Here is a 553943-nt window from a genome sequence, read left to right as displayed (position 1 = left end):
TCGTCGCTTTATACGCCACAGCTATGACCATGAACCACGCCACAGTTTACCGTGCGCTGGAATCTCGGCACACGCGCGATATACCGCGAAATTTATGGCGTGCTCTATATCTGTATGCATATGTTCACTTTGGATGACTAAATGCTTTCTGTTCGCTTCGGTTTTAAAATTGACACTCGGACAGCCCTATATACTGAACACAGAAAATTCAAAATTATCGCCTTCCGAACATTCCCCTCTGATATGCCTTCACCGAGCCGTCGCGAGGCGAGCTTGCGCCCGGAGCAGGGTAAACGTGAATCGCCCCCCCCCCCTCTCTCTGTCTCTCTCACTGCTGTCAGAAGCTCTGTAAACAAAGGAAAAAAAAAACGGTCATTCGCACTGGCGAGATCGTAAATTCAAATTCTCTTCATTCCCGCTTTTATACTGTACAAACAACCTGCCAGGGCCTGCCGTTCGGCGGGACTGGAAAAAGCGGGAACTGTCCTGAATGCGAAATTTGTTTAGAAATGTGTTCTAGTGCAGTGGTTCTCAACCTTTTTTGTTCCATGCACCCATCTGGCAGTTCATCAAACCGTTGTCCCCCCTCCTCCTCGTCCTATATTAACTCCAAAGCAATGCACTCATTAAAAAAAATGGGTATTTGATTGCATCTTTCGAGTTTCTTGAAAGTATTGTTTGTGGCACGACCCTACTGCTAGATATCCATTCCAGTACCATGCACACCCAGGTGCAGGAATTTCCCAAGCGCCCTTCAACATCCCCACCCCCACCAAAATACCGGTCAGAAATGCCAAAAATGCCACAGAAGCAGCAGATATGGGTGTCACCCCCCTTCTGGACACAAACACTCCCTTCCCATAACGTAATTTTTCTTCCGTCTCTGTTCGTTCTCAGAATCAGTGATTTTTCCGGCACCCCCTAAGACACCCCCAAAATCTTGCACCCCCCCAAAAAATTGCCTGCAAGAAAGGCCAAAAAAGCCAGAAAAGCTGCAAATATGGGTGCCACCCCCTCCCCCTACGGGACACCCCCGTGACGTAAATATTAGGAATATCTCTGCTCAGAATCATGTTCTATCTTGACTTTGCTTCTGGAACCAATACCGGAACAGCTTACAAATGAGGCACACTTGCGAGCCACTCGCCCACGTGACAAAAGGTCTACCTCTCCGCGCTAAGCTTATTTATACATTAAAGAGGGTTGAAGATTGGGCAGTTTGCTGCTTCATACTTACAAACGATAAAACCTTAACCGCTGTCTGCGGAACACAGCGAATGTTCTGTGACGCGCTTCTGCTTTGTCAGCAACATTGGCCGATTTAGGTTACATTTACACATGCAACTAGTACATGCACGAGTGAATGAAGGGCAATAAAATCAGTGCTCTGATTAGCGTGCATGTGGATCGATGGAACTATTAGCGATAATGAGATGCAACAATATAGAGGAAACAAAACGCAAATGTCAGAGGGAGCATTGAAATATGTAAACGCAAAACTTTGCTTCGGGGCGGACGAGGCATATCGTTTAACAGACCAGCACTACGCTGTTTATAGCAGACGGCACTATATCACAACCTAATGCTCTTGTATTCTTTGTTTTTGATTTAGTAACACTTTTTTTTTTAAATCAGCGACGGTTGCATATGGTCACTTAGCGGATACATTGTCTGTTCCACGACTGCGCTTAGGATTATAAGCTGTTTCCACTGTATTCCACACTCTAAAAACAGAGCTTCACCGCATAGCACGCTCCTAGTCAACCATCATCCTGTGTGAAACCGTTCTTTTCCCCTGAATTGATGAAAACGGGGGCGTACGCCATTTCTGTGGCAATTATGAACCGCATAATGCCACAAAAAGGGGCGTACACCCCCCGTTTTTAGCAAATCACTCGAAAGAACGATGTCGCTCGGTATGATGATTGGCTAGGAGCGTGCTATATGGTGAAGTTCATTTTCACACTCTGTTTTCATAACCTTTCTCAGCCTCCGAGGGTAAATGTTTGATCGTGCCTAATAACCAGCTCGCCGTGACCTTCTCCCATTGAGGGCATATAGAGTTTGAGTACACTCTATTTCTGGATTTTGCAGCAGCAGCGCGTGAAGTTTAACATACGTACTTATCAAACAAACATTCCCTTAACATATTCACAATTAATGCAGTTTCCACCCGTAATCACAATCATCATCTTTACTGAAACCGGTATCACTGGTGTAGAAATGGTCTCATTGTACAATGACAAACTTATTCACCTTTAACCTATATCAATTAATTAATTCACGGCTGTGTACGTCGCGAGAAGTCTGAACTTTTTACTGGGTCCAATTTTTGTGGCCAGCATAGTGGACGGTAGAGGATAGCTGAAGGTTCACTTGCTTGAAAGCTCACGTGTATATCTGTGTGCTTCCAGCAACTCAGCACACGTTAGGCAGCATGGCAACGAAACTGTAATGACAATACTGAGTCGATCCAAAATTGGTAGGGCCGCACGTTCAGCGGCCTGCATTCCCTTACTCTGGTCGAGTACATGTAGAGCTTCGTGTTGCTGGGTTAAATCCGGTAACACCCATTTTTACCTCCAGATTTGCATTATCGTCACCGACTTTGCACCGTACCCCAGAATTTGGCAAAACATGTCGGGTTGAACACGAAATATTTGGCACTTGACTCTACTTGCCACCTCGTGTGTTTTTTTTTCTCTCTCCCTCTCTTTTATTTGTTGTTTTCTTTTTTCATCCTGCGAAAGTCTACTACACGGTGTCATCTGATTTTGCCCTCTTTGACAGCTGCATACATACATACACAAGCATACACTTGCGTAAAATATAAAACCCGAAAAATACGAGGGTATAATTTTGTACCGTTGTTGTCAGATCGTACTTAAATTGCCGTGCAGCTACTGGTTACTTGATCGTCCTCTTTAGGACAAACTTGATCTACTGGCTTTAAAAAAATCATGTGGTTTCCCGCCCAGTATGTTGAAAGCAATGGTAGAAGAGCAAGGGTGCAGGCGAGCTTCCGTGTCTCTGGTTTTATCGTCGTTTTACAATGTTGAAAGCATTTTCAAAACTCTGAGGGGACGAACGATTCAAAAATGACGTAGACAAAGAGGCGCACAGTTATGTGTGTTTCGTTTCATTTTTGTATATGTGCTTTATTTCTGACGTTGTATACCATTACCTTGTGCCAACTCGGTAATCGCATCTGAGTAAATTGTTCATTCTGTGCATGCGCAACATTAATTGGCTGTACAATTCATATGATGGACTCTTCCATCTGTACCATGCATGATACCAAATACACCCTTGACCTTGAAGAACGTGTGTCATTCACGATTCAGTTGTCTGTTCCACTGAACCAATTCAGTTCTACTTAGCTTTGAACACTGACAGGCAGACATCGCTAAGTGAACGTGCTCTCTACTGAAGAACTCCGTTTCATCTGTAAGTTAGCACGCCGGCATACATGCCGGCATAGCAACCTGACGGTGATGGTGCTGCCAATGCTGCATCCTGTGTATAGTTCGGTCACTTACAGACATTTCAATGGCATCATTGCTCTTCTGGGCTTCACCAGTCATGTGTTTAAAGCGAACAGCAGCGAGAGTTTACGATTTCTTAGTGTGTGTGTCGAGAAGTATAGAAAGGATGGGTGTGTACCCAGAAAACGAGATTTAAAGTACCGTAAAGGCAGGAGACGGGCAATCTATTCTTATTTTTTTGTCAAAATTTTCTTCCCAATTGCACTCATATAGTGTTTAATTGAAAGCTATACCTGTAACACTGTGTTGAAGTGCCCACTAACCGCATATTGCTCGTCAAGTACGCTGCAGGCGCAAAACACTGGGTCCAAGACGAAAAAATGTCGGCTCAGGAGCAGGAAATCACTGTTGCTTGATGAATTGGGGATTAGGGTAAGGTGGGGCAAGATGAGACATAAATTTGCAATAGACTTCTCCCTGTTTGTAAACAAATGACGTCATAGTGTTCGACAGCGCCACCAATTTGGTAGAGCTGAACTACGCTCGAAGCTAGGGGCGAACAAGGTCGGCAGAAGGCCACGGTCTTGAAGGGATTACGGGATTACGGAATAGGAGGCACCGAACAAGCCAATGGAACCCAGCCCTCAACTTCTGGTTTGTTTCGGTTTCAGTCCGTCTAGCAACGTCATGATGACGTTTCTCGAGTAGAGGTCTATCGAATATGAAATTTTTATTTTCCTGTCCCCCCCCCCCACACACACACAAAAAGAGAAACTAGTTATATAGGCGCGTTCAAGGGGTCTAAACCTTCTGACCTGTAAATGCAGAACGGACATGGCCGGTGTATGGAAAACACAGAACAAGGAGTTCAAAAATGCAGATTGTCTCATCTTGCCGCAACACTCGGGGCAAGATGAGACACGCTGTGGTAATGGACTACACAAATCAGTTTTTGCAGTCTAAGCTGACAAAGTAAAGCCCATGGGCCCCTACACAATCCCCGTTAGCCCACCGTCCACATGTTGTGCAATGAAACCACGGCTGTTTTGTGGGTGCTGTTTTGCTGCACCCTCCTTTGCAAACAAGGCACCGCCAGTCTGATGTGTTGCTAGTCGCTCGCTTTTGCGTGCGCTTCTGCTTTGCTGGAAATATCCTAGGAAACAGGAAAATTTGCTGGAAAATCCTAGGCAATGTGTAAAAAAAAATATCTGAGGAACAAACATAAAGCCACCTACGACTTATCCGCGTTTCTTAGTTTAAATAGCATTAATTTTAATTTCCATTAATTTTAAATTGTGTTAATTTTAAATTACACTAAATTGTCGCATCCTGCCCCCTGCATATCATCGGATGAACTAATTTTTCTGTTCAACACCGGAAAACCAAGAGTGCTTATATTTTGCATGTATCTAGATGAATGAATAAAGAAATAGAATGTGGACTTACATTGACACAATAAGCCCGCGAAACGCTTCTGCACAGATGACAAGAAAACGGACTACAGAAATAGCGTCTTTTCAGTGGTGTTTACACTTCGGGCAGAAGTAAGCGATTTTTTTCCTCTTCAACGCATACACCAATCCGGACAATTCTCACGTGCAAAAATTCAGTGTCAATTTAGCGGTAAACGCGAGAGAAATGCGCTAGAAATATGAACCACTTTTCCGGTATATACTTGACTTCCGAATATCCACTTCCGGTCTAAACCCGGCTTTCGGTTGTCAACTTCCGGTCTAAACTTAATTTCCGGTTGTCCACTTCCGGTCTAACCTTACTTCCGGTTGTCCACCTCCGGTCTATACTTGACTTCCGGTTAGACACTTTCAATTACTATATGTAAGTCCATTTAATTGACCTTTAATTAGCCTCAATTACTTTCAGTTACCCTTGATTACCTTGATTAGTTGAGGTAATCTTGAAGTTCATTTAATTCCGTTTAATTACGTTTACTTGCTTTAATTACTCTCAATTCTCCTGTAATTGACGTTAATTACATTTAGTTACCTCCGGTAACTTGGGTAAGCTTTAATTTCATTTAATGCTTCTGTTAATTACATATGTATCTAACATTAATTACCTTTAAACTAAACTTTTTTGCTTTAATTACCTTTAATTACCTCTAATTACCTTTAAGTACTCTTATGTCTTACTCTTAATTACCTTAAACTACTTCAATTTCATATCATTCACCTTCATTTACATTTACCTTCTTATCCCCCCTTTACATCTCCACTTATACCTCTGCCTCGGTGAGGCTTCACCATCTTTAACACACACAGACACGCAACGTTTTCCACTTTGACACTCCTAATACTAACGCATTAATAAAGCTGACACGCGCAGCCGCCTATGAGTAAACTTTCAAGCGCATGGAGCAACACGTCTCTGAGACAGGCGGCATCTAGCAAAAAATGTCTTGCCGCGTCTTGCCCCGTATCTCATCTTGCCCCACCTTACCCTGTGAGTGATCTGTCACGTTTGTTGCTTGTTGTGCTGTACCTACAAGATACAAACTGTTAAATTATATACGCTGCCAACGTGAGCTGCCTGTCTGCTGCCTTTACAGTATATCATGAAAACCACTCCCCCATTTACTGTTTCTGAACTGCTTTTCTGTGTCATCATGTGACTTTACTCTCTGGGTCTTGAGTCAACTATTCCCCCTTGTCTAATGGCAGCTCCACGCCTCGACAGGATTACTGTGGTTTTACACGAGTCAGCAAAATGTAAAAGGAGCCCAGCACAACTACAGCGTGTTCTTCATTATATGACTAGAAATTACATGAATTGTTGCGTGGGATTATGATCGTTGTCGATGGTTGACGCGTGTGACAGGGTAACGTTCCTGTCCACTAAATGACTGAGAAACGAGGTTTACCATATGTCTCTTCTGCATGCTTGCTTTTGTGGCTGGGTCTGACTGTTTCAGTACCACATATCAGACATAGAAATACGTCTTGAGATCCAGATCCTGTTTAAGTGAACGCAGTGACCGTGAGGCCCCTGGGGGCAGAGAATTACAACAAAAGTGTGTATTGAAGTATTGTTTCTGCGACACCGGAGTGACTTGGATGTCTCTTGGCACGTCATTTTCCCTGCTTGTCATACATGTTTTCTTACGCATCTGTTCATTAATCGATGTCTCCGCGTGTTATTTTAGTGCTGGCCACAAACTGCCCAATGCAAAACATTCTTGCCCAATTTCTCCGTGTCTGTAGCACTTGGAATACGTGTTCGAAGAATGAAACTTTTCACATCACTTGTTCTCCAAAACAGTGGAACCGGGACATGCAATCACGAGATTCTACACGGTGTCCGCGCTAACTGTAGTCATTTTTTTTAAAAATAAGGAAATGCTTTCTTTTTTTTTTCAATTGCAGTAATTGGCTATTGTAAATGCTTGATTATGTGGATCACCTTATGGTCGCTTAGCGACCTCTTGGTGCGATGCCCTATCTGATTTTCAGTAACGCACTTTTTAAATACTTTCTAAGTTCGGCCTAATGACAACATCTCTTTCCTTTGCTGTGCTGATGCAGCTGCCGTTTTCAGATAAGAAATTGAGCCAACATAGCGGCAGGAAATGGCTCTGGAAAAACGGTAGATTTGGAGGCCATATTTTGTTGCTCCCCAGAAACTAAGCTTATCCCGTGCCCATAAGTGCGAGGGAGATCAGGAGTTGCTGCCGAATATATAGCCAATTATTGCAATCGAAAGGGCTTCTTCCTATTTTGAACACAATCTGGCCACAGTTAGCGTAGACACTGTTTATTAGAACCTCGGGAAGTGTGCCATTTTAACCTATCCCTCAGTGTCTGTGAAGTGTGACCTTAGACTATTTCTGCATTTCAACGAGAGATGAGATTGGTGGCTACTTTCCCATCACGACTAGCCTTTACATGCAACGCCACCTAGAGTGAAGAACGCCTGATCGCTTAAACGACGTGACGTAGTAATTAAGAGTTCGTCAATCACGACGTGCTTCCGGTACTGTAGCTATGGAGACGAGTCGACGTCAGCCGCATGGGCAGCCACTGGTGAAAAAGCAGAGAGCATCTGTTTGAAGTCGTCTGTGGCGATTGGCTAAAACAAACGACGGAGCAGCGGCCCATCGACATCGCCACGGAATGTTCTGGTGGATAATAACGAAAAAAAAAAAAAGAACTGCTGACCGGCCACAGGTGTCGCGGCGTGTTATGTTGAGCATTCGCACGGCGCCGGATATCAATAATGGCGTACTGCGCACTTGGCAGACGACACCATCTGCGTTTTCTCCTGTCGTCTGCTACGGAATATGTTGTTCCGACGGTGAGCAGTGCACGAAAAGACATGACGTTTAGCGCTCACGCCGGCAGAATTCTATGACGTTTTTCGCATGTCGCGCGTGTGAGTACACGGTAAATATCCACGCGGCAAAGGAGTGAGAGAAGGCATTAAGCAGGCTTTCTTCATCTAGGTGGCGTTGGCTGAAGCCGTCTGCCGTCTGGAGGGCCGGTCAGGGAAAGGCTGTTCAGTGATGGACGTCACTTTGTTCTGTTGGTCTAAGGTGTAGTGGTTGCCTTTTGTTATTAGGCACCCGCTACTGTGGAGTCCTGGTGTGATGGAGTTTGTACAACGTGATCTCGAAGTGATCATCGTGTAAAGTTTGCACTAGCTCGTGGATTTGAGAACGTGCTCAAACTGGCGGGAAATTGACTTAATGTACAGCCTGCTAATTTCATTTCCCATAGGATGCCTTTGTAAAGTGTGCGCCTGCGAGTGTATGCTTTGAACCTTCATAGAGACTATATTAAAAGCGCATTGTTATTTCAAAGTTTCTGTTCTTGTCTGGTTTGGTATCGGGTCATGTTTGTCCCGGTGAACAGGAGACTGTTCATATGCAAGGCACCATGCCACTGAAAGCGTGGCTTCGGGTCCTGTTTGTAGTATTATTTTGTAGGAAAAGTATTCTGTAATTTAGATATATCGGAACGTTTGCCTTGGTGTTTGACCTGGCGACACCAATGCCACGTTTCTACTCAGATGGTACGCTGCCTGAGTTCTGTGCCGTGCACGACCTTCCGGCACCGCGGCAGTGCGAGCTCCCTGGGTGTTTTCCTTGGGTTTTCTTGACACGCTGAAAGGTAAATGCCAAATGTGTTTGAAAGTACGTTTGGGGCTGCATAGTAAATGAAAGACATGAGCTTTATACAGGGTATTCCACGAGAAGATATGTCACTAAATTGCTAAAAATAGATTTTACTTCAGAAAATTATGAAACTACTTGGAATACACTCATACAGACTTTTGTCACAGATTGAGGCCGTTTGAATTCGTGTCACGCACTAATTTTAGCTAATTTTCATAATTAAACTCGAAAAATTGCCAAGCAAAGACAGCATTTTTCTTCCTGAATTAGTAAGCCCATGACCGTAACACACTATTCCAATGAAAATCACGTGTATTTTCACAAGATTTCTACAAAAATTTGACAACCGAAAATGAGTCGCTGGGCGAAGCATGCCCGGTGAAATTTGCGTTTGCGGAACTGTTGGCTTCGTCTGTATCGAGCGGAAGTGGAAAGGAGTGAAGCAGTTTTATTCCGATAGAGAGCCTTGTCTCTGCTCATTATCAGTGGCTGGTTGCTGACAGACACGTTGATAAAGGCGAAAGTGATTGTGGCGTGGTTTCATTTGCAGGGGAGGGAGGGTATTTGGACGGAGCCAACAGTTCCGCAAATGCGAGCGCGCGCTTCGCCCGGCGACTGATTTTCGACTGTCACATTTTTGTCGAAATCTTGCGAAAACTCCTGTGATTTTGATTGGAATAGTGTTGTAGAGGAACACCATCTCCTCTACATGCAGTACTTCCATCTGGCATTAAACATCGTTCCATTGTAGAGTACGGTTGTCGTGGTCCACATTGCTCTACAGTGTGTTATGGCCACAGGCTTCCGAATTCAGGAAGAAAAATGCTGCCGTGGCTTGGCAATTTTTTGCAGTTTAATTATGCAAATTAGCTTAATTAATGCGTGAGACAAATTCAGACGGCCTCAACCTTTGGCAAAATTCTGCATTAGTGTATTCCAAGTAGTTTTATAATTTTTTGAAGTAAAACATATCTTTAGGAATTGAGTGACATCATCTCGTGGAACACCTTGCATAGGCAGTGATGAGAAGATACCTCTTGGGGCTAATATGGTAACCACAGACGAACATATACATATGTAAGATATTTTGTACGAGACATATGTAAGACTACTTTTATTTGGCTTCGTTCCTCGTTCTGCACATTCCAACCTCATCTTCTTTCCTCACCTTTCCAGGCCGGCCGGTGCGTACAACATATATAAATTTCTGTTCTGACGCAGTTTTGAGCCCCGTATTCGCCTCCTCCAGAGTCAGCATGTATATGTGACATAGTTACTTGACTGTGTAGTCGTCTAAAAAAGAAGAAGAAGAAGAGTGCGGGCTGAAGTTCAAGGAACCAGTGGCTTGTCTCACTCAGTTGCAGTCTATGCGGGGCCCTAACACGAGGCTATAAAAGAACCTACTGCTGCTCTAAGTGGACCACCATCAGAGGCAGATCCGGTCCAGGACAGCATACTTTATACACTGCCTAAGATCAATCGAAGCACTCGGGGACGACAGAAATATGAGGGGGAGGGGGTCAGGACATGCCGCCTCCACCTTGTAGATCCAGCCCTGCACACCACCATCGGAACTCTCCCTGTATTTTCGCAAGTAGACCACTTTAAAAGGACCGCACGGCTCATGGGCACATCTACAACCTCCCGTTAGAAACAAAAGCCAACCATCAATTTTGCCTTGACCGTTGCAGTGGAGCGACAAACATGACTGCCCCAACTGTTCCGTGAATGAGTTCTGGTATCGCACCGGTTTCTTTCTCTCTCTTTTGTTCGGCCTTCTCTTGGGCAACCGAAACGACGAAAGGCGTAAGGCGTGAATGTAAGCAATACAACATGCGATGTCCTATGCAATGGAGCGAGTCTCAGCGGAGCCGTGACATTCGTTATTTTTCATTGTCGCCCGCATAAGATGCCATCTGCAAATCGGGCATTCTTTAGCTCACGTTCCACGAAAGCCCGCTAAAAGGTAGGCGGAGTTGTGTCTGTAACGCAAATGGCGTCCCTCCATTTGTACGGGTGCGCAGAGACAAAGGACTTTTAAGGAAGTACGCAGCGCTTTCTGAAGCTCGATTGCGATGAAGATGGATGTGCGGACTTATTGATTAGGTGCCAGCGAATAAGACGAGTCATTGCATTACGAAAGGCTTTCGCACTTGACGGCTCAGCGACTGAGCAAGATGGAGTTCGTGGCTGTTGGGAGCGTGTTGCTGGCTCTTGTGGAACTGCATACCGGTATGTAGGATATTATATGCCGTGGGAGAATGGGGCACATGATCTTCACGTACGCGAAAGGAATTCTCATAGACCGTACCGGAAGACAAATCGTAAATTTATAGCACACTATATCCGGAACTGAAGGCTCTTCTTTTACAAGGATGCAAAGGGTCTTTGCTTGTTCCTGGGCGGATGTAAATTCTGAAATTTTGATAAAAAAGTTGCGCTCGTGTGAACCTTCATGTGCCCGGTGTCGGATCCAGGATTTTCCTGATTAGGGGGTTGGTGAGGGGTCCCGTATAGGACAGCATGCTACATACATTTCCTAAGATCAATTGAAACATCCGTATCCCACCACGTAGATCCGCCTCTGTGTGTGACTATAATGCCTAAAACAACGTCGCCATCACGAACTTGAAGGTCAAGTAGAAACCCTGCCGAATGGAGCATCCAATATTCCATTAGAAGGAGTGTCGCATCCGTCCAGGTCTAATGCTGTTTCACACCTGGTTCATCACCGACGATAATGCCGGAAAATCGGACGGGAAAATGTGGAATATAGTTTCTATGCAATTCGATGTAATGCGTGGCAAGAGCAGAAGACGGATGTTGAGACTATCCCGGAATTGCCTTTCCTGAAATCGTAGAAAACGTCACTCGGACAAGGCCAATCAGGGAGCGCCCTTCGGCGCGGAGAAGTTCAATAAGGGAGCGGCCGACATCTTTGTCCCCAACAAAAATTGTCCATAAAGTGAGTCGTCCATATTATAGGGTATTCGAGAGAGAGAGAAAAAAAGAAGAAATTTATTGATGAAGGAAAGTAGTTCACATGATAAACGATGTGCAACTCAAAGTAGACAAAATCTCGGCAACATGGAATACCTGGTGCAGGTCGCCATTGTCCTAAAGAATTGAGCCATGACAGTTGTGATTGCGATCTTCAGACGCACTCAATGTAATTTCATTGTCAATCCTTCAGACAAGCTAAACGGCCATCTCTGTGGCTGGAACATCTTCAGAACCCTATGTCCTGCCTGCCTTGTTCTGCGAAGAAGTTGTTCCTGTGTTATATGCAGCGAAATGTTTGCTCAATGATGGGCGATGTTCCGCCGATATTGATGCCGCCCATAATAATTTTTTTCCCGTGTTAGCGCCGCGAAGCAACTGTGGCTATGAGCGGCGTACAGACGTGGACAGATGGAGAGAGGACAGCAGGAAGGAGTGTGGGACAGAGGGGTTAGTATGCGTCCTGGGCCAACTTCAGGGGGAACTGTGCCGACATTCGTCCGTAAGGTCTTCGGGAAACCCAGGGAAAACCTCCGGTTTTAATAATAAGGATGTCCCGCTCCATATAGGTTCGGTACCATGTTGCACTGTCCACTGTACGAAAAGCGAGTTTCTACGACGGCAAAAGTGCTAGGGTGCAAACGAGCTGGCACATTGCAAACGGACAAATACCCGATGCAGGGAGCACAAGGACAGGCTACGACACGCTGAGAACAGGGGTTTTTCTCGGGTTTTCTCTGTTCCGCGGCTATCTCTGTCTCGGGTTTTTCTCCGTTTGAGTTTCTACAAGGCTGGGTCCCACAAAAATCATCTATATTTCGAGTCTTCCATATTAACGAGGCACGACTGTGTATCTTCTACATGTCCTGAGAGCATGCCCTCAGGCCATCATGCATGACCAGGGCAGGCATGGCCTGGGATGGGCAGGCAGACTGACTAGACACGCGACCCACGCCTGTCAAATCGTGGCAGCCCCTACCGGGAACTTTATCGGTAAGGTTTATGGCCTCACCTGCGTGTATATACATAGTGTAAATAATAGGAACCACGTCCATGTTATCACATTGCGACACATTGCGAGAATCATATGTCGACCTTGTTTGAGATGTGTGCATTCTAACGGTGGATTGCATTTACCGTTAGTAGCATGTACACGCAAAAATTTGCTGTCGGTTTGCCACTGCTGTGCCATCAGCAAGTGTAATCGGGTCTGTGGAGTACTCGTATCTGAAATCTCGAGTTTCGCTAATCTTGTCGAAATAATGTCAAATAAATAATCTGTGAAAGATTTCTGGAAATACATAAAGCGCTTGTGAATAAGAATTTATGAAAAAGTTTCCGGGATGCGGTTGTGCGTTGCTCCCAGTTTTCAATTAAAGTGTTTTTGTCATCTTATTTTCACAGGTCTTGTTTCTCTTTGTTGATTACATACAGTCAGTTTGTTTTATGAAGATACGTACACAGTCAATCCGTGGTGCTGTGATTTCTAGTTTGATGCCAATGCATGTTGCTGCACTGTTGCACCGATAAACAGTATATGTGCGGGCTCCTGCAACATATGTTCCTCCAGAACATCTCTTTATAGTGACATATCCTTGTATCCATTAGACCCCAAGTCGTTTATAAAACACCAGAGCTTGAGCATGAGGGAGACAGGTAAAAAACGACGAGGATGACCGAAGACCTCTTTCTACGATGCACCAGCTCGCTTGCTCGCTTCATTAACGGAAGTGTATTTGTGTTTTGTAGTAGTAGCTCTAGGGCAGGCATTGTCCTCCCTGTTTTTGTTACTCGAGATGTAGTCTAGTTATTGCCTACAATTTAAGTATTACAGCAACCGTTCATTGCCGTACGTGTACTGGTATATTTGAAGGGGTGGCAGAAGTCATATCACCCGTTGAACGCATGGCCTGCAGCCTAGCCCTCCAGGACGGCTGGAACGACGTTATTGTTGTCGGACAGCTTGGCAGCAGTTGTAAGTACACGGGTGCCATTTGCACAACTTTCTACAATCAATCTGCGTCCTCTCACTTCTCTCGCGTCGACTGTTACGTTCGTGACTTCGGCTCGCGGAGCCAATCGCGTAGAGCAATTTTACTCCGAGTAGTGCGTTTTGGCCAATAGAATGCGCCATGAAACTATTTGAAATTAGGGCCGCGTTCGAATTCTTATGCGCCACAGTTGCTGTCTTTCTATGCGCCATAGGTGTGCATCCACCGATGAGCATTCTAACGCGCACTCGTATGGCGAATTCGGGTGGTCAAAATGTAACAACGTGGCCTAGGCCCGAATTCTCGCTCCGCCCTGAGTGTTAAGTGCACGCGCAGGGACCCTTCCGTCCATTCACGAAGCATGGGCAGAAGGGCCCCTTCGCGTGCGCTTCACACTGAGGGCGAACCGGGAATCGGGGCCTAGCGCTCGGAAATTGCTATCCTGGAGCCCGCGTCAGGTCACGTGACAGTTGTCACCCGAACATGAGTGCCCAGAAGCTAGCGGTTTTAGCCGCTTGAATCATCGCGGTTGCTCGTCTTCCGTTTCCGTCGTCTGCTAACTCATGTTAACTTATATGTGTGGGCCACTGATCTGTATTGTAAAACATGGCGGCCCGCGTTACCGTACCTCTCCTCCGCGATCCCCTCTCCCATCCGCCATCCAGCCTTTATACATAGAGGTCAGCGGTGTGGACGCTCGCGATGTGGATGTGACGACACAGGATATAGTTGGCTGTATCGAGGACCAGTGAAAAAAGTGCTACAGCTGGCGAATTCCTGGCGCTAGGAAAGCGCCACGAGGGCACGCACGATCGCCACGTTTTGACCAAGAAAATGTAATTGCTCAGAATCTGGCAAGAAAGTTGTCAGGAAATGGGCGCGTTAAGTGACTGCATCGGAGCGCGAGTGTTTGGCACTCCTACCGTTAAGTGGTTACGCTCGTACTCCGAGTTTCGTACGCGAGCGCGCTCTTCACGCACCTGCTTTTGGAGGGTGCACGAAAAGGGGGTATCATGCTCCGACACGTGACCTCTTCCTTCCTCTCCACGAAAGCGAAGAAAGAGAGCGCAGGACATGGGCTGGCAGCAGAGCAGAGAGAGTAGAAAAAAGAGAAAGGGAGAAACGGCAGCACAGTGAGCGTGTTCAAGCGTCCAAGTGCCGTTGAATAGCTGCTCAAGGAGCACGAAACTCGGAGCGCCCGAGAAAGGGTAAGGGAGCAGCTATACGTTACGCGCCCAATGCGTCACTACGCGAAATCGCCATTAGAGCATTTAGGCTATCGCCAGCTACAGAACGCCAGCGTAAGCTCCGTGACGAGTGTACTTATGTGTGTGCGTTATTATATGAGCGTGTTATTATATAAAACTTACATTTGTAACAGCCTGACGTCGATTTTTTTGGCGCATATCCCATTTTCAGCTTGCAAAAGGTATACTTTTGTCGTTTCCTTCGAAATTTTCTGTTGATGGGCGCGACACCAAGCGCCCGTGAGAGAAAGCGCATATCGCGAGTTCTGCATCGCAACGATAGCAACAGACGACACTTATGTTGAATTCCAACGGCAAATTTGGAGCAGTCAGCTGACTCCACGGGAGAGCACACAGCTCCGGCCAAGAGCACGCGATCTGTCTATCCGATTGGGCTCTCGCATACGACCGGACTGACAGTCTAAAGTGCTTGCGGAACAAGTTTAGTTAAGATTCATACTTCCTCGACGTGCGTTGAAAGTTGTCGTGTACCTCTTCATCGCTGAACGGCTGAAATCGTAATTAGCGCGTCTGAACGAGACAGAGGAGAAGAGACAAAGACACCAAGCTCTCTCTTCTCCTCTGCCTCGTCCACACGCGCTAACTCAAACGTCATTTACACCAACTAGCCCAACAGTAGTAAACAACTACGAGTAAAAGCGATAGCATTTTACTCCTAGGCGAAATACCAGCAGGCGTGGGTGCAATACTTGCAGCGGAAGCTTCCGCAATGTTAGGGAAACCGAAGCGGCAGGAACCGGAAGCACAAACCACATGCCACGTGACGCGGGAGTTCCGGTGAAATCTGCCGATTTTGGCGGAGCAGTCGGCGTTGCTCCGTGAGCGACCATGGTCCCAATGCTGCGTCAAAACTGCCATTGGAAGACACAGACTCTGCTCCAAATCTGCCACTAGAACGGAACTGCTCCAGACAGAGCAGGCAGACTTGTTTCGGAAGTGCTCCCAATCGGCCATTGAAATTGAACATTCCTGTGGCGCACCTCATACTATTCGAACGTGCCCTAAGAAAAATACGAGGGGCGTTCATGTCAAACCGGTACTTTTCATTTTTCGGGAAAGTAAAATGAACTTACAGGCGAGAAATTAGTTTTATTTTTCAGCGTAATCTCTAGCTGCACTAATGCACTTGTCCCAGCATTTCACGAGGGCTTGGATGCCAGCAGCGTAGAAATCCTTACCGGCGCGTAGCAGCCATGATCGGACCGCATTCTTGACCTCGTTGTCGCAGCTGAAGTGGCGGCCCCCATGGAACACCTTCAGTGGCCCGAAGTGATGGAATTCGCTGGGGGCGAGGTTTGGACTGTAAGGGGGATGTGGCAGCAACTCCCAGCCAAGTTCCTGTAAGGTGCGTGTCGTGAGATGCGCGGTATGCGGGCGTGCATTGTCCTGTACGAGGACTCCTTTGGTGATGAGGCTTGGCCGCTTTTGCTTCAGCGCCTTATGCACATCCCTGAGAACCTGGCAGTAATATGCACTATTGATGGTGATACCACTGGGCAGAAAATCACCATGAACAACGCCAGCCTTGTCCCAGAAAACCGTGGCCATGACCTTACCCACAGACGGGGTGCTTCGTAACTTCTTGGGACGAGCTGGCGAGCCCGGATGCTTCCACTGTTTTGATGCGCGTTTAGACTCAGGAGTGAAATGGTGCACCCACGTATCATCGCACGTGATGATCCGATCAAGGAACGGCTGTCCTTCAGTGTCGAAACGGTACCTTAGCTCTTAGGAGATTTCCAGTCTTCTCTGCCGGTTAAACACGGAGAGCTGCCTCGGGACCCAACGGGCACTAACTTTCCGAAACTGGAGGTGTTCATGAATGATAGTGTTCAACGTTCCCACAGAAAGGTCCGTCTTTCGAGCCAGTTCGAGACATGCTATCCGTCGGTCCTTGAGGATCGGGCGCTCCACAAGCTGGATGTTCTCAGGAACTCTGACACTGGGCTCTGAGCCGCCCCGGCCGGCATCGTCCTGCGCGGATGCACGGCCGTCTCGGAACCGTTTGCACCACTCAAACGCTTTGCTACGGCTAAGTGTATCTGGCCATACTCAGCCTGAAGTCTTTCGTGAATTTCAGATGATTTTACGCCTTCATTCACGAGAAGCTTCATGACAATTCGCTGTTCGATGTGCGCGCTCACCTCATTGTCGGCCATCTTGTCCAGCACGTGTCTTCTGTTTTGCACAAACTTTGGACCACCACGTGGTGAACGCGGAGGCCTGAAAATGACGACAAAGAAGTAGCGCAAGCCATTTGTACACTCAGAAGACAGAAAGTCCGGGTTTGACTTGAACACCCCTCGTATATGGATCTAACCTTCAATCACGCGCACGCGTGATCGTTATAGCCTCTGACACCCTGACTGACATAAAAGAACAAACTTGAAATATCTCTCCATTTTTCAGTCGCTGACGCCATATTTGGGTTCCACCAGCATCCAATCAAAACAACAGTTTACAACGCGGCCAATCGCGTGCACTGGACGCCGTCTGAGAGTGTTGGTGGAGTTCTGATCAGTTCCACTCCCGCTAATGCTGCAGCAGCCATGGAAGACTTGCGGGTTGGTACGACATTAATTACAGCGGAAGTTATGTATAGCACTCTGCTAAGTTCTCTCTACACTTGTCACGTCACATTTGTACAGGAGCGAAACCTGACTGGCCAGAGACGTAAGTGGATTTTTGGAGTTCGCGACGACCCCGGCACGCGTCCCTTAATCTTCCGGGGAAAAGACGGGGAAAAGTTTGTTCTTCTTGTGCCCCGTTTGTCGGTGCTGGCGCACACTTGCCACAGGAAGGTAAGTCAAGTTAGGATTATATTAGATTAGATTAGAAATATAAAGAAAAAATGGAAACGCAGGTCGCACCGGTGCGATCAGTTGTTCCAGGATGCTTGGCGTGTGAAAGCACTGAATGATTTAAAAGATTATTTCAGCACGTATGTCCTTGAGGTAGGTCGTCTGTGCACACAGCGCAGGTTGCTGGTGCTGCCTTGGCCAGCTCCCCAGTATCTTCTCAACGCCAAAGGGTCGGCTGTCAAGTTTCGCGAGGGCGTTCTTCAGTGTTCGCCGACTAGAGTCGAAGCGTCGACAGGTGACCAGCACGTGCTCCGTGTTCTCAACAGTTCCGCAAGTTGAACAGTTCGGCGATCCAACGACACGTATCTTATGAAGGAATGCTGCTGCGAACGGGACGTTGAGTCGCAGGCGATGGATGACGGACTCTAACGGCCTTGGCATCTTTGATGGGAGGCAGTAGGTGCAGTTGGGGTCGATTCGCGCGAGGAACGAGTGATTCGTGACGTCGCCTGTCCACATGGTCAAGTTAGGGAAGTTTGTTGGCCGGTTGGTTGTTGCGTGTTCTTGCCTGCTGGCGTGGCGGCATGTTTCGAGCGGGGTCATGCGTACCGGGCCAACTTCACAGGAAACTTTGCCGACATTTATCTTAAAGTGTTGAGCAAAAGCCTTATGAAAACACTAGGACAGCACACGTGTGTCAGAACCTGTGTCACCTCCCAGTTTCAGCGTGGAAGGCGGTCATTCAGGAAAGTGTTGCATGTTCTAGCGACTTTGTCACCAGATTTAGCGACAATCGGGGGAATACTGCGCCAAAATACTCTGTCGACCTGGCGGCTAGTAACTGTAGCGGCCAACCCACTTGTAAGGGCTCAACTAACCAATGCGTTAAGAACTCCCCAGTACAAACAGTCGTTCCCCCCGCAGAGGGCATCGGCGTTTGCTGATGTTTGGTGAGTGGCGACACCACGGCCCCACGCCCCGTCCCAAGGTGTAATCCGTACCACGGTCCCTCCATAATCTTTCAGGTCAGGGAACTACGGTTGTGCCTCATATGCACCAAATGCTCATAACCTCCAAACGCTCAAAACCTCCAAACGCTCATATGCACCGAAAAAAAGTTGGTGGTTTTGAGCGTTTGGTGCAAATGAGCAGGAGGGGAGAACCTGCTCATAAGTACCAAACGTCCAGAACACCCGAATGCTCATATGCACCGAAAGGCGGGCGACCACAAAGGCTGATTCTTCCTCTCCCGCATTTGGAAGAAGGGCTTAGAGTGAGAGAGGTGGAATGAATGGCGGCTACCAAGGCCGCTTAATGTGTCAGTTTGAAGTTTACGTAACATTTGGGTTATCCTGAACCCCCCCCCCCCCCACACACACACACATCCACCATCCCTCTTCTCTTCTCATATGGTCATGCAACATTTTCCTATTTAGCGTGAAGTGGTGTGAAATCCTATGGAATGGGTTACGGGCTCCCGCTGGGGCATCACACACTAATGTCCCGCGTAGAGATTATAGACAGATGTCTATGCAGCATCCTAATAAATCAATTCTACATGGAAAAGTGCAGTTGAACCTGTTTACTAATCACAGCCAAGAAGATGCGATGCACGCTGCAAATACGAATTTATAATGTGCGCGAATTGGTCCATGATGGTCGTGAACGGCGCTTCTAGTGTCATCTCTCCCAATGTGTAGCGTCCGTAACTCCACGAAAACCAGTGACGAGCTTCCCGTATCGCAGCATTGTTCTGCGCGTAAATCCTGTGGCGCTGGTTTGGCTGCGCTCCGTTGAGCAACTGTCTAATACGAACCTGGAAATAGAGCGGTAAATTTCAGTTTAGAAATAGGTTCATTTCCTCCATTTCTGTCTTTTATCAACTCTTTTTTTGTGTGTGTGTGTGTAGTGATTGGGCTGTACACAGAGAAAAACGTACCTGATTCGTATTATGTATGTCGCATTGAAATTCCACCAGGAACTTCGACTGCGACATCCGTGGCTGACTATGGAATTTCACACGTAAAGAGTTGTGCCATCCCTCCGCGTGGTTGTTGGTACGGATATCGTCGTCGTCGTCAAAGAAATTCCAAAGAGGGACATTTGCTAACCACTGCCGCTGAAAGTATTCGGCGAAAAGGGCCATGGCTGCTTCCGTCCTGGGGTCCGGAAGGCGGGGTCTTGATGGGACCAACGATAACGCCCAGTGAGCCTGAACTAGCCTTGGAGGAAGGAGGCTCAGCGCTGCACAGCGTCGCAGCCAGGCCCTGGCGTCATCGTAGGGTTCTGCCGCGTACACTCCAGTTCCACAGTATAAAATCTGTATCGGGAAACGTACAATTCAAGTAGTTATGATATCTGACACACATGCTACAGTGGATGGACAATATATGGACAATTTCAACAATATAAATGGACAATTTCATGTAACTACCTTGAGCCCAAGCTCTCCCATTTTTCTTTGGAGGCACTGTCCAAAGTGGAACAGGCAGCCTTTTACTGTTGCGGACGGGAAAACCGAATGGAATGCTCCCATAGCGCCCTCCTCGAAGTCAAAATGTCCTCTTCCGCCAGAAATGGCTCCAACTGTACCATGCCTGTGAATAAATTAGTGACAACAGCCTGATGGGTTGAAGTATACGTATATGCTGCAAAACATCATGCTGTTATAAGTAAGGTATTATCTGGAAAAAGGGAAAGAAAAGATAGGTATATAGTTCATAGAGGTAAGCGAGCATAGTGGGCTTCTTCTGGGCCATTTTTTATGTGAACATTTGTTGTACTTGCGCACGTGCGTACCTCCTTTCGAGTGCGTCTCGCACGGCTTGGAAGAACACCCTATATGTTGCCGATGTCTTGTCCGGAAGTAGTCCCACTACTGGCGGGACAGCTTCGCCCCGTACGAAACCATGTATCGAATACAACTGACAAAACATTGCTGGTTTGTACGAGAACGTGCCGTCACAAACCCAGTGGTGGGAGCTGTGGAGCATGGCGAGGTCCAGCTGCGAAGAGAAGGCCAGCAAAGGGGGATTTCTGCTCTCAAGTATAAGGTAGGACCCTGGTGTTCCGCTCTGCAAGTCCTCCCAGGTCTTTGTCAGCCCTTCCCATGTTTCCCTGGGGTCGCCAATCCAACGAAGAACAGGATACCGTTCATTAATCTTCCTCTGGTACGTAGGTCGCAGTGAGCTGTGTAGAAAAGAAGCGCACGTTCATAAATCTTATATTAATTCCATGATGATATGAAACGTACACGAGCAGTTCACAAATTCCAATCTCGGGGACGTCGTTTCCGCCGTTTCTAGCAGCCCATCAAAGACCCGCGCCCTAAACGGCAGTAAAATAACTAGTGTATCGAACTACACGGCTATGATACTTCACTCTATACATGTTTTTCAACAGGCTCCCAGATACTTGATAACGCGAAAATCTGTAAGCGCCAGAATTTCAGTAAAAGCAGCTCCGCCTTATTCTAGTAAGTATAGGCCCATCGTCATTATTGCCCTTCGTATATGTGTAGAAGATGCTAGAAAATAGCATGATGACAGCACTGATGAACTAGAAAGATGCACTTTCTAATTCATCATGTGCGTTCATTATTCCCGAGCGCAACTCCTTGTTATCAGAATGTCACCTGAAATCACCACCATAGTAGATGTCGAATACAAGAACACTCTTACAATACGCAGTGAGATAGGCATACATTCGTTATGTTGAATCGTTACTGTATTGTTCCTCGTAATAATACGGGTATGTTATGCAACTCAACTCTAACTGATCGTGATACATTTCGGGGCAGAAGAGTGGTGGGCGTTCTTACGTACCGATACGTCAGCAGGTGACTTTCGATTTGGGCTCGCCTGTCATGCGGCACGGTTCCGTGCTCTTCTACAAATTTTCGCAAAAGAAAGCTGTATGCTTCCCGAGGCCTGTTGCAGGTTCCTCCGAAAATCTGCTCCCTGGCATTTCTTTCGAAATGTTTTGCAACTACCTGCAGAAACACAACAAATGAAAAATGACAAATAGTGAGGAAATTCACCGAATAAAGTGTGGCCCACAACCTAGCTGAACAGTAAGCGACAGACAATAAATAAATAAATAAAATAGGAAAACATCAGAAACTAGATATCGCAGAAAGGGGGAGTAGACACTGCACTGAGGTTAATGGGTGCAGCTTTTAACAAATTGATGAGTTCTTGCATGATAAAATTTGCGACTGGTATCCAGGTTTGCGTTGATTTCTAAATGGAAGTGCAATTTTGAATCCTAACCTTATCACTAAAATACGCAAACGTAATGTGCAGGCACAGCAAGCAGCAGCTCTCTCTTTCTTTTATCTAAAGCAATACATTTTTCTCAATTTCTTTACAATTTCACTCCTAATCCGAAGAAATACAGCTCTACGTACCTTTGCTTCGGCTTGAGAGTCAGGACTGCAAACGTGAGGAACATCCTCCGGACTTCCGTCGACCACCTCAGATATTACCTTGAGGCGCGGAATCGAGACACCCAAAATATTCTCGCGCACCTTTCGAGAGCGGCATCCTTCACAAACATAGTACATTGTGCGTTCGCCGTCTTTGGTTACGTAACTGGAGTGATACGTGTACTCGTAAATCACACTCGTATCAGCATTACTACGTACTAGTAGAAGCGGCTTTCCCTTGGAGCTTTTGGACCACTGATAATTGTTGGAGTTCGCCATTGCTTTGCCGACCTTGCCGCAAGTCGCAAGTGGACCTAAATGCTTAAATACTGATGTAGCAGACGGTATAGGCTGTTGACCACAAGTGGGAATTGCGCGTGTCCGGTGTTTGGAACACTGCAGTTTTCTGAACGGGAATATAATATGTTTTATCGTAAGATAGAATAGAATAGAAGTAGAAAGAAAAATAAGCGTAAGATAATCTGTCTGGAAAAACTTCTCTTTTGAGTTGTGATGAAACTCCCCATCTCAAAATAAAGACGTTGTTCTCCTTTTAGTTTTGGGTAGGGTTGCCACCAGGCCGGTATTATACCGGCACGGCCGGTTATTTGCTCGCTGTGCCGGTTGCCGGTAGGCGGGTGATACCGGCAGCCATTTGCCGGTATTTGCGGCTCAAAACCTTCATAGGCCGGGCTTTTCCCTTCAACATTCCACTACAGCTTGAATAAATCTGGACCACAGACCCAACTCCGCGCAGTCACCAGTTGTTTCCTTAGTTACTCATTATTATTATTATTATTACTGTTATTATTGTTGTTATTACACACAGGAACACGTTTCCTCCTATTGTCTTGAGCTCTCTCTCTCTCTCTGGTTTTCTGTGTGTGCTTTCCACCCCTCACCCACTTCCCTTTCCCGCGAGCATTTCCTCCTTTCCCTCTATTCCACCTCCTCTCCCTCAGCCGGTATTTTTCACTACGAAAGGTGGCAACCCTAGTTTTGGGGAACATTGGGGCCACAGCTCCTGTGGGTTTGGGGCGTTGCCCTTGAAGGTCCATGCTTCATAATGAACACGAGAAGAAAAGCTGGCGTAGGGGAGATCACTAATTTGGCGTTCGGAACTCTGGAAGAAGGTATAACCCCCTTTGAAAGGCTGAGCTTTGACCTCAAACAAAAATATCCTTCGGGCTTTCTAAACTGTGCGAGGAAGACAACTGAACCATTGGGGAAATGTCAGTGACCCAACGCAAACAACTGGGGCGCCATCAGATTGCGCTTTGTATCTCACTTTGCGACATCCACGCAGCCTGCAGACACATCCTAGTGAAAAGCGAAAAAAAACCAGTTCATCTGTTTGGCTACCGGTAACCGTAAATATTAAAACTACGAATCCCATAACTGAAACCACTTTCACAGTTCTGACGCTGAACCGTAACCAAACCGATATTCGCTTCGGTTTCAGTCCCTGGTTGAGAGACCTGTGTTCTGTGGGATCCGGACAAAATGTCCCTGGACAAAACGTCCCCGGACAAATGGTCCCCGGACGAAACGTTCCCGAAAATGTCCCCGGACAAAATGTCCCCAGATGCCGTCCGGTTGCACAGCCGTTGGTACCTCAAATGTGACAAATGTTTTTCATGCTATCATGTGCAGGGTTGATTGATTTAAATCAGCCAGATTTAAATCACCGATTTTAATCGCGATTTAAGTCATGAATATTAATCAAGATTTAAATCACCTCCCTTATGTTATGTTTTAATTCGAATAGTAAATTAAAACTGGAGATGCTGGGGAAGATGAGACTGAGCCGGGAAATGAACCACAGCCTGAAATATATTATACTTCAGTGGCCTTTAGGGCAAACAGCGTCACGTGACCCCTTGAGTGGCTCTCCGGCACACTGGCAAACAATTTGGTTAGACATGGCGGGTGGTCATTCCACGAGCGTAGAACTTTTCCAGTTATTTCTTTTTCCTATTACTATTCGGTGTAATTCATAATATATAGTTTTCAAATAGATCTCCATTTGCATTAGCTAGTAATTGTTATCCGCACTGTTAGAAGTCTAGACGCCCTTCTTTGTATGTGCTCAAAAAGTGATTTCGCTACTACGAGGTGGCACACGGAAGCCATGAGGTGAAGATCTGTCTTAGAAGACAAAAATCAACTCGATGATTTAATCAATATTCATCATATTTAAATGAAAAAATCTGAATAATTTGATTTTTTAATCCGCCGAACAAGAACGCAGTTGAGGACTGGCAGACGGCTGAGTGACAGCAGCTGGGGACATTTTGTCCGGTTATTTCATTGCCCTTACAACCCCGCTTCTGCTGAAGATACGGTTCATCAACATAGGAACCACGAGAGAACAACTGTAGAACCTGTCTGACCAACATTTGGAAATACTAGCACCCAGGTTGAGTTGGGAACTAAACCGGACTACATCCGACGACATCCACATACCTCTCAACACTTAAACCTAAAACTTAACACTTAAAAACAGCAACCTACATACAGCGAGCGTGAAGTCTGAGTCTCAGGATAGTGAGCCCAGTTTAAAGCGTTTATATCCTTCCTTCGTCGTTTATATTCTTTAATTTCATACAGGGCTCAGGAAGAAATGAGGAACACTCCTCTGAGGAACATTCACTTTTGGTTATAATGGTGCCGTGATGTTACACGTAAGGCTTGTCTGCGCAGTGTGTCGACATGTTGCACGTGCCGCAGGGTAAGACTGCGGCACGTGCCGCAGCGCGATAATTTGGACCACCTGGACTTCGGACGTTGACTTTTTACTAGGACGGTGTGAATATTTGGATTTTTGGAACACAGAAGCGAGTAATCGTATATCCTGTTCCATTTCCGAATCAAATATGGAATTCAATGTTCGAATTCCGAATCGAATTTATGTTCCTTCTAAATCGAATAGATTTGAATAGCCCCGAAACTGCACAGGTAAGGTCAGCACATGGAGGGCATCAAACAGAGTGAGCGCTATATATGCATTATACAACATATGCTGTATATGTATCCGATATGGTTATTCAACGAGTCGCTTAATTAATTCGTATTCAGTTCCGTTTTAAAATGACTATTCCCACATAGCATTTCTTTGCAAAAGGGGTTGCTGTGGGTGACCAGGGTCAGTTTTGGTGCATTTACTTCGTTGTTCTTGCAATAAAGCAGCCTGTACAGTCACGGGCTCCCGAGACGTAACGCGTGACACCGCTAGACATATTGAAATACATTTTTGCCTGTCAATTTTGTTACTTCCCCCCCCCCCCGCTCATTTTATTTGCCTTTTTATACATCACCCTGCACGTCGATACGCGCGCTTTTAGGAAATAACTTGACATGCTCCTTGCTGTTCGGAATGACTTCTTCTCTCCTGATTTGTTTAAACTGGACGGGTACGCCTTTCTGTGACACTTAACATCTGTGTTAATTAGCAGAGAAAATGTTTTTTCGTGTTAGCGCCGCGAAGCAACTGTTGCTGTACGCGGTGTACAGGCGTGGGCAGAGGACAGCAGGAAGGAGTGTGAAGGGGTTACTATGCGTCCAGGGCCGGCTTCAGGGCGAGGTGGGCCGACATTCGTCTGAAAAGTCTGCGGGAAAATCCAGTACAAACGTCAGACATTACAGCCTGTACGGGGATTCGCGCCACCTTCCAGTCTCGGCGTGAAAGCCGATCATCCCAACCGCTACTCCACGCGAGCTAGTACAGAAAAATGTACGCCCCGCTCTTAATTCCCTCAAACCTGAAATGATATAGCTACGTCATCAGGCCTAAAATCTACGGGGCGCGGACAATTGCTCACTGGACAATTGCTCACCGGACAGTTGCTCACCGGACAATTGCTCACCGGACAGTTGCTCACCAAAAAACTACTGAGGCTGGACAATTGCTCACCACAGAACCGTTGAAGCCGGACAATTACTCACCGCCTCTTTCACCACACTGTGATTTTATTTCGCGTTTATGGCGCTTGACTTTTTATGTTAGCTGAACTTCTTTTTTAGCTGTCTAAGTTGCTTCAAATAGATCTAGGAAATCCACCAGTGAAGAGGCTGAGGCGAGAGGTCGTCCACTTGCAGGCACGCCTGAAGCGTCTTTGTCAGGGACCTGTGTCCATGGGGCGTTCCTATAGGATTTTTTTCCAAGGGGTGGACAGCAAAGTGCTTCCAGGGGGCAAACCGTGCATCCACCTCACCTCCTTCCCTGGGGCGGACGCTGCGGACTGTGCGGGTGTTCACAGGTTCATATTATTAGAAAAAAAATCATGACCTATGAATAAAGGGTGCAAAAATTTCACAAGTGACCTTGCTCCCCTCTCGGTACGCCCATGCCTGCGTCACCAGGATCTTCCAAGACACAAGCCGGGGGAGATTCACGAATTTTCTATGTCTGTCCAAGTCGGTTTAGCGAACACAAGCCACATTTTAGCGCCCGATTTGCTTAGCAGGGCGGACACGACTGAACAGCACGTATTAGGTTAGTCCAAGTTCAGTGTTTGTATTGCTATGTCCAGGTTAGTCTAATGTTACAGGCCGGTTACTGGCGCCACTGGAGCGCGGCGGCGGTTGTAGAGCGCTGCGTAGGGTAACAGGAGAAGCAGAGGAGAAAGGAGACGGGTGTGGCAGCGGGCGGATGATATGCAGGACTTACTTGTACGTGCGCTATGATTAAATCCAGTTATACTTTCTAGGTTGTCTTGAATATACTGCAGAGCTCACGATCTAACAAATTCAGAAGTGGGATTACGAAGTCCACAGTGCAATTCTGACGGCCATAGCAGCGGATGTAACTGGATTTTTGTGACCATGCCGCGACGACGTCCTACCACGACCACCCGTGCGAACACGAACCCAAAACAGCATGATGAGGGTGTCTCGAGAGATGCAGTTGTTTCACAAGGGACTAACGTAGCCGACGACAACGAAGACGTCGATCGGGAGTCTCAGGAGGACCAACAGCACGTAGGAACGTAGGAGACCAACAGAACGTAGACCAACGTAGACCAACGTAGACGTAGACCAACAGAACGTAGGAGAGACGAATTTGCCGCATGCAAACGGCACACAGCGCACCATTCAAAACGAAGAGCACCGCACCGCACAACAAGTAAGCAGTAGCAACGGCGCCTATGATTTCCATGATGTAATGCAAGCGGCTATACGGGCTGCAGTCAGCGAGGCTATCACGGGTGCTGCTTCATTGTTTCGAACGACTGGGACAGGCGGACAACCCTCAGCGATGGGACGATTAGCGGATGGCGGGAATCTGGTCCCAGTATTCAACCCTGTCAGTGATACGAATGTCACAATCGAAACGTGGCTAAAGAGAGTGGACAGTATTGCAACAATGTACGGATGGACTGACGCACAAACAGTCTGTCACGCTGTGTCAAAGTTAGAGGGACCGGCCAAAACGTGGCATGAAGGACTTCAGGAAGTGCCGACGACATGGCAGGAATGGAAAACACACCTGCGGAGCGCATTCCCAGTCATAAGAAGTCTTCCGAAGCTGCACCACGAAATGGTTGAGAGAAGAAAGAAAAAGGATGAAACGGTTGACGAGTATTTTCACGATAAAGTGAGCCGAGCTAGGCGATGCGGATTGACTGACGAAAATATTATGGAGTACGTGATAACTGGACTAGACGATGAAGAGGCAGTTCGTTGTCTCAGTGTGACCTCCATTACATCGCTTCAAGACCTTCTCAAGTGTATCAAAAAACTAGACGACAGACTTGTTGCTGTTAGAAGTGCATCGAAGCGTGACGAACACAAATCAGCAGACGGCGTTCGTTCGAGGGCATCTGATAATCAAGCTTCAGCAAAGGTGAAGACGAAGCGCAAGCCGATATTTAATGAGAAGAAGGAACCTCTTTGCTTTAATTGCAACAGGTACGGTCATATCTCACTGGAATGCCCAGAGCCACAGAAGCGACAGCGTTGCGACAAATGCAAGAAGGTCGGGCACAAGATACAGGATTGTCCAGCAGAGAAGACGACATCTCATACTGTGAAAAGTCACCATGTTGAAAATCAAGCAGCATCGAGCAGAGACAATGAGAAATATTTCGTTGACGCGGTCATAAACGACGTGCCGGTAAAGGCGTACGTAGATCTAGGAAGCCAATGCGTGGCCTTGAGACGCTCTGACGCCGAGGAGTTAGGTGTCGTGTACTCGCCTCCTAAAGAAAAGATCAACATCGGCGGATACGGGTCAGGAAGTGTACCTGTATGTGGTATTGCGAACGCTAATATCAAGATCGACGAGGCGAAAGCACAGGTCCCAGTCTACATTGCTCCAGATCACTCTCAGTCCATACCGCTTTTGGTAGGACAGCCTTTCACTGAGCAACGTCACGTAACCGTCGTTCGTAGGCGGGATACGCTGCGCCTGTTTGAAGAATGTCAAGATATAGACGAAGATGATAATACGCTTAGTAGAATACAGATCCCAACATTACCACAGAGACGAGTTAGCCTATGGGCAAAGGACTCTACCGTCATACCACCGAACTACATCGGTTTCGTTGGATGTTTTACGCAGAGTACAGCGGAAAGGGACCTCTTTGTAGATACACAGTACAGACCAAAAGAGGGTAAAGAACACTGTATTCCAAGTTGCGTTGTGCGCGTTACGGATGACTCGCAGTGTGTTGTGCCCATCGCGAACGTGTCCGGCTCAGACTTGAGTATACGAAAGGGACAAGTAGTCGCTCGTGGAGATAAATGCAGCGAAGATACGTCCATTGATCTGCCTGCCGTACTGCACGTTCATCCTAACAAGTACGAGCCCATCGACGTGCATGAGCTCAATCTTGGAGAGATGGCATCGTCTGAGGAACGCCAGGAACTGCTTCGACTCATTGAGGAGTACCGTGATTGTTTCGCGAAATCACTGTCTGAAATCGGACTAACCACTGCGTCACAAATGAATATAGAACTGATAACAGACAAGCCAGTTACGTACCGACGTTACCGGCTTTCGTATAAGGAAAGGGAGAATGTCCGAAACATCGTCGATGAGCTAAGGAGTGCAGGGATTGTGACTGACTCAAGCTCTGAGTATGCCAGCCCAGTCCTATTAGTACGCAAAAAGACAGGTGAAGAAAGACTTTGTATTGACTACCGTGCCCTGAACCGTATCACAAAACCAGACAAGTACCCGCTTCCGTTGATTGACGATCAACTCGACAGGCTCCAAGGAAAGAAGTGTTTTACTAGCTTGCACTTAGCGTCAGGATACTACCAGGTACCCATGGCCCAAACGTCGCAGAAGAAAACTGCTTTCATCACTCCGGATGGTCATTTCGAGTTTACGAGGATGCCCTTTGGTTTGGTAAACGCGCCAGCCGTCTTCCAGCGAATGGTAAACACGGTGTTAGGGCCTCTCCGTCACACGATTGCCATGGCGTACATGGACGACATACTTCTACCTTCTGCGACCGTCGAGGAGGGACTACGAAATCTGAGAGAAGTACTAGAAGTTCTTAGAGAAGCTGGACTGACATTGCGGCTTACGAAGTGCTACTTCTTTCAAAATCATATCGACTATCTTGGATATCACATATCGGCCGATGGTATTTCACCTAGTCCTCGAAAACTTGCAAGCGTGTTGGAGTTTCCTACCCCCACTACCTTGCACGAACTAAGACAGTTCATCGGACTTGCAAGCTACTTTCGACGCTTTATCAAAGGCTTCTCATGTATCGCCAAGCCTCTCACGAAGCTTATGTCAAAGCAGCAACCATGGCGATGGGAAAAAGAAGAACAGCATAGCTTTGAGGAACTACGACGGAAATTGACTGAAAGTCCAACGCTAGCTTTATTCTCATACCAATCCCGCACAGAGGTGCACACTGATGCTTGTAAAGACGGCCTTGGCGGTGTTCTGCTTCAAGAGCAATCTGATACACACCTGCATCCGGTCATGTACGTCAGCCGCAAGACGACACCAGAAGAGCAACGTTATCACTCTTACGAACTGGAAGCGCTTGCTGTTGTTTGGACGATCGAGAAGTTGAGGCCGTACCTCTTGGGGATGAAATTTCTTCTTATTACGGATTGCAGTGCCCTGCGAACGGCATTGGCAAAGAGAGATTTGGTGCCACGTATTGGTAGAATGTACCTGAAGTTGCAGGAATTCCAGTTCGACATCGAACATAGACCTGGTACAAGCATACCACATGTTGATGCTTTGAGCCGAATGCCTCATGGAGAACCGGAGGAAACCGACTCTACTGATGGAGTACATGTGCTCGCTACTACGTTGACTACGGAAGACTGGCTCATAACGGCACAGAAGACGGATGCTGAGTTGCGGAGCATTATAGAAGGCCTCCAGGCCCATCCGAAAGACGGAAACAGTGAATGTTTGCACCGCGAATATAAAATAATCAACGGACGACTGTACCGGAGAGTTCACATCGACGATGGCGAACACCTGCGTTGGGTGGTGCCCAAGGCGGCGAGACATCAAATCGTCCGCAAGTGCCACGACGACGTTGGGCATTTTGCTGTTGAGAAGTCTCTTGAACTCTTGCGCCGTGATTACTGGTTCCCGCGAATGAAACGCTACGTGCGACGTTACATCGCTGGGTGCCTACAGTGTTTGTTTTACAAGAAACCTTCGGGGAAACAGCCAGGTTCATTGCACAGCATCGACAAAGTGGGTGAGCCGTTTCACACCCTTCATATGGACCATTTGGGCCCGTTCGTTAAGAGTAAAAGCTGCAACATGTACATCATCGTTGCAGTAGACGCCTTCACCAAGTTCGTGCTACTACGCGCTGTCCGGAATACCTGTGCAAACGGCGCTCGACGCTTTTTACTGGACATAGTCGCTATCTTCGGGGCACCGAAACGTTTGATCACTGATCAAGGCACGTCATATACCGGTTCAAGTTTTCAGCAGTGTTGTCGAGACCTCAACATTGTCCACATCAAGAATGCGACTGCGACTCCTCGTGCCAATGGCCAGGTGGAGCGATATAACAGAATGATCACCCCAGCAATTGCCAGCTTGTGTGACGACCCCAAGGGAAAAGACTGGGATGACAAGCTCCCTCAGATACAGTGGGGAATTAACAACACATATCACAAAGCGACACGCACCACACCGTTTGGTTTGCTTTTGAACAACAGACCGCGCTCTGCATCAGGGGATGATACGCTGGATGCTATGCACGAGATGTTCGATGCGGATCTGTTGAACAAACGCTTGAAAGCAATCGACTACATCAGAGAGGATCAGCGAAAACAAAGGGAACGCTACAACCGGAAGAGAGCTGAAGCCCCGCACTACGCTCCTGGTGATCTGGTTCTCTTACGACATAATCCAGAGTCGACGGGAGAATCTCGAAAGTTGAAGGAGTGTTACAAAGGCCCATATGTCATAACTGAGGCTTTGCCTAATGATTGCTACCGCATAGAGGACATCCCCGAGATACAGCGGACGACCCGCTTTTATACCAATGTGGCGCCCGTGGACAAACTCCGGCGTTATCAGGTCGCTCACGACAGTGACGACGAACTCGTTCCGTCCAAGGACTGTGAATCGGAAGATGACGACGTGGCTGTGCCTCGCCGTTCTTCGCGCGTCAAGGGAAAGCCAGAGCGGTATGGTTTGTCTCCCGGGACGGTCGACATTTAGGATGGCCGAGTGTTACAGGCCGGTTACTGGCGCCACTGGAGCGCGGCGGCGGTTGTAGAGCGCTGCGTAGGGTAACAGGAGAAGCAGAGGAGAAAGGAGACGGGTGTGGCAGCGGGCGGATGATATGCAGGACTTACTTGTACGTGCGCTATGATTAAATCCAGTTACACTTTCTAGGCTGTCTTGAATATACTGCAGAGCTCACGATCTAACACTAAGTTCGCTGTTGACAGTTTCCCGCGCGCGACTGTGCATTGTATAGTCAGGTAACATTTATTTACAGTAGTTTATTTTGCAATGGGAATTTCGATCACTTTATTTCGAGGTAACCCAAGTTCAGCTAACATAAAAGAGTCAAGTATAGGAGCGCCATAAACAAGAAATAAAATCACATCACATAAAAACGCGAAATAAAATTGCATATTTGTGCTGTGAAAGAGGCGGTGAGCAATTATTCGGCTTCAGCGGTTCTGTGGTGAGCAATTGTCCGGTGAGCAATTGTCTGGTGAGCAACTGTTCGGTGAGCAATTATCCGGTGAGCAATTGTCCTGGATCCAAAATCTACAGTCGCAAATACCCGGCGTCTTGGTTGCGCACCTGTCAGTGTGACGTCACGCAGGATGTACTTCTTAGTATAAGAAGAAAGAAACAAAATAAGAATATCCCAGCCATGTGTGCATGTTGTATCAACAAACGTGACAATTGATTTCAGTGTATTCTCTACGCGAAATTGTAAGTGAAAGTGGCCCAAGCGTTCCAAGCAAAAACACTTAGTAAGTGGTCAGGTATTTTGGTATTTATTTTGAGTCCGAGGACTTCAAGACCGGCAATATCGCAACCGGGGATTTCGCGACAATTCCACGCGTACCAAAAGTGAGTGTTTCTCAGGGTACATTTTTTCCGGTTCCATTTCCAACATATCTGCCAGAAATAGGCAGAAGGTAGTTGCACCTTGGAGAATCGAGTTCACCATAATTCATCCCCTCGTAATAACCGCTGTGAAGTGGGGTAGGGTCCCGGGGCTACCATGGGGAAACATCCCATATCGTCATCACTTCTCCATTTATTTATTATTGTTGTTTTTGTTGGAGAACCGCATCCAAATCTTGTCGCGTTGTCTGTACTCCGCAAAATAAAATAAATTAATAAGAAGAGAGAGGGAAAGGAACACAAAAAACAGACGCAATTCGCATAATAACTGCTTTTATGTTCCTCATTGAATGGCGTGCAGCTCTTATTGTTCATTAACATCAATGTTAATTAAAAAACATATCTCTCCCAATTTCAACAAGTGCGAAGGGCGAATGACACTTGGTCGGCTACGATCCGTTTCATCGTCTGTCCACAACGACTTTTTGGCGTATTTTGGCAACGTATTTTTGGGCGTCAGCACGCTGCGGGCCATTATTTCCGCCGACGCAACCAGCGACTATTTTTTCTGGGACCATTTTTTCTGGGACCACAGAAGATGCTTGCGCTTAGTATAACACAAGAACAGAACACAACAACAACAAGAACAAGAACAACAACGTCGTCTCGTCGTGAAAGTGCTGGGCGAATGGCCTACGATATCTTTATTTTATACCATGGCGAAATTTCCTTCTTAGCATTCCCAGACTTTGAGTGCCCTTTCGCGCACATATCACTGTCCCATTTCGGATCGTTCCCTTTAAATTTGTCGTCAGCAATGAAAAGAGTGCCCAGAAGAAGCACAGCCTATTGGCTCCTCCCAACTTGAGGCCATTTTCTTCAATATGTGTCCTACTGGTTCGCGGGGTACTTCCTCATTGTTCTATTCAATTCAATTTGATTCAATTCAATATTATTTTCCTTTCGGGTGGGAAAGAGTAAAAAGCCAGAAGGATGTGCTGTTCGTGGATGTCAAAGGTCTGCAAATAACCAGTGGTCTCCCCTCTTTAGCTGAAAAAAAAAGCAAGAAACAAACAAACAAACAAAAAGCAGAGGACACTGATTGCCTGCTCCGTATGCTCGAGTCACAAGTTACAGAAAAAGAGGTGCTAAGGACACGCTGCGAGCTTTGAACTCCCTTCGAACGAACGGCGTCGATCAACCGGCTTTCGACCAAATGGGTGGACACCAAATAATGAACGAAAGGTACAAGCACGCCGACACGAAAAGCAAATGCGGCCAGTCAGCATGAGCCTGATGGGTACTCTCGCACCTTTACCCCTAAAAAAAGTCTAATTTGGCGTCTGAATTTGTTAAAAAAGGCTGCAATTCAATAGAGTCGAGTTTATAAGTTTAAATATAAATAATACAATAAGTTTATCAGTATTAGGGTGAGACAGATACATGCTACAGTGATGATAATGCATTACATTTTGGGAGCATCACAGTTAATACATTACGTTTTTCGGCATTATTTATTACTTGGGTTGGATGTTCTGGCGCTGTCTACAGCCAACGGATAAAAATTGTGCCGTGCCGAGGCACAGAAAAACGTCAACCTTCATAGCTAACAATGATCAGCAGAAGGTCACAAAGAAGGACCAGGAGCAGTCCACACGTGTCAAGATGGTGTCATCACCCTTTTTCTCCTTCAGCAGATCTTGGTCAAGGTCAATAAACGAAGAGAAAAAGCCCTTGTTCTTGTAACAAGCGATTGGCTGTTTTTGTTGTTGTTGATGATGATGATGATGATGATGATGATAGGGGGAAAAAATGGAGATGTGAGCCCGCTCACTGCGGCACAAGCTACTCCAGGTCTAGTAAAGATAAACAAAAAGAAAAAAAAGGTCTAAAAAGCCGAGAGCTCTCCTCCTTTCCCCCTTCCTCCTCCTTCCTACACCCCCTATGCTCTTAACGAAGGTGATGAGTGAGCGCTGTGCACCCTGACGATGAATATTAAAAGCCATATAAAACCCTAGTTCAACCTTGTTTAGAGCATGCATCTGCAGCCCACGCCATCCACGCCACGAAAAAAAAAAAAAGAAAAAAGAGAAAGATCTGCTCCCCGGCTTATATTGTCTAGGTTTCGAAGGACTTCTTGGGTTACATGTATGTTGGAAGAGCCAAAGTTAGATTCACTTGCGCATAGGCGCAAAGCAAATAAACTAAACCACAACAAATAAATAATGGTGATGTAGTAAATAAACTAAAACTGTTCTTTCTCGAAACCAATGGTCAGTTAACCACAAACATTAATAATATATTTTTAAAATTTGTCCACGTTCGACGCGAATAAATCATTCAAAATATCATTTATTTATTTATTTGCCAAAATGTTGATTATTTGACAAGTGACATCAGTTATTATTTGACAAAGTGTTGGGGGACTAAGGGTGAAAGGCATGTATGCCATATTTAGTCACTATCTGTCAGAGAGCAAGAACCTATCTAGCTGTCGAACGGGACAGGGTGAACAACCCAGGCCATGGGATCGCCTTCTGGATGCGAAAAAGTGAATTAGGATGAGGAATGTGTTTATAAGCAAGCGGATTACACAGAGTGAAATGTTCCTTAGGATAACAGCATTTAGAACAGAAGCTTTCTTTTGCTGTTTTCTTTTTCTTTTTTGTTTCATCAACGCTCCAAGCGAACCAATAAAATAATCGATCAAACGACCGCTGCCGTTTCGATCAAATGGTGTTCGACCAAATGTCCCGCTTTCGAGCAAACGACGTTCGAAAAAAAAGGCAAGCATATGGGCGCCATAAAGGCAAAATAAAATCACATCACATAAAAATGCGAAATAAAATCGCGATATAGGTGGTAAGGTGGTGAACAATTGTCCGGCTTCAGCGGTTCCGTGGGGAGCAACAGTCCGCGCCCCAGTGATTGAGCCCATGCACCGACATTGCTTCTTTGACAATGTTGAGTGTATATTACATTGTGTATACAACATGAAGTCCCAATGAAATGAGTAATTCCTGATTTATCTGTATTTTCTGACCGTGGACTTTTGACTTTTTATTTTTCTTTATGTACAATATTGACCATATTGCAGGAGCCGAGGACCTTTCAAGCTAGAATCAAGCATTTTGTCCCAGGCTGCCTCAGCTTGTGGAAATGAATACATACCACATACAAGCAGGATCGAGTTACATAAACCTCAAACTGACACATTAAGCGGCCTTGGTAGCCGCCATTCATTCCACCTCTCTCACCCTAAGCCCTTCTTCCAAATGCGGGAGAGGAAGACCCGGCCTTTGTGGTCGCCCGCCTTTCGGTGCATATGAGCATTTGGATGTTCTGGACGTTTGGTGCTTATGAGCAGGTTCTCCCCTCCTGCTCATTTGCACCAAACGCTCAAAACCACCAACTTTTTTTCGGCGCATATGAGCGTTTGGAGGTTTTGAGCGTTTGGAGGTTATGAGCATTTGGTGCATATGAGCTACTACCGGGAACTACGCGCGAATACAATAGCTCAGTTGTCTCGCGACGTAGACTCCCAATTATTATTATTATTGAATACAATAGGCAAGGTCACTTAGGAGGGATCATAGCTTCCCCCGCGGGGGCGATCGCGTCGTTCGGGGGGGAGACACCCCCGTGGAGCAGACGACGTTTTCGAAGCACTGCGTGTTCCCAGCAAAGATTGGAGCCGTCATTTTTGAAGGTTCGTTTCTGATTGAGAGCCGAAACAATTAACACTCGAACCGGTTCATGATTTCGATCGGTACATTTCTGTTCGGTGAACCGATTTTGGCCCGCTGGCTATTGATTGAGCACAGGTTGCAACTCCTAGCGAATGTTCAGCCGGGATATCCGGCATCGCTTTTTCATGGAAGACCATAATTTATGTGCATCATAGCGTTGTATGCCGAGGTCTGTATCTTGAATGCTGAATCATCAGACGTTCAATCGTGACAGACGAACATTGGTTTTGCAGCATAGTGTCATCGATAGCAGCGAAGCGTACAAGGCGTATTCTCTGTACTCTACCGGAACGGGCAACACGTGTTGGGAGTTCTTGGAGAACGAGTCCCTGTTCCCTTCATACCCAAATGACTTCGGAGGAAGATCCCTCAGGATCACTTCGCTAGGGGTAAGCACATTCGGTAAGGCAATGAGGAGAGAAAAAAATTAGAACAAAGTTTCAGAAATGTCTGTCTGTCTCTCACGAACCGCAGCTGTATCCAGTGAGGCAGCCACCAAGAGACGCTAACAGCTGGAAGTGGTCGGGTTACACTTTCGATATCGTCAACTACTTTGCCGAGTTCCTTAACTTTACGTAAGTGCAGGCAACGTTGATTCTGTTAGCGTGTGAACGCCGAAAATTTTGAATACGGTTGGTTATCCATATGGATTTAATATTGTAACGCGCCGATATTATTAATTGGACGTTCGCATTCGGAAACTCGTCTATAAAAATGCTACCACTATGTTCGGCATTTGCCGACAATCTACTTGGCATTTTTTTTTCGTCCGACATGTGCTTCGATATTAAACAAACGAATTTTAGACATCAGAGCTGCTTCCACAGCTGCAGAGGCTCCAGCGGCAACGACATCGGCATGACGTCACTCCCTGACAGGAGGTGTAAGTGGGTGGCGCTAAGAGGGAGAAAGGCGACGCGTCCAGAACTCCAGATGCCAGCATCGCCGCGGCATCCTTTTCTCATGAGCGTGCTCTGATTTGTGCAGGAGCAGTGAATGACGTTTTCGCTTTTTATTTTTCTTTTTTTCAGAGAAGGAATTCCGGCATACTCTCAACATCCCATGTCTGCTCTTATCATGTATTCCATCGAGTAACAGTCAAACTACGCTACTCTTTCGCGTGAGAGTTTCGATACAGTGGTCAGTGGTCTATGAGGAATGAAATGACACCATAGTTTCAAAATGGACTGGAAAGGATGCGATCGCATTATAGGGCCCGCCAACGTCGCCAGCTGTGTAGGTCAGTCCGTAACAGTTGTGGAGAGTGAAGAAGGAAGAAGAAACAATGACGCCGAAACGCGCGCGGGCGCCAGAAGATAGCGAGAAGGTAACACAAAAAATCTACGGCATGTAAACTCGTTTGGCAGAATAGATCTCTACCCGAGAAACGTCATCATGACGTCGGTAGACAGACTGAAAACGAAACAAATCGGAAGGGGAGGGCTGGGTTCCACAGTGGGCACTTGTTCGCTCCGAAGGTCGCGTCCCATTCAGGGACCATCTTAATCCCCTCAAGACCGTGGCTTTCGGGCGCGACCTTGTTCGCCCCTAGCTTCGAGCGTAGTTCAACTCTACCAAGTTGGTGGCGCTGTCGAACACTATGACGTCATTTGTTTACAAACAGGGAGAGGTCTAATCCGAAAAGTATGCTGCCTTTCCTCCTCTTTCCTTTTTTGTGTGTGTGATTGTGGTGCACTGCATGGCCTGTGCTTTGGAGTGAAGGTCGAGGATCACAACAGGTACATGTTTCTCTGATAATCTAGTGAAAGATGGAGATAAGTCTAAAATACGGGCAGAGCTGCTGTTTGCAGTACAAAGAATCCTGCTCATATTCAACATTTTCAGTATTCACACAACACAGCAGCTTCTGTTCTCCTCTCCTAATTTGCAAGTGCTGATCCAGGTATACCACCGTACAGCCGAGCGCCCACTACTACTACGTGGTCCTCCACAACGGCACCGTCGTCGGCGTCATCGGAGACCTCGTATCTAGGGTACAATCTTTATACTATTTATTGTAATTGGAGTTACCCACCGCGAGAGGGCAGCCAGGTTTTGCACTTTCCCTTACTTTACTGTGTCGTCTGCTGCCCTAGCACTGCTATATGATTACAAAAGTGTGAACCACCGGATAAGTTGTGCTCCTCCGTCCTATAATGTAAAGTGTACATAACTTGCCAGGGCTTCCAGTACCTTATGCCAGTAGGTCAGCTGCCTGCGCAGCTCTCCAGTTTTTCTCTCCCCCTCTTGCCTGTGAAGCGATCTCATTGGTGCCTCTCCTAATTAAAGGGGTAACATTTCAAGGTGAGACGCATGTCGTCTCTTGTTTGAACCTGTGGCGGTCTACGAGTACCCTCTTATTGGTGCCTTGTGATTGGACACACACCCCGTCACGCGTTTTCTCCAAACTTTACCCTCTCTTCTATGCAACTGTCGTATAGCGTATTGCGAAAATGTGAGTCATTTTAGAATGCTCCTCATGTGGATGGACGTTTCGGAGACTTCGAGCAGACTGAAACTCACCGAGTGAATATGGGTTGGGCAACATGTGATGACGTTCTTGTAGTGGAAGGTTTCCTTTTACCCAGAGCCGTGCTTGGTGTCTGCGCTGACTATACCGACAGAATTCTATAAATTAGGCAAATACCGTTTTTTAATGACAATAAGAGGGCGATGTATTTCAGGTCAAGTGAGCCACTTTGTGACAGCATTAGCAACGTCCCGGGGCGTTGGCCTCTTTCATTTTCACTGGTGAAGTTTTTAATTATGAAAGACAGAAGTTCGGTGCAACACCCGTTCCTTTTGGTGTGCTGATGCATTTGCTGTTTTTAGAAGAAAAAAAAAAGATCGAGCCAATGTATCGAGAGGAAATGGCCCCCGAAAAACGGCAGATTTCGAGGTCATTTTCGTTGCTTCGCAAGAAACGCACTTTCATGCAGCAGCGCTTGTTCTGTCTCTCATTTCGAAACTACAGCATCCTTTCATTCCTCGTGTACCAGTGACCACGGTATCGAAAATCTCACGCGAAAGGGCGCCGTAGTCGGACTGTTATTCGATGGAACACATTACAAGAGCATACGGCGGACGTTGAGAGTATCCCGGAATTCCCTCTCTGGGAAAACGAGAAAAAATGTCACTCCCCTAGGAACCAATGAGTTCCTAGTGCGTGACGCGGAGAGAAGGAATGTCGTGACCGTTCGGGCGTCTCCTAGAGTTATACTGGACGTCTGGACGGCGCCTTTTGTCTTCTGAGCGCCACGCTCTCACTCCTCCGCTTAGAGAATGACGTCACGTCGCCGGAGGTTCTGCGGCCGCGGAAACAGCGCCGATCTTTAAAATTCGTTTATTTAATATCTAGGCACTTTTCAGACGAAAAAATTTGCCAGGTAGATTGTCCGCCGATGCCGAACATAGTGGTATCTGTTGGGTTTGCGGATGGGACCGTCCCTTTAAGGGCAAGGCAGAAAGCTCGTTTCTGGTGGACTAGCAAAAATAGCTGCCAAATATCTTATGTTTTTTGTTTAGGGACATTTCCCCGCGCTACATTTTGTCTCAATCTTTTTTTCTTCTGAAAACAGCAACAATATCAGCGCACCAACGCATCATAGACGTTGCTTGTGCGACCATGAGGTGACTCACTCGGCATAGAATATAACGCCACGTATTGTAACTATTTTTGTTATTTTATAAAATGCCGTCAACAGTAAGCATTGACACCTTGTATGTGTTACATTACTTGGCTCAGAATACTCCCGTGTAGTTGCCCCATATTTTATCCTGCCTGCTTTCCCGTTGCGCCATTTCAGAGCGCTGATATGGGAGCGGGCGACCTTTCCAGAACTCCAGACCGAGAACAGCACGTCGACTTCACCCAAGAGATATTGGACGACTTCGTCACCTTCGTCTACCGCAGAGGAATTGCGAGTCCTGGCCTGTGGACCGTTTTCGCTCCCTTTTCTGCTGCTGTACGTTGTTGTGCTTCAATTACTGTGTGTGTGTAAGGTGGCATGTCTTGCCAATCTTAAATTTTCTCGAATAAGGGGGGGGGGTACATGGCATAGCATATCGGTTTTGCCTTCTGTGTTTTCATTTGCATGCTCGTTTGCGAACGCTTCAGGGATCTATGCATGGTCCTTGACACTAATGCTTTGAAGGAACAACAGAGCTGGAGCAGGGGGACAGAAGAAAACAGGAAAAAATCTAGTTCCTGTCTTCTCCTGTGTCCGTGTTTGGTATTTGTTTGTTGCGCTATTTTATCGTACTGGTCGTTCACCAACTAGTTAAATTCTTCAGCTTGTTGCAAACACTTGCAGTACCCAGCCATAGACATCGAAAAACATATTTACCACGGCACACAGCGCGAAATATTTTTTTTCTGAAACGCGCAACGTCGGCGTGATATACGCTCATGAAACGCCGTCGGTAAAGCACCATTCTTACCCAGAACATTTGTTCTTCAGGAGCAGTACAACAGCATGAGCACTGTCCAACACAAGACGCAGCCATCCGAATTAAACTACGTAAACTAAGCGACTTAGTAACGTAAATTGCATAGAGACCAAATCAACGATTAGGCCACACACAATAGTTAAGCCCCAGCAATGCACAAATCGGATCGATTTTCAAGAATGGCAGCTGACGAAAATACCTGTACTGGCCTATATCGAATAGAAATTTCAATAGAAATCCCGTGTGTAGCATGCATAATGAAGTACACGTGAAGAATAAAGCAAAATTCAAATTTATAGCTTTCGGCAGACCATTCTCGTTTCCCTGAAACGTCCAGTCTACATAATTTTAAGTAACCCGCACAACAGGCCGTTTTATTGGTTTCTGAATTGCTTCCTTCAACTGGTTACCTGTTCCCTGCATGACGCTACCCACTTCGAGGGTGACCCGTTATAAATCTTAACGGAAACTTAATGTTGATGCATTGACGATCATCGCATGCTCTTCAACAAGTGGGCAGGACTTTAAAGGCATGAACGTTGTGCAGGTGTGGATGTGCACCATCGCTACACTGGTCTTTGTAACGCTCGTCTTGGGTTACATGCAAGTGCTCCGTGGATGGCTATTCAACCGCAAGCGAAAGTTTCAGTCGTGTCCCAAGGGGACGCTTTTCAAGTTTGGGTCCGTCACTTTTCAAGCCCTGCTCAGGCAAGGTAGACCAAATTCTATAGTTCTTTTGTCAAAATAGCATGTGCAGAGTATGTAGAAGTTTCATGACGCTGTCGGGAAATACTTTTCATTTGACTTGTGCTCGTGAATGATTGTCTCCACACAGACGACTCTAATATTACGCTGGGCTGCAATGTCCCGAACACCGGTTCTCGAAGACGGCTTGCTCAACGCCTGCGATGTTCACTGGCGTGATTGCAGTCGGACGAACGTGTCCATGAGGTTCATTCGTCACCATATCCCCTCCTACGCCAAACTGTCTGCACCATTCGTACACTCTTCCCCTTGACATCGTTTGTTAACCATAGCGCCCATAATCTTTGCAAAATATCAACGGGTGTTTGACGTTCTCCTTCACAAGGAACCTGATTATGCATCGCTGTTTCACGGCTACAGAGCCCAGCTGTTGCTGTTTCACAGCTACAGCGCCGCTGACCCGAGAAGGATTGCACTTCGTCCTCCGAAATTTTTATTCAATTCATTTACTGACTGATGTTTCTCGAGGAAGAGTCTCAGTCCACCTTGAACGACCCGTACATGACTCGTTACTCACATGCTTTTGTCGAGAGCTCTGGGGTGCGCGGCAATGATATCCGGTACCATGAGTGAAAGGTCGATGTTTGTGTGCAGCAGTGTCAACAGTGGCGACATACCGAAGGGTGCATAGCATCCCATATAATTATGCTGCTGTGGCTGATGTAGGGTGGCACAAACGATGACGGCGTGTTGTATAGCCCATTGAGTGGATGGAATGCGCAGGTTTACCAACTTGGGGTAGTCGACGCGTTTCTCTTTGGCTTCTGCGTAGCTTCTAGGGGTAACTTATCACCCCACGACACGTAGAGCATTGGTCTTCTTATAGGGCCCGATATTTCCGGCACACAGTCAGTTGTCTCTGTGTCCGTGGTGGAGAATGTGCTATGGATTGGGATTTCGCTTCCCATATCGCGCTATGACGCATATCCTACTATATTGTAATGTTTTATACATTTTGTTACGTTGCGTTGTGCAAACTTTTGCATCCTATTGATGTGGTTACAAGAATTCCAGGTATTAGTGCTCGCGGATTTTTATAACTATGTGGCTTAGTGTTATGTTGCACGCATTAAGTGCAGGTCTACGTGGCACCTACCCTGTCGTCAAATGCCCAGGTTCTGAATATAGAATAAACTGTTTCGTTTATCTAAAGTTATGCATATCGCTTTAGAGACGGCAGGTAAGAGTTACTTTCGGGAAGAGCAGCAGAACAACTCATGAGAGAGACAGGGAGCAGGTCTGCCACGTCTAGAAATATACTTGACGTAGGTTGGCCCCCCTGGAGGAGCTACAAATTTCAAGATTCTTGACGCAGTTGTAATATTGCAGACAACGCCACCCCAAAGCTTGACGCCGTCACGCGTATCGTCCTGGCGTTCTGGTACCTGGAGTGCTTGATTCTGTGCACGGTGTACAGTGGCCGACTAACGGCCTTCAGCGTGGTGACGTTGGAGCCTGCCTTGGATACATTGGATGCACTGGTCCGCCGTCATCCACATGTAAAGATCCTGGTCAAAGACGGAACTCTTCCCTTCGACGTCGTCGTAAGTTTTATGGTGTTCTAGTCAACAGATACGAAATGCCCTCCTTGTTACTTTCTACACCAGGGCCATTGCAGCCGAAACCAGCCAAAGGACCCCCTTAGATTTCGCTAAAGAAAAAAAAAAGTGTTCATTCCTTTTTGGGTGTGTATGTAAGATATAAATATTTTTCTCGATTGTTTCTTGAGTATTGGGCGCGCCTCGAACTTGGCCCAGGCATGAAAAAGTGTTGTCCGTTTCTCGCGTCCTTCTGACACATACAGAAGGCTTTTCTGCACTCTCTTTGCCCTGTGTTAGAGGGGAACGTTCCATCTAGCTTCCCGCAGAGCATATGGCACAAGAACAAATCCGGTGAGAAGAAATACTTGAGCTCGTAAGAGCTCAGGAACGGAGCGCGTTTTGGGCAACAACAACAATAGATATATTATGACGATGAAATGGAGTGGAACGTTTCCCCATAGCTACTGGGTCTGATATGAGTGGTGACAATGATGAGTGATGACGATGGTGATCGATGACGATGATGAGAGATGACGGGGACGATCGGAACGGCGATGGCGATCCTCATCGTGATCGTGATGGTGGGAATGTCAAGTTCGGGATGAATTTTGGCAAGTTAGCATTCTCGCAGTAGCCCGAGATTATTTATGCTCACGAGCTACTGTATGGAGATTAGGTTAACGTAAAAATTTCAAACTGACCTATGATCATTGCTTAACTAAGCGATCGAGAGTACCGTCCATCCGTAAAAAAAATGACACTTTTCAGATAGTATTTTCACATACCTGAGGTCTTCTAGGAAGTGAAGGCAGTCGTGCCATATTTAGGACAGATCCCCCCCTATAATATATGGAACATCTACAGGTGTGTTTCCCTTAAACGCGAGAAAAAAAATCGTCGCCATACTCTACTGCAGCTCATTCGTCAGAGTTTGAGGCCATCTAGGAAGACAGACTGAAACCAAAACAAATCGGGGGGGACTGGGTTCCACGAATGGGCACTTGTAGAACCGAAGGTCGCGTCTCATTCAGGGACCATCGTAATCCCCTCGAGACCGTGGCTTTCGGGCGCCACCTTGCTCGCCCCTATAGCTTCCAGCGTAGTTCAACTCTACCAAATTGGTGGCGCTGTCCAACACTATGACATCGTTTGTTTAGGAACAGGGAGAGGTTTATAACTCTCATGTACAGACACCTCCATTCAGCGAAAAAGAATCCTGGTCTCGTGGGTGTCCGTACCAGAGAGGTTTCACTGTATGCCCGAGTAAGACTCATTCGAACTGGAGGAGAGCGCTCTTGACGTCGGTGGCGCCACGGCCCTTCCATTAACATTCAGTTAACACATGTTGGCAACGCTGGCGGGCCTCTGTAAATGTATGTAATATATTATGCGCTTTGCCCGAGGATGTGTATACAGTGCCTTGTGCATTTTCTCAGCACGATAAGTAGTGTCCGCAATGAATGTAACTATGGTTGATAGACGTCTGACAAGCTTCTTCAGACAGTAAAATCTTTCAGACATCCACTGGTACCGCCGCTACCGCTCTGAAACATACTTAATCTGAGCATGGCTGTTCCATATATATAGAGAGAGACCAGCTATATCCCAATGAAATGGCCGCCGAAACTCTAAGCTTCGTAACATATTTGGGATAATGTTTCACTGCGTGCAGCTTATATTGTCCTCGTCGCCTCGTCTTCCACGGTTTCCTGATCACCAAGCTTGACCCCCTTCCCCCTCCTTTAGAGTGCACATTGTACGACAACAACTTCATTTAAATGATGATGAGTGGGAGTTTCGTCGCCAGGGGTGACATTCTACCCCATTGCTAGCGGTAATGCGGTGAAACATAATATTGAGTCACCTTACAGTCAGGACCGAAAAGTGATACAGTGTCCAAAAACTTTAGAAGTGCTTTTAGGACAGAGCGTTGGTGGGCTGGATTTGGACCAAGCAATTTTGGCATAGAAAGAGCGCGAGAATGTATGAAGCAATACAAATGGTCACATATAACGCTTTTCGAATGACCGCAGAGGAGTCTCATTGTCCACAGCAGTTCGTCTTTGTGTCGCCTGTCACATCTATGATGTATCTCGTCGAACTTGTTTGGTTTTTTGCAGAAGGAACCTGCCTACGAACACATTTGGCGCCAAGGCTACATTTCCGTGGTACCTTCCCGCACTGCGGTAGACGATATCCTCTCCTTAGTTCAAGGCGGCCAGAATGCTTGGGTTGGGGAAGCAGCCTTTGCCGATTTCAAAGTTCGCACCATCCTCAAGGACGGCAAGGACTCGGACCTCTATGTGGCACGCACGTCCTTGGCATCGTCTTATTGGTCTATCGCGTTGCAGAAAGGGAGTCCCTTCTTGGACGTCTTTAACGAAAAGTAGGTGACACTATTAAACCCATAATCTTTCTCTCTCTCTCTCACTATACAACCATGATTGGGGATGCCTGAGCTTGCGCTCATCAACGGACAACACGACACCAACAGCATGGTGTGGCTTGGTGTCGTGTCGTCATTTCATGTGCCCAAGCTCAGGCTTCCCCCACCATGAATATATGGTCCACCAGATTCCTGCATTTATGCCATTTTGTGTGCCACACTACACCTTTATATGTACTTCCGCAATGTCCATGCACCGCAATGTTCGAACCAAAATGTTTGGTTCCCTTGTACCATTTAAGGCGGGCTCATGGGATCTAGTTAACGTTCGCTTCCGGAGAGGGCTGGCTGCATCGTCGCAAAATTGTTTTCTTCGCTTTGCTTTCCTCCCGCGCTCTAAGGAAGAAATGTAATCGGCGCCAGCGTGCAGAACACACTCGCAGACGACAAATCCATTATTTTCATTCGCAGGGATCTGGAAAACTGCAATAAGCTTGTCAAATTTGTTGATTGCAATCAATTCCCAGACTGTTCCTGTAGAGAATGACATCATTTTGGCCCAAATATCGCGGGCGGGCGGCCGTGCCGAGGGAAGCGATCTTGTTGCATCTTCCATAGACTCCCATGTATTGAAAATTTGACAAACTTTCATTCGCCAAAAATCAGTGGATCGCGTCAGGCCTTCAAAAATGTGTCATTCCCTAGATAAACTCGAGGGGAACACGCCTGAACGTCTTTCGTGTAGAAATTTAGAGAGGTTTACGAGAACCCTGCGGACAAAAATTCTCCATAGACTTTCTTAAGAAGTGAGTCCGCCTTAAGAAAGAAAGCAACAGGAGGTGCCCTGTCCGGTATTCTAAAGGACAGAAAAGCGTGGGTCAAGTGGTGCATGAGTATAGGGGCCGCTGTTGAGCTTCCTGGAAGTCTCGCATGTGTCAGGCTGCCTGAGAAGGCCAAGGAAAGGGTCTGTTAGTAGCTGACGCAGTGGACATAGAAGGACAGATACAACAATTCACAACGTCTTCACTCGCGTGCGATGTCTGGGTTTGAATCCCACTCCTGGTGTATCAACTGCCGTGAGAGAGAGGGCGTTGCAGGGGGCCACTTTCCAGCCTCTTTGACACGTTAAGGGCACGTCTAACCAGGCACTCCTCGACTAAGCGTCAGAGTTCTGCAGACAGCTGTGTATCCAAACCGGATTGTAAGAAAGGATCAACCATTCGGGTTACGCGTTGTAAGTACAATTTGATCAGGACATCTTATATTTAGGGCCTGGCATTTTCGGTTTAAATGTATCTCCTGGGTTCGGGGGGGGGGGGGGGGGGGAGGGGGTAGAGATGAGGGTGAAAAGGGTTGCTATTGAGACATTCCGTGTCCTCGGGCTATTTTCGTTCTTCCTACCCAGCAGGCGGCCCAAAGCCAAAGGTTTGCATATTACTCAAACATGCATACCTCACGAATTATAATCACGAACACCACATCTCGTGACATTAACTGTGCTTCGCATAGTTCATTGTCACAGCCAAATGACATTTTCATCAGACGCGCGTTCAGATTGCTACTAAGCAGTGCACGTGACAGAACCTAATACGTCATTCGAACCCGGGGAGAAATCGGGCTTAATTCAGGAACGCTCACCGGAACTTACCAGCTCGCGTGGCTCAGTGGTTAGCGCACTGGCCATGTCACTTCGAGACTGGGCTGTCAGACATATGTCGGCACAGTACGTGCAGACTTTTCATAGAAGTCGGTCCAGGACGCACATTCCCCTCGGAGCGTTAGTCATGACGTTACCCGTATCTGTAAGGCCGACAATGGCAAGCCCTTTGATCACTACCGCCAGCATCACCACCACCTCACCGGAATTTTATTATTTCCCGATGTGCATCGAAAGCGTGAACGCTTTACTTACAATGTAAAAAACACATAGATCCACAACACATGACGTCGTCCCAGAGACGTGCGTTGCCCAGTGTTGCCGTTCTACCGCGAGAGCGTGAGTTACCGTGTTCCTACGCAGCACCAGAGCGTCAGAGCCCGCGCACTACGTTCTTCATTCTGCTAAACCTGACACTCTCCAGTTAATGAACTTGAAATCACACTCGTCACCCAGGCACCCAACAAAATGCACACGGGTTTGGAAGTTGCCATCTTCTGAAAAGGTAGAGAAGCGTTGGATCATTTTATATTAGGCATACATTAGGTTAGGATGGCGTACCTCACTGAGGATAGTTCAGGCCAGGTAAGCATACATTGGGGGTGAGCCCCGGCCACGTTCTACACTCTGGAAACAGTACTTCACCGCATGGCACGAATGGCACGAATGGCAACCAACATCCCGAATGACAGCGTTTTCTCCTTCGATTTGACCGATCAAATCGATTTTTGAAATTTGATTTGATTTCTCCTTGACCGATAAACGTTTCGGTTCGAGTCTCTGGGTAGGAGCATGCTATGTGGTGAATTTCATTTTTAAAAGTGTAGGCGGTATCGGACTCAGACTCTGCTGGTCTCCTGAGCAAACATATGGCGGATCATCTATAGGAAAAACTAGCGATAAAAAAATAAAATTTTCTACGTTTCACACGACATTCGGCGTTCGTTCTTCCCGTCTGCGGGCCTACATCAAAATTCACCAACACTTCACGACTGAGAAGCAAATGTTTCCACTGTATTTTGCCCTACAATACGCATGCGTTATGCCTTCCTGCGGGTGCGCAATCAGGCTACATGACGTCACGGCTACTGGCGCATGCGCTACTTGCATGGATCATCCTGCGAGTAACGTCTCGTCAACGTATCCGCCATCTTACTCCTCCTCATCCTCTTCTCACTTCTCTTTTCTTTTGATATGTAGCGGGACTACCAATTACTGCTAAAAGCCCTGAGTGCACCCCGGCCAGTAGCGTATCCGCGGGGGTGGGGTGGGGTGGGGGGTACGGTTGGACGATCGCCCATCCCCCCGAAAAAAAAAACGTAAATTTCTACATTGGATCTCTTCTCTCCCCTCCCCCAGAAAGCGCTTCCACAAAGGAACCCCCCCCCCCCCCAGGTATTACATTGGGTTCCCAATGCTCGTCTCTCCATCAGTGTGAGAAGCATAACACAAAGATATTTTCTTTCAGAATCCGCCGTCTGTGGTACTACGGTCTCATCAGCCGTTTGAAGGAAATCTACTTCAAGGAGACCAATCTTGCACCGCCCAATACCGCCATGCCAGTAACGTTGAAAGAAATGACGGCTACCTTCTGGATCTGGTTCTTGGGCTTGAACCTCGCTGCTGCTACGCTTGTATTCGAAATGTTTTCCACGAGAGTATGGAAAGCGAAGCGCTCAATAACCGAAAGGCGCAAGGCTAAATGCCATAGACATGGCAGCAAATTTAGCGACGTTAACGTTCGTGTCACGTGCGAAAAATAAGCAGAAAATCGCATAACAAGATATGGTACCTAGAGTAACTCAGCCTCTTCGGAATGACTTACCAACGCAGATCAAAGAAATATATCACTGCGAAAAGACAGGATGAAATACTAGACTAGTTTTAGCTCATGCGCTCTCGCGCACAATAGGGAGTTTTCACCTACGTCACATTGTGACGTGGCAGTGACGTGGCATACTCGTAAGCTCCTCCCACTGGTGGTCACTTTTCGTACTAGCGGCATTGAAAGAGACAAACTGCACTATTTTTTAATGTGACGCGGCGGCGTCACTAGGGGGTTGCGGTCCGCACCGGATGAAGCGACGGAAGGGGTGACCCGCCGCACCAATACTGCCGCTTCCTCCCGTTCTCTGTGGCACGATGACGCCAAAAACAACATGAGGAGCCTTCTGCGAGGCACGTTTTTTTTTTTTTTTTTTTCTGATCATGGTGTAATATGTCTATTTATCGTGAATCGCCTGGTATGGAAAGGTACCCGTTAATGGGGGCATGGTGTGGGCTGGGGGGTGACGCAAAGAGCTCCCGCACCGGGTGACGCGTACCCTAGCGATGCCACTGATGTGACGACCATAATTTTCATAAAAGAAAACGTGAGAACGGCAATGACGATGTGTCTTCGGGATAAAAGAAGCGTACGGACGCGACCGGATTTCAAAACATCATTGAAGGCTTTGTTTTCGAGCAAATGCTAGATAATCTCGGAAGCTGCGCCAAAAAAGTGACCACCGCCATGGCGACCAAGCGCGTTCGTTTGACGTCATGTGAAAACACCCTACACGGAATGGCTGCCGTTATGATCTCTGGAAAGGGTTAGTGCGTCGATCGGAAGGGAAAGTAGAAAGATGTGATAAGCTCGTCTTATTTTTACCCTAGCAGCAACGACAACTGCTTTATCTTGATGCATATGATGATGATGATTGCTCGCACTAATATGGCTGATGAGCCTTCGAGTAAGGACCACCTTGTTCAAAAAAGGTTAGTAGTGCTTTTGGGTCAGAACTTTGGTGGGCTGAATTTGACCATGGGCCAATCAATTTTGTCATAGGGGGAGGGCGAGAGTCTAGCTGATTTAAAGATACTGTGGTCCCCTAGGAATGTGTCCATGTCGTGATCGAAGAGAGTTACAATGTGCCTCTACAGCACATGGTTCATGCATTGAACACACGTGACCTGTCGTTATATTTCTTTACGAAACTTCGGCACTGAAACCAGCATTGTACGACTTTCAACTTGCTTCTGCTATAAACAAACTTGTATGCTCTGATTTCAGTGTGTTGAATCGAATATTTATTTCGCTTGTCTACGAAATGTTCACAATATTACAAAACCTGACGAAACACGGACCATATCCATGGGCCCATGACAGCCTCCGACACCGCTGAGAAATCTCGGACTTGTGTACGGCCGCCGTCCTTTAGAAATAAAACGATGTTATTTAACTTCCCCAGTCCAAGTATACAAGTATACAAGAAACACAAGGTGCGTATTATAAGTACATTATCTTGTAGCTACCAAACTAGGAGAATTAGACTATGCATAGACGAGACCCGTTAGCCGTACATGTGCGTTGTGAAGAGCAACATGGCGGCAGGACCACTGTCGCAAGAACTCCTGCTCACCTAACAAGAAAAGTACGTGTTTTAAGGTATCTGTTACCAGTTGAGTCACCATGGAGAGCCTAGGATGCATCAGCCGGTTCCTCCTATTCTGGGCTACGACTGTGCAGCGAAATTTCCAAAGCGTAAAAGCTGTCATTATCATAATTAGCTGTTCGAACCTTGTCCTCATCTGTTACATCGACCGATACTGAAAGGAAAAGCGGTGACACACGAGTGTCCACAGAGTCCTTGCTGTGGCACACTCTCGTAGCACATGGTCATTATTATCCTTGGCGCCGCAGTTGGAACATGAGGGGCTGCTGAGAAGACCCCATCTGGCAAGTGGCTTTCGTTGGCAATATCTGCCAGCTAGCTTTCCAGAAAAAATCGGTCACTTCACTGTTCAGACCAGTCGGCTGCCTTCCCTTCTTGAACCTGCCCAAGTGTGCGTCACGTCGTTCGATGCTCCTTTTGTGGAAGAGTTCTTCGCATATGTGAGAAACTGAGGCGAGTCGAGGGTCCTGATCAGGCACAGCTTCCTGTAAACGATTGAATTGTTGGAAAACATTTTTGGAAATCAATGGTGGTTCTTCAGCTGCCGGACATCTGTTTCCGAGTCCACGCGGCAGTACTCTCCTTGTTGGTCCTAGCCAGTCCAGTACCAGTGGCCTAGCAGAGGAGTCAACTCATTCCAGAATGTGCAGTGCTCCTTTCATGGCAAAGATAGAATAATACATCTCGATATACAGAAAGCACAAGCCACCTTCTGACTTAGGCCATCGCAAGATGTCCTGTTGCAACGAGTGTTTTCTTCCGTTGCAGAAATACAAGAGATTTGTTTTTAGCTGTGATTCTGGCTCGGGGATACATGATGCGGGCAGCGTACCACAACTTTCTATAGAACACCGATTTGATCAAGAACATCCGTTCCTGGAAAGAGAAGTTGAACTGCTGGGCCACTTCAATTTGTCCAGCAAGCTTCTCCAAGATCACGATCCAGTTTCGCTCATTGGCTGCGGCTTGTATGAAAAGCACAAGCAATCCGCCGTGACGTGATCCTTCTTGCATTTCCGGCAGCGACTCTCACACTCCGAGACTTCATGGCCAAAGTTGGAGCATCTCCCACAGAAAGGTTATTTGCAGTCTGACCGGAAATGTCCAGCTTTCTTGCTCCTGCTGCAGACTCGTTGGACACCATGGTAGTCACATGTCACACGATATCCCATAACTATAATAAACTTGGGAACAGGATTGTCGTGTCACATTTGTATTTGTACAACACGGTGTCCGTTTCTTACCGAAGGCCTGTCGACTGTGAACGACCTCTCCAATCTGACGATCTCCCCATGCGGGGTTAGTGCTCGTAACAAGTACTTATCAGGGACAAATCCAGGCAGGTGCATGCAGGTTACCCGGACAAGACGTGGACCAAGCGACTCTAGAGCTGACTCCTTGCCACAGATGCTTGCTTACACGGGAGCCCTAACGTTAAGCGCCAGAGGTTTTGTCGGACAGACGTTCGAGGATGCCATGCCGAGAACTCCACCTCCAGGGTCCCGACGGCGAGTCAGATCCCATGTTCAGAGCTCGCAGGGCACTTACGAACCCTTAAGAACGGGTGAGATAAACCTAAATCAGAGCATTGAGCAAAACACGTCTTCTCCACACGATGTGTAAGAGATGTACGTAGTCCGCAACTGCTTTGCAGTTTTTTAATTGGTGCGCGAATAAGCGACGATATCTTCAAGCCTGTTTGCTCCGCCGGCAACACTGGGAGGTCTTCAATGCTCGCACCGCATTCTCCGTTATTACTTTTCGCGTTCTTTCCGATCATTTCTTTTATTTATTATTATTACTATTTTTTATGTGGATCTTAATGTTGTGCAGGGAGAGTGCGTCGTTTGGTGGCGTTGTAGAGAAAGTCTGCTTGAAATGAAATATGTAGCAAACCACAGTAACTAGTATGTAGTAACTACTAAGGGCCGTATTCCCAAACCACCCGCAACTTTGCCCTCAGGGAGCCCGTAGCCCAGGGTCCCTTGAGGGCGAACATCCCCTCAGGGCAGCATGCGTTTCTCGAACGTAAACGTGCACGCCCTCAGCGAAGGGCTGGCCGTCGGGAGGCTCGAAGGGGATTCGGCCCGATTCCTCGTAGAACGAAGCAAAAACGCATGCGCAGGAGCGCGCTTCATTTCCGCTTCCGACGCTGTCGTCTGCTACTTTGGTACCTCTCCTGTTCTGTTCGCGGTTGACTTGCAAAGTTCATGTATGGTGGGCTACTTCATGTCAGTATTCAGATGTTGTACAATGTTGGATATTGCGGATATGATATGTACACATCTCACCATCGTCTCCTTATGTGTGTGTGTGTGTGTTGTACTAAACGGCCAGATTGTAACAATCACTGAATGGGCGGACAAGGGAAGCCAGGATTGTCCGTGCCCCTATTGATGTTCAGTATAGTCTGTAGTGTTCATGCACACGCCCAACTTATCTTTCTTTCAATTCATATTCGTCGTACCGCACAAGGTGGTTTTCCCAGTCACGAATTCGTCAAACCGTCACTACGGCAATACCACCATGAGTGTATAACGCTCGAATCGCACGGCGCGATCCACAAATGCACATGTCATCCATGTTTGTTTAGAGGCGAGCGTCCCTCAGGGAGCGTACAGTGAGCTCGCGAGCTCACTTGGCTGGCGCGTGCCCTTGGGGCGCCCCTTGCAGATACGGGCGCTTTGGGAAACAAAATTCTCCTCCCTCAGGGCTAGAGGTTACATAGGGAGCCCTCAGGGTTGGTTGGGAATACGGGGGTAAGTATATAGCAAGCCATGTAGCAAAACCACAGCAAAACTACAGTAGCAAACCATCACATCAGGTGGCGCCACCATTCTCCTTGTGACCACCAGTTCTGCACATCCTAGGTAGTCAGGTGTGACGCGACCAATGCAGGTCTGGGCAGGTTAGGACAGCTCTGGACAAGTAAGGAAGAAGACACTTATAATCGAGACAGAGGGATGCAAACTTTCGTGGAAGAAAGAACAAAATATGCTAACAAGGGACACCATCAATAGCTAACAACAGGGACTAGGTACACAACAAGTCAGCCCACTGTTCACCAGAGCAACGGCAACAAGGAGCGCAATACGGTATGTCCGTTCCATCAGAGAGCCAGGCAGAGAACTGAATCATTATGCTTTTTTCTCCGCTATAAAGTCAGGCATCTGCCCCGCTAGTGGTTACTTTCTGAACTAATTTAATTGTAAAATTATTAAGAATTATGCCAGCGCTACTCTCGTTCCCGAGGCCAAAGGCGTGGCAGCTTTCGTGGAAGAGAGCAAATGGCAGGCATGCATGCACAAGAATTGCGCGCAACAACGTCCGACATGCATAGGCACATCACTGCTAATTGCAAACAAAGCGGGCACAAAGATATGACGAGGAGCGCAGTGCGGTACGTCTGTTCCATTCGAGAGCTAGGCAGAGAACCGTGAAATGTGATGGTTTCTTCTCCTGTGAAAAGTCACGCATCCATAGAGCGCTCCACGGGCACGGCCCGGCCTTGTTATTGGATGTGTGTTCCGGGATGAGCTCGGGCCAGCAAAGTACGCCACCACCGCAGGTCGGGCCGGCAATTATTGTTCCAAAAGCCAGGCTGATCACGCAGCTAATTTTACACAATGGAGGACTATTAACGATGAAAGATGAAAGTCACTGAAAAGGTTAGCCAGCTGTAGGACTCGAACCCACATCCCGTGTGCGTTCTCAAATTAATTTGGTCTCGTGCTGTTGGAGTGTTAAACTGCCAGCACTTGTATGTTTTTGGCCTTGTCTTCTCTTCTTATAAATTCACTTATAAATTGCTTTGATAAGTGCTAGAAACGCATGCGTGACAGCTGGAAGTAATACGCCTGGATCTACTCAGTGGACCACCGGGTCGGGTCTCATAAAAAAAAAAAAAGAAAGAAAGAAGAAGGCCGTGCCCGATGCGCTCGGGCCGGGTTGGGCCCGGAAAAATCAGCTCGTGCAAGACACTTCGCATCTTCCCCCTAGAGGTTACTTTGTGAACTAATTTAATCATAAAATTATTAAGAACACTGTCGTCATGCTAGTGCTACCGCCGGTCAAGTCAAGGCTGTGGCAGCACTATGTCGCCATTGCGGTGGCAGGTCAAGACAAGATTGATACTGCTTCAACAATAATCTTTCTTGTCAAAAAAGAAAAAATACAGAGCGACCAGCTAGATGCGTCAACAAAGGAAAGCAAGCAAATTAAGACAGAATTAGGCACAAGGGAGTGGACAGGTCTGGGTACATCAGGACATTGTTCAACGAGTACTGTCACGCCAGGAAAAATACAGGCTCGCACGACCGCTAGACACGTTAACAAAGGAAAGCAAGCACACGCAAAGCACTGGTCAGGAAAGTAGGACTAAAGTAAATACACTTGAACAAAGTGGAAAGACACTAGTACCAAAGTATTTCCACATTGTAAATCCGCTCGACACAAAATCCACCAGAATCAGCGCGCACCATCTGCTAGTGAGGAGCAACACATTGCAACCTGCGAGAGACAAACAGGGAATTGAATCCTGGCGCCCTCTTGCTGGTCTCGCTTATTGGTCGTGACGTCATCCCACTGAGATTACACTTTTACTCCCGCTAATGGTCGACATTCCAAAGGTTATTCTTGCTGGTGCTCCAGAGAGAAAGCATCCACCCTGAACCACAGAGCAGTAAGCTGCCACTGTATGACGTCGTCACTTCCTATCTGAGGCTGTAATCGCATGGTTCAAGGTCGCGTTGGACTGCGCTTTAGATAGGGGGCGTTTCCAATCCACCTAATATTTATTGTATAACTATCACAAGATTATTTCCTTTATTCCACTATTAATGATATTCATGCTCGCATTAAATTCAGCAAAATTACAGAAAAGCACCTCCGCCACTTTTATTGAAGACCATATGACATGCGATGCGAGTATAATTTTAGTAGCTATAAATTATATCCGCTCATTATGGGAAACACCATGCGTGAAACGTAACAGGGGAGATGGGGTGGTCCACATTTAGGGAAAGAGAGGCCCGCTCAAAACTGATATACCTCGGCCGGTTATCCCACCTTCCAAGACAAAACTACGCTAGAAGGAACCATGAATTCATAAGATATCGTGGTATCCAGGCACAACGGGTCCAAAGAACAACCGCACTAGATAGAATATATAGCGCGTGAACAACGAGGCACAAGTCGAAAACTGGAAAAGAATGGGCTCGGACTGTGAAGAAAGAAGTCTCTAAACAGCAATTAACCCACTGTAGGGAAGGACTAAAGAAAAAGATGAGCCTTGCCACATATGCCCAATACAAAGAAGCCCCGACACTGGTTCCAACATACAAGGGTGACAGGGAGAGCGGGCTGCTGTTTCAAGCGAGGACGGATTCCCTCCTAACCCAAAAGAGAGCACATGAACTTTTTGGAGAAGCAAATCCAGAACGCCTTCTGTGCGTCAGGGAAGAGGACGACATAGATCACATTTTATTCAGATGCGAGAACCTGGAAGATCTCAGTACACGGAAGGAGCTCCAGAAATGCAACGGAAACAAGGCCATGGCACCGGGCCTCCTAAACCCGGAATGCCCGCAATCAGCAGATGGATCCCCAGACCAAAACGAAACCGAAACTACACGTCTGTTCCCACATACCACAAAGCGCCAACTACGAGAGTGGGAACGAAGAATGAGAGAGAACAAGAAGAGAGGACAATAGACCCACAAGTGTGTCTTCGAAGTACAGTTCCGTGCGAAATTTAGTCCTGAGGCGCTACCCAGGTGTCCGCCCTGTCTCAAAAGGGCCTAGGATATTGAACAAACTAATTACTAGGTATAGTCGCCTATCATCGATCTTTGCAACCATCATGGCCTGCGATGGCCAGTTGCAGCTGCAGACCGCTTTCTTCGAGATGGCGTTGTTGATTTTTAATTAAATTATCTCTCTCCACGCTCTTTCTCTTTGTTTTTATTTTTTGATGACCTCAAGTAGCCGGCAACATGCAGTGTGGACTGGACACATATTAGATGCTCCCCAATTAATATAATGACCGACTGGATTGTCTGAATTACTGTGAGGGGTCCTAATTAGCTCTGTCCAGACTACTTTGTGCGTTTCCGGATACTTGAGGTGATCGAATACTACTCTCCTCATCATTTCTTTATGTGTGTGTGTGTTGATGTATAAATTTATTGTATGTGTGTTGAAAGATGAAGGTGACTTAACAGATAAGTAAGATGAGCATATTTGGGCAATTCCCTTGTCATTTCAAAGGAGTACTGAACATCACAGTCAGAAGCTTTTCTTTCTTCATGTATGTTCAAAAAAGTGCTGATCAGAGTGCACCTTGTAATGCCCATTGGCTTTCAGGAGTAGGGTATTTTCAAAGTTATTGTCTGTAAGGGTGCCACGTAACCATGTCATAACAAGACCCCAAACGAAAACAGACGTTTTATCGGTGCCCTGCTGTGCAGCCGAACGTTGTACTTCATGGACACGAGTGCACGAGGAGGATCGCTGTGGAAATGACTGAAATCTTAAACATTGCCCTTCCCAGACAGGGTCCCAAGTAGTTCCGAAAGTAATTAAAAATGCGTTACGCATTGCTTGCAGGAGTAATTCAGTTACAGTTAAAATTATATCTAATAGAATGTATTTCTGGAAGTAATTAACTACTAAGAATGTAATTAATTACTTTACAGGTCTGGTGGTAGGCTCCTTGAAGTCGTGCTGGCACGATCGCTGGTTGCCAAGTTGAGAACCCCTGCTAGCATGTACCGCCCGTAGTACCCATAATGGCAACAATGGTAACGTGTACAGTAGAGTAGAGTGGTGACGTGGACTGCCGACTAGAACTATACGATTTCATGCAAGGCTTTACCGGTCGGGCATACGATTATGCAATTATTCATTCGACAGTATAGAGTCCTCGTTTCCTTTGCGGGCACTGTAAGCAGGTTCATACGGGGTTTTCAACCGGAATTTGTGCATCTCTGAGTGAGTCGGTGCATGCCGAACGTTGCAGGGTCGGCGCGCGCTCAGAGCACTACAGGAGCTTCTCGTTTAGTAATTACATCATGAATTCGGTAAATCGTTTTCGTCATTTCTCTTCATCACCGTGAACATCTCCAAGAGCTAAGGCCATGATGGTGAATAAACTCGTCGACAAGGCCATGTCGAAGGGTTCTGTGCAGAGCCGTTGCGAGGCGAGTTTGCGCCCGGGGCAGGGCAAATCTGAAGCACCTCCCCTCTCCCGTTGCCTCCAGAAGCTCTGTAAACAATGAAAAGAATACGCTGATTTGCACTGCCAAGATCGTTAATTCACATTCTCTCATTCCCGCATTATACTGTCCACCTAACCTGCCAGAGCTTGCCGTTCGGCGCCCTCCCTCCCGAGGGGCCTGCTCCTCTCGTACCCCCGTCGCTACGGCTCTGGCTCTGTGAAATCTACATCTGTCCATCTCCTGCTAAGCGTTGACCCTCAAGCCATAGCAATAGAAGGACTCGGCTGAGCTCCATTCCAACTTGGAATTTCCAGTTGAAAGTCCCATGTTTATTGACTCACTATATCCGAAGCATGACTTACTATACATGCAACAGGTTACGGAAGGACGTGTCCCAGGGCTCTGAAAATGCGTATACACAGAATGCTATTAGAATTACCTCCACTCGTCGTATTAGAAGAGTGGAGAAGATTGAGAATGGCTGCGGTGGAGCCTTTGGGTTGGCTTTGTCATTGAATAAGCCTTTAAGGGAGCAATGAGGTGACCTTGAACGTGCTCGAAATCCTGTGTCGTCTGTAAACTGTCCACCAGGAGTCACCGTGCAAAATATTTTCTCTCTACGGGGCGTTATAGCTGTGCAATCGAATGTAAAAAAAAAAAAAAGACATGATGACATAGGTTTGTTCATTGAATTTGCAGACATTTATCTGGGCTCCAGTTTTCATAAGGATTTCCACAACCTGCTGAGGAAACAACCGCTACACAACGCTTCACACGACCCTACACAATGCTAACGCAAGGTAGCATACTCAGGCAGACGAGCCTTTCGGGCTTGCTCCTATTCATCTTGGCGGCGCCGTCTCGCAGGCTTAGCCTTCTTTCGTTGCTGATCCTCCGCACAGCTTTCATAGTCCATGGCGCGTCCACGCAGACAAGTCGGCCACCACAGCTGCACCTGCACTGCGGGCACCGTGTTAAAATATGAAAACCCTTTTGGAACTCCCATTCACAACGCAACACAACCCTTCAACGACCCTTCACAAACGGTACACAACCTTCACACGACCCTATACACAACGCTAACGCAAGACAGCATCCGCAGGCAAACGAGCCTTTCGGCTACAGATGAAAGGCGATGAAAGAAAATGATGAAATATGAAGAAATAATGATGAAAGATGAAGCATGGTGAAAGAAATGAATGATCATCATTAATTTCTTAGGCACTGAGTATGTATTTGTCCCTTCCATGTGTTCCAGCCTAAGGACATCAGTTCCCATCATGTTCAGAGCCTTTCTGGCTTGCTCCTATTCATCTTAGCGGCGCCGTCTCGCAGGCTTAGCCTCCTTTCGTCGCTGGTCCTCCGCATAGTTTTCATAGTCCATGGCGAGCCCGCGCAGACACAGCTGCACCTGCCACTGCTGCCACACCGGCGCCACGTCGGGATATCCACATGCCCTCTCCCCTCGGAGCGGCTCCCCCCACTTCCGTGGCAACAGACACAACACGCCGCGATTCTTGCCTAGCAGGGTGGTGGTGGTGGTGGTGGTGTAACTGCTTGCCGTAGTCGGCCTCGCGAGGTGGGCAACGTCACGACTAACGCCTAGCCTAATTGCCTAGCAGGGACTCTAATGCTAACAGTCGGAGAAAGCAGCCACTGACGGCCAGCATGGTTCTCGCGTGACTGTATAACAATGCCCCGAGCCTTTCTTCCCTTTGCTTTTTCTTCTCAGCCCAGGCGCCGCTTATACATGCTTGAGCTGTGCCGCTGTGCGTCACTAGTCACGTGAGAGGAGTAGCATACGTAACGACGTCCTGTTCTTCTGCAACGATGAGAAGGTGTTTTCATATGTGTGCGGAACGTAGCCCTCGCGTTTGCTCTGTACGTCACCCGCGCTCATCGTTCTTTCGCGGGAACTCATTTAATTCGTTGGAGGACATTTTGCACCGAAAAGAAAAGGGGGGAAGTGGATTACTCAATAAATAATTGCCCGAAATTGTAATTAATCAGATTACTTGAAAAATCACTTGGTCACAAAACTAATCGACTCGCAAAAATACAAAAAAAAAAAGCAGACTATAGACCTCTCCCTGTTTGTAAACAAATGAGTCATAGTGTTCGACAGCGCCACCAACTTACGACGCTCAAAGCTATGGGCGAACAAGGTTGCGCAAGAAAGCCACGGTCTTGAGGGGATTACGATGGTCTCTGAAAGGGCCGCGACCTTCGGTCCTATATTTTTCATTCAATCGGAGGCAGCGAACAAGTGCCCATTCATGGAACCCAGCTACCGGCATGGATCCCCCTATCATTTTTTTCGTCAACGTCAACATCAACATGTATCTCGAGCGCATGAAGTACGCTAGGTCTCGTGGCCATTTCAGCAAGTGCAGGCTCGATTTGTTACGCGCTTTCATTCCGCTTCAGTCTCTGTCCCACGCTGTGCTTCACTGTCACCAGTTCCCTCTGAAACCGCTGCTCAGGAACTGGGCTTCCGGTGGACGTCGTCGCCAGCCAATGACGAGCATTTCCGACATATCGGGTGAAAGGTCGGGCGAGACGCCGGTCGAAGGTTGGGGTGAAAGGTCGCCTGAGGAAGGGAGCGAAAAGTCGCCTGAGGACAGGAGCGAAAAGTCGCCTGAGGATAGGAGCGAAAAGTCGCCTGAGGAAGGGAGCGAAAAGTCGAGTGAAGAGTCGCTTGGAGAGGCGTTTGCGCGAGGAACTTCTGTTTCGGAAATATCGGCTGACATTCATAGCGGGGAGCATGAGAGAACCACGCATACCGAAGTCTTCAGCGGTGAGCGGAGCGGTGTTACATCTGGATCCTCGGCTGCCACGTCCGGGACAACTACCGTGGGAGAGACCAGCACCAGCTCTGAGTAAGTTAATCTTTCACCCTATTTCTACGGCGCACTGGCCTTCTACACGCCGAGACTGGGAGGTGACACGGGTTCGAATCCTGTCACCGGCTGTACTGTCTGAGGTTTTCCCTGGGTTTTCCGAAGACTTTCCAGTCGAATGTCAGCACAGTTCCCCCTGAAGGCCCAGGGCGCATACTAACCCATACGTTCCCCACTCCTTCCTGCTGTCCTCTCTCCATCTGTCCACGTCTGTACGCCACTCATAGCCACAGTTGCTTCGCGGCGCTTACACGGAACTAAAAACTACGTCTACGTCGCACGTGTCGTATGCGTTTGATTTGCATAACCTAAATCACGAACACTATAGGGAACGTAACAATAAGGTGCCACAAGAGGACGCTACAAAATGTAACAGTCTCGGGCGAAACGTGCTTTACGATGGATGTTTTCATCGTTGCGATCGATAGTACGCCATTGTTCCAATTAATTGGTTGACATAGTATGCTGGTCTTCGCGGAGAGGACCAATTTCCGTATGTGTTACGCAACATTGCGTTTCACGTCCGATGCCAGTAGGTTCTGCGACGTGCATGCGTGATGTTTCCGTCATCATAAAAGAGCATTGAGGGCGGCTGATATGAATTTACTGCCTTTTCGAACTGCCACGCAAAATGTTTCCTTTGCGAAGCGCACATTTCCCGAGGAAATTAGTTTACAAGAAAGTGCGCGACGGCGGTGATCTCTCCAAGCTCCTCCTCGCGTGAGTGACGTCGCTTATCGGGGCATTTTTCATTGGCTGTCCAGAAGCGTCTGCTACAGCGCTGGATAAAGGCGACCTGTCAACTGCTCTGTGTTAGACGCAGCTGGTATACAGGGCTTGTGCAGATAAAGATAAACGAATGGGCTATACCAATGCAAACATGGCGGTCTCCGGAGAGCTGGGTGCATTTACCGCTAGGGGCGCTAACACTGCAGAAACCGCAACCGAAATAACAGGAATGGGTATCCAGGAGGGACTTCCATGCGGTTCCTTTGCCGGTGACACCCACAAGCGGTAGCTCGACGCGACTGTGCGAAGACCGCCATGCCCTATTCGAAATGCACGGAGAGCAAAGGTTGCGTGGGTGTACTTTTTATTACGCAGAGTTTGTTTACTATAACTTTTTTTGTTGGTTTTGGTCGCATCAGTGCGTCGGCGTGCGTCACCGGGAAGTTCGTGCGGTAATCATGCTTACCGCGCGAACTTCCCGGTGCTTGCAAGCAGCGTGTTACGTGCGTAAATGTGGGGCTACTTTATCTGCGCACACCCTTGGGTTTTCTCGCACGTTGTTTCGTTTACCGTTCACCACGCACGGCTCCAAATAAAACCAGAAAAAGAAGGCACGCGCATCACCACCTAGAAACAAGCCCTGATCGCTTGAGCAACGTGACGTAACAATTAGGAGTCCGCCAATCACGACGTTGCTTTCAGCGGCCGTAGCTATGGAAACTAGCCGCCATCAGCGGTATGGGGGGGGGGGGGGGATATGAAGATTTATTAAAGAAAAAAAAAAGCCGTATGGGCAACCAGTGGTAGACACAGAGAGCCTGTTTCAAAATAGTCTGCGGTGATTGGTGACATCTTGGCTCGCTGTTTGGATTGGCGGACTTTATATGTCTATACGTGCCAAAAAGTGAGCAGGCCTTCCGTATCTAGGTGGTGTTGGCACGCGCCTCACTATTGGCCGGATGGCATGACGTCGCAGACTCGAAGCCGAAAGAAGGTGCCCCTCACACTCGCTAGATTGGGAGCTCACTTGCGCATCAGGATTGCGTTCTGCATTAATGCTTTTTGCGCGATTATGTACCCTGTAGTGCTCTACCGGGCCCACGAGCCCCAAACAAGTCCACGCCCCCGTGTCCGATGCCCAAAAAATAAGCCACGTTTATTCTGCGCGAGCCATCCTTTCCTTTGCGAGTTTTGGTAGCAATCCTCTCAGGCATGCGCACGTTTCTAACGAGCCACATCGTTATCAGTATAAACGCTATTACAGCACATACCCCATGACTTGCAATCCCAATTTCTACTCCTCCTGATATACTTTTTTTAACCCTTCCATGCTCCTTTAACATCCCGTGAGTTCTGAAGGGTATACTGGTGCTGTTTACACATAACGAAGATATATATGGTTCATAGCAGACGTTGAGTTCTAGCTAATCCTTGTCTTCCCATTCCGTTTCAAACAGGGAATTCGGTTTCTTGTAAGTGCTACTTCAGCGACTTACATCCTGTCACACGTGTGGTCTCCAATTATCATTGAAACTAATGATCATTGAACGTGCGTCTAGCGTCCCCAAGTGTGTCAGGTGTGAACCTATCGGAGAGCATTGGATCCAATGCTCTCTGATAGGTTCACACGGTACACACGGGGTGGCGCTACGCGCATGTTCAATGCCCATTGATTTCAATGATTATTGAAGACTGCTCGTGTGACAGAGGTAATAATGGAACCCTTGTTGAACATGATGTTTCGTTTCAGTCCACCCGTCGGCAGCGAACGATTCGCGGCCATGATGGCTACTATCGTCCTCGCACTCGTCAGTGCTGCCCTGTTCGCGTATCTGTTCAAAATACTCTGTCATCGTACGTATTCCACCTCTTTGAAATCTACGATATATATCTAAGGGCCAGCTTGCACAAAGGAGGAGTGCCTGTGGTATTTCTTCAGTATCTTCGGTAGTGCTACTGCTGCGCGCTATTGCTCACCGTACCACTCGTGTATAAAGCATTGCCCAAGCTACTAAGAACAGCACTGAGGAATCTCCTGAGCGTTCGTGTGAGCGGGCTCAGCGCTACTCCTTTGGATGCCCCTGTGACGAAGAACCCTGGGGCATTCCAGCTCAAACGTCCCAATCGCGTGGCTCGACCATCGCCAATTTTCGTGAAACAAAAAGAAAAAAGAAAAAAAAGTCCTTCTCACTGACGTACATACGTTCTGTGTGAAATATTTCTTTAGGGATCAGCACGGAATTGCCGCTAGGGGGCTTCGAACTTCCGCTCCGAACCCAAAACCGTAACGCGTTTGAACAGGCACAGAGGGTGAACGGCTTTACATATCAGAAAAAATTCAACGCGTTTCCGAAAAGTTCAAACTAGGTATCATCAGATTTGCAGTCTCTGCGAGTGGAGAAATAGCGAGGTACGCTTCCGCGAAAGAGGCGTAAAATCGAACGAATTCAACATTTTTTTAAAAGAAAACACCATGAGCAGAAATTGCTAAGTTATATTTTTTATTTGTAGGGGTCTACCAGTGCATTCCACCGAAAAAGTTTGACGCCAGAAAATTAAGCTGTTAGGCTATAAAAAAAATGCGAAAGTTGGTACTTTTAGGAAAAATTGAAAACTTCGCCGAAGAAAGTGCAATTGGCGGACGCGCTAAAGGAACGAAATTTCCGCACAAATGTAGCATAGTTTCCCATTTATAAGTAAAAAAAAATTATCCAGGGTGTTTTTTGTTATACGACCGCGACGAATTTTTAAGTTCACCCTGGTGCGGCGCCCTCCTAATTCCACACAAAAGTCAGCGCAGAAACACCGGCCTTGACAAATTTCAAGCCATTTTATAGCACCCACCCTGTACTTCGAGGTGTCATGTAAGGACAGCAGACATGTACAAGATACTCAAACATGTATTTGAGATAAGATAATAAATACTAACGTTAGAATGTAATTAAGTATTTGAAATACAATTAAGATACTATTTATCCTTGAACGAAAAAAGTCACCGGTCACTGGTGAATGCTGCAAGTCGCGGCCATGTGACATACCGTGCATGCCTAACCGCATACCTAAACCCCGCATACTACGCTAGCCACCGCTGTGGGATAGTAGTCATCTAAACACAGGTCCCAAAAAGATGACAAAGAGATACCACATAACTCCACTAAGTATATGTGACCCAGAACAAAGCAAACTTCTAGCAGGTCTCTGCTCGGCGGAGGTCAGAATTCGGAGTCACTGCGTCAGGGCCCACATAATAGAACGTTCACTGGCCAAGGATTAGTACACACGGGGCAAGATCTCGAAATGGAGACTTCTAAGAAGAGCCAGTGTCCGGGTCAAGTCCGAGGGACTCAGGAAATTTCGACTGAAAACGCAAGATAATGGAAAGACGAGACAGAGTTTGAGAGGGAGATCCAAAATATTGAGTATTGAGTAGAAAATACCGTAAAATTTATTTTGAATAGAGTACAAATACACAAAACAAAAAGTATTGAGTAGAGTACCAAAATATCGCAAGTTGTATTTAAAATACAGTATTTTAAATTCAATACTCCAAATACGTACAAGTCTGAAGGACAGGGACCGAACGAATAGGACAGCACATGCTGAATACCAGCAAGGACCATTGGTTGTTGGTTTTGAGTCTACGCTGTCTACTTTCATGAGGGTGTTGCCCTAACAATAAATGTGTTTTATGACACCACGCTTTTTTCGTTTAATTCCAAAATTTGAAAATTTTCCAAATGCGCAGAAACATTCGTATTCGCAAGATATTCGCATTGCTAGGTTGAACAACTGTTGTCCTGCCAGCTTTCTTACTTGCATTTGCATTTGTTTCTTGCTTGTATTTGTTTCAGCCGATATTGACGATGATGACCTAGGAATCCCAGTAACAAGTAACGCATTTATAACACTCTCTCACTTTCTGATATACGTATATGCTTAGAATTGTCACGTTGTTCACGTTTGCCATGTAGTAGTCAAGTGAATGCTGGGTCGGTACTTATTTTACACCTCAAATGCAAATACCACGCATATTGTGAAACATGAAACACGGTACACATGAGTTAGGGGTAGAGACAATGAGGTTTCCCAACAAAAACGGACAACGGGTGTGGAGAAGACGTGAAAAGACGTAAGTATTTCTGTAAGGTTCCTCCGTTCATCCTTGCTTTCCTGCATTGTTTTGGGACATGCCATTCGTTAGGTGGACTTTTCCGAACGCGCTTTGTCTAGCACGATACAACGCGTAAGTATAACCACAATATTTCCAGTTCAGGGAAATAAGGTTGTCGTGCTTTATTCGTATTCCTCCATAACCAAGGTAAATATGTGTCAACATCGTTGGATATCTATGGGACTCACCAAAGGGTTCGAGCAAAGTTTGCAAAATGGCAAGTCATTCGGCTTTCTCTCAACCATTTTGTCCTAAACCAACATCATAATTAAATGCAATCGTTGTTCGTAGCTGCGCTGGTTGGGGTTTGTTGACGTATAGTTTGGTTCATGTCAAAGATTCCTCAGAAGGTCAACAACAACAACAACAACTTTATTTGATGAAGAATGGGGGGCGATGCTCTACCCCATTGCTTGTGGTGATGTGGGGAAGAAATGATTTAGTATAGCATATCCTCCAGTATACATCATTTCACGCGTGCTGTCTGACATTCATGATTGAAGCCACGGTATAAGGACGAGGCCTCATGGCATCGACAGAGCTTTCCATGCCGTGACCACGACGTGATCACGGGAGCGGGCTTATCCTCCTCTACGCCAACAGAAAACCATCGACTCATCATGCTCGCACCGGACTGCAACACGGATCTAGCACCTTGGAATTGCGCTGTCACGTATATTAATGGAAGTTTATTTCCAGCTTTATACGACTGACGCCTCCCAAAGGTTCCCGTGGCTCAGGGACCAAGATGACCGCCTTCCACACGGAGACTGCGAGGTGACATGGGTTCGAATTCATCCCCGCATCACCTGTGTTGTCTGCGCCGTTCCCCGAGGATTCTGCCCAGGAAGACTATCTCTCCCGAGCAACGTGCAGTCATATCGGCGGGCAGAGTGCTTGCTTTCATGTGCCAGACAATCCAGCCGGGGGCTATCACAAGAACCCTGTAGATCACAGTTGTCTCGCGACGTAAACCCCCAAGAACCCTGCTCCGCTGACCTTCACAATTTTGTTGGGTTGAATGGGTTGGGTTGGGTTGACGGGTCCTGTGTCAATAGCTCTCTAACAGGAATACAGTTGATGCCAATGGAAGCGTGCCAGTGCGTACGGAGCCGCATGCCACGAATTCAGGTGTAGACCGTCCACGTTCGTTGAGCACGCCAGTCTGCCTCGCTCAAGTTGGACTGGTTGTAGCAGGCCTCACAGCTGGAAGAAGCACCAAAGACTGTCATTGCGGACCGTCAATTGGGAAAGAGCATACAGATGCTCTTTTTTATTTATTGCAGTTGATAGAAATACGTGTATATGTGTGAATGAAATCTCCAACCGCACAGTAGCCACAAAGATCGTGAGCAAAAATAGTCTCGATATTTAGTAAAAAATAAAGGTTCTAAAGCGTTCGTGTGGTATAAAATGTTCTAAATGTACCAACGTACTTGCTTTAAGAACAGTGTTCAACATACACGCAGCAACACATACAGGAACGACAGCCTTGGAACAAACTTGCTAGCATCCTGTAATTTGCGAAGGGACATTGTGGCCTTGCAATTTTGACCTTAGGTAGCCCAGGCGCCGAGGATTTCGTCCGGGAAGAGGTGGTGTTCATCTTCAGTCTACTTCCGTATATTTTTTTCTTTTGATTTAGATATTTTGAACAATCTAGTATAGCGCCTTCCAGTACAGAGTAACTGATTGGATCTCATATGAACTTGGGGGTTTTACGCGCTGAAGGGATTCACCAAGTGGAGTTCGTTCAACGACGACTGCTTGCTTCCTTTTCATGAATTTATGCCCCTGTATACTCTGCCACCGTCCAGATCGTTGAATCCGTTGGTTTCTCCACTGTAGGTTCCGTAGCAGGAGCTGCTCCTGAACAGTCTGCAATATTTTTGGAAACTGCTTGACTACTGTCGGGTTCCCCCCCCCCCCCCCCCCCCACAAGGCCAGTCACATCGCCATACAAGCACGATATGGTTCCACTACAAAATGATAACGTGCGCTCCTGACCTACTAATGCTGCATCTATCGTGTGGCTGTTTTTTCCTGACACTCGAGGGGGACATATTCAGGAGACCTCTTCGGATGACAGGCTGTGCACATCTCACCAGCTCCCGTGGCACAGTGGTTAAGAAGATCGCTTTCCACGCCGAGACTGGGAGGTGACACGGGTTCGAATCCTGTCACCGGCTGTGCTGTCTGAGGTTTTCCCTGGGTTTTCCGAAGACTTTCCAGACGACTGTCGGCACAGTTCTTCCTGAAGTCGGCCCAGGACGCATTCAAACCCCCTTGTCCCGCACTCCTTCCTGCTGTCATCTCTCCATCTGTCCACGTCTGTACGCCGCTCATAGCTACAGTTGCTTCGCGGCGCTAACACGGAATTAAAAAAAAAACAAAAAAACTCTCGCTTCTTCCCTAGATATGGCTTCAGGGTCAGACCATTCACGAGGCAGTGAAGTTCTTACTCTGGTCGTGATCTGGTGTGTGGTCATGTCTCCTTTTCATCATCATCAAGAGCAAAAGATTTACAAATCTTAGCCGGGCGATTGAGGAGTGGGAGATCCCACTTCCCTTGGGAACGCTACCGCTGCTTGCGTAATTTCAGCTCGCAAGAACTGCTGGGGTTTGAATCACGTGAGACCCATGGGCAGCAACATTGCAGCGTTTAGGAAAGCGCTAGGGCTATACGGCGCCGTGTTGTATAGGAGGTCAATATGGTCACGTGTGCATTGTGCTTGAGCGGCTGAGAGTACACAAGGGATTTTCCCAGGAATCCCCAAACACACCACGAGGATCTTGCGCCAAACACCCTGTAGCAGCAGCGTCATCGTCATCACCAGCACCGCCATCGGTTGCGCGCACCACTGCGCGCGACCCGAGCTTTCGTTTTCGGTGGTGGTGGTGGTGGTGGTGGTGGTGGTGGGTCGTTTTCGGTTCATCGCCATTACCCGTCATTAAACCAATCAACCTCAGTAGAGCCTGGTCGCCTCTTTCCTCTCTCTACAACTGGTGACCCAAACATGATGGTGGAACGTTGGAACGCACAGTTTTTATAAAATAAAATAAAAACTGCCAAAAAACGCGAAAAAGCCGGAAAAGTCACCAGATACACGTGACACGCCTCAGAGAATTTATACACCCCCTTGGGCCTGGTCCGCAACTATTGCGTTTCGATACGTCTGTCCGTCAGGGTTTCTGTGTGACGGACGAATGGGTTTCCAATTCACATCCGCACTTTTGCGATGCTGCGCTACGAGAAACAGCTTACAGCCGACTACCTCACCATAGCCCAGACTTGTACGTATTTGTAGTATTGTATTTAAAATACTGTATTTTAAATACAATTTGCGGTATTTTGGTACTCTACTCAATACTTTTTGTTTTGTGTATTTGTACTCTATTTAAAATACATTTTATGGTATTTTCTACTCAATACTCTAATTGAACCTTTGTATGCAATAAAGGGATAAGTCGAAAAATCCCAAACCGAGAAAAGGGGCCTGATCTGATTGTGCGTCCCATTGACATACATGCATTTCCCATTTCTTACCTTCCTGTAGCGGGCCAATAACTTGCAATAGGGTCCTAAATTTTCTTTGGCAGGTACATACTGGTATGTAGATGTCATTGCAGCAAAAATAGCAAAAAGGGGATAAATTGACTTATCCCCTTAATTATTGCATACAGAGGTTCAATTACATATTTTGGATCTCCCTCTCAAACTTTCTGTGTCTCGTCTTTTCATTATCTTGCTTGTTCAGTGGAAATTTCCTGAGTCCCTTGGACGTGACCCGGATAGTGACTCTAGACCCGGACATTGGCCCTTCTTGGAAGTCTCCATTTAGAGATCTTGGCCCGTGTGTACTAGTCCTTTGCGAGTGAGGGTTCTATTATGTGTGCCCTGACGCGGTAACGCCGAATTCTGACCTCGCCGAGCAGGGACCTGCTAGAAGTTTGCTTTGTTCTGGGTCACATATACTTAGTGGAGTTATGTGGTGTCCCTTTGTCATCTTTTTGGGAGTTGGGACTTGTGTTTAGATTACTCCTATCACACAGGGACGGCTTGCGTAGTACGCGGGGATTAGGTGCTTCATGTCACATAGCGGCGACATGCCGCATTGACCAGTGACTGGTGACTTTTTGCGTTCAAGGATAAATAGTAGCTTAATTGTATTTCAAATACTTTTTGAAGTATTTCGTACTCTATCTTAATTACGTTAATTTTCATGTATTAATACTCTATCTTAATTACATTCTAACGTCAGTATTTATTATCTTATCTTAAATACATTTTTGAGTGCTTGTACATGTCTGCCATAGCCGATACATGTAGTGAAGTGAAGTGTAGTAAGAGCACGCGGCGGCACGGTTTCCGGGGCAACGACCGCCGTTTCTCGCGTCGCTCCGTCCGAAAAGTGAACTTTGCGAACGTATGCGTATGGTGAGTATGCGTCCGTCGCTTTCCAAGGGGCTTGTGTCGTTTCGTAGACGGACGCAACGTTGACGGACGCATTGAAACGCAATAGTACGGACCAGGCTCAAATCCCTGAGGGCAGCGTCGCTCGCTTCTTAGTCTCTTCTGTCTGTTTGGATGTTCATACGTGTAAGTAAATAGCCGAGAGATGTTAGGTTTCGGATTTTTTCACTGGAAGCTTAGATAAATATGTTTTTACATACAGAAGTGAGATGTATTCAAGGAAATGTCAAAATATGCAGTTACACGCATTATAAAACTGTCCAAACTTTTCCAAAACATAATCTGAAGAAGACGACGAAGCAGGCGGTCATTCTATTCTATGGTCATTCCAGAAGAAGAAGATATTCCACTTGCGCTGCCTTCGGCTTGGCGTATCGCCTTCTAGTGTGGTTCTCACCAGGACAGCGACAACCGCGAGACACCATGCTGGCTCCCGCATCGAATCAAAGAGGACTAGTATGGAGGGACCCTCCGATGAACAGCCCGCCGCACAGCCCCGCCAGGACCAGCCCCGAACCAGCTCAGATCGCGCCCGGAGTACCACCGGATGCTACTCAAGTCATAGCTCCACAAGGTCCTACGACTTCACAAGGACTTCCGGGCTACGTGTATAGCTACTACCCCAGTTCAGTCCAGCCCGCCGCCCGTGTCCAATTTCCCGCTCACTTGCTATCCCCTCTTTCACCCGCAACGACTGACCAAGTGCTGTCGCGCTCCACTATCCAATCCGCGCCTACAGACCAGCTTGCAACGACCGTACAAGGCACAGAACTCTCGGGTTCCAAACTTTCTCGGCAAAACATTACATTTTCTCCGGGAACCGAGTTCTCGCCTCCAACTCGAAGTTTAATGACAGGAACGTCAACTGCTGGTGCAAGCGCAGGGACAACGCTTGATTCTACTGCGTTTAGAACCACGGTAACATCTGGGGCCATAACATCGCCTACATCGGCGACAGACCCTCTGGTGTAAGATTTTAACCTTTTGTTTGAGAACGAACGGAGAGAGAAGGGTGTATACTCGCGTACCAAGAACTTACCGCACTAATGCTCATCTTGTGAGCGTCAGCATTTCCCCCTTTTGTATGTATACCCAAGCAGCACAACATCTTGGCGAAATATTGGACCGATATTGACAATACTGGCCCAATCATGGTTCAGTATTGGGCCTGCATTGCCAATATTGGTCCAATATATCCAATATTTGTCAGTGTTTGCCAAGATGTTGTGCTGCTTGGGTAGTTATTTAGAATACTGTAGCGTGAACATTTTAGTGCTGTTTTCGGTCCTAATCCTTTGTCATCATCTAGTTGACACTCATTGAGGTATATACAGGGTGTTTCATCCAACGTGAAAAAAAAAAAAAAAATCGTCTCAAAAATCGACTTGTCCAAAACATTATGTCAACGCTATTTGCCTCGGGACAGATTTCGCCATGACTTCTGGTCACTGTTATCGAATTTAACTCTCGAGAAATTGAATTTTCCGAATTGCACCCCGAAATCTGTCCAGCCAACCTCGCGTGTTTTTTTTTTTCTGTTTTGACAGAATTAGAAAGCGCTTGCAAGATTTCGTCCACACTATTGCAAGATATTCACCACTACAACGGTAATAGCCCCGCCCCCCCTCCAACAAAAAGAAATTGCGAAAACCATTGTTTCGAGCATAGGTGGAGAAGTTAACTAGACGGAGAGCTGAGCTCGGCCGACAATTTGCGCGCCTCGAAACCACCTTTCCTTTTTCACTCAAAATCGAAACCACTCGGAACCGAAACCGAAAGTAGACGGGAATGTATTTTGCAGCGGCTATGTGATAAACCCGACGTGAGCTTTCTGTTTCTGTCAGAAAAGTAAATAAAAATGTGTGGTTAATTTGGTAAATTTCGGAGAAAAATTCAATGTCTCGCGAAGTAAATTCGATAAAAGTGCTCTGAAGTCATGGCAAAACACCCCGCGATAAATAGCGCTGACCCCATAATGTTCAGGCAGGTGGATTTTTAATACGGTTTTTCGCTCTGTATAAGGATTTCGCAACGATGTTTGCACAGCGCCATTTCGGGCCCAAGCGGCCACGTATCCAACAGTAGGTTAGTTTCATCAGCAGGTTCTTCACGGTGTTTGAGGCGCTATGGCGCCAATGAAACTCATAGTAAAAGCGGTGCATCTTGCGAAGTGCGAACAACGCGAGACCACGTATTTAAAAGTGCCGCCGTCGTCTGGTAAACTACTTTGCGTTGCATATTTTGGGGCGCTGACGTTGTTGCTGGCTCACGCCACCTCGCCCGCAGAATCAGGTCTATATCGGACTATACTATATACAGACTATACTATACAGAATAGTGACTATACTATACAGACTATACTATACAGAATAGTGACTATACTATACAGAAGTGACTATACTATACAGAATAGTGAATTTTAGTGCACCGCACGCTTTGCGTACGTGGGATAGCCTGACGGTACTGCCGGTCTGGGCACTGCGCGAAGCTCTCTTTTGTGTTGCGTGTGCGCAGCACCACCGACGCTACCCTTTACGTACGCAAAGGCGATAGCCCACGATGCACTCGAACACACCAAAATGTTCTAGTATACGTACCAAGTTGTGGTAGCACTAGAAGTTCGAAGAGGTGCAAAGGAAGAACCTTGTATTCCCTCTCGTTTCATAAACAGTATATAACATGTAAAATGCGATGAAAATGATAGGAGAGGACACAGAGGAATGGAAGATTTTCCTTGGCGACATATAGTCACAGCTCTCACCGCTGTTCTATCCCTCACTCTCGTGGTGCGAACTGCATTGTCCACTGGCGGATACAAGCCTCTGACTGCAGCTATTACGTTGTGTGCTCTTTGCTGCTTCAATCGTACACCGTATACTCTAAATCTTTTCACACCTTTAAAGGTGTAATAACGTGCATGGCGCACGCCTTTTTCGGTGTAATTTTGGTAACATCATAATGGAGCACGGTTTCGCACAAATTTTCTTTACTCGAGTGTTGTCTGTCCTCCAAAAATGCAGTCTTGCAACATCTCAACATTGTTGAACAGTATTGTAGACACTTGCGCGTGCTCGATTATCGGTAGCGATGCATATATGCATTAGCACGTACTGACAATATCCAAGACATAATGAAAGCAAGATTTGCACTGTCATTTGATCTTTAGTAATGCTTTCCTAATTTTGTAAAATATCATCCTGGAGATGCAATGTTACGCAACCAGGTTCGGAACAACTCAGCGCTGTACATGTTGCGTTTGCCCAATCAAAGCATCAGTTTTTCCATGCAGGAGGGCTGGTCAACCGGAAGAGGATATAGTGTGAGCACACTTACCGTACACTTTAGATGTGCTTTCTGTTACTTGTTTTCGTTTTTTTTTTATCAGCTCTGATTCGTCTTTTGCTTCCTCTGCAACAGGCTTGTCCCAGAATCCCGTGAGAAGATGGTAGTCCTGCTGATGAGCTTGATTCTCGCGCTCATCAGTGCTACCCTTTTCACGATGCTCTTCAAGATCATCACTCAGAGTATGTCTATTCTTTCCTCGAACTGCTTCCAGGCGGTGCACAATGTGTCACGCTAGCAGCTGGTGTTATACCGCTAGAGCTGTGGTTCCCAAACTTCGCCGCCTCGCTACCGATAAAACTATGGACGACCTCTCCGCGACCTCCCCTTAGGTTTCCCTCGTCACGATGCCCGACGTCTTCCGATCTCAGCGCATGAACGTTTGCCAAAACGAAACATGGATATTTTATTGGAGCTGCTATGTAGTACCATATGCAACAGTATAATTCGGAATATTTCCGAACATGCCGAATAAAAAAAAATCGGCAGGCGTTTTTCGGCAAATTCTGAAAACGCCTAACCCTAGTCATAATATGACGTAGGAAGTGACCACACTAGAAGACGCGACGACACGTCCAAGGTCGCAGTAGTGAGAGCAAGGTGTCCTATTGCCCCAGGCTCTTCTCTGGTAGGAGCGCGTTTTTGCTAGACAGTGCTTTGTCCAGTCATGGGGAGTAATTCAGTTACAAGTATATCGCTACTTTTCATGAAAAGGTAACGGTTTTTAACTCGTCACCAATGTCCGGTAACTAGTTACTGTAACTCAGCGCTACGTATCTGCTACTTGAATAAGAAACAGGTGCTACTTGTGAAGCAGTACCTGTTTCTTACTCAAGTAGCAGAAAAGTACCACTTGCTTTTCTTTTATCGCTCGCTTTAAATATAATTTCTGGACACGTCAGAGCAAACACCCTGTATTTCAGTGTATAATATTAGTATACATATGTATATATATATTATTATTAGTGCACGTATTAGTATTACTTCGGCCTAAATACCGTGATAGTTACATGCTTCAGTAACGGTCTATTTTTTGTGCTGTTCTTTCAGGAGCGGAAGGAGGAGGCGTAGGTCTTACCGGTAAGGGCTAGAGGTCTGTATGTGTATTAGTGCGTTAGGAGCCTGGCGCAGTTTTGTCAGGAGAACGAAGCAGCATTTCTTTGACCAAGACAGTGAACAAGGTTACTCTAGACTCTAGAGTGTGATAGAGAGAGAGAGAGAGAGAATGTGTGTTGAAGTGTATACATCGCGCACACATTTCGGTTGTTTGGTGGTGGTAAGCGGAGGTGATTATTCGGTGCACGGTATTGGAAATACCATTAGCGACAACATGTGAGGGACATCATGCGCCCTGCTCACTGGGAAAGGTATCTGGGTGCACGTTACACTTTCTACGGGATTCTCATTGAGGCTGCTACCTATAGGGTAACGTGGTACTCTGGAGTACTTTGCAGCTTCGTCTTTGGACAGTGATTTCTGTAAGTAAAAGTGCGGAATAGCAGATATCTTCAGTGAATAAGCAAGGTGCGTGACACATTTGAGGACCTTTTTCCAGGCATAACCGGCATCTCGTCGGTCCGTCGCACGACTGCGGGAGGCGAGATAACCTTCGAAGAAGCAGTCCGGCCGTTACGGTCTGGTCGTCGTTCTTCGTGAACCTTGTAATAAATTGCCTGCATAGTTGTCGTCCATGTTCCGGGATCCATGAACGTGTATGATGGAGCGATAATAACGTTTTAAATATCAGATTTTTAAGCATTTTTCATATAGAGTAGTTTTGAGAGTCGGGATGTCGTCAATCTCGGGATCTCAACTATATTTTTCAAGTCCCGACAAATCCCAGAAGTTTTTCATGTAATTTCGGGACGTGAGGGAAACACTGCAGAACTACTGTTGGCGCGGTTGGTCGTTACAATTCTGTGTAGGGGGAGGATATTTTGCTACAGCGTTCGCCATCTTGAGCGGCAAGCGCAGCCCGCGCTGTATTGACAAAGCGATATACCTAGCATTTGACTAATAGAAGAGGACGTATAACGAAGTGGGTTGGGGTGTGCAATACTTTGGTGTATTTTCACGAACTTCCGCTAGAGGGCATAGAATTCGGTCGAGGCGCTGCTGGTACACTCACGCAGGCTTTCTGTTAGACCTCTGAATAATGAAAACTATTTTTACTTTCAATGGCCAATATAACAATAACCGAATACCACTAACACTTACGTGTCACGTGCGATGTATGTGTGAAAAGTGCCAGCTACAGTCGTTTCAGTCGGATATCGGCTTCCAGCTTCCTGTGTTTCCTGGTTTCCTTAGTAGCTTGTTGGCGTCTGCAGCCATCATCGGGACACAGGCATTGATAGGGTACAACACAAAGGTGTGGTAGACGTTGGTCCATGTCCTCGTACTGCTTTAAGGGAATCTGTCAACGAAGGTAGCCGGAAGCTGGAGCAGCACAGCCCTGTCAATTCCCAGATGTACTTTTATGTCACTGAGGTTCGCAGGAGACCGGAGTACGGACGGTTGATACTAAGTGGTACTACGGGGTTACTGTAACAACGGGGTTTAACTTCTGCTTTTGGATACCAATAACCTAGTGAGGCGCTCGTTCCTCTTTTAGGTAAATTCGTAATTAGGCAGAAGCTCCTTTTGTTCGTTTCTGTTCCACAAATAACGCTAGCATGCGTCCTCCCTTTCTGAGGCTGCAGTCATGTGCGCACCGACTGCACGTGCAAAGACCAAGAAGGAAATAGTACACGCGTAGCAAGTTAGATGCTAATTTTTCAAGGTAACTTGGGTATTTTAAATTAGTACTGAACTTTTAACCAGGGACTGAAACCGGAACGAAACCGAAAACCGCTTGGAACCCAAATTTTTTCAAGAACCGTAACCGGAACATAACCGAAATTCACCATCGGCAATTAACCGCGCGAAACCGTAACCTGAACCGAAAAATCTGATTTCGGTTACCGGTTCATATGAACCGGTTCAAGCGTTAACGCGAACAACTTTTTAATGCCATATTTGTATCGCTGTACAACTCCGATTAGTCATGTATAGTACGTGCTTCTGTTAAAGTAGATCTCTTAATCTGTTTTTCATTCAGAAGTTGTGCAGACAACTTATGCGTTTGGATCCATAATCGGATGAAATACGCATCCTATGACCTGTATTGCATACGTTCCTTATGAGTTATGAACTGCATTGTGATCATTTAAATGGTTTCCAAAGTATGAGCTTATCAAAATACTTGCAATCTGGTAACATGGCCTCATTGGTTATAACTAGGATTCCGGGTTTTCGGATTTATATGAAAAAATCCGAAAAACTCCGCTTGGCAGATGTTTTCCCTGATAACCGGGTCATTGTTCTTGGCCTCATTTTGTGTCCTGGGTTTCTTCTGACCTCGGATATCTGCCCTATACCGCAACATAATAATGGTATCCGTGACCTCGCATTTTTCTACGGCGATCGTCTCGATCACTTGAGGACTCACCAAGCCGGGTTTTTCTCCCAGTCTGCTTCCTGATCTCCTTGTTCTACACGAGACCTAATCGCTAAAATAAGCATCGAACCGAGGTCATACGGAGTGTGCTTTTTGAAAGGGAAGCTAGTTGCAGTGATGATGACAAGATGGGATGCGAGCGAAAGCTGCCCTGCGACTATACGTTAAGGAGTACCCCTATTTCTAGAAGTTCACATCGTCCCGCGATCGCGATGCAGAGGTTGTCGTATGTAAACTTGTACTGCCGCATAACAGTGAGCACTACACACCGAAAGGGTGCATTTGGAATTGCGGAACACATCAGAGTGTGTCGTACGAACTGTATTGTTAATTTTTAGTGTTGAAGCAATAAATGGGACTATTGCGTTTTTGCTGCACAACCGTGCGTGAGTCGTCAAGTTCTCTCCTAATTTCGGATATTAACTGAACTGTAAATCATACACTCCGAAAAACTCAGTTTTTTGAACAAACAATAAACTCCGAAAAACATCCTCTGGTAACGCCCAGAAATAAACTCCGAAAACCCGGAACCCTAGTATAACAGCATAGATGTAATCGGGGACGTTCGAATCAATAGACCTCGCCCTGTTTGTAAACATATGACGTCATAGTGTTCGAGAGCGCCACCAATTTGGTAGAGTTGAACCATATACGCTCGAAACTAGGGGCGAACAAGGTCGCGCCCGAAAGCCACTGTCTTGAGGGGATTACGATGGCGAAAGGGACGCGACCTTCGGTCCTACTTTTATTTCCTATAGGAGGCAGCGAACAAGTTCCCATTCGTGGAACCCAGCCCTACCCTTCCGGTTTGTTTCGGTTTCAGTCTGTCTACCAACGTCATGATGACGTTTCTCAGGTAGAGATCTATAAGTCTGGATTTGCATCTCTTATCTTGTCGTGTGCACAATAGCCAGCTGACAATAGAATGTGTGTATTGGCCTCCGTGGTGTTGGCGCACCCAGGAATAGCGGGGGGGGGGGGGGGTCGTATCGAGCGCCCCCTGCCTTGGAAATCTGTCTACGCCACTGCTTGTAGCATGCCCTGCAGCAGCCTTGCCTTACAGCACGAGTGAAATGAATGTGCACGAGATAATAGAGAAATCAGCAAATCATTTTACGGTGAAGGTCGCAAATGGCCAAAGTGCGTCAATATTTTCTTCGATTCGACCTGACAGATGGCACTGCACCACCCTTTCGGAGCACAACAGAAAAATATGTTCATGTCTACGCGTTTGCACTTTGTAGCTCATTTTGCGACATCCACGCAGCCTGCAGATAAATACTAGGGAAAAACGAAAAAAAAAAATATATATATACCGGTTCAACTGTTTGATTACCGGCAACCGCAAATATTAGCACATCGAATCCCGTAAGCGGAACTGGAACCGCTTTCAGAGCTCTGGCATTGAACCGTAACCGTAAACGAACCGATTATCGTTTCGGTTTCAGTCCCAGCTTGTAACGATTGCCTTTTGTCGGGTAACTTCCCCGGATCTGAGGTTGGTAGTGCAAATTTGGAGTGTGACCGGAAGAGCTTGCGTGCTGCGCGTATGGAGCCACGCCACTTTCATAACTGCCTTACAACTATTTACTTAACTCGTGACACCTTGTTCGACCTATTCCGCTTAGTACGTCGGCGTCGTGCTCTTGCTCATCATTATTTTTACGACACTGTAATGATGACCTTCGAGATTCAGTAAAAGATTTGTTGAAATGAGCCTGTCACGGGCTATAGGCGCCTCTCAAGTTTTTCCTGGAGCCTCTGCGGTAGCAAAACCCAGTTGGTAATACTTAGTAGTAGATTTTTTAGAGTAGAGTAGAGTATTTATGGAGAGAGCCAGCAGGAAGTGCTGCTTCCAGTGGGTTCGTCTAGAAGCTCTAAGAATGCAGCAGGTTGAAATCGCTGGTCTCTATGTGTAAAGGTCAATCCAACGCAATGCAATGCACAGTACAGTGCGGTGCGGTACAGTACAGTACAGTACAGTACAATACAATATAATATACAATACAATATACAATACAGAACAGTGGTTCAAGTGCTCATAATACGATGTTGCTCATGGACATTTGCGAGTCACTAGATTGCTGAACTGTTATTGATGTTTAAGAAGTTATAGCCTGCTTCATCAGCCAGGGTATCTATACTGGGTTGCTAGTTGGTGACAGCGTGAGCACCTTGTTCACTTTACATAAAAAAAGATCCCGCTTAGTGGCTCACGGCCATCTTTTGACAGGAAGAAGAAGAAAACATAAAGGTTCTTCGTTGCCTCGTGCCCGGTGCTGAGAATTCTGCCCGTGGCCCAGCTTTCATCCCACTTCCTTTGTGCTGCAACTGGAACGAACCATCGCTGTGAACTGAGCTTTGAACCTCCACTGTCTAATGTCCACCACAGGCTCCAGTCAGCCCTCTTCAGAGAGAGTGGGCCGCTCATCTGAACATCATGGGAGTAGCGTCCACAGCGGTCGGAGCGGCAGCGTTCTTGAGTCTGTCCCAAGCGATGTTCAACGAGCTGACAGCCAGCAGCCAAGCGGACAAGTTGGTGGTGATGTTACAGAAGGTCAATCGGTACTTCCCACTCCTGCAGCCATGTCTAGCACCACCCAAGCGATCAGCGCGTCAGGCTTTGGCACCACCATTGATCCCACAACAGCTACCTCGCATGCTACCGAAAGCGAGATTCAAGGGTAAGAGGCTCCTGGGTGTTTCTCTCGGAAATGAACTGATCTATAGGCTATCTCTGTGACCAGGTAAAGTACGACAGGCACATGGCGACATTGTACAAGAAATCCACAAAATCAGTGTGTATAGTTATCGGGACCACTGGCTTTTAAAATTTTGTCTGTACTATAGCAGTGGGACTGGTGACTTTTAAAAGTTGGTGAGTGTGTTTAAAAGTGAAATAATGCATGGAAGTGAGAGAGGGCCATATACCGAGTCTAAAAATATAGGAATTGGATGTAGTTCGTTACCGGGACCACTGCGTTTTTGTAAAGAAAGAAGATAACTAGGTAAATGATATGTTTTTACCTGAAGCAGGAGCAAATTAGGAACGAAATTAAACAGGAATGACCCTCGTATATTGCGTGAAACGTATAAAAATTAAATTTTATCGCCCGTTTTTTGATGGCGCTCCGCCATCTTGGGTGAGGACCTTCTGACCTAACCCGAGGCAGTCTCGACGCCCGCACCGCCTACTGCGTGCCCGGGGGGGGGGGGGGGGGGGGGGGGCGGCCCCCCCAGACCCCCCCAGACCCCCCCCCCCCCCCCAATCTGTAGAACCTAACTTAACCCAACCTCACTAAAGTGAGGCGATTTAGCCCAGTTCTCTTGCAAGTTTCGAATCCGTTAGGCTTAGCATTCCCGTGTTTCTCCTGTGCTAAAAGTGAATCAGATGGGGTTGTTGAAATGTCAATAAAAAAAACTTCTAGTCCACAGAATTTTATAATTCTTACCTTTTTCGATTCAGTATATGAACTTCTTTCACTTCTACGCAATATTTACCTTTCAAACGCTTTCACAAATTTTTAAAAACGAGTGGTCCCGGTAACGAACTACAGCCTAGGAATTATAAAATTATGTGGTCTAGAACCTTTTTTATATGCATTTGAACAACGTCAGCATCTGAAGCAGTTCTAGAGCGGAGAAACACTGCAATGCTAAGCCTAACGGATTCGGAGGTTGCCATCTTGCAAAAGGTAGGGTCGTTGGGTTGAGATGGGCCAGCGCACTTTAGTGAGGTCTGACAGGTTGGGCGGGTCTGAGGGACCCCCCAGGCACGCTCGAGACGGTGCGGCCATGAGACTCTGCCGCCAGTTGGCTCCTGAGTAAACATGGCAAATCATCTTGAAAAAAAAAAAAAAAACGGCGATAAAATTTAATTTTTATACGGTTCACACTATATAGGGTGTCCGGCGAAAATCCCGCGACTGAATAATTCGTCAACAGGTGGCGCTATCGAAGAAATTTCTTTTTGGTAAAGGTCCTTGGGACATCGTCCATGAACAGAGTAGTGAGCGGCTCATTTGCATACGCTCGCTAATTAGATAAGCATCTTAACAAGTTTTACTTCGGACGCTTATGGAACCTCTGTTTTACGCATCGGGACCTTCAGCGAAAAGTATTGCAGGAAAAAAAAAACGCATCGACACTTAGTGATTTTGTCGAGTAATTAGTCGGTTTCGGTTTACATATTTCTTGCGCGGAGCAGTGCACCAATGCGCTCTTTGGATCAGCTATCCGGCTGTCAATTTCATGTTCATACGCCTGGTTCACACACGGGGCTGACGGAAGATTAGGAACAGCCGCAAGAGACGCTTTGATATTCCTTCTCAGAGCGACCGGTAAACAGCAAAGCCGGTTCTTTCGTTCCGTTGGTGAGATAGCGTGCTGTTATGGGCGATGACGAATGCGCCGCGAGCGCTGTTGACTAGGGGAGCAACTCCGACTCACGATTTCCCGATTGTAGATGGCGCCACGCTCGCCGGCCTTATCACGCCGTTCGCCTCCGACTCCCGAAATAATCCCCATTGTGCATGGTTGGCCTCGCAAGTATAAGGCGGCCCGCGCCCTCTGCGTTGTTTGTTGAGTGGTAAAGTGTGGGACTTTGCCACGAAAGGTCCGCAGTTCGATTCGAGACATTCACGTCTTTTTGCTTGTCTCCTATTGCTACATGAGTACTTTTATTTTTATTTTTTAGCACGCTCCTAGCCAACCATCCCGAATGATAACGTTCTCGCCCGATTTCATGAAGACTGGAGGCGGGGCCTTTCTTTTTGTCCTTAGTACGAGATCATCCGTGCAAAAAAAAAAAAAAAAAGGGAGAGGCGTACGCCACCCGTACTTATCAAATCCAAGGAGAGAAACGTTGTCATCCGGGATGATGGCTGACTAGGATACCCCTATGTGGTGAATTTCATTTTACGAGTGTAGAGAAGGAGAGGGAACACCAAAGCGTCTCCTGCAGTCTTGCGGCTGTTCCTTATCTTCCGTCACCCCCATGTGTCAAGCAGGCGGATGAACACGAAATTGACAACTGGATAGCTGATCCAAAGAGCGCATTGATGCGTTGCTCCGCGCAAGAAATATGCAAACCGAAACCGATTAATTACTAAAAAAAAAAATCATGCGATGCGGTTTTTTTCCTGCAATAGTTTTCGCTGAAGGTCCCGATGCGTAAAACAGAGGTTCCATAAGCGTGCGAAGTAAAACTTAGAAGTCAAGATGCTTATGTAATTAGCGAGCTTATGCAAATGAGCCGCTCACCACTCAGTTCATGGACGATGTCCCAAGGATCTTTACCAAAAAGAATTTTTTTCAATAGCGCCACCTGTTGACGAATTATTCAGCCGCGGGATTTTCGCCGGACACCCTGTATACGCGGATCATTTCTGTGATGTGATGTGATGAAGAAAAATCCTGATCGTTCCTTTTTAATTTCGTTTCATAATTTGTTCCTCTTGCAGGTAAAACATATCATTTATCTCGTAATTTTCTTTGGTTAGAAAAACCCAGTGGTCCTGGTAATGAACAGCATTCTGATAGACATTTGTAATTTTGGGTGTGTGTTTTTTTTCTTTTTTGCAAACGTTATGGTTGTGTAGAAAACGAGCAAAATTTTACCCATGCATTTTTGATAACCTAGCTCTTGGAATTTCCAAGGGCTGAGACTTTTCTGCTGCAGTCAGATTTTTGATAGTTCTTATAGCTTGTATGCATAGATTGTAGCTTCCTACATTTTCCTTATGTAGTCGTGGTCTTGTACAGGTTTCACCACCAGCAATGGGGTAGGGTATCGCCCCTGGTGGTGAAACTCTCCATTCATCATCACAAAATAAAATTGTTGTTGCTGTACAGGTTTTAGCATTCATTCAAAACATGACATACCATACCGCACCCAAAACAACAACAACTTTATTTATTGATGATGATGGTGATTGGAGAGTTTCATCGCCATATACCAATCGCACCTGATCAATTATCATCCCTTCATAAATTCGCGTTATGGTGGTATGTATGCAGCACTTTAATTGCGTCTAGTGCCCTATATTGTGAGTAACTTAACGTCAAATATTAGATATAGATATATTATTTTTAATTATGTCGCGGAAGACTTTGCAATATTTATTTCACCACCTCAAACGGACGCCGTAAGATTTTGGTTTAATGTAACTTTTCCTGTACCTAAATTGCTGTCATGTAACTAACTTAGGGTGTGTTCGTTTATTAAACTCGCGCGACCCGCGAGTCGTAGTCGTGACGTATGAGAGCCATCGTACATCATCGGCTCTAGCGACCCACCTCGAAAGGAGAGTCGCTGCGAGTCGACTCTTGAGCACCTCTAGTGTTGAATCCTCGAATTTTAGAACGGGAGTTAGTGTTACGTGGGCGACGTCATGAGAGCCGCGCCGCGGCATTTTCGCCCACCAATAGTCTACTCTCTCGGCTCTCGAGTTGTTCGAGTCGAATAAACGAACGCAACCTTAATTACCTCTTCTGAGCAACTTGCACAGCTCTCCTTAACAGCAGAGCTCTCCAGAGCTCAGCTCTGGGTGCTAGGCTTTACTGTCGTGACTTTGCGGTAACGCTTTTCCTATATTTTTCATTTACAGGGACCATGAATGGGGGTCGGCCATGTTAGCGTGAGTCTTGGTTCACTTGCGCGCCCTCTCTGGGTTTAACATTGATCCTCTAGTGACGTACGCGATATACAATCTGATAACGTGTGCATTGTTAATGGAACTGTAAAGTGAATGGCAAAACTGTAGAAACTATGATAGCTCGTAACTTGGGCGCTTCAGATACGTAGTAGCTCTGCTGGACATTGAGCATTTTAGCATTTTCAGCAATCAAATTTCAAAGATTGCTGCGCAAAGCAAGCTGGCGGACTCCAGACGCGAACCAACCCTGAGGCGACTCGCCAGCCATCTATTGAAAATTCAAAATGGACGTTACATCAGGCGAAATCGTTCGTTTCTCGCGAGTGCGATATACATTCCGTTGTCGAAGGTGCACGGTTTGTGTATTCCGGAACACAAGAACGCAAAGCAGACATTGGTATAAATCACTTGGATGCGAGGTTTTGCAAACAGGAGCGGTACAGCGAGCAGACGACACAGACGCGGAGTGAGAGACAGGTCAATAGACGGCGCAGATTGCACAGGTATTTATCACAGGCACGGAACTCGCACGTTACAACCGTTAACAGTTTAAACGAAACTTCTCATGAGTTGCTGTTCTTAAAAAGTGTAATGGTAATTAGTAACCTGTCTCAAATGCGTTACGTTATACATCCATATCACTTGATGTCTGTCCGCTCATAGGCGCCGACTGCGGGGGGGCGCGGGGGCCCTTGCCCCCCCCCCCCCGGAACATGAACTAGGGGGGGGGGGGCGCCGCCTCCCCCAGGAAGTCCCGCTAAGAGACTGACACCAACCTTTGAGGCTCGGCGCGCCCGGGTCAAAAGAGCGAAGAGGCACCAACCCCAAAAATGCATCTTGCAATTTGTAAAATATGTATCCGCCCACCATACTCATTATCACAGTAGAAGGTGAGGCGAAGAAACATAGAGGATGACACATCGCATAGCCTGAATTTCGCCCAAAGCGATCAGATGAATTAAACGAAGCAGTCGAAAAGGCACCAGCAGCTGCCAGTCTTCGGAACGCACATCCGTTGGGAGCGGGATCAACTCCCGCTGCTCCATTTCATTGACCATATTCATTATATTGCGCGCATTTCGGGTCAAACACCGAGGATTCAATGCATTTTGTTCCTTTTGCAGTTTTCAAAGGCGTAATGCCTTCAGTTGTGCACATGTTCACTGTTTACGTTCTCTCTGTTCTTTCTTCTTTTTTTTTTCTGTTCTTCCTTCCTCTTATTTCTATACCAGTTCTGCATACATCATAGGATCCCGCCAGAGTGTGTGATTCTTCAGCTTTAGTTTTGTGTTCATTTTTCTTTTCTTTTTCTTTCCTTCTTTTTGTTTTCTTTTGCTTTTTTTTTTCTTTGCCTTTTTTGTCTTCCCCCTTTCACTTTTTTTTTCTTTGGAATAACAAGCCGACATCCGTCTGGCTTACCTTTCCTTTCTTTTTTTTTTCTTAATAAACATATCCCCCCCCCCCCCGCCAGAGTACTTACTTCGCGGTGCGTCCTTGCCCCCCCCCCCTCACCCCGGGAAAATGAAAACTCTCCGCCTCTGTGTCCGCTAATCCGGGACTCCGGGACTGACTCCAACTTTGTCCTTTGCGAACGTTGAGTATCGCCACCCTTCAGTTATCAAAAGCGGACAAAATTAATTTGTGCTAAAAACATGCGGAACTGAGAGATGATGACTTGTGTGTGTGATCACGGAACCGCGTTCTACATTATGGTGTATTAAAGCATTGTGGTTATATTATTTCACTTTACAGTTCCGTTAGCGCCCGACACTGAACATACTGTTTCTGTACCGATATTGATCCCGGACAACAACATTCGCATTGCTCTAGTACTTCCATAAACATCACTTGAATGCAGCATGCGCATCTATAGCCAGCAGCCTCGCCAGCTCCATAAAATTTCATGAAAGTGGAGTGCTCTATAGCTACGTTTCTACGTTTCTCGTATATTACTCGTGTTCATTCTGTCTTCCATTGTCTGCAGGGATCTGTGTCCTTATCTTCAAGATGTGGACTGGCGGACGTGGCTGTCCAGTCTTGGGGTCGCTGCTGTTGGCTTTGTCGTATGCTTGCTTGTGTTCATTATCCTCTGCTATGGTACGTCTCTCTGACTGTCTCATCATGGGTTATTGAAGAGTCGATTTCATCTACTTGATTGAAATCGTCTTTTTATTTATCATTCCTGTTCAATCTTTTATTTATTCGTCGCAAAGGATGGTCATCGCACGGAGGAAATGGAGCTCGCAATCTATTCTCGTTCTATCCGCAAATGTTCGACGAATGTGCGTTTAATAGACCTCTATACCCGAAAATCGTCATCATGACGTTGGTAGACAGACTGAAACAGAAACAAATCGGAGGGGGAGGGCTGGGTTCCACGAATGGGCATTTGTTCGCTGCCTGCTATTGAGAGAAAAGTAGGACCGAAGGTCGCGTCGTTTTTAGGGAACATCGGAATCCTCTCAAAACCGTGGCTTGTGGGCGCGACCTTCTTCGCCCTTGTCCGCCCTCATCATCTTTCCCATAATCATCTCCGACACACTCACCATAGTTTTGGCGCTCTATGGCCTTTGTTGCCTTTGTGCCATTAAACACATAATCAATCAATCAATCAATCAACATTCGCTCGTATCCTAGCGGCTCTCCAACGAACCATGCTCGCCGTCAAAACAAATCCACGTGGATAGCACAAAGGACCAACACCCGTCCGGAGTGGGGGCCGACAAGGTCGCGCCATTCGTGCGTCTTCCCACTGGTCTCCACTTCTGTCGTCCCCATAGTGCGCCATCTAGTGAAGACTGAGATAATCCTCTCCGGCGCCTCAAGGTCATACACATGCGCATGGGCCATTGTGAAAAAGGTCCATTGGTCGAACTCTGTTACACTAGGTCATTAGATTATACTTGTCTGGAGGACATGTCTTTGCGTTCCTCGTTCCTACTAAACATGTTATGCTGCGACATACCTTAACCAGTGTCTTGTCTCGCATTAGTACATTACAACGCGTCAGAATACGCATACCTCGATCACGTGATATCGTAGATTCATGCGCACGGGATATAGCGATGATGCTGTATTGGTGCTCCCCAAGGACGACACGTCACGTGGTCCGGTGTTGTACCTGTATGAGATCAAAGAAAACCGTAGATGCCAAACGTTATTCTTTGCACAGTTCAATATGAAGTAGACATCTTTTGTGCGGAACTATTTGTGTATACAAAATATGGCGCTCAGCGAAAACCGATGCAAGGGGCTGCACTGCAAACGTCCCTCGGGGATGCTCTTTGCATATTGCACTTGCCTGATTATATTTCTGCAAAAACAATAATTTCATTTCCGGTTGAAAAGTAATGACCCACTAATGTAACATATGCGTCTCCGTTCTTTGCAGCAAGTCGAAGTCGTAAGTAGCACTGAATATTTATAGCGATTATACGTTATCACACGTCGCTGTATAGGTTACTCCGTTGTCATTTCCAAACTGCTACGATCTAACACCGATTCGAAAAACTAGCTTCTGGTCACACGCTTGTGCCCAACTCAGTTACGGCAATAGTGTGGGCAAGTTGGTACATCACGATTGGGAAAAACAGTAAAAACACCCCGTGTGTACTTGTCTTCTCTGTCTGTCCAGTTTTCGTGCTGTTTTTCCCAATCTTGTGTCCAAGGCTGACGATAGTTGGTGGTGGCCCTACCAGCTTTCGTGGTTGACCTGTTGTGCGGACAGGGGTGGGAAACGCTACCTCAAAGAAACAAACTTTCTCCGTGCTCGCTGCGAAGTCACTCTTGAATGAATCGCTACGGTTCTGGCGATCGTAGCCATGGAAACAAGACGCCGTAGTTGCAGGTCGTATTGATAGTCTCAATCCATTTTGGGTTTGAAATTGCAAACTACACCGGGACATCGTGCCCAGTGATAACAGAGGGAGATAACGCATCGAGCAGGACGTGTCTTGGCGTTGGAACAGTTTTCGTAAGGGTCGTGATCAAAGGTCAGTGACTTGGCACCAGTCAGTTCTGCAAAAATTCCAGTCAATGCCTTCAGCAGGCGCGAGATTTTGTAATCACTATCCTAAAAGTATGGTCAGGAGTCAACAAGCAGGCATCATTTCTATGGTGTGGCATCAATGATAGAACGAGCTCGGGGAAAGTTCGTGCATGAGGAATCTGCAGTGAGACACATTAGCCCAGGGAGTACACGGCTACCAAATTCAGTACAATTTCCAGGGTTGCCCCAGGCGTCAGTTGGCGAGTGGATAGGTGCATTGGTTCATTCTTACGAGCACAGGATTGCATAAAACGTCACCATAGCGCATGTTTCTTACATAGTCTCTTCTGTCTTGCAGCCAGCGACGAGGCCGTCGAAACTGCTGGACGGAGAAGTAAGACAGGTATCACTGCTCGTGACTGTGGCGGTCTTTGAAGTGCCTAGAGGTTATTATAGTGTCGGAATTTGTGGTCTGGAATTTGTTGCTTGTTCGTGTGAGGGTCGCGTTTGGGAAATGGTTGGATGCACAATCTACGGTTCAATGCACACGTACACATTTGTTTTGTTGTCCGATGTTTGTCTTGCGAGGAATGAATGGCAGAATGTTTAGTAGTTTGCCTCGAGTGTATTTACAGGAGTGTTTCATGCTTTAACCGTAAGTATGTATCCGCATTGCGGTATTGCGTTCGCTCCGTACGTCACGTGGTGACATTGCGGAGCCCTTACTTTTTTCTCTGTTTTGATTTCTCACGTCTTACAGGACGTGCACTACTGTACAGTCATGGAGCGAGGTTCCCAGTTTTCCAGCTTGACGGCCTTCACCTACGGTCTTCACCGTCAGCGGATATTCACCTTAACAGATTTCAATACATTGAATGCAATAGATTTTCTTCTTCTTCTTCTTTCTGTGTAAGGTATCTCTACTACCAGCATACGAGTTTGCTCGGGTCATTATGTATGCACCGTCGTCGTCGTTTGCCAGGAGACAACGAGACAACGAAGAAAGAGCACGAGGGTGACGTGCCACGTGATATCGCCACTGAACTCGTTGCAGTTTATGCTCGTGTGCCAGTTGGCGCTTGGTCATTGGGTCCTGGAACACAGGCGCGTCACTACGCGAACTGCACTGAAGTAGAATTCGCACATAAATCGGCGATCAGTGGATGATTGATATGTCAGATTGATTGTTTATGGGGATTTTTGTTCTGTTCCCCTCACTTCGCTAAAAGCCGCTGGAGCCTAAAACTAGCCCCCACCCCTCCCTCTTTTCTTTTTTTACTCTGTGGCATGCCTGGCTAATCTTGTATGTGCCTTAGATCGCAGTCCGCCTGCAGTATCCATCTGCAATAAATGCAATAGGTCCCGTTACACGACATTTGGGGGCGCTCCGAACCGTATTCTGCTTCGTTTAGCCGGAGGGTTCTTCGTACACGGCCATGTATCGCCTACACTGCGGCTCTGAAAAATCGTGGCCCAATGATTTCCACACAAGAGGTGACGTTCCCGGCAGGGGACACGCCGGACACGACCGTCTAGTAAGTGGGCCCTGCACATGAGGGAGTTCGCATTGCGGTCGCGGGCGAGAAGAATGCCATGGATACCCAGCAGGTAGGAGTATGCCGTACGGTGCCCAGAATATCGGCGCGCCTCAATGTGGGGCTTGTGAGTCAGTGTGAGGATCGGTGAACTTTCCGCTTCCATGCCCAAGATTCGCGGACACGTCTCCCTAAAATGCGCTTAGCCTAATAGCACGTGTTGTGTAAGTGGGACAACTTTACGTTTGTACACTTGTATAGGTGAGAGGAGCCATGAAACCCGAAATGAAAGAGGAGGACAGGAGAGAGCGAACACTTATCACGGGTCACTCCCTTTTGATTGTTGATAACGGGCACCGTGTAACGAGCTTGATAAGTATTCTTCAAACTGCTTCGTCGCTTTGAAATGCCAGATTTCTTCCCCAGAATTGCATTCCCCATGCCATCGTGCCTCCGACACTTTGTTTTCACTATTATTGAAGGGCGTTTCATTTAAAATGAGTCAAACATTTTTATAAAAATGGTGCATTGCACTTGAACGAGACTTAGTGCGTAATGCTAAAAAGGGTGCAGAGATACTCAGTCTATTTTTTTTTTGTTTCCTCGTAAATTACATAATTCGTTAATTAAAATTATTTGGTGATCCTTTTAACTGCAGGGACTATAGCAAAACTGTCAATGGCGGAGTTGTAGAGGGGTAAAGGGGTCTTCGATTCTCTTACCCGTGATTATGTACCTCCTCTCAGTTCTGTTTCTTTTTTCTTTTCTTTTTTTACCCCAGATTCCAAAAAGTGCCCCTAAAGTTTCGAAATACCGATCGACAGCAGCAAAAACGCACACAAAAAGAAGTGATCTGTTCGTTCAAACAAGAGGCGCCATCAGCGCATGCGCGGAGTTGGTGTGGGAAAAACAAACACCTCATAGGTAGCATCAGGCCTGCTCCCACGTGATACGGCGTCACACAGGAAGGCCTGCTGTGGATGCTGCTATGATGTCGATGAAAGAGCGAACCAGCAGAAAACTTGCAGCAGGTCGCAAAGCCATGCAGGCCTCCGTGGGGTGACGTAAGCGGGCAGGCCTCATGCTATCTGGGAGGTGTTGGAAAAATAAAATGAACGCAGCCGTGCGAATGTTTTCCGCAGGTGGAACATCGGCTGTGTCGCACTGCTACACCGCTCTGGACTGTCTCCTTCCACAATACCAGTATAATTTAGAGCTATGAAGGAATCAGACAAGTGTCGCTACAAGACCAAGTTGTTTATGGACGGTATATACAACGTGACGATCTCTTTGCGCTACACATCGACAACTGGACAGCCCAGCCACAAAACATGCCGCCGATCACAATCACAATATTTTCGCCGAACCGGTTCATAGCTGTTGTGAAAGCGTACAAGTCATTGGAAGCACGCAATTACTTCACCTTAGGCGAGCTGTTTGATCGGTGCGTTTCTGGAAACAGCGCTGATTTGGTACGGCGCACCGGTTCATGTTAGCGTCGTTTTTTTGTACACAGGTATCGTGAGAGAATCTCACAAATGCGATGTAAGGGATCTTTCCGTTTTCCTGATCAAAACGACTCCAATCAAACGATTTCTTCGTTCTGCGATGCGCAGAAACTTATGAAAAGTTATTTCAATCTCTAATCATATGATAAAAAGTTAAAAGTTCTATATTTCCTGTCTCCCTCTGCGTTGCTTTCGACGTCTTGGCTAATGACTCTCTAAACCTGTCTCAGCGTCAGATTTTTACTCGATTAGTATTACTGGTACACTCCTACCAAACTTCTGAGCAAACCCTGCAAGGCCGATTTGTAATATTAGTGCCTTCAAAGCTACTATATAGACACGGACCGGTAGTCTTGGTGATTGATGGAGTGAATTCGATCATCTACAGGGCGCCCCAGAAAACGGCAGAATTCGTCACGCTCTCCATGTTGGTGGGGTAAAAAAGTGATCTTTACTTGGCAAATTTCCGAGTTCACTTAGCCAAAATTTACATAATTAAACTTAGGTTTCATGACCTTCACGTCACGAGGTGGCAAAAACTAAGTAAGAACAAATGCTGTTGACCGCATGATTCTAGGTGGCGTAGTTTTTTTTGTTAGAATTCAATGACACGTTTTATGGGACACCCTGTATACCAGAAGCAGGCAACACCAAAGCAGTCGTATGAGGCCCGCGTAGTTCCTCCAAGGTTCAATGCGGCCCGCAGACACGAATGAGTTCGGCACCCCTGGTGTACACTACAAAAAAAAAAAAAAAAGAAGAAAAAAGAACGTAACGTAAACGGGTAACGTTATCTTAGGCTATTGACAGTACTTTGTCGAAGGGGAAGTCACCTCGAGTGTTTGCAAGAATCGCCCCGGGTGCGATGCCCACGAGCAAGACATGCCGCTAAAATAAGCAGGCAACTGCACGGAATGATGCATGTCTGCGAGCAGTTGCTTAAGGAAGGATCAAAAAGCGCGTTTCTGGTAATGTGTTAAGTTTCTGCACAGGTACGCATTTTGTTCGTGAATGACGCTCCCGCACAGCGCAGGCGCAACGGCTCGGCCATGCACAGTTTAAGCATGCTGTCGCTGAGACAAGTGTATGCATGAAGAAAAGGAAAAGAAAAATTGCCTTGCCTTCCGAAATAGAGGAACGTAACGTCGTTAGACAAAATATACGATTTTACAGCCATTAAGGTACCCATCAAATTTCATACTGGTGGCAACCAAGCTTCCCCGTGGTGCTGCGAGGAAAAATTAAGAAAGAGTGTGAAACATAAAAGTAAGCATACATTGTATACATACAAAACACACATCAAAGCACACTGTATGCATACAGAAAACATGACAGTGACAGATGAGGTAAAGGTGAAAAGGAAATCATCGGCGGGCAGATCACAGTGCAATAACCGCACACTACAGCCATAAGAAGTTTTGTACATCTTTTTAACGCCATAAGTACAATGTCAGAAAAAGTTTAAGAAACTGATACCAAGAGGAAGAGAGCGTTCGATTTCCCAAAACGCGAACCTTAGGGGAGAGAGAGAGAAAGAGAGATACACGATGACGATGATTTGGGGAACGCAGTATCTGCGGCCTTGTCTTTTCTGTTGTTCAAGCAGAAGTCACCAGAAATGTTCTTTGGCCTGTTCGGCCGTGAAAGCACACCTTTATGTTGTAGATGTTTTATCAAACCCGTCTTGCGGTAGTAGATATCAGAGGAGAGTGCGTGCTGAACTCTGATAATTCCCCTCCCTTTCGAGTTTCATTCCTTCTCCTATTTACACGTGCTCAAATACACAGTCGGCTTTCCTATACATGCAGAAGTGTCGATAGGCTAAGCCCTCTTTAAGTGTGATGTCTCACATTTTAGTCGCACTTTGATGCCCTCAGGAACAAAATTGGCTCGCTACAAAACCAAGACATTCACTTTATGTTCCAAACATGGTCCCCTTAATTGTGAAACTGCAGTGGAAAATTACCTAAATCGGATATATTTTGATGTATAAGACTACTACTTCTTTCCCATTGAGTACAATGTGTAAGATTTCAGACGCCGGGGGAACAAAAGCCTCTATGGCTATACGGATAATTCCTTTTCGGCATAATTCCTTGTATACAGATCTCACAGGATCCTGTGGCGAACCAGTGAAAAGTGTCGGCGTTCTCCGTCAAAATAAAATTATACGTTTCTTATGCATTGCGTCTATGCGTGTAATGCAGGCGAAGCACGCTTTAAGTTTTTGTCCGCGAATCTTGGGCATGACGATGTGTTTGATGTAGGAGGGCCAAGAAGATAGTGCTGAGGCGTAGTGACCTCGGGGTAGCGCTCCCCTATGGCGGGCCATTGAACGATGGAGTCAAGAATACAGGTCCAGTTGCAGCCATAGTTAACCATTTAATCGTCCGAAGGCTCCCAGTCTCGAGTTCCTCGTTCGTTGGCGCCACGCACCAGACTGTCGTCGTTGCGGCTGGCGGGCCCTTTTCTTCCCTTGGTCACATGACCACCTCGTCGCTGGAGCCCTTCTTCGTCCTCACTCCTGACTGATGGAATTATATTTGGATATGTTGTTGACGTACGTCCGTTGACCCTAATATGTTGATGTATCTTGTTCACTTGGAATGAGCTGTTTCAAGTGTTCTGTTCCATGTGTAGCGCTTTTTTTCTTCTTCCTGTCTAGCCCAGACATTTTAGCCCTATCTGTGTTTTCTTCAATTGCCTTTTCTGCTATCCCGCAAACAGGCAACGAACACATGGATCATTCGGTCAGCTGGGACAAAAACTTTCAAGGAGCTGTGATTCGGCAGGTTGGGGAGAGATAGAGACTGAATGAAACGCTGGGGGATAGAGAAACGGCCACAAGGCAAGATAGTCGTAAGGGGGCGGTGTGCTTTTTCAATGCCCAAGATTGGAAGCCGATATGACGAGTACTGCTGCGACGCCATGTCTCCGCTACAACAACAGCGACAGTCGCGGTTTTGATGCTAGCACGAGCCGACCCGTGGTAGCTCCTTACGGAGTGCCTTTCTTGTGTGCCTCTATGATGTGTGTAGGTGTAGTGCCAAGTGCAATTATGTGTGGAGCCCGCTAATGTACCACGGCGGCTCTTCTCCTGAGCCACTTCCACGTGAGTGTTCTTCGTGGATGCTTTTCTCACCAGACCCCGCAATGCATACCGTAAATAAGACATGACATTATTGCTGGAAACTGTTTTCGTTTTATTGATAACCCCCGAGACAACACAACCACAAGAAAAGAAACAGACGTCCCTACACAATGCCCTCCACGTCGAGAATTTAAGAAATCAATAGAAAACCCAATAGAAACAAGATTTCACAGCAACAGTCGAACTCAGGCTTCTTGCTCTCCCTCGTGCGTTTTGCATGCCGACGACGGTTCGTTCGGGGACAGGACGAAAGAAAAAAACACGGTCGATGGGTTCGCTTCATTCGGCCAGGACCAGGGTCGGGACTGTCACTCGGGGTATGGCAGAATGTCGCCAACAAGGTATTCACAGTGGAGAAAAATGACGAGAGGGCATGTTCTGGTTGTACCTGGAGGCCGTCTGCAAGAGAAGAGGTTCACTGACGTTAATTGTGCGCCTGAATATCAATAATAAATGCTCTTCAGGGGAGCTGATAACAATTTTGAAGAAGCATTGTTTTCTATATTCGAGCTAAGTTTGTGCTAGCCACCGCTATAATGTTTGGTGAGCACATTTCCGAATTTATTGATTCATAACTCGATGTATATTTTGTTCCACGTATCAAATGGGTCGCAAGTGCTAGGGATTCCTTGTAATTTCGTTTCAAAATTGTTCGTTCAACAAGGTAAGTATTATGTTCCCTATGGGACATGACTCAAGCATGATGGTTGCCATTGCATACTAACAGGCTACAACAGACCGTCCCCTCAGCAAGTGCCACATGTTACTTGCTTCGCTACTTTCAGCTTTACGGCGACAGAAGCATCATTTAAATACCCTATTATATTCATCCAGCGAGTAGCAGCATTGTGGACATAGAACACAGGATAAAGAGCGTAGAGGAAAGAACCACCAGAAGCGAGATATGCTTAACAGAAAGGCAATGGGCGGGAAGGTACTCACAGAAGCGATCGATTTGGAAAGAGTCGTTTATTCTTCGTCGGTAACCTTCTTGGCGCGCAAGGGCTTGCCGAGAGGCTGCACAGGCAGAGAGGCGAAAGGACAGAAAGTGAGAAGATAGCAAGAAGGAAGAGGACACTGAAGGCGCAAGCGGGACACGACAGTATGACAAGTTTGCCATTTCAACTTACTCCTGGAGACATAGCCCGGCCGGCAGATACGGAGCTCCTGTTCTTCGCCCGGAGCTTGGCAAGGGTGTTCTCAGCAACGTCAGCGCGCTCCTCGGCGTCTTCCAGTTCTTGTTGAACCTTGCGGAACTTGGCCAGGTTGAGTGCGGCGATTTCTTCGGCTTCCTCAATCTGCCTCTTGTATGTCTTGATCTTCTGCTGCAGCTTGTCAACCAGGTCTTGCATGCGCTCGTGGTTCTTGCGGTCCTCCTCGCTCTGCAAAGGAGACGGGAGAAAATTTTGTCACCACCTGGACAGCATTTCCTTATGAGGGAATACTGGCGAAATGAACTGACCTGGAATTGCAGTTCCTTGATGCGTCGCTCGCCCTTGCGGAAGTTCTTGGCAGCATCGGCGTGGCGTCGCTGTTCGTTCTCCAGTTCGTTCTCGAGTTCCCGAACCTTCTGTTCCAGCTTCTGGATGATTTTCTTGCCACCCTTGAGAGCTGCAGCCTCGGCTTCGTCCAGGCGTACCTGGAGCTCCTTGGTTTGTTGCTCGAGTGTCTTGCGGAGCCTCTCCTGTTGCAGGGCGTGGTCCTGCTCGGCGCGCAGTTCGTCGGCCAGGCGGGCAGCATCCACCATTGCCTTCTTGGCCTTCTCTTCGGATTGCTTGGCCTCGTTCAGGACCTCGTCCAGATCGGCCTGTAATGGTATAAGGATCATCAACGGATATCGAGGAGGGGGCGTGTTCCGAAGGCAATGAGCTCATCAGGATGTGCAAGAATAGTTGCCTAAGCGGGGGTAAACACTCCTATAGGTTCCCAAGAAAGAATTGCCTGTGTGAACTGCCTGTCACCTCAAGTGCCCGTCAATAATTCCTCCAGAATTTGTGCCGCTCACTACATAGATTCATATACATATGTAGTGTGCTATGTTGGGCAAAGGTTTTGTCTTACTGTGTTTGTCTATGTTCATAGTCCCCCTTTCGCCAAAGTATGCAGCTCCATGACGCTATTCTGTTGAGGGCACTTACCTGGAGGGCCTGCAGTTCTCCCTCCAACTTCCTCTTGGCAACAGACAAGGAAGCGTTAGAAGCGGAGTGTTCGTTAAGCTGTTCGTGCAAGTCGGCCAGTTCAGCCTCTCCGGCGCGGCGAGCACGGTCGGACTGTTCCAGGAGCTGTCGGCTCTCCTCCAGCTCGCCGTGCATGGCATTGCAGCGGCGTTCAGCAGCGGCATATTGCTCGCGGGCTTCCTCACGGGCACGCTGTTCCTCTTCCAGAGCAGATTGAAGGTCCTGTTGTTAAGAGTGCAAGAAAATAAGCATTTATGTATTCCATGCATTCCAGACAATTTTATTCGAATATGACGTGTTTCATGAATATAACTCGCCTTGAGGTTCTGCTGGTACTTCTTGAGGTTCTTCTGTGCCTCAGCGTTTGCCTTGTTGGCGTGGTCGAGGGCGATCTCAAGCTCGTTGATGTCGCTCTCGAGCTTCTTCTTGAGGCGGAGAGCCTCAGCCTTGCCCTTGGATTCAGCTTCGAGGCTAGCTTGCATGGAGTCCAGGGCACGCTGGTGGTTCTTGCGTGTGTTCTCAAACTCTTCCTCCTTCTCTTGGATGCGGCGATCGATCTCTTGACGAACCTGAGACAGTTCCAGCTGTGCGCGGAGGACCTTGTTCTCTTCCTGTTCGAGGGCAGCTTCAGCCTCTTCCAGAGCAGACTGCAGTTCTTCCTTCTCGATCTCGAGCCTCTTGCGAGATTTCTCAAGCTCGTGCACGCTGCGTCCACCCTCGCCCAGTTGGTCGAGCAGGTCCTTGACTTCGTCCTGGAGGTTCTTGTTCTCCCGCTTGACGGCCTCGTAGTGCTCCTGGCTCTCCTCGTAGGCAGCGCGCAGTTTGAATACTTCGGTGGAATAGTTGCGGCATTCCTTCTGAGAAGCGTCCAGTTCAAAGGCAAGATCGTCCACCTTGGATTTCCATTCGGCGATGACCTGAATAGGGTAGGGCATAGCTTAGTTTCTGTAGCTCTTTTTAATAGTTTTTTAGCTTTTTCTTACTACACTACTACGACGTACTATACTGACTTTCATGAACTCTGGGCTGAAAGCGCACGTACCTTGTCGAAGGACTTCTGCCTCTTCTCAAGGCTGGCAGCCAGAGCGTTGGCCTTGTCAGCCTCGATGGACACGTCCTCGAGTTCGCCCTGGAGGTGAGCCTTGGTCTTCTCGAGACCGTTGCACTTGGCTTGAATCTGTTCGACGGCTTCCTCGGCCTCCTGGAGCTTGGCGTGCAGCTTCCTCCTGCACAGTGCACGGGACAATATTTCGATTTAGTTAGCCTAAAAGGAGCATTCAGGTCTATTAAAGAGTGCTACTTACTTGGCCTCCTCGAGTTCCTCCAGACGAGCCAGACCCTCGCTTTCGTACTTGGTGCGCCATAGTGTGGCCTCGGCGTTAGCCTTGCTCAACTGCCTCTGGAAGTCAGCCTTGGCCTCTTGTTCCTCCTCAACGCTCTCGCGCAAGTTGTCCAGGTCATGTTCCAGGTTCCTGTACTTGCCGAGGAGTGCGGCACGTTCCTACGAAGGAATAACAGAATGAACAGTGTCCCTAACCATCTTCGTGCACTTCACTCGCTCATGTTGTGGCTTCATCGGGGGAATCATTATCCGTCATGCATCGTCGGATAACAGAGTTAAATCATGAGCTTCTTGTTTACCCTTCTAGTTTACCGTTAGCACCCTAAGGCCAGTTCGAATACGTTATCGCTAAGAGATCCGGAGGTGTGTCAATGTAAATATCTACTGCACCATTGCAAACTATGTACCATGCGTCCACTCCATTTTTGTTTTCGTATATTTCTTCAAGATCCTCATGAACTCTCGTGGGGACAGTTTGTATTCGTATTTTCTGTGACATCCACCCCTGTTAATACGCAGATTGGTACAAAAGTGAGATGTTTGTGTTTAGCGTCTGATCTCTTTGCTCCCAAGTTGGAATTATTCATGGCTCGTCCTTTCCTACAGGCAACAACCGTTCGGTAACGCGCTGATCACTAAAATTCAACCTACCCTGGCTTCCTCATCAGCAACGCGCTTGGCTTCCTCGAGCTGTGTGGCAAGGGACGCCTTGATCTTGTTGAGCTGGGCGACCTGGGACTCTGCCTCTTCGAGTTGTCGCTGAAGTTCACCGTTCTCGACGGCGAGCTTCTTCTTGGTGGCATCGAAGTCGTTGAGTGTCCTGTTGGCCTCGTCCAGCTTGAACTGGGTGTCGGCCAGCTGAACCTCCAGCTGCTTGCATTGCTTGTCGGCGTTGGCCTGAACGCGTCCGGGAAGAACTCCGGTAAGAGTTGGTAGTTACCATTGCCGAGCATAATCAACACTGAATTAGTCACGCAGGACTAAAGCTTCGAAGCGCCTTTTACGACGCAGAGGGAAGACGTGGCACGACGTCATAGGCCGACTGCGTGACTGCGCGTGGCAGCACGTATCTTCCCAAAGTTATATATATAATTGCTCGCGCACGGCGCTCAATAGAAAAGACGAAAAAGGCGAACTGCTGCAGTCCCTACATATTTAGAGCAGTGTCATCCCGTCGTTCCGTTGTTTAAACTGCGAAGTAACCTCTACATGAAAAAGAACTAATCTTGATTTAAGCACGTGAAGTAGTGAAGGTAATGACTGGTCCATTGCCATCTCTGGCAAAGACTGGCATATTAGGGGTACACGTGTGCGTTAAGAAGAGATGTTTACGATGTTTACGTTTCGTTCATGTACAGGGACTGATGAAAAGTTGCCGAATTCATTATATGATAGCCGTAACTATTCAGAACACACTCAGTCAGCGATTTTACTAATGCCTGTACATCTTATGAGCCACCATGTAAAATAATTTCGAGCTACAGATTCCTTTCGAACACTATTACACATGTTAACGTTCCCTCCCTTAAGTGACGAGGTTAATCGACACCCTCAGTACCCTTTTCTTCTGTTTTACATAAAAAAGTTTCGTTACAGGCCTCAAGGAAAGCGTCTTCCAACAGGCACAGCATGTATTACAGAACAAAAACACTAGGTTGAGAATACACACTATGTAGTTCTCCTACACACAACACTACTCAACAATGTAACGGAAAGGCTCGGACTTGCAATATTGAATCAGTCACCTATGCAGGTAGAGTCACACGAAAGCGAAGAAGCGGAACACTCCACAAGGGCGGAAGGGATCGTCAACGGTAGGGTACATTGTCATAACAAGGGAGGTAGAATATTTTGTACGGGCTGTTTGGTTCAAGAAGAGTGAACACAGATGGAAAACACGTTGGGATTGGATATCGCTGATATGCTACCCTATGTCTCTTACTAATTTTACATGACATTTAGTTGATGCTTACAGCATATTACGCGGCTATTTTGAGAACGAAAACTAACTTGGTGTTGAGTTCTTGCGTGATATTCTTTACCATTGAATATCAGAGGCCTGTCCTGGAGTAACGTGCTGTGCACGATGCTGATACAGACGTTATGTTATATTAGGGGGTTGAGAAAACTGTCTTCGTGGGTGATTCCTTCTCGAAACATCTTAGCAGTAACGAGGCTCAGGATAAGGTAGAGGAGGAGGAGGAGGGTACCTGAGACTTGTTGGCATGGTCCAGGAGGGATTGGAGGTCGGACACTTCGGCGACAGCCGTGGCACGCTCCTTGTCAACCCTGGGCGTCATCACACACACGGCAAGGGAGAGAACAGAGGTGGAAAAAGGAGAGGAGGAGATAGGTCAGTGTACGTAGCAAAAAATGTTCTTGGTACACTGACCACAAGGTGTTCAGCACGGCCGTGGTACCAAAGGTGACGAGACCTCAGCGAATTACGCTTTTGCAAATCGCTTGTTGGATCGCAAAGCAAGCATAATCAAAAAGTGCCTCTCGACTGTGATCGCACTGGAGTGTGAGAAACTGGGCTTAGCGCTGAGCGAAGTATTTAGGCCAGATATATTTGTTATTCAATTGTCTTCGTTCTTGCGACAAAGCAACTTTTTTAACGATGTTCTTGTTTCATGACTTGTCGCACTTGATCTGTACGTCACCTTATGACACCACGGCGCGCTTTCTAGGCAAAGCAGCAGCATGTGTCTCTGCTGCTGCGTCCAGGGCTCGGTTTGGCAATGGTGCCACTGGTGTTTCGGCTGTCTGTGTCTTAGGTGGGGCATCTGGACACGGGTGGAGGTCGTGCTTGACTGCACGCAACGTCGGAATGCAGGGGCAACGGGCGACAATCGGTACAGGGTACTCGGGGTACGGGCACAGCGGGGCCATGCTCGGAATGTTGCTTTACCTTGTCCTTGTTAACATGGTCCACATTGGCGCGCATGTCTTCCAGCTCTCCCTTGATTTGAGCCTTTTCCTTTTCAAGCCTGTTGAGGCATAGTGAGGTTAAACGTGATATGAAACAGGTTCGCTTAAACCACTAGGGAAAGGGGAGTCACTCCTTCGGGTGGGGAAACCGCAGGAATCATGTGGAAATGCGTTCGAATTTTGAGGTTGGGAATGTCTGTTCGCTGCATTTGGATCATACGCTGGAAGGAGACTTGTGTGACTGGAAATGTGCAAGAATAGACATGAAAGGGTATCCGATTCCGACGCATGATTATAATTACCGCGAAACTCTCAGCATGAATCACACAACTCATGTTATCTTGTGCCCCGCACTTTCACTTTCCCTCAGACATGCATATGTACCGATCAGTTGTACTTCTTCAGGCATTCCATGCGTTTGTAGCTCTAAAACACACATAATCGTCTCTTGCCAGTTGACCCAGGTCTTCCAAAAATAGTGTTAACCACACTAATTTTTAAATGTATCTATTTTACAATATTACATGCATCTCTGTATATCTCTTAGATATATAACTTTTATCTATCCTACTCTGAAATCTAGCCACATGTACTAGCAAGTCATGCTGAACTCCATACAGGGAACTGAATGAACTCACTTGGCTTTGTGCTTATTGAGTTGGTCGAGCTGGTCGGAAAGTTCAGCGACGGTGTCATTGTGCTTCTTGCGGAGGTTGGACAGGGCTTGTTCGTGGTGGAGGTTGGATTCTTCCAGGTCCCGCCTGAGCTTGGCCAGTTCAGCCTCGCGGCGTTTGTTGAGTTCGAGTTGAGCAGAGGTAGCACCGCCAGATTCCTCAAGGCGTTCGCTTAGTTCCTCAATCTCACGAGCGAGATCGGCACGCTGCTTCTCAGCCTATATTCAGGAGAAAAATGTTCCTCAAGATCTGTTCCCTTTTACCTTTTCGTGTTGTCGTACGAATACGACACATATTTCGCCCCTCTAATCTGTCTTATGTACCTGTCCCTAGCTTCCCCTCTTTTGGAGAAGAAGAACACGATTAGCATCAAGGGTAACCATACCGTAACAGGCAGTTTTAGCAGACCGTTGGTAACGTCAACGGAAAGGTATCGTACCTATATACTGGAACCAATCGCAGCGTTGCTTGACCCAGGCCCTTAGCTGTGGATTGGTTGCGGTTGATGCAGCCATTCGAATGCCACATTATCAACGGTCTGACAAAACTCTATTGTCAACGTGAACTAGAGCAGTTGAAGTTGGAGCTAGAGCAGCTGAACTGAAAAATGAGCGTTTGCAGACTACAGCAGACATGCATCAACTACAGCAGACTGCTCTGACTACAACAATAGGTCACCGCACTCCTGGCGTTCTTGAGCGCGATATCATCGCGCCGTTACTATCGAGCTTGAAACGTCGTAGCATTGTTCTTGCCCCCAACCTTTACAACCCAGTGAGCGCTATCTCTAAGGCACATAATCCGGGAAGTAGCAATGTACAAGAGGACTTACCTTTGCACGAGCCTGCCTCTCAGCTTCCAGCTCTTCCTCTAGTTCCTCGATCCTCGACTGCAAAGAAAAACACCGTTGAGATCGCAAATCCAGATAAAAGGACAGGCACTGCACACACACACACACAGAGCCCAAAAGGCTAGCAAAGCTTCAGAACCGCGCTGTCACTTGCCGCATGCGCAAGAGGCTCAACACACCACCCGAAGCCGAAATCAAACACACTGCAGCACTTCTTCAACTGTGTCTTCTGCCAACGTCACATCCTGGAAGACGCGTATCCTGGAGTATCCCAAAAGCGCTGCCATGCAAGAGTCGAAGCGCTGAAGCATCAGCTATCGCTGAACTAATGCAATGTTAGCGACGGCAAGCTGCAGCACAATTGCCGAAGCGCGTACTTCATATATGAGGTGAACTGTCGCGGGACTCGAAGAGAGGATTGGGTCCTGTGCTTGCCGAACTAGCCGCTTGCTCTGAGCACTAAGGTTGTAGTTGGGAGTGATGTATGAGCCTTTCTGTAGAGGATAGAAGGTATTTTCCGCGAGGGCATCTCCAGCAGTCCGCATGGGTGGCCGGCCAGCGTACACACCGGTGGAAGCCCCGGTCGGGGGTGCTTGAAGATCGGACTCCATGGCAGAAGGAAGGATCGGTCGGTCGAGGGTCGGTGGAGGGAGGAGACCAGCACGGAAGACGTGTCGGCAAGGAGTGAACCAGTTCCAGGAGTGAGGCTCTGTCCCCGGGCAGAGTAACCCGACCAGGTCTCCTCCCACGCGCGCTTAAAATAGGCTTCGCACCTCACGCTGCCATAAACGCTGTGCTGGCGCGCGTGACTCAGTGGAGCCGAACGCGGGTGCCGTTTTTGGGTATTTTCACGGCCGAAGAATTCGCCGTTCGCTTTTTTTTTCATTTTTTTGAGGAGGTATGAATGGAGTGACTCTGTCTGAGGATGGTGAAGGCTCGTCTGCTGGAATTAATGGATGTACGCGTGTGTTCGATACATCGGACCGTTTGTCAGCTGACAGAGTCTGGTTATTTCCGCAGGTATCGCGCTATTTTAAGCAGTGTTGGTGAGAGGGCGCCTTCGCCTGTCTCGCGCAATGCCTTACGCTTCTTGTAGCAGACAGTATCGACGTGCATGCGAAAGGTTCTACAACGAACCCATTCCTACTCTTTCCCGTTGTACCTGCATGCTTCTCAGAAGGCACAAATACGATGCACGTGAAGTACATGAGGAAGCAGCGGAGCTAGTTCAAGAAGAGGGTTGCGCGTGTATTTCTAAGGGGTTCTTCTCTCGCAACTCAGTGGTGCCACTCTTCGAGCATTGCGTAAGCCTTCGTTTCGAAGCGTATTTTTGTGACTTTACTCACCGCTGCGAATGCCAATAGTATGGTATGTGGGACACTGCCCGTCTTCAACCTCTTATTGTCGCTGCTTTTTATAGCGACCCACGTTGTGTTAAAGGAAGGCTGCAACTTCTGTCGTTTATGGGTACTATGACCCTATTCTAAACTGTTTTCATCACGTCTTTGCAGCCCGTTTGACATTTGTCGCAACGAGACAAACTTGAAAGCAACTTGAAGGGCGCTTGTCCATAATGTAGCCGAGTCATTCGCACGCTTCGGCATCTTTCATGAAACCCGGTAAACTTCCACAAATACGTTTCCAAGTCGTTACAACCAAATCGCAAGCCTTGAAGGTGTGCCTCAAGATCTCCTCATTCCAGAACATGCCAACTTCCCTCTAATCAGTTTTTCATGTTCCTGGGCTCGTTTTATGCATGCCGACGGCGGGTAAATTTGGAGACAGCCGGGAGTTGGAGCCAGCTTCTAATGAGGCGTGAAAGGACTCGGGCGCAATTAGCTCGAGACTCTTATCGCAGTATCGTGCACGCGTGTCGGCGGCGCTTTTCGGGCTATGCATGATGCGGCTTGGCAGACGTCGCCTGGTAACCTGATCGACTGGTATCCTCCCCGAGCAACGTGCCCCCAATCTAGGCAGGCAGACCGCTCGAAACGCCAAAGGTATCCCCCCCTCCCCGTTACCTTAACTGTCCATCCAGATATTTAGCGAGTGCAGGTTCCTATTATGGCAAGTTTTATTGACTTCCGCGACGTTAGAACAGCTTCTGAACTGCGAGTTCAACGTGCGTGCAGAAGCAAAAAGTATGCTGCAGAACTGTCGTGTGCAGTGCATGGCATGGCATATTTTTCCAAGTTGACCAGCCTCATCGGCGTTTTTCCGGTCCGACTTTTCTTTTTTTATATACAAATTTTTTGTTGTTGTTTTTTCAAGATGTCCCCAAGCATATTTTCTGAATCTGCCCACAAAGCCGTACAAAGCAGCACGCTTTTTGCTGCAATCCTGAATACAAAAAATAGAGCTTACCTGCAGTTCCTTGATCTGCTTCTGGAGCTTGGCAACGAGAGCCTGTTCGTCCTCGAGCTTGGCGTTGAGGCTTGCGATCTCCTTCTCCTTACGCTGCAAGTTCTGCTCAGCCTCCTTCTTGGCCTTCTCAAGATCAGCAACAGCTTCCTGAGCAAGCTTGAGGTCGCCTTCTATCTTCCTCTTGTTCTTCTCAACGTCCTGGCGGGCCTTCTTCTCACGCTCCAGGGAGTCCTCCAGTTCGTCGAGTGTCTGCTCCAGCTTGGATTTGACTTTGCTGAGGTGGTTCACCTTGTCCTCAGTGGCCTGCAGGTCTTCGGAGGTCTTCTGGTTGACTTCCTGCAAGTGCTTCTTCTCCTTGTTGAGCTTGTTGATGAGTTCATCCTGGTGCGAGATCTCATCGTTGAGGTTGCGGATCTGGTGGTCCTTGGTCTGCTTGTCCTGCTCGGCCTTTTGGAGAGCAAGTTCCAAGTCTTCGATGTCCTTCTTCAAGCCTGAGATGTCACCCTCGAGCTTCTTCCTCGTTTGGACAAGACTGTTGTGGGCTTCTTCCTCGTGACCGAGCCTGTCGTTCAGGTCGGCGAGTTGACCTTCCAGGTCGGCCTTCTGAGTCAGTGCCTTGTTGAGCCGTTCCTCAACGTCACCAGCACCCATACGTTCAGCTTCCAGTTGGAGGAAGAGGTCATTCTTCTCCTGAAGGACCTTGACGTTCTGGCCTTCCAGTTCCTTGCGTATCTTCTCTTCCTTCTCAAGGGCTTCCTGGGTCTTCTTGAGCTTCTCTTCCAAGGCACGGAGTTCATCCTCGACACGGACGGCGGACAGCAGGGGCTTCACCTAAGAGTGTGCAATTGAAACACTTGTAACAGAAAACCGGTCATCTATTGAAGACCCACAAGCAAGACTGGTTGTTCTGTGTTCGCGTACTAGGTGGAGAGCACCGAAGAGCAGCTGCAGCTGTGCGTACACGTTACGTACACGCACAACTTCTCACACACCTGCGAAGCATCACAGCTGCGTTTAGAATGAACTTTTCCAATTCAGCTGTCATCCAAGCAGATATACCGCTTCCGGTGGTGCAACATTTAGTGTTAAAACGTTAGCGACGGTGGTCTCCATTGCTTCGGCAATGTAACCTAGGATCTATTTTCACTTTTTTGTAAATGTTGTGATGTCATCACTATGCATGCTTCAGCTATCACAAGGAAACTAATACCAACATTGTGTGACAGTGAAGTGTCGGTACCCTAGGCATGGAGAGCATATGTGACTTACCTTGCTGTACAGCTTCCACCACAGCCAGTTGCGGAGCTGCAGGAACTTGCGAAGGTTCCTCTGGATGACGAGGAGGGCCATCCTACGGAGGAAACGCAAATATAAAAGCTTGCTCAGCTGACATCTCCATAAGGAAAGCGACTAAATTAGTTTGATATGTAGATGGTTGATAAGGGGCGTTGGCCCAAAGTAGGTATCGGAAAGAACAAGGTTCACAGGAGAAAAGGCTTCGATGCAATAACCGCGGTGTCGGAACCTCGACACGCAGCAGGGCTCGATGCACGTTGCGAAAAAGTAAAATGTAAATCTTCAAAAGGCAGGGATTGATAAAGAAGTCATTTAAAAAAGAGAAGGGGCAAGGCGGTGTAAATTAAAACTGGTTCGTTGATCCAAAAGGTGCAAGAGAAAAAGAAAAAAAAAAGACGGCTTCGCTTAAGACACAAAAACAGCACAGAATGTACTGCAAAGGAAGTTCTTTCCGCAAGCGAAAGAAAAAGAAAAGTAGCGTGATGGAGAAAGACCTCTCACCAAAGACAACATATTCAAAGCTGTCACACCGCAGTGCAGTCACACTCCTCAAAATCCTGCCAGAAAATCGGAAGGCAGAAAAGCCCATCTGAGGTCCACAACCGTAAAAGCACAGAGTTGCTTCAAGGCGCTAAAGACACCACAAGCTACCAACTCCTGATCATCGCTCGGGGGAGTGATGCCCTGCTTCGGTGCTGTCCCGTTGACCATAGGCACGTTCGTTGCATCTTCGTTAAGAGTCGGAGGCTTCTCCACAGCCGTCGCCATCTCGTAACCTAGCTAACCACCGAACCACACCAGCAGGCCAGGAGGACTGGAAGTGCAGACCTGATCAAGCACGGGGGCGTCTTTCAGAGGCCGCATCGCGGGGGCGTTCGCATCGACTTTCCATCTAAGTATGCGCACTTTGGAGGGCGGAGTAAGGTGGATCATCTTGCTCGTTCTCGAAAAAAAAAATTTAAGCGGCTCGCATATGAAATAGGGCCGAATAACTTGGCACGAGCCCTGCTCCGTGAATAGACATGGGATGGGGTGTACCTTTGCTCCTTGAGCTTCTGGAAGTTCTTCTTGGTGATGTACCAGCGGGTAGCGGCTTGGATCATCGTCATGATCTTGCCCAGGCGTTCATCACGCATTTCTTCAAGGCGACCCAAGACGCCGGCCCTGAAGAAGATCTAGAAGGACGGGAGATATCGCAGGTTGGAGGCGATGGCATCATGCGTTCGGGATGCAAGCTTGGATTGGAACCGCAGATAAAAATGTTTGGCTTTGATACGTTCCGCGTACATTCAGACCGCTCCTCATATTAGGTTCTTCGAGCCGCTGATTTTATCGCGACTACATCCGATGAAACCGTGAACCCGATCACTGAGTCAAATACCCTGGTATTTTAACGCAGAAATCCCGGAATCAATATTAAAATTCTAGACCTCCATAATTTTAACACATTCGTCTTTTCATTTGCTGGTTAGTATTTCGCATAGCCGCAAATGCGTCCATTTTGTCGCTTGCAAACGACACGACACGTAGTCCGCATGTCGTCCACGCCCTCGTTAGTCGAGAATTTCACGTTGCGCAATACGTGACAGTCCTCATTGGCCCCATATATTTTTTCTAGGCGTTTGGCATCTGGCTCTCTCTCGCAGACGCTCCGCACTGTCTACTGGTGCACTTGAAGTCGCGACGCACAGTTTCTCGTCGGGATGAAAGATGAGATTCTAATTAGAGAACCTACAGCCGGAGTCCATGTTTTGCTGTTTCGGTTAATCCGTGTCTCTATTTCGCTCTTTTTGCTAGAAAATTACGTGCAGTCGATGTCAGCAGAGTCCTATTCCGGTAGACTCGCGCATTCGCAAAATGCGGCCTTCCTTTTTCTTTTTTTTTTTTTTTTTTGTGACACGCTGTCACCCTCTTTCTGTGATATTCACAAGCCTTTGAATAGCTTTCGTTTGGGTTCTCGCTTGCGGGACACTTCCTAAAGTGAATTAAAATAAAAGCACGTCATTAGTGCGGTCTCAACGACGTCAGCGCTTAACTGATGACGTCTAGAAAGCGATGGCATACATCACTCTCTCGTTCTGCTCTGGAATAGCGGGAGCTTCCCGACGACATTACGCCCATTCATTCTTTCGGATATCTGTATTTTTGAACAATCTGAACAAAATCTAATTGGCAACTAATCTAATTTCCAAAGTATCGACCATATACGTCAAATATATGATACTGACTTCAAACTTCCTTCAGGGTGACAGTTTTTCGAACTCAATGCTACACTGAACCGATAATCGAATCCAGCTACAAACCAAGCAAATGAACAAATCGCACTTTTCTGCTCCGCAAGCCATAGGCGAGACATCACAACATAGCTAAAGATAAGATATCCAATATAAATTGACGTACTACGTTTTTGTTCTTTTGTTCACCTGCTTTCACTTCTGTTGTTCATGCTCTCCAGAGGCTTGTGGAGCGGTTCTATACTACTAAAGAACACACAAACGGACGACAAAAATACATGGGGTAGGCAGCATGCAGTCTCTTACGGTAGCAAGCAGTAGTACACAGAAATAAGCTGCATATCACAGAAAATACTGGCAAATTTAAACAAACATGCGTTCAAACAGTAAAACAATACACATACTCACATTGAAGACACGTCGTTTACTCCGGTCCGAACAATTGCATAATAGGCCCCATCTATAGTGACTTGGGAGTGATGTCTGGGGAGGATATACTACACCGAGACTAGCTCTGGATAATTTTTTTGTTCGTTAATTTTAAAACGCAGGCTTGTGCATGCTAAAAGTTACAAGTGACGTGTATAAGTGACCAGTTTAATATCGAATGAAATTTTGTTGTAGAAGTATCGTTTTAGGTTCACGGTACCAATCTCCTGGTACTCAGGTCTTAATCGCCATATACTGGGAGTGCTTACATGTTACTCTTTAGTTATGTGTACCACGTCTAGCCTATCTTGTAAAACTACAATTTGCTATGCTACTTTCAGCAATGATCCCCATGGGGAATCACGGGTACAGAGCGGAACAGAGAAAGGAAATCAACCTATTGGGTTTGTATCTCCTTGGGTGCTTTCTTTCGCTTTCTCGACTCTGCTCTTTTTTCTTTACAAGTAATTTTGTTGTTGACCTGCACTATCTTTGTTATTGCTGCACCACACTATTGAGCGAAATATCAAAACAGAAGCGCAACGTGCAATGCTCAGAAGCACTGACGGCGACAGAGGGCGCTGCATACCTTCGTGAATCCGAGTTTGTACTCTTGGGGATCGAGATGGGTCGCACCCATGAGCTTCTCCGTGGCTGCGCGAGCGTCCACGAAGCCCTTAGGAAGGCAGTTAGGGGCTAGTATGGCATATCTACAGGGACGGGAACTAAGGTCAGAGACCGGAGACAGACAAGGTCGGCCCCACCAGGACGGCCTTAACTGGCGCACTTGCCAGACAAGAATGAGATGGAGGAAGTTTAGTGGAGTGCTTAGTGGCCAGCTAAGTGTTGCATGTGTGTGGTTAGCAGAACTCCGCGAACTATGCGAAGCCAAGCTGAGGGCTGTCCACGAATCTGCGTCACAGTTTTCATTCGGAGTACACGTGAGTGTCGCAAATGGACATTAATTATCTGATGCGAAGTTTGAACCTGACAATGTCCGCGAGCTTCTAAAATCAAAGCAGGCTGGAGAAATAATTTGAGCCGACCGATTGAATACAAATTACGAACTTGCCCTACGTCATGATTCCGCCATCTCCATGCCTTTCTTTTATGCATTTTATATAATCTAATCTTGCTTCCTCTACTTTATCATCGGCACCAAGTTGACAGCGAGTCTTAAGTCATATCCTGGCCTGCGCACTTAGTGCATTTGTTTTCGAAAACTATGGCAAAATGATATGCTTCGTCCCAACCTAGATGCTCAAGCAGGTCACTAAAGAACGAAAAAAGTACTTTGAATTATCCGAGCTACGGAGCCCAAACCAAATTTTCTCACCAGTAATTGGTCAGTTTACACCAATAGGCGTCGAAAGTATTCCTTGCCATTTTAACAATACAGCGCTAGTCTTTAAACCTACCGTTTCAAATGAGATGGCGAGTGTACTCTCCTGCATTTGAGCTGTCCAGCTGAGGTACATGAAGTCGCGCTTGCTAGTCAGGTACAGTCGTGGACAGCCCGATAGAGTGTTGGCAACACGGTCTCAAGTGCTCCAAGAGACAACTTCGGAAAGAGCCCTATGACTAGTCAACCAGATTTCGTTCACAGCACATTCTCCGAAGCTGCAACTTGCACATGTCCGCGAGTGCACAGACGTGTTATGTTCATACGGCATGAAGCAACTGTGGTGTATAGAAGGTAGGAGTAAGGCGTGGCACACACAAGGGTTACGTGAAGACGACATGTTGTGTCCATGGTGGAATACCTTGTGATGCCCATAGCGGAAATCAATGGGATCGAGTTTTATGGTTTCGATAACAATCTCGGAGGCGTGTTTGGCGTCGACGAAGCCCTTGGGGAGGTTGCCGCAGGAAAGGATCTGGTATCTGGGAGTTGAGAAATGTGGGGATCATGAAAACTGCAGAAGGACGGTAGGTGGAGTTGCTTTTGTGCCTGTAGGATTGAGACTCGAAAGTCATGTGGCGACAAAGATCCTTTTTCTTAAATATAGTTTTGTCCAGGTCTTCATTTACGCAAACTGGTACGGCACACTGAACGACAACCGGAATTGGGAGATATCGGTGACGGAATTGACGTTACATTGCTTACTTACAATAGAAATATGAGTGGAAAATATATATATATCTTATATCCCATTGCATCACGAAGGATTTTTTCCGGAAAATGAGTGGATTTTACAACCGCTACGTCCAAGCGACGCCAATCCAAGACGGTTATGATGTTATAAGAATTGTAAAGCGGCGCACCCAAGTGACTTTGGTAGAGCAAACCGACTACCGCTATTTTGTTATTTTACGCCGCTATTTTATGACTTTGACGTGATGGACACGCGATCGCTTTAATCGATCGCTTTCGCACGAATATCTCTCGACAGGTGACTTTTGGCTATTGGCGCATTGGGCATGAGCGTACTAGCTCATGGAATGCTCAGTGCTGTCTAACCCATGTGAACACGTAAGATATACCGACACTCTTGGTTTTCCTGTAGATGGGCCCTTTATGTACCTCACTTCTCCAAATGTTTCAGGGATTCTAGGTTTTAGTATGTTTGTTCTACCTCTTATCCTCGCTATAGCTCATATGTCTGCCGTGTAGCTTTGCAGGCTAGCCGTGGGAAAAAAGCAAGATAAAGAAAGGGAGTTTGGCAAAGTAGCCAGAAAAAGAGCGTTTAGTACTTTCACAAGACGTGAAAGAGAGTGCAAAAGGGTAGAAAAACACGAGTGATGTTACAAAAAGCCAGTTGAAGCGTCGCACAAGCGAGGCTAAAGAGTAACAAAATGTGCGCAGGAGGCAAGGTAGGGGGTGTCGAGCAAAAATTGTGATGGAAGACTAAGTATAGCATCCTGTCAGGGGCCGCCACAAAAAGGCCAAGGGGAGGAAAAAAGGCGAAACGTTCCACTGCTGAGACTTACCGTACATGTCTTCATTGAAGCAGAAGCTTCTAGACCAGAGCAACCGATATTTCGAACAGATACTGTTCAGCTACTGGTACAGTTTCTGTTACAGTTCCGTTGAAGTGTCTAGTAGGGGAATAGTGGGGAACAGTCCGTGTTCGAAATGTCGGCTGCTTCCAGCTTGCGGCTTCTGCTTCAATCTACATTCATCGGAGGGCTGGAGTTTCCACTTTTCGACGCACATGTCCTGGGTTGTATACCGTGAGGGGTATGAGTAAGGAGTGTTTTCTGAGCAACGGGATCGTGTGCTGTTTGAATGTTTCGGCTACAGAAACGACACTTCAAGTTAAGCAAAAGGTCGGATGGGTGAGTTGACCTGGTGACCGAGAGCGTACACCACGGTGACAAGGACGGACAGACAGACGAAGGACTAGCGGTCCTGCATGTCCGTCTTTTTCTCTTCGGTGAGCGTTTCTCGATTACTTACGCATTACCAACAAGCACAAATGATCAGCACTTCTGAGCTGTAGCACACAGCAGACGCCATATTTATGGTGCCTTGTCTATGGCTGTTGTGGTTAAGCTCGTGCCAGAGGGACTATCAAGATTGCAACTGCTAGGTAAAAAAGAAGTACATTGTCTTTTTATTTTTTTAAGGTATTCAGCTTGAACTGCCGTTCCCTATTTCACATTTCTGTTGTTACAGGATGTATGGAGACGAAGTGTTAACAGGGTGTGTGCGGAAATGGCCAAAGTGGATGTGGGTGTATGAGAACTACGGGTGTCCTGGAATGTTAATAGGGTGGAAGGTTTGCATCTTCCGTACTCACTCATAAGGGATGGGCATGTGTGCTGGGTGCACTAGTGAGGTTTCCAGTATCGGTGTCCAAGAGGCCGGTGACCTCTTTACGGTACTGTTACTGCACGTAATCCTAGATCCGGGAGGAACCGGTTTGTGGGAAAGTTTGGTACTACAACGCTGTGCGTTTAAGTAGGAGTGACCATCATGCTTGAGGTCAAGAAAGTTGTTGCAGGAAATCTGGAGGCGACTTCAAAACCCATATTCCAGGCCATCCCGCAAAAACTTTTCGTCGCACACTCCCGTATTTAAAAAAAGTCTCAAAAACTGCGCTAAATGCACAGTGGCGTGCAGAGGAAAATGCTAGGTCAAGCAAAAACTACGGACGTCCAAACTCATCAAGAATGAGGCAGGCGTGCAAAAATGGTTGGATGGAAGAATAGGGCAAGGAAGAAAAAAAGAGAAACCACGGTGCAAAAGAGACGAGCCACAAGGACAGTGCGGGATAAAAGGTTCCCGACAAAGAACTCTTGCCTTGCTGTGGCCGAATTTGCAATCGTTTGCATCCAGCTGGATGGATTCGATGACCTTTTCGGCTACGTGTTTGGCGTCAACGAATCCCTTGGGGACTGCATTGGGCGCCAGGATAGTGTATCTACATGAGGAAAGAATAGGGTGGTTGTGTGGTCAGGATCCTGTTGCGGTTTCGGCACTGTTTTTCCTTGGGGGGTATTGTGTCTGAGAAATCCCTTTGTGTGCACACGATTCTATTTATAGTTTTGTTCAAGAGCATTGTGTAAGGCTAGGAACATGATAACAGCATGTCGTGGGATACTATTATCTTGCCAGCTACATACAGGTCAAGGGGCGAGCTAAGCTGTTGTCTATAGTGTTTTGCTGTGTATGTAACCCAGCAGTGGGAGAACCGATGCGACGTTGTTTATGTGCACGTGTTGAAGTGATGTTCAACGATTAGTGTTGTCTACAAATATGAAATTAATGTCTCAAAAATGTTGCAGTTGAAGTTGCAGTGGAACAATCAAAAAGGCATCCTCTCAAAAAATGGCATTCAAAAAGCTATAAGAAATCAAAGCACTGAGACAAAACACAAATTATAAATCATGTGCGTTGTAAAAACCAAATGCTGTAAAAAAAAGTAACATTTCTTGCATGATTGCACAGCGAGCACTTAACAACCGCTTTAAGAACAAACTGCTGCTTCAGCACCTGCACTATGATTGGCTAAACAGTGACTATATTCGGCATTCGTAATCCTCAACTCTACGTCCATGGCAAAATGAGCGAGGCAACCAACGGCCACTCCCACCCAATCGTTCGCGCCGTAAACGTTTTAAGAGTGCAATCAGTGCACGAAAGAAGAAATTAAAGCTTAGATGAAATAGTTTAACGATAGTTCCGACTTGATGTTCTAAAGATGTGTGCTCCAGTGGTTACCTATGCGCTTCAGAATTACAAGAATCGATTCCAAGTTGAAGAGTGTATTGCAAAAGTCAACTTACCGCTGCTTGAAGTCGGGGTAGATCATCCTGTTGGGGAAGCCCTTACGGCAAATACGGATGCCCTCAAGCACACCGTTGCAAGTGAGTTGGTGCATTACGAGGTGAGAGTCGATCACACCTAGAGTCGATAAGGACAAGGTATTGGATGTGCGCTTGAAGCACGTTCCATGTCGCAAAATATCGTTCTGTACCACAGATGATTACAGATGTAGTCTATTATACTAGCACATAAACCCCAGTTGCATTTCTTCCGGAAGATAAGCTTGTTTACTATACTTTTTTCGTCTCAGGTGGTTGTAGTTTTTCTACATCCTCTCTTTATGGCGATGTCAATATCGACGAAAGTGCGATGAACAGAGCAGTGGCTCGTTTCTCGTCTGTATGAGGAGGACCCCGGTACATACTAACTTGTTGCAATCTATGCATTGTAGAATATTTGATGTTCTCGCATAAGCATAAGCTATTAACACTACTTGGAGCTTGTCTTCCAGCACGTAACTTGGCTTCCGAACAAGTGTGACTGTATGATCGTTCGAAAGGCCCCACTGGACTGATGGGGCAACAGGCACCACAGCAACGTGTGCCATGATCAGCAAAGTTACATGCTAGCTATGACACGTAACTATTATTTGCATGTTGATGATATCATTTTCTTGAGCTTTAGGAGGCGGTAGGGACAGGAACACAAAACACAAGTAGACAGGGCTAGACTCCAATTTTGTGTGCCTGTCCCTATACCTACCACATACCAGATCAAGAAAATGACCATCAACATCTTTACAACAGCCTGCCTGCATTTTAATGCTTTGTTCATCATCGTTTGCATGTTCCATTGTTGACATTGGATTTGTTGCAAACGGAAATGTTTTGATGGCAGTTCCTTCGTCTGCGCAGCCTAAGGTACACAAGGCTTCCAAGACACCTGTCATGAAACAGTTATAAGACGGCCTGTTCTTTTCAATTGGAGCTGTCATCAATGGAACACACTTGAAGATACCTTATGGGCAATATTTCTAAAAGAGCGTAAAACTGGAAATGAGTGTGTCGTGCAGTGAAAGGGATAAAATAAGAATGGTCTGAATGCAGGCTTTACCTGGGGACTTGGTTTCGTTTGGAATAATGCATCGCACAAAGTGCGGGGACGTGCTATTCAGGGTGGCCATCAGCTTGTTCAGTTGTTCCTGTGGGAATTGTGGTGGAGGAGGGGGACTGTGCATCAAGTGTTTTTCATGGGTTTTGGTGGTCGTGCCTTCTTTGCGTGCGGGTTCTGGTTCTGTTGTGGTGGTGGGGTGTGCATGGTGGAATAGGTGGTGTATGGTGTTGTGGTGAGAAGAGGGTTTCATGGGTATCTTGCTGGGTCTTGGTGGGTCTGTGGTGAACGTAGCATGTTTTCTGGGGTTGAGCTTGTCGAGTTCAGTGTTAAGGTGTGGTGAACGAATTGTTCGGCGTCGTGGTGTTCAGGGGGTATTATGGACGTCTTCAGGTGAAGTGCTGTTGTGGCTTCGGCCCCTAGTCGCTAGTTCGAACGGTCTACGGTGCAGGACGTAGGCCTGGTCCTCATAATGCTCAGCATATGCTTTTCGTTGGCAACTAGGTGCTAATGGGAGCTGAGTATCAACGTATTATGTTTTAATTGTCTGCATCTAGTCAGGTTGGGATCGACCTCCGGTAAATTATGACTGTCTCCTCATAGCCAATAAGGGTAGCGGACGGACTGTTGGTACTTCGTGCAATGTACTTGGTCAGCGCCTTCCACGCTTTAAAACTGGCGCGTTCCCTCTCAAATGCCGCTGCTTCGGGCCTCATCAAGACCTCCCTCCAGGTAGCATTTCCTGGTAAAATCCTAACAGCCGTTCAGCGATATAGCAAGTCATAATCTCGCAAACCTTGAAAAGCCCCTATATTCCTTCGCCTCGATATGGGAACAATGTGGATACATTAAGCGAGCTTCCGAATTTGTACAGCACATTTTTGGGACTTCTCGGGGAGGTCTCTTGGAAGAGCGCTAGCGGGAAGATCCCAAGATAATAGGGTTCAGTGGACGTTGCAAGGGGATGTCGTATTCATACTCACGAACAGACTGGTACGAGAGGGGGGAGGGGGACTCGAACAGCGTGCCAGATGCATGGGTAAAGTTCCGTTGGTAGGGTGCATGTTGTGTATGACCTGTTTACCTGGCTGCTTGAATTCGTTGGGAATGATGCAGCGTACGAAGTGTGGGTGAGTACTGTGCAGTGTAGCCATCAGCTTGTTCAGTTGTTCCTTGTGTTGAGAAGGTTAGGTTAGTGCACAGCTAATGCAAGCAACTAGGCATATACTACGCAGTCGCAGAAGTTCACTGGAAAGAGAAATTCTAGCGAAGAGCAGTTAGAGCGCTATTATTAGCGTTGCAATGAATGCGCTGCACAATAACTGCGAGAAGCGTGAATGCCAAGTTTTTGAAGGCCTTCGAGACGACTTTCGGCCAATACAGGCACCCGAATGCCAAAAGTATAGTTTGGTGTTCACTTAGTTCCGATTCTTATTGTCTTACTTTATGTGGCTTTGCAAGTGAGTGAAAATATACAACCAGATTCAGTAAAAGACATTCTGAACGGTTATTAAGCCAGTGTTAAGTATCAAACAGCGCCGACAAGTAGTTGCAACTTTTCTAACGTCTCATCTCAGCTAAACAACGCGAAGACTAAATACCAGGTTACATCCAAACCGTATTTCAGAAGCGCTCTCTACTACGTTATCGAAGGCTTCGAGGCAGCACAAAGCGGTCATATGCACAGACTGCATTGTAAGACAGTATTCCTTTGCAGAGTACGAAGCATTAGGTCAAAGCTCGCAACACACAAATGCAGGAAAACTGTCAGAGGCCCTTGTGTAGAGGCACAGAATAACAATGGAAGAGACAAAAAACATTTGGTGTTTGTGGAAAACGGGAGGTCGGTTGCAGACAGTGATAGGGTAGTGCTGACAATGGGTAGCAGAAATTTACACACGCAGAAGTGCGGTTGCGGTGTAGAATAGGTGTTGGAATCTACTGGGATCCTACAAGTACTGATGTGAGAGTTTGGAATGTTCATGCAGAAAGATAAGAAAGCTTTGTGGAATATCGGTATGGTTGGGAAGACGAACACAAGTCCTACAGGTCTACAAGAGGAAAAATTAGTGGATGTAGGAGTGTCCTGGGGTTCTACTGGAGTCGGGAGACAGTATACACATGTAGAAATGCACCAAGTCCTTCCAGAGAGCAAGAAAGACCTGTTGTTGGGGTTCTACGACTACTTTCACTACATCAAGCACAAACATCCAAGGAAAACATCATGCCCGACATGTCAACATAATGGAATGGTAAGGACAGTTCACGGTACCATCGTCGTAGCCACGTGTCATGGAGGATTTAAGCTTTATACTATGAACTTCAGGTATTGATGTGTTCCGGTAAAATTAGTTGGGCTTATGCTAGACATGATATGCAACCTTTAACTACACATGGTTCAACGATGTTACCGTGTGGAAGATTGGGGAAAGGAGGTACCTGGGGATTTGGTTTCATTGGGAATGATGCATCGCACGAAGTGCGGTTGGGTTGACTTCAGGGTGGTCATAAGCTTGTTAAGTTGTTCCTACGAAGGGACGTACAGGTCAGGAGAAAACAACACAAGAAGGAATGGCCTCTTGCAAGGCTGGACTGAGCACTGAACCTTTCGAGTTTTAGTACAGCTTCTGGCACCATTAATTACTATTTCTGTGTCGTGGTCATCCCTGCTGCAAGGCTTCCCAATATATTAATGACAACAAGGTCAGTGCTATCGTCCAACCCTACGGACGGATAAGACGGCTACGTCTGACATCAGACAACAATTACCACTACAGCAGGCGTGCAACTATATCAGACACACAAGTTGGTATGTGTGCGTGTCTCGGCTTGTAGAATGGCAGCGGCCGTGTCTGCTGTCTCGGCATTGTAGGCACTGACCACCTTCATACACTCGCGTAAGCACAAGAACATCAACAAAAGTATCACTTATATATTCCACAGGTTAATCACTCAAGTTGCTGATAAGATAGCGACTTCATCTACCACGAAATATATATCAGAGAAACTAATTAATTCTACACTTTCTTTTATGAATTTAACTACTTGAGTATTAATTAATTAATTAATTAAGCAAATACTTAAGCAATCCCATCATAGGATACAGTTTTATATCTAGAGTACAGCCTTAACTTTAACTGCTTGAGAGAGTATACACAAGATAATAGATTCTAGAAAAAATAAGTCTTTCTATAAAGATAGGGCACACAATAGCAAGGTCGGCATCAGCTTACCCTGTAGAGACCGGACACGGTCTGGAAGCCAGAACCCTTCTTACGGCCGCCTAGGGTATTAAGGTTTGCAGTTTAGAACGGGAGTGTTCTGGGCTTTCGAAATCTCTTTCAAATGCGTCAAGATACTTACCCTTGCCGCCCTTTCCACCGTCATCACCGCCACCAAGGCCAGGGTGGTCCTCAAAGATGTCCTGCAACATCTTGTTGGAGCCCTTCTTGAACTGGTCAACGACGCAGTCGTTCAGAGGGTCCTTGTTCTTCTCCAGCCAGGCAGTAAGATTGTAGGCCACCTACGCCGAGGAAACAAAGTCATCATGTTGAACGCTTCACCCTCCAGTGAGTGCCATTGTCAAGAAGGGTCCATCGAACAAAATGAAGGCTCAACATAACGGTATTATGTGTATACTTAACGTTGGCAACACGTCGCTGAGCTTTGGGGAAAGAGAAACGGACAGAACACTTCTGTTAGGCAAATGGACAGAACACTGCCGTTTGTTTTGTGTTCTGTCCATTTGTCTTGTGTCTAAGCTGAGAAACATGTCGTCAACATAAAAAAAAATCACTCAATGTACAGTACGTTCACAGTTGCCATTGGTCTCGTTTAGAAAATATGTCAATTCGAAGACTAGTGGCTAAATGAACTCACGGTGCCAGCGTAGTGCACGATGGCGAAATGCGCCTCAGCCTGTCCGGGCTTGGGTGGCTTGGGCTTGATGAAGTTGGGAGATTTGCCCAAGTGGTTGGTCTTCAACTTCTCCTCAAAGGTCTTGTCGCTGGCCTTGGGGAACATAGACTCTTCTTCTAGAATGGAGAGCACGCCCATGGGCTGCGGAGAAGTGGGGGCGAATGCGTTAGATCTTGGCTTCGTCACAGGAAGGGCTGATACGGTTAGGTCTTTGTCTGTGGGCTAGTGCATCCGCGATTACTGTGCTGCGCGACTCTATACCATTTCTTCGACCATTTCTTTTACAGTATGAAAAAAGTTTGCCAAATACTTAGATGCTTATACGGACGACCCTAGCGTTATAGCGAGGGATTATGTAATTCAAACAAAGCGTCACTATGGTTCCTCTGGGCAACGCCTCCTCTATAAAAGGAGGCTAAGAGGCAATAAATGGAGGCTAAGAAATAAGTATACACATATAGAGGAGGCGTTGCTCTGGGCAACTATACATATGTATACTACCCTACATCATTTAATAAATAATGTTTTCGATGTTTAAGGAGTTATCTTACTACTGGGTTCAGAACAACATTGTCTTACAATATATTGCTTAACAGGAACGCTCAAGACAAGTCAGACAAGCACCCGAAAAGGCAAGAGAAGCATGGCAGAAAGCGAATTCTTGCTCAGCAAAAAAAAAAACTGGCATTCCACAAATCACGTAGCAAAAGCGTAGCGGAAAGCACGCTTAGCTTAACAATGTTGACATGTCTACATATGTGCTATGAAATACTTGTTCTGCAATGCCTACTTGATATAAAAATGGGATGATGACATGCCATTTACTTTTACTGAGACGTCTTCATGTGGCTTTTTAATAGCCCTATGGTAAATTTGTTAATTTTCATTTTGCTCGAGACGATTCCAGCTTTTGTTAAAGCACGCCTAATACATCTTGTTCCATAAAACTTGTGTCAGTGTCAGATGAACTGATTTCATGTGTAATATATCGCGGTAGTGTCTCATGGGCACCATACCTGACCTTGTCTTTGGGACTACTGTATGCATACTTCTCCTTATTGTCTTTACCAATGTGTTGTTCGTGGTGTTACCTTCTCAATGAGCTCAATGCAAGCCTGGAGATCAAGACCGAAGTCGATGAAGACCCAGTCAATGCCTTCCCTCTTGTACTCTTCTTGCTCAAGCACGAACATGTGGTGGTTGAAGAACTGCTGCAGCTTTTCGTTGGTGAAGTTGATGCAGAGTTGCTCAAAGCCGTTGAACTGTATTTGGGGTTCGTAATGTGGCAGTGGTGGTGGTGGTTGTGTTTTGAAGGTAAGGTGGATAAAAGGTGGCGTCGTTGTTTTGGTGGGATGAATGGAGTAGGGTTTCGTGGTGTCAAGGTGGTGCACAGTGGACAGTGGTGATTATGTGGCACGTGTGTTTTGGTCGGTTTCAAGGTGGATGGTGGCGGTAGGTTGGTGGTAGCGTTTGTAGGAGTTTTAAGAAGAAGAAAGAAAACGACGCTAAAAGTTAGTTCGGCATCTTCCAGCAGTTAGTCAAGCTGGAGGTTCTAGTTCACGTTTTCGTGCGTCAAGCCAGCTTATTTTCCATTGTAGTAAACTCTCCGTATGAAGGTTAGACGAAAGCTACCTTGATCAGTGAGAACGTGAGCCAGTACCTCCACGACATCAAACAGGTGCAACTGAACTGTGTTCCCCTTTCTAGCAGCGAGCAGCGGCTATAATGCAACGGCAGCGAGCGACAGCAGGCGCGGGCGGCGGGCTTCCAGGACGCCTCGGCGTCTTAACCTTACCTTCTCGATAAGCTCGATACAGGCCTGAAGATCGAGGCCAAAGTCGATGAATTCCCACTCGATACCTTCCCTCTTGTACTCTTCTTGTTCGAGCACAAACATGTGGTGGTTGAAGAACTGCTGCAGCTTTTCGTTGGTGAAGTTGATGCACAACTGCTCAAAGCTATTGAACTGCAGGGAGGATGGAGAGGGGTGTTGGAGGAACAGACACAGAGAGGAAGAAGAACATGGCCAGACGAATATCGTGCTGTGGTGTTGGGGGGTGAAGGTTTCCGTGGCTGTTGGTGGGTGTACAGGGTCAAGTGCTGGGTGAGTCAGAACGCATGGAAGGAACCCCAATTCGAGACTAATGGCTAAATTAGACAGTCTTCTAAGAATGCACACCTTCTGTGTCGCTCAAGCGTTGATTTAACTACAATTTTTGGTGTTTGCTGTCATTTGAGCTACCTATGCTCATGTCTGCTCGCAAGTACCTTAATTCGGTTATACCCCTGCATCACAATCTTTCCCAAGATGGCTGGCCTATTGTTATGTCTTTAAAATAAATTAGTGCGATGACAGATGCAAATAAGTGCACATTTTATGTTTTCTTTTTTTTTTTTTTTTTTTTGCGTCCGAGAATAACCTGGGCATGTCATGGTAACGCGTTCAGCAGCAGACTGGGGCTGGCCATACGAGGGTACGCTGCATTAGATCATGACCAACTTAGACAATGGCCAGCTTTTCTTTGTTACCATTTGCTAGACGTTTGATATCTCACAGTACAACCTTTTATAACGAAATTCTGCCACAAGATAAAAAGACAAAGGGAGTGGCATGCGTGTGGTGAAGGACGACATCTGGGGGCATCGGATCTGTGTAAAATGTTATGTCACATTTGGTGAAAGGATTAAGGCGCTTGTAGAGGCAGGTCTTTTTGGGGGATCTGGAGGAGTCTTGGTGGACGGCAGTTCCTTACCCCTAGGCGCTGATACGAGACGTCTCTTCTCGGCTGTGTTGTCTGCTTCCGATGTCCCAACGTATTTTTAAACACACCCCTTTCCCACCCATGCGCTGCCGCTGCGTGTGTTTACAAATATTTTGCTCTTCAATACAGATAAAAATATATTGGAATGGACTGATGGACAAGCACTTAACGCGTTTGAATATCACGGTCGGAAATATGTAGGCAAATCAGGTATGTCATCTTCTCTCCCTCCATTCGGCTCGTGAAAAGGATTACTATTACCATAAACATAACCGTAGACCAACATTCGGGTCCCTGACAACTTAGAGTGCAAAGACGTCAGGTCTACCACTTTTTATCAAGCATTAACGTAATTACTAAAAGTGTAATGTTGCGCTATAAAGGAAAGAGGAACGTCACACGATCTTGGACCCGGTCTATGAAACACCCCGCTATGTTTTAGCGCTTTGAGTATGCTTGTATTTTAGTTACTGTACGTGTCAAAATATGCTTCCATCAATCCACCCGTACTGTAGCCCGGAACAGCCAGAACGAAAGACTCACGTCGAAGATCTCGAAACCGGCAATATCCAGTACACCGATGAAGTGCTGCCTCTTCTGCTTGGTGTCAAGGGTTTCGTTTACCCTCTTCACCAGCCACTTGAAGAGACGATCAAAGATGGCCTTGGCCAGAGCACCCACGGAGGAGATGACCTGGGTGATGTTCCTGCCCTGGGTCACGAATTCAGTGCCGACCTTGATGCGGGGCTTCAACAGGTTCTTGTACAGGTCAGCGGCGTTCAGGCCGAGCAGGTGAGCGACACGTTCACCTTCCTCGGTGCCATCGGCTTCAGCCTGTTCTTCGCGGGGCCTCTGCTTGAACTTGAGGCAACCGAAGTGCATGACGGCGGCCGTAACCTTGTAGATGTTGTCCTTCTCCTCCTCAGTGAAACCGAGCACATCGAAGGCGGTCTGGGTGAAGATGGGTAAGTCTCTTTAATAGTGACCAGGACAAGGAGAAATAGGATTCCACGCGACGCGATTTCCATGCGTGTGCGAACGGTGAGAACGTTCTTTGTTGATTGACGAGAAAAATGTTAGGGCGACCATCGTTAGGAAATTGAAATGTTTCTACGTTCAGTTGCCATCCATTCTTTTAGATGTTGAACTCCCGCGCTTTCTCGAATTCAATATGATATCCTGACCTACGTTTAAGGCTGTACCACGTTGCATCTACGCGGTTGTCTGTAAATACGGATACTAACTTTCCTTTGGTACAGCAGCAGACGTCAGAGCACAAACAAGTTCAACAAGGCTTGACGTTAAACAGTTTGTGCATCTGGTCCTGATCTGCCGTTATCTTCGACCTGCTTAGGACGTACTTCTGAATATATAGTTCAGCATCGTCAGTGACCACTTGGCAATGGCTGCGTTCAGCATAACGTTATTTTGAGAGTGCTACGCGTATACAAAGTGTCCCTACAAAAGAGACAACACAAGGTGTCCTTCAACAAAAAGCTTATTAGTAGTACACGGAATAGTGGGGACAGGATAGGAATGAACACAGGGTGTGGTGAAAGGATCTGGATCAAGGAGGGGACAACTTACATCAGTGACGATCAACTCGTCGCCGTCGTCGACGCCGGGAATGCTAGTCTTACCCTGGGACACAAATCGGTATTCATTGATGTCTTGGTCGAGGAGGAGCCTTTCTGTAAGGACAAAGGTCGGGAGATCCAGGGGGGTTAGGTAAAGAAGGGTGGGCTTCGGTTTGTGCTTCCTCACTGTTGCGGCTGACGGCGACGTTTCGGGTAAGGGTATACCGAGCGTGCGAGGTGTCAAGGTAAGAACGGTGCGGGTGGTGTCGGTGGCCTTGTCCACCAGAGGTCAGTACGCCTCTCAAGGGAGCAGTTTTTCAGAGGTATCAGGCTCTTGCCATTGTGTTGGTTTGACTTCACATCGATAAGTTTGAGGGTTATTTCTGCTCCCTTGTGATATTACTTCACTGGTGGACTGGGTCATGGTGTGACAGGTGTGGTAGGTGGCGTGGTGGGCGTTTTTTGAGATGTGGTGCGCACAGGTGGTGAGTGAATGAGACGTGGTTTGAAGGGCTGGTAGGGGGCCTATCTTCTGTATACTCACATCCGTGGCGAGCAATTCTTCGCCGTCGTCGACATTAGGGATCTCAGTTTTACCCTGGGACACGAAGTAGTATTCGTGGATGTCGTCTGCCAGCAGCAGTTTTTCTGTGGAGTGTGTCGCAAAGCAAGTTTGAACAAGCCGTTCACAAGCGTACCAGCTACAACACGTGGGTTAGTGGAGGCAGACAGCCATTGGAGTTTCCACAGGCATGGTCTTAGCTTTTCACTTTTTTCTTTGTTACTTGAAAGATCCCTAGGCCTGAAATGTTTACAGGCAGCTTCCCGCTGGTCTGGCAACTTTACACCGTGGACGCGCAGAAGAGTGATTTGCAACCCATAACAGACAGTTCTCTGGCGCCCTCTATCCCTCTTCTGAAGGAGTCCGCGGTATAAGCGAATGATAATTGTGTTCGATACCACTTTTCGTTTGGACATGCTGACGAGCCGATGGAGACTCCAGTGGTGATCAGGAGGCAAAGCAATCCTAAACGCCCAAGCTTCTGAATTTTTCGCTGAGATGAGTTATTACACAAACGAAATGCATGCATGCCTTATTGGTGCGTCTTCAGAATCCCGCTGCAACGGTTAAGTTTGTGCCCTATGCAGCAATTAGTTGAAATTCTCTCCTCGTTTAATTGTATCTTACACAAAAGAAATGAAACAGGCTATTAGCATGCAGTTGATCCACATTACGAGATCTTCGCTACGTGTTAGGACAAAAACAGAAACGGTTTTGAAGCGCAAATAAGTCAAAGCGTTGATGAAGTGAAAGTATCTACAAAAATTTTGCAAGATGAATGGATCTGTCTACACAGTCCGCAACACCCAGAATTAAATGCAGAAAGGAAATGAACTGCCACCGAATGACAGTCACAGAAGCCTGCATTAGAAAGCCACATCGAAACAGCAGTTGCACAAAAATGTCCACTAATAATGCGGCTCCAAGCACATGCCTGCTGCTATGCAGCATGCAGTGACACCTGTGCCGAGCCTTCAGTACTAAGCCAATTCTAATAGACTTTCCATAGTTGGAAACTATTCCTTCGCCTCATAGCGTTTCGTTCAACAAGCAGCGCGAGAACTGGAGAAAAGTTTGAAGTGGCTCTATCAAAGGAGGCATTTCGGTAAGCATGATTAACAGGTATGCCTTAAAACAGGTGAGGAAATTCGGAGCAAGCAAAGACAGGTGTCACTGCAGGCCACTCTTTCGCATCTAGCTATGGCGTCTTAAAAGCTGCACGAAATATCAGCCGATAGACAGCAAACGTAATGCTGGAGTGCAGTGTGCTGCGGTCCTCCTTCTTTTGTTACTGCTGGATTTTCTTGTCGAAATGTGCTGATAAAGCAAGTGTTTTGGTAAATAAGGTAACACAACTCGTGACATATAATTTCTGTTATGTCTTTCATTATGAAATGTGGATCGGCTGTTTGTATGTGTTTGCACAGCACAAATTCTACAACATAATATAATGGCAACTATCACAGAAACCATGTAAAATTTTATAGCCTAAGTTTAATAATTTCATTAACTTCAAGGTAATAGAATGACATCAAAAACGCAAAAGGCGATCAAGCACTTCCCGTTTCTGCAGAAATGGCATCGGTTATAATGGGCAGGGCTTCGGCGTTCCATGGTACCCTACGGGTTCCCTAAGCGAACGTTAGCTTGAAAGCATTACTTACCCTTCAGTCCGTCAATCTTGCCGGACATGAGCTGGTAGAAGATGTGGTAGGAACGCTCGGCGGCTTGTTGAGAGATGACACGAGCCTTCTCGAGCAGGTCTGCGAGACAAAGAATGCGACGATTTCGCATCAATCCAAAGCAAGAATCATACTCGAGCTCTAGTGACTAGAGCCGGTCTTACCCGGCGAAATCATTGAGTGAAATCAAACAACCTGCTTGTAGCCAGCCTCGGCTAATTCCGTGGTTTTCTCTCCCTATTATTTTTTCGTCAACATCAATATCAATATCGGCTAATTCCCGTTGTTTACGTCGAATCATTCACTCATGCGACAACACGGCTTTGCCAGTGACAGCATCAAGTACTATACAGCCGTGTTCAGCCTAAGAACGGCAGGAAATATACGTATAGGTCTGTCTTTTTCCGGTTATGCCTTCCCCAGATTCGGGGTGGAAAAATCGGGTGCTGTTTTAAAATTCGTAATTCGGGGTAAAATCGGGTGCTATTGATAGATTCGGGTGTCATCGGGTTACGTGTGTTGTTTCTGTCCAGCACGATCAAACATGTATTCCCCGCCTTTTTAGACTTACTGATTTTTACATTCGAGTGTCTTGGAGTAGCCGGCTCCTGTGTTTTATAGGAGCCATCATCTCCATATTTTTCTTTCTAAAGTCCAACTCCAACGCAGGCGGTCACGAGCACCACATGCTATAACATCGAATGTGCTTCACTTAGCTTTTTGTTGCACTGAAATAATATTTACATCAGCTATGCGTTCACATTGCTACGGTCTAGTACGGTGTTTCTCAAACTGCGGGTCATGACGCCCAAATGGGTCATGAGCCTTCTTCTGGGGGTCATGGAGGGTCCAAGAAGACATGCGATATGCCTTGAGCCAGAAAGACCAACGTACTGATTTGCTTGTATCAAGAAAGCAAATACATCCTTCTCATTAAAATACATGATTAAGTCGATCCTCGTTAAAAAAAACATTAGTAAGCATTTTTGGTAGCTGTCTGTGGTTATTGTCTTTTAAATAAATTACAATGTAAATGTATCTGCGTCATTCACAAAAGTAAATTTACGGAAGGCTTATAGAGGTGGGAGGTCATGGTAGGTTTGGTTCTACTCGAAGGGGTCACGTACTGGAAGAGTTTGAGACACACTGGTCTAGTGGATGTGACACGTGATACAACATGATACGTGAGTGGAATTCGGGGAGAAATCTGTTTTAACCCGAAATGGTCAGAAACCGATTCGGGGCGAAATAATCGGAAGGTATCTGGTTTCACCCGAAAAAGTCAGACCCTAAATATATTCCGTCAGCCCTAACAGAGCTACAGTTAGAGTTACACTGCCGGAAAAATTATACTGTAGCGCCATCAGGATAGCTCCTACAGGACTCCTGTATAGTTTCGGTGTCGGCGAACTACTTGACGCGGCGTAGCGTAATGCGACTATAGTCGTGTCCAACTTAAGAAGGAAAAGAAATCTAGTCCGTCACCTACATACGCCGTTGGAGATAAGGACACACAATAGCGCGCCAGGAGAAATACTGCAGCGCCACCATGGGAGAGGGTTCGCGTTGTGTCATGCGGTCAGTCTTAACAGTGAATACGGAAGCAGGGTGAGTGTGATGGATTATATTATCTGGCGGAGGAGGGAGAGTGACCTCTCGGTGCACAGCCATCTTATCTGCGGCGTAGTAACATCTTGAGGGCTGACGGATTAGATTTCTTTTCCTTCTTAAGTTGAACACGACTATAGCTGTTGCAGCCAACAGGAGCAGGCGTAGGGCATTGCCTAAAGTGCCGTTCTCAAAAGGACTATACGAGACTATATAGACGCTCCGAAATCTTAAAGTCGCGAAATGTTTCGCTATCTTTGTCCGAGCGTTAAAGCAGCATGGGAGCCGACGTATAAGGGGCTAAGCACCAATGGTATCCCAGGCAGTACATGACATCGGGCCGATATCGGCAGCAAGTTGGGCATTTCGGCCCAACATATCCCCGACACTGCCAACTTGTGACCAATGTACGACAGAAGTTGGCAATGTCGGCTCGATGTTGATGAAAAAACGCGACATCTAGCCGACATTGCCAACTTGCGACCGATATCGCGCCGAAGTTGGCAAAGTCGGCTCGGTGTTGACCGAAACAAGCGACATCTAGCCGACACTGCCAACTTGCGACCGATATCACGCTGAAGTTGGCAATGTCGGCTTGGTGTTGACCGAAACAAGCGACATGTAGCCGACAATGCCAACTTGCGACCGATATCACTTTGAAATTGGCAATATCGATTCAATGTATATGGCATCAACTATGGAAACTGCTGTCCTCCGGCTAGAACACAGAAGAAAGGACAAAGGCCGCCTAAGAACAACGAAAGGAGGAAGTCACTGAAAAGGTTAGCTAGCTGTAGGACTCGAACCCAATCCAGAGGATGTGGGTTCGAGTCCTACAGCTAGCTAACCTTTTCAGTGACTTACAAGCCCCGCAACTTGATGGCGGTAGGGTACAGTGCCTCAAATCTGTCATCTACTACATAAATCGATACAGTAGTCAAAACCAATCAATATTATCTACGAAATTAATAAAGAACTGTCTGCTTTCTTTCAAACTTACAGGTCTCAATGTCAGCACCAGCCAGCTTGCCCATAGGACCGAAGTGGATACGGATGAATTTACCCTGTTTAAGGTGAGAGAAGAGAGCTCTGTATAGCGAACGTCATGTTACGTCATGTTACGTCAGGGAAATATGCGTCGAAAGAGTATACTTACGAAACGAGAAGAGTTGTCGTTACGCACGGTCTTGGCGTTACCGAAGGATTCCAGTACAGGGTTGGTCTGGACGACTTGGTCTTCGAGGTTACCCTAGAAAGGTGCGCAGAATTCGGCTTAGATTTTGAGCGGTCTCTTCCGTTTGGCGTTAGTAGCATTGCAGATGCGTGAATTTTGATTGGCCGTATTGTAATCATCAAAATAAAGTCGCTGTTGTCGTTGATTGACCATACAAGTGAAAGTTTTGCATTCTGTTACCTTATATCTGGATATTTATATGTCTTGTACATCTTGAAGAGGGAAACAGAAGTGCGCCAAGAGGCAGTTCTAGTTGTGGCTCAACAGTGTGGTTGATCCACTATAAACTGGAAGCGTTCCTCTACAGGAACCGTCTCCTCTGTTAGGCTTTCGGCGTTTTCGGTAACTTATTTCGGCCACTTATTCATCATCATTACGTAATTGGCATATGGTAGATGCTAAGTACAAATTTTGTATCTTTGTTAGTCCTTTGCAGGGTACTCGGGTAGTTCGTAGCCTTCTTCCTTGTAGTACAATGTATTTCGGTTTCATATAAAGCGCACGTGTTAGTTTCACACATATACACACATACAAGCAGCGAAAATCAAGCAGTGAGGCGTCTTTCGCCATCTGTTTTGACAGTGTCATGACGGAAACTATATCTTTTCATGCATAAATGTACATAAAGAAATGAATGAAGGAAGGGAATCAAAGTCGCCATTAATAAAGTAACATGCAGCAACATAAGGTATGTAGTATTAGAAAACACAATATTAGAGGTATAATGCAAGTGTGTCATTACAAGAAACACACTTATGTAAACCGAGGAACATGCAGAACATCAATTGATATGACGTCTGTCAAGTCAACTATAGTGGATTAACGGGTGTTATGCAGCAAAGTACTGCATAAACGAATGGTGCAACGGATTGTATGGAGTTCAAGCCAACAACAGCGGTGCAGACAGGTCGTCATGAGGTTGTCCCATATTCACAAAGGTTGTGTCTGTCTACAGGGATGTACGGGAGCCGTAGCAGCATACCAGGATAATAAAATGCACGCTCGAATATTAGGGGCACGAAGGATGGCAACACCGGGATACAATAAGAGGGATGTAAACAAGGAGTTCACGAGTTGGTTGGTGCTTAGAAAGGGGTTGTTCTTCTTGTACAGGGATGTACTAAGGGATACAGGGGTGCACAGGGGTTCAAACGGCGAGTATACCTTCTTGCTGTCTTTCTTTTCTTCCTTCTTGCTGGAAGCGCCGACGAAGGCGAAATATGCAATTACTTTTTTCGTGTTTTCTGTCTTACCGGCACCAGACTCGCCTCTGTTGTCGCAAGGGCCAGGATATAAAACGAAAAGAAGTGGCGCGTCAACGTATTGTACATCGGAACGGGAGTGGACGGGTGATTCCGTGCAGGGATACGAGGTGGTTCTGGTGGACTTCCAGTAGGTTCATGGTGGTTCTGGTACGGGAGCATTGGACGAGATAGGACTCAGGTGTCAAAAGTGGTACGTTGTGGGTATTAGCAGAAGTGTGGAGGTGGAGAGGTGGGTAACGGTTGTCGTCCGGTTGAACATTGTTGCTTGTTTGCTTGTGAATCACATTTTTCAGCTGTCTCATTGCTCTCTCTATGAGTAAGTATGATAAAATTAGGGAAACGATAGTTGTTCTTCTGTCGATCGTTTGCCAACAGTTCAGTACGAGCTAGTTACTGGAATGGCCTTCGACGAATCCGAAACCGAAACGCCGTGAGCGAGGGCGAGCCCGGCAACACTGTGCTCCGAACTGGTTGCGCTGTACAAACGCGAGCAAAACCTGGACACAAATTCGAACGCTGACTGTTTGTGTCGCTTCCTCGCAGCTTCCTCTCTTCGTCACAGTTGCTAGATTGAAATTAGTTACTGCTAGTACCGTCTGTTACGCCGAGAAGAAACGTGCTTGTAGATTGTTACAACGCGGATCACTACATGAAAACCTGCATGACCTCTTATTCTACGAACATGATCTAAATCGTTTGGTGGTGTTGATCACCGGTACGTTTCTCAAGTTTGCCTGGTGCACAAGGCCTCCGCGACGGTCGTGTGCAAGTTTGTGAAAGCAGAACACTGCGTGGTAGGATGTGACCCTGGTCTGGTGAGCAACATATACGCATAGCATCTTGCCGGACGGGTGAGTACTACCAAACTTTGTCGTCTGCTTCGGAGTTTACCATTCCGCTTCTACGACTGATACCGAAGTGCAAGCTGAGCATTTGCTTCTGCTGCGAATCATGCAAGTTAATGCAACAGCTGGCTTTCTTGTACAAACAACACGTTTCAAGGGAACTTACGCCGCTGGTATATTGCTGCTTAAATCCGGAGGCAGCAACGATGGCGAAATATTGAATGACTTTTTTGGTGTTCTCAGTTTTTCCTGCACCGGATTCGCCACTGGGTTGGGAAGGGGGGAAGGGATGTGAAGAGGGGTCAAAATGGGAACAGTCAATAATGGGAGGCCGTATGGAAAGGAATTGGGTTGATATCACAGACACCAATCCCCTCAAACGCTACTACAGGAATACTACTCAGCTATCGATAGACTGTTACTCTTGATATTACTTTTAATCATTACACAAAACCCCATAAATGTGGTACTTTCTACGTTCGTGACATTTCCCCATGAAGACACGTTCAAGTGTTGCATTGAAGGTCTTCAATTTACACGTAATACTGAACAGTGCAGTTCTATAGAGTTATGGGTTACCCTATTTTATGTTTTTAAATATTACTAACCTATATTATCCTATTTTATATATTATATGTGATCTTACGTTGTCCTCCATAAAGAAACAACATACGCGTTCAATATATCTGTTTTAAATATCATGAAAATCTGAAAAATACTCACGTAATCAGCATAGACTGGTTTTCACGGTCTGTAAAGCAAAAGCAAAAGTATTAGAAAATGAAACTTCACCAACACTGGTACTTGTGACTGTGGGACTTATATACTAACTGATAGTGTCTATGAGACCCAGGACCTTTGAGAATTCAGGTTAGTCATACACGAGAGTTTTACTTTTGATTGAGACGGTGCGTATTGCACGTAAACATATACTGATGTTAATATATCGGCTCACACCTTGCAGTTTTGTAGCTCCTCGATCTTTCATATTACGCTGAATATTATTAGCATTAAGTATTGCTTTGTCTAATGGTCTATTGGAGTAACATAAGAGACACTACAAGCCCACAACATCGCAAACGTTGGAGCACATAGAACACGAAGAGTGGCTCCAGAGACGCCATAGATTGGATTACTCACTGGCAAGCATGTCCATGTAGGCTCCGTCGGACACTGCGAACACGTGGGGGGGCACCTCTGTGCGCCTGCGGCCCTTGTAGATTTCTACGACACGAGCGGTGTAGATGGGGAAGCGCTTGTAAGGGTTGATGGCCACGCAGAACAGGCCAGAGTACGTCTGCATTGCCCCAATGGAAAAGCACGTCAGATAACATGCATCTTGAAAAGAACTCGCGTCAATATTCGCGTGTTTATTTATTTATTTTTTTTACAGCCACAAAGCTCCGGTTTTATATTTACACTGTGATGACTTTTAACGTGAGGTGTCCATGCGGTCAAAAGGGAATCTTACAACTGCTTTCTCTGTGCGAGCTACAACATGATACTCTGCATGGCAATGAGAAATAATGTTTGCGTTGCGCTCGAATATCCACGTTTATCATGTTCAACCTAAGGCGTTGTAGCCTTAATTTACCTTCTTTGAAACGACCACGTAGATAATACCTGACAGGGGTAAGTATGATATGAGGACGTGCTAAATACGACGTTTCTATGGTTATAGTGTCTTCCACGGGATAAATATAGGGCCAGGAAAATGTGTCCGGGGTGCCGTCCTTAGGTTGAACACGACTAGATTAGATTAGATGAGATTAAAAGTAGAAAGAAATAAATGGAACACGACTATGGTGAAGCATAGATGGTACACAACATGATTTTAGGGAGCATTTGGTATGGCAAAACATTAAGTGATATTTTGTAGGTTGCCTATTGCTGATTCCTTTTAATGCAACAGCTTACAACACCAAATCGAAACGACATAATAGAGCATGCTTGAAAGCGTGCAAGTGAGCATGCAATTAAATCGTTTCTCTGTTGGATTGCTAAGGTTTTTAGTACTGTTGTGGTTACTACTGCCCGCGATGTTCTAGAGCAAGCCATCACGTCTACACTTGTTTCGCTTTTGATGAAAGAACAAAGGTTTAGGTCCTTGTTAAGCAACCCAATCTTATTTAAAACCCCCTTCGAATAATAATGCAATAGCGCAAGAAAGTGGCGCTATGAAGGAATTGTAAAGACAAGAAAAATTACAGAAAAAAGCGTACAGGTTGGCTGACTTCTAAAACAGCGACGGACCCTGTACTGTACAGGTGCTACTGTCCTTCGAGAGTTCTTAAATGTTCTACAAGGGTTCTACGTGTGGTCTGGATGAGGTCTGGGACTAATGTGTTCAGGCAAGCTGGTACTACGGTACTACGCAATCGTGAAGTATACTAATACTACCAGGCATAGCTAAAGGAACTGTCGTGATGACCAGGAACTGTGGGAACTTCTACGGGAGTGCCCTGTGGGTGTTCCAATACTTACGTAGATGAGGTTAGCGTAGTAACGCTGTTTCAAGTTGTGCAGCACAGAGGCATCGTTGAGGTAGGTCATGTTTGACATGTCGTCACATTTCTCGTACTTGGGTGGGTTGACCTGCTGCAGGTCGTCTTTCTTGATGGTGCGCTATATATCGTGGTGTGTTCATGCGCAGGGGTGTGGTGGATAGGTGTGGTGTTTAGAGGATTGGTCGTGTGGATAAGGTGGACGTATAGAGAGTGACGGTTTTTGTGGAGGTTATTGAAGGAAAAAAAGAGAAAGAGACAGAAGTGAGGTTAAAAGCAACATTATGGCAGCAGAAACTAAGAAGAACAAAAAAAAAAAAAAAAAGAAAACGATGGCGTTGTTGTAGCGGCAAAGCGCTTACGTAGCATCGTTAGCTGTCGACGGTGCTGAAGAAGCGGTGAAGTGTGTACTTTGCTGAAAAGGAAGCAGATGTCAGCTGCGCGTGTTTGTGTAGCTGATTGGAGGAGGAAGTAAGCTGCGAGATGACGTCATTTCAAGCCTCAAAGAGAGGAAACGGAAATGGGTTTGTTCCAAAAGGGCGTCCGTGAAAGTATCAAAGTTTGACAAGCTCCGCGACTGCCTTACGTTACGGTCAAGGTTGTGAACAAATCCAGAATCCCGGCACTCAGTACTACAGTGACGTCATCCAGCAGTGTTGCTTCCTCCAAGCCAATGAATTGAGAGCGCGTTTTGAAGCAGCGACAACAACAGCAGCAGCAGGCGATGAGCGTGTGGCCCCCTGGTGGCCACTTACGTAGATCAGATGGTTGTAGTATCGTTCCTTGAGGTTGTGCAGAACGGAGGCATCGTTGAGGTATGTCAGGGACGCCATGTCGTCACACTTTTCGAACTTGGGAGGGTTCACTTGTTGCAGGTCGTCCTTCTTGAACACCCTCTATTCGACGAAAGCACATCTGTGTTAGGCTTAGCTACGACTTCTATATTTACAGGCCCTCGTATCGTGGTGGCTATTGTTTGGCTATCTCTCACGTTGAGCGGGACTCAGTGGTCAATAGTGATGTTTAACGAATCAATAATATTGTCACCTTCGGGGTGACGCCGTATCCAATGATTGTGCACTGCAAACGGAATTTCATTACTTGACTGTCTGCGATACGAAACAGTACAGTGTGAAAGCACGCCAATGTTGTCAACTGCATAATGAAAAATACCCAATTCTTGGATATGGGTGCTGAAAGTATACAGCCTTTCGAACTCCAAGCAATTCGGCAAATCGAAGTCATGAGAGACCTAGTGGTGCTTGGATACGTTTACGATTACTCGTTTTCTTTTCAAATGTTATCATTTCGTGCCCCACGCCAGAAGACTTTTGTACTTGACTGGAAAGTTGAATTAAGCTCATCTCCGATATACAAACATGTATTTTCCTGATTCTACGGAACTTCCCGTTCACTCTAGCTGCATGGGCAACACGTACTGCTGCTCCGTTAATTTATATTAACCGTTTCTTTCGACTCTGCTCTCTTTTTTGTCTTGTTTTCGAACACTTCCTCAGAATATCAGAGTCGCTTGAGCTGCAAAATCGTCGCGGGTTCACAAATGAAGAGAGAAGAGAAAAAGCACATTACACAAATGATTGGCGTCACGAAAGCACATAAGGTACACATACACCGCATTCGTAAACATTGCCGCCTGTTCGGATGAGGATGATGTGGCTAAGTTTTGAATGTTTTTATTTTGATTTTTTTCTTTGTTTTTACTGCCTTCATTTTAGGCATATTAGTGGTCGCCTCAAAGTGATGCCTCGAAAACATGCAGCAACGTTTCTGGCAAGAACATACTGGTAAGATCTGTAAGCGTGAAATATCATCACTATTTCATTACATATAATAGTAATATATATATATATATATATATGCGGGGTGTCCGTACTAGCTTTGAAAAAATTTTACAAAACCGGAAAACGCTTTTTTTTTAAATAGGAATAAATGGCGCTGTCTTTTAGGTCAACTGGGCTAGCTACCCTTATGGCCGCAGTAGCAACATCTTGGGACGTTGTCCTCATCAATTTTGACTAGTGACGAAAGATAAAATGACGATAATGATAATTTGTAATTATGAAATATAGAAGATCGACGCAATGACAACGTCTATTCCTCTTGGTGTGCAGACTCCGTTGCCGTTTTCACAAAAAAGATCTTGTCTCGCTCCGTCAGAAACGCGCTTTCCTCCTTGCCCTTAAATGCCAGGGAGAAAAAGTAGCAGCTCTCCTTCTCCCTCTCATTTAACGGCAGAGCAGAAAGCGCGAAATATTGTAATTGAGAAAAAAAAAGAGGGAAAAGGAAAGCGTTCCCCCCCTTTTTTTTTTTTTTTAGTATAATATTTTGTTCATAGCTAGAGAGGACACCCTGTATAATAATATCAACATCACTCCGTAATGAATCGTAAGAGAGATATAAGTACTTCTGCTTTCTTTCTCTTGAACACACACACACACACACATAAAGATACGATGATGAGATGGGGCTGATGCCGGCCAGCAGGCTGGACGCTGCCCCAGTGCCATTTATTTAAGAAAAAAAGTAATCCCTGGTTGAGGGCTTCGTGCGCGGGGCCTAAGGCGGTCGCCTTACTCGCCACCCCCCCCCCCTCCTATCGCCGGCCCTGATCACAGTAAAACGCCAAGGTATGCAGGGTAGTTGTCCCCGACGGAACCTAAAAAGAACGCGGAACGTGCCCACAAAAAAAGAACGCTCCGCGAGGCATTCTTCCGCCGAAGAAAGAAGAGCTGGCCTGACACCATAACGGGTGCGTCTGCTAACATACCGGGATAGAGTCTCAAAATAGACCTTCTCCCCGTTCCTCCTCCTTTTCGTGACGTCACCCTTCGTAGACTCAAATCCTGGGGTTGCATATAAACACAGGGCCAGCAAGAAAGAATGAAACAAGAAAAAGTATGTGCCACGAGGGTGTAAGGTTCCGCGAGGCGTCCCGCCATTTTAAGGCTCGCGTGCCTGACGACAAGTTTAGCCTGGCTCCTCCTAAGCTCCTGTTCCTTTCTGGTCCCGCGTGGTTGTGGTCGGCTTTTATGATCCCCGTAGAAAAAAAAATGCAAATCCTGCGGGCATTATTTCGCTGCGTCCGCGATGATTAGGAAGCGAACTATGGTGGCCTTGTTCCATCGGGCGAAGCATCCGTCCAGAATGAACAGCGGAAGCTTTACATTACTGCTGTTCGTGACAAGTCTAAATCGCGGTTGGATTTTCATGTTTGTTTTGCTGTGACCGGTGGAGAAAACGTCGGTGGTAATTCGAGTCTTGCTTTGTTCGTTGGGTCAGTTAGATTATACCCCACCCCAGGGAGGGTATTGTGGTTCAGTTTCAGTTCGCGCCCGAGATTCTCGTTTTATTGTATGTGAGTGAACTTTCCAACACAAAAAGAGAAAGCAAAGCCATAACGGTTGCTCATGTTTGGAGTTTCATCCTTAGTATCACCTGCTGCGTTCTCTTCGCAAAATACTGGGACACACATGAGACGCAGAAAGAGTACCAGAGTCGTAAATGATCTTACAATCTTAACCTGCCCTAATCTTTAATCTTACCCCTAATTTATGTTTGCTATTCATTAAGATTATTCCGTTGGTGATGCCATTGCTCACATACCTTGCAAGAGCAATGTGTTGAGCGTTTTTGGAATTACGAAAGACCAGTGCATTGTCCACGTGACATAACGTAACGCTTATCTAATCTGAAATAGGTTCACTCTTGCCTCTCAGGAAACGATTGCGCTTGTTTTTCATAATCTTTCAAGATGGTCACTCCACCCGGCCCGCGAGCAACGTTGCCAAACTCCAGGCGCGTACAAGAATACTTAATACTCCTCCGTATGTTCCGAGAGATATCTGCACCCCATATCTATGCTAGCACGACTTAAAACCGCCTCTAAGCCTAACTTAATCTAACCGTGTTCCTTGCATTTCTCAGCTCCTCCTTACTTTTATATGACCTTCTTGAATGCGACCTCGTTCTGGACTCACTCACATGATATACACTCACTGCTCAAAAGATAGAGGTCAAGCGTTCTGCATACCTCGCCTCCTGGGCAGTCGACGGTGACCATGTCACCCTTGGTGGAGGAGATGTTACCGAGAAGGAATCCCTCCTTCTCGTCGGGTACCCAGACCATCTTCTTGCCATCGTACGGCTTTGTCTGATCCTTCCTCTTCTGCTCGAGAGAGACGTACAGGTATTCGGTGGGATCGGGATCTTCGGCACCCATTGTTGCGGTAGGCTCTGGTTCTGCGCGGAGTATTCAAGAAGGGTTCGGTCGTCGACGCACGAGGTCGCGCTAGAACAGGCCTTCCTGGACAGTGAACAAGGAGCAAGTTAGGCAGTTAGGTATGGCTTGCGCCTCACTTTGAAGTCCTGCCCACACATAGCGTTCTGTAGGGCGCGTACAGACGCTTTGTGTAGGCGGACCTTGAAAGAGAACTTCACGGCCGTGCCTCTCTTGCCTGACTGCCGCGGGGAATTGGGTTGTGTCTTATGTCATTGGGAAGACGTCGAGGTGTGCACACTTAAGTGTGGGAAGGGTGTATTCCCCTTTGAGGCTCGCGAGAACCACATGCGGGGTAGTATGTGCAAGGTCGGCACTCGCGGTGAAGTTCATTCTTTCGTTGAGCTTTTGATTCAGTGGTTGCTCAACTCTATTATAACTTTCACTCTCTTGTGGGTTTGGTCTTCCTCCGCAGATTTCAGGACTTAGCGCCGCGAAGCAACTGTGGCTACGAGCGGCGTACAGACGGGCTGAGGACAGCAGGGATGAGTGGGGGACAGGGGGGGTGGTTAGTATGCCTCCCGGGCCGACTTCTTGGGGAACTGTGCCGACATTCGCCTGAAAAGTCGATCTGCAAAAAAAAAAAAAAAGAGAGAGAGAAAATTTCGGGCACGGCACAGCAGGTAGTAGGATTCAAACCCACCACCTCTTAGTCTTCAGCACGACCTTGGTGTAACCACCAATGAGCGGGCGCTTTTGTCCACCCGGCCGTGCAGCTGGTAATTTCAGGAGGAGTTGTTAGTAGGAGAAGTTAGTTATGGGAAGTTGTTAGTGAGAAACTTTGAAAATGCTTTAATTGTGACGTTCACGCACGTTGTGACGACCGTAAGAATGGTGTAGGGACATGTGAAACACGTTCTTTAAGTTTAGAATGTCCGGTTTAAGTATACATGACACGTTTTAAGAACACGTGTTCCTTGACCTTTCCTTTTGTTGTCACAGTAATCGTAAGGCAAAATTCGGAACAATTCAAGGTACATCTGCAGACGGGACGCGTATTTTAATATCATTAATAATCCGCCGTCGGCGTTGTTCGTTGGAAGCCCGTTCATATATTGGTGTCCTTATCGAGCTATGACGCCCTTGTCGTAATTGATAACGTTGTCAGGCCTAGCATCTTTAGTGTCCTTAATGCCTGTACTGTGTGGTAAACCTGATCTTACAATGACGCCTTCAAGTGCATATGAACCGTACACATTGGACATTTAAAGTAAGCGTGCCGCAACAGTTCACACATACCCTTCTAGATTATATCAATTTGTCAGAATTACATTTTATTACTAACGTTTTCGTAAAATGAACTATCAACAGCCGCCTTCGTCACAACATAGACGCCAATTAGCTTGGTAGACGTCTAATTAACCGCCTAATTAACGTTTAACTGTTTACTTTCCTTTCTAACCATCCAGTATAGAGACTTAATTAATAAATAACTCATTAAAACAGAATAACTTCGAATGGAACGTCCCTACCAACTCTCTGTAGAGAAGAAATGTCTGTCCCTGAATGAAGCAGGTCCTAAGCTGTTAAATTAGAATTTGTTAATTGTAAATTTTGGAATTTGCAAAATTGTTATTCCCAGCACGTCTTCCCGGTTCGTTTCCGTATTTATAATCCGTGCTCTTCTGAACATACTGTTAATATTGTGACGTAATCAGTATCGATGACGGTGTTTCTGGTGCCGAAAAGGGAATGATTCGGGTTTGAATCTCATTTGCTGAGGTCTTCGTTGGAGTTTACTAGCAATCTGTCGTCAATCGCAGGTAATTTTAAATCTGTGGGGCTTCCCAGTTTGTTGTCAATATGTTGCACTGTATGCAGTTGTTTCGTCGGATTCTATTACAACTAACTGCATTCTATTACAACTAACTAACTACAATTTAATTTATTATCACTATTACACATTATAATATTGATATAATACAGTAATCCTGCAACATTATTCCAACCTCATAGCAGTAGGCAATTGCCTTGTCCGATTTTATTGAGAGTGAACATATCCGTTTATGCACTCACGTAAGAAAAGTATGGGGAAGGAGAACGCTCTTGTTGCCCGACGCACGTAGTGACGTAGGCGAAATTTAGGACGTCACAAACGCACCGTCACGTGATCGAGTGTGGCTGTTTTGCCCTAAAATGGGTATTCCGTGAGAGCGCCCTTTGTCGCATGCTATACCCATCGCAGAATCTCAAGCGTCACATATCAATTAATCCTAAAACGGGTTACAGGCAATGCCTGTCCTGTGGTTGTGTCCGAGACGAGGTGAAGAACTCGCACGTGCTCCTTTAAAATGTTTAACTATAACTGTGTCTTGAGAGGCTCGAAAACTACGTGGGTGTTTTCTTCGAAATACAGCAATGTGCATTCTTTTTGCTGAAACTGGACAAATAACATCGTCAAGAGCTTTAACTAAAGCTAACCTATATCACAGCTGTCGTTGCTCGACCAAGGCCTCTGAACAATAGGTCACCTTGAGACGACACCCCATACCCTTCCTTATTGGGGGCGATCAGATCTTCACCCATCCTGGTCTTATCCTTCACATGAAATGTTCAAATTTTGCTCATTACACCTTTTTAAATGATTCTCCAGCATAAAGATCGCACCGTTTCACCGGACGGAACGCCACAACAGCCTGGTATGCGAAATGGCCACCACATTCTCGTTACTTCCGAATAAGGATCGTGTCGTCTGCTATGCTGTCGTCTGCATGACTACGGTGCACTGTATTTCTGGCACGTCTGGCACTGGTGTCTTGCGGACTTTGCGTGCTGTAATTGAACGCTTTGTGGCTACAAGGTGCACACTCGAGGTAATTGACATCTTGTACTTGAGATACACGCTATATTCAGGTGTGTATGACTTCGAATTTGAGTATTCTTGTTTGCCGTTGCCTCTAAGGTTATGTTACTATGTTCACACTTGCTTCTCAGTTGCGGCTAAACCCCGTATACTGGAGCAGGAGTGTTTCGTAGTCGGAGCAACATTGTCATAAAATGATGTGGCCGATCGTTATCGTTCATTGCACTTTCCACTTTTTGCAAATTTAGTCCTGATCTCACGATCCATTTATCGGTTTACAGTTTGAAATCTAGCTTGATCTGATGTATCTGCATACTCCAGGAATTGCTATTAGCGTGCAGTCACCTGAATTGAACAATAATAACTAATCTAAGCCTAAAGACCTTAAGTGGACACGTGGTTTCCATGTATAGCAAATGTATCAGTCACCTTACCTGACTTTAGGCGCACAATCCTTTCGGTAAACTCTGCGACGTGAGGGAGTGTGGACACCACTCTACTAATAATCAAGGGGGTGAGGATGTAGTGACGAGGGGTGTGCAGGGGTGTACAAAAGGGGAGGAAGTTCAAACCCACAGGAGGAAGAAGACAGGTACTATCGTATCCAGGGATGTCTGATGTACTCCCAGAAGCTTGTGTATCACAGTGCACAAAAAAATAAAATGAAAAGACGAACGGACGCGCCGATGCAACACTTACGTTCGAAAGCTGTTCTGTGGAGCACCGTCCTTCGGCCGCGCTCCTTTTTAAGCGGCAGCCTGCCCGAAACCAGAGAGGGCTCCTGATTGGTGGAGAGACGAGGGTGAGGGTGAGCCCGGGTCCCCATACAAAGCCACAGGCTCAAAGGGGAGCAGGGAGAGCCATTTTTGGGTCACACCTCTCTCTTGATTTTCACTGGGAATGGGGGGCTACTCCTCGTGTTTTTCGTGTACCGGCCCCGCGTTCGTCGCCAGCCATGGAATCTCCGCGCCGGGTTCTTTTTTTAAAATACGGGTTTCTTTTTTGTAGGGGGGGGGGGGCGGTTCGCCGGACGGGATGAGATCGCTCGTCGTGATGGTGGTTGGCACTTAATTGCGCAGTGATATATGTGTAATACTGTGTGATAACTTTGTGGTTCCCGTTCGTTTTTTGCAAGGTTTGGGAGGTTTCATTGTTGCTTGGCTCATCAGCTGCACGGTGCACACTTCAGGACGGTGCTTCACGCGGTGTTTATTGCGGTGTATGCAGGTCCTTGTGTGTGTGTGAAATTATTGTTAGTTCCGGTTTCGATTTCGTGTGGTGCTCGCAGCTGTGCTTCCACGGACTGGTAACTGGACTGACAATTTTATAGTTAGCATTGAAGCTAGGCGTGTACGAATAGTCATTTTAAAGCCGAAGGTAATAGATATGCAGCAAAGCGAACACGATGCTAAAAGTCATATGTACGGAATACACATACAACATATGTACGTGATATGTGTATTCGAAGCTGCACTCTCTGTTGTGGACTTTCTTGATCTTACGGGTGCAGCTTCGGAACTGTTCGAATATATCCCGTTTGAAATAGATTTTCATTCGATTCGAATTTACCTAATTAAGTATATGTCGTATTCGATTCGGAATTACAATGAAATGTACGATTATTCGCTCGGTATTCGAAAAACCTGAATATTCGCACACAGGCCGAGTTGAAACAGCTATAATTTCGTCAAGTTCAGTCAAGCGAGATGATTTGTCGTTCGTGCCGTTTAAATCGGAGCGATGACACCTTCAAAAGCACCACGTGACTGTACCTGTTCCCCCATAGATACAGGGCAGATGTATCAAAGAAGCTTATTAAACGCAGTATGATGTTGCACCATCTAGCTGTGCCTCTTACTACCCCCATGCAGCGTCGCGGTGTGTCGTCTTGTTTCGGTATCATTGTTGCCGCTTCATTGCGGAAAATCATCCCAAAGCGGTTCAGATACCAGTTTTGCCTTTGTGCTCTGGATAGTCATCTTAGATTCACCATCTGCGATTTACTTCATTGTTTTCTCTTTTTCCACATATATTCCATCTCAGTCTCACTGCCAAGAGGCTTGGACGTGAGCCAGAACTGTCCGTTTAAATGTTTTTCACTCCGCTTGTATGAATTTGCGCGTGAGCGACTTGGAGTCCTATTTGCATGCTTCACTCGCGACTATGTTTCTTGAGCTTCCGAGTCGAAGTGAATTGGGGAAGAGGACATTTCGGCCTGGATTTCCCTACTTTCGTGACAGTAGCAGTATATGTGGTCTGATAGAGTGGAGTAGTTGAATTGGCCTTACATTATAACTTTATAAGCAACCTATTACTTTCAGGCTACTAGATCACTTTCAGACCGAGGCGAACTCTAGGAAAAGCATTATGCTCTAGTGCAAAGAGTTCTGAAACAGCAGTCCGCACTATGGTGAGCTCACCATAACTGCACTGGAGCTGCCAATATCTCAATTTTTTCTCACCCCCGCTGTCCCCCACTCCTTCCTGCTGTTCTCTCTCCATCAGTCCACGTCTGTACCCCGCTCATAGCCACAGTTGCTTCGCGGCGCTAACACGAAATTAAAAAACAAACATTTTTTCTCCTCTACCTCTTCCTCTCTCGCTCTCTCTCTCTCTTTGGCGCTCTCTTCTCCATCTCGTGCATGTCTGTTTTCCCCCAGGAGAAATCCCATGGTACCTCTTAATGGGTATCTAATATGATTTGATTTGGGTTTTTCTGGCGCATTAGCTACTAAGGCCATAATGCGCCAAATACTAGTGTAAGTTTTATGTGCGTAAAATTTGTGTATTTACTAAAACAGTGTTGAAAAGCTGGGTTAGTAATTAAAATCACAGATCCTTTAAAAACCCGGTATCTCTAAAAAACATATAGATCGTTTCAAAGGGTATGAAACTTTCACCGCCCAGAAAAAGCGCCCGGTTTTAATGGATATCACTTAACAGAATCAATGTATTGGGTATGTACTACTCTATGGATACTCACAGATACCGATACCATACACGAGAGAGAGAATTAGGGTTTAACATGGGCGTTCTCAGGATTTTTTCCAAGGGGGGCAAAGTGCTTCCAGGCGGGGGGGGGGGGCAAGCGTGAACCCCCCCCACACACACACACCACCACAACCACCACCACCACCTCTTTTTCAGGAAGCGGGCGTTGCGGACTGTGCGGGTGTTTAGAGGTTCCTATTATGACATCTGATAATAATCATGGCGACCTATGACTAAAGAGCGCACTTTTTTTACAAGCGACATTGGAGCTCCTGGGGGGGGGGCACGGCCCCCCTTGCCTCCCTCTCGGTACGCACGTTTAATGTTGCATGGGCAAGTTTGACCCTAGACGAATTCATATGCTTGTGTGGCAGAGCATGGTGCCCCCTGTGGGCCGTCACACTAAACCACCCGGTACATTTCCATCCCAACGGGGCCATGTTCAGCTTGGAACCATACAGGCATTCTGATGCTTAATGATGGTGAGAGGCTTCAATAAATGGGGGATTTCGAGAGCTGGTGTGATTGTGGCGCTTGTCATGCGTTTCTCAGCTCCCCTGTCCTCCAGACATAGTCGCCCGACATAGCCGTCTCGCGACTATGCCCCTGCAAGACAGCTTGACCTCGTTCAGATAGTCTCGGGCCATAGCTTATCCCTCCGCCCCTTCTTTCTTCTTCTGCACGAAAGAGAAAAGGGATGATGCAGCAATGCATCAAGGCTGTCTTGCGCGCCTTTGTTGACTCACAAAACAGTGCGCCTGTTATTCTGGGGCCTCGGAAGTCTGTCGGAAGACCGGTCAGAATATTGTTGTTAGTCTATGATTGCGGCACATTGCGCACTGGAACACAGGGGATTGTACCTCGAGCACATGATCGGTCTTCTGGATAGCATGAACTTTTATTTCATTCGAAAACAGATACTGGAAGAATGGGTGTGGAAAATTGCATTTGTCGCTTTCGCTTTTCGATTAACGTCTCACTGAACCATGTCGTCGGACATCAAAGTTCAATCATCAATGTCTTCTTCTTCTTTTTAAGTGTTGAGAGACGTCAGCCAATACTTCATCATCAATGTTCATCAATGTTCCTGGTTCTCAAACTGCCACTACGAGTCTTCAGGGTCTTACCGAATTTATTCCACGTGTCTCTCACTATATTCTCCCAAATATTGCCTCTCTATATGGTACGCAAAAGCATCATAAAATTAATCTCTAGTTTTGAGAAGTGTGACGTCGACAGTGTATGCAATCTTTCACGGGTCGGTCAACATTGCTCCTCGACGATTTGCGTCCCCTCACCAGAGCTGCTGGCAGTCTTCCAACATGGGGCGGAGAGCGGAGACCTGCGAGGTGCGCGCGCTGCTGGTAGGAGACAGACTTCAGAGGTCGCAGTGACGACGCCTACTCTTGGAGAAGCCGAAACTATCAAGTTTTGCGGGCTTTCGAGAATTTCCGCGTAATGCTCACTGACGGCATTTATATGTTGCTCAGTGAGTCGTTGAGCGAGGTTAGTTTATGATACGAAATAACATAACTATCGTTTTTTAGTCCGTATAGTGTCACTTTAAAGGGATAGTTCGCTCCCCGACGAAATTGGACAAACGTGTGCAATAGACAATGAACAACTCCTCGTGAAATCCCCGTTCGAAATCGACGTATTTTCCGAGTTTTCAGTACTTTTCTGTGGGCATCGGCAGCGTGATCGAGCGCCGGGGGAGGAGCATATTACGGGAGGGGGCGGTCGGCTCGCGTGGCGTTTCGTGACGTTCTTTCGGTACTGGCGAGATGCTGGCGTAGGGGAAGGCGGGGCTCAATCCCGGAAAACTGCGGAAAATGGACCGCCCCCTTGACGTCAGAGTTTTCTCCCGCGCGCGTCCTGCTCTGCGGGAAAGCCTACTTGCGTGGATCTCGTTGCTTTCAGATGCCTACAATAAATCATACCGCTCGAGCTGCGGCAAACTAATGCACGGTCCTGATGAAGTTCGAAATACACTACCGTTTGCAACATAAATCGACGAATAGATGATGACACGCAATCCCAGTGGGTCACATTATGAAGACGGTGTTGGTTGATGGCTGCGCACTTATTGCGTTGGTGGCCTTATATACTTATTGGCTGTTGCAGCGGGTATCTGGGCTAACAGGGGAGCCCTGGTTTCCGTAAAAGTAATCGTCATAGTCGTGATCTGAAACGCCAGCAACGAGTGTTGTTACAATGAGAGGGGAACTTTTCTATTCAAAGGCGTAGCACACGCCCAAAATGCAAAATCCATCACCAGAAAGAAATACTGGAACGACGTAGAAATTAATTTGTTTCAAAGCTACCGTTTGGAATAAAATGCTTGAACAGGTGGCAAAAATCTTCTAGCGCAGTAATTCATCCCTATGTTGTTACCACCTTACATACAAGAATGTTTCCAGACGTCTTCAGCAAGCTTTCTGCTAGGCAATCGATTGCATGGAACATGTCGCCTCTTGCTATAGTGGCGCACATAGTCATGGCCTGCCTGAGAATGACAGGGACAGGCTCTTGTGAACTGTGTGAGAGAAGAAAAAAAAGCGCCTCTCGTTCTTCCTGCGCGTTTAATGGTAAGGGTGAAAGCGCGTTTCTGGCGGGGTGCCAAAAATGACCTCCAAATCTGCAGTCTCCTCCGGGGCCGCTTTCTCGTTTCAATCCTTTTTTTGAAAACGGTTACGACACCAACCAAAAGGAGCAGATGTTGTGATTGGGCCAAACTTCTAGCTTTCATAATTCAAATCTTCACTGAAGTCGTGTTAAACTTAAAGAAGCATGGAAATCATTTGGAACATGTATTTTTCACCGCTTGATATGAACATACTACCTTCATACGCTGTCACGCAAAATATTTCCTTTGAAAAGCGCGAATTTCCTGAGAAAATTAGTTTGCAAGAATGCGCTCCGCGGCGACAGTCTCCCCCAAGCTGAGTCTGGCGTGTGGGACGTCAGGTGGCCGAGCACTTCATTGGCTGCTGGAAGCGTCCGCTCCCCGCCAGAATCGTCTGCTAGCTCCGGAACCGTGGCTACTTATCGACTGAGACGCTGTTGCTATTTATTTGCGTTTGACATTCACTTGCGTTCTTACAGGATTTGTCTCGTACGTTTTGCATCAAACAAGACTGCGGGCAGTGTAAAAGGTGTGGCTATAGGCCTCTGTGTTGCCGTGACGGCCCGGGTTGAGGTAGATCGTACGCGGTTGTGGTTTCTGTTCCGATTGTGCTGAGGTGTCGTTACTTAGTCAACAGTATTGTGCCTGTGTGTGCATGATACGACTAAATACATTCCTGTCAGTTGGAGATTTAATCCATGTGCCACTGTTGTATGCTGCGTATGACCATTAAAAAAAGAAAACGCTTATCTGGCCATGTGTTTTGGGGTTTCCCACGGATCGCGAGCAGATGAACTCTCCTGAGTTTACTTTGGTATCCACGTTGTCGTGCTTGTGGAGATGCGCTCCTAGTATCAGTAAGATATGGTAAAGGCAATGTTACACGGTTCAGAGCCCATAGTGTTGACCACAACACACACGAAGAAGTCATGATGGTTGACGACCTGTTCAAATGAAAACACTGGTCACTGCGCCGCATCTTCATGACTATGCATTTGTAACCAAGAAGAAGCACTATATTTCAATCCGAATGTTTGTTCACACTTAGCAGCATCACTTACCAGTCTCCTAGACATTCCTGTGGCGAAATCAAAGCTGGCGGAGCTTATAGGCTCCAACTCCATAAAAAGTTTTGTCAAGAAGAGCAGACGTGTCGCCTGCAGAGTGTTCAGTTAATCACCTGTCATTTCCGCGGCGTCCGATGAACAACAACGCTTCCTGCTCGGTCGGCATGCCGGCGCCGCGACGCCGGACAAATCGCAAAAAAAGAAAGAAAAAGACAGCGCGGCCACATGACGTCACCGGCTGGCAGCCGAGAGAGGGGGCATTTCTGCCGCGAGATTCGAAGCTCCGTCGCGCGCCAGGATTGCGCGCTATGCTCAAACTTTTTGTGCGAATATGTATCGCAGATCTCAGAATCGTAATTTCTACTTCTCTCGTCATATTTTATTCCGATCATTTCCATGCTCCTTTAAGCATATCTTCCTACCCGGTGCTGCGTACTAGGCTTAGGCGCATCCTTGACAGTGCGGAACACACTTTCCCAAAACCCGCCCCACCAGGGTGCTCGCTCCGCTATGAACTATGCCGCGGCGCGCTGCGAAACGGCGGAACACCAGCAGGAACGTTTGAGCTGTCATGTGGGACGTCAGCTCCAGGTGTATCGGTCTCTTGACTGCACAGGAAACCACATCAACGTACACTTTGGAATCTTTCGTCCGTGACACACGGCAGTACAGTGAGCCACAGAAGCCGGACTGCAACCACATCAAACGGTGTGGCCTCAGTAGTCCACTTGTTCGGCAACGGAGCAACAGGCGGGAACTCGGGGTGAACGCGCCACCGACGACACGTCAAGCAGGGGTTCAACGCACTCTTCACTATACGACCTCCCTTCAGGATCCAAAATCTTGACCGAAGTTCGATAAGGGTGGTCTAAACTCCGCCATGAAGAAGGCGCTTATGCTCCGATCAAAAGCTCTGTAAAACGGTGCTTACAAGGCAACACAATGGGGTGCTTTAACTCCACCGGCCCGTCAAGCTGCTACAGACGACCTCCTACTCGGAGCAAGCAGTTGGAGTCAAGAAAGGGTGTGTTGTGTGTGTCAGTGTTAAAATATTGGAGTGTGAGGGGACTGGCTGCCCAGCTTGTGGTACAGAAATTTCCGTGACGTCGTTGACTGAACGTTTCGTAGCCAGTACAGCTCTGCATGGTGGAGCTCAGCGGCAACTAACGGTCCGGTTAAAGACGCCTCACTTGGAGAGGCATTGCGAAGGAACCTTTCGGTTCATGCGGAGAAGCGTAGAGAGCCGTCCGTAGTCCACTATGCGGAGCAATGGTTCTCGTGAGGAATAGGACTGTAGCACTGACACAGCATTCGGGCAGACTGAAGTCTGCAGGTTGCGTAGGGCTTCGGGTGTTGCGGTAGGGCAGAGGTCTGACGGCCAGTCCCTTTCCGGATTCACTAACCAGGCATGCCCCTGCCACCAGCTCTACTGTAGCGTAACAAAGAATACGGGGTCACCGTGTGTGAGGTGGTACGCTGGGTTATCCTGACTAAGGCAGTGTCGCCCAACTGAGACCGTTTGTCAATCGCTGGACCTGAGTCGAACGGTTCCGCACGAAAGTGCCCCAGCGGTTCGCGTCTCCAGAAATCCAATGCAAAGCTAGACTGAGTCAGTCCATAAGTGCACCATGTAGTGTTCGAACTCGGGGATTTGTCCAGCGTAGTTCTTCGAGCGGGCAGCGAGTAAACAGGCAAGCAGTTCTAGCCGTGGTAGTGAAATGGGCTTGAGCGGTGCTACACAGCATTTGCTCACCAGGAGCTGGGAAGCCAAGACGTGTTGATCGATGGGATAATGAAGATACACAACGTAGAGACATGGACGTTTGAAAAGATCCCAGCACCGAGGTACTAGTTCCGACGGCTGCCACTTGGCTATGGGATTTTGCGCAATAGCTGGCAGTATTCCTAATCACGTGATTTTCGGAAGCCGCAGTAAGGTATGGTGGACCACAAGCAATGTTTACGACGAAGATGAGGGTGGTGGTGGTGGTGGTGGGTGGTGATAGGGCTTCTAGCGGTCACTATAGTATAACTATCCCTTGACCCGGTGCTCCCATAAGTGATTGCCGTATATGTCCAGGTTTCTAATATAGGTCGTGGTCTTACCCATCACCCTTCTTCGAGAGCACCGCCGCAAGTTCACGTGATGAACCTTAGCCATGGCTGCCCCCGCTGTTCTCACAGTTTAACATACTTGCATTTCTTACAGAGGTGTCTGTTAGCAGCAAAGTAGGACTCTTTGTAAAAGCGTACGCTGTTGAGCTAGTTGGTGGCACATAACTTGAGACAAGCGCGAGCAAACGAACACACGGAGGCAGTCAAAGATAGGCGTCAACTTACAACTAACAATTTAATGAATTTAATTTAATGAACCACACAACTGAAGACACAAACTTCCGTTGTTTGTGGAAAAAAAAGGCAGACAAACAGTTGTCACAATCATACTCACCTTACTAGAAAAAAAAATAATACGTCCACCAATATAATTCATGATCGCCTTTCGTCTTGCGCCCTTCGTTTCACGCTATGTTATACCAGCACTCTCATATGCAGCATCGTTATATTGATTATACGTTATAAGGACACTGTGTGGGGCATGTCGAAATATTCATCTAAGTGCTAGAGACAGGGGCGGTGGTGATGATGTATTCGCTTGTCAAAGTTGACCTCACCTAACAGAAGGAAAATAGCTCCGTAATCCGAACCGTAGCTTGACAAAAAGTTCCAGGGTTGAGAGCACCGCCCCAACGACAGTTCAGTGCGTAGCGCTTCTGCAGTGCGGGGAACGGAGATAATAGCCTTTTCGCATGCAAGAAGCCGCTCATTTCCACGTAATTCGATGTTAGGTTGATAAGCTTGCAAATTTTTAAATAGCACGTATCACCACCAGAAAATAAAGCAAACGTTAAACGAAACTGCATTATTCGGATTATTGCGTTATTCAAATTTATACGCAGTCTTGTTCGAAATACATGTGTTTCGAATGAATTATTCGAATAGCCAGCCTGCTCCGGTTAACTCGAAGGGTCAGCCGGTAGAAGCCTCTGTGGCACCCAGCTCACTGTTTGCACCTAAATTAAAAAGGCTGCCTAAGTACTGATCATCAACATATTTCGTTGCTTGAATACTCCTTGCGGTTCCGAAGTTGCAGTCACTGTTCTTATGGGACTTCCGCTTATATCGAACTGGCGCTTATATCGATTTTCCCCAGTCCTGTTGCTTCGTTATAACGAGGCTTCACCGTACTTTTTTCTATTCTATTGTTCTTCCTTCTTCGCACAGTTGGTAAATACTTAAAGGAGCAATGAAATTAGACTTAGCATGCGCTGCTTCATTCATCAATCAGTATGTGAGTTCTACTCACAGACCCGAGAAGCGCCCTATGGAACGCGATCAACCCCATGTGTGACAACATCTTAGCGCGAAGCATCAGAAGATCGGGCGCTCAGCATAAACTAAGCGGGGAAGATATCGGCTTCCAATGGATTCCGCCCCACCTCAGTGTCGGCGGCAACGAAACGGCGGATCAACTAGCCTCTTCAGCACACTTGAGCTGCAGTCCTTGTTTACCAACTCCGGACGACACAGGCCGTCCAGCTGCTTGTTGAACTGCGCCATCCTGGGATACGGGACATCGGGCACTATGATGGGAATTGATGTTCTGAGGCTGGAACACATAGAAAGCACAAATACATACAAAGCCTCAAGTGCACTAGTCTTTTATCATGCACTATAATCGCCCCCTTCTTCCCATCGAAGACCTCCCTCGAGGCAAGCAGACCACGCTCCATAGGCTACGCACTGGATCTGCGTTCACCAAATCTCAAATATTCAAGATCGGCTCTAGGGGTGACGCCGGCTGTGGCCACTGTCAACAACCTGATGCAATCGATCACATCCTGCGAGAATGCCGAGCACAACGTTCTGCGCGCGAAACCCATCTTCCTTACTCCAGCCTGGCACGCTAGCGGACATCCTGTACCCCGGTGGTCCTTATGCCGAACGTTCCGCTAAAGCAAGTAACCTTGTTCTCTTTCTGCAGGAGGCGGGTCGTGCCCAACGACCCCTCTAGCCCTCTGCACTCGCCGACGGACTCACGCACCCTCTACGCATCTCCACCCTTCATCTTCCACCCGTCCTTTTTTTTTTGTATAGTCGTGACAATGTCCACTTCTGTGTGGACAGCAACGGCAAGCCGTATGTCGGTGTCAGCAGTGAGCCGTGTGTATGTGAGCGTAGTTTGTGGCCCCAGTATGTCAAGAGCCACCATGCAGAATACTCTTGCAGCACGGTGTCTGGTCACAGCGCTGTTACATTTGCAAAAGCTCCCTGAAAAAGCAGCCATGATCGAGTGGTGCGGCGCGATCTTGGAGGTCGGGCGTCCTGGCGTGACGTAGTATTAACGTTGATAGCAGCCACACCCACGAGGTCTCATCTTTCACTGAAACATCGTCCGCAACGGCGTGGCGCAACTTGCGGGGAACTCTCTACGTCACGGACTGGCGTCAGCACCACTCGGGCTCTGTGGAGGAGCTGAGGGGATTTTAGACGGTGTGCACATTTAAGACCTGGGCCAACGCTCCCTAGCTATAGAAGTGGTGGTGATGTAACTGCTTGCCGTAGTCGGCCACGCTTGGGCGGGCAACGTCACGACTATACCAAAGGGGACCGTGCGTCCTGGGACAACTTCAGAGGGAACTGTGCCGACATTTATCTTTAAGCCCCCGTCTGAGAAAGACCCAGGGAAACCACTAGGCCACGGGAGCTGGTAACCTAGATAGAGAAGGCCTGCTTAATACCTCCTCTCACTCCTTCGTCAGGATGTCAGCCAACCACCGCAGACGATTTGAAACACGGGCTTTCTGTGACTACAAGTGGCTGCCTATGCCACTCGTGGCAGCTCGTCTTCACAGCTGCGGCCGGCGAGGCACGGTCGTGACGTCACGTCGTTCAAGTCAAGGCTTTGCTCCCGTCAGTGGTGCTGCCTGGGCCCGCTTGCATGAACATTGAGGAAATTCCTCAGTGACGTCCTCACTATAGCGTCGGTAGTGCTTCGGGCGCGCGCTGCTGTCCTCAACGCCGCTCGTGCGTAGATCACTGACAAACCTTCTGATGATGGACCTGAGGAATTCTCTCAACTTCCACGCGAGCGAGCCCCCATCCCCGCGCGCGCGCTACACGTCAACTAGAATCATTCTTTTTTGGGCAAGAGCACATGATTTCTGCCGCCCAATACAGCGCAGCCAGAAACGAAGAATTTATGAAGGGGCCTCACTGCTACTTTAACAGACCCGAAGTCGGATCCATTCTTGCATTCAGTCCAGTTGAGGGTATTTTAAGAGCATCTTTTTAGAGCGATGCTCATAGCAGAAAATACATGGTTTGCTTTTTTGGTTAAAGAATGGTGGTTGATGGAAAAGCACCAGCATGGAGGGTTGGAACACGCATCCTGTCGTTTGCCCTTTCTTCTTGCCCTTTTAGACATTGTTTTCATTTCGTCCTACGAACCATACTGTCGATTCCCAATTTCGCAGCAAAAGACGGCAACAATTTAAGCGTGTCATAATATCGGATTTTGCGGCCGACTCCGAAGCTTTACAGACTGTTCGAAATAGATCCCCTTCTGAAAGCAAACGGTGACGAGAACTCATCGTGCCGCTCTTCAGACAGACAGACCGATGTGGAGAGGAGTCGGGAGAGGGGAAAAGAAGAGGCTGTGTGCGGCTATTTGAAGACACAAGAAGTCGGTGGGTTGCACGCTTCTCACCACCTCTCTTTCTCTCTCTTCGGGAAGGGCTTCGACTTGGTACGAGCTATGGCTGCTGAAACGAAAGAGACCGAAAAGTATGCGACGTCGATGCAGTTTAATGTTTAGTGCATCTCAACACACTTGTTTATTGAACATAAATAAGACGGAGACCTCTATCGAAATATGGCTGATGACTTTCTGACATCCATGATGAGAACGATGTGTCCGATTACAGAGTGTTGACGCCCGTGGTGTACGTCTTCTGTACCTGCTGTGGTCTTCACTTCTCATTAGCGCAATAAAATTAGTCCATAAAAATGCCTTCTGATAGTGAGGCTATGATTGGTTTTCTGGAGGTGAACTTTAGCTTACATGTTCCCTTGGCTCAGTGTATAGTGCACTGCCCTGCAGAATACCGTGTTGGACGTTTTCAACTGGGACTATAGTATGTATTAACATATGAAGCGTGAATGCCATTTTTTAATCTTTATGCTGGAAGGCAGTATCAAATCTGCGAGGACCAGGCCGAGCGCCTTATCTTTGATGTGCTGACACATAGCACGGTATGGGCCCCAACTTGACTAAATGCCGGGACCTGCCCGAGGTGTGCTTTTGCATGACTGCCTCAGTCGGCCTAAAATGTTGTTGAGAACAAGGCCTATCTGATAGCATGCGTATCTTACATGCGTCTTTTTGCGTCCGAAGAAAGTACATATCCACAAAAGACACCCGGCGGAAAGAGTAGCAGTACTGGGGATAGATATATGGTCAGCTGCGGCCGCCTCAGCTTCAGATGCACACACAAGAGAGAGAGAGAGAGAGAGAGAAAACGTTTGAAGTGCGTGAAGCATGTGCCCAAAATACTAAGGCACGTAAATAGGCAGCTTCACCAACCGGCTCAGTCAGTTGGGAAAATCTGCATTGCTTGCGCGTTATGTTCACGGCGGGCGTAGCAGATATGTATTGAGGAGCGTTCGAATAATACGGACAAAGAAAACAATGATTCCGTTGAGTATTTTGGAGAAAACAGCTCTTTTCTTAGGAACGACGTCCGGAATAATGTTCGTAGCGTTCTAGGTAAAGTCGGCCAAAAGGAGCCCTGACTGGCGTAGTAACTTTCATTCTGGTACGGGTTCACTTGCGAGTCATACAGTTCGCACAAGCATACTTTTTCTGAGTGGTACATCATACAACGAGAGCGACGAAACATCTGTTCGCGTCAGAGGAGCATACCTCTACTTCGAACTTCCTGACGATTCTATGCACGCCTGAGGTCCGCAAGATCCAGAGGGACTGCAAATCCTGTCTTTTTCTCCAGAGCTCTTTATAGCTTATGTCGAATCTTGTCCCGCAACAACCGACATTCCCCTTGAAGTCGGCCCAGGACGCATACTAACCCCTGTCCCCCACTCTTTCCTGCTGTCCCCTCTCGACCTATCCACATCTCTACGCCGCTCATACCTACAGTTGCTTTGCGGTGCTAACACGGAATTTTTTAAAAAATAATTAAAACAACCGACATGAGCTCATGTCTCGGCTCTATCTGCATCATCTCGGGCTGAAAACACGACGGGGTATTTTTAGCTTTTTCGATTTTTTATTCCGTGACATCACCGCAAAGAAACTGTGACAGTGAGCGGTGTATAGGCCGTTTGCAAACGTTCCAGGGAGCATCGCGTGCCCTGGGAGGGCATGGCGGGAAATGCTGTGCAAAATGACAGCGACGGTGCATACACCAGTACGACGACGACGACGATCGGAGACGATAGCAAACCGCTGTCGTTATGCACAGCAATTCCCGGCACACCCTGCCACAGCGCGCCCTGCTCTCTGGTACTTTTGCAAATGGCCTATTGACCAAGAAGGGACATTGGGAAGGCAAAGGAGTCCTGGCAAATATCGGAAGCATTCAGACATCGTGCGGAAAATCTGCAGGGAAAACCAAGGGGAAACTTCATACATTCTGCCACAGCCAGGGGTAGGACGGTTGACAAGCTCCACAGCTCAGGCGGCCCTCTGGAGCATCCCGTCGATATGACCCATGCAGGGGAATGCAACATCCCCTACACGTGAATGTGGTCAGAAGGCAAATTGCCTGTAAAACATATGTTGAAACTGTGTTGAAAAGGAAGGACACCGTTGGCTGGCGGTGCAAGGTGCAGACTTCTCGAGCACTCTTCCGTGACGTGTGCTAAAGGTGCGTCGAAGGCGCCACTGTGGCTCCAAGACTTGGAAGCAAGCTACCCGATCGCACTCATCTAGAGGTGGCTTCGAAGACATGGACATTTCACAAGGAAGCATTCATGTCGGTGTACATGCCCGGAAACCGTCATCAACACGTCCACACATCAATGAAAATGAAATGTATCAGCACGAAACGGGTCGTCGCTGTGAGTACCAGGGAGTCGCGTAACACGAATACTCTCTCTCAGGTTGAGCAGGTACTACACTGCATCCACCAAGTAGTTAAGGCGGGATAACACCAAACATCCGAGTGCTGTCTAACGCAACCTCAAGAGCTTTACTATAAGGTACCGGCAGAGGGCATTCCCGCAAGCAATGTTAGGTGGAGACGACAGCAACACTAGCAATGGAGACAACGCTTTAGGTCCCACGGCACATGTTGTCGACGCAATTAGCGAGTTTCAACGATCCCATAGCGTCTCACGTCCATGCAGAGTATTTATCCATTGAGTGGCGTCACTAATCGACAGCCAATGGAATTGGCTGCAGTCAATGGAATGCTGGAGCTCCGCCAGCATTCAACGCTGCTCTACGCCACAAATATACGCTTAATTTCAGTTCTACTTCTAATGGTGCAGTTTTTAATTTTAATTGTTTTAATGGTTTTAAACTGAAATATAGGTTTACACCCAGCTTACAAATTGTAAAAACTATTTTTTAAGAATTTTAACGCCGCGCGTAACTTCGTTACAGCCTGCGCACTCTTGCGATTCCCCCTCAGAGTAATGACCATAGGCCAGGTTACGAGAGCTCTGGACGTTTTTTAATGAAGACGGAATGACGATGGCCACGGAGAAGCGCAGGCTTCACGATGACAGAACTAGAGAGAAAAGGAGGATCGGCCCTCGTGTAACCCGGTTTTGCCCCTTCGGACCGTGGTCCCAGGAGAGCCATGTCGATGACAACCGTGACAGCACATGGGAGCGGATCATGCATTGCCTCAGCGACATCGCTCTGTGTCTCGTCCGTGTTCCCTTTTGTCGCCTACTCCACGTCATCGTAACAACGAGCTCCACACATTATTCTGTTCACTACCTCGTTTCGGTGCTGACCACGAGAGGGCGAGCAGCCAGATGGAGAGGCGATAATCGCCTCAGCGATTGGGCTGAATGCCGGCTATTGTCGTGAATGTCGCTAAATTGTCACTGCCTTTAATTTCTCATTATTGTTTGTGAAGCAGAGCAACGCGTACGCTAAGCTTCTCGGTGCAGGAATTAAGTGTATCAAATAGAGAAAAAACGCAGAAGGACGAAGTTGCTGCATATCATTAGAGACCAATATTTCATCGCGTTTATACGTAACCGACACCTGATACCGAACCATGCATACATCGTGTGTGCGTGAAAAACAAAAACGATCGAGAAACACTGCCAAATTAATATTGCAACAGGAGGAGTGCTCTGTGGAGGGTGTCAGTTGGAACCCCACTGCTGGCGCCTTTTCTTCAACTGCCATTATTCGACTGTGCAAACTCCCCACAGACGGCATTCTTGTATTGCTACCTGGAGGATTGGACAAGTCGCGAGGCATTCTTAATTTTCTGTTGACGGGGAGGAAGAACGAGAGATGTATTGGCATCAAAGTGGAAGACCAACCACAGTGCAACCACAGGGGCTGGCTCCCTATAACGTCTCACACAGACTTAGCCTAACACAATTTGAATGCTAACCCTAGGCCAGCACTTATTCAGGATGTCCCAGAAAACGTGCCCTTAAATTATAATTAAAAAAAAAACTACTCCATCGCATCACGCGGTCAACGACAGGTCGCTTTTTTACCCCACCAACGTGAAGCGCGTGCGCAATTTACTGAAGTTCATGATAATAGACCTCGCCAACTGTAGGATGGGACAAGCAAGCAAGCGCCACCTGTGGCACGCGAGGGCTCATGGGAACTTAGAGCGTCTTAGAGCATTACGAGGCAGCCAGAGGCGGAGGTAGTAGAAGAAGAAAACAACATTCCCGGCGTGCGCAGTAGCAGCGCAGTAGCAGCTGCGAGTTTTAATCGTCTTGAACGCAGGCGTGTCACCGGTTCACTCCTGTTATTCCTAATCCCTGCTTCTCCTCCCGTCGACCTTCTAACCTCCCATCGCCCCCATGGCGACCCAGATTTTTTGGCCGTTACGTCCATCGTGTCGGTACATCCATCGTGTCATTACGTCCATCATGCTGTTACGTCCAACGCGTCGTTACATCCATACCGTGCTATTACATCCAACGAGCTGTTACATCCATCGTGCCATTACGACCATCGATGGATGTAACGACACGATGGATGTAACAGCTCGTTGGATGTAATGGCCCCGTACCGCAGCGTCAGCCGGGGTAAACCATAACCGAAGCAGACGACGGCCCATGTTGCTTTGCGCCGCTCGCTTGGTGGCGCGGGACGGAGAGCGAGGGCACGCAAAAAGTGGTCGAGCGCTAGGCTGTGGGCGCTTTGAAACGCGTGATGTTCGGCTATTTTTTTCGATGGAATAGCTCCTCAATATTCGTGTCAATTATCATGAACTTGAGTAAAACCGGCACGCGCTTCACATTGGAGGGGTAAAAAAGCGACCTTCGCTTGAAGGATTTCCGAGTTAAGTTCGTAAAAACTGACATAATAAAAGTTAAGTGAGATTAGGTTCACATCAGGAGGTGGTAAAAACCTAGTAAGAACAAATGCCGTTTATCGTGTGATTCTAGGTAGCGTAGTTTTTTTATTATAATTTAATTACACGCTTTCTGGGACAGAGGTTGATGTACGTGTGAGTGGTCTCCGTGAAACAGCCCATAACTTCGGAGAGCTGCCAGCGGGATAACGACAAGCACGGTTCACAAGATGATGTAAAACTCACCATGGTCCACTCGGAAGAGGACATTAGATGTCACCCACCGACGCTTGAACTCGACTGCATCCAGAAGGACCCTCTCCCTGCAAAGAACTCAGCCCATGTCGACATGAAGTAGTTTAATCGCCTCTGGTACCCTACGAGTGTTACTCCCGTGCACCGCCCAACAGCGGGCGATCCGCACCTGGTGCACCAAAACATCGAGCAGGATAGGTTAATATTTGTAGCGGCTACTGAATTTACCATCGGTTACTCAATATTACGTGAATCATACAACACGATTTTCACGGTTTTCATAACGATGTTATAACAGGTCGATTTTGTATTTTCTTTGTCACCAGTATCAATACAGAATTTTCTCAAATGGAAAGCAACACTGGCAACTTGCAGGTTGCGAAATAAGTTTTATTAGAAACTAATCGTATAGAACTACATCTAATTTAATGACATCATGTCTGGCGGAATAACTGAATGTACGTGGTATCCTTGCTGCATGCGCCGTGCTCAATCATCGTTTGGTTGTGGAATTGTAATTTGCGATGTACAGGTGCCTTCAGGAATGCATTGTCAATTATAATAAATACCCCTTTCAAAGACAACTCGAAAACATTCCTTCCCATCAAAGTAGCATAGATATGTACTAAAATATGTACGTGAATATAAATGATTGCTTGCCAACAGTTGCCTATTGCGCTGATTCACAAAATCGTTAACATTCAGCGATCGTGCTCATGCTATAGTGATATCCAAACATTAAAGGGGTTCCGACACATCGTCTCATGTTGTTCCTGATAACTGTAAAAAGCAATTGTTTGCATCGATGTGAACTTGAATTCCACTTTTTACATCAAACGCGGTAATAGATGCGTAGAAAATCGGCACCGCGAATACTGAAACTCATCGTTTCTGACGTCACATTGAGGTGGCGTCTCCGTTGGTGAGGAAGCGCGCGAGAGGTCACGTGCTTACGCCTACCAATGAGAATGGCCGCAGCTATGATGTCAGTGCTTGACAACAATGCGTGCTCAAGGGTTTATATATATCTCGCCAAGTACGACGTGTTCCTCAATACTCGAGTGTGCAATACAGCGTGTGCACGATGTAATGATTTTTTCTTCCGTGTTAGCGCCGCGAAGCAACTGTGGCTATGAGCGGCGTACAGATGTGAACAGATGGAGAGAGGACAGCAGGAAGTAGGGTGAGATAGAGGGGGGGTTAGTATGTGTCCTGGGCCTACTTCAAGGGGAACTGTGCCGACATTCGTCTGAAGAGAATGCCACGGCACCTGGTACCGATGTAATGAACCATACCTATTCTAGTGTCACAATCCCTTTACACTCTTGAAAAAAAAAAAAAAAAGGTGTACTTTAACTCCTTTCCTTGACACATATATAACACCCTTTTGGGGAGTACAATTACGCTCAAAAAGGTGTCTCCTCGCTCCCTCAAGGGAGTAGCATTTTACAATGCTTTTTTTATGTTGCTACATTTAGCAAGGGAGTAGCAGCACACCTTTCTCCCTACTGGAAAGTAATATTACTCCCCGGCAGGGAGAAGGTGTTATGCTACTCCCTTGAGGGAGTGAGGAAACACCCTTTTGAGCGTAATTGTACTCTCCAAAAGGGTGTTATATATGTGGCAAGGAAATGAGTTAAAGTACACCCCCTTTTTTTAAAGAGTGTACAGTAGCACAGAAGTCATTTTTAACACCCTGTTTTCTTCCTATAAAACTGCTAAGTAGGCCAGTAAGACGCATCATGAGAAGTACTGCAGAGTCATAATTATCGCAGGAACTGAATTTAAAGTACGTCGCAAAAAGCGACCGTGCGCAACGGCGGTGGAGTGCAGTACCAGCCTGTGATCCGCCTGGGACCTGGCGCTGACGCTACAGGGGGTACGCTCGCTGATTGGTCCAGAGAAATGTTGTCTACTACTCCGCTGTCGTCTGCTACTCGGCTGTATGGGGTTCTGAAAAAGCCTTGCTCATGGCTTGGTCAGGGTTCGGCAGCTCCTTCTCTCCCCAATTCTCCGGGAGAACTGGCAAAACTGGTAACGGCGGCAAAGGGACAGGGCGCTGTCCCGCACTGACCGGCGAACCAGAACGAGTTCCCCCTGTAACGTCATCGGTGACGTGGCATCATACCTTCTCCTCCTTGTTATACCCTGAGTGACGAGTTAAGGGTGAACGCGTGGAGCCATGTTTATGTGAGTTTTTTTTTTTTTTTCTGTGAAACTAATTGCACGCATCAAAACCTTTCCCGCTATGCGATAAATTGAAACACACTTTCATCAGACGTCTTAATCTGAAATTTTTTTGGATGGCCCTCTGTACTCCTTTAAGGTACGAAAAATGCCCCCTCCAGGCTGAAAAAATGCATCGAAAGAAGCTCATTTAAAAAGAAAGAATCGTTTCGTGAAACATATCAGAAGAGAGAGACAGAAGGCCCGGCTGGCAAAAGTGAATGGCGGGGACAGGGAGACGCCTGCAAGCTGAATACGATTCTGGGGATGATCCAGAAACGAAACCTCTCTGGAACAAACCCAGAGATTCCTCAGCCAGATGTATACTCTATCGTCCCACTGGAACAATGTCGCCTTTAGAACTGGCACGTGCCGCAATTTCTGCTCCATTTCATCTCTTAATGCGATAGGTAGTCAAAGGTCGAACGAATTTAATGTAAGCCCGCCCTTCCGTTAGGCATTGCTACGAGATAACCAGTTCCCAGCAACACGATTCGGGATTTTCGTCTTTTGCCGTTTTCCTGTCGTTAGTGTATAGCGGGCATATGTGGTCGTGCGTGCCGCCTGGGCCAGCTTCGCGGGGAAGTGTGCTGACTATACGTTCGTCGCAAAGTATTTCCGTATGGATTTGTTAGAAACGGCCGTTTTACCAACCCCGCCAATAAGAATAGAGGAGGAGGAACATATGTTTGTTTGGTAGAAGAAGAAAAAAAGAGAACGAAAGATGGAAAGATCAGTGAAACGCAAGGTCGGCTTGCTATTCCATTGGACAAAAAGAAGGAAAGGAACAGGAAAAGTGAACAAGAAAAGAGAAGGAGAAAAGAACTTACTGGTGGTTCGTCACTGATTCAGGCTAGTTCGTCACTCGTGCGTGGAATTGGGTAATCATGGGAGCCCTATACCGTTCTGTTGTAGAGAAAAGCGACCTGGCGGAGAATAACGATTATCTGAGGAAACGTACAACCTTCAATGGGACTCGGAGTTTTGCGTAAATTCGCATTGCGTTTTTCAGATTCACGGGGGGTTGCAGGAATGTGTTTCCGTTCAACACGTACCGGACACAAGTCATATGACTATGACGCTGACTTTCACATCGTGGTGAACATTAAACTCCATCGTAATCAACCATTAAGACATCTGGTCCAATGAGCTTCTCCCTGATTGCGGAGAGAAAGGTAGTGGGTAAACGAAAACAAAGGAGTTCGTTCAGAGATGTACCTGCTCGCGCCAACGGAATTTATACTAGGCAACACTGGAAGCAATGCAGACGGTCGCTTGTTCTTTTTTGCCAACAGGTGACGCCATGGACTAGAATAGGGGGATAGATGAGCGTTGAACTGTTTCGGGGACGGGTGCCAGGCAATCCGCACAGTGTCTGTAGCCCCTGGAGCACGAAGTGTTCCGCTTCGTTGTCACTCACCGAACGTCCACTGGTGTGGCTAGAATGTGGCGTCAGTTTGCAACTTTGTACAACTTTGTACACGCTGTATGTGTCCGCAAGGAGTGTGTGCTGAAATAAACGCTTAAAATTAAAGCATTCACGGTGAAAGCTCCCCCCATCAAAATCCATCTGCTGACTGACATACAACCTTTTCGAATCCGTGCCCCTAAAAATGAATATTCTTACCTTAGACCTTTTTCTTTTCTTTTTTTTTTCAACGAAACACATGATATTAACGTTTTTATTTATATCTCTGCCATAATCAAACATGCTTCTTCCAATAAGCATGAATACAGACATAGCGCACACATTCCTGCGCTTAGCTGAGGGCGAGATTTTTCCTAGAGGACGGAAGTAGCTCACCATAGCCGGAAGCACTTTCTGAGATCGTAGAAAATGGCGTTCAACATGAAAGAGCTGGCTCCTACAGCTGGCTAACCTTTTCAGTGACTTTCATCTTTCATCATCTTTCATGGCGTTCAACTTTATTCCAGGGGCCCTATTCTCGTCAAAGTAATCGACCTCGATTACTTTCTGTCTCGACTGTCATTGGTCGTTACGCCTTCTTCACGTAACGACCAATGACAGGCAAATACACAAAGTAATCGAGGAATATTACTTTGACGAGAATAGGGCCCCAAGAGTGAAGAGCGTACTATTTTCCGACGCGGATTTAGATTCGCTTCCGCCGAGCACCAGTCAGAGAGGATGGATTTTGAAAAATTTCTTTCGAAGGGTTGATTTTGCGAAGAAAATTTTTCGAGTTTATTTTGACGCCGCGGATATATGCATGATATGTTTTTAAAAGCTTGCTTCGGAATATGGATTTTTCAGATATTCATTTTTCAACGTCTTATTTTTAAATGGTATATGTAAGCGCAACCCCACCGCAGGTGGTGACAAATCAGTCCACCGCTCACTCCGTAGACACCCGATCATATCCTAAGCCATAAAATTGTATGAATATGAATGCAATGGAAGAACTAGGATGTCGATATGGCATGTACGTGCACGCAGCTGGGTCTGATAGCTGGGTTCTTCAGGTACCAGAGTTTGTCTGACGTCACTTCCCGTGGAGATACACGTGTAAGTGGGGGAGGGGTATGTCAAAATTGTAACAAATTGTAAAAAAAAGGAAGAAAAGTTTTCGCATTCCAGAAGGGCATCCACCTTGCTTGGTTTTATAATTGGGGATCCAAGCGTCTTTGGGACCCAAGCCTCCCCAAGGAATACACGCGCATCACACTCCGTTATGAAAATCTTATTCGGTAAGCCTTGCGCGGGGCAATCGTGCTACGTGCATTATAGCGCTTGCGCATTGGGTCTTTCGCATACCCTATTCATAAGCTTTCTAAACATGAATTCGAACGAGAATTTGTCAAAAGGGACAACAAAGCAACTTTTACAGGCAATACGCGCGCACGACGAAAAAAAAGAAAAACAACATGGCGGCATCCGCCATCCATTGTTGCCGGACTATTTTTTCTGCTACGCTCTAAAAACAGAACTTCACCGCATAGCACGCTGTGCGCCAACCATTGCCGCGAATGATATTGTTATCGCTTGTGATTCGAAGAGAGAGGTGGGCGTACGCCTTTTTGTGGCAATTTGGATACATGAAAATTGCCACAAAAAGGCGTACGCCCCCCTCTCTCTTCGAATCAGATGCGATAACTCTATCATTCCTGGCAATAGTTGGAGCACAGCGTGCTATGCGGTGAAATTCTGTTTTTAGAGTGTAGGATCGGTACACAAGACTACGGCGATCCATTAAAAAAAAGTTTGACCTGTGTTCCAAATTATAATGTAGTTTTTTTTTTGTTTTTTTTTTGTACTAATCTCTAACAGTCGGGTATCTCTGCACCGGCACGATAATCCTGCTGATTCTTTCACACACTGATACTCACGACGAGACCCGGGTTTGTTGAATGCATGTCTCGTACGAGCTTCAAAACGTTGACACTATTTTGTATCTTTTATCGGCTGCAGAACCACACTTACCCCATGACGGACTTGTAAAGAGAAAAGTGGCGCAGAAGTTGGTTCCCGTATACTGGGCCCTTCAACTTACTATAGATAAGGAACACACTCATGAACATATGCACAAGACTAACCCACCCGGTTTCATAACGCGAGTTAACACTTGAACCGAGATCAGACTTCCCTAAACTAGCGAGATTTCCCGGAAGGGCTACATACAGCCGTTCGTAACACAGGGTTGACGATTATGGAAGTCAAGTCTAAGGAAGTCTAATCTAGCTTCAAGTGGTAACTGGCGTTGGTGAAAACTGGTGTTGACCGTAAAACTATGACTGTAAAAATATTTGAGACGGATGCGACTTATTTCATGAGACAAATGCTATATTGTAGAATGGTGGTGATACTGCGGTAATTTATTTTTCGATATTACTACCTGCGGTCTGTCAAACTGAACCTAAAAGCAACAACAACAACAATAAAGAAAGAAAAAGTGATAATGTCATGGGATGGTTCCACGCGGTAGGCGCAGGACCCTACCCAACTTCAAAGGTGTTAATATGAGAGGATGAATTAATGGTAAGCGCGAAGGAGATGACAGACCGGAGTTCTGTCTCGAGTTGTTTGAGGAAGCCGGTGGCTCGAACACAAGCAAAGAAGTGGTGAAGGACTACGGATAATTTTGACCACCGGGCATCTGCGGCACGTGCGACATGTCGCCTTATACTATAGGCAGACAAAGCTAATGTGTTACGGGTTCGAATCCCGGTGCCGGCTGTGCTGTCTGGGATTTTTTCCTGGGTTTCCTCAGACGCTTTCAGACATATGTCGGCACAGTTCCCTTAGAAGTCTGCCCAGGACGCACATTCCCCCAGGGCGTCAGTCGTGACGGTGCCCACCTCTGTGAGGCCGACAAAGGCGAGCCCTTCCACCGGCACCACCACCACCACCACCACCATTATTATTATTATTAATAATCGAAGAGCCCGGCACTGATGCGCAGGGGTGCTCCGTGGGCCAAGGACTTTGGACAAGCTGAGAGGTCTGTGGTTCAAGTTGGCGTCGAAGCTCCCGTCGTTCACACGTGTACCGGTCTCAGTCCTCGATGATATGGAGAATCGTAGCTGGGGGGGGGGGGGGGGGGGGACATGGCACGTTGGGCACAGCATCGTGTTACTGCAACCCAGCCTAGCCCGCACTCTCAGAAAAAAGGGTGGAGCAGTTATACCTTTCATGAGGTAATATTTGTCGCATATGTTGTGACGAAAAGGTTGCAAAGTTCTACCTGCTACCTAACTGTCCGCCACGAATGTTAGGGTTCTGATTCGGTGAGTCATGGGGGCGTACGCCTTTTTGTAGCAATTTGGATATATGATAATTGCTTTTACCACCCTTTTACGCCCTTCATCAGACGCTATATGTTGATCTAGGTAATAACTATAGAAGTTACAACCTTTTCACACCCTTTTTTCTTAGAGTGCGGAGCATAGGAGTGAGGACGAGTCGAGGTCGAGTCGTAAACGGCGCACAAGTGACGTAAACCTGCGAGGAAATCCACTTGGCATCTTGAATGATAAATAATGACGGGCCCACTGCATAGAGAAGTGACCATTGGGTGATGTCATGGCACAGTTACTGGCGCGCCAAGGGTGACACCAACGCAGACAAGTAGAAGCGTGATGATGGGCACGGCTCTGTGGCTACGATGGGCCGCAGCAGCCGTCAAACTTGCCACCTCTTGCATTGAATGCCAATGTGGCCAGTGTACCGGTGTCCCTATTCCCCCAAAGTCTAGCTGGAGCACCGTACTCACTACCACCCGGGCCAAAGAGTCGCGGATGTCCACGCTTCAAACAGGTTGCAGGACTGATTTTTAGTCAGTCTATATCACCAAGTAGCTCATACGAGGGTGGTTCCATAAGTTTCCGGCCCGACCAACTTCTAATAGTCATTAGAGACGAAACAAGTGTATCACTTTTCGACATAGTCACCCTTAACTTCGATGCACTTTAGACACCTTTCAACCAGCATTCTTATACCCTTGAAAAAATAGTCCGAAGTTTTGTCCGCAAAATGCTGGAAAACTGCCTCTTGCACCTCACTATCGTTTTGAAATCTCCGTCCTCTGAGATCCCTCTTCAAGTTTGAGAACAGGAAGTAGTCACTCGGTGCCAAGTCTGGACTGTAGGGTGGGTGGTGGATTCTTCGAAGCCGCACTCCTTCAGTGCAGCCTTGGCAACAGAAGCCGTGTGGACAGGGGCATTGTCCTGGAGCAACCGGACACCTCGACCCACCCTGCCGCGCCTCTTTTCCTTGATGGCATCTCGCAGTCGGTGCAGGAGTGAAGCATAATAAGTCGCATTCACTGTGGTGTTCCTCTCTTTGAAGTCGATAAGGAGGATCCCGTGACAATCCCAATATATTGTTGGCATGATCTTCTTTGTGGATTGTGTGACCTTGGCTTTTCTTGGGGGTGCTTCTCCTGATTTGCGCCATTCCATCGACTCCTTTTTCGAAAGGAAATCATAGTAGAGCACCATAGTCTCATCCATTGTGACAATTGACTTCAATATTTCTTCTTCGTTCTCTTGACAAAGCTCCAAAAACTCTTTGGCACAGACGACGCGCTGTTGCTTTTGAACTGACTAGAGAAGTCGTGGCATCCATCTCGCACTGACCTTTTTCATGTGAAGGCCCTCGCCGATTATGCGAAAAACGGTTGTTTTGGAAAGCCCCAGCCTTTCTGAGATTTCTTTCACCTTCAGACGCCTGTCGCTCAGCACTTCCTCCTCGACAAGAGACAAATTTTCTTGTGTCACCACTTCCACTGGACGACCATCGCGTGAATCATCTTCAATGGACTCTCGCCCCAGTCGAAACTGCTTGGCCCTGTCTTTTACCGTTGTGTACGACGGAGAGGCTTCCCTGTACACGTTGTCTAGTCGCGCTTTAATTTCTGTAGGCGAAAGTCCCTCTTTTGTCAAGAATTTTATCACAGCGTGGTACTCGATTTTTTCCATTTTAACTGAAGAGTGCACCCTAGCCCTTTGAAATGCCGCTCTCCAACCGACAAAAGCATGGAGAGGGTTGAGGGTGGTGCTCCGGCCCTCCAACAGGTGGCGCCACGCGTCCTTAATCGCATTTTCAAATTCGCGCGCATTTTCTACCTCGGGCCGGAAACCTATGGAACCACCCTCGTACATAGCATACAGCTCCGCAGAGGTCGACCAAGTACGTTGTGATAAGGGAAGCCCACATGATAGGCGAAACCCATGTGACAGGCAGGACCCACTCGTCCGGTATGACGAAGGCAGCGGAGGAGCCACGCATCGTGGAGGAGCCATCTGTAAACACAGCAGTGGCGGCCTCCGTACTTTGTATCTATCATTTCCAAAATCGACTGCTTAATGATAAAATGGCGTAGATACAGGCCAGCTGGTGGACATTCAGGCACCTTCATTAGTTCGACTGCTGAAGAATCGGAACGAGGATCTGGCTCTTCGGCCCCATGAGGCCAGGAGTGTGTGTCGAGGGCAGAGGTGGGCATCCTCACGAGGGCAAATTAGGGTGAGGGTGCCCTCACCCTCACATCGCCCTCACCTCAAGCACATTGAGGTGAGGTGAGGTGAGGAAAAATTCTCAAAAGAAAGATTGAGGTGAGGTGAGGAACATTTTTTGACAAGGACGTTGAGGTGAGGTGAGTGAGGAAAAATTTTTGAGAGGGAGGTTGAGGAGATGTGAACCGGCTATTTTCAATCGCGCGATCTCTTAAAAGGGCACCGAGAGCCAGCTTTTTCTATTACCAATGTAGCAGAAATGTTTTTGTACCGTGAGCATAGGCTCTCTATACTAAAATGTGTTCGCTGTAAGCGCGTTAGTTTCAGACTTTCAGTTGAGTCAGATACAACGTGTCAGATCAGATACACGTTCAAGTGAATAAACCTTATGTGTGCTTTATGTATTTAGCTCAGATTTCAATACAGTCAGACTAGTCAGTTGAGTCACATACATGATGTGAGACACATCAACAAGTCAGTATAGTTCCGTGTGCTTTGAGTGTTTAGATTTCAACAAAGCCAAACTAAAGCCAAAGCCAAACGTCTCACCGCTAAGCGGAACACCAAGGCGCATCCGCAGGCTGCGTGCCATTGTACACTGAAGCTTGTGTTCAGACTGTAGGTCACAGACCGTGCAATACTATATATAACAAAGCTGTATGCAAAGCTATATATAACATGGAGCCACCAACCAGCGTTTTGTGGAGCCCAATAAGATCGCGCTCAGTGCAACCCCAGCGCATACCGGTAAAGCGGAGAATAACATTTCCCCAGCACTGGGCCTTCGAGATGATGAAGTCAATGTGCATTCTCCACAAGGAGTCGCCCTCCAAGACAGCACTGAGGAACCTGTGAAACCTGTCTTGTCGAAGGGGACAGTCGCAGACCTGCACTTCATGCTTGTCTGCGAACTGCACTGAACCGTACATGCGCATCTCTCTTCGAATAAAAGGAAGGACATCGCTTTTTTCTGTGGAGATATCTATCCCCGCATTCAAGATATTGTTGATGGCGTCCACTGCACTTTGCAGTCGAGGGCCGATATCTCCCGACAGTCCAGACGCACACATCGTCCGCATATATGGAGATCTACTCTCCTCGGGAGACATTTTTTGGGGACATTGATGACAATATTAAATAATACAGGGCTTAGGACAATTCCTTGATAATTTAAAAGCGTTTGTAAGCGTAATGTGAACGTAATATCGATTTTAGCGTGAAGAAAATAACTGTATAGCCGCAGTTGATTCCCTTTCTGTATTATGGTGACTTCAGGAACTTGCATTTTAGCTCTATAGTTTTTCTGGGTTGCCATATCGGCTGTCAGCTTCAGGTCTCATTTTTTCGGACTCCTCCGTTCCGCGGTCTGACAACCCGGATAAATAATTGCCGGATGAATGTCACAATGAACGAATATTCCATCGTATGCCCGAAGCACTCTGGAAGTAAATATTTTCGTTTCTTGAGGCTTCCGTGCTTCGGCTTCTGTGCACTAGACTAGCTAGGGCAACATGGCGGTCTCAGGTGAGTTGTGTGCAGCTACCGCTAGGGGCACTGCCTATGAGCATCCATGTGGGACATCGTTTCGGTTTCTGCACCGAGAGCTGCCCTAGCGGGTAAATGAATACAACTGCTGCTGAGGCCGCCATGATGTCCTATTCTAATGCACGGAATGCGATGTTGCGATTTTTCTGTAGATTTCGCGAGCATAAATGCGTCATCGTGCGCCACCGGAAGCTCGTAGGTTGAGTAGACAACGAGTTACGGGTGCAAATACCACTTAGACTTATCTGCACACACCCTGTATTTCCACGAATTAGGGACCAGCGTTCGCTCGTTAGCGGCATCTTCAGCCTCGTGTTGAAGACTGGGAGGTGGTGAGTTCCAGTTCCACCATCGGGTTTTCTGTCTGTCATTTTCCCCCTGGTTTCTTTAAATAGACTTTCCAGACGGATGTCGACACCGTTCCTTCTGAAGTCGTCCCAGGACGCACACCCTGTATCCCACTACTTCTTAGTGTCCTTTCTCCATCTGTCCACTCCTGAACCCAGCTCAGCTCATAGCCCCAGTTGCTTCGCGGTGGTACTGCGACCTAAAAACGGGCGGAGATCTCGGTTGGGCATCTCCCTTGGGTTTTAAGTAACAAAACAGGATTGTGCCAAAGTAAAGGTGAACGGCCTGGAGCAATGTGGTACACGGGTCCTGATAATTGGGCCAAAACATCTAACAGCAGAGTCGTGTTCAGCCTATAAGAGTGGCACGTTTAAGCACCGTCTTGCGCTTATTCCTCTTGGCTGCAATAGCTAGTAGTGCGCCGACACTGAAACTCTAGGAGCCTTATAGGCGACACTTGATGGCGCTGCAGTATAATTCCTACCAGAGCCGTATATTAAAAGGGAGTCTGGCCATTAATGGGTCATGCCTATACATGAAGCTCCACCCACTTTTTCAATTTCCGACCAATGAAGTCTTGAAATATGGGGCGCTATCAATCAGCCTATCCTCACTATTTTCCCCCCTATCCAACATGGGCAACGCCATTTTGGGTGGCAAGTGGATTGGATGGGATTGAAATGGATACCACTCGCAATCTGCAAAAGTAGTGAATTGTTGGTGCAAATTTGATAAGCGCCACCTAGGGAGCGTAAGGCACGTCGGGAATTGTCGTCTGCTTCCGTCGTTGTACCGCTGCCGGCAGAACCACCTGCTGGGACACGTTCTGTTGTCGGTATGATTTTTCAACAAATCTACATGAATAGTTGGAATATAAGAGGCAAGAATGTTTATATCCATGAAATCCAGCTGTTAAATATAAGATTGTACAGCACAGCGCCGTTTTTGTTGTGATTTCGTTGTGATCGCCGTGTTCACTAGGCCTAACACCGGCGACAAAACGTATTATTTTCAGTTAGATATCGATGGATGAGCATAAGTTGAAACTGATTTCCGAGAAACTTATATTAGGATGTACATTTGCAGCGTAAAATCAGGTTAGTCTGTGAAAATTTTTTGTCACGAAATCCCCGCTTCACTGCCTTTGTCTTCGTCGCCATTTTGGGTGGTAGTATGGTGTCATGGCGACCCCCTTGGTAAAAAGCAAACCAATCAGAGGAGCGAAACTGTGATTGACAGGTCGAGCCTCTTTTTGTGACTCCTCCCAATGGCCAGACTCCCTTTTAATATACGGCTCTGATTCCTACAGACCACCTTTCGTGACGTACTTGCGTTGGACACGGGCAGAGCCGCCGCGAGGCGAGTTTGCGCCAGGGGCAGGGCAAATCTGAAGCGCCCCCCTCAGGGGCGGATTTAGAGGGGGGTCCGCATGTCCTGACCCCCCCTCAATTCCAGACTTGAACATAGGGTTCAATGGACCAATCCCAGCATGCACCTGGCACTTGTCCATAGCGGACCCCCCCCCCCCGCCCCTGGCCCCCCTCCCTCACTGCTGTCAGAAGCCCTGTAAACAAAGAAAAGAAAACGCCCATTTGCACTGTCGAGACCGTAAATTCAAATTCTCTTCATTGCTACTTTATACTGGCCAACCAACCTGGCACGACATGCCGTTCGGCGCCATCTCCGGCGAGGGCGCCCGGGGCGGCTGCCCCTCTCGCACCCCCCTCGCTGGGCTCTGGACACGGGGTATGTGGGATATTTCATGACAGGTTACGGACACCGAATCCCGGGTAACTGAGTGATGTCCTAATGGACCCTTCCTATGTTGTCTTTACGGATAACGAGCTTTCCGGTTAACAGAGTTCCGGATTAGGGGAGCACGACTGCATGCCAAATGACACTGCGTTTCACGGCACTGAGCCGCGAAAGTTCCGAATCTTTTTCTCGGTCTTGCCATGTCGACGAATTAAGCGTTCCCCTCTCGATGAGTGATGATGGCTCTTATGCGTGCCATCACCAGACATCATCTCGCTGCGCTGCGACGCCTCTCACGCGACCATCACGCACAAATAAAACTTCTCCTCCCACCAGAAAAAAATGAAGTGTTTTTTTAAGAGCCTCGCGCCAGAAGTCTATCGCGATGACGCGTCTAGCGTTTTTTGCTGATGGTTAAATTGGAACTTCTTGAGCAATCCTCGGTCGTTGCAAAATTGTGTTTACTGCATAATTCAGCTTGCGAATGTCGCAACGATTCACACGAGGGGGCAGAAATTATTATGCGAGGTAGGCACGTCAAGCGCTCTGTGAGACGCTTTTTCTCGACTACCACCCATTAGAAAATGTGGAATTGAATTGAGTTGCATATTCCCACTGAACCCGACACGCAACCATTTTTGCTACACTGGTGACGTCAGCGGACTAGCGACGACGACGACGATGTGAGCGCATCCTTTCCTGCGGGGAGAGGGGGCATATGCGCCACACTCGTGACCTCATTGACGCAGACTGTCTGCGGCGACATTTCATTCGTGGCAATGTTACCAAGAACGTTAAGTATGCCGTAAATCCAGCTCGCGTGCTTTAGTGGTTAGAGTGCTGGCAATGTCATGTGGAGACTGGAAGGTACCCTGGTTCGAATCCCGGTGCCGGCTGTGCTGTCTGGGCCCCTGGGTTTTCCTCAGACGCTGTCAGAAGTCGGCCCAGGACGCACATGCCCTCAGAGTGTTAGTCGTGACGTTGCCCACCTCTATGAGGCCGACAGCGGCGAGCTGTTTCAGAAACACCACCACCCATACGTAAAGCATTTGAAGCGTAATCTCATAAAATGAGTTTATTCGAGAGCGTAAGCCCTCGGGACCCTAATGACACAATTTCCGTAGTAGCCACGCTCATAGGTTGATTTTTTAGAAAATCAAAATTAAAAATTGTATGCAGCACTGTGCCGATGTAGACGTCAGCTTCGCATTGTCCGCCAAGTGCGGCGGCGAAACTACATTGCATGCGTATAACGTTGGACATAATAATGGGACGTCTGCGGCATGCCGCGTGGGAAGTAATCGCAGCAACAACAAAAAGGCAGGATACATAAGCGCAGCCAGTGCTGCCGCATAAAATGAGACGCGTTTCACACCAGTCGTCGCCCCCGGTTTTATTGCAATTTTACGAACTATTTTTGGAGCAATATGTCACTTTGTCCTGTTACTACGAGGCATTTATAAGCGGCAAGCTCTTAAGTGGCATCAAGCATTTAAGCTGCTTGTGTTTTGCAAGGGGAGAGAGGGAAACCAGGGAGCTGCACAGACAGATCGCCTACTCAGCATAGCATTTTTTATTGAACTGAAGTAGTCGGCTCCCCTCATGGGAGTCGCAATCTCTATTTTATTTATATTTTATCGCATCAAACCATCCATCCAACGTGGAACGGTAAAAGTTGGAGGTAGTGGTCGGCTCCAAACTACTTCTACGCCAAGCCAACTTCCACTTCGTATGGTGTCTTCGTCGTGCCAATTAGATGGGCGCTGCACCGCTCCGTGTCAATATAGCACTTCCAGAGAGGGTACCCCTTTAAACAGCCTCTCAAATGCACGTGAAGGAGTGCGATAGTTTTCGCGCAAATTATGTAAAGTCATCCTAGCTGACCTTTTTGGCAGACGCGGTCTTGTGATGTGAGCACTCTGAAGAAGTTTTTTTCGTCCATCGAGATCTCACGTGTTCCGAGTGTTTTTTAACGAGAGGTTATATCTGGAGTTCTGCGTAAGAAGCTCGAAAACGACCACTTATTTATAAAGCGAAGGGAGCGTGAGAGGCGGTTTTATCAATGAGACCTTTCCAGCATCATGTGTCTCCCACGTCCGCCATCTGTGAATGTGTTGTCCGCGAAGTTCTCCCGTCACTTGGTATTAGGTGTATTCTCGTGGGCGACCTATATATGGCGGCGAGACCCTCACTAGGGGCGGCACTGTGCTGCCTCTTGGTGGGGACCCTCGTTTCGGTTTCGTTTCTGTTACTTACAGTAAAAGCTGTCATATTGGAATGAAAATGCGACTTACTTGGAACATAAATGTCGTTTTCGTCATGTATTATCGGGAAAGATAAATGCCGGACAGTCTTTACACGTGCAATGTCTTGATACGCAATGCAATGTGCGAATATTCCCCAGGAATATGCCCGGGATGCTTAAAGGGACTATCGCATCCGGGAACGTATGTATGATACCGATAGGGTAATGTTCCCCAACGCTTCAGAGTCAACTTTGCTAAATTACTCTTTCGAAAACAGCTTACATATTAAGTAAACGAGTTTCAAATGTCCGCATTCCATCTGCAACCAACAGGATGATGACGTAAGCCAGGCGCACGAATTGGAGCGCTGCGCAGGCGATTGTCTCCGAGATCGTCTGCTTGGCGTTCGCGTCGCACAATACTAAGTGAAAAGTGCTCAGTAAATACGCTGACTTTCGCTTACCAGTGTCAGTGCAGACGTAACCATGTTACGTGAAACACGGCGTTACGCTCCTGGCCGTACGAACACGTTCAACGTTAACCAGAAACAACATTCAGCGAGCCGGTAACAGAGAAGACGCCGTCCCCTAGCATTCCGCCTCGCCCGCCCGCCTGTCCGTCGGTTGCCAAGGCAACCAAGGTCCCTCTGGCCGCTCCGTGATTGGTATTCTCCATGTCAAAGGGCGCGCTGTGATTGGCCTCGTCCGTGTGACGTTTCTAGAGAGGGAATCCAGGAATGCGTCGTCTGCTCTTGCCAAGCTTTATATCAAACTACACAGGAACAACGCTGCCAATTCGCGTCGGGTTTTCGGCGTTATTATCAGTGATGAACGCGGAGTAAAAAAGCACTACAGTTTTGGAATCGACCGGGACGGATGCGATAGTCCCTTTAAACTCCTCGGACCTCAGAGCTTTTGCCATGAATGCGGACATGTGATCTTCACAGCACTACATCTCCGGTGGCCGACCGCGGGGGGGGGGGGGGGGAATATAGGTTTATTGCAAAACAAAACAAAAAACACGAAAGAGGGGAAAGGTTAGCCTGGCTCCAGCAGCCGACTTGCTATTCCGGCTTACAAAAAGGAAAAGGGAGAAAATGAAAAATAAAGAGAAAGAAGAAAAAGAAAGACAAATCGGAAAGAGCGAAAGAAGAGGCGCAGTCACAGGCTCCGACGCGCCACTGAATGGGGCGTTGCAGAGGGCCCAATAGCGTTGCCAGCGTGACCTCCCTGAGCCCTAGGGCAGCTAGCCGCTCCATCAGAGTGGCACGGGGAGCGGCGAACAGGCGACAGTGGAGGAGTAGGTGGGAAGTGTTGCCCTCGGTGGAGCAGGCTGCACATGTAGGGGTGTCAAGCGTGTTGAGTTGGAAGAGCCGTGTTGGCGTTCGAGCCACGCTTAACCGAAGACGGTGGATAACGGACGCCTCCCTCCTCGTGATGGCCGACCGGATGAACTACTATCCCTATCAGTTACGACGCACCTGCGTGTATGATATCTTATTTGCGTGTGTCATGTGTGTGTGCGAGTGTGTGTGCCTTATCTTTCTCATCGTCATCCCACTCATATATTAACCCACTTGCACTGAGGTATGGTACCGCACTGGTTGTGGTGAATCACCTCATCCCATCGTCATTGATGTAGTTGTTGTTGTTCTTGCTCGGGAATATATCCCCACAACAATCGCGCTCTCTCCCTGCGCCAGATAATGTAATTCATCATACTCACTCTGCTTCCGTATTGGCTGTTAAGACTGTCCGCATGACACTACGCTACAGCAGAGAGTGCGCTCCCCTACTCATGGCCCAAGGTGGCGCTGCAGTATTTCTCCTGGCGCACTATTGCGTCTCCTTGTCTCCAACGGCGTATGTAGTTGAGGAACTATATTTCTTTTCCCTCTTAAGTCGAACAACGGCTATAGTGGAGAGAAATTAGAGTGATAGTAGATCGTTGCTAACGTGGCTTCCGAAGTCCGCTTCTATACCGCACCCGGTAATCACAGTACCACTGGTTACGGTATGTACGAAAACTTAACAGTGACGGTATACCGACGGTCAGCTAACACTCTGTTACTACGGAACTAATAAGTTCGATGTGCGAAAGTGTTGGACTTTTTACTTGCCATACTGGCCGATATCTGAAACAAAATGTCGATTGAAAATATCGAGACCTCATGGGATGGGGGAATATAAGACAAAAATAAAAATGAAACGATCATGCGGAAAGGTTGGCCACAAAATACTATACGGTGTGTGCATATGGCACCTCGTCGATAAATAGCGACATTTATTTATATCCGGTTTATATTTACGCGATGTATGAATATTTTTAGAACGTCGATAACGTCGATTGGGATTATAGGTAATGTCAGTATCGTTGGGTTTACTTCAAGTCTTGAAAAAGCTGAGTGCAAGACAGCGTGCAATTATCGCACCGGCTGTAACTCCCGTTCTTTATTAGTAAACAGTTTGCACATTGAGGACCTTTTGGTCTTTCACTGAGATACGTGTGGTGAACGGTTTGCGACACTTTGATGTATGGGATTCGTTACATAATGCATTGTATTGCACGCAAGAGTGTAGGGAGGGGTGGAATAATTATTTTTCTACGTGTCGTACTTGGCGAGATACAAAACCCTGGAAGAAACTTCAGCGTCCAGCTCTCAATCGCGTCAGAGCAGCATGGGCTGCTCCTGTTGGCTTCCATGAGCACGTGACCTCTCCCACGGCCGTCTCCCTGGCGGTGGTTCCTGTAGCTGCGCCATAGCCAGATAAGTTCTGGTAAAATCTACGCTCAGCTGCGCAGCTCCCCAGCTTTCTTCTCTCCCATATTACCCGTGTAGCGGCCTCATTGGTTCCCTCTCCCAAATAAGGGGGCAACATTTCAAGGTTGAGGTGCACGTGGTTTCTTACTGGTGGTGGTGGACCCATGTTCGTCTATGAATACCCCCTTATTGCTGTTTGTGGGTGGACAGACACTTAGTCACGTGGTCTCTCCAAACGTTACCCTCTCCCCTGCGCCGATACAAACTGTCGTAGCATATTCGCGTCTGTTACTTAGAGGCGAGCGCGGATTAACACTGACATATATCCGCATCCGTACGGAATCTGCGCATGTCAGGTCCGTGACAGCACCGCGCAAGTCATCCGCAGTCATCCACGCTCATCCGTAGTCGTTCAATAATGGCAGCTAAGGGAACAGCAATGCAAGGAATAGCACATTTCGATACCATGTGCTCTCTATTATGGCTCTCTATAGGTGCGTCGACGATACACCAGTGCTTATTCGCGGATAAAGTGCGGATAACCGCCGGCACCGCAGGTGGCGCGCGGCTTGTTCCGCATTTTTTCTTGCGCGGTTTCAAAACGGTATATTTCTGTCTGCAAACTTTTACATCTTTTATTCAGCGTAACCCGGTACAAACTGTCACGAGCCTTTAACTATATCAGCATTGTGTTGTGACAGTTGAGTTGCACCTCAAAGGAATTTTTAAATGTAGTAGTTTGTGAATAGTATTTCAATATGATTCGATGTAGTACACATGTCCCAGTGAAGACCGCACTTGCAAACATTCATAGAGTCAGGACGACGGATCCGCAGCCAAGAGATTGGCAGGGGCGATAAAGAACGTCTCCGTCGCGTCATTACTGCCGTTATTAATCGGCTGCTACTAAAACGAGTTCTAAGCCCTGTGCAGTCGCCGTCAAAATCAACCGTAACGTGTGAGCGCGTAGTGCGCGCTGCTGCACGCGCCGCTGACCGTTAGCCTCTGGATTTGAGACCGCGTCCAAGGCACGTTTTCCGTGAACTGCGGGTCCGTGAATGGGTTGAGACATACACCGCCTGACGACTGCTGCTCGACATGCTCAGTTGGGCGTCTATCGCTCCTACAACCAGTTTCTGCATCGCGCTCACGATCACGATCGACTGTGCTACACGAACTCGTCCCAGGGGCCAACGCTGTGTAGCGTTGGCGACTGCGTAGGTTACGTACTCGCGCGTTACCGTTAAACTGCCACTACGGACTAGAAAATTATATTTGCTTTTTTGTGTGTTCTATGTTTTAATTATTTAAATTTCATTGATTTTATTAATTAATTAATTAATTTTATTCATCTTATTTATTTTAAATTTTTCGTATCTCACAAAGACTCAGTACGCAAATTATAAATGCCGTCAGCGCTTCTACGAAATATTTGAAAAAAAGCCGCAAGACTCCGTCTGGATCGTCAAGAGTGGAAGACGCGACCCGGATCTTTTGCGTCCGTGTCCTAGCAACAGCGCGCGTCTCCGCTCTCCGCTCTCCATTCCACTTTGGAAGATTTCCAGCAACTGCAGTGACGAGTCGGAAATTGACTTTCGCAAAGAGCAACGTTGCCAGACGCCTTGGTAGACTGGACACCGCATGACGTCATACTTCTCGGGACTAGAATTAATCTTACGACACTTCCGCTTCACGTAGAGAAAGAATATTTTGGGAGAATACAATGCGCGTGGATTTCAATGCCATGTCTTCAATTACCAATAAAAGTAATGGCCATTGTACCACAGCATTGAACGTGTGCGTAGCGCCATCAAGCGTGCAACGCATCAGCTTCTCAAAGAGCATTGGATTCACTGGATGCTGGCACACTGACACGTTACACGCTTGGTGGCGCTACTCGCTTGTTCCATACCTGTTGGTTCCAATCAGGGTGTCGAACCGAACCCGAACCGTTATTTTTGCCGGAACAAGAACCCGAACCGAAATTTTCATGACACTCTTGAACACAAACCGGAGCAGAACCGGAAAAACCGGTAACCGGTTCGGACATAAAAGAAGTCAGCACAAACGTCAAGTGCCTTTCACCTAGCAGTCAAACGATGACGTATAGTAAGTGTTCTTTTAGCGCCTTTTTAGCGCAGTTGTCCTTACGAGCGCCGCAGCTAGCACCTCACGCACGCGCCGCGGCGTCTACTCTTCAGAGAGGAGGCGGCACGCGGATGAAGGGGGGGAATATAGGTTTATTGCAAAACAAAACAAAAAACACGAAAGAGGGGAAAGGTTAGCCTGGCTCCAGCAGCCGACTTGCTATTCCCGCTTACAAAAGGAAAAGGGAGAAAAGGAAAAATAAAGAGAAAGAAGAAAAAAGAAAGACAAATCGGAAAGAGCGAAAGAAGAGGCGCAGTCACAGGCTCAGCGCGAGCCCTGTGTCGGTAAGGAAGCGTACGAGTTCCCTTCCGACGCGCCACTGAATGGGGCGTTGCAGAGGGCCCAGTAGCGTTGCCAGCGTGACCTCCCTGAGCCCTAGGGCAGCTAGCCGCTCCATCAGAGTGGCACGGGGAGCGGCGAACAGGCGACAGTGGAGGAGTAGGTGGGAAGTGTTGCCCTCGGTAGAGCAGGCTGCACATGTAGGGGTGTCAAGCGTGTTGAGTTGGAAGAGCCGTGTTGGCGTTCGAGCCACGCTTAACCGAAGACGGTGGATAACGGACGCCTCCCTCCTCGTGATGTTTGGGGGAGGGACGTATTGCATTTTTGGGTCGATGGAGTGCAGAAATGTATTGGGCGAGATGGCACGTTCTGTGAAATCTTGGACACAGCGAGAGCGCAAGCGACGTATTTGGAGCAGGCAGGCAGACATTGAAAGCGGGATGCTGAGACTCAAGGCAGCCGTGGTATGGGCACGTTTCGCAGCAATGTCGGCACGGGTATTTCCGGGCAACCCGACGTGACTGGGTACCCACTGGAGCCGTACGCTGTGGCCGGAAGCCAAGAGCTCGTTGTATCTGGCGATTACAAGCGTGCGGAGATCGCAAATAGCACTGCACCGGTACGACGCCAAGGTCTCCAATGCTGACTTGCTGTCCGTGAAGATGGACCACGAGTCGGCCTGTGAACCGGATATGGCGTTGAGCGCTTCATAGATGGCTGTCAGTTCCGCTTCGGTGGATGAAGTTTCATGCGGCAGCTTGAAAGTCTGCGTAGTATCGCTGTGAGGTATGTAGAAAGCTGCAGACGACGCGCCGTACACAACCGAGCCATCTGTGAAAATTCCTTTACGCTGACCGTGGACAGAGTTCAAATGGTCAAGAGCAAACTGGCGCGCAGCGAGGACAGGAGTGTCGTTTTTGCGGGACATGTCGGGAATATGCAGGTCCGTCGGAGGCAGCTCGAGGGTCCACAAAGGTGGAGCGTATAGCAGGCGCGACGGAGGGGGCGGAAGAGACTGTGCCAGCCTGCAAACAGCAGCCCCGAAACCTGAGCTTTCATACAGTAGGTGAATGTCCCGTAGGTAGTGGGCAGCATGTCGTGTGCGGTACCGCGCACATGCGCGCAGGGTCTCCATGTCGCGTAGGACGTGGGCTGGCGTCTCCTTCGCCTCAGCCAAGACCAGGAAGGTGTCGGTCGTTTTGGGGACACCAAGGCACACTCGAAGGCTTCGCGCCTGGATGTTCAAAAGTTCGCGCTCTGTCGTTGAACTTAGACCGTGCAATACCGGTAAGCTGTAACGCAGGAGCCCTAGGACGAGTGAGGTATGCACCTGGCGAAGGTCAGGGTATGATGGGCCCCAGGACGAACCAGAGATGCGGCGGAGGACGTTCACGATGGTAGTCGCCGCGGTAGACAGGGCCTTGACGTGCTTGGACCAGGTCAGCTCCCTGTCAATGGTTATGCCCAGGTATTTGTGATGACGTACGAAGGCGAGCTGTTGGCCGTCAACGCGGAGGGGGAATTTGCGGAAGGATCGGCGGGTGAATGCCATGGCAACAGTCTTGCTAGGTGAGATAGAAAGACCACGGTCGGAGAGGTAAGATACGATAGTGTCCAAAGCACCTTGCAAGCGACGCTGGATTACATCCCGACGGGTGGAGGAGGCCCAGATGCAGAGGTCGTCGGCGTATATTGTGATGTTGACATGTTCACTTAGTTGAGCAGGTAAAGCGGCCATGATGACGTTGAACAGCAGTGGGCTCAACACACTCCCTTGCGGGACACCTCGCAGAACTCTGTAGTGTGCAGTGTCCCTTTGAGAGGTGCGCACAAACAAGGTGCGATCAACGAGGAAGTCCCGAATCCATGCGAGCGGGCGGCCCCCAATACCAGCCTCTTGGAGCGTCGCAATGACAGTGCTGTGCACCACGCTGTCATATGCTTTTTTGACGTCAAGGAAGACCGCTGCTGTGAGCTTCCCTTCCGATCGCGCTTGTTGTACACTAGAGACAATGTCGATTACGTTGTCTATCGCCGACCTGCCTTGACGGAAGCCGGCCATGACTTCAGGGAAGAAGTTCGAGGCTTCGAAGAACCAGTTCAGGCGAGAGTGGACCATCCGCTCCATGACTTTCCCTGCGCAGCTTGTAAGTGCGATTGGCCGAAAAGAGTCGATGTTGTGAGGGGACTGGCCAGGTTTAAGGATAGGCACGATCATCGCGGACTTCCAGTGCGGCGGGATGGAGCTGGCCTGCCAAGTTTCGTTGAAGAGGCCCAGAAGGAGCTGGCGGCCACAAAGCGGGAGATACCGCAATGCTTTGTAGGTGACTCCGTCAGGACCCGGCGACGTGTGCGCAGGCGAGAGCCCTATAGCAGATTCGAGCTCGGTAAGCGAAAATGGGGCATCCAATGACGGATCTGCGGAGGACTCAAGGGCTACAGGGATGTCAAGGGAAGACGCGAGAGGAGCGGCAGGTGTCGACGTCAGGCGGGCACAGTACTGCTCTGCAACCTCGACTTCAGGGCACCCAGTGGCAAGCGATAGTGAGCGGAAAGGATGCCTTTGGAAAACGGGAGTGGCGAGCCCTTTGAGCACCGACCAAATTCGAGACATGGGTGTTCTTGGAGACAGTGATGTCGCGAAGCTTCTCCAACGGTCGCGTGTCAGCTTGTACAGATGCCTATGAATCACCTTCTGTAGCCGCCTCGCTTCACTTTTGTCGACTGGGAGATGTGTGCGGCGGGCGCGTCGCTCGGCGCGGCGGCGGATAGCGCGCAGCCTCTCATACTCCGCGTCGACGGACGTGAACTTGGCAGGTATGCGGTGCACCTGGGTCGCAGCGCGCGCCGCGTTAGCAACCACGTCGCAGAAGTCATGGGCATTTTGGGGCCTCCAGTCTAAAAGTGAAGATTCGAGCATGCATCTGTAGGACTGCCAATCCGTTCTTTTAGCGGTGTGGGAGCGGGCTTGTACTCGCGAACCTTGCATGCTGATCAGGACAGGAAGATGATCACTTCCAAGGGTATCAGCGCCCACCTGCCATCTGAAGCGATGTGCAATAGGAGCTGACACAACAGAGAGGTCCAAGCAGGAGGAATGGTACGTTGTCTTCAGGAACGTAGGGGAGCCATCATTGAGGATGAAGAGGTTTCGCTCCTCGAACAGGGCTGCCAGTCGCTCCCCTCGCGTGTCGGAGCGCGCGCTGCCCCAGATGACATTGTGGGCGTTGAAGTCACCACAAAGAAGATATGGAGGCGGGACGTTGTCCAGTACTGCGGCCAGGTCCCCAGTATCGTAAGCGACCGCCGGAGGAAGGTAAAGTGAGACCACAGTAAGGACAAGGTCGGCCATGCGCACGATGCAACATACGTATTCGCCCTGTCCGCCCGTAATAATATCCTTCTTGATGGCTGGAATGTCGGACCGAACAAACAACGCGGATCGGCATCGCCCGCCACGGGGACTGGAGGTGAATGTCACGTAGTTCGATAAACGAAACTCTACCGGAATTCCGCATTCCGATATACACATAATAGGAAACTTGTGTCGCCAGGTGAATTGACGGAAGTCGGACACTTTGGACAAGAGGCTTCTCGCATTCCATTGGAAGACCGTTGTCTCTTGAAAGTGCGTTGTCATTCCGATGTTATGTTCTGATCGGTGAGGTCGAGGCTGGATGAGTTCAGTTCCTACTCTGATCCGCCAGGAGAATGGGGGCGATGAGGTTTTCAAGGCCTAGGATCGATTGAACATCTGGGAGAACGGTACAGTTAGGGCACGCAGTAACTATGGCCTTAAGTGCCGCGAACAGCAGTTTTAATATGACCGATGCGACGTCACCGCCGCGTGTTCGGTCTAGGGCGGCACGGGATGAAGGGGACGGAGATTGGGTGTTGCTTGGCATGGCAGGTGCAGGATGCTTAGCCGCTGTGCGCTTTGAAGCGGCCGCTCGAGGTTCGCACGGCGGGAGCGGAGGGTAGTCGCTGTCCGCCCACGAGGGATGCTTCTCGGGGGCAGGGCTGTTGGTAGGCGGATGGCGTGAACCCGTTATAGTTGGCGGGGCAGGTGCACGCTTCTTTTTTGGCTTCCTCTTGCGTGCAGCCTTCCTGACTACTTCCAGGGCTTCTTTGTAGCTGCTCGTAGAGCGGGATCGCACCCGGGCTACGCGTCTTTGTTCCCTAAGTTTCGGACAATCTGCCGACGTGGCAACATGACTCCCCTTGCAGTTTATGCAGAGCGGTTCTTCATTGGGGCACTCAGCGTTGTCGTGAGACGTCCCGCACGTTGCGCACGTCCTCTTTCGGGTGCAGCACGCAGCCACATGGCCATATCTAAGGCAGTTGTTGCACTGTACTGCATGGGGTAGGTAGCTTTGAACCTGCATCGTGAGGAGGTGAAGGCTGATTTGGTTTGGCGGCTTAGAACCAGGGAAAGTGAGCCGCACAGCTCCCCCATCCTTTCTGATTCGTCGAGCCGCGAGGACCGGAGGTTCAGATTTGATGGCGCCCAGTATTTGCTCGTCCGTAAGCGAGGGGTCAATCCCTGGGAGCACACCGTAGCACGAGTTCGATGGCCGTGGTTCATAAGCGCGCACAGGGACGGAGCAGATTCGCCCCAGTTGTAGGAGTGATGGCTTTGCGGAGGGTGAAACAGCGTCCACTGCGATTATGTTCTTCGAGTAATTGGGGCGGATCTCCCTTATTCGCCCTGGAAACTCGGAGGTGAGGAACTCGGAGATCTTTAGGTGGTTAAGACGAGCGAGGTTGGAGTTGCGGTCAGTAGGAGTAAACAGTACCGTTGTGCCCTCTAGAGCGGAAGCTCGTGCGGTGTTGCGGCGGGCAGCTTTGCGGGGACGCTTTGTGACCTCCTGGAAGGGCGGCTCATCGTCCGAAGATGGGAGACCGGGACCATCGCACGAGGAGGAAGGAGGAAGACTTCTCTTCCCAAGGAGCACGGTTCCGCAGCTTGCGGATGAGTCGCTGTCAATGTTACTTCCCTCCTCTGTGGAGGATTTGTAGCTGGGGTGCTCAACCCCCTCCATGCTCGGAAGGGGGGAACCGCGTCGCGAATCCCAGTTCGCAGGATTCAGCAAGGCGCCAAGGCGCTGGTGGAGGTGATAACGTCTGGCTTGAGGCTTAAAATTTTCAGCGGGTACCAGCGAAACAGAAGCGGAGCAGAAGAGCCGTGCGTGCGCACAGTTCAGTGTCGTCGTCGTCGTCGGATGAAGGAAGCAGGAATGCAGTAGGCCAGTTGTGTAGCTCTATAGGACAGATATACAGGGTGTTTCAAAAAACGTGTCATTCGGACTTCATAAAAAAACGGGGCGACGGAAAAATATGGGGTACGCGGCACTTGTGTGGCAACTGAATTTGCCATCTTGTAAAAATATTTTCATTTGATTTTAATTAAAAGAAATTGAATTTATTTAATTGAACTTCAAAATTTCCCAAGTCAACCTCACGTTTTTTTACAGAATTAGAGAGCCCGTAGCGAACTTAATCAGAACCACCAAGAAATCCGCTCGATATTACAAAGGGAACTGCCCCCAAAAAGTCCAGAAGTTGAGGCTTCAGAGTTTCGGGTATTCAACAGCGCACCAAATCAGTCGCAAAGATGCGCGGAGGGCAGGACATGTTCCTGCCCCCATGAAGAACAGTTTATCGCCCGACCGGCGTGCAGCACAAGACGCGCCGATAACAAGGCGGGTGACATTCCACCATACGTTGGTAAGCGGCAAACAAAAATGATTCCGCCTCTTTTTTCCCGCCCTGTTTTTTTTTCCCCGACCTTCTGTCTTTCATGGGGGCAGGAGCAAGTCCTCCTCTCCACGAATCTTTGCGTCTGATTTCGTGCGCCGTTGAATACCCGAAACTTTGAAGCCTCAGTTTCGGGACTTTTCTTGGACAGTTCCATTTGCAATATCGAGCGGATTTCTAGGTGGATCTGACTAAGTTCGCTACGGGCTCTCTAATTCTGTAAAAAAAACGTAAGGTTGACTTGGGAAATTTTGGAGTTCAATTAAAGAAATTCAATTTATTGTAATTAAAATCAAATGAAAATATTTTTGCAAGATGGCAAATTCAGTTGCCACACAAATGCCGTTTACCCTGTATTTTTCCGTCGCCCCGTTTTTTTATCATGTCCGAATGACACGTTTTTTGAAACACCCTGTATGATTAAGGAAGCGCCCAACATTTCCCTTTACACCTGAACAGTAAAAGTTAAACAAGTCAGAGACATGAGAAGTGGGGAAGGAGCGTACGCAGAACGGTGCCTGTTTGATTGGTCGTGGTTTGAAAAATAAATGTAGTAGTTCTTATTGATAGTGCAGCTGTGTTGTGGCACATTGCCCAGTCGAGACTGGGAGGTACCCGGGTTCGAATCCAGGTGCCGGCTGTGCTGTCTGGGTTTTTTTCTGGGTTTTCCTCAGACGCTTTCAGACATATGTCGGCACAGTTCCCTTAGAAGTCGGCCCAGCACGCACATTCCCCTGGGCGCCAGTCGTGACGTTGCCCACATATGTGACGCCGACAACGGCGGGCCCTTTCAGCATCATCACCACCACCACCATCACCACCACCACCGTCCGAAGTAACTTGGAAGTAACTCGTTCTTTTTTTTAAGTAACTCAGTAACTGCGAGTTACATTTCAGGCTGAAGAACTTCGTTATTAACTTAGTTACATTTTGCACACGGTAACTTAACTTGTAACGAGTTCTTTTTGACGGGTAACTTCTCAACCTATGCCGTTTACGGATGCCATTTGATTTCTGTCCGCAGTATGTACCGTTCCACTTGCGTCCACGATCCAGGCCTGAGACGCGTGACGTCATCATTCGACCGGTCATCACAGTGCTTGCTATGCTGCGTCCAGTTCCTGTGCGACCCGAACCAGACTTCGGTGCGTCGTGGAGCTGTGGCGAGGTCATTGGTCGACACCCTCAGGACATGCGACATCGTAGGTCAGCTGGGGACCTCGGACCCACTTCCCCTGGCGGACCAACTACGAACTGCCTTCATGGGTACGTATTACGTCATAGGTGTTGAGATTGAAGAAGCAACGGTGCTGATTGGTCAAACGTAATTGGTCGAAATACGCAACACTAATGATACAAGACGCGATTTTCTTATCCAAGGGGTCCAATAATATGACTTTGAAGACACGGGGACTTTTCACTCGGGATACCGTCTTCATGCTTATCGAAAAAGAAGAGCATATCTCTTTTCTTTTTAGTAATAATCTCAGTATCTACTAATATGTAACCGCAGTAATGATATATAATCCGCTATTGAGTAGATAATCACTCGACGGACGTGCAGCTATACGAAATTCCATTTTGATACATCAGTCAGGACTAAATGAATTGACTCAAACTCAGTCACAAACTTGAGTTGCTCAAACTCAAACTCAAACTCAAACTGAATTGACTCAGGACTCATCCAAAGTCCTCCGAGACCGACTCAAATAAACTCGAGACTCAGCTCATTAATGCTCAGGCGTCCTTGCAATCTAGATTGCAGGTAGTGATTGTCGACACAGATGATGATGATGATAGGAGAAAAAAAATGGCCGACATAGAGTTTTCGCTAACCCGCGAGTAATTTGATGGTTGTACGAATTTCCTCATTCGTCATCATTCATTTATCTGATGTTGTTGTTGATCATTGTATGAGCTTTGGTGAGACTTTCAATGCTACGTTTATTATATCGCTGGTGAACCAATCTCCTCCAATCACAATGGAAATTCGCTCGAGTAGGTGACACGTAATTGAACAACCGAAGACAGACGTGTCTGTCTCCTGTATGCACTTTTCGGTTGTTCAACCCATCCAACGCCCCACTATACTTTTCTTCTGTTCAAGTCAGCATCCAACCCCCCCCCCCTTCCCCCTGATGTGGGCATTGCGTTATAGACGCCACGCATGCAGGGAAGCCAACTTCCGGCAAGTGCTACCGCGCATCACTCAGGCAGCTATGTGTCACTTTTGCTGCAAAACGCATTGGTATACAACGTTTAATTTCCGACGTGTGCAGAAGCCAGGTTTCGCTTCCTAAAAAATTATAGCGAGGTCACCTTCACCAGCATGTTAAAGAGCCCACAGGCAGGCAAAATTAATCCACAGACCCGACCGCTGTGGCGTCGCTGAGGATCGCAGTGGTCTCGCGACTTGAAGCCCCGAATTATTATAAATATCATTAACAATGATAATTATAACAATTCGGGGCTGCAAACCGAATCCTCGAATCCTAGGCAGGGATTCGAGGTTCGCGAATCCGAATCCCAGTGCCCAAAACGGCGAATCGAATCTTTCGAATCCACCAACCACGTTTGTTTGTTTCTTTTTTTAAAATTGGCGCCTGCGGAGTCTGCCGAAAGACTGATTTGCCACCGTTTGTTTGTTTTCGTTGCTCTGAACTAAAGTGTCCAGACACAAACTCTTACATTAGAAATTTAAAAGTAGCACGGTTTTCCTTTTGAGTGTGTCTTAGTTTTATGGAAACGATTCATACTCGATAATTTATGTATTTCCGGTAGTCGATGAACAAAATTTTAAATAAATTTCATTTAAGAAGAAGCAGATGAGTATGATTTCTCCAGAAAGTGAACTGCTATTTAATTTGTTCTTCATTGAACAAATATATCATATTCTGCTTCAAAATACTTTTCAGAAGAAGTGTTTTTGTCTCCTGGAAACTTTATTTTTTATTTATTTATTTATTTTTACGAAAGGATTCAAAAGATTCGAGATTTGTAAGATTCGTGGATTCGTGGAACCTTCCTTGGCATCGGATTCGGATTCCGATGCGGAAAATTCTGCATTCGTCCCATCTCTAACCATTATCATCTTCAGCCATAACTTTCACTGACACATGCGGGGTAAATTTAGCAATCGTCGTCTTGGCCGCAGCTGTACTTTTCCCCGGCTCTGAACCAATTACGGGAAACAAATGTTAGAGCTCACTGTACTTCTGCTTCTCAGTTCAACTGAAGATGTCTCTATTGACGTTGTCTCTAGCAAAAAAACATGACATTGTCTATTATTTTTTGCGTACTTGAGTCCTTTTGAGTATGTGCACTTTGCATAAGTTTGTATGTCAACTTGTATGGCGGATGATTCCCTTTTTTTAGTTGTATCGTTTCTATCTTGTATTGCTAATGTGAGTTGTAGTAGCAATTATATTGTTATTACCATTTTCTTCTCGCTGCTGCACTGCTGTATGGGAGACATGTCTCGTCAAGTCGCATCCTTGTGGCTTTCTGCTCACTTCCATTCCACACTTCAGTGAATTTATTATTATTAATAATAATGTTGTTGTTATTATTACTTATTACTACACATTTCAGTACAGGGCCTGCTCCGCCTCTAGCTTCGCAGACTGATAATCATTTGTTATTGTAGTTTTACTGTTTTACTGTAGTTTTATTGCATTCCAGCTTGATTGCTTTGATCCTCGCGCCAGATCTACTATTAATAATAATAATAGTAATAATAATTTTTATTGGTATCCACGAACGGCCACATGGGCCTTGGTCACGCACACCCTTCATGTAACTGGCGTAAAAAAAAAAATGCTTTCTTTCAGTCTTCATGAGTGAAGCTGTGGACAGGGATTCCCAAATCGTTGCAGCAGAAGGTAAGGATTCCCATACCGTATCCTATAAGGAACTTTAGCAGAATCCACCCATAACACCCATCCGTGTTATCCGCCAGAGTATTAAGGAAACTAAAGCGCAAACCTCTTTGCGCTTTAGTGCCCCTTTAACACCATCCACATTCTTCCAGTCAGTAATCACTGTTTGCGTATACCGGTGCCAGGTGTGACCCTCCTTGTGGGTCAACGCAGTGGTCTCCAAAAGAGGCAGGTCTTGTCCCTTGTGGAATCAGCTGTGGAGGACATCCTGGACTACGTAAGTGATATCATCCGTTCGCAAATACAACTTGCAAAGCTCTGAGCGTCATCGAGGCTTATGCCGCATGTTTCATGGCAAGGGTTCCAGTTGTTGGGGTTAGATTGGATCAAACCGACAATTATGTTTTGAGTCATTGATGATGATGACGATTCGAGGTTTAAAGGCGTAAAAGCTGCGTCTTTCTCAGCCATTCGATTTGAACAGAAAGAAACAAAAACGCCGCTTGCTCGTGCGAATTATTCTTTCATCATATGTACATGCACGAGCACCTGCTTAAATCAACTGGCTTGATTGCAGCTTACAGACAGCAGCCAATGCGTTGTCTATGGAGCCAGAGCCTTACGTGTAACCATCACAGTACCGTTACCATTATTACCTTCTGATACAACCGAACATTTTAAAGGGGCACTAAAATGCAAAAACAAGTTCACTTCAAATTACGTTACACGCTGCGTTAATTTCATACTCGTTATCATGATTCAAAACTTCGATTCCGCTACGAAGCTAGAATCCAAATTATACCGGACTCTTTCTTGCTTCGCCGCTAAGCAGTGAACGTCGTTTCAGCTCGTGCATCGGTGTTTTTAGTCCATGCTGCGCGTGCCACGTCATGGAGCAGTCCCGGTGAATAACATAGTGCACGTTGCAAAGCGGACTGGCGCCGCTGTCCGAAGGACGTGAAGATAAATGTTTTAGTGGAACATTCGCGGGAACTGTTGTGGGCTACAATTCATTGAATCGGTATTCAAAAATGCAGCAGTGCGCATCATGCCGCGCATATACGGAACACTACCTTCGGACACGTTCCAAATCCACACCGCCACGATTGGTATGCGCGCGCTTCTTCCGCTGTCTCATTGGATGCCGCCAATCTTTGCCTCTTGGGGATCCCATTCGTTGCCGTCAAAGAGGGTTCTGTTTTCATTGCGTTTTTGTTCTAAACGTTAGCGTTGTGTGAACGAATTTTGTTTGAATTGCACTAATTAAAAGGCGGACTTTCATTTGAGAGCTAGTTGTTTTTGCATTTTAGTGCCCTCTAAGAGGGGATATACGGTTGTGTCCCGTATATACCATATACGGGAAAATTACTGCATTAAATGCAAACACTCAGAAAACGGAGAAGGCTTTTTTTTTTTTCAGATATATATTGATTTTTTTTTTGTACTTTGCTCGGCTTAGGGGTGCTCCGCTTTTTATTTATTTATTTAAGTACGTTAAAGATCCCCAGAGGGTATTATATAACCGAGGGGTGAGAATCACAAAAGAAAAAAAAAAGAGGACTTTTACGAGTATTGACCCCCAATGTTCTATGACATTTGCTCAGTGGTAATTTTGGACTGCCCTCCCTGCTTGCAAAGAAAAAGAAAAGTAATGTATCCCATTATTTAAAACCATCTGGGTTGTCTGTATCACAATTCAAATTCGCCTATTGTCAACGGGTGAAAGGATTAGACGCCCCAAATTAAACAGAAAAACGCCATTTTTTTTTAAAGCCAAAAACATAAAAGTTACTTCAGCGAGGCAGGTAAAACCTTAGAGGCCAGTCGAGAACAAAAATGTTAAACGTAAAATAAACGATAAAGAAGTGCAAACTCTTCAGGAAAGCTCGTAATTAGATTCTCGTAATTAGATATTTGATTATATAGTGAGAAAGAATGAACATTGTAATGCACGTATACCATATAGTTTTGTCGCTGTTTTATTGGTGCTTACTCCTTCCTACATTTGTTCCACGTTCCTCTTATTTTATTTATTTATTTATTTATTTATTTATTGAAGACTGGGGAACGGAGAAATTTAAAGCTTACCGAAAAAACGTGCTCAAAATTGGTCCCGAGGGTGAGTACACGACAATTAGGCGCCTCGTTTGATGCCGGTGTGACAGCGATGAGGTCATAGAAGCATTGTAGCATAGACCAGTTATTTCGGTTACATTCCTCGGTTATCCAGAGCCAGGACAGTGAGCCAAGACGCCATTTTTCCTCTGCTCTTGTTTAGTCTCGAAAAAGGAAGGAATAAATAGAAAATGTGCAGCGAGAGACGGGCAAAGGTCCACTCAAGAAGCAATGCAAAAGTCTTGGCTCCTCTTCTTTTGTCTTTCTCTCTCTCTCTGTTTCACGTTTTCTCTTTAAGGGGGAGGGGGCTTCGAAGAAAGACAGAGAGAGAGATCACTCTATTTCGGTGCTTTGAGTTGTTTTATTTTGTTTCTCCTCATCGAACGTCTCCTGGCCCCGTTCTTGCGAGAGCCGTTTATTTAAGTTTCATAAGTGTCTAAGCATTCTCGAGTAATTGGAGCCAGCGTACACGCGAGTCTTGCGGAAGGTCATTCTAAAAAGCAGTCTTTGGCAGTATAGAGGACAAATAACTTGTAACTGTACCTTAGACTAACCGGCTGTTAAGGCCAATGGAAAGTCCCTCGTCTATAACACGGAAGTAAGTACGCCTGGTCAGTACAAGAGAAAAAAAAAAGTTTTTTTTTTAAAGTTACATTTATCCGGCTTTCTTTTTCTTCGAAGGTAAGTCTGAAGCAACCTACCTTACGTGATACTTGAAGCTTACCTTACGTGATACACACACACACACACATACATTGGATGGTGATGGGGTGGGCGATTACGGGCTCTACGTGATAACTGTAGCTGTAACTAGTTACATTTCTGAAGTACTTTTATTCACTTCATTCAGCAGATTACAATGCGAGGACTCGCCTAAGCCAACAAGGGTTTGTGAGCACGTCCTGGCTGACAGTTACAAACCGCATACAGGTACGGTCGCACCAACACTGGTTAACTTTAAACCGAGATCGAGGGTTGCTAAAACTCAAATCTGAAATCGTTTCTACTTATACGGTAGTTGGTGACATGATGAATGCTTCGGTGACAATAACTCCCATTAGTGAACCAGTGTTAAGCGTTAAATTCAAGTTAAGGGGCCGTTGATGTCTGTTCAAATGTTAGTCGGCGTTGGTGAAAGCGTGCCCATAAAAGTACAAAATAGAGCAGCAACGAACGAGTTAATCAAACATTAAAAAAAAAAGACGAGCGAAGCACAGGTAACTATGTCTGGTTTGTATTGGACAAATCCGCATCGTTTTAAAGTTATCAGTCCAGTACTATGTGCGAATGACTATCTGGGCAAATAAGTTATCACCTGGCAGTTCGGGCAGACCTTAAGACCTGGTTAATCCTGTTCTTCCACGCAAATGAACAGTTTTAAAAGATTGTTAAACGATATCTTAGTATGGAGTATAGTCCAAAGGTAGCAATGTCTGCCTGCGAACTAAGAAAGGAGTACACGACCTAACACCGCAAAGCAAACAAGAATAACTCCGCGCAGTTTGTTAAGAACGAGTAACTGTAATTCGATCGATATTTTTGCGGACTAACTGTACCTGTAACTTGCTTACTTTTTTTAGTATCTTGGTACGGTAGGCTATACCCGTGACTACTAAAATGTAGCTGGTTATAGTACGGTCTAGTTACAGTTACTTTAGAATTTCTTGTTGGTCTCGCTAATTTCAGAAACCAGTCGGGTGTTCTCTCATTACCCGTTGTCCACTGGTATTCAACGCGAAAGTTGTTCTCTGTGAAAGACCTATTAATTACGGTTCCTGGATAATTGTTTAGTGAGTACAGTTTAGTGAGTGGGTGCTTGGATCTAAGTCACTTCTCAGAACTGGTACCGACCATGAAGATGCAAACAGCCTCTTACACTCCACAGATGGACGATAAATTCGTTGCTTTTATTATTTTTCTTGTGATTAATTTATTTATTTATTTTCATTTAATTTTATTTTTCATTCTAACGCCTTTCCATACCCTCCGCCTTCGTGCTGGCTCCTCGGGTTCTTTTTTATAATAACGATTTTCAACTTCATATTTCACAGAGTGAATGCTTTAGTACAGAGGAACAAATTGAAAATTGTCGAAATTTTGTGAAAATTTTTTTTTCGTGGTCTTTCTAATCCCCTACCTCTATCCAAAGTGTCTTCCTATTTTCAGAATAAATGCAAGGTAAAAGCGGTACGCGAAAGGCACGTTTCAATAGCGAAGCGCATTCCTTGGGCTTCCGTGAACATCGTCCTCTCGTCGCCCTTCTATCTTTTTATGCTTTATATGTCGTGAGGGTGAGGGCAGAGCATCTCTCTCCAGTCACGAGGAAGTCGTACCTGAACTCCCCTAAAACGAACGTCACCGAAAGGTTTTGCTAGATTCATCTGTCACGCGAATGCCAAGTTCCTTTGGGTTTTTTTTTCTTCTCTTGTGTGTGACAAAAAATAGGGGTAGAAATGAATTCGTCACAACGTCGATGTATCATGTTAATAAATCGTGTACGTATATCAGAAACATTCTTGCGGCAGTTCTGAACGGAACGAATTACCCGCTCCTACCCGATATTAACCGATTTTTTTTTTTCATTTATTTGCTACGAAAGTGTATGCTCTTTTACGGGTGAACAGTTCGTATGTCTCGGTAGATGAGCGAATAAGCTCACTTCAGGCTTACTCATGCTAGTTTTACCTATAGTATCATTCATGAGGTACATCGAAAATGGCTAAAAAATGGCATGTTCGGTATTTCATACTTCAAAAGCGATAAAAAAGCCCGTGTCGAGAAACAAAAAGACGATACAACGCCCTCCTGTTCTCAACTGCTAACTGATCCAGTGCAGGAATTTATGAAAGTTGATAACAGGAGGGCCTCTTGATAAGCCATGTACTTTCGAAAAGATAAAGGCACTAGGCAGGCTTGATTAAAGTCCCTAAAATGGGACTTTTGTCTTGATGGTGTAAAAGGGTAACCTTGCAGAAGAAAGATAGCGTTGCTGGCTTAGGTTATTTAAGAAGCAGGTCTGGTCAATAAAAATCTTGTTCGTCAGTCTCTGCTGTGTGTTGTGTCGTTCTTTTTTTTTTGTTTGTTTTTTGTTTTTTTGTTTTTTCGGCACGGGGCTTTTTATCGCTTTAAAGGTATTCATAAGGTAGCGTGCTCAAATCACGTTCAGGTCCGCAAATTTATCGAGTTACACCTTTAGACTCTCGCAGTTACACTGTTACTTTTACGCTGAAATTACAATATTACCGCTGCCTATACAATTCAACTTTCCCGCTTCTAGCGCCCCCAATCCGCGAAGTACGGCACCACGCGACCTCCACACCCTCCTCCTCTCTGCTTCCAGCGCTCTGTAAAACGTGCCAGTACACAGGTCGTCCATCCACCGCCCGTACAGAGCCGCAACGACAAAGTGCAACGACGTTTCGAGTCGGATTAATAAGAAGAAGAAAAATAAGTACCGCGTGGGACGAGAGAAGGGAGCATCATCGTCGAGCGGAATGCGGGAGGCGAAGGCCCTGAAGGGCTGTCCAAAAAAGGGCCTCTGACTCAATAGACGCCGCAGTCTTTTACTAGAGCTTCTAATTCGGGAACGGGAGGTGCCGGGTGAGAAGGAAACAACTCCGGAGAATCTTCGTTTGTCCCGCGGATTCTGAAGTACGCGCTCTTGCCATGATCCGTCTGGCGGGTCTCTTTTTCTCGGGCTTAGGGACGGAAAAGCTACCTGGGTTTTCGTTTTTGCTTTTGTTGAACTTCAACGCGTCGACGGGGTCCGGTCAGGTCGTCGTACAGGGTAACGTCGCCTTTGCTGTCTGAAAGAGCGTTACACAGTGAACTCTTTTTACACATTTCCGGTGCAAATGGCTCGTCCAGTATGACACACGCATTTACCATATAGGTGGGGTGTTTTGTCAAACACCCGTTTAAGTGTAGATAGACGATACTTCCGAGACAGACTGTTCTTCTTCTTCTTGTTCCAGAAGAACAGTTTTCTGTTCGAAATATCGGCGGCTGTCGTCCTGAGGACGTTCCCTTAACATCACCCGAAGTGTTACTCTAATCCGATACTCTGTGATGTGTGTGATACTCTACAAAAAGCACAATTTCAAAGGCAAACTTCTACGGAAAGCACCACTTCATGAGGGTGTTAAGCATTGCTTCGGAAGGGTGTCTTTGAAACACATTTTTTTTCAATACTGTCCTTTGAGTTGAGCCTGCGCAATAAAAAATTAGCGTTTATTTACAGAAACGCCCGCGTCACACGCAGTAACGTGTAGAGAGGACCTTTCCAGTGACACGTTATATACGAAATCAGTTTTCTGCAATAAGTAATATTTTGGCACCCTCGGATCGGTAAAATTGATTCAGCGACATACCACTGTGGCGTTACTCATGATTGTAAATGTCTCGCGACGTAAAGTCACGAATTATATTACGTAACTGAACTATGAGCAGGCAGGTTGAAATTACTTTTTGTTAACGCGTTCAGCTCGCACAAATACACTGATTGCACAAAAAAAAATTTAAAAAATTTGCCGTCAGTCCCACTCCCACGGCAAGGAAGACATTCAGTGAAGCAGCCCTAGCGACAACTATATTTGAAGACGATTGTTTTGTTATTTATTTATTTGTTCGGTACTGTTGACCGAATTGCAGGAATGGGTGATAAACTGCAATCACCTAAGCGCAGTCATAACGTAAGTAATATCCGAGACAATCAATCACAAGTACAAAAACAGCACTACAACTGCATTGCAACAAATATAGCGAACGAGCCTGAAAGGTTATGCGCTAACCGGAGGCGTCCACTAATTTATTGTTCAAGGAAAGAAGGAAAATCTGTAAAGCTAAATTTATCGCATTGTGTGAGTGTGTTGCGAACTAGAGCAACTGAGAACAATACGTTTGAACAATGCCCCATTCATTGCTGAATGGGAAATAAACAATTCAATTGAAGTACTTCAGTTGAAGTTCGAAGCAAGTACTGCAAGTGCTACAAGTGCAGTACTACAAGTTCAAGCAGTCCTACAGCTTTTTTTTTTCATCTCCACATCCCACAGATGAAATAAAACTGAATTGAATTGAATTGAAAGTAAGTACTCTGTTATTTCAACCATAAAAAAATACATGTACGGGCGTACGCACTAGCTACCGACATACTTTTATAAAGCATTAAAAAACTTTTTTTTACAATAAATAGCCATATATTCTATAGGCCAAGTGGGTCACTAGCTACTTCCTGCAACGTTTGTCTTCACGAGGTTTAACCAATGAACTAAAAGAAATATAAGAAAGAAACAGCTGCTCTTCTTCGTTTTTTCTCTTCACGTTTTTTTCTCCCTTGGGTTAATATGATATAAACCTAAGGGAGAAAAAAACGTGCGTTTCTGGCAAAGCGACAAAAATGACCTCCATATCTATTTTTTTTTTTTTTTTCAGGGGCCATTCTACGCAAACTACATGGGCTTGAGATTTTTTTTTGTTCTTTTTTATGAGAATCTCGACGGCATCAGCGTACCAAAACTGAAAAACCAAAGCGGAACTTTTATCTTTCATAATTAAAAATGAGGATTTTACTACTGTGGCCGCAAGCTGGCTCACATGACACTTATCGTCACTTCGTCACATCGTCACTTATTGCAACTGACAAAAAAAAAAAAAAAAAGTCATTTCCCTGTTTTCCAAAAAATTGGTCCATATATAGTTAGCGTGTTACACGCCACGTGTTACACCATGAATATGGTAAATTGTCGATGTCATCACGATATGGGAGCCAGTTCGATGCCGTAGTTTCGCACCAGCTGATGCTTCCCCGGGTGCCTGTAGAGAAAGGGGGGGGGAAGCAGCCATAAAGAAAGGGGTGTTATGTATATGCAATGATGCATATCGCGGGCACCGTGCCCATCAGCTGACTCAGAATTGGACATGCGCTAATTGTCACTGGCCGCCTTCCTCAGCACGATGCGCCGTTTGGTGGCGCTGGACGTCGTCCAAGAGTGATGTGTCCCGCGACGATGCCTGAAATAACCTCCTCCTCTTTTATCCCCTCTGTGCGTCGCCCCTTGAGAACCGAGGCAGCGAATTCAGGTTGAACACTGTGACCGGGCCGTGAACACTGTGATACTCCTTATTTTGTGCCTTTCTAAACAGTAGGCCATACCGTACTGTAGATGTGGCGGGATTGTTGAAAGCTTATAAATTTTGGAGGGACTTGGATTTCACTTCGATTGTAGTCGTTGTTCAGCAGACGACCATTTTTACCGGAAAGTAAAAAGCTGCTGTCCTGTGACTGGTGCTCCCTGGGTTAACTCTTGTGATGATATCGCGCACTGGATAACCATAATGATAAGAAACAGAGCTGATTGACAACGATCCAAATACAGTGCTAAGACCACAAGGTCGAAGGCTCGTCTCTTCTTTTTTGTCCTTGTAGTCTTAGCGCTGGTAACATGTATTCGTATCCAGAGTTCGAGGTAACTCGTTACTGTAACTAAGTTCCTTTTTTTGGTAACTTGTAACTTAACTCGGTACTTTTGCGCCGTGGTAACTTTCAGAGGAACTCGTTTCTTTTTCAGGTAACTTTGCCAAAGTAACTTAAGCTAAGTTCCAAGTTACTTTTAACTCGCTTTTCACTAACGTCCACATATTTTCGTGCTTTCTCTCGGGTTCCTTCATGTCATTTTTTTGCCATAAAACATGATATTAAGTCAATTACAGTATTTTATTCAGGAAGTAAGAACCGCTGCCATTGAAATGAAGCTGAACCATTGTGCGCCCACAGGATCTAAGCGTATCGCACCCCTCCGCAGGCAACTCAAGGTCTAACTCAGCTGCTCACGCGCGCTGCACCTGCGTAATGCTATTTTGTGTCCGAAGTAACTTGGAAGTAACCCGTTCTTTTTTTTAAGTAACTCAGCAACTGCGAGTTACATTTCCTGCTGAAGAACGTCGTTATTAACTTAGTTACATTTTGCACACTGTAACTTAACTTGTAACGAGTTCTTTTTAACGGGTAACTTCCCAATCTATGTTCGTATCCATGCGTATCCTTATCCTTAAGTTGACCTTATATAAAGAAAAACCTTAAGTAGCTTAAGTATAACCTTATGTTGAACACGACTATGGTTCAATACGCCAAGAAACAACAACAACAATAATTTCTTTCTTTTTTTTTTATGATGAGTAAGCGGTCGCTTTTACGATCGCGATTGGCCGACTGGTACTTCACGTCGTCTCAACGAGCATGGTGCTGGTTAGGCTGGCTTTCTGTATTTACGTGGCGTTGTGCTTATACCGATTACGTCTCGCGCCCCGTGAGAAGGAATGAAGAGGGGCAAGGGTCGGGGGGGGGCTAAAATTGCGAGTTATTTTTATTTTATTTATTATTTTATTTTTTCGGTATTGTGATGCAGTGGCATCCTTCATTCCATGAGAACAATTTTTTGTACATCAGTGACTTTATGTCTGCACAGCTATTGGTAGAACCTTGGTGGAAAGAGCGAGCATTAACTCAAAGCACGGTGCGCTGGCAAAACCGGTAATGCGCGCGCAGCTTGCAACAAGGTTCCTTTGTGCCTGTAAAGGATGCTCCCCCGCAATATGGGTATGCTCGTGGCAGAGCCACATCTACGGGGCGCCGTATTCGCTAAGTTTTGTCACGGCAGCGGTCGTTCAGCGCGAAAGTGAATAGGTAATACGTATAGGCTTTTTCTGGAAACTTCGCTTCGTTCATATTCTTTTGGACCCATCTCCGCGTGTTGGTATCTGAAGTTGAAAAAGTTCCTGTTGGGGCATGTCACAGAACTAAGGAATAATTAGAGTTGATCGATCAGAAGTTCTGAATGGAAACTCGATTTTTTACGCCGAATGAGCCAGTTTCATCAAAAATAGCATCGTTACAGCAAAACCTGACACCTGGACGACTCACAACGTCAACAACTTTGTGTTCTTCCTTTGTTGTTCTTGTTTTTTTGTTTCAAAAGTTGCGTAGATGTCACCGGCTACGATGCCAAGACAGGCTTGCAGAACGGCAGATTACCATGTGAGATGCTCGTCCTGTTACGTTAGCCAGCGTCTATAACGCCTGCTTTCCAGCTAATCGTCCAGCCCGAGACCAGGGTGCATGTTGGGATATCCTGTAACACTTTTGAAAAGAAAGCGAAGCAAAGATACTATACATCGGGAAAGCTATCTCCTACGGATCAACTCCGCCATCTGTGATTGGCCTAGACAGGCGTATTAACCCTCCGGGTCGCAAAGTAGTGCGCGCGCATGCTTCAAACTATTGCTTGTGCACTGATCATGTTGCGCATAACACTCGACGGCGACACATGAGACACTACTACATTTTTTAAAGAAAACACGATAAATATTCGCGCTAAGAAAACATATACGTCGGCTTCCCCATCTGCTTGGCGTCCGCCATTTTAGCGTATGCCTCACTCTCAATGTGCGGACTGCATTCTCCACTGGCGGAGATATACCTCTGTAACTGTAGCTCCTATGTTCTCTTGGAATAATATATTGTACCACTTGTGCAGAACAGTGGAGCGGTAGCGCCACAGGTTGACGCTTGGTCTAAATAGCTGAGCCGTATAATTATAGATCCTGCGCTTTTCTCCGCCTCTCCTCTAGGTGGCATCATGTGAACGTGCGACGAATTCAGAGGCGTTTCTGGGCCTACTCAATATCCTGGTGGAATTACATCCAGGCATCACAGGCCGGGTTATATCAGAAAGGCCAGGTATGACTTTATTAAAAGGGTTCTGGATACTTTGATATATGTATGTATAGTTCATTACATTATATTCGGAAGCAAAAGCGAAAGTGTTGATAACAATGGGTGGTTTTGAAGTTGAGAACTGGCGCTATGCATGCTGTGTCTTCAAACTTCCGGTCCGAAATTTCGCTCAATTGGAGCAAAGGAAAACTTTATAAACTCTGGCTTAAACGACAACCAAGATGAGTTCGCCTGGGAACACCTGCCCCCCAAAGAAGTAAGGTATTTTAACAAATACTTCGCACGTACTGCTCTTATGTCGAAGTTTAGATTTCGTGACACATCGTGCATGTTTCGGTTCGTTTGGCGTGCGCCTTGAAATCGCGATCTTTTCCTGTGCGAAATGTTCCGTTACAACGCGGTCAATTTGACGCTTCAGATAACGAAGATAACAAGCAACATTTCAGATATGGCACAGCAAAAGGTACAGGCAGTATTTTACGCAGCAACCTTCCGCACTCTGAGGCACTTCGGACCGGAAGCGTAAGTCCACGTGACATTGCAACTTCCCTTACGTCATTTTGACAGGAAATTGCAAACCACTCGTTAGTGGTGATAGGGAAGTGCGAAAGAAGGTGAGGAAAACGTAACACAAAATCTAAGAGACAAAAAAAAAATCCTATTTGTGTTACGTATTCCCCGTCCTTCTTCCCAAACATCATACATCATGCACGCATTGCAGTGCCCATTCAGAGTATTGATTAAAAAAAGAAAAAAAAAGAAGGCAGCAGTTTTCTACGTGACGTTCAGGAATATTCCCAGGATTTTCATCTCGGGGAGAGCGGGACGCCCATATCTGCTGCTTTTGTAGCGTTTTTGGCCTTTCTGGGCGGTATTTTGGGAGGGTGTTGCAAGATTTTTGGTGGGGTGTTAAGGGGTGGGGTGTGCGGCTGGTGCTGGGAAAATCCCTGGTGTCGTGCTTGACGAGACACAAACCCCAAGCCACCAAGCCACAGCCAAGTTCTTTCGTCACGTGAAGAAGAGCCTCCTCGGTCAGTGATATTGGTTCTCGTAAGCACGTGACCTCTCCCGCATTCGTCTGACTAATGAAGGTGCGCACCGGATTAGCTTTTTCTCAAGAAGGACAACAATGCGGAGCGCGCTCTCATTGGTCTCCGCACACAATTCGTCCAATCATCGCGAGAGATCGTTGGAGGAGACCAATCCGATGCCTCTCCGCATTGTCACGTGTCTTGAGAAGGAGAGGGAAGGGGTACATTGCGGTACATTACGGAAGCGCTTCGTTCTGTCGCTATCCTTTGTCTTCATTCCGCGTTTTTTGTGCGCTCTTCTTTCCTAGTTGCGGTTTCTTTCGCCTATAAATCACGAAAGGCACAACCGTTGAATCCCGTATTTTTGTATTGCTGTAAAGGTAACCGGATCTTTCGTTCCGATAGAAAAATTTTTGCACTTTAGTGCCCCTTTAATATAATGTTAAGAGGCAAACGGACATGGTAGAAACGGTATATATTTAATGGGCAACTGATGATCCCAAGGTCAATTCGAAGATAATGCCCCTCGCGATGGCGATGCTTCTTCCTCACATCTTGGGGCTAGGTGAGCGGTCTCTTCTCTGATGATTTGACGTATCATTGAGCGAAGTGTATCGACATCCATGTTGGCGAACAGGGCAGTAGACTGTCGCGGTAGCGATCGCGTAGGAACTGGTCGTATTCGGGTACTGCGCGCGTGCTGAATAGTCTGACAGATACCGACGACGTCGTGTACTGTGGATGGAGATTTGACTAGGAGCAGTTGGAAGGCATCTTCAGAGATCCCCTTCAAGATGTGTTTGATTTTTGCGGATTCTCCCATAGTTGGGTCAGCGCGATTGCAGAGCTGGAGAATGTCTTCAATGTAAGAAATGTAGCTCTCATCGGAGGCTTGAACACGGTGACACAACTTCTGCTCCGCGTCGGCCTTTCGAAATGCCGGTCTGCCAAAAAGGTCTCGAACGCGAGTGCAGAAAACGGTCCAAGATGCGAGATCTGCCTCGTGGTTTAAAAACCACACTCTTAAAAATGAACTTCACCTCATAGCACGCTCCTAGCCAACCATTATCTGGAATGATATCGTTATCTGCCCTAATTTGTTGAAAACGGGGGGCGTACGCCATTTCTGTGACACTTATGCTGTTCATAATTGTCACAGAAAAGGCGTACGCCCCGTGTTTCCAACAAATCAGGGCAGATAACGATATCATTCGAGATAATGGTTGGCTAGGAGCGTGCTGTGCGGTGAAGTTCATTTTTAAGAGTGCATGTTTTTGCGAGTTAAGTAAAAACTGACATTATTAAGTTTGATGTCGTCATTCCAGTTGTTGTGCCTACTCACTCGCTCATAGGCAGATAACCAGTCCTCGATGTCCTCTGTTCCAGCTCCGGAGAACATTGGCGGATCCCTTTCGCGAGCTGCCGGCAGGGATGGGGTCGCTGCTGGGGCGTTGGAGAGGCCCCTGCTGGAAGGGTCAGAGCGCTGAGGCATAGTAAACGCCCAGGTCGTTTCCAGGTTGTAGAGGAAAGTCTAAATAGGCTGGTAGGAGAGGGGGATGCGGATAACTGCACCTCCACCAAATGGACAAAAGGCTATGTTACAGGCGGTATATATTTAATGGGCGACTGATGATCCCAAGGACAATTCGAAGATGATGCCCCTCGAGAGTGCGATGGCGATGCTTCTTCCTCACAATGCTTTACGCGCCCATCACCGTAAAATAGTTCTACCACCAGCCGATGCTTATGTAATCATCAACTCCTATATGCACTGCTGCTTTGTTTTGTCTAAAATGTTTATTTGATCTTTTTGCGCAATCGTTCAGGTCTAACACTAATTCGCTTCTTTTTCCATTAAAAGCTGTGTAGATTTTCATTGACAAATTTACTTTTCTCCTCCAACACCAAATTTCCGTAATTTTACTGTACAAGTGAATGCTAACTCTGTTGCCGGCATATGTGCCGTAACCTATATGCTACACAAAATCCGTTTGGTGTGCACGTTGCACAGTTACGGACCGGGCTTTCGCAGTCTAATATCCCTTTAATGTAAATAGCTCTCTATTCGCTTATGGGAGCTGTGCAGAGTGCACTCCAAACGAATTTTTTTGCAACAGCTACACTCTAAAAACAGAACTTCACCGCATAGCACGCATTGCGCCAAACATTGCCAAGAATGATAGGGTTATCGCTTCTGATTTGAAGGGAGAGGTGGGCGTACGCCTTTTTGTGGCAATTTGGATATATGAAAATTTCCACAAAAAGGCGTACGCCCCCCCCTCTCTCTCTCTCTTCGAATCAGAAGCGATAACCCTATCATTCGTGGCAATCGTTGGCGCACAGCGTGCTATGCCATGAAGTTCTGCTTTTAGAGTGACGGCACATATGCCGGCAACACAGTTAGCAGTCACTTTTGTGTAAAATTACGTTCTTTCTTTTTTCTTTTTCTTTTTTTACAGTGTATTCTCCTCCTTCGGTGTGTGTATTGTCATCACGTACACTCTTAGAAATGAACTTCACCGCATAGCACGATCCTGGCCAACCATCATCTCGAATGATATCGTTACCTGCCCTGATTTGTTGAAAACGGGAGGTGTACCCCTTTTTTGTGACACTTACGCTGTTCATAATTTCACAAAAAAAGCTGTATGCCTCCCGTTTTCAACATATCAGGGCAGATAACGATATCATTCGAGATGGTGGTTGGCTAGGGGCGTGCTATGCGGCGAAGTTCATTTTTAAGAGTGTAGGACTCTATGCCGGCTCTGCCCACGTCCCAGGTGCCCGCGGAGAGCTGTTTGTTACCAAGCCTTGACTGTACCGGGTGTTTCAGGAAGGTCCCTCGGCTCACTGAATAACTCAAAAACAGGTGGAGCTATCGAAATGCTTTCTTTGTAGTCATCATCCCTGAGACAGTTTTTGTGACAATTATGAACAGCATAAGTGTCACAAACAAGGCGTACGCCTCCCGTTTTCAACAAATCAGGGCAGATAACGATATCATTCGAGATAATGGTTGGCTAGGACCGTGCTATGAGGTGAAGTTCATTTTTAGGAGTGCAGGCGAAGTCTGACTTTATATGTCCACGTAGCGAAGTAGGGAGAGGAGGCAATAGGCAGGCCTTCTGTATCTTCACTGTTAAAACAGAACTTCACCACATAGCACGCTCCTAACCAACCATCATACCGAATGATATCATTCTGTGCCATGATTTGTTCAAAACAGGCGGGAGGCGCCTATCTGGGACAGATTATCTTGTCCCAGATAGGCGCCTCCCCCCTGTTTTGAACAAATCATGACACAGAATGATATAATTCGGTATGATGGTTGGTTAGGAGCGTGCTATGTGGTGAAGTTCTGTTTTAACAGTGTAGGTGGCGTTGGCCCGGGTGCTTGAGATTTTCCGTGACGTACTTCCTGTTGAGCTGCGGCAGGACGATCTTCGAAGTGTGGGCTCGGAAGCAAAATACGAACTTTCTATGTTACCCAATGCTCCGATTTCAGTTAACTGTAATATTTTTTATAACCGTTATCGTGCTTTTTTATTAGTGGACAACATCCACACGGATATCGACGGTTATTCGCTGTAAATGCAGTGCTTTAATGCAGACACATTCACGCCATGCAGTCATCTTCACAGAAAATAGCTCCTATATGGTGTCTGTTACAAACTCCCAGCTTTTCCATTTCATTCTCTGTTGCAAGGAAAAGTCTTCACAACCGCCGTCGTCTCTTCCAACGTTGCTATATAGGGACCGTGCAGTAAAGTTTCGGAGCTAAGAAAGAAGGCGCTAAGCGGTCGTGTAGCTTCCGCAAACGAACGCTCACGAACGTGCAGCGGCCGTGTTTTGTTCGCAAGAATAGTCCACATTTCATTTGCTTCCCTTATCTGTTTTTTCTGAATGGCAGTGAAGTTGGCAGTGATGAAAGGGCGATGCAGGGAGCGACCGGAGAGTTAAAATTCTACCACATTGGCGCTGTCGCCACAGTGTTCGTCGCGCCACCTGGAGAAGCGCACGTACCCTTACAGGTTCAAACTAAGCCAACGTGTCCTCCGCACCGCATGAGCAGACAACAGGAAGCGGCATCAGCGAGCGAGCAGCGTAGCGCGCTCCAAAGCTGTTTTTCGCTGTTTAGTGGCCGCTCCGGGTGTCTCATACCCCCGATTTGAGTGCGCCAAAAGTGGGGCACCTACTCAACGCACCCAATGATTAATCATTCCGCTCTGTTCTCTCTGCAGATGACTTGTCGTCCCTCGTGGTGCGAGCCTTAGCAGATCCCAGCCGCGCACTGAGTGGCGAAGTCCTGGCCCTGCTTGGAAAACTCTGTCAAGCGGAGCAAGTTGAACGAGGCGACGAAGTGCCGTATCGTTTGCACGACGATGTCTTTGAGTCGGTCTCGACGTGCTTGCCGGACTTGCTCCAGTCCGATGACGTGGTGCTGCAGTGTTCTGCTCTAAGTAAGTCACTGGAGTCGTATTGTAGGTCTGAAAATACACGGTTTTACAGCTTTCAGCGCTCTTTGCCACACGTTACGCATTTAAAGCAGAACTTCGCTGCATAACATCGTAGAATGTGCATAAATCCAATTTGGAGAGGAATCCAAATTTTCAGTGGAATTGGAATTGGAAATGAAAGAAAAATATGTAGATGTTAGTCCCGACCCGGTCAGGACTGGCTACTCCAAAACGCGTTTGTGGGTGGAATAATAGGCACAGAAAAACACTCACTGGTACATAATGTCAGAGACCGCGCGAACGCAGTGTCACAGAAGTTGTCACAGAGTGTCAAGCAGGTTCGAAGCGGTAAGGAACTCCACGAGAGCGCGCAATGCCGTCACCTGGTGATGGGAAGGCCAGCAGCCGAGAACCTTCCCAACGGAGATAGGGCGGTTGTGGAATGTCGCTGAGTTCAGGATGGTACCATGCAGCTGTAAGCCGTTCAACGTCCTAAAAGACGCGAAATGTACATAATGAGGACTTGGTATGCTATGCACCGTATGCTATTGCAGGCTACACTTTTTTGATTATTATTATTAGTATTGGTATCTGGAGGACGGGACAAGTCGCAATGCTTCACCCCATCGCGTTACAGGGGGATCATCACAATGAGCACCTGCTCTTCGTCTTTAGGCTGTATTTTTTTAGGGATGTAATGGTGTGATACGTTGTGCTCAGTCTTTGTCATGCCTATACCAATAGTCTCATCCTGAAGTAGCTAAGTCAGAAGAAGCCAGAAATGCTAGCACATGCAGTAGTGGTGCAAAACTATCGATAGTCGCATATGCGAATCGAACTATCGATATTGAGAAACGTATCGATAGGATTATCGATGATAGGCTGTCGATAGTAAGAAAACTATCGATAGTATACTGTCGGAACACTATCGGGGATCAGACAAAGATTGTCCAGCCTCACTCCTCTAAGTTTTACAATACAACTCGGAGCACCCTCCGACACTGACCTCCTTCAGCTTCTCGTGGAGCTCAAACCAACAGCAAGGTCACGTGATACTCTCTGCACTGGATTGACTGGCATTGGAGTCTCATGAGTAGAGCGCAGAGTTTCATGCAAATGCATGTTTTTTTTTTTTTTTCTCTAGATATGGTTTCGTATCTGGACGATGAGAAAACACTTTTGGTCTTGGTTTGGGACCGATCACAAGGGTTCTATCGTGCATATAAACGCATATTTCGCATTAAAGTGCATGAAAAGTGTATATTTTCCCATATTTTCAGGTGCGAGAGCTTATTTCTTCTTTTTTCGTGGATGGTTTTGCTGGTTTCGGGACGGCGTTGGGTCGTCTTTCACGAAAAATCCTGTCGGAATCGAATATTTTTCATGTTTCGGTGGTGTCAGGTGCGGTGTTCAGCCCATATCCCCTGTGTGCTCCACTCTCCACTGCGTGCATGGCCGATAAGTCGAACTTCACCTTCGCACACTTTATTGTTACGAAGACGGGCGGGGTTTTCATTTTAATCGGCACTATGCTGCAGCGCCGAACGCAAAGCCTTCAGCTCCATGGTTTATATCTGCGGCGCTAGTATTCTTTGTGGTGTGAAGACGGCTTTATTTTCATCATGTGATCCCTAATTAAGTGCTTATGTTTTTTTTTTAATAGGACTTCGATGCATTGCGTTCGTGCCAAAAACAATGAAACAAAAAATGCATGTATTGACGATTTTGCATAGTTTAACATGCATTTTTCGGAAGTATTTAGTGCATATAGGAGGGTGGTTCCATAAGTTTCCGGCCCGACCAACTTTTAATAGTCATAGAGACGAAACAAGTGTATCACTTTTCGACATAGTCACCCTTAACTTCGATGCACTTTTGACACCTTTCAGCCCGCATTCTTATACCCTTCAAAAAAGAGTCCGAAGTTTTGTCCGCAAGATGCTGGAAAACTGCCTCTTGCACCTCACTATCGTTTTGAAATCTCCGTCCTCTGGGATCCCTCTTCAAGTTTGAGAACAGGAAGTAGTCACTCGGTGCCAAGTCTGGACTGTAGGGTGGGTGGTGGATTTCTTCGAAGCCGCACTCCTTCAGTGCAGCCTTGGCATCAGAAGCCGTGTGAACAGGGGCATTGTCCTGGAGCAACCGGACACCTAGACTCAGCCTGCTACGCCTCTTTTCCTTGATGGCGTCTCGCAGTCGGTGCAGGAGTGAAGTATAATCAGTCGCATTCACTGTGGTGTTCCTCTCTTTGAAGTCGGTGAGGAGGATCCCGTGAGGAGGATCCCAAAATATTGTTGCCATGATCTTCTTTGTGGATTGTGTGACCTTGGCTTTTCTTGGGGTGCTTCTCCTGGTTTGCACCATTCCATCGACTCCTTTTTCGAAAGGCGATCATAGTAGAGCACCATAGTCTCATCCCCTGTGACATTGACTTCAATATTTCTTCTTCGTTCTCTTGACAGAGCTCCAAAAACTCTTTGGCACAGACGACGCGCTGTTGCTTTTGAACTGACGAGAGAAGTCGTGGCACCCATCTCGCACTGACATTTTTTATGTGAAGGCCCTCGCCGATTATGCGAAAAACGGTTATTTTGGAAAGCCCCAGCCTTTCTGAGATTTCTTTCACCTTCAGACGCCTGTCGCTCAGCACTTCCTCCTCGACAAGAGACAAATTTTCTTGTGTCACCACTTCCACTGAACGACCATCGCCTGGATCATCCTCAATGGACTCTCGCCCCAGTCGAAACTGCTTAGCCCAGTCTTTTACCGTTGTGTACGACGGAGAGGCTTCCCTGTACGCATTGTCCAGTCGCGCTTTAATTTCTTTAGGCGAAAGTCCCTCTTTTGTCAAGAATATTATCACAGCGCGGAACTCGATTTTTTCCATTTTAACTGAAGAGTGCAGCCTGGCTGTTTGAAATGCCGCTCTCCAAACGACAAAAGCATGGAGAGGGTTGAGGATCGTGCTCCGGCCCTCCAACAGATGGCGCCACGCGTCCTTACTCGCATTTTCAAATTCGCGCGCATTTTCTGCCTCGGGCCGGAAACTTATAGAACAACCCTATATCCGCGCTGTACTCATGAATGTGTACGATTTCATGATGAGTACCTTCTTTCGCTGCTTGCAGTGCGTCATACATTACAGCGAAGCGGAAAGCACTTGTGTCGCATGTGATTCTGTTTTCGTTGTCACTGTGTCATTGCGGAAACGAAGACGGGAACGCATCGATAGTGAAAACCAAGTCCAGCTATCGATAGAAGAAAAAAAAGGGATCGATTATCGTAAAACTACCGATAGTTTCTCGACCATATCGATAGTATTATCGAAAGAAACCAATAGCGCTAGTCAATTTATTGATAGCTTTGCGTCACTAACATGCGCGCGCGTTTGGGGTGTCACACGCCGAGGTTCCAGCACAGAGGTAGTAGTTTCGGCGGTCGCCGCTTCACGTGGGATTTGGTGCTGGGAAGACATGATCACATCCACGTTCCTAGCTGATCCACGCAGGGATTCGACGCAAATGGGGGCCTCGCCGTACGAGACACGACCACAATAATCAGTTCGACTACTGTGCGATACCAAGAGACAACAATCTTTCAATGGAACGCTACAGAGGCCTCCGTAAAGAAGCGATTCTAACGACCACTGTCGTAACTAACATGTCACCCGCCTCTCCCGCAGACGACATCCGTATACATATGCAGGTCTCTACGTACACTAAGTCGTATGCGTCGGTTAATTATGATAGGGTTGTCTCTAATGTATGTATCTCACTTGCAGAGCTGGTATCACAGCTGTCAACTTCGCCAAGGCGGGTACACTTACTGTTTCCGCCCTACGCGAGCGGTATGGCGGCGGCCTTAAAAGCTGTTTTGCTACAACACGGTGACGCTACGTTGAAAATTTCGGCCGTGCAATCTCTCTGTCAACTGGCAACCTTGTCGTCTGCTACCGTTCAGGAGTGCATATCTGTAAACATTCCAGGTAATGTTTGCCACATGAGGACAGCGTGAAAGTTGTGCCATCTCGGCCTCATTTACAGGTAGTAGTAGGAATAAAATATAAGAGTAATTTAATTGGTGCTCACATGTACCGATACTCTAATAGATACCACCCGATACTCTAGTAGATATTCTCAATGCAGTCCAAGTGACCCTGTGTTGTAATTCCTTTTGTTTTTTTAAATCCATGTAATCCGGCCATGTGACAGTGGATGCCGATGGATAGGAGCATGCCACATAAAGCCGTTTGTTTCATAGTTTAGTCGTGTGTGGGTCACTGCTGCTTTCGTCATGCTGAACGATCGCTATAGTATTGTGATGCTTGTATGCGTTGGAATTGAGCTCTGACGTTTGTTCTGTACGATTTCCAGACATCCTTTTCGAATGCCTTCTGTGCACAGACAATCTCCTCATAGAGTAAGTGATTGGCAGCGTGCCACGATATATCCAGCGTGGCGCACTCAGAAAGATACTCGCTTCTGATATGCCGTGCGCTATGGTTGACCGCTGTGAATTAAGTGCAAAAATTTCTCCTATAGCGAAATGAAAGATGTTGTTACCTTAACACTAACACAAAACGAACGCGACTCATCGGTTGCGTTGTGCGTGATTTATGAGCGAAAGAAACCACCAATTTACCCTTTCGCTCTCCTTCTCCTTCTCAAGAAGGCCGACAATGCAGACTGGCGTCCTATTCGTCTCCTCAAACGATTCGTCCAATCATCGCGGAGATTTGAGGAGACCAATCTGAGACCTTCCCGCATTGTTGCGTTTCTTGAAGAAGAAGGGAGAGAGAAAGCGTAAATTGCGGTTCCTTTCGCTCATAAATTACGAACGACGCACCCCGATGAATTACGTTCCTTTTATATCAGTGTCAAAGTAACAACATATTTCATTTCGCTATAGGATATTTTTTAACTATAGTGACTCTTTAAGACGATGGCTGTATAGTGCTCACAAACGTCGACAGCCGTGTAGGTCTGTCCGTAACGGCTGCGAAGAGAAAGGAAGGAAGGCGTTACGATGGCACCGAAACGAATGCGAGCTCTCAAAGATCAGGATCGGGATAATATGACACCACAGAGCTATCATTGCATATGAACCATTGCGATACCGTTTACATTTAAACTTGTTTGGCGGAATACCCAAAGATGGAGAAAATTTTCTCTTTCTGTTAGTCTATTTATTTAGTTACATAATGTTTCGCCAGAGGCCAAAAACTTGTTTCGGACGGCTTCACCACGATTATACCCCGACGCCTATCAGGTAATTTGCACTGAGGAGCCGTACAGTTGCAGCGTCTCTACTATTGCGTTTTACAGAGCTTTCGAATTTAGTACTGTTTGTGATGTTATCGAAATATTTCTTCTGAGCAAGATTGTTCGGTTTTGCATTGCGTAACCACAGCATACGGTACATCGAACGCGGAAGTCTTTTCGGTGGCGCCACCATGTATAATAGCATTTAACCTAAGGACGGCCGTCTAAGCCCCGCCCTAAGCTCGTTACCACAGTAGCCAGCCTCACCACTCTACAGCGCGACAAGTAGTGCGCCAACACGGAAACTATAGAATAGGGTGCCTGAATGTTAGTTCCCTCTGTTCCCACAGAGGGAGCTACTATTCAGTCACCCTACTATAGGAGCCCTATAGGCGACACCTGGCGACGCTGCTGCAGTATAGTTTCTCCGGCGGCGTAACTCTGTTGGGGTTGACGGACTACATTTCGTGCCGTTCTTAGGTTGAACACGGGTATAGAAAGTTTTGTAACTGATGTAGTTTCTGCATTTGTCCCGCATTGCAGGTCCGTCTTGTGCTGTTTGGAGCTCTTAAGTAAAGAAGAATCGTTCTTCAGGAACTTCGCCGTACCTTACGGTAACATAAATAAGTTAGGCCAACGTTACGTTTTCTTCGACAGCACCTACAGGGTGTTCCAAAAAACGTGTCATTCGGACTTTATAAAAAAACGGGGCGACGGAAAAATACGGGGTAAACGGCACTTGTGTGGCAACTGAATTTGCCATCTTGCAAAAATATTGTCATTTGATTTTAATTAAAATAAATTGAATTTCTTTAATTGAACTCCAAAATTGCCCAAGTCAAGCTAACGTTGTTTTTTTTTACAGAATATGAGAGCCCGTAGTGAACTTAGTCAGATCCACCAAGAAATCCGCTCGATATTGCAAATGGAGATCCACCAAGAAATCCGCTCGATATTGCAAATGGAACTGCCCAAAAAAATTCCCGAAATTGAGGCTTCAAAGTTTCGGGTATTCAACGCGCACCAAATCAGTCGCAAAGCTGCGCAGCTATCGTTATCTGCCCTGATTTGTTGAAAACGGGAGGCGTACGCCTTTTGTGTGACAATTATGAACAGTATAAGTGTCACAAAAAAGGCGTACGCCTCCCGTTTTCAACAAATCGGGGCAGATAACGATATCATTCGAGATGATGGTTGGCTAGGAGCGTGCTATGCGGTGAAGTTCATTTGTAGGAGTGTACAGTGCTGGACAAAAGCTTACGGAACACGCTCCGGCGCATTCCTTAGGCTGGTTCACACTGTCACGTTTACGCTTGCGTCTACGGGTTACGGGCACTCAAGGTGGGGGTTGCCATGACGACGAAGAGGCGGCGCCCGCAAGATCGTTTCCGCAAGGAGTTGAGGAAACTTCAGCTTTTCTCCCGCAAGCTCCGTAACCGTAAGCGCACTGGCCAATAGGGTGGCAGAAAAGTCTGAAGTAGGCAGTAGTAGGCATAATAGCCTACGACTTTCAGTTATTTCTTTGCACTTTTTTTTTAATTTCACCATGACTGTGGCAGTATTATTTACTACTGAGAGCGTCCGCTTATGAATGCGACATTGGATGAAGCCCATCTTGAGTTGCTGGACTCAGAGTGAGTGAAGATACTGAAGACATGTTCCTACATCTAGTAATTTTACGTCATTGGGATGCGCACATCTTGCAAGACTTTTAAAAAATCTTGCAAGATGTGCGCATCCCAATGAAGTAAAATTACTTGTGTAGTGTGTACGCGTGACACCGAAGCAGCCCTTGGGTAAAACAGGGTGCTGACAGAGCCGGACTGGCTGTCCTCCCGCAGCTCTGCAACAGCCTTTCCATTACCGGAAACAGTAGCGGTAACGTAACGGAAACGAAATTGAGAGGCTGATATCAGAAACGGATAACAGAAACGAAAACATAGCAGTAACGAAAATTGAAACGGTAACGAAAATACGTCCGTTACCCTTCCCTGGTTACAGCATTTCAACCGTTGATGACCTGTACAGCGCAGCTTGTTCAAAGCAACTGTCTAGATGCCGCTGTTGATGCCTTTGAATTCTTGTGTCACCTATTACAAAAGTAAGTGCCATCTGTCTATCTCATGTGCTGCCATAAACGCGGACAGTATAGGGTAAGGTGGGGGGGGGGATATATTTATTAGACGAAACGGAAAAAAAACGGGGAAAGGTCAGCCAAACGGGACGTCGGCTTGCTATTCCAGAAATAATAAATAATAATAAATAAATAAAAAGAAAAGATAGAAATTAAAGAAAGAAAGAAATAGGAAGGAATAAGAAATAAATAAATAAAGAAAGAAAATTAAGAAATAAAGAAAAAGAAAAAGAATTAGGAAATAACTAAAAACTAACAAATGATGAAAGAAGGATGAGGTAGATTAAAGACAAAGATGACAAAAAAAAGATGACTAACAAACGGTGAAAGAATGATGAGATGGATCACAGAAGATGACTTTAAACGGAAAGCATGAGGTTAATGCGTTGAGGGTGAGAGTGGGGCACAGGAGAATGAGAATGAGATTGCACGACTGAGGTGGGGCAAGATGAGACACGGGGCAAGACGCGAGATTTTTTTATCGACGCTGCCTGCCTCAGAGACGCGTTGCTCCATGCGCTTGAAACTTTACTCATAGGTGACTGCATATCCGCTTTATTGCACGTGAGAATTGTCCGGATTGGTGTATGTGTTGAAGATTTAAAAAATCGGTTACTTCTGCCTGGAATGTAAAGACCCGTCAAAAAGGCGCGATTTTCTGTAGTCCTTTTTCACTGTCATCTGTGCAGCAGCGTTTCGCAGGCTTATTCTGTCAATGTAAGCCCACATTCTATTTCTGTATTCATCCATCGAGATATATGCAAATTATGGGCACTCTTGGATTTCCGGTGTTGAACAGAAAAATTAATTCATCCGATGATATGCACCGGGGCAAGACGCGACAATTTAATCAAATTTAAATTTAATGCAATTTAAATTTAATGTAATTTAGAAACGGATGAGTCAACTATTAGGTGACTTTATGCGTGTTCCTCAGATATTTCTTTGTTGCATGTTGCCTAGGATTTTTCAGCACATTTTCCTGTTTCCTAGGATATTTCCAGCAAGCAGAAGCGCACGCAAACGCGAGCGACCAGCGACACATCAGACTGGCGGTTCCTTGTTTGCAAAGGACGGCGGAACAAAATAGCACCGGGTTCTGTGTGGTTTCATTGCACAACATGTGGGCGCTGGGCTCAAGGGGGCTGTGTAGGGACCCACGGGCTTTACTTTGTCTGCTTGGATTGCAAAAACTAATTTGTATAGTTCATTACCACAGCGTGTCTCACCTTGCCCCACGGGATGTCTCTTCTTGCCCCGAGGGTTGGGGCAAGATGAGACAATCTGCATTTATGAATTTCTTGTTCTGTATTTACCTTACACCGGCTACGTGCGTTCTGCATGTACAGGTCAGAAGCTCTAGACCCCTGAGAATGCACCTATGGCTAGTTTCTTTTTTTTACAGGAAAAATACAAATATGAATTGCAAATTTCTGTCTCATCTTGCCTCACCTTACCCTATATCAGACTGTGTGATCGTTGTAAGCGGGTGACATTGTATCTCCTCATTTTATCGTGTCATTATGCTGCAGACAAAGTGGCTTTAGGGCGAGCGAAAGTCTTCTGCGTTGCTTTCTTCAGCACTTGGATTGCTCGATTGCAAAGAACTACCAGAACCTCACTATCTCCAGTGTCAGGGTTATGCAACAGCTAATCAAGTATGATAACGAGACACCTTATATATGCCGTCTTAAAAACCTTTTTGTGCGATGACCGTAATGTGTACTATATTCAATCCGTTTGCTCCTTGCTGTTGTGGTCATGTTACAGAAGCGATATCCTGCCGACCCCGATTCCGATGACGCTGGTGCAGAATCACGTGTTTAACGCCCTGCAAGCCACCCCAGAGATCGGCAGCTGGAGCGTTCCTTCTGAAGGGTCGCAGGGGTCACCGATGGCAGCTAAGAGCTGCCTCGCGGCAGTTGGTCTGCTGTCGTCTTTTGTCGAGTACGTCATCTGTGTAAATGGCAGTGCTGGAACTGAGGCATCTTCATTGTTGTGATTTCGAAACCTGTAGCCGAAATCGGATCAGTACTTTTGTAAAATCGTCGTGGTGTAATGCTACTGTCTTTATAGAGAAGGTTGGCTTCATACCATATTTAAAATAAATGCATCTAGTGGGAGCATTTTACTCCATTTAACCCCCCCCCCCCCCCCCTGCGACCCTTTTCGCCCGTAATCGAGGTACTTCTACACTTTCCTGGCCCACGAGGGGGGGGGGGGCAAGCGGTAGAATCTCTTCAGCTCGCGTGCCGTTCCGCTAGGACGATCACTTGTCAGCATCCTCTCCCACGCGTCCTCTTTGCATAGTATTTCCCGGAGGTGAAGAATTCCGCGGCAGGAGCGACCAGGGATTTCCCTACACCCCCCCTAGGGGGGGGTGTACACCCTCCCTGGATTTTTGCAGCACCCCCCCTGAAATTGCTCAGGTGACCCCTCCCAGCTCGACCATGTAGTGAGTCCGGCGCAGCGAATTACATCCTGTACTGTCAAGCTTGGGCTGTATGACCACAGTCATGCAGATGATCGTACCATGCATTTGTCCAAAATCATTTGAAAGTAACTGTTAAATGCATATATTGCGCACATATACGAGCAAAAATGCGTGCTGGCACGCACACTCAATGTGGATCATCAAGAACCACTTGCGTCCAACTCAGTCAAGCGAGCTGTTCTGCTTTTTTTCGTCTAAGGTTTCCTCCGTTGGTTGCTAGGTACTCATTGAGCTTCGTGAGACTGGGTGCTAGTCTTTTTCCTTTGTCAGTCATGTGATTATGCATTATGTTAAAAAAAACCTTGATATTGAATCTGTATTCTAATGTACTGTGTTCTAATGGGAAAGTTGTGCAGGTGTCACCATTGTGCCACAATTCCTTCTGTGTCTAAGAAAACTTCCATAAGTGGAATCTTCACCAAGCATACCCCCCCCCCTTGAAAGGTCGGCACCCCCCCCCCCCCCCACCAGCAGTGAATTTCTGGGGAAATCACTGGGAGCGACTGAAGCAAATCATTCACGCAGTTGAGACCAGGTGAAAAGGACAACCCCCGTGACGTCGAACTGACGTCGCACATACGTCTCTCAACGCGGGAATTTCAAACCATGTGGATTGCAATAGTAATTTATAATGTCGATAATAAATTATACTGCTCAAGCCTGGCGAAACGTGAAGCAGCCATTTAATGAATTAGAAAATGCACCCCCAGTAGCAACAAATATCTACCAATGGATGCTTAGAGAGCGAATTAGCCGTTAGAGCAAATGAACTCTATAGGAGCGAAGAGAACCTCGTGAAATTGGAACGCAGCATATTTGTGGTTTGTTGGTTCGGACAAAAAATGTGGGAAGGCCTATCCCCTACATTGGGTCGACTACTCTAGCATTCGGCATTTTGTCTACTTGCAGTTGGTCAAATTCGTTGATCCCACTCTATAACAGAATATCTCTCTATATATTTCAGCACCTACGTCTTCTGGACCTTAAACCCAACAGCCAGAGAGGAATCGTATGCAGATTCTGACACCGCGAGGACCAACGGCGATTTGAGCGACGTTATAAAACATGTCTTTTTGTCCTTCCTGAAGCTGTTCGTCTCCGATTGCAAGGTATGACGGCGAACCGCACTTGCTACACAAGAGTTGTGGACGTCTGCTGAAGCATGTCCTACGTACTAGGGCTCTGAGTCTCCTGTGGTTCGTGACGCATTCCTAGCCGGTTTCTCGGCCGCTTGTCAAGCCTTTGGAAAAGAGAACGCCGAAGAAGTTTGCGACTATCTGGTGGCCTTACTCAGGGAACAGTTCCTCAACTTCTTGTGGGAAACGAGAGGAATGGCACAAGAACTGTAAGATCTCGCTTGATCTCTATAAGCAACATCCTAAAGCGTAGGTTGCCGAACATAATGCGCGATTCAAGCTTCGGTAGGCGCCTGAGATTGCATGAGATTATATCTGAACAGAGTGCAAGAGCCTGACAAATGTACGCCCTAGAGAAGCAAGATGAAGTCTCCATGAATCAATGCAACTAAAATAACCTTCCGTGAATCGACTTGTATTAAAATTGAAAAGTCGTACTTCGATTGTTTTTTTTTTTTTTCCTCTCTAGGTTGGCATCGAGTGGCTCAGCTCTGAAATGGACATTATGGATAATGACGGATGCGGAATTTAGGAACGATCATCTCCTATTTGTACTAGAAAGAGGAGTCGAAGGACTTGGAGGTAGGACATTGATTGATGTAGGCAATCACTGTCGCTCTAGTGTTATTACTCTCGTTAGCATTGCGATGAAAGGCAGGACAGTACCAAAAGAATACAACTACTAAGTAAAGTGATATGTGAACAACAGAAGTAGGGAAGGCAACAAAAGGGAAAATGTCTATTAAGCGACAAAACTACTGAAACAAGATCTAGGGCGCGCCTCAAAAAGCGATGACGGTGGATCGGCCTTTTACAAGTGCTTTTAAAGATTGCCTTTGTGACGTCGTGATCCGGGAGGGCGCGCCTCCTGGCGGCTGTCAACAAATGTTCTGGACAGGACTTTTCGGGATGTTCTCGAGTCAAGTCCAGGGTGTGATACCATTCGCGGATGACATGGGGTTTATGACCACTTCAGCCCTGGACGTAACTAAGGAACATTCCAGAACTCTTGTCCAGAACACCTGTTGCTGCCAGGGGGCTCGCCCTCGTAGATCTTGACGTCACCACGGCAACCTAGCTTTAAAGCACTTCCTAAGCTGAACTTCCATTCCCAGCCCCAACACACTGTTCACGCCGACCCATATGCCATGCGTTCAGCCATTGACATGCAGCAACCTTTTGTTTCAGCACAAAATAATTCGAGCTAATTACACTTTAACGCTGTAGCTTTAGAGCGCACTGTATAGCTGTTTGTGAAGAGGGCGCAGAGCGTTCACCGCAACGTTAACATTCCTAGGGTTGTACTTTTTGTTTTTATTTCTTTATTTATTGGGTTGCGTGTTGCTTTCCCTATGCTCTCTGTCCATGTCCCATTTTTCTTTTATTTGCGTCCCATTCCAGCCGTCCGACCTTTCAAGCATCTGCACATATATGTCCATACATCTACTGTGGAAAGTGATAGCTTCTAAATGGTCCTCACATTATCTGGGTGATGCCTCGCAATTCCAGACACTTTCGAATCGTCACTGCAACTTCTGGAACTGAGCTCTGTATCATACTCGGACGCACAACTAACGTTGCTTCATGTATGTTGCGCAGAGTGGATGTTTGGAGATGAGTAAGTCATACTTCTATGGAGTGTCATTCCTGATATTACTGTCTGCCCTGGCATACCTTTACAATAAATGGGAAGGGCCTGCTGCTTTGTTAAACTAATCTTTAGAAATATCGAATCAGCCGTTATTCCAATCAAAAACTGCGACACAAAGCCTGCACCAATGTATAGGCTTCGTGTTTGCTCCGTCTTACCCCACGGGGACAGCGCTGTGGCGGATAAAGGGGGCGAGGTAGGCGATCGCCCCCAAAAAACGTCAGTTTATACATTGGATTTCCATCTCTCCCCTCCTCCACTATGTGCTTCGACAAAGAACCCCCCCCCCCCCGCCCCCAAACCGAGGGCCTCGATCCACCACCGGGACAGCGACAGTGACTGCAACAAAGTATACACATAGTATACGCAACACTCTGTTGTATCCATCCAGCAATATTTTACACAGGCTGATCTACATCAGTGGTCCAGTAATAATTTCTTAACGAAAGGAAAGTTAGGTAGCAAGCGAGCTGGTGGTGACGATCCATGACTTGAAAACCCGAGATGAGGTAGGGACGAAAACAGACACACACAAACACGGTCTCGTGTTTGTGACCGTGTTGGACCGTGTTTGTGTGTGTCTGTTTCTGTCCCTACCTCGTCTCGGGTTTTCAAGTCATGAATAATTCTTGACATGATGTAATAGGACAAGGTTCTGATTAGTCCTTGGATAAGTTTATTTGCTTCCATTTATCTCCATTTTACGCACCGAGGCCAGGAGGTGACCCAGGTCTGAATTGCCGCTGTATTCCATGAGTCTTTTCCCTCGGCTTTTCATCAGGTGCTCTATGGCTGATGTCGGTATAGTTCCCTACGACGTCCGACCAGGGGGCACAATCTCCTCCCACAAACAGTAAGACGCCGTATCGTTAGGAAAATAGCTCAGTTAATAAAGACCACCCCCACGGTTTACGTTGATTGCATACGGCACGTCAGATAGGGGGTCTTCTCAAGCATGACACAGTGCTCTGCAAACCAGCTTTGAATATGTCTTACCTGTATGCTTTCTATTTCAGCTGCAACCGAGAGGTGTCGCCTTCATTCGTGTCAGCGATATGCGCATACACTGAGGCAAACACTCCTGCACCTCCGGATGACGACACTCTGCTCCTAAGGTCGCTGACGTTTCTTATAGCGGTCAGTATACATATCAACCATATAGCGATACCCTTGTGTCGAACTCTTACAGCGATGAGCCCATATGGTCATGGACGCGGGACGAGATTTTGTAGTCCAGTTTTAAGAACGTACGTTGTTTATCAATAGGTGACCACGATGAGCAACTTTGAACCTGAATCCGAAGACCAAGTAAAGCGAGGTAACTCAAACTGCTGAGGCTGAACAGCAGACCACTACCTTGACCTTACTACTCCACTGTATGTGCCGTTGCTTTCATTCACAACTGTGCAGCAAACACATGGTTGCTGGACTGCCTGTCGCGAGTGTCCAACTGGGATTCCATCATCGTTCCCGAAGACACAGTATTGTCGTGGTGCCTCTGCAGCGAAAGGCACAGGGAACTCCTGGGCAGTTTCGCGGTAAGCGTATGATTCTAATTGAAAATGATACAACACTCAAAATTATATTTTTACCATCAGCTAAAAAAATGGATGGAGATGCCACAGCCACCTCAAAATCTTCTTTCAACCATCGTTGACTCGTTCGGAGCGTTGCAATCTGTAGGGGTAAGTGTGACCTTGTTTTAACACGCACGTGCGTCAACAAAAAAAACTATAGGAGTCCACTGGAACGGCACTGGATGTGCTTCAGCGTAAATTATCCAGCGGAATACCTCTGTTAGGGTTTACAGGCTACATCTCTTGCCGTTCTTAGATGAACATGACAGTATTTTGAATTTCTACTTCCTCTTCACTGATCCGCAGTGACAACATCACATCTCCGAGCTATCTCCACAAATGCCTCCTATCTGTGAGCTATCTGGCGCTTCATGTGTTCTACATGTCTCACCAGTAGTGTCCAGTTTGTAGAGCTTTCCCGCTCAATACGATTTCCCAGAAAATTATTTTTTTTTTTCCTGCGTCCCTGTGAAAATCGCGGCACCTAGGCATCGCTGTACATAGCTTACGTGTGCACGCTACGACAGTACGCCTCTGTGAGTATGAGAGAAAGAAATGGTCAGAGAAACCACGGGTGACAAAGGTCTATCCACTCAGGAAGCAGCAATAAGGGGGGTATTCGCCGACGGGCTGCAACACTACGCTGAAAAAGATGAAGCAACGTGGACCTCACGTGCAGTTGTTGTGGTACCTTATCTGAGAGAGATCGAGTGAGACCGTCCTATACGTGTATAGGAGAGAAAAGGGCAAAGCCAGGCTTGTGCGTAACGCGTTACTAGTAATTGCTTTACTTGTAATCAATTACCTTTTTGAGTAATTTTTCGAGTAATCAATTACTTTACTGTCAAAGTAATTTTTCGAGTAATCAATTACTTTTCTGAGTAATCGATTACTCAGTAATTGATTACTTTTCCGGCAGAGATTAGCTTATATTTCAGATGTTCTGCCCCACCCCCAGGTCAAGCCCCTGGTGCCATCAGCCTTTGTTGGGCTGTACTAGTACTGCTATAGCAAGCGGAAGTCATTGTAATAACGCTCTGGAATTTCAGAGTCTCTCTCCCTAATCTCTTCCTACACCAGTGTGATGGTACCTGAAGCTTTGGAGGTTTAGTGAGTCATGGGGAAGTTCCACGCAATGCTCTTCCACAATCGGGTCAACGTCTTTCCGGGCGATCTCCTTGTCCTACGTGTTTTTGTTTGTCTTGTTATTTCAGCTGTTCCGCTGTTGAACCTTTTTTTTTTTTTTTTTCTGAGGCACACAAAGACGGTTATAATTTGCGTGAATGCGGAGTAACGACCGATGTAACGCGTTACTTTTCTACTCGTTACTCAACTACATTTGAAGTCGAGTAATCGGTAATGGTAATCAATTACTTTTTCCACAGAAGTAACTGTAACGGTAATCAATTACTTTTTTCGAGTAACGGGCACAAGTCTGGGCAAAGCTGAGGGGCTGCGCGAAAGGCTGACCTACTTGCACAGCGTATTACACACGCGTACGAAGTCAAATTGATGTTAATACTGGTCTAATTAACGAAGCCTTGCACGTGTCCGTTTCTGCAGGAACTTTTGTCATCGGAAGAGCACGGTGTGGCACGGGAGACTACACTTTTCCTCAAGAGGCTCATCGAATCTGTAAGCGTTTAACAGGACGGTGTCCAGTTAACTGTGTCGACTGACTTTGAGATTAGAGTTGTGTTCCGCTGTGAGTGAGTTACACAGGATTTCATCCATCAGAAGAGCGTTGTGGCTTTGAGGTAAAGTAGAAATAAAGAACGACACGTTCATAACCGGTTTCAGTTTAACAGTGAGCGCACCTTGGTGGGTGTGACAAGGGGGTGCTATAATGATAAAATAGATTAGAAGTAAGCAAGCTAGTGGCATATATCCATGACGAAAACTCCCGAGACTAGGGAACAAAAAGGGACGCACACTCCTTATCCTTCCCTGACTAACCGTGCGAAATAGTTAAACTCGCAGCCAATTATTCGTAACTGAACTTTACAGCCAGCGCATTCCATATCGTGACGCCGGGCTTTGTCCTACTAAGCAATCAAGCCACCAATTTCACATAAAACTGGCAGCATGTAACGTACACCCACACTGTGACGCACCCCTGTGACGTCCTCCCCTGCGAGGTCACTCATGCTTACGTCAAGGTGAAACTGAAACCGAAACCAAATGTGTTCGTTTTTCTCGTTTATCTAAAAATAAAAAATATATAAACGAGGCAATTCTAGCTGAAATTTTGCACATGGCATCTACATGCATTACAGCTGAATGCAACGCTAATCTCAGATTCAGACCACAACTTGAGACTGTCACGATTATTATCATTATTGGATAAATTACGGCAGCGACACCTCGGCGGCGCAGTCGGAAGACGACCAGATTAGGGCTTCGCTTCACTTCCCTAACCCAACTTAACCTAACCTAACATCACGGAAGTAACCTAGGCTATCTCGATCTAACATGATATTGGACATTACTCAACATCGCCCCCGTCGCCGCTGCCCTACTACGCTCGTAGAAGTGTCATTGTCGTAAGCCTTACTATTTTACACATACCGTCTTCGTGGTGTGAAAAACTCGGGTATGTCGACACTTATTTTCGCTCGTCGAACTTGTTGCGTCTTAACCTGTCTAACTCACTGCAGAATCCGAACGACGAAAAATGTCCACTCCTCAAGGAAGAGCTGTGTTTTTTCACGCTGAACGCGTTCACTTATCATTGGCTGCGCCGCACTGAAGAGACCTGTAAGGACAGAATGTTTTCCTTATTCATCAACATTATATTAGGCGAGCACGAGTGAGTTTCGACCCTTGATAATGTACACGCAGCTCAAGTCCTGTGTGGTCTGTTGGACATGTTGACCTACTGCAAGAAGCCTTTCGCCGGGCTTGTCTCTGGCGAGCTGGAGGTGTTTCAACAAGGTATATACGGCGCCTCTCTGCGACAGCAAGTTCATCCCATTTAAGAGAGCACTGCAAGCCCGTTCTATAAATGCACGAACATATGAAAAGTTTTTTGTGCATTGAGACTTCACAACTGAACGTGAACTCTCCTACGCTGATGCTTTTGGTACCAAGTTTTGTGGTGATGTTTTCATGTATTCCGTTTCAATGTGTATAGATTTGTGTACACTTTCTTTTCTGAATAACGCGCCCTGGAGTACACGCGGAGTATAACGCATCCAGTCCCGAGTGGTTTGGAACAAACATCTTCTTTTTTTTTCTTTTTTTTTTACAAATCAATCAATCATCCGTTTATGCACAATAGCAATGATCGTTGCCGACCTTCAGCGTGCGCTGGGGGTACCGGACCATTACGAAAATTAGAATATCCGTGACCAAATGTAGGCAAATTTACTCATGGGTCTTGATGTCCATCATGGACATCATTCATCATCCCATCATGCATGGAGAATGATGTGATGTTGAGTTAAGCGCAAGGATGTGATGTAATGTTGAATGTGGGGCTAAGGTGTAATGTATAAGTTGAAGTTGATGTCCGATGATAGGTTATGATGTTGAAGTCCAATGATGAGGTCTGAAGCCTGAAGTGTCAATGGCTCACGACTTGAGACTCACACTTTTGTGTCGTTAGACTTTCTATTTTTCGCCGTTCTCGAGGATTAGCATTTCTTGTGAGATGTCCTCGTCTAAGTATGTAACCCTTGAAAAGTTCAGTATTGATCAGTGACATCGCCCAGACTTCATCGCTTCCGAATTTCCCGCTGTCCCGCGAAGGCTCAAACATTGCAGGTGTTAGTGTGGTAGTGAAACGAATGAAGAAAACAAAAATCCGATGTATTTAATATAGAGCCTGCTATAGAGTATAATATAGAAAATTAATTTGAATTGCTATCGTCTGATATACCTTATTTACCATTATGCATAACTAGAAATTCCCGAACACGCGAACCTTTAACGTTTAGCTAATTTAATGTTCTTTCCTTTTTCTTTTACTTTTTCTTTTTTCAGTCTTGCAGCTTTCAACGCAAGATTTCAAACCGCCACAATGGTCTACAGTAATTGAATACTTGCTTACAGTCTTCTGCGGCAGAAGCAGCGAAGTGGATTCTGGTAAGTTGTACTACAAAGTTCCCTCGTCATTCGCAGTGGGAAGATCTTGTATGGCGAAGAAGCGCGCCATTATTAAGAGTTGCGTCAAACGTAGTATGTGTCGTCAGCAGTAGCTCTTTTGAATGTTTGATAATATGCGTTTCGTCGCAGATATGTCAATACACAGGAACCTGTGGTTACAGATTGTTCTGATGCGCACCGACTGTGTCATCCCTGGATAGATCATTCGAAGCGTCGCTAAAGAAGGCTGCGCAGTTCTAGCCTGCTTAGTAGAACTTTGCAGCTTACCTCTGTCATGCGAGAGAGAGACGAGTAATGAGGCACTGGCCGCAGGGTACACTCCGTAGGGCAGTACTGAATTAAATTGAATTGAATTTAGTTACAGCATTATACTGATGGATTATGAGACAAAAGGCCATTATGCCTAACGAGGACCCAAGCCCCAAAAGTCAAGCCAAGCCCCAGTATGGTGGTAGCTCTCGGAGCAACTGTTCGTGGTGTCCAGCTCTCATTGTAAAGCAACGATCCCGCGGTCGGTGTCACCAAAAGCTAGCTGCCACTTTGGGATGCACGCCTGAAGATTTGAGTTGCCCAATCTATCTTACGTGCCGGATACCAACTCTCTCAAAGGGAAGACTGGCGGAAAAGCGGGCGAGCTTGGTGATTACAGTAGTCGATTACTATAAAACCCTGAGATTGGGGAAGAAACGCAGACAACGAGAGAAGATCTCAAAACACAGCTGAATGTGTAACGAATGACACAACTGCAAAACATAAGATAAAGGTATAGGCTGACCCTTACGTGTAAATCCACTCTTAATTTATTATAAGCTAATGGTGAAGGAGGAGGAAGAAGAAGGGAAGAGAGAAAGGCTTTTACTTTAGAAGCGAACCTTCATGAAGTCAAAAAGAATGGCTAAGAGGCAAGCGAGTGTTGGTGACTAGAACGCATGATGAAAAAGCCTGAGCTGACATGATGAAAAAACATGAGCTGTGTCTGAGACTTCGGTTATGTGTGTCCGTTATTCGTCGTCTTCCTAATCTCGTTTTTTTTTATCATCATGTATACTAGTACAAATTCCCGAACTTCCTTAAAGAGAGATCACTGTCTGTGGGGGTGCGGGGGGAGTTATAGTGCTGCCAGTAAGTGTTTGACTTGCCACTGGAGGTAGGAAGGACGGATGGATGTCAACCAGCGCTGCGGGGACACACCATAGCAGGGACGAAAGATTGCTCTCCGGAGAGGATGTGGGCGGATTCCTATTCCATCGCTGCCTGGAAGATAGCCACGTTCCCATAGTCGGGACCACCGAATGATAGTCGACACCGTCGTATCCGAACGCATTGCTATCAAATTGGAAGTGCTGTCACACGGACTGGCACCATGTAAAAAATCGAAAGAACGCGCAGCGGGAAAAATTGCAATCAACGACATTTATTTGCAGGGAGCTTTTGCCACGTACTACAAGTAGTTTGATCAAAATTTAATTGAAACTAATTTACTTTGTTGACTGGAGCTCCAAAATTCGCCAAGACAACATAGAGTCCAGGGCCCTGATCTTAAGCTTGTCGTTATCCCAGAACGCGCGTTAAATGGTGGGGGTGAAAGGGCTCGCCGTTGTCGGCCTCCAGAGGTGGGCAACCACGCCACGACTGACGCCCTGGGGGAATGTGCGTCCTGGGCTGACTTCTAACGGAACTGTGCCGACATATGTCTGAAAGCGTCCGAGGAAACCCCTAGACAGCACAGCCGGCACCGGAATTCGAACCCGGGTACCTCCCAGTCCCGTGGTGACATGGCCAGCACGCTAACCATTGAGCCACGCGATCTGGTCGCCTGTTTTGATTTGGTTTTTGGTTTTTTGGTTTAAATTTTTTGGGAACATAAACAGATTTGCCCCTTTCCATCACAAAATACATTCCCTACTACAATGGCAATAACGTTAAAAAAAAATTGCTGTCATCCCCAGACGCGCAGACTGTCGGCCACCCTCAGTTCCCTGTCGAGGAGGACGACATGGATCTGCCCTTTCGGACTCCTTCTCGATGCTTCTTCTCATAATGGCAGCTGAGGTGCCTGAATAGTAGCCAGTAGCCAAGCGGAGCTGTAGTATTCAGGCCCCCTAACGGCAGCAAGGTTAGAACGCCACAGTTATCTGGAACAACGGTGAGAGGGAAGCAGGAAGTTTAACTCGTGGCTATCACATAACAAACTTGTTGCTAACTTTAAAAAAACGTCGTATATGGTATTCCGACCGTCTCAAAAGAGCCTGGATTTCGCTGATTTGCAGCTTTCCTTCGGAGGGAATATCCTTTCTCGAGTTTCTGTCACCCGGTTTCTGGTTGTCTTTTTGCAGGAAAACTTATCCTGGCACCATCATATAAACCATGTGCGGAGTAAAATCTCCAGTGGATTGTATGCTCTAAGCAAACTCAGGAACCTAGTCCAAACTAACATACTTTTAACCATATACTACGGCCTGATTCATTCCCATATCAACTACGGCCTTGAAGTCTACGGCCTCACGTATAACTCTAATCTGAGCCCACTGCTTTTTGCCCAGAAGCGTGCGCTAGAATTATCCTTTCTGTCGGCCGTCTGGAGTCGGTGTCGTTCGCTTTTTCTCTTTTATCTGTGCTTAATATTTTCGATCTCCGTGATTATAAAGTTGCCCTTCTTATGCATAACTTTTCCTACAGGTCTTTTGACAGACAACAACTTAATTTTCAAAATTTCGTTCCACCATATTCCCTACGGAACGTGTCGCATTCTCTTCAATGTCCGGCCTTTCGCTCTAATTTCGGTCATTTCTCCCTTTCTTCTTTTGGAACTAGGTTGTGGAATGAACTCCCACATAACCTACGGTCAACAACTAGTTTTCTCGCTTTCAAGCGCTCTTGCAAATTACACTTTCAACAGCGGCATTAATCTCTTTATTTAGTTCAGTGACATGTCCGTTTCTTCATTACTTCATTGTAGCAACGTGCACCCTTTGTGCATATTATATGTATTGACGTGTATCATCTTGTATATTTCCTTGTTTCATTATGTGCGGGCTACCACCTTTGCATTGGTACTCCCTCATAAGATGTATTTGAATAATATATAACAATATAATATGTTTTCTTGCGGGACCGTTTAACAGGGTTTCCCATAACGGTCCCTTATCTCAAGTGTGTTCCTGATTTTTTGTAGCACTAATAAACAAATAAACAAGAAGTGGGTTACAGTTTTCTGCGGCCGTTGTTTGCATTAACTTGACAGAGAACAGAGCGCGGCCGGCAATTTGCGCGTCTCGAAACGACGATTCTCGCTTCTTTTAATATAAGTTTTTTTTACTACAAAGAGAAATTGTAGTAGGGAATGGGATAAATCTGTTTCCGGCAGGAAAATGTGATGTTGACTTGACAAATTTAGGAGTTCAAGTGGCCTGCTGCAGATAAATGTCATTCATCGCGTACTTTTCTACAGCGTGCTTTTTTCATCAGTGGTTGCTGAAACGCCCTGTATATGTCTCTGTATCAAAGTATAGTCAAAGATAAAATAGGTCCACAAGGGAGGAGTTCGTATGACTCTAGGTCAACGTTGGGCTTAGCAGTGTGAATGCAAGCGCTCTGCCAACGCCCACGTCCGGAGACTGATGTACGTAGGACGTCTTACGTTCACCCCGTGCAACAGTCTCTGCTGAGAGCTGCACGCGATGTAGTGACAACAGGGCCAGAGTACATCAAGAGGTAATGAGAAACTTGCCTCCGTCCACCCGGAAAAAGAACGTTAGAAGTCAACCACGGCTGCTCAAACTCCACGCAACGACCAGTACATAGTATCTCTCTCTGCAGGGAGCGTTGCCAATACCGGCACTGACATGCTCAATTGCATACGTTAAAGTACGAGTATGCACTTCCTGTTAACTCTCCGACAGCGCAATGGGCACCTGATAGTTTATTAGTAGACGTCCGTGTGGGAGGCCAAGCGTTGCCGCATGTTCTCTCTCGCGCATAAAGGGAGACTCCGCACCAAAAACGTGTTGAAGTAACAGTGCGACATCAATTCATACCATACCGTATGTTTCAATGGACGCAATTTCTCATCCCCAAGTGACACAGATAATTAGAAAACGAATATTTTCCTTCGAGTGATTCGGCGCTCCTCCACGAAAGAGCAGTCCAGCAACACTGGGCGTCACCTCACCCGTATTCTTCGCCTGCGCCTTTCTGTAGGTTATGTTCTACCAGTGGATAGTATATTTTGCAACGAAATCGAGGAAGAAGATGACTCGTCATCCATGTCGCACCAAGAAGTTACCAAGCGCGTGCCCGAAACCAAGTAAACAGTCGACAGCCGGCACGAGACTACCTGTGACGTCACGCAGGGTCCAGGAGGCTGGAGAGAGGAGCCTTCGGGAGTTTCGGTCTCGATATAAGCTTCCCAGCTCCTTTAGCAACTATCGAGTCTCCAACGGCCAAAACTTTGTTTCTAATTTCTGAAGGAGGATACCGAAGTTATTTATACATCCACCGTAAGACTTTCCAATTGCCCCGGAGTCTCCCTTTAAGGGCAGGGGAAGAACGCATTGCTTGAAGAGCGACAAAAATGACCTCGAAAGCTGCCGTTTTTCCAGAGCCCTTCCCTCGAGCTATGTCAGCCCAATATCTAATCTGAAAACGACAACGGCAATGGGAGCAGACGTTGTCACTGGGTCGAACTCTTCTGTCTTCCGTAATTAAAAACTTCATTAGCCAAAATTAATTATGGCAACGCCGCAGGAGCTTGCTAGTGCGGCCATGCGGTAGTTCACTTATGAAGCAGTAACCAAGGTGGTAACCAGGAACATACGGACACCCTGTATGTCACTGATCCTGTCCCACGGCGGTCCTTGTTTATGTCACTGGCGACCGGCAGATGTATGGAAATATATGCGCAGTGCTGTGCTTACGTTGAACACGACAGCTCTACATGCCTGACGACAGGCGTGTCGCTCTGAGCCGAAATAAGTAACGATGTGATGCTGATAATAATATTATTACTTTTTATCATCCTTTTTGCAATTTGTGTTGCTTTGGAATACCTTTCCATTCTTTGCAAGCACGCATGTTCCCCTCTGGCAGTTATCGATGCTACCATCGACCGTTAAGCGGTTCGTAATACGCGCATCGTATATTCACTTACGCCGAGACTCCGAAGTGTACACTTTCTTTTTACCCTGTATCCCTTGCACTTTGTGTATTAAAGCTTCATTGCTGGTTCGTGAGTCTATGTGTTCGTCTCGTCCTGTGTTTTCCCTCAAACTCAAGGCAATGTTAACATCGAGTGATAATAATATTTTGGTGTTTAGAGACGTAGAGACTACACTGTATCAGACCTCATGAAGATTAGTCTCGCACGGCTACACCATTCAGCTACTTGCTTCGTGAACTTCACGGCACTTTGTACACATAATTGTTAAGATAACGATGAAATAAACGTTGTAATTGCATATACAGGGTTAGTCTAGCAAACCTTACACATTTCATTCGCATCGTAAAAATAGAAGACGGGGTTTAGCCTACTCCAAACTTTGAAGACGGATAGCCATTTGTCTCAAGTTTTATTGTAATTTTTTGTAGGGACCGTGGTGATGTAGAAAGAAAATTAGAAATCAAGTAAAAACACGCCCCATGCATTTTCAATGGCCTATCTCACGCAAACACGGCCATTTTTCCTTGTGTCTGCTTCACATTCATATCGCCTCACACAGGCGGCGCTGCCTACAAAGATGTGACCACTGATCTGTATAGTAATAGGCTGGATAGCGGATTGAGGGTGCAACCGTACGGTCGCCGGCCGCCATCTTGGGAAGCTCAAAACATTGCCGTCCGCCACTCAGCTGCATTATGTGCATGCGCCTTTGCGTAGCACTTTTGTGGTGTCATGCCCGCCTGCTGTGGTTATGGGTGTGCTGACCGTACTGGCAAGGCACCGGGGACGACATTTCACAAGTAAGTGACATGGTTTTACAAATAAATGTGATTTATTAGTCCACGAGCGGAGTGACAAAACGTTGCTGTTGATGCATGTGCGCGGCACTTTGTGAATCGTATCTCAAGATCTAAGCGTTAAACTTTAAGCCGTACGTTATCTGCATAGAGTCATTGTGATAGTCTAGCCTTCCTGCAGTTCACGGGTATGGTCTCGGCACTCAGCAAGCGTTGAAGTGCGCTTGTTAGCTGTGATATCTACGGCTCAGTTTGTTGGTCACGGTATCGACGATTGCTTGCTTGGATTAGCCTTGTCATCCCTTCCGTAATTGATGGCATAAATTGTTCAATGCAGGTTCCCTCACGGCCGCCCAGAACATTTAAACAAAGTGTGCGGTAAATGTCAGGCGAAAGGACTGGACGCCGTCGACGACATCACTGGTCTGCAGCAAACATTTTAAAAACAAATGCTTCGACAGAACGGGCCAAACCGTTCGACTGAGGCCTGACGCTGTGCCCAACAAGTTCGACTTCCCAGAACACCTCCAGAAAGTAATAATGCATGCGACATATGTAGAGGCCAGATTTATATCCACTAAAAGCTAGTTGAACACACATGCATGAAAAACTCATTTATCTTGCTCAAAATATGTACCTCTAGGAATTCACTTGCATGCATTTAAAATACGCAACAAACTCACTGGGGCAAAAGTATCTTACTTTATGTAGTGTACAAAAAGCATGCAGAGTTGAAAGCATAGATCGAGAAGTTGCCCGTCAAAAGGAACTCGTTACAAAGTTACCGTGTGAAAAATGCAACTAAGTTATTCAGCCCGAAACGTAGCTTGAAACGTTACAGAGTTACTTAAAAAAAGAACGAGTTGCTCCCAAGTTACTTCGGACACAAAATAACACTACACAGGTGCAGCTGAGTTCGACCCTGAGTTGCCTGCGTTGAGTTTTCGTTTATGTCCAACAATTCGAACGTGTTACATCTTATTCCCTGTCTGCACACGATGGTTCAGCTTCATTTCAATAGCAGCAGTTCTTACTTCCTGAACAGAATACTGTCATTGACTGGACATCATGTTTTATGACATAAAATGCTGTGGAAGAACCGTAAAGAAAGCAAGGAAATAAGTGGACGTGAGTGAAAATACAAACACACCAGCCACATGTCTCTTTGGTGCATTCCAGCATGTTTACTTTACTTAGAGACAATAAATAATTTTTCAACCTCGAATGTCTACTCTTTATTCTCGCTGCTTAAGCTTGCGACAACACATGTTTGAATGCAGCCCAAATGAAAACAATGTGATCCGTCTGATCAAAGAAGTTTCCCAGTGCTACAGCAGTATGGGACTGTACCACCTTGCCAAAGAATATACAGAGAAGGTGACAGCCAGGCCTCAGCTGCGAAAGAAATTGTCAAGGTTGATCATATTCAACAACCAGTAATGCACTCTGCCCACTTACCTGCTTGACTGCTTCAAACTTGCTGTTGCAACTGGACTTGTGATACTTTGATGTTGGAACTTTCACCACAAGACCTTGCTACTTAGCCTTTTTATGACTTATTCACTCTACCTCTAGTCCTTTGGAAGTGCTTTAGTGCCGTTCGGCATTTCGTGTCATAACCAGTCATATCTAAACTTCCTGTGCAAAGCATAATGTTTATACCCAAGCATATTAAGGTAGTTGCATAAACAAACGTGCCAAACATTCCCTGGCATTCCGCACCCCCGAGCAGAAAGGAAATGGGAGAAACACGGGAAGCAACACGCTGACGGACGACAAAGGAAACGTAACACAACAAATACAACACCACACAAAACCAGCAAATCACATAATCGTAGTTCAAGGTACAAGATTGGAACGACACGCGCTCACACGAGAGTAGTATAGTTTAATACGGCTTAATAACGGTGCCCGTATAAGAACCATGCGGCATAAGAACCGTGCGCTATAACGACATCCTTTTTCTAATCCAAGATGGCCGATTCTAAGCCAACACAATCCAGTTCTAAGCCAACACAATCCACTTGTAATCCAAGCACGAGCCAAATCCAAAGCCATCTGATTGGCCGCCATTAGCCCCGCCCACTTCACGTTGATTGGCCACCGCGCCCCCAACTGATCTTTGAATGGCTGACCGTAGATCCACTCCTTTATGCTAATTAGTTGGCTTGGCTCCGCCCAGTTCACACTGAGCGGCCCGTGCTAAGCCTTGACTGATCGTTGATTGGTTGACTGTAGCTCCGCCCCCCTTATGCTAATTACTCGGCTCTGCCCCCACTTCACACGCTGATTGGTGCACGCGTATCGCTGAGCACAGCTCCGCCCCTTTATGCTAATTAACCGGCTCCGCTGATTGGTCCATTCTAAGCCTACTGATCACTCTCCCCAGACTTCTGATTGGCCGCGGCCGCAGCCGCCGCCGCCGGACGCCCCCGCTGCGGCCCCAAACTTACCCGGGCTAGCGGGTGGCCGCCGCCAGATGGTGCGCGGGTCGCTCGCCGGCGGCTTCAGATGGTTCTAACCTATCTCAGATAACTCTATGAGATCGAACAGACGGGGAAAAAAATACCTTTCAACGTTTATTGAGTACATGTTTGAGGAAAAGCATGGCCGTCTTGGAGAGGTTGATTCCTTTGATGCTGGGTGCGGTTCCACGGAAGTGACGGATCATGTAGACGTCTCCGGGACAGCGGCTGAGAAAAATTTCGTCCTCCGTGAGCTGGCACATCCGCGTGCACTGGATATCTTCGTAGCTGTCGCTCACGTCCAGCGAGTGAAGGCACGTACGCAACGATCCAGTAGCGTTCCTATTCAGGTTAATGCCGGACCGCATAGGTACCACGTGCCACTCTCTGATGGCCAAGATGTCGCCGGGGCATTCGTGCGCGTACGTGTGCTTATCCTTCTCCAGCTTGATGCTCGCAGTACAGTTGCCAGCGTCCAGCGCCAGCGCGCACGAGACGAGTGAGAAGAGAACGAGGTACCACATCCTTCCAGTGACGCAGGTCAAATGACGCTACTCCTACTCATCCTCTGCATTATCTGTGCGGCGGAGGAAAGAATGCCGTGTGAAATCCCGCTATCTACGTCATCCACTCGAGCTTACCATATTCGCAGCTTCCGTACGGGTAGGAGTCCACGTCATTATAGAGGTACCGTTTGTCGTCGTACGCCATCAGACTTCTTTTCACATTTCGGATGGTGTACATGCACTGTTTCTTTCCCACTATTGACACCTGTTCGTGCGATACGCTGTCGTGCTTGAATAGGGTATCGCGGTACGTATCATGGAGGAGGTGTTTGCGCACAATGTTCTTTTTGACCCCTTTAGCTCTTGCAATCTGTTTTCCCCCGGCTAATTTGATAGAATACATTTTAGCTTTCAGGCATATTACTTCCTCAATGGGTATGCTACCCGTTTCACTTTTGAACGCGCCAAGTCTACCGCGATTCCTCTCGCTGTACAGTGGATGGTCACGATCGAAGGAAGACAAGTCTAAATGCTCGTCGGCGATCGCACGTAACTGATCTTCGTAGTCTTTGCAGAATAGGCCGAGGATCAGAGAATCCGTGTCAAAGTAGCAGGTAATCACCGGACAAGTGAGCTTACTCAGCAGGGTTTCATAGTAGAACGAGTACATGGTTAACTTACTCAGTTCTAAAATCGTGAAGCCAATCTGCAGGGGGAAATCACATCGCACTTTTCTTTTGCGCATTTCGTACATGACGCAATCGGGGGACAAAATTTCCATTCGCGCGCATTCCGCCCGACTCCCGAGGCGACTCGCCGTCTCCTCATCGAAGGCCACTCGAATGTCTCGCATATTAAATTTATTTAGCAACGTACGCCCGAAGACCGCATTATTTGAGATTTTATAGAAATTTTTCTCGAACGTCGTGCTCGATGCGACGCGTCTGGCAACATTGTCCTCAATGTAGGGACGCAGGAATGGTGCCTGACGAAATTTTAGAATTCTGTGAATTTTCGTCACGCGCATGCCCAATCTACAATAGAGCGCGAGCAGCGCGTAATGAACGACGTACCCGACCTTGTCCTTGCACGTGAGCAGCAGCTTTTTGCTGTTCGCCGGTTGATACATTAAGTCTTCGAGGAGCCCCCGCTGGAATGGTGAGAGCCATTCCTTCGGAACGACTGCCTTCTCGGGAGCCAGGGGGAAGTACCGCGTCAGCGCGTGGATAGATTTTGGATACTCCAAATCGCACACGTACACGTATCCCACGTCCGAATCCGTGGGATGACGCATAAAATCCACGGAGCTAAAATCCTCGACCCATTCGAAATCGCCGACGGGGAGGTGCTTTATCATACTGAACCCGTAAAGATTGTTGCAATCTATGTACGATATGTACACCTCCTCTTTATCGGGATCGTAGCCACCGCACAGCGGGTTGTTAGCCCGTAAATGACGCCTGCTCGCCTGACAGAGTCCGCCTCTAACACCCGATTCGATGGTCCGGTACATGTCCTCGTCGATGATCAGCTCCAATTTTGCCCGCGTGTAATTTAGAGCGCATTGCCACGAATAGGATGCCAGCGAAACGCAATGAAGCAATTCCAATCCGCGCGCGTCGTAGCACAGGCGCCGGAAGTGCTGCATTACGTCACCATGTAACAGGGCATCCGTTTTCAGGTACAATGCATTATAATCCCTCAGATTCGAGCATCCAAAACGTTCAAATACGTGCAGCGCGTACTGATAGTCTTCGTCGCTTATATCCTCCCCCGTCAGATCGTTTCGGAAGGCGGATTTTGCCGGCAGAGCCAATTCGTCGTAGACCGCGAACGAGCTAACGTGGCTGTACGGGAATACACCTTTACGAAGCAAAATTTCGTAGTCGTCTCCAAATACCTGCTTCAGGCATTGGAACGCCTCTGCGCCCCCCATGGATTTGACGGTTTCCACGAGCTCTCCCAGCGACGAATTTAGGTACTGCATGGTATCTCTGAATAGGAAGGTGCCAATTTCGAACGATCGGATTTTTTCCATGGAACTGGCCACGATGAAGGGAGCTCGCTTCCACTCGAGAAGGTGAAATTCCCGCAGTAGTCCGGCCAAATCGTAGGCCAGATTGTGCACCATGATGGGCAGTTTTTCCCGCGTCGTGCACGCCAAGTTACAGGGGTTGCACAGCGTCGCGATGTAATTTGTCTCGCCAGCAGTACAACGCTTGGAATGGTCGTGGTGCCGGACACGGGGTAGATCTTGCGTGAACTCCCGCTCGCAGTACGCGCAGTGGGTGGCAGCTCTGTGCCGCGCACGTTGCTCGTCATTCAGCACCATTTCGGCGGGGCAAGCGTTCAGGGCGATCATCTCATCTCGCATTTCCATCAGAGCTCTGACGCACTGCCTCGCGGAATCTTCACCATGGTGCGTCCTGATGCGCATCACCTTCGAGTCGTGGGTGCGCACGAGCACGGCACAGAAGCTCGAGGTGACGTGACGCTGCATGCCAACGCCACTGGGCGTGAGTACGCTCTCCGTGTCCAACGCGACGACGTAGTTATACTGCTGCTTGTACTGAATTTTAGTAAATTCTACAAAGTTTTTGCCCGGTTCGCAAAATTCCAATATGATTTCGTTTACGTCCGCGCACAGGCGACGATGTTTGGCCATGCTCTCTTCCTTCAGGAAAGAGCGCGTGCAACGCTCGCATACGAAACGCCTCTTGTCTCTCATCAGTAACCGCTCGAGAGACTTGATTCCGAAAAAATGTTCATCTACAGCCAATAAGTGAATTTTCTTTTCATACTCGAGTTTTGGAGGTCGCGACACGTGCACTCCCTGATCGACGTACTCGTATACGTACACGGATATCTGGTTTTTGTCTTCAAATTCGTCCAGATCAGAGTAGGAAACGGGGAAGCGACTAGGCCACCAGTACTCCGCGGCATAGTTTTCACATTTTTTCCACGAATTCCTTTCCTGCGGGTGCAGGAGGGCGAGCGTATTGTATTTAAAACACTCACCCTCCTTATGTGCTGGTAAATGAATATTCGTCAGCACGTTCCTGCGCTTAGCCAAATGATCGGGAAGTGCCCCATTGCATCCGAATTTTTTAGTTTTCACCGCAGAAATGCATATTTGAACGTTTTGGACGTCGGTGGACACGAACCCACTCCCGTCCCGCTGATAATTTTCGACGCGCCCCGTGGACTCCTGAATCGCGTCCATCAGGGTATTCGCGATGGCTCCGTCGCTGTGGACTTCGCGAGCAAACGCCATAAAGTGGGCTATGTGCGCAGTTATCTCCCCCCGAGTTTCCTTCACCATTAAGACATCGGAACAAATGCAAAACCTAAAGGGTATTCTTTGCGCTCTCAATACGGCGAGCATATCGTGAAAGTGACTCATTAAATATTGTCGCAAATCCTCTACTCCCTGATCGTGAACAGATGCCAATAGCGTGAATCTTTTGACGATACCTCTAAATGCGGCGTCAGTCTGGAAGAAGGGCAGGAAGGATGTATCCACGTCGGGGTGCGATCGCATCACGTGAGCAGACAGTGTAGGAGGTGCGCCGTCCCGAGAATCGTCGTCGTCCGATTCATCCTCGATATCGTGAGGATCAAAAAAGCAGAACACACACCGGGGCACTGAAAATAAACGCGGATCCGTAAGAAACGTGCAACAAGTAAAGGAGGGAATAACTTACTTGTGAAGCGAGTGAAAGCAGACTGTTCCTCCCCTGAGGCGATCGCGCGGCTTATAAACCGGCATCCACGCTACATGCGCCAACACGTCAGGGCTCGCTTGTTTCCACGCGGTCGTAAATCATGTGGCACCTCGAGGATGAGGCCGCGTTGGGGCCATCTGTTTATTATCAGAACGCGCGCGGCCGCAATGGTGAGCATTCACCGTCGAAGAAAATGTTGCGTTAAGGTAATGTAAATAGGTCTTCTCCGAGAAATTGGGTCACCTTGAGTCGGTTGCATGTTCCAACACGTTGGGGTCGCCTGTTTTATATCAAAATGCGCTTCATGGTCAAAATGAGTTTATACTATAGAACGGTGAGCTTTGTTTTATTCTCGGGGAAGTTGCGTCAAGGTAATGCAGGGGTGGAAGTGCTGCGCCATTTGCGCCATTCTGCGCCCCGCTGCTTTTCATGCGCAAACTTGAGCCGCAACATCAAAGCTGCGCCAAACTACCCCCGAGGTCCGTACCACTCTAGTAACACTGCCAAAAGGGAGCCACGAGCATCCATATCCAAATCCGCAACACGATCAACCCGTCCACAAAGCTCTCTTCATATCCAACAAAATCCAAAGTCAGCCAATCCGAGACAATTTAGTTTATTTTCATGTCGGTTAGGCCGCCGGTCAGGCTCGTTAGGCTTATCTCTGATGGGGTGCGCGGCAGCGGCACTTCCCCTTTTGCGGTTCTTGTTGCCTTTGTCGTCTTTTATGTGGTGCCGGCACACTGTGCAACGCTGAGCAAAAGTAACGATAGGCAAAAGTCACTCCTGACTTGTTTTTTTCTTCTTGTTTTTTGTCAGAATCACGTTACGAGGGCCCATGTACATTTCAGAAAAAAAACACGAAATTCAACGATGATATCTTCAAAATGATAGACTAAAATGGTGACCTCACTTCGTTGTGCTGCTAGCCTAGTGTAAAATAAACCGATGCTTACTGCACTTTATGCAGCGTGGGCATATCGTGCACGCTGGTGGTTCGCCTGTCACGCGTCATGCAGCACCAGAGAAACACGCGGACAAAGCAAAGAATCACAGACACAGAGAGTGGCGTTCTTCAAGTGCCGAAGCAAGGATTTAAACACTTTTGAGGCCAGAGCTAACGTACAGGAAAGTCACTATTTTCGTACTTTAGGTGATTGCGAACTCCGCCCCTTACACATGGGGAGACGTCGCAACGGAGATTTTCCCGACCATGTTTCCCCCATTCAGTGCGGAAGGAAGAAACTTTCGTACGTTGTTTCCCAAACTACTACAAATCATAGAAAGAGCGCCTGTAACGAGAAGAAACAGAACGGAGGACGCGGACTGCTGAGGCTGCCCAAAATGTCCATTCAATGTCCAGTCACTGGTCAGCCAAGGTGGCAAGTCAAAGGACATGGTGAAGGTAGAGAGCACAAGCGTTCTTCTGAAGGACACAAACGCAAAATTTCCAGAGTTTCTCCAGCGCATTCAAGAGATTGAGAGTAACCCGCGGAACAAGAAAAGGAGGGGATCAGACGAACGTTATACTCTCAGGGCTGCACGAGGAACATCAAACTATGGATAACTGTACCAACGTAAGCACTGCACATGGCACTCCTCAGGCAACACTGAAAGTACAACGTTCGTCTGATTGTGTATTGTGACTGCATTCAGGCAGTGCTGAAAGTTTCATTCTGTACTAGTTTCCACCAGGTGTCAACTAATCAAGCCAGCTGGTCAAAAAAATATGTACTAGTTTTCACCAGTGTGTGTGTACGTTTTAAATAGTCATGCAGACTAGTCAACGAAATATGTGTTAGTTTTCATGACTGTGTACGTTTTAACTAGTCATGCTAGCTAGTCTATAACATTTTGTACACTGATATTTTTATGTTTACATTAAGGAAATTGTTAGCTTCTCATGGTTCATGGTGTATCTGGCAGTATATGACAATGTGCGGATCTTCAATCTTCAAGGAACCAATCTGCGTACCAGACGTTTCTGCTCCAAATTCCGGAATATGTGCTCCAAAATGTCATTTTTCCTGCTCCATATCTGCTCCAGAAGCAGATTTTTGCTGCTCCAATTGTAGCTCCAAAAGTCCTGACACCACTTCCACCCCAGGTAATGTAACGAGAAATTGGGTCACCTTGAGACAAGCCCCAACACGACGGTGCCATCTGTTTAATATCAAAAACGCACTTCCACCCATCGTGGCGGGCCCTAGTGAAAAAAATGTTGCGTCAAGGTGATGTAACGAGAAACTAGGTCACCACGTAAATCATGTTTTCCGAGGCCACGCGTATTAAAACCAAAAGTAAACTGTTGTGCTTGATGAGACAAGTCTATCTGAAGGAAAATATCCCTATGAGCCCACCAGCTCATTGCCGAAACAAGCACCGAAAACAAAGGGTTCGCTTATGCAGTTTCCAAATGTCCTTCGCGCGCGCGTCATATATCACATGCTGTTCCCGTGTGATTGTGTAAACAGAATCGCACCACCCTTGCGCTCCTCCGGAGGTGCTTTATATAAAAGTCGCGATATATACAACTCATTTGAGGTCCGTGAAGCCGTCGGTCGACTCCTCGTGAAGCGCACAACGAGAAAGGTATGTTTCACTATTGTCTTCAAGATGAGGAAAGTTAGGTAATAGTTGTCCTCATTTTCAGTTCATTTGGCGTGCGTAGAAACTTGCACTGAGAGATATGTCATCTATTGTCGAGAAGCTGGATAAACTAAAGAAACCCGGTGATGGAGACATTCAGAAAATGAGCATTGTTCCAAACAATGAAAAGCTCGACGTGTTGGACTTACGCAAAGTGGACACTATCTATGGGGAGTCCGTGTACGTGGAACTCCTGATGGACAGCGATAAACGCGTAAAGGTGTACCTACCCAGTCGTTTTAGGCGACTCACGGATGAAGATTTGCAAGAAATGCGAGAATTACCAGATCTGAAACTAGAGAAGAAGGAGAGATTCAGGGATGGTAAAAGAGCCGCATCGCCCGACATCATCTTTACTCACGCGAAGAAGAAGTGACCGCAACGAAAGCCCGCGTCCCATATGTAATCAGCGGGAAAAATAAAAATACATGTATTTCTGATTTTAAATGTTGCGTTGTTGTGATGGATTAGGAAGATAGGCTGATATGATGGGACGCTCTATTGATAGAATGATATGATAGGGAGCTATAGCGCGTATTCATTGACTAAGAGAGTGTAGTTTGTGGGGGCTATAGAGAATAAAGGACACCAGGCGTTTTTAAGCGACAAACAACTTTTCTAGCAGCTTTATTGATTTTAGGTCATTAGCGGCGAGATTATCGGAAAACAGGGATACAATGCTCTTCAGTGATTTCCCTTTCGCCAACAATGTCGCCACAATACAACAGTACACACCACACATTGGAGAATACAGGCTTTGGATACAGACATCATTATATTCGTCGACGGTGAGGCGTTTCAGCTCGGGTTCGATGGGCGGCAATCCGAAGGAATCAAAGTAGATGAGGTCATCCTTCATTTTCGCGTACAAAATCCAGTGCTCCCCAGCTTGCTGTCGCCGATCGGTGTTCACCACGATCATACCCGGTCTATCCAGTGCGGGCAGACGATCGTCTCGAGCGTATACACCGCGGAAGAGTGCCGAAGTGTAATCGTTGTACTTCAGGAGTCTCTCGATATCTTGCTCGAACATCGCTAATCCAGTGTGACGTTCCTGTTCTTATCGATGGACATAATTCGCACACTCTCGGACAGTATCAATACGGTCGTGGGTTCGGCCAAGGCACGTCGGAACTTGAGTTGCAGACGAACGTTTCCACGCCTGATCGGTGACAGGTGGACGGAGGATTGATCCGGATCCAGGTCGTAGTACAGTAGGAACTTGTTTCCAACGTAGTGGTCGTATTCGTAGGAGACGTGCTTCTCACACAGCTGCTCCAGGAGGTTGAAGTAGCTTCGGTGGTTCAGGTTATTGTTGAAGTCGAACGTGTCTATTCGCTGCGTCCCGTTCACGGTGAGCGTCGCCGACTCAATGTCGCAGTTCACGAATCGGTACGGGTCCCGATTGAATGCTCCCTGGTAGGCTAGGGTGGGCACGAATGCGACCACCACCTTAGACGGTATCTTCTCAGGAAATAAATCTTCCAGGCATGCATCCAGGTTGCCAACTGGTAGCGAACGAATACGCGATTCACTTCCGGCCAGTGTGTAGAGAGCCTTGCGCTTCTGCAATTCCGTTTCGTGTCCGAGGAATAGGCTGGGAGACACGGTGATTTTCTTTATGTACAAAGTGGCACTCATGATTTCCAGTTTATGCGTGTGCTGCTCCTGATCGGTCTTCATAATGCGGAACGCGTCGGAGCCTTGATAAAAAACAAGCCTAATTTCCACTCCCGATATGAGTAGCTTAGGCTGCAGGAAAATGTCCGAGTTGATCTTGGAAACCAGATCGATGGTCTTGCCGCCGCGTGTGAGGTTGTATCGTTCGGCCGGTCCACGAGCGCGAATGTTGTTTTCCGTTTGACGCGCTTCTTCTTGCGTGTACAGACCTGCTTTATGCACGGTATTTTGCTCCGTGGTGCTGGCGTGAAGCAAAATATCCAAGTAGCTTCTATAGCTATATAAATCATTATTCGTAATCATGGTCTGATTCAAGAAGACGGCTACGTTCTTGAAAAGCGAGCTGGCGAACGCGTTGACGGGGTAGACCTCGTCGTAGGTCGTCCGATCGCCAGCCTGTGTTTCCGGTAGCGAACCATCGTCACGTACGATGCGGACTTTCGTCACTATGTACGCGGAGTTCAAATCGAGATAGTGGTGCCCCAAATTCGAAAGCTGGAACTCTATGACGGAGGATATGTCAGCGACCGGGTAGAATACCTCATATTCCCCCTTCAGTATATGCCACTGCGTTCCCGGCACGGAAAATAACTGTGTTTCCGACTTATCCAACAGAGGAGTGTCGGGATGTACGACGTTAATCGTGTCCATCTCGCAACTAAATTGTGGCCGCGCAACCAGCGTGATTTATGCCGTCGAAGACGTCCGGTTTTCTCCTCTTTCTTCGCACGCCCGCCCCTCCGAGGTCGCGGAGAATTTCACGGCCCGTATCTTTCGCCGATCTCTTAAGCGCACTTCGGAAAGAGTCTCCCTCCGACAGATTTTTGGCCACGCGCTTAGCGGCCGCAACAGCAGTCTTTTTTAAGTATGGCGATACGCGTTTAAAGAGTGGAATAGCGAAACGCCCGAGCTGAGAAAAGAAATTGCCTCCCCTCTGGTACAGGTGCGACCTGTATACCGTTGGAACGCCAAATCCGTAGATTGGTACCGCTTTAGTGTACATGCTTAAAGTGCAGCGTCAGCGTCGATCTACCGCGATTTTGTAGCGGTAGCTTGCGACCCGTGTCGTCGCGTATAGAGACGGTGATTGAGGAAATTTCGCGCTGCACTAACTTAAAATACTGAACGGGTAGAAAGCTGAAACTCAGTTGTTCTTTCGTTCTATCGTATACGAATGGAATTAATTTCAGTATCGGATGCCGACCGTTTCCCACTACGGAGGGCGTGACGAGATCCGTGTATATCATAAAACAGTTAATGGGAAGATCTATGGTCACTTCGTCGACACCCGTATCGTTTTCCGTAAATACGGTTTTCGCGCCGAAACCCAGTAGGTACGCAAAGTAATCGGATAATGTAAGCGACACGTTTTCCCGCAAGCTCAACGAACACTTCCTCGCCCACGCATCGTACGTGAGGGAAGCCTCCGGCTGCAGACGCTCATGGATGGCGCTCACGAGAGCTTCGGGTGTTTCGTAGTAATTCGGTGGAAGTGAAATGCGCCGACTTTCCGTCTCTTGAGTGTTTATGCGGTACGTCTTCACTATGGGATTACACGTGATGCGCTTTCGGGATCCTTCAACATGGATGTGCTTCACCTGAATGAGGTCCAGGAACTCGGTCGACAAGTTGAAATTCGTCGGGAGAGAAAGCGAGTAAGTGTTGTCTTTGTATTCCACCCGTGATTCTGTATCGTTCGTCGCTCTGAAGAATTCGTTGAATGTGTCGGTAATGAGCGATCGGGGTTCTAAAATTAGATCGTTATTGATCACTATCACCCGGCGAACTCGCATCATAACGGCTCTTTCCTCCGCGAGCGGTAACACGTTTGGGACGGCGCGTACTTTACCGCCCTCCCGGTGATCTCCATCGATGTCGACGATTCCAAAGGCGAGATGCAGCGGTCTGTCGATTAGTTTCGCCGAGCGCACGCGCGACGGTAGCTTAAACACGTAGTGATCTTCCTCGTAAGTCCACTCTATCCCATATTCGGGGAATATTTTATTCAATAGCGTGTCCGTGTCTTCGAACGTGAGCTGTTTTGTTTGCCACTTCTCCGTTGATAGCGTTATCAGGTTATCAGGCGCTTGGTTCACGTTCAGGAAGCTGTTGGGAATGGAAAATCCCTCTAGACCGACGACGTACGAATCATCCAGGTGTAGTGGCTTATCTAACGCGATCGTGAAATCATTCAGCGTGTTGGACGGGTACAGGTCCATGCTAGCGTTCGAGAGCAGATACACGTAAAATTCATTTTCTGACATCGCTGGCGGGCACCCAAGAATCGTGATCTTTGGCGTATCCAAACCAACGAACCAAGTAGTGCAATACCCCGTTAATTTTCTTCTTTCTAATCACAGCGGATATGAGTCGCTTATCGTACGAGGAAAGATGGTGGACGGGCTGCAGCTCCTGCTCGTAGAATGATCCCAGTATTTCTTTTCCCGTCGAATCTTTCACGTACACTACGGGCGGATCGGTCTTTCTCGTTCGCGACACCTCGAACACTTCGGCCGTCCACCTTTGATCGTAGCTTTTGGCGAACACACCGCGATCTAACGCGAGCCTCACCTGGTCCCCTGATTTATACTTGCTCTCGCGCGGGGTCGTCTTACGATTCAATCTGTTGAACAGAGCTACTTCATTTCCGGCGTTCACGTTTTTCGGCTTTTCGCCCGTGACGGAGTGTACCGAGTCGTTATAGTCGGCCACTATCTTCGGCAGCGCGTTGATATAATTAAACTTCCCCGTACTAGTGAAATGCCTGGCTATTCTTTCTCTAATTGTTCTCTGCACGCGTTCACAGGAGGCGGCTTTCATTCCGCTTTGTGTGCTATAGTGATTTAGTAGCGACTGAAAGTACTGACGAACGGGGGAACCCCAAAATTCGCTCCCGCGATCAGTGAGCAAATTCTTCGGAATTCCATGACGGAAAACTCGTTGGAAGGCTTTCTTTACGTCTTGCGGGCGCTTTGTGCGAATGGGGACTATGTACAGGTACCTCGATAGCGTATCTATGACCGTTAGGATGTACCTGAAGCCCTTGTTAAATTTCTGATATTTGCGCATATCCAGAAGGTCTGCCTGATATAAATCCCGCACGTGAGTTGCGATGATGGAGCGTCGCTTAAATTTTTTCTTCACTGGCTTGTGAAGGGTGTAAGCATCTTCTTTTTTCAGCTGTTCCACGGCTTCTGCGCGCGTGAGCTTGTGATACCGTCGGTACCGATCCACTCCACCTAACCCTTTCTCCTTGATCTTTCTATAGGGCCCCATATTTGCTCCAGCGAGCAATGCGGTGTATTTTCAGAGCGCTTATAATTTTCGATACTTTTTTGTACCAGCAGGGTTTCTTGATGAGCGCGCTACGACGTGCTAAGTAGCTCACGAGAGCCACAATGTTTGAGCGATTGATTCGCTTCCCTCTATATACTAGCACATTATCCGCCTGCCAGGTGAAAACTTTCTTCAATTCTTTTAGCACAGATTTCGCGCGTGCTTTATCAACGCCGGAGGGTAGAAGATTAAAATCGAATGGGTTGGGTTCCGGTTCGGGCTCCGAACGGACAGGTTCCAGAGGAGGAGGAGGAGGAGGAGGAGGATGATAGTGAGCTCGCTTCAGCAAGTAATAGAGGGCTTCCAGTATTTTGCCCACTTTTACATCGTCCGATTCGTTAGATTTCAGAACTTCACCTATTTCTATTCTATGAGCCATGACCGATGGCTTTGGATATCGCTCGCCCGGCGACTCCCGCCACGAGACTTGATAGCCCTGAGAGGAGCAGTGGAAGTATGGGAATGAGACCACCTCGTTGTCCCCTAATATATTTCTTCAACTGCCGGGGGCACTTATGAAGTGACTTGTAGGCGAGGAAGCGGAGGATTTTTTTGTGTTTCTTCAGGTTTTTATGAAGTTCCGTCGAAAGTGGGATATTTCCGCGTAGAATGTTCAGACAGATTTCCGAAAGGATTCGAATGTCGTCGCAGCTGAGCTCTTTAAGTAACTCTGCGCGGTGCGTCGGTTTGCTGGCGGCCAATACTTTGAGGAGCGTGAGATGTCTTCTAAGATCGGCCGTCATTTCGCGGGCGTAAACAGGAACTGCCGGTCGTGCGGTAAAATACCCGTTCGCAGGCTACGAGAGGGAGGTGTTTGCGCGTGCAGATCCACAACTAAATAACCGTGCGCCTTCTCCGTCGCCTGGTTATATGCGTCGAGAAAATAGGAGAGCCCCTGTTTCCCGAATACCTGACGTCCGAAGGTTTCGATCTGTTGTACGGACCGCGCGTTCCGGAACAATACGATATAACTGGCGTTCAGCGATATCGTTCGAAAAGCGGCATTGTGATAGAACAAGGCTTGTGTGATCAGGATCACGGACGCATTCTTATGGTGGCTACCACGTACAAACAGCGACTCTACCTCCGATAGAACCCCCTTTTCCGTGATTTGATCGTCAATAACTATGAGAGTGGGATATCGCTCATTCCAATCTGCGGGTATCCTGTCCATAAACTCCACACCGTCGAAATCCTTTTCCCAGCCGGCTGCATACTTTCGTACGTAGAGTATCTTCTGCGGTGGAATGCTAAATAATTCGGGATGTCTCATTATATTCTGCGTGAGCACCGTCTTCCCACACATGGACGCGCCGGAGATGAGAATTCGAGCAGGGTGCTGGAACTGCATGCGCATCGTGGAATAACTCGAGCAGACTGTGTAGCGAGGTGTGATGCATCTTTATTTTCATCCATAGCTCCTAGCGCGATTGATGATCGTCTCCAGGACTCTTATTTCTTCCTGACATAGTTCCTGAAGCTCGCGCAGTGATTGCTCCCTGTAAGCCGACAGGTACTCGTCCAAGATTTCGCGTATGATTTCCCGCAACTTGTTTGCGGTGATACGGGAGCACAATATGTGGCAGCACATCTCGACGAAGTTCTTTCGCTCGTGTGACGCCTCGAAGCGGAACAGCGCGGAGTTGATGCACCTGAGTCGCGCCGTCTGGTGGCATGAGGTAAGTTTGGACGTCTGAGATAGAGACGTTGGGTTAGAACCATCTGAAGCCGCCGGCGAGCGACCCGCGCACCATCTGGCGGCGGCCACCCGCTAGCCCGGGTAAGTTTGAGGCCGCAGCGGGGGCGTCCGGCGGCGGCGGCTGCGGCCGCGGCCAATCAGAAGTCTGGGGAGAGTGATCAGTAGGCTTAGAATGGACCAATCAGCGGAGCCGGTTAATTAGCATAAAGGGGCGGAGCTGTGCTCAGCGATACGCGTGCACCAATCAGCGTGTGAAGTGGGGGCAGAGCCGAGTAATTAGCATAAGGGGGGCGGAGCTACAGTCAACCAATCAACGATCAGTCAAGGCTTAGCACGGGCCGCTCAGTGTGAACTGGGCGGAGCCAAGCCAACTAATTAGCATAAAGGAGTGGATCTACGGTCAGCCATTCAAAGATCAGTTGGGGGCGCGGTGGCCAATGAACGTGAAGTGGGCGGGGCTAATGGCGGCCAATCAGATGGCTTTGGATTTGGCTCGTGCTTGGATTACAAGTGGATTGTGTTGGCTTAGAACTGGATTGTGTTGGCTTAGAATCGGCCATCTTGGATTAGAAAAAGGATGTCGTTATAGCGCACGGTTCTTATGCCGCATGGTTCTTATACGGGCACCGTTATTAAGCCGTATTAAACTATACTACTCACGAGTACAAAATAGACAGGAAATAACATGTATGTGACGGGATTTCACACAAAAAACGTAAGGAACTCAATCACGAGGGGTTTCTGCAGCGATCCGTGGCAAAATTTTAGCGAAGCAGCAAGGGAAGCGCTCACAAACAGCAAAACTTGTCACAGCTTACATGCATTCATATGGGCTGTAATCGCTCTTTTGAGCACCGCAATATGGCGGCCGGTGGTCGTACCCTTTCCCGCGATACCCTCACCCATCCGCTATCCAGCCTTTATACATAGAGATCAGTGGATGTGACACGCTTATTCAGACCATGATTCTGACCTTACACACTCATCCTGTTGTTCTGTATGGTGGTGCCACCTGTGTACGGAGAAATGAAAATGAGGCGCACACAGGAGAAAATAGCGGCTTTTGAGTGAGATAGGCCATAGAAAATGCACAGAGTGAGATTTTGCTTGATTTTTAATTTTTCTTCTGGAGGACCATAGCGCTCACAAAAATTCCAACAAAACTTGAGACAAATGGCTACCAGTCTGCGAAGTTTGGGGTTGGCTAAACCCTGTCTTCTATTTTTACGATCGAAACTTCTATTTTTACGATTTTTACATCGAAATGTGTAACGTTTGCTAGACTAACTCTGTAGAAATTCCATATGCTGTAACAACAACCACAACAACTTTATTTGGATGATGATGATGATGATGATTGCGCACTGCTATACTTACATATTTGAGCTCTCTTCTTCTTCTTCTTTTCAGCTGCATCCTTTCTGTTGTGCAGCGAACAGGTAATCGAAGGTCTGGAGACGCAACTGTCCATCCGGGGCCTTACGAGATCAATGACTTTTGCCCTGCTCCAAAAATTGGTTGCTATTCAGCTGCGCACGAACATCAATGTAAGTTACAGCGCCGTGGTTACACCTGTGCCACCATGCCAAAGTGCCACCATGCAACGGCGCCTCCAAAATGGTATGAGTCGCGTCGGGCGAACTTGGATTCACGGTTTGGGTATTATTATGATTATGGGTATCGTTAGTCCAGCATATTTTGGTAATGCATATGTTAGCTTCCAGTTTGCACTGAGGAATGGAACCCTCGTAGGGCCCTCTTGTTGCATCAGCGAGACTGTGCCTTCTTTCTCTGGAACCTGAATGCCTTGCTACTGAAACGATATATGAAAAAGTGAATGTGGAATCAGGGAGAACCACGGAACAGGATAAGAAGCGAATCTGGTGGATATTTTTGTCCCTGTAGTAGAAGAGCGTTTTCTCCCTTGCCCTTAAAGGGGTTATGACACTTCGATGGATGTGGTTCATTACTTCATGCACACGCTGTATTGCACACTGAAGTGTTGAGGGGAAAGGTATTATTTTTCTGCGCGTCGTACTTGGCGAGATATAAACACTCGAACGCGCATACCCATCAATCCCTGACATCAGAGTTCCGGTCATTCTCACTGGTAGTCGTAAGCACGTGACCTTTCTCGTGTCTCCTCACTGGCGGAAACGCCTGCCGTGATGTCAGAGTCGCGTAAGTTTAGGTATTCGTGGTTCTTGGTTGTGTACGGCGTCTATTGCCCCCTTGGCTGTTATACTATTAATGCACGTTCACATCGATAAAAATACTTGGATTTTACATTTGTAAGGAATAACTTGAGACGAAGTGTCGCAACGTCTTTAAAGGAGCATGGATGAGCTCGAAAAAAACATGTCAGGCAAAGTAAAAATTATGCTTACAACTCCTGAGAGACATATTCCCACAAAATAGTAGAAGTGCAGCGAGCAATCCTGACGCGCAAGAGAGTTTTCAATCTCGCGCGTCAGAAAAGCTCCTTCCCTCTGCTGGCAGTATGTGACGTCACGTCAGTTGCCTAATAGCGAGGCGCGCACCTTCGTTTTTCTTTCTTTCTTTGCTTCCTTCTCCCCTCTTTCTGTGGTTGTATTTTCCGTCGTCCGTCCCGAGTCTCAAGCAGACCTGCCGACTGTAGCAGACTATTCTGTGCAGCCAATAAAAGTGCTTGGCTGATCTGACGTCACAACACGGCAGAAGGAGCTGGGAGTGATCGCCGCCGCTGCGCGCACTACTGATTTTCTCAGGAAATCTGGGCTTCGCAAAGTAAATATTTTGCGGTGACACTTCCTGAAGGTAGTGCCCGTTCATGTCAATCAATAAAAAATATATCGTCGAGGTTCCTTCCATGATTGTTTAGATGTGAGGGTGAGAAAGCTGCCAAAGTGCTATCTGCGGGAGGAAAGGGTTTAACTTTTCTTCTATTGTCTCTTCAATGTAAAACATCTTGCTTCAGGGGGCAGTGTGGCAGATCTTTTTCTCTCTTACATTTAAAGGAAAGGGAAAAAGCGCTCGTAGCGCTACTTCTTCGATGAAACACCTGATGTCATGTCACCATCATGTGCCCGTTGTTTATCCCGTAAAATAACTCCATACATGAAAGGGTAATGACGTCCAGATCCCCACTGGCTGAAAGCCGAAAGGGGGGCGACCGCCTTCCAACGCCTATGTATAAGCGACCCGAGTGCAATGCGTACTCTATGAAGAATTTCTTTCATGTCATCCATGCATCCTCGTGGCTTCGATGGTGTTGCTGGAGTGCGATTCTCACATTCACTTTCCCTTTCAGAGCTCTAGGAAGTTCGTGTTGAACTGGCAGACAACTACGGCAGAGTTGCAGAGCGCGCACACAGCTACGGCTCTACCCGTCATTCATCTCTTGACAGCCATTTTTAAGGCGGAACTCTGGGACGGAACCTGCGTCAGGTTTTCGGCAACTCCTGCGCTGAGCGACTACAGCACCCTTCTCTACATACTGAGCAATCACGTCGTTAGGGTGCGTTGATAGCGTACCGCTTTATCGAGCACGTGTATATCTTCAACGTTCGAGGAGCGTGACTGCACGTCACTGTTCCCGTTAAGCAGCGGCTCTGGAGGGTGCGCTCCTTCCACTCTGTCCCTCTCGCTCCGGAGTCTCTGCTAAACGGCCCTTTAAGCCATGAGAGCGTTGCGTGTGCAATGCGCCTCTATACACTCTCAGAAAAAAAGGGTGGAGTAGTTACACCATTTAGGAGGTAATAGTTGTCGCATATGTTGTGACTAAAAGGTTGCAAGGTTCTACCTGCTACCTACGAAGGATAGGGCTACCGCTTCGGGCTCAATTGCTTGCACGCGTTACGAGCTAACGAGGGGCGGGGCACTCGTCGAGAAGGGCACGTGATAAAACACGTGCACGGCGCTCTTCGCACGATACGTGAAGGCCGTGGTATACGTCACGCGCAATGTGTCACGTGCCCATCTTTTAAAATTTCCCGCCAGCCTTTTTGAATTTCCCGCCACCGGTTAGCCCGTAACGACGATGATGCGATTAAGCGAGGGGGGTGTACGCCTTTTTGTAGAAATTTGGATATACGATAATTGCTTTTACCACCCTTTTACACCCTTCATCAGACGCTATGTTGACCTAGGTGGTAACTGTAGAAGTTACCGCCTTTTCACACCCTTTTTTCGGTGTGATAGGCATCTGGGTGTCACTGAATGGCCTTTTCGGTAGAGAAGTATTCCGATCCGGCAGCCTGCAGGTGGGTCCAACCGAAGAGTAGGGTGGAGATCGCGAGAAGCAGTCCGACATTCAGGTAGGAGTGCAGGAGCGCCACACTCAGCAAAAGGAGACGTCCCGTTTAGTAAAAAAGGAACGCGCTGCGTGCGCTCCGGAGCTGCTTGTGTGTCCGAAAAATTAGGCTTACGTAATACAAAATCGCGAACGTTGGCAAAACAAAAGGTGTAATGTCGTAATGGGTGTTGTACATCTGAAAGCGCCTTGCGAATACTACCAGGATCGAACCGCAACACCAGCTGTGCTTCCCTGGTTTTCCCGGAACACTTTCACAACTGATGCTGGCACAGTTACCCGTTAAGTTGCATAAGACGCGCGACCCCATGTCTCCTTGTCCTTTCTAATGTATTCTCATAACCACAGCTGCTTTGGCTGTACTAAAACGGGGAACCACGATGAAGTTAGTCATGTCAAGTACAGTAATTAAAAATTATTACATTGTATTAATATATTTAACTCAAACATTTATGTCTGGCTTATCCGGAAGGCTCGCTACTCACCTTCTATTATCCGGGTAGCGAATTTCTAGATAAGCAAATCAGGTACGGCCGTCTGTGCGGCTTCGTTGTTCCCAGACGTCACTTGGAGCGGAGTAGCGCCGGAAAAGACACGGACACAGAGCAGAACAAACTAGGGCTTTCTTTCAACGCTTTTGCAAAGAATACATAACACAAATAGGCCTATTTGTGTTATGTCTTCTTTGCAAAAGTGTTGAAAGAAAACGCTAGTTTGTTCTCCTCTGTGCCCGGCGCTACTCTGCCACAAGTATGTTCCAACATGCCCAACGTCTCACCTTGTTGAAGGTCACTTGGAGGACGCCGGAGGCCTGTTCTCTGCGCCGTCCGAGCAGCCACTCCTTGCGCGACTGACGACGGCGGACGGCAGCGATCAACCAATCCAAGCAAAGAACAAGACTATAGGGTCCGTGGCGCCATACTCGTAGCGCGCGTGGAGGAAGTCTCGCTTCCCTCGCCCTCATCGGCTTATCTCGAGCTCGAGAGTACGGCAAACCTTGATGTGGACACTCTCGCCGTTCTCCGTTCGCGGCTCCCCACTGTGAGAGTTCACGCTCGGCAGTGAGAGCGTAGCTTAAGCCTCTCTATTAGTAGAAAAAAAAAAGTTTTCTACCACATGCTATTTTAGAATTTGCTTAGAAAACTCTGAATTTTCTAGGTTTTTCCCACAATCCAGCACTGTACGCTCCACCTTTCTTCACGTCAACCAACCATGGGTTCTAGGACAACGTTCTGCCGTCTTATAATAAAGCACCCCCTGTATCTGACATAATATTTATGGTTATATTTCAGAAGAACACGCTATTGGAAGAAGCAGCAGTGGAGTGTCTAGAGACATTGTTCGAATTTTTTACTGCTTCAGACGAAAATGAACTGGGTAAGCACTGCGTTCCACCTAGTGTACGGGAGTGCACCTGAAAACGTGCCAGTTGCGTAATTCACATTTTTCCTGTGAGGTAAAAAAAGAGAGAGAGAGAGAGTTGCTGTGCATAACCGACTTTAAAAGAACAGTCTGCCCCTCCCACTGACTTTGAGATTAGACTTTTATTCGAATTTAAGTTACGTGAATATGACACATACAAAATTTCATCTTGTGGGGAGAGAAATAAACGGCGTGCACACATCCCGTTTTGTTTTTTCCGTAAGCGTGAGCGACCGCACCTTGGTTGACGTCGTAAGGTGCTGGACCTGGACAAAGGTGTTGAAGGCTGTTTTGTGGTGTCGTAAAACGCAACGGGGACGTTTTGTCGCGAACGGATCATCTGACTATTTGGCGGAACAAAAACCGGACATTGACGTGACACCTGACAGTGACGTCACCAAAGGGAAGGCCACGCTTTACACAGTGACTGTGGGCATTTTGGGCTCCCTATTCTCTCGCACCCTATTCTAAAACTTTATATTATGCCGCAATGTTGGAGGCGAGTTAAAGCCTGAGCCGCACTATTGCGTTTCAATACGTCCGTCCGTCAGCGTTTCTGATGGACGGACTCATCCGCACTTTTGCGACGCTGCTTTACGAGAAACAGCTTACAGCCGACTACATGGAGTCAAGTAAAAGAAGATAAGAGCGCGCAGCGGCACAGTTACCGGGGCAACAACCTGCATTTCTTGCGTCGCTCCATCCAAAAATTGAACTCGGCGAACCTACGCGTCCGTCGCTTTCGAAGGGGGCTTGCATCGGTTCGCAGACGGACGCAACACTGACAGACGCATTGAAACGCAATAGCGCGGACCAGGCTTAAGACCGGTTCACACTGCCGCGCGATTTACGCTTGCGTCGAAAGCTTGCGTTTACGCGCTTTTCATCGCGGAACGGGTTCACGTTGCCGTTCCCAGAGTCCCCATTCACATCATTGCGTTGTAGCGTTGCGTTCCTCCAATGAACGAGCGCCGTACACAACGCACCCCCTAGGGAGAAAGGGGAACCGACGCAGTTCTCATGTGCCGCACACAGTGGCACGCGCTATATCCTCTCCTCCTATTGGGCACTTGATTTGCGGTGCAAGCGTCGAGAAAGTTGATGTTGGTTCTACTCCCTCCATTCCGCTTACGTACTGCGTTTGCGGGGAGTGAGGCTTTGTTGCCATGGCGACGATTTGCCGTAAGCAGAAGCGCAACCGTAAACTCAGCAGTGTGAACCCTTTTGACTGGTTTAGCACTAAGTGGGTCGGTTGAAACTGAGGTTTTGTATCTTGGTGCAATAAATCAGGTTGAAAGTTTCGGCTAAAGTTGTGTCCGTCCCTGTCCTTGTATTCGTGCCGCCGACAGATCTAGACTGGTTCACATTGTTGCGTTTAACGCTTGCATGCCAGCGGTTTGTGTTTACCCGCATTTCCTCACAGAACGGGCTCACGCTTTCGTACAAGTCGCCTCGTTCACAGTTATGGCCATTGCATTCCTCCAATGAATTCTTTCTCCGCTTCTCTGCTCGAAGCAGCGCACCTCTAGCGGCGCGCATGCGCGCATTTCTCGGGTTCCACTGGGCAGATGAATTTCGCTCGCGTTCTTTGCGTCGACAAAGTTTAAAGGGGCACTAAAATGCAAGGACAACTTGCTCTCAAATGAAAGTCCGCGTTTCAGTTGGTACAATTCAAACAAAAATAGTTCACACAACGCTACCGTTTAGAAGAAAAACGCAATGAGAACAGAGCCGTCTTTGGCGGCAACGAATGGTATCCCCAGGAGGCAAAGATTGGTGGCATCCAATGAGACAGCGGGAGAAGCGCGCGCATACCTATCGTGGGCGTGTGAATTTGGAAGGGGTCCGATCGTAGTCTTCCGTATTTGAGCGGCATGATACGCACTGCTGCCATTTTCATTTCTCTTTTTCTTTCTTTCTTTTCAATACCGGTTCACTGAATTGCAGCTCACAACAGTTCTCGCGAACGCAACATTTACTGACAACAACATTTATCTTCACGTCCTTCGGAAAGCGACGTCAGTCCGGTTCTCAACGCGCACTATGTTTTTCGCCGGGACTGCTCCATGGCATGGCACGCGCGTGCACGCGCAGCATGGACTAAAAACACCGATGCACGAGCTGAAACGACGTTCACTGCTTAGCGCCGAAGCAAGAAAGAGTCCGGTATAATTTCGATTGTAGCTCCGTAACGGAATCAAAGTTTAGAATTATGATAACACGTACGAAATTAACATAGCGTGTAACGTAATTTGAAGTGAACTTGTTTTTGCATTTTAGTGCCCATTAAGTTGGCTCAAGCGCTTGCGATGCGTCGGCGAGGTGGCCTTGTGGGGAGCGTCCAGTGATTTATCCAGACACCCCCAAATGTTCAATGACACTCCCCTAACTTTTTCACCACTTTTTCACCAGTGTACACCCTACAGGGGGTGCCCTTGTGAATGCAGCTTTAGACACACGTCGGTAATGATATCTTAAGCTGTATACAGCTTATGATGACGTAACTGTAATAATGACCCCCACCCCCAATTTTTTTCCAATGTCCCCCCAATTTTTTCCAACACCCCTCCGTGCTTGGGATTGTGGATAAACCACTGGGAGCGTCTCTCCGCTTCCATGGCAAGTTGGCAAAGAACTGCTGCGAGCGCACGTAACATGTAAGCGCAAGCGTAAACGCAGCAATGTGAACCAACATTTGGATTCAATCATGACATGTCTTCAACCGCGGTCTGAATAACCCTCTGCTTGGCTTCTTTCTTTCAGCCAACGAATTTCCGGCATACCCTTGGCTTGGACTGGCTGTAGAATGTCGTCTGTCAGACTCGCAGGTCGCGGACGAAGTGACCTTGCGCGTCATGCTATTGGTACGTCTGCGTGTCTAATGGCGAATTCTACTGGTCGCTCTGAAACGAGCGCTCAAATCTGCTAACGAGAATTCGGCACGGAGAGACCCAATCGAAATCTACCAGCGGAAAACAGTTGCCCTCGAGTAAACAAAACCTGATAGCGTGAACGACGTGGTGGGTGGTAGCCATTAACTTTCCACCAATCACGACGTACTTTCAGGAGCCGTAGCTACACTCTTAAAAATGAACTTCACCGCATAGCACGCTACTAGCCAACCATCATCTAGAATGATATCGTTGCCTCTCCTGATTTGTTGAAAACGGGAGGCGTACGCCTTTTTGTGACACTTATGCGGTTCATAATTGTCACAAAAAAGGCGTACGCCTCCCGTTTTCAACAAATCAGGGCAGATAATGTTATCATTCGAGATGATGGTTGGCTAGGAGCGTGCTATGCGGTGAAGTCCATTTTTAAGAGTGTATGGTCCCGCAAAATAGCCACAAAAATCGTGTGTTGGCAATCGTCTGCGTTGATTGGCTGAAGCAGACAACATCGCGACATCCACGTGGCGAAAGAGTGAGAGGAGGCATTAAGCAGACAAGTAGTGTCCGTTTATTCAGCTCGCGCTACCCGCGAGTCGGAGTGATGGCGTACGAGAGTCATCGTACATCATCGACTCCAACGACCCGCATCGATTGAGAGGAGAGTCGCTGGGAGTCGACCCTCCGGCACCTCTAGTGTTGAATCCTCGAATTTTAGAACAGGTGTCACTGCTGCCATGGGAATTATGTCACGAGAGCCACACCCCGGCACTTTCGCCACTCTCGAGTTGCTCGAGTCCAACTTATATAGGTGGTGTCGCTTCCAACTAAGAGCTTTGTGGTCGATGCGTACATCCGGCAAACTCAGCGAATAGCTAGTCCCCAACTAGAGTCACTAAATAGGAACACTGAGCCACGCGGGCGAGCGAGCCCGCCATCTTGAGTTAGGCGCGGCTGCGTCGCCTAGCAATGGGATGCCAATCTCCCCCTTCTCCAGTGGGGAACAACGCGTAATCGAGCCAGCTCGCAAAGCAGGAAATCAGTCTTGCATGCAGGTGACTCAACATGGACGGCCAGTTCTTGGAAGGAGAAATCACGTGACACGATCGTCCCAATCGCCGACACCGAACGGTGGCTGCGGCGCGCAAAAGGAATGCGATACTCTGTACCCAACACTGTTGCTTTGCCTCGCAAAACGCGGAAATGATGGCCCGGACACCATGCAAGAAGGAACTATTCCCTTCTTGCATGGTGTCCCGGCCGAATTCCAGGTTTCTCGGCGGAGCAAGAAGGAGCGCTCCGTCGTGGAGCGAATTGATCTGAAACGGCCAGCGAACGACGCCAACCGCTCCGCGGATCGGCCATAGTAGAATTCGCCATGCGTCCGTGTGATAGGGTTCTTATTCGGCCATGTCCTAGGTATTCCAAGGACCCCACGTCAACCCTGCCGTTGAGGGGGCGATTCCAACGGTCGTCGACGCCGTCTGCCAAAGGGACACTTCCAGCCCAGCCCTTGCTGCCAGGGTTGCTGCGAGAGTGAGTATGAGTGAAAATTTGCGTAGCGATTGATATGGTGACTGGCGTGAAGAGGGTCACAGAGAGGGCGGTGGAAGAATTGTGGTGATATATTCTTCCCGTTCTGCAAGAACATAACGGACATTCCTAAACTGTTGACACTCTGTCTTTGTAGATATGCGTTAAGTTCCGCAGTGCACAGAGTATCGTTATACAGGCGAATACGTCAAGAAAGCGTAGGGTGAGGGCGGGGTGTTCCTTGCTGTTGTGGGTCTCCAACTCTGTTTGAAGTATTTATGAATCAGATAGATTGCTAATGCCATCTGTGGAGAAGTGTTGCACTGAGCCTCCGAAGCCCGTGGGTCAATATTACGCAGATAACTTAAAGTGCCACTCCAGACTCGGGAAAACAACGTTTATTTTATGTAGTCCATGAAAAGAAGGTGCCTCAAGGATTCTGTACGCGAAGTTTCAATCCTATTTACGAACGCTGTGCCCACTGATCTCGATTGTAAAAGGCTGGATCGCGGATAGGGAGCGCGAGCGTGAAGAAACCGGCCGCCATCTTACTGTACCCACAACAGTCGCCGCAGCGATCATGGCAACTTCTTGCAATTACGGTCGTACCACCGTACTGGCAAGGTTACAGGGCCTAAATTTATATAGGTGAGTCACTCTTTATCGAGGAATAAATAGACGTCCATTCTGTATATTTAGTTGACCATTATGAAGTGTTTTTTTGCCCAAAACGAGCACTGGATGCAGGTTGCTTGATCGCTCTTCCGACGTTCAATCGAGCACACTTGCATCTTACCCGGCGGCAAATACAGTTTGAGTGCATAACATGCTTGAGAGAACATGTTACACTACACAGGTAGTGTTGTCATCAATATATGTGCGAGCACTCGAGCGCTTTTTTGCATACATCTAACATGGTACACGGTGTTCCCTGCGGAAGCAAGTGCCACATTCATTTCTTTGAATTACCCTCACGCACAAGTTCGGTATTACGTCATAATGAGACCACGATTGTCACCTTTTTTCATGTATTGGTATAGTTTCGTGCCTTGGTTTGATTTGTGACAAAGAATCCTACGTAACGGTGGTGTGGCGCGATTTGAATAACGCCTTTGTGTCTGAGCTGTATCGTCAGCTTGTTACGATAGTAATAATTTGTAGCGCTGTCGTGCTATTTGTAGCAGTTTTTAAGGCAAAAGTGGTCTCTCAATACAGGTTTCGTCATGAGGGCTACCCAGTGAATAATCTGTGCAGAGTGATACGGCTGGGTGTACAGGTAAGTATCACATTCCTCATTCACTGGTTTCTACTTTACAGGAAGGAACAACCTCAGTGCACACACTGTGTTTAGCCTCTCTCAGTTTTGCATATTTTCTTACATGTTCACATCAGAAACACACCTTACACTTTAGGCTCCTTCACCCAGCAATATAATAATTAGAGATTATAATTCTTTTTAGAAGAGTTTCCCATATTCTTTTTAGAATAGTTTTTAATCTTTTTAATTTTTAAAAGATACAGGGATTGTAAACCATGTTTTAAACTGATGTTTTAACATTTGTCCAACGCATTTATTAAACAACATATTCATTTTTAACTGGTTGCACCCAAACCAATCTTCTGATGTATTATTTCCTTTGTTGTCGATGCACCATAAAAATTGAAATAATCACCATCAATGCAGGTTACTTCACAGCTGCCTCGACATACTCAAGAAATGGGTGCAGAACCTGCGTAATGCCCACAAACTTTGACTACCACAGCACCTCCAGAAAGTAAAGGCATATGTGTCACATGGGATTTTTAAAGGCATTCACAGTATATGATACCTTCGTAACATGAAAAACGGTTAGGAGCAACTAATATTTATTCGAACAAGAACTTTCGTGCAAGAGACTGCACTTCTTCAGGTTACACAACTACTTTTGAACTCTTTTGAACCCCAATTCTCCGAATGTCTCATTTACCCGTACACCTTCTCTTTCTTGATTCTTATGTGACGGTTGCTCACGTGATGCATTGTATTACTGTCTGGTTGTTTTGTGTTTACTTAGTTCTGGAAACCTGTTTTATTGTATCTGTTTACTTGGTATATATACTCGTGTCGCACTTAGTTGTGTAACCTGAAGAAGTGCAGTCTCTTGCACGAAAGTTCTTGTTCGAATAAATATTAGTTGCTCCTAACCGTTTTTCATGTTACGTGTGTGATTCCCTCTTCGTGGGCTCCTTGACATTGTTTCATTTTTCCCCTTTTCGACGTATATATAATACCTTGTATGGACTGTTGTAGATCTAAGCAGCCTCTACAGTACACTCTCAGAAATTAAAACTTGTCAGGGAACTCTGATAATTGTTTCAGTTAATAGGCATGCACATATACGCTATAAGAAGAAAATTATTTATTGAGAATGCACTTGTCTGGCTACTCATGTTGTTTACATCTACTGTTGATCACATTCATTTATCACATATTATATTCTTATATATTATTATATTATCACATATTCGATCACACTAAATTTAAAATTTAGCATATACAGTCAAACTCCTTTATAGCGAACACCTTTTTAACGAAAATACAACTACTGCAATTTTTTTTTTTTTTTTTGTGGTCCCGCTGGAGCCTATAGGTCCAATAATGGACATTCTTTTTAACGAAAATACCTTTACTGCGATTTTTTTTTTTTGCTGTCCCTGAGTTTCGTTGTAAAGGAGCTTGACTGTATGAGAAAATATCAGGAGGGAAGTTGCTATTCATTGCTCATTCCAACCTAAAATTGAGTGCTACAAATTTAGAGAGCGTACCTGACCATTGTCATTCCTAAAATATATATTGCCATTGTAGCAAGGTCACAAAACAATAAATGTAGTCTTTTGCGACCTCCCTGCACGTTCACTGTATCCTGAAACGCATAAGTGCAAGAAATAAATCTTGAACTTGAATAAACTTGATGTTGTATAAACATGACATAAAATGTTGAATAATATAATGAATGATATAAAATATTGAATAAACTTGAACTCGTATAATCTCTTTACTCATCATCAGTGATCTTCATTACAAAAGCATATCGTGTTAGACTTTTTTTGTTTGCGTTTCACAGACTGTGTACACGAGGGCCAAAATGAGAAAATCACAAATGTTTCAAGCTCCAAATAGTCCTGTTGCAATTTGAAGACCATACGTGGAGCTGCATTTTTTGGAACATGCTCCACATAACAAGCATGACAAAGTCAGCACTGGATAGCAGGACCCCGTCCCCACGCAGCTTTTCTCAAGCTGCAGTTGTATTCAACAAAAGCATGTGAGTGCTGGAGAAGGACATTCAGTTTGGCACAACCGCGCCTGCGAATAATCAGAACAAATAAAGGAAGAAGCAAACAAACATAGAAGGGCTGTACTTCAAAAAGAGATAAGTCCTGTGTCTCAAGGAGGTGTTACCACTTTCTAAGTAACTTAAATGATTAAGCTTACATCACAACCTGATTAACTGTCCTAACGAGTGTGATCTGTGATTTGAAGTAATTATTTGGGCTGCTTCAGTGTGTCCATATTTGCGAGGCAAAGCACCGCTGTCATTTACTAAAAGACTCTTTCTAAGGCGATGCTTGATATAAATCATACTAAACGCATACACGGCTAAAACAACGGCTGTGATTCTACAGAACGATCTCTTTCTGCCATGCGAGTATAACTTTTCCCGGACCGTTCTTTATGGAACAATTTTTGTCCAAAATGCAGTACGGGATATTATATACATGGTTGTTGTTAACCTCTAGTCGTTTCTTATTGAAATATTGGCTGGGAAACGTACTGTAGTACAATCCCCAGCGCTGCACTGCAGTGACGGTCTAGTTTCGGAATGCAAAACATAACGTAATTAAGAATCGAACGGCAGGACACCTGTGAAACACTGTTAGGATACATCAGTATACTGGCACCTTACAAAATTGTGTGATGACAAACAACGATCAATGTTAGCAGCGCAATAAATACTCACAATCTCTGTTGCCTCCCATTGTTTTCTATGGGCACACACAGCACTTTAGGGCCCACCAACATGGCGGCCCGAAGGCACGCCTCTCCCCCACGAGCCCCTCTCCCATGCGCGATCCAGCCTTTATACATAGAGATCAGTGGCTGTGCCTTTGTGTCAATTTTTGAAGATCTGCTGAGCCTCCACAAGTTTCGATGACGCGGGGAGCGGGTGACGTAATTATAAGCCAACAAATGATGTCATGTTCTGGAGAGGGCACTCGTCTCCAAGCAAGGACGCCGGCAACCGGGGAGGTTGACGTGGTGGAGGGGTCACGTGACGCTGATCGACAGAGGGGAAAATGGGAGAGATGCCTTCTCCCTCCTTAGTGTTTTCTCGAAGGTCGGAGAGGGCGGATGATATATCACGTGGGGCTCCGCTAACGGAGTGCAAAAAGTGAGCCAACCGGAAGACGCGAAGGGCAACAACGTTGTCAGATGAGAGCCGGGCGCTCCGTAGGAGCCAACATGACGTCACAGTTCTCAAAAATAAAAATTAATTTTCTCTAGCTTTCGCGTCACGTAGAGGCAAAATATTTTGCAGGAATGTAAAGTGAGACAAGAAGATTTCAGTAACATAACTTTGGTGGGATTCTGAAGACACGAGATTTAGTCCGCAGTACCACTTTAACGAAAAAAGGAACCAGGGACCTCTTAGGGCTTCCGATCTTAGAGGCTGCGTATTGCACGCCAACGGAACGGACTTATAGGAACCGCGTTTCTACGAACCTGGATTTCTCGCGAATTTTTGTGAATATCTGAGCGAGAGGGAATAACGAATGAGGGAGGAGAGCTGACCATTTACTAATTGATTGCGATTCTTGATTATTTGATAACCGGTTGTAAGCGACTGCCATTAGGTTACTTTTTATCTCTTTTAATTATCAACATAAATTGTATCCTAGTTTTAATACTGCTGCAAGAAAAGAAAGGAAAATCTCGTGTCAGTGCCCTCTTGAATTCTGGCAAATTTTACGAAATATACGACTCGGTATGTAATGCTCGCGACACGGTTGCCTGAAATCGACGATCAGTGGATCCGAAGCTCGCGCTTCCTTGGTTGCCCTCCGGAATGCTGTGTCAATATTGTATATTGTCACGGATGAAAAACAGACGAGCGAGACGGCGAATAATCGGCGAACACTTTATTCAGCTGCTTAGCTGGTTAACACCAGAGCGATAGCTCTTAGACAGAACTAAGGTAAAAGAATAAAGCTCCGACTGGGAGCTCACAAGCTTTTATGTACAGCGGCGAACATTGTAGAAAGCGCGCGTCGGTGGAGAGAAGGAAATACCGAAGCTTCTCCAAGGTCGTCGGCCCGTGCTAGAGATTCATGTGAGCCAAGGAGCGGATGCTTCCAGAAGGATCGCTTGCCATGTAGCGCGACGTGTCACGGGCCCCAGCCGGTCGTTCGAAGCCTCGTTGCCTGTTGTTGTTGTTGCGTGTGGTCGCCCCAAGGACGATACGTGGCAATATAAAAGTAGACCACAAGCTGCACATGTTTGTCATTCGAAACGAATGGTCTTGCAACACCTGGAGATTTAGGGTGGGATAAACAGCGGGACGCTAATTTCAGACAACCGTGTCACGAGCAGTATACATCGTCGACACCAAATGTATGCGCGTATTTTTTCGTAATACTCCCTTCGTAATTGGTTCTGTCTTTCAGCTGTTGGGTACGGCGTACAACGCTAAATTGTCGGATGATCACCGAGGAATACTTCGAAAATTCATATCTGACACGGCAGTCGAAAACCAAGTTGCTTTCTCCTAAATCATCACTTTCGTCGACACTAGCGGTAAGTGGAACTGACACATTGTGGGGTATTTCAATCTAATTTACCTGTCGGATTAGAGACCTCCCAATAACCACCACTGAATTTGGTGATGTTGCCACGTATAGTAGTAGCTTTGGAGTATGAAGAAAAAATAGCAAACACAGAGTGAGTCTTGCTTTTGCTCTCTTTTTACTCTCTTCTGCTAGGCTTTATTCTGCCGCGGCTTACGCGTTGTTCTTCCGAGGCTCGATTTGCTCCTCATTTATACGCTACAAAACCCAAGTTACTCTTTCAAGCGTAGCTGAGAAGCCACACCGATAGAACTTTTTCTCTGGCAGGGTCTGTGCGCCTCACTCAACGCACTTCGCACGCAAAGTCCCACCTCCCGCATCCCACTATTTTTTATGCTACTGAGTTTTAAAAATCTCCCATTTTCGCGGTCCCGCCGACCGTGGCGCCAAGCGGTGCCGAGCAGCTCCATGAAATAGGCGGGAAGTGACGCCTTTGACCGGTTGCTCTATGACTCTACGTCATAGCGCTTCCGCTCATTTCCGCTTCCGTTCCGAGCACTTCGCCGCGCCGCGTCCCAGCGTTCGCCGCGTCCCTGTAGGGAAACTACGCACTTACGTTGCGCACTCGGTACTAAGTCATACCGAGATCGGGCGAGGAGGAGGCGAGCCAAGAGTGAAAGGATCTCCTCATATTCAAAGTGCCATAACTCCGTAACGCGGGAGGGCAGCGTGGAGGGGTTTCGACGGAAATGTCTGGCACCGATAAATCTACATTTCAACCATGATTTCGTGTAATATTCGGGATTTGATTTACAACCCCAAAGAGTGAGGACATAGACATAACTTCACCAGTCCTGAGTAGTTTGGGACTATAACATCTCCATTTGTTTTCCCCAATCATTCAATCTGCTCTCTATATGCAGTTTTCTTATGTGTGTTTATTATTCTTTTGAGCCCTTTCCTGACTGGTTGTTCCAAGATACATTTTTCTAGCCTGGGACTTAGAAAATTTGTTCCATCTCTGCAATGCATTTCACAGAACTTACATATTCTGGATAGCAACGGATGGAGTTGTTTCGGTGTTAAGTGGCGAATTTCCCCATTCATTATCATTAACTTATTTGTTGTTGTTGTTGTTTCGGTGGGAGGCATAATCTCTCTCCCAACGTAATTTCTCAAAGCCAATTTTTGTACGACAACATTTACCTTGTTCCTCTTTATGAATTACACTCATAATAGTTTTTGCCACACACTACGGTACTTTGCATTCGTCTCATGCATTAAGCTCATCCTTTTAAGCGAGCTTAAAAATTTATCAAGCAAATGAAGCATTTTTTTCCTCGTGAATTGAGAAGTACCTTTATTTATTACTTTAGTGCAGTGGTTCCCAAACTGTGTGTGTGTGAGTGGTGACAGGTTCAGCGGGGGATCGCAAAGCAGCTCGGGAACTTGGAAAAGGGACAGCAACAGTTTCCGCTGAATACACGCTCTTGAGTACTAAAACTATGAGGATCCTTCTTCCGCTTGCCACGACCAGAGGTCGGTACTTGTGTCCCCTGTTCACTCATGCTACTCGTCTCAAGCTCAGCTCCTTGTTTGCTCATTCATGCTCAACTCATTCGTCACATTGAGCATGCTGATGAGTGTAAATTTTGTCAAGTGTGTCGCGTTACTCTGTGCAGCAGCTGTAAGCGCTTTGACCCAGGGAAGAGTAACGGTAATGGTAACGGAACAACAATAAGTAACTGAAGGAGAAGTGATGATGACATGGGATGTTTCCCCGTGGTAGGCATAGGACCTTACCCCGCTTCAAAGTATTCAGCGTCTATATGGTGAAGGTCATCATATATCCCTGCAGTGGATTCCCGGTCACTTCGGTTTAACAGGCAATGAGGAGGCTGACGGAGTAGCCCACGAGTCCCCGACAGCCGTGCCCATTGTGCTGTCGAGGGGTGACAGGAGGACCGTACCAAATGCGTGGTTTCAACCTCTGGCTCTGCAGCATTGGCACCGGGACATCACAGATCAATCTCTTATGTATTTGGTAGACCCAAATTTGTCTTTTTCTTTCCCTGCCCGTTTATTACGCCATTTTACCTCCCTCCTGCGTAGACTCCGCCTCAATGTGGCTTTCACCCCACAATTCAAATGCATGACCAGATGTTGTGAGACAAGCCTCTGCTTCATCTGCGGTGTCGTGGCGAACACTCAGCACATTCTTATGGAACGTGCACTCTACGACCCGCAAAGGCGGATACTGTGTGATGAGCTTGCACGTATCAGCAAGAGACCGCTCAACTTAGCTGCACTCATTGGCCCCTATGAAAATCCTGTGCTCAGGGCCGGCATCTGTATGGGGGGGGGGGGGGGGGGCTAACGCCCCCTCCCCCCAGACGTCCGTCGAGGGGGCGCAAAAATGACGGCCGGATGGTTGGGAGTTCACGGTGTTTGGCGTCCCACAAACCGATGACAGTGGATCATAAAATGCACGCTGTTCTAAACCAACGTGCGTATGTGGCACATGAAGTAAAAATTTTCGTTCTCGGTCCACATGACAGCCTATAGTTTGTAGTTTTCGCCTGCATACCCTTCTCAGAATGTTTTGCTATTGCATGCCACTCGCGCCGCGATCATCGCTATTGTTCGCAACCAGAAGGGCAGAAGGCGTCTCGGCGGCGCCTGGACGATTGCACTCTTCACTTTGGCACTGCACAACAACAAATTCGCGTCTGCCTGTCACTGTCAAGTGCTGCTGCTCCTACTACTGTACGCTGGCGTTCCTCCCTCCTGCAATAGTTTTTGCGTGCTAAAAGCTCCATGTATGCCCTATGGTACGCCTTTCATTCATTCCGTTGTGCCGTGTTTCGTTTCGGGGCGTCATCTGCTTAGGGATCACCCACGGAACGTACGGCCAAAGAAGTTCCGTGGTACGAGCTGGGAGGGGAGGGGGCGTAAATCTCGGATTGTGCCACCTCAGGACCAAAAAGTAGACGCCGGTCCTGAGTGTGCTCCATCGTCGGGTTCTTCACCTGTTCATAGACTTCCTGTCGTCCACTAGGTTGCTCCAGACGCTTTAATTTGTTATCGTGTTTTCATCCTTCCTTCATCATCTTCATATAATGTTCCACGTGCAATGGGGTAGGATACCGCACCGCCACAGTGAAACACCCCATCTCATCGTCAGCATCTATTGTTGTTCAAAGAGAGATGAATTAATGGTGAGCGCGAAGCGAAGACAGGCAAGAGTTCTGTTTAGAGCTCTTCGAGGAATGGTGACGGAAACAGAAACGGTATACTTGTGTGTGCAGTTCTATACGCGACGTTTCTATCCTACTTCAATAGGATAGGATTCAATAGGATAGGATTCAATAGGAAATTTCAATAGGATTGGCCTCTAATTCACGAAAATTAATACATCGCGAATAAAAATACGTTTACAGTATTACCGAATTTGGAAATGATTACGATAACAGAAATGGAAACGCATACTACGTCCTCAATTCCCGAAAGCAGAAACGAAAATGATCATCCGGTATTGAATAGACCTCTCCCTTATCGTAAACAAATGACGTCACAGTGTTCGACAGCGCCACCAATTTGGTAGACTTGAACTATACGGTCGAAGCTAGGGGCGAACAAGGTCGCGCACGAAAGCCACGGTCTTGAGGGGATTACGATGGTCCCTGAAAGGGACGCGACCTTCAGTCCTACTTTTCTTTCAATAGGAGACAGCGAACAAGTGCCCATTCGTGGAACCCAGCCCTCCCGTTCCGATTTGTTTCGGTTTCAGTCTGTCTACCAACGTCATGATGACGTTTCTCGGGTAGAGGTCCATTCGGGTAATGGCTATATTCCTGCTCCCGCGATGTCAGTGACTTTTCATTTTATTTTTGCATTTTGGTGACTCCATTCCCCTGTAATACTTGCCATGAACACTACGCGAGAGAATGGAGAACGCAATATTGGATCTTGAGGGTACATCCGTTGCTTGCTCGTCCTATAGACCTACTCATGACGGCAACACATGCGACTTACGCAACAGACTCCACGACATAGCACGGGAAGGCAAACCTACGATTTCTTTTCGCTTTTCATTATTTTTTCTTTCACCGTGGCTATAGCAGCAGTATTGTTTACTGCTGAGCGCGTCCTCCTATGTATGCGACATTGGATGGAGGTCCGGTCACGTCCGTCTTGAGTTGCTGGACTCAGAGTTTGAGCACGACACTCTATGTGAAGGCATAAAGACATATTTCTCTCGATTTTTCTTTTTTTAATCCTGCAAGATACTGCGCATTCCATCGATGACAAATTACTTGTGTAATGTGTACGCGGTGCATGGCACCGAAGCAGTACTTAGCCAAAACCAGCCAGTACTTAGCCAAATTGAAAGGCTGGTGTCAGAAACGGAGAGCGGAAACGAAAATATTGCAGTAATGAAAATGGAAACGGTAACAGAACTACGTCCGTTATACTCTTCCCTGGCCATGGGACTGCCCTTAGTCCATGGTGTTATGCTATCATTGTAACTGTTCAGGATATCGAGAAGGTCTCAATGGACTATTACGACGTTTAGGTTTAGAGTGGGGAGGGATTCGCTTAGTATATAGTTCTCATCTGGGTGATCTACATAGCGCCCGCGGTACACTCTTAGAAAAAGGGGTGGAGCAGTTACACCTTTTAGGAGGCAATAGTTGTCTCATATATGTTGTGCCTAAAATGTTGCAAAGTTATATCCGCTACCTCACTCTCAAAACAGAACTTCACCGCACGATATCCGCCAACCGTTGCCACGAATGATAGGGTTATCGCTCCTGATTCGGTGAGCGAAGGAGGCGTACGCCTTTTTGTAGCAATTTGGATATATAGTAATTTACTTTACCACCCTTTTACACCCTTTATCAGACGCAATGTTGGCTTAGGTGGTAACTATAGACGTTACCACCTTTTCACACCCTTTTTTCTTAGAGAGTAGTTCGAGACTTTCATTACCGCTCACTACAGCTCTCCGTTTCCTCTCTCATGTTCGACTCATTCGCCACATTGAGCATGAGTGAGTATGAATGAGCATGCTCATGGGTGAGTTTTGCCGAGGTATATGGCCACGACATACTTAGGCCCATTTCACACACCATCATTTCTCGTCCGTTTGCTTCAAAAATAGAACCGAAGGGCAATCGAGCTCCGGCGGTTCCAATGGGTCTGGATTAGCTCCGTTAAAGACACGGACGAGCAAAACGTTAGTGTTTTAGACCGGCCTTACGCGAACTTGGTTCACTGCAGTGGCGTCGAAGCAAAGTACAGGTCGTAGCTCAACATCGAGCCGGAAGTGAGAGGTGCTGTGTTCAAACTCCGCTCTCGTTTTGACAGACTGTGTTCTAACAAACAAGCTCAATTTACGGTCATTAGGAGCAGTCACCCACGCTGCCCATGCGCTCTTTCTTTTTTTTTTTCTTTTTTGTTCGATGGTTTCTATCCCATTTGATTCGGAAGCACTGCTTTGGTGAATGGGAGATGCGGCAAATAATCCGAATAACTTGACGTATAGTCTATGACCATTATAGACTGTTCCACTCAAAATTACGGGGTTTTTCGCAAGATTTCCACAAAAATCAGCTAAATGTAGACGCTAAAGGTCGTGGCTTGATTGCCTCACTTTGCGATATACGCCTTAGATTGTCCTTGCTATATTTTATTAAGGCAGCATCGCACACGTGGTAAAACAGTTCAAATGTCTACTCGCAACCAAATGTGAAAAAAAAAAAAAAATTGCGATTGTATCAGTGTTCCCGAAGTGACGAGTTTTTGCTCTAATTTTTTACGTGCTTTTCAGATTTGCCAACTTTTCAATTCACAACATTCTCGAAAATTAGAAGCGCGCGAGCAACAAGGATTTCTTATCAGTACGCGGAGCCTTTCCCAGTGCATACAACTTCCAATCCAGTTCACGCGCTTCCAACGCAAGAGCAGTGTACTCTCGAGCCATGCAGGCTGGTTGTTTATTTTCGCGGCAGTAAATGTTATGAGTCTCAGTAACCAGAATCGCCTACGATGCCGCACTTAACGAGGCTTCCTGGCCCCGTGTTTATCGACAACTGCTGCGTAAAGAAGCCCCTTTTTGGATTGCACGGAAGAGGAAATGCCTCTGGCTACACTAGAGAACGATTAACACGTTTTTCATAACTCAGGGCTTTATGTAGGGCAGCTTTCTTTCGTTGTTGTTATTACATAAAGCATATATAGCTAGTATAGTGTGCTTCGACGTTGTGCTATGACTGAACCTTTATCGTAAGTTTTGCGAAACACCCAGACACGTTAGATCCGTTGCTATCGGCTAAAACACCTCATCTGTCACTTTCCCAGTCAGTCTTTCCCAGTCAGTCCCAGTCTTTCATTGTCAGCCTTTCTTTGCGCATTTTTCTCAGGAAACCTCCACACTACGCCGACTAGAAAAATGTGCGTACAACATCAGTATGAGACAAGACGATCTTCAAAGTGAGAGAACAATTCAACTGATGTACTCAAATTAAATTTCGTGTTTGTGTGGAAATTCGTGATATGTTATAGTGAGGTATAGTCAGAAGTAGAGTACACGTTGCACGTGTACACAGCACGTACAGCGTGCTGTATTTTGCGTTCCCAGGGATATCCGTGCTGGACGTTATAGGTATATTGTGTGTTCAACCGCGCTGGATATCTCAGGGATATCCATCGGACGTACGAACCAGATCACGGACGTCAATACATTATTCGTACATCAGGAGGATATTCCGCGCTGTTGGAGACGCTTCGACAATTTGTCTCAGCGCGGGTGAGAGGGTAAGGTTTGCAGAAATCACGTGACCAAGTGCCTGTCCACTCACAAGGCAGCAATAAGGGCGTATTCGTAGGCTGGCATGGGCCCACAGAAGAGGCCACGTGCGCCTCAACCTTGAAATACACAGAAGTCATTTTTAACACCCTGTTTTCTTTGTATAAAACTGCTAAGCAGGCCAATAAAATGGACCATAAGAGTTAATTAGCCCCATAAAGTCTTAATTATCGCAGAAATTGTAAAAGAACGCCGCAAAAAGCGACCGTGCGCAACGGCGGTGGAGAGCAGTACCAGCCAGTGATCTGCCTGAGACCTCGCGCTGACGCTACAGGGGGTACGCCCGCTCATTGGTCCAGAGAAATGTTGTCTGCTACTCGGCTGTTCATGGTTCTGAAAAAGCATTGCTCCTGGCTCGGTCATGATTCGGCCGCTCCTTCTATCCCCGATTCTCCGGGGGAACTGGCAAAACTGGCTTACGGCGGCAAAGGGTCAGGTGCTGATCCCCACTGAGCAGCGAACCAGAACGAGTTGTCCTTGTAACGTCATCGGTGACGTGACATCATACCTTCTCCTCGTTATACCCGGAGTGGCGAGTTAAGGGTGAACGCGCGGAGCCATGTTTATGTGAAGTTTTTTTTCTTCTTTTTCTGGGAAACAAATTGCACACATCAAAACCTTTCGCGCTATTCGGTAAAATGACGCACCACTTTCAGTGAAACTGGGGAGCTAAGCGGACAGCTGGCCTACTTGCACATCGTGTAGGAATGGAACGTTTAGAATCCAGTGTCCCTCTGCGAACACATTTACGAAAACACATAGGTGGGATGACAATTTTTTCATCTGGTCATTTTCATCTGTCGCAGTTCCGCCGTGGCAACCTGCGATTAAAGCGTGAATACGGAGGGAAATATATTAGTAATTGGAAAGCAACTCCATTATTTATTACCATGTCGAGCAAGACCTCCACTTTGAGCCTGAGCCGATTATTCTCCTCTTGCAATACTTTATTTTCTTCCGTGAGCTGCTCCAATTCTTGGCTGTGCGTTTCCGCGCCTTCGTGTGCTGAAGTAACAAGGTGAGCAAGATGTAGGTGAACAAGTGCGCAGAACCGCGTAGAGTGGTACATTGTGTGCTCTGCTTTTCGAATGTCTTTAAATACCATAGCCACACGGCAAACTTAACGCATTAAACGGAATGGCATTTACTTCCACTACTTACTTCCTTCCAACCAACCATCATCTCGCATGACATCGTTCCCTCCACTAATTTGATGGAAAGAGGAGGCGTACGCCTTTTCTTTCTTTCTTTTTTTTTTTTTTGTGACAGTTATGACAATCATCGTAAATATCACAGAGGTATAGATTACTTAGACACTTTGAGAGATGACACTCATTTTGACACTCAGGTGACGAATTACCCCATTAATCATCGTCAGTGTATTTGTTGTTGTTGTTGTTGTTGTTGTTGTTGAAGATTCATCTTTATTAAAATGTCTCGCATCAGATGTGGTTCGTTTGCGGTATTACGAGAACAAATAGTGTATCAATAATGTTCTGTGTGATAACGTTCACACGGTGTTCCTTTCCTCCTTTTATTTGTGTTTTTGTGGAATAGTCAAGCGCATACAGCCTCGTGATAAGCCCGCAAACAAAACAAAAAGCGATGCGCGTATATCCTATATGTGCTGCAGAAACTGTTCACAGGTGCGACACAGGCGACGTTCAACTGTAGGCTCGGATTGCATGGTACGGGTTGCCCTGTCGTTTCACACGCGTTCCGTGACATGAGTCAACTAAATGCCAAGCAACGTCGTACTATATCCGATGCAGAAGACAGCTGTGTGAAAGCAGACGACATCGGGAGTGCATGGGCGACGAAAGCAGACGAAAGCAGACGACAGTTTCAGAGCAGACGACTTTCAGCTTTCAGCAGAGACGAATTTCAGAAAACTCGCCGTTGCTACGCAAATTAAACAAGAACAAAATGTTTTTGATCTTACCACTTATCCATTCGCCGTCTTTAAATTGCAGACGGTGGGAGCCCAGTTGCAACTCAACAGGCCCACATTGGAGCCCAAATTCCGTCTGCAGTTGAGGAGGACCAAGTTTTCTTCGGAAGTTGGACACTGCAGTCTTCCTCCTTTTCGGGAGTTTCTTCAGTGTAAACTTCGTTGTATTAAACAGAGGCATATTTGTTTGCCACCTATTCCGTGTGTTTCAGGGTTTCCTTCGATTGCCTGGAACCAGTCAATTCGTGCCAGTCAATTGTTAACAAGCAACGATATGTGTCAGTACTTATAGTCTGAGAGCACTGGGTAAGAAGTCTTGTCTCGCATGCGTGGTTTCCCTCGCGAAATATTGGAGAACAGCCCAACTGAACCGCTACCACGTGCATATTCTGCAGTCTGCACAGTGATACATGCCCCGATCCAATGCGAGCTTTCTTAATTGTGCAACGTGTATTTTGTTAATTTGGTGAAGATGTTCTAAATATGTTGAAATACGTGCAGTTAAATCTATTAAAATTCCCACTTGACTTAGGCAGTATTTACAGTTCAATAAAACAAACATAAGTGTAACTGAGACTTAGGCCAAAATCTCAGGTCGGTATCCACCGAAATTTCGAAGACTGTCCGTTCTTCTCTAGGCACTGTCCTCATCATTATCATTGTATTTAGAGGACGAGGACTTAGTAAGAACTTAAATTACTCAGACAAAAATTATATACAACAGAAAGGATAAACATCACGAAACGTCACAGATAAGAAAGATAAAAAGTTCGCAAAAAGCCCTGAAACTTTAACGACAGTCGAAATTTACTCGAAACGTTGTTTGACCGAAACCACAAAGACAATTATTGGTCGAGGCGTTTAACTATGTATCTACGTTGTTGACTCGTTTCTGGCACTTTGTTCCGCTGTTTTCTCTTCTGCTGCCTTCGGGGTTGTGCAAAACACGCGACTAAAGTCCGCGATTGTTTGTTAACGGGGCTGACCTCGTATTCTGGCTGCCGACGTTGAAAGTGCGGAAACAGATCCTCCCTGCAGCACGTGTATATACACACGCTGTTTTTGAGCATAATATATTATTGGCAGCTGAAATGCAGCGCCGAAAATAGCTCTGTTTGAAGCCGTCGTAAAAAATGCTAAACAAAAATATATTTCTTTCTTTGTTTTAGTGGAAGCTTCCTCGCGTCCTAGATAATGTATAAATGTGTAACCATGTCGAGACCAGAGAAGAGAAGAAGAAAGAAACTTCGGTACTTCGGTAAAAAAAAATTCAAAACAGTATGGGAAGAGAGCTACTATTGGGGGGTCGTGCGCTATGCACCAGATCTAAAATACGTTGTTTCTATTTTATTTTTATTTTTTAGGTGGGAGGGGACGTCAGTAACGTTTTGTAGGATTGTAAGCGCGGGGGTATACTCGCGGTTACACGCGGACACGGTTTTGCTATTGCGGGAAGACATTGAGTGTCGCTGCAGGTTACGGGTAAGATCTCGAAGAAGCAAAGAAGGCCGCTGTACCCGCATCTAAGTAAGCTGACATTTTCACACGTGAAACATTTTTTTTTTTAGAAAAATATTTTCGCAGAGCGTTTCCTTGCGAAACCCAACTAGCATCTTTCACTCACGACATTGGTACCGCTCTAGACGACAACACTGGACGCGATGTAATATTCCTAGACCTATCAAAGGCTTTCGACAGAATCTCACATAATTTGCTACTAAACAAATTATCAACGCTTCACCTCGATCCCTTGGATGTCAAATGGATACACAGTTTAGTAGCAAGTAGTAGTATGTGCTAACAGCCGTTACTCCAGATCCACAGCAGTCACTTCTGGTGTACACAAAGGTACAGTTCTGGGCCCACTTTTAGTTCTGATCTACGTAAACGACCTACCGCAACACATCTCCTCACACGTTCGTTTATTCGCGGATGATTGCGTCGTCTACCCAGCAGACCGTCTAACCCTATACAACATGACCTAAACAGAATTGACGAATGCTGTTGAACTTGGCACGTGTCGCTAAACCTTGCAAAGTGTAAATACTGTGTTAACTTTTCTCGCAAGCACCGAACGTGGTCCATCGTCCGAATCCATTTTTCGTCAGATCTATCATGGAACCACGCATGTCACAAACGTACTATCTGGTGTATATCGTAATCTAGGCTACCTTCATGATGATGATGATGATTGACATATCACCGACACCTTCGCCGACATATCACCCATAGCCCAAGCAGCACAATGTACTGAAAGTTGGGTGCAATAGGGGTGGACGGGTAGGTGGAAGGCCTTGAACAGACTCGTGACACTAAAGAACATTGATAAGACACATACCGTCTACCCCTATTGCACTCGACTTTCAGTACATTGTGCTTCTTGGAAGTTCTTCGCAAGTTAAGTACATGACATACCTCACCTTCATCTGACCAAAGCTTGAATACGCGAGCGCTTTATGGGATCCTCAACAAACGTTGATGTTGATGTTGCCAAAAAAGAAATAATAATAATAATAATAATAGGCAGAGATTGAATTCGTCACACGACAAATGCGGCTACTCCATAAACAGATCTCCCCCATTCCCAAATAAAGAAAAAAAAAACAGCTGCTTTCACAATAAACATCCGCCAAAGGCCAAATAATCAGTTAACGTACCGCACAATGAATCACACGGTCCTAATAGACTGACTCCAACGCTCAACAAATGTATCTCTCAAACAGCATGAAGGCTGTACAGAACAAAGCTGCACGCTTCAGTTTTAGTGATGATTTCCCCCATAGCAGCGTGACTGCACTCGTACGGCAAGCCGGAGTCACTGACCTCAAAAGCCGCCGTAAGCTACGTCGGTTAGCAATTTTTCGTAAGTCGTTTCGCCCACCAGCTCTCCGTGACAGTTACGTGAACAATCCTTCATATATTGCCAGCCGCCTGGATCATCGACACAATGCTCTAATAACAACCGCATTCAAACTGTCATTCTTCCTGCAAACATAAGACTGGAATAACTTGCCACGCCATATTGCAGAACTACCTGATTACAACCAGTTTGTCGGAGAACTATACCGCGTATTTCGCCCGATTTCCTTTTTTAGCAGTTACGCCTGTGAGTTGCGATAGTTCCTTGTTGAGTCAACAATTACTATTGCATGTAATCATTTTGTAATCGCTTTGTAATTGTGTCTCATTATTATCTTGTCATTGCGATGTATTTAGTATTACCGATACCCTCTCCCTCATGCAATTGCCTCACGGCCCAATAAATAAATAAATAATAAAGATACATGAATAGGCTGAAAAAAGTACATAACTCTTTGTCATTTGACCTTTCACCGCCAGGGCAGCAAAACTTCCTCTATGCAGAATGAATGATTCCTTTAGTTTAAAGGAGCATTGAGGTGACCCCCAGAGTTTTTTTTTTTTTTTCGTTTTTCGGAGTGTTTTTGACGAGGTGTTCAATGTGTTCAGCTGTTCAGGTGTTCAATGTGTTCAGACGAGGCAGCTCATTGCTCCTATAACACTAACACAAAAGGAACGTGAGTCATCCCTTGCGTCTTCGGTTATTTAGGAGTGGAAAAACCTGCCAATTTACTCTCTCCCCTTCTCAAGAGCGCCGACAATGCGGAGCGCTCTCTCGTTGGTTTCCGCAAACGATTTGCCCTATCATCGCGGGAGATCGTTCGAGGAGACCAATGGGAGACCTCTCCGCACTATCAGGCTTCTTGAGAAGGAGAGGGAGAGAGAGAGCATATATATATATATATATATAGATACTCATGGAACGATGCGACAGCACCAGAGGACACGTGTTTCGCCGTGTTTGCGGCTCGTCGGCCCTGGGTAGCTGCGCATCGTTCGGGATTGGCAAACCAGGGGTCACTCAGCGAGCGATATACACCTGGGAGGGTGACTGAGCACTCCTCAATGCCACAGTGCAAGCCAGTGAATTATAAAGAGAGGAAAAAGCCATTAAAAAATAAGAAAAATGACGCTAGATGTGTTTGAAATTCAAACTTACAGATTAAGATGGCTCCTATGGCTGCACGTAGAAAAACAGATACTCATGGAACGATGCGACAGCACCAGAGGACACGTGTTTCGCCGTGTTTGCGGCTCGTCGGCCCTGGGTAGCTGCGCATCGTTCGGGATTGGCAAACCAGGGGTCACTCAGCGAGCGATATACACCTGGGAGGGTGACTGAGCACTCCTCAATGCCACAGTGCAAGCCAGTGAATTATAAAGAGAGGAAAAAGCCATTAAAAAATAAGAAAAATGACGCTAGATGTGTTTGAAATTCAAACTTACAGATTAAGATGGCTGCTATGGCTGCACGTAGAAAAACAGATACTCATGGAACGATGCGACAGCACCAGAGGACACGTGTTTCGCCGTGTTTGCGGCTCGTCGGCCCTGGGTAGCTGCGCATCGTTCGGGATTGGCAAACCAGGGGTCACTCAGCGAGCGATATACACCTGGGAGGGTGACTGAGCACTCCTCAATGCCACAGTGCAAGCCAGTGAATTATAAAGAGAGGAAAAAGCCATTAAAAAATAAGAAAAATGACGCTAGATGTGTTTGAAATTCAAACTTACAGATTAAGATGGCTCCTATGGCTGCACGTAGAAAAACAGATACTCATGGAACGATGCGACAGCACCAGAGGACACGTGTTTCGCCGTGTTTGCGGCTCGTCGGCCCTGGGTAGCTGCGCATCGTTCGGGATTGGCAAACACGGCGAAACACGTGTCCTCTGGTGCTGTCGCATCGTTCCATGAGTATCTGTTTTTCTACGTGCAGCCATAGGAGCCATCTTAATCTGTAAGTTTGAATTTCAAACACATCTAGCGTCATTTTTCTTATTTTTTAATGGCTTTTTCCTCTCTTTATAATTCACTGGCTTGCACTGTGGCATTGAGGAGTGCTCAGTCACCCTCCCAGGTGTATATCGCTCGCTGAGTGACCCCTGGTTTGCCAATCCCGAACGATGCGCAGCTACCCAGGGCCGACGAGCCGCAAACACGGCGAAACACGTGTCCTCTGGTGCTGTCGCATCGTTCCATGAGTATCTGTTTTTCTACGTGCAGCCATAGGAGCCATCTTAATCTGTAAGTTTGAATTTCAAACACATCTAGCGTCATTTTTCTTATTTTTTAATGGCTTTTTCCTCTCTTTATTTCTTCTCTCTTTTTCTTTTTTTTTTTTTTTTATCGATCATAAGTCCCGAACGACGCGATGGTGAAATCCCGTTCCTTTTGTGTTGGTGTGAAGGTAACGGCATCTTTCGTTTCGCGAGGAGAATTTTTTGCACCCTAGTGCTCCTTCCGTAGACGTAGTTCCGTAGAAGCAGGGGCCGCATAGCGGCCAAAATGAAAAGCACTACAGAGATTATCGCGGGCGCCTGCCCTGTTTGGTGGGAAACTGCGTAATCCATGTACGTGCGTTTATCTTGTCTGGGAGTTTGTTTGCTCGTTGTTTCCATTATTTCTATACGATGGGCAAACGATTTAAAAGCAATCGATTAGTTCTCGGACAGCCATATTGGATTTCTAGGCGCGCCACCTATAGGCCTAACACACACGGGCAGTCTTAACCGCGGTTACGCTTAACCGCCGTTACCCGACCAAACCGCGGTTGTCACACGGCACTTTGTGACATGTTAGCAGTGACCACGTGATTGTGACACAAGCGCCAGGTATATTTTGATTACGCTGTATATCATGAAAAGAAAAGGCCATAATGGTAATTAAAAGGCTTAACGATCATTAAATACACGGTACTCGCATGATTATTTGCGGGAAATGTCATTACACGCGTGTTGACGTCGGGAAATCGGAATTGCGAAACCGACGTGTAACCGAGGTTAGCGCTCCCCGTGCGGTAACGGTATAACCGTATAAGCTGAACGGCAGGAACTCATGGAAATGCCTCTGTTTCCTTTGAACTCAATTCTCTGTCCGGCAATACTCGAGTTGCTTGTTCTACTATCCGACAATATCGCGATCAGACAGCGCTATCTCTTACCATATGTCACTCATTTTCCCCACACACTTGACGGATATTGTGTGGGCGTGGATACTCGGTCGGAGAAACAGGTCCAAGAGTAACTGCGGACATTCCCGGGTGTACCATATGGTTAAAGGGCCACTCAAAGGCGAAAATTTCTCCTCGCGGAATTTAAGAAGCCGTTACCTTGACACCGTCGCAAACGGAACGGCCTCTGATTGGTCCCCTCAAACGATATCCCGCTATGATTGGACAAATCGTTTTGCGGAGACCAATGGGAGCTCGCCCACAATTTTTTTTAGCTCCGTGTTAGCGCCACGAAGCAACTGTGGCTATATCATCGGCGTACAGACGTGGGCAGATGGAGAGAAGACAGCAGGAAGGAGTGGAGTACAGGGGGTTATTATGCGTCCTGGGCCGACTTCAGGGGAACTGTGCCGATGTTCGTCTGGAAAGTCTGGAGGGAAAACCCAGGGAAAACCTCAGACAGCAGGATTCGGTGGTAGGATTCGAACCCCGCACCTCCCAGTCTTCAGCACGCTACTACCAACGAGCGAATTCTTTTACCCGCTCTTCCAGAATACCCGCTCTTCGCTGCTCTTCCATAAGGGTAGCCCGCTCTCACCTGCTCTACCATAAGGGTAATTTCGACCACCTGGGGTTCTTTTGACGTGCGCACACGGTGCTGGAAGCAATGTTTACCTTCCTCACATTGCTACCGTCCTCGGCCGGGATCGAACCCGCGATCTTGAGCTCAGCAAGCCAACACGCCGCTGGTGAGAAGTGCGAAAAATTGCGTTTTCGTTGGCTCATAAATGACGCTCCCTCTGCATTGACGTCGAGGTAACAGCACCTTTCATTGTGGAAAATGTTTTTTGCATTTTTGCACCCCTTTGAGCGGCAGCGGCCTACAAGAATATATATATAAGAAAAACATATCCCATTTATGCCTCGCGTCATTCTATAGCATCAGTGGACAAATCTGCATGACTGATTAGGAATTGTATTAGGAATCTGTACAGGAATTGTGTTGGGTACAACGCAGAAGGACCAGTGGCATGGCCGAGCGGGTTAAGGTGTCCCGCTCTTTGGTGGTATAGTGGTCGTGCTGAAGACTCAGAGGTCGTGGGTTCGAATCCTACAACCGGCTGTGCTGTCTGATGTTTTCCCTGGGTTTTCCGAAGACTTTCCGGACGAATGTCGGCACAGTTCCCCCTGAAGTCGGCCCAGGACGCATACTAACCCCCTTCCCCCACTCCTTCCAGCTGTCCTCTGTCCACGTCTGTATACGCCGCTCACAGCCACAGTTGCTTCGCGGCGCCAACACTGAATAAAAAAACGCAGAAGGTCCCCTGTGCGAACAGCAGTTTTGATGCAACAGTTAAAAAAAAACGGCATGTACGTAGGAAGTTGTTAAGTGTTAAATTAATATCGCCGTTTACAAGGCGAACGGCGTACAGAATAGAGAAAAAAAACAAACCGATGTATTACATGAAGGAAACTAATCTCAATTTGAGCGATTTCGACAAAATTTCAGCTTGTCGCGGTACTGTTGAAATATGGCAGCCCAGGGCTGTTGTCTTGTTTATTTATTTATTACGTACTGTATAAGTGGTAATTTTCGCGAAATTCGCGAGCGCTCTTTTTTTCGTGAATTTAAAGTTAAGTTCCGCGAATTATTTGACCCAATGACAGCAAATAGCGAACGCGAATGTAAGAAATTTGACCGAGGACGCTGAGGCAACATATGTACGCGGTTTTTCACGCTATTTCACTGTATTACCTTACAAAGTGGTCAGTTCTCCGCTACCAGTGGATACAGTAGTCCAGCCTTCGTGAATCTCGCGCGGGTGTCGGCGTCCCGCGATAGCAGTTCCTTGTATAGGCCTCGATCACCCAGCATGGCGTGTATGGGTTTTAGACTACTTTTAGCTCGTTGATGACGTGTCACTTCAGACGGGGAACCCTCGGGTTGTTTTATCTTACCTTGTACTTGTGTTAATTTCCGCTTGTGGCCATCTTAGTATACCCACGGAACCTGACATAAGTCCTAGTTGGGAGTGCAGACACATTCATTATTTCTTGAGTACCCTCTTCAGTGAGTAGAGGCTCCATATATACCGTCTTTACCATTCCTGTTTTATGTTTTTTGTTCGCGAACCGCTACTTCCACTTTACTGCTACTTCCCTTTTGCTCCGCCATGTTACGACACAGTTTTGCTTTGTCCAGGCACTAACCTGGGCTTAGCCGGTAGTAACTAGTAACTTAGTTGTTTCTCAACGCTGCCACGCGTGTCGGCCTTTGTACAAGTTGCCGCCTCACTATCGATGCAAATTGTACCTGCTCTATACGGTGACAAGAATGACGGGAGACAGTGCGATTCGGCAATGACCCAGATACCAACCGAGTAAGGGACCCCTAATCGCCGCCCTCTCAGTCAGAAGGGCTCAAAAGGAAGACAAATGCAAGGGTTATTCCACAGTTGTGATTCCTTTTATTGACTTTTTCCTAGAAGTTCAAGGTGGAGGGCTCCTATAAGACGCCTGATGCACGGTCGACGCACAGCGGTACCCCGAATTTAAGGTTCCGCGAATAATTGCCTGATCCTGGCTCCTCACAAATTCGCGAATTATTGAGCTCGCGAATTTAACCACTTATACAGTATACGTCAAGGTGCCCTCCCGGACAATTACATGACGGTGGGGCTAAATCGTTTGGTTAGTATAGATCAAGCACAGTTATCGAATAACACTGAGAAACTGTAAGGTGGATAACTACTAATAAGGAAAGAATCGTTGATGATGAACAAGTTTATAACAACTGCAAAACGCTGGTGACCCAGACTTGTGCCCGTTACTCGCAAAAAGTAATTGATTACGGTTACCAATTACTCGACTCCAAATGTAATTGAGTAACGAGTAGAAAAGTAACGCGTTACTCCGGTCGTCACTCTGCAGTCTAGCAAATTATACCCGTCTTCGTATGCCTCAGAAAAAAGGGGGAAAAAAAGGTTCAACAGTCGAATAGCTGAAATAACACGAAAAACAAAAACGCGTAGGACATGTAGATCTATACGTCTACCGTATTTATCGCCTGGGAAGACGTTGACCCCATTTTTTTCTTTACAGAATAGCAAGCTGACGTCCCGTTTGGCTGACCTTTCCCCCGTTTTTTCCCCTTTAGCCTAAAAATATAGCCCCCCCCCCCCCACCCAATTGTCGAAGAACATTGCCGGGAACTTCCCATGACTCACTAAACCTCCAAAGCTTCACGTACCACCACAATGGTGTAGGAAGAGATTAGGGAGAGAGACCTTGAAATTCCAGAACGTTATTACGATTAGGGTCACTAAATAGGGGTATCTATTCCCTATTATTCCCTATTTAATGACTCTAATTAGGATGACCTCCGCTTGGTATAGTAGAACGGCCCAACAAAGGCTGACGGCACGAGGGGCTTGACTTGGGGCAGAACACCTGAAAGATAAGTTAATCTCCGCCGGAAAAGTAATCAATTACCGAGTAATCGAGTACTCCGAAAAGTAATTGATTACTGGAAAAATTACTTTGACAGTAAAATAACAGATTACTCGAAAAATTACTCAAAAAGTAATTGATTACAAGTAACACAATTGCTAGTAACGCGTTACGCACAAACCTGCCTTAGATAAGATAAATACGGGTGAGCCTGCGTGCTGGTCTATACCCGCGCAGCTTTGCTATTTGTGAGCAGACATATAGTGTCGCTGCAGGTAGCGGATAAATCCCGGTGCGGGTGTAATAAAGTGCGGGTGTACCCGCACTGCGTGCGCGGGTAGTGCGGGTATTCCCGCATTACAATGCCACTGTTGCGGGTCTAGCATCTGCGGGTGCGGTGCGGATGTGCGTATCACCTCCACGGATAACTCCCGTCAGAACATGCTCGAACTTAGGCAAGGGACTAAGTCCCATATTGTTCTGGATGTAATTGTGTTCTAGATAAACGGTTTTCTCTCTCTCTCTCTCTTCGTTTTTGTCATGTTTTGAGAGTAATATTGCACACACAAAATCAGACTTCTTTAATCTGACTTAAATACTTTTGAGCGTTTAACTTGGTATTTTACATATATATTTTCAAAAGTCAGTATTTAATATTTTAACTCAAATAAAAATAAAATAAATAAGTAAATGATGAGAGCGGCAACATTTTCTTGAGTCTGAGGAAGGAAAAAACACAGAACGGAACACGGCACGATGTGGACGACACTCACCGTTCCACCCGCTGACTTGTACCCTCCTAATTTGTTCATCATGTAAATGAAATACTTTTGGCAGTAACCTGTACTCCTATAAAGTACTCCCTTTCAAATTTTTTCTTTTTTTGGGGGGGGGGGAGACAAGGACGTAGAAAAAAATTACTTTCGTTTTCTTTTCCTTTTTTCTTTTTTTTTTTTTTTTTAATGCCACTTACATGTGCATACATTCCCCGTCGTTGTGAGCCGCAGCCTGCGAAAATGGGCGAGTGCTTGTCGGTGAATGATTAGGGTCTGTTGAAGCCAGCGGAGGGGACCGGTGTTTCATTGAGCCTTGGCGGCCCAGGACGGCCACAAATGTTAATAATTGCAAGGCACCGTTGATTAAAAGGCTCTACTCCAGCTCATACCAAACCCAACTCACACTATACACACTCAACGCATACCTGGAAAACTCACACCGGGAAAGATCAAAATACACACAACGAATGCGTGTAAAAATCTATTTTGATAAATTTATTTTTATAAGGTTATTTTGTTTATTTATTTTGTCACACTGTTGACACATTCGGTGCTGCTACAAGGACGGAGCAAAAAGATAAATGACAGCTACAATAAAATGCGCAATAAATACAGGTGGGACAACAATTACTTCACGATACAAGTACAGACTGCAAAACAATATATGTAAACACAGATTGGGCAAGAGTATATTAATCAAAGGCTAAATAGTGTAACCATCATCTATCTCGTCGTTGCGAACACATATTGAGTACATTGTTAACAACGCCAGTCGAACCTTAGGCTACATCAAACGTAATTTCTTCCTTGCAGCTGCAATCTGAAGCTACAAAACCCTCGTTAGGATCGAAACTGGAATACGAAGCAGCAATTTGGAACCCTCATTCGGAGTCACTCATTCATGTCACATACAGGGTGTTTCACGAAAAATGAGCCAAAGTTAAAAAAAAAAGTGGCTCATCGCACACCAAAAAGACGGACTGCATAGTGTTACCAGTGGTGTGAGGATACTCACACTATTCTTGTTTTGTAATTAATTAATTAATATTAATTAATTATGTGAAATAAATTAGTCAGTTTTTATATTATTATTATTATTATAGACATTAGAGCCAAAATGTCAATGAGAACTGTGACTAGCCTTCGTTCGATAACAGGACGCTCGAGAGCGCTGTGATCCGGCGCTTAATTAATTAATTACAAAACAACAATAGTTTGAGTGACCTCACACCTCTGGTAACACTACGCAGTCCGTCTCTTTGGTGTGCGATGAACCATTCTTTTTGCTTTTTATCATTGGCTCATTTTTCGTAAAACACCTTATAGAATGTGCACAGAATAGAGCTGTACGTTTTATCGTCGGCAGTAATAACCGCACCGCGATCGTCACAATCGATGAAATCTAACCCTCACGTACCGCTCCTATCACTACGCCGTAAAATTAATCGTCATATCTTCTTTCAAGACATTTACTACCATAATCCTGTCCTGAAGTCATCTCTGTTCCTTCCTGCTAGATACACGTCACCATGAACAAAAGATAATCGTCAGGAAGCAGGATTGCATCACTGTCGAAGTCAAACCTTTTCTGGATCGTCAGCGCGATCTTTCCCAGTATGGGCTTTCCTGTGCTAAGAGACGTCCTGGTATGAATTGCCCCGGTATGATTTGTCTTAGTATGAGTTGAGTGTGGCGTGAGTTGTCATGAATAGACCTCTACCCAAGAAACGTCATCATGACGTTGGTAGACTGAAACCGAAACAAATCTGAAGGTGGAGAAAAAATTGGAACACCGAGAAAGGGACAGAGGAGGGACGACACGACACGTCTCTCCGTGTCGTGTCGTCCCTCCTCTGTCCCTTTCTCGGGTTCCAATTTTTTCACCATGTACCAGCTGGCCTGCGCCCTTGCCCTTTTGCCATTACTGAAGGTGGAGGGCTGGGTCCCACGAATGGGCACTTGTTCGGTGTCTTCTATTGAAAGAAAAGCAGGACCGAAAGTCGCGTCCCTTTCAGGGACCATCGTAATCCCTTCAAGACCGTGGCTTTCGGGCGCGACCTTGTTCGCCCCTAGCTTCGAGCGTAGTTCAGCTCTACCAAATTGGTGGCGCTGTCGAACAGTATGACGTCATTTGTTTACAAACAGGGAGAGGTCTATTGTCCTGATATGAGCCGGGCGGTTCGCAGATTAAAACAATAGATGTAGTTTTATGACTTGCTCACTTACGTTGGATGTTCCTCTGAGCACAGCATCGGGTATATTCGCGTGGGCGACATTATCCGACGAGATGTCCGCGGAGGAGAGCATGCACCAAGAAGATATCGCCGCGGGAAAAGAAGGGAAGTGCGAATGAGAGTCCGTTTTTATCTCCACTTTGTTTGTATTTGTTTGCGAAAGATTCACAAATTCGAACTCGATAGTACCTTGAAAGTAACCAGTTAATAATCTTTCGAGTGTTTAGTATTCTACTCAAATACTTTTCATTGGGAGTGTAGTACACTACTCAGTTACATTTTTGCCTGGTGCTCACCTAACCAAGAAATAAATTGAGTATCTTGTACAATCCTGAAAAAAAAAAAAAAAAAAAAGGTACAGTTTCGCACAAAATATTGCAGCAGTTTCAGTCGCAACTGTGAAAACTCGTCCAAAATGCGCTGTGCGTCCAATTGCATTGCGTATTTGCTTAGACGTAACCGAAAGTAACAATAAAGCGATACCGTAAGCGAAATTCTGTCCGGAAAGTTTGTTGTTTTTATTTCCCTTTCTTTTTTCTCCACTTTGAGCCCGATGAAAGAACAGAAAAAAGTTCAAGTTTCGTTTCTCTCTCTCTCTCATGCTGTTACTACTCTAGGTACAAACACGTACCAGCCATACAATAACTAAAATACATAAAGTGCAAAAAAAATCACTCAAAACCAGTGTCTGCCGGCTGTCATGTTAGTTGTATGATTTGGGTGGATAAAGAGGTACGCGAGACCCAACTGTCATCAAAAAACAGTTTGCAGATCTCTCTTCTGAAACCCATCTGCAAGTAATGTCACGTCATATCCATATGGTGAGCCAGCCAAGCCATAAACGACCATCTTCCTGGTTTTGCTAATGCAACCTACATATTTCGTATACCACCCACTACGCCAAGCGTGAGCTTACGAGCGATTTGGGCGGGGCTAACACAAACACACAGCCTATGCGAGACTTACAACATAACTCATACAAAACGCATACATTTTTACATTTCACGGGACAGACTTCATCAAACGTAACTCACGTTTCTCACGTTCTCCCCGCAGAAGTAACGAATTCGGAGTGAACACGTTTGTTTACATTACGTTGCTAAGCGACAGCGTTGCATAATTCACACAGTTATAGCACTCCTTTGACGTATTGCGATGAGGACCCCGAAATTCGCCGCTTGATAGAAATGGCGCTAGCGTGAGTGAGGCCACACTGTGAGGCCACAGGTGAGGCCGAGGCCGCCGATGCCGCGAAGCATGTCATGAAGCAGCGCTCAGTGATTGAGTTGAAGACATCTAATTGATCAAATGCGAACGACTAGCTATCAAACGCCTGAAAATATCATATTCCATACTACGATTAAAGGCGGCAACTCAGTCGACGATCGTTGTTTCCCGCAAATGTCGTCTGCAACAACAGTCGTACCACGCAGTACCACGTGAGTCAAATTCGGGCCACGGAGGCGTTACGATCGTCGACTGAGTTGACCGCCTTGGTTTTCGGAGCTCCCTCAAGCCGGCGCCAGCGTCGCAAGTGCGTCAAATTTGAACGAGATATCGGCATTGTGCTTTACGGTGCTCCGCGTTATGTTTTCGCAAGGATAGCACCTACGCCGTATGGCAGCGCGGGAGAACGCCATGGCTGACGATACACGGGCGTCGTCCGACGAAATGGACGAACAGCGGAAGGACCAGCTCGCCTATCAGTACCTGTGTCACTTGGAAGAAACGCGTCTCTGGCTTTCGGCATGCATTAACGAGGATTTGCCTAGCCCGACTGAACTGGAGGAATCCCTGCGCAATGGAGTTTACCTCGCGAAGGTGGCCCACTTTTTTGCACCGGATGTGGTACCGCTGAAAAAAGTGTACGACATCGACCAGAGTGTGTACCGCGAGCGGGGCTTGAACCTTCGCCACACTGACAACATAAACTACTGGCTCGAAGCCATGAAATCTGTGGGGCTCCCGGAATATTTTTTCCCCGACGCTGTCGACCTGTACGAGAAACGGAACTTGCCCAAGGTTATCTACTGCCTCCACGCCCTAAGTCTGCTTCTCTTTAAACTGGGCAGAGCGCCGAAGATAGAAGATCTCGTCGGCAAAATCACTTTCTCCACGGCAGAGATTGACCAAGTGCGGCAAACGCTCGAAGAGTACGGCATCGAACTGCCGACTTTCAGTAAGATCGGCGGCATTTTGACGAAAGAGATGTCCGTCGATGACGCCGCCCTTCACGTTGCCGTGATTCTGATCAACAAGACAGTAGACGAAGGCGACCCGAACGAAACCCTCGAAGCCCTGCGACAGCCTACAGCTGAACTTCAGGCGGTTCGTGAGCAGAACGCCGAGCGGTACCAAGATGTCTTGCGCACTGCCAAGGCTGTTAAAGTAGAGAATCACCTCAACAGGTCTCACGAGGTAAGCTACGTGCCTGATGTTTACGACCAAATGCTGAACCAGGCTGAGATTCAGGGCTATGTTTTCGAGACGAACATGAACGTTTTACTCGAGAAACTCGACGAAGCGATCGATGCCAACGACTTGGAAGCATTCCGAGATGTCGTGACGTCGCCGGACTTAAATGTCGGTGATGTTGTGCCCGAAAATGTGCCTGCGTATTTGAGAGTGCTGAATAGCATCAAGGCTGATGCGCATGAGAATAACAACTCGTTCATACTGTCGAGAAGCGACATCCAGTTCGCCATCGCGGCTGCTAATGAGAAAGTAGACCAGGAAAACAATATAGAGAAAGCGGTGTTGGATATCAATGCGTGCTTGCAGTCTGACAACGCTGACGCTACATTTGACATCCTAAAACAGCCCACATCAATGTTGCCAGAAGTGTACCCTCTCGCAAAGTCTCTCTACCACAAGGAACTCTCTGCAATCCGCAGGGAGGCTGAACACGATCTCGACCACAGCGAATTGACCAGTGCGATACGTATTCTGAACGCTATAGCGGAAGTGAACATTGCACTAAAAACAAAGGGCTCAGGCAGCGTAGTTGAATCGTTGAGAAAGCCGGACGCGCATATCGCTCACGTTGACAACAGCCGTTCGAGCCGGTATGCTGGTACGCTGCTGCAGGATTTAGCCGAAAAATCCAAGCGGTGCTCCAACTTTGAATTTTTAACACACGCGGAGATCCAGGACTGCGTCAACGCCGTCAACTCTCGGGCGATGGAAGAACACGACAGAAACAAAGCTGTGGAGCAGATAAACTCCGCGATTCACTCCGGGAATTTCACGAAAACTGTGGATGCCCTGCTCAACAAAGCAGCGATGATCCTCTGCGTCGACAAAGAGCAGGCTGTTGTTTACCAACATTTTCTGTCAGCGAAGCAGGCGTCTGTCAACGATGCACCGCTCTCTGTCGATGAAATACAGCACGAGGTTAACTCGGCTAACAGTATTGCTGCCAAGAGCAACTGCATATGCATCAGCCTCGCCACCGTTCACATGGGCGTCGTCCACAACAGTGCCGAGGATGTCTTGAGCGGTCTCAATTCGTTGGAGGAATGCAAAGTCATCCCGGGACTTAAGCAACGCTACTTAGAAGAGCTACAGAACATGCACAAGCAGGACCACGACCCATCTGAGCCACTCGAGTGGTTCAGTCACGAAATTAAACCCGGCCTCCACTTCAACTTCAACCTCGTCACGCTTCAGAGCGAGTGGTCCGACGAACCGTACAGCGTTCCCGACCCGTACATCAGCGTGGCGAAACTGCAGAACGTGGTTGCGCGGCTGAACGAAAAATTCATCTCAAACGAGTTCCTGCCGCTGTGGGTGGAGCTTCAAGCGCGGATACGAGGCTACCTGGTGCGGCTTGACGCGGACGAACAGCTGAAGGCTTGTCTTCTGAACGCCCGCGACGTGGTGATCGTTCCAAAGACGGAAGCGCCACTCCTCCAGGAGAAGCCCAAGGAAGTCGAAGACCCGTTCTTGGTGAAGTTGCAGGCTCGTATCCGCGGATTCCTGTCGAGGAGGAGGCTGCACGTCTCGGTCTGCCACCCGGAGTTCGATGAACTGTACGGTAACTTGCTGAGTCAGGCGCAGCTCCCGTTGATACGAGAGTTCTTGCACATGCTCGAGGTCAGCGACCACGATTTCTCGGAAGAACAGGAGCTTCAGAAGGTGAAGGCTGCGGTCGTTGCAGCGATCCGACATAATCGCAGTCTCGAGAAAGATGTCGACTCCATGGACGTTAAAATTGGACTTCTCGTTCGCAACTGCATCACTCTGGAACAAGTGATGCACCATAGCGGAAAGAAGGCCAAGGTCGACGCTCGACGCTATCAGTCGAGTTGGTTGAAAACGACAAAGAGCCTTACGTCGCTGAGCAAGGAGAGTCGTGAAAAGCTCGCTGCGTACCAGAACCTTTTCTATCTCCTCCAGACGAACCCTACGTATCTGGCAAAGTTGATATTTGCGATGCCATCGAATCGCTCGAACAAGTTTGTCGAATCGGTCATCTACTCCATCTACAACTATGGCTCAACGCCACGCGAGGAATGTCTGTTGTTGAAGCTGTTTCAGTCTGCGCTCGAAGAAGAAGTTCGACTAAAAGTCCGCAGTCCCGCCGATGTTTTGACGGGATATCCGACAGTATTGAAAATGGTGGTAGAATTCTATAGAACAGCACGAGGACAGAGCTGCTTGAAGGAGCTCCTCGAACCTCTAGTAAAAAGTGTCATCGACAACGAGGAACTCAACATCGACTTGTCACCCGTCGATATCTACAAGCAGTGGATCAACGAGACGGAGACCAGTACAGGGAGTCCGAGCGGCATGCCGTACGACGTTTCTCCGGAAGAGGCAATTCAGCATCCGGAAGTCCAGAAGCGACTCAGCGAGTCCGTCATACAACTCGAAAAAGTTGCCGGCGACTTTTGCAGCACGATAGTGCATTCTAACGAGAAAGTGCCGTACGGTATGCGCTACATTGCGAGGGTGTTACGCAGTGCTCTGCGGATAAAGTTTCCCAACGCCACCGATTTGGAACTGTTGAAAGTTGTCGGAAATGTACTGTACTACCGTTATATCAACTCCGCGATCGTTGCGCCGGACACGTTCGACATCATTCAACTCGGTCCCGGAGCGTCGTTGACGATGAAACAGAGGAAGCACTTGGGCCTCGTCGCACGAGTCCTACAATGCGCGGCGTCTGGAAAGACCTACGAGAACGATGATAAACACTTCAGCCGGCTCACCACTCTGACCCAGTCGTGCAACCTACTCTTCCAGCGTTTCTTCCAAGAAGCCTGCGACGTAGAAAGTCCAGAAGAACACTTCAACGTCGACAGCTACACGGAGGCAGCGATGCTGAGTCCGCCGTTGATCACGTTGACGCTGCAGGAGTTGCACGACATGCATCAACTTCTGCTAGAGCACCGAAGCGACGTCGCTCCGGAGCAGTACGACCCGTTGCATCCTCTGCTGGACGACATCGGAAAAGTTCCCAGCGAAGAAGAGCTGCTCGGAGGAGCGTTCCACGAGATTCCGCCGCGAACGTTGGCGAACACGGAGATCTGCCTCACTCTGGTTCGACGCTTCAAGGAGGACGAGGACAAGGCTCAGCAGCTTTACAGCGACGCTAAGCAGGCCATCATCGAGCTCATCCGAGGACGTCCCACAGCGCTGACAATCCGCGAGGTCATTTATCGACAGGTAGGTGATATCTCGTTAAGCCCGCCTTTTGGAACTAGGGTTCCAGGTTTGCTCCGTTGCACGACATGCCTTCCCAAATGAATGTATTGTGCAATGGCGACTCACGTGCTACTTTGGCACTTTTGCAGGTTGTGGCACTTAGTAGTTATTGCAATATAAGAACGTGCATTCACAGTGCAATCGTGAGAGCAGCCTCCCTTTGCTTTCTAATTTTGGCAATGATAAGTTACTCGAGCAGAAATCTTTAGTTGCGAGGACACAAGTGGTAACAGTCTTGCGAGTCATCACAACTATTCTGGAAGTGTTAAATTTATGGGCCGTATTTATTTTGTTACACAGTGGCTGGTAACCATGATTTTTTGTAGGTTTCCCTGTCATAAATTATTCACTTTGTGGCAGCAGAAGTCTGTGTGTCAAGTAGGTATAGCGTCATGCACAAAAATGTGACTGACCTTTCCTAGCACCCACCCTGTACTTTAGAAGGTTTTACAGATCCAGGCAGTGCAACTTTTCTGGCAGCTAAACGTTGGTATGCACAGTTAAAATGGTATGAGCTAAAATTGGACAGCAGCTTGACTGTAAGGTTAACAGTAATATGTAATGGAAATGTAATGCATAATATCGCTGCAATTGACTGTATAGCATTGTGTTATCATTATCTAATACCCCTCATGCCATGAAAGTGTACCCTCTCTCCTTCACATATAATCTACACTTCCGTGTTGCTTCCTAGCTTAACTTGTGATTATTTATTTATTTATTTATTCAAAATACCCCAAAGGTCAAGGGACATTACATGGGGGAGTGGGATGATACAAACAATTGCTATACACATACACGCAAAAACTTAACATTAAAAAAAAAAAGAAACAAAGCACAATATTTGTAAAAAAAAAAAAAAAAAGACAGCATGAAATTGCGCAGTAAAATGAAGAAGACATCTCCAAAAACACATCAGTATGAAATCAACATATAGAAAAGAAATATTTACAAAAATACATAAATAGGAGAACAATAAAGATGTGGAATTTAATCGATGCCTATAAATACGTAAGGATTACAAAATGAAATCTTGACCGAAAACACAGGTGACCAATGAAGAGGAAGAACTATACAGCGCTGCTCATCCTTTGACGGCTAGCAAAGGGAAACTGGCAGACGTGCAACGAAAAACGTTGGTGACGTTAGAGGCGCTCACAAAGCTGGGCAGGATACCTGCTAACTGTGACTTCCAGGATTTGTTGAGGGACATCGCTAGGGACATTGCGCAGCAGAAGGAGTACCGCAGGTCACGGAAGGAAGAACTAGATCGGCTACGCGACACCAAGAAGGAGCTCGACAGGAAGACTGCCTTCTGCGAGGAGAAGTTGAGTTACTACCAGCAGTACGTTGACAAATGCCTCAAGAACTTGACCAATCGGAAAGGGGGCAAGAAGACGCACGATGGGACAAAGTAAGGACCTTTTCTTTTTCTGTAGTTTGGGTTGCTGTTAGGTTACGTATTGTTGGTTACTTAGTGCTGAATGTATAATTCTCCGGTCATACACCAAAAAACTAACAAACCCCTTCTTCCTCTCTCGTCTTCCGTTTCCTCTGTGCATCTAGTAAGTAGTATTGTTGTAAGCTTAAGTTATGCGTTACAGTGGCTCAATGCTCACAGCATAGTATTTTGCTTGTTTTTTGCAAACATTTTGTGTAATGCTACCAGTTTTTGTTGGTGTACACAGTCTCACCTAATTTTTGACAAAACATTGCTGTTGTTGCCCTATAATTATGTTTCCCTTACCTTATTTCATTTAACCTCACTGTCACTTCTAGGACTCTGAATATTTTGAAAACCTCCTTGCACCATAAACCATTCCAAAGTGGACTAGACAAATATTAGAACTCTTCTAGTTCTAGTAATTCCACCCCGTACTAAAAAGCCCCTGAGTGTGAGCATACAAAAACAATACAGCATAACAGAGTTGGGGCATTTGTGTTTTGTTGTTTTTCGTGCGGCCACGCTCGGGCTTTTTATTGTATTTTATTTATTTTTTTTCGTAAGAAGTCCGTTTACTAGCTAGCCCGCATTTATGCCATTTTATCAGTAATTTTAGTCTGCTTCTACCTTTTGCTTGCTAGATATCTCCACACAACTTTACCGTAGTGACACGTCTTTAGTGCGTCTCATAAGGCATTGCTAAGTTTGAAGTGAAATGCAAGTACATAGAACCGAAAACGACACACACATAAAAAGTACGAAAATAACCGTATCGGGATGTCAAACATAATCAGCGGACTTTTCACCAACCGCATACATCAACATCGAAATTGCTGATTATCATGTTGAAGACTCATCCTGATATTTCGAACAGATACTGAGCCTTATCATGGTGTTCGTGTATCCTACTGTTCATTTATCCTACTGTTTTGTTTGTTGTCAATCGCAGGTAATGTTTGTATCATATCAATGTTTGTTGTAATGTATCATTGCATTTGTTAACTTATTCAACTATATCCTCTCAGCTTAGGTTCTCCTACATCCTTATCAGTTATCAGTTCCAAGTTATTTATATTATCCCAGCCTAAATGCCAGCAGCAATCCGCAGGAGCTGCTGCCCCGAAGTAGCACAGAATCCTGTTTGCTTATGACCTTATATCCATTCCCTCTGTTAGAGATAAGACGCGTTGTATTTGTGTGTGCCAGCGTTATCAGGCAACATCTCGTGCGTGGAATGCTTCCAAGAAAATATATGTTATCTCCCACGTAGAGGACGTGCGCTTGACAGTGGCACTTTTTTCTGGGGAACTTGGCGGTGGCTGGGTTGCCCTCAATAGGGCCTTTTCAGAAGCACTTAGCTGGAGAACGAGGATGCCAATAGCGGATGATGTGCTGCCTCTATAGGCTCTGTATTGTGTGGCATTGGCAGGGGAATCTCTCTGCTTTGCCGTTGTTTGTTGATGAATACAATTGCTGAGCATATAAATAGCAGGGGGACAGATTTGCAGCTGTGTCTAGACTTTGGGTAGGGCAGGATTGTTTCTAAGTACGTGTGGGTGGATGGAAATTTTGTTTAATTTAATTTTGTGGTAGTGGCATCGATAAATCGTATTTTAAATTACAGCGGGAGAACAGCAAGTGGAAGTCTAAAGAAAGTATGCGATCACTCAATGCGATTGTGAAGCGTGATAAAGAGGGCCTGACCTTTTAGGGTCATTATACCCCATTACCCCATATATATTTGCCCCCCCCCCCGATTCAAATAAGCAGAAACAGGGTTTAACACAATATTTATTATAATATATTATATTATAAATTATTTATTATATTTTATTATAAATTATTTATTATATTTTATTATAAATTATTTATTATATTTTATTATAAATTATTATATTATATTTCATCATAACACAATATGCTGTACCAGGGGCATCTGAAGTCATCACTATCAAGTATCAACACAGAACTTTGGAAACTGTGTTGTAAATGCACAAATATGCTCGTACAATCTGGCAAAACAGAGACCATGCTGGCTCTTAGATGCATGGACTAAATATTCATACTCTCTGTCTACTGGTGTGTCATGTATATTACGACGAGTAAGCCTAAGAGTTACACCTGATTCAATCTGATTCGACCAGAATCGAGTTGAATCAGTCTGTTTTCGTCCCTACCTCATCTCGGGTTTTCAAGTCATGGATCGTCACCACCAGCTCGCTTGCTACCTGACTTTCCTTTCGTTTGAATCAGGATCTGTTCAACCCGACGTCCGTCTGTCGTTTTTGTCTCGTATCCTGCAGCACTTTTATCCTCCGATTATGAAGCAAAAATTTGAAAAGTCACGAAAAGCGAAACGATGCCCGATGAAGTTGCAGAAATGCATGCTAGCTGGTGGAGCAACTCTTTATTGACCACACGAGAAAACTGGATGACACGGAAGACTCAGACCAGCCGTACATTTAAGTTACGCAACTCAACATTGGTATACGTGGTGTTCGCAATTAATTCTGCGCAGCCTTTTTATTCTTTTAGGACATTCTCGTGTGGAGGGTGTGTCACTGAACGATTCCCAAAAGACCATTAAAGGGGCACTAAAATGCAAAAACAACTTGCTTTCAAATTAAAGTCCATGTTTCAATTGGTTCAATTCAAACAAAATCAGTTCACACAATGCTACCGTTTAGAAGAAAAATGCAGTGAAAATAGAGCCGTCCTTGGCGGCAACGAATGGGATCCCCAGAAGGCAAAGATTGGCGGCAACGAATGGGATCCCCAGGAGGCAAAGATTGGCGGCATCCAATGAGACAGCAGGAGAAGCGTACAGATACCTATCGTGGCCGTGTGGATTTGGAACGGGTCCGACTGTAGTGTTCCGTATATGCGCAGCATGATGCTGAATTTTTCAATGCCGATTTACTGAATTGTAGCCCACAACGGTTCTCGCGAATGTTCCACTGACAACATTTATCTTCACGTCCTTCGGACAGCGACGCCAATCCGCTTCGCAACGCGCACTGTGTTTTTCTCCGGGACTGCTCTATGGCGTGGCACGTGCGTGCACGTGCAGCATGGACTAAAAACATCGATGCACGAGCTGAAGCATCGTTCTCTGCTTAGAGCCGAAGCAAGAAAGAGTCCGGTATAATTTTGATTGTACCTTCGTAACGGAATCAAAGTTTTTAATTATGATAACGAGTACGAAATTAACATAGCGTGTAACGTAATTTGAAATGAACTTGTTTTTGCATTTTAGTGCCCCTTTAATTCGCTCTTTAATTAGGGGCTTTTAGGCAAAAGTGAGACAGCTGAATGGGAGACAATCCTCGTTGAAAGCGATTCAGTTTGTTTTAGAAATCTTGAAACTAGCACATGCGTTGCTGCTGAATTTTGCTGTGCAAACGAGCCGCAGCCAAAACCACGTGCATCCGAAGCGCATTGAGGACGAGTCCTTCAGATTCAGAGGCTTATCTGGGCTTCAAAGCGGTCGCTCATCTCGCCAGCAGATGAGCACATACTCCAATCACCCCTCTACGCTCCAAAGCATGCAGTAGGACGTGAAGGAGCATTGTTCTCCCTGCGCTCTTGATGTCTGCAGTTTCGTTTTCTGCTCGTTCGAATAGCGAAATTCTGTGATGAATGTTTTAATGTATGTGCTCATTCCATGATTTTTGAAAAATGGAATGGCTTTCAACAAGGGTTGTCTCCTGTTCTGCTATCTCACTTTTTTTCTGAAAACCCCTAATATCGAAGAGTTGATAAATGAATTCTAGGTAATTAGTCACCTAGTAGTTACATGTGCTCTTGGAGAGAATGTCTGGCTGGCCATATAGCTCACCTTTAAAGACACTATCGATGCTGCTCTCGTAGCATTTTTAATAAAAATCTAATGAATAAAAAGACACCTGCGCAAAACCAGGAGGAGGAGGAAAACGGAGAAGTACAACAAAATGGGGACACTAAGAACAAGGTCATCCATCTGCAAATATGTACCTGCTCTTGCTTCAGTCACTGTCAAAGTGAGACTGTATGTTCAAGTGTTCTGTTTTCTTCGTTTATCTCAAAATATGAGCCCCTGTCAAATGAAACACATTAAACGCATAACTGGCAATCGAATGTAACTGTTCTCAAAACTGCTCTATAGACATGTGTTGCTCACACATCCGCAAAACTTCCTTCGACTTTCTACAGCAATTTCTGTAAATTTCATTCCAGGTTGAAACCTCCACTTAAGTACAACGGTGCACGCCTGCACGACAAAGGTGTCCTTCTCAGTGTTTCTGGACTGGAACCCTCTCAGCTGAAGAGCGCAGCGTTTGAGATAATCCAGACAGACCGAACGGGCATCTTCACCGTCAAGGCCAAGTTCCATGGGGTCCCCGTCGACACGGTCGACATAGACATCCAGGACCTGCTGCAGAAGCAATACGACGGGGTGGCAGTCATTGATGTTTTCGGCAAGGCGCGTGTCAACGTCAACCTCCTGCTTTACCTTATCAACCGCAAGTTCTACGGGAAATAGTTGCGGTGCAACGAAAAAATAATAATAAGACTGCAGTTCGTGCAGGGTGGGGGCGTGTGGGTGGTCATCAGCTGGTGAAAAGCAGCAGTGTCTACCTTCTCGCATTCTTTCGGTTCTCGTTGCGCATTTTGTACGCGTTGCATGTGCTTTCTCATTGGAAGCGGGGTGGGTATCAGGAAACCTGCACAACCTGCCTCGGGCAGATTGTTTCAGCTTCAGGCCTTTTCCTTTCTACAGCAGGCTTGTGTCGTCGTTCTTCGTTTGGTCAGTTCAATGTTATCGTTTGAGTAAATGTTTGTATGGGCTTCTTTTAAGTTTCATAGAGAGATTGACACAGAGTAGCATATGTGCTCCTTTTCTTGTATAAGGGGCAAAGCACAGTTTTTAACGTGTTTTTTGTTGTTGTTTTTCCTCTCTTGACAAAGTTAATGTTTGCATGATAGTTACTTACTTCTGTATTTCACACGGCTTGCAAGCTTCAACATTGTGCGAGTTATTTTGACAGAATTATCCACATTTTTAGTACATGTTATAATTGACTAAACCAGACTGCTACTAGCATGCCTGAATAACGTTTTTGTTAACCGTGCATTTCTTTATGGAAACATCCTCAATCAAGCAGATGTACGTCTGCAGTTCTATTATGCAGACTGTCTACACTGCTATCCAGCCCCAAACTTTCGGTCTGTAGTGTTATGTGCATTATAGTCACCTGTAGCATGAAAAATACAAAATTCTAGTTTTCGTGCATAACCTCTGGAGCAACGAAAGTTTGGAACTGGGTGAAAATGCACTTTTCACCATATCTGCTGCCCCCACATGCTGCACGCGTACATGTTGAAACGTTGTAAGAATGTGCCACCGCGTGGTCCATGCCGTTTTTCCAAGTATGATGTGGCGAACTGCAGTTCCTTGATGGAATGTTGGTATCACTGCCTTATTTAAGAGCAATTTGGGAGAGCTACAAGCGAAGCCCTTATTTTTTTAAATTGTATTTTAAACCTTGCGAGAAAACAAAAAAATATGCTGTTACCCCTTGTCGTTGTGGTGCCAAAGTAGCGGGACACCTTTAGTCGTATCAGCTTAGTTCTGGGCATTTTGTTAGGCGATGTTGGCAAAGTCTGTTGTATCTCTTAGGAAACCAATCAAATGCGTAAGACAGTACAAATTTATACGCTTTGACGACATTCTTGTTGCCTCGTATGGCAGTTATCATGGCGTGCTTTTCTACTATGTTTCTTGCATGAAACACTGCAAAACGACCGTCGTCCACAGCACTGACAAAACTTAAGGTTGTGTAATCTACATATATATTTACTAGTAATGTTGACGTAGCACCTTGCGCAGAGTGTACGTATATATTCTAGAGATGCTGTTTCAAGTGAACCCTGAAGGCTGTAGGTTTTGAAGTGTGACACTAACCACCAGTGCATATCATAACACAATGTTTTCATGTAGCCCGCAACGTCACTTCGGAGTCTAAGCAGGCAAAAAAAAAACTGTTCCAGCTCTTCTTTTGAACCCTGCTAAAAATGGCTTGATCTACAATATCTCTTGTACATACTCGCATATTGTCATTTTCTTCTCGTGAGAACTCGAAAACACTATTTTTTAAATGGTTAAACTCGTTATGACAAACACATTCTTTTAAGGATGCCACCGAGCTTGATTTTTGTACCGTATGCTCAATAAAGGAGGATTGCAAGTAAACGTAATCCAAGTGTACTACTAGGTGTGTGAGAGACGTTCTTTAGAAGGGAGGGACTCCAGTCTCTTTCCCATGGCATGGCACCAGATGTTGTAACTTTCTCAAAATAGACTGGCATTTCCAAATGGACATCCCAGGCATGCTACTGCCTTCTGTGATGTATATGTAGAGCCTGAAGTTTTCGGGAAATATATATGCACTAACAGATTTTAAAATATATATATATTACTTTTTTCGAGATGAAATCAATTGCAATATAGCGTATGCTGAAGGGCACTCCTTAGGAGGGCACCGGCAAACTCCGAAGGCAATGTCCTAATTAACTTTCAATAATTAACTTTTTAATTATGACAGCTACAAGGTCATCCAAATGAGAACATCTGGTCCTTTCGGTCACCTGATACCGTTGTCGTTTTGAAAACAAAAATCCGTTCAATAGACCGTCCGCAAAAAATTTGTGAAGAAACACAATTTCTTTCTTTATTTTGTTCATTGTGCATCTTCCGAGACGAGTCTTTCCCTTCACCCCCAATGTGAGAGGGTGAAGGATCACAGTACTGCCTCATGCGTCGAAGATGAGCTTAACTTGCGGGAACAAAACAAAAAGAAATGTATCGGGTGACGCTATCCGATCTTCCCTTATCTTGGGTTGCATTTTCTGTTATCTTTTAATATTTTCCAAGACGCGAGAGGCGATAGTGTGCTCTTTCACCCTCTCATATTGGGGGTGAAGGAAAGTCACGTCTCCGAAGATGCGCAATGGACAAAATAAAGAAAAAAGAAATGGTGTTCCTTCACAAATTTTTTGCGGATGATCTATCGCACAGATTTTTGTTCTGAAAACGGCAACGGTATCAGGTGACCGAAGGGACCAGAGGTTCTCATTGGGACGACAATAATTAACAAGTTGATTATTGAAAGTTAATTAGGACATTGCCTTCGGAGTTTGCTGGTGCCCTTCAGCATATGCTATATTGCAATTGATTTCACCTAGAAAAAAGTGATATATATATTTTTTTAAATCTGTTCTCAGTTAGCCGGGACACCCTGTATATTTTTTTCTAAATTCGGGGGGTAAACATCGGGTAAATAAAGACATGTTGTAAATTCATGCGAATTCGGGTGGAAAAACTTCGAGTATGCTAAATCTGGGGGGAAATCGAGCTCAGTTACTCAAAGTATATGTACTGGTTTGGTACAAACGACGATGTTTCAGTTCAGTTTATTTGCACGAAAGCATGATGCTGGGGGGCTGGGCAAAAGATATGATGTAACTGCATTTGCTACCAAACAAGTTTGTGTGCATTCCTACAGACATCTCAGTGAGGGCAATTTGCCGGGTAAAAATCAGGTTTCACCATAAAGAGGCAACCTTCAATTTGGGGTGCAAATTCGGGTTAGAATCGGGATGTCAGGCTCTATCTATATACATATAGGGTACTACTTTTTCGAGTAAGATACAAATTTTGGGTGTATTCCTTTTTTATTATTATTATTACCTTTAATATAGGTACATAATTCAAAGTGAAAGTGGGTGCTACTTAACCATTTCGGCATAACCGTGTGAAAGCATACAGATGATTTTTTGTCACATTTTGCCAGACCACACCGTTATGTGTATATCTACACAAAAATTTATTTTGTTACAGCCACGACTTCTGCAAGAGTATGACAGCAGTTGTACAGCAATAGTATGATTTATTCTCAACCTTCTAGATGGTATATGTAGGTTGCAGAAGGGGCTGCAGGCTGCTGTGAAGGCTGCTGGATTTGTGAAGCCTGAACGTTATTGTTTGTTAACGCTGTTCCACCGAAAAAGAAAATACAAGCAATCACCTTCGCTCTTTCGCATCCCCCCCTTCCTTCCTTCACAACCAGTCATTTGTCCAGACAGCTCCCATCCCCAACGCCCCTCACTATGATACTTCTATGATCACGCCCCTACCGTTCCTACTCTGCGCTTACGATTCTGAATAAAGATAAACCATTGTCCATTTAGTTATATCGCTATATTTTACGGAGCAAGAAAAAATTCTATTCCACAAACGCCCTTCCGCCGAAGCATTCTTCGTTTTCACTTATGGTCACCTTTGCTCCTTTGCTCTTTTCCGGTTTCCGGCGCGTCGCGATGTCATGTGAACAGAAACAGACGACAGACGTCAGGTCGGTCGCTCGCTTTCGTTGGATGTAAACATTGGCTCGTCGGATTGGTTTTGTCATGTGAACTGTATCGCGCTTGCTTTCTTGGTATTATGGCACTTAATTTCACGTGACAGTTGCTCATTTTTCGTCATATGCACTAACAACCAACCAAAATGTGGGTTACGCCAAAAGAAGTCCTTTTAGCGAATGCTCTGTGGTAAGTTTCGCAACTTGTTCACTGTACACCCCCTTGTCTGTACGTCAGCTTGCATTTGAGCGAGCTTCTACCTCTGCTTTTTTTTTGTGCATTCGCAGCTGTTGGTTGTAGTAGTCCCTGTCTTTACGTGCGAGACATTGTTTCGGCATACGAGATATTACATCCTTTCATTCCGAGCCGATTAAATCACCATTTCGTAGTGCATTTCTGGCACCGTTCCAACCCATAATGACACAGATGGCTCGGAATATGTACTCTTGTCTTCTAAGCCACGTCCTGGTGACGCATGTTTAAGCCGTGAAGCGCGCCTTCCATAATATCAATGCAGCACTCGAGAAATAATCTCTTCATCTCCAATCTCGCAGCTCTGTATCATTGTTTTTTTAACACAGTGCGGTACATCGCTTGACAGAACGCGCGGAGCTTTGAAGTCTTTACTGTCCGAGCCGATAAATTCGTCAAGAAAAGTATATGCATGCCCGTGGGCCAGAACGACAAGTCCTGCCCCTATCGCACGCAATCCGATACCGATCGAGAATTGTCATCGAATTAAATTCGATTGAACGTGTTGTGTCAACAATGAAAGCGTACCGACCTTGCAGCAGCCAGCTGGTGTCATGGTCAGAAGTATCACTAAGAAGGGTACACAATGTTATCTGCCATTTTGCAATCTCTTGCAGGGTTACGGAGGTGACAAACCAATACTTCACGCTACAGAGGAGAAAAGGTCATGGCACTAAGGGTCTGTCATCTTTGTTGGTTGAAACACTGGATGCTGTTATGGACACTAAGGTGAATAGAAAGGAACATGGATTTGCAGTAGTCTCATTTCACCCTATCAGCAGCACTCACAGAAGCACCCTTGAGTTTCTAACTTCAGATGTCCTGGTTCTGCTGGTGCGATTTTTTTCCCTTTCGTTGTGTTACGTAATGTCCCTTAGTAGCATATAGTACATCAAAAAACCTACATACAGACACACTCTGAAACATGACTCACGTAGTAGGCAGCACTAAGGAATCCTGTTAGATCTGGTCTGTTAATAACGTTTCTTACATTGACCTTTATTTTCACCACCTATAAAATTTTCCTAATCTGCCTTAGTGAACACAACACAGGCTATTTACGTAAAGTATCTGGACAAATTTTTAGACAATTCCTCGAACGAAGTAGAAACTAAGAATGAAGAAGTGGAAACGAAGCCAATGTAATTTGTTTTGTTTTTGTTTATTTATACCTTTTGACTTTTTGGTTTGTTGTGATACATACAAGTACTGGTTAGAACGCACCCAGGAGGAATTTATATTTAAGATGTAAAGTACTTACCAATTTGAAACTTAGTCACAATTAAAGCACCAGTCCTCTTTAGAAACCACACACTTAGCCCAGCTCCGTTTGCACTCCCCAAAACATTTTTGGAAGCCTTCATTGGAAACAACAAAGAGCTGTCTTATTCTATTCGTTTGAATCTCCCAAACAAACTGGAATCCTTTTTTTTTTACTTTCAACTTCATTTTGATTTCACAGTTTTTCAATGACCACCTCTGTGACTATCTTCCTTTTACAAAAATCAAAATGCAATTGAAAGGAAAAAGATTTCAGGATGTTTGAGAGGTTCAAACGAAAGGGACGAGACAGCTCTTCGCTGTTTCGAAAGAAGACTTCTAAAAAAGTTTCAGACAGTGGGAAAAGTAAGTTACTTTTTTAAATATAAATCCATTATGGTTACTTTATCATTAGTAAGGTAAGTACGTTAATTAGGTTAGGTTATTGGGTTCTGTATGTAGGTTACGTTTTCATATATAAAGCATTGTATTTCAGCAGCAAGGAATAACCTTTTTTTTTGTCCCTGTGACAGCCGCTACCATACCGAATTCTTCACAGTACCCCAAATTCCGAAGTCAGTTACGGTAAGTGTGCGCCCGCATTATCTGTTTGTTCTCGTTATTTCTGCGCATATGAGCACAATGTCCCGTATGCTCCAAATTCACACACAGTGCTTTTATGCTCATGCCACTATTTCCTGTTTCGTCCTGTTATTTTTGCAGAAGTGGCTTCTTCGCTGACCAGAACAGAAATATTTCAGAACTGGGAGTGGCTCGAAGCCAACCTTCTAGAAACATTAAGTAGGTACACCTCTTTTTTCTGAGCAGCAGTTTTCATAAATGACACGTTATCGTTTTCAGTTGAGAGTCTGAAAATGACTTTAGGCACTAATTTCAGTAAAAATGTTACGATATTTAGTGTTTAAGCTTATTTTGATAATAGTGCAATGCTAAACTTATCCCACCTGTCATTATCATGTACACCATTCACTGAAATATGTCTGCTCGGATGAGTACGTTCCGAGGAGTCTTTATTTACTCTTAGACTTTGCTTGTTTGTTTGTGTGTGCATGTGTGTGTGTGTATGTGAAAGAGAGAGAGAGGGGAGAGGAAGTATGTTTTTCGATAATCAGGTTCATTTTCTGAGTTTATCAGGTTTTACTGTGAGTGAAAGTGATGCAAGTAGGTTTTACAGTAGGTTTTACAAATAGGTAAAAACAGGATTTGTCGGGTCTGACCCGCAACATGCAAGGCTTTATTTACAGTGAAAAATATATAATAGCCAATGAATATCAAGCAGGATCACGTTTCAAACTTGCAGCTACTCCCGTCAAAGTATAAGCATGTTTTCATGCAGAGCTTTAACATTGCAGGGAATTTTGAATCTGAAAATGAAGCGACAGAGTTTGTTTGCTGCAAAATCAAGAGCCTGGTTGCGCAGAGCGGAGCAACGACGCAGGTGGAAGATGACTCGCTCAACTTCAAACAGAATGCCGCAAAGTTCGCTCGGGTCTTCAACATGTCAGCAGACGAAAAGCTCATCAACTGTAAGTTGAGAAAGAAGTAGTTTTTAGAATATGTCCTGTGCAGAAGCATTACTGTAAAGATTAAATTTTGTGTCAGAAATGAAGTTTAGCCCTGAACATAAAAGTACGCTTTTCTCAAAACAGTACTGGGTGGCATCTTCTGCAACATGTTTGAACTTTTTAAATGCAGGCAGAAACAATTAGCATTCTGTGTTGTACAATTTTGGTAATACACGTATATGTATTTTGTGAATTCATTGCAACAGTGCTCAGAACTTGGGTGAAATTAGAATGGAAATTGAACTGGAAGGCTAGCATACAGGCATCTGGCAAAGAAAAGTATGATTTAGGTTTTAAAAATAGGCTGCACCACGACATAAAAGTTTGCAACTTCCTGGGTGACACACATACATATTCCATCAAAATCGCAGCTTTTATACATACATACATACATACATACTTTATTGTGGTGTCTGCAAACAGCAAAAGCCTAGAACTGCAGTGCACCCTAATTACAAGTTGAGGTTACTGAGAACCTCCCGTCTGAAATGTTTAAAAGAAGGATAAAATAAGTCAATTTCAGAAGTCATCGAGTTGAAATATAACTGAATGCGGCGGGTGGGCGACTGGCTCGCACGTATGTTGTCTACATAAAACAAGTGCATGTGTCGGACAGTGCGCGCGGGTACATGAAAACACACAAGATCAAGTATAGATCGAGCATCCAAAAGGTTGTGAATACTTTTATATAAAAAAATAATATCACGGCTTGATCGACGATCGCTCAAAAAAGACCCAGAGGGAAACGTTTTGACATAAGAGGGGAACCTCCGGTAGGCGATATTCAAATACCTCCTCAAGACCGAGTCTAGACGAGAACGACCAATACAATTCCAAGCAACAGATCCGAATTCAATGACAGGCAGTAAAAGACTACTAAAAAGCACTTGTAGACAAACAGGGTCACTTAAATCTGAAGTTGTTCTACAGATCAGGCCAAGAATACGATAGGCTTTTTTAACAATATTTCCAACGTGTTCATTAAAGGACAGACGGCAATCAATCCAGATGCCAAGGTCTTTAACAACAGGCACTCTGCACAATTCGTCCCCTAACAAAGTGTAGGTAAAAACAATAGGGTTCACCTTGTTGGTTAGTGTCATCATTTTTGTTTTGCTAGCATTTAGTACAAGCCCGTTATCCGAACACCAGCGTGAAGAGAGAGTATGAGATTTCTGCAAGTATTTGACACATGAATATCCGTCACGCGCCGAAGCGTGCTCGTTGTAATTTGCTTTTACGGAATTGATTTTTGGCTGTGAAACTTTCGTAGAAATACTACGAAAAACCCTGTGATTTTGATTAGAATAATGCATTGTAGCCAAAAACGTCCAGATTCATGAAAAAATGCTGCCTTTGCTCGACTAATTTTCATGCTTAATTAACACAATTAGCTGAATTAATGCACGACACCAACCGAACCTACCATGGCATGTGGGAAAAACATTCACGAGCGTCTCCCAGGAGGTAGCAGATTTTTGTGTCATGTGGCCTATTTTTAAGAATTAAATAACACTTTTCTCTCGAACGTCCTGCATTTACCTTCAGAATGCAAAAGCCCATCTTGAGGAAGCCTAAGCAATGGACGACATGGAAAAACAAACATGGGAAAGCGACTGTGTCATGTTTGTTTTTCTATGTTGCTCGACATTCCAACAGCTTGAAGATGGAGTTTGTCCATCAGCTCGCCTGCGTCTGTGTCATATTATGGAATGCAAAAGTGTTCAACATATCAACGTGCGTTACGACAACTGCAAAATGAAACGTGTTTGTGGCTTTATAGATTACTCCTGTAGCTTCTGGAAAGGCAGGGTTCCACGCCAAGGTTGGCTTTACCTAAGCGTCCACCACTTGGCCTTCTATTCTTTTCTACTTGGACGGCAGACAAAATTACTTCTGCGTTGGACGGATGTCACTGTAAGTAATATTTTTATCTGATCGAGCTGATCAGTTTTTGCCGGTTACGGATCTTTCGTTTGGCGAAGACGGTATTAGAGAATAGGGAGTAGAGTAGGGCTCTTCCTGTCTGCATCAGTATCCTTGTTCTCTGGCATTGTTTTCGTTGCGTTGGTTTCTTATCTTCATCTTGCTATTGCAATTGTGTTAAGACAAGATAATAAGTAGATCCTGATGTTTTAGGGTTAAACCCGATTTTTCCCCGAATTTGCACCCCGAATTGAGGTTCACCTATCTAGGGTTAAACCCGATTTCTACCTGCAAAACTGCACCTAGGCTAGGCACCTCAAAGCATCGACATACTAGTTTCTCACAAAATATGCGACTGCCCCTTACTTCTGGCACTCTGGATAAACGGTACAGTGAACGTTTATTCTACAATAATGCCCGATTTCTCTCCGAACTTAGTGTGATGGTAATTTTTCTGCCCGAATTTGCATGAATTTTCGACATCAATTTATTGACCCGATTTCTACCCCCTGAATTTGGAAGAATATAAAACCCGAAAACTTCAGGGTCTAATAATAAGGTGTTAGAAACAAATTATACAGGGTGTGTGCAGATACACTCCCGTGGCATTTGCGCACGTAACTCGTTGTCTGCTTACCTGACTAATTTCTGGTGGCGCACGACGGTGCGTTCAACATAAAAAATAAGCAAATCGACAAAAGCATCGGCTTCGTACTTTGGCATGGCCTTACATTGTAGCCGTGGTCACAGCATTACGACAACATGAATTGAGAAATGACAGTTGGGATGCGGGCCCCCACAGGCAACAGCAAGGAATAGAGGAAGGTATGCTAGCTGATTTGGGCTGCTGCCGGCGAGCATGTGACTTCTATGGTCCTAACCAGTCATTTGTTAAATCTTACAAATTGAGCACAACATGCATTTCATGATGAAAGATAAAAGATGAAAGTCACTGGAAAGGTTAGCCAGCTGTAGGACTCGAACCCACATCTTCTGGATTGCTGGTCCAGGGCTCTACCAATTGAGCTAAGCTAACACGCCTTCTCAGCAACTTCCAGGGTGCGTCATATGAAGGGACAAACCAGTCACTCTCTCTCACTCATCCTCCTTTCACTCTTACATTTTTGCACACTCATACACACATTCATACGACAGGGATCGACGCAAGCGGCAAAAGCAGCCTTGTATGTGATTGTCCCTTCTTTGTTGTTCCAGCCTCTGAACATCAGTTCTCTCATGCATTTTATACCTTGTCTTGTTTGCACTCCTGCAGTGTTTCTTCAATGTGACTTTAGTTTTTTGCACCTGTCAGGTCCCATAATTTTTCTACGAAGCAACTGGCTTCTTTGAGACTATTTACTCATAAAATTAATGCCCTTTTAAAAGATGAAGAACTCCTTTAAATACTCCTTGTGCATTTCTTTTGTCACTTTATTTAGCACCCTTGAAGTTAAAGTGGTTGAAAAACATGTCTCACCGCATGTGTTTAATGCTCTGCTCGTAATATTCTAATCCACATGTTCAGTATGACATGTCATACTTGTCTCCGAAGTCTATAACACTTACAAAAATACACTTTCCAAAGCTTGATAGACAGAGCATGATGTCAAATTAGGCATTTTCCAATGGCCGGTACCCCTAGTACCGTCCCATAAGAATATTTGAATATTCTTATTCTTTCTAGAATATCTGTTTACAAACAAGCATCAAAACAGCTCGGGATAGAAAATAATCTTATACGCATGTGCGTTCGTTTGTTCAGCCGCGTCTCTACACGTCGTTTGTGCCAATCGCGAATCCCGCGGGCTCGAATGCCCAATTCGAGAAAATATCAAATTGCTACCCTTTTTGTGGTGATGTAGTCAAGAGGAAGTCTTGATCCCTTCAAAAACACGAGGCTTGCTTGCTTTGCCGACGACAAGTAAGCAGCATGGTTCTGTGCCGGTTGCGTTTGCCCACACTGTTACGGTGATTCGTTCCTTATTCCTCTTCCCATGGCAGAAGTATCGCTTTTATGAGAAACAGACTTGCAAGTAGAGCCTGAAGTTTTACGGTTTAACCCGATTCTTCCACGAATTTGCACTCCGAATTGAAGGTTGCCTCATTGGGGGAAACCCGACCCGGCAAATTGCCCACACTGAGACGTCTGTAGGAACGCACACTAACTTGTTTGGAAGTAAACACAGTTACGTCGCCATTTGTACCGAACCCGTTCAGTTAGTTTGAGTAACTGAGCAAGATTTCTCCAGAATTTAGTGTACTGGCAGTTTTTCCACCCGAATTTGCATTACTTTAGATCACATGTTTATTTACCCGATTTTTACTCCCCGAATTTAGAAAAAAAAATATTTCCCCAAAACTTTAGGCTCTGCTTATAAGTAATAAGTAAACTTTGCATTTAATAAGTAAAGGTGTCCTTGAAACACCAGCAGCTCGCCCGCCGGCGCGAGGCCAATGCTTTTGAACCGATGCGTAGTCGGGTGCGGCGTTGCAAATTGTTTTAATAAACCTGTGCACCCTTTCATGTGTTCGAATTATCAGGCATTTTCCGCCATTGAAATACACATGGCTTTGCCGTGACTCGGGCGTCGCTTCGAATTATCCGGAAGTTCGAATTATGAAATTTCGAATTAACGTGATTGCAGTGTATTATATTTGTGAGGCCGAAGGGATAGAACGAAGGTGCATCTCTTGCAGAACCAGATTTTTGGTTTGCAATAACTTCCAAACGCGGTGTTGCTTCGGGATGTGATGGCATAGGACTCTTGTGTAATCAGGAGACAAATTCCCTCTTCATCAACATGACTTTCCAAAAAGCAGAACGATCATTTTGCAACCCCTTTAAGTATCTTTTACGAGGCCTGCATGTTTTTCTGTGTATGGCAGAAGGGTGCCAGTCTTTTTGGTCATCCAATGCCTGCGTGAATTCACACGTGCACCGAAAGAGACCTGTGTGTCATTTCTTTGCAGACGTTGGAACGAAGTAATAATGTCTTGTTCCCAGAGAGTATTCTAGTCTCAACACGCGAAAAAGAGGTGAGTTGCACCATACCCAATTATTCAAAGTGACGCAGATTGAACATGTTGCATAATCTCCTTCCCAGTACTATTTCTCGCTGTTCACTCGCGTTGAAGATACGTTTGCCCTCATGGAACAACTTGCCAACATTGCCATGCGACAGTAAGTGTTACGCTCCTTACTACTACTTACTTAGGTACTTACTACGCTACTTGGGAATCATTGAGCGCGTTAAGTAGGCGCCTCTCTTTTGGCGCACCCAAAAAAGGGGGAATATGAGACACCCGAAGCGGCCACTTAAAAAGGAAAAACAGCTTTGGTGCATTACACTGCTCTCTCAGTGATGCAGTTTCCTGTCATCTGCTCATGCAGTGCACAGACTGAGGGTGCGGTGGCTTTGTTTGGACGACAGCGGGTTTGGGGACATTTTCTCTCAATAGCAAATGACGAAACGATGGAATATCAAACGATGGAAATTTGTAATAGATGTCATAGGATCAGTTTTCAGTGAAGGTGACTGTTCGGTGTGAACATAACCGCATTAAGCCCTGCATGACCCACGAATAACCGCCAACATTCACATGGAAGTGGCCAAAGAATGATAGTTGCCCGAAATGGGAGAATTCTGTAATATAGTACACCTATATTTTGCTTCCAAGCATACTATTCCATCTAATTAGAAGTACTTTTCTGCCAACGCCAGCCAATTTCGCCTGGTGGATTGCGCGCTCGACAGGAAATACGTCATGCCAAATGTTTCAAGCCCCAAGCACTTGTCGTCTGCTTTGGTGCACCTATTTGAGATGGGAGCACAAAAACTGGTTGGTACTTGACACTCTCAGGTGCATCGTTGGTGCATGTGTTGTGTTAAGGGAGTCGAGTATTAAAGATTTGTGCCCAGGGGCGCCTACTTAACACACCCATTGCTTAAAGGGGTAGTGTGCTCTCCGAGCAGAAATGTAGATGTTTGTTTTCACAGGTAGTGCATTCCCTGATTTACACAACCGCTGTATCTTTGGATTAATTTGATGATACTAGAGGTATAATTTATTATTGGCATTTTAACTCATTAGAATCTGTGTGGTTAGAAATTTCTGCACAGAGAAGCGTCAGTGTGACGACACAAACACATGTCCTTGGCGCCATTTTCACGAGGTCCCATCCTTGAGAACAACTGTCTTCAGCTGCTCCTGCCGCAGAATTCTTCACGTCTGGTTGCAGGGAATATGTGGGGAAGAACTGTGGGAGAGGATGCTGGTCTATGACCTGGTGTGAATGTCATGGAAACGTCACTAGACTTACGAGTGGGGCCTAGTTTTTTGGGTAATACCCCAAAATGCAAGATATTTACCTCCAGATCCAAATTAGCCATTTATGAGTTTGACCCGATTTCCTCCCAGAAGTTGACTGTTCTTGGTAGCTCCATTGTCGCTACCGACAGACAACCTCGTCATGAAGCGATCAAAAATACATCTTTCAAACTCTTATTTGCTACCATTAATTGGATATTGACATTATCGCACTGTGGCTGATATAGACTTGCTGAGCGAATTGAAAGTTTTTGCTTTGTTTCTTCAGCGTGTCATAGGTCACAACATGTGACCACCATCGGTGCAGTTAACATCCGGTTAAATCATTAGGAGCGTTTGCAAATGCAAAGAGTTACTTTGCAAGCGTCATAAGTCACAACTATGCTGGCTAAGCTGGCTAAGCCTTTTCATCAAAAGGCAAGCATTGCGGGCGCAGCAAACATAAACTAACGTAAACAAAACCCCGTTATTGGATGCTTGCGCTTATCCGTGCAGCGCGATAGCAAAGCGAAAGTCGTGAAGGCGAAGCGGGCAATTGTGAAGCATGTCTCGTATCAATAAACAGAAGTGTGCCAAAGTGGAGACAAGTTGTCAGTACTGGTGTGTTTAACAACCTAATGGGTAAGAAACAAAAGTCTTTGGAGGCCTGGTGTGCAGAGTACAAAGCCCTAAAAGTTGTAAACAAGAAGGAAGGCAACGAAGAGTGATGTACGTTGGTGTGCAAGTACTGTCACAATTAGAAGTGGGAGTGACTCAGTATAGAATCCTCTGATTGGGGAGCGGCAAAACCATTCGCAAACCATTTAAGTGAAAATGATTCACCAACACTCCCTAATAAATATAGCAAGATTTCACCTAAATTTTGGGAGGAAAATGCCCCCCCCCTCCAATTTTATTGAAAAATGTAGTAAAAAAATCAGGAACTAGATATGAGGAAATTTTTCTTCATGCAATACCCCGTACCTGTGTATCTTCTGTAGTCTCTCATAACACGGGAGTGGAAGAACTCACAGGAGAGTTGCTTGGAGTGAAACGTTCCTGCTGGACATACTCATTTCAAAACGCTATTCAAGTAGGTCAGCTGTATGCGCCACTCTGCAGTTTCTCTCTTTTCACACATGCGTGGGAAGCGACCTCATTGAGAGATGCCCAAATATTTGACTTCCAATATTTCCTTTTCTATTTTTCCTTAATACTGTGTCATACAGTACAATGTGTGCATGATGTAACAAACCACAAATAGCAAGGTGTCACAAGTGTCCTCAAGGTGTCACAACCTCTTTAATGCGCAGTTGGGATGTTAAAGGGGCACTAAAGTGCAAAAATTCCCCGTGGAATGAAAGAGTCCGTTACCTTAACAACAAGGGCAAAAGGAACGTGATTCATCGGTTGCGTCGTTCATGATTTGTAACTGAAAGAAATCGCAGTGTACGCCTTCCTACCCCACTCTACGCGGAGGGGCTTCGGTTGAGGGGACCAATGAGGGCCCGCTCCGCAATGTCGACCTTTTTGAGGAGAGGAAGAAGGAAAGCATGAATTGCAGGTTATTTCGACTATAAATCACGAACTACACCACAGATGATTCCCGTTTCTTTTGTATTGGTGTCGAAGTGACGGCACCTTTCATTCCGCAAGGAGAGATTTTTGCACTTTTAATGCCCTTTTAAAATAGTGATGGCGTAACACAGTGGGTGTCACTTATTCCTGCAGGCTGATCTGTGAAGAAACGTACGCGACTGATGCGCACCTTGCCAGTAAGCGTAGCCGCAACGTCCCCAAGAAGGCCTCCCATCTCAAGCGAGACTTAGACGCACGTGCGCATAGTGAGGCGTACAGGTTCGTTTGGTGCTTTGTTACTTCTGAGCTGTGATGTGGTTCACCTGACGTATGTACATTTTTTTAATGTGTCTGTGTTCTGTAGGCAAAGAAAAAGATAGCTCTTAAAAATCCTCAGGCAGCTGTGAACCGTGACCTCACATGCACATGAGTATTGGACAGTTGACGTTTGTTTTGAACTGAAGGCAATAACTTGAAGCTTAATGTTAAAATATGCACACTCTAATACCGTAGTTTGGCCTGTTTGACCATCTTTTTTTGCAAACGGGACATGGAAGCAGCGTTGAAATTAACTCTGGATGGCATACTTACTTACTGATATGTAGTGCGACAATGAAAGTGCATACTATGCTTCAGAATCCTAAAATAGCAGTGAAAAAGGCTTATTTCGTTCTTTTTTCTTTTTTTTTCGGATAACTACATGAACAACGTAGAATGAAAGGGGAAACACCTTTTTAATACTCAGTCTACTGGAGGAGCAGTGAATAAAAAGTGACTCGATTGTGCACTTTACAAATATAGTTTTTTTTACAATACAACCCCAAGTGGTCTCATTATTCTTTTACCATGAATTAGAGATGCAGAGCATCACCATGGCCAATAACATGCATACACCTTTGTATTTTCAGTTTCTTTCTATCTATCTATCTATCTCTAAATCAGGGGTAACAATTTGGTTTTCTGTTTGAAGCCATAGAACAGGCCAAAAACAGGTGATAGCATGTTAACAAATTTTCTTGTGGGAAATATTAAAAAATTTCGGGTAGGTAGTATTCGGGCTGCTACTGCTATGTTCCTGCGTCAATACGTCTCGCACGGGACACTGAAATGACAGACGTCGGTTTTCAAAGTTAAAGTATTCCCGAAGTACATGTCCGCAACTTGCCAACGATTGTCGTTAAGTGCGGAACGGACAGCGGTGCTCGTTGGTGGAGCCCCTACTTGAAGAGCAACTGCGCGTTTACTCCTTTGTGGACGTGTTGACCCTGAAGTGGGCGGAGTCTGCTGTCCTGTTCTTCCCGTTGAGCTTTCTTTCTTACACGATAGAGCCGACAACACTCCGCATTGCTCATAGCGAGAACCATTCTATTTCTCAACGCACAATGCCTTTTATTATCCACAATCTTAGGCATTTCGAGCCGATACCCTCAATACCTCCACAGTCCTGCACTTTACTACAGATCATCTCAAATTGTAGCCTATAGCACCGCATACACGAATCTATTCTAACTTTACACTTTTGGCAACACAAATGAGACAGGTGTGCTCAGCAAGACGACAGAGTGGATCACCCTTTTGACATCCAACTACAAACGTGTGCCACGCCCGCAGTGACCTGAGGGGAAGGTCGAGGGTAGTTTCGTTATCGCTTTCAACCTTCCTGAGATCAGAGATTCCCCAAGTGGTGGGGCCCAGTTGGGTGCCCCACCCCTTGGCCTCGTATTCCCTGATTGACGGTTTGAGTGATGAAAGTGATAGCTCTCGTGTCGCTCAGCTTTCCAGGATGCCTCCCTACCTCGGTGCCTATTTTAAAGGTGTATTCACATCAAAAGTGGAAAAAGGAACACATGAGATGGCGAGAGGCAGGTCAGACTATTTTTTTTTTAGCAGGCATGTGTGAATATTCAAAGTTTTCTAATAACGAAGTGAATAGTAGTAATTCGTTATTGCATTCTAGAATGCAATCCATGTTTCTTTCCACACGGAATATATTCAGATAGTGCCAAAGCTCTACATGTAAGGCCAAAAACTGCACAAAAGAGAGTGCAATAGAACAAAGTGAGCGCTACTTTATGTTCTGATTTGTGTGAACATAACACGTATACGTGCTGTACACACGTTTATAGCTGTACATGTGCTGCATGTGTATCCTGCCCAGTTATTCAACGATTCACTTCGTATTCGATTTTATAACTGTTGGCTTTGTATTTGCCTTGGCTGTGTATATATTCGCTTTGAACTCGCTTGGGTTAAGTTTTGTGTTCACCTGTGCCTGTAGTATAAGTGGCTATACGTTTGCACTTCTGCCAAGTTCTGTTTCCTGAGTTTCCCTGGGTTTTACCAGAAGGGATAGTAACGCAAATCGTGTGGCAGAAATGGGATTTACTGGGTTTAACCCTGAAGCACAAGCTCTTCGCTTGAAGCAACTGATACTGTGTCCTCACCAGTGTACATACTGTAACAGTATCTCATCTTCCATGGTCAGGAATTAGTAATGCTGCATGAGTATATTCTTTCGTACCTGGTGATGTATAGTGCACAGTCTCATTGTTCTCAGCTTGATATTCTCGCGCTGCACAGGACAATGTTCCGTCTTCCAAGTGACGAACGCCTGGACGGCACCGTCGACTGCTACCTGTGGACGCCGTACAACAAGCAGCATGTCTGGGGAAAGCTATACCTCTCATCAAACTACATATGCTTTGAAAGCAGGGTGAGCAGATATGCGTACTAGGAAACAGAGCGAGGTGGTTATGTCGTCTGGCTCCGCCTGTTTTTTTAGCCGAATGCCTCGTTTCAGGTAAAAAACCTCGTCAGTGTCGTGATCCCTCTACGAATGTTGTTGCTCGCCGAGGAAGTACCAAAACATGCTTTCCCAAATTCTATCCTGCTCACAACCAAGACAAAGGTACGTTTTTGTTTGTGTGTAATTTAATGTCATTGCATTCAATTTCCATGTGTGGGAATCATGTGGTTTGTTCTGTGCAGGCCAACTTTCTGTTTGCTCAAGTTGTAGACCGCGAATTCTTAGTTGAAAAAGTGTCCGAGCTCTTGGCCAAACTTCCATCTACTTCTGTAGAGTGAGTATCCACTTGGTCCATTCCAGTTTGCAGTGTTGAAAATGAACACACACAAAGATTCTACTCTTCCTGTGCCTTCTGGACAACTGAGCATCTTGATTGTATTTCTAAAACCACAGATGTTACATACTGTTACAAGTAAACCTTCATAATTTCCCAATGACTCTGCACCTGTTCTTAAAAGAACAAACAGTAAAGAGCTACAAAGCAAAGCAAGGATCTGTGCTGACTGCCTTTGTATTGCAACCCTGACTTTCATTCATTCTTGGTGCCATTCAAACTATAGTCGGTCACAACATAAGTCATACACTTGACCCCGTCCCCACACAAGAATCGCGAAGCGGAGGCGTCGTGCAGAGGCAGGTAGCCAATCACAGGAGCCTTCCACGGATGAGTGGGCAGTCCCAATTCCCGATTCCGCCCCATTGTTCCCTCACGAATCAGTGTCGGACCAATTCGGGTTAAACCAGATTTCTTCCCAAATTCCAATCACGTATTACGTTGTGTCATGTGTCTCGTACATGATTTAGTCGCAGTCTGTGCGCACGTCTGATGAAAACAACAATAAACTATGCAAAGCACATTTAACATTAACTTAACATCGTGCGCTGTTTATGACTATAAATTGCGAGGAATGTATGTTTGATTCAATTTCTTCATATATGTCTTTTTAATTTACTTATCAACTTATCAATACGTGTACATCAAACTACAGACCGCTTGCTGGACAGAAAAAAAATAGCAACCCAATAACACCCGATCCCCCCACCCTCCTCCGAATCTGCGAAAGACCACTAACCCGGAAAAGTTAGACCCTATGTACGACCGAAATACTTTTTGTGAACCTTCTTTTTGTGACCAGTTCTAGAGATTTCTGTCTTTGAACAACCGAGGAGTGCATTCAGGAGACGGACGCAAATTAGAAAAAAAAAAGTGTGGTCTCATTTCATGTCTGTCTCTTGTATGCACTCATTGGTTGTTCAATTATGTTTCAATTTCAATTCAATTTTATTTCATCTCTAAGATGTGGAGATGGGAAAAAAAGCTGCTGGACAGCTTGACAAGTTCCCATCCATGTGTCACCATCTTGCCCAAATTTTCATTATTGCTGGGCTCTCGTCTTGCATATCACAATTTTACCATGCAAGTGCTCAGTGGAAATGTTTTTCTTTTTTTTAGTTAAAAGCTCACAAGCCCTGAATGTTTTGCCATTAGTAAAATATAAAGAATCTTTAAGATGCAAAAAAATGGGGCACTCATGAATGTCTGAGTACTGGTGTGTCCATTGTTTGCCTGTTTATGGCTCATGCCTCGGAATTGTTGCATCGATCCTTGTAACTGGGCATTCAAGAATCATTCTCTAAAGTAATTGCACTAATTAAGTATTTCTACTTACTCGTAACGCGCCTGTTTCAGGAACTGCTCGTCAGAAAAGTCCTCAAAGGAAAGTTCTCAGGATCTCAGCTCAGGTGACGGATCACGTGCGTCCACATATTTTGCTTTGCCTTCTTTGTTACGTTTGCTACATACTTCCACAGAACTCGTAGGTAACCATCCCAAATTATTGCAGAAGGTGCCGATGTGACGTGCGAGCCGGGAAAATCTCTGGCGACCCAGTTCGGGGCTAAGCCATCTGGGGAGGCTCTGATACTGGAAGCAGAAAAGGAACTGCAGTGGGAGTCACACTTTGCAGATTACGGGAGGTACATGTCATTCTTCTTGGTACACCCTGGATTATACGTGGTGCATTTAGGGTTGCCACCTTTTGTAGTGAAAAATACCGGCCGAGGGAGAGGAGGTGGAATAGAGGGAAAGAAAGAAAGGCTCGTGGGAAAGGGAAAGTGGGTGAGGGGTGGATGAGCACAGAGAGAGAAAGAGTGAGCGTGCTCGCTCAAGATAATCCTGTATGTGGCTGTATCATTGATGCTAGAAATTGCTATAAACATGCATGAACGCTACACTGGATCGTATTGAGCAACCAGACTGGTCTGCCACTTACTTCGAAAAACGCATCGACGCAGACAAACCCATGCAGGTGGGGATCTCATGATGGTTGTATACGGCCTTAGTTCTAGCTGGCTCGACACAACCACCAACAGCTTTGCACAGCCACCGATCTTATCCCCTCCGAACACAAGAATAATGATGATAATTATTTTATATATTTTATATATAATTTTAGCGATGAATAATTAATGAATAACGATAATAATAATAAATAGCTAAGAAAATGACTGGTGACTGCGGAGTTGGGTCTGTGCTCCAGGTTTATTCAAGCTATAGTGAAATGTAGAACTGAAAGCCCACAGAAGCCCCTATGAAGGGTCTTGAGCCACAAGTACCGGCAAAAGGCTACCGGCACAGCGAGCAAATAACCGGCCGTGCCGGTATAATACCGGCCTGGTGGCAACCCTAGGTGCATTCCATGCCAAATGATCTAGCGATGCTGCTCGACCATTGCCGATTGTCACGAATAAAAACAGAGTTCGCTGTGGTGGTAGACATGTACCAAATCCCAAATATTAGCCTCAAACACCGCCGCGTTCGGACGCTAGACGACTCTGAAGTTTGCGCTGCGAGCAAAAGCCGTACCCCTTATGGAAGCGTGTCACGAGCGTTCTACTGCACTGAAGAAGCTCAAAATTTAAACGTGTTTTCGAGGAGGACCATTCCACCTACTGATCGAGTCTCGGTAGTCTGCCGCAAAATTTAGGATTGAGGGAATTCTGGGAAACATTTCAAACTTTGCCCAACTTTGACATTTTTTTATAAAAATAACTACAGCCTCTAACAAAACAAAAATTTTGCCGTTGCAAAGGTCATCAGGACTACCTTCTAATCAAAAGCTCTTAACTTTTTTTCTCGACGATTTAGGTGTAGTAAAAGAATCGTAAAATCACGGAATCACGCCCGACCTGTCCAGTGCCCCCAGACACAGCCCAGAAAACAGAAATGTAGCGGGTTTAATCACGCAATATGTTTATTGCTTACATTAGCTCTTGGATCTTGCTGTGTCTGTTTCTGTGACAACCATGGTTGTGTCCCTGATTATGACTCCCCGCCAGACATGGACGCTGGTGCGCATAAGAATGTGTAATGACAATAATTCATGGAAGTGCATAATAACACTATTGCACAGTGATGTCATAGTGAAACCGAGGTTGTTCATTTTACGTTCAAGTAGTTTGGTCTGTAAGGCACCTGTGATCTCCCAAATGTTTTAATTATGTGACAGGACTGATGAAACATTTTGCATCGTTATTTGTCTAGGGGAATCTGCACCTACCGAACAACCAAAGCACAAGAGCTTGTGTTGAGAGGAATTCCAGACAGTCTGCGTGGAGAGCTGTGGATGGTTTATTCCGGTGCTATAAATGAGGTAAGTCGGTCACACATTCGTTGTCACAGAGCATGGGCGTTCTGATGTATTTGCACGATCATGCTGGTTTCCAGGACCACTTCAAAAACTTAACTTCACTACATTTATGACACACACACCCCTTGAGTCACAAAAGAAGTCCGAATTTTCGTCCGCATTTTCAGTCGATGGCAAAAATCCACTTTGTTTCTGAAGCCTTTATTCAGAACAACTCAAAGTGGTTTTAAAAGACTGTCTATGCGTATTCGCTTCACTGCACAAGACAGCGCATCATGGTAGATTTCTGCCAGTGTCGCACTCTCACTTTACACATTCAGAAGCGTATTGATGGCTGCAAGATTCGCTGCAGTTAATAGGGAAGTATCAATGTCCTCTTCGCTACCGTCATGGCCCGAGCCTCAAGCCTTCCGCCTGTCTCAAGCAGAATGGTTCAATGTGCACCAAGTCTCACACATGCGCTATGTTGATGAATCTCTTGGTAAAGCCGTCCAAAATATTGGGCTCCGAAAAGCACTGTTCTGTGGTTCTTCTGGCTTTTGGGAGACAGTACTAGGTCCTAAAAACAGAGCAAGTTTCAGGCAAAATGTGTACGAAAAATCAAGCTGTTCTTTTAAGAAATGGTCCAAAATACCGGGAGTGAAAATACATTGGTTCCATGGGGAGTTTGATGAAGCTACTACTACTTCTGCCTGAAAAATTGGAAAGTTCAAATGTTTTAAGTCCAGAATATTAGTCGGCAACTGTGTCAAATTTCAGAGGCCCATCTTGAAAAATTTGTGAGCAATAAATTGAAGGAGGTGTGACGCCTTGATAATTGCAGTTTATTATGTCATGCTCGCATTGTAACGCACACACAAGAGTACAGAGAAAAAAAGAATTTTTTTCCTGCATGACATTGTTGGCTGGATACAAACTCTTGGACACACCTTGGTTTCAAGCTCTGATGCCAAACACAGTTTTAGGACTGAAGGGGAATATTGTTGGAGACCTGTGTCCAAACATGCGTTCATGTTTTCCACACATGATTTGAGCCAATATTTTACATATCTCTCATTTCCAAATTGATTCTTTAATGGAATGCTTGCATTAATGCACCTCATTCATTGTCAGTAGCAGAAGTACCCAGAAGACCTTTTTTCCTTCTGCACATATTTGATCTGTAGCAAAATCTTGTTAAAAATAGGTAGACGCTTAGTGACAAATACAGCCGTTGTCTGACTTTTTCAGCGAAAATTTTTGGGCATTTTTCAGTTTTAGGACAGCGCCATTCGGTGCCAGCCAAGTCCCCATGGAACCAGCGTATTTTCATGTCCCATATTTTGGACCACTTTGAAGAGCAATTAAATTGTTTTCTACATATTTCAGCTTGCACTAAACTGGTGCTCTTGGTAACCCAAGAGCCATGACGAACAGTCCATTTGAGATCCTGGTTTTCAAGCACTGGCTACACTTAGAACAGTGCGTGTGCATTCAGCAAAGTCAGTTATCATAATTTAACAGCTCTGAGCAACACACTAGTATCTTAATAGATAAGCAACACATATGCCATTTTTACACTAGAAACTGTCATTGCTCAGATTAAAATTTGAGTCTGCCCAATGTACCATATTTGCTCGAATGCAAGACGACCTCCTAAAAATGATCGCTAAAATAGAACAAAAATGGCAAAAATTGCCACCTAACATACTTTATTAAGAACACTCAACTCTCATCTATGTCGGAATCAGCACTGTTCTCCTTGTCTGAGTCGTCTCACAGCAAGTCATCTTTAGAGCCTGAAGTTTTAGGGTTTCACCCGATTCTTCCCCGAATTTGCACCCTGAATTGAAGGTTGCCGCTTTAGGGTGAAACCCGATTTTTACCCAGCAAATTGCCCTCACTGGGATCTCTGTAGAAATGCACAAACTTACTTATTTGGCAGCAAATGCAGTTCCATCACCATTTGTACCAAACCACTACACTTAGTTTGAGTAACTGAGCCCGATTTCTCCTCGAATTTAGCATACTGGAAGTTTTTTCACCCGAATTCGCATGAATTTAGTGCATATATTTATTTACCTGATTTTTACCCCCCGAACTTAGAAAAAAATCTATCGCGTTCGAGATGCAGCATTTTTTGAACGCGCACACTACAATGTTCTCGGGGATTGCCCTCCACGCGTCCAAAATCCATGTGACTACATGGCTCGGAGAAGCACGCTTCAGGCGTCCAGTAGGGGTTAGTTCTTTCGCGATGTTAGCTTGCCGCCCGCTCTTCTGCCCACCGAAGGTTTTCCTCATGCTGGAACAGCCGAAGATTTCTTTCCGTTGTCCAAGCCACCTTCGTACGTTTATCTTGGAAATTTCAAAATGCTGTCCAACTTGAACGTTGTTGTTCGTGGATTCAGCTCCTTCCGTTACTTTCTGCTTGAACACGGCAGAGCAGAAAACACGCTTTGGGGCCATCACGAAACGCACGTGCAAACGCAAGACGAAACCCAACTAGCAGCGAAAGACACGAGACACAGCGACACAGATGACAAGTGAGGGAGGAGTAAGTCACGTGGTCTCACCTTTCACTCTCCCTCCCCCAAACAATCCCCCCAAAATGCCTTTCTGGTGTTTGATGATGAAGATGACCCCCACTTTCGGGGGGCCATTTTTTGGAAAGGAAACTCTTCTTGCCATCGGTGCAGATATGGTAGTCTTTATTATTCTAAAGCATTGCCGTACCTTATTCCTTCTTTGTGATTCACAGATGGAGACAAATCCAGGCTATTACCGCCGTGCCGTGGAAGCAAGTCGGAACCAGCGCGACCTCCCATCAGATGAGATCGAGCGTGACCTTCATCGCTCGCTTCCAGAGCATCCAGCATTCCAGTCTGAAGTAGGAATCGGTGCTTTACGACGTGTTCTTAATGCCTATGCCTGGCGGAATCCGTCTATTGGTAGGTAATGATTATGCAGAGTGTGCTTATCGTTATTCGATACAGATTTTTGATGAAAAAAGCGTGAGAGAATCGTAGATTCCACTTTCGCAGGTCGGTTACGTGACAAGGCAGACGTTCCGGTGAAGCAAATATTCAACTACTAATCACTAATTGCCCAAAATTCGTTCATTAACTTTTCAATTACGGGTTTTTTGGGGCAATGTGAGACAACAGATTTGGAGCGAGTCATTATTTAAACCCACCCTAGTTTTAAAAAATCCTGAAAGGAGAAAGAGGTGTGCGAATATTGAAATTTCGGAATACGAATATCTGTAAAATTGTCCTTCGAATATCGAATCGCATATTGCATCATAGGATAAGGCTTCCAAGTTCATAAATGTAAGAGTGAAGTAAGTTAAGAGTTAATTAAGTGAATGAAGCCCCAAAAACAAGCATCATCACAGTTGTGTTCTGCTCACCACTAGAAAAATAGTAAAAATCATTTCGGCTCAATCTGCAACACTAAATTTTGTCATGTATACGTGGGGCATGATTTTTTAAGTTTAATTTTCAGCAAAATGAAAGGGTAAATATCGGGTTATGTTTTCTTTCAAAATTTTGGTGTAATTGCACTATGTTTATTATCTGCTCTGGTGGTTACATAAATCATACTTTGAAAAGATGCGTGTTCAAGATGTTTTCAGAGATACTAATCAAGCGTCTTACTGATGAAATGGTAGATATGGTATAGCTCAAACAATACATGTATCTAGGTTTAATACTAGGCATACCAGGTGCACATTTCAGTGCCCTCCACAGCTAGGGCTGAATGCTGCCACCTTCAAACACTGATTTGTTCCTCAAAATCTGCCCTAGAGAGCATCAAACCGTTATTTTGTTGGATAATGGGCCAACATATACACACTTCAGCTTGCATAGAAGTAGGTGCTGTAAAAAATACTCATTCACTTATTTCATTTGGCACAGCAGCGAATTTCAAATAACTGCGATTTCCACGAGGTAGTTGTCTTCTGTGATAACATTTCAAGGATTGTTTGTTAAGCGCTATTATTTTTGTCTTTATTTTGTAGTAGCACAAATAGATAGTGTACTGTATAAAAATTCTAACTGGATATTATGGCTTTCCATGAGGACTTCAGAAAAAAGTAACATTTATAGGAAACCTTGCAAAGGTGGGCCTCTTAGGGCATACGCCTCCCCTTCAAAGTATTTCGTCTCCTTCCTCATTTGGTTACTGGGCACTCCAGCAACGACAAACCTGCCTTCACTTTGGCTGACCTTCCGGATAGACAGCACTGCGATAATGTCAGTATCCAATGAATGGTAACAAGTAAAATGTTTGAAGTCTTCGTTTTGATTGTTTTTTGATGAGCTGCTCAGTTGGTAGTGCCAATGACGGTTCCAGGAACTCCCAACGTAAATGACTTTCGTGCAGAAATTGAATTAAGCCTGAAAATGGCTAACTTGGGTTAGGGGAAAACATTGGGCATTTTCGGGTGTTACCTGAAAGAGTTGAGTCCTACGTATTCATCGAGGTGTGTGCGTCCCTTTTTCGGGATTTTGTAAAAACGTCAGGATGGCTGGCTTGAGTTCTGCTATCTTACATTTGCCTCTCTGATTTATTATACATATCCTCTAACTTATTTGTTATACATATGCAAAATGCCATTTATAATTGGAAAGTTAATGGGTTTTAGGTAATTTGTCATGTAGAGTAATGACACGCTCTCTTCAAGAGAATGTTCTCCTAGCCGTATAATCTGGCTGCAAAACTGGCATCTGTGTTTTCCTCATAGCTCTTTTACGAAAAAAAATGTATTGAGTATAAAAGCAGACTCCCCGTATTTACGGTGATTACCCACCTTTTTCCTGGCTGCTTCACTTTGGAAACTTCACAAACTCAAAATGGTCAACAAATGTTGACATCAGTACATCTTCCTTCTTGAAGTTGTTCTGATTTCAAAGCTTGATTTGACTTGCAGGTTACTGTCAAGCCATGAATATTGTGGCATCTGTTCTACTGCTATATGCATCAGAAGAGGAGGCATTCTGGCTCTTGGTGGCATTGTGTGAGCGTCTATCCCCGGATTATTACAACACCAAGGTTGTTGGAGCTCTAATTGATCAAGGTGAGTGATGACGTGCCTTGGACATATTCTAACTGGTCTGTGCCTCTTATTGCTTTTTGGTAGAGCTGTGCAAATATTCAACATTTCAAATACGAATCGAATATTTTCAGTACACGATTCGGTTTGACAATATAATATTTGTCGTTTTCGGATAAATTGAATACAATAAAACCTCGATAATTCGATCCCCGTTAATTGGATTGGACCCCCGTTAGATTTGCATGCTACATTTGGACGAAGGTCTACTATGAGACTGTCACTAGAACAACAAAACAGACACAGAAACATATGCTGGTACAAACTCACTGTGAACTTTCAACAAAAGCAGCATAATGTTATCATGTGGAAGCGCTATGTGAGCGTACGTATTACCATTGTCATCTGCATCTCCCGACGAGACTGGATGGAACATTCTCAACGGATGTGCCGGTGCCAGATTACCTACCCTTGTTCTTTCTTTAACATTATTCTATGAAACATATTTTCCAAACATTTACAATAGCGGACAAACATACTAGTAAGTAGTACGGTGTAGCTACCTATAAAAATTTACTCAACATGTCTTCTATCTTGATTGTTTACCCGTCACTTCCATACATAACTCCCGATGATGTAAAGGATCCACCAAAGTTTGAGAATGGTGGCGCTACGGTCAGTTTCACTGGTAGGTTGATCAGCAGCCTAGTATTTTTTTACCTGGCCATCTCTGGTTGCCCGGTAGGCACAGTATGCCAGTATTTCATTAGTGCTTGTACATTGCAGTGATAATGTCAATGCTGGCTCTACCAGGAGCTCATGACAGGTAGGTCATGGGCTCCCAGTAAAATTTGGGAGTATTCCATCATTTGAAAGTTATTCTACGAATGTTACCGTATAGTTCGCAGACTCCCAACTTTTCTGACTTTTTCTTGGGGAGGAGGATAAGTGCACAAATTATGTCAGCAAATATGGTAAAGTGAAATCACAAAAATCAGGAGGCACATGTTTTCAGGTGACATGAGTCCGGGTGACGTGTTTGGGTGACAGGTGTTCGGGTTAGAGCCCTGCACCATCCGCGGATAGAAGCGGATATCCGCGGATATCCGCAAGCTACTTGCGGATTCGGATGAAGATTTAGCACTTTCTGCGGTGTGCGGATCGGATGCGGATGGCGCGAGGTTGGATGCGGATACAAAGGCAGCAGATCGGTAGCGGATCGGATGCGGATATACCGCGTGCTGTCATTTTTCCACCAGCAATTTATTTGTATTGCGCGCCGACAGCCGACAGCGAGCGCATGTTCGGGTTCACCTTTGACCATGCACGGCGGCAAGACGGGAGAGGAGGCATTCTGGCGTCTCGAACCGCGCGAGCACCGACGAGGTAGCATTCCACGCGTTCCAGAAGTCTCTCCATATCCCGTTTGTTGAAAGGTTTACCTTTGCTTGTCGTCATGACTGAGTCCTTCCGTGACAGCATGGAGGCATCCGAAATTATACCAACATGCTTCCGGCGGTCTTTACGTGTCTTTCGAAACGTGCAGATTTTGCGGATCGGATGCGGATGATGCGTTTTGCTCAGCGGATCGGATGCGGATGTAAACTATTGTGTATGGTGCGGATGCGGATCGGATGCGGATAACATGTGCGCGGTTGCTGGTCGGATGCGGATGCCAAAAATCCCATCCGTGCAGGGCTCTAGTTCGGGTGACAGGTGTTCGGGTGACGTGTGTTCCGGTGACGTGTGTTCCGGTGACGTGTGTTCCGGTGACGTGTGTTCCGGTGACGTGTGTTCCGGTGACGTGTGTTCCGGTGACGTGTGTTCCGGTGACGTGTGTTCAGGTGACGTGTGTTCAGGTGACATGTTGTTCATGCTTAGCTGTGCAGGGAAAGAGTGCTGTGTTTAGACATGTGGTCAACTTTCTAATACAGGTGTCCTAGAAGACCTAACCAGAGACAACTTGCCAAACTTGCATAGTAAGCTGGATGTCCTCAATGTCCTTTCTATGATTTCCCTGTCCTGGTTTCTCACCATATTTCTCAGGTGAGCTCCAGAACGACCCTAAAAGAGGTTTATGCTTCTCTTGCTGATAATTGTCCCCTGTGTTTCAGCGTCATTCCTTTCGAATCTGCTGTCAGCATAGTAGACTGCTACTTTTACGATGGTGCCAAGGTAAGGAGCAGTTTTTGTCAGCCATTATATCCCAACCCAGTAGCTGCATCTGCATGACTACCACAGTTAACGCCTATTAAATGGATCTCGACAGAACAAGAAAAGCTTCTTTTACTTTTTAAAAAGTCCTATTCTTCCTCTTGCTCAGTGATCCTTCCCAAACTTTTGGTAGCATGCTACATATTATTGCATGTGTCCTATTTTAGCTGCGTGTGTGACTTTGTGTCTCTTTTGGACCGCATCCCTTCTTGGACATAAGATTCGTGGTCAAATTATGAAGATTACTAGACAGGACCTTTCAAAATGCCCATAACTACAATATGGTATTGCTAGAAATTGTGGTCATCAACAAATCCCCTGATCCCAATCCCCTGTTGGGAAAGGTGCCGGTATCTCGCTTTACATTTATATACCATGATACAAACGCACGAAGCCTGAGAACATGTGTGCATCCAAACAAAGTACTGCCACACACTTTGCATCTGTACAAAGAGTGCAAATCACTTTCCTGGTGAAGAAGCTTCGTTGTGGTGGATTTTGTGATGTACTTGTACACATACACAGCAAAGAAAAGTATGCAAAGAAATATGTCGCGATAAAGCTCGAGATTGCCCGTACTGCATTTGATAAGCGCGATATTGCATATGCTGTAAAGCAGTTAAAATGCATACCAGTAACCCGCGCAACCAAATGTGAAAAAAAAAAAGCTTACAATTTCAGGATAGTTTTCTAAATGTCAAATCTTGATAGAAATCTTCTCATGCCTTTAAAATTTGTGCATAATTCATTAACTTTGGAAATTTAGAATAAATTACCTAGGTAATCATTGATTTATGAAATATTAAATTAATGACTTTGCAAAATTTGTGAAAATTAGAGGCTTGCATACATCGAGGGTTTCTCAGTTTTTCAATTGTATGCCATCACCTTATTGTACACTTGTGCAGGTGGTGTTTCAAATGGCACTGGCTGTATTAGAGGCAAACCAGGATGCCCTGCTCAAGTGCCGAGATGACGGTGAAGCCATGACAACCCTGAGTGGCTACCTGAGCAGTGTCACCAACGGCACATCGGGTAACAACCTCCGAACTTCAACATCAGCAGGGGTCAGTGCAACATGTAGCACTTTGCTTGTGCTCTCTGTATTTTCCAGGAAGTGTAGTATAGTCGTCCCCTATACTTGGGGGGTTCCACATATCTACACAATTCACAATATCTAGACAAGAAACCTGGAGACAGATTTTAGTCCACACAATTTGGTGTCATTGATCCGAGCTTCTTGTGTTTCTGGTTCTGAACAAAAATCTTCATGAACTTCTGTGGAAAATACTTAGGGTTCTTCGTTTTCGGGTTTTATGATTTTTGAAATTCTGGGGGGAGGGGGGATTGGGTGCTATTTACACACGGGAACTCGGGGAGAAATCAGGCACTACGATCTTTGTTTGATATGTCGTCATATGTCGTTTTTGGGTGAAACGATAGGCATATGAAACAAGCCACTACTGTGACACTGGGATGAGAAAGAAGAATCTTTATATTTCCGCTCGGAACTGGGACAGTGAATGACCACGGTATTCAAACACCACAAAAGCTCGTATTTTTTTCTCCTGCAGGAGGAGATTATAAAAGGAGGACAAATAGCTGATACAGTAGACTTCCGTTAATACGACTTCCGATAATTCGATTTTCCGCTTAATTCGATCGAATTCGAAGGTCCCGTCAAATGCCCGTATGCCTCTATTGATAAAAAAGTTCGTTATTTCGAACGTGAAATCTGTGCACATCGCGTAATTCGATCGATGCGTCCGCGAACCAGGCATCCGCGTCGCCCGCACCGCACATACAAGATAAAGTTCGCCCTAAAGTTCAGGTGGCAGATCGGCAGACGACGATTGAACAGTACCGATCCGTTCCGATAACCGCGAGTTTTTGTGCACCGAACGCTATCGTATTTGCGTACGTAAGCGATAGCGTTTGTGGTTCTGCGCACGCGCAAAACAGAGCTTCGCGCATTGTGCAGAACCACCACGCATCTCTTGCGTACGCAAAGCCAATGGCGTACGATGCACTAAAACTCAATTCATTTGGTGGTGGTGGGTGGTGGTTCGTGCCGGGCGAGGAGGAAACGTCTCTTTCTCGTTTTTGCTTTCCGTTTATTGTTCTACGTTTCACCGGGCTTTCGTTCAGAAACTGTTCGTGCAACAAGAGTCCGATACACAACGTGCGCTCGACGAGTTTCGAATTTCGATGACTTCGTGGAAGTGGACATCGTCGTCGTCAGACGTGTCCTGCCCGGGCAAGATGGCGGAAGCGAAACTGAAGACGATATCGCCGAGCGCATTCAGTGGGTGGGTGGGTGCGTGCACGCGCGCACACTGCGAGCTTTCCGCGAAATCGTCTACAGTTTCGCTTCCGCCATCTTGCGCGGGCAGGACACGCCTGGCACCGATGTTGTAGCGCGCGCGAGAGCGCTCTATATGTGCAATGTGTCGAGATGCGCGTTTCAAGCGTGAGCGACAGCAGAGGAATGCACAAAGGTGACATTGACCTCTACAATTTTTCTGCCTATTCTTTAATTCGACCTTCGGATAATTCGATCAAATTTCGCGTTCCCGTCAGGGTCAAATTAACGGAAGTTTACTGTATTACGATTCACTTTTTGGATGGTTTACCAAGAACGGCAAGTTGAAGGATCGCAACGGGCAGATATCAGGTTTTACCTGAATTCTTGAAAGCTTGTTTGGGGGGAATTATTGTGAAAAATTGGGTGTAACCCAAAAACGAAGAACCCTAAAAATATTAAACATCCACCTTCACTTATTGGGTGTTGAGTCAGAGATAGTACACGACTTCTATTTTGTCAAAAAGGGTGACAACTTTGAGGAATTTTCTTTTTTCTGTTGTACTCTTGTACCGCATTGGCAAGTTGAGCCATTTGATGCCGTAAAGGAAGGTCATTGGGTAGCTTTTGACTATTTCTTGAGCCGTGCAGGACACTTGTCAGCCAAAGCACCTGAGATTACAATAAGGGTTTATAGGAACTGGATATTTGCGGCAGTTTTAACAAAATGAGGATCACAGTTTGTTTGTTTGTTCCTATGCACTGTGAAATAAGCACAGGCTTCATTGACAACAAATGATTCCTCTGCTTTTAAGTTTCTTTTGCCTGGATCCCAAGCAATCCTGGCATTTTCGCTTGAAAGTGCCATTGCCAGATGAATAATGGTTGACTGTACACAGTAGAACAGTCATTTTGTTGTGACAGAAAATATATTGAAGTACGTACGAGGTTTCAGTAAAATGAGACAATCAGTAAAATTTGAAATATTCTCACAAGCTTAGTCGATCCAGGTTTCATTTGCACCTGTCATGGATTTTTTCACCTTGTAGTCCCCAGTCACCGTTCAAACTCTCATCTACGAGTCCTACAGCAAGTATGGTTTCATCACGTCGAACATGATTGAACGCCAGAGGCTCAAACATCGACTGGCTGTCATTCAGGTATGTCACCAATTGTGCCATGCATTAAGGGAATGAGTTGTAGTAGTTTAACTGAATCTTTATACCAAACTAGATGGTTTTTGCTTGGGGGCACATGTATCTCGCCACTCATGTGATATATATACAGGATGCGTCATTAAAAACTGACCAGAATTTTTATGAAAAAGCTGTGAGAGCAGCATAGATGTTTTTTTTTGCAGTTGAGTTCTACAGCTAGGTGGAACGTTTGCAGTTTATGTGATAACTGTTGTGACTGCAGCATGATGGCCTTGGCTACCACTAGGGGTTGGTTGGGTGCAGTTGGTGTACTTAAGCGTTCTCACTGCCATTAGAGGTGTTTGTCAGTCAGTGCTTCATCTGTGATTCGTCTGTCCGTGTCTTCTGCACTGGGGTTTTATCGCTTTTAGAATAAACAGGTTTGACTGTACCATGTCTCCAGCACTGTTTGTAAAATGCCACCCTGTGTGCCACCAAACTACTGAGCAAATACCACTTCGTCCACTTCATGAAATGACCAAGAAGGACACCACAACTGCACCTCTTGTCAGCGACAATTGCCAATTTCATTATTCATCGCCTGTTGTAAATCGGTGGAAGATATCGGGCTACATTTACTGCTACGTGTACTTCGTAAGCAGCCACAGAGGAGAAGATCGCTCACAGCAGCGAGCAGCTCTACTCCCGTCCTTGTCTGTTTTTTGGCTGCTCCCGAAGTACAAGCACATACCAACTGTCTCGGCTTTATTGTTTAGTACGTTTGTTAAAATTGACATCTATGACTTTTCCATTTCTTGCCTTCCTTCCCTCTATTGCCTGAACAATGTTGACAAGCCAGCAACCTAGTCATTTAGAGAGAGACATTTACAAATGCTCTTGTCATTACATGATACAACACTGACAGGGACTGGAAGACACAGCCTTGAAGAACATCATACGAAATGCTGGAAGCGATGCTGTCATCTCGCAGTACCTCACAACGGAGGAGCTAAAGGAACTCTTTGCTCTCATAAAGGTAAAGGGATTTTACTAGAAACAACCATATATATGGCGTAGTGGCGTAATTACCTGAGTTTTCTTACCCCAACACGTAGAGCCATAGCGGGGTGCATTAATTATGTCAGGAAACCTGGCGCTTGCTTTACACTGTGGTGGACATTGCTTTGTGGTATGTGCCAGGCATGATTACCTACTCACAAATATATATATATGAAATACCGTATTTACTCTCTCATTGGATGCACTCGCGTGTTAAACACACCCAAACTTGAGGGCCGAAATGCTGGTACTTTTATTGTTCCCCTCATATTAAACTGGTGCCAGAATGACGAACGACAAATGCGACAAACATAAGGGAGTATTTTGTCTACACCTGATGGAGTCCAGGGAGATCGCTGCGGATATCTCAGAATAAGTGTACCCTAAGTGTCGGGTTCCAATTTTTCCCCCGTATATATTGAATACACTCCCTCATGGCGCTATGTTTTTGGGTAAAGAAACGTGCACCCTATACGCAAGTAAATACAGTATAGCTGTAAGGGTGCCCAAAAGGAGCCATACAGAACAGAGGACACCTAGGTCCCCACCATGCCATGGATGTATAGTTTTATTCTGGAAATACAGTATGGCATAACACAGAAAGAAATACTACGAGTGAAAGGTACAAACAAATGATGTAGCACAATGCACGCACTGCATATGTAAGGAGTGACTTTTTCAGGTTAAATGCCTTTCTCTGATTCGGGGGGTAAAAATCGGGCGCTATTGTTAAATCAGTAATTCGGGGAGAAATCGAGCGATGATTGTGCCTTCGGATGTTATCGGGTGTTTTTGTTTCTCCTCTTGTCTATTAAGTCCTTTCCTAATCTCTCTTTTTTTGTTCTTCTGTTTTTGTTCTTGCGAGTTCGTGACCTTCCAGTGTTGACACACATGGGGGTATTGCTGGGAACGTAACTGACCCGTTCTTACGTGGGTTACAGGTGACGACCTTTGTTCGTCTTCAGTGGAAACGTCACTTGAGGATTTCATAGTGACATGAATTCGGGGAGAAATCGGGTTTAACCCGAATTGGTCGGGGGTCAGTTCGGGGGCGAATAACCGGGCGGAATCGGGTTTAACCCGAAAAAGTCACTCCCTATGCATATGTCAAAGCATGTACTTGCCACTTGCCAGCTAGTGACATTGACTAGAAAGGGAAGAATTCGTAGTAGACCTGAAGGAAGGGCTGTTTCCGAGTCTTTTATCGTGGAGCTGACAGCTCAATAGTGTTTTGATGTTGAGAGGATCTCCAACGCAATGGAAGCACAAAGGAGTAAGGCCTAATACCTGAAGACCGAACGGGGCTCACAAAATTGAGCACAAAGCACTGCAGGAGAGCAAGATGCTCATTCTGTTTCTCAACTTTGTTTTGGTGACATTTAAGACTAAGGACACTCTCTCGATTCTCAGTTGTTGTTGTTTTGCGGTGCAGGGGGGTTGTGCCTGCTTTTGATAACCACCAACAACAACAACTTTATTTTGAGAGGTTGATCGATAACCAAGAACTTGATTTCCAAATGAATTTCTTTGCTGAACCTATTTCAGCAAATGTCGCCAATCAAATTACTTAGGAGCCACAAAAACATGAAGACCGCAACAACATTTTGCAAAAAAGTAGTGCGAGCTGGCAACCTTGGCCATCAGTGCTGCTAAAGTCGATGCGTTAAATATTTTGGGGAAAAGCTCTAACATTTGGGTGCAAAGTTACTCGTGCGAGTAAAAAAAAAAAAACTACATCTCTGAAAACCTGCAGGGGGAGAGTGCTCCTAGAAACCGTCCAGAACATAGAGCTCTCATTCTTGCACCTCTGACAGGTAGAGCAACTCTCTCAACATCGTTGGGGCCAGGGTCCAAAACTGCCGTCGGTACTCCCCCTACTGCCATATGGAGAGCAGTACCACCTGGATCTTGAGCAATTCCAAGTACTGTTCCTCGGACTCGGTCCATGGACGTGCGGGGATTACCCAGAACGGCTGGCTGCCCGTCTCTTCCGGTTGGTAGACCTCAACTCGGATAATTGGATCAGCCTGAACGAGTTCTTCCGGATAATGGGACTCATCTGCAATGGTGACACGGATGATAGGCTTCGAGTGTTGTTTGCAGCATTTCTTATCGCATTTGTGGATGAAGATGATGATGATACAGGTTCCCCAGCCGCAAAAGATGCAGTAGGCAAGTATTGTTTCATGTCCCTATGGTAGGGCGCCAGTTTTATTTCGTGAACTTTTCTGTTATGCCGTTCGGGTATTGCAGCTTAGTTGCTGACCAATGTTTCGAACGCGAAAAATTCTGAATTTTTGATTTATCGGATGACAGAATTACCACCATCCTACTATCCATGCTACTAATGTGTTTTTGTCTCCAATATTCTGGACCCCTTAATTCAGGAAAAGCTGAGTTTTTCGTACGCATTTCAGCTTCAGACTTGCCTGACGTTTCACGGTGCACATCTCCCGATGATTCCAACTATCTTCCTACCGTAGTGGGATCTTCATTCGGCTGTAAATCAGTCGTACTAACAATGTCTTAGACCAGTGTTTCCCAAACTTTTGGCGGTGACGGACCCCCGGAAGCGATGAAAACCAATTCGCGGACCCCCCCACACACACACACCGTCACAGCCAGTGCATAACCAGCAACCTCGTCAGCTGCTGCGTGCTTTCAATACAGCTTCAGAAACGATTCCGCACTGGTCTCTTCTTCTTGTTTGTATGTGTATGACGCAGACAAACGTGCATTGCAGGACTTTTCTATCAGAAATTAGAAGCTAGCCGTTGAAGCATGCTTGTAGCAATTTTGGAAGTTCTGGGTGTTTGGAAATCGGGCAGCATGTACGAGCGCGTGTTTGTGGGGACGAAAATCCTCACTGAAATGTTTGAGACGGTTGCGGACCCCCAGGGGTCCGCGGACCACACTTTGGGAAACACTGTCTTAGAGTAGAGTCAAGCACCATGAAGCTTTGACCCAAACCGACATTACTTATTGATGAAAGGTGCTCCAAATTGTTGTGTTTCTTCCTTTCTCTCTTTTTAATGTGCATATTAACCTTTGTACATTTTTGCAGAGGCCCAAGAGACGGAGGTAGCCGCCGAAGCTGAGGAGTACTTCAGCTCCATCGAGGAGATACCATCAGTCGTGTCCACAAATGTGGCAGGTTTCAAGCACTCTGACTTGCTTGACGCCGTGCTAAAGTATAACCGTGAATCAGACACGGAATGGACGAGCATGTCGAGTGGAATTGCGACAAGCTGTAAGCACTGCTTTCAACTCATCTCTGTTTGGCTCTGTGTTCCGAATTAATTAGGAGGGAAGTGCGTCTTGTGACAGAACATACCTTTTTTTTGTAAATTATTTATTGCCCCTGTTTTATTTTTCGAGCTACCGCATTTTCTCGAATTTAAGACAACCTCGAATATATAAGACCACCCGCGAGTTTGGGGTACACGAATTTGGAAAAAAAAAAGTAAACAGGGATTGGGAGGCAGAATAGCAGTTGGAATCAATGCACAATACCGTTTATTTATCGTCACTTTCTACACTACTGTATTCTTTGTTGATAACAGCACACAGCTCATTGTCCTCCGTTCCGTCCAAAAAGTTAGGCAAACCATATTTCTTCAGAGTGTGCACAACAACGTCATCAGGCACCTTGCACCAAGTGTCCAAAAGTCACTGCGCTGGCACAATTCTTGATCTCTCCCTGTTGTTTTAGCCACCTTGTAACACTTATTTCCGATACTTGAAACCGCCTTGCCACCGCTAAATTGTTGCTGTATTTACGAAAGTGTTAACTTTTCATCAAAACACTGGAGACCAACGCGACGACAGTGAATGAAGAATTAACGCTGTCCCGGCTGTCCCGCAAAATCGGCACGGCACGCTATTTGCTGATCCCGTCACCCGCTTCTGCCTCTCCCCTGACCTCGTTGTGGCGCGCATATTGAAATATAAGACAACCCCCAACTTTGGAACACTGGATTTTGGGGGGAAAAACAGGTAGTCTTATAATCGAGAAAATGCGGTAATATTAAGAGTAGGTGAGTTCCAAGACTCACCTTGAGTTGGGTGGAAATCGTGCAGATGAGTAGCCCCACCGGACCAATGGAGTTGGTCAACTTCGGGGGTGTATTTGGCGAGATTGCAGGAAGGAAAAATGTGACTGCACATTTCCCATGCTGCAATGCTCTTTCAGTAATGATGGTGCCACAGACTTAATTGCAAACTTTTCCTGACTTACCAATTGAATATTGCGCTTACTAAGTAAATTTTTAGTGCCTCTGAGATTTATTAGGACAAGAACACTATTCGTGGCACATCTTTGTACGTTATTTGATATGAGTCTCTGCGAGAAGGCAGCCTGTGCAAAAAGCTTTGCCACTAGTTGCACCATCTCTCATGTTTTATTAAACATTGACTGGGTTTTATGCTGTGAATTTTTGTGAAAAATAAGGCTGAGGAACATATGTAGCCATCACTCGAACGTCACAGTATACCAGCTCTGGACAGCTGTGCCAGGCTCGTTGGGAACCCACCAGCATTGTGTAGGTCTCAATAAGGCCGAAATAGCTGTCTATTGCTGGCATAGCAACATTCAGGTTATGAACTTGCATATTATGCGTAAGGTCTGACATCAGGTCGGGTTAAATCACATTCAGTCAGAAGTCAGTCTAAAGTTAGGCCCTAATTATCTACAACCCATAGAGCTTCTGCATCTTTTTTCCTCATGTGTAGCCTTAGGTTTAGCTTGCACGTTACTTGATTTTCGAATGTACTATTCGAGCAGTTATCCAATATGACTACTAGCTGAGTTGTTTGCTGATATGAGTACTAGTCAAGTTGTAAGCTGATGGTCAAGTGACCTGCGAGATACGCAAGTACTGTACTAGTCAAGCAGTACGCCGATATGACCGCAGTTGAGTTGTTAACCGATATGAATGCTAGTGAAGTTGTAAACTCATTTGAGTGTCATTTGAGTTGTAAGGTATTGTAAGTCAAGTGACCTCTAAGGACTATAATAGTCAAGCAGTAAGCTGATATGACTACTAACTGAGTTGTTAGCTGATATGAGTGCCAGTCGAGTTGTAAGCGAGACATGTGAGGACATTGTAATTACGTAGTTCCCCAAGTGATGTCCGCGTTTGCTTTTCTCATCATAGGTAGCAGTTCTGAAAGTGTGACATCAAACTCTAAACGTAGTGAATCAAGGGCAAGCCCTAAGGCGGAACAAAAGAGCCTGCCCAACATGAATCAGGTAATGGTCTTGCATTACTTGCTGAAATGTCACGCGGTTTAGGTTACCTGTACCATCTCGGTTAATTTTGAGCATCAAACTAGCTAAAAATGTTGTTAGATGCATCCCATCTCATCTCTTAACTGTGGATAACTACGTACTGTATTTACTCACATAATTAATGCACTTGCCTAATTAATTAGGATGCCCAGGTGTTGGTACTTTTTTTTCGTTTACAGTAAACCCTCGTTAACTCGAACTCGCTTATCTCGAAATATCGGTTATCTCGAATTTTTTTTGCGTCCCGATCCTTGTCCCAATGCTTCCTATGTATTTGGGCACTTTTAAGTCGAAGCTTTTTTTTGCCCGAGTACGGATATTTCGAAATTCCATCACCGGTAGGTCAGCGTACTTACGGCTGATAACGTGCATTCTTCGGTACCCCCTAGGTCAATGTCGAAGCCTTTCAGTCCTAGTGACTCACGCGCCGCTAGCTGTGGCCGGCAGACCACACTCCCCTTTCCACCCAACGTCACTCCTCCTCCTCTGCATTCGTCCGAGAGTCTCAGTTTCGTTTCGTTCTTCACGGCATGGTGGCGGAACTGTGGAAGGTGGCACTTATCAAAGGCCTGGCAGCAAGTTCATCAAGCCAGTATCGTGAACTGCTTTGTTCATGCGGGTTTCTGGTCCTCCACCGCCGTACTGGAGCCACCGGAGCTGTGATGAATTGTGCAACGACGTGATGCGCCTCGCATATTGTGGGGAGAGTGACTTAGAGGACTTGAACATTGAGGACTATGCGCTTTATGACGGCGATGTTACAGTAGCGGTGAACTGAGTGATATGAAATGGTCGAGAGTGCCCATGGTAGTGACGTGCCGGGAGGAGCGTCTCATGCGTTGCATTGAAGTGCTTGAAGATGCTTTCTTGTTGCCAGACGCGAATGCCAAGCAGATTACTATTACGGAGTTATTCCGTCTCAGATGATGTTAAAAAATAAATGGCTTCGGAATTGTTTACGAGCCCTATTACTGTAGGAAAGCTTTTTTTTTTACGTTTCATAACATAGTGCATTGTGGTAACATCGTGGCAACGTAATTTTCGCTGTTCGCTTAACTCGAAACCTCGCTCATCTCGAAATTTTTTCCGGTTTTTACGACTTCGAGTTATCGAGGGTTTACTGTACTTTGGCACTACAGCCGGTATGTGCAACACAGTATTATCACCATCAGCCCAGTGTGGTGATGTCCTTGCATTATACTGGCATCAAAATACAGTAATATTGTATTTCGCAGTTTGTATCATTAACAAATTAAAGTGTATTTATGGTTTAATTTTAACCTTTCCTTCGAACACAGGAACAGTTTGTGCAGCTCTGGCGCTGCGTGTACAGACTGTTTGCGCAAGAACAGGATGTCTACCATAGCCTCGCAACTGTTGGTATGCCCATCAACACCTTTCTTTTCCCCTCTTCTGTCTTCGAGGCACTGTAATTGAACCTCCATTGTATTTATTTTACGGTAATCCTGCTGTCTTATGTTTTGTCCAAGGAACTCAGCTTCTTCAGATTGGAGAGTTAGGTCAGCACGCCGCGGAAGTAATTACGCGACAGCCCGTGGAAGACCCAGTCTCATCTTTATCTGAAGAGGCGGTTAAAGCATGGCAGACGGAACATCCGCAAGACCCAATGCCCAGGACAGGGTCCTTTGAGATGTCTGCTGTACAGAGCCATGTATGTACATACTGGAGCTCATTTATTCATTTATTTATTATTTATTTATTTATTTGCATTTATTTTCTGGGCTCATCAACAGCCGGAGCCTAATCGATGATGCACATAGTCGTGCAATAAAATTATAAAAATTGACAGAATCTGAACGCAGATATCAGTGTTAAATTGCATTAGAAACATGCATCTTGGAAACAAACATCAGCGTGGTGCCACAAACAACATGCATCGTGGCGTAGCATACAGGAGGGAGGTGGAGGCCGAATTCTGCAGTGTAACACGTGCATTGTGTGTCAGAAGTTCTGGTACTTTGCAGCAACTGTCACTTTGCTAATCATACACCATGCCCTCCTTCTCACCTATTCTAACTCTCTCCCCATCCCGTGGAGTCTACCAACGTAATCTTTCGCAGCTTTTTCGTTGACCCTCGCAGGTCGAACGGTGCCCAGCGCTGCAGTTGCACAATATAATGAATAGAGCAAGAAGTTTTCAGGAAATGTTTTTCTAAATTTTGGGGGTAAAACTGGTAAATAAACATGTACTCTAAATTCATGCGAATTCGGGTGAAAAAAAATTTCCAGTATGCTAAATTCGGGTGAGAAATCTGACTCAGTTACTCAAGCTAACTGTACTGGTTTGATACAAACGGTTATATAACTGCACTTGCTGCCGAACAAGTTAGTGTGCATTCCTACGGATGCCTCAGTTAGGGCAATTTGCCGGGTAAAAATCGGGTTTTACCCTAAAGAGGCAACCTTCAATTTGGGATGCAAATTCGAGGAAGAATCGGGTTAAACACTAAAACTTCGGGCTCCAATAATGAATATTCTGACAAATCTTGTCGTGCCTTTCAAAGCTCGCATCTCCAAGCATAATTTTTTGGTAGATCCTTCTAAACAGGGTTAAACACGGTTCTCACGGTTCTCCAGGGTTAACCGTGGTAAAACTCCTTTTTACCATCGTGATCGTCATTTGCATCATTGTTCCTTGGGGTAAAATAACAAAAAAGAAAAGGAACGTGGCAAAAATTGCAAATTTGGACACCATTATGGGTACTGGAGAACGCTAAGCAGTGCGCATTCTGAAAGGCAGCTCGACATCTCTTGTTCATCAGAAACGCAAGAAGAGCTTTCAATCTTTAGTTCTCTACCCAAAAATCAGTTTTTCCCACTCGATATCGCCCAGTTTCGATCTGTTTTCCAGCTCCTGAAATAAAACGAAATTTTCAAAACACACAAATGCAAACATGCTTCTTGATTTAGCTTTTTTGTGAACTGTGTATGTGAAGAAGCATAAAAGGATCACGCCGACTCCAAAATCATCTTTCCCCTCACAGGAGTTTGAAGGACGGCCAGCGAGCGCTCCGTCATCATCAAAGTGGGACGAACACTGGTGCATTAGTTTCCAGCAGTTTCGTGCGTGTATGCACAGCGAGGAGAAGCTGGTTGCATTCTTTGAAGCCCGCACGCCTTTAGCCAAATCGCTACAACGTTACCGTCAGCGCAAGACAGAAAGACAGTCAAGTATCACGGGTTCCGCAGCCGTAGCCGTTTGAGGAATGGCGAAAAATATAGTGGACTACAAATTGACTTTTTTTTTTCTTTTTTGAAGGGGAGGGGGATACTGTGTAAGTGAGAGAAAGTTTCTCTCTCTCTTCCCTTCTCCATCTCTAGGAAAGGAAGATTATTCTGTGTTCTGATGCATGTGATATGAATGACTCGCTACCAGCCATGTGTGATCCAGAGTTGTCCAGCGTTTGCAACTGCAGGGCATCATTGAAATTGAAGACATCAATGCTAGATTAATGGTCATTGCCTTGCAATGGTCTGCTAGCATGCTAGGTGTTTTTTTTTTTTTTTTTTTTTTTTTTTTTTTTTTTTTTTTTTCTCAGCTTGATATAGTACGAATGATTTTGTGGAATGGTTTTTGTGCAAGTCATAGCCACCATGACAGAAATGCACGGAGTGGAATTTCTAGGGTTTTTATTTTTTATTTTATAGCTGGTGCAGTAACAACTCCGTCGATTCAGATGTTAGTTGACCAGCTTCTCTTTTGCTTTCACATCTTGTCATGTCGATTGTGAAAAATAATGGAAAGCTGATTGACATGCAATTGAACAGGTAAGGATCTTGTGATGTAACTGTACTTTTGTGGTGCTTGTTATGCTTATCTGCTGTCCTGTCATTGGGTAGGAGTTGAGTGTCGAGGGCAGTCTGCACCAAATCAGATGTAGCGGGATATGCACAACAAATGGAACAAGGGTTTATGGTTTACGAGCTGTTTATGTTGTTCCTGCCTATACATATAATTCACCTCTGCATAATAATGGGCATTATGCATACTGGCAATATCTTGCAGTGCCCACATCATCACAGCACCTGAAAAGTTTCCTTGTTGTGAGACAAGTAGTGCGAAGAAATAGTGCCGTCAAACTGGGTCTTTTTACAGCACCGCATGCACAACAGAGCAGATTGCAGATCATGAGCAGATTCATGAGCAGATTGATGACTTTCGTTTTGGATGAGACCTGCTTTACAGCCCACACAATTTGCAATATTTGCAAGCCATTTGCAATATGCAACTATGTGTGACCCACAATGTGAAGTACTTCTACGGTTTCTATGCCCTGCAGGTGGCATGGAATACTGCTGCATGTACTTTTGTCTCTACTAACGTCCACCTGATCTTCAGGAATGATCCTTTTGTGCAGCTTATGTGCAGGAAAATACAGTATTGCCTGCAAAATTTTAAGACTGTTGCAGCATTACATGGGGGCCTTCATGCAGACAGGAGGTTTGGTATTTCAGTTACATGCCAGTGATTTGATTTCTGTTAAGTAACTCTCCTGTTTTATCCTGTATCTGAACTCTAATTTAGTACTGCATTATCTGTACCTAGCTTTGCACTCATCGTTGAAGACATGGTTTGTCGAGCATTTGTTTTTAGTTCCTGCCAGAAAAATTATGATGAAAAGCTAGTGAGTGCCAACAAGCATTTTTATGTACATTTCTTCTGTGAATTTTCCTTTTTGTGTGTGTGTACAGGAAAACACATTTTTAAAGCACAGCAAATGTTACTTTTGGATCTTGCAATTTCGCTTATGCCCATGACAATGGAATATTTATTGCGATGCATTTTATCCCAGGTTTGTGTTTTCTGTGTGTGTATGTTTGCCACAAAATTATGTTTCTTTGTGCATTCAACAATGGCATTATCAGTTGAATATCTTCAGCACTCTCATTTGTGGGTTTCAATTTGTACTACATGGCTTTTTAAAGACGTAATGGTTTCTGGAGCACTTGGGCGCTGCCAAAATGGGTAGGTTGGACGTTACAGCAGAATGAAGAATTTAACTTGACCAGCATTTTGTCAAGTGATAGCTGTTACCTTTTAAATTTGTGTACATTCCAAAGGTTTTGCTGGAAGCTGAAATAAAGCCTTACAATATTTATTTGCGATTCATTTTATCCCAGGTTTGTGTTTTCTTTGTGTGTGTGCGTTTAGCACAAAACGACACATTTCTTTGTGTATTCAACGATAGCATTATCAGTTGAGTATCGTCAGTACTTGCATTTGTGAGTTTGTTTGTACAACATGGGTTTTTAAAGACTTAGTGGTGTCTGAAGCACTTGGACACTTCATTGCAATGAAGAATTTGACTTGACCAGCACTTGGTGTGATAGCTGTTACCTTTTTAATTTGTGTGCATTCTGAAGGTTTTGCTGGAAGCTGAAACGAAGCCTTACAGACCTTCCGTTGATGCGAGTGCCCTTACAGAGCAGTCTACGGGATGATTTGGCAGGGGTGATTGCCCAACTGTCCCCTCCTCCATGCTTGCATCCACCACTAGACTAAGGCCAGATTCGTTTGTTACTCCTGTTATGTAGCTGGTTTCATAGGGGGTTCGAATCTGTCCGAGGACGCCAGCAATTTGGTGGCAGAGTACAAATTGCTTTTGCAAGAGACATTCAGTTTCGTGTTTTCAGATTTCGGTGCACATTAAAGAACCCACAGACCGGCCACTATGACGTCGCTCATGGTCGCAGTCGTCTTGCAATGTAAAGCCACAAATTAATAATAACAATAACCCTGCCTATTGCAAACTGCCATAAAAAGCGAAACTCGCGTTGAATGATTATTATTCTTATTGCAGTTTTGGATGCATTTCGGTCATATAAAATGTTATCAGTGGTGTAGCCGGAGGGGGGGTCAGCCCCCAACTCCAGCTCTTATACGGTAGCACATTTGAGGTAGCGAATACAAGTGGATTCCCCATACTACCACCATAGTACCGTCCCAGAAAGTCCCGTAAATAGTACTGTCCAGGAACAGAACCAGACAAGTACTAAAAGACACCAGTTGCTTCGCGGCGCAAACACAGAATTAAATATAAAAAAAAAACTATATTGCGCAGCGCAAAACGCACTGCGAATTGCTGCGCAATGTCTTAACACCATCAATGCCTGATCCGCGCTGCGGAAGTGGGTAAGGGAGGGTAAACAATGCTCCCCCCCCCCCCTCCCCTTTACCGGCCCTCTTGCTTCGAGAAAGAAACCCTCCTTCTCCCCCGAAAGCCAGGTCAGGATCCGCCCCCGAGCACTACTTAGTTCTGGTTTCGCTGTGGTCTTTCGATGCACCTGATACCATTAGCCATTAGCTTATCAACTGGTGAAATAAAGTGAAATTATTTCTTTTGCTTTCTGAAGGAAGCATCTATCGCAGTCTATCTCTGACGTGTGACTTAGCAGACAGCCACATTGGCGTGGCGCGCGCCAACGGCGCCACCGTCGTAATGTTTGGTACGAATAGTACGAAGTCGGAAGAGGCTGGTTGTTACATCGTTGTGGTGTAAATATCGGCGTTATCGGTGTCTTGCGGAGTTTCCCGTCGCAAAATTTCATCGCCGTGAAAAGAGTCAACATGTCTCTGAATACTGCCCATACAGCAGGAGGTGTCCTGATTTTCAACGGCGAAATGTAAGTGAGCTAGGTAAAGTACTCGAAGATTCGAAACCGCAAACTTGCTGTGTTGTCAGTACCTGCCTCCGCTTCTCTTGCGTCACCAGCTTTTACGAACTCTTCCTTCGTTTCGGTTTTGAGATAGTAAAGTCTGTCCGACCTAGTTTCCTTCATTCCAACATTGGCAACACGGCTCACTATGGGAATGTGTACTGCGTATGTGTTTCCATGCAGATGTCATTGAACGGTGCGTGGTCTGTGACTCATACGATAGGAAACGACATAGGAAATTGTCAGAATTACATTAAAGACTCCCGCGTGACACCCATTTACTCACACACTCTGTTACATTTCGTGCTGCTAACAAGCTTTCATCGTGCATCTACGTAGAAATTTGTTTGTTGATCGCAGTGCGAAGTCACGCATTGCAGTGTTGGGAAGCAATGGCAGTGCCGCTACTTGATCTGATAATCTGTTTATTCTGCACAGGATTCTGCTGTATTGTGACGGCGTGGACGTGACTTTTGAAGGGCAGGATGCGCGAGAATTCAAAGGCACTAAACGAGGCAGACTCTACCTTACCACTCACAGGGTATGCAATACAAATGTGTTTGGCACTGTTACACTGCTAGGTTGTCAGATCCGACAACCAATCCGTGTTCACAATACAAAAAAAAACAAAAAAAAAAAACAAAGGGATAGTTGCTCTCCAAGCATCAATTTGTCGATATATGTTTCCACGGGTAGTGTATTGCTAGATTTACCGAATCCTTCCTTGATTCTTCGCCAAACCACTGGCATGGCCGAGCGGGTTAAGGTGTCCTGCTCGGTGATGATAGCTAATGTCCTGCTGAAGACTGGGAGGTGGTGGGTTGGAATCCTACCACCGGCTGTGCTGTCTGAGGTTTTCCCTGGGTTTTCCGATGACTTTCCAGACAAATGTCGGCACAGTTCCCCCTGAAGTCGGCCCACGACGCATAGTAACCCCCCCCCCCCCTATCTCCCACTCCTTCCTGCTGTCCTCTCTCCATCTGTCGACATCTGTGCGCCGCTCATAGCCACAGTTGCTTCGTGACGCTAACACGGAATCAAAAGACAAAAACAAAGACTTTTCGCCTACTCGAGCTGTATACTTCTTGGTTATACGTGCTGTAAACCATTGGAATCTGCATGTTGTGAAATTCACACAGAAACGCGTGTATGTGAGATTAGGTTTAGGGAATGCGGGTGTTCCCTTGGCACCTGAATTCAATCTCTCCTCCTGCAGAGAATATCTGAGGAGGAGATGGGAGAGGGGATGCCGACAGCGTTGCAGAAAAAACAAAGCCCCGCAGGCTGAAGAAGAAATTCTTTGCTGTCAGTCAAAAATTGAACCATTTTATTTAACCTACATACTGTGCGGTTATGTCGTCTTTATTGCTTTTCACCATATTTTACGTACTGCACTCTATGTGTAGTACGTACTACACTCTACAAACTATGTATTTTGACTAGAATGTATTCTGTTTAATGTGCCTTCACACTTGCAGAGACGTGAAGTGGAATTCATGCGCAGAGCTCTTTTGTCCTGAGCGTCGGCACCGCGATTGGTCATTATCAATAGAGCACAACCATTAACGATCATTAAACCAAGACCACACTTCCACTGAGGCAGCTTGATGGGCAGTGTGTGCACAAACAAGCTTTGGTGTGGCAAAACTTTTGATTATGGGAATGGCTCATTAGCCAACAAGTTAAGCCATTCCATGGGCTAGATCGAGCAAAGATGCAAGCCGGGAGTGGTCCACATGGGAGTCAAAAGCGCTTCCACTATTTAGCCACGCAGTGCTTATTCTGTGGCCCAGACCACAGGATAGGGGCGGGCTTTATTCTGTGGACCAGACCACAGGATAGGCATCCATTTTATTTTTTGGACCAGTCCATGCGGCGTCCGCCTCAAGTGTGAAAAAATGACATGCCATACTTAATCTAACCTAACCATACCTAAACTAACCTAACCTAACCTAACCTAATTCTAGAATGTAAGAAAGGCACTGTGGCCCTAACCTAACCTAATTTGTAGCAAAAATTCAGCACTTTTCCTTTTCCGGTGTGCTAGCCGTCGTCGCCCAAACATGCCCACGCGATATCGTCCACATTCACTGTAACGCGTAGCCAAAAAAAATGACTCAAATCTTGCGCCTAAGATAAAAGGGCATGCGGAGCGAAGAAAAAAAAAAGCGACTCCACCTGGAATCGAACCCACACTTTCTGATTACCAGCCGGGGATGCTAACCACTACACCACACCGTCGTAGCGTGACCATGGCTAATTTTGCAACCACTAATCTTGTGGTTTGGTCGGACTGGTCCACAGAATAAAGTCCACCCCCGTCCTGTGGTCTGGTCCACAGAATAAAGTCCCCTCCTATCCTGTGGTCTGGTCCACAGAATAAGCACTGCGATTTAGCCAAGTATTTCTTCCATTTAAAGTTTCTTGTAGTGGTAACCAAGGCGGGACAACACAGTGCCATGTGCAGGCTGGTAGGACAGCAGGACATCAACTGGAAAAGCAGGACCTGTTCTGCCTAAATCTGGTCATGTGGTCACTTTAAGCTAGATCAAAGTGACGTTTTTGACCGTGTTCCGCTGCCAGTATGACATATACAGTATATGTTATTTAGGCGAAAAGTGTAAGTGTATGTGATGTGCACTGTCTTCATTTATCATTATTATTTGTGGCTGTCACAAACTAACGAGAACAGGGGAGATGTTTACTTTGTACTGTTTTTGCTTGCCAGGTGGTGTTCACCAACAAGGACTCGAAGGACACTTTGCAGTCCTTTAGCTTTCCCTTCCACACTATGTCCAACCTGGACATTGAACAGCCAATATTTGGTGCAAATTACATCAAGGGAAAAGTCAAAGCTGAAGCAAATGGTATGTAACTGTGTGGCTGCAGTTATGATCCACCAAAACCTCGCACACGTATAATTCTGGTGATCCTAAACACTTTCACATCAACTGCATTCAGAAAGTGATAACCCCAAACGCACTGACGCAGGATCCACATCGCGCGCAATCGTAATTAGGCAGCAATTGCGATCGTCCTCAGGTGCGGACAAAGGGAGTCTCGGCAACAGAGATCAACGACGCAGACACTTGTCTCACGTTTGCTAACATGATTACACACTTCAAGGAGGGTTGGCATAGGCGCGGTGGCTTCCTTTCACTTCTTCGTCTTCTCTCTATTCGCACTGCCGGTTCCGGGCTGGCACGAAAGGCGGTGATGACAGCTGAAATAGCATTTGCATTAATGTGAATATATTTCAAGTGGACATCCTGGACCAATGCTTTCTTTTAATTGGAAATTGAGTGGGTATTGTGCAAAGCTCTCACCAGACGGCGTCAAATGAAAACCTGGATCACGAACGCGAAGTGCGGCCGGCGCGGCGAGCCCAGCGGGATTGCGTCAACCAGGATTTCGGGTCAATCCAGATCGTGTGCGACAGTGCGTTTTGGGTATGGGCCTTCACAAAGGCCTCTGGACACTTCCTTGTATTAGTGGTGCACACAATTTTTTTTTTTTTTTTTTTGGTTCTTCTCCAGCACTCACTTTGCATTCCCAGTAGGGTTGCCACCTTTCGGAGTGCAAAATACCGGCTGAGGGAGAGGAGGTGGAATAGAGGGAAAGGAGGAAATTTTCACGGGAAAGGGAAAGTGAGTGAGGGGTGGAGAGTATACAGAGAGAGAGAAAGAAAGAAAGAACGAGCGTACTCGCTCAAGACAACAATGATAATAATAATTAATAACGAAGAAAACGACTTGTGACTATGGAGTTGGGTCTGTGCTCTAAATTTATTCAAGCTGTAGTGGAATGTTGAAAGGAAAACCCCGTAAAAACCCCTATGAAAGGTGTTGAGCCACAAATACCGGCAAAAGGCTGCCGGTATCACCTTCCTACTGGCAACCGGCAGAGCGAGCAAATAACCGGCCCTGCCGGTATAATACCGGCCTGGTGGCAACCCTAGTTCCCAGTCCACCTTGGACAGAAAAGGTGGCTACACAGAAGGGTTGTCTCTAAAGTCAGTGTCATAATCCTGTGCGGAATGTGGTTTGTTGATCCCAACCTCTATGGAGCAAATGTGCAGCGAAAAAGCGGTGAAACTCGCTCTGCGTCAGACGCCCTGCGCGGGGCATAAAAAATGTGAGTGTCCGCCAGTGTTCTTCTGCCCCTGCCAGATATCTTTGCCCAGCGCCTACATATTCCAGAAGCTCTTCTTCCTGGAAGAGAACCTTCCAATCACTTGTGCTGCATGTGGACCCGTATAGGACATATTGTGAGCACAACCATGAATTTTCACGCAGAAAAGCTGGTCATTGTACACGATTGAAGCTTGCTGCAAATGAACAGTGTTTGCAGACAAGGAGTAGAAGAGCTGTAGAGATGCGAAAGAGATGCTTTCCATGCTTTCGAAAGCTTTCTGACACTCTTTTTGTAATTTCTTGGCTTTCATATGGTAACCCGGGAGCACGCCCTACTAAATTATAACAACCATGTCATAATCGGCCACCCTCTATAACGAGCCAGTCCACATGATCCGCTAGGGGTGCTACACGTCGGCCCCCAATATCTACATCATGATTGGACACTGGAAATTTGAATTTTTAATGCGCAGCAGCGGACGAACGACTACCGTAGCAGACGACAGCAACAGCTCTTACGAAAACGTGTAGAATGATGATGATAATCAACCTTAGAAAGAAGCATCTCCCGTGGGACATCCACCGCTCGTACAAAAATACTAAGGTAAGCTAAAGTACGAAGTATTGCAGAAATAGAGGAAGCAGTAACCGAGCCGATGAGTAGCGCCAGCACTAGCTTCCGAATGTCGTGCCTGGGAAGGAGTGCCTATATGACATGGTCGTTATAATCTACAGGTTTTCCCGGTGATTTTAATCCAAGCGCCATCTAAATTAATCCACGTGCCATGCAAACTTTATGGGGCATGGGTTAATTTAGCTGGAACTTGGATTAAAATTGCCGGGAAAACCTGTAGTAGATGTAGCAGAGTAAGCGTTTGGGCTGGTTGGTTCATATTGAATTAAAAACAATTAAAAACCCCCAGTGCTGGGTAGGACAAGGACAGAGGATAAAAGGACAAGGACCGGCACTGAACTGCAACCAAGTGAAGTTTATTTTTTTTTCTAGCAAACCAGTGACACCCCGCAAAAACCGACCAAAAGAGAGCGCTATACACTAGAAAACAAGTTCTTCCAAATCTGCTTGCCTATCTGTTGTTTTTCTTTCGTGCGTTGATAAATTCTTCTATTTTCTTGGTGAAATCAATGGATGCCATACTAACGCAATTATCCCCTTCCTCTCGAATGTACCTAGCCTCCTGATAAAGAAGCTTCCCTCTTCCATGCCCGTGAAAAAGAATTTGTGTTCCGCGATAATCTGGGGGTTGTTTTTTGCAACCATCGCAATCTTTTACGTGATCTTTTAAAGTTGAATATTGGGAGCTTGGCCTGGCATGCTCCTGCAACCTGACGTTGACGCATCTCTGCGTTTGCCCAATGTAAAATTTCTTGCAACCTAAAGGAATTTTGTACACGACATTCCGTTTGCAACCGGTGAACCTAGTTTTGTGTTTTATTGTACATTCCGGTTCTTCTGGATTATTGACTTTCCTGGGAAGTGATGCCAGCGCGCCCCCTTTCCTGAAAACCACGTTGACCCCATGCTTTCTCCCTAGCTTTTTCAACCTGTGTGACGCAGTATGCACATACGGGATCACCGCGAAATTCTTCTCTAATTCTGTTTCTTTGGTTTTTCTTTGAACGACCTCCGTCATGACACGATTACATGAATCGTAAAGTATAATATTGGGATACCCTGACTTCTCAAACCTGAATATCTGCTGACGGACGCTCTTCATGACCTCATGACAACAGGAGTTGTCTAACGCCCTTCTTATAGCATTTTTTATGATGCTGTTTTTTACTGTTTTTGAATGGCAAGACTCATACGGCAAAACAGGCTTTTCCGTTCTTTGCTGGTATCTCCAACAGAAATGGGAATCCGACCTTCTAATGTACAAATCCAAGAACTGTAGTTCCGTCCCGTTATTCCACTCAACCGTGAAACACATGGGTGCAATAAGACAAATCGGAGCACCCATGTGTTTCACGGTTGAGTGGAATAACGGGACGGAACTACAGTTCTTGGATTTGTACATTAGAAGGTCGGATTCCCATTTCTGTTGGAGATACCAGCAAAGAACGGAAAAGCCTGTTTTGCCGTATGAGTCTTGCCATCCAAAAACAGTAAAAAACAGCATCATAAAAAATGCTATAAGAAGGGCGTTAGACAACTCCTGTTGTCATGAGGTCATGAAGAGCGTCCGTCAGCAGATATTCAGGTTTGAGAAGTCAGGGTATCCCGATACAGTCGACCCCCGTTTATCCGGACTTCATTTATCCGGATCCCGCGGTATCCGGACAAAAGGCACAGGAACGGACTTTCCTCCATGTATTTTGTTCTCGTTTATCCAGACTTCAGCTTCCGGACTCGGACAAGAATTCCAGGGAACGAAAGTCGAAAATTCTTGTAATCCAGCTTCAGTTATCCGGACTACCGTGGGTAAGAGGAGACGCTGACCCCGCTTCGTCACCCTTTTCCCTGTGTTGGGGTTATTCCCGTCACACGTCAGGGACCTACATTCCTCCATAGGGGAGACAACTGTGCACGATGACCCCCTTTTCTATTTGTGTGCGTTGGGTCATGTTGACCAGTCGAGTCATTTGGAAATATCTCGAGCAACTGTCCGGTTCTAGAGGGGAAAACTCCAACCCGAGGGCCTGCTGCTTACGGCCCGTTGGCCGATGAAGACATTCCCCTAGCTCAGCTGCGATCCCTGATGCAGAGGCTCACTGTAACTGCGGTAGATGATGCTGCGATTTCTGACTACGTTGACGTTGATAAGGATGATGACGCGTGTGCAGCTATGACTGATGACGGTGTGATTGCTGCTGTTGCCTCCGATGATGTGCAGCAAGACGGTGCCGATGACGCCAGTGAGAAACAAGGCTCCGACATTGATACTTTGCGACCGCTCTGACATTCTCCGAGCAGCGCAACAGCGTGGCTCAACTCTATGCAACTAGCAAAAGTTTGCAGGAATCGAGTGCCTACACTACTATGTAACAGCTGTCATTGACGAGATTTCTGTGTTTTAATTAAACCTTGCTCTGTAGGACGTTTCTAGTCGGTCGTTTCATTTATCCGGATGCCCCGGTATCCGGACGATTACGCCGGGAACGGCACCGTCCGGATAAACGGGGGTCGACTGTATTATACTTTACGATTCATGTAATCGTGTCATGACGGAGGTCGTTCAAAGAAAAACCAAAGAAACAGAATTAGAGAAGAATTTCGCGGTGATCCCATATGTGCATACTGCGTCACACAGGTTGAAAAAGCTAGGGAGAAAGCATGGGGTCAACGTGGTTTTCAGGAAAGGGGGCGCGCTGGCATCACTTCCCAGGAAAGTCAATAATCCAGAAGAACCGGAATGTACAATAAAACACAAAACTAGGTTCACCGGTTGCAAACGGAATGTCGTGTACAAAATTCCTTTAGGTTGCAAGAAATTTTACATTGGGCAAACGCAGAGATGCGTCAACGTCAGGTTGCAGGAGCATGCCAGGCCAAGCTCCCAATATTCAACTTTAAAAGATCACGTAAAAGATTGCGATGGTTGCAAAAAACAACCCCCAGATTATCGCGGAACGCAAATTCTTTTTCACGGGCATGGAAGAGGGAAGCTTCTTTATCAGGAGGCTAGGTACATTCGAGAGGAAGGGGATAATTGCGTTAGTATGGCATCCATTGATTTCACTAAGAAAATAGAAGAATTTATCAACGCACGAAAGAAAAACAACAGATAGGCAAGCAGATTTGGAAGAACTTGTTTTCTAGTGTATAGCGCTCTCTTTTGGTCGGTTTTTGCGGGGTGAGAGGGGTGTCACTGGTTTGCTAGAAAAAAATAAACTTCACTTGGTTGCAGTTCAGTGCCGGTCCTTGTCCTTTTATCCTCTGTCCTTGTCCTACCCAGCACTGGGGGTTTTTAATTGTTTTTAATTCTGTAGTAGATCGTGCCCAGGAGAGGGCTGTTCTAAAGGTGGAGCGTAATCCGGGACAGCTCCAGCCATTAGTTCATGATATCTGCAATCTTTGACGACAGATAATAGTCCGAGTTTCTTAGCAATCGTTTTTCAATCAACTTCAGCGAGTTCAACTTCAATCAACTTCAGCAATCAACTTCAGCGAGTCTGGCGGCCTTTCTTCACATACGAATCAGTCTGCGCTTCACAGTTTCGGTTATTTCCAGCCGATTACTTTGCACTTGGAAGTAGCCCATTCTATGTCTCCATATTCTCTACCAGCCCTGCAATAGTGCGAGTAAAGGAAATCACTTGTCAGTGATGAAGATGTTGTTCCAGCCTCAGAACATCAGTTTCTCTCTTGTTTCTCACTTGTTAGTGTTGCACGCTCAGTATGCCATGCTCCTGCTTTCAGCTTACAAACCAATTCGCAATAAGTTCGCGTGACTCCTTTGACACCGAGATGGGCGCGTGACGCGGCTGTGCACGCGATGATGGCGATAACAACAGGATTACGTTTCGGGTCGGCATAAAATCCAATGCGTCGCTACTCCTATTGTGCAACACGTTTCACTACGCGTGAATATTTGCGGCTGCCTCAGTCCCATCCACAATGCCGACATGAAAGTGTGCCAACGAAGCTGCTACCAGTACGTGTCGGAAATACTTGAAAACTGTGAATACTCAAAATTGCCCTTGAATACTGTTAGAATACCATTAACTATTCTATTTGAATTGGAGGTTTTGAATATTTGCATAGCTCTACTAGCTACCAAGGTCAAAAGAAGTTACAGAGTGATGTTGTTGTTTTAGATATCTAATCAGAACTTGCTTTCTGGATGCTCCTCTTTGTTTTACTAGCTCTAGGTTACCTATAGTTAGGGTTCTTCATTTACGGGTTAAGCCCAATTTTTCACGATAGTTCCCCCTAAACAAGTTTTCAAGAATTCGGGTAAAACCCGATATCTACACGAAATCCTTGCGGTCCTTCAACTTGTCGTTCTAGGTAAACTGTCTGAAAAGTGAATCATAATATCAACAAAGAGAGCTATTTGCGACAACCAATTTATAATCCCCTCCTGAAGGAGTCATAGACAAGCTTTTGTAGAACTCTGGCAAGTATTTGAATACCGCGGTCATTTACTGCGCCAGTTTCGAGCTGAAATGTAAAGATTCCTGTTTCTCGTCCCAGTGTCACAGCAGTGGCTTGTTTCATATGCCTTTAGTTTTACCCGAAAATTCCCCGATGACATATTAAACAGATATCGTAGCGCCCCATTTCTCCCTGAATTCTCCCGTGTAAATAGCACCCAATTTTTCCCTCTCGAATTTGAAGAAATCATGAAACCCGAAAGCGAAGAACCCTACCTATAATACAGGGATGAAAAGTTGTATGTGAAATACTAGTACATTATTACTCTTTTTGGTTTGTACAGGCAACTGGACAGGCCAGTGCACTTTCAAGCTAAGGTTTATGAAAGGTGGAGCGATCGAATTTGGCCAGGCTATGATGGCTGCTGCTCAGACAGGTAAGTTTGTTTCTCCTATTGCAACTTATCTGTCACACCATTTTGTATAAGGGTCATATGAATAGGAAGCACTTTGCATTGCCGTATCACGCATAAACATCTGCTGCATGTTATATAACAAGTGCAGGCTTTGCAAAACAATACTAAAGGATGTGCACCTTTTGATATCACTTTTGCAACATTTTGCCATAAAAATGCTGCGGGTTCAGTGTCACAAAAGCTGGGACACTTACGCCGACAGCACTTTTATTGCTTGATACTGACTTTTGACAGCGTGTCTACACTTTTATTGTTATGGAACAGCAGGTGTTTTTCCTTTTTCCTACAATTTTTAATTTTTAAGACTAATGCAGGAATGTGCGAAAATTCCTCAAAGAAAGAGAGCTTTTTGACTTAGCGTTACGTACCTCAGTACCATATTTATATTTGCACTACACTAGTGCTTCCTTCTTTCAATTAGTGTTCACTTCTTGTCCTTAGGATGTTTTATGTCCCCTTGGAGCTAGTCAATACCGTATTTACTCCCTTATCGAACGCACATTTTTTACTCAAAAACACGGTGCCATTGAGGGGGCGCGTTCTACACACTGAGGGGAAAATAGACTTAAATTGCACCAGACTCTCGTTTTACGTATTTCATGTAGTCAAAGTCCGTGTCTCCACCGTATCCTATCACACACCCTTGTCGTCACTGCAATTTTCCCATAATTGTCTCCAGTTCTATCAACTGCAGTCAGTATGCCATTTACCTTGAAGCTTTTCACGATGATGACGTCAGTTCCCATGGCTGTAGAATCAGTGCGTACAAATGTCTAGCGCCTCCCGCCAGCTTTTGTAAGTCCGTGTCCAGTCCAGCTTTAAGTTTGTGATTTTTTTCCATCGTGCTGAGAAATCAAACCTGGTGTCGAAGTCTGGACGCTATGGCCGCATTTTCAATGCGTTCACTTTACTGTTTTGCTGACACATCTCTCCTCCTCCTCCACCACCTCCTCCTTCTAGCAGGCACAAGGGAGACGGCCAGGCTAGGAGTGGCTCATGTTGCACATATGAGCCAGCCAAGCTACTAAAAGTCGCGGTGCGTTTTATATGCGGAAATTTATGGCGAATTCGGGTGGTCATTTCGTGGCAACTTTTTTTTGACAGATCCCGAGCAGTCGTGTTCGCTTGGTCAAAGCGAAGCAATCTTGCATGTTCGCGTGACGCTTTGCAAGCACCTGGAACTTACCAGCAAGCACGTTTTTCGCCCAGTCTCGAAACAACCGAGCAGGGGGTTGCCCGGCTATATCCGTTGTCATCAGATCCGCACTGCAAGGGTGGTGAGGGCCCGCATTGGCTAGCACATCGAAATTCATGTGGGTTAGCAGACGACGAAACCTGCAAACGAGCGACCGTGATGCCCCAGCGTGATCCAAGCGTCTAAAACCGTTAGATTCCTAGTACTCATGTTCAGACGGGAACGGGCACGTGATCCAGTGCAGGCGCCCACCTAGCAATTTCTGAGCATTAGGCTGCGTTGCCACGAAATGACCACCTGAGTTAGCCATTAAAAAGTAGCAGCATGGGGGCGCTAAAGTTGGGGCTGCGTTCAATACGGAAGTGCACCCGATGTGAGAGTAAATACGGTATGCCTTCTTTGAGATGCCTCCTTTTTGTTTCTACTTCTTCTTCTTCGTGTTTGTAGTTCTTTGGAGAGGTTTCAACAGCACAACGATAGCTTCCACAAATTGGACGTTGGTCATGAAAGAACTGATGTTCTGAGGCTGGGACAACATAGAAGGGACAAATACATACAAGGCCTCAATTTGCCTAAGAAATTAACGATGAAAGATGAAAGTCACTGAAAAGGTTAGCCAGCTGTAGGACTTGAACCCACATCTTTCATCGTTAATTTCTTAGGCAAATTGAGGCCTTGTATGTATTTGTCCCTTCTGTGTTGTTCCAGCCTCAGAACATCAGTTCTTTCATGTTCATCAGTTGCCGCCTATGTCGATCCCGTCGTATGAATGTGTGTGTGAGTGAGCAAAAATGTAAGAGTGAAAGGAGGATGAGTGAGAGAGAGTGGCTGGTTTGTCCCTTCAGATGACGCACCCTGGAAGTCGCTGAGAAGGCGTGTTAGCTTAGCTCAATCGGTAGAGCCCTGGACCGGCAATCCAGAAGATGTGGGTTCAAGTCCTACAGCTGGCTAACCTTTTCAGTGACTTTCATCTTTCATCGTTGGACGTTGGTGTTTGCATTCACACACACACTGTTTCTATTTGCATCTGTCGCAGCGTCAAGGTTTATGGGCAGCATGCAGCCACCTCCGTATACACCGCCTTCGGGCCCTGCTCAGCTCGCGCAACCTCCAGCATATATGCCACCCACAAATGCCCAGTATGGATTCGTGATTCCCACCAACGTGTTTCCAGATGGGCCACCTCGTGAGTAATTCAATCAGTTCTGCCTCAGATTATTGGATGAATAGCTCCATAATGTCTCGCTATGTTATGTTCACCTTGTGTGGTGTTAGGTGTACGCCTAAGATGACGCCTTTAAAACGAGTGCATATCCACACGCTCTTTTCCTCTCTTTCTCTCTCTCTCTTCTTCCCCTAGCCGATACCAACATAGGCAACATGTCGTGTAGTATGAAAAAGGCCTGTCAGCATATCTGTCTGTACAAACTTAATATTTATATTATATTATATTTATTTATTAATATTTATATTATATTATAGTAACTTAAACTATTATTTAGTGTGTATTGCTACCAAAATTGTGATATATGATTCAGAAGAGATTGATATTGATTGAGAAAGAACATTTTTTTTGTCGTTCTGTACCACAAATAATTAAAGGAGCATTAAGCAGTTGTTACCTTGTATCAGTGATGGCCAGTAGTTAACTACATGTAGTTAAACTACTAGTTAAACTCCCTGATTGTAGTTAAAAAGTAGTTATCAACTACTTGCAGAAATGTAGTGGCAACTACTAGTTAAACTACTATTTCGAGTAGTTGACTACAGTAGTTAGGTTACTGCAGGCGCCAACTACTTCCGATTTTGCCGCAAGCTTTACGGCACGATTGTGCTTCCGACTTTTACCTTGAGCTACTTGATTGACGAGAACGGAGGTGCAGAGCAATTGTGCCGTGCATGCATACTAAATCTTTTATCACTGTTTGTGATTCATTTAGGTCTCCAGGAACACTATAGAATGGGATTGGTGTTGATGGACAAAGTGCAGTAGTTAAGGAAGTGTTTTTAACTACCTCCCATGAAAAGTAGTTGAACTACTAGTTAAACTACTCCATCGCAAAGTAGTTAGTAGTTATAGCTAAACTACTGTAGAAGTAGTTAGTGGCCATCACTGCCTTGTATACCGCTTGGTGCCCCTTTAAGTTACGTAGTAGGGGAAAGAACATGTATAACTATTTCATGATCGATCAAATGACTAGTCCTAGAGGGTAGCTTACTTGCAAGCAACTATAGTCATGTTCAACTTAAGAAGGAAAATAAATATAGTCCGTCAGCTATCGCAATATTACTGCGCCGCAGATAGGATGGCTGGACACAGAGCGGTCACGCTTCTTCCTCTGCCAGATAATTTAGTCCCTCATACTCACTGTGCATCTGTATTGGCTACTTCATCTAGCCGTATGACACTACGCGAGACCTCCCTGCCACTCCCGTATTGATGGCACATTGTGGCGCAGCAGTGGCTATCCTGGCGCGCTGTTGTGTCTCCTTACATCCAGTGGTGTATGTAGCTGATGGACTACGCTTCTTTTCCTTCTTAAGTTGAAGTAGTTGTTGAAGTAGTAAGTTGAGTATGGCTAGGGTTACTGGATTAATCAGTTTTGACTAATTAAATTTGTAATTATGAGTTTCGGGAAATTCCTGAAATTTTTTGGGAAATATGTGTTTCCAAACTTGGGGGATAAAAATTGGGGAAATAAACCTGTGGTCTAACTTAATGCGAATTTGGGTGAAAAAACTTCCAGTATGCTAAATTTAGGGAGAAATCGGGCCCTGTTACTCTAACGAACTGTACCAGTCTGGGACAAACGGTGATGTAATTTAGTTCGCTGCCAAACAGGCTAGTCTGCATTGCTACGGATGTTTCAGCGAAGGCAATTTGCTTGGTAAAAATCGTGTTTCACCCTAAGGAGGCCACCTTCAATTCGGGGAAGAATCGGGTTAAACCCTAAAACTTCATGCTCTAATTATGAGATATAGAAATTTGGTGCGATGATAACATCTGTTCCTTTTAGAACACCGATGCCATTACGATTTTTAGCAAAAGAATTGAGTCAATACAGCACGAGGAAATTGTCCCCAGAGGTGGCCACTGGAGGTAATTTTTGGTGCTCCGCCACAAACTCACTCTCTCTCTCTCTTGCTTGCCCCTAAATGTGAAGGAGAAAGGCGGCAGCTCTTGTTCGCCCTCGCACTAAAGGGAAAGAGAGGAAGTGCATCTCTGGTGGAACGACAAAAATGACCTCCAACTCTGCTATTATTTCCAGCGCCATTTGTTCGTGTTATATTATCCCCTTGGAAGGTGTATGTTCGTTTTTGCATCAAAATAATCACGAAAAGCGTTGATTTTACTGTTTGGTTTGTGCAGCAAACTCAGTGTTCATGACTGACATGCCGCCACCCTACCCGGGTGTGAACACCCCGCCTCAGTACCCTGGCGCGACGTACCCGTCACAGTACATGCCTCCTGGGCAACCTTACCCTGGGCAGTACCCACCTCCGGGGAATTACCCACCACCTGGGCAGTACCCACCTCCGGGGAATTACCCACCACCTGGACAGTACGCACCTCCGGGGAACTACCCACCACCTGGACAGTACCCTCCTGGGCAATACCCCCCAGCAGGGCAGTACCCGCCTGCTGTCGGACAGCAATACCAGCAAAATCCTCCACCTGGTGAGAGTAACTTCTTTTTCCTAATAGACGACTTTAGAAAATTTTAGAGTGCTTAGTGTCGCTTATTCAGTGTATTGGAAAGGACGAGAAGGTCTCCACACAGTTTGATTTCTCCTCTCTCTGCCCGTTGCCCACGATGTGTCAAGGTGAGAGAAAACAAAACGTGAAGGACCACTCTTCCATCCCCCATGACAGTAAAGCACCCAGGATGCAACGCGTGCGCAAGAAGCAATGGGGTTTCCCAAAAATGTCTATTGGAGGGCACCTTCACATGCGGAGTGTGTTTGTTGTTTCTTTGTGAAACAAAATGCCCTCTTAGAAAGGAAAAATAGGGAACTCCAAAACAACACGAGAGGAGGGTTGGGAAGAGGCAATCTTGTGCAACAACAATGTTTTTTGGGTTTTTTTCCTGCCTACTGTAAATGCTTCTCCCAGAACTACCAGGATTTCAAAAGTTTGGGTTCTGTTTACTACTTGAAAGTACTGCATTGGGAATGTTATTTTGGTGGCATTCGTTGGACTGTCACCGGCCATAATTCTCTACAGCAGTGGTTCTGAGCCAGGCAATCTGAAGCAGGTTCTGAGTGGCAGTCTCTCAGCACCACATAGGGTTCTTGTTGCCCTTCTCTTGTGTTTTGAGAGCATAGGAATAACTTTGAAAGTGCAGAGCTGGGATTTTCAAGCTCCTGTGGTAGCCCACAGGGCATTTTCTGTAAGCAAGTACCGTATAACACTGAAGTGAATTCGGGAAAAGGCTAACACTGATGAATGTCAAGCAGTGACAAGTATCCCACCGACATTACTGCTTTACGTAGCTTTTGTGGCATCTTGTTCGCCTGACCCACTTCTACGTGGTTGCATTTATCATTGTCCGGTAGCCAATTTCCTGAGATCGTGCTAACACGGTCATGGGTGTAAAGGAGTACAGAGGGCAATCCAAAAAATTTTCGGATTAAGACATCTGGTGAAAGTGTGTATGTCATTTTAGCGAATAGTGTGAAAGGTTTTGATGTGCGCAATTTGTTTCCCAGAAAAAGTTTCACATAAACATGTTTCACCCTTAACTCGGCACTACGGGTATAACGAGGAGGAGAAGCATGATGCCATGTCACCGATGCCATTACAGGGGCAACTTGTACTGGTTAGCTGGTCAGTGGGGGTCAGCACCCTGTCCCTTTGCCGCCGTAAACCAGTTTTGCCAGTTCCCCCAGAGAATTGGGGATAGAAGGAGTGGCGGAATCATGACCGAACAAGGAGCAATGCTTTTTCAGAACCCCGAACAGCCGATTAGCAGACGACAGCAGAGTAGCAGACAACATTTCTCTGGACCAATCAGCGAGCGTGACCCCTGTAGCGTCAGCGCGAGGTCCCAGTCAGATAACTGGCTGATACTGCTCTCCACTGCCATTACGCATGGTCATTTTTTTGCGGCATACTTTGAATTCAATTTCAATTTCTTATAATTATGACTCTATGGGGTGAATTAATTCCTATGGTGCATCCTACTGGCATGTTTAGCAGTTTTATACAAAGGAAACAGGGTGTTAAAAAAAGACTTCTGTGCTACTTTAATATCCACTTGCGACACACAAATTGAGAACCACTGCTCCAGAGGGTACATACGATTGGCACTCTGTACTTGCACCCTGTTTCTTGGTCATTTAGACCGCAACCACTATAGAGCCGCTGAAACTGCTTTTACCGTTGCTGAGACACGAAGTATTGATGGTTGATGCTGCATTGAGGCCACTCGTATATCCCAGTATTGGCCATATTTAAGCACAGAGACCGCTGAGTGAACGAATGGGCAGCATGTTAATGCCACGTTTTATTTCCAGGTCCGAGCTCGTCCTAACAAAATTTACACGCCGTTAATAAAGTGACCTCTTCTGTTTCTACCAATTTCTGGCTCCTCACCTCTCTCTCTCTCTCTCACTCTCTCTGTCTCTCCTTAACTCTTTCCTTACCGCGGTAAAAATTAGTACTGTAGGGTGACTCGACAAATATAGTTTTTGTGGCTGTCAATACCGCATTATAATAGGTTGCTATAGGAAACTCTACCTAATTGAGTGCCTTCTTAGGGTTTTAGAAAAGAAGCTGTCCATGTATTTCAAAAATTAATTTCGGAAGCCAAAAAAAATTTGTCCAAACAACAGAAAACTTGTGAAGATATGCCCGTATCTCAAGGAACAATATCAATCTATAAATTCCAAAATATACAAAATGTGGCAAATTTTGCTTGAAGTAATATCTGCAAATATCAACACTGTATATCAAGAAGTTTGTGATTTGTAGAAAATAAGGTCGACTCTCATGCCGTATACACAGGGTGCATCGTTTTTGGGTTCAACCTGATTTTTCAGGATATTTGCACCCCTAACCAACTTTCTGAAATTGGGGCATAACCCATTTTCGCTCTGCATTTCACAAGATCTTCCAACTCCAGATACCGCCACAGTAAGGCATGAAAGGGATGAATCAAGTCATCAACCTTAATCCTGAAGCATTCAAGAAAACACCTCTTAATTTTGGAATGATGCTGCGAATCGCTTTCCGACTTTAGCCCCTGTTGCGCAAACTTTGTTGCGCTTGCCGTGCAGCAGCTGTGATGCCGAGAGAACGTGTGCGCTACGTTCTGACGCCGGAGAGACCTCGAATGAACGATGATTTGCTTTGCATACGAGCGATTATGTATGTTAACAAGTCAGGGTGAAACACTCGTAAATGTATGATGTCTACTATGGTGTAAACTACAATACCCTTTGATGGAATCAATGCATTTTCTCATAATTAGCTTGTTGTTACAATTCATTGGTTCACCGATTGATGCTGTTTGTCATTTAGATGCGTTTAGTTTAATACTCACAGCTACAACAGACTGTCAAAATATTACCCCCAGAGCTGTATATTAAAAGAGCGTCTGGCCATTAATGGGACCTGCCTACGCCTGAGGCTCCATCCACTTTTTGAGTATCTATCCAATCACGGGTCGAAATACCGTTCCCTATCATTGTGGGCCATCCAGTTCTTATACTTCACCCTTGTTTACTGGGTGCCACCATTTTGGAGGAACTGGATTGATTGGATTAAAACGTATATCATTGGTAACAAACCAAAACGATGGATTTTGCGCCCACTTTTATCAACGCCATCTGCATTGAATGAGGCATGTTGGGAAGACTCAGAACTGCAGGAGTGGTTGCTGGCAGCAGTGATTGGCCAGGAGAGAAGTAGAACTGCTTCTTTGTAGCAGACTGCTTCTGGTATGAACTTCTAAATCGCGTAACATAAGTAGATTGAATAAAAAATGTGCATAGATGTACATATAAATAAAATTCAATGATATCCTGCAAAATGATGAAAATAGACTAGCGAGACGGCGAATAATCGGCGGTAGCTCTTAGACAGAACTAAGGTAAAGAATGCTCCAGCTGGGAGCTCACAAGCTTTTATACACAGCGGTGAACGTTGTAGAAAGCGCGCGTCGGTGAAGAAGAGGAAGTAGAGAAGGTTCTCCAAGGTCGTCAATCCGTCCATGAGACTGATGCGAGTGAAGGAACAAATGCTTCTGGAGGCATCGCTTGCTAATCGACGTGTCGTGGATCTCAGTCCGTCGCTCGACGGCTTCCCGCCCGCTGCCACTGTTCCGTGTGGTGTGGTGGTTCAAAGATGATACGTGGCAATATATTCTGTATAAGTAACCCCAACCTCATCACGATACCCTGTTTTAGCAAATGGTGGCATTTCTTACAAATTATGCCGCATGTTGTGTGTGTACCAATCTTGCAGGTGGAATGTCATCTGCAGATGCAAAAGCAGCGGAGGCTGGATACGCTCCAAGTGCTCCAAGCTTCACGTATGCTCCGCCTCCTCCTGGACCATTTCCTCCAGTTGGTGATACGGTAGGTAGTGGCACGTTCCTTATCGCCTAATGGGATGCACAGTGACAACGGGAGCGACAGCAAGAAGAGCTTTCTTATCTTTATTTGTGAACTCTGCCTGTAATGGCCATGTCAACATGTGGTATCAGTGAATGAATGAACCAGAGGACTAGTCTTCTAGGCCTGAAACCTTAAATTAAACCACCTGAATGGTGTAGCCCATGTCACATTGATGTTGATCTATAATAATATGGATAATTATTGAGAAATTGATGGGTTTGTAGGTTTTCAATTGCCGTAATTTCTGGTCGATAATGCGCACCTACTAAAAATTCTGATTTAAGAAAGAAAATACTGCGTACAACGCGCACCTTTCATACGGTGGCGTGCAGACTTGCCTTAACCAGCGGAGCGCGCGTCATCGAGTGCTGATATACAGCCGGAAACGAGATTGGCATGATCCACTATCCCGTGGAAGGGAGAGTCGGTACGCACAATGGAGAAGTCGAAACGCGAACGCGTCCATTGTGCGTACCGACCCTCCCTTCAAGGGGACATGGATCAAGGGGACAGTGACACGTGCTCCGCTGGTAAAGGAAAGTCTGCGCGCCACTCTACCCATTCAGCATACCCATTTAGCTAGATTCTTCTCGAAGTCTGCGTACAAGGGCTTTCCGGATCGCTCTGCTCACTTCTTCTTGTGCATTTTTATCAGTGAGGCTTCAGCCGTCTTCTACTCCCGAACGGACACCTCTGGCACTTGAGACTTTAGTGCAGCTGCCCGATTTCCAATAAGCTTCGACCACAACGGTCAACTTAAACTCTTCAGTGTAACTTTTGCGTTTCGACATGCTGCCGTGAACATGCAAAACTCAGCAGAGCAGAGCTGGTAATGAATGTCCAATGACCTGAGCCTTGAAGCTGTCAAAAGTGGGAACGAAACATGGAATGGGAGTCACAACTTACCCTGTTCTGGTAATCGCTGGCAAAAGGTCAGCGCTGACGTCACTCACCCGAAAGTGGGACGTCCAAACCGGTCTGATTGTGGGCACTTTCTGTGTGGGCACTACCAACACCACCTAGATAAAGAAAGCCTGCTTACTCGTTGACGTGAAGTAACAACTAAGAGCCAGCCAATCAGGATCGTGTTTTCAACGACGGTAGCCAATCATGAACGAGCTTTCAGCGGTCGTAGCCACGGAGATGAACCACCGTCGTCTGCGATCGGGGATTGAACGTCCCCGCGGACTAAATGGGAAAACTTTAAAATAAAGGGCAAAACGGTCCCATATCTTTCTCAAAACTGATTTTCTGGAAAGTGTGGTGCACTTTTTTGTCTAGATATTCGGGTCTGCACGTTCCAAGCTAGCTGCAATCATTGGCAATTTCTCGAATTCACAACAACTTTTACAAGTTGGCCTATGTAATACTGCGAATCGCAGTAGCAGTCGGATTCTGACTTTATATGTCCTTATAACTTATACGACTTTATATGTCCACGTTGCGAAGGAGGGGGAGGAGGCAATAAGAAGGCCTTCTGTTTCTAGGTGGCATTGGCACTGCGGCCTTTGTTCCCTTTTGGCCACAGATTTTACTGTTCCGATAAAAAGACCGCGTATAACATGCACCGGAGTACAGCGCGTGGGAGAGGCATAACACACACGTTATCAGCCGGAAAAAATTCGGTATTTAATGATTTTCTGTTTAATGGCACGACAGTGACGGTGGTAATACGGCGTGAAGCCCATGATAAAATATGGGCATGGTGATTTTTGTTGCTTTTTGTAATGTAAATTTGGTGCTGAAGAATGGATGAATGAATAGAACATGTAGAAAGCATTGTAATGAGAGGAGAACCTTGCAGAACATCATTAAAACCACATCTATTTTTAAAATGCACCATCTTGCTCCATCATGCAGGATAGCCGTTAATACATTTACGCTTGATTAGCACCTTTTATTTCAACCTTTCTCTTTCCATCTTTTGTTGATTTTGTGTGCAACATAATGCATTGTAGCCTGGATATGGCTCTATTGATATCTGTCACAGCAGTTGTGTCTCACCTATTCGTAACTCAGTTAGCCGGAAGACTCGCTATCTGGATGATGTGATGGGGAACAAACACGCTACCATTGGTTTGGTTGAAACTTCCGCTTTGGCAGATATCTCGTTGATGCTTATCTGTTTATGTACATGCGCTCCGTGTCGTTAGGCAATACAGAGGGGAGTGTGTGAAGAACCGAAACTATAAATTTGTTGGGATTACATAAATAGGAATACACAGGGGCACATGTACAGCACAGTGTTGAGCACCTGCCACACACTATGTGACTCACGTAGGAAAAAAGTTGCAAAAGCACTTCTTAAGTCCTGTGCAGTATATAATTGAGGAGGAAAACCTTGAAGATGGTTCCACTTCACAGATGTGCGAAGTGGAAATGATTCATGAAATGTCCTCGTTGAACACTCCTACTTTTTGTTGTTGGTCTGTGAGATATATGAAGGCTACATGATTAATGATTCTCTGAGTGAGTCATTATAGTACAGTAAAACTCTCTGCTAGCTTTTGTCCTCAAGAGCAGACCTTTCATTAGCCTTTTTGCAGAATGCACCATCAAGGTGCTATTTTGTACATAATTTGTTAATCAATCAGAAATTTATCTGTACACTTGCAGCAGCCGCAGGGGCCTCCTCCTCCATACTATGAGAACGCCAAGAAGAACAACTGAAGACCTCCGCAATGCTGGATGTTATGGAGCGTCAAGTTAAGCACCTTGTGTATATAGTACTGCATACGAGCCGCAGTGCCATTCCATGTAGGCAGCAGCACGCTTAAAGGTACACGGAAATACATGTATATTATCGTAGATTCCCGTCGTAAAGTGTTTACTGATGGTCAAGCGGGAAAGACTGCACAATAGTAGCTCTTGAAAGAAGCTTGCCGTCACTGCATGGTTGTCTTTCTTTGGGCACATTTACGATAGATGTTCTGGGGGTATGTTTGTTACTTGGTTACTCAGATGTTTTAATTACTGAATAAAAGTATATCTAAGTTGATTGTGTTTTTATGCAGTGCTTGATATTAATATTTACGTTCCTCGCATCATCATGTTGATCATCCTTCCCATATCCAAAGTATAAAAGCCAGATACTCATCTGCAATGTGACTAAGTTACTCAAGTCTTCAGATTTTGCAAAGTTGAATGTTCTGTTGTCATCAAACAAGTAGGTCACATGCAAAGAAAGATGCCTGCTCATTATGTTGATGAATTAGATCACTAAATGAGTTTCTTCACTAGAAAAAGTAGGAACTTAGTTTTACAGTACATGTTCACTGTAATCCCTTGCAGAGCTCGGCATGAAATTGTGTCGTCTGCATTTTGTGACCTGTACTTTGAAGCAAGTAGGTGCTGTTTGGGTCATACCACAACACAAGCCTTACCGTCAGGGATCGGAACCGAAACTGAACCCGAACCGAAAACCGAACCCGAACCGAAAACCGGAAAAAAACGTTATTTTCTGACGAAACCGAACCGAACCCGAACGATTTTTTTGCTTGTCCTGAGCCGAACCGGAACTGAACCGAAAAAATTGATACGGTTACCGGTTCGGGAATCGGTTCAGAGGTGAATTAATTGTACTACTGACCGACCTTTTTTTTTGCTCACCTGAACGGTTATCTCACGCCTTTCTCTTACAATCGTGTACGGTGAGCGCAAGCTTGCTTGCATGTAGCAAAATTACTGCCCGTGGACCGGTTAAACCGAGGCCGAAAAAAGTAACTGTTCCAATCCCTATAAATGCCCCGACCGCTGACAGATTTTTCTTGTGTCTGTGTATGTGCGGGGGGGGGGGGGGGGTTCTCCCTGAGCCGAACCCGAACCGAACCGATATACCTGAACCCGAACCCGAACCGAACCGAAAAAAATACTGGTTCCGATCCCTGCTTACCGTATGGTTACAGTATGCCGCAGAATAGTCGTGGAGGGAGGAACTTGAAACTGTACAGTATTCAAGCTGGGTTCTTACCTAGGGCAGATTAGGGGCACTGCCCCAATAAGGATGCAGTAAAGGACCGCTTGTCCCTTCAGTCCCTTAATTCCGTATTCTCACTCTCTCTGTGATTCTTGAAATGCGCTTTACTGCAGTGCCTCTCCTTGCTGTTCCCTCTAGTCAAAGGTGTGCGGGCCATCTTCCAGCAGTCCTTGAGTTCAAACAGACAACCTTGGCGACATTGTTGTATTGTGCAATGGAGACAGTTGCGATGAGCCAGAAGAAATAAGGGAGGTCTCTTGGCTCTAGAGACCCCTCAGGGTGGAGCGAGGGTACAGCAGTTAGGCTTCGTCTTGCCTGCTGACTTACTAGGATAACTCTGCAGATGTGCCACTTACACTTGCACTCAATGGGAATGCACTCTCCCTGTCTCACTTCGGGTACTCCTACACATGCACCATGGGGTAGTGTGACCATATTCCTCCGATCCCAAGGCAGGACATTGGGGTGGGGGAGAGGGGGCTGTCAGAAAATCGAATACATTTCACTAAGCCAATTCCCAGTGCTGTTATGTTTCCCTGTATTTCAATTGGCATTCTTTTTTGGTTCATTTCTTGTTTGTATAGTACCTTTTGAAGTGCATCTATCTGCCCACTGACGAGGCCGATGTAATAGGTGTGCATCAGTTTCGGGGACGGGGCTGCACACTTGAGCCAGGTTGTATTCCGCCTCTTGTATTTCGTTTGTGGTATGGAGGCATTACTGTTTGCAATTTTCGTGCTGTCAGGCATGTACCTATCTTGCTTACTGTGTGCTCATACTTGTATGGATATCAATGGAACATATTGCCCGAAACTTGCTGAATCTCCATTTTGCCATTATCGTCAGTGTTATGATGATTGATCGGTATGTCAGGACCACTCTCCTCCCACAGAGGCAGCTTGATGAGGAAAGCGTGTGCAGGCAGTCTTTTTTTTTTTTCTTCTTTCCACAAAGTACTGTCATACGAATGGCTTATTAGTGAACGCATCTATTCCATTGGCTAGATTGTGGAAAGATGTGCACTGGAAGAGGGCAACGTGGGAGCAGAAACCCTCTGTTTTGCCACTTTTTTATTCGGAGATTGTTCTAGCCGAAAGCGGGACAAAACAGTCCCCAAGTAGGCTGGTGGGACAGCAGGACCACGACCACAAAATCGGGATTGTTCCACCTAAATCAGGACGTCTGGTCACATTAGCTATTGGCAGCATTTGTGAGGACGCAGGTGGTTAAAGACTCCCTACGCCCAATCAAAATGCGGAAAACATTTATCATGAGCCTCCATCTGTTTTGCCTTCCTGTTCACTATTTGTCGACTTATCTAGGGCTGTCTGTAAATATCCTCACCCTTCTCATAGGTACCTGGAGAGGCTCATCATTGAACGCTGGAATTGTGTGTTGTTTCTTGTCTTGGTAAAGTTTGGAGAAACTACTACTCCTTGTCTACTCATAAGGCAGCTCTAAGGGGTATTCGTACACAGTCGTGGGGTCACTAGAAGAAACCATGTGTGCCTCAAACCTCAGCCTTAAAAGTTTACTCCCTTTGAAGGGAGAGGGACCAACGAGCAATAGGGGAAAGAAAGAAAAACGTGTGCCAACGTCATCGAGATATACAGAATGCCTGCTTAAAGGAGTACAGAGGGCCATCCAAAAAAATTTCAGATTAAGACATCTGATGAAAGTGTGTGTGTCATTATACCGAATAGCGCGAAAGGTTTTGATGTGTGCAATTTGTTTCCCAGAAAAAAAAGTCACATAAACATAGCTCCGCGCCTTCACCCTTAACTCGCCACTCCAGCTATAACGAGGATGAGGAGGTATGATGGCACGTCACCGATGACGGCATAAGGAGACTCGTTCTGGTTTGCCCGTCAGTGGGGGTCAGCGCCTTGTCCCTTTTCCGCCGTAAACTTGTTTTGCCAGTTTTCCCGGAGAATTGGGGAGAGAAGGAGCGGCCGAAGCATTACCGAGCAAGGAGAAAGGCTTTATCAGAACCCCGAACAGCCGAGTAGCAGACGACAGTGGAGTAGCAGACGACATTTCTCTAGGCCAATCAGCGAGCGTTCTCCTAATAGCGTCAGCGCGAGGTTCCAGACAGATCACAGGCTGGTACTGCTCTTCACCACCGTTGCGCACGGTCACTTTTTGCGGCGTATTTTAAATTCAATTTCTGCGATAATTATGACTCCGTGGTGTAAATTACTTCGCATGGTGCATCTTACTGGCCTACTTAACAGTTTTATAGGAAGAAAACTGGGTGTTAAAAATGACTTCTGTGCTACTTTAACGCCTCCTCTCACTCCTTCGCACGTAGACATACAAAGTCCGCCAATCGCAGCAGCCTGCCAAGATGTCAGCCAATCGGCGCAGACTATTTCGAAAGCTAGGCGTTCTATGTCTACCAGTGGCTGCCCATGTGGCTGATGGCGGCTCGCAGCTACGGCCATTGAAAGCAACGTGGTGAGTGGCGTACTCTTATTGTTACGTCACGTCGATCATGTGATCAGTCTTTGTCGGTGGTGTGGCCTGTGCCGATACTTGCACTCCGCAAACACAGAATTTTGATGACGGACAGACGACACGCGATATTGACTGTGTCATTCACGAGATTCCCACTGTCCTTATGACGTAGTAGCAGGGACTTCGTTTCCTAATGCAAAACGTCGTGGAAGGTGCACCCGGCGTCTATCGGGCCCTGTCCAACCCACGGCGGCTCTTTGCAGCAGGCATCGGGCTTCCTTCGCCGTCGGCTCTGCTGGGTCGCTCGTCTCTGGGTGTGGCTTCGCCGGGTCCATCTTTCTCATCCTCGATTTTCCCTTCTATCATTCATTTCCGTTATATATATATATATCCGGTTCTGTGATGCAGCGTGTGGTGCTGGTACAGAGTTGCGCGGATCGACCATTCCCAGATAACACAAAATAATCCGAGGAATGTCTCTGGGACGTCCCTCTGCGGATGTTGAGGATGTCCGAGCGATGTGCGAGTTTGGTTCAATAAAAGTCCGAAACACGTCTTTATGAAACTCCGATTGATGTAGTTTAAATGTTACAGGGACGTCCATTGTGATCTTTGTTGGACTTCTGGGAGTCCTTATTGGGATGTTATGCATTCACTCGAAGCGGGCTTCCCTGCACAGCATGTCCGCTCTGCAGAGGTGCTAGCCTTATTGTTATTACCGCGTTCAACATGGCAGAGGTTTTCAAACAGCATCGATCAGGACATGTGCTGATCGATGCTGTTTGAGAGGAGCCTTGTTGAAGAGATTACGGTCATCAAACAACAGGAAATGCTCACTTGTTCTGACATAATCAACGCTTGTCCTTTATTAGCTCCCCAAACTAGTTTACATGTATAATAACAATGATGAATTCAATGGCTAAGGCAGTGGTGGATCCAGACCAGGTTAGGGGAGAGGGTGGTTTCTTTGTTGAAGCGCGTAGTGGGGAGGGGAGAAATGGAAATGCAATGCATATAAACTAATGTTGTTGTTTTCAGGGGGTATGATAGCCCAACGGCCCATCTCCCAGATCCGTCACTGCACTTACCAGAGTATAAAACCAGGGTTGCATCAAGCATCCTAGCTTGCTATTGGCCTACTTCACTACTGTAAACACTAAATCCCTATCAGAAAGTAATACGAAAAAATACGCGATACACACAAAAATCAACACTGTCCTCATTCAGAGTCACTGTGTGTTGCACTCCACCAGTAACTTGTCGTGCGTGGCGCAACCTGCACGGTGCAACCATGACATTGTCGCTTGAAGAAGCACCCTGACCTTCTGTCAAATAGCCTGGAAACAAAGCAAAAATATACTCAATATTTGCAAAATCCATACCCAATTTATGTGTTTCACATTCCAGGAATCTTGTCCTTTCAACCAAGCGCCGTCGCACACAGGCTCGTACACGCGCTGAGTCGGACAAAAAATGTTGTGCAGAACGTCCAGATCATTGCTCATTCAAACAACAGTACATAATGTCACATTTAAAGAATTCGAATGTAGGAATCGGCTACATATACCTTACTCGCCATCCTGCTCTCGCCTGTACCACACAAGCTAGGCCGGCACACGCACTGCCAACATGGAGGACATGTCAACGGAATAGCCTTCCCGACACTTTCAAAGATCAGTTTCAGCAAGCCACACGTCTGTACTCGTCCTCATAACGTGAACAAAAACCACGAATTATTACCACAAACGTAAACATCAACGAGAAGATTAATGTCGACCGCAGCGGTGCTTCGTATTCTGCTCGGAAATGCGATGGAAACTCATCAAACCAAATGGCGTCAGGGATCCGTTGTCGCGCGGACGCCTGAGACTGCCTCAGACCACCTGCTCTTTCCCTCTTTCTGTCAACAACTTGGGAGAGTGTGAGGAGCTCGCGCTGCTTCGCACTCCGACTAACATTTCTGGGACTTCCTTTGCAAAAAAACAAGTGGAGACGTGTTGTACGAGGGACACGTCCCAGGAACGCAGCTTCTGGGACCTGGGACGTTGGGACCTTTCTCGGACGTCCGAATAACGTTTCGTGTTGTCTGGGTTCTGTCGAACACGATGGACCACTGTGTCCCACATCTTGCTTTAGTGTGTCATATTACCAGCCGTTTCATGAGAGACGATGCCTTCGGATCAGAGAACATTTGCACGCTTTGAACGACCAAATATTTATTATCTGCTTAACTTCACCCCCTTCCCCCTCAATCGCTTGTTCTCACTTATACCGCAGTACGTCCACCTGCCCTTGCGTGACGGAACCACCGTCACATACCGCCGCAATGCCTGTTTCTGATATCGAGCCACATTTCAGTGCGCAGGAAAATCGACACCTCCCATGTGGCGAGAAAATCATCACTCAGCGTCGCGTGCAACAACGAGGCACGCTAAGCCTAAAGGACGACAATCGATGGAAATGCTCCAGTTTAACGAGCCGTACTGTGACGCTCATCCCGCAGAGGACGACATGGCACCGAAACCCCGAGAACGCGAAGAACCCGAGTCTAACCTCGTCGTTCGCGATTTTCAGCCGCTACTGTTCGACATGGCAACGTTGGGCTTGGGACTCGGTCCGCCAAGCCGACGTCTCGTGGTGTGGCGTGTCGTCATTTGGGGCCTCCTGGTGACGTACGTCGTTCTGTGGATAGTTGACCGCTCTACGCCCGAGTTCATGGTCAACGTTCAAGTCATCAATGACTTCGTCAGCGTCCTAGCCGCGGTTTCCGTTCAAGTTCAGTTTCCGAAGTTCTCCGAAGGTCTTGGAGCGGTGCTTCGAGGGTTAGGTCCGAGACGTCTTCAAGGTTCACTTCGAGCGCTCGTCCTCCTTGTGGCATTTATACCGTGGGTCGCTCAGTCTATGATGACTGCTACGTACCTTCTTCGACCTGGCTCGAAAGGAGTGTCAGAGGCGCTGCTCCGTTACGTCCTGGTCAAGAATCACATCTGGTTCGGGGCCGCTCTGACCACGTGTCTGTGCATGGGCATCAGTGCTCGCCTCGTCCATCTCAACGCTGCATTGTTCCTGGAAGGACCCCTAAGCCCGCGAGCGGTAGACGGCGCACGGCAAGCTCACGGCCTTTTGTGCAGCATGGTTGCAGTTCTGGACAATGCTTTGGGACCAGTTGTGTTCTTCTGGCAGTTGGTGTTTGTGGCCGATATTGTGTACGTTAGTCAAGAGGCCAGTCGACGGTCTTTGCTTCCGACGACGATGCTAATCTTGAATATCGTGTTGTTGCTTCTCTTGTGGACGTTGAGTTGCGAGGCTTGTACGAGACTAAGGGTTAACGCGTTGAATACTGTAGACACACTGGCGTACAAGCTGAGCGAACAACCAGAACTGAGCCTACCAGGTTCCCTGGCATGTGCCGCGGCACGCCAGCAAGATGTGGAGATTACATGTTGGGGTATTGTTCCAATGCGCAGGGCTATGGCTGTGGGTGTAGCTGCGTTTACTGCCGTTTTAACGGGACTGGTGTTGTTCCTGAGCGTTTGAATCGTTCGAGGCATTGCGGGTGAGACGAATTCACGGTGCGTCAACGAAAGTATCTATGTTCCGATGGCGGGAAGAAAGCGGGTACGAATCGCCCTGATGCATACTCTTGGAGATATAAAAGTAGTTCGAACAGCGCATAAAAATTTCAAGCGTCAGTATTACCGCATTCGAAGGTTACCCGCGAAAAGCCTATAGATTTTCCAATTTGGTTACGGTCCCGGAGTGTCCTTAATGTACCCGGATGAGCATAGTTCAGTGGCACTATGCTCGGCCACTGTCTACTATATAAGACGGCAAACAGACTATAAGGGGGGGATATGTTTATTAAGAAAAAAAGAAAGGAAAGGTTAGCCAGGCAAAGAGCCGGCTTGCTATTCCGAAAAAAAAAAGGGGAATGGGCAAACGAAAAAGAAAAGGAAGGAAAAACTATAAGGAAGACTATAAGGCCTTACCAGCGTGTGCCATTCCACTGTATACTGTTCTCATTTCGCTCCGTTCGGAGCTTTTCGGGACCATGACCGGATCGGGGAATTCGGGCCCTAGAATAGGCCAGGCCGTATGTGTCCTTTGGCCCATTAAATTTCGCCACTGCACAAAGGTTTCTCGCCCCTGGGCTACGCACTTCTTTCGGCTATGAGGACCGCGATGCGTTCTCCTTGGCTCACTGTGTTGTGCACTATGCAGCGTGCAATGCATAGTGCAATACCGCAAACTCAAATGAACAAGATGTCGTGGGAATGAACCCAAATCAGAACCCTATCCGCGGTTCTAATTCCCATCTCGGAGCGAAGCAGGAACTGTCCCTGTGTGGCTTTAATCGATTTTACCTTTATTACCTATGCTAGCATTCTATTCCATTTCGAAATTTTCCTTGCAACGAATCAGTGAACCCATCCCTCCCACCCTCCTTCCCTCCTTCTCCTCCTGCTGTCGTCCTCTCTCCATCTGTCCTTGTTTGTACGTCATCCGACGCCACAGTTGCTTCGCGGTCCTACACTGTAAACTTTTTCACACCTTTAAAGGTGTGCGCTATGAACATTCAACCTGGTTGCGTAACATTGCATCTCCAGGATGATATTTTACAAAATTTGGAAAGCATTACTAAAGATCAAGTGTCAGTGCAAGTCTTGCTGTCATTATGTCTTGGATATCGTAGGTACGAGCTAATGCATATATGCATCGCTATCGATAATCGAGCACGCGCAAGTGTCTACAATACTGTTGAACAATGTTGAGATGTTGCAAGACTGAATTTTTGGAGGACAGACAACGCTCGAGTAAAGAAAACTTGTGCGAAACCGTGCTCCATTATGATGTTACCAAAATTACACCTAAAAAGGCGTGCGCCATGCACGTTGTTACACCTTTAAAGATGTGAAAATATTTAGAGTGTATAGGGTTTATTCACTGGCGTCACCTCGCTGCCATATACTGTATAGGTTCCTCGAAGTTATGTTCCCGCATTCGTTCGCTGCCATAGGCTTTTTCGATGCACAATAACTATGAAACACCTAGCACATTTGCCTGTTAGCGACAGCGGCGGTCTTGTACGGATGACGTCATGTGAATAAACCCTATACAGCCTTATACCATTACGGAAAGCCAAAAGAAAAGAAGTCAGTGCCATAGGCAAAAAGAGGCTTTGAAACCTCCACGGTCCTTCGTGTTTCGGAAAGGAAACGCCTTCTCTCTCACGTAAAATTCGCTTTGGTATGCACGTTTTCTTCGTGAAATTCGTGGACACCATTTATCGCGCGTGCGCAATGTTTACGGTATTTCTTTGCGTACGTAAAGGTAATTGCGGGCGCTATAACTAAAGCTGTCTTGTAACAGAAACTCTTACTTTCATCTCGAAGGAGCCTTTGAATAATCTGGGAAGTCCATAAAGTTTAGGGAAAGAATGCTTGAGAGCGTCACCTGAAATCTTCCGTTGCGTTTGCTAGTGTGTATTTCACCCCCGGTTGTATTGCGTCATTTCTCTTTTGTGTCCTGTACTTGCTTGCCATTGTGTCTTTCGCGTATGTCAGCGGTAATTAGGGAACATTGTTCGCGTCAGTATCCACTGATCTTTGTTTTATTATGTCGTTACTGCATGCGTCATGTATACATGTCTGCAGCTCAGGTGCAGCTCGTAAATAAATGCTATTGGGCATGTAACCAGCTTATTAGTGTCGGCTTGCCTTGATGTTTTGTAGGAGGTACAGTATATAATGCGTGTTGATTCATGGAGACTACTAGAACGTGACTATACACGAAAAGAAATATATATTATATATACGGGTTAACCGGCGAAGTTTTTAAACATTTTAATTTTAAACATTAAATCCAAAATTGGCATACCGCATGTTACGACCTGTTGTGTGAGCGTGCTGTCGTTTCACAATGGCTATTAATATACCTGCCCCTCGAAATAGTGTGGCAAGTAGTCCGGAATACTCTACGAAGTTCATTTAGACTAATGCGTTTGCAATTATGCTACTATATAGTAATTGCTCTGTTCTCAAAATCCGCGCAGCCAAACCAAGGGCATATCCACTGGGGGAACTGGGCGAGGAGGAGGAGGAGGGGGGGGGGAGGAGTGTCGTTGGGAGGAACCCGAGAGGTCTGCCTGCCTGATTAGGCAAGGGAAAGGTGGTGGAGAGGAGGAGGGGAAAGGGTGAAGTGGAAGACCGTGCGGAATCCGCTCGGGGGGAGGATAGCTGCGTCCATGGGCCGACTTCAGGGGAACTGTGCCGGCATACGCCTATTACACATCTGAGGGAAACCCAGGAAAAACCCCAGACGGCACAGCCGGCCCGCGGATTCGAACCGCGGACGTCCCAGTCTTTAGCGTTACCGCTGCGCCACCGGAGCTGGTGGGGAACTGGGCATGTGCCCAAATGTCTTGCTTTACCTAGAGTGACTAAATAGGGAGTAGAGTAACGACACTGTGTCACGGCGGCGAGCGAGTCCGCCATCTTGAGTCAGGCGCGGTTGCGTTGCCTAGCAATGGGACACCAATCTCCCCCTTCTCCGGTGGAGAACAACGCGCAGTCGAGCCAGCTCGCAACCCAGGAAACCGGGTTTGCATGGAGGTGACTCAACATGGACAGTGAAACAAGAGAGAACTGATGTTCTGAGGCTGGAACTAGAGTCAAACAACATAGAAAGGACAAATACATACAAAGCCTCAAATTGCCTAAGAAATGAACGATGAAAGATGAAAGTCACTGAAAAGGTTAGCCAGCTGTAGGACTCGAACCCACGTCTTCTGGATTACCGGTCCAGGGTGTTTGTCCTTTCTATGTTGTTTGGCTCTAGTTCCAGCCTCAGAACATCAGTTCTCTCTTGTTTAACAGTTGCCGCTTGCGTCGATCCCGTCGTATGAATGTGTGTATGAGTGAGCAAAAATGTAAGAGTGAAAGGAGGATGAGTGATTGAGAATGGCTGGTTTGTCCCTTCAGATGACGCACCCTTGGAAGTCGCTGAATAGGCGTGTTAGCTTAGCTCAATTGGTAGTGCCCTGGACCGGTAATCCAGAAGATGTAGGTTTGAGTCCTACTGCTGGCTAACCTTTTCAGTGACTTTCATCTTTCATGGACAGCGAGTTCTTGGAAGGAAAAACCACGTGACACGATTGGCCCAATCGCGGACACCGAACAACGGTCGTAAAGGAATGCGATGCTCTGTACCATAGATCGAGAAGTTACCCGTCAAAAAGAACTCGTTACGAGTTTAGTTATACCGTGTGAAAAACGTAACTAAGTTCATAACGAAGTTCTTGAGCCTGAAATGTAACTCGCAGTTACGGAATTACTTTTAAAAAAAAGAACGAGTTACTTCCAATTTACTTCGGACACAAAATAGCACCACACAGTTGCAGCGCGCGTGAGCAGTAGAGTTAGACCTTGACTTGCCTGCGGAGGAGTGCAACACGCTTAGATTGTTTTCGTTTATGTCCAACAATTCGAACGCTTGGCATCTTACTCCCTGTGGGCGCACAATTGCTCAGCTTCATTTCAATGGCAGCGGTTCTTACTTCCTGGATAGAATACTGTCATTGATTGCATATCACGTTTTACGGAATATAATGCCATGAAAGAACCGGAGAGAAGGCAAGAAAATATGTGGACGTGAGTGAAAAGCGAAAGAAAAGCAACTTGGAACTTGGCTTAAGTTACTTTGGCAAAGTTACCTGAAAAAAGAAACGAGTTCCTCTGAAAGTTACTACGGCGCAAAAGTACCGAATTAAGTTACAAGTTACCAAAAAAAAAGAAGTTAGTTACAGTAACGAGTTACCTCGAACTCTGCTCTGTACCCCTATTTGGTGACTCTAGCTTTACACCCAGTCAAATATGCAGCTTTACCTTACCATAGAGCTATCGACGGGAGACGATTCGAAGCGATTCTGCTGCATGCTATACTCCCCAACAGCGCTTCATAAGCAGTTGAAATACGGAGTCGTCGAAAAAGCCAGGCAGTGGCGAGAATCGAACCACACACCTTTCAATTGCCGGTCAAGTTCGCTAGGGTTCTCAACCAGTGCCTATAACTGTATGTCCTCGTGTCCGTGGACACATTACAAGGATTCCGCACAGTGCAATCTTTTCCATTCCATATGCCACCTTGCTCTTCTATAGACCAGGTGTCTCAAACACGTGGCCCGCATATGTGGCCCGCAATCGGCTATTCTGTGGCCCGATGGCCCTTAACCACCAAGCAGAAGGAAGCTGCCTTCTAAAAAAAAAATAATTAGGAATTACGAATGAAACCATATTTCTCAGGCATTGCTTCTACTCTTGTCCAGTGTAGCTGCCCCTGTCCACGTTATAGGCAGCACATGCGTATGTGAGCACTACTTGTGGCTCATGAACGTAAACTGGTGACAGTCACAGCAACCTGGTATTCGCGTGCACGTTGGTAAAGCAACGTTGTAACTAACTGTGAGGATTAAGACAGACTCATCTTAATTCTTACGCTAAGTTTACAAGCTCATAGATAACAGCGGCGTCTCCGGATCTCATCTGCGGGAAATCAGAAAGGAACAGAGAGAAGAAAATAAATGGGGAGGGAACAATGGTATACGAGGGTCATTGTATTGTAATCTTAAGGGGTCATATTAATTAAGGTAACAAACGCGAAACCAGCCACACTCAATAAAGTCAGCTTGCTCTTTCTCTGTTGTTTTTTTATGCGATAGCATTATTGGTAGAGATGGGACGAATCCAGAATTTTACGAAGTCGAATCCGGATCCGAATCCAAGGAAGGTTCTGCGAATCCACGAATCCTACGAATTTGGAATCTTTCGAATCCCTTCTTTAAAAAGAGTTGAAAAAGCCGGGGAAAAAAAAAAACTTCTACTGAAAAGTGTTTTGAAGCAGAATATGATACATTTGTTTAATGAAAAACAAATTAAATAATAGTACAGTTTAAGAAGAAAATATACCCGTATAATTCTTCTTAAACGTACTTTATTTAACATGTTGTTCAACGACTACAAGAAATACATAAGTTCTCGAGTCTGAATTATTTCCATAAAACTAAGCAACTATGAAAAAACAAAACCATGTTACCCTTAAACTTGTAATGTAACAGTTCTTGCCTGAACTTTTTCAGTCTAGAGCAATGTAAACTAACAAACAGGAAAACACCTGTCGGTCAATGAAGCTTTCGGTGGATTCGGCCTGAGGCGCCAATTTGAAAAAGAAACAAACAAACGTGGTTTGTGGATTCGAAAGATTCGATTCGCCGTTTTGGGCACTGGGATTCGGATTCCCGAATCTCGAATCCCTGCCTAGGATTCGAGGATTCGATTGGCACATCCCTAATTATTGGGCTACTCCTTCAGAAATTCTTGTGGTCTGCGCTGAAAACTCAGCTTAGACGATAGATGGCGCCACGGGAACCGTGGGTGCAGAATTTATGGCAGGGTATTCGACGTGACTCCTCCCCTTCTCGTAGCACTGGGCGTGTTAGGTGAGGTTGAGGTCATCAAAGGGGCGGATCCATACCCTCGGTTTGGGGGAGGGACGATTCCTTTGTCGAAGTGCTTAGTGAGGGAGGGGAGAGAGGGAAATACAATGTATAAACTGACGGTTTTTTTGGGGAACGATCGCCCCACCCCTCCTCTCCTCCCCTGGATCTACCACTGGGTCCTATACGAGGCAGCTGCGGGCATTGGAATACTACGTAATACAGGGTGTCCCAGCTAACTGTGAACATAGTTTAAAAAAATATATATAACACTTTTTCCAAGATAAAATCAATTGCAATATAGCATATGCTGAAGGGCACTCCCTAGGAGGGCATTAGCAAAGTCCAAAGGCAATGTCTTAATTAACTTTCATTAATTAACTTTTTAATTATAAAAGCTACAAAGTTGTCCCATTGAGAACATCTGTTCCCTTCGGTCACCTGATATCGTAGCCGTTTTCAGAACAAAAATCCGTTCGATAGATCGCTCGCAAAAAATTCGTGAAGGAATGCCATTTTTTTCTTTATTTTGTTCATTGCGCATCTTCGCAGACGCGTATTTCCTTCACCCCCAATGTGAGAGGGGAGCCTCAAGGCCTCAGGGCCTCAAGGCCTCAAGTTGCCTAAGAAATTAACGATGAAAGATGAAAGTCACTGAAAAGGTTAGCCAGCTTCTATGTTGGTCCAGAAGATGTGGGTTCGAGTCCTACAGCTGGCTAACCTTTTCAGTGACTTTCATCTTTCATCGTTAATTTCTTAGGCAACTTGAGGCCTTGTATATGATTGTCCGTTCTATGTTGTTCCAGCCTCAGAACATCAGTTATCTCATGTTCAACAATTGCCACTTGCGTCGATCCCTGTCGTATGAATGTGTGTATGAGTGTGCAAAAATGTAAGAGTGAAAGGAGAATGAGTGAGAGAGAGTGACTGGTTTGTCCCTTCAGATGACGCACCCTGGAAGTCGCTGAGAAGGCGTGTTAGCTTAGCTCAATTGGTAGAGCCCTGGACCGGTAATCCAGAAGATGTGAGTTCGAGTCCTACAGCTGCCTAACCTTTTCAGTGACTTTCATCTTTCATCGCAAACAAGTCATCACTCTAAATCCGGTCACTGGATCTTATTTCTTCACGCCGAACCCCACAGCGCGCGCCCCTATCTGGGCGTTACATCATAACTCATTGCAGTTCTGTTCTTATACATATGACCCATATCTGCAAACCATTGCGCGCAATTTTAAATTACGTCCGCATTTTCTTAGCAGTTCAACGATTGCTATCGCTTTGCTCTTGGTTGCATCAGCAGGGAGACCGCTAAGTTTTCCAAGTTGAAACGCTGAGCAACGGCAACAGTACGGTGTGTAAATAGGAGATACTAACTTTCAGTGCTCCTAAACATTCTTATAATCGTTTGTGAAGAAGTGCATATTTTTCTCGAATCGTTTTTCTTGTTTATTTCTCTTAGAGTGCCATATGGAGTTTTTCAGCAACTAATTCAACACACCGTCCGGCTCCTCAATAACTGGTACACCGCTCCTGTTTTTTGTGCATTTCTACGATCGTCATTGTCATGGCTCTCGTGGACCCATGAGCATGGTAGAAGGCACTTAAACCCTGCTGCACGATGGCCGATCGTCGCTGTTCTCATCCCGACGGCTGCTCTTCTCCTTGGCCATCGTGATTCCGTCCTGATTAAAAAAACGCCCACTGCGCTCTTTTAAAACCTGGTTTATGGTCACTATCCTGAGGGGGAATCGCAACGGTGTATTTTTATTGAATTGTATTTTAGGGTATTTTATGGTAATCCCGGTCATTTATTTATTTGCGGCATTCCAAGACGTGGTCTAAGGTCTCAGGTCGATGTGGCCCCCAACTCGATTTCAGTTTGATACCCTTGTTCTAGAGATGCTCAGATGAATTGTCCAAGTCAAAATCATCTTTCCTCGCACTCTTCCATCCCGGAAGCCGTACTCTATAGCTCTGACGTGCGAAGAAGCGGAAGTGGTGAAACTCGGCTGTAATTGTCCGCCTGGGATAATCGAGGGACGAGAGTCACAGGATGTGCCCAACTTAACCGGAAGTGAATACAGCAATAACACATAAGCACACAAAGCCTGCTCACTTTGTCCGCACACTGCTCACCAGCTCACTTTGTCCGCGGTTTTCGTGTTATCTGCCAGACGAATGTTCCGTTTCAAACATTCGCAGACGACAGTCCGGGTCTACAAAACGGCTATGGATGTGTTCGTTTATTCACCTCGCGCGACCCGAGAGTCGGAGTCGTGACGTGTGAGTGGCATCGTACTTCATCGGCTCGAGCGACCCGCATCGAGATGAGAGTCGCTGGGAGTCGATTCTCGAGCACCTCTAGTGTTGATTCCTCGAATTTTTGAAGGGGAGTCTCTGCCATGGCGATGACGCCACGAGAGGCTCACCAGGGCATTTTCGCTCAGCAAGAGTCGACTCTCTCGTCTCCCGAGTTGCTCGAGTCCAATAAACGAACACAACGTATGGTGCGTTATGGGCTCGAGCAACTCGAGAGTCGAGAGAGCCGACTTTGGTGAGCAAAAATGCGGCGTCGCGGCTCTCGTGACGTCATATCCGTGGTCATAACTCCGTTCTGAAATTCGAGGATTCAGTACTAGAGGTGCTCCAGAGTCGACTCCCAGTGACACTCGTCTAGATGCGGGACACTGGAGTCTATGACGTCACGACTCGCGCGAGTCGAATATACGAACACAACCATCGTCTGCCCTTCCCCTTCTTCTTCTTCTTTTTCTTTTTTTTTTTTTCTGTTGTCGCATTTAGTATGGCTATCGCCTTGTACAGTAGTTTATTGCTCCAAGAACGTTCGTCAATGACAGACGATGACAGTGACCGCGGAACTCTGGATTTCCCATTAGTGTGTTCAACTCGCGCGCGTCGGAGTCGTGACGTATGAGAGTCGTCCTACGTCAGCTACCCACATCGAGAGGAGAGTCGCCAGGTGTCGACTTTCGGCAGCCTCCAATGTTGAATCCTCGAATTTTTTAACAGGAGTCACTGCCGCGGGGACGGCGTCATGAGAGCTGCGCCGCTGCATTTTCGCCCATCAAGAGTCGACTCTCGAGTTGCTCGTGCTCGGGTCTGAAAGCCTCCTCACATTTCACACGAGATTTTGATACGGGTTAAGCTATAAGCCACGGCCATGTTAATGGGCATTATAAGTATGTTGTTGTGTTATTACATATTATGTTCATGAGCATTACAAAACTTAGTAGCATATAGTAAAGAGAGCATTTTTGATCGGTCTTGTCAACGGCTCAGGGACATCATATGTGAAAGGACCCGGGTTGTAGCGGTTCTTTTGCCAGCCTAGGTACCCTTGAGAGGCACTCCTAGGCGTTTCGGCCACACAGGTGAACTAGGCACAAAGGATCATTTCCTCGAGACGAAAAATAGTGACAAGACGGACCACGATATACGCAGTACATAGCCAGCAATGAAAGTTTATTGTCGCAGGGTGGCAATGCACACTAATGGCATGAAGGTACAACTAGAAACTGTCGCCAGCCACCAGCAAATCACATTGTTGTAGAGTGATGAAATGTGGGCTCTTTGGTATGAGACCATATTGCTGCTGAGCGCTAAAAAGACGAAGACATAAGAGAGGGACACAGTACATGCGCTAAGCACTGTAATGAAACTTGTCGTATCGGCTGCTTCTACGCTCCTGGCCACCTGCCGGTTGTTCTTTCTACTCTTACACGTGTCGAGGTATGTCAGTTCCCTATCGGACAATGCAATATGGAAGGAACACTGACACAGGCCTGAATCAAATCCTTATAATTGTTTGGGCCTCAATAATCTCCCTAGTGTGGGAGCATTCACTAAACTTTAAGAACTGCCGGGGTGGGTGGCTAGCGGAACATTGCAGGGAGCGTGGGTGTGAACTTGTGGTAACCCAGTATGTGTTCATCGGAAGAAATCGAAATAGGCCTGTGTCAGTGTTCCTTCCATTGCATTGTATGGTAGGGAACTGACATACCTCGACACGTGTGAGAGTAGAAACAACAACCGGCAGAAGGCCAGGAGTGTAGAAGCAGCCCAGAGCATGAAGCAGCCGATACGACAAGTTTCATTAAAGTGTTGGAAGTTAGCGCATGTGTTGCGTCGCTCTCTTATGTCATGGGCGTACCGAGAGGGGGGCACGGGGGGAGGGGGGCGTTGCCCCCCCCCCCTGGAACTCCAAGTTCGCTTGTGAAAATAGTGCACTCTGTAGTCGTATAGGTCGTAATGATTATTCTCAGATGTCATAATAGGAACCCCTGGACACCCACACAGTGCGCAACGTCCGCCCCCAGAAAAAGATGTTTTAGGGGGTGGAGTTTGCATTCTTGCCCCCCCCCCCCCTGGAAGCACTTTGCCACCCTTGGAAAAAATCCTGGGAACGCCCATGTCTTATGTCTTCGTCTTTTTAGCGCTTATAGCAGCACATTGTTGTGTTTGATTTCTCCCCCACCACCACCACCACCCCCAAGCCCCCCGTGGCTACGCCACTGGTAGGCGTTCGTCCTGCATGATGCTGCCGTCACTGTGGGGACTTGGAAAACCTGGAACAGGTACTTCTTCATTGTCCACATCATCAACTTTTCAGGGCTTCCCCTTGCAGTGTCTTTAAGTCAGCAATGTAGGATCTTGACCTGCGAGTATCATAAAATTGCTTGACATAATGCTGCAACAACAAACAGATGATGATGATGACGCATATGACCAAATGATGTTCAGCAAAGCACTGTTTCTTTCTGCACAATGTATTATTTGAATCCTGTGTTCGAACGCTACACAAAAAAAAAATCTTCTTGTGAGCCTTCTCCGCGAAATTAATCTGAGGATCCTTGAATCCTCTCGCCGAAGTTAATCATTATATTTTCACCAAATTATATCCAACAATGAGGTAGACCATCACCTGTCAGAGTCAAACACCCTGCTCACCATCACCAAAAAGCGTCCTTGTTGACATGTATGACGGTGCTATCAACTGGAGGAAGGACAAGGGGGTTGAGAGAGGGCACGCTCAAAAGAACATAGGAATGTGGCATTCTCAGCTGCGTTAACTGATAGAGGTTTTTGATAAACCTTTGGTAACGTCAACCTGAAGATATCGCCACGTGCCGGAAGTGACCGCAGCGTTCTGACCCACAATCATATCCGTTGATTGGCTGCACTTGATACGGTACTTCCAAGACAGCGTTATCAACGGTTTATTAAAACTCTGGAATGATTCCCAACCAGACTTCAAATGCTAGGGCACGCATGACGTAACATGTGATACGGCGGGAAACGCTTGCATTTAGACACCCGGGGCAAGGCCTTTTTGAAGTATACGGGCTTTTGATGCTACATGCCCTTTTGTAATTGCCGCACCCTCTTCTCAATACTGCTGCAGTATAAAGCGTATGGGTCTCCAAGTAGGTGACCCACTTCTCCATTATTTGACTTTCTCTTGCCCTGTCCATGCAGGGAGGTTACCCCTCGCTATGCTCATGCTCCCCGTCCTCCTTATGGTCTTCCCTGCTTCCTGCAGAGGGAGGGAGACTTTATTGCTCCAGGGTGTTGGATGTTCCTTTCAATGGAACGCATCAAGAAAATGAAAATTGGAATTAATAGGTCATCATGAGTATTCTTTGTATGTCCATCCAGGCATTTTGTTTTGTTTTTCTAATTCGAATCATAGGAAAAATGCACACGGAGCAGGTGATCATCTGGCCTTGCAGCCTATACGTCACACTCTTGTTTCGTTGTCAAAATGTTCGTGTAAAAGATACGCCTCAGACATGATTACAACCTCGCGTTCAGCGACCATCGCCGTGGAAACAAGCAGCTTTCAGCCACAACGTGGAGTCACTGGTTGTGCTTGCAGTCATCAGCAGGGATTCGCTATTGCAGACGACACCTGGGTCCGCTTTTCAGGAACATTGAGGGAAATTCCCCAGTACTGTCCTCAGTGGCTTTGGGCACACGCTCTTATCCTCAGCGCTGCTCGGGTGTAGAGCACCGCTAAAGCACTGGGGGGTTTTCTCAATGTCCGTGTAAGCGGACGCTGGTCTTTATGCGTCACATGGCGAAGGAGGGAAAGAAGCATCAAGCAGACCTTCGGTACACAAAAACTTCGTTGCGGATAATGTTGGGTTAAGATGTACCACACAGGTTTTGCGCTATACGTGGCACTGGCAACATCCATAAACCCCCAAGGAATAGGACATTCTGTCCATCTTGTAGCTGTCAAATTGTTGTCTTCAAACTGCCCTCGCTTTGTAGTTCGTTAAAGTTGAGCGTGTGGTATGAACCGGATGACTCAACTCCCAGCAAGGGAAGCCCATCTCAGGTATCCCCGTTCCATGGGTGCTGCGTTCCAGGAAAACAAAAGGGCAGATATGCAACGCCTGGACATTGGCACAATACAGGGAAGCAAGTGGCAGGAGGAGGGTGTAATACGTTCGTGGTACGTGGCCGCACACGGTATGGGCGCCTGCGTGTACACTCTTAAAAATGAACTTCACCACATAGCACGCTCACAGCCAACCATCATCCCGAATGACACCGCGGTCCCTCATTTGATTTGTTGGAAACGCTAGGCGTACGCCTTTTTGTGACACTTATGCAGGGATGTCAATTGTCACAAAAAGGCGTACGCCTCCCGTTTTCAACAAATCATGTGAGAGAACGATGTCACTCTGGATGATGGTTGGCTTGGAGCGTGCTATGTGGTGAAGTTCATTGCTAAGAGTGTAGGACCACATCCTGACCGCTGGAAGCATTGGGTCGTCGAGCCACTTAGCGATATACTTCCATATACAGTGAACCCCCGATAATGTGACATACTTACTTTATGACCGTTTTTCTTGGGAACCGTTCCGCCGCCATGTAAATCCATCTCGTTAGTATGACAATCCGCTTATCCGACTGTGACTGAGATTTTTGTCAGAAGTAGGGTCAAACACAAGTACTATATTCTCGTTATCGTGACAACGTCAAATGACCTGCATGACCGCAGAGTAGCCCCAGGGAGAGGCTACACACATACCTCAGGCAGACGGTGGCACGTGTTCAAATAGGGCGCCAAGGTCTGGGATGACTTCTGATCTTGTTGACCTTGGAATTACTCATAGCGCTTTTTGGAGTGCCAAAGGTCACACTGTCATGCATGACCAGGTCACACTGTGCTGCTGCTGTTGTGCACCTAAGAATGGCCGGAACGAAGCGCGGTCTCTGAGGTCAGCGGACTGTGCGTTTCTCGTTAGTATGACAATTCGCTTTATGACCAAAATCTGCGGGAACGTTGGTGGTCATATTAACCAGGGTTCACTGTACTCTGTCTCTCTCTTGTTGAGCTGGAATACGTCTAGGGTGTACGGTTATATTTCGCTTATTCGGACGCCTCGGTACCCACCCTCTGTCGTCCGGATAGCGAATTTCCGAGTAAGCGAATTAAGTGCACCGATGCGTGCAAATGCCAGCACTTCTCTTGATTCCGCAGAAAGTCGTAAATCGTGAACTTTCCGACATCAACGCCCAGTGCATGCTTTACCCCATGCTTGAAGGCTATAGAAATACTTTCATGTGGACCAGCTCGCGTGGGGTCGTGGTTAGGATGATCGCCTTCCACGACGAGACTGGGAGGAGGTATGGGTTCGAGTCCTGGCACAGGCTGTACTGTCTGAGGTTTTCCCTGGATTTTCCGGCGGAGTTTCCAGACGGATATCGGCGCCAGTTTCCCCTGGAGTCGGCCCAGGACGCATACTAACTCCCGTGTCCCCCACTCCTTCCTGCTGGACAGTAGGAAGTTGAGGAGGACAGGGGGGAGATGAGGTTTACGAAGGAGTCGATGCTCGTCGGGGACAATGTCGACGCCAGCACATGACAAGCACTAAGGTCGTCGACACGTTTCCGGATAAGCGAAGCAGAATATGCTCTGGAACATTGTCTTGCGGTGTTTCACGTCCGGGTACGTATAACGTATTCCGGACACCCGGATAAGAAAGGATGGATGCTAGCAAGTTCGTTCCAGGCGGGTTAGCTGAGTTTCGGATGGGCGATACATGACTGTATACTTGCATTCGGGCATCGCAGGGTGCGACCTCTGCGAGAAGGGATTATAAGCAGGATGATTTTGTCCGTAGCATTGACTAACATGAGACGTACGACGTTATTGCCCCAACCCACAGGTGCTGATAGAAACATCGTATTAATTATCCTACCGCAGGAAAACCAGCAGCTGCGCTTGGCTTGTTCACTTCGTTCCAACACTCGTCCTTCTCTTCTTGCTGCAGTGCGTCAAATCATGGTTCGTTCAGCGTAGGAAACCCACAGAGAGGGAAACAAGACGTAACACTACTACGCGGGGGTCTTGCCATGAAGAGGCGACCTTTTTTTACCGTATTTACCGTATTACCATGCGCGCCACGTAGCATAGTGGACGTTTGTGGACTAGCGTGACCACGTGAAAACGTCGGCGTGACAGTAATGGACTTTTAATGTCACTTCTTTTGCATAGTGGATGTCACGTCATTACCTTTTTCGTGATATGTAATTATTCGTGCGATTGTTTACCACCACCGGCAGTGATGGATGCGGTGTTAACGTCGGATGTTTCCTCCCTACCGATCGTCAGCGGATTGGGCAACGCGTGGACTCCATAGCACGATGGATGATACGGTACGGAGATGCCATAACAGGGTGGATGAGATGACGTTGAGGATAAGGTGATTATGGGCATGGTACACGATTCTCTCCAAGATTTCGCCGGCACGAAACAATCGGTTTCATTCATCGCATTGTCCCCGCTTTAGTACCGCAAAGGTCCTGATACCGTTTGCAAAGGAATTGCTTGAGATGTGAGTGATATGAAACCCTGATGGACGCACCCCATTTATGACACCTCAAAGGATGCGACCGTGCGATGCCGTCGAAGTGGATGAGACTTCCTTCGCGCGATCCTGGCGACTGCGCATAGACATTGGGCGAAAAAGCTCTTGTTGAACTCTCTCTGCTTCATATGCTCCAGACCGAGCAAATCACCTGCACTTGCACCGCCCGCACCATCCGTCACTTGCAGCCAGCATTGCACGAACTCGCCCTACACCGTGCATCTTTGCTACGACAAGACTGTGCAACTTTTTCATATATTCAGAGACCAAACATGTCGCTATTGCCTTCAGTAAAAACACTGAGGCTTAGTGCTCCCCACACTTACAATGGTTGGTAACCCGCGTCTCGTCTGTGAAGTGCCCAGCATCTCCCATGCATGGCTTGGCATGTGCCTGTATCTATTGTTGTAGGTCGAGGCCCAAATAACGCCATATAATGGCGAAACAACTGCCGAGCTAGGGTCCCTATTTCAGAAACGAAATCTCTTCTCTGTTTATTTCTGGTAACAGTACCGCGCGTCGAGACGATGCAAAATGAATGACAAAGGCCTTCAATTACTATTAGATAACACCTTCAAGGTAATTGACGCCTCAGTTGATGAGTGATGGCACGCAAGAAATCTAGTAGAAGTCCATTGCACGTTCATCGCGCTGTGGGCCTGGAGCCTCTCGTTTGTAATAGTTCCGGACCTCTTCTGTGCGCAGGCCTTTCAAACGACAGTGTTTTTCTTTTATTTTCTTTTTTTTTTTTTCATGAAATGTAGAGTGTCACTTTTCAAGACCGTGACAATTCAATTCTTTTCATTTTTAATTTTCACAATATATTTAATGCATTTGTTCTGAATACATAAGGTACACAGAACGAATCTCGAAGGATACCTGGGGTTCGATGAAACGGCGTCGACGAAACGGAATCTGATGAAGTGGCGTTGCATAAAACGAAGTTGAAACGGCATCTGATGAGATGGGTGGACATTTTTTGTCTTGTCACTCTTGTGTGTAAACAATGGATGAGGCCTTTTCATCCGCTCTTTTCTTTGTGCCTTGTCGAGCTTGCTTGTTTCTCTGTACTAACACCGGGTCCTGTCCACGCTGTTTGTTGAATTCGGCTCGATCACCTCTTACGTCGTTCCTGGACATGCTAGTCCTGTTGCTGTCTCTGCACTGCAGCCGCGACTGGTTTACCGTGATGCACGCAAAAGTTTATTTACAACTATGGTACAAATATATTTACGTGGTTACAAGGGTCCCGTGACATTGCGTCGAACGCCATTACGTTGAAAAATGCACGTTTCATCGAACGCCGTTTCATCGAATCGGTGGCGCCGCCGCTTTTGCTTGCGGCAACGTGTGAAATACGTAAAAGGCTCTCCTGACCTAACCTTGGTCAGGCGTCGATGAAACGGCGTTCGACGAAAAGGCGTTCGATGAAATGGCGTTCGATAAAACGGCGTTCGATGAAATGGGCGGACACCGGTTACAAGAACTGAGCGTGGTGCGACAGGTGATTCGCCCTTTCCAAGTTCCTCGTTTGCCTTCCCCCTCTGGAAAATAACAATCGGACCACACAAGGCCGTGGCCAAAGGCCAAGGTCTCTCGATTATCCGCGGCAGCCATGAACGTCTCAACTCCTGGCATTTCTATTCCCTGACGCCGCGACTACCCTGTTTGTTTGTTTTGCATGAGATTAAAAGGAGCGCCGGGATACGCAGGGTACCGCGAGTTTCGAAATGCTGTGTGGCAGTGAAAGAATCGGAGTCCTGACGACCTTGAAGGGAGTACCCCGGTATTTATGCTCGCTTGATGACCTTGAAGGGTATTAAGCACTTAACCCACCGCCTTTAAATTGGCCATTCAAGCCCTTTTGTTAGGACACAGGGACCTTAAAAGTGTCTCATGAATGCCATAGCGCCGCTCTTGGGGGCCTGAGGGGATTGGGAGGCTGAGCAAGTGTTGCGTTTGTCTTCCTTTGCTCCCTGTCTAAGGTTCTATTCTCTACTTACAATGTACCAGCTCACCTGCACCCTAGCACTTTTGCCGCTCAGGGGTTCTTAGAAAACCTGATTAGGATATGGCCCATTATTCCTCGAGGAATAACCTGTGACAGAACAATGGTCAATACAGACTGAATCATGAATGAACAAGACCAGAAGGAGCACGTATCATTTGTTCCACCCACAAGTTGGCATTTGAGGACGTCACCAAACAAGAAGAAGCGGAATTTAGGCCAGCAATGCTCTATGGCAACCCAGAAATCTACAGCGCAGGAGAAAGTGGGCGTCAGCTGAAAAAAGAGAGAGAGAGAGAGAGATGCATTACTCTAAAGAAAGATGGTGAAATGATGATTGATTGATTGATTTTAAAAGAAAAAAATGGAGATGGTAGTCTCGAGCCACTCGGGACTGGCTACTCCAGGACGCGTTATTAATGAAATGAAATGATGAAATGTTGATGAAATGCATTACTTCTGAATGAATTGCCGATCTTTAAATTTAACCAATTGTATATATATTTAAAAAGCCGTGTGATACGTTGCTTTCAACCAGAATACCGAGTGCAACGAACGAGGCACAATGGACAGGACAAGAGTGTCTGAAATGTCTTGTCCTGTCCCCTGTCTCTGCTTCTCGTCGTCCGTTGCGCTCGCTATATTCTGGTTGACATGTACTGTACGAACAACCGAATCGGTGAATTGGTTGGTTGATGGCGTGTTATTACTGAGCGATATTCCTGGCGGGGTGGCGGAAGGCATGTTGCTCGGGGGGATCGTGCATCCTGGGCAGACTTCACAGTGGACTGTTCTGATATTTGCCTTAAAGGAGCATGGAAAGAGGGGAGAAAAAAATCCCTTTTTGACCGTGCTCGAATGTACTATCAATACTGTATTATGTTTTCACACAATAAATATGTTCCTAGGGAGAAAATTCCGCCCACGGCAGACGTTTCATTCCCCCGCTCGCGCGAAACTCTCCGCTTTTCTGTGGAGGTCATGTGACAAGCCAAGAGAACACGCGTCACGATGTGACGAAGCACCTGCATCCACTCAAAGGAGGGATCGCGGAGTGACGTCAGCCGGGACCGGTCATCGACTATCCCCAAGTAGCACAATGTACTGAAAGTCGAGTGCAATAGGGGTGGACGGGTAGGTGGAAGGCGTTGAACAGACTCCTGAAACTAAAGAACACACATACCGGCCACCCCTATTGCACTCGACTTTCAGTACATTGTGCTGCTTGGGTCGACACGGCGGAGGTCGGGGCGTCGTCTGCTGCGTAGTTTCTCAGTCTCTTCTGACAGATGCTTCTCCCGATAAGATCACATGGGACTCCGAAACGGCCGATCCGTCTTGTGCTGTACACGAAATTTGCTTGATGACTGACGACGTGGGAAAAATGTTCTACGGCATATATGTGAAACGAGCTCCACGTTGTTTTGCGGAACTCTCGTTCTTTCTAACGGTGAGCGCTTCCTCTTCCATCGAGTGCACCGGCACTAAGTGTAACGCTGGACACGGCAACTGGTAAGCATGCTTATAAATGCTAATATATGTTGCATACTAAGCCATGTGTTCGCTAGGTGCACATCTGTTATGCTTGACGATGTCTGGTGCACTTCTACCGCGGCCATACGGAGGAAATAAACGGGAAACTGCGTTACAGAGGACATCGAGTACGCCCGGAGGTCTGTACCATATGCCTCCCAACTGCCGTGAAGACGGTTGTGAGCATGTAATACCAAAGAAGCGGAGCAAGGAACGAATCGAGTAAGACCATGCTACCAGCCGAGTGCACTACAGAATTACCCGTTTAGTATCAACATAGAGAGCGCACAGTGTATGTGTGTTACTAGACCCTACATTCTAAAATCGGTACCTTATAACGTACCTTATATCGAGCTGTACCTGGTAAATATCAGGTACATCAGTGCTTTTCCGCAGTTGCTTTAAGAGGTACTGGTCGAGACAAAGGATCTCGTTTTGTATGTATGAGGTACAAGCCTATTTATGGGGTACACGGTCAGTTTATGAGGTACCGTGTCTTGTACCGTATAAAGCAGTACCTCTTGCGCAAAATCTTATTGTGCTTTCCACTGCTTTCAGCACTTCTTGCATTCAAGTAACGCCCCAAAGGGTTCGATGCAGTCAGATAATGCATGTACATCACACGGACTTGGAGATAAAGATTGATATACAACAATGATTGTTTCATTCACTCCAGATGATAAAACGTTCCTGTCTGTGTCGTCAGCTAAAGAGCCTCAACCGTGGTACTTTTGTTTAAATTGTCTGCGTCTGTTTCAAGTATATTAGGAACACAGGCTAGACAGTGAGGAAGGAAAATGCCGTTCTGTATAGGCGTGGTTTATTGCTTATTGGGTATTTACATCGATAAAACAGAAAGAGATTGAACTCTCTCCGTGCGTTCGTGAAGGAGGCAGGTTTTCTTTTGGCCAAAAAAGTAAAAGAAAAAGAACATTCCGGAACAGATAAGCTGTCGACGAACCGACAAGCTACACCTTCCAGTGGTTTCATGAGGTCAGGCGGGTCAGTTTCTTATTTTTTCTTTATCTTTCCTCATATCTAGCGAATCGAGCTGTTGATACCTACGGAAGAAACATGCGTTATAAGTGCAGCCGCGTCCGCGTGTGAAGGTTGAACTTGTGATCGGGAAGCCGGCGTGTTCGCACGGTTAGGTTGACCGATTAAGGGACATGGAGGGGCCGGGAGGGTGCACCTGATGGTAAGTTTCTCTTTAACGTTGTTCATTTTCGCTACAACTACGGGCATGTGCGTTGAGCTTTGTAAACGTTAGCTTGCCAGAGTGCGTATGCGATTGCATTGGGGGTTCTAACAACCTAGAAGCGTTCCACGTCAGTGTATTATTTCAGGCTTATCTAGCGCTGCAGGTTATCGTCCCAGTTGTAACTCTGAGATATTTTCCGATGTAGATACAGTGGCGCGTACACTTGCCTTAACCAGCGGAGTGCGTGTCAACTAGCGCTGATAGACAGCTGGAAACGAGATCAGGATGATCTACAATCCCGTTGAAGGGAGGGTCGGTACGCACAACGGAGATGCCGAAACGCGACCTCATCCGCTGTGCGTATCGACCTCCCTTCAAGGGGATAGTGGATCATCCCAACGTCGCTTCCAGCTGCGTCTCAGCGTCCAATGACACGCGCTCCACTGGTTAAGAAGACAAGTCTGCGCGCCAATGTACCTCCCGTCAGTATAACGAACACTACTGTACCCCGTGGCATGGCCACCTCCAATGGATCCTTTCGAATCCAGCTCCCCGAGTAAGGAATATAATTATATTTCTATACTGGAGGGAAATCTAATCACCTTTATACATTGCTTTGCTGGAAGGTCAGGCACCAGCAAGAGTAGCCAGTCAGCAAAACACCCATGTGTCAGAAAGACGTCTTCACTTAACGGCGTAGCGAGCGATGTAGTTTGTCAACACTAATTATTCATACGATCGAAATAAATCAAGCAAAGTGATCGGTTTTGCTATTCTGTTACTGCTCAAGCCGACAGTGTAGCTTTATCTCTAATATCTAAACTTCATTTGTTTCTCAGCTGATACTGGAATTCGACGTCAGATTCCACAAAAGCTTTGATCAAGCTATGGTGGTGTTGACCAACATCCTGGCGGCTTTTTCAGCCATGAAGGAAAATAATCGCCGACGTTCGTCGATATGGACGTATTCTTACGTCCAAAAAAATTCGTAGAATGACCTGATATCAACGGTATGTGGACTGCTTCCTTTGTTTGAGACAAATCTTTTGGTAGGCACAAACACGAACTAATTGCGGCGTTCCTCTCCAGACCGTCCCTGAAGAGGTGGTCTCTCCGGGACCGAAAGTCTTTTTCGGGCAGGAGAGCCTTGTTTGGTGTAGTGACGGAGAGGCTGTGCAGCTGGAACCATCGGACATGCTTATGAGTTTGTGCTGCTCTGCTGCTTGACAGTTTACTACTTAAAAAAACTTGACATACCCAACTGCTTTTGGCCAGTTGTTAGGCCTGCTGCAAATATATGTCGTGGGCGACAACGAATTCCCGAAGCCGTACAGAAAGCCACGGCTTTCGCAGCTGCTGAAGTCGCTGAAGGTCAAATAAAGAGCGAATCAGTATGCAGATCGCCTTTTGTCTTTGTTCCGCATGTGCTTGCAACACGTTGGTCGCCTTCGCGTATGTTACAGATGCACACTTCTGCGAGTGTGTATTACCACTACCGATACCAAAGCATAAGCGCACAATACATGATGCGCGTCGTGCATTTTACTGTGCGTGCCATACTTCACGTGCGGATTATGTCACCACAAACATGTTCCTCTCTGTTGTGTGCGGACTGTATACTTCTTAGAGGGGCGTACCTGTTAGACGGCACTACCTCTTAGACGGCACTACCTCTTAGACGGCACTACCTCTTAGACGGTTGTACCCTTTAGACGACGGTACCTCTAAAATGGCTGCACCTGTTAGACGGCTGTACCTCTTACACGGCTGTACCTCTTATACGGGGGTACCTGTTAGACGGCAGTACCTTAAAAGTGCTGTACCTTCTAGGTGCTTTCGTACCGCATAAAATAAAGGGTACATTTTTGCAAAAATGTACCTTATAGAAGGGGTTTTTAAGAGGTACATATTTTAGAGTGTAGAATGCAGTGATGGCCACTAACTACTTCTACAGTAGTTTAACTATAACTACTAACTACTTTGCGATTGAGTAGTTTAACTAGTAGTTCAACTACTTTTCAGGGGAGTAGTTAAAACTACTTCTTTAACTACTGCAATGTAGTTTAACTACATCTATAACTACTTAACGTTGTCCATCAACACCAATCCCTTGTAGTGTTCTTGGACACCTAAATATGAATCACAAGCAATGATAAACTTTGGCTCAAGCCATTGCTACGATCGTCAAACACAAAGCTTACGGCGAAATTCTTTTTTGTGCCTACGCGATAAACTAAATTGCAGAATTATTTCACAGCAAATGAGGCTTCACTAGACAAGCATTATTTATTTATTTATTCACATACCCCAAAGGCCATACCCTGGGGGACACCAGTTGATACGTGACAAAAGGACGAGGAATGGTTGTTCACGAAAGTGGACTGGACGCGGTCAGTTAAGAACATATTAATCCAGGAGCGAACATGTGCATCAAGGCCTAGTTGTGAGGGTTTAACCATTAATCTAGCGTGTGGTACAGAATCAAAGGCTTTAGCAAAGTCCAGAAACACGGCATCTGTTTGAGTAGAACTGTCCATATTTGAGTGGAGGTCGTGGATAAAACCAGCTATATAGTTGTGAGAAATTTTTACGGAAGCCATGCTGACAGGGGGAAAAGTAAGCATTTGACTCTAGGAAGTTGATTACCTGCGAATATATAATGTGTTCCATGATTTTGCAGGGGACGCGGGTAATGGAGATTGGTCTATAGTTCAACGGTGAATGAGTGACACCACTTTTATGGACTGGTATTATCATTCCCCGACGCCAGTCTTCTGGCAGAACTGAACTATTAAGTAGGAAGGGAGTTGCCTCAGGAGAGAAGCCGCCGTTATTTCGAACAGAGACTGTTCTTTTTCTGGGCACCGTCCTCATCATTGGCATGGTATAGAAAGGGTTAGGTGTGACATGTTCAAAGGTTTATGCGAATTGTCCCTTTAAATCATGCCAATGATGAGGACGGTGCCCAGAAGAAGAACAGTCTCTGCTCGAAATATCGGCGGCTTCTGTCCTGAGGCAACTCCCTTCCTACATCTCTACCGGTTCGCTGGATTTCTACCCATCTATGAACTATTAAGTGATTGTTGGAATATTGCAGCAAGAAATCTGCTCGAGTGAGCCTTTGTGTTTTTAAGATTTTTGCTGTTTATTCCATCGAAACCAGCAGAGGAGGAAAACTTGATGGAAGAGATAATCTTTTCAATGCCAGCAGGAGATATCGCTATCGGTGACATGCTATTGAAGACGGATGTGGGAGGCGCGGCAGGGGGAGTTGTGTCTTCGTTGGTGAACACGCTTGCAAATGCGTTATTGAAGATAAGAGAACATTGGTTATCTCTAACAAAATTACCATCACGATCTTTCAGTTGGATGTTTACCGATGAAGATTTTGGGTTTATAACTTTGTAGAATGCTTTGGGGTTGTGCTTCAAGAGGTTAACGAGGCCCTCGTTATAGAACCTGCGTTTTGAAGAAGTCACCAATGAGATGTATTTCCGGGCGCACTCTTGATATTAGCAGTGATGATGCAGACTTACAGCGCTTAGCAAGCCTGTACAGACGTTTCCTTTTACGGGCGAGCAGTTTGATTTCATGATTGTACCATGGGGCATGACAATGTGTCTTGATGATAATGGAGGGTATATAGGCTTCAATAAGTGCATTAATCTTGGATTTGTATAAATACCAGTTTTCCTCAACTGTCCGTACTTCAAAATTAGCGAGAAAGTTAGCCAAGTAATTGGATAACTCAGAATTTATTTGGTCGTAGTTACCCTTATCGATCTTATGCTTTTGCACGAGGAACGACGGGGCACGCTGGGGACAGGTATTGTAAAGTGTAGTACTTTGTGATCACTCAAGGCGCATGGAGAAAATACAGAACCTACTATATCTGGGTCGTTAGTGAGGATTAGGTCTAGGATGTTTGGTGAGGTGGGAGTTACTCGGGTGGGTTCATGAACCACCTGATGAAGGTCAAACACATGACACAAACCAATGAAAGAACGTTCTTCACTGCCGGAGGCTGAGGTGGATCTCCAACTAATTGAGGGGTAGTTGAAATCACCAAGAAGAATAACCTTTGAATTTGGGAATTTGTGAAATATATGATGTAGTGATTTGTGTAATTCTGGGATGAATGCATTGCTTGCGGGAGGTCGATAGCATGCACCAACTACTAATCTACACGTGACGCAGTCAATCAATACCCACGTTACTTCGATAGGAAGTGTACAATGAACAGCATATGATTTAAAACAGTTTTTAACGGCGAGCCAAACACCACCTTCTCGTCTATTTAGAGATGACAGCGATAGAAAGTAAAGCCAGGACACTCTGGTAACAGCTCACTGTCTCTTATATCTGGCGGTAACCAAGTTTCAGTAAGTGCAACAGTTTCACATTCACACGATTGCAACAAACTACACAAATCCTTACGCTTTGGAATCAAACTGCGGACGTTACAAAAACAACAACAGATAAAGCATGTGCGGTAGTACAGTGGTGGGAAACAGAACAGATCAGCTATGGTGTACGTTCAACAACCTGTTTTAAACATTGTTTTAAAGCAACCTGTTTTAAAGCACTAAAAGTGAAGATTTAGTACACATGCACGACACAATTGCTCTGCACCTCCGTTCTCATCAAACAAGTAGCTCAAGGCAAAAGTCGGAAGCACAATCGTGCCGTAAAGGTTACGGCAAAATCGGAAGTAGTTTACGCCTTCAGTAACCTAACTACTGTAGTTAAGTACTTAAAATAGTAGTTTAACTAGTAGTTGCCACTACATTTCTGCAAGTAGTTGATAACTACTTTTTAACTACAATCAGGTAGTTTAACTAGTAGTTTAACTACATGTAGTTAACTACTGGCCATCACTGGTAGAATGTGCTTCCGTTCTCCCAGAGAGACACTATGGGGAAATTGTTCTTGGTGTGCTTCCTTCACCTGAAATTACCGGGCACGTTTACCACATTTTGATATAAGTATATTTGTGTTCATAGCTGCCTCGCAACGCCGTGATGTATTTACTATGGTGATGTGCATGTGTGTCCATTACGCAAGGCATATTTGCAGAGAGTAAAATACAGACTGAACATTCTCCCTCACGCATTTGCTTGTTCAATCTTTTCACTTTCCCAGCATATGCCATACGTACAAAGTGTGTACAACATGCGTGAGATCCAAAATGCCAAGCCTATGTGCCACCATACGAAATCAATCAATCAAGCAATCAACAGACAAAACTTACTTTCAAGCACAATATTAATATTTTCACAGAAAGGTTGTATAAAACACCATCCCAGAATATTATCACTGGGCAACTTTGAGCAACTTTGGCTGCAAAATAGTTACAATACTATCACAAACATTTCACAAAAAACACAATCTGACTGATCAGACTGTTATCACGCGGGATCGCTCTGAGCAACTTTCGATATGAAATAGTTATCACAGAAAGGTTTCATAAAACACTACCCCAGAATATTATCACGGGACAACTTTGACCAACTTTGGCTGCGAAGTAGTTACAACAATACTATCACAAACATTTAACAAAAAACAATCTCAGAATGTTATCACAGGATTGATCTGAACAACTTTGGCTATGAAATAGCTTATGACAATATTATCACAGAAAGGTTTCATAAAACACCACCCGGAATATTATCACGCGACAACTTTGACCAACTTTGGCTGCGAAATAGTTACAAAAATACTATCACAAACATTTAGCAAAAAACAATCTCAGAATGTTATCACGGGATTGATCTGAACAACTTTGGCTATGAAATAGCTTATGACAATATTATCACAAAGATTTCATAAAACACCACCCCGGAATATTATCTCGGGACAAGTTTTGAGCAACTTTGGCTACAAAATAGTTAGGAAAATTGGTCAGCTGTAGAACATATTTAACAGCAACACAAAATGACATGTACTAATGACACCTTCAATAATAATTCTCAATGACGACTCTGACGCATACACGATATTCAGGTGCAGCAACACTTTGTGCGCTAGGTACTTGTGACTGCATTGTGTAGGTGAGGGCGCCACTTTCACTCTCCAATTCTTCTTTTATATTTAGTTGTTGCAATTTCTATTCTGATACATATCGTTTCTTTGGGTAGGAATATCTAAATCAGATTAACCTTCATTCTTTTCTCTTTTTGTCATGTTTACCGCATACTCACAGAAAAGGGCACGAAAGGACATAGAGACTATTGCTTCACACATTCCCCAAATTGTGCTTTTGCTGCGGCGGATGTCAGAGAACAAGAATGTAGATGTAAACAATTGAACAGATGGACTTATCTAAATAGAGATTACCTTATGTCGTGGGAAGCCTGTGCTTGCAAGCAGCCAACCTTGCTCATTGGTTTAGTAAGTCACGTCATTGTGCAAAAGGTATGGACTGCCTTGACGAATAGGGAAGACAGGAAGTCTGAACCTGTAAAAACAGCTAACACGTCATGATTTTCGCGAATTCCGAGTACTCCCCAGGAAACCGGTCTCATGATCCCTCACTATCGTACACACTACACACATCGAATTTTAACCGTATTCAGTACAACGGGGGCGCAGGTATCAGACAAATATAGCGGGGCGTAATCGTTGGATATACGCCTTCGAAGCGGGCTTACGTCATCGCCATCCAATAAACCTCTACCCGACAAACGTCATCATGACGTTGGTAGACAGACCGAAAACGAAACAGATCGGAAGGGGAGAGCTGGGTTCCACGAATGGGCAATTGTTCGCAGAAAGAAAAGTAGGACCGAAGGTTGCGTTCCTTTTAGAGACCATCGTAATCCCCTCAAAACCGTGGTTTTCGGGCGCGACCTTGTTAGCGACTAGCTTTGAATGTAGTTCAACTCTACCAAACTCGTGGCGCTGTCGAACACTATGACGTCATTTGTTTACAAACAGGTAGAGGTCTATTCTCTCAGCCAACTGTGAACGACGAGGAGGACACACCCCGCGGGACCATGTGGGTGCACGGTTTCGGTTTGGACAATAACGACGTCGTATATCTGCCGTCGAAATCACTTGAAATATGGCGAAAGGCAAATTGTCAGCAATGGAGGAAGAGATTATGCGGCACACACAGCGTCTATGGATCGTTCGGTCCTCAGCAGCAAATAAAATGTCATCGACGGAGGTATGTTCTGACGAAGAACAAGTACAAAGAGGAAGACTTGCTCCGGTAACCATGCTCACAGTCAACGGCTATATCATATTTTTCGTAGGATTCTGTGTCAACGGTTAGACGCAGTCTTGTCTCCAGGTCAAATTAAAACATATTTCATGGCAAAGTATGCAAGCTAGCTTGATTGCAAATTTTGCAGTTTTCTCGCAAAAGCCCGTCCGCGAATCTGCAAGATGTTCTGTGTATGATGTCACGGCCAGTTCGCCTCGAAGGCGGGCCGTAGCAGCTGCCGTTCACGCCCGTGGTTAATATAGCTTATCTTCGCTATTTGAACGATTTTCAACTTGATATTTCACACAGTGAATGCTTTAGTACAGCGGAACAGATTAAAAATGGTCGTGGGCTTGTCAAATATCCTTTCGTTGTCCTTCCGTCTAACGAAAATCCGGGGAAAGCTCCCGGAAGGCGCAGCCGGTGCCGGTATTCGAACCCGAGTCATGTACTCGGGTACTGACATCGAGCACTGTATCAACCGCAGTCACTCCCAATCGGGTATGAGTTCGAATCATATTCAACGTGGACCATGTGATTGGGGACTGGCCCAATCGGGAAAGACAAAGAAGAAACAAAACACAAATTCAAAGGACCAGTCGCTGGTCCAGAGAATTCGTGTTTTGTTTTGTTCGATATTGCCATACGACGGAGTTGTACAAATTACTCACCGCAACGAAGCAAAGACAACCCATCACTTTGCGCTCTGTTGTTCCTTATGAAAGACGTAGGTGAAGCGTCCATCTTTCAAAACTCAACGCTCACAATATCTCCAGAAAGCACCAACCGACTTGACACTTGACTCGAACCACTTTCTCTTCGACTCCAGTGAGTGCAGGAGGAAAGAATCGCTCCTCCAGAAGGCTCCACTTGAGGAGAGCTTCAAGGAAACATCGGTGCCACAGTGCGCAGGCACTTTTCTTAACAGGAAGCCGAGAGCCATGGACACGAGGAAATATGTATCAGTATCACCTTGTCTGCGCAGTTTTTTCTCCTTTCGTCCGTGTAGTGTCGACAGTGTAGCATAGAAGATGGAGAGAAATGTAGCAGGGAGTGGAATCAGCATCTCTGTATACTGCTACCGATGGCTCGGGAAAACTCACGAATTACGAGGACAGGACGGCTAAAAAGCAAGCGAGTTAGTGTGTAGAACTCGTAATATTAAAAACCCCGAATTACATTCTGTGGAAGGCCGGTCAAGACGTCTCCCGCAGAAGCGACAGGCCGTTGAAACAAATAGTGTAAAATAATAATGACGGAAATAATTCAATGTATGGGGTCGCGCCCCTAAACCGATGTCGTTTTGTTCAGCACCTTATATACTTTTTTTTAATTTCAGGTGGACGTAAATTGCAGAAGGCAGCTAGTGGGGGAAAAGATCATGGTCATAGGTCATGTGGCTCCTGGAGCTCCCAGTGGGCTCCCTTGTGGAGTAACTTTTCAGAACACACACACACAGTTTGCTCACAGGACCAACGAGTAGGATGTTGCTCGAATGCTGAGACAAAATGGCGTAACACATACAAATATCATGTGATGCAGTATGACAATAAAAACATTTTTCACGAGGGATGCATGAAACACTGTCGCAATATTGTGTGCATGAACCATTGTGCGTGACAGAAGCCGTGGGTCACACCGCCTCTTTGGGAAGCATAAAACACAGCGATTGCTAATATGGTGGATGCTTCTTTTTTTTTCTTTTTGGCCGTGATGAAACATCTTCGGCCGAAATGAGACTACCTTCGGCCGTAATGAGATTTGGCCGTAACGAGACACTTGGGGATTAAAGGATTTTCGGCCGTAATGAGACTTTCGGCAGTAATGAGACTTTGGCCGTAATGAGATGTTACCAACCGATGTGGTCCATCTTAAACGTATGGCTCGAGGCGATATCCAGGAAACACACCGTGACCATACCGGGCGCGCTTTCCATGTCCTGCCCACAAGAATTTCTTTGTTAGTGAAGGCGCCGGGGTGGAAGGGTCCTGTCCTCCGATCGTAGACGCCGTCCCGTGTCCTATACTGCTTTCGGGCGACAGTACCCGACGAAGGGAGCCAAGTGTCAAAAGCCGTTGCCGACGAATGATTCCATGTCGTGCATAGAGCACAATATATAAAATTGGCATCCTCCATTTTATAACAGGCAGATATAGGCGGATAGTTTTTTTTTTTTTTTCAGTTTTCTTCTAGGGAGTATCTGCCAGTAATACCAGTACCATTTACCAATAAGGACCTCAACGTGGGGCACGCGGGGACACATCAGGTACACCTTGAGAACAATACCGAGTTCTACGGATAAATCCGGTTTACGAGTTTCCAGAGTGTGAAATATTAGCGAGTTTTAGTAAACCACCCTGCAACGTCCCGGTACGGTACACGGTACGATAATCCGAAACGATATCACGATAAGCGAGACTGACGCTGTTCACGTTTTATCTACGCCGTGGAAGGAGACGGCACGGTTAATAAACGTCGTAACGCTCCTGATGAGTATAGTACGAAGCACTAGAAGTTGTAAGCAGGAAGGTATGCGATGAAAATCGAAGGAGATCCTAAGGAATCCTATGACTTTTCGAGACGCCGCGAAGGCCCGTTCTCAACTGCCTGCTAGGGTACTGCGGAGGGTACTGCAATGCGCACCTGATAGGATTACTACGAAACCTAGTGATTGGTTGAACTACACTTTATTTACCATTTCCTCGGCAATCCCGGTGCCGGCTGTGCTGTCTGGGGTTTTTCCTGGGTTTTCCTCATATATATGTTGGCACTAGTTCCCTTAGAAGTCGGCCCAGGACGCACATTCCCCTAGGGCGTAAGTCGTGACGTTGCCCACCTCTGTGAGGCAGACAACGGTGAGCCCTTTCACCACCACCACCACCACCACCACCTCAGCAAGACACTTGAGGAGTACTGTACCCAAAAGCATCTTGAACGTGCACCGTTTCAAACAAATTTTGCCCGATTACCCCCAAATTTTGAACTACAAATATATCCCGATATTTACTCAAAAATATAACCCGAAAAAAATCAGGCCCTATAGGTATACTCCGCCCTGTTGCTGCTGGTATTTGAGCCGAGCCTCACAGAACGGACAAAAGACCTGCGCTGTCCGAAATAGTAGGCAGTGTGCTTTGGCTTTTAGGACATGGCGCTGGTGAGCTGAACTTGACGATGTCTTTCGTGATAAAAACCACCTTGGCTCAAATACTCAACACGAAAGATATAAACGCCGTCAGTGAAAGAAAGAAGCCGAAAAACCTGATAGTTTCGGATTCTCCAAGAGTAGGCGACGTCATCGAGAGTGGGCTTGTTTCTCCTATAGCAACAGCGCGAACGTCTCCGCTCGTCACCAAGCGTTAGACATCTGCCAGCTGCTGTGGGGAGGAGACGGAAGCGGGCGAACCTTCGAGGAGCAGCGTTACCAGACGCCCGGGAGATTGGTCACCACGTGACGTCATACTTCTCAAAACTAGAACTTAATTTTATGATAATTCTGCTTCAGCTGAGAAACAAAATCTTGGGAGAATACAGCGCGAGACACGTGGATTCCAATTCCGTCAATTCCGTTAGATTCATGAAGACGTAAGATTTACTCTTCAGTGGCACTTTGAAGACAGTGTAGTCCTCTAGTGCGAACTAGAGTCACTAAATAGGGGTACAGAGTATCGCGTTCCTTTTCCGCGCCAGAGCCACCGTTCAGTGTCATCCATTGGGCCGATCGTGTCACGTGGTTTGTCCTTCCAAGAACGCGCGCGCCGTCCATGTTGAGTCACCTTCATCCAAGACCGGACCTCTACCCTGGAAACGTCATCATGACGTTTTTAGGCAGACTGAAACCGAAACAAATAGGAAGGGTAGGGCTGGGTTCCACGAGTGGGCACTTGTTCGCTGCCTCCTATATTGAAAGTAAAGTAGGACCGGAGGTCACGTCCCCTTCAGGGACCACCGCAATCCCCTCAAGACCGTGGCTTTCGGGCGCGACCTTGGTCGCCCCCTAGCTTCGAGCATAGTTCAACTCTACCAAATTGATGGCGCTGTACTATGACGCCATTTGTTTACAAACAGGGAGAGGGCTATGAGGATATTGTCTTTCAATGGCCCTAAGTTCCAGCACAGCGTGACTTGCAGAACTGTGGTCGTGTTCAACTTCAGAAAGAAAAGAAATTTAGTCCGTCAGCTCTCAAAATATTACTGCGCCGCAGATGGCTGGACGCAGAGAGGTCACGACCTCTCCCTGCGTCGGATAATGTAATACATCATACTGACTCTGCTTCCGTATTGGCTGTTAAGACTGGCCGCACGACACTACGCCGCACCAGAAAGTGCGCTCCCCTACTAATGGCGCATGGTGGCACTGCAGTATTTCTCGTATCAGACTCTGTCTCCTACGCGCACCATTGCGTCCCTTTATCTACAACGACGTATGTAGTTGGCGGACTATATTCCTTTTCCTTCTTGGACCTGTCAGTAACTTCAAACCACTCTATTGATCGCTTATCTTTATGACGTCAGCAAAAATGTTCAAGCTCTACGCTTACGTCAGCAGATTGAATAGAGGATTGTTGTCGTACTTGAATGAAATGTCCCTGGCTTATTTTTTTAACTCGTAAACCACCATGGCATCCCCTTTGTTTGAAGTGTGTCCACATGGTACCGAAGTGTAGTATCTCGACGCTGAACAACAGTAGGAATGTCTGATTTTAATTCGCCGGAATTCCCCGTCCTCTTGAGGTGCGCCTTTGAATCTTGGCATGCAATTCTCTTCTATTTCCGGAGCCAGGTTTCAAAGATAGACCGCGCGAGGCTTCTACCGTTAACCATTAACATAAAACACAACGCATCCAAGGTTTATCTGTGGAAGTCGCAAAGATCTTAGGCAATGATAAGGCTACACGGAAACCAACCTTTCCAGGCATTGTAGCCTGAAGCTTTTAAGGCAAAAAAAAAAAAAAAGAGTGAACCTGGCGTTGAACCGAACCAGCCGTCCGTAATTTCCACTGGAGTAGTGTCTTACTTATTTAACTACTTTTTTTTAAAGTTCTGTGTTAGCGCCGCGAAGCAACTGTGGGTATGAGCGGCGTACAGGCGTGGACAGATGGAGAGAGGACATCACGAAGGAGTGGGGGGTTAGTGTGCGTCCTGGGCCGACTTCAGGGGGAACTGTGCCGACACTCGTCTGGAAAGTCTTCTGAAAACCCAGGGAAAACCTCAGACAGCACAGCCGGTGACAGGATTCGAACCCGTGTCACCTGCCAGTGTCGTGAAGTCGGCCCAAGACAAATACTAACTCTCATTCGTCCACGTCTGTATGTCGCCCATGGTCGCAGTTGCTCCGCTGCGCTAGCACGGAACCTAAAAAAAAAAGAAAAAAAAAAGGCAGACACAACTGCATTACAGCTGCTTCGACTTTCTATCCCGATCGATACCGTAAATTATTTTAATACAACATTTATTTTTAGTCACGAACAACGTACAAGTAGTATTGGTAGTTAGTATTGTCCATTTAGTACGCGGGCCATTGTTGGTGATGTTGAATCATTGCGGTGGACATGAACAGCTGAAAAAATTATAATAGTCTGACCAGTTATCGGTTATGTGGGGGACCCTCGTTGCCGTCCAAGAAACGCTGAACCGGCTATAACATTTTTACTTAAATTTTATTTCGTTCTATTGTACTCTTATTCGATGTCCAACATCTAATTTCAGACATTTCATTCATATTCAAGAAAGAACAAAGAAAAGTTGTTATGAAGGCAGCATATAAGAATGAACTAAACACCCAATTTTGATGCGCGAGAACTTTTATTTTGTTTTATTTTTATTTTTTTCAAACGCCGAGAGAAACTACTTCCCAACCACGAGCTGCATTTAAATACGTAATTGTGTTTACATTTGGACGGTCCCAGTGTTTGCAGTGATGCGCGGTTGCAACGTACTGAAGAAATTAATATTAAAAATCGTATACCTGCCGCGTAATTGAGGAATCTACGCACAATTCACTTTTTGTAATGTGCCCGAATAACATATTTTTCGGCCATAACAAATGCAGAGGCCACTAGCATGCTATTTTATGCTGGGAAAACATATCTATATAGCGCTAGATGAAGAACTTCCAGCTGTCTGGCAGCGAGCCAGAGGTTTAACAGACAAACCATAAAGATGAATCGCGATGACGTCACACAAGACTCGACCGCAGCGACGTCGTGCGGTCAACCCTCAAACCCGGAAGGAATATGTGATGGCGTATTGGTGCAGGAACAAGGTGCTTTGACGCCTGACTTCTTCCTCGAATCTCGACGTCACACTCGTTACACATGTCAAATCGAGACGCGAGTACAACGTACAGAAAAACGTTACGTCGCAATGTGACATGTGTTTTACGTGGCACTGTGAAAACATAAGGTTTAACGAGAAAAGTCACAGAGCGAACGATACTATGGCATAGAAGAACGGACATACGAAACAACACCCCTACCCTCATACCTAGAAAATGGTAGCTTGGTATCTGTCTTACCTGGCAGAAACGTTACACCCTCTGTCTTGATGAAGTTTATCTAAACACCATGATAGGATTTCATGATAGGAATTCCTATCATGGAATTTATCCACCAGCTAGCCTGCATTTACGCCATTCTGTCAATTATCTAAACACCCAACTGGCATTTCCACGCAAAAGATATTTACCACATACACGCGCGTACCACACAACGCACTGTTTCCATTGGTTCCATGCACGTAAAGATTGTGTGTAATACTGACTGAGTTACAGTTGCTTCGCGGCGCTAACAGCAAAAAAGTATGGAGTGAAAAACAAAAAATTTTACTCTGAATAGTCCTAATTTTTTACACTTTTATTTCGCACGAAAAAAGTTCACTTGAGCTTAAAGTCACTTGAGCCAACATGCTGATAAGACTACAGAGTAAAGAAAACACACGTGCAATGTTTACATTAACATTCCACCGTCCTCACTGCATGCTCCCGCTACAGTAATTCCGCGTTGTACACAATAAAAAAAAAAAGCCAAATCTTTCCTCAAAATACTCTACAGATTATTTCGTCTTGTCTTCAATTTTTCTCAGATTTTTACGACCCTCGGATACATATCGTAAAATATAGCTTGTTGCCTCACAATATTTTTTCGCCGCTCGCGAATACCCTGCAAAAGTGATGTCAGAGACAGCGAAATACATGCGCGTATTTTACGTAAATTTTCCTCAAAACTGGAAAATATTGATAAAGTTATCATCTTGGTTATCCCAACAATCTACGCTGCCTCGATAGCCCGCACCGAAGCTGCCCCAGTCGGAGCTCTCCCTACTGCCGGAATCGCAAGGGGGCAAATAAATACGTGCTTTTTATTTATATAATGCGCAAAACACAGAAGTAATGACGCTCCACAATTCGTACGTGTCCCTTGTAAGTGGAAATAATGGTTTTACCTGTTAGTATGCGTCAAAAAATAACTTAACTCCAGAATACTAGAAAACGTCTAAAAGAGCGCTGCCACCCTGCGTCTCCGTAGGATAGCATAGTGAGCTGACGATCGAGCTAGATCTCACCAATTTTCCATGTTCTTTCGCGCAAATAACTCGGTTTTGTGATAGATCTATGTTGTGGGAAGGTTTTCACTCAAATTCTGTGTCCATAAAGGCCCTTGGAAGGGCCCTAGGGCCCCTGAAATTTGCGGGCCCGCGACCGATTTCTGAGCGCAGCCAGCGAAGCTACGTCACAGACCGTGAGCTCCGCTACGAGCATCGCAGCTAGATTTTGCTCGACCGCTCAAAATATTGGCGTCGCACCGCTATCACACTCGACACGGAGACGTTGTCAACACCTACAAGCGACATTCTACACTTTATTCGGTCTGAAACGGTAAAATTTTCGAGAAATCGGCGGAAATCTAGGTTGGGTAGAGCGAGCCGCCGACTGTCAAACATGGCGGTCACGGAGAAGATTGTGCTTCCCCGGGTAAATTCAAATAGACGTGGCGGCGAACCAGTCGCGTTTGTAAAGTGCAGTTTTCGCTGAAAACGTCGAGGAGACATTGAAGTTTAATAATATGCCTCATTCATCTACCTCGAGCAACAGTACGAAACACGCGGAACAATGTAAGACGACTTGAACGAAATCTCATCGCCTACCTCGCGCCGAAAAATTTACTTTTAGAAATGTTTGCCGAAACGCATATCGGTGACTTTATACCCAATTGTGTACCAATATCCGCTTTACAAGAAAACACAAGTGCAAGTTCGAAGCACAAAAGGTGAGCGCTGCAACGATCGAATCTTTCAGCGGAACAAACACAACGGCGACATCGGCCGCGGAGTTTTGCTGCGCCGTGCGCCACGAGAGTTTGTTGTAGCTTTCTCGGCGGTCCGCCAGGGGGGTATATAAGGCGCTCACTCTCTGCGCTCTCTCACACTCTGTGTTAATCTTTGCTGTCGTTTGGCTCGCTCTACGCACCAGCGGTTCTCAACACCTCACGCACCATGTCTGCTGAAGCTGAAGTCGCTAAGCCCGCTGCCGCCACCAAGGCCAAGGGACGCAAGTCTGGAGCTGCTGCCAAGAAGGCGAAGAAGCCCGCAAACCACCCGAAGTACACCGACATGGTAAAGAACGCCATCGTTGACTTGAAGGAACGTGGAGGATCTTCCCGTCAGGCCATTCATAAGTACATCATGGCAAACTACGACGTCGGCAAGGACACCAAGGTGGTAAATACTCACCTGAAGCAGGCCCTCAAGCGATCTGTGCAGACCGGAGTTCTGAAGAGGTCCAAGGGTACTGGAGCATCTGGATCCTTCCGTCTTGCTGACAAGGCTGAGAAGGCTCCCAAGAAGAAGGTCGCGGTGAAGAAGCCCGCTGCCAAGAAGTCTCCCGCCAAGCCCAAGGCCGCGAAGAAGCCCGTAGCTAAGCCCAAGAAGGCTGCATCCCCGAAGAAGGCCGCAGCTAAGCCTAAGGCTGCCACCAAGGCGGCGAAGCCCAAGGCTGCTGCCAAGCCCAAGACACCCAAGAAGACGAAGCCCGTGAAGAAGGCATCTCCGAAGAAGCCCAAGGCCAAGAAAGCCACACCAGCTAAGAAGGCAGCGAAGAAGTAAACTTCATCGTCATCTGGGAGACTTCATCATGTAAATAGTAAATCATGACATTTATTTATCTCGCTGTTCATACTGCGGTATGCCATTTGTTGTACATCTGTATATACTTCATCCCAACATCACAATCATGTCATCCACGCGCCAAAATAAAAGGTGTTTTTGTACAGCTGTTTGGTCTTGTGTACTCTGCGTTTGAGTTTGCGTGTTTTAACACTTCACTTGATCGTTCATAGGTGGCGGTGTATGCCCCTTCGCTTTTATTGTGGGCTGGTACCGTAGTGGGTTGAACTAAGATGGTTGGGCTAGCTCGACAAAACAAACAGGGGCGGCGAAGAATTTTAATTATAAATACAATTATGAAATACATAATGTTTGATACGAGCTGCTTTAGTGGGACTTCTAAGCAACGCTTTCGTCTACCGCTGGAATGTAGAACGGGTTCTGTCGAGCTGGCGCTACTCCGTAGGTTTGCACAGGAAAAAGCCGTAGGGCGGGCGGTGCCTGCTAAGCCTATGAGCTCGGAAGCGTTGACCTACTTCGTACCCCGTTCTGGGAAAAGATGGTGGGATGCTACTTGCGTACCTCTTTCAGGTCACTGCGCATGTTGTGTAACCTGCACTGTTGAGAGAAAAAGATCGGTCGTTGTGGGACAGGATCAGTAATGTTGCAAGTAGCGGGGTTCGAAAAGATCTGAGTCACAACAGATACTCAACACACACAAAAAAATACTATAGCTACTTCCAAAAAAAGTACTCAATACTTTTGCGGTCATACTCTCTATTTCCTGCAAAAAAAAAAAAAACAAAAAAACATCGAGTTGCCTTGACTATTGAATAATGAGTTTCTTGTTTGCGTAGTAACGATAGAAGATTTTCTTAATATTCCGCACGCATCTCAGTGATGATTTTTCCAATATTTTTATCGACAAACGAATTACTAGATGGACAACAAACAATAAAGTGAACAATGACGCGCATGCACACAATTATACATGCCATTTTAATACCCATGAGTCGGCTTTGATGGCATACGTTTGTTTGATCGTTATGTCCTTATCATCCTGTCCACAGCCTCCGCATGTATGATTCTAGCATTTGTCCGCCATGTTGGTAAGTGAATGCCGACGACCTGATATCGGGTGACGCGGATTGGTGGCGTTTTACTGCCACGACTGCCAACATGATGATATTTTGTTCGCTGGGGATTGTGCCTTCTGGGCCGACTTCACAGGCAGCTGTGCCGACATTTGCCTCGCAGAATCCGAGGAGAACAACGAGAACATGGCTGACGCCAGGCAAACGAGGAAGGCGATTCACATGTTTTATTAACGCGAATATTTTGCGTGTTTGTTTTAAAAGTGTGGATATGTGCTCAAAGTACGTCGTCTCCGACGAGCGTCTTCGCCATATGATCAGTTTACAAGCGATAGTTCGAAGCATGCGAGCGCACTACGTTGTGACTCGGGGGCGTCCTGAACTTGTCGAAGCCGAGACCGCGCACCGCATATCGTAATGTGGGAGAAGTGACGTTCGCGTCATTCTCTGCGCTAGACCAATGGCAATCCACAGACGCTGGGCGCCGCCATTTGCTAAGGGCAGACGAGCGGAGTCGAGGAGCAAGCGTTGCGCAACACGGCGCAAATATATTTGTAACGCCAATGTTATGGAACGTTGTGCAGCTCACATATAAAACTCCGAACGAGATCCACTCATGGTAAATTTCAAAGTGATTGAGCGTCGCAGCGAAAAGTTATAATGCGAAACGCACGAATTCCTTATTACAACAATTACAAACAATCAAAATGGCGGTGTAGCAGCGAAGTGCCCGAACGGGTGTTGAAACGCTGCACCCCCTGACGGCGACGTGGCGCACGACATTCAAGCGCCTCTGACATGCCTTTGATCGCAGTGAGCTTGTTCTGCAATCACAACCGCTTCAGTCTTCATTCTTGGCGTCTGAGGAGCAGCGTCCATCTCAACTGCTCTCCGCTACACCGCCATTTTGATTGTTTTGAATATGGGATTCGCACGTTTCCCATTATAACTTTGAGGTACGATGCTCAATCACTTTGGAGTTTGCCAGGATTGAATCAGCTTTATATGTGCACCATGATGCGAACAACACAATGGTCAATCTGCATTGAGCAATTGCAGAGCATAGCGGCGCGGGTAGACATTCATAGGGTGCCACCCTGTATTTGTGGAATCAACAATTGCACGTTTATTGGTAGCGCATCAGGTGTGTGGAATGATCGAGAAGACCAGTCTATCTCTTCACGCAAAGACTGATACTTTGAAGGAGTCTAGCAGGAGCAGGGACCATACTATATGGCGAGGGGGCCATACTACTACCGCTTTTCTGCCTATAGCCGCACCCATGATATTCGATCCACAACGCAACGTCTGGCTGTAGCGGCTGTAGCCATGGATACTAGCCGGCTTCAGCCAGGGGCGGATCCAGACACTCGCTTTGGGGGGGTTCTTTGTAGGAGCGCGAATTCGGGAATGGGAGAGAGGGAAACTCAATGTATAAGCTAACTGAACAAAATAAATAACTAACTGACTAAATAAATAAATAAACAAACCAACGTTTTGGGACGCAATCCCCCCCCCCCCCCCCTTGGGTCCGCCACTGCCTTCAGCCGCACAGGCAGCCGATAGCCAGAAGCTTTGAGGTCGTCTGCAGCGACTGCTGAGTGCTGACACAGACGGCACCGTGACTTCATGTCTCCACACGGCAAAGGCGGGAGAGAAGACGTAGAGCTGACGTTCATTAGACTGAACCCACACGAGGACGCGTTCCTGTGCTAGCGTAGCAGGACGTACTATCCACCAGCGTCAAATTTAGTAGTTAGCCAAAAGCAATGTTCCAGACCTTCCTCATTTGTGCCTGCGAAAACGCCAGGTCCTATTGTTACCTGGAAGCCGTCAGGTGGCCCACCCTCCGTTTCCACGGCGTAACCGTATCACGACATCCACAATACAGTTCAGTCGTGGTGCCCTGTGGCTTCCATTTTCCCTTACAACTACGGGAAGACCTTGGCCGATCACTGTGAAGTGTGAACCTACCGCATGAATTGCGATGGCTGTCAGGGAATCGTTGCGGAAATAGAACGGTGGAGCTCTTTCGTGACGGCTTCGCGAAACTTGTTCATACTTTGCAAAAAGCTATGCAGTTGTCTCGTGATTATATTGGGAGTAAATTACTAATTAGTTATCGGTAAGTTGTACGAGGCTACGAGCACATGCAGGGTGCTTTCTGAGTGCATTGTCAGAGTCAGATGCAGTGGTTCCACAAAGAAGAAACAGAGACACGGAGACAAAAAAAGGATCTAGAACTAACACTTCTCCCAAGAACGGCGGGGGGGGGGGTGCAAAAAATGGGGGAGAGGGGTCATTATTATAGTTGCATCATAATGTATCGTTACTGACATGTGTCTAAAGTTGAAATAGCAAGGAACTCCCCTGTAGGGTGCGCACTGGTAAAAAAGTTAGGGGTGTCGCCAAACATTTGGGGGTGCCGGGGCCTGAAGGGGGGCCTGGATAAATGAATAACAATGAGTAAACTGGTCAGATGCATGCACCGTTTTCCATGCTTGTTTTGCGTGTCGGTGTGTATGCATTGCAAACACCAATCTTGTGAAAAGTATTTATTACATAAAGGTTTCACTCCGAAAAGCTGCAATGAGAAGCTTCTACGAGCAATAAAAGTGGAGTTCTTTGAACGACACATCCGCTCCCGCATTTTGCACTCCGTTCAAGAGCCACGAAATGAAAATCCCGCCTTTTTTCCTTTTCTGCTTCCATGAGTCGCGTTTTGTTCGTGTCGCCACCTGGTGGTAGTAACAAGAGGTAGAGGTAGCTGCCGACTTCGAAAGCAAGGGTTTCGCGTACAGTACTTGTCCTACCTTGCCCTACATTATTGTCGGCTTTTACCTTCAACGAAACATATTTTTAAATAAAATTTCACGAGTTAGTTTTGCACGGTATGTTCAACTGCGCTAATATGTGCCGCGGTTGGCGCTGTGCGCAAAGCAGACGACACGAACGGCTTGTACGTATTGCGCTTCTTTCGACGGAGTGATTGAATGGATTCAAGTTATGCCAGAGCTTCGCAGTTTGCGGATTTTCTCCCTATTTATGGCATTGTTAGATGTCACCGTTGAGCAGATATTGAGGGACTCGTGGCATGACCACAAAATAAATGTGATAGTACTGCCGTGGTATTGAACAGGCAATTTTCCTCAGGCTCCAGGCACACAAAAAAGTAGAAACACGTTATCGCTGTTGTACATTCAAAATTACTTGAATTCGCGACTATTTATGTGTGTATTTCTATGAGAGTTGCTTCCTCTGAAGTCCGTACGGTTCGTATCATTCCTCCATACTTCCCGTAGTGGACAGATGGCAGCGCAGTGCAAAACGCACACGCCTTGTCGTCTGCTTCGCTCAGTTCGCTCCCGCGCGATTGGTGTAATCTAGTATTTCGGTCGAATGTGCAATATATTTAAATACACATAATACTAACATGGAAGAAGAAAACAAAAATGGTATTGCTTGCGTTACCGGCACCAAATATTGTTAGTTATAAATAAGCGCTATTTTCATAGCGCAAGCGAGCGAACACAACGGCACGCACTACTTGAATCGCTGTATCAATGCGCGTTGCCAAGCGATGGTGAGCTGACTTGCATGGAGCTTTTGTTTGTGGTCGGAGACGCGGTGCACTGTTTGCGGCGTCTCCGCGCTGTGGACCTCATGGGATGAAGGCATCGACGCCGGATGTATGTGTGGTGGTGGTGTTGTGCTGTGTAGTGCGCGATGGCTCATCATGATGAGTCCTTTGAAGTGCAGCTACGCCAGGTTTTCGACCTGTGTGACGAAGATCAATGTGGATACATCACGGTAGATAAAATACGGGAACTCGGACGTGAGCACGTCGGTGGCAGTGAACAGGTAAGGCACACTTCTGTGTATTTATCACAAGATCACAGTCTCTCTCCAAGTATACACCTGCTCTGTTGAAGAAAGAGCCTGAGAACCATGGTGTTGGCACTCAGAGCACATCCACTGTCTATTTGAGTAGCTCATTTCTGGATGTCCTAAAGATGTCAACATCTACCGTGATGCAGAAGCGCTTAGCTCCCAAATTTCTACACTTATTTGTATACAGGAAAGTGCTCAGTGTTTACATACTCCTGTCAAGCGAATGTGCTTATAAAGCACATTCACCCGTTATATTTATAATGCAGACGTGTTTTCGTTGTCTTTTTTTTTTTTCTTATTCTTCTTTCCTTGTAAACGCCTGTTTTTGAAGTGGACGTCAGCTCAGTATTTATGCGTCAAATCATCGACCGTTTTTTTTTTATTCATAAAACAGCGCGGTAGGGTCGGGAAGAAAGGTGTATATCTAGGAAAGCTTCTCTGCAACTCCACGAAGAAGCTTTTGTTGAAGCTTTAGAATCTATGGCACATGTTGTCGTTGCTTATGTGAGTGAGCGCGCGATTTGGTCTGTTAGCAGTGCAGTTCGTTCTATTCAACTGATCGTTCACAAGACTCTGGTATATGACAACACTTGGTATGACATCTGTCTGCATTTCTTCGACGTTTAATTTGATTCGCTGTATTAATGAGATACTGCCACTGCTCGTGACTTGCTTCATGTCTCAGTTTGTGCTATTTTCCTTCTTCTAACACACACTTATGATAGTAGAGTTCGCCATTCACGTACAACTCACTGTTTCGTATCTTGTTTTATTACTATTGTGCTCTATTTTTACCCCCCCCCCCCCCCCACCACCACCACCACCAATGCAATGTTCCTGGACCTTTGGAGGTTAGAAAGGAATAAACATACACCAGTAGGAAGTAACATTAACGGAAGAAACGGAAAGCAAGATGAACTGAAACGGGAATTTGTATACAACTCATATCACTGGGGGTGATAGACTATACCTGCCTTCGTGGTATACGAACACACCATGCAACGCTTTTATGATAGCGACATGTAACTGGCCCAAAAACATGCACGAAAATGGCCGTGCCTCGCGAAGAAAGAGATCTGAATAAAGGAATGCACTAATGCCACAGCATTCCTGCCCTCTTCCTGTTCACTCTCCGAATGAATCAAAGGCGTGTGCAGGATGATGAACCAACTGTTGTGTCGGGCGTTGCTTTCTGTCTTTTTCCCGGTTTATCTGCTTCCATTTTCACGGTTGGCGGAGTTTCTCCGCGAACGTCTTCTTTCCGCGAGATTTTTTTTTCTTTCCCGCTTTACCTTATTGGCCGTGAATGGTTGTATAGATGGCACGGGCGGTTGTAGATGGTTGTACATGTTCCACTTTTGTGTAACACCCGATTGCGTCAAGTCGGTTACAACGCTTTTGCGCTCATTTTGTTATAGCAGTTTATCGCTGTAAGCGGGAGACGCGGTTGGCGCGCAGATGTGCTTGTGAGTGTTACCGTCTTTATGGCGTATGTGAGTCATCTTTTTACTGACGAATGAATTGACCAACACGCTTATCATTAAATCAGCGGATCCCGAAGTGAAAGAGAAATGGATAGAGGTCGAGATGTCAGAAATGGTTTGTGAATCGGTTTTCATGTTGAGCCGTTTTGACTTTGAAATATTACGCGTCTCTTTTTCCGGACCTTTCAGGTCATTTTATTTCCCTCGATGCGTAAAATAAGGGAAGCCTCTGTTTCAGTTTTATGCGAGAATTCGAGTTACAGTTTCTCATCACGTGTAGCAGTTAAACATTTTCTCATCGCATCGTTTTCTTTTCATCTGTTAACTTTGTTAAAAAAAATGAAAAAGAAAAAGGAAGAAACAAAGAGCAGGTGAGTGAGGGTGTGTCTGTGAAAGGTCGTGTCGGGCATGCATTTCCCAGGACTGACCGAAACTATCTAGAACGGATTCATACATAACAAAGTAAAATGCTGGCGAATTTTCTTTGAAACTTTGCCACCATCGAGTTAGTCTCCTTCGGAAACCACACAGTTCCTCCAGCGCTGTTTCCACTGTTCGAAATATTTTTGGAAGTTCTTTGGAAACAGCAAAGAACTGTCTCGTCACATTCGTTGAACCTCTCGAATGTCCTGATACCTTTTTTTCTTTCAACTATATTTTGATTTTTGTGTAGAATTTTTTTAGCCCAAATCAAAATGCAGTTGAAAGAAAAGTGATTTCAGCACTTTAGGGCGGTCAGGCTAAACGAATGTGACGGGACAGCTCTTTGACACTGTTTCCAATGGGCTCTTCCGAAGACGTTTCGGACAGTGGAACAACACTGACTGAAGTTGACGTCGTTGTCCTGGGATCCATGCTGTGAGCCGGGTACCGTTTCTTGCCCTTGTCATAAGCCTGCGCGGAGACGAAAATCGAGGGCCCGTCGGACATATTTTTTTAGTAGAATATTCTCTTATGTGTATAATAATGGTAATAATATAGAGTAGTTTTACATGATATAGCGTGCCAATAATATGGGATGTATCATTAAAAAAGAACGCTTGACTCTATATGACGAAAATTGCCTCTCTTGTGTGTGGTTTCCGCAGGGAACTACGTCGATGGTGAATAAGTATCTGATTTTGAAGTATTTTACGATTTTACGCTTAAAAATATGCGTGTAATTCAGTAGCTCAACCTGTAAGACCGGAAGTCATTGTGTGCGTGTGTGTGTGACTCACACGATCTGTGTATTTTGACACTTCCCTGCAAGTCCATTCAATTTGGCTCGCATAACGTGCTCCCTCAAACGCTATCTCAGTTCTACCACAAGGTTAAAACTTCGGCGGGTTGGTATGACATGTTACAATCCTTCGCACTGGGGTTTTATCGGTATTAACATGTTCTACCACGTATAATGGTTTGTAGCGGTACTTGTTCACAGCGACAGCTTTATATGGTCAGCCATCGTGTAAGTCCGTCCGTGTACCACGTGACCTGTCACGTGCCACTACCCCCCCCCCCCCCCAGGCTGTGTTTGCGGTGCGCCGAAGTTATCCGGCATGTAGCAAATAAAAACAAATAAACGTAAAACAATTTCACATTCACGTTGAAAAGCTTAATTTCAATTAAAAAATTAATGAGGTTTCGCCACAAGTTTACCGCTAACAATGACCCATAAAGGTACCACAGGCAGCATTTTTTTATGTTTACTGGTAATTTTCGACGTTCGGTCCAAGAACGAAGAATAACTTTTCTTTCTTTTTTTTTGTACAAATGGTCCGTGTTGAAGCGTAATGACCGAACGTATAAATAGGACGCAATGACCGAAAAAAAAAAAGAACGAGATTGGTTTGTGCGTTCTTTCTTTTTTTTTCTTTTTCTTGCATTTCTTCGGTCTCGTGACAGTTTCGGTTCAGTGAAGAAGAGCCGCAACCTCCCCCACCCCCCCACCCCAAAAAAAAAATATATATATATATATATATAAGTGTCCCTCTCATTTGAACCTGTGGGGGATGTCGGGGTGCACGAGGTGTACGCGAAAACCGACCTTGACTGCTCCATGTGGAAGGTCGATACATTGGCACAGTGGACGTAATTGACCGCCTATATGGGTCCTTCCGAAATTGCTTCGCGACGATGGGCGTCGGTGATCGGCATACCAAGTGCACATGTGCAGGCTGAACAGCCTTGGATAGCGGCTGTTAGTATCAGCTGTTTTATGGTGTTCTGCATTCTAAAAATTGAACTTCACCGCATAGCACGCTCTGCGCCAACCATTGCCAAGAATGATAGGATTATCACTCCTGATTCGAAGAGAGAGAGAGAGGGTGGAGGGGGGGGGGGCGTACGCCTTTTTGTGTCAGTTTGGATATATGATAATTGACACAAAAAGACGTACGCCTCCCTCTCTCCTCTCCTCCGAGGCGGTAACCCTATCATTCGTGGCTGTAGTTGGCGCAGTGCGTGCTATGTGGTGAAGTTCTGTTTTAGAGTGCGGCGATTTCAGGTAAAGGGGCACTGAAGTACAGAAATTTCTCATCGCAGAGTGGTAGATCCCGTTACCTTGATGTCGATATAAAAGTAACGGGCTTGATCCGTAGCGTCGTTCGTGATTTACGCGTGAACGAAACCGCAATTGGCACTTACCATTTTCTCTGCTTATCAGCTGACAGCTTCTCAGCTGTCCAATGACAGACCGCTCCTTGAGAATCACGAACGACGCAGCGCATGAATCCGGTTCCATTTGAACTGCTTGTCAAAGGTAACATGACTTTTCATTCCGCGAGGAGAAAGTTTTCCGCTTTCGAGTGCCCTTTTAATTCGTAGCGAAATCGACTACCATTTTTTAGAAGACGTCTGTTCAAAACAACAGGCCGTCGGCACTTCTAGCCTGGAAAGGGCGCGTCGCGACCGCGTTTTGCGCATTCTGGCCGTAAGAGTGGCGCTCCGGTCGCCCTCTCTAAACTGTAGAGCGGAAACGCGCACGTCGCTAAGTATGTGCTCGCACTGTGCGTTCTGTATTCTGCGTTCTGTGTTCACTGTGTGCTCGCACACCTGCGTGCTCGCACTTCGTCCTGCAAGTTTTTTTTTTGTTTTTTCAGTTGTTTTTCTTCAGGATTTGTTGTATGTCCTGCCTCTCGGTTCCCTATTATGTGCCGGCCATCCTATCTCGTCTCTGCCCTTCAAGTGTGGACTTAAAAGGATTATAACCATGGTCCCTCGAGATTATAGGTTTCTAGCTCTGTATGACCACTGCTCCCAAGATTCCATTCTGCCTAGTGACGTAGCTAATGTTGTTACCAGCACTGCTTGTGGTCGTCACCCCCACCTTTATTCCCATTAGGAATTTGTGGTAAAGAATGTATTATTCCGTATTAAAATTATTAAATTAATCCTTATTAATTATTAAAATTATTCCGTATTATTTCAAACACTGCCAAGTATACTGAGAATTTGAAATACTGGAGGTTTGAAAGCGGAACTTCGGAACAATGTAAGCTTGACACGCTGTATGCTTGAAACAGTAGACATTTAAAAAGAGAGAGAGAGTGAAAAGGAACATGCGAGTAAAAAGCACTAGTAGTTGAAAAAAACAACGAAGAAAAAAGCGAACTAAGTTTGAAACGCTTGAGGTTTTAAACATTGCAACGTCGAAACACGTTTGGGACACCAAATTTGAAACCCTGGGAGTTTCAAACCCTGAGAATGTCTAACGCAGACCATTTAGAACACTTTTTTGAAACGCCTTCTAGACGGAAGAAGACTTGTTCGATGCTTCCTTTCCCCTATTTGCTTCGCGGCCATACGAAGTAGTGACGTTGTCCGCTTCAGCCAATCGCAACGCACCATTTCACGAATGGCTTGTCCCTTGGTTACGGCTGTTGTAATCATGGCTGTGAGTGGCAGAGCCTATTGGCTAGGCCAGGGGTCGGGAACCCGCGGGCCGCTTGCGGCACAGCTGCGCTACAGTTAGCGGCATGGCGGAGACCGAGCGCACGACAAAAATCCCGGTGTTTAGCTGGGTGAATTCGTAAAGCAAAAATGTGCTCTGTGTTGCTTTTCCCGCGCTTAAAATTAACAAAAGGTGTTTGTCGTATTCTCTTACCATAACTTTGTGAGCGCAACAAGCAAGCTTTCAGTATTAGTTGCACCTGTTGAACGGTCAGCTTGTCATTCAACAGCGATTAATACTTTCAGCAGGCTAATTTAGACTTATACTTTAGAATCGGTTCAAATCTGGAAAAAGGTCGACGGGGGGGGGGGGGGGTGAAATATGGCCTTTGGAACTGTGAAGGTTCCCGACCCGTGGGCTAGGCCATGCCGATTAGCGAATAGCGATTCGATCTTCAGCAGTCTTGACGTCGTTGTCCTGGGATACATCCTGTGAGCGGGGTACCGTTTCTTGCCCTTGTCATAAGCCTGCGCGGAGACGAAAATCGAGGGCCCGTCGGACATATTTTTTTAGTAGAATATTCTCTTATGTATATAATAATGGTAATAATATAGAGTAGTTTTACATGATATAGCATGCCAATAATATTGGATGTATCATTGAAAAAGAACGCTTGACTCTATATGACGAAAATTGCCTCTTAAAGCATTGATGTCGATGGGTTGCTGGATATGTCAATTGGAGAGCGAACGAAGAAAACGCAGAGAAATCTTCTCCAGCGCTATCAATTTCTTCAAAATACACTCGGGACTCTTCTGCTGCTTCCAGTCTTCATGTCTTCACAATGAATCTCACATACGGAATAAATATTTGGACATCCTGTACCATGTGTTTCGTGCAGGTATAGGGATCATACGCCATGGAAACTGCGCGATAACTACATCCGCTTCTCTCTCATTGTTTCGAGAGATAAAGCCCACAACAGTTGTCCATGTTGCTTTCGATTATCCACTGGTGTCACAATCATTCATTCTAATTATCAGCAAGTGTCACAGCCCCTATAGGCGTCAAACGGGAATCTCTCAGCCATAGCTTTTCCAGCAGCAGCGCCATTGGTCGACGAGTTAATACGGGCAAATTGCCAGGCACGGCGTCTCCATGAAGCAGATGAACGACAGCGCATTGCCGGTTTTCTTGTCGTCTGCAAGTGCTCCTTGTTTCGTGCAAAAACAGCTGTTAACTTCAAGCTCAAGTTGTACGTTCGTACAGCCTGGAACTTGTAGTTCGTCTTTTCACAACGAGAAACTGTACTGCAGAATCCAGATAGTGACGTAAATTGCAGGGGCTGAATCAAAGGTGGGGGCAAACACAACTGCCGTCCTGCATTGAATTTTCATAGAAAACATACAGGGGACGTATTTATTTGTATCCTTTGCAGCTTTTTAGTTATTTTTATTTATTTTTATAAAAACAGATGTGAAAGCTACACAGATGCCTTTTTGCGGGACAGGCGGACATCTTGACCGCATAGCTCGATGTGCGCCAACAATTGCCACGAATGATAGGGTTATCGCTTCTGATTCGAAGAGAGAGGGGGTGCATACGCCTTATTGTGGCAATTTTCATATATCCAAGTTGCCACAAAAAGGCGTACGCCCCCGTCTCTTTTCGCATCACAAGCGACAACCCTATCATTCGTGAAAATGGTTGGCGCGCAGCGTGCTCTGCGGTCACGTTCTGTTTTTAGAGTATATACTGGATGACTAAAGGTCTACAGTTCATTAATTACTTTTTTAATTTGGGATGATATGTTTATGTATGTTTGTTTATTTTGTGTTTTGTTGAAAACTGGAACGTTGTCCTACGGGGTGATGGTTGGCTAGGAGCGTGCTATGTGGTGAAGTTCATTTTTGGGAGTGTTCTTCAATCAGCTCCTTCGCTGCAGAAACACAGGACTCTCTCATGCAAACGCCCGTTGCTCCTACTCCGCTCGAGAAGCACGTGGTTTCGGTTTCGGCTCATTTGCATACCACAATTTAATAATTTATATCTCAATGTTGTATATTTCGGGTAAATTTAAATGATGGCTGGTTCCAATTCTGTTATCTCGCACTTCTCCAAAAACATATAATTAAAAAGCTAATTAATGAATTTAAGTTAATTTGGCGTCCAGTAGTTGCGTATACGCTTACTCACAGGATGTCCACCAAGCCGTGTAACCCTCCTGCGAACACAGCATCTGTTTAGGTTTCATTGCTTTTCATATTTAAAAAAAATCTGTAACAGATAAAAATGAACACCCTGTATAATCTAATACGGCTAATATAGGCCGGGTTCTAGTTCATTCGCATCAAATATATTTCGGGAATAGTTATCGTGCGTTTGTTTCATGCAGTATTCGTTACGGCTGAGGATTCTTCCGGGCATCTATCCATCTATTGCTCATACATTATTACAGCCAGAGTAAAGGTACCGAGTCTTATCTTATCTCGACTCATGTTATGCTTACTCGCCCGCGAGAGTTCTGTTGTCACAAGCAAGATAATTTGATGTGTATCTACCTGAACCACCCTTTTCTCTTCCTCTTATTATGTGTCCTCTTATCCGTTGTGTATGATGCGCAGCAGTTGAGTAAACGGTCTCTGGTTTTATCCAGTCCAGTGTTCAGTGACCTCGAGGCTTATCCGTCGCGGCGCCGAGTTCCATGTATTGTTTATTGTTTATTTGTCATCACTAGGAAACAAGGAACAAGAAAAACCGTGGGGCGTGTCCAATAGCTTTCGCTAGTACAGGCTCATGCCCCGCGGGGTAAATGGAACAGAAAAACAGAGGCATATCGATGGTATAATGGGGGTCCTATACTGCTGAGGCATCCAAATATGGTTGAGCGGAGGCCTTCATCTATCACGCATCTCTGTTCAAAATATGTAGGCGTAGTACTGACTAATGAACCTGGAGAAATGTAATGATACGTAACGAGATAAAGTAATTGCCTCACTCGCGCGGCATATCTAACGTCGTGCAACAATGATTCCTACGTCGCAAGCTATATACATGAGATGGGAATCACTTTACACGAAAACGATGCGACAAAGGAGGCTGTCAAATCAACGATCAGCAACGTGACGTCGACCACTTCGTATAGGAGTAAAGCTATTGTGTTTCGTGCGTTTAGAACCGTTATCGTTGATGCCCTTCGATCTACTGAAAGTCGATTCTGTGGTCATCTGACCTCCGGTAGTTAGATCTCTACTCTGATGCCCCACAGATAAAATTGTTAATTTTTCGTCATATACAAAGGTTGCGCGTTTATCGCATTTTGTACTTCCTGCTACTTTGCATTTAGTTAACCTCAATTACATGACTAGGACGTGGAAAACAAAACTAACAGCGTGTTTCAAAGCCGATTTTTCCCCTCTCTATCTATGTAGGAACCTCGGCAGCGTTGTCAAGGTGTGCTTTGCAACAGTGAATGGTCCCTGACCTACTAGCGGGACACTTATTCCATAACAGCGGCACTGCAAGTCGTGTCTCAATACACTGAAGGATCGCCATTCTCTCAAATGGCTAATGGGACTCATGATTGGTGTCTGTCGCAGCGATTGACCCGCACTTCTGTTGGGGTGTCTCCGATTGGTCGTCCTTCCGTGCCCGCGGTTAATGGCCGACAAAACTTGAGGGACATGCGGGTCTTGTTCGGAGAGATTGAATGGCTATCTGCAATAATGATGTAAACTATAATTTACGTCGCTTTCGAGAAAAAGTTTTAAACTGATAGCCCTTTCCAGCCAACCACAACGTTACACCCTTCGACCACGTGACATAACCATGTGACGGCCCTTAAAGGTAGCGCATTTAAATGCATTTGGCACAACACCCAAAAACGCAACTAGTTTTTTTTTCTTTCTAATCAGTAAATACAGATCCACTTTACATTTATGTGCATAAGAAAAACTATGCACCGCTGCATTAGAAAATTGGTGCAGGAAACTCTAGTTTGAGAAAAAGTCTTTCCTCGTTTCCAGTTTTGCTCTTGCTCCAAAGTTTGTTTGTTAAATTCCATGTTGGCGTCGCGATGCAACTGTGGCTATGAGCAGCATACAGACGTGGACAGGTGGAGAGAGGACAACAGGAAGGGGTTGGGGGACAGGGGAGTTAGTATGCGTCCTGCGCCGACTTCAGGGGGAACTATGCCCACATTCGTCTGGAAATAGTCTTCGAAAAAAGAAAGCAGGGAAAACCTCAGACAGCACAGCCGCTGGTAGGATTCGAACCCACCACCTCCCAGCCTTCAGCACGGCCTTGGCTACCACCAATGAGCGGGACGCCTTAGCCCGCTCCGTCACGCCGCTGGTTTGCTCCAAATTGCGAGGCTGGTGCTGGAGACGTGTACTATTCCCGTGACACGTTGCTATACGCTGAATCAGCTTCACCAGTTTGTATCAAATAACTGAAATAACCCCGTGGAAATTGTCAGTCATGCGCGGACACACGACAAAATCACGTGCTTTTCACGCTTTCATTGTACTGACCTTCTGCCATGATCATGGACCTTTTTCCCCAATGGCCTACGCGCATGCGTATGACCTTGAGGCGCCGGAGAGGGTTATCTCCGTCTTCACTAGATGGCGTAGTATGGGGACGAGACAAGTGGAGACCAGTGGGGAGACCGCACGAACGGCGCGAGCTTGTCGGTCCCACTCTCCGGTCCGGTGTTGGTCCTTTCCGCTACGCACGTGGATTTGCTTTGAGATGTGGAGTTAAGAGGGCACTAAAGTGCAAGAATTGAAAGATCATTGACACCACAAGAAAGCAACGGAAGTCATACGGTATGCCTCCCGTTGCTTTTGCACGTCATACGACGTAATACGAGCCATACTACACAACGTATATGACTCGTACGTTGCGTCGGTGAGCGAAATGAACCGCAAGGTACGGCTTTCGCTCTGCTTCTCGAGAAGCCTGAATATGCGGAAATACCTCTGATTGGTCTCCTCACTCGATCTCCCGTGATGATTGGACAATATAGTTCGCGGATACTTCGAACGTCGGTTTCGAAACTATATGGTGTCATTTTATTCCTCGTGAACCACTGACCACGGTACCGCGCGGAAATCCCACGCGAAATCAGTTCTCTCATGTTCAACAATTGCCGCTTGCGTCGATCCCTGTCGTATGAATGTGTGTATGAGTGAGCAAAGATGTAAGAGTGAAAGGAGGATGAGTGAGAGAGAGTGACTGGTTTGTCCCTTCAGATGACGCACCCTGGAAGTCGCTGGGAAGGTGTGCTAGCTTAGCTGAATTGGTAGAGCCCTGGACCGGTAATCCAGAAGACGTGGGTTCGAGTCCTGCAGCTGGCTAACCTTTTCAGTGACTTGTATCATTCATCGTTAATGGCGTTGTTTGACTGTTACTCATAAATGGAATTACAGTCGAGAACAAGAGCAGGTGCCGAATGTTGAAGGTCCGCCGGAATAGACCTTTTGCGAAAAGTCAGCGCCACCTGTGGCGCCCGAGGTATCATGGGAAGTTGGAGCGCCAGTCTCCTGTTTGCTGCTGCCGGCGCATGCGCAGACGCTATGCAGATTGCAGACGCTTTGGTTGCATCTCTCTGTGAAAGTGATCGTTCGATTGAGTTTTGTTTTAGAATTTGCCGGTTGTAACGGACGCGGAAGAGGTTGCGAGTGTTTTCAAAAGCAAACCATGCGCTCTTTGTATGCCTTAAACACTCAAGGAGGCCAACGATACGCGACATTCATTGCTCACAAAGTAAAAGCATCGCTAAACATCCCACGTGATCTCTCAGGAAAAAGCAGACGACAGAGCAGTGTCTCTCAAACAGCCCAAGACGCCTTGCGCCGCTCACTTGGGGGCGCGGGCGCTTTTCTCGAAAGGTCTATTCCCTCCCTGGAAAAAGGAGAAAACGTCATTCCCTACACCACGAATTAGAGCACGGCCTTGAGAAAGGGAATGCCGCGGGCATCTGGACCTTCCGGGCCTTTCTCTACTCCGAGCGCCGCCCTCTCACTCCTTCGGTTAGGAAGTGACGTCACGCTGCGGGAGCCTCTGCAGCTACGGTATAGCAGCGCTGATATTTAAAATTCGTTTATTAAGCACTTTTCGAACGAAAAAAAAAAAAATAGCCACGTAGATTTAATTAGCCAAGTTTCATAGATGGGTCTCAGGATGCGGCCGTCCCTTTAAGGAGAGGGAAATCATAAATTGTGCGTTTTTTTTATCGATCATATAAATCACAAACGACACCTCTTTTTTTCTGTTGGTGTCTAGGTAACGGCATATTAAGCGGCGCTGATTGGTTGCCGCGTTCCCGCATTACCTGTCCGGTCTTTCTATTCCTGAATCCCAAAAAAACGTAACACAATCAGACAAGCTTATATAGCTTCAGAGCTTCGCGTATCAATGCACGCAAGTATCGGCATTCAAGTGGGCTGCTGGTTATTACGCCGTAACCACCGTTTCCTATTCACGAACGATGACTGCTGATTACTAACCCGTATACTGCGAAAAGATAGGCGGGATTTGAATCTTATCCGAAGCACGATGACCACTCATTACAGCTGCCACTTTTTGTAGGGCACTGTGTAAGCCAGCCAATTCAATGCGCCTATCACGAAAGGAAGCGATTAACCTGTCTACTGTGCGCGACCCCTATTGTTGTCGGGCATCCGGCAGCAGTCACGGCTATAATCACGATTGCAGACCGTATACAGATCAGGCAGAAAGAGGCCTTGATTGGGGGATCGCCCAGCCGGTAGCGCATTGATACCATATGGTAACGATATCAGATAAAATGAGGATAGATTAGATGGATTAACGTCACGGGGATATGAGATGGTGCATGATGGTGCTGTTAGAAATCTGCGGATGGTGAGGCTGCGCGAATATTCAGAGTTTTCGAATACTGAAGCGTCTAATTGTATGTTGGAACCGAGCTTTATTTGCGAACTCTTGATACACGAACGACGCAAACCCGCGTTGGAGCGAACGTTTTATGACACTTGGTCGGGTAACTGAAACATGTGAATGGACGGACAGACACGCAAAAGGAAAAAAATAAAAATCAAAAGGCTAACTGCTAGCCAATGCAGGGTGTTTTAGTGAGATCCCCGGGCTAATAATTCGTGAACGGGTGCACCAATCGAGGAACTTTATTTTTTTACAAGTATCCGTCCGATACCATCTACAAGTTGCGCACCGCGTGAATGAGTGGGAGGCGCTCATTATTTAAATAAAAAATTCAGATGAGTTTCGTGAAAAAAAAACATAACTTCTAAAGCAGGGCGCCGTCGGCATTGAAATGAGTACTGCCCCTTTTGGGACCTCCAGTGAACACCTTTTAGAGAAAAATCTGCCACCGAAGCGTGCCATATGTTGCAGTGGTTAATTGGTTTCGGTTTACATATTCTTATGGCGGGGTCGCGGTGAAACGCAAAAGGCCGCTTTTCCACTCCCTTATTCACCAATGGATTACGTCCTTTTGCGCTTCGCCGCGATCAGCCGCGACAACAATAAACATACCGCAACAATTAATTACTACAACAAATGGCCCGCTTCGGTGGCAGATATCGGACAGATACTTGTAAAAAAAGAAAGTTCTTCGATTGGTACACCCGTTCGCGAATTATTTAGTCCTACACTCTTAGAAATGAACTTCACCACATAGCACGCTCCTAGCCAATCATCACCCCGAATGACAACGTTCTCGTCCTAGATTTGTTGAAAACGGGAGGAGGAGCCTATTTTGTGCCATTATGCACGGCACAAAATAGGCTCCTCCTCCCGTTTTCAACAAATCTAGGACGAGAACGTTGTCATTCGGGGTGATGATTGGCTAGGTGCGTGCTATGTGGTGAAGTTCATTTTTAAGAGTGTAGGATTTAACTGAAGCACCCTGTATAAATAAACGTACACTCTTAAAAATGAACTTCACCGCATAGCACGCTCCTAGCCAACCTTCATTTCGAATGATATCGGTATCTGCCCTGATTTGTTGAAAACGGGGGGCGTACGCATTTTTTGTGACACTTATGCTGTTCATAATTGTCACAGAAAAAAAAAAAAGGCGTACGCCTCCCGTTTTCAACAAATCAGGGCAGCTAACGATGTCATTTGAAATGTTGGTTGGCTAGTTCTTCAAGAGTTTGTCATTAAGAAACTCCATCAGCGACTAACACAAGTATTCCACGGTGGCAGTTTCCGAGTCCAACCCGCGAAGTGACGTCCCACTCGTGCTAGCTTCCGTGGGAATTTCCGCTCAGACGGAAGCACGCCGTTTTTTGCTTCCCCTTTGCATAAAGAGTGGTCTCGCTTTGAGAAACAAAAAGAGCGGTGCTCCACATAACGTTGCTTGATATACAGAGTGTCGACCTGCACAACTGTGACAGTATAACAATAATAAGAGAGAAAGAAAGAGGGGAAAAAAAGAACGAAACCACAAAAATGAGGGGAAACGCGCGTTTTCGCCGACAATGAACGCGGTTCCCCAGCGGAAGTTTTGGGTTCCTCATTTTTTACTTCCGGTACGCCAGATTTTTTTTTTATTTATTTATGCGTGGATGTACTATATTCCGTTTGGTTTCCCCGCGGTCGTGAGAGGAACATCTCGCATTGTGTCCCTCCTTTTCACGAAAAGATTTAGTCAGAGTTGGTCTATGCGGAAAATTTTCCGCAACGGGCGTTCGAAGCAATCGAGGTGTTCCGTGTGAGTGCTAGATTCTGTCTGTGGATGGCGGCCACGAATCGTGCTGGTCCTGTAGCGGATAGGATAGGAACTATAGGGAACTATAGGTATAGGAACTCGTTGACGTGACGAGTGTTTGCACTGCAGAGATGGGGAAGTTACTCGACAAAGGGAACTGTGCAAGACATGTAACGATGTTACACGTAACGAAAATGAACTTGAAGTTCCTAAGATACTTTAGAAAAGTAACGAGTTACTTTCGAGTTACTTGCTACGGCATACTTTTTAGTTCGTGACCTTACTATAGTTAATTCAGATCTCACGATGGGCGATGCAAGACGTTTCAAAATAGTTTTGATATACAAAAACTATATCAGTATTTGATAAGACGAAATAAGCCTGCATTTATGTTCTTCTTTAGGGAGGAATTGAGCTCGTAATAAGGTTCTTGAACGGTGCGCAAAGCCAGTTTATGGTCTATGAGTTGTCCTCTACGCACATTACGCAGTTACTTTGACAAAGCTACCTAGAAAAAAAGTTACTGTAACTCAAAAGCAACGAGTTCAGTTAAAAGTTACCGAAAAAAGTAGCTTAGTTACAGTAACGAGTTACTTGTAAAGAGTTACCCCCAACACTGTGGAATGGCATTATATTGATGTACATCATCGCCTCATAATAGTCAATAGTTGGCCAGTTGACACAGTTGAACTACACGATGAATAAAAATATGTACTACATGTACATGTGGTGCGCACGCTAACTACAGACATAATTTTATAATATAGGGGAATGATTTGTTCTTTATTAAAATAAATGGCGATGTCTTCCATGTCAAGTGTGCCACCTTACGTCCGCACCGATAATCTCCTGGGACCTTGGCCTAATTAATTTTGACTAATCAACTTTCTAATTATGAAAGACGTTTGGCGCATACACTCTAAGAAAAAAAGGTGTGAGAAAGGAGTAACTTCTATAGTTACCACCTGCACTCTTAAAAATGAACTTCACCTCATAGCACGCTCTTAGCCAACCATCATCTCGAATGATATCGTTATCTGACCTGATTTGATGGAAACGGGAGGCGTACGCCTTTTTTGTGACACTTATGCTGGTCGTAATTGTCACAGAACAGGCGTACGCCTCCCGTTTTCGACAAATCAGGTCAGATAACGCTGCGGGCGACAGGACAGACGCTCTCGGTGGCGGCTCTCCACGGTGTTGTTATGGTCTCGTGACCGCGATACGCGGCGTCGGCGGCAAAAGGGTTTTGGGTCCAGCCTTGTGTACGAGTCTTTGAGCGAGTTTATATTAATCTCACTCCGTTTATTGTTCAACTGATGGTGGTTGTTGTTTGAGAGCTCAATTGCTATGCTGTGAGATTGAGGTGTACGGCACGTGTACGGCACGCATACGGCATACGACAATATATAAAAAAAAATATAAACAAAAGGACGTGCACGATAAATTACGCCACATTATTATGGCTTCCCGTGTTGCTACACCTTGCATTATAAAGGCGCTTTCGCGAACCAGTCCGTTCACAAACAGCCGTGTGCATCCCGTCGTGTATATATATTAGACTTGGACACTTTCCTTTTAATTGCCTAATAACGCTTTTGCGACTCGAGCGCGTATGTTAGCAGGCTCAAGACTCGCGCCATATTATTTTGGTGATGGTGCATATGTTCAGACAAGAGCGGAGGAAAGTTGTTCCCCCTATTTGCTTTATGTATTTATTCACTTCAGTATATCATTCTCACATACTAGTTTAAATTTAATTAGCGATTAGTAATACTGCAGTATATGCAATTTAGCACACTACAATGCTGTAAGATATATTGTAAGCACCTTATGGCTGCAGAATCACTGGGTGGATATCTGTAAAATTTTAGTGCCTTCTTTTCTGTGGTGGTCACTGTCACTAATAGTGATTCAGTTAAGTGTTGTGGCAATTCCAATGTAAACAGTCATCTGCTATATTGTGACTTGAACTTTTTTGTGACACTTATGCCGTTTATAAGTGTCACAAAAACGCCGTACGCCTCCCGTTTTCAACAAATCAGGGCAGATAACGATATCATTCGAGATGACGGTTTGCTAGGAGCGTGCTATGCGGTGAAGTTCGTTTCTAAGAGTGCATGTAGTTCAACACAGCGTCTGATAAAGGGTGGGAAAATAAATTATCATATATCCAAATTGCTACAAAAAGGCGTACGCCCCCCTCGCTCACCGAATCTGAAGCGATAACCCTATCATTCGTGGCAATGGTTGGCGGACAGTATGCTGTGAAATTCTGTTTTGAGAGTGAGGTAGCAGGTAGAACTTTTGCAACCTTTTAGGCGCAACATATGCGGACAACTATTACCTCCTGAAGGGCGTAACTGCTCCACCATTTTTTCTAAAAGTGTCCAACATCTGTTCCTTTTTGTCCGCCCGAAGAAACGACCCCCGGAAAAACATCAGTGGAAAACACTGTGCTGGTTCTGCCAAAGAACCGCATTCGGTTCTTTGGCGGGACCTAGACAGTGTTTGGTTTATGTGATGATGCCCGTATAGGCATCGAAAGGTACGACTGCAATGTTTGTCAAGCCGGTGTATTTTATTAATACAAGAACGTGACTTCTGGCTTTTGGTCTGCAAGTTGTCAATGTCTCCAACAGGTGACAGGGAAACAACAGTGCGATGATTACCCGTTTACCTGTATGCCTTTGATTTTTCAATGCGTTGCGATGTTTTTCCACAGTACACTCTCAGAAAAAATGGTGTGAATAGGTGATAACTTCTGTACCACCTAGGTCAACATAGCGTCTGATAAAGGGCTAAAGGGATAAAGGGTGCTAAAAGGCAATTATCATATATCCAAATTGCTACAAAAGGGTGTACGCCCCCCTCGCTCACCGAATCAGAAGTGCACTCTTAAAAATGAACTTCACCACATAGCACTCTCCTAGCCAACCATCATCCCGAATGACAACGTTCTCGCCCCTGATTTGTTGAAAACGGGAGGAGGAGCCTATTTTGTGCCGTGCATAATGGCACAAAATAGGCTTCTCCTCCCGTTTTCAGCAAATCAGGGGCGAGAACGTTGTCATTCGGGATGATGGTTGGCTAGGAGCGTGCTATGTGGTGAAGTTCATTTTTAAGAGTGTGGTAACCCTATCATTTGTGGGAGAGAGTGAGGTAGCAGGTAGAACTTTGCAACCTTTCAGTATGCGACAAATATTACCTCCTGAAAGGTATAACTGCTCCACCCTTTTTTTCTGAGAGTGTACCATGCACTGTTAAAACAGAACTTCACCACATAGCACGCTCATAGCCAACCATAATTCCGAATGATATCATTCTGTGCATCGATTTGTTGAAAATGGGAGGAGGCGCCTATCTGGGACAGATTATCTTGTCCCAGATAGGCGCCTCCCCCCTGTTTTGAACAAATCATGACACAGAATGATATCATTCGGAATGATGGTTGGCTAGGAGCGTGCTTTGTGGTGAAGTTCTGTTTTAACAGTGTGCTGCGCTGGACGGAACTGATGAAATGTCCCTATACGTATACATATGTGTATATTGTTCGCCTGCCCTTGCACCGTAGAGCCACTTATCACTTCCACTTCTACCGCGAGCGCTTTTTATAAATATTGACCATTAATGGAACAATGACTTTCACTGATCGGATAAGATAAGAACCGTTCCCGTCCTGAACTGGGGGTGTCCCCGGCCATTGTGTCTGGCTTCGCACACGACTTTTCTTTTGAACGTGCAATACTCGTCAACGATGGGCTAATACTGTACCGAGAGGCATTGTTCCGTCTAAAACAATGATTTTGAAGGGGACTGGAGGTCGGAAAAGATAAATTTCGTTTTTTTTTTTTCCATTCGTCCTGCCAATTAGAGGACATAACTGGGGGCGTTGCGGTGGTCAACTGGACGAAGTACACGGTTTTCCGAGACCGAAGACAAAAATAATGAAGCAGAAAGAAAGAGAACGTACGGTAAACCGCAGACGTCGAAGCTTTCGTCAGTTACCTGTATACACAGCGTATTTTTACACCTTTCAGCGTGTAAAAGGGTGCTTTTGTAAATAAATGGCCTTGTTTTTATTCTGCAGGCTCAACTGAAAGTTGTAATAACAGTGTTGAAAAATTTATTTGCAATTGCAAAACACACACATGGAACAACAGTCGTATACAGTTGGATAACCTTTTTCAGTGACTTCCATCTTTCATCTTTACATTTCTTAGACACTTGAGGCTTTGTATGTATTTATCCTTTCTATGTGTTCCAGCCTCAGAACATCAATTGTCTAATGAACAGTTGTTTGTTTGTTTTGTTTCTTGTTTAATGTTCTTGCTTGTTGTGTTGTCTTGTTTAACGTTGTTTTTCTTGTGTAAGTGTTTCTTTTAAATGGAATACGTACTACCTCTTGAAATTGTGTTTTCCGTTGAATACACGAGGGTGTACGCTTTTCGCAGAAGGGTGTTTTACAAAACAACAATTTTTTTCCTCGGTATAATCTGGCTTGCAGTACAGTGCGTGCATGATGGAAAGTACACACATAGTCGCAACCCCTTTTAACCGTACATTCACACAAACAACGTAGTCGACGTAGTATTCAAGTAGAAAATAAATAAATAATTAAAAGCACATAAACCCGCTCACGTGTTATGCTGAGCATTTGCACGGTGCTGGAAAATCGGGAGTGGGCACGTCGCAGACGACACTGTCTGCGTGCTTTTCTGTCGTCTGCTATACGGAATATCTCGTGCCTGCATCGCGCCCACCGTTGGTGGTGCACGCGCTGCACTATAACATGTTTCGCATCTTCCATCAGGGTATTCTGGGGAATGTATACGTGTGAATACACGGCAAGTGTTTTTTCCCTTTCCTTTCTACTTTTCATTGCACTGTTTTTTTAACTCCGTGTTAGCGCCGCGAAGCAGCTGTGCCTATCAGCGGCGTACAGATGTGGACAGATGGAGAGAGGACAGCAGGAAGGAGGGAGGGACCGAGGCGTTAGTATGCATTGCATATACTGGTACTTTCAGCTCATGGTACGTTGCGCAAGACCTTCCCTGGCAATGATGTGATAATGGAGCCATTAAAGTGAGCCCTCTATGATTTCTTTCTTGGTGGAGCCGTCCCCTCATCCCCCTTTCACTCCGATATCTTCTGGTTGCGGAAGTCCTCACCCGTATGATTATACAGGTGCGTAAACTCTGGCGTTGTCATCGATTCAAGAATCGACTATTAGCAAACGATTCCGCTGAACGTAAGAGACATAAAGAAAGAAAAGCGACGAACGATCATTTTCCTCCACCCTTCCTTCTAGGAAGTCATTGGGGAGAGAACAATGGCATGGAATACGTTTATCACAATGGGGAGAGTCTTATGCATGTACCTCCTTAGGGTTTGACCCATGTATTCCTCCTCTCTCTCTCTCTTTATCGAGCTGTGCTTGTTGCGTCTCTAGTGCTTTATTCATCAAGTTCGCAGCGGGTGGTTTCTTCATCCTCGACCCGCGGGGATCACGATTAGATGAGTCTAGAAACAGAGGCTATCGGGATGTTAGTCCGGAGAAGACAGGCCACGCAGTACTGGTAACCACAATGACAAAAGATAGTCATGCTCCCGAAAAAGCTGAAGATAAACAGAATACATAGAAATAAATAAATAATCGCTAATAAGCAATAATAACCATAATTAGAATAAATAACAAAAATAAAAGAAATAATCGGGGAAGAGATCAGGACCTATGTATAGAGCTGACTGGGCTAAGGCGACGAGCAATCGGAGTCCTGGTGAAAATAATTACGGACATCGCTGCCCCTCCCACATATTGATAGAATAGAGAGTTCTAAAATAGGGGACCCAAGCGCTTTGGGGTCCTAAAGAAAGAGCGTCGTCGCTCATTGCGCATGCCCAGAACCAATACCTCCCTTTGGGTACTGGGTGAGCACTCTGTTTCGAGAAAATAGCTGTGGCGAAGTTCATTTCTAAGAGCGTTGCGTGGCAAACTCTCGCAGCCGGCGAGAACCCGCGTGAGCGTGTCGTCTGCGAACGATCGAGAAACATTGACGGCAACAACAACGCATAGGAACAACTTTATTTCAATGACGATCATTGGGGAGTTTCATCGCCAGGTACTCCCCATTGCTGGCGGTAATGTGGTGAAATATAATACGCAACGAAGAAACCTGCGTGATGGTGGTGGTGAGCTGCATAGTTCATCAAGAGTACACCTTTGTGCAAAAGTATACACGTGAAGCTAACGAACATTCTCGGCGCTCGTTGCATCCTATAGGAGCACAAACATCCATGTTTCCTCGGCATGTGAGAAGGCGAAAGTGGGCCATACAAAGCATGGAAATGTGTCTTCATGCTTTGTTGCGTTCCAGAGAAGTTCGTCGCCCCACGACCACACACATCCCGGAGGATAATGGTGCATAGCCGTTATACACAGTGTGTGTCTGTGTGTACGCCTTTATGCTCGGCCAGGCGCGTTCAAATCTCATTTCCCGATCCAAACAGAGCGAGCACAGATAAAATGATGTATACATATATATATATATATATACGCACTTCATCGCTAGTTTCATTCGAAGCCGAGGGAATTCGCTCCGTCCAAGCGTGACGGCGTAGTGTCATCGCCGTTGCCGGATATTGGTGAAAGTGATATACTATACCCATTACGAATGTGGGGCGACGAAAGTGACGACTTCCGTCACTCGGGCGGCGCAGGTCGTTCCCTCCTTTGGAAATAAATTGTAAACAAAATACAGAAGCCGACACTGAAGATTTTTGTTTAAACAAAAATCTTCAGTGTCGGCTTCTGTATTTTGTTTATGTGATCTACAGGACTTGACTCCCCTCTTCGTATACGCATCAAATAAATTGTAACTGAAAAAATAAAAAAATAAACAAGAAGAGCGTAACGCGTGTGTAGATTTCGATATAGTGTAGCAAATATTCATCCGTTTTAGAGAGTGACAGTGAAGAAGTCATTCACCTGCTCTCATACATATACCGGGTGCGTGCAGATAAAGTAACCCCACATTTATGCACGTATACCGCGTTCCCTGCCTATCACTCTTAAAAATGAACTTCACCTCATAGCACGCTCCTAGCCAACCATCATCTCGAATGATATCATTATCTACCCTGATTTGTTGAAAACGGGAGGCGTACGCCTTTTTTGTGACACTTATGCTGTTCATAATTGTCACAAAAAAGACGCACGCCTCCCGTTTTCAACAAATCAGGGTAGATAACGATATCAGATAACGGTAGCTCACGGAATATTCTTGCGGTAGAAAAAGCGAAAACACTGCTCACAGAGCCGAAGTTCCGTCCCGTGTTATGTTGAGCATCACACGGTGCGGAATATTAGGAGTGGCGTACTGCGCATTTAGCAGACGACAACGTCAGCGTGTTTTCCTGTCGTCTGCTACGGAATATCTTGTGGCTGTGTAGCAGGATATTCCCCACGGTTAGCAGTGTACGTGAAGACACGACGTTGAGCGCTCACGTGACAGCAGAAAGCTATGACGCTTTTCGCATCTTCCGCTTCTGGGGGAATGTCGCTCGTGTGAATACACGGTTACCGTGTATTCACACGAGCGAATTCCTCACGGAATATTCTAGTGGAAGAAAAAGCGAAAACACTGCTCACAGAGCCGAAGTTCCGTCCCGTGTTATGTTGAGCATTCACACGGTGCGGAATATTGGGAGTGGCGTACTGCGCATTTAGCAGACGACAACGTCAGCGTGTTTTCCTGTCGTCTGCTACGGAATATCTTGTGGCTGTGTAGCAGGATATTCCCCACGGTTAGCAGTGTACGTGAAGACACGACGTTGAGCGCTCACGTGACAGCAGAAAGCTATGACGCTTTTCGCATCTTCCGCTTCTGGGGGAATGTCGCTCGTGTGAATACACGGTTACCGTGTATTCACACGAGCGAATTCCTCACGGAATATTCTAGTGGAAGAAAAAGCGAAAACACTGCTCACAGAGCCGAAGTTCCGTCCCGTGTTATGTTGAGCATTCACACGGTGCGGAATATTGGGAGTGGCGTACTGCGCATTTAGCAGACGACAACGTCAGCGTGTTTTCCTGTCGTCTGCTACGGAATATCTTGTGGCTGTGTAGCAGGATATTCCCCACGGTTAGCAGTGTACGTGAAGACACGACGTTGAGCGCTCACGTGACAGCAGAAAGCTATGACGCTTTTCGCATCTTCCGCTTCTGGGGGAATGTCGCTCGTGTGAATACACGGTTACCGTGTATTCACACGAGCGAATTCCTCACGGAATATTCTAGTGGAAGAAAAAGCGAAAACACTGCTCACAGAGCCGAAGTTCCGTCCCGTGTTATGTTGAGCATTCACACGGTGCGGAATATTGGGAGTGGCGTACTGCGCATTTAGCAGACGACACCGTCAGCGTGTTTTCCTGTCGTCTGCTACGGAATATCTTGTGCCTGTGTAGCAGGATATTCCCCACGGTTAGCAGTGTACGTCAACACACGACATTGAGCGCTCGTGCTCATGTGACAGCAGAAAGCTATGACGTTTTTCGCATCTTCCGCTTCTGGGGAAATGTCGCGCGTGTGAATACACGGTAAAGGTGGTGTCCGCGAGGAATCTGTAAAGTTAATGTGATATCCACTATCACTCTTTGAAATGGACCTTCTATCGTGTCTTCTACAGACACCCGAAAAACGGCCATTTTGGGGGTTCTACGTAGAGACCACGCGAAAGCGCGGGGAATGACGTCGCATCACTTGGTTTCCCTCGTAGAAGCCACAAAAGTGGCGTCTGTTTTATGCTTCGCAGTTTCCTCCTTTCCCGGTCGTTTCCCCCTCCCCGCGTGCTCCTGCTTCCCCTCTCCCCCGTCGCAGGCTTGGAAGGCAGGCTTGGAGGGCAGGCTTGCAGTCAACAGAATTTGTTTAAAATGGGATTGAAGATTTTATTTCGATTTTATTAAAGTTGTGAAATTATGGAGTGATTCAGTGAATATTGACTAGACTTGCAAACTATGCAAAATACCCTGTTCACAGAGAAATGACTGAGAGAAAATAAAAATGAATAGGAACCACACATAGTCAAAATATCACAGATTGCACAAAACGGCGCGGCTCGACGCCGCTGCTGCGAAACTATTTGCAAGCTTGAAACTCGCTACGAAACAAGTTTCGCTGGTATGCAGACTTGTTTGTTGCTCAGGGCATATGATCACCATATTTCAGCGGCTCTACATCTCTTTGTGGGTGGCTGTTGATATGGCAGTTGTCACCCGTTGTGCAGCGTTTCCTCTATGCTTCCCATCCTGGCCTCGAATCGGAATTCTGCTTCAAGGCATAACTGTGACAAAGTAAACGACGACAAAGACGCATTATAAAGTGGATGGGAACAACATTAAGTGTAATGAAGGTCACTGTTGACAACAGTGAAGGGGTACGAACTATAGCTTATACTAAAACGATGATAGGTGAGGCTGCGAGGAGAGAAAAATGGTACATTGGTACCCCAGCAGTACCAAGTATGTAGGAGGAGAAATCAAAGAGGTATCTTACTGAATGCGGCTGAGATCAACACGCCAGTCAGGCCGAGCTATCCATGACGAACGAATAACTACAATTAACTCGTCTCGCATGCAAGGCGAACGACGCGGCCACTTGTATTATCTTGCACATGGTCGACAGGTGAGTGTCAGCATTGGACGCATGTTCCGAGTAACACTTGTATCTGTCAGTTTTCGGTATGAATCGCACGCACATTTCCTCCAGGCGGCACGTTGAACGCCAGTGAAGTCTTCGTTGGTGACATCCATACCCGCTGCGGCCAGCTGAGACAGAGAATGGTTACTCAAACCACGGTGGAAACGAGCCCCCGAAAGCCAAAAACATCCTGCGCCATACACAAACGTTAGCGCTCGTGAAGTCCTCGTTTAGAGGCAATTCTGACAGAGCTACAAGCCGGATACAGCGGGTAACACTAACACATTAGCGTCTCTCGAATACCTTCACTCCTCAACTTCTCAAGCATCACCGCATAACTTTCGTTGACGTTCTGTCACGACCGCCATGACACTTCCATTCGCACCTGCACCACCTTCCAAATGCTCGTTAGAAGCGTGACAGGTAGCCACTACAATAGTAGTGCTGCTAGCATAGTTATCGAAATAAAATTTAGTAAACGGAGGTGTCTTACCTGTCAAAGAATCCCAGAATCAGCAAAGCGAGGAAACGCTGGCGCCAAGCTATCGAAGAAGTGGTGTGACCAGTGCCGCGCCACCAGCATGTTCTGGCCCCGTCGCATAGTTCACGTGACTCCGGTCCTCGACGCCGGTCAGGTGATCACTCCGAGCGCATAGAAACCACGGCAAAAATTTAGACAACACGAAATAGACGTTATGACATCTATTCCTGGTCACGTGATAAACGTGTCTTCTACACGGCGTACGCGCCAAAAAAAGCGAGACAATTTTTTATGGTATTATCTTTTCTCTCGGGTCACCTGGGCATCTGTCGTCTAAAACTTCGGCCTTGAGCGTGAATTTAGAAGACACGGCAGCTCTTGACGGCACGATAGAAGACCTATTTCTAAGAGTGTAGAGATGGCCTTCCAAGAAACAAACACCAAAAAGATCCGCAAAATTCGTTCGTATTTTTTTTATAAAACATCAAAAACATAGAATTCGAAACTAACTGCCAGCTTCCGGTTGAAACGGCCCTTCCCTGCTTCGCTTCTTCTGGTGACGTAGCTGGCATTTGCTGGCGAGATTCTCAATCGCTCAGCTGACGGCATCGCCAAGGCTGGTTGCGATCCGACACCATCGCAAGCATGAACTGTTCAGCAGCAGATTGCGAGTTGGAAGAGACCGCATTTTGTGACGGACAGCCTGCCTTCATTACGGACTCCCGTGACGTCGGTCCGCACAAACAGTGTTGTTCGCGTCGTGAAAAAGGGTTTCGTAGGACCGCACAATGTTGCACACTGTTGCCTGAATTCAGCAGGGAGCGCGCAGTCGGCTGCAAAATCCGTTTGAATTCAGTTGCCAATGTTTCCGGCTGTTTAAAAACGGAATATTCCGGTTACATGTATTTCAGGCACCCGCTCTTCCGATCACACCTTCAGCTGAAATGCGTTTTTTGTCCGGACACCACCTTCAGCACAACGTCCTGGCCCAACATTGGCTCGACATTGGTAACACTGGTCCCATATTGGGCTACAATACATACATGCGTGTTATCATGACAGTATCGGCAGTAATTGACCGCAGCAAAGCTTTCTCCACAATGAAGATACTTGACCGAAATGGGACAGAATCCCAAGTCACGGGCCACTCGGCCTGTGGCCAGCTCAGCACGTCCTCCGGCTTCCGTTCTTGATTAACATACTTCTTGATCACGGCGTTACTTAGTGCGGCGGAAGTGCATATTCCCAAGGACTGGCAGATTGCGCAAATTCAAATACGCAGCCACTATCTTTGCCCATCTGATTCTGTGTGCCCATTTGTTGGATTAAAGCAGTCCAGTTGCAAATGTCTACTCTACCGTGACGCACATAAGCTCAAAACTGCACTTGAACGCACCAACCGTTCGAGATTGGCTGTTGCATCGACTTCTTGAGCATATAAGCGCTCGAGATTTTAGGTGGCAAGGTTCCGGTTCAGTTTTCCTAGCCCTTTCCAGCTCCTCCATCGCAGCTTAGAACCATCCATCCTAAATTGAACTTGTATACAGGCTCAGAACCACACTCAGAGGGAGCGGAAATTATACTTTGTTTTAATCTGTGCTAAAAAAGGGGCAAAGCCCGTGACCATGAAAAAATAAAGTCTAAAGCGCGCATCTATTGTGGCATTGTTTGAGCCGACAGACATCAAGATAAAGTTATATAGCAGCCCTTCCTTGTGCGGAGCACGCGGAGATATTTAACAGTGTCTTACATAATTGCTCTGCACATAAACCCGTTCTTAATGCAGTGCTGCTTTAGGTCACCGTCGCAGTTCTTCGTCTTATCGAGAAGTACCTTAAAATGTAGGTCCAGTTTCGCAATGTCTTGTCTTGTCCCGTTTTGTTCGCGTCGTGAAAAAGGGTTTCGTACACGCATATCGGGGTGGTCGGAAGTTGCAAAACTCTTCTGTGTTCTCAAGTGAAACCTTCATTGCTGCCATGTTTTGGGCTCTTTACTTCCCCTTTGTTTCGCTATGGTTGCGGAACGGCGATTACGCACTCCTATATATGACTCAACAAATGAGAGTTCTTTTATTGCCGCGTTTGGTAGAAAAAGTTGTTTTCCCAGAAAACAAACAAGAATAGCATCCGGAATCTAATTTTATTGCTTCACAGATATGTGAAACTGGAAAAAGTTCGAATGCCTCTTTCGAAAAAGGTAACATTTGAATGCTTAGAAGTAATTACAATATTCTACCACATATCACGCCTTTCATTACATGCTTGCCATCAAGTGCGTGGTATATTTCCATTCGTTCACAACTTCACGGAGGCGCCACAACCCTGACCCTGTCAGGCATGCACTCCAAGGGCGAAATCCTGCTTTGAATTCGTGCATAAGTATTACTTGCTCGTGGTGTCACGAAAGCAGCATGAGAGAATGCGGGACGAAATGGAAGTTGAGGTGAATCAACATGAAACTTGGGCGGGTTGAAGACCCTTCGGGAAGCTTCTTTTCCTCAGGAGGCACGATGTTTTAGCGATTTTATGGTGGAAGTAGAGGAACGGAGGAATGGGAGAGAATGGCAGCAAAGAAATCGAATGGGAGGAAAAGTAGACAGAGAAAGTGATGCTTTGCCTCATATAGTCAACATATTTTAATCGTGCAGCGGCGCAGATGGTAAATTTAGATCCAGTAGAGTGACAGCAAATTCACTAATGTGTAATTCTATCGCTCAAAGCGGTCTCCTGAAACGAGCGTAGCGCGTGATTTCGCATTACTTCGCACGATATATTAACTGTAGCACGGCTGAATAGAATGGGCAGAACGGGACGTAAAGCACCGGAAAAACTAAAAGACCATTTGTGTTTCATCCTTCGAAGCGAAACAACTCGGTCCCGTGTGCCTTACTGGCCTCGGCGTCAAGCAACACACAAAGAAGCTACGTTTTCGTATTTCGAACTCTACCCACTTTTAGCGACGCTATTTTAAGAAGTCGAAGAAAGCATTCGTTATGGACACACAGGGGAGGTCACGAATGCGGGCGCTCTGTACACAAAGTGTTCTCTTCGGTGTCGTGTATCATTTAGATCGAGTCACGACGGGATGCAGTGTACGCCGTGAGGCTTTCACGCACAACGTTACATACATGTTCATAATGCGCGTGTCTGGTGGTGCTTCGAAACGCGAAGAAAACGTGCGCTACGGTCTTCGTGCTCTAAAATTCTTCCAGTGGAAATGAAGCGAAGAGACAGCGACGGCTGTATAAGAAGGCGGTTCGAAATGGTGGACAATTTATTTGTACGGATTGACGGCTGATTTGTAAAGGTATATATACAGGGTGTTTCTCCTAACCTGATAAAAAATTCTAACTGGCGACGTACTCGCCGGAGGATTGTGGAACTTTTGGCACCATTGACAATTGAGGAAGGCTTTGGACAATCTTTAATTGCGGGAAATTTATTTTTGTCAATTGAACTGTGAAAATTGCCAAGCGAATCCCACCTTTCTTTTTTTTAAAACAGAAATATGAAGTCATCCACGTATATAACCCCAGACCCAACTAAAGCTATGCACAGTACTGCAACAGAAATAGTCGAAAAAGTTAGTCAAAACTATGTTATAGCCCCGCCTGCTTGATTTTCGCAAAGAAGCGCGCGCGAAATGTGCGTCTAGAGCAGGAAGTGTCCCCGCCTTCATTTGTTTTCCCTTCTTTGTGATAAGACGGTTGTCATCAGCATCAAGGTCAAAGCGGGCGAAAGAAGGGTAAAACAAGAGGCGGGAACACTTCCTCCTCTCCCCGCATCTTCCGTGCGCTCACTTTAAGTGAAACATCCTGTGTATAGTATAAAAAAGGATGGGGAAAGGTCAGCTGCTGAAACTTGTGGCTGACGCGGCTCCAGGAAGCTATATCAACATGACGGTTTCCGCCAGGTCCTTGAAGTCAAAACAGACGACTTTACATTTTACCCCACACGACAAATAAGGATGGTATATTTCACGGTGACCAAGTGGCTGGTGGAGGGACTCGGAACTCACACCTCACCGGCCACCAGAGGTCACTACAGTTACTGATCATGTTCATTTTTTGTTCTTTGCGCGTGTGAGTAACGCTCTCGGACAAAAAAGAAAGAAGACAACAACAGCACAAGACAGGATATATAGTGATAGACCTCCACCCGAGAAACGTCATCATGACGTTGGTGGACAGACTGAAACCGAAACAAATCGGAATTAGGGGAGGGCTGGGTTCCACGAATGGACGCTTGTTCGCTGACTCCTACTGAAAGAAAAGTAGGACCGAATGTCACGTTCACGTCCCTTTCAGGGACCATCGTAATCCCCTCAAGACCGTGGCTTTCGGACGCGACCTTGTTCGCCTCTAGCTTCGACCGTAGTTCAACTCTACCAAATTGGTGGCGCTGTCGAACACTATGACGTCATTTGTTTACAAACAGGGTGATGTCGATCTATTCCAGCCAATGCCACCTAGATAGAGAAAAACCTGCTTAGATGGCCACTACAGGACCAAATTTTGCGTCTTCAGAACCCTGCCGAGTTTATGGCAGTTCGTGACATTCCAATCCACGTGTCATATGGGACGCGGAAGTATACTGAAATTAATTCCTACTAAGTATCACGTCAAGCATGCGTAGTCTGCCACCCGTGCGGCGACATTGCTCTTCCGAGCTCGATTTCCGTTTCTTCACGATAGCGGCTGGCGGTCTTGCAGCGTGGTGCGGAGAGCGGAGACGCGCACTGTTGCTAAGAGAGCGGCTCCAGAGCTCCCGCGGTAACGTCACCTACTCTTGGACAATCCAAAACTGTGCAGGAGCGCTCTCTTCAGGAAGAAAAGAATGATTGCCTATGAATCAACCTGCTTCTTCACGCCTTCTTCCGCGAGCGTTTCAAGAATTGCACAAACAACATTACTCGCGTGTCGTTTCCCGCGTTCTTCGTTGTTTTTGTTCACGCTGCTCCTGGGACAGTATCATTTTTCTCTTTTCCTACTCGGCATTGAATCTTCTTCCTCGCAGTATTTTAACTGCGAAGTATATTAACTGCGGAACCGGGCAGTGTTTGTTGCTATATGTGTTCTGTAAGTCGGGAAACTCCATCGCATACGAAGGGAAGTTTCGGCATTGTTTCGGTCACCGCTGTTACTATCATTCATTGAGTGCTTCTACAGGGGTCCGTCAGGTGGCGAGTAGCCAACTGGAACAGCGAATAGATGGTGTGGTCGGGACTCGGCAGCGCCATCTGACCTGCGTGTAATACGATGTAAGTACAAGGGTACTTACTGGGTACTGGGTGTAAGAAAAAAAAGAAAGAAACATAAATAAAAAAATAAAGGATTTATTTTTGTACTTCACTGCTCCTTTGAATGATGATGTTTGTCGTAATTGCGTCCAATCAGCATTCGAAAATTTACTTCCTTGCACCCACGTAAAAAAATGCGGGGTCGATCACGTCTGTGCAGTTTTGGCGCAGCATCTCTTCCGTTGCATTACTGGCTCCAAGCACGTTTTGCAAACATTTTAAGCTAACGCGTCACGCACAGAGTAATATTTGCGTAGCAGTGTGGATAATATTGCAACCGAGTCCCAGAAAAATAAGAGAGAAAAGAGCAAACGCGGTGCTTTTTAAACGTACTTTTCTCTTTTCATTCCGCGCGCCTCCAACTTCTTCTCTTCTTTCGCCTGTGTGTACCAATGGATCTGTTACAATGTACGGTATTGCTTCTTTTTTTTCTCTACTACAGCTGTATGTCCCACTACATATGCGTGACATTAACGACCGGAACGTTCGATAATATCGATGAGGAAGACCTTCGTCGGGGCTATTACACGCACTTCACGTGAAGGCGGAAATGGAACGGAGTTGAAAATGAAACGCCATTACACGATTGAGACTATATCGACGAGGACCGCTGTGACGCCGTGATTGAACGGTGCCACAGGGGACAGGGGGCCGCAGAAGGGTAGAAGTACATAGTCTCACAAAAACAATGATGGTCGGCTATTTCCTGTTCTTTTTCTCGATGGGATAGCTTCTCAATGCCCCTTTAGTTCATCTTGAACTCGAGTAAATTCGACACGCGCTTCACGCGCTTCGGTGGGGTAAAAAAGCGACATTTTCTCGGCAAATTTGCGAGTTCAGTTCGTAATAATTAGCATAATAAAACTTAAGTTAGATAACATTCACATCAGGAGGTGACAAAAACCTAGTAAGAACAAATGCCGTCGACTGCTTGATTCTAGGTGGCATAGTTTTTTTTTTTTATATTATTATTATTATTATAATTCAATGACACGTTTTCTGTCACACTCGTTTGTAGTCCCCGCACTCTTAAAAGTGAACTTCACCGCATAACCCGCTCCGCGCCAACCATAATCTCGAATGATATCGTCATCTGCCCCGATTTGTTGGAAACGGGAGGCGTATACGCCTATTTTGTGACACTTATGCTGTTCTAAAATTACTCAGTTTTTTTATAGTGTGCGCTTTCTGGAAGATTTTTCAGTCGTATATGTCGGCACAGCTCCCCGTGAAGTCGTCCCATGACGCGTACGCTTTAATAGCGGATAACACCGTATATCGTGTTACAAGCGCAGCAACACAGCGCTAACTTCCAACAACTTTGAAACTTTTGCAGCCTTTTGCACCCTCGCCCCTAGCGGGAACTTATCTGCTACTGCACGTGCTCGCGATGTTCATGTACCAACAAGACCAAATTGCTGCATTACTTCACCGTATATGGCACGCTCGCGCAAACCATTGCCACGAGTGATAGGGTATTTCGCTTCTGGTTGAAGACAGAGGGGGTGGGGGAGGAACGCCTTTTTGTGTCAGATATCATGTATCTAAATTGACAGAAAAAGGCGTTCACCCCCCACCCCACCGCTGTGTCTTCGAATCAGAAGCGATATCCCTAATTCCCTATCGTTTGTGGGAATGGTTGGCGCAGAGCGTGGGGAGCGTTAGGGAGTGACTTTTTCGTGTTAAACCCGATTTCGCCCGGTTATTCCCTCCCCCCGAAATGACCTCCGGCCAATTCGGGTTAAACCCAATTTCTGCCCGAATTTCCGTCACTATGATATCATCAAGTGACGTTTCCACTGAAGAACGAACGAGGGTTGCCAGGTGTAACGCAAGCAAGAATGGGTCACTTATGTTCCCAGAAATACACCCATGTGCCTCAGCACTGTATATGCCTTCGGGGACTAGTGCTGGTAGGTCAACAAAAGAAAAGAAGAAGAAAAAAGATTACTAAAGGTCTTAATAGACAAGAGGAGAAAGAGAAACACCAGAAGGCACAATTATCGCCCGATTTCTCCCCGAATTACACATCGAAAAATAGCGCCCGAACCTGAAGAGGGCATTTGCCCCGAAAATGTCACATTCTAGCTATATTCTGTGCAGAAGTCGTCTTTTTGGTAACCCTTGTCTCACACGCCTTCCTACACTCTCAGAAAAAAGGGTGGAGCAGTTGTCTCATATGTTGTGCCTAGAAGGTTGCAAAGGTCTACCTGCTACCTACGAATGATAGGGTTCCAGCTTCTGATTCGGTGAGGGGGGCGCACGCCTTTTTGTAGCTATATTTGGATATATGATAATTTCTTTTACCACCCTTTTACACACTTTATCAGACGCTACACTCTTAAAAATGAACTTCACCGCATAGCACGCTCTTAGCCAACCATCATCTCGAATGATATCGTTATCTGCCCGGATTTGTTGAAAACGGGAGGCGTACGCCTTTTTTGTGACAATTATGAACAGCATAAGTGTCACAAAAAAGGCGTGCGCCTGCTGTTTTCAACAAATCAGGGCAGATAACGATATCATTCGAGATGGTGGTTGGCTATGAGCGTGCTATGCGATGAAGTTCATTTTTAAGAGTGTAGGTTGACCTACACTGTTAAGACAGAACTTCACCACATAGCACGCTCCTAGCCAACCTTCATTCCGAATGATATCATTCTGTGCATTGGTTTGGCGAAAATGGGAGGAGGCGCCTATCTGGGGCAGATTATCTTGTCCCAGATAGGCCCCTCCCCCCTGTTTTGAACAAATCATGACACAGAATGATATCATTCGGTATGATGGTTGGCTAGGAGCGTGCAATGTGGTGAAGTTCTGTATTAACAGTGTAGGTGGTAACTATAAAAGTTACCACCTTTTCACGCCCTTTTTTCTTAGAGTGTAGCTGCTGTCCTCTCTCCAAATGTGCGCGGGATTTATGAGGGATGAACGTAGAGGAGGAGAGCTTAGAGGGAGTTTATAGATACACGAGGAACGTTGATTTACGCTCCCTTCCGACTCCTTTTTTTTTTTTTTTCAGGTGTACGTCGCTTGTAGCCACCGTTGCCTAGCGGCGCTAACACGTAATAAAAAAAAAACTATTCAGTGATAGAATGTCTTTCAACGAGGATTTTCTCCCATTCCGCTATCTCGCTTTTTCCCGAAATTCCCTAATTACAGAGTAATTAATAGCTTTTACGTAATTATAGTTACCTTGTAGTTGAATACTCCGTTCGAGAGGATGTCCACCTTACCGTATAACTCAACTGCGATAACGACCTCTACACTCTAAAAACTGAACTTCACCGCATAGCACGCTCTGCGCCAACCATTGCCACGAATGATAGGGTTATCGCTTCCGATTCGAGGAGAGAGTGGGCGTACGCCTTTTTGTGTCAATTTGGATACATGATAATTGACACAAAAAGGCGTCCGCCTCCGTCTCTCCTTCAAATCAGAAGCAATAACCCTATCATTCGTTACAATGGTTGGCGCAGAGCGTGCTATGCGGTGAAGTTCAGTTTTTAGAGTGTAGGCTGCTCTCATAGCATTTTTTAATAAAAATTCTGTAAATGATTAAAAAACGCCCTGTCATCATAATTTCCACTGCTCCTGACATATTTTTGTCACGTTCTTCCAGGCTCCTTTCACGCGTGGGACTTGAGAAACCCCTTTGATGGGAGACACATTTCGTGTTGTTGACGGCATCGATTGTGCCTGTAGCGAAGGTCACACTGCGCCGACTGCGGTCAATGATGGAAATATACCGGCACGTCACGAAGGCTCTAATGTCGTCGAGAAAAAGATTGACCGAGGAAATGGCTTTTCCGATTCCATCGGTGTCGGAATGTGGCACGCTGTGGCAGGAAATAACGGCTTCGCACGCGCAGAAAAAAGAGGGAATTGCGTCACAAACGCCCTCTAGCTTTTCTCTCTCTCTCCCTCTCTTTTTTTAAAATATCTTTATCATCCTTGTTTTGTGCTTTTCTGACACATATTATGACACGAATATGTGCTATCGGACATCAGTCGAAATCTGCGTGTGAGGAACGTAGTAAACTTTGCCTGATTCGTGCCTCGACCGTTCTCAAACAAGTCCCATTGAACACTTTTTCCGTCATCACTATACAGAGCGAATTTTTAGGCACTAACAGGGGGCGCTCTTGACTGCATAGCACGCAGTATACCAATCATCATCGCGGATGATATCACTCTATCTCTCGATAAGCTGGGAAAAGGACTTTTAATGTACCAACTTTCCTTCCAATCGGAAGATAAAACGACAGGATCCTGAAGGTTGGTTGGCCGAGAACGATCTATGCGACGAAAAGCGGTTAGCGCATAAAAAAGAAAAAGAAAACTTTCGAGTCATCACCCGCATTTTGTAGAAGCAACGACACAGTTTTATATTGCGATAACAGTCTGAGCAGTATTCGCGTTTTTACCCAGTCTCTCTTTTTTTTTTTCGGTGTTTTTACTCTACACGGCAATTTTGTTTTCACATTTCAAAACGTGTATAAGGGGTGTTTTGTGTCTGCCTCTTTTGTCCTGAGAGTTGAACAGAAAGTTGCAAAAACAGTCTAAAAAAGGTGTTTCTAAGCACCCATCAGAGTTCGCGTTTTAAATGAACACCCCGTTGAAATAGTGCATTCTAGAGACCGCCTTGAATACTACATGCCGTTTTCACCGCTTCCGGTTTGGTTCCAAAACGACTTCCGGTTTCACAGCAAACAGGCTCTGCGCCAACCACTGTGCCGATTGATGTAGTTAGCGCTTCTGATTTGTGGAGAGTGTGGGTTGTATACGCCTTTTTGTGGCAATTCAAATTGCCACGGAAAGGCGTACGCCTCACGCTTTCAACAAATCAGGAAAGCGAAAGATACAATTCTGCATGGCGGCTGGTTCCGAGCGTCTCTAATCGCTGAAGGACCGGAACTCTTCGTGGCACTGGAAGTTGTTGTGTGTGTGTGTGTGTGTGGGGGGGGGGGGGCTTGCTTATGTTTACCCGAGAATCTCATTTGAAATGGTGTCTCTTGGTGGTGGGATCGGTTTCTACAAGTAAAAAGGTTGTACCTTCTATAGTTATTACTACACTCTTAAAAATGAACTTCACCACATAGCACGCTCGTAGCCAACCATCATCCCGAATGACAACGTTCTCGCCCCTGATTTGTCGAAAACGGGAGGAGGAGCCTATTTTGTGCCGTGCATAATGGCACAAAATAGGCTCCTCCTCCCGTTTTCAACAAATCTAGGGCGAGAACGTTGTCATTCGGGATGATGGTTGGCTAGCAGCGTGCTATGTGGTCAAGTTCATTTTTAAGAGTGTACCTCGGTCAACATAGCGTCTGATAAAGGGTGTAAAGGGACGGTCAAAGAGATTATTACAGTTATTACAATTACCACCAAATTGCTACAGAAAGGCGTACGCCCCCCTCGCTCACCGAATCAGAAGCGGTAACCCTCTCATTCGTAGTGCACTCTTAAAACAAAACTTCACCGCATAGCACGCTCCTAGCCAACCATCATCTCGATTGATATCGTTCTCTCCCCTGATTTGCTGGAAACGGGAGGCGTACGCCATTTTTGTGACAATTATGAACTGCATAAGTGTCACAAAATAGGCTCCGCCTCCCGTTTTCAACAAATCAGGGGTGAGAACGTTGTCATCCGGGATGATGGTTGGCTAGGAGCGTGCTATGTGGTGAAACTCATTTTTAAGAGTGTAGCAGGTACACTGTTATAACAGAACTTTATCACATAGCACGCTCCTAACCAACCACTATTCCGAATGATATCACTGTGCGTCCTGATTTGTGCAAAACTGGGGAAGGCGCCTATCTGGGACATGCATAATGTGTCTCAAATAGGCGCCTCCTCCCATTTTCAACAAATCGGGACACAGAACGATATCATTCGAAATGATGGTTGGTTAAGAGCGTGCTATGTGGCGAAGTTCTGTTTTAGCAGTGTAGAACGTTGCAACCTTTTAGGCGCAACATATGCGGCAACTATTACCTCCTAAAAGGTATAACTGCTCCTCCCTTTTTTATAAGAGTATATAGTAAGCGCACTGGCATTGTAGTACCTTCCGTAGCATCCAGATACTGTACAGATACATCCACTGCATCATTGTTGCCTCTATAGACGTTCTCTTGATGGGGAACTGGGAAATTCCAGGCCGTCGGAAAATCTCCGGTCGCCATCTTGATCAGGCTTTCCCTAACTGTCATGATCTGACCTTGCGCGTGACTCACTTCTGCCACGCGGACAATATCTTTTTTTTCTTTTTTTTTTCTTGGCAGAACACCAGACGGAGAAGGTTAACCTCCTGCTGCGCGGCATGACAAGATGTATGGTAAAAGTGACACCTTGTAACAAATGATGCGTGGCCCGACCTATAGGCACGGTAAAAAGAACGCAGTTGAAGATCTTGCCTTGTTTGATCAGGTTTTCACAGTTTGGGTGTTCAGCCTCTGCTTTTATTTCCGGGATGGTGATGGAAGGTACATTCCTTCTGCCTGCAACTTCAATTGACTGCTTGCTTGGATTATTGTCAATTTTCTCTTTCCCTTGTTGTTGCTTCGCCGTTTCATTTTCTAAATAGAAGAGGAGTTTGCAAGTCTTATGTCATTGTTCTTATACGTGGTGCTAAAACAGTGTATTTTATGAAAGCTTCAATCCTTAAGAATAGTTATTTCTATATAATGGAGATTAATTGATTAAACGGTATTGAAACACGGTATCTTTGACTCGCGACATCACCACCAGCAATGGGGGTAGAGTGTCGCCCCTGGCGATGAAACTCCCTCGCATTCATCATCTCAAGATAAAGTTGTTGTTGTTGTTACCCGTATCTACCGGGGCCGTTGCCGAGGCCATTTTAAGGACTGCACTCTTAAAAATGAACTTCACCACATAGCAGGCTCCTAGCCAACCATCATATCAAACGATATTGTTATCTGCACTGATTTGTTAAAAACGGGATTCGTACGCCTTTTTTGTGACAATTATGAACAGCATAAGTGTCACAAAAAGGCGTACGCCTCTCGTTTTCAGCAAATCGGGGCAGATAACGATATCATTCGAGACGATGGTTGGCTAGGAGCCTGCTATGTGGTGAAGTCCATTTTTAAGAGTGTCCAGGGTCGAATCCCATCGCCGGCTGTGCTATCAGATGTTTCACCGTTGTTTTCTGACTGGCTTTGCACAGAGGTATTGACTCGGTTCCCTCTGAAGTCCGCCCAGGACGCATACTCTCCTTTCTGTCTCCCATTTTTTTCTGCATCTCTCTCTCTCTCCACCGGTACAGCGTTCATAACCACAGCTGCTTCGCGGCGCTAAAACAGAGTTAGAAAAAAAATGTTACCCGTGTTTACAGAAAGTAGCATGTTGCATAGGGTGGTGTAATTCCATTTGTTTCCACATAACTGTTTCCAACGCACTTTTTTATGACGTCACCAACAGTGGTTGACCTTTCTTACTTAACCAACAGCCCCTCCTTCTTTTTCTTCATTTCATTCTATGTTTAGATTGAATCTCACAACGTGACACTAAGTAAGCAAATGCAGGAAGCGGGCATCCGGTCTTTCAGCGCCAGGAAACCTTGAATTTATTCACCGGGTTGGGCCTAAATACCCTGTTGCAAAGAGGCTGTCAGTGGCTCTTTATGGCACCGCCACTCTCTCTCTCAGTATATACTCTCCCATTCTTCCTCTTTGTTACGGTCCGATGGATTGAGTGCCATAATTACGCGCCGTTCATAAGTCTCCAGCCGGAGCTTTACTCTGATTAAAAAAGAACATTTTATTTATTTATTTCGCATCCTACGTAATTGAAATTGGCCTCCGCCTTTTTGGCGCGAGCGTAATATTCTCGATGCTTGCCAATTAATATATTATGTTATCTTATGTTATCTAATATCTCATGTTATTATCTCGCATGTACTTTCGCGTTCCAAACAAATGCGGTCCAGTGCATGCATACGCACTGATTCAATTTTCTTCACTGTCTGGGTTTATAAGGTGTTTAGCATAGTGCGCGTTCGCGATAAGGACTGCTTCTAACTTATCGCATGAACTAAATCTTTCGCGTAAAATAATTACTCTGTAAGCCGACCGAGTCAGCTGAGTCACAGTTAAACAACAACAAAAAACAAAGAAGCCTAATAGCCTATAGCAACAACTTTATTTTGACTTTGGAGAGTGGGGAGGTTCATCGCAAGAGGCGTTACTCTACCCCATTGCTGGTGGGAATGTGAGGAATAAAATAACGAGCCCCTTCACAATAACGATCGAAGTCCGATGGTGTCCAGATTATGTCAAAAGAGCTTTGAGCGCAGAGCGTCGCTGGGCTGGATTGGGCCAGGGACCAAGCAATTTCGATAGGGAGAAGGGGCGAGAGTCCAGCTGACGAAGAGACTCGGAGAGTGTGGTTCGGGAAGGTTGGTAGTGGGGGCAATGAAGAAGAATATGCTCCAGATCCTCAAGAGCACCACAGTGGCAGCAGGTGGGAGAGTCAACTTGTCTCAAGTGGCTACGCCACTGAGCTGTAAAGGCTACATCGGGGCGCATTCGGTGGATTAATGCAGCATCTTGACGGGAGGTGTTTCGTGGCATGCGGAAACAGCGTTGGATCAGCTCTGCTCAACATAGAGCGGGGGGGGGGGGGGGGGGGAGAATGTCGGTTGTCCATTGGCGGGAAGCCAGGGGTGTCACGAGGCGTCGCAGAATGGAACGGCGGTCTCCTCTCAGCATAACAATAGTGGTCCGTTTCCGATACGAGAGTGCTGCTTCTGCGGCGCTGTCGGCCTGCTCGTTCCCCACGACACCACAATGGGCTGGAACCCACTGGAGAACTAGCCTGTGGCCTGCTGCGTAGATAGTGTGGTAAGCCATTAACACATCTGTGACTAGGGGTGCGGAGGGGCCTCGTAAGCCTGAATTTTCAATTGCTTGAAGTGCAGATTTCGAGTCTGTGAAGACTGCCCATTCCCGCGGTGTAAAATCAGCGATGTGTTGTAGAAAGAAAAGGATGGCGTAGAGTTCCGCAGCTGTGGCGGAGGTTGGATGTGAAAGGCGTCGTCCTTGCGCCTTCGGATGATATGACGAATGCTGAGGCGGACTTGTTGTTTCGGGATGCGCCATCGGTATATGCTGCCGTAAACGTAGAAAACTTCTCGTCTACCAGAGCATGAAAATGGGCTCGGAGGACTTGAGGGGGGACCTGATCTCTTCTTTCCAGAAGGTTTGGGAGGCGTAGAAAACGCGGCGGTACCGGCAGAGACAAGGGGGCTTCCGGCGGTATAATGTCCTTAGCTATGAAGCCAGTGTGAGGTTTTATACAGTGAGAGGCTTTATACAATTTGAGGTTTTATTGCTTTGTAATAGCCTATATAAAGCAATAAAGCCTCAAATTGTTGCGTCTTGTCGACGGTAAAACAGTCCAGACGCGGAGATAGTCATATTTATTTAGTAAAATACGCACCGGTATGAACATTAATATAAAAGCAACGATTCATGACGTTTCGGAATCCATGCTTATTCCATCATCAGACACTTCCTAACATTCTTATGATGGAACCTGCCTGTCAATTTTTTTTTTTCTTTTGCTGTATATGTTAGTGGTGTACTCTACCAAATAAATAACCGACAGTGTCCGAACCTGTGTTGCGTTTTTCAGGAAACGACAACACCGGATGTCGTGTGGCGTATACTTGGATCGTGGCCGGTGGTCACTCACAGACGAAACATCCGGTAGGCGGTCGCTGTAACTGCCGCATTGCGTGATGGCTTCTGGGCCGGTTTTTGTAGTGGACGATTATTTGAAGCACGAGAGATTGTTTCCTCCAAGCCTGCACGCCACCTCCGATGAGAGCATCGACATTTGAGAGAGCCTATACATACTCATGCCTGACAGTGAATGTTCGTTTCGATGCAGAGCATCGGTATACGCTATGTACGCGGAGGAGCGAGCTTATACTCTTGCAAGTGAAACCTCTGAGTTGCTTGCCTTCGGCCAGCCTAAATTGGAACCCGACCATAGAGGTCGCCCGATGTCGCTGCTGAAGCGCGTCTTATTAGCCAGGAGCTATCGCGTCATCACCTGTTGGGTCAACCGACAAACCCGCTCCCGTAGCATACACTCTTAAAAATGAACTTCACCACATAGCACGCTCCTAGCCAACCATCATCTCAAATGATATCGTTATCTGCCCTGATTTGTTGAAAACGGGGGCGTACGCCTTTTTTGGTGACAATTATGAACAGCATAAGTGTCACAAAAAAGCTGTACGCCCCCCGTTTTCAACAAATCAGGGCAGATAACGATATCATTTGAGATGATGGTTGGCTAGGAGCGTGCTATGTGGTGAAGTTCATTTTTAAGAGTGTAGTGGTTAGGATGATCGCTTTCCACGCCGAGACTGGGAGGTGACACGGGTTCGAATCCTGTCACCGGCTGAGGTTTTCCCTGGGTTTTCCGAAGACTTTGCAGACGAATGTCGGCACAGTTTCCCCCTGAAGTTGGCCCAGGACGCATACTAACTCCCCGTCCCCCACTCCTTCCTGCTGTCCTCTCTCCATCTGTCCACGTCTGTACGCCGCTCATAGCCACAATTGCTTCGCGGCGCTAACACAGAATTAAAAAAAAAAAGAATCCAATGTCCAATCCAAAGTCAATGATGGAATAATGTAAATAAAGCAATGTTTCGCTACTCGTGCGACAAGTGGCTCGCCTGGCCCATTACTACACAATAGCGTCTATACCATTGTGTAGTTGAAGCTTCCCCTTGTGGGAGCTCTAGCCCCTTGTGCTAATAGCGTCTTGTGGGCGACGATATAGTACCTACGAGTATACGCATTTACAAAAAGTAGACTACAACAATAGCTAGGGATACAACAATACTACAACAATACTACAAGGGACTACAACAATAGCTCCCTATCCCTAGCTCATAGGACCTAGCTCCTAGGAGCTAGGGATAGGGAGGGAGCAACACAACGAATTCGTCATATCCGTTTGGGATTATGCGGTCGGATTAGTGCGTCACGTAAGACTGACCAGAATTTTCTTAAATTCGTGGTTTGTTTTTCTTTCGGAAAAGTCGTCGAATATATGTATTCTCGATGGGGCCTATACTGAAAGGTGGTGGTGTCCCAGTAATTAGTGCTGCCGTTACTTAACTTTCATAATTAATCTTCATAATTAGTGAAAATAGGTTGACCACGGAATCGCAAAGTTGTAGGCCTCAACCCTGAGGAGTCTCGTCTCCGCAGCGCTTTTCAGTGCTCTAGTAAAAAATACGCGAAAATGCGCAACTTCCGAGCAGGTTTCGCGGCCGTATTTTTAATATCCCTCTCTCAGTGTCTACCTCTCTCAAATTACGTCAGGCTGTTCCTGAAAACATGGAGCACCCCACTCTGCCCCTGCGGAGTGGGTGTGAGGGGAAATAGTGATGCCATTTTCCAACCTACGTTATCGCTAAAGCGCCGCCCGAAAGCTGATTGCAAAGCCTCCAGACCTTCCAAAACCCACGCAGATAACAAAAATAAAATCACCGATTCCGCCGCTCGATAAGTGTGGTACGCTCTTACAGGCTCTAACAAAACAAGAAGTAGTTGTATCGACTGGGACACAAGGAGGGGAGGAGGGGGGGGGGGTGCTTCACGCTTTGAGGAACAGCCTGATGTCAGTTGAGAAAGGGTGATACCGAGAGAGGGGAATATAGGAAAAATCGGCCGCCAATTTCGCGCAACGCTCAAAATTGTGCATTTTCGCATATTTTTTTTTTTTTTACTAGAGCACAGAGAAACGTTGCAGTTTCAATTCTAGCGGACGAGACTCCTCAGAGTTGAAGCCTACAACTTTGCAAGTCCGCGGTCAACCTATTTTCACTAATTACAAAGATTAATTATGAAAGTTAATTAACGGCTGCGATAATTACTGATACGCCACTACTTTTGATTTCGTTTCTTTTTTGTTTTTTGAATTCGTGTTAGCGCCGCGAAGCTATACTGTGGCTATGAGCAGCGTAGAGGTGTGGACAGATGGAGGGAGAACAGCAGGAAGGAGTTGGGGACAGGAGGAGGCAGGGAGTTAGTATGCATGCCTGGCCAACCGACTTTAGGAGGAACTGTGTCGACATTCGTCTGGCATTCCGACTGGAAGGCCGGTGGTAGGCCTTCCAGTCTTCAACACATTTGAGTAGGCCCCATCGGGAACAGACATGTTCAACGACTTTTTCCGAACGAAAAACAAACCACGTTCGAATTTAAGAAAGCTCTGGTCAGTCTTACGTGATGCACCCTATAACGCATAGTATAAAGTTATTCAGGCAAAGCCCCCCGCACTTGAAGAAATCACTGAAAGGAATGGTGAAAGCGAAAAGGCAACACAACACGTCTGTTCGACATCATTGTCTAAAAATATCTTTGACGAGCATCCGATCCCCTCTCTCGTTCGGAGTTCTTCCACTTTCAAGACGCTGTGTGCCTCCCCCCCCCCCCCCCCCCCACACACACACATGCCGAAACATCCTTCCTGCCAGGACCTCCAATAATTGTCGCAGATGCCCCACCGATACCGTTATCCATTCCAAAGACTAAAAGCTCCCCGGAAACGACGGACTCAAAGCCACTAAAGAGGCGAGTGCTTCTGCAAATCATGCACCTGGCAAGTTTCCGGACAGGGACCAAACTCACGCTCTTTTTCCCACCCTTGAAGTGCGAGAGAGGAGGGAATATCTCACGCGAGTGCGTTCGTGTACAATCATCGTAAGGAAGAAACCTCGATCAGCCTTTCATCTGCGCAATCTCTTATCCAGCAGGCGTGTTAATCGTTGCGTCGTATATACGTTGCTGCCTCTCCGAGTGTACCGTTGTTTGCGGGGCTCACGGCAGTGCTCCTGGCAATGGAGCTGCCGACATACATCGGAGCTTTCGTCGCGTATTTGTGGGAAAGTTCACTTCTTGCTGGAATGTAACGGCATTGATAGGACATTTGGTTCGTGCGTTTAGGTGACCCGTATACCGTTATTTCGGTCTTTTTTTTTTGGGGGGGGGGGGGGGGGGGCTACGTGCATGAAGCCTATAGCTTACGGAGAAAGTAGGGAGTTTTAGTGTATCGTACGCTATCGCCTTTGCGTACGTAGGGGATAGCGTAGTGGTTCTGCGCAGTGCGCGAGACTCTCTTTATGTTTTGCGCGTGCGCATAACCGCCAACGCTATTCCTTACGTACGCAAAGGCGATAGCGTACGATCCACTAAAACTCACTAATATTTCTTCGAACTACGGATTTTCGTATGTGGGTAACCATAATTATACCACTGTCCCAGAGATATCCAACGAAATTTCTTGGCCAGTCGTCTGTAAAATTTAACAATGAATGAGCCCTACAATACAAACAGAGAAAACTTACTCACCATTGGAGGGAGAAAAAAGTCCCGGAGTAGGAGGATTCCGACTTACCAAACATACCCATGGAGAGGAAAAAAACACGTGCAAGAGCGCTGTCCACGCTTTGTATGTGGCCACAGGCTCTGCACCTACGATGGGAGTAGTATGTGTCAACTGTAGCTCTTTTATTGTGCGTGATGAAGTGTAACGTGGAAAAAATGTCCAGCAATCGATCATCCAATCATCAGAAAGGCCGCCGTTGCTCCATTAATCCAGCTACGGCTGATTTGTCGGTCACGTCAAAGGCTGACGGCCCTCAACTCCCTCACTCTGGCAACCAACGCCTCCTTGGTATCCCTGGGACTAAATAAGGCCTTTTCCTTCGGAACGTGACGTATAAAGCGCATGATGTCGTCTACTGGCTGAAGCCAAGCCAATCGCTGAAGATGATTTCAAACACGGAAAGCCTGTGGATACCAGTGGCTTCCTGTACGGCCGATACGGCAGTTTGTCTCTCTCTATAATGCAGCGGCCGCAGAAAGAATGCTGAAGTAGGAAACCCCGAGCGCGAACATCTTCTCAGCACATGGTTGTTATCGGTGGACTCTTATTTGAGACATGGCGCAAGGTCTCGCCGATTAGCGAACCAGTTGGGGTTGGTGGCACAGCGAACAGCTTGGTTCTTCTTTCGCGTTACCGGAGCAGTCGACAGACTTGCGTTCTGTTCTGTTGTTGTCAATACTCATGGGCACAAACTTTCTGTCCTCATGCAGGCAACTAGAACGTTACGAAATCCTCAGTATTCGCGAGCATCTGATTCTCGCAAGTCTCGCGAAGTGAAAAATTCCTGCTTTTTAAGGTAACGGGAAATTTTGAGCAGGAATTGCTTCTGGTGTCGCGGACTTCCTTACCACAGCTGACTGTGCTGCAGGTTACTAGTAAGTGCTTGGACTGCTTTGCAGGCGTATGGCATGCCGGTGAGGACCATCGGAAGGCAATCAAATCACGAGTTTTATAGCAACCCGGGATTTTGCGAAAAATCCGAGACGCGAACTTAGAGGCTTTCACATAATTTCACTATTCGTTACATCGGATATCTTGGGACGTCAATAAAAATTTCACAGATACGCACACCCCAACTTTTCACCCATTGATTATAATTGTAGACGGATGCGAGAGCTCTGGAAACTACCCTTTTGCACGACCAACTAGATTATAACGACCATATCGTAGGCACCCCTTCCTAGCGCCGCAGTTGGAGGCTAGCGGTGGCGCTACTCATCGGCCCGGTTATTGCTTCCGCAATTTCTACAATACTATGTACCTCAGCCCAGACATGTACAAGATACTCAAAAATACCGCACCACTCAAAAATACCGACACTCAAAAAGTACCAAAATACCGCAAATTGTATTTAAAATACGGTATTTTAAATACAATACTCCAAATACGTACAAGTCTGAGTCCTCAGCTTAGTTTAGTATTTTTCTACGCGGTGGACGTCCCACGCGAGGCGCTTCTTTCTAAAGTTGATTATCGTCAATACCATTATACGCGGTCTCGGCATTTTCACAGCGCTGTTGCTGTCGTCTGCTACGGCAGTCGTATGTCCACTTCTGCGCGTTCAAAATTCAAATTTCCATTGTCCAATCATGATGTAGATCTCGCGGGCCGATGTGTAGCGCTCCTATAGCGGATCGTGCTGACGGGCTCCTCATAGGGAAAGGAGAACGAAAGGAAAGTTAGGGTACATTTATGCTGCAGCATCGCTGCTCGCTGCTCGCTGCAGCTTCAAGCACATCGCTGCTCGCATAACCGCTAGGGTGCGTTTACCCTGCAGATTGCTCAAGATGCTGCTCGCTTTCGCTATATCAGTCGCATAGCAGCGTTCACTGTGGAAGGATGGAAACGAGGAAAAGTGGGAAGGAGGAAACCGACTTCATCACAACCAATCGCAGGTCGGATTTCAAGACGCCAGTCATCAATGATACCAGGAAGACAAACATGTTTACATTCCTAGGTGCAGCGAGCAGAGCGGCAAGCAGCGGCGAGGATAAGCGAGCAGCCAGGCTGCAGGGTAAATGCACCAACAGAAAGCTCTGTGTTTGACCTGTCATCGCCAGAAGTCAGGTAGTCCCCGGGCATGTTCAAACATGTTTGGCAGCATTGTTGTGGCGATGATCATGGCGTGCATCTTTGGCAAGCAGCGATGCTGCAGCATGAACGCGCCCACAGAGATACATGTGTTTGTTTCGTCATCGCCAAACAGCGATGTGCCATGTGCCAGCAGCGATGCTGCAGCATAAATGTACCCTTAGGTAGCAAACGAGCTGGTGGTGACGATTCATGACTTGAAAACCCGAGATAAGGTAGAAGACGATAACAGCTGAGTTTGAGACCGTGTTGTGTTTGTCTGTTATCGTCCTCTACCTTGTCTCGGGTCTTCACGTCATGGATCCTCTAGGGGTTGCAGATTATGACATCATATAGTAGGTCTAGTAGGTTATATAGGCCTTTTGTTTGTCGGCTCGGCGAACGAAACTCATCTGCTCTCCGTTTCTGCTTTCCTTCGTGACGTCACCCTCGTAATGGGAAGCTGTTGTCGTATACCCGATGCAGCGATCAGCTGTTTGTTTTCCGCTTTCTTGGTAAACCGAGAACGCCGTCGCTATGCCGTAAGATCCTCTTTTTCCTACCTTCTCGGAACTGTTTCCTTCGAGTGCTCCATCATGTTCATCACGCACGCGCGAAGTGTTGTAGAACATAGGGTATATGTTGGTATATTGACACATCGTGTATGGCCAGCCTCCAATCGGGCGGGAAATTGCCGGCTATATTGCCGCAATAAACTGCGGCCGGTCACGTCAGCGGTAAATCTGCGCCGATTATGTGGGGTAATGTTGGGCGTAACACGGTGTACGGAGAGATAGAGCGATAGAGAGTTCGTTGTAAAGCAACGTTAGCGTATTTTATGGTTTTCTGTTCGTTTTGAAACAAAGTCAAATATTCGTGTCGAAGCGTACGTGTTTCGTACTTGCATTTTACCGATGTAGTCTTTAATTCAGTTTGGGTTTTGGTTAGGCGATAACGGGTTCATTGTGCTTCGTGATATTTAAAGGTACTATAAAGCAGTCGATGTCGAACCTATGCAAACAGCCTGACGTGAGAGTGCTAGATTCAAAAGTTCAGCACAACAAGTAATATGCGCAGGAGTTTACTCTAAGTATTTTTAATTGGTAAATAAAAACGCAGTCAAGAATGTCGGGGCGACGCCTGGTGGGAAGAAGTCCTCAATTTGTCAAGCAACCCTGTAAACAAGGAGACCGATAAACAGATGGCTTTCCTGTTGGGATTTGCAAATACTACCTTTTGAGAAAATGTAATTTGTGTGAAAGAAAATAAACAAAAGCCGAATCTTGCACTCAGTAGCTAAACGTTTATACCTGGGCCTTGTTTCAGCACCGTGGCGCTGCTATCGTACGTCGCTGTTTGGCCCAGAGTCGTGCGCATGAGACATTTTTGCCGCCGTACTTGGCGGAGTTGACGTTTCGTCGGTCTGCTTCGTCACAGTGTTGCCAGTAGATTTAAATTTGCATTTTCTCGGGAGCTATAAAGTCTATGTGAGAAAATTCTGCGGCATTTTACTCCTGAGGACGTAGACAATTCGGGGCACACAAAACATAGGGTTGCACCTCGACTGCTTTATAGTACCTTTAAATATCGTTAGTACCTGGACGCATAAATATTGTTATAACCGGAACATATCAGTATCAAAAAAAAAAAAGGAACATACAGACATGGTAAAACCAGCGCATATTAGTATATGGTTAAATGCAGTATCAATATCGTTGAATCCTGAATACAGTAAAGATAGTTAACACCTGATGTGGTAGGAACACGATAATGAACTACTGTAGTCCGAATATAGTCTTCTTTCGAGGAATGTTCTGAAATGAAAATGTACGCAAATGAGAAGAAAGAAAGAAAGAAAGAAGAAAAACACAGAAAAGCAATAAAAAAATGAGAAAAAGAAATAGTTTTTTTTCGTCCTTTCCTCTAGTGTGTTGACGGCAGTGACCCTAAGCAGGTGCACATGGCGACAGTGCGGATGCCGTTCTACAAGAGTGGCGCTTTCAGGGTCTTTTGACGCTTTTGACAAATTTCGGTTCAAAAGGCTTCCGAGAAAATATATGCATTGAAAAGGTGCCGGAAGCGATGGGGCGTTTTTTTTTTCTTCATTTTTGTCTCGCCTCTTGATGCGTTGAATGGAACGCACAAAAAGATGAGAGACTACTATTTTGCCGTTTACTCTACCCTTTTAACAAACTCTCCCTCTGATTGGTCATTCGCGACTGAATTCTGCACTGCGCCCTCTACGTGCGATCAAGTGTACTGCAAGGTCGTTCCCATGTTGAAGCAGAGAGGGCGCTTCACGGTCATTCGTTTTTTAATTCGTGTTATAGTCCCCTGTAATTCGCTTAATTCGTTTACGTTAATTCGGAAATATAATTGTGAACCACACGATAGATTAATAAAAATACAATGTTGCTTTGACAATTAATTGACTCGGCAACAAACAGAACTTTTTTTTTTCCGGCTGCACGCGCTGAGCTGGCGCGCTAACTATGTATACATAGTTATATTTTTGTGGATTTTATTTTTGATATGTCCCGTTTTGACTAGATGTAGTGAGTGCAGTAACGTATTCTCTCTGTTGGTATGAATTACTTGTTGAATCTCTCACTTGGTAAATGCTACTGTAAAGTCTATTGTGCTACATTTGAAAGGCTACCTTGGTGCTACCTCTGTTAGCAAAAATTGAGGTGACTACAAATAGACCTAAAACTTTGCATAAAAGTTTGTGATAAACTTACGCAAATGGTCTCGAAAGGCAGCTCCCTCTGAAGTCGGCCCACGGCGCGTACTAACCCGACATGTCCCCCAATTCCTTCCTGCTGTCCTCTCTCCATCTGTCCACGTCTGTACGCCGCTCATAGCCACAGTTGCTTCGCGGCGCTTACACGGAAGTAAAAAAAAAAGAAAGGCCTGATAGAAGACTAATTGAAGTGACAGCATATTTTAGACTCCAAAATGACTATAGAAATTACCCTTATTTTTTTCATTCATTTTTAATGAATGAAAATTACCGGACGCAAAATTACCAAATTACCGATTATGATTCCAAACTTGAGGGCGAACCACACATATGTGAAACTGAACGAAACAATACAGAAGAGAGAAAGCGCTTAGGGAAACGTGACGTCAACACCGGACACCTGTCTCCCTTTACGAGCGGAATTTGTTATGCGTCATAAACATACGTTATGACGGTTTGTGTTTTACGTCAGGAGTTATTCCATTCAGTGAGTATAGCAATCCGTGTTCTTGCTTTCCAGGTGCTTCTTCAGCTGGTGGAATGTCTGGATCCGGATCAACGGGGTCTCATATCCTTCGCGGATTTCTGTCGGGGAGTCAGCGCGGCAATACAAGGTACGTTAAAGCGCATTAAGTCGTCTGCACGTATATAGAGACACAGTAGTCGATTATAACCCATAGAAACGGACGGCACGTGCTGCATGTGCACCAGCAGGGCGTTCGACAGAAGGTGACTTGAGTTTTAGGAAGTCGTAGATAAACTGGCTTGCGTCGAACCCAGTGGTTTATCCAGAATCCCAAGCACGGACGGGTGTTATAAAAAAATGAGGGGGGGGGGGGGTCATTATTATAGTTATAGCTGAAATCACAGGACATATAGCTGAAATCACAGGGGCACTCCCTGTAGGGTGTACACAGCGTTTGGCGTTCGCCCATTTCATCGAACGCCGTTTTATCGAATGACGCTTCACTCAACATGTCATCGTGTGGCTTGTACAAGACATGCAGATGTCTTTCACAGTCCTTAGTAAACATAAAATGTTCGTGTTTAAGCACGATAGCTTTGATATTTGATTGCTACGATCCACTGTAGGGTAGTCGATAGAGTAAATTACTGTGTGACTGTTGCCGTATGAACACCTATTTTACTCGTGACCAGGGTGTCGAACCGAACCCGAACCGGAACCCGAAATGCAATTTTCATGACACTGTTGAAACCGAACCGGAGCAGAACCGAACAAAAAATAAGAGCGGTAACCGGTTCGCAACAAAACGGTTCGGACATAAAAGAAGTCAACATAAGAGTTCAAGTGCCTCACAATCCCCCAACGAGGACACGTAGGTCTGCATACGATGGATTTCGCAAATTTTCACCTAGCCGTCAAACGAGGACGTATAGTACGTATGCTTTCAGTATCTTTTTTTAACACGTTGAAGCGCAGTTGTCTTTGTGAGCGCCGCGGCTAGCGCCCCACGCACGCGCTAGAGGAGGCGCACCGCGGACGAATGAAGCAGGAATGGATTAGGCCAGTTGTGTATCTCTATAGCTTGACACGTGACCAGTAAAAATTAAGCAAGTCAGAAACATGACACGTGAAGAAGGAGCGTACGCAGAACGGTGTCTGTTTGATTGGTCGTGGTTTGAAAAGTGAATGTAGTTCTGCTTACTGGTAGTGCAATTGTGTCGTGACACACTGTCTGTGTGTTGTGGATTAACTGGTCCACTGGTATGAGCTCGGACAGAGCAAGGCTGGCAGACTTATTTTCGACATGCTCCAGTACGGTTTCAGATCGCTTCCGCGCTGCAAATGCAGTGTGCCCGAAAGTACCGTCGTCTATGTAAAATGCTGTCCACCTTATTGAGCTTCCTTTAATGCTGGCACTGTGCGTGTGAAAAAAGAGATTTTGATCACAGAAAGTAGCAGGACTACACCACTTTATCAGTGTGGACGCTATATTTGCAAGTGCTCATCGATTTCTCCTTCGTCTCGCTAAAGGGAGTACCTGGCCACTAAAAACGTCAATGCAGACAACAGCAGTAAGCCATTAGCCACGCATTTCCTGATAATAGCAGTTTTATGAGATATATAAAATGGAAGCGTTGAACCGGGGGGGGGGGGGGGGGTTCGATTTTTGGCATGGACGAACCGGAACTGAACCGGAACGAAATCCAAGCAATGCGAATCCGTATTTTTTTGCGGTTCGACACCCTGTTTCTGACCAAACAAAAAATGAGCGGTCTTGATAACATAACCCGGTGGTGTCTATAGAATGGTAGATGATAATTAGGTTTGATCAAACTGTTTATTGCCAGACTACAAAAAAGTATACGGTGAAGTCAACGGTGTCTATTGAAGAATGTTGCTTTTTATAAATACTTGGGTGTCATTATTAAAACCGGTCTAAAATTGGATAGCCATCGAAACACATGTGTTCTAAAGCTGGTCGACGACTGTGGATGTGAAACAGGAAATTTCGCCTTGGAGCAACGAAAGAAATTAGCAGCATATAATTCATTAGAATTTCACTGGAATATATGCATCAGCAATCTGGGATAAAGGAAAATAAGAGGTCTACCGCACGGCTCATATTGTGCAGGTGCAGAAGGACTCCCTCTGTGACACACAGTATTCACATTTAAATATTAAAAAGTTGCAAAATCTTTGTTTCGTTTGGAGGGTGAGTGCCCCGTAGACGGTCTCCGAAAATTTGAGGTTTAGTATGCTGTTAAAAGCCTCGCCACACACATAAAAAAAAAACAGTTGATGTTTTATGAACGTTATGATATGCGTATGCCGTTCTATTACGTACATGTATTGGTGCGAAAAATACAAATGCCATAGATATATACATATACATATCACGCATTTTACTGAAATAAAAATATTATTGTAGTGAATTTACGCACCATAAAATTTGCAATTTTCAGCGGTGGCAGAAAAATGACTAATTGTCATGGTCGGGGCTGTAGTTGTGTGATGTATTATTGTTTAGCTTCGGCGCTTGAACGGTAAGCCAATTTTTCCGCACCCCTCCAAAAGCACAGGGTTTAACTCAAATGTTAGGTTTATGCAGCTTTCGCTGCCAGTCGAGAACATTCCAAACGCATGCCCGAACTTGTTCATCAAGCTCTAGGCAGTCGGCCTCCCTTGACAGCCACGAATTTAGGATCGCGCCCACGGAAGCTATCTTATCAACAACGTGTGTTTGTACGTTAGCACGTGTTGTTTACCACAAGACGTCGCGATTTGCTATCTTTGTCTCAACTTTGAAGCGGTTTTTATTCTCCCTGCACCCCTTCTGGGCTACAAACGCTAAGGTCCTTAAGGTGTGGCTCGCCCTCTTTTCATCTTCGTGCGAAACAGATTATTTGTCGTTTGAGTTTCCGTACGCCACGCGGAGCTCGGAAATGGCAAGTCCTTCGAATGTTTGAAGGACCACTGCACTCGTTCACCGTTGACGTAGCTGATTTTGACGTCTGGCAACGGTGCTGCTTGAGGCGTGTGTCCGCCATTAACCAGCGTGGTGCAAGAACGTCAGGAACCCCAACGATTGCTTCCAACTTTCACCTCGAACGCAAGGTTCATACTCCGGAACTTGTTCGGCGATGTTAATCGAAGTTAGGCCTACTCGATAAAACCATTCGCGAACGACATGGACGTTTTCGCGCTGAGCAGTGAACCGTGGTGCGGTGTGTCGTCTCCTGGACACTGGCTGGTAGCAGTGGACGTCGAAGGCGTCGCTCAAAGCCTTTTGCGACGCGCCCTAGTCAGCGGAACAGCGGTAGCGCGTCGGACTCGGTCGTTTATCGAAGTTGGACTGAGGATAGCACGGAAGTTTTCGTGGATTGTGGAAATGGTGCCGCTGTTGGGACGATGGGCTGCTGCCGGTAAGCCATTTTTCTGTGTGCTACTACTACGCACAAAAAGTAGTCTGGAACACAATCACAGTACTCTATAGTTCTTCGGGATTAGGGATTGATAAGACTATAGTCGAGAGAAGGAAAGTCAGTTGAATGGGGACGTTTATTCTTCAATGTCTCGTGCTGTGATATGACTTAGCGTATCACTTTTTCACGATGATACTGACAATAGTTCTTCCGTTGCATTTGAAACAGGGATCTGGTTCTATCGGTAGTTCTCTAATAATGCAATTATCTATACTTAATATTCTGATTTGCCGCGCTGTACAGGTGGTTCCAAAGATATACGTGTGCTACGCTTTTGGATAGTACCGCTTCTGATTCTGATAGAGGAGAAGGAAGAGTAACGACAACTAAAGAGTAGAGTAACTAACTAGAGTAACTAACTAGAGTAACTAACTAGAGTAACTAACTAGAGTAACTAACTAGAGTAACTAACTAGAGTAACTAACTAGAGTAACTAACTAGAGTAACTAACTAGAGTAACTAACTAGAGTAACTAACTAGAGTAACTAACTAGAGTAACTAAAATGAATGGGCTATGGAAAACTGAGTGAAACATAGAGGAGAGAGAGAGAGAGAGAGAATAAGAGAGTGTGAGAGGGAAGTGCATCAGGAGAGAAAGCATTCGTTCAACAGCCCGAACAAAAAATCAACTGTTTATTTCGTTTTTGCTGTTGATGTTACAGTATAGTAGAACGAAAACAAGAGTTGGAAACGGAATTTGCCGAAAGCTCTCCGTGACGCGCCTTCTACGGTAAAATACCGGCAACCAAACGCAGCCGGTATTGCCTTTCAACCGGCAGCCTGCACGAGCAACAAATAACCGGCCGGGTGGCAATCCTACTCAGACACCTTTCCTCTGACGCAGCAACCGTGAAAGAGAGAGATGAGAGGGCGCTCGTGCCGGTGTCATCGTGTTCCAGTATCACGGTATCGTGGTCACGAATGTTTACAAGCGAGAATATTGCCTCATGAATACTCTCGTTCGGACCAGTTCTTGCGAAAAGTGGAAAGCTTTCTCCGATTAGTACCTATACTTCCACTACCTTACAGTCGTTGAAGTTACTGCTGCTGACAACCGAGAGGAAAAGTGCACGTGCAATTCAACTTTCTTTATTGACAATCCAAGACAAAGAAAACTTATAAGAAATGGAACTGCAGGGTAAACCCGCGACGCAGTCCCGGATACAAAAGGACATCTTGTGAGGAACAGACAGCAAAGCAGCAACCAACACACTTCGTAACAACAAACGTAATCTGACATAAAAAAAAAAAAAATTGATTGCCGTTACCAGTAGCTAAATATATCTCTAACTTCCTGGAGTGGAGGTAGTTTGACGTGTGACTACAAAGACAAAACGTTCCAGACCAAAATATTTTTGAATTCGCATTTTTTTTATTTGACTTTGGCACCAAATAAAATGCAACAGTCACTGCCTGCAGTTGGTTCTGGGAATAGACCTTTCCCCTGTTGGAAACAAATGACGTCATAGCGTTCGCCAGCGCCACCAATTTGGTAGAGTTGAACTACGCTCGAGCTAGGGATGAACAAGGTTGCGCCCGTAATCCACGATCTTGAGATAATTATATAGTCCCTGAAACGGACGCGACCTTCGGTCCTACCTTTCTTTCAGTAGGAGGCAGCGAACGAGTGCCCATTCGTGGAACCCAGCACTCTCCTTCCGATTTGTTTCGGTTTCAGTCTGTCTACCAAAGTCATGATGACATTTCTCGGGTAGTGGTCTATTGGGAGCTTCAGAGTAAGGTTATCAGTACGAAGTGAGTACGGTGGTGAATAAAGTTGTGAATAAATTACTGATGAATCGTATAGATCCTATTTATCAATTTATATACAAGGATGGCAAGGTTTACCACCTTCCAAAACACTACTTACAGATAATAAGGGAAAGGAAAAAGCAATACAAGCGTGAGGATGTAACGATAGCAGGGATCTAAGTGCCCTTTTTTGATAACATGTTCAAATGGGATGTGCATGTGAGTCCGTAAACTTCTAAAGCGTAATTTATGTGATTTTAGATCAATGCTTGACATATCAGAAGAAGTCTTCTGGTACAAACAGACCAGGAACAATCTTGGTCTGAACATCCAGAATATGCAGCTTCCAGTCAAGGTGACTCGTGTACTGAAACACCTAGAAACTTCGTAGACGAGACTATTTGTCTCATCGTCCTCAAAATGTAGTTTATAATCAGTAGCTTCAAGTACTCGCTTTTAATGTAGCTAGATTTACTAGCATTTGCCACAAGTCTGTTTGCAGATAACCATGTCGAGTACCTTAGGAGAACTGCGTTTTGTTTTAGAAAACATTGTGCGTGTACCGTTGGCCCCGACAAAGATATTTATGTCGTCGTCACTTGTAAATAGTCCACAAGGTCGTTTACATATATTAAAACCTGTCAATTTTAATTTCAAATTTATTTATTTTTAAATTTTTATTTCTTTAGTTTAATTTTAAAGAGCTTTCAATTGCTGTTGCGTGTCACCTGCGAGGAGTGAACCGTATGAGGTTGAACTTGCTTTGCAGTGAAAGCAGTTTGTTTTAAAATGTTTGCGAATGTCTCGTTTTTTTTTTTTTTTTTTTTTTTTTGTCATCCCTCACGTACTGCTCGTCAGCGCGCGTGTCTCATAATTAGTAGGATGGAGTAATTGCTTAGAATGGCAACTATTATAATGGACAATGCCCGTTTTTCGTTGAAGGAAGGAACAATGGCTCTGCCGCACACAACTTTCTGCATTTATGGGCGCCCTTGGCGTGCACGGGAGGAGCGCAGTGCAATGGTAATTTGTTTGTAAAGCGCATGTAATGGCGCTGGAGCAGCTTGCATTGTCGCGGGTGCATGGCACCGCTCAAGAAGCAATTCAGGCGGACGAAGGCTAATGAATCGGTTGTCACGCACGGGCCGGACTGCGACATCAGCCCAGCACCTTGGCTGGCGTATATGCAGGGTCTTCCTTTTAATCGGGAAGAAAACTATTAGAGCTGCATCAATTTCGTTTTCGCAGGTGGGCTATACAGCCAGGCCGACATCCTGTAGGACAGCATACGCAACTATTGGATGACTAATTAGCTATAATTAATTCATTAGTTAGATGTTTTCTGGGAAATGCGAGATTGCAGAATTGGAGTCAGTCATTATTCAAATCCATCGTCCTTATTAAACACCTTGAGTTAAAGTGCCACTGCGGACTCAGAAAACAGCGTTTACTTTATTTAGTCCATGAAAAGGTGCCTCAATTTGAATCCTGAAAGTGAACATATTCGACACAAGTGTGTCTGGTTGGGTGAGAACTATGATAGTAACGAAAATCTCCAACCAAGTTACAGGACGGGGATACCCGACGTTTCGGAGCCAGTTCGGCTCCTTCCTCAGGGGTGACTGTAGTGGCCGTTGGCAGCAGCGTTCTGCCAACATGCTGCTGCTGCCAACGGCCACTACAGTCACCCCTGAGGAAGGAGCCGAACTGGCTCCGAAACGTCGGGTATCCCCGTCCTGTAACTTGGTTGGAGATTTTCGTTACTATCATAATTTGAATCCTGTTTACGAACGCTGTGCATTTCTGTCAATTTTTGAAGATCTGCTGAGCCTCCACAAGTTTCGATGACGCGACCAGCAAGTGACGTTATCATACGCCCACAAATAGACCTCTCCCTGTTTGTAAACAAATGACGTCATAGTATTCGACAGCGCCACCAGTTTGGTAGAGTTGAACTATGCTCGAAGTTAGGGGGCGAACAAGGTCGCGCCCGAAAGCCACGGTCTTGAGGGGATTAGGATGATCCCTGAAAGGGCCGCGACCTTCGGTCCTACTTTTCTTTCAGTAGGAGGCAGCGAACAAGTGCCCATTCGGGGAACCCATCCCTCCCCTCCCCTTCCGGTTTGTTTCGGTTTGAGTCCATCTACCAATGTCATGATGACGTTTCTCGGGTAGAGGTTTATTACAATTGTCATGTTCTGGAGAGGGCACTCGTCTCCTAGCAACGACGCCGGCGTCCGGGGAGGGTCACGTGGTGAAGAAGTCATGTGAGGAGTGAGGCTGCCCGATTAAGAAGGGAAAATGGGAGATAAGTCTTCTCCCTCCTTTGTGTTTTCTCGAAGGTCGCAGCGGTCGGATGGTATGTCACGTGAGACTCCGGTAACCGAGTGCAAAAAGTGAGCCCCCGGCAAATGCGAAGCGTAACAACGTTGCCAGACGGGAACCGGCGCTCCGTCGGAGCCTAACATGACGTCAGTTCTCAAAAATAAAAATTTTCTCTGGCTTTCGCGTCACGTAGAGCCAAAATAGTTTGCAGAAAGTAAAGTGAGACAAGAAGATTTCAGCAACATAGCTTCGGTAGGATTCTGAGGACACGAGATTCAGTCCGTAGTGGCACTTGAAGATATAAATTCCCGAATTTTGTTATGCAAATGAGCCGAAACCAGAACTACGTACTGCTCGCGCGCTGAAAGAGCGACAGGCAATCCACGTGAGAGGATCCACATCCACATGCTTTGGAGCGATTGTGCTGATTGTAGTAGACACTAATCAGTTGGCCAGATAGACTGAGCTGCAACCCAGATAAGACCAATGTCGTGTCGTTTCTGAGCTATAGGTCTATGGTAGACGTAGCACTGGTGGCTGGGTGCGACTTATTTTGGTAGCCTTAAGTATTATGCTACTGGGACAAGTATTCCGGTATTCATAATACTTAAGTGCTATACCAGGTTCAGACGGAAAAGAGCTCTAAAGAAGCTGAACCACATGTCTCGCTGTTCGTGCTTTCTGTACTGGAGCTAATTGTCCCTATGCATTAAATAATCTGTAGGTCGCTGCTGCACCTGCCAAAGATGTATCCTACAGTCACTATATGTACTATAGTGACTGTAATGTAGCCCGTACAGCTGATAGAGATGCTACTATCCAATTAGTCAATCTAATTACAACTGCTAGGACGTTACCAATTCGTTGCATGTTCTGTGGTAGTCATGTATAAGGTACAACTAAAAGCCTACCTATATACAATGCCACATAAAAGGGTCGACAGGAGAGCGGAACTGGGTCTTATTATAAAGCATGTACGCTCTGTTGCCATGAGGTTCTTATCTCAGCATTAGTCCGACGACTTGAAAAACTTATAACAGCGGCGATAATATGCTACGTGAACCGTTCAGCCCAGATGCAACTCTTCTTTCTCTTTTTTCTTTTGTCTGTACAAGTGCACGTACTTTGTTCTTCGAAGCGTTAAAAGCTCCCTGGGTGCTGTACACCTTAAAAGGTCGACACGCTTACACTTCTTTTGGGAGGATTACTTTAAAGAAAAGAAAATAAAAATAAACGAAAGGCGGCAGTTGTATTCTCAATAGATATGTGTAATTTCCTCGGAGTACATATAAAGAAGCACGTACAATTTGCTAAGATGTTATGAACCGCTGAAATCGCGGTCCTAAGCTTTTTCTTTGCATCTGAGTTACATTTTTTTAGTCTGGAAACTGCAAACTTAAATGCCTGTATGGTGTTCGCTGCTGTGTCCGGATACGTCTGTGTATATTTCGCGCTGCTTGATGAAAACAGCAAGTACCAAGCACTTCCCGTTCCAGCACGTCGTGTAAAAATATGTATAAAGTGCAACTACGTGTTGTAGACTGATCAAAACGTACATCGAACAGATTTGTGTGTAACAATGTGGAATGCTTACAAATTTTAAACTGGATCACCATCGTGGTAGTCACCCTTCGAGAACCACACATACTCCAACGCTGTTTCCGTTGCCCGATTTTTTAAATATTTTTTTGACGTCGTCTTTGGAAAGAGAAAAGTCTCGTCACACTCATTTGCGTCTCTCGGGCGTCCTGAAATACTTATTCTTTCAACTACATTTTCATTTTTGGAAAAAGGAGAGAGAGGGAGAGAAAAAAAAGAGGGAATCGCCCCGGTGACTAAAAATTGTGAACAAATCAAATCGCAATTGAAAGAGAAAATATTAAAATATTTCAAGATGTTCGTGAGCAACTCAAACGATTGTGGCGAGACACCCTAAACTTGCACTGCAAACTGGCGACACCTCGATGGTGAGCAAGTTTCAAATTTGCGAGTATTTCATCGTTTTAAATATATAAATCCATTCTCGACGCCATCTGCCAGTTCAAAATTCGAGTTTCCACTATCCAATCATGATGGAGACCTCATGGGCTTATGTATAGCGCAATGGTTTACCCAGAATTTCGTCCTGGGGGGGGGGGGGGGGTTCGGCTCCACAAGGGGGTGTATTTTCGTGCTTTTGACAACATATTTTGCAATCTCACAAAATTTTAGAGGGGTGTTGGGGGGTCTGGATAAATCACTGGTATAGCGCCCCTATTATGATAATGCTCACGGCTGCAATGCAATTTTTTCCAGTGCTCTTGCTGGCATACAGTACAATGTGTGCGTGATGCAATAAATCGCATACAAACATATATAAAAGTGTCCCAATCTTTTTCCTTTCCTGTTGTCGCCGCTACCAGTGTTCCCAAACATGCACGCGAAGCCTTATCGCAACTTCACGTCACGGCATGACGTTTGAGTTTTTTGTCAACACATTAAAGTAAATGAAGCGAAGTATCGAATGTTTTTTTTTTTCTCCGCTGAAAGAGTATGGCGTGCAATATTAAAACCAGGAGGTCCTGTGACGTGACAGCTCTTTCAACATCGCGCATGCACTGGGGGCGTTTCTGCAATGCAATCCCTCAGAACGGCAGACGATACCGTGCCAAGCGAGTCTTGTATTCTCTCATTCTTGTCGTCTGCTATTGGAACAGAACGGTCGGCAGATTATCTGGAGTGTGTAGCACCGCGATAACGGCACTTATCCCCGCATTAGGCCATTTAAAGGTTGTCTCACGTTGTATATATATATATATATATATATATATATATATACGTAGTTTTCCTCATTTGTCATTTTCCTTGCTTCTCGCAGGCTCTACTTGTGCTGTTTCGTCGCCCATAATCGGGGATACGGACAACTTTGTCATCGAGGTGAGTTCCGCCTGCACTTTGATTCGATGTGCAGAGCCACGTGATCCGTCACGTGGCGCACACACGTTGCAAGGCCATTGTTGTACGAGGCCTCATAGTGCACAGACCTAACTCCGCAGTCACCAGTCGTTTTCTTAGTTAGTCATTATTATTATTCATTGTTATTATTATTATCATTGTTATTCATTAAATCTTGTGTTCGGAAGGGGCAAGAGCAGTGGTTGTGCAAAGCTGTTGGTGGTTGTGTCGAGCCAGCTAGAACGTTCCCCACCCACTTTCCCTTTCCCACGAGCCTTTCCTCCTCTCCCTCAGCCGGTATCTTTCACTCCGAAAGGTGGCAACCCTACATGGGAGGGATATCTCTGTGGAATTTACTATTTCCCAGTGATTTTTTTTTAAACGAAAATAACCTGTCGCCGTTTTCCGATGCTTACTGCCGATATTCACGGACCTTTTGTGCTGTTGGAGTAAGGATTACGGATATAAAAATACCGTAATTGTTTTTAATATCGTTTAAGAAACAACGCCTGCGTGGAATAAGCCGCATCTCCATTTCCTTACATGTAGTCTATAGAGCCCTCGATTACTCATCAGGTTATTCATGTTGTCAGGAAAAAAATCGCAGGACGGTTACGGTTTTGTAACGCGAATTTCAGCGACAGCACCGTCGGCATTGGGCCGTCAAACCGTTCAGTTCTAGTCGAAGCATTGCATGGCAAGTCAACAGCATCGCAGTGAGATCATTCTTGAACCGCAAGCGATCGCACAGAAATGGTTATCCTTGAATTGCCTCATAGTGAAGCCCTTCGTGGCTTCTTCTGCTTTAGCTTGCCTCTGACGCCCCTTTGCCTCTGCTTCGGCGGCACGCACTGCGCGGTCTTCGCGTCTATGTGGTTTTGCCTCAGTTCCGGTGGCACGCACGCTGGGATCCTGACGTCGCTCTCGCTTGTTTGCGGCTTCGGCTGCACGACGAACTGGGTCTTCGCGGTCTCTTTCGTTCTCGTGCCCGCCGGAAAGCTTGGGTGTCCCGGCCCCCGACCAGGTATCCCCATGCTGTATTAAGCAAATCATCGAGCCCCATGCTAACAACGTCTTCGTTGTCGTAGTTTATTCGCTTTTCCCTCTGCGGACGACGCCGCGATCTCGAGAAACGAGGCACTAACAGCTGTCGCTGTAAGAAGGCGTTGTAAGTCGAACATCGAAAGAGGTAATTCACGGGGGTTGCGATTTCTGTCATATCGAATATGATTCATTTTACCGACATGATAAAAAGTTAAAAGGTTTATGGTCTCGGTTGTCTCGCGACGTAAACCCCAATTACCAATTATCGAGACTGGTTTATGCAGCGTATTGTGAAGAGGCAAACAACATAAACATGTAGTTCATGCATGTACATGTGGTTCCGCAGTAGAATCGCGACTATTCGATCACCGTGTGGGTCGTGCGCAGTGTTTCGTCCACAACTCCCAACGCCCCCTCCCCCCCAAATGTGGCGACACTCCCTAACTTTTTCCCTGCGCACCCCACACGGGGGGCGGGGAGGGGGGGGGCTCGCTAATTTAGCTGTAGTGACAGATTGGTAATGATACGTTGCGCTGTTATGTAACTGTAGTAGTAATACCCCCCTCCCCCTCTCCGTTGAGATCACTGCAGGTGAGATCCCTTGCCTTGCCGACAAAGGATGTTGAGGGGAGACAGAATACAAGGGTCGTTGTTGAATGATACTTTTGCTCGAGCAAAATCAGCGAGTAAATGTAACTGAATAAAACTTTGTGCAATCCTCCTCGGGTCAGCGGCACGTGCGGCAGCTATCATGGCGGGGAGTAGTGTGTCTGTAGCTGTGGGACAGCGATGCACAATCAAGTTCCTTGTGAAGGAGAACGTCAAATCAGCTGAGGTTTTGCAAAGATTACAGGCACAATATGGGGAGCAAACGATGTCTAGGGGAAGAGTGTACGTATGAAGGTGTGGACAGCTTTTCGAAGGACGGAATACGGTGACGAATGAACCACATGGACACGTTCGTCCGACTGCTGCAGTCACGCCAGTGAACACTGCAGGCGTCGAGCAAGTAGCCTTCCTTGAGTACCGGCGAGGAACTGTTCGGGACATTGCAGGCTCCCAGCGTAATATTAGTGGCGGCAGTGTGGAGGCAATCATTCACGAGGACACACTGTTCCACGAAGTCTGTGCAAGATGGGTTCCCAGGCACCCGACTTGTGACCAGAAAGGAGCGCGCATGGCAGTCTCTGAGCAGCTGCTGAACCGGTTTCAATCCGGGTAGGGGACTAATTTTTCCAATCAGTAATCACATGCGAAGAAAAACCAGTATCCATCATTTCGCCCTAGAAATGAAAAGAGGCAGCATGAAATGGCGACATAAGCCGAAGAAAAGCAAGATGCAGCCGTCAACTGGGAAGTCCATGGGTACTGTCTTCTGGGGCATGAAGGGTGTCATCCATGTTGACTTCTTGGAGCAAGGGGCCACGATTAATGCCCAGTAAAGTAAAACTCCACGTTGGTAAAGGGTGCCGCGCGAAACGCAATTCGCAGGAAAAGTCCTGGGATGTTGTACAGAAGGGTCACCCTTCTTCATGAAAATGCCCGGCTTCACACGGCGAATTTGATGGTAGCAACAGTGGTCGGAATGCCCTAGCTGTTAGGAGGTTTTGCCCCCATGCTCCCTTACAGACCAGATTTAGCCCCAAACAATTAAAATTTGTTTGGGTAAGACGTTCCACACAGGTGAAACCTACAGAAATATGTCCTTTCGTGGGCTACGACAGCAGCCATCTTCTTTCTACGCAAAATGAATCAGAGTTGCCACTGTGATGGCAACGGTTGTGCTAGGCGAATACTTTGAAAAATTGACGTAGTTTGGTGCTTCTCGAATTTTCCATCGTATTTAAAGAAAATGTCTCGTTTTGAGAGTTTTCTTTCGTTGTGTCGAGGTGCCGCCTGAAAACTCTCTCGTTCTAGCGGGAGTTCGTTATATCGCGAATTTCATTGTATCGCGTTTCGCTGTAACGTGGCAAGAGCTTCAATAAAACGTCTTTTCAAGAAGATACAATACTGTGTTCAATATTGTTTTCCCCAAGTCTGTCACAACAATCACACTACAATTGAAGCCTGTGGAACGAATTAAGTAAGGTACTGATGTCTCGATTTTTATGTAGTATATTTTGTGTATGTACACGATATGCAATATCCTTCCTTGCGGATATTCTTTTCCTTTCTAAGATACCAAGAAGCGTTCCGTATGTCTGCAATGAGCAGAGCCCAATATAATGAAATCCATCTACTGTCAGTGTACCCGTGCGCGCAATCAGCGCTTTTTTCCTGTGCCATACTGCTTTATTCCTTCCTTCCATTTTTACGAAAGCACAGCTCACGGAAAGATCATTTTCGAAGATATAGAAACAGGCAGAAGACAGTATATAATGTCGTCCGCTAATGCGGCGCAGGTGCTCTACGTGCCTTTACAATCCACCTTTTTGTTTAGTCCTTTATAAAGCGATGGCCGATTACGGTCGGAGCTGCAAGTGCTACGATGTATTTTAATCAAGCTAAGGTACACGGACAGTGACCTCCCATTTCGTTCGCTTTTTCCTGTTCGTTTCTCTTTTTACTAAAAAAGAAAAAGTGGTTTCGATCGGCCACTTACACCTCGTTTGTTATACAGGTGTTTTAAAAGGTTGGCGACCGTACTGCGCTGGGCTCAATATTGCTCAGTGCTGTCACGCCCATCTTGGATGCAGTGAACGATATCCGGTCTAATAATCTTTCTTCGCACCACCTGACCGGCCGGCACCTTGTTACGCACGCCTGGTAGCACCCTTTGTTTATTGTATTACCGTCTACTTTGTTTGTTCAGTTTTCCCACGCATCGCCTGTGATCCCACAGCGAGCTGAAGGTAGTTTAAATAACTGTGACGCAGACAAAGTATACAGAAAGAATTCCTTGTTTGATACTGATCGCAGTCGAGGACAAGCATTGAAAAAACACGCCGTAGCAGACGACGTTCCAGTTCGCTCGTCACGTGATCGATACCGCTGGCGCCCTCTCGCGCTCGACGAGCGCCGGAGATTCTCCGTCGTGCGTTTCAGGTGGTCCGGTGCGGTGTGTTTGAATCCTGTTTTAGACGCAGTTGTCTGTTTGCAGTCACTAGTGTGTGCAAAACGTTTCAAATAGTCGGAACGCAGAAGGGATCGCAACTTTTGTGATAGTGATTCTGGAGAACCAGCGTACGTAACTTTTGTCGTCGTCTGGTATACCTGAGACGTTCCTCGGACACCGCATACCAAGAAAAGTTGCTTCTCCATGAAGGAAAAATCCTCCAAGGTAAAAATGAAGGGGCATGTTTCTATTGTTGGGGATATGTCTATATTATCTCTCCGACTTTATTGCTTGTAATATATTTGCGTGCCGTGTTGTCGTCTGCTAAGAGGGGAAAAGTGTATAGGCACCATTGTGCTGAAATAAGTTGGATTAGCATGTAGAGTTTGAACACCTGTTAGTTCGCGTGATGGTTTCAACGTGAAGGTGGACGATGCCCCCCTCCTCTCGTGGAGTGATTCTTTGGTTGTCGCGTATGTCACTTCAACCGCGCTGCGTAGGTGCAGGCGGACGTGGTCACTGCGTGGTCAGCGGTCATGGTCACGCTGCTTCAGGCAATGTAGATGACGTCGCGGTCGGAATGCAAAGGCCAGTGCAGGCAGTGCGAACGGACGGATATGGGTTTTTCTTTTCAGGAGGAAGCATCGCCTTGTGCGGCTCATGGATGTGGTTGCGGGGGCGAATGGGTTGCATCTCTGCCTGACCCATATTTCGCAGACGTATTATATTCGTATACAATTCGATTTCTGGGTGTTTGGTTTTAGCGGAGATTTCCGCGAAGGATACTGATTTTCGAGCAGGACGTAATTTGGAAGGCTATCTCCGCTTCATCACATGGTGTAGCTCTATAATCTGGAGCGTTTGGCCTCATTATGATTTATGAGGAACATCTATAGAGGTCAGCTCCCCGTGCACCTGGGTTGTTTGCGCACAAAGGGCGCAATGCTATACCTCGATTTCTTTTTGTTTATTTGAAAATTGCGTCTATTGTTTACACGAAAATTAATAGTAATCGGGGTTGTCACACGCGAAAGTGCGTTTCTGTGGGAGTATGTTTACACTGTTTTTACACGGTAATGTTTTTTTATGAAATGAGTGACACAAATGACGTGTGATATTGAGATAATTATGTTGGAGCAATTTTAAAACGTAAATTTATAAAATTCCTTGAATAATTGAAAGGTATAGGATAGCTTGCTGGCCTGACATAGAAATCGTCCTGCGTGCTCTTTTACTGTAATATGGTTTGTTCTACGCTTATTAGGGAATATAAGTCACATCTTCAGAACATTATTGGCTCAAAGTCGGGCTTGTACCTCGATAACTTGTAACAGCATTCGCATCTTTACCGTGTTTGGGAAAGACGCATCTCCAGGGTTCACAAGGATTATAGAAATGCATGCATGTTCAAAATTGGCCTTGTGCGGCTAATTTCTGAGCAGTTCTATTCTTCTAGGCTGTTCAAGTAATAACTGTGTTTTATGCGTTTGATTACGGTGACCCTGTAGTCGCTGTAGTGAACGCGTCTAGCGAATACAATGAGGTATATCTTGTTTGTTTTTCCTATGTCATATGCATAGAGTAGGATTCAAGGATTTTTATTTTCGTATATCTACAAAGCAATGTACAGAGTGGGAGTGTTAGGGCGTACCCTGTAAAACTGTCCCTGCAAAGAATACATACACTTCAAGTTAGAAACAATTGAAACTACAAAGTTGAAATAACAACAATAAAAGAAATGAAAAATATAGAATAATCAATGTGATGCAATATAGAAAATGTGATGCAAAACCACAGTGATGTTAACACTTATGATGGTTGAGTTGCAAAGTGAAATTTTTAGTAGTATTTAAAAAAAAAAGAGAGATTAGAAGTGTCTTATTTCCATACGCAGCATTAAAAAGAAAAAGAAACACTTTTCTTAAGCAGTAACAACTTTATTTGAATAATGATAAGGGAGTTTCATCACCAGGGACGATACTCTACTCCCCCATTGCTGGTGGTAATGTGGTGAAATTGAATAATAGCCACCTCACAGTTGGAACTGGGGTCCTATGGTGTCGAAAAACTCGTAATTCTTCATGAGCGCTGTGATAATGGGAGAACACGTATTTTACTGCATTCGTGTCTTGCGCCACATAAAACACTTTTTTTGAGTCACCTGGACGAACTATAGTGTCAATTAACGACTCATTAATTGAAATTTAGGAACTTTTGTAGTCGTTCTGTTGTAACAGTGAAAAGGGGGGGAAGTCTGCTTGCCCTTCTATTGCGATCAGAGGTATGAATGTATGCCCTCCTATAGAGTACAGGAGTTCAGTTGAATGATGATGATGATTTACAGTCAACCCTCAATTTATGAACCTTCGATTTATGAATTCCCTCGTTTTATGAACACTAGCACGAGGAACTAAACTTTTTACATGCATTTTTCCCTCGTTTTATGAACCTCGATATGCGAATAATGAACGGAATTTCTGGAAACCAACTAGGAGTTGCCCAGCGTTTTTGCCCTCAATATATGAATGGATCGTTCCGAGGCCAGCAGAAACCTAGGAATTATTCGTGGCCTTGTGAATGGCACCTGAACAGACAAAACATTTTTCCAGGTATTGCACCCCCCCCCCCCCCCCCCCCCCCCCCGGTTCTTAACCCCTTGAAATCCGATCAACAAACTGGTTTTTGCAGAAGTGTTCCTGACCTCAATTGATGAATAAGGTGTCCGCTGTCACCCGGAGATTAATAAACGTAGGTTAAAAATCCCAGAGGAAATCAGAGACCAGTTGAGTGCGAACGTGCTGACATCTCTTCTTTCCAAGATTGACACAGCGGAAGGCATTGTCCAAAGAAAAATTAAACAATATATTGCACTATAAACACAATCTCAACTCGGAAATACTGTTTTGTCAGCTCGATAGTACTCACTGAACGGAATTTTCTATTTATGAATCCCTCGATTTATGAACATTTTTCGAGGAACTGAGGGTGTTCATAAATCGAGGGTTGACTGTATAGGTTTCTGGCACAAAAGTGAATACAGGCCGTAGAGTTCAACCAAAGCAGTGCAGATTGTTTTGTACACTAAAGCGACTAGATGTTTGGCTCCAGAAATACAAGGTTATTGACTAGTCTATGTTCTACATTTATTAATGACTGTTCTTTCTTCTTTTTCTTCTCTCTCTCTCATATAGTTGAGCGACGAAGTGGACATGTCCTTGAGAGCCGACAGTCCGGCGGACAGTGCCTTACCTTCGAGCGATCGCTGCTCACCGGAAAATACTAAATGGTACCGTAATACTTCACCACTAGAGTGCATTACTGTGCTTTACTCGAAATGACACCGGAACTCTCAATTTATTTTGAGATCAGAGCTGTATTCGATGTGAATTTGCCATGTGAAACTCAGTGTGATTGCATGTGAATTTGCCGAATGCAAAATTTCCTCCAGTTTTGCCTTGTATCGGTGGTTTGATTGCTTCGCATAACTGAAACCATCAGTGACTGGTGGTGTTGTCGTGCCAATAATAAATAATTTGATCTGTATTCATGTGAAGCATTTAGCACGTGAAAGTATTTTCATGCTTTTGTTTGGGCTGTCGCTTTAAGCAAGGACGTTGATCTAATTTTAGAAAAATGGATTCTCACTAGACAAAATGCAAGGGCAAACTTTGGCATATACTCTATAGTATGGGAGATCAAATTTTGTGGTTGAGCATTTTCCTGCATTGGAGCCACATTAATTATTCAGTTTCGTATTGCAGTAGCAGTAGTGACGGGGAAGAACGTTTTGAGTGCGATGTAGAGGAAGACTTTGGAGTCATGGACGTAGGAAAGCCTTCTCTCAGGTGAGGACATTTTTAAAATTTATGGCCGATCAGTGGTCGTCTCAGGTATGCCGTCTAGAATTCCCTTCACTAAAATGATATGCTTCGATAAAATGCAAAACTGGGGTTGTCTGGTGGGACAAACTTATACTTTGTGAGAAGGAAGTCACTGAAAAGGTTAGCCAGCTGTAGGACTCTAACCCACATCTTCTGGATTGCCGGTCCAGGGCTCTACCGTATTTTGTGTGCAAAAACGCAAAGCATAATGTTTGTTTATTTATTTGAATGTACTGTCAACGGGTGAGGGTCAAAACGGGCAGGCATGAGTAACAATACAGTACAAAACAACAGAAAAATGGTGTACTGCACAATAGTTCACAGTACGCAGTTGAACATAGTGGACTGTGTTATGAGTAGAGCCCGGATTTTTAGGCACGAAAGAACCTTGTTTTAGGTGCCTATAAAAGGTGCTAAAAGTCCTAATTTAGGCACTAAAAATGGCATTATAGACACTATAAATTGTTATCTTTTCTGTTCATTTGTAGCACTGAAAGCACAAAAAGAAGGTGAATAAATTAGTTTTGTCCGCAGGAACAATACCGTAAATGGGAGTTGTGACTGTCTTTCAAATTTTTTGCTGCAAGAAATACAAAACTTGTTAATCTTACTATGGTCACAAGTAGAAATGAGTGTGGGTATGAAAATTCGTACCCGCAACCGTGGGATCACGACGCGCATCCGCAGCAGTGTCATTGGTGCAACACGCATCCGCACATCCCAACGAGTACCCGCATATCCGCAGGTGCACAGGTGCAGTCCAATGCGCACGCATGTTTCAGTTATGCCACGTGATCGTCACAGCACGAAATGATTTATTGATGCTGTATACACTGTCTGTTAGCGAGCCACTTTTCCAACAGTCAGACGCTGTGAAGACAGTTGACATGGTTGCCAGCTCACTAACGCGAAGCGAACCAGTCATCGTGTCGAAAGATAGCCAAAATTAGTCCTGTGTGGCAAACAAATCAGCTGGACTCTCGCCCTCCCCCTCTCTCTCTCTCTCAAAGAGTAAGCATAGAACGGGGTGCCAGTAAATGACGAAGCTGTTATCTCGCACACCACGGAAGCACTGGATAATGGGACGTCTTGGAAAATATTTTGGGCACAACGTTCGCGGTAAATCGGGTCGTACACCAAAAGCCGACAGGCCGGTTTTGCGCCTGTGGGTGTTGCGGGTATACCCGCGTAACCCGCGGGGGCAGTGCGGGTCTACCCGCGCGTTACCCGCAACCCGCGATGACATGTAAATGTGTACCCGCGAAGAGCAAACTAGCGCGGATACCTGCGGGTCTTCCCGCACCGCACTCATCTTTACCGCACTCATCTTTAGTCACAAGGCTTATAGCCATTGCCACCGGTCTCACGACACCTCTCAGAAGGACTTGTCGCGGGCAGCACACTGGCGATACGCGATATGAGCTGCGTGCACCGGAGGCTTTAGTGTAACGGTAAAACTTCTTAGTCCTCGAACCTCTTAAGCTTCACCTTCTAGATTTCGTTTTCAGCATTACCCCAAGGCTTGGAATAGTAGCAAATATGGAGGATCAAGTCTGGTCAGACTGGACGCGGTGTCGCCTTCGCTCGTGTACCTGTGGCCGCGACTGCCCGCGAAGGTTGCCAAACTGTAGGGATTTTGCCGGACTTGTACTTACCTTCGTACGTCACGCCTCCTCGTCAGCATTTTACCGTGTGTAAAATTCGTTTAAAAAAAGAGAGAGAGGAAATTAGAAAAGATGTAAGCGGGAAATAGTGCTGAGTGTTCTAGATAGTGTGTCTAGAGTGTTCTAGATGGGCCTATACTTTTTAATAACGACCCACGAGACAACACAATGCTGGAATAGAGAGAAAGAACGAGCAAGCTTTGTACCGAGTAATCAAGTTTCAATTCTCAGCTTGCATTGCAATACTTTGAGATACTCGCTTTTCTCAAAAGGACGTGCGACGTGACCCACGTCAGTTTCACCTGGACAACGGTGTGTCGCCACCGCTTTAGGGCCATTACAGGGCATTTCTCTATGTTTAATCGGAGTTTTAGGCATCTACACCAAAATAGGCACTAATGCCGGAATAGGCATTTATAGGCGCCATCAAATCAATAGAGGAGGTTCCCCAGCACCCAGTTGGTGCTCCTGTACCGAAAAGGCACTATTAGAACCACGCGAAAAAAATAGGCGAAAAAAAAATTTGCCTAGGAATCTGGGCTCTAGTTATGAGTCTTCTAATTATGGGTATGTCTTACCAACACTAGATATTAAAAAAGGTTGCGCACAGTGTTCTGTGGATAGAAAAATTTACTTTGCTTTGGTAGAACATTTGGGAGAAGGAAATGTGGGCAGAATCCCCCCCCCATGTAAAGTCCCTATATCACCTCCCTGAAATATCACTAATGTAAATGTTGTAATGTTGAGTGTTTCTTTATTCTGTGAAATAAAACCAGAAATAAAGACCGTACATGTGATTGAAATTGAAAATCCTGAGAAGCTTGATCTTCCTCACTGTTTTGTACCTGGTCTTGTGACTTAACACTGAAAAAATACTGCAGGTCTTCTGGCTCATTCCAAGCTCATCACTGTACTTCTTAATCTGTGTGCCATATGAAATAGCCCATATGCCAGAATTTCAGTTCAAGCACAAAATTAATCAGAGTGCAAAAAATGTAATCCAAGTTCCGTGTGAGTTAATCTGCAGTATGGCAATAATTTAATCTGTGATGTAGCCATGCTCAACACTTAGGCTGATTGAAATAACTTTTGTTACCAATGGCGACACCACTGATATTAGTGCATTCTTGTCAACCAGGAAATTACGAGACCAGACTTCTCTCTTTAGTACTCAAATTCAACCGCACGGTGCTCTGGCTAATTCGTATGGCACCTGGGTTAATTTTTTTGCTCTCGGAATAATGTCTGTGGTACCTGGACTTGCTTTTGGCATTTGGATTGTCTCATATGACACACAGATTAAATCTAATGCGACAGGATTAAAATTAGTGAGAAGTCTCGTAGATGGGTATGCAAATGCCTGTTTATGCCTGTGAGACAAATACGGTATTTGACAGGAACATCGGTTTTCTGTGTTTTAACGTCCACTAGCCTGTACATCCACTACAACAGCTGTACGGTCTGTATCGTTCCAGCTCTGACAGCTTTCGAAGTACCAGTAGTGCAGGCAGTACTGGGAGTACGCGACACCACGGTCCACAGCGTAACACGTGGCTGAGGACCAGTTTACGGCGGACTGGGTATGGCCTCGAATGGGTTTGACAGTTTCTGCGGTAGCCCTTGACGTTGTGCAATTCTGTTGTAGGTCTGGAAAGAGAATGTCTTCTAGTTCATTAGCAAGGTGAGTTGCATAACATACTTTCTCCTCCACCATAGCCCAGGCACATATATACCTCCATTATTGTTGCGCCATTAAATGAGCGCCAAATGAGCACGTGTTTCACACACATAAGGTGCGGATGAGATGCCCCCCTTTAGAGTAGAAGAGTTTGTCCCAAAAGCACTAATGGATAGTTTCTGACATGCCCATACACTGCAAACGTATTTATGTGGTAAAGCTGTTCCTTTAAAACTTGTATTGCCTCAAAAAAAAATTGTGACAAACCTTCAAAACAGGGAGCTATTTCAACCTTCGAGGTCCTCAACGAGAGGCCGCTCGGGTAGCTTCGAGGCGGAGGACCTGCAGGCTCTGCAGGACCATCAACAGTCTGTGGATGACCTAAATGACAAGGTTATGCAGCTGCAGGGACAGGTATCTGCATTGAGTGACAGCTTAAGTTCAAATGACGACCTCTACCGGCGCGTGAAGCAGGAGAACTCGTCTCTCGTCGACAGGTGAGGAATAGTTGATGCAGTAATTGTCTGTTTCACGTTTCATTTCCTTTAATGTAGTACTTTGTCCTGACATACTTTGTGCAAGTAGTATGTGACATAAATACTAGGAGTATGCAAGTTCCGTGTCAGTTGCTATCAGTGCACCGCGCCATGCTTGACGCGTGTGCATTTCTCGTCTGACAGAGGTACTGCTTGTATTCCCCATACGGCAATTGGATTGTCACCCCTCCTTGCGTCATGCGGCGCACGTCCGAGGTGCAGGAAGGGTGCCAAGAATTAAGCGGGCATCCTGCCACTGGGTTGAGACGTGCGGTTGTGCACCATTCTCGTCTTGTGATGATGGATGATGACAAATGGGTCTGAGGCTCTGAATTTGGGAGCTCTGTCGGCAGATTTGGCATTGGTGTTGACGTTATGAAGGCCTTGGCTGTGGCAGTATATACAGGGTGTCCCAGAAAACGTGTCATTGAATTATAATAAAAAAACTACACCACCTAGAGTCATGCGGTCAATGGCATTTGTTCTTACTGGGTTTTTGCCACCTCCTCGTGTGAATGTCGTGTAACGTAAATTTAATTATGTAAATTTTTGCGAGCTTAAGTCGTAAATTTGCCTAGTAAAGGTCACTTTTTTACCTCACCAATGTGAAGAGCGTGTCTAATTTAGTCAAATTAATGATAATTGACAGGGATATCCAGGAGCTATCCCATCGGAAAAAATAGCCGAACATCATGCTCTACGGAGGTCGCACAGAATAGCGCACGATGAATTTTTCAGCGCAATCTTTGTCAGTCCGACGAAAGGAGGTTGGAAACCCAGCCCTCCCCGACATCGCAGAAAGAGATAAAACAGGCACGGCTTATCACGTCCGACTTTCGCTGGGATAATGCATTCCCTCTCCCGATTTTAGGTAATGTTACTTTTTCTACTATCACTCTGTGGGCTGGCTTCGGAACCTCCTTTCGTCGCACTGCGAGCGATTCCGCTCAAAAAGTCATCGCGCGCTATGGTCCGGTGCTCCGAAAAGCATGAGATTCGGCTATTTTTCCCGATGGGATAGCTCGTGAGTATCACTGTGAATTATCACGAATCTGAGTGAATTCGGCACGCTCTTCATATTGGTGGGGTAAAAAAGTGACCTTTACTTGGCAAATTTCCGAGTTCAGTTCGCAAATATTTACATAATTAAACTTACGATACATGACATTCACATCAGGAGTTGGCCAAAAACCTAGTAAGAACAAATGCCGTTGACCGCATGGCTCTAGGTGGCGTAGTTTTTTTTATTATAATTCAATGACACGTTTTCTGGGACACCCTGTATAGAAAACAAAGTGCACAGTTGAGTTTTCACAAATGTATCTTTGACGTTCTTTTTATATATATTTAATGCTGTGGGGCCAGTAATTATTGTTTAAGAAAAAGTAAATACACGAGCATCGTGTCCGATCCAATCCAGAATCAACCAATCCGGAAAGTCGCGCTCTTTTCTGCTTGCGGTAAGCACGCGGGAACATTGACAAAGAAGCACGCGCTACAGTTTCGCTTTCTCGGGCGAGACACCACCGTCGGTGCGGTAGCTGCTCTTCGTGCTACTTCTGTAAGTCAGCTTCCGTAGACTACGATGAACCATGAGGACTGGCATTGTTCTTGCATTCATGTAAGGCATGCGAAGGGCTGTGCGGCACATCGATCGCCGCGAAGTACTTTCCCCGTATATTACGCATATACACAAATACGTACTCTTTAGTCGAAAGTTTGTCATCCAGAATATGTGGAATTCTCGTTGGAAATGCCTTGACGAATTGTTCCATCCAACAGCGTTTTCGCATATTGAGCTCCTCGTGGACGACGGGGAAGATAATATTAATTACCACAGTTTGTAATAAGTCTCCTGTGTCACCGTCTGCAGTTACAAAGCAGATGGGAAGACCGAAAAAAATGCTAACTCTACTCGTGTTTGTATGGTTGTGGTATACTAAGCTAGTCAGTTTACGGGGACAGTTTAGATGCATCAAGCGGGTTTACGAACCGGTTTGAACTGATTGCCAGCTGGAGCTGAACTGGAACGGAACCTTTGTCCGCGACACTGATGGTAGCTGCCGAATATTGAGATGGCTTATTTTGTGGGTATTGTACTGTCTGAGAAGAAAATAGCCATAAAACTGCCAGTGTTCCTTTCCCCATTGCGCGATTCTAGGACGAAACGAATCATTGACAGAATTGAAGCAGTTGAAAATCGTGGTCAGCGATTGTTCACGGTCGAACACGGTCCTTCATCCGTTCCGCACCGTTTCGAACTGATTTGTGAACGTCTGTATGTCATGCACGACATTTTTGCTTCCGAATTGCTTCGGAAGTCCCGCGTACATATTAAAAAAAAGGGAAAAGAAAGAAAGCTATATAGAAAAATGCACTGAGAGTTCCAACTTGCACACCGAAACGGTATACGGAAGTTCAGCAAGCAGACGACAGTGCAACGGCACGTTCGAGATCGTCTGCTCTGCTTCGTTGCGGAAATGGCCGTCAAGCGTCGGGCTATGGGAGAGAGAGAGGAAAACGAACAACAAAAATGCCAACAATAGAAGTGAAAAAAAAAAAAAAAAGCAGGAAGTACCCTTCCCCCGTTTCCCCCTCCGAAAAGTTGAGCCCGCATTGGTGGCCCTTCGTACCCTGCCGCACCTGTCTGCGGAACGTGCTGCTTTTGGGAAGGTGCCGCGCGTACTTGGAGCGTTCGTTACCACGGCGACGACGACGACGACATTTGGCAGCCGAGTACGTGTGCCAGCTATCGAGCTTTGTCAAACGCGGATTGCGTCGTCTCCTCTTGCGTTGAGTGTGTGTTTGTCCGAGCGAGCTATATTTTTTCGGTGTCAAGGGTGTTTTGGCTCGCGGCACGACAGCTCTTAGCCGTGCCTCAATATCCGTGAATGCGTCTCGCATCGCCGAGTGCAAATGGGCGACTCCGATCGCCGGTGGATGGCGGTGCGCCCGAGGTACGTCTGTTTTTTTCAGTGGGCACAAAAATTACGCGACGATTGTGCTTGTCAGCTTCGTCGCTTCGTCAGTGTTCCGTCCGGGTTCGCTCTGACGTCAGCGCAGGTGGCGGGATGCACGTAGTTGGCCAAGTTCTCGCCTGTCCGCATTTGAGTCCACGGCCGCATAGCGGCGTTGGGTGGGGTTGCCAACGTCAAGCAAGCAAGTGAGCGAGTGTGCGCACCGCAGCAGCGCTGAGCGCTGTCTTGATCTTTTAAACTTGCACCTGTATGCATATGCGTAGTGGACATTCTTGACCTGATATCACGGACGACCTGCCCAGGTTCTTTATGTTTTGGTTGTTCATTGCTGTCAGGTGCAGGACACGTACAGTGGTTTGTTCAGAATCGAAAGCACTGGAAGGTGTTTCATAAAATTGGAGCAGGGGGCACGTTATTACAGTTCCTTGTGACTGCTTCATGAATCAGCCGACATTTCTCTAAAGCTGAAATAACTTTGGATACCCCAAAGGGTGTGTCTGGATAAATCACTGCACACAAAACTTGACCCATTGAGAAAGGTAGTTTCTTGTAGATGAAAAAGAAATCTGTGGCCACTACGGGTTTGCTTTCTGTCATATAAAAATAAAAATGCAGGATATAAAAACTGTGCTCATCAAAATCTAATCTCAGCAGTTACGCCACATATAGTGTCATCTGGAATGTCCTTGATGTGTACTGAAATACATAACTATAAGATAGAAGTCTGCAAGCAGGGGCAACTGTATTTACCACATTTCACATTCTCCAGTTGCGTCTAATGTAGAATACATTCATGTTGTTTGCATGCTTAAAGCCCTCACTCGACACCACTGAAGGATGTTTCTGCATTGTGCTTATAAGCTGTGAACCAGTTGCGGTGTGCAGTCTTGGGAAGTATACGATAAGTGATCTCTTACTGGCCAAGTAACTAGTAACTCATTGATAATTCTTTCTCAGAGAGCAACTTCCACGTTGAATATCAGTTGGCGACGGATAGTGAAAGAAGATGGGACTAGTTTCTGACCGACGTGAACAACGAGATTTGGCCGAGGCAGACCACAATTAGGGACGGTCGAATTGAATTCTTTAGTTGAAATTGCAGAGATAAATAGGTTAGAGATAAATTCATAAGTAACTGCAGTTACTCTACAACTTCCTGTTTCCCCTCTCTACTTATCTCAAATCTCCTACTATGATTTTGTTTCTCTCTTGCTCTTTTATATGTGTGTATACATATATATACATATACATATAAAGGTATGGGAGCAGGACAGATATCGTTTTCTATACGGCAAGGCGGACATCCTCTCCAAGAAAGTGTGCAACTACAAGATGACTAATCACCTAAAATTCATTAATGAACTCGCTTTTGCCCAAAATTCCATAATTAAAAAGTTAATGAATTTTAGGTAATTAATCGTCTTGTAGTTACACTCTTCCAGAGGGTGTCCGCCTGGCTGCATAACTCATTTGCAAAGACAACATCTGTGCTGCTCTCATAGCTTTTTAATAAAAATTCTGGAAAGGATAAAAATAAACACCCTTTATAATTTTGTTTCTCTCTAGTTTCAGAAATGAGTCTCATCATTGTTCACTACCTCTCATAGCCTGGTATTTAACATTGGAATTTCTCTAAGAAATGCGTGTGATTATTACATTTGCTGGCTAATTGAAGTGGCCACTTATAACTTAAGTTACATCCCAAGACCGGCTGTATGTATGATACTCTTTAGATCAATTTGAAGTCTCATACCACGAAATATTCCCGAAGTGTGGCTTCGAAATTTACAAAATTAGCCACTTGGACAGCAACAATACAGTCATTTGAAGTCACACACCAAACTCAATGTGTGCCATGCGCAAGGAGCGCATTCATAACTTTCTGGTAATGCCGCGTGACTTTAAAAAAATGAATTGAGAGACATCCCCAGTTGGAGCAGCAAATATTTCAGAGATGAGGGGAGAAAACGTAGGAAGGAAGAACTGTGATTGGTGTATGGTATTCTATCAAGGGCGTACGGTGTATGCTCCTGTTTTTGGGAGTACGGAACGACACACCCTTGTGATGATATAGTACACACCTTCGATTGGGGTCTGGTGCACTCTGGAGCCTACAAAACTTCATCCAAGGAACACATTCTCTGTTAATAAGCCCCAGCATTTCGGTATTGAATATCTAGACAGAGATGCGATTGAAGATGTCTTGTACAAGAGAACATTTTCTGCTTAGAGGAGGTCGATTTGTGCGGCAATCCCTCCACAAGAATACTGCCCAGCTGCATGTGCATAGAAAGGAGGCACGTGTGAATAGTAATTATAACACAGAATTGAATACAAAGCGAACTTCACCTGATACACATGCGCTCACTTCGGTTTATGCCCCCCTCTTATGCGTTTGTCAGCTTTGCGTGTGCAGCTTTCGGAACTATATTTGAATACGTTCGGTTTCGAAGAAGCATCAGTTCTATTTTAATGTAGAATTTGCTATTCCATTCAAACATCGAGTCTAATACAGAATTATTGGAATTTGTATCCGAAAAATTAGGTTATTCACGCAGGCGTAATAAAAAGTTCACTAACAAGGTTTGTCTGTCCTCCTACAGGATACATGGCCTTGAGGAACAGATCAGAGAGTTGGAAATCAAGTCCGAGGAGCGAGTTCACGAAGAAGAGAAAAGATTAAAAGAGGCACTGGTACGTCTCCACTTTTATCGACTGGCGTTTCCAGTCTGCCGACATGTTCTTTCCGTATGGGGTGTTCGCGGTAGCTGCGGGCAGGATACGGGAAAGATCTGTCGTACGGGACAGTTTTGTGCATAGATGTGTATCTGTCACCCAGAGCCGGCAAGAGAGGGAAAAGGGTGCAGAACTGGAGAGGTATGCCACGAGGGTGCACATCCTGGAGCAGGAGCAGCTACAACTGCGAGAGGAAGGGATGCGCCTCCGTGCGCTTGCGGAAAGGCTCAAGCAGGAGAAGGCACAGGCTGTTGAACAGCTTGAACATGCTCAAGTGAGTCATTCCCCCTGCGCACTCTGTAGATAACTGTACCTATACCGGTATTCAGGGTCTCTTCCAAAAAGTATCGGAACTACATTCATTAAAAAAATAAATATTGTGGATGTACGTAAAACGAGGTAAAATTCCTCAAAATAACATCCTTCTGCGTCAATACACTGTTGCCAGTGCTTTGCCACGTATGGTACGCCCCGAGGGTTTCATCCGAGGGAAGAGAAAGAAGTCGGGTGGAGTGTAGGTAGGGAGCATTGCCACGTTGTTCTTCGCCAGAAACTTCCTTACACGTACCGAAGTGCCAATCGGCACATTGTTGGGATGGAGAATCCACGTATCGGCGATCTCTCGAGTAGCCTAAGTACATGGGTTCAAGCACGTAAGAACCACTTCTTGTGCAGTGCTAAGCTACATGCAAATGTTTGGGGAGCACGCCCATAGACCTTCTATGGAGAGAGATGTCGTGAGGAGGAGGAGTATACAAGTGCATTACCTGCACTTGTACACTATCCACCATGCAACTGAATACTGTCAAAGTGGACCATGTTTTTTTTTAAAAAGCTGCTAGTTTAAGTTACTGCAAATATATGTCCAATGACATCATGTGTAACATGTACCTCGTTAAGTAAGTGCTGAAGATAATTGCCTTTTTGATCTATGGTGTGCCAGTAACCTTAGTTTGTTGCTAGAAATCCTTTCCATAGAACATCACATGGGCATACTAAATTGACACAGCTTTACTGAAAATTATTCAGAATTTACGCGTCCTCCTAGCTATCGACAGATTTATTCAGAGCTTCACATGGATTTGTCATACAACCTGGGATGCTATGTGACAGAAATTTAAGTCTTCTGATGCCCCTCTTGGATTGCCATCTGACCTAAGGCACACGAGTCAAGTTTTCCCAGCAACTATGAGCAATTTTTGAGTTGCTGGCAGTCGGCCGACACGGGCAACCTCCAGCAACTCGAGTTGCTCGGAATCACTCTCCTACGGAAAACTTGAGAAGTTGCTCGGGCACCGGCTAAGCAGCGAGGGGAGCATTGCCATGTGGCTCCCGCTGGCGTGGTGTGATTTCGTTCGTGTATTCGTGGGTTCAAATCATGCAGGTGCAGCTGAGAAATAACTTTTTTTTTCCTAACGTCACACAGACATGTCAATAGCCATTTCTGAAAGATCATGGTGATCTTTTGGCGTAATAAACTGACTAAAATTTGATAAACAGCTGCGAAAGAAAAGACATGATCAATTGGATTTGAACCCACATTATCCGGTCGCTGTGAGGTTGCTTGTGAGTGGAGCTACCGAGCGGCTACGTGTGAACGCAGTCTAGAAATTTCTCATAAGACGTTGGTTAGAGTTGCTGGAAAAAGTTGCCCCTTGTGAATGCTTCCTAAGGTCAACCACCGAAGGGACATGAGCTCGGAATCGAACAGTGTCTCCAGCATCTTTCACAAATTTAAGGTCCCACAAATAACTTTTTGGAACTATTCTGGCCAAAAACCTGAACATGTCTCCCATGAGAAATACAAGCACTTCGATGGCGAAGTTGGACCTCCATATAGCAAGCTCACGAGGACTACAAATTCTTTCATCTGACTGTAGTAAATTGAGAAGAAACGGGCTAAACTCTTGTTCGTGCATTTTGGGTTGGGTCTTGCGTGGGTATTTCAACAAAATCTGGTACAGAAATATGAAAAGAAATTCCTCGAATAAGAAATGCCTGTCACCATTGTCTGCCTGGTGTTTCGAAATTACATATTGTCCTTACGCGACGATGTCCTGAGCAGTATTCTCTAAGTCACCCGTGATCCTGCAAATAACTGCAGACTAGAAAATGTCTTGCGATGACTCGCTTAATGGCGCAGATTGTCCTTTTTTAGGGACTTCTTTTCGTTGTAACAAAGTGCTGGGTTAAAACTGACTCAGATTCATTGCAGCAGGGGACAAAAAATGTTTTTTCCCATTGGAGCCCGATAAAGAATGTTAATTATGTCATTGTAGTCTAACGTTTCGCTGTAAAAAGGTTTGACTAGTGTTTCTGTTCTCCACAGAGTGAGCTCGGGGCAGTAAGGGAAGAGCAGGGTCGTCTGCAAGCTGCGATCCGCAGGGAGCGAGAAGATGGGATGCAACAGAGAGCCCTGCAGGCGCAGTTGATGCAGGAGATGGGCCGGGAACTGGAAGAGTTGCGGCGGTTGCGCACAGACCCGGAGGGGAGGCCGCGCAGTCCCAGCCTTCTCGACCTTCTGCCCGGACGCTGCAGGGATCTCGAAAAGCAGCTTTCCGCTATGCGAGATGTATGCACTGTAACATGCTCTTGTTTTTTGTCCTCTGAGTTTCACATGTTATGTGAAGTGTATGTAGTGCCTTGTGTTTTGCGGTAAAGCCTAGCAAAACCCAGTAAAACCTATTTTTATCCTCTGATTTGCGGAACCAAACTCGCCGAAGTGCAGATTTAAAAAATGCACGCAGGCACTGCAGAACACTAAATATAGTCGAGCACTTTTATTGTCTTCAATGTAACGGTAGCTCCGATGTTGCGATCAAATTTGTGGTTGCCATCAAGTCTCCCATGGAAGCACAAGTAAACAGGACTTTGATGTGATGATGGTCATGTAAGTGCTTGCTCGCATATAATGGTGGCTGGTAAAATTTGCAAAAATCTGGAAGCAAGCCCCAGTTTTTAAAATTAAAAACAAAGGAAAGTGGGACTTCCAAGAACCATTTTCTTCATTCCTCAAGCCTAAGGAAATGTTGCCTTAATTATTTCCAGGGCTTTCAGCAAACCGGCATTCTACTTGTACTGTTCTACTTTGTTGACGTTATACCGATCGGTGATTTCGCGCAAGTTCACGTACAACGCCGGTACTCTGTTATAATGATCGGATTATACATTCCTGTTGGTATCGTTATAAACGGTCTTGACTGTACTTTGCACTCAGCAGTGCCGCTCGGCATCTCGTGTTCAGGTGAAATGTGAGAAGGTTTTTTTAATTGAACCAAAAACTCTGCTCTTCCACATGATATTGCTTTCTTTTACCCTGCTTTACAGCTCCGGACACAAAAAAAAAACACAATTTGTACCCCCAGATTTTGAAAAACAAACAAAAACCTTACAAACATGGTTGATCTGTGTGTACATGACGTCTGTTTTGACATGATTTGTCGGCCTTCAGAACCTTTGGTAGAACATCGTTGTCATAGATGCAACATTGCGCATGTGGAAAAGGTCCTGTATCGATTCCATTGGCTTTATGAATAGCAAGCCTGGATTAGCTTTTAGACTGTCTGTGGTCCTGCTTTTGGTGTTGTCCATCTGGGGTTATGCTGCCTTAAACTTAGAGCCTGAAGTTTTAGGGTTTAACCCGAATTGAAGGTTGCCTCTTTAGGGTGAGACCTGATCTTTTCCTCAGAAAATTACCATCACTGAAACGTCTGTAGCAATACACACTATCTTGTTTGGCAGCCCACATCTGTTATATCACCGTTTGTTGCAAACCAGCGCAGTTCGTTAGAGTAATAGAGCCAGATTTCCTCCCAAATTTAGCATACTGGAAGTTTTTCCACCCAAATTCACATGAACTTAGAGCACATGTCTATTTTTTACCCAATTTTACCTGTTGAATTTTGAAAAAAAAAAAGCGATATTTTGACGAATGTGCGGTGCAAAATGTATTAGTTGTTAGTTTGCTGTAACTGATTGTTCTTCTGGTCTAGGAAAACAAGGCGCTCCGCGAAGCCAACGACGAACTCCAAGCACAGCTGCTGAGCTCGCGTGTTGAAGAAGGTCGGACGCTCGTTGGTGGTGGGCCTGGGGCAGCGTCATTAGCTGCAGAGTTCAACACATTGGGTGCCCTTTCTAAGGAAGAGGTAAATACCCATAAGGTTTGATGACTTGACCTCTTTGTAGGTGAAGCTACATACGGTAGAATCTCAATGATACGAATTTTGGGATGGTACGAATTCTTTTCCTGTCCCAGCTAGAATGCCTATTCTTCCCATGTATTACAGGTGGGATGATACGAACACATTGTCCTGCCTTTGTGGATGATACGAATGAGTCACGGAGGCGACAGGTGTTGTTCCCCGTGACACGCACACGCCGATCATTCTCCTACTTATGAGGAGTGAGGGGGATCCTCACCACAAACTCATCTCATTGGTTTAGAGGCAAGATGCCCCCCACACGTCAAACGTAAACAGTTACTGGTCGAACTTGGTCGGCCGTGGTGGATGATACCAACAGGCAAGATGCTGTGTGCATCTCCCGTGCTTACATTGGTAACAGTACGGCAGTCCAGACGACACATGGCGTGGCAACGGTGCGCAAGTACAGTCGCCGACCGTTAATTCGGACCCTAATAATTCAGACTTTCCAACAGTTCAGACAAAATCTTGGACTCAATCAATAGCCCCCATAGAACCAATGCATTTCAGCTTCCAATAATTCGGACCGTTTTCGGGGCCACGGCTCGATAATTCGGACGGATTTTGGCCGACTTTCCCTACTTTTTGTGAAAATCCACGCTCCTAAATTCAAAATCGGAACCTCTAGCTTCCGACTGCCGCTCGCCGCCGGGCTGCCCCTCCAGTAGCTCCCTCGGAGCGCCGCCTGCGGGGAGGAGAAGTGCGCGCCCGCGCGAAGTTTGCGTTCATGTGATCGACGTTGCTGTTTAGACGCGCACTTCGGATGTGACAATCGAAACTGTGGAAATGTCGTCTCCATCAACTGACAGTGATGACAATGCGATCAGTGGCATTTTGGATATCGGCGATGTGGACGGCACGTCGTCGGAGACTCGGGGGGAACGTGGAACCAGCTGCCATAGCAAGCACGAGCTCCGAACCGTCAACGCCCTCCGCGCCTGAGGCTGGAACCGCAACACGTAAAAGGGGCAAGTACTCGGGGCTTACTCTGGAGCAGAAAGTAAAAGCTATTCGCATGGTTCATGGCGGACGGAAGCAGATAGATGTTACCAATGAGCGGACGACGACGAGAACGTCGGCGAACCTCCGTCTACTGCGCAGATCCTCGCGGCCATCGATACGCTCGGACGAGTTCATTCCGACAGTGTGACATTATCAGAAATTCTGCATGACGTTCTGTCTCGTGCGTGCGCTGCTAGGCAGCCGCGTATCGACACTTTCTTCTGTCCTTTTCTTCCGTACTTTTTTGTAATAAACGCCACTGTGAGAGTGGATTTTTATGATTAACTACTAATTCGGACTGCTCGATAATTCGGACAAGTCCCGTGACCATTAGACGTCCGAATTAACGGTCGGCGACTGTACAGCCAGTTGTGATCTCGGCCTTTTGTCTTGCAGACGCAGGATAGTTGAAGGGCCGCAACTGGGGCTTTCAGACAGCGTTGTCTCCACCCGTGGTGGATGGTGGATGAGATAAACAGTCGAGACGCCGTGCGCCATCTCCTGTGCTTTTGCCAGTGGTTCATCAAGAACCCCCCTTCCAACACCCTCCCACATGTTTGGCAACTCCTCCAATTTTTTACCTGTGTACTACTGTTACAATGTAACAGCACCCCCAAATTTTGCCCCCCCCCCCGTATTTATTTCCTGCACTTTGCTGTGTTCATCTACTTCATTTCGGATGATACAAATATGTTCCGCGACCCTGAGAGATTCGTATTATGGAGATTCTACTGTGTTGAACACTTGCACCTAAAGCTGTTGCTTACTGATGGCTACCTTGTGTTAAGCTGGTTCTATTGCCCCTTTTCTTCAGTCTTTTTTTTTTTTTAATATAATTTGTACCCCTGAGACAACAATAAGAGCTAGTCAGAGGTATCCACCAGTGGAGAATGTAGTCCGCACATTGAAAGTGGGGCACACAAGAAATTGGCAGACAACAGGCAGACAGGAGAATCCGATCAACATGTTTCGTTAACAGATATGGGCCATTCCATGCCAAGTGATCCAGAGATGCTGCTGGACCCCCCCCGGGATTTGAATGAGGATTTTTTTGGTGATTCCTTATGGGTCACAAAGCGACGAAACGAGTGTCCCCAGATGAGAAAGTGCACAGTGTTGACGGTACGGGCGCTCGAAATTTGGCTATCTGTCGGAAACCACCAATGCTTTAATGACGTGCTGCGAACCAACCAAAGCGCGGATCGTGTCGGGAATGGTCAATTTTTTCAGCGTTTGTTTATGGGCACATATACTATTCCCAAAAAAATTTCGAAGGAGGTATTCGTTTATTTACCCTTCTAAAAAATTAGTGAAGTTTGAAAAAAAATTCGCAAATTTCAGTCATAAGTCGCGGATCGATCGCTTCGGGTTTGGCGACCAAAATGTGTAATGTATGACAAAACTGACTCTTAGTTCTCAAATGAGACCATTCCCGACACGATCCGTTGGTTTGCAGCAGTTTGGTTGGTTCGCAGCACGTCATTAAAGCATTGGTAGTTTCCGACAGATAGCCAAGTTTCAAGCGCCCGTCCCGCCAACACTGTGCATTCTTTCATCTGGGGACATTTGTTTCGTCGCTTTGTGACCCATAAGGAATCATTAAAAAAATCCTCATCCAAATCCCGGGGGGTCCAGCAGCACCTCTGGATCACTTGGCGTGGAATGGCCTATTTGTGTTTGCTTTAAAAGCATCAAATGTGCTCCAAGAAATTGTCTCCGATAAGTGTTTTTTGCAACATGATCGGTGTGCCAACAACAGTTTGGAGCATGCGGAAGTGCTACATTGTCTCGAATTCATCATGTACCCACCCAAACCAACCACGGACGCCTCAGATCTGTGGCCATATTGACCTGTAGGAGCTAACTTGGACCGAAGTACAGCTAAACCTCGATATAGCGAACATCGATTCAATGAAACTTTAGAAATTTACAGAAATAAAATTTCTGTTGTACGAAAGCATCTCCATAGAAGCCAACGCATTTCGGCGATCAATTTAACGAAGCGTCTTCGTTCGGCATGTTCTATTTAACGAAGCCTGCAGCACAAGAAGTCTGAAAAAAAAAAAAACGTATTGGAGCACCGCATGCGATCGCATGTGCCGGTCCCCAAGTGAGAGAGGGGAGGGAGGAGGAATGACGCACCTCTTTTGAGGGAGAGAGGAGTAATGTCAACATCACAGTGTGTCATTTGTTTTTGATGTCACGTGTGATTGGTGTTTTATGCCACGTGGAATGACAAATCGGCAGATCGGGCATCCATCACATCATCGGGTACCGATTCGGAGAATAATTGGGTTAAACCTGAAAAGTTCAGACTCTACTTATAAGGCCATTATTTTATAAAGGTGATACTTGTGCCAGAGGAAGAGAAACAAATCACTGGAGTTGTGTATGCAAATGTGCGGAACAATGCCGCTCACTTGTGGCCCACAAAGCAAGTAGCCTCGCTCCCCGTTTTAAGGAGATAAGACCCTTCCTGTTGAGAACACAGCCAACAAAAAGGCGTATATGAACAGCTGATATTTTGTTGAATTGTGATGGAGATACTATATTCACATTTGGGTTCATGATTGACTCTGGCTCAACATGGCAAACGACGTTGATTGAGCTGATGAAATGAATGCAAGTGTGTCTAACAGATCATTTTCCACTCTGAGCTGTTTTGGTGCATGCCTGTAAATATTCTTGAATGAATCAGCATCTTATATTTTTGGCATCACGTGACAGTGGACGTTATGGCAGGGCCTAGCGGGTCATGTCGTGTCTTTAGTGGAGCTAGTATGCGAGATATTGTGCAAGACATTGTGATAGTTGCCGCAGAACCCAAAACTTGTCCACAACTGGTGTCTGCCATCTTCTTGTATTCCTCACCCTCAATGTACGAATTACATTCCCCGCTGGCGGAGAAACGTGTTTGTGATTACAGCTCTTACGTTGTCTCGAGGTTCAGATTTTTTTTTTTTTTACTTCCATGCCATCCTGGTATGAAGCCCCAAGTGTGTAGCAGCAAGAGCTTCTCGAGTTTTTGCGTACCATTTATTGTTTCAACGTTTCTTTCAGCTCATCGACTCTGTGAAAGTAGCCAAAGAAGAGAACGTTCGCCTACGCTCTTACATAGACGAAATCCTCCTCAATATCATCGAACATTACCCGCAGCTTCTAGAAGTCAAAGGAATGCCTTGACAACGAAGCAAATCCCGTGTGTACATATCCCGAATAACGAGATACAGCTCAGCTCGGGTCAGAGCTGATGCGCGAGGCATGACTCACTGTGACTCACTGTGACTCACTGTGACTCACTGTGACTCACTGTGACTCACTGTGACTCACTGTGACTCACTGTGACTCACTGTGACTCACTTGAAGCAAATCGACACCTCGAGTGTACCTAAGCCTGCCATTGCTGCATTGTTACAGTGCAGAGGTGCAAGGCTGCGAACAGACGGCGAGGTTCTGCTGTGCCGCATGTGACCGATGTGATATGTTGAGGAACTGCCGAAGAAAACGGGCAACGCGCGAGTGCTTTTGTCTGCCTTAGTGGATGCCTTTTTTTTTATAGCTTGGTTTTAGCAACTGTGTATGATGAAGGACGTTTAGGTGTGTTTTTCTTTTTGTGCGTGTGTGTACAATCATTGAGGCAATATGTACGTGCCTTTAAAGAAGAGCTCCATCACATTTTTTGCAATGGTTCGCGACCAAAGTCTTGCGTGAGAGCATGGAGGTTTTGCCTCACCAACATTATTATTTATGCTTCTTGGTGACTGTGTTGTCAGCCCTGCACACGTTGATGCTACCGCGGTGCGTGTCACATTGGCTCTTGGTACTCATCAAAGTAAAACTACTGCAATATCGCGCCAGTGTCTCACGCTCATGTTCATCGAGATTTTACTACTCCACTAGAGACTGGATTTCAGGAACAAAAATACTACGAGGGAAACTGATGTATACAAAGTAGTGCATAAATAGGGCCCTGTGTTTTGGGGTTTTGTTTTTTTGAAAATGTGGTGAGGGGGTGTAATAATCGGGTTTTATTTCGGGAGCCGTAAAATGGTAAAGTAGAGTGATATCGGGTGGAAAAGTAGGTCTTCCGGTGGAAATTAAAAAAAAAAAAGAAAAACGCTTTTCACATTTTAGATGAACATGAGATGCAGAACAGCTGTGTTGAGTGTCCAATGCTTGGCAATCTCCAGTGTGGTATTGGTGGCTGAATTGGCACTTTGCAAAGTTTGTTTTCGGGTTTTTTCAGATTTTACCATAAGTGATGATTATGCAAATCGGGGGGTAAAAGCAGGTTTTACCCTAAAACATGGGGCCCTGTGCATAAAAACTGTGATGAGAAAGAAACTGCAGTTTATGCTCCCCCTTCTCAAGAAGCCCTACAAGCGAGGCCTTGTATCTGTCCCCTCAGACAATCACCCACGATGATTGGGCATATCATTTGCGTAGATCAATGAGAGCGCACTCCACGTTGTCATTGTCCTTGAGAAGGATAGAGAAAGGAAAACATAAATAGCAATTTCTTTTGCTCATAAATCGTGGACGACTCAACAGACCTCCTTTGTCGGTTGCGCTGTGCAATTTTGTGTTGGTGTCAGGCTAACGGCATAATTTATTCCACAAGGAAACATTTTTGTGCTTTAGTGACACTTTAGTTTTGTGTCACAGAAATCTGTTTCAGTGCCCACAGTACTAGGGCTTATTTTTTTCAAAAAGTTCGGAAAAACTGCAGAAAAGGAAAAGTAATTATTTGCATCAGTGGCAGTTTTCCTGTAACGCAACAGAGTACGAGTACAAGGAAAGGTAATTAAAATGAAGGCTCACGGCACTTAACGTGATACCTGGCATTGAATGGAGACCAGACTACATAATTTCATTCAATACGTGGGCACACCAAACGACTGTCACAAAAAAAAAAATATATATATAATTCATCATGTTGTGAGACTGCTAATGCACTGAATATGCAAACCTTAAAACTACAATAAGAAAATCAGTCTTGTACACCGTCCATCACAGAAAAAGGGGAACTTTTTTAACATTTATATTTTTGAGATCACTACTTTACGATTTAATCATCAATTCTACTTTACACGCGCTACTTTTTCCATCACCATTGTGCTTTTTGAATGCCTGTCAAACCATGTTGAACTTTTACACCTGTACATATCACAAACTGTTCAACCTTTTCGAACGGTCATTGCAAAGGATAAATGCTCCAGAAGTAAGATGAGTCCATAAGTATTTCAAAGTGTCTGTTAATTGTTGTCTGCTTCTTGTGAGTTGCGAGTGCAAGTTGCGTTTCTTTTTGCACATTCAGAGAGTGTTTTGCTCTTAAAGTCATGTTTGTGAGTACACAAGGAGTGAAGGGCTGTTGTACATTGTTTCGAGTTGAAGGCTTCATAATCATGAAAAATAAAATGAAGACGGTCCCCCATTAAAAGTGACTTTGTAGTTGTTAGTTGATGTTGCTTCAACCGTTCGTTTGTACTAGACTTGTTGCAATACAGTGAACCCTCGTTAGTATGGCCTCCGTTAATCTGACATGGTCTGTTTATGAACTGTTTCGCCGCCACGTAAATCCGCCTCGTTAGTACGACAATGGCAGATTTGTATCACGAGTAGGATCAAACACATGTATTATCCTCATTCAGACATGTAGAAGATACTCGAAAAACGTATTTGAAATAAGATACTAAATACTGCGATCGTAAAGTACAGTCTAAAGTAATTAAAGTACAGTCTAAATACTCATAAAATTTATGTATTTAGAGTACAGTAGTAAATACTTCAAAAAGTATTTCCGGTACGTTCAAAATAATAGAGTCCGAATTAAAGGCAAAGATTTAGGTTGTGAAATTAGACGTAGACTATATTTGCTCTTAAAGTAGGCCGACAAAGGTTTGGGATGGCTTCTGATATTGTTGACCACTGGATTATGTATAGCGCTTTTTGAACCGCCAAAGCGCTGAAGTGCTTAAAAGGGAAGTGATCACAGGACCAGGTCACACAGTTCTGCAGACACACACGTGTTTTCAGAGAGCGACATATTGGGCCTGCCCAGAGGTTGCCCGATAACGCTGCGGATGGGGTGCCTGATGGGGAGCTGAGCGGGCCCCACACGTCACTGTGAAGGAGGCAAGCCAAGCACTAAAGTAACTAATAAGGTATTCTTTGAGCAATAGAAGTACATTTATAATGAGTGCGCTATTTGATGGTACTATTGCTCCTTTAGAAAAAGTCCACTGATAATTGCTGCAAGTAGACATTGGTAACATACTTCTTCAGAAAATAAATCCTAATCACGCTCTGTGTAGTGTTACGTTAGTATAAGAATTCGCTTTATGACCACAATCCACAGGAACGGTGGTGGTCATTAATGAAGGCTTGCTGTAGTTTGGTGTGGAATAGTAAAAAAAAAAAAAAATGTCTGTGTGCATGGTTGCCCCTAATATGCGATTTTGTCAATGAAATAGGGTTTTAGAGCATTACTTCGTTGCTCCTTTAGCTGGTTTCCGCCTTGAAGGAGCAGTAACGGCGCAAGAGGGAGACGTCAGGGAGACGATAGGTTTTCCGTGCAATATTTTGCCAGAATGCAGCACAGAACGGCGAAAACAGCTCAAATATGAGGAAAAAAAGGCAAAATCTATTTTCGCTTGCTATTATCTGAGACCTTTGTGGTGTAATCTCCTAAGCAATAAATACCTGTGCAGTCAGAATAAACATTCCATAGCATGTCGACGGTGTTGCGGTCGAGGCCGATTGCAAGTAGTTTGCTTTAGAGTCTGTTGTGCGGAATTCGATCATAGGCCTTTTCTAGGTCTAAGAATGTGAGATGGAGTTGGGATTTGTCAGCCAACGACAACTCGATCACCTGCGTTAGTGTGAAGATATTGTCTGAGCCCCGACGGCCTCTCCTAAAGCCATTTTGTACCTCACTGAAGACGCCTTTTTGTTCACACCAGTCTCTGATCCTTTCGTTTAGGATGCACACGAAGAGCTTATAGATGTTGCTTAACAGCGCTATCTGTCTATACGAGTCCAGTTTTCTGCTTTCTTTGCCGTTTCCTTTGTATATCAGTTTGACCCTTGTCTTCTTCCAATCCCGTGGACACTGTTTTGTGGCTAGTACAGCGTTGAGTTGGGTCCTGAGAGCGTTCACGGCGCACGGGCTCAGGGCCTTCAATATTTCGTTTGGCACCTCATCTGTACCCGTGGCTTTCCAGCATGCGAGCTTCGCGATATATGGCGATTTATCTCGCGCTCACTTATCGGAGCCGTAAGGGAGGGAGGAGTGGTTCTGGTGGTCTTGGGATAGGCGTTCGGGACGTTTACCGTTAAGCGTTGTTGAAGGTTCCGGTAGAAGTCGGTCATGTATGACTCTATTTCGGCTTGGCTTTCCAGAGGTACTGCGTCAGTGTCGACAATGCTTGGGTTCGCCGGCTCAGGCTCGTCTTGCATGGAACGGATATAGTTCCAGAACTTGTTACCTGCCTTTCTTCCTGCCGCCAGTATATCCTCTTCCTGCTTCTTATGTCCTTCTTGTACCTTGCGTCCAACCAGCTCTCGCACTTTTTCCTTCTGCCTCTTGTATGCTTCCCATATAGATCTTTTACATGAACTTCATCCGCTTATCTTCTTTTTGCAGCCCTGTGGTCCCTGTTCAGTTTTCTTCGTATGTGAATTTCCTCTTTCAATTCCTTGTCGAACCAGAAGCAGGTTTTCTTTCGCGTCCTCCCTCCACTTCTGCCAATTATTCGCTCAGCGGTTTCGGCTAGTCTGGAGTAAAATTCATCGTACGTTGTTGTTGGCTTAGTCTCGATCATCTTATCAAATTCAGAGGCGAAGAGCTCTAATTTTTCTTGGTTCCCAACCTTCCATGACCCTCTTGTCTGTCGTTTTCTGGTAATCCTAGGGTTTCTCCGCTTGCCTTCCGACAGAAGGCTTATCTTTACGCGGTTATGATCGCTGCCGCAACTTTTTATCCCGTCTTCGTCAATGTTCACCCTTACTGACATTTCCATGGATGGCGAGTACTTCGGTTTGAATAACACGTAGTCAATTGTAGATTGATAGTCAATTGATAGTCAATTGTAGATAGAGCGCGCTTTCCGCGAGGGGCGCTGTAGCACAATACCTAGTGGCGCCTGTAGCGAAGCGCAGGTCGCCTGAGCTTGCTTGTCTCTTACTTCTTTGCTCATTTGGATTACTTTGCTCATTTGGATTTCTGTCAAGGTCACAAGAACAACATCTTGCATGTTGGAAATTGGAATATAGAACTGTTTAAAAATGCCAGACAAGTGATTTCTGTAATTTGTAATATAATATTTATGACGAGTGACTTTTATGCACAGTTTTATGGCTAAAGACTTCAGGCCATCGAAGATGTTAAAGAAGCAGCGAAGGCTTCCTCCATAAATTTTTCCGTATTTTAAATTTTTGGACAAATCCTTCCTGTTTTTTTTTTTTCTTTTCTGACGCCTATAGCACAACAGATAACACATGTTCCTGCGGAAGAACGATGATCCAAGACCTGTAGCGCTCACGAGAGAGAAAGAGGAATTTGGTGTGCATGGCCCAGACATGTACAAGATACTCAAAAATGTATTTAAGATAAGATAATAAATACTAACGTTAGAATGTAATTAAGATAGAGTATAAATACATGAAAATTAAAGTAATTAAGATAGAGTACAAAATACTTAAAAAGTATTTGAAATACAGCTAAGATACTATTTATCCTTGAACGCAAAAAGTCACCGGTCACTGGTCAATGCGGCAAATCGTCGCTATGTGACATGAATCACCAAAACCCTGCGCACTAGCGCAAGCCGCCGCTGTGTGGCAGGAGTCATCCAAACACAAGTCCCAAAAAGATGACAAAGAGATACCACATAACTCCAATAAGTATATGTGACCCAGAACAAAGCAAAATTCTAGCAGGTCCCCGCTCGGCGAGGTCAGAATTCGGCGTCACCGCGTCAGGGTACACATAATAGAACCCTCATGGCAGAGGATTAAGACACACGGGGCAGGATCTCTAAATGCAGACTTCCAAGAAGGGCCAATGTCCAGGTCAAGTCCGAGGGACTCAGGAAATTTCCACTGAACAAGCAAGATAATGGAAAGACGAGACACAGCAAGTTTGAGAGGGAGATCCAAATTATGTAATTAGAGGATTGAGTATAAAATACCATAAAATGTATTTTAAATAGGGTACAAATACACAGAACAAAAAGTATTGAGTACAGTACCAAAATACCGCAAATTGTATTTAAAATACGGTATTTTAAATACAATACTCCAAATACGTACAAGTCTGGCATGGCCCCCTAGAACCGATCAACTCTTTTTCGGAGAGCCGGAGCCTCCTTTAGCTTTACATTACAGAGAAACGTTTGTAACTTTGCGCCAGACGTTGAACATGTCAGAAACCATTGACGTTTCCGCTGCGTTTGATTCGAGGTGTGAGCTGCCAGCATGGATCAATACTATGCAACGTAGGTAATATATTTCATAAACTACATACTGTTTGGAACCACCAACTACTAACTGTTGTGGAAACTTGTGCAAACCTGCAATAGTTTAGAATTTGCCACACTCTACAGTATGTATCAAATAGTAACGGCTCGTGAAAGTTTCTTTTTTCTTTTTTTTTATTCGTAGTATTAAAGGAGCACTGAGATGACACAATTTTTTTTTTCGTTTTTTGATGCAAAGTGTTCTCCAACGAATAAAATGAGTTCCTACGAAAGAACGATGAGCGTAACTGACCTGCAGAGCGAGGGCTCTATGCCGCACACCTTTCAAATATCCTTCTCGTGAAAAGAGCACATCGCAGAACGTGAGGAAGTCGTGACGTATACTACTCCCCTCACGTGACCAGTGACGTACAGCGGTACAGCTCAAACACGGGAGACTCTTTTCGGCTGTAGTTCGAGTTAGAGCCCTGCACGGGCCGACTTTTCCGGGCCCGACTGGGCCCGGGCTCATCGAAGAATGGCCCGACCCGAGACCGCACATTCACGTTTTTATGCGGCTCGGCTCGGTGGCGCGGTGGATAGAGCCCGGCCCGGCCTAGTGTTTCCAGCAGTGACGTACGCGTTTCTAGCGCTTATCAAACAAACAAGTACATTTATAAGAGAAGACACGACCGCAAACATACAAGAACTGTCGGGTTAACACCACAACAGCACGAGACCAAATTAAATCCAGAACGGACGCGGGCAAGCGCGTTATCGTTACACTACCAAGTTTTCGTGGAGGTAGAGGATGCTGTTGACAAACTCCTCCCAATCGTTACCCTTCTCACCAAGCTTTGCGACCGTGTTTTTGAAGTATGTGAGGAGTCAAAAGCAATGTAAGGTGGCCTGGAGAATGTTATAGAGGGTCGAATCATACGCATAATGCAGTGTCCCTCTCGAGAAGACGCTTCCGTCCCTCTCGAGAAGATGCTTCCGCATCTCCAGTCGTTTCCATGAAGATTATATCGTTGAGGGTCATCAGGACTTCCATGATGGCTGTTGACAAGGTAAAAATACTCATAGAAGTCCGGATCATTGTACAGGTTAACGTGGGCAGGACGCCCACCAAAAGTTGAATAAGTAGTTGAAATGTCCAATTCTCTTGTTTCATGATGACTTGTGTCACCCCCCAAAGCAACTTCTCCATCGTCGTCATCTCGGACCAGGTTGTGGGGAACATCTTGGTAGGCGGCTACCTCCTCCATGACGATTCATGTGTTTTACAACACATATATAGAGGGTGTCCCACCAAAAAAGGGTCAGGGGCTAAAGAAAAAACGGAGTGCGCTACACAAATGGAACCAACTGTACGTGCTTGGCAGTTGTGTGGTCTATCCAAAAATATTTTTTTCATCGCCCCTTGCCAATTAATTAGCGGTAATTAATTTTCTAACTTTTTAATTATCGGTTTTAGCTCTCAGATGTCAATGAGGAAGTTGTAGTACATGTCGAAAAAGACGCAACTGAAGTGGTTCGAGGTTGCTATGGTTTGTGGTCTCGTTTTTTCCCGGGTTTAAAAATTGTTTCAGAAGCCGCCGCGCACCACAGGGCGCTCCCCATAATTCGGCGCCCGCGCGCGACGATTGCAGTGCACTCTGATCGGTGTGCTGTGAAACAGGTGAAATATCCTCTTGTGTGACGTGGCCCAGGGATGGTCTCCAAGCGCTAACCTCAAGGTCAGTGTACGCCGGAGGGCGCTGGAATCGTCGCACGCGGGTGCCGGATTGTGGGCAGCGATCTGCGGTCCGCCCGGCATCCGAAACCAACTTTTAAACCCGGGAAAAAACGAAACCACAAGCCATAGTGACCTCGAAGCACTTCAGTTGTGTCTTTTCCGACATGTACTACAACTTCCTCATTGACATCTGAGAGCTAAAACCGATAATTAAAAAGTTAGAAAATTAATTACCGCTAATTAATTGACAAGGGGCGATGAAAAAAAAATTTTGGATCGACCACACAACTGTCAAGCACGTACAGTTGGTTCCATTTGGGTAGGGCACTCCGTTTTTTCTTTAGCCGCTGGCCCTTTTTCGGTGGGACACCCTCTATACATGGCACGTGCACTATATTGTAATGCATAGTCGTTATCAGTAACAATACTGGGGTTTTCCGAACGGCACATGACAGGTTTTCACTCGCCAGGTTCCTGCGCTTAGCCATATCTCGTCTAGCCGGGCCGCACTGTTTTTAGCTGTGATTCTTCGAATACCGCTATTGTGCACGCTCAAGTGTTTGACGTCTCGTTAGCTATCCACCGACAACAATGGTCCGTTGTTCTCGTTCAAGTGTTTGCTTATCTTTTTTTAACAATGAACTGCTCCCAACCAATCCCTCTACCACCATTATAGAGATACCGTCGATTAGACATACTGGGAACTTGTCGGGCCTTCGGCCCACCTTCATCATCATAAACCACTAGCTGCTGGTGCTGTTTCCAGTCTGAAGAGACCACTTTGTGTAAGTGTTTCAGAAACACATACAGAAGTTACACATAGCAGAGCCGTCGCGAGGCGAGTTTGCGCCGTGGCAGGGCAAATCTGAAGCGCCCCCCCCCCCTCCTCCGTCACTGCCGTCAGAAGCATTGTAAACAAAGAAAAGAAAATGCCCATTTACACTGCCGAGACCGTAAATTCAAATTCTCTTCATTCCTACTTCATACTGTCCAACCAACCTGCCAGGGCTTGCCGTTCGGCACCCTCTCTGGCTAGGGCGCCCAGTGCGGCTACCTTTCTCGCACCCCCGTCGCTACGGCCCTGACATATAGTTATGATAATCTATACTATTTTGTGAATGAAAATAAATCTAAAAGTCGCAGTGCATCAAATATACATAATGCAGAATTCGGGACGCCATAATGGGTACGGTTTGGACAACAATCCATAGACAACGGCGTAAATAACATTTCATCACGTACTGTAAGTGCTGGCTGTTTCAACGGAACATTCAATGGAACATTAATATTGCTCTGAGTTTGACAGACTCAGTAAATATGACCGGTCTCGTCAAGACCGCTCGACCGCTCTTTTTTTAAGTTAGAAATCCCAAAAAAGTCTCATGAAGGCCCCACTTGCAAACAGTTCCGCCGCCGGACAGGTACCAATGACCTCGCCGTGTCGCCGTCATTTGGTCTTCCTAGAGTCACTAAATAAGCTTCGCTTCAGAGTATCGACACTGAGGTCCAAGGGAGAGCAGGAGCGCCATCTTGCTTCCACACCACATCGGTACCATCCCCAGTTGAGGATCAAAGACGGCAAACATAATGCTCGCCGTGGGATAGAGAAGCATGCAATGATTGCTGTGCGATAATCCATTATTGTCCACCAGAGTGTCCCGAGGATGTCAATGTGAGCTCAAGGCCGTCAACCTTGATCAGCTGCGCTCAAGAGAACATTCAAGGGAATATTTTACCCGCGCACGGTAGACGGCATCGTACGCTAAAGTGCGCTCTGAAGTGAGCATGCGTGTGGCTGGCTACCGAGCGCGGAAACAAGATGGCGCATGCTCGCTCTTGGAACTCAGTGTCGATACTCTGAAGCGAAGCTTATTTAGTGACTCTAGGTCTTCTCGCCTCATCCCTCGCTCTCTCGCCCTCCTCACGTGACATATGACGTCCGCCATGAGGTGGAGCCCGTGTGGCTCAAACTACAGCCGAAAGGAGTCTCCCCTCAAGCATGTATAAGCGGCGTGTGAGCTGCGAAGAAAAAACAAAGAAACAAGGCATGGAGCCTTCTCCACGTCACGAGAGCATCGTATCGGCCGTCCGCGGCTGCTTTCTCCGGCTGCTTTTTTCTTTTTCTTTTTGTAAATTGGATTACACAGCTATAACGCATCACAGAATGAAAATATTTTCCATGGTGACTCCTGGTGGACAGCTTGATAAACGAGGCAGGATTTCGAGCGACGTTAAATGTCACCTTACTGCTCCTTTAACTTAAACTAGTAAACTAACATTATCGTCTTCGAAGTAGTTCTCTCGAGAAGCCATACACTGCTGGAGATGTTGCTCCCGCTCCTTGTAGAAGCGCTCGAAGTTTGGAAAGAGAACGAGACTTTCAAGGATTGGTCGTGTGCTTTTGCAGTCATGGGCAGAATCGGGGATACATGTATCTTCGATACTATCTTTCGATACATTTTGTGCATCGGTATTAGGTATCGCGTGCAAAAAATGGGAGTGTCGGAGTATCGGTATCGAAAATGCTTTTTTTTTTATTTATCGTCTATTCTAACGATACCCGATACAAAAAAAAAGACGCAAATATTGAGGCTGTTGTTAGGGTCGGCGGCGCTCGCTCAGGCGGTAGTGCACGCCAGGCCGCAGCGACGTAGACATGTCGACCATCAATTCGCTCGAAGCTTACGTCCGAGCGCGCACCCCAACGCCGGGAGAGGAGACCCTGGGCCGTGCTCTGGGACGCGGGCGCGCGGGTTCCAGTTGGTTCCAGAAAAATCTCTTCCGTCTCTTTCTACGGTGGGCGCGGCGAAAACGCTCAGCGTCATCCATAGCGGACTTACACAGGACCAACCTCACGGCTTCTGAACTGCGCTGCCCGATGTCCACCTGCTCAGTGCGCAAGAGCACGTCCACTTAACTTGAAGTGTGGATTCCACGTCTGTCATGCCGAAAGGATAGCCGCCGCCCGCAGGCTTAACTTGAGCACTATAACCCGTTCTACAGCTCACAATTCGCAATGGCCAACTACGAAAATCAGCTATGGCTGACGAACTCCGGTGTGCCATCTGTATAGTCAATTGCTCGCAGCGGCACGCATGAAGAACGTTTAAAGAATTGTTTTTGCTAGGCTGCTTATGGGAGCTATCGTTTCAAGGTACCCATGGCTTCAGTCCAATCTAAAGTTCTAACAAGGCTGCTCAGACAGTGCAGCTTCATTAAATCCCTGCGGCCGGATACGTTTAAGCCCTTTCAGAAAGAGTGCGCTATAAAAATACACTAAAGATTCCAGAAATAACAAATACATTATTTTACTTCCCTAATCATATTACCAGCTTTATTATATTCGGGATTTCAGTGATGCATCGAAATATCGACGATACAGTATCGAGTATCTATCGAAAATCAATTTCGGTTCTGTATCTTGTATCGGTATCGGAAATACAATTTTTGAGGGTATCGAGTATCGGTATCGAAGATACTTTTTTGAAGTATCGTGCCCGGCCATGTACTTTTGGATGTTTTATCCTTGATTTGAAAATGGTAATCTCCGAAGTGGGATATGAGCTCCAAGTAAAGCAAAGAAGGCACAGACTCGGATCAGGCAAATAAGCTGCGGAACCACTGGAATACTAGTTTTGTTTTTTTTTACCAAAAATGGTATTCCAGTGGTTCAATCTTGCGATTTCGGGAATTTTCTGGACGGATCCTGGGACGGGATGGAGATTAAACCGATACAGCGCGTGTAAATAGCCTACTACATGTCCATGACTCTACTTCATGTCTGTACATGTCAAGCAATACGGTCACTCATACCTCAATGTTTTCATTTGTTTGTAATATGCGACACTTATAGACATACTGACAAGGCCGGTTTTATATTCTCCTGAAATAAGAACGTTTGGTACTGCCACGTCGGTACCCCACTGCTTCCTGCTGTTCTCTTTCCGTCTGTCCACGTGGCAGTGCACTTGGAAGAGGGAAAGAAGGGGAATCCTCCTCCCCGTGTACCGTCCCCCTAGAAGCCCCCAAAGATTATTTTTCTTTTTTCTTTTTTTCTGGCTACCATCCTGCTTGTTGCGCCCATCTTTAATTTCATACTTGCACCAAGAGGGGGAACCAAGATTTGACTCACGAAACTGAATCACTTAAGTACTTATCATAACATGACGCGAATGTCCCTAATCCTACCACAGGCTGTGCTGTCTGATGTTTTCCCTGGATTTTCCGTCAGACTTTCCAACGTCGGCGCAGTTCCCCTTGAAGTCGACCCAGGACGCATACTAACCCCCCCTGCCCCGTCCTCTCTTCATCTGTCCACGTGTGAACGCCACTCATAGCAACAGTCGCTTTGCGACTGTGACACGAAAAGCAAAAAAAAAAAAAAAAAAAAGAAGAAAAAAGACCGTCTGCGAAAACGTTCGAAACTGGTTCGAAGCTGTTGAGCGCGTGGCCCACGTTCTGTTCAAGGAGTGAGGGTGACGCGTGTGAATACTTTTCGTAGAGGTCGCAAGAGAATTCAGTGTTTTGCCACAACGCCTGCGTTTATAGCGTCCAGTTGCAGTCAGGTCCAAACCCTGGCTGAATCGATTGGCCTATGCGGAAAGTCGCCATAGTTCGTTCTGTTCATCGTAGAAATGATAGCGACATTTTAAAACCGACCCTTCCTCATAAGAATACAGGGTGGGTGCTCTAAAAGGTCAGTCACATTTTCACGCGTGGCGCGGTACCTACTTGACGCACAGGCTTCCGCTGCCTCAGAGTAAAGAATTCATGCAAGAGAAACCTACGAAAAAAAAAAAAAATCGTGATTACCAAGCACTGTGTCATAAAATAAATACCACCGCGCAAACTTTCGTCTTCATGCATTTCCTATGCGCTATACCGACGTAAATACGGTGCTCTGCCAATTGCTGTGTATAGCGTCCGCCTAGGGGCGCTAGCCGACATGAATTTGTTTCGGTTTCCACGCCGCTAGCGCCCCTAGGCGGAAGCTGGACGCAACTAGTAGCAGACCGCCGTGTTTACATCGGTATAGCGCATAGGAAATGCACGAAGACGAAGGTTTGCGTGGTCGTATTCATTTTGTTACGCAGTGCCTGGTAACTACGATTTTTTCGTAGACCTCTCTCCCACAAATTATTCACTCTGTGGTAGCGGAAGTCTGTCTGTCAAGTAGGCATAGCGTCACGCACAAAAATGTGACTGACCTTTTAGAGCACACACCCTGTAGAATAGCCTGTTTGTTTTTAATCTGTTGTTCACGAGAACGACGCCACACGACGACACGGCCGGTGTTCGACACTGTCGACACCATTCGATAGCACACCGCCCTTCGAAACAGCAAAACAATGATACTGAGCTCCGGCGTGTGTGTGTGTGTGTCACACCCTTGAACAATCGAATCCCGTTCGTTGTCAACGCGAAACGAAATAAATATTTACTCCACGGTGCTTGGGTGGCAGCTCAGCACAAAGGGTTGTAGGTCGATGAAATGACACGCAACAGCATGACATGGAGACAGAGAAAGGGAAACACGGGGCGAGTGCTGACTAACTGGGTATTTATGGGACAGGTAACCATACAACCGAAAAGTTCGTGAACGTCAACACACACACAAAAAAAGGCCACGTGGTGACATCAGGCGCCTATACGGTCGGCAAGTCACCGAGCGTTCTGCGCATATCTCCTCTCCCGGTTACTTCACTCAGAAAGCCCCATTGGCTACGGCGGCGCCCTCCCTCTTCCCTCTCTCCGCCTCCTCTCATGCGCAGAGACGCACTTGCACAGCGTATTGCCCGCGTGTCTTCTCACTCTGGCTATTCCCATTTCGCCTAATGCTCTATCTATTCTAATTATCTCCCAATCCCCCGCCATGTTCGCTACCCGGGAACCGCACGGGGTTCCAGTTCGCCTAATGTGTGTGCCAGGCAGTCCCATTTCGCCTAATGCTCCATCTATTCTAATTATATCTCAATCCCTCGCCATGTTCGCTACCCGGGAACCGCACGGGGTTCCAGTTCGCCTAATGTATGTGCCAGGCAGTCCCATTTCGCCTACGGAGGCGTATATACGTGTCACGTGAAGAAAGAAGGCGGTTCTCCTTTTTCGCTGCACCGTGTGCTTGACCATCACTGAAAATCGCATTTTAAGCAAAATACCCTTTTTTTTTCTGCATTCCTATCGCGCCTACCTCACTTACAAGCACGAAAACACATTCGCAGTATTGAACAAGGAGGTTGTAGTATTTTATATTCAATGTAAAGGCCAGCTATTCCGTGGAAACCAGTGCTAGGAATTAAACAATTTGCAATGAAATTATTCCAAGGTTTCGTGTCGTGACTGCGTCAACAGTGGGTTTCCAATAAATTCCCCTCGATTCCCGAAATCCCAGGATATTTTCGTTAATCTGCAGTGTGTCGTCCATCGGTCCTTTTGTCTCCGCGCCCACTGGCGCCGCGGCACTGAGGTTATCGTTTTTAGGTATTTTCGAGAAAATCTCGGGATTTCGGGACGTGAAAAACAGCTGGGATCCCGGAATATCCTGGATCCTAACACTAGTCGTGAAGATACAGCACTGTCACAGGGAACAACGTCACAGTGTAGCATCTAAGAGCCTGCATATCTGTGTGGATCTACAGTTCCTCTGGTAAGTTGTCCATCGGTGCTGCGCGCTGAACGGAAGCAAAACCTTCAATTCCCTACCACATCCACCAGGGCCCTGGGGTAAGTCAACAGACATGCAGTATACCTGCACCAAGAAAGCACCAGGTTGTCATAACATTGTCGGAAGATGTCTCTTTCCTTGGCCAATAAATGCTGACATTGTCGATACCAGGCCGTGCACGTTAGCCAGTCTCCAGGGTACAATAAGTTCTGCAGTGAATACAATTTCTTCAATAACTGATCTTGCCGACAGCCAGCGACCCGATTTTTCGCCATTATGCACGTAGCTCAGCTGTTTGCACAGATCCCCAGTTTCCCTCTCTCTTATTGCCCGCGGGGCAACCTCATAAACGGCTGTATATCGTAACTATACCAATTCGCGTTTGTACCAACGAGATATAGAGGGAATGGGAACCGGAAAAAATGTTCCCGGAAAAAATGTCCCCGGAAAAAATGTTCCCGGAAGAAATGTCCCCTGGAAAAAATGTCCCCCGGAAAAAATGTCCCCTCGAGAAACATCCACTTTTGGTACGCGTGGAATTTTTGCGAAATTCTCGGTTGCGATATTGCAGGTCTTGAAGTCCTCGGGCTAAAAATAAATACTAAAATTCCTAACCACTTACTAAGTGTTTCTACTTGGAAAGCTCGACCTACTTTCACTTAGGATTTCTCGTAGCGAATACACTGCAATCAATTGTCACGTTCGTTGATACAACGCGCACACTTGGCTGGGATATTCTTATTTTGTTTCTTTCTTCTTATACTAAGAAGTATATCCTGCGTGACCTCGTACTGACTGATGTGCAATCAGAACGCCGGGATTTTGAGACTAGATTTTAGGCCTGACGACACAGCTATCATTTCAGGTTTGAGGGAATTGATGTCTCCCTAGTATTTTTCTTCATCAACATTAACATAAGAGCGGGACGTACTTTTTTCTGTACCAGCTCACGTGGAGTAGCGGTTTGGGTGATCGCCTTTCACGTCGAGACTGGGAGGTGACACGGGTTCGAATCCTGTCACCAGGTGTGCTCTCTGAGGTTTTCCCTGGGTTTTCCGTCGGACTTTCCTGACGAATTTCAGCTCACTCAGCCCTGAAGTCGGCCCAGGTCGCATACTAACCCCCTGTCACCCTGCTGTCCTCTGTCCACGCCTGTACACCGCGTACAGCAGCAGTTGCTTCGCGGCGCTAACACGGAAAAACATTTTCCCTGCTAATTAGCACAAACGTGAAGTGTCACACAAAGTAGTACGCCGTCCAGTTTCAACAAATCAGGAGAGAAGATATCATTCGGAATGGCCAGGAGCATGTCAAGTTCTGTTTTAGAAGCGCGCAGATCGACGTGCAGGGTGATGTGTAAAAAGGAAAATAAAATGCGGGGGGACAACAAAACTGACAGGCAAAAGTGTATTTCAATATGTCTAGCGGTGTCACATCTCCGGAGCTCCATGACTGTACAGGCCGCTTTGTTGCAAGACACAACGAAGTAAATTTACCAAAACTGGCCCACAGCGACTCCCTAGGCAAAGAAATGCTATGTGTGAGTAGTCATTTTAAAATGGAATTTAATACGAATAAATTAAGCGACTCGTTGAATAACCGTAATTGTATACATATACAACATATATTGGAATACAAACATGTACGGTATATGTATGCTTAAGTATAGCGCTTACTCTTTTTTCCCTACATGTGCCGGGGGGGGGGGGTATATGTTTATCCACACGAAAAGGAGATGCCGGCCTTACATGTGCAGCTTCGGGACTACTCAAATATATTCGGTTTAGTAGAAGCATCAATTCGATTTGGAACTCGAACATTGAATTCCATATTTGATTCGGAAATGGAATAGGATATACGATTACTCGCTTTGGTGCTCAAAAAACCAAACTTTCACACCGTCCTAGTAAAAAAATTAACGTCCGAAGTCAACCATTCCACGCGTACCAAAAGTGAATTTTCCTCAGGGGACATTTTTTCCGGGGACATTTCTTCCAGGGAACATTTTTTCCGGGAACAATTTTTCCGGGGGCATTTCTTCCGGGGACATTTTTTCCGGGGACACCTCTTCCTGGACCCAGAGGGAATACAGTGCGCAACCGGCACGGCGAGGCTCCAAGCTTTGATGCCAGAAGGCGCCCATCTCCATTCTCTCTCGCATTCCTTCTGTCAGGGCAAAAACGAACGAAGAGCGAACCGAAAGACCAATAAAACACGAGTGCGCAACGCAAGTTGGGTCGAAGCGGCCGTGGGACATGCACATTCGAGCCAGTGCAACTTTTTCTGCACAAAAACAATTAGCTGAATTCGCTATAAAGCCGGTTCCTTATCAGACAGCGTCAAAGACCGGGTGCTGACACACGACGTTCCACATTCCGCTATCTTTCGGCCTCAGTGATTTCTCTGGTGGCCTTATTCATATCTACTATATAGTATATCATATATACTATATCATGTATACTATCATAGTATCTCTTCCCTTAGCTTGGGGAAAATTATTGGCGGCATTAGGGAACCAATAAATGCCACGGACTTTCAAAGCGCGTGTTAAGGAAGAAGACACATCTCTCGGCGGTGAACATCACGTGATCTCGCTCCGGGCATCATCCATATTCTTGCACCTCGTACTGTCAACTTCAGCATGTACGGACGTCCCTGATTCCTGTACATTTGTGTCGAAACCCGCGAACCCGGTTTGCTGATCGATTCAATGCTTGCTGAAGTACGTCAGTATGGCTAATTTGGATCGCCTGAAGAAAATACGGACGACGAGCCGCTCGACGGTCACTCGTATCACCACCGTGGTATCACTAATGAATTGAAGGCTCTTCTGACATTGTCGCCTCCGGCTGTTGACCAGCTAAAGGCGAAGCTGCAGTTCTTGAATGCTAAGGCGTCAAGTCTCGCTAAGATGGACCAAGACGTTCAGGCACTTATTGATGAGGAATCTTTGGAACATGGAGAGTGAAGCCTGCGACCGATACTTGGAGTTTCTAACCGCCATTACCGTTCAGGTCCGCTCTGTGCTCGACTCTACACTCTTAAAAATGAACTTCACCGCATAACACGCTCCTAGCCAACCATAATCTCGAATGATATCGTTATCTGCCCTGATTTGTTGAAAACGGTAGGCGTACGCCTTTTTTGTGACAATTATGAACAGCATAAGTGTCACAAAAAAGGCGTACGCCTCCCGTTTTCAACAAATCAGGGCAGATGACGATATCATTCGAGATTATGGTTGGCTAGGTGCGTGCTATGCGGTGAAGTTCATTTTTAAGAGTGATACGTCGCCCCAGCCTTCGGATGTTCGGTTGCCACGTGAAGCTGGAGCACTCGCTGGTGGCACTGTCTTTGCCGTCTCATCCATCCTCTTCTGGCGGTCACCCCGACGGAACCAATCTACCGAAGCTCACAATCGAGTCCTTCTTCGGTGAGCTTTCGCGCTGGCAAGGCTTCTGGGACCAATATACCTCTCCCTGTTTGTAAACAAATGACGTCATAGTGTTCGACAGCGCCACCAATTTGGTAGAGTTGAACTACGCTCTATGCTTGGGGCGAACAAGGTCGCGCCCGAAAGCCGCGGTCTCGAGGGGATTACCATGGTCCCTGAAAGGAACGCGACCTTCGATCCTACTTTTCTTTCAGTAGGAGGCAGCGCAAAAGTTCCCATTCGTGGAACCCAGCCCTCCCCTTCCGATTTGTTTCGGCTTCAGTCTGTCTACCAACGTCATGATGACGTTAGGCTGAGACACATGTACGACGAAATGTGCGACCCGTCGTGCGACGCATCGCAGCGCAAAGCATCCTGGGACCGATTCTGGAGAAATAGGTCGTCGCAGCAGAGCTCTGCGACAAGTCGCAGCGCGACAAAACTGCTTGGATTTCTCCGCTCCTGTCGGTGGGTTGTCGTGCAGATGTAGTGACGTCATGAACCAAGCAGCCAATGATGCTGCCTCTCTGGTAGATGCGATGGGCCCGAGAAAAAATGTCGGACAGTGTGTGTTCTGAATGCAAACAGTGGCTGATTTCGCCGTGTTTCGCCTTGAAAGACACGTGAAATAAGGAACGAATTGTTCTCGCTTACTGTGTTTTACGAGTGAGCACGTTTGGTTATGTTAAATGAAGTGTAAGCGAGTGTATCTCTGTGTGTCTGGCATTCCTTTCCGTAGGTGATCTGGGGTAGCCTGCCCTCGTGATGAGGGCTACAATCCCCATTTTTTTCTTTCAATCATCATCATCATCATCTGGCCGCGCTGTTCTAGCAACACGGCGGTCCAGAGCGACATGTCGTAAGGATGTCGCCGCCCATGTGTCTGCTGATGCAGCACGCGACAACTCGTGACACGAAATTGTGCGACTCGTCGCACGACGAGCCGTGCATTTTGTCGTACATGTGTTTCGCCCTTAAAGATCTATTTCGAGCGAGCATTCACGGCAACCCACGTCTTTCTAACGTGACCATGAAGTAGTACTTGGTGTTGCTCGTGTCTGGATCAGCAGCAGAGCACTGGCAGGACTAAACATTATGGACGAAAACTACGACACAGCAGTTGAAATTCTCAAGTCGAAATTTGGGCAAGAACGAACTGCTCGTCAGCGACAGGGGCGGATTTAGCGGGGGGGGGGGGGGTGCGGATGTCCTGACCTCCTCAATTTCAGTCATTACATAGAGTATTAATTGACCTCTGCAGTATCACAGCATGACTCTCAGAAAAATCCTGGATCCGCCCCTAGTCAAGGAGCATTTGGACTCTGTTTGATCTTGGAGCGGTGAAGTCCATGGACGATGTTGCTGGGTTGCGGACTCTGCATGTAGCTGTTACTGGACCTCAAGAGTCAACCAATACTCAGTCGCTGTGCACAGGACAGTTGTTAGGAAAGTCCCCACGTCTCTCGATCTTGAGTATTACCGTGGAAGGGTAGATAACTCAAGTAACATTAACATATATATTTCGTGCAGCTGTCATAACTCTTCGTGCGTGCTTCCACGTGTTGTTTTCTCTTCCGTTACGAGAGCGTGTCACTGCGTTATTTCCATAGCGTGCTGTAACAGTCTGCTTAGTGCTGTGTTTCCCCGGCTTGTGATATCTACCTCATCGTATCTGATATGCATATAAACTTCTTGCACATGCGAGCTTTCTGCGCTTGCAGATATTGAAAGTGCCTCTTTATCATAGACAAACAAACGGGCGAGCGTTGCAGTTTTTCGTATGCTCGGATTTGCATGATGGGAGAAGTGCCGGATTTCCCAGGCATGTGACGTTGAACTCACATGGGTATTTCCGGGCATGTCCGCATAAATGCGTGCAGGGTGAAACTACGCGGATAGAATTTTATAATATAGGGAAATTTTATTTTTAATTGGAATACACGGCCATAGATTCTATTTGTAGTGGGCCACGTAAAAAATACGAAAACTAGGGAAGTGTCTTCGAGTCATCGGAGTTAATTGGGGGAATGGGTGAGGTGCCGTGAAAATTCGCATTCATTTCCATGGTCACCACATTGAAGTAATTTAACTTTTCTCTCTTATTTGGTCTCGAATATGACATATAAGGGCTATTGTAAAGGGTGTAGAGGCGTTCGCCGAGTTGTGCTTGTACAGGGACTCAGAGGGAATTGTGCACGTCCTGGAAAAAAAAAAGTAAAAGAAAGGAAGAAACAAGGACTCTGTTCACCTAACGGAAGAGCCACCTATGGAGAAATATCAATTGAAAATACGACGTAGGCACGCAAAACATCGACGGGCGAAGCAGATGTGATATACGTGTATAGGATGGTAATAAATGGGATAGTTTGAGGTGACCATATATATTTTCGTTTTTCACACCGCGAAGTACCTGTGGCTGTGAGCGTGGACGAATGGAGAAATGACAGCAGGAAAAGGGAAGGGAGACGGGGGGGGGGGTAGTGTGCATCTTGGGCCAACTTCATTATCGTCAGCGCCAAATCATTTCCAAAATCTCCATTTTATTTTTTTTCTTAAAAGCAAATCACATCAATCGTCAGCGCCGCAACGACGCCTGATGAATATACCGACCGTGCTCCCACGGAAGCGGTTTGATGAGCGAAGCTTGATAGCCAAAACATCTGAACATTGGCTAGCCGGAAGAAGGCGAAGAGTGCCAAAAGCGGGACACGCTGTCCCACAAGCAGGCTGGTGGGACAACGGGGTTCAGAACTTCAGACGGGCGGGACCTGTCCTGCCTAAATCGGAACGTCTGGTAACATTAGCCGAAGAAGGCAAAAAAGAAAGTCAGAAAAGCCAGCGGATACGAGTTGTCACCTCCCTACAGAATTCCAACACCTCCCGCAGTGGTTTATCCAGAATCCCAAGCACGGATGGGTGCTGGAAAAAAATAGGGTCATGATCATATAGTTATGTCATTACATCTTGACATATTATAACCGTCATGTGTCTAAAGCTGAAATCGCAGGGGCACCCCCTGTAGGGGGGTACACAGGTAAAAAAGTTAGGGGGTGTCACTGAACACTTGAGGGGTGTTAGGGTGGTGTAGGGGGGTCTGGACTCCTGACAGATGACCTCCCTGACCTTCCTTCAGATGAGAACCCTGCGCAAATCCCTGATAACCGCAAGGCCTTCCCAAGGACAATCACGAAGTGATATAAATTATATCTCATTTGATATACATCTCGTCATCTCACTCATCTCATTTGATGGGGGAAGTATGAAAACACTGGGACAAACTGAAAGCGACAGGAACCCCATGAACGGGTGGAGGACCCGACGATGGAGCATAGGACCTGTGACTTTATACATACAGGACTGCATACACAGCACAGGACATACACGGGACATTAGGACACTACACTGCAGGACACTACATATACAGGACTACGGGCCTACTGCGTTGATTGTGATCGACAACCGTGACACTACGTTGTGCCTTACACAGTGTTTGACTCTCGGCTTGACTGTGGTTTTTCGTTTTCCTTCACCACTTTCCTTTTCCTTCACCACTTTCCTTTTCCCATTCCCATTTTACTTTTTTTTCTTTTTGTTCTACGTAGGTGTGCTGACGTACTCAGTCCGATTTAGCCGTGACTCATCTCCCCATTTTTTTTCTTTTTTTTTTCTGTCCATCACCATCACTATCGGAGCACAGGATCTTCATAGGGGTCAATGAGTATATAGCTAAGTTGAGTGGTCTCTTGCAGATACGGGCAAGCTCATCACACAGTATCCGCCTTTGCGCAGAGGTGCACAAAGGTCACAGCATCTGATTTTCTGATCCTATACATTTGAATTGTGGGGTGAAAGCCACATTGAGGTGGAGTCTACGCAGGAGGGAGGAATGGCGTAATAAACGGGCAGGAATGGCAAAGAAAACGACAAATTTGGGTCTACCGAATACTAAACATACATACAGATGGAGCATGCAGACATACAGCATATATATACGTAATACACACGGACCTTCGCACGAAGCAACGTACACTCATTTTGTTTAATGCCTTCTGTTGTGCCGCTTGTGGCCTGCAGCTTCGGAACTATTCCAATGCACTTCGTTTGACAGAAACATCGATTCGATTCGAAATGCGAATACAGAATTCCAGATCCGATTCGGAATCGATTATATGACTATTGTATGTATTTATTTATTTCATTTCTCCGGGAAATGGAGGTCGTCGTGTGGAGGTAGAGTCGTGTGGCCCCAAGTCAACAGGCAATAATAAAGCGTATATAACTACAGTCAAACTCCTTTACAACGAAACTCAGGGGACAGCAAAAAAAAAAAAAAAATTGCAGTAAAGGTATTTTCGTTAAAAAGGATGTCCATTATTGGACCTATAGGGCACCAGCGGGACCGCAGAAAAATTTGTTGTAGTGGTATTTTCGTTAAAAAAGTGTTCGCTATAAAGGAGTTTGACTGTATTCGCTTCCGTATTTGAACAATCAGAATTCGCATATTTGCATTTGTGTGTTGTATTTGTAAATACATATATAATGTTGTATTTGTAAAAATAGAGCGGGACAAATTTTAAACGCGATTGGCGCTATACAGTAACAGTCGTATCAGTCATCACAGCGAAAACCGCGACACAGTCAGAACCAACAGTTACGACGATGTGTATACGTATGAACCTGTGAAGGTTGTGGATCTTATCAGTGTGCGCTATGCAAATGAACCTTTACGCAACCTAACGTGTTCTGCGTTAGAAAGTTGATTATACAAATAATGTGTACGCAGTGTTGGCATCCTGTCAGATCGGAAGGAGCAAACAAACATGCTGATGCGTTGACCAAACTGCTTTTTGCCCCTGGCTCCACCGCTGCGTTGCTGTAGCGAAAGCAAACAAATAAATAGAAAATATAATGGAAAGTAAGTACAGAAGAAAGGAAGTAATGGAATAAATAAATTCACGCTTTCTGTATTACAATTTATTGACAAGAGCATGCCTTTAGAAACAAGGACTGCTAGAAACAAGGACTGCAAGGACTTTGCAATCATACCCACGCCATTATAAAGCTGACGCATTTCCGGTACTCGTGTTTGCCCCCTTTTTCCAGATTGAAGGAGGTTGTTTAATGTTTCGGATTGTTTAGTCTGAAAGTAAACGAGACAGGAGGCGATGTGATATTTTCTTCACAATATTTACGTGGGAGAAGCATGCAGATGACAGAACGAACACATGAGACAGCATTGGTGCGAAAAGCTGCACAGGTGCTAATAATTTTTGAAGGCGTGAGCTGTCTTAAAAGACGGTCGTACAATGGTACGTTGAGATAGCACCTTTCCTTCTGACAATATTTAAAAAAAAAACGGACCAAAACAACCAAATCACAACAACCAAACCAGGAAGGTTTGGTTCTAAGCCTAATCGTCGCAGCAACGACCTACGAACGGTCCCCGTTAGCAGAAGCCACGTTGCTCAGGGCTATGACGTGATAGGGAAAGCATATAAAGTTCTTGGCAGACGCTTTGTTATCGCCTCTTAAAAACACCTCTTTCTTATACGGTCCCAACATTTGAAACTCTGGTTACTTATCGGTAACGTTGCACAACAACAGGAGACCTTGCTGGCAACAACCGGTCCTAAAGCAAAGATGAGCGCAATTATTCTACAAGCAGACGCACGCGTACTCTTTCAGCGTGCCGGTGCAATGTTTTGACACTGACAGACATTTAGGTCTTCCTCGTTTCCTGGATGTGCGATGTAGACGTCCCAACGTGCTGAAATAACCACGTGCTGTAGCGAGGGCGAGACAAGAGATTACCCTTCGTCTGTTCAATCAGCAGCGATGACGCAGGACGTAGCCGATATATAAGCGGGGAGAAGTTGACTAGTGAGCACGCGGTTTCTGCGAGGGGGTAAAAGACATCTACTGCTCAACCATGAAGGGTCTCTTTGGCGTTGCTGTTCTGGCCGCAGTTGTCCTGCTGGCGTCGGCTCACCATCTGGAGTTGTGCAGTGAGTATGCTTTCTTTTAACCTTGTTTTCTGCGGAAATAAGTTGTGCTGGCCAGGAGGTCTGTTTGTGGACATCATGCTGCTACGTGGTCAAGTGTTAGACGTGGAGACGTTCGAAGAGAGGCAGCCAGGGATATGCGCAGGGTTTGCAAGGTCGCTTATTTTTTAATTATTCTAGCGTGTTTGGCAGGTATTTTAGGGGTGTTGCAAGACATTTGCGGGGTATAGGGGGGTATGAGGGGGTGCCGAGAAAATCCCAGGGGGCAGCCTTCCCGAAAGGGGATGTCGGAGGGGAGGGGTCATTCTTTTGAACGTAACTATAGAGTAAAGTGTTTTACAGTTCAGTCGAGAATAAAAGACGTTCGCGTTGGAAATAAATTTTTTATGTGCTCTTAAACCTGCACTCTTAGAAATGAACTTCACCACATAGCACGCTCCTAGCCAACTATCATCCCGAATGACAACGTTCTTACCCCTGATTTGTTGAAAACGGGAGGCGGAGCCTATTCTGTGCTGTGCATAATGGCACAAAATAGTCTCCGCCTCCCGTTTTCAACAAATCTAGGGCGAGGACGTTGTCATTCGGGATGATGGTTGGCTAGGAGCCTGCTATGTGGTGAAGTTCATTTTTAACAGTGTGGAAGGCATCACTGATAACGACCCAGTGCGCAAATACCGAAGTCATAGGGATCCCTTCGTGTGACCATGCACACTCTTAAAAATGAACATCACCGCATAGCACGCTCCAAGCCAACCATCATCTCGAATGATATCGCTATCTGCCTTGATTTGTTGAAAACGGGAGGCGTACGCCTTTTTTGTGACACTTATGCTGGTCATAATTGTCACAGAAATGGCGTACGCCTCCCGTTTTCAACAAATAAGGCCATATAACGATATCATTCGAGATTATGTTTGGCTAGGAGCGTGCTATGGGGTGAAGTTCATTTTTAAGAGTGTAGGGAAAGATGAATAAAGGGAGCACGAAAACAAAGGTATTTCGTATGAATGAGGTTAACTTTGTGTTAATAGTAAGCTTGTTCACAACCCCAAGTAAGCTAGGTACCATGACATATCCTGACAAGTTACCCGACTTTAATATCAACTTTATATTCTGTATTTGATATTCCGTGCCATATTCTCGTGAAGCTTCAGAGATTGCGAATAGAACACAAGGAGCCAATGGACGACGAACGTGGAGAACAGAATGCTCGATTCTCAATGCGCTCTCGTGCAGCACGGGCGACGGCAATTGATCCGCCACAAAGCAACGGTCTTTTCTTTCTTTTTGATTTCACCATGGCCATTGGACAGCCTCTGGCATAGCACTGACGAGGGCGGAGCAAATGCGAACAAAGTTAAAATCTGGGCAGGTTGGTAACTCATTTTAAAATGGATAAAACTCCAGTGCTGGGTAAAAAAGGGACGGTACAAGCAAAAGACAAACAACGGCTGCGCTGAACTGCCAACCAAATGTTTATTCCATCAAACCAGGACCTTTTATACGTATACATTTCCACTTACTACGAATGCTCGGATATAGAACTGCCGCGTGACGGTGAAGTTCGTTATAAGTGGGCTCAACTGTACTTATAAAAGGTCTAAAGGCGAAGTTAGGAAGTGGCGAGGAACGCGCCCCAGGTTTGCGCATCGGTCAGTTCCGTACTTGTATCGCGGTGCTAGTCGAACGTCGAAATCCGCTTTTCCTTGTTCACCCATGTAGAACCTAGAATCAAGAGATAGTTCGTTGGAAATGAGTGTACTCGCGGCGCTTCCAATTCACGCTCGAGCTCTAACCAGGAAGGCCCTGACTTCCTTGAACCTCCGTCCTTCCATGGTATTTCACGTTTTACATCAAACAGTACAACATACAGCTAGGTTCCTTCAACACGACGAGCAATTAGGCTCAATTGGACGCTCGTCCTGTCTGCTCCTCCGTCCCTTTGTCTTTTGCGTCGTGTTTATACCATCAAGCAAAGTTCCTGTTCGTAGTGCATAACTTAATCTTTCTGTCCCACGTAATGAACCTCATTTCATAAGCTACAAGATACAAAGCTCCTTTAATACGACACAATAATATACAGAGTAGAAACGGGACTGTTAGGGTAAGCCTTGGTAAGCCTTTTATGTTGTCTCTCTTCTCCCTCGCATGTATACAGGGTGTCCCAGAAAACGTGTCATTGAATTATAATAAAACAACTACACAACCTAGAATCATGCGGTCAATGACGTTTGTTCTTACTAGGTTTTTGCCACCTCCGGATGTGAATGTCGTGTAACGCAAGTTTAATTATGTAAATTTTTGCGAACTGAAGTCGGAAATATGCAAAGTAAAGGTCACCTTTTTACCCCACCAATGTGAAGAGCGTGTCTAATTTACTCAAATTAATGATAACTGACAGGGATATTCAAGGGCTATCCCATCAAAAAAAAAAAAAGCCGAACATCATGCTCTACGGAGCTAGCGCGCTTTAAATTTTTCCACGCAATCCTTGTCAGTCCGACGAAAGGAGGTTGGGAACCCAGCCCACACCTGCATCGCAGAAAGAGATAACACGGGTATGGCTTATCGCGTCCGACTTTCGCTGGGATCGCACTTTATCTCTCCCAATTCCAGGAACTGTCGCTTTTTCTATCAGTCGGGGCGCGTTTTTTTATTCAATCCGAGTAACTCGCGAGTTTGGTGTGACGTAGCATCACGTGACCCTGGAGTAGCCACCCTTCGCCCGGAATTTTTGAACGGTCGGAGTCATGGTGCGCTCAAGATGGCGGACGTTGAAGTTTCGATTTGCGCGAAATTGTAACGTGTATCCAGAAAGAGGAACGAGGACAACAATATGTTTATGTTTTCTCTAGAATTCGGGTGCTATTAGCATTTACGTGTTTGTTACTTGCTGTGCGGCAAGCAATCCTCAGTAAAAGTTGCCTGTACCTGGTGGTCAAGCCTGCATTCCTCGAGAATTCCTCGAGGGTGTAGTTCGTTATCGGGACCACTGGGTTTTAAAAAATAGTGAAAGCGTTTGAAAGCTAAATACACCGCATATGCGAGTTAAAGAGGGTCATATACTGAACCTAAAAATATAAGATTAATAAAATTGTGTGGTCTAGAACCTTTTGTTATATACTTTCGAATAACACAACCTGAAGCACTTCTATAGAGCAGGACAACCGCGGCCTTGCTGAGCCTCACGGATTTGGAGGTTGCCATCTTGTGAAATGTAGGAAGCGTCTAGTTAGCTTAGCGCACCTCGGTAAGGTTAGTTGAGGTCAGGTCAGGGCACTTTTTCTTTTCATTTTCTTTTTTTTTTGTGGGGGGGAGGGGGGGGGAGATAGTCTCGCCGGCACCAGAATGTGCCGCCGAAATGTCTTTGCCTCCTAAGCCCACATGGCGGATCACGTTGAAGAAATCGGCGATACAAGTTAATTTTTATGTGTTTCACACAGCCATATATGACGTTCATTCTGTAACCAACTGTTACAATTCTGCGATAATTCTATAACTGTTTACCAGGTAATTTCTTTCGTTAGAAAAGTCTGTGGTCGATATCTCTGTTGCAAAATAAACTGCTGGACATAAATGTTTTGTGGTCTTCCGATTGTAAAATAAGCCACCGAAAATGCAGTCACGCCAGGGAAATTGCCAACAGTGAACTCAGACTATCCTGGATAAAAAGTGCAAACACCTAAGTTGAACTACTCTGTTAATAAACTAACCAAATGCTGTACCGATGTGTCCGCCTTGCTAAGCATAAATGTCGTTAACATTTCACTCGCCGAAACAAAACTCGCTTTCACTCGCCAAAAACAACTTCGACAGATATCGAAGACAATATCAACAACATCCTCTTTTTAAACTCTGAGTGTCATCTTATGAAGCAATCGAGCATTATCTGTGTTTCGAAGCCGTGAATTTCTGTAAGATCAGGAATTTCGCAACCGGGAATATCGTGGCCCTAACAAATAATCATAACGATTGAGTAAGAACCACATGCTCTATAAACTAGCCTAAAGTATTGCAATATACTTGCAAGTCCAGGTGAATAAAAAAACACGCCCCATTTAATGCAGACATGGGTACGCTGTGCACGCTTTGAAAGTGCTGTACATTTGTGATCCAACCTTCTATCTTGGTAATCTTCCAATAGGTCACGGAGATAACATCGCAATATTTTCCAAAACGAAAAGCTTTCAAAACTTGGTTATGACCAAGCAAAAAAGGGGCAAATTGTCGTGTGTAGCAGACAAGGCCATACGCGCGTGTGTCTGACGTCATAACCCTAGCTTACCCTGCTTTGGAGCGGAGTCGAGACGAGTTGTTACCAGGGTGAACTCTGGCCATTTTTCGCCGCAGAGTTATGACCTCATTTCCGCAACCCTGGCTATTTTTCGCCCACTTCGAGTCATTCGGAGTTGCCAGGGTTGGATGAGAAAACGCGCCCTCTGTGGGCTGGGTTTGGAACCTCCTCCTTTCGTCGGACTAAGAGCGATTGCGCTCAAAAAGTCGTCGTGAGTTATGGTTCGGTGCTACGAAAAGCATGATGTTTGGCTATTTTTTTTCCGATGGAATAGCTCGTGAATATTACTGTCAATTATCATGAACTTGAGTGAATTCGGCACGCTCTTCATATTGGTAAAAAAGTGACCTTTACTTGGCAAATTTCCGAGTTCAGTTTGCAAATATTTACATAATTAAACTTACGATACATGACATTCATATCAGGAGTTGGCAAAAACCTAGTAAGAACAAATGCCATTGACCGCATAATTCTAGGTGGCGTAGTTTGTTTATTATAATTCAATGACGCGTTTTCTGGGACACCCTGTATACAGGGTGTTTGCTCTAACGTGTCCAGAAATTTTACTTAAAGCGAGCGATAAAAGGAAAACGAGCGCTACTGGTCAGCTACTTGACTACACTGTAAATTTCAGAACACCTTTTTTGGTGTGTTTGAGGTGTAATTAAGGTGTAACATTGCATATACTCCCCTATTACACCTTGTATGAAAAAAAACAGTCACCAGAAGTGGTGTTAATTGGGTGTTAGTGTTTCGAAACACCCTCTTTCCAACGTGTTATCACATTTTGGTGTAAATATGGTGTAAATGAACAACATATATACTAATGAGACTTTTATTTGGGGGATATCCGCAGTGGGTGAAACATGTGTTCCAGTTTGACATTTTCTTAAGAAAAGGCAATGAATGGATATGTGGCGAATAACGAATTACCTTCTTGTGCTGTCAGTACCTAATATTTACGACATGACTTCATCATTAACTAATACCATAAAGTAAAAAATACTTTTCCTGCCCAATGTTTTTGCGGACATTATGTCAGATGTCAGCCCAATACAGTGTTATAAGCAAGTGCAGTGCATATTCAGCAAAAAAGAATTACGATAAAGGGTTGGCAGAGCAAAAAGTTGTGTATTCACAGAACAGAGGAAGAGAGCATTTGCATAACGAATACAAGGGTACATACTGCACTAACAAACACGAAACCATGAAGAACTGTATGTTCAAGTGAACAAAATTTGTACTAATATCTGTATTTATTAATTTTATTTCTATTATATTTTATTTTATTTATATATATGTATTCATCTGTATCATCCGTATCATTTATGTATCTGTATCAGTTTGGGTTACAGTGGTTGCTGGAATTAGATTGCTGGGATTCCAAAGCCCAGCCATGGCATCTTCAGACATTCCTCAGACGCGTTCGCGGACTTCATTTCGCCGTGTCTCATATAAAACACATGGTGCACTCCATTTACACCCTTTCCAGAAGGGTGTACAGATTCCACTGGGTGTAGGATTACACCAAAAAGGGAGTCAGTTATGATACCGTTGAAATACACCAATTTGGGTGTAAGGAATACACCTTTTCTGAGGGGTGTAACTTTTCCAAAGGGTGTTGATATACACCAAAAAGGGAGTCAGTTATGATACCGCCGAATTACACCAAAAAGGGTGTTTTGAAATTTAATGTGTAGGAAACAGGTGCTACTGGTGAAGCAGTACCTGTTTCTTACTCAAGTAACACAAAAGTACCACTTGCTTTTCTTTTATCGCTCGCTTTAAATATAATCTCTGGACACGTTAGAGCAAACACCCTGTATAGCGGCTTTAGTGATGTTAAAGAAAACGCAACTCAATGCTGAGTCAAAGAAGCCGTGATGATGACGGCGGAGGTGGTGGAGATAAGAAAACGACAACTCAGGACGCGCGATCACACCCCTTCCCAAAGCAGCACTCCATCACGACCGCCTAAATTAGGGGATGATGTGTAATTCGAGCAATTATCTGTCGATTTCAGAAAAAGCAGACAAGCCACTCAAGGATCAGTTGAAGTGTCAGCGAGACCATGCTACACCTGCAGTGAGTATATTATTGGGTAGCCCGCTCTATAGCAAATAAAACGGAATTTAATTGAATTGTGCGAGGTGTATATACTGGTGCTGAAAACGACAGGGACATGTGTAGTTTAATTGTTTGCAGTGCAAAGCGCTCAGTACTGCTCTTACGCTTTAGTGGAGTACATGGTTGATGAGAACGGTCTATTCATTCCTTTATCCAATTGCCGCGGACGGTTTCAAGCACAGGCTTTCTGTGGCTGCCACTGCGGCTGATTACGGCTGATCTCCATAGCAACGGTCGCTGAAAACACAGCCGTGACTGGCGGACTCATGACCACGACCTGTCATGACCACGCGGTCGTGACACGTGGTCATGTCATGACCACGTCACGTTTAGTTAGTTACTTAGTTCAATATCCTAGGCCCTTTTTACAGCAGATGGCGTTACTCGCGCGCCTCTTCATTAGAAGCGATTAGAAGGCGTGTGTTTCCATGGTAACTGGGTGCTCTTCCCCAGGAGAATTGCACGTTTCTGGTATAGGAGTGTTATTGGAAAATATGCTACGCTCGCGGGGAAAAGCCTTGCCTATTAAACTCAGTATATTTGGCCTACAGTTCTTGTTACAAAAAAAAAAAAACAAAAAAAAAAACGCGTTAAACACATGCGGTTCAGACGGTTTTCTGAACGCCTTTAAGCGTCAAACCCTATCGGGCAACCAGTATATATTATGGGGTGCAGCCATAGCACATTGCGGTCTGAAATTGCTATTTAAAAGTCTATAATTTTGATTCTGCGCTGAACGTTTTGTTACAACACAGTTCAACAGCAAGTTCGACAGTGTGAACAAACAACTCCAGTGCGACAGTGACTTCTGCACCATCCGTAAGCTGTGTGCTGAACCTGACTTCGTAAGTGACAAACAACCTTAACTTCGACATTGACTCATAGTATCTGAAAATGAACTCGCTTTATTTTCTTGATATGTGCCTCGAAACCCTAATTTCATTTGCTTCTTGGTTCCGACAGGAGACCGCTCTGAAGAAGTTCTTCACCGTAAGTCCTTGCACTTCTCATTGCTCTAGTGACTGAGTATTCTAGGGTATGTAAAAAAGAAAAAAGAAAAAAAGGAAATTCAGAAAAAATTACATTGATTCAATACGAATTAAAAAGGCACTAAATTGAAAACTCTATCCTCTCGGAATAAAAATGCCGTTACTTTTATATAAATACAAAAGTAACGGGATTCATCCGTTGCGTCGACCATGAGCAGGGTTGCCGGGTCAAAATCCTGAAAAGACACCAACGCGTCACGAGAAAGTAGCCAGAAGTAGCCAATTCTGTAGCCTGTGGTGTGCAGGCATTTTATCATGAATGAATGATGACGTAAACGAGTAGTAAAACCTCAGTGAACGAACAAAACAGTCCGACGGACATCGTTTACCTACACAGAGAGAAGGCCGATCATCAAGGGAAGCATGCAGGCATGACACCACTGTACGTAACTCCGCATGATGTAGTACACGATGAGAAGTACCCCAAGTTAGGTGCACAGGAGTCTCAAATGTAGCGCGAAGAAGTATCCACAAAAGTAGCCAAAAAGAAAAAAAGAAGCCAAATCGCCATTGCCGAAATTTCGGCGCCACGACAGTCAGAAAACAGCCAATTTGGCGCAAAGTAGCCTAATCTGGCAACCCTGTGACCGTGAGTTATGCGCGAAAGAAACCGCAACAGTGTTGCCAACCTACATTCGCATTTTTTCTCCGGACTGGAAGAAAAATTTCCCCAGATTTCCCTAGATCGTGAGTGTCTCCAGCGGCGGCTCGTGTACTCATTAAACTACCGGCTACGGCGTCGAGAACAAATACGAGTAAAAGTTTCATCTAAGCGCAACCTTGTCCTGTGGTGACAAGCCATCGGAGAATACAAATAAATGTGAGGGAAAGTTGTATTTGCGTCGTGATTTCCTGGAACACTCACATTTGATAACAATTTCTCTCCCATGACAAACAAAAATGAGAGGCCAAGGGCTACTTGGTGACAGGCAGAGAGGAAAACAAAACCGTAGTTCCCTGCGCGAAAGTGGATGTACGGAGCACATGGGCGCGCCGATTTTGAAGTACCTGCCGTCGGTGATTGGGATAATTACGGTACGGAGCGAGATCAGCGATCCGCCCAAGTCCTTCTGTGGTTGCGTCTTTCCTTTGCTTGGGCAGGGGAAAATTGTATATCATGAAATTTTCGATACAAGTGTCACGACAGTAAAATCCCCTAGATTTCGAACTAATTCTTTTTTCCCAAGGCGGACTTCAGATACCCTAATCTAGAGAAATTTTCCTAGAGCTGGGCCACACTGAACCGCAAGTCGCGCTTCCCGCTTTCACAAGAGGCGCTGCGGAAAGGTTATCGGGGAAGGGGGATTCAGGGACATCGTTTGCGGATACCAATGGGACGTGGCCTCTCGAGAAGGAAAGTAAATGGAAAGCGCAAATCGCCATTTGCTCCGCGCATATATCACCACCGATGGGACGGCTAAATCCTGTTCCTTTTGTATTGCTGTCAAAGTATAACGGCGTCGTTTATTCCCTGAGCAGAAATTTCTGCACTTTAGTGTCTTTCCAAAACAGAGAGAAAACGGATCGGAAACTGTCATGTATACCGAAAGCAAAACACGGTACATACGAAATATACGAGACGAAGTTTCTACAAGATTTGCTTCCCAGTGCTTCTCGTAAAAGAGGCTTCACTGCATGCTTTCTGCAGGAGAGTGAAATTCAAGTATTGCACGAACTCGCAAATCACTGCGACCCTGACAGCCCCACCGGCCACGACCACCACGCCCACGACCACCACCACTGAGTCGAGGGTGAGTCTCTTAAATAATTTATTGCCCAAGGCGTTAGAAAATCCTCCAGCAAACTATGAATCCAGGTGCATACATTGTCTGCTGAAGTGGCTAACAGGCGTACCACATTTTGCCACGCCAATTACTCCACGTTTATAGGCATTCCATATCTCATAACCTTGTCACGTGTGTAGTGTTTAATGATCATTGAGACAAATGACCTTTGAACTAGGGTGCTTGAATAGTATGGAGCTAGTATTTAGGCATCCTACATTGCAGCAGAGCCGGGTATAGCACCACCAAGCGTGTGATGTGTCTCTCAGCGTGACTTCTCAGCGTGCATTGGATCGAATGTTCACTGACAGGTTCACACGTTATACGCTTGATGGCGCCACAGGTTCAATAAGCATCGGTTTCGATGGTAATCCAAAACTGTCCATGTGACAAAGGTACAAGACGAGGAATGCCTAAACGTGGAATATTTGAAATTTTATTGAATCTCTCGTCGGCCATAATTTAATAATATTTCTTCCTTGCCTACTGTAGGTTTCAAACGATGTACACACAAAGAGAGGTCACACCAGCCTTCGAAGAATAACAAGAACATGAATACTTGAGTGTATGCTGGTCATTGAGTTGGATTTTTTAATAAAGTGTCGTCGACGTGTGTCGGCATATCGAACTAAACGGAAAACTTCTAGTAGTTGCAATCTGTCTCAGTATCGAGGATATCCAGATTGTGCACGTCTGCAAGTGAAGGCTGCACGAGAGATGTGTAAAGAGCTCCAGAAGGTATACGAGCGGGGGTAAACATAGGCAACAAGCTCTACCTACTGAGCAAGTTGTATCAGTCGCATCTCGTTACAGAGGAAGACATGCATAGTTACGCCTGGCGCACCTTAGAACTGGTGGGGCGGCTCAGAGGGGGGGGGGGGGAATATGTTTATTATATATAAAATAAGAGGGACTGGACAGGAAACTATAGATTTCGAGGTAGCTGTTTTGCTCTTAGAGGTCTCGTCTGAGACCTACGAGGCACTCGGGACAGCTCTTGATTCTCGTCCGGATAAAGTTCTAACGCTCGAATACGTAAAAGGCAAGCTCCCAGACGAATACGAAAGAAAGCAGGATACCTTGTCAGGGACATCTAACCCTGAGACGGCGCTGCGATTCGAGGCACCTGGGGCACAGAAGGCTCCAGGTGCTGGCAGGGAGTGCTGTTATTAGGGAAGTTGGGTTATGTCAAGACAGACTGTCCTGCACTGAGAAACGGGAAAGGCTGAAAAGATGTGCAAGATAGTCGCTATGCTCCAGGCAGGCGGGTTTCCAGAAGACGTACAGGGAAGATCTCTGCAATAAAAAGTTACAAGGAGAAAGCATCCTTGACACAGCAATGCCTGTTCACGAAAAGCCACATGTACCGCACCAGGCCACCTGCCACGTACCTCGGGAACTACGTTATATTGCTTCCGACAACAAAAGAGATGCAAACCTTCAGTAGGTGGCTGTCGAGGAGGCGCTTTGGACTGCTGGACGACGGCTGAACGACAGCTGGAGTCAAAACCTGCACCCGCACTCGCGTGCTTGCGAACGCACGCTATTCTTATTAGTAAAGACCTGTTCAGTCCGACGTGTAGCCGTTTGCCGTTTATTGCTGCCCCTCGACTGAGTGCAAAAACCGTTTGAATGAAATGTCGCTCACCTGGGTGCTGCGGTGTATAACTCTTTGGCAGTCTGCCGTGAACTTCCGCAGTGACACCGCAGTTTAGTCCTCAAGGAGTTGTGCCAGCTAGCCTTCCGCATGACTGGCCGTCCTCTGGTCATTCGCATCCGCATAGTAGTTCCGCAGCAAGATTTTGCCTCTGCTGAAGAGCCATGGCACTGGTGCTCAAAATGGGCCATGAGCTGGGCAATGCCAATATCCAAGCTCTGAACATCTGTCACTGGACTCCGGTGTTTAACTTTAAGGCAGTCCCTCCAGCTAGTGCACCAACTCCGGTGGCAGGAGAGCAAGGCCAACTACCTTACCACACTTACCGACACTACCGACTACTACCGACACTCACCACACAAGCTGCAACAAACCTTGCGTTAAGCAGAAAGCCTGAAGGAAATATATGGCTAGATGTGAAATACTACAATGAAAGTAAGTAAGTATTATCCGAAAAAAGAAGAAACAAAACAGACTTGGAGCAGGGTGGCTGCCACCTAGCACTAAGCCCAATGCAGGTATCTGTGGCATAATGAATGCTTTTCTAATAGTACTTTCCAAGCAGAATGGAAAAACAATGATACAAAAATAAGAGCATGCTGCTATTACTATCAGTATATTGTACAAAAAGGAGCGACACAAACAGGCATCAAGACTGTTTGGCTGGCCCTCAAGACACTAAAGCACACTAAAGCACCATCCGTGCAGAAGGCGCAGGTGTTGAGCAGATCTGAAATGATTATGCTATTGCCTGTTCTAGAGCACTACATTTTGTGACCTCAATATTCCCCTCGGAATCTCTAACTTTTCCATATAGCTACGCTGCTAGGCCTCACACAGGCACAGCATAGTGAGGTGACCAAGATACTTCTTCAGTTCCTGCTGGACTGTGGCCTTCTGCGTGAACTCTGAACTATGACCAATTCCATGTTTGGTTCTTTTTGTCTGTTTGTTTGTTGTTTTGTTTTGTTCCCCCTTTTCCGTTGTTGTTTTTCATTTGCTGGGAATAGCAAGCCGCCGTAGTTCAGGCTAACCTTTCCCTTCTTTAATAAAAAAGAACATGTATTCCCCCCTCAATACCCTACACCTTTTTTCTTTTTTCTGTAGTCTTTGTACATAATAGAATAGAATAGAAGTAGAGAAACAAAAAATGGAAATGTAGGTCGCACGGGTGCAACCAGCTGTTCCATGACGCTTGATGTGTGAAAGCACTGAATGATTTAAAAAAACAGTACTTCAGAAAGTCTTTGTACAGGGATGCGCCCACCCCATCATCATCCAATGTATGTGTGTGTGTGTACAGGGATGAAGGGAACCCACCACTCAAGCAGTGGGAGCGTGATGTAGTATATAATAAGTAATTTGCATAATAAAGTAAGTTAATTTTAATTTACTTTTCAAGTGCTAGAACTCTATAAGTATATAACTCTCTTCACCATTTTTACTTTTCGCAGCAAGTTGATTCCATAATTTGCAACCAATACAGCAAAAGGAATAAGGGTCATAGTTTGTTCCGCACTCGAGACGTTATTGAAAAGTTGTTACTTTGGGTAATGTAGTGACAGTCGGTGTTCTCGAGCGCAAAAAAGTGCAGTGTTTAACAGGAACAGTACTGCTTCTGGACGAGAATAGTAACCTGAATTTCAACGTGGGAAAATGCAGGCCGAATATTGAGTAAATCAAATGCAAACGAAATCAAGGTGAAGATGTGAATAAAACTGGTTATAAAGCATGCTTCGGAAATGTGTATTGTCATCAAGTAAGGATCCTGTCTTCGGAAGTGCGTACAAAGGCTTCAGCACTGTCCTATAGGTAAAGTAATATATTTTCATTTCCAAACACCAAGTGGGACTGATTCAACTAATACGTTTGGAGGCAAACATTTCTGCAGTGTGTACGGTACAAATATACCTTTTGGTATTTGCTTCCTTAGCAAATGTGCGTGTGTTAACCGGTCCAAATGTTCATCAAAATAAGCCCTCGGGAATATTCACATAATCTACTCTTGGCATCAGGTGAATATGGAAGCGAATGTATCCTAACACACATTCGTGCTCGTTTCCAAAGAACATCACATGTTTTGTTTGTGCTGAACTAACGCGAGTTGTAAATATATTGTTGAGTCAAAAAGTAAGCAAGACAGGATGTGATCTGAGATCTTTTCCAAACAATATTTATCCAAGAGAAGCAGATACCAATAAAACGAATACGTGAGACAGCATTTGTGCGAACAGCTGCACAAGAACTAATGTAATAACGAGGCACTAAAATTTTGGAAGGCTTTGTGAGCTTTGTGAGTTTTAAAAGACGGCCGTATGCTGGTGATACATTACGATAGCATGTTTCCTTTTGCCAAGATAGAAAAAACGAAAATGCCCGAGCAGCACAATGTACTGAAAGTCGAGTGCAATAGGGGTGGACGGGTAGGTGGAAGACCTTGACCAGACTCTTGAAACTAAGGAACATTGCGCTGCTTGGGTGGTTTCGTTCTAAGCCTAATCGTTTCAGCAACGACCTTCGACGAACACTGCCAGATAGTAGAAGACACGTGCTCAGGACCAGGACGTGATAAGGAAAGCATCGTATATAGGGTTCTTGGCAGACGCTATATCTATTGCCTCTTAAAAGCATCTCCCTCTTGCGTTTTGGAGTAGCCAGTTCTGACTGGGTCGGGACTAACCTCTCCATATTTTTCTTTCTTTTCCAATCCAATCCAATCCCTCTTGCGGTCATAAAATAACATTTAAGACTATAGTGTACTTAACAGGGACATTGCACAACAACAGGATCGCAGGCTGGCAACAACTGCCCTAAAGCAAAAACGAACGAATTGTTCTGCAGCAAGCGCTCACGTACTTTTGCTTTTCATCTTGTCGGTGTAATATTTTGGCAATGACGTACATAGGACTACTGAAAAAACAAAAAAACAAAAAGTAACAGGAGTATCGTTGATGCCAAATCATATCGCATAGGTTACAGCAAGGAGACATGAGCAGAAGGCTAAAAACACAGGAACAGGACGTCTGCAACGTTGCAGACGTCCTGTTCCCGTGTCTTTAACCTTCTGTTCGTGTTTCCTTGCTGCAACTTATTCGATATGACATACATCTAGACATCTAGGTCTTCCTCGTTTCCTGGATGTGCAATGTGGACGTCCTAACGTGCTGAAATAACCACGCGCTATATAACGAGGACGGAACAAGAGATTGTGCCTCGTCTGCTTAATCAGAAGCGATGACGCAGGACGTAGTCGATATATAAGAGGGCAGAGGTTGACTAGTGAGCACGCGGTGTCTGCGAGGGAGTAAAAAACGTCTACTGCTCAACCATGAAGGGTCTCTTTGGCGTTGCTGTTCTGGCTGCGGTTGTTCTGGTGGCGTCCGCTCACCATCTGGAGTTGTGCGGTGAGTATTATTTCGAACTTATTTTCGCTCTCTGTGGAAATAAGTTGTGCCGGCCAGGTCTGTTTTTTGGACGTCATGCTTGTTAGACGTGGAGTCGTTTGAAGTTGGGCTGCCAGGGCTTTGCGCAGGGTTTGGAAGGTTGCCTATTTTGGAGGTGTTCCAGTCTTTTTGTGCAGGTATTTTAGAGGTGTTGCAAGATGTGGGACGGGGTGCTGAAAAAATCACCAGTAGAGCCTTCCACCAAGGGGACGTCGGACGGGAGGGGTCCTTCACCATTTAACTTTCTTGTTCAACGTAACTAGAGTAAGATGTTTCACAGTTCAGTCGAGAACAAAAAGTGAAACACCAAATAAATAAAGAAGGACGAAGCATCAATAAAACATTTAGTTAGTTTGTTTGTTTGTTTGTGAGGAAAAATAACATTTAGTCACCGAGACTATGATCAGTGGTGCTTTGTCCTACTTCATGTATATTCAGTTTTACTTTCGTTTTTCGAGGAGAATCTGTTCTGTACAAGTGCACAACGTTTTTGCAACTGAACAAATTTCTTGTCATACTTACGCCTTTTTTTTTCTCGAAATTGTCAGTTTATTCGAAGCCTCTCGCTGCCCCGGCCGATTTGAGTGAGTTTCGAAAACGATAATTCGAAGTGTCCTGCCAAACGCCTCCGGTTAGTGCGAATAAGGGCGAGCCAGCTGAAGCTCATGATGTGTTATTTTTCTTTCTCTCTCAGTCTCTGTTTTCCGTGTATGTAAATGAAAAGATTGCCAAGGTATTCACCACCAGGAACTGTTGGCCTGCTCGAATACTTTTTAAAAGTCCCGCTGTGTTACACTTTCGCTGATATCGCACAACTGAGGACATAATTTTTTTTCCCGGTTCCTTTGGCTTCTTTATAACGAGGGTGTACAGTATGTACATTCTACGTCTAGATTTTTTTTCCCAGGCTATTGCGCAGTCTTTATGCAGTGTTTTTATGGTGCGTGTGTGGGACCTCAAAGCGGTGCTAAATAGTAGGAGGTGATGTGTTCGAACCCCACAACAAACTGTGCTGTTCAAAGTTTTACTCTGAGATTTCCCACACGCTTTTAAAACCGATGTCGGCACAGTGCTCGCTGAAGTAGAACCAGGACTACTGCTAATGCCCCTCTCAGTTACTCCACGGTCGCTTGCTATCAAGGGACCGTGCACTGTTAAAACAGAACTTCACCACAGAGCACGCTCCTATCCAACCATCGTACCGAATGATATCATTCTGTGTCATGATTTGTTCAAAACAGGGGGGAGGCGCCTATCTGGGACAAGATAATCTGTCCCAGATAGGCGCCTCCTCTCATTTTCAACAAATCATTGCACAGAATGATATCATTCGGAATGATGGTTGGCTAGGAGCGTGCTATGTGGTGAAGTTCTGTTTTAACAGTGTGGTTACTCCTTCCTGCATGCATACTGTTCCCTCTCCACCTGTCTCCCGTCCTCGACACCTGCCACTACCTTTGCGCCAGCAATGTGGACCTTAAAACGGCCTCCCATTCACGCCACTATACCAGACTTTCCCCGAAAACAGGCAATCAGCCCTGTGGTAGCCCAACAACTCGCTTTGGCCCATCTCACCTCTACCCATCCCCATTGCCGACAAATCTTCACCGATGCTTCCGTAATGCCTGACGCAGCGGGCGTGGCCTTTTACGTTGCCGATACAGACCATGAACAGGTCTACAAACTGCCCTACCCCATGTCGTCCACCGAGGCTGAACTGTTCGCCATTCTTACTGCCCTAGAATATATAACTGACTTGCCACCTGGGAAATGGGTCGTCCTCACAGACAGCAAGGCGTCTCTCCTCCGCTTGATGTCGGCCCGCTCCAACCTCATACAGGGTATACCCAGCTTGATCATTCAGAGGTATAACGGGCTCCGTGCCAATGGTCATGCTTTGTCCCTTCAGTGGGTGCCCGGTCATGTGGGCCTGACCGGTAACACACGCGCAGACGCGGCTGCTAGACGAGCCGCCGCAGCTGTTACCCCTGCCACTGCACGTCCACCACTTACACTTTCGGCTTGCCATTTAGCTATTCGCCGCCGGTGTGCAACCCGTGCCCAAGCATTTAGATCACAAGCCGTCGCCTACAACAGTCACGTGCAGTCCATCGACCCCTCGGTTAGCTTTTTCATTGCGTGTCGCTGCAGTCGTCAGGACGAATCATTGCTGCACCGCCTCCGTCTCAACGTTGCCCGCACCCCATAGCTCCTGCACAAAATGGGCCAATCCAGCTCCCCATTGTGTTCCAGCTGTGGCGAGGTGGGCGACATTGCTCATTGTCTTCTGCACTGCCAGCAGCACATCCCGCAACGGCAAGCCCTCCATCGCCGTCTAATACAGCTGGGCTACAACACACTGTCCATGGCCACCCTCCTCGGTCCCGTCCCTCGGCCTACTCAGTGGGCCATCACCACAGCCCTGCTCCGCTTCTTAAATGACTCTGGCCTTGCGTCTGCCCTCTGACTGAACGTTCTTCGAACTTTCCTTCGTGCCTGTGCTGCACTGCACTGCGTGCCAGTTTTTCTGTCATCTTTTCCTTTCTTTTATTTCTTTTGTTTCACAGTTCCTTTTTCTTTTCTCTCTCGGAATAGCAAGCTGGCAATAGCTTGGCTGACATTTCCGTTTTCCTTTTCACTATTAAACATATCCCCCCCCCTCTCCACCTGTCTAGGGGCGCGTTCCTCGCCACTTTGTAGCTTTGCAAGTTTGCTTTTGCTCCGCCCTAGCCCGCGCGCAATATTTCCGTGAAGCTTTAGGTGGTGATGGAACAGCTTGTCGTAATCAGCGCTCATGCGGACAACGTCACGACTATCGCACGTGGGGATTGTGCGATTGTGCGGGCCGACTTCACGGGGAACTCATGACCAGAACTCAGGGACACTTCCTCTCATGTAGGTTTTGCCTGACAGCAGAAGAACACGTAAGAAAGCCAACTTGAAAGAAAAGCATCAGGTGAGGAGAAAGAAAGATGGAAAGAGGCGTGGGCAGACGAGAAATAAACTTTGTACATCAAACATCGCGCGCGGAGCCAGGCTATCAGCAGAAATTGGCAAACGCAGAATGAAAAGGTGATGAATTAGCTCTGAGAAAGTTTTACTAACTTTTCTTTACATAACTGCTGCTGAAAATTACGGGCTGCTACTCGTAGCGTGGGGAACGACGTAAAGCTGGCCCTACTCCAGATCATTTTTTCCCTCTCTCTGTGAGGAATGGGGATGCCGTCGATGATGAGAAAGAGTTGCCCTGTTGCATTTCCTCTAAACTTATAACTTGTCTCGCGAATTTCTGTAGCGACTTTTAGCGACGTAATGGGAGTTTAATAACGTTAGCTATAGCGTTGGCAAGGAAGAGTTGAGAAATGCGTCAAAAGACTTTTGGCCTCAGTTCAGATATCACTGTGCGTTATAGTGAAACTGCACCAGCATTACGCTTTTGCAGAAGCGTAGCTGGGCTTCACTGTGTCAGAAATTTGTACGAGAAAAGACAAAGAATAAGAACAGTGACGGAGGCCACACGCCTCCACAATTTTCGGCTCTACGCGGTGTTTTACGCAAAACGGCGCCGTCTGAGGAAGACCCAGGGAAAACACCCAGGCAGCATAGCCGGCGCCCGGATTCGAACCCGCTCACCTCCCAGTCTCTGCGTGAAATGCCATCACGTGAAGCTTTAGAGATCGCGGACAGAACACAAGCAGCCAATGGACGATAAATGTAGCACATAATGTATTATACACTCTTAAAAATGAACTTCACCGCATAGCACGCACCTAGCCAACCATAATCTCGAATGATATCGTCATCTGCCCTGATTTGTTGAAAACGGGAGGCGTACGCCTTTTTTGTGACACTTATGCTGTTCATAATTGTCACAAAAAAGGCGTACGCCTACCGTTTTCAACAAATCAGGGCAGATAACGATATCATTCGAGATTATGGTTGGCTAGGAGCGTGCTATGCGGTGAAGTTCATTTTTAAGAGTGTACTTCAAGCGCTCTCGTGCAACGCAACTGTTTGCACGACGGCGATTGAGCCACGACAAACAAATGGTATTCTCTCTCTCTCTCTCTTTTTCACTTGCACCATGGCCATTGGACGGCCTGTGGCACAGCGCTGACGAAGGCGGAGCAAACGTGAACTTGCGAAGCTTAGTGGCGAAGGTGAAATTTGTTCACCTATGTACAAATTCGAATCAAGAGGTACTAGAGTGTGCCTGGCGCTCTCCGGCTTCCAATCCACACTCAGACACGAAACGTCAAAGAAACGTAAGCTATAGAGCTAAGGCAAGGTGGCCGTGGTGGTGATGGTGATGACGATTATGATGGCGGCAGGGATGGTGGGGGTAAAAAAAACTACACTGATCTAAGTCGCGACAGGGCCGAACTGGACGCTATCAACCTTTTTTTCTTTTTCCTTCATGCGCAATATCTATAGTATATTTATTGGTGGGTCTCGACAAATAGACTTGCAGTTCTGAAAGTACTAAAGCTGTAATAGTCGCAGTAGCGAAGCCGACCCAGGATGGGCGATCACCCCCCTTCTAAAGCAGCACCCCAAGAGCGTCTAAATTAGAGGATGATGTGTAATTCGAGAAATTCTCTGTCGATTTCAGAAAAAGACGACCAAGAACTCAAGGACCAATTGAAGTGTGTGCGAGACCATGCCACAGCTGAAGTGAGTATTGCGTCGCCCGCTATATTGCAAATGAAACGGAATTTAAATGAATTATGCGAGACGTATATACTGGTACTCAAAACGACAGGGACATGTGCTGTTACCTTAGTTCGACCTCTGTATGCAATAAGGGGGATAAGTCGAAAAATCCCAAACGGAGAAAACTTCAAGTGAATATTTGGTAAAGTAATTGCAGCTGGGTTTCCTCGAATAACGCAAATGCGAAATGTGTAACATATATATATTTGGGTCTACTCTACATGCATATCGTGTTAGCATCGTTTTCGGGAGGGTGACTTAGCAGAAACAGAACAAAATTCATGTGCATGACATATCCCCTTTTTCAATTTAACACCGCACGCACAGGGTTTTCATGCAGGCAAAAACAGTTTTCAGTAGTCGAACTTTAATTGTGATGTCAATTAAGGCAAAGTCACCTTTGTGCGTGGAGCAACTCAATAAATGACTAACAGTGTTACAAAGAATGCGTTAAACATATGCGCTTCAGGCGGTCTTCCCAACGTCTTTGACCCTCAAACCCAATCGGGCACCGGTAGCACACGTGTAGGGTTGCCACCAGGCCATTATTATACCGGCACGGCCGGTTATTTGGGCGCTCTGGCGGTTGCCGGTAGGAAGGTGATACTGGCAGCCTTTTGCCGGTATTTGTGGCTCAATACCTTTCATAAAAGCTTTTACGGGATTTTCTCTTGAACGTTCCTCTACAGCTTGAATAAATTTGAAACACAGACCCAGCTCCGCAGTCACCAGTCGTTTTCTTAGTTATTCATTCTTATTATTATTCATTGTTATTACTATTATCATTGTTATTTCTAGCATCAATGATACAGCCACACACAGGAACATATGCTTCCTCGTATTATCTTGAGCGAGCACGCTCTCTCTCTCTATGCGTGTGCTCGTCCACCCCTCACCCACTTTCCATTTTCTACAAGCCTTTCCTCCTTTCCCTCTATTTCACCTCCTCTCCCTCAACCGATACTTTTTCACTACGAAAGGTGGCAACCTTACGCACGTGGGGTGCAGCCATAGCACGTTGCGATCTCATATAGCTATTGAAAAGTCTATAATTTTGATTCTGTGCTGAAATATTTGTTACAACACAGTTCAACAGCAAGTTCGACCGTGTGAACAGACAACTCCGGTGCGACAGTGACTTTTGCACCATCCGTAAGCTGTGTGCTGAACATGATTTCGTAAGTGACAAACAACATTAACTTCGACATTGACTCATGTATATAGGTTCCGAAAATGAACTCTGTTTATTTTCTTGATATATGCTTCCCAAACCCTAATTGCATTTGCGTCTTTGTTCCTACAGGAAACCGCTCTGAAGAGGTTCTTCACTGTAAGTCCTCGTACTTCCCATTACTTTATAGCAACTGAGCATTCTAGGGTTGCCGATATCTTAAACAAAAAAAGCACCAGTGCAAAAATTTCTGCTCGCGGAATAAAAGATGCCGTTACTTTGACAGCAATGCAAAAGGAACGAGATTCATTCAGTGCGTCGTCCGTGAGTTATGCGCGAAGGAAACCGCAAGTCGCGCTCTCCCTCTTTCCTCCTTCTCAAGAGGCGGCGCGGAGAGCGTGTGCAACCATTGAACTACGTCGTTTGCGGAGGCCAGTGGGAAGTGGCCTTTCGAGAATGAGAGGAAAGGGAAACCGCTCATCGCGCTTTCCCTCTTCCCTCCTTCACAAGAGGCGGCGAGGAGAGGGTGTCCAATCATTGAGCGACATCGTTTGCGGAGGCCAATGGGAAGTGGCCGCTCGAGAAGGAGAGGAAACGGAAACCGCGCATCGCGCTTTCCCTCTTCCCCCCTTCAAAAGAGGCGGCGCGATGGTGTCCAACCATTAAGGGAGATCGTTTGCGGAGGCCAATTGGAAGTGGCCTCTCGAGAACAAGAGGAAAGGGAAACCGCATATCGCGCTTTCCCTCTTCCTTTCCAATCATCCCTTACTGTTCCTTATGTGTTGGTGAGAAGACAACGGCATCTTTCATTCCGCGAGGAGAAATATCTCTCACATTAGTGTCCCTTGAAAAGAGAGATAAAGGGTCGATTCACACGATGCAACTTTAGTTGCGCGCAACCAGGTTGCGCCACCAAGTTGCACCGTGTGAACGCGAAGCTCTGGTTGCGCAACTCGAGTTGCAGGAGTTGCAGAGCCGATCGCTTCACGAGCGATTTCTCCTGCAACTCTAGCTGCAACCTGTCAATCACACGGCTCCGCCTTGCAAGCGCGACCAATCAGGAAGACTTCCATGTGTCAGTTATTGCAGCGGCAGTACGCGAGACGATGAAATCATCACTAACCAGTGAAAATTATGCAAAATTATCAAACTCGCAACGGATTGAACTCGTAACGAGCAGAAGTCGCAGTGCGATTGGACAAAAATGATGACAATGATGTTTTTCGCGCCATCTGGCGAGCTCGGTGACGACTACGGCATTCCGAGTTGCTCGCCGTATGAAAGGGACCGTTTTGGTGCAACTTCGGTTGCGTGCAACTATAGCGGAAACCGCGTTGCAGCAAAAAGTTGCATCGTGTGAATCGACCCAAAATCAATCAGAAACTGTCATGTATGGAAAGCAAAACAGGGTACAGATGAAATATACGAGACGACGTTTCTACAACGTTTGCTTCCCAGTGCTTCTCGTAAAAGAGGCTTCACTGCATGCTTTCTGCAGGAGAGTGAAAACCAAGAATTGCACGAACTCGCAAGTGACTGCGACGCTGACAGCCACCATGACCACGACCATCACCACTGAGCCGAGGGTGAGCCTCTTAAACAATTTATTGCCCGACGCGTTAGAAGATCCTCAAGCAAACTTCCGTATGGCTCTGTGGTTCTCGCAGTGTGGAACCGCAGTTCCTCCCCATACATCCCATAGCTAATTAACTAACGAATTACTGGATGCTGATGGCTGATGGACGTACACTGATTTTGCCACGCCAGACCTGTTCGCACGTAACACGCTTGATGGCACTACATGCTCAATGGCCATTGGGTTCAATGATAACCGAAAACTGTTCACGTGACACGGGTACAAAGAGATACGGAATGCCTCAACGTGGAACATTTGGAATTTTATTGAGTCTCACGTCGGCCATAATTTGATAATATTTCTTTCCTAATAATATTTTCTTCATGGCCTATACTATATAGGTTCTGAGAGGAAGTACACCCGGAAGAGAGGTCACACCAGCATTCGAAGAATAAGAAGCGTAGGAATACTTGAGTGTATGCTTGTCATTGAATTCGATTTATTAATAAAGTGTCATCCACCTGTGTCAGCATACCGGCTTGATGAGCGTAAACGGGACACATATGTTCTAGTGATACAAGCAATCATGCATATTCTTAATTACGACACGGAACGTTGAGAAGCAATGCAAATGTCGTCATGAATTTGGTCTCGAGGAGAAAAGGAACGGTCGCTCTATGCTATCTGTATCAGAGAAATCGTGAACAGAAGCAGTGAATGGGAACACGCACATATTATTGCATTATTCTGATACAGCGTGCAGCAGTGATCGATCCCGTACGAAAATTCCGGAATCAAATTGGAATCGACACGCTGTGTACGGTGTCTTGTCAGCAAAGGGACTGTCTCATCCAGAATCCCATCTATGAAACAGATACCACTATGTTCGGCATCGCGGAGGCCCTGGCGACGACGAGATCAGCGTCACGTCACTGGATGAGGGAGAGGGCCCTCATCGCCGCTGGCCCTTTGAAAAATGTCATCAGCGTAAAGCAAAATTGAACTTAAAACGACGATAAAACCAGAGACACGGAACAGAAAAAAGACAACACGACACGTTCTCAAACATTTTGAGAACGTGTCGTGTTGTCTTTTCGCTGCTCGCCTGCACCCTTGCACCTGCTCGCCAGCTCGCCTGCACCCTTGCACTTTTAAAATTGAACTAAAAGGGTGTATAGGCACTTGTCACAAAATACCGTGCTGTATACTTACCATGTGGAATTGTACGTGGCTGTGGTAACATTATAAGCTCATAATGTGAAAAAAAAAAGAAAGAAAGAAACTTTTATTAAGCCATCTTCTGAAGGCTTAAAAGGGTTGAGAAACCACATGCAAAACACTACTGCATCGGCTCCATACGTTGTAGTCCATGGATTCGACACGCAAAGTCCCACACTCCTGATTTGGACAGTTCTTTTTTTTTTTTTTTTTTCTGTTGGGTTTTTAAAACTGCGATATTTTCGAGACACCGTTGCCGGTGACGCCGAACAGCGCTGACAGGCATCGGCAGACAGAGGGGAAGTGTCGTTTTAGCTGTGCACGGTTGTCCGAAGTACTCCCAAGGGTCCTCATAATGAAGGCCGTTCCGCGGTGCCCGCCTCCTTTTACATCCGTCTGCGTCGTCATAGAAATAACGTCATTTTTTTAGACACCGCATTTTTGAGACACCGCTGCCGGTGACGCCGAACAGCTCACGGAGAAGAAGGAGGTTCGTATTTCCGTGTCTTCTCTCCGTGTACACTGCTTGTAAAAGACCACCTTCTACCAATCTTTTGGGCTTCAGATATAACCTCTTCAGATAAGCAGAAGATCCTGCACCTGATCCAGTAGGTGCAGGATCGTTTGGCAGCGAACGATATGTAATTGAAGCAGACGCCGAACGATATCTTCGGCAACGATATATTTTCAGCCTTCGGCGTGTTTCATTACTTCATATTTTCAAATGAAGTGCAAGTCATGAAGTGCAAGTCAGCGGGGCGGAGCCAAATGAATGCCTCTAGCATTCGCATTAGCCCTCAACCACGAATTCGCACTCTTGCATAGGCCCCACGCACGAAAAGCGGAAGTCCGCATCATAAATATTACTGCTGCTGTGAAACAGGCCCTTTATCTTGGCGTACAGACAAATGTATTGCAGATACAGCAAAATTATACGCGAAAGCAGTTGAAGATGTGGCACAGCGATACGGCAAGCATTACACTTCCCAGCAAACCAGAGACGTTCCCTGAACATCCATGTCATATCCTGACTCGGAGGTTGGAACGTCCCAGGGAACATGCCACAAATCCCATAGACATCATCTGTACGTCCGGGAGACAAAAAAATCTTCCCCTGTTGCACATTGCACGAACATCCCACAAACGTACAGTACACGTCCGTGGGATATTGACAGCTTTGAGATCGAGACGACGCATGGATATTTATTGGGAGCTTGAAGTTGCTTTTATCACCTTCAAATCATATTTTGAAACATTTTGCGAGAGTTGTGTGTGTGTGTGTGTAGGGGGCTGGTGTCGGCACCATTAACGAACCCGTAACTATAGAGAGTGGTCACCACATAACTATTTCATTCCCTGTTGCCCCACTGTACCCCACTGTTTAAATAAAGCAAACAGAGAAATGGAAAAGCTCACAGTCCAAAACGCTTCAAAAGGTACTAGCATTCCCTTTCGAAGAGAAAACAAAAACTATATTGCTTGTCGCGCGAACTTCCGCGAATTCGAGGGTACTCCTCGTCTCTGAAACAAAACGGATGGTGAGCTGTCTAAGTATAATCCGATTATGCACAAAAACAACAGTCAAGTGACGAGTTGCGTGGTGTATTAACTCTGCAACAAGGTAACGCCCGTGTTTCTTACTGCTCTTGGTCTGAGACACTCAGTATAGGTTCATCGAAAGTCAAATTTGAGAGTGCCACAGAATTCCGCAGCTCTGCGATGCAGAAATGCGGAATTCTGTGGCACTCATGTAGGGCCGGCTATAGGGGAGGGGGGGGGCGAGTAAGACGACCGCCTTCCCCAAGAACACACGCGGTCCTCAGGATGTCCTCAAAGTGTCATCACGTCCTCGTCCGTGATGGGGTGAACGGAGGAGGTCCACAGGCTGTCATCATAGGAGCTTCCAGTGATTGTCATTTGCGTACATCCTGTGGTCGTCAACCGGAGGACAAGCACAGGAGAAGTAAATTATTTTAATACTGCGTTGTGCATTTTAATACCTGCTAGCCAGTAATCAACTTCCCGATTTATTTCTCATTCTCGGATTAGAACATTGGGGGAAAACAACTGGGCAAGGAAGACACTGTCTTACATACACCTTCAGAACATTGACACTCGGTGGAGGAGGAGAACCAGAATGCTTACAGCACCAAAGAGGAGGAACAGAAGAGTACGAGAACCAGTGTCAGGGAAGCTGAGACAAGAAAACGGCAGGAATGTATGAAGGGGAAACCAGCACTACAGATGTACAGGGAAAGGAAGACAGAGATCACAAGAGAGGAACTGTTTGATAATTCGTACGGGAGCAGTTTATTGTTTGAGGCAAGAACGGGTATGCTACGGACCAAAACTCATTACGCGAAATTCCAACGGGATATCGACACAAGATGTAGCTGGTGCACAGAGGGGGAGGATGAAACAGCGGAACATGTAATCTTGAGATGCAGGGGACTCAACCCGGCACCAAAAGAGGGCGTTGATCGTGCATGGGAGAGGGGCTCGTGGGGGAGAGATGTGCATTTGAGCCGCCATGTTGGAGGGCGCGCCGGCTGCTCCCATAGGAAACAACAGGAAGCGATTTGATTTGGAGTATTTATTGCGGTTTAAACTGGCATGACATGCCCTTTAGTTTAAAGGAAATTTTAAAAATACGGGCAGCCCCGCTTGAACTAAATGCAGACGACAGAATGCGTTGGGCCCACCAATACTATAGAGATCAGTGGTGGGAGGCGCTCGGTTTTGAAAATGACGGGGGAGGGGTGGACCAAGACCACTGATCTCTATGTATAAAGGCTGGATCGCGCATAGGAGAGGGGCTCGTGGGAGAGAGGTGCGGCAACCGGCCGCCATGTTGAAGGGCCCACTGGCGCCGGCTGCTCCCATAGGAAACAATGGGAAGCGATTTGATTTGGAGTATTTATTGCGCTTTAAATGCTCCTCATTGCCGATTAGCCCGCACCTTTCTTAAGAATCAGTGTGCTGATGTATTCCAAACGTGCTTCAGCCGTGTTCCTCTAGTCTTTAATGGTAATTGCCTTCTTTTTCTTCTCCGCTGCATGTATCCGAATAGGAGGTCGTAACTGTCGTGCACAGGGCGCGTACGCGTGAAGGTGAATTTGGTGAATGTCAACCTATAAAGTTAATTATTTTTACTCAGGAAGGTTTCACACTGTCTATTATTGTAAGGTACCTCCGTTTTTATATTTTGTGTTTGTTTTCGTTTGTTGTTCGGTTTTCGTGTGGTCCGCGGTTTTCGTTCGTTATTATGTGATTTGGTATTGTACGGTTCTCGTTTGACTTTTTCCATTATCGTATTATGTTCTACGAGTGTCTGTGTGTGTGTGTGCTACAGTAAGACCTCGATCCTTATTCTGAAGGGGCTCGTTATTTTATTCACCACATCGCCACCAGCAATGAGGTGGAGTATAGACCTTGGCAATGAAACTCCCCATTCCTCATCTTAAAATAACGTTATTGTCACGAGTGCTTTGGAGTTGTTCAGCTGTCAGCGTATTTCATTACAGAAATTCGAAGCGCTGTTCACGAAGAGCATGTACATGCATGACTTATCACACACGCTGTAGGAGCAACTGCACATACGAGGTTAACACAGCAGTTTATTTGCTTCCACCGTACCTCACAGATTAAAAGAACAGTGGAACAAATTCGCATATTGGCGTAGGTTCTGCATCCGGTTCTTCGGCACATCTGAGTGACTGAGGGGAACCTGCAAGCACAAGCGCATTGTTTATAGAAAATACATGGTCTTGAGATCTGTAGGAGCAGTCACACATACTTTCTTAGTACGCAATGGCACCAGCGAAGTGCAAACAAGTCCGAGTTGTCAGATGCACGCGATTCGAATAACAGATTTTTCTTCAAAATAAATATCTTACCTGTGAAAAATTATCCCTCTTTCTCTGTCCGCGTGAAGTGTACTCAAAGCTGCAACAAACTGGCATGACATGCCCTTTAATTTAAAAGAAATTTTTAAAAATACGGGCAGCACCGCTAACTAAATGCAGACGACAGGATGCGATGGGCCAACCAATATGGCGGCCGGTGACCACGCTGTGGAGCACCGGAGCACCCTCGCTGGCGGCGACCAAATCTCGATTGAATGACTGGTGGCATAGAAAGAGAAATAACTATTAGAGTTTTTATTAAATACTAAATACAAGAAATACCAAACACTTTATGAATCAACCAATATGTAGCTTTATTTTTCTTTAACAGGCTATGCTGCCGCCCGATGCAAAGGGAAGGCCGTTATCCATCCGTCCATCCATGGCGTCGTTCAGGCCGGTAACGCATGTGCTCTTCGACATGGATGGGCTTTTATTAGGTGAAGTACGATAATTCTATTCATGTCGCGTTGTAAATGACAATAAGCATTACCCTACATCATGTCACCAATGTCTACAACGAGTGTCGTCCCCAAATTTACTGAAAAAGTTCGATGTGATTGAAGCAGACGTCGAACGATATCTTCGGCAACGATATATTCTCAGCGTTCAGCGTCTTTCGTTACTTCATATTTTGACATGAAAATCATTGCAGATACAGAAAAATTATACACGAAAGCGATTGAGGATGTGGCACAACGATACGGCAAGCATTACACTTGGGACATGAAAGTGCAAGTGATGGGCACAACGGGTGTTGACTCTGCGAGGAAGGTGGTGGACCTTCTGCAGCTCCCGATAGAACCTCCAGAACTCGTAACAGAGTTGGACAAATTATACCTCAAGTTTTTTCCCACGGCGGAACTCATGCCCGGTAAGTGTACATGCGCTTGTGTAGTTACTGACCCTTGCGAACGCGATGATAACGCTGGCATCCGGTAGCAGGGTAAAAGAAACGCCACTTATGTGAGCCACCCCAAGCCAGATTTCCGTCGGGGATAACACCCGCTTTGCTGGACCATGGAATGGCTCTGTCACTTCACAGTAGTCACAAATGGTACAAAGCTATTCAAAGCTGGTTATTAACATTGCATGATAAGGGAGTGGAAATACCATTTCATGCAAGGAACTGTCCCAGCACCCCCCCCCCCCCCCCCCCCCACCTCAGAGATCTTAACAACAACAACCACACTCCCCTCATATGCCTGCAAAAAAACACTGGAAGGTTAAAAAAACTAGAAGATATTGGTATCCCCCCCCCCCCCCTCCAATATTGGAGCTCCAACACTCTCCTGAGCTGAAACAAATCCCTGTAGCTGTACCTGTAACAGTAGCTGAAACAAACCTGCACAAACCCCTGTTTCGGGCTCATGGCCCTCTTGAGTTCTGCTTGTCGTCTGTTCTGATTGCAGCAGTAAGCTTAGACAGTCCTGTTTTCGTGTTTTATGTTCATCCCGAATTTTTTTTATAGCTGAGTTGATAAAACGGGGCAAAATTGGACTACTTTTATGTGAAAGGTCATATCCAGATGGAGAAAACAATAAGAAAATAGGCGAACACAAGAGGTGGTATAAGAGGCAGTGCAGTTAGTGTTCACCGGAGCTCGTACAAGAGCCAGCGTTTTTTCTTCAATGAGTTTGGATTCCCGATGATTCAGGTTTTAGTCGAAGTGAGCATTGTGCAAAGTGTGTGTGTCGGCCTTACTGTGTATCATCCCGAGCCACAGGGCTCTACATAATGTGCACTTTTAGGTACATGACAAGTGCATCAAGCCACCCTCTCAGCCCTACATTCCCTGAAATTGTTGCTGCATACTTCTGCTGCAGGTGCCGACCGACTAGTACGACACTTACACAGGCACAAGGTTCCCTTCGCAATAGCGACGAGCAGCAAGCGTTCCTCTTTCCAACTCAAGAGCTCTCGACACAAAGACTTTTTTGCATTGTTTCATCACACCACGTTGGCTTCGGAGGATCCGGACGTCAAACATGGCAAGCCTGCACCCGACGTATTTCTTGTAAGCGCAAGAAAGTTTGAGGAGAATCCTGCACCGGCGCAGGTAAGAACCACCTCCTTGTTCACTTCAGCCCTGTTCGCATTCCTGCCCTGGATGGGTATAACCGACACAGTGATCTTGAAACAATCTGCAGATATGTTATTCTGCTCTGTCTCTGTATCGTATGCTGTCAGTTCAGGAATGAGTGAACAGTTCTAGCAGTTCGTTAAAGGGGCTCTGGAAAGACCCTTTGTAACCATGAATAGAGTTGACAAATGAAAGCTGCACCCGAAGTAGTTTCACCACCAGAAAGCTACCAAACGCCAGAAAACTACTAAACGTCTTCTCACTATTTAGCAGCAAGGGTTTAAAAAAAAACGTAAAAACTATCAGCCAAACCAGAAATGTTTTGGCATTCTTTATGACTAGAAAGAAACACACACACATATGAATGTGGAAAGAAACAGATTTATTTGTCAAGATAGTTACCCCCCTCACATGTGATAACCTGTGATAACAGTTAAAAAAACAGAGTATGGAAAAGAGCTCTGCTTCACTTAACTATATGTACTAACAACACAGTCTCATGTATCCACACATGGAAGATGAATGTTTGTGCCATCTTTTGTAAGTACATAGCCTCACGCCTTAATGTTACTCTGGTAAAACCATCAGATAACCAGAAACTTTCAGCAGTTTTTATGACAAGAAAGAAACACGCAATACATGCGGAAAGAAACAGATTTATTCGTCTGGATAGTTAGTTTTTAATCATAATTCAGTGACACGTTTTCTGGGATATATCTGTCACTGTGAGATCCAAAATGACCGAGGCATACCTCAAAATCGAGCGCACAAGAAGCTTTTTATGTATGCCCATTTCAGGAAACCAAGTTTTTAAATGTTTGTTTTGTGCACTTTGTTTTCTACCCTATTTGTGGTATTTTTGGGCTTACCAATGTAGCTTCAGAGTTACAGAGATACATTCAGTTCAGAAGGGAAATCTCTTCGACGCGAAGTTTGAATACTGTAACAGTGGTTAATTTCACGGACTTAATGATTTGCAAATTCCTGTGGGAGCGCGTTTCGAGAATATGTTGCGGGACCTTAATTTCACAAATTCGTGTGGAGGCGGACGGAAGCGGAAATTGCGGGATCAGGGAGATAGAGGGATCGTGACACTTCCTACAGTAAACAACTATATTAAACTATATTAACAACTAAATTAACCGGCTTAATCAGATTGTGCCCTTGTTGCGTGTTTTTCATGGATCGACGGGTCAGCGGCCTTCCAGAAGACACGAATCACTGTCACCACTTTCGTTAAAGCTGCTTGAGGGAAGGCACCAGGAAGGTCAATCTACTCTAACGTGGACGCGCCCCTGTTACGTATTGTTCGTGTATTGGCAGGGAAGGGCTGTTCCAGAGACACTGTTGACCCTTTTGTTAAAACTGGCATATGGGGAAAATACCAGGGAAAAATAGTCATCAGATAAGCTGTAGAGCGCCTGTGAGAAAAAAAAATGGTGCATAAGCCACGGCTAATACAGTCAAACTCCTTTACAACGAAACTCAGGGGACAGCAAAAAAAATTCGCAGTGAAGGTATTTTCGTTAAAAATTGGACCTACAGGGCTCCAGCAGGGCTGCAAAAAAATTTGCTGTAGTGGTATTTTCGTTAAAAAGGTGTTCGCTATAAAGGAGTTTACTGTACGCATAAAATTACGGTACGCAATTTGGACACAACACAGAGGATGCTTTTGTATTCAAAAAATTGAAATATTGCCACCACCTTAGTTTTTCTGCCTGAAAGGGTGCTATGAATGAGAAGATCACTTTCAGCAGGATGCTCGGAAGGTAAATGTGCCCAATATTCCTACAGGTCCTTGTGTTTGAAGACTCACCGAATGGCGTGGAGGCTGCGCTAGCTGCTGGAATGCAAGTCGTGCTCGTACCGGATCCTCGTTTGGACGAGAACTCACGCAGGCGTGCAACATTGTGCTTAGCCAGTTTGACGGATTTTAAGCCCGAACTCTTCGGCCTGCCACAGTTCAACGATTGCTAGTGGGGCCCTGCCCAGCACCACGAGGGTGCATCGTCGCAAACGGGACCAGCACTTTATGCATGGTGTATGTTGCCAAGTGCCCACAAGACTCTGAGTGCAATCAACAAATGCACAAAATACCTGAAACAAAATGGCACTAAAGTTGTTATGTGGTTGGCTGCACGGCAGTGCTAGTGTTACTTTTTCCAGAGAAATACCTGTTTTATGCGGAGGGGCACTGTTAGATTGAAACCGTATGTTTAGAGTTAGGTGTGGGATAAAAAAATTGCTCATCAGTGACAAGTTTTATTGAAAAGAGAGTCACTGCTGGAATGACACAAAAGGATGCACTTTGCGAGATAAGACTCTTCTTTATTTACGTTTATATTAATATTTATACTGTATGTATACTATGTATACTGTATGAGCTACCTAGCAATACCTGGCACCTTAAGAAGGTGCAGTTGAGTAATTTGAATGGTAGCACAAAACTCAGACATTTGTCATTGTGTTGATTTGGACAATACAAGGAGGGCAAGAAAAAGCAATGAATGGAAAATGTGTGAGAGTTCCCAGCCTAACATGTAATACAACATGTGGAAAAAATATTTGGCAGTAGTTCATAATATTTGACCCTGTGTACTACAAAATTCTGTTCTGTTACCATATTTACTCACATAATTGCTCTACCCACTCCATGATGCTGCATTTGTTGATAAAAAAAAAACTGTTATTATTAACTATGCAAGTAAATACGGTATTCCTCATTTTTACTGAAATGCAGAGTTTGGGAAATCACTGTGAGAGTAAATACGGTATTCCTCATTTTACTGAAATGCAGAGTTGGGGAAATCACTTTTACTTTATGGTGCATTACCATTGCTCATTACAGCGTGTTCAAAAATAATACATTACGTTACTCGTTACCCTTTCCTACTCGGTATGGTATCTCACTGCTAGTGCCACTGTTTTATTCAAGTAATGACATTACTTTGGCATTCCATTTTCCCATAGGTCTCTAATACAGTCCCGTGTGGTATATGAAATGCATGCTCTGAAGAGACGTGATCAAATGTAGGCATTTTTCTTATTTCAAAATGAGTGATAATATATGTAGCATACAAAGAATCCCCTATTTTCAAAAGCAAGCATATAATATATTTTTTGTTGTTTGATACAAGGGCGCTTTATCTGGACAAATGAGAACTGTACAGAGATAAGTAAACGTTATTTCATTTCAAAAATACTGCATTACAGTTGAGGAAACAGTATTTAATATGAAAATAAAAATCCAAAAGTTCATTACCTCGTTACCAGTGTGATGTGATGTGATAACACATTGCAAAGACACCATTCGTAGCACCACAAATGAGGGGCTTTATGAATAATGTGTATTCTATGCCAGCCACAAAGATCAGGAATGAAATAAAACGAGGACCATGCCGTCACACAATTGGGGTCCTACATTTTGAAATGGTACTTCAGTTACGTCCACTGGGTGTTGAGAGGTTTTTGTAGTCAGTATTAAAATTGGGAACGATCCAACGTTTTTTGAGGGCACAGTTGTTTGGTTGTCAGTCTCAGAAATTGGAGAATAGCAGTGCTGTGTTTCCGACACAGTGTATCTCCGCGCCGCCAAATGGAATAAGAGCAGTCTAGCAGCAGCAGTGGACAAGGGGGAAAATGAATGAATTAACAGTTAGTCTTGTTATTCAAATAGCGCTTGTGAAACGCAGTCGAATGTGAAATTCAGTGTTAGCACAGTTCTCCATGAAGTCAGCCGGACACCTTGGTCAAGGGTTTCCTGTCTGATTCTCTCCTGTCAGTGATGGAAGCGCTGCGCCAGACTGCGCCAATCCAACACCTCTTAAGGCTGATTCACATTACAGCGTCAACGGCTGCGTACAGCGTCTTACGTGTACCTTCGTTCTATCCTGAAGGATGTTCCGTTGCAATGACTCGCTGTCAGCTCAACGTCGCTGGCACGCAGCCACACGCACGCACTGAAACGCAATAGTGTGAACCGGGCTTTAGATAGTAGAAAGCCTTCGCACTGCTCAGCTCACGGAGGCCCCGCGTGAGCTTTGCGGGCTGCTTCGAGCTTTTCTCTCGTTCGTTCTTTCATTGACGTCATAACAGCATCCACAGCAGGCCTTCCTGTGTGGTGCTATGCCACGTGGGGCGCACGCCTTCTGCTGTCTAGGAGGTGTTGGCCAATCACGGTGTAGAGCGCTATCCTACGCCGTAGAGTGTGTTTTCGCTGAATTTGCACCAAACTTGCGCCAAAGCGGAGTTTCACGTCCACGGAGATCGCGCGTGTCACGAGAAAACAAAACCCGAAGTGAACGATATGCACCAACGATTACACAGCGACTTAGTAGCCGACTATTCGGTCGAAGCCGATGCCAGCTTGACCTAGCCTAGCCCTAGCCAAGCAGTCGCGGGCTCGCGTCGCACACGTGCACCGTCATGCGTGCACGTGACACATGACACAGCCTTATATGAACAAAGATCCAGTGGTCAAGAGCGGAAAATAAGGATTTTTTTTTTTTTTTTTTTTTTTTACAGTGCACAGTCCAGAGCGGAATGTATTGTCATTGTCCAGAGGGGAAAGAAAATTTATTTCGCAAGCAGGATTACATTTACAATGACGACATATGCAGGCACAAGACACAACAATGCTGCTCAACTTGCTCCGAGGAGCGATACAAGAAAACCTATTTACATCAATACGAACTCGAATGCGCATAGTAGTGTTAAAAGACTTTAACGGTACCGAGAAACAAAAAGGGGAAAGAATAAAATTCTTTCCAGGATCAGCACCGCAAGCGGTACTGCCCCGTCGACCTTTTTATCGGCCGTACCAGTCAAAGACACGGCTCACCCACGGGCGGACCGCGTTATCAAGGGGCTCCTCTTCGGTATATGAGGGACCGGCTCCCATTTGCCTCCCTCCACCGCTTACGCGGATTTGAAGGGAGATCTAAGAAAAGACCTTCCCGGAACAGCACCGCAAGCAGTACTGCCCCGGCGACCTTGTTATCGGCCGCTCGTTCAACGACACTGCCCACCCAGGGGTGGACCGCGTTATCAAGGGGCCCTTCTCCATATATGAAGGACAGGCTCCCTTTCGCCTCCCTCCACCGCGTAAGATCAATAGCGGATTTGAAGGGAGTGTGTATTGTCATCAAGCAGGAGAGCTACCTATGGGGACAGTCCCCTTTGGATTTGATATATGTATTGGCATCATCGTGGAAGACCAGCCATATTGGCTGGCTCCCTTTAACGCAACAAACGCACTAGTCTACAACCTTTGGATTTTTTTTTATTGTTGACTCTATGAGATGAGCCACAGAAGATTTGGATTTGAAGGGAGACCAGAGCATATATGGTTCACAACGTAATAGCGAGACAGTTTTGGAGAGTATAGTGGGCAGAAGGAATTCACCATATTCACTTTTGACGGTGTCCAGCCAAGTCTATGCCAGATGCTAGCATGGACCCTTCCAAGCCGCCACCTCCACTTCCTTTGCGATATATGAGTCCGTATTGTGAATAGGTTTCCGACAGAAAGAAACAACATTTTAGTGCAGCATAAACTGTGCTTACCAAGGAAGAAGATTCTGCAGATGGGAAAATCTCCATGAAGGTACGAGGGCCGTTCAAAAGCTTGTTATTAAACTAGAAAAAGTAATACAGATTTCTGTTTTTAGATGTGTGTAGGCGAGGCCCATACAAAGGTGAATGGTAGTGTGATAGGTCTGAAAATGGACAACAGAGGTCCGAGCAGTCATAAAGTATTTGCAAAACAAAGGTATGACACCCAAGGAAGTTCATGAGGACATGGTACAGATACTTGCTGAGGTCTCCCGCCATGCACGGGTGAAGAAGTGAGCTGCTGAATTCAAGAGAGGCAGGGTAAGCACAGAAGATAACCCTAGGTCAGGTCGTCCAAAACACTCAACCACTAATGATCAAGTTGATGCCATTCACTGTATGGTTTTGGATGACAGACGTCTTACTGTGCAGCAGATAGCTAAGTCCGTAGGCATTAGTTCTGGTTTAGTTCACACTGTTTCATCTGAGATCTTGGGTACAAGCAAGCTGTCTGCAAGATGGGTCCTAAGAATGCTGACGCCAGAGCAGAAGCTGCAAAGGGTTGACATTTCCAGGACAATTTTGATTCGCTTCCAGGCTGACCCTGAGCATTTCCACCGCATATTAGTAACTCAAGATGAAACCTGGGTTCATCATTTCGAACCTGAATCAAAGATTCAAAGCAAACAGTGCAAGCATCCTGGTTCTCCACCCTCGGAGAAGTTCAAGCAAATAGAGCCGGTGCAAAGAAAAGCCATTCGTTTTGTGTATAGCAAGTAGTCCCGGTTGGATTCCCCGACGTGTACGTTAAAAATGGCTCAAATTACAACACTAGCACATAGAGATAGTGCTCAACGTCTGGAAATACTGTGGAAATACTGTCTGAAATCATGCATACTCTTACATGTATCCACCCCAGTGACTACGCCAGGATGTCGTATAAATGTTCATCTCGTAATAAACACTCCAAACAAACATAACAATACACTTTTCGCACTAATTGTTTAAGAGATTCTTTCTTCCCCACTGTGATCGCAGATTGGAATTGATTATCCACTGAAGCTGTCATGCCGTGACACACTGTCTTCATTTCTCTCCTACATTTCTCCTATTATTCTCACTTCTACTACTACTTCTTCTTCTTTTTCTTTTTTTTTTTTTTTTGCGCTGTCGACATGTTATGTATTCTTGGCGTGATATGATTTTCTGAGTGATTTGCGATTTGTTTTTGGTTGTGAACTATTACCCCTCCTTCTACGGCATACCCCATGCCAGAAGTATTATAAATAAATAAGTAAATAAATAAATAATACATAGGTCGTCTCGTATGTGATAGTCCTGCTCCCGTGTGAGCCAATATGTTGGGTGAGGTATCTAAATTTAAGTCGAGATGGTTTCTATTTTACAAGCTCAGACTTTTATACTGTAGTCAAATTTCATACCTAAGTGTAGAATCGCTGATGGTTACAGAGGAGGTTGGTGATCCGATCATTACCGACGTACTTCGCTAATCCCCGCGTCACGAATGATTCATAGTCTAGGAGACAAAAGGGCATCACTAAATGAAGTCATGGCCACACGAAATGGGTGACATTAAGGACTCTCAAGGTGAAGACAAAGGATTATGCTCTCGGGACATGTTAGAACCACATCCACAACTTTATTTTTATGATAGTGAGAAGAGGATAAGAAAAGCGTTAAATGAAATAAGAAGCTGCAAAAAAAAAAAGAAAAAAAAGAAAGAAAGAAGGAAAGAAAGACAAAAAGATAACCAGAAATCCTGGCAAACGTATCTTTTTCGAGAGAAAAAATATTGATTGGTTGGAGATTATTGCCTGCGGGTGTGGTGGACTGGGATTTCGGGATTTCTCCGGACGAATTCCGGGTTCCGGGACTGATATCAAAACGAAAGAGAAAGTGCAAAAACAGCCCTTCAGTGTAGACACTCTGACGCTCTTATTGTACGCCTCATATCAACGTTTCATGTCAACCCAAGCAGCACAATGTACTGAAAGTCGAGTGCAATGGGGGTGGACGGCATGTGTCTTATCAATGTTCTTTAGTTTCACGGGTCTGCTCAAGGCCTTCCACCTACCCGTCCACCCCTATTGCACTCGACTTTCAGTACGTTGTGCTGCCTGGGAAGTGTGAGACACGGTTTTGTGAAATGCAATGGAGCATGGGCAATGGTGCAATGGAACGACGAACAGTGTACGGCTCCACTTCTCGACTGGTTACGAAGAATTAATGCTTTGGTTGATATGCAGAGACACATCGCCGCCCTGTCGCAAGCCGGGCCAGAGGGGGGCTGCCTGCCCCTGGTTCTGTGATGACGTGTTCAGAAAAAATAACTGAGAGCTGTTCCTTGTTTGTCAGTGCCACAAGTCAGTTCTTTATGATTCTGTACGAATTCTGCCATCTACCTTTCACTTTTAGTTGTTCCTGCTGCCACTGTCGTACTCTTGAGGATATGGAGCACATTCTTCTTCATTGCCCCCACTACCAACCTTCCCGAACCGCACCCTCCGAGTCCCTTCAGCTGGACTCTCGCCCCTTCTCCCTATCGAAATTGCTTGGTCCCTGCCCCAATCCAGCCCAGCAACGATCTGCGCTCAAAGCTCTTTTGACGTTTCTGGACACCATCGGACTTCGATCGTTATTGTGAAGGGACTCCTTATTTTATTCCCCACATCCCCACCAGCAATGGGGTAGAGTACCGCCTCTGGCGATGAACCTCCCCACTCTCCATCTCAAAGTTGTTGTTGTTTAGTTGTTCCTGTGTTATAAAATAGTTCTGAAATAAAATGGTTTCGTTCGTGGCATGATGGCTCCTTCGGTGGCTACTAACGAATGGCTAGTTCTCGTTTCGGTATCCGGATGGACACGTTTTGCGTAGGCGAGTTGGCAACCCTGAAATCTGATATCCAATCCAACAAGATCCATCCATCCATCTAGGCAGCGGTGAACGCGTAAACGGTGAATGATTATTGTTTTGATAGATGAACAAATTTGTTCAGTTCACACGACTGACCCGTTCAGACTGAACGAAATCATTCACAGCCATGTTCACGGCATTCAAGGACGATATGAACGCTATATCAACAGCAATACTGTGACTATGTATGCGGCGGGATCGTTACTAAAATACGGCCGTTAGATCAATCACACGTTGCTCGCAAAGTTTGCAGTACTAAACTTGTCAGTTGCACCTTAAGCACAATACAAATATGCAAATGGTATTTACAGGCTTGTAGGGGACGCCCCAGAAACTGGCCTACGGCCTTCAGTACAGCAAGCTAGTGGCAGTACTCAGCTGAGTGGACGTATTCATACCTGAGTACAAACAGACAGGTTTGTGACTAAAGTCCAAAGATGAGTGTCAATAGAGTAACAACCACACTGCCTGTTATTGGTCAGCAACAAACGTCTTCGCCTCTTGTGGTTGTGGGTCCTTATATACAGTCTAAAATTCCACGAGGATTTTTCCTTCAGGGAACTGTAGTGCCTGTGTCCATGGGAGTGAACATAACGGGTGTTAATCCTGTCATATCACACACCAACACAAATCAGATTTGCCTATCTGACAGGACAGATTCATCATCAATCATCTCTCACTATGCCACGGTACAACCAACGTGCTCGCAGATTCCAATCATGCAGA

General features: G+C 46.0%; 15 protein-coding genes, 1 long non-coding RNA gene and 1 other non-coding gene across 67 annotated transcripts; 13 read left to right on the top strand and 4 right to left on the bottom strand.

Annotated features, from left to right (window-relative positions):
• Window positions 1–13323: 13323 nt before the first annotated feature.
• On the top strand, window positions 13324–50127 carry LOC135393330 (glutamate receptor ionotropic, delta-2-like). The gene is made up of 11 exons (XM_064623799.1): window positions 13324–13588; window positions 17282–17436; window positions 17521–17673; window positions 36619–36774; window positions 36860–36960; window positions 38289–38379; window positions 40192–40350; window positions 41382–41547; window positions 42929–43143; window positions 45261–45526; window positions 48652–50127. The coding sequence occupies exons 1-11, from the start codon at window positions 13519–13521 to the stop codon at window positions 48944–48946; spliced, it is 1827 nt and encodes a 608-aa protein (XP_064479869.1). The 5' UTR covers window positions 13324–13518; the 3' UTR covers window positions 48947–50127.
• A 9987-nt stretch (window positions 50128–60114) lies between these two features.
• Window positions 60115–67034, top strand: LOC135393329 (uncharacterized). Of its 2 annotated transcripts, XR_010422580.1 has the most exons (5): window positions 60115–60713; window positions 62921–62935; window positions 63214–63317; window positions 65315–65851; window positions 66334–67034. XR_010422580.1 is itself a non-coding variant. In XM_064623798.1 (4 exons), the coding sequence occupies exons 1-4, from the start codon at window positions 60130–60132 to the stop codon at window positions 65401–65403; spliced, it is 792 nt and encodes a 263-aa protein (XP_064479868.1). In that variant the 5' UTR covers window positions 60115–60129; the 3' UTR covers window positions 65404–67034. The 2 variants fall into 2 exon arrangements, 1 of the variants encoding a protein (XP_064479868.1); XM_064623798.1 differs by having other exon boundaries at window positions 65315–67034.
• A 3382-nt stretch (window positions 67035–70416) lies between these two features.
• On the top strand, window positions 70417–88478 carry LOC135391716 (mucin-2-like). Of its 4 annotated transcripts, XM_064622120.1 has the most exons (9): window positions 70428–71076; window positions 73398–73427; window positions 73526–73632; window positions 74501–74530; window positions 79183–79633; window positions 83558–83587; window positions 85590–85702; window positions 86997–87008; window positions 87952–88478. In XM_064622120.1, exons 5-9 carry the CDS (start codon window positions 79329–79331, stop codon window positions 88026–88028), a joined length of 537 nt encoding a protein of 178 aa, XP_064478190.1. In that variant the 5' UTR covers window positions 70428–71076; window positions 73398–73427; window positions 73526–73632; window positions 74501–74530; window positions 79183–79328; the 3' UTR covers window positions 88029–88478. The 4 variants fall into 4 exon arrangements, 3 of the variants coding, with proteins under 3 accessions (XP_064478186.1, XP_064478187.1, XP_064478190.1); XR_010422080.1 differs by lacking the exon at window positions 87952–88478 and having other exon boundaries at window positions 70417–71076; window positions 86997–87010; XM_064622116.1 differs by lacking the exons at window positions 79183–79633; window positions 83558–83587; window positions 85590–85702; window positions 86997–87008; window positions 87952–88478 and adding an exon at window positions 75006–75135 and having other exon boundaries at window positions 70417–71076.
• Window positions 88479–93822: 5344 nt separating this feature from the next.
• On the bottom strand, window positions 93823–140242 carry LOC135391709 (myosin heavy chain, muscle-like). 36 transcript variants are annotated; one of them, XM_064622104.1, is made up of 33 exons: window positions 140163–140241; window positions 136415–136687; window positions 133119–133259; window positions 131000–131156; window positions 130583–130610; window positions 128914–129019; window positions 127672–127764; window positions 127516–127579; window positions 124890–124988; window positions 122674–122777; window positions 121630–122037; window positions 120120–120290; window positions 118286–118465; window positions 117770–117929; window positions 117640–117689; window positions 116846–116933; window positions 113317–113434; window positions 112331–112451; window positions 106460–106596; window positions 105395–105476; window positions 104126–104956; window positions 101744–101800; window positions 100876–101129; window positions 99517–99595; window positions 97958–98203; window positions 97269–97465; window positions 97007–97190; window positions 96282–96881; window positions 95926–96186; window positions 95250–95594; window positions 94918–95169; window positions 94730–94804; window positions 93823–94186 (listed from the first exon to the last, which is right to left on the bottom strand). In XM_064622104.1, exons 2-32 carry the CDS (start codon window positions 136601–136603, stop codon window positions 94757–94759), a joined length of 5850 nt encoding a protein of 1949 aa, XP_064478174.1. In that variant the 5' UTR covers window positions 136604–136687; window positions 140163–140241; the 3' UTR covers window positions 93823–94186; window positions 94730–94756. The 36 variants fall into 36 exon arrangements, with proteins under 36 accessions (XP_064478174.1, XP_064478156.1, XP_064478165.1 ...); XM_064622086.1 differs by lacking the exons at window positions 94730–94804; window positions 112331–112451; window positions 122674–122777 and adding exons at window positions 109848–109968; window positions 123208–123311 and having other exon boundaries at window positions 140163–140242; XM_064622095.1 differs by lacking the exons at window positions 94730–94804; window positions 99517–99595; window positions 120120–120290; window positions 122674–122777 and adding exons at window positions 100218–100296; window positions 119416–119586; window positions 123208–123311 and having other exon boundaries at window positions 140163–140242.
• On the top strand, window positions 129531–268588 carry LOC135391713 (uncharacterized). The gene is made up of 31 exons (XM_064622112.1): window positions 129531–129865; window positions 184053–184294; window positions 186859–186909; window positions 187092–187183; window positions 197650–197758; window positions 203028–203246; window positions 207025–207228; window positions 207617–207662; window positions 209048–209118; window positions 210506–210605; window positions 212171–212296; window positions 212409–212585; window positions 214097–214241; window positions 214311–214477; window positions 214738–214850; window positions 215778–215886; window positions 216936–217056; window positions 217186–217237; window positions 217330–217457; window positions 217518–217604; window positions 219060–219131; window positions 220154–220253; window positions 220338–220430; window positions 221481–221582; window positions 245029–245165; window positions 246908–247114; window positions 249202–249286; window positions 252095–252195; window positions 253639–253755; window positions 259459–259588; window positions 268423–268588. Exons 2-30 carry the CDS (start codon window positions 184054–184056, stop codon window positions 259561–259563), a joined length of 3477 nt encoding a protein of 1158 aa, XP_064478182.1. The 5' UTR covers window positions 129531–129865; window position 184053; the 3' UTR covers window positions 259564–259588; window positions 268423–268588.
• Window positions 227348–228155, top strand: LOC135393328 (uncharacterized). Its single transcript, XR_010422579.1, has 2 exons — window positions 227348–227561; window positions 227896–228155. It is a non-coding gene; the product is annotated as an uncharacterized LOC135393328 (long non-coding RNA).
• LOC135393327 (uncharacterized) lies at window positions 230177–232177 on the bottom strand. The gene is made up of 2 exons (XM_064623797.1): window positions 230665–232177; window positions 230177–230600 (listed from the first exon to the last, which is right to left on the bottom strand). The coding sequence occupies exons 1-2, from the start codon at window positions 232175–232177 to the stop codon at window positions 230581–230583; spliced, it is 1533 nt and encodes a 510-aa protein (XP_064479867.1). The 3' UTR covers window positions 230177–230580.
• LOC135391714 (protein chibby homolog 1-like) lies at window positions 267147–297242 on the bottom strand. 3 transcript variants are annotated; one of them, XM_064622114.1, is made up of 5 exons: window positions 281925–282013; window positions 280883–281221; window positions 268392–268628; window positions 267339–267454; window positions 267147–267270 (listed from the first exon to the last, which is right to left on the bottom strand). In XM_064622114.1, the coding sequence occupies exons 3-5, from the start codon at window positions 268579–268581 to the stop codon at window positions 267229–267231; spliced, it is 348 nt and encodes a 115-aa protein (XP_064478184.1). In that variant the 5' UTR covers window positions 268582–268628; window positions 280883–281221; window positions 281925–282013; the 3' UTR covers window positions 267147–267228. The 3 variants fall into 3 exon arrangements, with proteins under 3 accessions (XP_064478184.1, XP_064478185.1, XP_064478183.1); XM_064622115.1 differs by lacking the exons at window positions 280883–281221; window positions 281925–282013 and adding an exon at window positions 297228–297242; XM_064622113.1 differs by lacking the exon at window positions 280883–281221 and having other exon boundaries at window positions 281925–282007.
• LOC135391708 (ras GTPase-activating-like protein IQGAP1) lies at window positions 282436–294294 on the top strand. Its single transcript, XM_064622069.1, has 3 exons — window positions 282436–286560; window positions 287649–288013; window positions 292259–294294. Exons 1-3 carry the CDS (start codon window positions 282508–282510, stop codon window positions 292563–292565), a joined length of 4725 nt encoding a protein of 1574 aa, XP_064478139.1. The 5' UTR covers window positions 282436–282507; the 3' UTR covers window positions 292566–294294.
• LOC135391712 (TBC1 domain family member 9-like) lies at window positions 296438–335968 on the top strand. Of its 3 annotated transcripts, none has more exons than XM_064622111.1 (28): window positions 296438–296632; window positions 297313–297424; window positions 298489–298540; window positions 298679–298756; window positions 299329–299502; window positions 301325–301458; window positions 304438–304503; window positions 304572–304648; window positions 307507–307632; window positions 309934–310066; window positions 310154–310261; window positions 310342–310433; window positions 311850–311902; window positions 312004–312136; window positions 313704–313812; window positions 316550–316739; window positions 318725–318871; window positions 320782–320893; window positions 320962–321022; window positions 321970–322128; window positions 324413–324523; window positions 325425–325535; window positions 327373–327730; window positions 328623–328808; window positions 330715–330809; window positions 332147–332228; window positions 332339–332520; window positions 333854–335968. In XM_064622111.1, the coding sequence occupies exons 1-28, from the start codon at window positions 296589–296591 to the stop codon at window positions 334070–334072; spliced, it is 3504 nt and encodes a 1167-aa protein (XP_064478181.1). In that variant the 5' UTR covers window positions 296438–296588; the 3' UTR covers window positions 334073–335968. The 3 variants fall into 3 exon arrangements, with proteins under 3 accessions (XP_064478181.1, XP_064478180.1, XP_064478179.1); XM_064622110.1 differs by having other exon boundaries at window positions 311850–311914; window positions 312007–312136; XM_064622109.1 differs by having other exon boundaries at window positions 311850–311914.
• On the bottom strand, window positions 302431–302503 carry Trnaa-agc (transfer RNA alanine (anticodon AGC)). The gene has a single exon. It is a non-coding gene; the product is annotated as a tRNA-Ala (tRNA).
• Window positions 335969–337301: 1333 nt separating the features above from the next.
• On the top strand, window positions 337302–359003 carry LOC135391705 (WW domain-binding protein 2-like). Of its 3 annotated transcripts, XM_064622067.1 has the most exons (9): window positions 337302–337493; window positions 337965–338067; window positions 340255–340393; window positions 347059–347151; window positions 349422–349571; window positions 351756–351905; window positions 351942–352064; window positions 355854–355966; window positions 358622–359003. In XM_064622067.1, the coding sequence occupies exons 1-9, from the start codon at window positions 337438–337440 to the stop codon at window positions 358673–358675; spliced, it is 981 nt and encodes a 326-aa protein (XP_064478137.1). In that variant the 5' UTR covers window positions 337302–337437; the 3' UTR covers window positions 358676–359003. The 3 variants fall into 3 exon arrangements, with proteins under 3 accessions (XP_064478137.1, XP_064478138.1, XP_064478136.1); XM_064622066.1 differs by having other exon boundaries at window positions 337304–337493; window positions 351756–352064; XM_064622068.1 differs by lacking the exons at window positions 355854–355966; window positions 358622–359003 and adding an exon at window positions 353903–353973 and having other exon boundaries at window positions 351756–352064.
• A 42194-nt stretch (window positions 359004–401197) lies between these two features.
• Window positions 401198–402048, top strand: LOC135393326 (histone H1-delta-like). Its single transcript, XM_064623796.1, has one exon. It carries the CDS (start codon window positions 401274–401276, stop codon window positions 401880–401882), a length of 609 nt encoding a protein of 202 aa, XP_064479866.1. The 5' UTR covers window positions 401198–401273; the 3' UTR covers window positions 401883–402048.
• A 4500-nt stretch (window positions 402049–406548) lies between these two features.
• On the top strand, window positions 406549–493769 carry LOC135391704 (rab11 family-interacting protein 4A-like). Of its 6 annotated transcripts, XM_064622061.1 has the most exons (13): window positions 406549–406837; window positions 455197–455290; window positions 465559–465617; window positions 472926–473020; window positions 473496–473579; window positions 476755–476859; window positions 476925–476960; window positions 477236–477454; window positions 483075–483165; window positions 483311–483481; window positions 485537–485779; window positions 487200–487352; window positions 491472–493769. In XM_064622061.1, the coding sequence occupies exons 1-13, from the start codon at window positions 406703–406705 to the stop codon at window positions 491592–491594; spliced, it is 1608 nt and encodes a 535-aa protein (XP_064478131.1). In that variant the 5' UTR covers window positions 406549–406702; the 3' UTR covers window positions 491595–493769. The 6 variants fall into 6 exon arrangements, with proteins under 6 accessions (XP_064478131.1, XP_064478135.1, XP_064478130.1 ...); XM_064622060.1 differs by lacking the exons at window positions 406549–406837; window positions 455197–455290 and adding an exon at window positions 457969–458564; XM_064622063.1 differs by lacking the exons at window positions 406549–406837; window positions 455197–455290 and adding an exon at window positions 465448–465470.
• A 21807-nt stretch (window positions 493770–515576) lies between these two features.
• Window positions 515577–525603, top strand: LOC135391702 (antimicrobial peptide microplusin-like). The gene is made up of 6 exons (XM_064622057.1): window positions 515577–515709; window positions 522027–522088; window positions 522886–522975; window positions 523094–523120; window positions 524828–524930; window positions 525456–525603. Exons 1-5 carry the CDS (start codon window positions 515634–515636, stop codon window positions 524921–524923), a joined length of 351 nt encoding a protein of 116 aa, XP_064478127.1. The 5' UTR covers window positions 515577–515633; the 3' UTR covers window positions 524924–524930; window positions 525456–525603.
• A 4230-nt stretch (window positions 525604–529833) lies between these two features.
• LOC135391703 (antimicrobial peptide microplusin-like) lies at window positions 529834–538055 on the top strand. Its single transcript, XM_064622058.1, has 6 exons — window positions 529834–530024; window positions 534676–534737; window positions 535865–535954; window positions 536080–536106; window positions 537446–537533; window positions 537925–538055. Exons 1-5 carry the CDS (start codon window positions 529949–529951, stop codon window positions 537524–537526), a joined length of 336 nt encoding a protein of 111 aa, XP_064478128.1. The 5' UTR covers window positions 529834–529948; the 3' UTR covers window positions 537527–537533; window positions 537925–538055.
• A 4931-nt stretch (window positions 538056–542986) lies between these two features.
• On the top strand, window positions 542987–547998 carry LOC135391701 (pseudouridine-5'-phosphatase-like). The gene is made up of 4 exons (XM_064622056.1): window positions 542987–543086; window positions 543302–543520; window positions 544473–544705; window positions 546524–547998. Exons 1-4 carry the CDS (start codon window positions 543029–543031, stop codon window positions 546704–546706), a joined length of 693 nt encoding a protein of 230 aa, XP_064478126.1. The 5' UTR covers window positions 542987–543028; the 3' UTR covers window positions 546707–547998.
• The last annotated feature ends 5945 nt before the right edge of the window (window positions 547999–553943 follow it).

Source organism: Ornithodoros turicata, chromosome 4 (assembly GCF_037126465.1).
Source record: "Ornithodoros turicata isolate Travis chromosome 4, ASM3712646v1, whole genome shotgun sequence".
NCBI classification, from domain to species: domain Eukaryota; kingdom Metazoa; phylum Arthropoda; class Arachnida; order Ixodida; family Argasidae; genus Ornithodoros; species Ornithodoros turicata.
Note: the sequence above shows the minus strand (reverse complement) of the source record. Positions and strands in the feature narration are given on the sequence as shown.

Bases quoted from the DNA above. Each gene is read 5' to 3' on its own strand.
- LOC135393330 (XM_064623799.1), top strand. From the start codon at position 13,519: ATGGCCTGCAGCCTAGCCCTCCAGGACGGCTGGAACGACGTTATTGTT. The intron at 13,589-17,281 runs GTAAGTACACGG...TCCATTTTTCAG, and splicing joins CGGACAGCTTGGCAGCAGTT to TCGCTGACGCCATATTTGGG. The intron at 45,527-48,651 runs GTAGGTGACACT...ATTTTCTTTCAG, and splicing joins TTGGACGTCTTTAACGAAAA to AATCCGCCGTCTGTGGTACT.
- LOC135393329 (XM_064623798.1), top strand. From the start codon at position 60,130: ATGGATCCCCCTATCATTTTTTTCGTCAACGTCAACATCAACATGTAT. The intron at 63,318-65,314 runs GTACGTATTCCA...TATTTGTTTCAG, and splicing joins GTTCAAAATACTCTGTCATC to CCGATATTGACGATGATGAC.
- LOC135391716 (XM_064622116.1), top strand. From the start codon at position 70,532: ATGCTGGCTCCCGCATCGAATCAAAGAGGACTAGTATGGAGGGACCCT. The intron at 71,077-73,397 runs GTAAGATTTTAA...TTTTCCATGCAG, and splicing joins TCGGCGACAGACCCTCTGGT to GAGGGCTGGTCAACCGGAAG. The intron at 74,531-75,005 runs GTAAGGGCTAGA...ACCTTTTTCCAG, and splicing joins AGGAGGCGTAGGTCTTACCG to GCATAACCGGCATCTCGTCG.
- LOC135391709 (XM_064622086.1), bottom strand. From the start codon at position 136,603: ATGGGTGCCGAAGATCCCGATCCCACCGAATACCTGTACGTCTCTCTC. The intron at 116,934-117,639 runs GTAAGCTGATGC...GTCCCTTCGTAG, and splicing joins CCGTGTCCGGTCTCTACAGG to GAACAACTTAACAAGCTTAT. The intron at 95,595-95,925 runs GTAAGTGCCCTC...ATACCATTACAG, and splicing joins GAGAACTGCAGGCCCTCCAG to GCCGATCTGGACGAGGTCCT.
- LOC135391713 (XM_064622112.1), top strand. From the start codon at position 184,054: ATGTACCGTTCCACTTGCGTCCACGATCCAGGCCTGAGACGCGTGACG. The intron at 214,478-214,737 runs GTAAGATCTCGC...TTTCCTCTCTAG, and splicing joins AGAGGAATGGCACAAGAACT to GTTGGCATCGAGTGGCTCAG. The intron at 245,166-246,907 runs GTAAGTTACAGC...TTTCCCTTTCAG, and splicing joins AGCTGCGCACGAACATCAAT to AGCTCTAGGAAGTTCGTGTT.
- LOC135393327 (XM_064623797.1), bottom strand. From the start codon at position 232,177: ATGCAGCACTTCCGGCGCCTGTGCTACGACGCGCGCGGATTGGAATTG. The intron at 230,601-230,664 runs GTAAGCTCGAGT...TCCGCCGCACAG, and splicing joins GTACGGAAGCTGCGAATATG to ATAATGCAGAGGATGAGTAG.
- LOC135391714 (XM_064622115.1), bottom strand. From the start codon at position 268,581: ATGCCTCTGTTTAATACAACGAAGTTTACACTGAAGAAACTCCCGAAA. The intron at 267,455-268,391 runs GTAAGATCAAAA...TTGTTACTTCAG, and splicing joins AGACGGCGAATGGATAAGTG to CACACGAAGGCGCGGAAACG. The intron at 267,271-267,338 runs GTAATAAATAAT...CTTTAATCGCAG, and splicing joins TGGAGGTCTTGCTCGACATG to GTTGCCACGGCGGAACTGCG.
- LOC135391708 (XM_064622069.1), top strand. From the start codon at position 282,508: ATGGCAGCGCGGGAGAACGCCATGGCTGACGATACACGGGCGTCGTCC. The intron at 286,561-287,648 runs GTAGGTGATATC...CCGAAAACACAG, and splicing joins GCGAGGTCATTTATCGACAG to GTGACCAATGAAGAGGAAGA. The intron at 288,014-292,258 runs GTAAGGACCTTT...ATTTCATTCCAG, and splicing joins AAGACGCACGATGGGACAAA to GTTGAAACCTCCACTTAAGT.
- LOC135391712 (XM_064622109.1), top strand. From the start codon at position 296,589: ATGTGGGTTACGCCAAAAGAAGTCCTTTTAGCGAATGCTCTGTG. The intron at 298,757-299,328 runs GTAGGTACACCT...TTAACATTGCAG, and splicing joins CAACCTTCTAGAAACATTAA to GGAATTTTGAATCTGAAAAT. The intron at 318,872-320,781 runs GTGAGTGATGAC...TTTCTAATACAG, and splicing joins TGGAGCTCTAATTGATCAAG to GTGTCCTAGAAGACCTAACC.
- LOC135391705 (XM_064622066.1), top strand. From the start codon at position 337,438: ATGTCTCTGAATACTGCCCATACAGCAGGAGGTGTCCTGATTTTCAAC. The intron at 338,068-340,254 runs GTATGCAATACA...TTTGCTTGCCAG, and splicing joins TCTACCTTACCACTCACAGG to GTGGTGTTCACCAACAAGGA. The intron at 349,572-351,755 runs GTGAGTAATTCA...TGGTTTGTGCAG, and splicing joins GTTTCCAGATGGGCCACCTC to CAAACTCAGTGTTCATGACT.
- LOC135393326 (XM_064623796.1), top strand. From the start codon at position 401,274: ATGTCTGCTGAAGCTGAAGTCGCTAAGCCCGCTGCCGCCACCAAGGCC.
- LOC135391704 (XM_064622060.1), top strand. From the start codon at position 458,330: ATGGACGTTTTCGCGCTGAGCAGTGAACCGTGGTGCGGTGTGTCGTCT. The intron at 465,618-472,925 runs GTGAGTTCCGCC...TCTCTCATATAG, and splicing joins CGGACAACTTTGTCATCGAG to TTGAGCGACGAAGTGGACAT. The intron at 473,021-473,495 runs GTACCGTAATAC...TTCGTATTGCAG, and splicing joins TCACCGGAAAATACTAAATG to TAGCAGTAGTGACGGGGAAG.
- LOC135391702 (XM_064622057.1), top strand. From the start codon at position 515,634: ATGAAGGGTCTCTTTGGCGTTGCTGTTCTGGCCGCAGTTGTCCTGCTG. The intron at 515,710-522,026 runs GTGAGTATGCTT...TGTCGATTTCAG, and splicing joins TCACCATCTGGAGTTGTGCA to AAAAAGCAGACAAGCCACTC. The intron at 522,089-522,885 runs GTGAGTATATTA...GTTACAACACAG, and splicing joins GAGACCATGCTACACCTGCA to TTCAACAGCAAGTTCGACAG.
- LOC135391703 (XM_064622058.1), top strand. From the start codon at position 529,949: ATGAAGGGTCTCTTTGGCGTTGCTGTTCTGGCTGCGGTTGTTCTGGTG. The intron at 534,738-535,864 runs GTGAGTATTGCG...GTTACAACACAG, and splicing joins GAGACCATGCCACAGCTGAA to TTCAACAGCAAGTTCGACCG. The intron at 536,107-537,445 runs GTAAGTCCTCGT...TGCTTTCTGCAG, and splicing joins CTCTGAAGAGGTTCTTCACT to GAGAGTGAAAACCAAGAATT.
- LOC135391701 (XM_064622056.1), top strand. From the start codon at position 543,029: ATGGCGTCGTTCAGGCCGGTAACGCATGTGCTCTTCGACATGGATGGG. The intron at 543,087-543,301 runs GTGAAGTACGAT...AAATCATTGCAG, and splicing joins CATGGATGGGCTTTTATTAG to ATACAGAAAAATTATACACG. The intron at 544,706-546,523 runs GTAAGAACCACC...ATATTCCTACAG, and splicing joins AGAATCCTGCACCGGCGCAG to GTCCTTGTGTTTGAAGACTC.